Genomic DNA, 576,716 nt, shown 5'->3' with positions numbered 1-576,716 from the left:
AGAAATATAAGATAGGAACCTAATCCTAAAAGAGGACAGTTTAGAAGGATGGGTTAGATCACAGAGTTGTTAAATATTACTGGAATTTAAAGAAGGGAGTGATGAATGTAAACTAAAGTCATTTAAAAGGCTTCTGGGAGTTGGGACTTGTCCCTTAAAAACTGACAAAAGTTTGAGCAGGTAAAGAATAAAGAGCAGGTGGCATGTGGGGTCCTGAGGGTGATGGTAAAGGAGCATGTCCAAAGGCACTGGAGCAAAGAAGATCAGGACATTGGGGAATAGCAGAGAGGGGACCAACCTGACCGGCACTCTAGGGAAGAAGAATGCAAGCTACTCTTCAGACAGAAAACGTAGGGACAGCTTATGGAGGGTTTTACGGCTTTTAACTCCATTTTATTAACTTGGTGTGTTTCTGAAGATAAGGAGAAAGGAAAAGAACCTATATGTTCTAAAATGTTTATAGCCACTTTCTTTTGATAGCAAAAAACTGGAAGTTGCAGGGATGTCCATCAGCTGGGGAATGGCCAAATAAATTGTATTATATGATAATTATGGAATACCTACTGTGCTATAAGAAACTATACACCTATATTGAGCTGTGTATGAGCTCAATAATTTTAGAAAAATATTGGAAAAATTTGCATGAAATAATAAAGAGAGAAAGGAGCAGAATCAAGAAAATATTGTATACAGTAACAGCAATATTATTTTAGAAATGACTTTGAGTAAATAATTTATTTTGACTTTATAGATATCCAAGTTAACTATAAAGGATACATAAAGTCATTTTCTACATCCAGAGAAAGAAATGGTGGATAAAAGTATGTATAGTATGGTTTTACATACATATATCTATTTGTGTCTAATGGTAGCCATTTCTAAGTGGGGAGAAGGAAGAGAAAAAAAGAAAATTAGCATGAGAATTTTGTTGTATATTTGAAAGGAATAACTGGTTATGTATAGTAGATTTGCAGTTTCATGCACAGTCATCTTTTTTATTGTGCTATTATGGAAATGTTTGTTTTATTCCATAAATCAAAAATAAAAATTTTTAAAGTTAAAAAAAAGTAAAGATTATAAGATGTAAACACAGAAACAAAAAAAGGGAAAATGAGATCTCTTTGATTCCATTGCAGCAAAAGTACCTGTTTTGTAATCAGCCACGTTTTCTCAGTGGTTAATGAAACAGATAAAAGGAAAAGCTAATCTGCAGGAATTATTCCTTAACCTGGGTAGTCTTCTTGACTATTAGTCAACCTAACCTTTCCTATAGATGAATAGCTGAAGTTGATTTTATATTTTAATGTTTGCAAAATGCTTTACATGTACTACCTTATTTAATTCTCAAAACCACAAGTATTATTACTCTCATATTTAGAGATGAGAAAACATATTTAGAGATTATAGGATTATTTTTGGTCACACAACTGGTTCAGTATAAGAAGTCATTCTCCATTAAGACCAGCTGTTTCTAGAATGACAAAGAATGACATCCTTGACTTGAGTCTTTTGACTTTGTAACTAATGGCCCTAACATTGAGATACACCAAATGGGAAATGAAACAGAGAACCCTTCATCTAAGGAAATAATTGTATATCATTAGATTTATTAAAAAAAAAAAAAAAAAAAAAAAAAAAAACTTTGAAAATTCCTCATTTCTTAAAAAAATTACTTTAAGTTTTCTTTTTCAATTCTGTGACAAACTATATAACAAGGAGTCTTGTTTAAAGTAGGTACCCTCACAACAACAGCATTCCATAAGTTTCTATCCATTTTTTCCTTATTCCTCAATCAGAACCCCATCTCTTATCCCTAGCCCAGTTTGCTTGCTTGATTTGCCCTAAGGATGAGTTGAGTGCCAAGTGTAACCAAGTGAGAAAATTTTCCTGGTCCTGTGGCTGAAGAAGGAGGTGCTGTTCCCTGGCCTGCAGATTAGGCCGGAGGCTTAAATCCTCTTTAGGACTGCTTTGGTACATTCTGATTAGGAAAATCAGGCCCTGACCTTTGACAGCCTTTGGAGAACCAGAAAAACTCCGCTGGACTGAAGGCAGATGTTCGATGGCAAACATGGTTAAGCTGTCCTAATATTCTGCACTGTTTTCATGTTGATGAGCACAGTGCTCTCAAACTAATATACTTCTTAACAATGAAAGTGCCTTGTACCACAAATACATGCAAATATCTTTCATATAGCACCTTTCACCTCCCAGGCATTTCCGTGCTTTCAGATGTATTCTCATTAATCCTGTATGTGTCATGTCCTTCTGCTAGAGAGAAGCTCATCTCAAACTCAAACAGAAACAAGGTCACTAAATCATCCATAAGGATCCCCATGACTATTTATTGATTGAGAAAATCACATATGAACAGTATCTCTTTTTGATCACATTTTTATTTATATATATACATATATAAGGTGTATGGAGAATGTAAGGTAAAGACTAAGAAGGCCTGGCTTGCAGAGTAGTTGAACTTTGCCTTTTTTGGCTTTTATATTTCACGGGAACACTGGCAGTGTTGTGGGCTGTGTGTGGCCCATTGGGCTCCAATTTGGCATCTCTAAACATTGCATCTCATCCACTTGCCTAGCCCTTTGCTTTGCACAGAGTAAGAAAATAATAAATCTATCTAATAATATTTGTTAGATTGAAGAGTTGCTGATCCTGTATTTAACAATGCAGAATGAAACTTGGATATCTTTATTAAGAATCATGTTTTCCAAAATGTTTTCCCCTCTACACTGGTTCCCATATTTGCATTTAATTTAGGAAGGGTCCCCAGTGTCAGATGCTACCTAGAGGTCAATGAGGAAGACCATGCCATTTGTCATTTAGGACTTCCTAGGTGAAAACCAAGACAGAATCTTCCCTATAGTGCTTGAGACAGATATCAAATAGCAAAGCTGAGGAGCTAGAAAGTAATAAGAAAGTAGCATTTGGTGCAGACAAGTTTTTCAAGAAATTTGGCCATGAATTTAAGATGGGATAATAGCTAGAAGATGGGAAGGGTCAAAGGAAGACTTCTGTAGAATTAGAGGGTCCTGATTCTGTTGGAAAGGATCAACAGAGAGGACGATGCATAAGAAAGGAGGAAGACTCCTGGAACAAAATCATTGAATGGAATCAAAGGCACAAAAAGAAGTCCAGGGCATAGGTCTAGAAATTAACCCCAAACAAGGGTAGACTAGGTTTTCCTCTGAATCAGAAGGAAAGAAAAAGTGGCTCTGATGAAGATGAAAAACTCAGGGATGGATGCTGTAGGAGGTTCCTTCAGATGGTCTCAGTTTTTCCATTTAAGCAAGAAGCAAAAATTTCCTCTAGGTGAGGAAGGTAACAGAGAACTACAAGAGACAACAAAGTTTGAAATATTCACTGGAGAATGGAACGGAGTCCAAAAGAGTGCAGTCAAAAGTGCTTGCTAAAGAAATACATCTTCAGATAAACCCCTGCCTTCTTCTCCTAATTGGAGAGAGGGAAACACTTAGGGTTAATAACATTCAAAGACCATATGTTTTTTTATGGATGTGCTCACAAAAAACCAAATGCCATTTTTATTTATTTATTTATTTTTATTATAGTAACTTTTTATTGACAGAATCCATGCCAGGGTAATTTTTTTTTTTAACAACATTATCCCTTGCACTTACTTCTGTTCCAATTTTTCCCTTCCACCCTTCACCCCCTCCCCTAGATGGCAAGCTGTCCTATATATGTTGAATATGTCCCAGTATATCCTAGATACAATATATGTGTGCAGATCCAGTTTTCTTGTTGCACAGGGAGAATTGGATTCAGAAGGTAAAAATAACCCGGGAAGAAAAACAAAAATGCAAACAGTTTACATTCATTTCCCAGTGTTTTTTCTTTGGGTGTAGCTGCTTCTGTCCATCATTGATCAATTGAAACTAAATTAGGTCTCTTTGTCAAAGAAATCCACTTCCATCAGATTACATCTTCATAAAGTATCGTTGTTGACGTATATAATGATCTCTTGGTTCTGCTCATTTCACTTAGCATCAGTTTACATAATTCTCTCCAAGCCTCTCTGTATTCCTCCTGCTGGTCATTTCTTACAGAACAATAATATTCCATAACATTCATATACTACAATTTATCCAACCATTCTCCAATTGATGGGCATCCATTCATTTTCCAGCTTCTAGCCACTACAAACAGGGCTGCCACAAACATTTTGGCACATACTGGTCCCGTTCCCTTCTTTAGTATCTCCTTGGGGTATAAGCCCAGTAGAAACACTGCTGGATCAAAGGGTATGCACAGTTTGATAACTTTTTGGGCATAATTCCAGATTGCTCTCCAGAATGGTTGGATTCGTTCACAGCTCCACCAACAATGTATCAGTGTCCCAGTTTTCCCGTATCCCCTCCAACAATCATCATTATTTTTTCCTGTCATCTTAGCCAATCTGACAGGTGTGTAGTGGTATCTCAGAGTTGTCTTAATTTGCATTTCTCTGATTAATAATGATTTGGAACACTCTTTCATATGAGTGGTAATAATTTCAATTTCATCATCTGAAAATTGTCTGTTCATATCCTTTGACCACCAAACGCCATTTTTAGATGTATTATTCCCTCAGTGAAGAAGACCTTTTGCTTTGTAGGTCACAAGGTTTGAGTTGAATTGGGGAAGTGGAAAGAAAAAATATCAGGCAAGAATCCAGGGACCTGGATCATGGTTCCAGAACTTCTGCTTCTTAGATCTGGGACCAAATACAGATCTTTCTTAACCACTTTGCTTTTCAGTTTCCACATTTATTACAAGTGGGCAAAATAATATTTGCCTTGCCTACTTCACAGGACTACCAAATCTGACTATAGAGCAAAGCTCTCTTGAACTATAAAGTTCCATGCAAGCATAAGTTATTATTTTGAGGCAAAATAATAATAATTTTGTTTTCAGAGAGTATGCTTCAACAAGGTGCTTTATGAATCAGATTGATTTTTAGTGTGTGCTCCTGAGCACATTTCCTCTCTTGCTGCTTTAGTTGCCTCATCTATAAAACAGGAATAGTAATAAATAGCACCTGCCTATTTTTTGGATAAAATGAGATAATATTTTTAAAGTACTACATAAAATGCTAGCTGCTGTACTCAGAATTGGGTGTTCACTGGATTTCGTTTGAGAAGCTCTCTGAGGGTTGGAACTCTTTTTTTTGGTTGTTGCTTTTGAAGGCATTTTTTGCCTTGAAGGAACAGATGAAAAAAACACAAAACTGAGAGCTATTAGGTCTCTGAGAAGGGTACTAGACTTGAATTATATCTATGTGTATGATAGATCCAAAACAAATATATATATATATATATATATATATATATATTTTTTTTTTTTTTTTTTTTTAGAATCTGGCTTCACCTACAGGTTGGCAGCCTGCAAAATATTTCTCTTTGAGCCAAATGGAGTCAGTCTCTTGAAGAACATATCTCCTCTCAAAGCTTTAGAGTCACTACTAGTGCAGGATTGAGTAAGCATTCTCCTTCTACAAATACAGTAATATACAAAATGTGTTCCAGGCCCATATGCCTGAATTGGTAAAGGGGAACCTAAATAGGCCACTTTTTTTTTCTAAAAAAATTCATTTCACTTTGAATATTTTTTCTTGTGAAGGGTGTAATCAGTACAGTGACTCAACCCAAATGAGGAAAATTAAAATGTTTCCAGCACATTTTTTTAAATTATTTTTTTTTTTGTTTTATATGTACATTCATTTTTTATATATTTCCATATGAGTCATGTTGGGAAAGAAAAATCTGAACAAAAATGTTGAAAACACTACGCTTTGATCCACATTTAGTTTCCATAGTTTTCTCTCTAGATGGCATTTTTTTTATCCCAAGTTTATGGGAATTGCCTTAGATCACTGAATTGATAAAAAGAGCTAAGTCTATCATAGTTGATCATTACACAATCTTGCTGTTCCTGTATACAATGTTTTCTTGGTTCTGATCACTCTAAGTCTTTCTAAGCTTTTCTGAAATCAACCTGTTCATCATTTCTTATACAACATTAATTTTATATGCCGTCACTTATTCAACCATTCCCCAATTGAAGGACATCTGCTTATTTTCCAATTCTTTATTCAGGCACATTTCTCATTCTAAGACACTGACCTTTCATGCAATTCTTTTGTCCTTAAATAAACTTAGGGAGAAACAATAAAAAAGAGGAAAAGATTCCTTTAACTCTTTCATCATTTCAAAAAACTAGACAACCACACAACATTAGCGCTCAAAGGTACCTTAGAGGTCACGAGAACAGAGGATCTCAAGTTGGAAGAGATTTACCAAAAAGCGTTTTGTCCAGAAGCTCATTTTCCAAATGAGGAAACGGAGGTAATAAGCAATAAAAATTTCGACCTGAGTGATTAAGAAAAATATAGGTTATCTCAACTATTTAAAGGACTACTCCATAAATGAGGGAATTTGGTCTGTGTAGTTCCAGAGATCAGAACTAAAGTCAGTATAAGTACAAGTTTTGCGGTAACAGATTCCACTCAGCTTAAACAAGAGTTTTGTTTTTTTGTTTTTGAACAGTGAAGGCAATTGAGTCAGAGAGACTGATTGCATAGGTCGTGAGTCCTTCTTCATTAGAGAAGTTCTTAAATAGGGATTCCTGCATGAAGGTAAAATTTTTATTTCATGATCTGGGTGATTCCTTTTAACTCCAAGACTCCTTAACTCCTGCCCCATTAGCTCCTTTGTCTCCCACCTTGTTCTTCTGCCTTCTTCTCTCCCACCAGAGCAGCAGACTCTCCTGCAATTGTACCAGGATCTCTGTTCTTGGTAAACAAAGCCTTCCCGAGGGGGAATCTTAGTTCGGATTTCTGTTCATGAGCCTAAGATCACAGATATAAAACTGACATAGATCTTTCCAGTGCCCTCATTTTATTGCTAAGGAAATTGAGGCTTGGGGAAGACAAATGATTTGTCCAAGAACATAGGGATATCGAGTGACAGAGGTAAGACTTGAACCTACTTCCTCTGACTCGTGTAGTGTTCTTTTTTACTCTACAATGCTGCAGATACACTTTCTGTTCATCCATGTAGTTCATTTAGCTTTAGGTTCTGGTATTTCCCCCCCAACATTTCCAAAGAGCCTTTGTGTCTTCTCCTCTGGCCATTATTAAAGCAGGATGTCACTGACTGGCTGGAGAAACTGGTCATAGGTGAATTTATTTGTAACAAAGTTTGAGGGATTAGCTAAAGTGTATGGTGTCTATAAAAGCAGTGTTTAGTGGTGTTTTAAGAGGTCTCAGAGCGTTCTGTAACTATCCAAAGATGAATTGGCCGAATCTAGTAATAAGTAGGGGAATTTCTATTGTCACCCTGAAATTCTGATTTTTTAGTATAATCTTTTGTTATATTCCCCATCGGCAGCTTTGTGGGGACTGCCTGAGCAGTATTTATACTTCCACCTCAAATATATAATTTTTTCTAGTGCTTTTTACCTAGTAATTTATGATTTTCTTCTCCCTATTTTTCTCCTAACATTTCTCATTTGTAAGCAGATAGAGGAGTCAAGGACTCTCTAGATTTCCTAGCTTCTTTCAAAACTGAGCTCAAAACCTACTTCTAAAAAGAGGCATTGTCTAGGTTCCTCTCCCACTTCCTTGTTCTTCTGACCCCCTCCCTCTGAGATGAATTCCCATTTACTACTTATATTTAAAAAGAAAAGTAAAACTGGGTCCCTGCATTCAGTTGCTTCCATGCTTTTTGAGGACAGAGTCCCTGTTTTTGTTTTTCTTTGTATATCTTCCACTGAACTTGGCACATAGTAAGTGTTTAGTAAATGCTTGTTGATAAAGCTATCTTCAGAGAACAAGTGTTCCTAATTCGTATGCCTTGGAGGATGTCATTTGAAGGAACTCTTCTTGGGGGTATTTCAAGTGAGCTAAGTTCATGATCCTAGTTTCAAATGATTGAATTGTCACTATGGTGGGAGTTAGTCACTCTTTCACCATTAAAAAAAGACACAAGGGCTCTTTCCAACAATGAGATGATTCAGGCCAGTTCCAATGGTCTTGTAATGAAGAGAGCCATCTACATCCAGAGAGAGGACGGTGGGAACTGAGTGTGGATCACAACATGGCATTTTCACTCTTTCTGTTGTTGTTTGCTTGAATTTTGTTTTCTTTCCCAGTTTTTTTCCTTCTTGATCTGATTTTTCTTGTGCAGCAAGACAAATTTACAAACATGTACACATATATTGGATTTAACATATATTTTAACATATTTAACATGTATTGGATTACCTCCCATCTAGGGGAGCGAGTAGGGAAAAGGAGGGGAAAATTTGGAACAGAAAGTTTTGCAAGGGTCAGTGTTGAAAAAGTATCCGTTTTGTAAATTAAAAAGCCTTAATAAAATAAATAAATAAATGAAGAAGAAGACACAAGGCTATCTGGCCATCTGTTGATGATTCCTGCCTTCTTAGATATCACCAAGGTAATGGGTAGGAGATTCTATCCCCTTCCATACATGCCCTCATGCTACCCTTCTGTGGCTGCCTTTCTGTGGCACAGGCAGTGAGATGGGGCAATGGACAAGAGCACTCACTTCGTATTCAAGGAAGATCTAAGTTCAAATATGGCCTCAGTCATTTACTACTCATATAACTCTGGGCAAGTGCCTAAGTTTCCTCAACTGTATAATGGGGATAATAATAGCATCTATTTCCCAGGATTATTGTGAAGATTAAATTAAACAATATTAGTAAAGGACTTAGCACAGTCCCTGGCACATAGTAGGTATTAATAAATGCTTATTTCTTTCCTTTTTCCTCTTCAAGACTATTCCTATTTCCTATTCAAGACTATTGTTAATGATGACATTAACCTCATTTTACCTATAAAAAATGGTAGGATTGTAGTGGGAAACACCTAGAGTTATTGAATTGTTGTTCCTTGGATCTCCCCTATCTTGCATTTTACAAAGCCCTAAGGCATGTAGCATGTCCTCTGATTCATCAGGAAAAACTCAACAAGTATAAAATATAATTTTAAATATTGTTATTATTATCACCCTAGGCTTTCCACTCTTGGAGGGGGAGCTTTATCATTTTGACAAAGATTCTAAACCAAAAATGCTTTTTTGATTTCATCATGAGCATCCTCAGAAAACAATGCCGTGAAAACGTCCAACTTCTGATGCCAGTGGCCACCCAGATCTCCAGTGACTTCTCTGGAAAGAGTAACACTAGCCACTTTCCAAAACCTCCCTTTATGTGGCTCAGCCCCCTTGGTGGCCATATTAGGCTAATTAGCCCTTGATTAGCATTGGTTGCATTTTCATCTGCTTCCAAATTCCTATAATTTCTCCTTCACCCAATTAGTATATTCTGGCCTGTTCTTTCCTGGCAGAAACTGGCAGAAGAGACATCGTCCACTTGAACGTTAACCCCCCTTGTGCTAACAGAGCTAAGGTTGCTGCTGCTCAGCCAAGCTGGCCCCCGAGTTTGCCCTGCATCTACCAAATTCCCATTCCCCTTCTTAGGAAACCTCTCCCTCGGCCTCCTTGGCCACTGAAGCCCTGCCCTAGTCTGGTTTGTGTGGGAGCTACCTCACGAAGCCCTCCCTGAGCGTCCCCTTCTAATGCCTTCCAAGGCCCAGGGTAGAACTGCTTGGGCTTTCACAGACCCTCAGGCTGCTCCTTAAGGGTTTCTCTTCCTTTATAAAACTGCTGGTTGGTGATGAATTTGTGTGTGTTCTGTATGTACTTACATATGTGGTTTCCCCAAAACCCTCACTTAAAGCCTGGAATCAGGAAGACCTGAGTTCAAATATGGTCTCAGATACTTATTGATTGTGTGATCCCAAGCAACAAACTGTGTTTGGTTCAGTTTCCCTAACTGTCAAATGGGGATAATAACAGCCCTTACCTCCTAGAGTCATTGTGAGACATGAAGTAATTGAAGGGGATAATAATTTAAAAAGTACTTACTACAGTAGCTGGCGCATAGTAAGTGCTACAGAAATGGTAGCTATTATTAAGCACAGCCTTTGTATGTCTTTGTATCCCTAGTACCTAGCATAAAGTAAGCCTTAAATAAATGCTTGTTCAGTTCTCTCTGAGGTTATCTCCCCTCCACTAAACAGAATCTCTTCTTCTCCCTATAAATTTGTTCTGTAATCTCAACTGGGCCCTCCCTGCTGCCTGGCGATCCTTCACATTCCCTTAAACAACTCACTCTGCTACTTCCCACAGCTCTTCCAACCTTTCATTCTTCCTCACGCCTCCCATGGATTTCCCATCTCCACTCTCTCTTTCATGCCCATATAAAACAGCCAACTTAATAAATGTTGTACGTTCTGGCTGCTTCCCCCACAAAAAAATGCCTTCTCAGCTGGGAGGCTGGTTTTCCCGGAACTCCATGCCAAACCCTTTCCTTCTCCCTACCAAACAAGCCCTGGAGATGGACACCGAGATGCTATTCAAACCCACTCGGACTATCAGTTCTGACTGGAGCAGAGAAGAACAAACCAACCCTTACCCAAGTGGGAACGAGTTGCTGACTTCCATAGTCAACAAAGTGTGATTCTCAAAGCTTGAATCTTTTAAAAATACCTTGTAATATTCTTTCTCAGTTTTTTTTTCCTTGATCTGATTTTTCTTGTACAGCAAGATAATTGTATAAACATGTATACATATATTGGATTTAACATATATTTCAAGTTATTTAACATGTATTGGACTACCTGCCATCTAGGGGAGGGGGGTAGAAAGGAGAAATTTTGAACACAAGGTTTTGCAATTGTCAGTGCTGGAAAATTGCCCATGCATGTATGGGTAATAGGCTTAATTTAGTCCAATTCAAAAATATTAACACCAAGTATTTATTGTGAACAAGAAACTATGCTGGGTGCTAGGGAGGTAAAGATGAAAAGTGATACAATCCTCCCAAAAGGAGCTTATGTTTTTGTTTTTTTTGTTTTTGTTTTTGTTTTTTTTTATTTAATAGCCTTTTATTTACAGGATATAAACATGGGTAACTTTACAGCATTAACAATTGCCAAACCTCTTGTTCCAATTTTTCACCTCTTACCCCCACCCCCACCCCCTCCCCTAGATGGCAGGATGACCAGTAGATGTTAAATATATTAAAATATAAATTAGATACACAGTAAGTATACATGACCAAAACGTTATTTTGCTGTAGAAAAAGAATCAGACTCTGAAATATTGTACCATTAGCTTGTGAAGGAAATCAAAAATGCAGGTGTGATAAATATAGGGATTGGGAATTCAATGTAATGGTTTTTAGTCATCTCCCAGAGTTCTTTTTCTGGGCATAGCTAGTTCAGTTCATTACTGCTCCATTGGAAATGATTTGGTTGATCTCGTTGCTGAGGATGGCCTGATCCATCAGAACTGGTCATCATCTAGTATTGTTGTTGAAGTATATAATGATCTCCTGGTCCTGCTCATTTCACTCAGCATCAGTTCGTGTAAGTCTCTCCAGGCCTTTCTGAAATCATCCTGTTGGTCATTTCTTACAGAACAGTAATATTCCATAATTTTCATATACCACAATTTATTCAGCCATTCTCCAACTGATGGACATCCATTCAGTTTCCAGTTTCTAGCCACTACAAAAAGGGCTGCCACAAACATTCGTGCACATACAGGTCCCTTTCCCTTCTTTATAATCTCTTTGGGATATAATCCCAGTAGTAACACTGCTGGATCAAAGGGTATGCACAGTTTGATAACTTTTTGAGCATAGTTCCAAACTACTCTCCAAAATGGTTGGATTCGTTCACAACTCCACCAACAATGCATCAATGTCCCAGTTTTCCCGCATCCCCTCCAACAATCATCATTATTTTTTCCTGTCATCTTAGCCAATCTGACAGGTGTGTAGTGGTATCTTAGAGTTGTCTTAATTTGCATTTCTCTGATTAATAATGACTTGGAGCATCTTTTCATATGACTAGAAATAGTTTCAATTTCTTCATCTGAGAATTGTCTGTTCATATCCTTTGACCATTTTTCAATTGGAGAATGGCTTGATTTTTTATAAATTAGAGTTAATTCTCTATATATTTTGGAAATGAGGCCTTTATCAGAACCTTTGACTGTAAAAATATTTTCCCAGTTTATTGCTTCCCTTCTAATCTTGTCTGCATTAGTTTTGTTTGTACAAAAACTTTTCAGTTTGGTATAATCGAAATTTTCTATTTTGTGATCAGTAATGATCTCTAGTTCTGCTTTGGTCATAAAGACCTTCCCCTTCCACAGGTCTGAGAGGTAAACTATCCTATGTTCCTCTAATTTATTAATAATTTCATTCTTTATGCCTAGGTCATGAACCCATTTTGACCTTATCTTGGTGTACGGCGTTAAGTATGGATCAATGCCTAGTTTCTGCCATATTAGTTTCCAATTTTCCCAGCAATTTTTATCAAACAGTAAGTTCTTATCCCAAAAGCTGGGATCTTTGGGTTTGTCAAAGACTAGGTTGCTATATTTGTTGACTGTTTTATCCCTTGAACCTAATCTATTCCACTGATCAACTAATCTATTCCTTAGCCAATACCAAATAGTTTTGGTAACTGCTGCTCTATAATATAATTTTAGATCTGGTACAGCTAAGCCACCTTCATTTGATTTTTTTTTCATTAATTCCCTTGAAATTCTTGACCTTTTGTTTTTCCATATGAACTTTGTTGTTATTTTTTCTAGGTCATTAAAATAGTTTTTTGGGAGTCTGATTGGTATAGCGCTAAATAAATAGATTAGTTTAGGTAATATTGTCATCTTTATTATATTTGCTCGCCCTATCCAAGAGCATTTAATATTTTTCCAATTGGTTAGATCAGACTTAATTTGTGTGAAAAGTGGTCTGTAATTTTGCTCATAAAGTTTCTGATTTTCCCTTGGCAGATAGATTCCTAAATATTTTATATTATCAGTAGTTACTTTAAATGGAATTTCTCTTTGTAACTCTGACTGTTGGATTTTGTTAGTGATATATAAGAATGCTGATGACTTATGTGGGTTTATTTTATAACCAGCAACTTTGCTAAAGTTGTGGATTATTTCTAATAACTTTTTAGCAGAATCTCTGGGGTTCTCTAAGTATACCATCATGTCATCGGCAAAGAGTGATAATTTGGCTTCCTCATTGCCTATTCTTATTCCTTTAATCTCTTTCTCAGCTCTTATTGCTATAGCTAGCGTTTCTAATACAATATTAAATAGTAACGGTGATAGTGGGCAACCTTGTTTCACTCCAGATCTTATTGGGAATGGTTGCAGTTTGTCTCCATTACATATGATGCTTACTGATGGTTTTAAATAGATGCTGCTGATTATTTTAAGGAAAAGTCCATTTATTCCTATACTCTCAAGTGTTTTTAATAGGAATGGATGTTGGATTTTATCAAATGCTTTTTCTGCATCTATTGAGATGATCATATGGTTTTTGTTAATTTGGTTATTAACATGGCCAATTATATTGATAGTTTTCCTAATATTGAACCAGCCCTGCATTCCTGGTATAAATCCTACTTGATCATAGTGTATTATCTTGGAGATGATTTTCTGTAGTCTTTTTGCTAATATCTTATTTAAGATTTTAGCATCAATATTCATTAGGGAGATTGGTCTATAATTTTCTTTCTCTGTTTTCAGCCTACCTGGTTTAGGTATCAGTACCATGTCTGTGTCATAGAAGGAATTTGGTAGGACTCCTTCATTCCCTATTTTATCAAATAATTTATATAGCATTGGGGCCAATTGTTCTTTAAATGTTTGGTAAAATTCACATGTAAATCCATCTGGTCCTGGGGATTTTTTCTTAGGGAGTTGTTTAATTGCCTGTTCTATTTCTTTTTCTGAAATGGGACTATTCAAGCAATTTACTTCCTCCTCTGTTAGTCTGGGAAGTCTGTATTTTTGGAGGTAGTCATCCATTTCACTTAGGTTATCAAATTTATTGGCATAAAGTTGAGCAAAATAACTCCTTATTATTTCTCTAATTTCCTCTTCATTGGTGGAAAGTTCTCCCTTTTCATTTTTAAGACTACTAATTTCATTTTCCTCCCTCCTTTTTCTAATCAGATTTACCAAAGGCTTATCTATTTTATTGGCTTTTTCATAGAACCAAATCTTAGTTTTATTAATTAGTTCAATAGTTTTTTTACTTTCAATATTTTTAATTTAGGAGCTTATGTTTTACTCAAGACAATGTATTGTATATGGGATGTGTGAACGTATGTATGTGTGCATGCATGCACATGTAGAGAGAGGTATATACATAATACAAGAGAGAGTGTGTTGGAGACAACAATATAGCGTGAAGATTTCATCATATATATGGGCATGTGCACATGTATATATATACATGAGACTGTATACATAGAACACTAGGTAGACTCTGTTGACAGCAAAGGAGAATACAGAGAGAGTGCTGTAGGAAAATTGGCGGAGGTTCAGAGAAAGCTTTATGGGAGAGGTTCTGCCAAAACTGACCTTGATTTTGGTGGTGCAGTGGGAAGAGCACTGAACTTAAAGTCAGGAAACTATGAGTTCAAATTTGGCATAGCTTTGTAACCAAGGGGACATCATTTAACCTTTGCCTGTCTCAATTTCATTTATAAAATAAGGATAATAATGAAGTCTACCTGCCAGTGTTGTTGTGAGAATCAAATGGATAATACAGTGTCCAGCATATGTATAACATAATAGAAACTGTATAAATGCTATTATCATGTTTATATTATTATTTTTTTCTTTAAAAATTTTCCCTAGTGAATATGTATTTATTTTATCTTTTTCCGGTTCTTCTTACTCCTCATTGGAAAACAGACAAGAAAAAGAAAACTTATAGCAAATAGTCAAATAAAACAAATTCCTACAATGGCCATGTTCTAAAATGGACATCTTGAGTCCATCATCTCTCCACTACAAGGTATGTAGCATGCTTCATTATTGGTTCTCTGGAATTATGGTTGTTCATTGCATTAAGTATTTCAAAATTGTATGTCTTTTCAGTGTTGACATTATATAAATTATTGTCCTGGTTTTGCTCACTCAGTGCTACATCAATTAATATGAATCTTCTCAGGTTTCTCTGAAGTGGTTCTTTTTGTTATTTCTTATAACACAATAATGTTCCATTACATATTAATATACCATAATTTGTTCAGCCATTCTCCAATTAATGAGCACTCCAATTGATGATGTAGTTCTTTGTAATTACAGAAAGTGATGCTATATTTTTGTACATATGCATTCTTTCTTTCATACATTCTTTCATTTATTTTATATATATTTCTTCTTTCTTTCACATATTTCATATATATAGTGTTATCACTGAGTCAAAGGGAAAGTACAACTTAATAACTTGAGGTCATAGTTCTACATTGCTACATCCAGAATTTCTGGATCATTTCATGGTCCTACCAAGAGTGCATTTATTAATATGCCTTTTTTCCTCCAGTCCCTTCAACAATTGTAATTTTCCTTCGGTATCAACTTTGCTAATCTGACTGGGATGATGTGGAACTTCAGAATTGCTTTACTTTGCATTTCTCTAAATATTAGTGATTTAAATCACTTTCTTCTGTGGCTATTGATAGCTAGGATTTTTCCTTAGAAAGCTTTCTGTTCATATCCTTTGACCATTTATCATTTAAGGAATGTTTCTTATTATAAATGTGAATCTATTCCATAGAAATGAAACTTGATCAGAGAAACTTGCTGCAAAGATTTTTTTCTCCAGTTAACTGTTTTGCGTCTTCTAATCTGAACTACATCAGCTTGGTTTGTGCAAAACCTTTTAACTATTGTTTATTTTAATTTCTCAGATTCCTTTTATTTGACCTCTGGTTTTCAATAAGTGGAGAAAAAAAGGGAATACTTTCCAGATAGGGGAGATGATATGCAGAAAAAGAGAATGGCAGGATGAGATTAGGGAACTCCTACTAGGCCAATCTTGTTAGAACAAAGAGAAAACATGAAGGAGAATGATATGGACGTGGAAGAGTAGATTTGGTCCAAATTGTTCAAGGCCTTAAAAAAGAGCTCATATTTTATACTGTAGAGACAATGGAAAGCTACAACTTATAAGAAAGCTGGAAGAATAGGAAAATTTAAGGGGAGAGATGATGAGTTCATTTTTGTATAGGGGGAGTTTGAGATGCAAGTAGGCATTCTGATGGTGATATCCACCACAGAACTGAAGATCATCCGTTTTTAAAAACTTTTGATTTCCATATTCTCTCCCTTATCTCCATCCCTACCCCCCATTAAGAAACTACATGTGAAATTATGTAAAACATTTCCATAAAAGTCCAGCTTCAGAAATGTCAAAGAAGATAAGCAGTGAAAATAGGCTGTCAATTGAAAAGTAATTGGCAGTTTCAGTCATGTAGTGGTCTCAGAACCCATTTTATTAAAGGTTAAGTGAATGGATGAACAGAAGATTTTTAAGTATTAGAGAGACCTGAGCATATTTGTAGGCTGTGAGGAAAAAATTCTGGAGTAGAGAATTAGAGACACAGACAGACAATATGTACATATAGGAAGCACTAAATGAATGTTGTTTTGAAATGAATGATCTGGGCTGGGCAAGCTCCCAAATCAGTTAGGGAATAGGATCACAGAATTAAAGAATATGTGAGTTGAAGGGACATCTAGTCCAATCTGTTCCTGGATGGGTATCCTTTGCAGAAGTAATCTTCCTAAAACACTGGTCTAATGTCCCTCTATTGTTCAAGAATTTTCACTGGTTCTTTATTACTTTTAAGATAAAATATAAATCAGGAGAAAGTGACAAATGTTGGAGGGGATGTGGAAAAACTGGAATACTAATTCACTACTGGTAGAATTATGAACTGATTTAACCATTTTGGAGAGCAATCTGAAATAATACCGAAAAAGTTATAAAGCTGTACATATATTTTAACCAAGCAATATGGAAAAGAACTTTTATGTTCTAAAATATTTATAGCAGTTCTCTCTGTGGTGGTAAAAAGCTAGAAATTGAAAGGATGCCTGTCATTTAAGGAATGGATAAACAAGTTGTGATATGTGATTGTGATGGAATACTATTGTGCTATAAGAAATATTGAGCTGGTGAATTTTAGAAAAAGGAAAGACTTGCATGAAATAACAAAGACTGAAATGAGCAGAACCAAGAGAATGTTGTACACAATACTGTTCTAAGAACAACTTTGAACAACTAAGTCATTTTACATATTATAAACATGAATACTCAATAATATAAATAAATATGTATATTTAAAATATACATATGTTATATATATATATATTTACACACACACACTCAAATTAGTGAAGAGAAAGAGCTGATAAATAGAAGTATACATAGTATGATTTTATACACACACACATATACATACATATGTGTGTCTAATGGAAGCCTTCTCTAGGGCACAGTGGAGAGAGAAGAAAGAAGTCCCCAGTAGAGAACAAAAGAAAACTTAGAAGGAAGCATAGAAAAGCAGGGTAGCTTGGAAAATGATGTGTAGTGTTTATCAGATAGCTTTTTTTTTTTTTTTAAGTAATGAAATAAAATAGAAATTCATGGTTTTATATAGAATCTTCTTTTAATGTCTTTGTACTTGGAAATATTCCTTTTTTGTCTTTTTTGCTTAAATTCAGAATGAATAAAATTTTTTTAAAAAATCTATGAGTTTGGCACTTAATTCCTTCATATTTGGTCTCTAATATACCTTTGTAGACTTCATCCAACTGATTTAGTATTCTTCAAACTTAGCATTTCTTTCTAGTCTAGAATTCCATAACAAGAATGTAGCCCTTTTTTATCTATATCTCTCTGAATTTTAAGCTTCCTTCAAAGCTAAAGTGCTACCTTCTATAGGAAGACTTTCCAGATCCATCTAACTGTCAATACTCTTTTTCTCTTCAAAGTATCTTATATTTATGCATCTATGTACATGTTATAGAAGGTAAATTTCTTAAGGAAAGGCATTTTTTTTTTTATTATTATTTCTTTGCATTTTTAGCACCTAGAACAGTTCCTTGGGTAGAGTAGACATTGTGACTGACCTTGTTGTATGTTCCTTCCTCTTTTATGGAAAGGGAAGGATTGAATTTTACCTAGGCTTTGCTTTTCTTGCTGATGCTTCACCTGTTTCTTCTTTTGGAGGCTGGAGGTTTAATTAATTAATTAACCATTCCCAATTAGAAAAGCAATCTTACTTTCTGCTTAGGGGAAAAATAATGGCTGTCCCCACAGGTTCTATTTTTTGTTATTTTATGGGGTTTGTAGCAGGTAAAAAGTTATTGATATAACAATAGCTCTGAGTCCCAAGTAGGGAAAATTCTTAACATTTGAATAGAACTTTGACGCTCTATCCTAATATAAAGTTTTGTATATCTCTAGCTAACCAATATTTTCTTTATGTTTGAGAAAAATATGAGGAGACATGAGGAAAAGAGCAGCCTTTCTTCATAGTCAATTTCCTATAGAATGCATTTTCACTTAAAGATTCCTAAATGTGACTATTTGCCTTTTGTTTCAAAGATCAGAACCGAAAAAGAATATTTGTCCCTCTGAACTACAAATACCAGGATACACATCAGTTCTCAAATCCTTATTACAAATGCTTGTTGATTAAATTATGTTCCTCCCAAGATTATTCTTCTTTGGGCTCAACTTCTCTGGTTCTTTCTTTTGATTCTCTTGTGGGATGATCTTGAAGTACTTCAACACCTGGTTGAACTTCTCTACATGTTCTTTTTTGTCCTTCCTAAGTTGTGGTGCACTCCAGGTATAGCCTGACTAGAGCAGAATACAGGAGTATCATTTCAATAGTCTTGGATACTGAACCTTTTTTTTAGTTACTATATCAAGTTGTTGGCTCACATTGAGCTTGCAACTCCACTAAAACTTCCAGATATTTTTCAGATAAATTACAATCTAGCCTCATGCAAGATCCACCCCAATTTAGACTTATGATGTTGATTTTTTTTAACAGAAAGATAAAATATATTTTTAATTCTATCAAACTTTATCTTATTAAATTTGGCCCAACTCAGTACATTTTTCAGAATATTTTAAAATTTCATATGCCACACAGTATTTTGCTTTGTTTCATGTTAAAAATCTGATAAGCATGTCATCCATGACTTTATCTAAGTCCTTGATTAAAAAATATGTTGAACAGCACAGAGAAGGACAGATCCCCAGGCCACTCCACTAAAGAGTTCCTTTCAGACTGATACTGAACCATTAATGATTACTACTCTTTGAGAAGAGACATTCAGACTACTACTCCTACTACACTATCCTACTATACTATATAATCCTAACTATACTATCATTTAGCACACATCTTGCCATTTTAGTCCCAAGATCCCATGAAGATCTCTCTAAAATATATCTACAATATTTCCCAGATCTACTAGTCTGGCTACTATGTCAAAACTGAAATAGATTAATCTGGTTTAGCTGTTCTTAATGAAGTCATATTGGTTCTTTGTGATCACCATTTTCTTTTCTAAGTGTTTACTAATCATACTTTAAATAATATTTTCCCGATTTTTTCCACAATTCAAAATCAAATTCACAAACCTATGGTTTTCATATTTCCCTTTTTCCAAAAACTGGAACATTTTTATATAATCATGAATATAATTTCAGGCTAAATATTAGCCTTGGCAAGAAGTAATCATTTTCCATTATCAATAGAGACAATTGTTATAAAGTGCTTAGCACAATGCCTGGCACATAGTAAGTGCTTAATAAATGCTTATTCTCTTATTCCCATTTTACTAAATCAGAAGTACTATAACACTACTATCATCATCCTTAATAACATGTGTTGGGATACAAGTGGGGTTAGTTCTTATTTGATTTAAGAGCACCTTGGTGGTACAGTGGATAGAACACTGGACCTGGAGTCAAGAAAACTCAAGTTCAAATCCAGTTCAGAAACATTCTAGCTGTGTGTGAATCCTGTTTGCCTCTGTTTCCTTATCTGTCAAATGAGTTGAAGAAGGAAATATCAAATCACTTGTTTTTGCTAAGAAAATCCTACATGGAATCACAGAGAGGCAGATGAGATTGAAAGGGTATCACTACAAAAAAATTTTGATTGGCTCCTCTGAAGAGGATCCATCAGTCCATTTAGAGAAAGAGCATAGCAGAAAGTTACACTGTTATATAGTTCTCTTCATTTTCATATGGACATTCCTGGTATTATTTACTTATCTTCTATGGATTTTAACAGATAAAATGAGACCTTGTTCTGTTTCTTGGTAATACACAGATAGGATAGTCCAATGATTTCAGGACTGCAAAAGGAAAATTGGAAACAATTAAAATACTTTAAATTTATGCCATTATTAGGCTCCTCTTTACATCAGCTTCTAATAATTATGCATAGGTGCATATATTTGACAGAGTGCCCAGCCTCAACTATGACTTACTAATGAGATTATATTTTTCATTACAGTTCTAAAATCCCATCAATCTTTTCTTAATTATTTTTAAGTGAATTTGCCCCTTGAGAAAGGAAGGGTATTTGTGGCACTGGCAAGAGGTAGAAAATTTGGGGCTGTTTCAGTCACAGTAATTTTGCTGGTATTTTGGCCAATGGCTGTTGCCAGAATTAAATCAAATGTCAGCATCTAGAAGCAGGTTTAATGCCATGGAACCCCCATAGACCAGAGCTCAGTTTTTGGATCTATAAATCAGACTTGGAATCTGTTTCAGCTGCAGTAAAGCCTTTTCCAAGAATCTTTCCCAACACACCTTGATTCACACTTATAAGACTGCTTGAATCTTGGCCCAAGCTATTTCTTTATCAAAAGTAAATGTTCGTGTCCTCATAGTCGCAAGGATCTGGTAGGCAAGGTTTAGAGCCCTAAATGAGATTATTGAAAACAACATAGTTGGTCATTTGGCTGCTATCACCCAATAAAAATGGCCCAAAGGGTCCTTATTGGTTTTTGTTAGTTGGGAAAAAAAAAAGTGATCTCTGATTTTCTCTGTCTTCCACTTTCCCCCACCATAATGCAAAGAGTTGTTTGGGTAGGGTTTCTGTGGAGAGAATGAAAGAAGGCACAGGGGAGAAGCATCTCTTTGTTTTATTTTGACTTTGACTCAAGCTTGCTCTCCCATTCACGGTGTGCCATCCTCAAGAAACCTTAATATTCAGAAGCAATGAACTTTTATGATATGAATAATTCTTTGGATTTCCAGTCCTACAGAGTGAAATTTTGATGTAGAATAGGAAGAGGTTTACAGTGATGGAAAGAAGGGAGAGAAAGATGAAGACAGAGGTTCTGGAGCTCTTTCCCAATCTCTCTCTCTCCTTCAAGGGATCCCTTTTATTTGTTGAAATAACTTCAACAAATTATTAAGGGTTAGCAGAAGTAGATGTTTATGGGTAAATAATCTTTTATTAGGATAATAGCTAAAGAGTAAAAGGAATCTTAGAGGTCTAGTCCAGGACTTCTTAAGCTTTTTCCACTCATGACCCCTTTTTTTGCCCAAGAAATTTTTACATGATTCTTGGGTATATAGGCATATAAAATAGGTATACAAATCAAACATTTATTGATTATACGTCATAATTTTGCAACCCCCCACATTCAGTTGTGAGACCCCATATGGGGTCATGACCCACACACAGTTTAAGAATCTGGGCTCTAATCCAACCTCTTCATTGTACAGACAAGAAAGCTAAGGCCATTTGCCCAAAGTCATAAAGGCAGGAAGTGGCAGAGCCAGGATTTAAAACCAATTCCTCTGACTGCACTCTTCTACCATCTTATTGAACCTCAGGAGACATTGATAAAGCTGCGTACACATCTCTGGCTGAACGAGCAGAATCTGGGTGTAGATGGGGGGAGTCACTTAACTTTGGGCTGCTCTCATAGGGCCAGTCCTCTCCCAGGGCCCCCAAATCTTACACCACCGATTGGGTGAAGCGCTGAAGAAAAGCTCATTTAGCCCCCTCCCTTGGCAACTCATTTCCCAACTCCACTCTTTGCCCATTCATTGGAAACGGGGGTTGTTGTGTTTGTTTGGGGGATAAGAAACCCCCGATCCTTTTTGCCCAGACTAGAGCTGAGAAGGGCCTTCCCGGGCCAGTAAATGAAGCCCTGTCCTGTTTTTATAAATGTCTCGGGCTGGTGTCAGAATCCTGGCTGGGAAGCGGGCTGGCAGGACACAGGCCCTGTCTCTGTTCTGCATCACAGAAGTGAGCCCAGGAGCCCGGGGCCAAGCGCTCCCATCAACAGGAATGTGACCAATTAACTCCTGAGTGATGTCATGGCGGCCAGAGGGCCAAGCTCAGAGCCCAGGGTTCTTGCCAGCCCCAACCTTCAGTGCGTTTTCCTCACTCTGCTCTGTGCACTGTAATAACTAAGTCAACTGGAAAAAAAAACACTGAAGAAAAGACGAAGGAAAAACAGAGTGTTGTGGCAGCTGGGGCCAGGAAAGAAAGCACACTGCAAAGCATAAAGGAGCATTGTGCAGGGACTTCTCTCGACTCTGGAGTATTTGGTTCCCCAGGAGTTGGAGAAGATGGGCAATAATCTGTGCTTTCTTTGAAGGGCTCTCCTTTGGATTCCCAGCTGCATAAAGAACAGACTTTGGCTGAGGCAGTAGGAAGGAGCGCTGAGAAGGATTGGATTGGAGGTAGGAGGGGGCTGTGGAGAGAAGAGGGATGAAAAAACAGAGCTCCTTGTATCTCTCTTTCAATCCACTTTTGCTCATCTTGCCCTCTATCCAACCACCAGAGTCCTGGGCAAAAGTTCCTGCTTTTTCAGCTGCCAAATAAGGAGTTTTGAAATCATTGAAAATGTATGATTTATCACGATGATAAATAAGGTACGCCCTTCCAAAAAACAAACTCCATAAACTTGTGCCAAGAGTAAGTATTCTGACCATATTCTAGGCCACAAGCTTTGGTTCAATAAACTCTTGATTTCAAGGTGCTACCATTTTGGTTTACCATCGTAAAGACAATTCTTTGTGGAGCATTATGGGACCTGCAGAGGCCCAGGAAGAAACAAGGTTTGGATACATGGATTTGGAAATCATCTGCAAGTCCAGGGGACAGTTGTAAGAACAAAAGAGCAGAGGATTGTTAGGAACAAAAAGGAGCTAAAGCTGATAGGATTTGGGTCTTTCTCAAAGAAGAAAGAGTTAATCTGGACAAAAATTTCTAAGAAGCAAAACCAAAACCAGGAATGACCCTCTCCAAAGCAACCTGCCAATTTCTTCCACAGGTATTTTCTTTCCTAAGTCTCTTCCTGCCACTGTATCAGGGCTCATCCAAGCCGAGAGCCACCTGTTCACATTCCCTGCTTACCTCTGCAACCTCGGAAGTAGGAGCAGAGAACGTTGCAAACCCAGGCAGCTGCTGCCTCCCTTCCGCCCACAAACCACCCACCCGGATTCTAGGAATTGGGCCAGATCCTGGCAGATAAGTTACTCTCTGTAAGACAAGAGCTTCTGAAGCACATTAACTCTTTCAGGAACGATGCTTCCTGATTCATTCTCCCAGACACACTTACACTTCTTAGTTTTGTAGAATAACAGCTTTAGAGTTGAAAGGACTTTTGGAGATCAGCTAGTAGAAAGAATGATCTGTCAAGGTCAACAGTTACTTAGGTCTGTATAACAGCAAGGGGAAGATTCCAAAACAATAGACAAGATGAAGCACTGTATAATTACCTCCCAAGAAAGGGCAACCAAGAAGAAATCAATGCCTACTAATCCAGTTAGTTGCCTTTTATTCACCTCTATAAAATCTTTATAACTACACTGTAGGCCTACATTGAAATCTCCTTGATGAAAATGTTGAAAGGCAACATGGTGTAATGGGTAGAACTCTGGGATTTGGAGTCAGGAAAATCATTTACTCTCTCTGAATTTCAGTTTCCTATTTCTAAAAAGGCAATAATAATCCTTTCTGACCTAACAGAGTGTAGGGATTAAATGACATAAAATATGGGAAAAGAGGTAACATGGCTTAGTGAATAGTGAACCAGCCTTGGGGTCAGGAAAAGCTTTGTTCAAGTCTGATCCCATATATGAAACTGAACCTTTAGGTGCTACAGACAAATCTGAAAGACCTTAAATTAGAAATAACTTGCTGATTCGCATCTGTCGAGAGAGAGTTTTCTCACAAAGAGATCCTGATGCAAATAAAATTGTCAGTCTAGTCTGTATTGACATGTCCTTCCCAAATGTATGACTATAAGACATGTGAAAAGAAGCTTATTAGGCCTATATTATACCTTTAATTTAGATGAGTGTAGATAAATAGATGTAACAGAAAGAATTATTACATATAATATGCATGTACACATTACAAAAAGTACTCTATATAAGTATACTTATAAAACAAACTATAAATGCTATAAAATTATATAGTATAATTATTTCAATTATACTAAAACCATCAAATTTAACATTGTTTCTGTAGAGGGAGAAATGATATTTCACATTTAATTAGTGCTTTATAGTTAATAAAACATTTTCTTTAAAATAAGACCTTTAAGTAAGTAGTGCAAGTCTTGTTATTCCCACTTCTCAATTTCTTTTGCTGGATTGTAATCCATCTCCTGCTTCTTTAACGTGGGTGTCTCTCCAGGGTGCTCTCTTGGGCTCCCTTGTCTTTCTTCCCTACCTTTCTTCTGGTCATCTCATCTGATCCCTCAAGTCTCCACAAGACTCCCAAATCTTTCAATCTCAGCTCCATTCACGCTCACCTCTTCATCAACAGTCTTCCCACTCGGGAGATATCTCCACATCTCTTCTGGGGTGCCCCCTTCCATAGCCCATCAATGAGTCCCTGGCCTGAACAGCCATTTTTTTTTTTATTGACAGAACATATGCATGGGTAATTTTTCAGCATTGTCCCTTGCAATCACTTCTGTTCTAGTTTTTCCCTTCCTTCCCTCTACTCCCTCACCTAGATGGCAAGCAGTCTCATACATGTTAAATACGTTAAAGTATATTTTAAATATAATATATGTGTACATATTTATACAGTTCTCTTATTGCACAAGAAAAATCAGATTTAGAAAGATAAAAATAACCTGGGAAGAAAAACAAAAATGCAGGCAGTCCACATTCATTTCCCAGTGTTCCTTCTCTGGGTGTAGCTGGTTCTGTTCATCACTGATCAATTGGAACTGAATTGGATCTTCTCATTGCCAAATATATATACCTCCATCAGATTTGATCTTTGTATAGTCTCCTTGTTGCCTTGTACAAATGACCTCCTGGTTCTGCTCATTTCAATTAGCATCAGGTCATGTAAGTCTCTCCAAGCCTCTCTGTATTCATCCTGCTGGTCATTTCTTAGAGAACAATAATATTCCATTATATTCATAATTTACCTAGCCATTTTCCAATTGATGGGCATCCATTCAATTTTCAGTCTGAACAGTTATTTTATGAAAAGCCCAAGCAAGATTCACTTTCCTGCTGCTTTCCTTATACTTGGAATTTCTACCTTGTCGGGAGCAGCCTTATGTCTAAGAGGGTACCCCTACATACACTCCCCCCAACTTTTCAATGCCCTTTTTTCCCATTGAAAGTAAGCTTCTTGAAGACAAGGACTCTCTTGTATCCTCAGCATTAAGCACAATGCTTTTCATATGCTAAGAACTTAATATATATTCTAACAAGTTTCTTGGCTTGTGGGCTGTGAAAATAATTTTCCTATGTCACAGATCTAATCATGTTATTCCCTTTCTCAAGAAACTCTCAGTGATTCTCCAGGATCTCCAGCATAAAATGCCAACTTCTCAACCTGATATTTAAGGCCCTCCACAATCTGGTTTCTACTTACTTTTGTAAATTTATTTTATATTCTTTATAAACTTTATATTCTTTATAAACTTTATATTCTTTATAAGCTATGCTTTGACTTTGACATTCCTTCTCCTGCTTCTATGTATTTGTATACATGATGTACTACTTGTTTTCCATGCATTTTCTTTTTGGCTTTCTCTTCAGAGCTAAAAATCACAACTCCTGTTGAGTATCCATCCTGCTGACTGGCCTTCCCTCTCACCTGGCCCCAGGTTGTCACACCCAAGATCTCAAGGTCATAACCCTCAAGGGCAATCCCAACCCAAATTGACTACTAGGGATCCATGTCTTGTGAGATGCCTAAAACCATCAAGAGATAAGATCAGGGTGATAAACCAAAGGCAGCACCCATCAGTTTGCAAATCCACTGGATGTCTAGACTTTAATGTGATACTATAGTTTCCTGGTCTATTTTAGTCTGGAGGCTCAAGCTAAATGAGAAAAGGATAAATATGATTATCAAAAATTCCCAACACAGAACAGAAGAAATGGGGTGGAATTAAATGATAGCATTTTATAGAGCGATATAAAGGAAACTTGTCCTTTGAGGAGCTTGTTTTGCCCTATTATTTTTAGTATTTATAGGTTATGTGTAATTTATGTTGAGCCAGGGAAAGTGGAGATGGCTTTTGTGTTGAGATAAATTGGAGATCAAATGGGATAGAAAAGGCAATGTCCCAAGTATGGAACTTTGGGGAAGAGGGAAAGCGATCTGGAGGTCCATAGATAATCATAACAAAGATCTTGATAGTGCATAGTGAACTTTAAAGGAGAAGGGGTGCTAACAGTCTTTTTTTCCCTCTGAGCCTAGCTCATGGAAGGCACTTAATATAAATGCTTGTTGATTGATTGATGTTGGCAAGGGGGAACAAAGAATGTGCCAACTCCTCCTTCTGGGCCTGTGTGTCAGAGGCTGAGAGAAAAGGACCATCCAGCCTTCAGCCCCTAAGAAGGGGCACTGTCTTCAGTAGAAAGCCAGGTTTTAGTGAGTACCAAAAGACAGGAAAAATGTGAGAGGAAGAGATACAGATGAATGGGTTCTCTGTTAACAATAGTAAAGGGCTAAAAGGGCACAGTGGAAAAAAAGGGGCAAAGGAGAATTGGGATAGGAGAGAATTAGGGCTGAGTTCCTTAAGATGATACTTTATGGGAAAAATATCAAAAGAATGGAGTTTTCTTTAGTCCCTAAAGGGACTAGAGGAACAGAGGAAGAAATGTGCTAGCTCTAATACTTGGAGAATGACAAATTCAGAAATTAATCCAGCTCCAAGATGGGTATTTCCCAGTTGAGCTGAGCTTTGAAAGCAAAAAGAGACTCTCAGAGGTAGATGGTGTAGCTGGGAATTCTGAGATCTAGAGCAAATTCAGGTGACGGGTTTAGATTCTGCTACTGGCTCTTTATAATGTTCCATAGAAACAAGGTGGATAGAAAGAAAGATTAGAAGTGTTGGGTGGGGAAGAAGATTAGTGAACAGGCAGTGGACTTTATAGACACTGGATTTTGGAATGCAGAATATTAAAGCCAAGAGTCCAAAATGTCAGCAAGTAAAAAAGAAAAAGTATTACAATCTAAATAGTGTAAGGAAAATCCAAGTTCTACTTCAGTCCTTACTAATTAAAAGTCTGATATAGATAGACTTCCTAGTTCCATGGAACAGAATGGGTGTGGGGGAGAAAGGAAGAGGCAGAAATATATGGGGAAGGAAGCAGGCTCTATGGGGGGTAACAGATAAACAGAAAATCATACTGTGGCCCTTTGCTAGGAACAGCTTGAAAAACTAGACAGGAGCTGGTAGCTCAAGCTCAACTTCTTAAAAACAAAACAATGGGTGGAAATTTGTTCTTCTCTGGCCAGCCTTTGATGGCTCTGGGAGGGGTAGCTCTGACTAATTTTTAGCTACTGTCATTAAAAGAGATCAGTTTAAGGTAAGGTCATGGAGGCCTCCTGACTTCTCAAAAGAGTCATCCTAGCCAAAAAATGGTAGTCCTTTTTCCTTTGATTCATATATTACCCAGAAGTTACTCGCTTCCTGGAATTCATAACAAAAAAATTCCAAATATCTCAGCAATGACTTTGATATATAGTTTTCACTAACACCTCTTAGGTCCTGAGGGAGCATACCACAAAATAGATATACTTTGATTGGGAGCAGAGGAGATGGGGCAGAAAGTCTAGAACACAAGATATTGCTCTAGGGGTGGAAGGACAGGTCTAAGGGAGACATGGTAATGGGAAAGCCCAGGTACCTCCTGGGGGGCAAGAGAGGAAGTAATGAAAATCAGGTCCGTGCAGAGAAGGGCTTAGAAGGACATTGAATGTGCCTTGGATAGGTATGGGTAGCCTTGGTTCTGCTCACTAATTGCTACAGAATCAAAGGACACTTGAATTGAAGAGTTGAAAGGGACTTTGGATGTCATCTACTCTAACCCCAATCTGAAGCATGAATTCTTTCATAAATCCCAAATTCCCTGGTGGCCACTGAGAAAGTGGTAACCAAATGAAGAAACTTGAAGCTAAATAAGTTAAGTGATTTGTTCAGTGTCCTTCAGCTAGGATTTGAACTTGGGTCTTTCTGATTCCTAGTCAGCCTTCTCAAGTAAAGTCCTTTAAGAACCCCCTTCCACAACAGATCTTCCCACAATGGATACTTGTAGACAAAGTAATCCAATGTGATATTCTGGACCCTGCCCATTAGGGACACAGGGGATCCTTAGCCAAGAGAGAAACCTGGACTGGGGAAAATCATGGAAGATATCCAAGACTGTTCTGCTAAACCAAAAGACAAAGAATTGTCCTTCAAAAAAAGGCAGAAGGGAATATTGTAGAAGCAGGTAACTCTCTTTGTTTCCCAGACACAAATGTCCTGCTGTGTCCCAGACTTTTTCTCTCTCTGTTACCCTAGCCCCAATCAAAACTTACCCATCTTCAAGGGCATATTGTTTTAGTTAAAAAAAAATAATAAGCTTTGTCTTACCCTTTAAATTCCAGTTAGCTCCACTGGACCTGGGAGGCAGAAAGGAAATAAGGGAAGAGCAAAGACTTCTGTCCCTGAAAGACTCTCCCCTCAAGTCATTTTATATGTAACATCTGAACCCTCCATTGCTATAGAAATGGGAAACTCAAGTAGATGCTACAACAGAATTTGTTTGGTGATATAACTTTGAAATCGGTTTTGGAGGCTTTGTGGACTCTGGGGAGGAAGATGGTTCATCTTGTTCTACCTGGGAGGAAGGACCATCAGCAGTGTCGAGCTGGGAGATTTCCAGATGCCATTCCCCCGAACCCCTTTTCTGAAACTTTGGAGAACTGTAGCAGGAAAACAACATTAGAACAGATGGGAGATGCGCCACAGCCTATCTTGTTTCCTAAACAATTGTGGGGAAAACAGAAAGAGAGGCATAATATGACCCTCAAGTCAAAGCAACAAGTGTTTGCTCGTGGCTTTTGTCTTCTGATCAGGTTTTCTGATCCTTTGAATTGCCATGTATGTACTAAGTCTTCTCCCAACTGCCATATTTTTGATGTGCTTAGTGATGGCAGAGGGAAGAGATCTGGAAAGAACAGAGACAAGAGAGCCTATTAAAGAACTATGAATTTTATATCATTATATATCCCTAGATCCAATAAAGATTAGTCTTTTAGTTAGTGGTGAGTGAAGCCTGTACAAGATCAATCACCCTTGGGTTGTGCATGCATCATGGAACTGGGGCTACCTTGCCTCATACTTTTTTTTTTTTTTTTTGGCTGAGGTAATTGGGGTAATTGCCCAGAGTCATACAGCTAATAAGTATAAAATGTCTAAGGTCAGATTTGAACTCAGGTCCTCTTGATTTCAGTGCCAGTGCTCTATTCACCACACTATCTAGCTGCTCCAATGCCCACACTTCTTTTATTTATTTTCTATTACATATTGCTTTATGAATCATATTGGGAGAGAAAAATCAAAAGAAAAGGGGAAAAACCTTGGGAGAGGGAAAAAAATAAAAGAAAAAAGACGTAAACATTGCGTGTGTTGATTTAGATTCAAGCTCCACACTTCTTTTTCTGGATGCAGATGGTGTTTTCTATCCAAAGTCTATTAAGATTGCCTTGGACGCCATATTTCTTCATAGGTACTTCATTCTGTACTTTATTACACACAGTCATGTTATACATGGAATTATCATTCTTCTTTGTTTAAATATTATCTGTCAGGTAAAACAAGTTGTCATCCAACTCCAGCATTATAAAGTAATTATCTTCTTATATCAGGTAGCAGAAGATTGTTTGGAAGATCCTGAACAATTTGAATATCCCCCATCAATGAAGTTACAAGATTTGAGGGACGAGGGATAGAAATAATTAGGTATAGAGTCATGCTTCTTTTAGATTTGGAGTGATTTCTTTGAGTAGGACTTGAGGGTCAGGTAGTAGTAATGGTACATACCTTCAGACTCTGATGCCTGGTGTAAAAGAAGTATAAAGATGCTTTTATGCCTTTTTACTACTTTAGGCATGAATAAATTCCTTAACCAAACTGACTGTATTATCAGTCCTTAACCGCTGGGTCATGGCAGTCAACACCACAAGGGAAATTTCTTGTGATCGGTGGAGAGAATCAATCATGTCTCCCAGACAAAAAAAAGCAAACTAATCAGCTCTGAAGGTTATCTCTAGTAGTCAGGAAGAGAGTCAGCCATGATGGAAGAATGAGGTTTCTCTTCACCTCTCCTCTTTTGCTATATACAGAGTATAACAACAGTGGGGAGAAAACATTTATTTTTCTATTTCATCCCCCTCTTTCTCCTCTCCCTACATGGCTTCTTGCCACAGAGACCTTTGGTTTTCTCTGTGCCCCCTTTTTTCTCCTGCCCTTCCACTAGTGGTTATAAGAAAAGGAACCAAACCTTCTGAGAATTTGAGTTGCTGAGTTGAATCAGCAAGTGAGTCAGCAAGAGGAATAATATAATAATGCCCTAGACCAGAATTTCAGTGAAGCTAAAAGCCAGAGGCAATGGAGATTATAGCTAAGAGGTGAGGTTATCAGGGGAGACTCAGAAGCCAAGGTCAGAGAGAAGAGAAGGGGATCCCTTGCCCTGGAGAGATGGAGGGGGACCTTGGCTGTGTGTGTCCTCCTTGTGCTCCTTCATTTATTAACTCTTTTCTCTGCATGACAAATGACACCAGGTTTATGATCAACAGTTGTTTTCCATTACTCTGTTCCAGCAAATCTCTGAAGATGTGGCTCACTTCTGTTTACTGTTTCAGTCAGTATCTTTGCCTTCAGCTAATTGTGTCTTAAATGGTAATTCGCCTATGGGGGCTCATGAACTGTATAGTTTTTGTAGTGAAGACCTTGAATTGAGGTAGTTGTGCTCTGGGAGACCTAAACTGTGAGTACCAAATTGTGGATTGTAATAGCATCGATATCTACCAGGGTTTCCCGATTCTGTGCAAGTTAGTTGGTACCCTAAAAGTCAAGGAAACTCACCCAGACTTAATTGGACTACAGCACTAGGGCTCAAACTGGTTTGTTCCCCATGGCTTTCTGGTGGCCTCATACTATTAGCTTCTTATTGGTCCCAGAACCTAAGATGTCCCAGCGATATGGAGGGGAGCCTTCCAGATTGGCACACATCCCAAAGGAGGACTCCCTACCTGTCTAATCAATGTATTTCAGTATGGAGACAAGTTACACAAGTTGACTGCTTTTCATCCTTAAGTCAACTTCCCTTTCTTTACTGTTAAAATGACCTATAAGAGTCATTTCCTTCCAATAAGGCCTAAACTACCAGGCAACATGCCAGAGTTGAGCCCAGACAAGGGAGAATTCTAGAGGGAACATAACTATTAAAAAAGGCATTCTTAGGAAAAATTCCCTATATTGGCAGGAATAAAAGTATAGGGCAGAAGGAGCCTGAAACACAAATAGATAATCTGAAGAAAAAGAGGCAGGAAAAGATGTTTAAAAATAAAGCTGGTGGATATAGAAAAGATAGGAGAGGTAAAAAGAACCAGATTTTAGTACTATATAATAGAAATAAGGAACCGACCCTAAGGTGTACTATAGACAGTGAAAAAGACAAGACATAGAGGAAGAAAAAGATTTTGTGAGCCTGAGTTCAGTGTTGTGGCAGGAACTGCTTTGGCTGCTTTTGGCTTCAGCTTTCCTAGTAAGTCTATCTGAGATGTAAATTACACAAGCAGTTCCATTTCCTCTTAGCGATGTCTAATAGATACTGGCAAAAGAGTTTAACTTTAGGGACAAAAGATTTCACTAATGAAAAAAAAATCCCAAAATGGGCTATTAAAAATGAAATGGTTCAAAAAATATGCTTAAATCAAGATTGGATTTGAAATATAAGTGAATTCTAGAAGGAACTGCAGGGCAGGTTTAATATTTAAGGGCTAATTATTTGGACTCAGTCTCAGCTTGAATGACCAAATGATAAATTCAGCATTAGTTCCTTTGGCCACTTTTTCATAATGGTGATATTATTCATGAGTATATTACTTCTCTTTCTTTTTGTCAATATAACCCTCAGTTATCTAAAGCTTTTCAACCAGCTCTGTTCTCCTTAGTTATGCTTTTTAAAAGCACAAAAGTTTAGAAAGTTCTCCCAGAGGTCAATAGTTACTATAGGAACTTAACATAAATATAAAAGCACATGTGTGTATGTGTATGTGTGTATCTTTTACCCAAAACTGCCCATTTCATTCATAATCAAAAAAGGTATATAGGTGCCTCACTGGATAAAGTGCTTGAAAGAATCAGGAAGACCTAAATTAACCTGTTTTCCTGTTTGCTCATCTACAAAGTGGAGATAATAGCATCCATTTCACAGAGATGTGAGGATCAGATACCATAGATAACACATTCTACAAATCTTAAAGTTCTATATAAATGCTTGCTATTGTTATAGTTCATAACAAACATTTATTAAGTACTTACTATATGGAAGACACTGTGCTAAGTGCAAGGAATGCAAAGAAAGGCAAAAACAATCCACCTGCAAAGAGCTTGTATTCTAGCTTTCCTGTCAGTGATATATCCATATATCAAAAAATGCCATCAAAAACTCTAAAGAGTTTTCTTTCCCTTTTCTTTGTACCTTCACCTTTGCCATACCCTCATCAGTTGACAATCTTAAGGATTTTGTCTTTGGAGTATTTCTTGCATTGGGTTCTTTTATCCCAATCTCAAAGTCTAAGCCCCTCATTACCTTTTACTTGGAACTATGGTAATAGCCTTCTAAATGGACTCCCTGCTTTCACTCTCACTACTACCATTCCATTTCATTTCAAATTAATTTTTCTTAGGCATAAATTTGATCAAACTGCTTCTCTGCTTGTAGGTTATTTTTATCTAGATTTAATATTTTCCCATCCTACCTGAGGAAAAAAAGGAGGGTGTCATGGGCCAGGAACCAGGACTGGTTGGGCTTCTAAGGGAAAAAAAATCACACACACTCATATTAGAAGAGAAACAGAAGGCTGCTGGAAATTCACAGGAGCTGTTGGAATACCCGGGAGACACCTGACAGTGGCTGCTGGAGATCCAAGCCAGAATGGATCTCCTTGTGAGAGGATGACACAAGGAGACTGAGAGGCCATTGCTGTTCTCTGACCTCTCTGACCCAGAGGCCGTTGCATTGTCTAACCTCCCTCCTCTTCCCTCTGACTCCAATTTATCTCATTCCCAGTCCGCAACACCTGTGTCAGCAAAGGTTGCCCTGCAGCTCCTTCAGATGCTATGATCCACAGCTGTGGAAGCTCTAGGAGGATTGACCTGATCCTTAACAGAAGACAGAGCTAGAGAAAGTTTGTCTAGATAAGCCAGTGTCCTGTGGTCTTTTTCTTTTTAAAGATTAGTAAACCAAGAACCCAAGAATTTAAATGATTTATCCACAAACAGGTAAGTGATAACAGAGCTGGGCTTTGACCTCAGGTTCCTTGACTCCAAGGTCAATGTTTTTTCCACCCCATCATCCAGTGGTTCTCAAAGTATGGTCTAGAGAATCCTGGGGATCTCTGAAACCCTTTTAGAGTGTCTACAAATTCAAAAATAGGTTTTATTTCCAATATGGTAAATGTCTATAAATATAATCCAGATAAACAAAAACTCTTTGGAGAGATCCTCAATAATTTTTCATAGGATAAAGATACTGAAAACAAAAGTTTGAGAACCACTGATCTATACCTATGATCTCATTGACCTGAGGCACTCCCTGGTGTGGAAATTAACTGCATAATGCAAATTGGCAACTGTGGAGTAACTTTTAGTTTATAGAATTCCCTGGGGGCAGTGATAATGCCATTGTCTTTCCTGGGTTCCACAGCTAATAGGTGTCAGGGCTTGGACATATTCCCAGATGTTGCAGTCCTCCATCTCTTATGTCATACTGCCTCTCTGTGATGTCAGTAGTCTTCACTCACACATCCTTGATTTCCACTGCAAATTTTAACTCAGAACTTTACGGTTATCTTCCTCTATCAAATGTAAGCTATGTGAGAACAAGGACTGCCTTGCTTTGCTTATAATTATATCCCCAATACTTAGTACAGTGCCTGACACATAGGAAGTGCTCAATAAATGCTTTTTTTCAGAATTCATTAATTCACAAGAGATACAGATGGAAGTGAGTATACACACACACACTCACACACTCACTCACATACACACACACACACACACACTTTTCCAGTGTTGTCACTTTGAGACCAAGAACTAGTTTAACTCTTGTCTTGGTATTTCCATCACAATGACTGGCGCATAGTAGGTGTTTAGAAGTCCTTACTGGATTGAACGGATACAAATACATGCATAGGGCAGGGGGGAGAAAATATGCAAAAGGGTAACTTGTAGATTCAGTTGCCCCTCCCTCCTTTTCTTTCTAAATAATATGATCTAAATACTGAGTGATTTCTGTATACACACTTATATGCATAAATATGTTTATACATACACTTTTGAGACACCCTGTGTATATATCTTGTATACATGCATGTATATAGTATACACATACTACAACTCTCTAAGACTAAAGGAAGATGGGAGTGATCTTAGCTACAAAAATAAAAAGCCATTTTCAAATAGCCCAGGCTATGATATTAATCTCAATCTATAATTAACTCAATTTCATCTTATTATCACTACTTTACAGATGAGGAAACTGAGGCAAAAAGAGGTTAAGTAGTTTACCCAGAGGCATAGTAAGTGTCTAAATCTAAAGTCCTGCATTCTACCTACTTTGCTTTCTAACTACCAATAATCTATACTGTATAAGTTCTCCTAAATACCTATCATGGTGATGATTTTCTCATCAGTCATGAAGAGACAAGTTGAATTAAGTAATCTCTAGAGTGACATCAAGTTCTACAATTCTATGATTTTATTCATCAAAGATAATGAAGATAAAAAAAAAAAAGAACCGGTACTACATGGGTACAAGGATAAATCACTTTAATTCTATAAGCCTAAATTTTTCCAAAAAAAAAAAAAAAAAAAAAAAGAGGGGGGAAGTTGCTTTCAAATTCTTAAATTCTTGGTATGTACATAGATTGTCAATCAATTGTCATTGTTCTCCATATTTGTTTGATGCTTTTTCTATAGATGAATTAAATCATTTCACTTAAGATCCATGGCCATTTTGACATTTCACCTGTTGGTTTTGACATTTCTACCAGGTGGTAGGCCCATCATACTAGTTGCACTTTCTGGGATACTGTTAGAAGAGCAGGAAAGATAGACCAACAAACCCATTAACCAGGAAGGAAACAACTGTAGCCAAGAACCCTGGAGAATATAGCAAACCTTGCTCACATTGGAGCTATATTCCACCTGTACATTTAAACAGGGAAAAGTAGAGATTCCCCTACATTCACAGAGTCGTGCATGGTTGGAAACAAGAAAAAGAGAAATTGAGTGATCCTGAATGTCTTTTCTTTTATGTTTTTCAGAGAGTTTTACTTGTCTTATAACTGTTCCCCTGGGGTAGGCAAAGGTGGAGATGGTAGGAAAATGATATTGCTGGTCAAAGCTTCCAAACTGCCTGAGGTCTCAAGGCATACTGGCAAATAATCTGTAATGAATTCATGTTGCAGGTTGAGTCTATCTGGGTCAGTAAGGAAGCAGGAAAACTTGCCACCATTTTGTCCCCTCTTCTGCTCACCCAGAACCCATATTGACTGCATACCCCACTTATAAGAGATGGGTGCCACCAAGTTTATTATCATTTTTAGAGTGATAAAAGAAAGAACTCTAGGAAGTACCATCTATTTGCCCTGCCTCTAGGCTCTACCTGCTCATTCCCTGCACTGTCATCAAACTTTAATATAACCTGAGGATCCCTTGGCTTTTCCATTTGTCTCAATACTGTATTCTTAGGTTTTTCAAATCTTTTCATCTGTCTTGTAGCTGGATTTTCACTTTATGTTTTCTCCCTCTTCTATAATATAAACTCCTTAAGGAAAGAAAAAACAAAACAATTGTACTTTTTCTATTTCTCTTATTTCTATTTCTTTTTCTATTCACAGTGCTTGATTCATAATAAGAAACTCATAAATACATTTTTGTTCATTCATCCCTTTTAGAGATAAATTCCCACCATAAAAGTATGTTTGAGATGACTTAGAAGTCTGAGAATTGGGGGTCTTGCCAGACCCCCTCCCAGGCAGTAAGTCTTTCTAAACTTCCTTTTCTCCTTCCTCCAACCAAATCCTACTATCTTTTTTTCCCCAAGAATTCTGTTTGATGACTAGGTAGCTAATCTAAACAATTACTTTTAGCTATGGAAGATAGCTAGTAACTTAATGTATTGCCCAATTCTAGGTAACATTTGCATTTTAAAAGAAATTTTTAATGTCTTTTTCTAAAGGAGTGAATGCATTTTACTCACTGCAATAGGCTAATGCAGGAAATACTCATGAATGCCAGGTGGAAGTCTTTTCATGTACCTAACCCCCAAAGTACACCATTTAGACATCGGCTTATTCTACCTGCCATTCTACCTGTCATAATCCCTGCAAAGTGCCATCTGCTAGAAATTTGGAGTGGGCTGTAGAATTCCCTTCTAGGTAGGATCTAACTTGGAATCCAAGCCTATGCACATTTGGGAATCTAGATTTCTGTGGAATACTAAAATCCATGGGACTAAAAGAGATTAAGAAACCAACAAAGATTGAAATCTGGGGGAATCAATATTTCCCCACAAAGTAATGTGCAAAGGACTGGGGAGATGACTTTGTTTATTGAAATCTGTTTTCCCCAAAATTCAGGTTTTTTTTTATGGTAGCAGGAAGCATCTTATGTTCCTGTTATATGCTCATGTGTCAGTGTGATCACAGGCTGGATCTTCCATTCCTCTCTATGGCTCAGTAACAGCAGTGAAACCAAGAGCTCAGACTGAATTTGGTTGTAATAGCCCCTCTTCTTTCCTATTTCCATGGTCTTTGAATTCTAAATCTTGTGGTCATTTATGAAGGCAAAATTAAATCATCTCTTTGGTATTACCATGGAGCTATCACCCTAAGAACTCTTGTTTTTAAAAGATCCTAATCTTTGTCTTGCCCTTTGCTAGATGACCTGGAACAAATTCTTTAAATGGATTAGAGTCTTAGTTTCCTTAGCTATAAAATGGGTATAATCATTATATGCTAAATGCTTTTTCCTAGCCCCAATCTGCCCACAAAGACTCTGAAGATAAGGGAGTTTGGATGAAGTGTTTAAAAGGTTACAGAAGAAGGGAGCTCTATGAAGTCAAGGGATTCTTATTCCTCAATTACTATCTGATGTGAGCCACAGTAAAGATAAGATGCTGGGGTGGGGGAGGAAGAAAAGAGAAGCAATCCTTATGTCTGCATAATTTTTAAAAATCCATCAGCTTTGAAGTCTGCCCTGAAAAGGCAGTCCTGAGATGAGGGACTAGGAAATTACTAGGTCTGGCAAGTACCCAAAATCAGATCATGAAATCTTGGCATAGCACCATGGCCCAAAGCCTCATCTTGTGCCAGTCTCATAAAAAGCAGTGGTCGTCATTCTGAGCATTCTCCATGAATCCAATTATAAGAGCCATAGGAGGATGGATTTCAAACCAGTTTTACCTGTTTTAGCCAACTCTTGTTAGTTAAGAGCTGGTGGTCAAGTCTCTTACTGAGGCGCCAAGCTTACATTCTCTGCCTTGGAGATGATGAACAAGCTTGGTAGAAAGAAATCAAAAATTATAGTATGAGAAGACAAATATTCAATGCCAGCTGGACTCAAATGTCTTATAAACATTTAACTATTTATTCTTATTTTTAATCTATGTCTATCCTGTGCATAATCTAATCTATAGCTGTTCCCTATAGAATTTTGTGTGTGTATTAGTATTGTATGAATTGTGTACTACCAAGATTCTGGACATTGTTATGAGACACATAAAAATATGACATTTACTATTAAAGACAACCATTTCCCATCCCCATGTGTTTTCCCAAAACATTAATGGACAAAGAAAAGGTCAGTTAGCATTGGGCTAGCCAGAAGTAATTGTAAATACTATTGGTCTGGTATTCACAATATACATTTTCCATGTTCTATATAGGACTAGCCCCTCATAGACTTGTGTTCACCTTTTCTTATTTGTATGTGTATGTGTACGGGAAATAGAGAGATAGGGAGACAAGAAGAGAAAAAGGAAAAGAGAGAGAGACGGACAGAGATGCAGAGAGACAGAGAGATGTATATTCTGATAAGTATACTTCAAATAAGTCTCTATCTTCATATGAAATGGAAAAACTTTAAAGTCACCTGTTCCCTAGATATTCAATTATTAAACATGCTAATAGAAACCCAGGTGAATAGCAGCATAGAATCCATTAAGACATTTAATTAAAATAGAAACAAACATAAGACAAAGAAACATGCTCAGCACATCCATTTCCCAAATGAGTGCATTCTGCTGTAGCAAATCTTAACCTTTCTGGTAGCATGGATTCCTTTGACAGTCTAGTGAAGCCTTTTTAGAATCACATTTTTAAATGCATAAAAGAAAACCAATTATATAGGAAAAAATTATCAAAATATTATAAAACTAAATTCAGGGAACCCTGTAATCTCTAATCTTACATGCCAATAGGAAAATGTTTACATTTTCATTGTCTGCCTTATTTCTGAGGATTCTGTGGGGGCTCCTGGACTCCCATTAACCTTCCCCCTTACCCCATCTTCTCTCTCACTGATCCAGCCTGCTTGTCTTTCCTGCCTCTCAGAAGATGTTCTCAGGAATCAAAGTTCTCACCTCATGATGCAATCGCCCAGTCCCACCACACACGGAAAATGCAGTCCTGAGAACTTCACCCAATGAGGGCTGTTTTATAGCTCCATACACCCTGGGAAATTGAGTTCTGGGAAATTCTCCCCTTAGCCAAGCCCATGACAAGTATAAAAGGAATTGAGAAAAGGGAGAAATCAAAATGGGTTGGAGGAGAAAGAGATTTCATAGAAATGGGGTTTAACTAGAACCTGAAAGTTGAATCTGATTTAGATGTGTCAGGATTCGAAGGGAGAAAAGAGGAAGAGCCTTTCTAGCTGGGAAAATGACATGAGGCAAAAATGACCGTGGTACAGAGGTAGAACACTCATATATAGTACATGAGTACTATATATGTACCTAATGAGTGCAAAGGAAGCATGATTAGAATCTTATCCTGCTAATGACCAGCAAGTATTTATTGAAAATCCAGTATAGGAATAGTATTATAATGGCATGAAATTTAATAAATGCTTAATAACTGATAGACCTTTTTATAGTAAGGAGTTATCTTTAGGAAGGGGACTGCCTTTATGGTAAGAGGTTGTCTCAATTTATTATATCAATAGGTGGATAAGCACAAATCAGTATAACCAAACATGAACTGAATCACTAAAGAATCTTCCCTCCAATATCTGACCAGATTAAAATGCAGAAACATTTCCCTTACTCATCCAGAATATATGCATGTTATTTCAGGATTATACCCTAGTAGTTTCTGAGATTTGGCTTTTAAATTCAGCTAATAAATTCTCATATTGTCAATCTTAAATGTATAGGTGAAATAAGCATGCTATTCATATTTAAGGAGAAAGATTAACAAGTAGACTAAGGAAGACATTCTATTTTTTTCCTTTGGTCCTGCTTTGCTTTTTTTATTTTTTATTTTAACTGTTTCATAAAAGTATTTTATTTCTCCAAATTCATGTAAAGATAGTTTTCAACATTCATTTTTGCAAGCTTTCACATTGAAAATTTTTCCTTTTTCTCTCCTTCTCCAGCCCCCCAACATAGCAAGCAATTTGATATAGGTGACACATGTACAATCCTTTTAAACATATTTCAAGAAAAACATTCTAAAAAGATTCTAAAGATTATGCTTGAGAGTCCTGGGATTTTGACCCAATGGGAATTTACTGAGTGATCTCACTAACTTCTATTTCCTCATCAGAGAAATGTTCATGTAAATTCAATTTGTTATTAAATTGTAATGTCCTTCTTGAAAGGAATTAATCAAATTTCTATGAGACTATTAATTTGAATTTTGGTGAATAGCAAAGCTCTTGTGCCTTTCTTCTCTCCCTACATCATCCTGAAAAAATACAAGATACCCAAAAGAATACAAGATAAATGCTTCCCCTTTTAGAAGGACATAAGGTTTGGTTTTCTACTTCCCTATAATGAAGAGTATGGCTACATTCTGAAGGAGTACAAAGAAACAAATAAAGTGATAAAGCCTTCTCACTGTAGAACTGAATTTATTTGAAGGGCATGTGGGGCATACTTTACACATCTCAGTAAGAGTCACTGTAGATCTAAAAAAAAAAAATACAATTGTGCCCTCAGGCCAAGCCTGTTAACCTAACCTTAGCAGCACTTGGAGCCTCCTCATGCTGGATCATCCAACCAATCCTGGGCCTTCACAACCTGAATCCTTTGTAAAATCTGGCCCCTCTATCCCATTGGTGAGCTCCTCTTAGAATCTCCATTTTATGTAAGAGCCCAGGCTGTCCTTCCTTCCCTGTTCCGGACAGGGTTCTGACTTCTAGACTTCAAAACTAAGCCCCCATAGCCCACTTCTCCCCAAGGTTTTCAGTTCTTCTTTTTGTGTTTTTTTTCTCCCATTAGAAAGTAAGTTTCTTGAGGGCAGGGAATGTTTTTATTTGTGGTCTATTCTATCCCCAGAACTTAGCACAGTGTCTGGTCTATAGTAAGCACTTAATAAATGCCTTTCAATCATTTATCCACCTTGCATATGCCCAACCTCTGTACAATTGTAAAAGAAAGTAGTTCTGCTTTCTGCTTGTCTCCTGATGGTGATATTTTTACATCAGGTTGTTCTCTGTTCCTTCATTTCATTACTTTTCCAAGTGTAATGAGTTTTTTCCTCTGTATTTTCTCCTTTACAAGATCTTCTCCCTTTTACTCTGTACCTCTCATGAAATCCCCATTATTCGTTTCCATAGCCAATGCATCAGAGTAGGTTCTTGAGCTATTTGGAAGGAAGGAAATAAGCCCTGATTAAGCACTTGTGAGGTATTGTGCTCATCACTGTCCACTCCATCCTCACTGTCATCTTGGGGAATATTTGCTTTTATTATTTTCATTTTATACTTAAGAACACTGAGGCAGACAGAGGTTAAAGACCCTTGTCCAGGATCCCACAGCTAGCCAGTGATCGAAGCTGGTCTTCCTGAGGGGGCATCCAGAACTCTCTCCACTTTGCCACTTTGCAAAGAGAACTCTCCAGTGGGAATCTTTCCTAACTGCTTTGTGACCAGTTTCTCTTTCACACATTTGTTCTATCAACTCTGAAAATCTGTTAAGCCTTCTACAGAAATTCTTGACTGCCTAATTATGTTTTAATTATTTCATCATATATCAAGCCACTGCATACCATTAGTCTGATCATGTTTTCTTCTTCAGACAACTCTCACTACGACTATATCAGTTTCCATAAAATAGAGTTCACAAAAATTACACAGTTAGAAAGCTCTTCTCCCCTGTGCTGACATGTAGATTCAGGAAGTACAATACACATACTGTCTACTTTGCCTGGTGTTTTACCAACATTATATTTCTCACAATGCAAACAAGTCTTCAGTCTGCTATCAGGCTTAATAGACCTCAAGTCCCCTATTAAATCCAAAAGTTAGTTCTCTATTAGCTTAACTCTTTTTTCTAAGTCTAGTCATAGCTAATTTCATAATTCTTCTGACACATGAGCACTACAAGTTTTCCATGTTTGTTTCCCAGGAGTTTATACGGGTCATCTACAGAATATTCTGCTAACCTAGTCCAGCAATACCCCTCTACTGTGACAGATCTAACCTTGATCTTGCCTACAAGTGACCATATCCTCAAATGAATCATTCTGCACCCTGAGTTCATCACCTCTCCACCATCAGGAAGCGGGCAACATGTTTCATCACTTTAGCATTGCAACTGGTTATTTTATTAATCAGAGCTCAAATCTTTCAGGATGACAAAGTGGACAAGACAAGAGAATTACAAATGTTAGGTGAGCTGTAGGGAAAAGTCCCCTTAACTCTATCTTCTTACCTCTAGAGTTTGGGGCTTCCTTACCCTGGATCATTCCGTCAAATCCATGGCCCTTCCAATCGGAAATGTCTCTCAGTAAGGGATTCTTTTAGTGGAGCTGTGAATTGATCCAGCTATTCTGAACCAAAAGCACTGTAGACCTGAAGTTACTAAACTGTATGTACCTGGAAAAGGAAGAGGACTTATATGTACTCTACTATTTATACCTACTATTTATAGAATCTCTTTTTGTAGTTGCAAATAATTATCAACTCTATCACAGTTAATCATCACACAGGCTTGTTGCTACTGTGTACAATGTTCTCTTGCTTCTGCTCACCTCACTCGGCATCAGTTTCTGTAAATTTTTCCAGGCTTTTCTAAAATCAATCTGCTTATTATTTCATGTAGAATAATAGTATTCCATTACATTCACATATCATAACTTAATTCACAATTCCCCAATTGATGGGCACTCACTCATTTTCCAGTTCCTTGCCACTACAGAAAGGGCTGCTACAAACATTTTTGTAATTGTGGGTCCTTTCCCCTCTTTTATGATCTTTTTGGGATATAGACCTAGTAGTGACACTGCTGAACCAAAGGGTAAGCACAGTGTGATAGATAGCCTTTGGGCACAGTTCCAAATTGTTCTCTGGAATGGTTGGATCAGCTCACAATTCCACCAAAAATGTGTCCCAGTTTTCCCACATTCCCTCCCAACATTCATCATTATCTTTTCTGTCATCTTAGCCAATCTGTGAGGTGTGAAATGGTACCTCAAAGTTGTCTTAATTTATGTTTCTTTAATTAAAATTCTTTAGAGCATTTTTTTTCATATGACTATAGATGGATTTAATTTCTTCATCTGAAAATTGTTCTGTTCATATCCTTTAACCATTTTATCAAGTGGGGAATGACTTGTATTTTTATAAATTTTATCTGTTTTTGTTTTTCAAAATACATGCAAAGAGAATTTTTAACATTCACCATTACAAAACCTTGTGTTCCAAGTAAGAGTTAATATTCTGTGATGGATAGTTTTTAGAAAATTTGTTTTTTTATAATGACAATAATTAAAAGCATGGACCTTTCAGAGAGAATATGAAGAGACAGTAAATTCTGTAACTACTTTGTTAGTTTTACCATTGGAATAATCATACAGTTCTTAATTTATAAAGGTTATGTTAAGTTTTTTCACTGAATCTATATACATTGGGCAAATTAATTCTTAACTTGGTCTTTATACATGTATTTCAGCAAATTTTCAAGTATGCTTCCAAAGCAATTGAATTTTGAAAGTCAATTTTGTGCAATTTTAGTTTTATATACTATGTTACTGATACTTGCATCTCACAGAACTGAAATCAAGTTTTGTTATCTTTTTTTTTAAGTTGAGGAGAATATACTCTTTATTGTTATTGCATGATAGTTTTTCTAGACAAATGACACATAAGATAACATTTAAATAAAAACATGATTTGTTAAGAAAAAAGTATCTTGCGTTCCAATTTTTTTTCTCCCTCCCTAGACAGCGATCAGTTTTCTACATATTTTAAAAATGAGGCCTTTATCAGAAACACTAATTAAAACTTTTTTTTCAGCTTCCAGAATAAGGATATTTTTAAAACTTTATAGCAGTAATGCTAGGAAATCCTGCTTCCAAAGAAATAGGAAGGAAGAATTAAAATATTATTTAAACTCATAAAATAGAAATTTTAAAATTTAAAAAAATTTATCTCAGAAAAGTTTCATCTTCTAGTATAAGATAGTAGGGGTTTGGTGTTAAATTGGACTAGTAAGGGGCCAGGCCATGCCTTCTTAGGCAATTGACTCTTCTTTTGAAATAATGATTTTTTTCTTCAGCACCACCTAAGCTGGTTCCCTGTGGTAGAATAGTTTTCCTTTTAGGAAAACCTTCCAGGTCAAAGGACAACAATCAGTAGAAGAAATAGCCTGGGCCCACTTCTCAAACAAAACTGCTAATCACAACCTCTCTGAATCAAAGCTGTTTGTTTGCCTTAAAAGGTCCAAGTCCATATTTTTCTCTTTGCTTTAGGAAGTTATAAAAATGAATAAATAATTTTTGATAGAGACATTTATTTATTTTTTATTCATTTTAACATGGTTTATTTTCTTAAATATATGCAAAGATGGTTTTCAGCATTTACTTTAGCAAAACTTTATGTTCCAAATTCTTCTGCCTCTTCTCCCCAGCCCAACCTTCCCAAGGCAGCAAGTACTCCAATAGAGGTTAAATATGTTCAATTCTTCTATACATATTTCCATATCTGTCATGCTGTACAAAAAAAAAAAAAAAAAAAAAAATTAGATCAAAAGGGGAAAAAAATACAAGAAAGAAAAAACAAACAAACAAGCCAGCAAACAGCAACAACAAAAGGTGAAATTACTATACTTTGATCCACAATCAATCTCCATAGTATAGTGCCATATTGCTACCAAAGTCTTGTGTATCATCTCTCAGTGTGGTAGATGACCATTGAGATGTTTGCCTTTCATGAAGCTTCAGTTGTTTCCAATCCCCCTTATGATAAAAGGGGATAGTTTATCCTCTAGCTGTGGATGGCTCTTTCCATCACAAGTCTATTGGAATTACCTTGAATGACCTCATTATTGAAAAGAGCCAAGTTCATCATAGTTGATTATCCCATTATGTTGTTGTTACTGAGTACAGTATTCTCTTAGTTCTATTCATTTCACTCAGCATCAGTTCACATAAGTCTTTCCAGGATTTTCTGAAATCAGCCAACTCATCATCTCTTATAGAACAATAATATTCCATTACATTCATATATCATAACTTATTCAGCCATTCTCCAATTGATGGGCATCCACTCCGTTTCCAGTTCCTTGCCATTAGAAAAAGGGCTGCCACAAACATTTTAGCATATGTGGGTCCTTTTCCTTCTTTTATGATCTCTTTGGGATACAGACACTGTTGTATCAAAGGTTATGCACATTTGTATAGCCCTTTGGGCATATATTAATGATAAATTTTATGACTCTGAAACCCCATCCATGAATTTTTTTTTCCTGGTGAATGTACATCACAATTTAAAAACTCCTTTTTTGTCTTTCTCTGTGTCTCTCTGTGTCTGTCTGTCTGTCTGTCTCTCTCTCTCTCTCTCTGTCTCTGTCTCTCTCTCTCTCTCTCTCTCTCTCTGTCTTTCTCTGTCAGCCTTTGTGTCCTTCTTGTCTCTCATTGTTTTTCTCAGATATATCTGAATAATGAAATACATAGATTCATAATTCAATGGTTAAGTCCATTTAAACTGATTAAAAAAGTGAACAGAAAGGTATATAAATTTCTAAGAAACATACATTTTGGGAACTGACAAATTTTTGAGAAGGGAGAGGAAAGGGAAAAGAGAAAAGGAACAGAAAAAATAGCTATTAGTCTTGGTCTTAGTTTAGTTTCAGCAAACCTCTTTTCTGCTCTATGCTTCTGGTACATGATTCAATCAAACTACACCTGTTCTATAATCCAGACTGTGAGATTCGTTCTAGATACCCTTCCTCCATGTCAGTCCAAGGATCTTCTCAGCATCCCCACTGCAACTTTCTGTTCCAGTAACTGTTGCATGTTATCTCTCCATATTGCTACCAAACCCTTGTGTATCATCTCTCAGTGTGGTAGATGACCATTGAGATGTTTGCCTTTCATGAAGCTTCAGTTGTTTCCAATCCCGCTTATGATAAAAGGGGATAGAAGGGGATAGTTTATTAAAGTCCATATGATTCCAGCTAGTGAAACATTCTAACTCTCTGGGAGTCGAGAAGAGAAACACTGGGGGATTTACATCCCAAACAGGAGTATCTACTGGTGGCAACTTTGGCAACTCCAAAGAATGCCAAACATACATTTTGTGAATGTTGCACAGTCATTTTAAAAAATTTGAATGTATAATGTATGTTTGGTATTATGGTGCTGTCTCACTTAAAGATGCATCATGGAATGCACAGTTTAAAAACAATAATGATAATATATTGACATAAAATATACATTTCAAGGGGGGGAGGTGAGAGATTTGACAGAGTAACCTCTCTTTAAAAATTGCTGTATTGCCCTTAAACAAAGAAAGTCTGAAAATAAAAGAAATATTTCATGCTCATAGTCCCTGATGCAAAGAATGGATACAGGTACAAATTTCTTCTCCTGGACAAATTTGAAGGTAGGTAGAGTTGATTTTGCTGAACTATTTTCATTCTCTCTTTTTTTATTATTATTATTTCTATATAGATGCCCCCTGGCTATGAGGAGGGGAGGTTATATTTGGAAATGAAAGTATATTAAACAAAAATCATCAGTAATTTTTATTTATAAAAATGCTATGTTATTATCTTTGAATTATATTTTCTAACAGCAAAAAATAGAAGGAATGGAATTTTGAGATTACTTTTTTAGAATGAGAATTCTTAATTGATTTCTGTATTCTCACAGGATGTATTGTTAATGCAAATCAAATTTAGGGAGGGAGAAAGAGTAGTTCATCCTTGCATCAATATGGGAGATAAAGCTGTCTGTTTTCAACATGTGGTGGGGAGCCAGGGGAAGTTGAGCAAAGAGTTAAGATAAGGAAGTTCGAGAGCTTTGTAGCCCTGCCTCCCACAATCTGATTTTCATAGTATATCTGGTTTTGCTATTTTATTTGAATTATTTGAATATAAGACACACTGATGTTCAGGAATAATTTTTAAAAAGAGCAAGCATTTATTCAACCTCTAATATATTGAGCTATCATGACTTTTTTTGGTTGAGGCAATTGGGGTTAAGTGACTTTCCCAGGGTCACACAGCTAGTAAGTGTTAAATGTCTGAGGCTAGATTATGAACTCAGGTCCTCCTGACTTCAGGGCTGGTGCTCTATCCATTATACCACCTAGCTGCCCCTGTCTGATATGTTTAGAAAGAATGCTAGGCATTGGGGATACAAAGTTATTTTAACATCATCTGTTATTTTGCCACTTGTCTCTTCTATTATCATGGGTAATTGAGAGTTGTTAGTTTTTGTCCTATATGGTAGCTTGCTCTATGAAGCAGCTGTGTGGCAGAGTGGATAAAGTGCTGGGAGCCGGCTCAGGAATCTTTCCTGAGTTCAAATCTAGCTTCAGACACTTGCCAGCTATGTGGATCCCATATAAGTCACTTAAGTCTGTTTGCCTCACTTTCCTTATCTGTAAAATGGTGAGCCACTCCAGTATCTTGGACAAGAAACCACAATTGCAGTCATAAAGAGTCAGACAGGACTGGAACAACAAACAACAAATGGTAGCTCACACAATTTAAGTGTTTCAATAAATGTTAATTGATTATATATCTACAAATGATCCAAGCCTATTTAGACATTCTTTTTACAAATTAGTAGTTTCAAGAAGATGAGTACATGGGAAAGGCTTGGAAATGATACATAAACTCTTCTACTCAAGGTAAAAAATAATCACTAATCATCTTCTACTCAGATACCATTATCTTCTTCCCTTCCACCCAAGGGAGTTCCAGAGGAAGGGGAAAAAAACAAATATTTGAAGGAAAAGCCAAAAGGTAGAAAGAACACATTAATAGGAACAGAGTGATGGAGAAATATGTAATAAACTCCATGTAATAAATTCTTTCACAAGAAACACTGCATATTTTGCTGCTCCCAGAATTGTTGAAACAAAATAGAACAAAAGTAAAATGTTCCAATTCTGTCCAAGTCTGTCTATCAGTTTCTCCACTTTGAGGCCTTCTCAGAAATTAATAATAAAAGTCTTTACATGATGAACCCAGATCAATAAATATTCAGTTTTGCTATAGAGAAATATTTATTTAATGGAGACTAGTAAGTTCATAGATTTTCAGAGGAATTTCTAGCTCAATATAAACAAAAATCCATCAAAATTACTTTATGGTTATAATTTCTAACAATAACTGTATGATTATAGATTTAGAGCTAGGAAAAAACATTAGAGACCACTGAGTCCAAACCCCACATTTAATAAAGGAGGAAACTGAGGTATGGAAAGATGAAGTTATTTTTGCCCAGAGTTCTATATTCAGTGGGCACTGGATGGGATCTTAACTGACTTAGTCTTCTTGACTCCTAACACTACCAAAAACTGCGTCTCTAAATCCAAGATGTGCAATCATCTCTGAAAGGAGGATTGCCACGGAGTACTACTGTCTCTGGCCCAGCAGGGCAGGCTTTGAGGTCCGACCATGCAGACTTTTAGCAGAAAGAAAGAAAAGCTGGTGAGAGAAGGCAGAGATGGTGAAGAAATACAATGCTTTCTGGTGCTTCAGCTTTCAGGTCAATAGATAAGGAGTCCCCAAAGCAGAATTCCCTCTCCTTAAACTCTTATCTACTCCTTCTTTCCAAAGACTACCAAAAGCTAGAGTCTCAGGGCTGTTTAATATTCCCCCGAGGGCTGGGGAGGCAAATGGGTGGCTCAGGGAACAGAACTCTGGGCCTAGAGTCAGGAAGAACTGAGTTCAAATGTGGCCTCAGATGGTAACTCTGCGACGAGGGGCAAGTGGCTTAATGGTCCAGGAGAAGGAAATGGCCAAGAAAACCCCACAGACAGCACGGACCTCAGGGTCCTCAAAGTCAGATGACCGAACCACTTGGAGGCAGCAAGTGCCTTCTGCTCTCCCAGCCTTAGGTCAGACATCCTGCCCTGTTACAAGAAAAAGCTGTCTCCTTAACCCACGTACCCCTGCCCAAGTGAGCTGCTCTCTGACAGAAGGCCCTGTCCTCTGCTGCGCTTAGGCAGAAGGTACATGGTGCCGGCTTTCCGAGGACTTCCCAAGGAAAGGGGGAGATGAACCCCGGAAAAGCCACCAGGGAAAAGCCTCAGAGCCCAGACAGGACTTTCCTGACCTGCCTCCCGAAGGCCCTGCCCCAGTGCGTGAGGGGGTGTTCCACAAGCATGTGTCCTGTTAGACCCCCCTATTCCCACAGAGGAAGCAGTATAGGTATTGTCTACAGGACAGCTCACTTCTGAATGAAGGAAGCCCAATTCTGTTAGTAGTGGAATGCTGCCTCTTCCATCTAACCACATGACTGTTGGAGTTCAGTTTCCTGAATGGATTATTCTGACTCCAGCTGAGTGGCAAAAGAGTGAATTATTATTTTCTAAAGAATTCAAAAGTAACTTGGTGTCAGTTATATAATATTGTCAAGGATGAAAAAGCGGGTAGGCTCCTAATGGTACAATCATATATTCTACCATGTTCATACGCTATAAAAACACTTCCAAATGAGAAACACCCATCAGCTTCAACCTAAATATACCATGCTAAGGAAAAACATTTTCTGAATATAAAGTGTTATAAGAATGAATTTTGGGGCCTGATCAAAAATGTGAGAAAGCAGCTTTTCCCCTTCTGATAATTGTTAATAAACCAATCCCTAGCCATTAAGAAAGCAGGAACTACTTGGCAAGTATTTCCATATAAAGAGAGAGAAGGAGCTGAACCACATGTAGAATTAATCCTTTTCAAACTTAGTAACTGGCCTGAAATAAGCTGTTACAAGTTGTACAATTAAGAGAGGTTAGTTGCAGCAGGCAGTTATATGAGTACAATACTTTAAGAAGATTTAGAAGTCTCTGATAACATTCTAAAAATATCACATTAAATTAATGTAATGTTTTGTCATTTTTAAACTACTAACTTATATGCCTAATGTCTTCTCTTTAAAAAAAAACTTTATGAGAATGTATTTAGTATATCTCTGATGAAAATATAAAAAGGGAAGTTTTCATATGACATGCTTTCATGGACAGTTTTCTGTTGCAAGCTATTTTCACAATAATAAAATTAACTTAAAGGCACAAAGATGCCAGTTTCTGCTCACTGGTTCACAATGTGGGCTGAAACAAACTATCTTCAGTCTCTTTTATAAGGTTCTGGATCAGGATAAAGCATTTCCCACCATATTATGTCATAAGCAATTTAGAGAAAGAAGGAAGGAAATCACTATCTCAACTATCTAAAGGGGAAGAATTTGTGACCAAACAAGGGATAGAGAAGTTCACAGAAAATAAAATGTACAATTTTCATTACACAAAATTGAAAAACTTTTGTGCAAACAATGTCTATGTAGTTAAGATCATAAGGGAAACAGTTAACTGTGGGGGGAGGGGAGGAATCATTATAGCAAGGTTTTCTGGCAAAGATCTGATATCTTAGTTACATCAAGAATTAATTCAAATATATAAGAACAAATGCTGTTCCTCATTTGATGAATGGTCAAAAGGTATAGGCAAACAGTTTTTAAAGGAAGTAATTAAAAGTATCAACAACTTCATGAGAAAATGTTCCAAATCTCTATATTAAGGCAAAATACAAATAAAACCAACTCTGAGGTTCTAACTTCCACCACACTGGCAAGACAGGTACATTGATATACTGTTGATGAAGCTATTAATTGGTCCAAACATTCTGGAAAATAATTTGGACCAATATCCCAAAAGTCACTAAACTGTATCTAACAATTTATTGGACCAGCCAACAGTGTGTCTTCAGACACCTGCACAATCTGTTCTGCTTGGTTCCAGTACCTTTGGAAGTCAGGTGAGCCTGGAAATGCACCATGATAGGTAATGGTAGAGCCCGGCTCCCCAGTCCAGAGATTCTGGACCAGCACTCTCTGGCTGTTCCTGGCTGTTTATGAAGGGAGGATGAGATGCTTTTTGATAAGCTAACTAAGAGTGTCCTTTCCTGGGTGGTGATTGAGGCAAGAACTGCTCTAGATCCCTTTCTGTGGGCAGAGGCGAGCAAGGTCCTACTTTCCCCACCTAGGGCTGACAAAAAGCCAGGAGAACCTGGTTGTATTTCATTTCATCCTGCTCAAGGTGAATGAGTGCAGGAGATAGAGCAGCTAGGACCTTTTGTGCTTCTTTCCCTGGGAGGCTCAAACTAAAGCAATTGTTAGCAATCTTTCCACCACTAAGCTGGCTCCCAGGTGCAGCATGATGGATGGACAAGCCGTTCACTTGTTTGCAGAGCATTGTGCCTTGGCGACTTGGTAGATACAAGAGTCACTACTTCCTCTTCAGGCTGACTCCTTGGTGGCCTGGCTACCTGGTGGCCACTCTAGCTTTTCAAAGTTCACAAGGTCATAATGGGGAGTTCATTCAGTCTCCTGTACTCATTTACCTCCAAAAAGAAAGAACAGAGCACTATAATCTCAAGAGAGTTATGTCGAGTGAACCAAAGATTCAAAAAAAAGATACAAGTAAGCAAATTAGCAACAAGAATTTAAGTGTGGGAAATGGTAGAAAAAAACCTTCATTTAGGACAAGCTTGATTGGAAAAAAAGAGATGGGTCAAAGACAGAATGAGATTGAGATGTACAACCTCAATCTTGTATTGATAGCCAGAAAATATTAAAAATTAATCAGGGCAGCTAGATGATGCAGTGGATAGAGTAGCAGTCCCTGAAACTAGGGAGGACCTGAGTTCAAATGTAGCCTTAGACATTTAATACTTCTCTGTGTGACCCTCAATAACTCACTTAACCCCAATTGCTTCACAAAAAAAATCAAAAATGAATCAGAGGGGGCAACTAGTTGGTACAGTGGATAGAGCACCAGCCCTGAAATCAGGAGGATCTGAGTTCAAATTTGACCTTAGATGATTGACACTTCCTATCTGTGTGACCCTGGGCAAGTTGCTTAACCCCAATTGTGTCAGCAAAAAAAAAAAAAAAGAATCAGAGGAAAGCATGTAAGATATTATGCTCTTGGCACTATCTTTAAAAAAAAACAACAACCAACTTTTTATTTTCAAAACATATGCATGAATAATTTGACATTGACACTTGCATAGCCTTGTGTTTCAGATTTTCTCCTCTTTCTCCCCAACCCCTCCCCTAAATGGCAAGCAATCCAATATATATTAAACATGTTAAAATATGTTAAATCCAATATGTATAAATATATTTATACAATTCTCTTGATGCACAAGAAAAATCAGATCAAAAAAAAAAAGAAAGAAAGAAAATGAGTAAGAAAATAAAATGCAAGAGAACAACAAAAAGAGTGAAAATGCTGTAGTGTGATCCACACTCAGTTCCCACAGTCTCTCTGGGTGTAGATGGCTCTCTTCATCATAAGATCATTGGAACTGGCTTGAATCATCTCATAATTGAAGAGAGCCACATCCACCAGAATTGATCATCACATAATCTTGTTGTTACTATGTACAATGTTTTCCTGGTTCTGCTCATTTCAGTTAGCATCAGTTTATATAGGCCTCTCTAGCCCTCTCTGAAATCATTCTGCTGGTCGTTTCTTACAGAACAATAATATTCCATAACATTCATATACTATAATTTATTCAGCCATTCTCCAATGATGGGTATCCATTCAGTTTTCAGTTTCTTGCCACTACAAAAAGGCCTTCTTGGCACTACTTCATGAATATCTGTTCCAGAGGTATTAAAGTTAAAGAAAACAAGCTTCTGTGATGGAAAAGGACCTTTTTATTTTTTATTACAAGAGTAAATATACAGATAGATTAAGATCCACCACTGGAAATTCCAAACAAATTCTCCTTTCCACTTAATAAGTGTCACAAGTAGAAATTAGTTCATATGATGTTATGTTTAGAAAGAGATCCTGGTATCATTATGGTATGGTAGTTACATAAAAAGTTAAGATGAGATTTAGGAAGATTGGAAATGTATTTATTACTATATAATAGCTTTGAGCATTTATTACCACTTGGAAAACTAGCTAGATGAGCTGTGAATTTCTAGTTATACACAGCAGGACACTAATATATTAATAATAATATTGAATAAAATTACTTAACTCTAGGAACTTTGAATATATACTGTAAAATCACTTTTTAAAAAATTGTTTAAACATTTGCATAAAGGTATACCTAAAGCAATTTCTTCTCTTTTATACTTCCAGATCAATATGAAAGTAGTAAATACAATATGAAGTAGTAAAAGAAATTAATCGAAACTATAGTTTGGAAGTCTTGAGAACAAAGACTTAAAGCTTTGTCTGAGCCTTTAAGGTTCCTTCTAAGTTTAAATTTATGTTCCTATGATCAATTAGGCATATGTATAAAAAACATATTGACCACTTATATTCTATGCTACTTCCTTACCATGGCAAGTAACCCTAGGTTCTTAAACTCTGTACAAAATGCAATCTGTAGCTGATTCTATCAATCAGCCTGAAGAGGCTTTAAGTATGTATAAACTAGGTTATGGATTATACAGCTATCTTTTTTTTTTTTTTTTTTGATTTATAATCCTCAATACCTAGCATAGTATCTGGCCCTTGATAAGTAGCCAATAAATATTTGTTATTCACTTAATTTATCCTAATAGCAGCCTTGCTAAAGAAGGAACCACCAGAAATTACTTGGGTGAGAAAGGAGAAGCTATTTAGATAATAAAGGTATGGGGAGGTTGTGATCTCCAGCAACTACGTTGTTGGTGGAATTGTGAAATGATCCAAACATTCTGGAGAGCAATTTGGAACTATGCTCAGAAGGTTATCAAACTGTGCACACCCTTTGACCCAGCAGTGTTTCTACTGGGCTTATATCCCAAAGAGGTATTAAAGAAGGGAAAGGAACCAACATGTGCCAAAATGTTTGTGGCAGCCCTGTTTGTAGTGGCTAGAAACTGAAAAATGAATGGATGCCCATCAGTTGGGAAATGGCTGAATAAATTGTGGTATATGAATGTTATGGAATATTATTGTTCTGTAAGCAACGACCAGCAGAATGATTTCAGAGAGGCCTGGAGAGACTTACATGAACTGATGCTGAGTGAAATGAGCAGGATCAGGAGATCATTTTACACTTCAGCAACAATATTATATGAGGATCAGTTCTGATGGACGTGGCCATCTCTAGCAATGAGATGATTCAGACCTGTTCCAATGATCTTGTGATGAAGAGAGCCATCTGCACCCAGAGAGAGGACTGTGGGAACTGAGGGTGGATCACAATACAGCATTTTCATCTTTTTTTTATTGTTTGCTTGCTTGTTTTCTTTGTCTTGTTTTTTCTTTTTTTGATCTGATTTTTCTTGTGCAACATGATAAATGTGGAAATATATATAGAAGAACTATACATGTTGATCATACATTGAATTACTTGCTGTCTAGGGGAGGGGGAAGGAGGAAGGAAGAAAGAAGGAGAAAAAATTGAAACAGAAGATTTTGCAAGAGTGAAATGTTGAAAACTAGCTTTGTATTTTAAAAATAAAAAGGTTTTTTGTTTTTTTTTAAAGCAGTCAATCAGCAAAATGTAGACATCCCTACACATTGATATATACCTTTTGATTTCAAGTCACTTCATATGCACTTTTAACACTTTAACATTCTCTTCCATGGGTCTCAGTGACAGTGTTCTCTCCTGATTGTCCTTTTTTCTATCTCCTTGTGAGTCATCCCTATGCATTGGTAGGTCTGTTCTTAGGGGCCCACTCATTTTCTTTCTATATAGCAGAAGTGTCCTTAACCTGGGGCTCATGGATAGATTTCAGAGGGTTGATAAACATGAATGGGGGGAGGAGAGTACATATTTATTTTCATTAACTTCTAAATGAAAGTTAATTTTCTTTAAATTATTATAAACTATTATTCTGAGAAAAAATTCTTGATGCACAAAACAGTTAAGAATCCCTGATCTGTACTTTCTTCATGATTTCATCAACTTTCATGATTTATATTATGAGCCTTGTGTAGATGACTTCCCAAACCATAAATTTTGTTGTTCAGTCATATCAAACTCTTCATAACTCATGGACTATAGTGTCTGTAGGATTTTCTTGGTGAGGACACTGGAATAGTTTGCCATTTCCTTCTCCAGTGGATTAAGGCAAACAGGTTAAGTCACTTGCCCAGGAGTCACAGAGGCAGTGAATGTCTGAGGCCACATTTGAACTCAAATTTTCTTGACTCCAGGGCGAGCCCTCTATCCACTGAACCACCTACTTGCCTCCTGAGTTCCAGTGCCACATTACCAACTGCGTAGTGGATATTTCTCTCTGTATATCTTTTAATTATCTCAAACTCAACTTGTCTAAAACTCATTCTCTGTGCCCCTAAACATCCAAATAGAATGAACTTCGAAATTCATTCAAAGTAGAATGACTTTGAAAGCTTCAATAATGATCCCATGCCTTCTAGATTCATTCTTGACTAAAGTTTGAAACTCCAGCACTTTGAATCTAGTACCAGGCCCGATCCCAGGATAGTACTGAGCTTTTTCCTGATTTCTCAAGCTTTTCAGCTTACATTATATATCAGGTGCAATATCTAGTTGTATTGCTATACAACAACTGAAGGTCTACACAATTGTTGGGGTATCTCATTATTAGATGCCTGTAAAACCTGGGCAGGATAGCAGCGGGGAAGCGAATCGCTTTCATTCAAATTGTCTTAGGAAGATTCTGAAGATCACCCAGCAGGGTAAGATATCAGACTCTGGGGTGCTTTCTTAAACTAAACACCAAGCCTTCAAGTTGTGCTTCAGAGAGTGCAACTCCAAAGGGCTGGCCACACTGTTCAATGCTAGATGTGCCATTTTATGGAAAACTCACACAGCAATCTCTCTCATGGTGGTGAGAAAAAAGTAGTACAAGAACACTCTCAAGGTCTCTCTTAGGAACTTTAGGATGGATTGTACAACAGGGGGACACTGGCACAGTACTGCCCAGCATGGCATGCCCTCTTCAGAGAATGTGCTGTGCTTTATGAAAACAAAACAAAACAAAATTGAAGTAGCTCAAAAGAAAGGCAAGATGTGAAAATTTAGAGAATTCTCCTTAAATGTTCAAATAGACTATTTGTGTCCAACCTGTTATAGAGCCTTCCAAGCTCATAGTGGTCTGATCGGCCACAGTCTGACATACTGTAACTCAAGTCTAACATAGTGGTGTCATTTTGGTGCTTTTTGAGAACAAAGGACAACAACCATATGTTTAGAAAAATCCAAACATTAATAGATATCTATAGCAAGTGGGGAAAGTGAACCATGTTTTTTTCAATCCTGTATAAAAAATATATAATTACATGGAGCAGCTCTGCAGCAAAGTTTATCCACTTACTTAAGCTAATAATAATAATGATAATGATAATAATGTTTTTAAGTCCTTTTAATAAAGTCCCCAATTTGAGATTGGGGAATTATAAAAAGAACTGATTTACCATCTTTTGTAGAACAGAAGCTGCCTTTTCCACCTCTGTTCTTCAAATATCTCCCTGCAGCCAGTAGCAATCAGTCAATAATTTCAAAATTTTCCAGAAAGAAAGCAGTAGAGAGGAAAAACAGGTTGCATTTAAGGTGTTTGGTAACTAAAGGTCTAAATTCCTTTGGTTCTATGTTAATTTGTATTAATGCCCCAAGGCATTATTTTCCCAGCCTCCTATCTGTTAACCAGCACTAGTCTGGTCTGTAAATCTTTTTCTACCAAAAGAATTTTGATCATAGAATAAGAGCTAGAAAAGACCTCATAGAATATCTAGCCATAGAATCATAAATAGGGAATTGAAAATAATGTCAGAGGCCTTCTAAACCAACCCTCTCATTTTATAGATGAGGAAATATACTCACAGCAGTCAAGTGACTTGACCAGGATCATTCAGGAAATAAAAAAGAAAACTAACATTTTTACTTGGGTTTTCTGACTCCACATCCAAGTCTTTCCACTGTAACTTTCCTGGCTGAGGCCAGAGTCATCATTCAATCAATAAACCTTTATTAAATAAGCTGAATACTGCATGCCAAGCCCAGGTTATACAAAGAGAAGAGGGTCAAAGGTGAGATTTGAACCACTGTGCCTCAACATGCTCCCAAATGCACTACATTATAAACTGGGTTGGGAAATAAGTCAAAGAGTTTAAAATTAAGCACTTTGTTTCTCATTTAAAGATTAACAGAAGTTTGTTACCAGCAGAAAGCTCTGAATTTAGACCCAAGAATGAAATTGGACTCTTAGCTCTTCCAGTTAACAGTTTGCATGGAGTGATTTAATTGCCATCCTAATTTTCAAGCCTTTTCTTAGTTCTCATCCTTCTTAACCTCTCTACAACATTTGAAGCTGCCGACAAGTTTCTCCAATATACTCTCTCCTCTCTGGATTTGTATGATGTTGTTCTCTCCTTGTCTGACCTCTCTCCCAGTCTTTTTTGTTGGATTACCCTCCATATTACTAACTCAATTTATCCTTTGGCCTTCTTTTTTCCTTTATACCCTCTTTTTTTCTCTATACCCTCTCTCAATTGGTACGCTCATCACTGACTCTCTGTTCTATATATCAGGCCTGGTTGCTCTTCTGAACTTACTTTACAACTGCAAATTAGCCATTTAAAACGGGATATCCCTCCAATATCTCAAATGCAACATGTCCAAAACAGAAACTCATTTTTCCCTGAAAAGCCATTCCTCTTGTGAACTTCTTGTTTGTGCTGAGACTACCCATGTTCTCCAACTTGGTATTGGGTAGGACAGTAGCAACCACAAACACAATCGGACTTTCAGTAAAAAAAGCAAAAAGGTGTTTATTATGATCTCTCATGAGAAAGGGCAATTCCCATCTGACAAGGTCTTTGTCAGTAAAGTGCAAAGCACAAACTTCAAAACACAAGATTATATTGACCAGAGAAGCCCTCCCCCCCACCCCTTTGACCTTTTCTCTCATTGTCTGGGGGAGTCCAGGCTTATACTTTAGCTTATACTCTAAACACAGAAATCTATCCCAGAACAAAAGAATAAATTGCCTTTAAAAGAAATACTTAAATGCTAATTAAAAGGTGATGGGAAATAAGAGGGGGATGTTCACTGAAGACAATCAAACACCTGCAGCTTTTTAGCTATACCTCAATTTGTTATTGCAAAGTTTCAAGTCATAATTAGGGCATAGTTGGAAGCCACATCCTTATGAGAGGTTTTGGCTCAGTTTATCCCATACCATTTCATTCTCTTCTTGCTTTTCCTTGCCCCCAAATATCCAAACAGATGACAAATATTGTCATTTTTGCCCCCTAGAATACCTTTTGCTTTGGTCATCTTAACTTATGCAGCCATCGTCCTAGATCAGGCTCTCATGATTTCTTGCCTAGACTATTACAGGAGCATCTGAATTATTCTTTGCCAAGTCTCTCCCCACCATAACCCAGCTACTACGCATAACACACACTGCCAAATTTTCTAAGGTGCAGAACTGAGCCTGATACTCCCATGCTCACCACTTATTGCTCCCTATTGCCTATAGAATAAAATACGACCTTAGCTTTTTGGCATCTCAAGCCACCACAAGCTGGCCTTGAGCTATCTTTCCACTCCAACAACACAGTAGTCCCTTTCATACATTCTATAGTGCAGCCAAATTGGCCTTCTCAGTGTTCCTCATTCTCTACCTCCTGTTTGTGTCTCTTGGCATGGGGTATTTCCCTTCCTGAATGCAGACCAGCCTCTTCTTGGCTTCCTAGCATCCCCAGTTTCCTTCAAGACTTAGCTCCAGCACCACCTTCTCCATGAAGCTCTTCCTGATCCCCCCAAGTAACTCCTATGAAGTCACCACATTTATTAGACTCTTCCAAGTTATGTGAATCTCCCTCCCCTGACAGAATTTTAACTCCTCGAGGACAGGACCCTGTTAATTTTTATCCTGGTGTCCCCTGCCATAGCACAATGTCTGGCACCTACTAGGAACTTAATAAATGCTTATTGATCAATTGATTGATCAGGCACAAGTATTCGGTGACTGTTTCAGTCTTAGGATGCACCTCTTTGGCTGTTGAGGGAGAATTGCAGGGGAAGTCAGATACTCAATCTCTTTGCTCTCTGGCCATTGAGTGGGGAGGCCATAACTGAGGTAAGCCACTGGGTGAGGAGCGGCTTTTCTCAGGTCAACATGAAGTCATGAACATAGCTCTCCTGTTGCTTCTGTCTCTTTCTCAGTCCTGCCTTCTGTTAAGCTGCACTGGAGATGGGAAAGATTAGACTTGACCTTGAGAGTTCCAAAGGTCAGGAGAACAGCATGGGTTCAAGAACTCCAGATTTTTCAAGGAACCAAGCACAGGGAAGAATGAAGCTTGATCTGGTGCTGTTGTGGATCAACACCAGCTAATGGGTTTCTTCAAGCAAGAGAGCTTAGTTCTTTGACTATCCTGCAGTCAGAATGGAATCTGGTGGATATTCTTTTTAATAGACTGTTTAGAATTGTGCTCCTACTCCCCAGGTACCAAGGTGGAATAGGGGAGAGTGTGATGTCATTTGGGGCGGGATGTATTTTGCACTTTTGTTCTTGTATCTCTTTTCAGTAAATGTCTTTTCTCAAAAGCTAACTGATATTAGTTGATTAAATGATACTAGGATGGTAATGAATGTTATCAGTGATAATGAGGAAAGAGTAACTGATACTGATTACATGACACTGAAAAGATAACTGGTGATTTGTTTTGGAAGGAAACACCTGAAAGGGACACAAGACAGTATCCCCAACCCTCCAAACCTTATACAAAGATTATAACCGACAAGGTAATCTAATTACCAAATATTGAATATGACATTATTTGTTGCTTCCCTGATTTGTTTGCAAACTTTTTGAGAATGGTACCTATGTTGCATTATCATTGTTGCCAGCACAATCTTTTAAGAAAGTGGGCATTTCACATGTTTCTTATGTAATGGCACAAATACAGACTGTGTCAGTGTACTACAATGGCATCATTCACACCAGGGACTACATTACTTCTGGGAGAATCCTGATGACTGGAGCATGTTTAGACATTCCATGTTGACCCACCTCAGGCTGCAGAGCCTGAACTGTGGGTGTCTCAAGTCGGCCTCAGTCAGCACCAGCCCTGACTTTTGTTGCATTTGACTTTGAAGAAAGGGGTGATTCCTTCACTAGCAGTTTTCTCTGAGATAATTAGGCTGGAAAGGCAATCCTGGTGGAGTTTTTCCCTCCCCAAATCCATGTCACCCCTGGGGAATGGATCTCTTTGGCATTTTCTTCACTCTTTTTCTGTTCCAATTACAGGAAATGGAACTTCAGATAGGCCTGGAGAAGACTCGGGAATCCTAGACCCCAGAAATCTAGGCCAGGTGTTGCAACCTGCCCAGCAGCAATATCTGAGGAGTGAGAGTCTCAGATGGTAGCCCATCAGAAGCCTGCTTCAAATACATATTAGCTTTGTGAACCTGAACAAGTTAATTTGTTAGCCTTAGTTTCTTCATCTATAAAAATGATGATAATAATAGAACCAACCTTATAAAAGTGTTGTGAATTTCAGATGCTAGTTATTATGTGTTAGCTACTATTACATTTCAAATTCACAATTCCCATAATAGGGAGTATTTATGAGTAAGTTCTAGTACAGATGGGCCTTGCTTTAAGTAAATCTGATAGATGTTTGTTCAGAATTATATTTTTAAAAAGTTAATGGAAAATTATTGGTTTATAACAATCCTGGTTTAGGAGTAAGCTTTGTGGACCAATACTATATAAGAACTGAGCTAAGTTCTAAACCCAAGCTCTCTCCTACCTTCAGTCCTACAGACTAAATTGATTTGTGGGGTGGGAGGTGGGAAATCAAGTTCCCAAGTTGGTGGGGGAAATATTTTTATGTTTTGTATGTAATAACACTTACTTCCCAAGGTTATTATAAGGATAAAGTGAGGAAATATTTGTAGCACTTTGTAAACCTTAAAAAACTATAGAAATTCTAGCCATCATTATGCTGCTGCTGCTTATTCTTGCTATATCTATGTGTATCTAAATATTCCTTTGTAAAAATTATCTAAGGTTAAAGGGTTAAATGGAACTGATACACTAGTCACTGGGCTTCTAAAAAGAAATCTCAGCCAGTGGAGAGTCAAGCTGTTGATAGCAAAAAGAAAAAATTCTGACCCCTTTGGGATATACCTGAGAACTCTGAGGAGAGAAATATAATAGGCCTGGCCTAGAAAGCGTGGGGGCTAAGTCAACCATGTTACATTGGAATTTGAATGTCTATAGAATGAATGAATGCAAATCCATTCTAAAAATGAATTCACTTATTTTAAATGTTTCAGAGAAACTTTCTAGGTTAATAATAAGCTCAATGCAAATTCCTTAGCAAAACCAATAATTTTCTTTCAACTTTTCTTTTATATAAATCTGGACATTCACATGTTTTATTTAAAACATTTAGTTTTAGCAAGGCCCATCTGTATTGGAACCCATTCACAAATACAATGAAATCCCTATTCGGGAGTGTTATAAATTTGACATGGAATAATAGCTATCAGATATATAATAATTAGCACAATACTTGAGGTAGATTCTATTATTATCCCTCTATAATAAATGAGAATGCCAAGGTTGACACAGGATAAGTAACTTGCTCAGGTTATGAAGCTACTACATGTCTGAGAAAGGTTCAAAACCAGATTTTCCTGAATCCAAGTCCACCTTTCCATTCATTACCCACCAAGTTGCTCTCCCTAGATTTATCCAAATCTAGGCACAATAAGTAATAATATAAATGTATTATAATAAAGTTGGCTCTGGTATCTCTCATTATATGATAATTCTACTTATGAAATCTTATTCTAACATAAGTTGAGAGACTTTTAACTATATAATGTAAAATCATTTTAAATGTCTTACTACTCTTGTCCTAGTCTCTAAACTAAGCCAAGAACTTTTCTTTTGTTTTTTTTTAAAAAAGGTCTTTTTTTTACATTATTAAAGCCTTTTATTTTCAAAATGTATTCACAGATAACTTTTCAACATTGACCTTTGCAAAGCCTTGTATTCCAAATTTTCCCCTCCTTCGTCTCCTTCTCTCCCCTAGATGGCAAACAATCCAATATATGTTATATATGTTAAAATATATGTGAAATCCAATATATGTAAACATTTATACAATTAACTTGCTGCACAAGAAAGATCAGATCAAAAAGGAAAGAAATTGAATAAGAAAACAAAACGCAAATGAACAACAACAAAAAGAGTGAGAATGTTGTGATCCACACTCAGTTCCCACAACCTCTCTCTGGGTGCAGATGACTCTCTTCATCACAAGATCTTGGAACTGGTCTAAATCTTCTCATTATTGAGAACAGCAACATCCAACAGGATTGATCATCCTACAATCTTGTGTTGCCATGTACAATGATCTCTTGATTCTGCTCACTTCACTTAGCATCAATTCATATAGGTGTTCCCAGGCCTCTCTGAGATCATCCTGATGGTTGTTTCTTATAGAAGAATCATATTCCATAATATTCATATGCCATAACTTATTTAGCCATTTCCCAACTGATGGGCATCCACTTAGCTTCCAATTCAAGAAACTTTTCTTAATGTACTCTGTTTTTGAAAGGCAAAAGGACTAGTATACTTACATACTCTAATAAATAATACTATTTTATTTTTCTGGAAGTCTTTTCATGCCAACAGCATTTGTTTCTCTATCTGACACATAAGAAATGGCCAAGAAACAGAATTAATATTTTAAAATCTTGAAACAGAGGATAGGAAAGGGAAAAGGAATGAGAAAGGGGAAATAAAACTTTTATCAACATGAATCTAAACAAAATCTCCCTTGACGTCTTATTATAAGTAACAAAAAAAGCATAATGATTCAGATAGATAAAAGCATTTAATAAATCACACCCCTAGGACACCTTCCTTCAGCTTTTGCTACATCCCTCAGTTTCTGGCCCCTCCTCCCTTTCCAGTCTTTTTACATCTTGCTTTCCCCTATCTGTAATATGATCCTTGTCACAAAATACACTCATGTCCAGATTCTAGGAATTTTCACTGGCTGTCCTCAGGACCTCTCTTCTTCATCTCCACTTCCTGATTTCCATAGCTTATTCCATGTTGCAGCTAAAACCTCACATTCTGCAGGAAGTCTTTCCTGATCTCCTTTAATCCCAGTGTCTTTCCTCTGCTGATTATCTCTATTTTATAATATACATCTATCTATCTTATTGGTACAGAATTGTTTTCATATCTTGCTTCTGTCGTATCTCACTCTTTGTGGTTGCATTTGGGAGTTTTCTTGGCAGACATACTGGAATGGTTTGCCATTTACTTCTCCAGCTCATTTTACAGATGAGGAAAGTGAGACAAACAGTGAAGTGACCAGCCCAGGATCACTGAGCTAGTGTCTGAAGCCAGATTTGAACTCAGGAAGGAGTTGCCTGATCCTGATCAGGTCCAGCACTTTATCTACTTTATCACTTAGCTTCCTATGTTCATGTAGTCTTCACTGTAGGCTGTGAGCTTCTTGACAGCAGAGGTATTTTTTTGTCTTTCTCTATATTTTAAGCCATGAGCACGATGCATATATGTGTGTATAATGTATATATATATATATATATATATATATATATATATGCTATGTTACATAATATAATGATTTATAACAATGGAATATAACAGGCATTTCAATAAATATCAAATGTGTCTAACCTAGTCCATTGATCCACTATTCTATTTCATAGCCAGTACCAAATTTTTTTGATGACTACTACTTTATAATATAATTTTAGGTATGGTACTGCTAGGTCATCATCTTTTGCATTTTTTTTTTCATTAATTCTTGACTTTTAGTTCTTCCAGCTAAATTTTATTATTTTTTTCTAGCTCTGTGAAATAATTTTTGGGCCGTTTGGTAAGACACTAAACAAGTAGACCAATTTAAGTAGAATTGTCATTTTTATTATATTAGCTTGACCTACCCATGAGCAATTGGTAATTTTCCAATTGTTTAGATCAGACTTTATTTGTGTAAGAAGTGTTTCATAATTGTGTTCTTCCTAGATTTGTCTTGGCAGGTAAACATCTAAATATTTTATTTTGTTTACAGATATTTTAAATGAAATTTCTCTTTCTATCTCTTATTGCTGGACTTTATCAGTAATTTATAGAAATGCTGATGATTTTTGTGGGTTTATTTTATATTCTGCAACTTTGCTAAAGGGGTTAATTTTTTTCAAGTAGGTTTTTGAATGATTCTCTAAGCATATCATTATATCATCTGCAAAGAGTGATAGTTTTATTTCCTTATTTCCTATTCTAATTCCTTTAATTCCTTTTTCTTTTCTTATTGCTAAAGTCAACATTCCTAGTACAGTCTTAAATAATAGTGATGACAATGAGTATTCTCATTTCTTCCCTGATTTTATTAGGAATGTATCCAGCTTCTCTCCGTTACAAATAATGCATGATGATGGTTTTAGATAAATGCTGCTTGTCATTTTAAGGGATACTCCCTTTATTCCTATGTTCTCTAGTGTTTTTAATAGGAATGGGTGCTGTATTTTCTCAAAAGTTTTTTCTGCATTTATTGAGATTACCATATGATTTCTGTTAGTTTTATTATTGATATCATCAATTATGGTAATAGTTTTCCTGATATTGAACCAGTTCTGTATTCCTAGTATCAATCCCATTTGGTCATAGTGTATTATCCAGCTGTTAAGTTGCTATAATCTCTTTGCTAATATTTTATTTAAATTTTTATATAAAAATTCATTAGGAAGTTTGGTCTGTATTTTTCTTTCTCTGTTTTGGCTCTTCCTAGTTTGGTTATCACTACCATATTTGTGTCAGAAAAGGAATTTGGCAGGACTCCTTCTATACATATTTTTCCAAATAGTTTGCATAGTATTGGAATTAATTGTTCATTAAATATTTGGTAGAATTCACTTGTAAATCCATCTAGCTTTGGAGTTGTCCAGTTTCACTATATATAAAGTGCTTAGGGAACAAACAGGGAAGGCAATGTTTTGACACTACACTGGAGTCATATTCTCATTCTGCCACTCCTGATCACAACCAGTCCATACCTTCTGATCTTATGTTATGTTATGTGCCCAGTGTGCAGAAAGCCTACTTCTAGTCTGTTTTAATATTTCATGGGCACCAGTTGCAATACTTCTCATTCAGCATGACCATGTGATAATTATTCTTTATAAATTGGGGATAATAATAGTGCCTACCTCTCAAGGTTGTTATAAGGATCAGATGTAATAAAATGTAAAACATTTTGCAAACCTTTAAGTGCTATCAAAATACTATTGTTATTAGCATTATCATATATTTATTGGCGAATCTTTTATTTCTGTTCTTACATATTAAGTATCATTGGCAATAAATTATAATCTCCTTATGTCTAGCAAGTAGTTTTTCATTGCCTTTTGGGTCACTTGCAACTTTTATAATTCTTCAAAGATTATGCTATTCCATGATTCATATCCAAATAACACAATTGGGAACATAACAGTGTTTAAAAGTTATCCAATTTCTTTGTCATATCAGGGAACAGCTTGAGAGTATTAAAGACAATGGACACAGTCCTCAAATATAATCCAACCATTCTCTTCCTCCTCTCTATTTAACTCTGAGTCTGCTAGTTCTTTGTTTGTAGTCCTTCTCCAAGATGCATGTACTAACTTGATGGACTGTTTATTCAAATACATATTCTATACTGCTATACCTATACCCAAAGAGATAAAAGAAAGTGGAAATAAATCTATATGTACAAAATACATATAGCAATTAATTCCAATACTATGCACACTATTTGGAAAAATATGTATAGAAGAAGTCCTGCCAAATTCCTTCTCTGACACAAATATGGTACTGATAACAATATCTATAGCAATTTTTTTTTTTTGTGATGACAAAGAATTGGAAACTGAAGGGATGCCTATCATTTGGGGAAAGGATGAAGAAGCTGTGGAATATGGATATGATGGAATACTATTGTTCTATAAGGAAAAATGAAGAGGATGGTTTCAGATTATATGAACTCATGCAAAGTGAAGTGAATAGAAAGGCCTGGAGAGACTTACACGAACTGATGCTGAGTGAAATGAGCAGGACCAGGAGATCATTATATACTTCAACAACAATACTAGATGATGACCAGTTCTGATGGATCAGGCCATCCTCAGCAACGAGATCAACCAAATCATTTCTAATGGAGCAGTAATGAACTGAACTAGCTATACCCAGAAAAAGAACTCTGGGAGATGACTAAAAACCATTACATTGAATTCCCAATCCCTATATTTATGCACACCTGCATTTTTGATTTCCTTCACAAGCTAATTGTACAATAATTCAGAGTCTGATTCTTTTTGTACAGCAAAATAATGTTTTGATCATGTATGCTTATTGTGTATCTAAGTTATATTTTAATATATTTAACATCTACTGGTCATCCTGCCATTTAGGGGAGGGGGTGGGGGGGGTAAGAGGTGAAAAATTGGAACAAGAGGTTTGGCAATTGTTAATCCTGTAAAGTTACCCATGTATATATCCTGTAAATAAAAGGCTATTAAATAAAAAAAAAAAAAAAAAAGTGAATAGAACCAAGAGAACAATTTATATAGTAACAGCAGTATTGTAAAGATAATTAACTTTAAAAAACTTAGTAATTCTGATTAACACAGCAATTCACCACAAGTCCATGATGAAAACATACTATCTAAGTACAGAGAACTAACCGATTCAAAGTACAGATTAAAACATATTTTCTTCTCCAACTTTCCTTCCTTTGTTCCTTTTTAATTCTTCCTTTTTTTTGGGGGGGGGAATGGCTAATGCAGAAATATATTTTGTATTATTATACATATTTATAATGGGGGGAAAAACCCAAAAACATATCATAATCTGGATAATAAGCGAAAGAACTCTGGGAGATGACTATGAACCACTACATAGAATTCCCAATACCTCTATTTTTGTCTGCCTACATTTTTTATTTCCTTCACAGGTTAATTGTACCATATTTCAAAGTCCAATTCTTTTTGTACAGCAAAATAACTGTATGGACATGTATACATATATTGTATTTAACTTATACTTTTAACATATTTAGCATGTATTGGTCTACCTGCCATCTGGGGGAAGGGGTGGGGGGAAGGAAGGGAAAAATTGGTATAAAAGGTTTTGCAACTGTCAGTGCTGAAAAATTACCCATGCATATAACTTGTAAATAAAAAGCTAAAATAAAAAAAAGAGAGAAAAAAATAATCTGGGTAATACACATTCTTCATTCAATTGTCTTTTTGAGCTACTGTGGGTTTCATTAAAAGAATCCTGGAATATCTAAGAGCTTGATTCAGTAACTACCAAGTCACAAAGTAGAAATGAAAGCATTTAAAGGATTTCAGAATCTATAGGAAATCCTCCATCCACTTGGACTATGTGCCAGACATCATCCTTGATTTTGTAAAACAAAAGGTATTGTCTAGTATCAAAGATTGGCTAAGATGACAGGAAAAGATAATGATAAATGTTGGAGGGGATGTGGGAAAACTGAGACACTGATGCATTGTTGGTGGAACTCTGAAGGGAGCCAACCATTCTGGAGAACAAATTGGAACTACACCCAAAGGACAATAAAACTGTGCATACCCTTTGACCCAGAAGTGTTTCTACTGGGTTTATCTCAAAGAGATCATAAAAAAGGGAAAAGGATCCACATGTGCAAAAATGTTTGTGGCAGCCCTTTTTGTAGTGGCTAGAAACTGGAAACTGAATGGATGCCCATCAATTGGAGAATGGCTGAATAATTTATGGTATATGAGTATTATGGAATATTATTTTTCTGTAAGAAATGACCAGCAGGATGATTTCAGAAAAGCCTGGAGAGACTTACACGAACTGATGCTGAGTGAAATGAGCAGAACCAGGAGGTCATTTGTACAAGGCAACAAGAAGACTATACAAAGATCAATTCTGATGGATGTGGCTCTCGTCAACAATGAGATGATTCAGGCCTGTTCCAATCGTTTAGTGATGAAGAGAGCCATCTACACCCAGAAAGAGCCTGTGGGAACTGAGTGTGGATCCCAACACAGCATTTTCACTCTTTCTGTTGTTTGCTTGCATTTTGTTTTCTTTTTCAGGTTTTTTTTCCCTTCTTGATCTGATTTTTCTTGTGCAGCAAGATAACTATATATATATATATATACGTATTGGATTTAACATATGTAACATGTATTAGACTACCTGCCATCTAGTGGAGGAGGGGGAGGGAAAGAGGGAAAAATTTGGAACAGAAGGTTTCGCAAGAGTCAATATTGAAAAATTACCCATACATATGTTTTGTAAATAAAAAGCTTTAATAAAAAAAAAGTAATAACAATTAAAAAAAATTCAGGGACAAGATTAAGACTTATCTGTGTCAAAACAATAATTTTTTCTAGGAGATCAGAATGAGATTTCCAAGGGGGAGAATATAAAAAGAGAAGATGGCCTAGCACAGAACTTTGAAGGATAGGTAGCCATGATTAAGAGACTATGAAAATAGGTCATGAATTAGTAAAGGAATTGAGAAATAGCAATCAGAAAGAAAGGATACCCTTCAGAGCAGGATGAGTGGTGAAATGAAAACTTAGACTAAAAAAAACATCCTGGAAGAGGGAGTGATCAGTTGGGTAAGAAGAGGCAGAAAGGTCAAGTAGGATAAAGGTTAAGGAAAGACCAATAAATTTGGTAATTAAAAGATCTTTACCAACATTTGAGAAAGCAGTTTCCTATAGTAACTTGAGCATAGATGCCAAATTGAAAGTGGTTGAGCTAAATGGTTTGTGAGGAAATGGAGAAAGTGAGAGTAAATAATTCCTTATGGGATTTTAACAATGAATAACAAGAAAGATATAATAGAGAGATCTAGAAATCTTTTTTTTTTTTTAAGTGTAGGAAGAACAAGCACATTTATAGGGAATTTTATAGGTAATGAATAAGTAAGTAGAGAAAAGTTGAAAATCATAGAGGGGAGATTGGTCAATGGAGAAAGCTCCTGAAGCAGAGAAGATGGGATTGATGGAATAAATGAAGGGATTTGCTTTAGAAAAACAACTTCATCTTCTGAAACTAAGGCAGAAAGAAAGAAGATACAGAAAGATGTTGAATAATGAGGACTTAGTTTTCTTAGTAAAATAGAGGTAAGTGCTTTTGCTTTTGCTGAAAAAAGGTGAGAGATAGGAAACTTGTTGCAGCAGGAAGTTTGAAAGAGCCACTTCTCTGGGCCTTAATTTCTTACTGATTCCAAGTCTAGATCTCTACTGTCACCTCACAATTAAGTGATTGCTTTTCTGAAGGAGCAGCACAAAAATATATAATGAACCTTCCTTTCCCAGCCCTCCTTGGTCTATAGACCTGCTTAGTAATTCTGACAGAAACAGATTACACAAAGGTAGAGATTCATTTTGTCCAGTCTGAGGAGCCCCAGAGGGACAGGAAAGGCAACACTCACTTTTCTGAGAGGCCCTTTTTCTCTTATCATTCACCTGAAAGGAAAACTCTTCACTGGCCATTGCTAAAGCATGTTTAAATTAAAATCGACTTTTTGCAATCCCGTCCATAATCTTTTGAAAACAACATGTTAAATGTGTGTGTGAATAATAAAGTATTTTAATGTTTGTAAAGCAATTTTCATGCATTAACTTATTAGAATCATACAACAGTTGCCTGTGAGGTTGGAGTTATTATTGGCTCCATTATATAGATGTGAAAGGGAGACTGAGTACTTTTCATAGTATCACACAATTAATATACATCTGAAGCAGGACTTGAAATAGCATGTTGAATGAACTAATGAAAATGCACTGAACAAGGGTTTACTGTGTGCCAGGAATTGTGCTAAGTGCTAAGGATACAAATGCAAGAATCAAGATAGTTTCTTTCCTAGAGGAGCTTACAACTCATTAAGGGAAGAAAACACCACTGGAAATGGTGGCCTGCAGGCATGTTTTGCTCGGAGGAAGTCTGAAGGAATGATGATAGGAACCAGAGAACAAATTATGTCTATGTCTTTTCCAGGAATGGTGGTGCTGATCATTGCTGTTCCTGCAGATAGAGATGGAAAGAGGGCAGGGAGGGGGATGGTACAACATGGCATGGAGATGTCTATAAAGTGGTGTGGTGGTTCTGAGACTGGGCAGATTAAAAGGGAAGCTCATCAATCTGTCCTTTGGAAGGGAGTTATTCCATGAATGGCCTTTTTGGTCTCTTACAACTGTTTGCTCCTGTCAGGTTCTATCACTCGTGGTTTCTGTTTCTCTCTGTTTCTGTCTTTGTCTCTTTCTCTTCACTTGTTTCTAACCCTCTCCTCCTACCCTTTATTTTTCCCTCTCTTTGATCTATATCAGAAAGGGACCCTTGCAAAGACAAAGGAGGCCTTACACTAGTCCAGAGAAAGGAAGGTTATTTAGGAGGAGAAGGCTTTTTAGCCATGATAGAGTAGATCCATGACAAAGGAAGCAAGTTTGGCAGAGCCTTGAAAAGGTTCAACAGATTCCAAGAGTCAGAGTGGTCCCTAAATCAATAAGTAATGGCAGTGGCCAGACTTGTGTAATGGGGAATGGTCCACCTTGGCTATGAAAAGAAGCAGTTAGCTTAGAAATCCAATAAACAATTAGCACAAGCATGTAAAATGCAATTAGGGTCCAGTGTAAAAGAATTCCCACCTCTATATTTAACGCATTTGTTACACTTTTGTGATGCCTTTTGGCTTATAACCCTTCTGTCAATCTATCAACAGATCTTGATATTTATGTTGAGGGCTCTACTCATCAAAATTTACTTTTATTTTTATTTAATTGAATGAGTTGGGTTGAAGTTATTGTTGTTTTTTAACTGAGGTATCCCTATTTCACCCAGGCTAAAAATGTGTAGTCCACTCACAGACCTGATCCCACTAGTGGTAGTTTCAAAGGACCCACAGCCCACTGGAGCTCAGAACTCTCAAGTTTCAAGCAATGTACCAGTCTCAATTTCCCATAATAGAGAGGATAACAGGCCTGTACCATCATGCTCATTTGAGGTGTCCTACATAGTATGCCTCAAGTTTCTCCCCATTCCAACCCATCCTCCATTCAAACACCATCATTTTTCTAATACTCAGATTTCACCATCTTTCACCTGGAAAGATTTACATGAATTGATGCTGAGAGAAACAAGCAGATCCAGGAATACATTGCACACAATGACAGCAAGAATGTGCCCTGATCAACTATGAAAGGCTTGGTTCTTCTCAGGGTTCAGTGATCCAAAGCAATCCCAATAGACTTTGGACAGAAAATGCTATCTGCATCCAAAAAGAGAACTAAGGAGACTGAATGTAAATCAGCACATGCTATATTTACTTCTTTTTTCTGTTTTTTTTTCCTCTCTCCCATAATTTTTCCCTTTTGCTCCATTTTTTCTTTCCCAACATGATTCATAAAGCAATGTGTATTAAAAATAAACTTACTACAACAGATCTCACTTTCCTCACTAATCAATAAATTCCAGTGTGGGACCATCTCTTGGAGCAAATATAAACTTCTGTGTTTGGCATTCAAAGCTCTTCATAACCTCCTGCCTCCTACCTTTGTAGTATTCTTACAACTTACCTTTTACTTCATATTCTTTAATCCAGAAACACTGGTTTCCTTGCTGTTCCATGAACAAGACAGCTTCAGGCATTTTTTCTGCTGTCTGCCTGGAATGCTTTTTTTCATCACCTCCACTTACTACTTTCTTTAAATCCCTACTAAAATCTATCTTCCTTCTACAGGAAGTCTTCTTCCAACTTCTCTTAATTCGAGGGTCTTTTCTCTGGATTCTTTTCTTTTCTTTTTTTTTTTTTTTTTGTTGGAGCTTTTTATTTTCAAAACATATGCAAGGATAATTTTTCAACATTGACCCTTGCAAAACCTTGTGTTCCAATTTCTCCCCCTTCTACCACTCTCTTCCTCAGATGTTAAGTAATCCAATATATATTAAACATGATAAAAAATATGCAAATCCAATAAAGGCATACATATTTATACAATTATCTTGCTGTACAAAAAAAAATCTAATCAAGAAAAAAAAAAAGGAAAATGAGAAAAAATAAAATGAAGCAAACAACAACAAAAAAGAATAAGAATGTTACATTGTGATCCACACTCAGTCCCACAATCCTCTCTCTGAGTGTAAATGGCTCTGTTCATCACAAGATCATTAGAACTGGCCTGAATCATCTCATTATGGAAGAGAACCACGTCCATCAGAATTATCATCATGTAATCTTGCTGTTGCCGTGTATAATGATCTCCTGGTTCTGTTCACTCAGCATCAGTTCATGTAAGTCTCTCCAGGCCACTCTGAAATCATTCTGCTGGTCATTTCTTACAGAACAATAATATTCCATAACATTCATATACCACAACTTATTCAGCCATTTTCCAATTGATGGGCATCCCCTCGGTTTCCAGTTTCTTGCCACTACAAAGAGGGCAGCCACAAACATTTTTGCACATTTGGGTCCCTTTCCCTCCTTTAAGATCTCTTTGGGATATAAGCCCTGTAGTAACATTGCTGGATCAGAAGTATGCAGTTTGATAGTCCTTTGGGCAGAGTTCCAAAGTTTATTTTCTATTTATCCTGTACTATCTTGCTTTGTATATATTTGTTTGCTTGTTTTCTCCCTCATTAGATTGTGAGCTCCTTGAGGTTAAAAACTATTTTTTACCTCTATTTTTATCCACAACTCTTAGCATAGTGCCTTACACATAGTAGATGCTTAATAAATGTTTATTGACTAGCTTACTTTGTATCTCTCATTCTTCTACTAGATTGTAAAATGGGGCCTAATGCCATTTTTCAGCACAGTTCTAGAATCTAGCAATCAATGAAACTTACTATTAAGTATTGTCCTATTTGTTAAGGATACAGATATAAAAATGAAATAGTTTTGCTTTCAAAGAACTAATGGATATAACATATCCTATGAGAAGTGGTGGCCAAGTAAGGAAACTTTAGTCTTTGCAGTCACAGGAATTTTGAATGAAGCCAACGGATAGCATTATGTCACATACTTTCTAGTGGTATAGGTAATTTTTTCCCTTTTTTGGGGGGGAGGGGAGTCTCTTTCCTGACCAAGAAGTAAGAACGAAGAGGGATGGGCAATGAGGGATGGGGTGAGAGATGGGAGAATGATGTAACAGCAAATAATATGTCCTTGCCAGGCCAGATCTTGGTATCCTGGTAAATTGGTAGGAAGAATTATTTGAAGTGATGAGATGGCTGGGCATAAAGGCTGAAGCAAAACCAGACTCATTCACTCATTAATCTAGATAGTTTCTCCAGAATCCCAAAATTGACAGTATTTACTCCCTTCATGAAAAGAATAATTTATGAATATCCTGGTGGAGAGAAGCTTGTTGCAATAAGGACCAAGATCAAATTAACTTCACTAGTTAAGCATATAGTAGATGCTTAATTTATATATATTGAATTGAATCAAATTTATTGAATTTTATATATTCTCCGCAATAACAGGTATGTGTCCACTAATAGTTGGCATTAATTATTCTTTATTCACTTAATTTAATAAAAAATCAATATAATGACTACCTATTAAGTATAAATGTCTTTAGGTATAAGAAACAGTTCTTAAACTCAGAGTTTTCCAGTTCCAATTGTTCAGTGATGAAGAAAGCCATCTACACCTAGAAAGAGGACTGTGGGAACTGAGTGTGGACCACAACATAGCATTTTCACTCTTTCTATTGTTTACTTGGATTTTGTTTTCTTTCTCAGGTTTTTTTTTCTTTTGATCCGATTTTTCTTGTGCGGCAAGATAATTATATGTATATATACACATATATTGGATTTAACATGTTTTGGATTACCTACCATCTAGGGGATGGGGTGGGGGGAAGGAGGAAAAATTTGGAACAGAAGGTTTTGCAAGGGTCAGTTTTGAAAAAGTACCCATGCATATGTTTTGTAAATAAAAAGCTTTAATAAAAAAAAAACAAAAAACAGTTTCCTTTTTGTTTTGTTTTACTTCCTCAAGTCATAATTATGTAATAATAAAAGGCAGCATGTGATTATGTATAAAAATAATTGGTAATAACAATTTTTTCCATAGTAGTTAAGAAAACTTCAAATATAGAGATAAACTTGGAATAGAACAGCCAAAAAAGTTTCATGGAAGGATGGGACTTGAAGAATATGTAAAATTTAGAGAGGTAAAAAGAAATGGGAGGAACAGCATCCATAAAAGAATTATTTCATTTTCTATTCAAATTCTCATGCACCTGAAGCCTGGTCTTCCAATGATAGTTAGGACCTTCTCATTTCTAGGTCCATCAGACTCATCCAGAGGAAAGAATTAAGATAATTTACTTTTATCCAAAAGACTTTTCTAATTTAATTATATATTTTTATTTTAACTTTAATAGTCATAAACAAAATACAGAATGAAATAATAAACTCTAAAGTATTTCCAATTTATATATAAACACGTTCATGTTTATTTATTAAATAATGGAAATTTTTGTCCTCTTTAAATTTCTGTTTTCATCTAGATACATTATTAGCTAATATCCACACAAATCCATTTAAAGATAGTCATACTCAATATAAACAAAATGGAAAAGGACTAGATTTGAAACTTTGTTTCAAATCCTATCCCAGTTATATGTGTTCACAGGCAAGTCACTTTACCTTTTTGCTCTTTCAGTCCTTTCATCTAGAAAATAATAATAATTCTTGTGAGCTTTGCTCATAGAGTTATGATAATTACATGAAATGATATATGGAAGTTTTGCAAATTTTAAAGTATGCACTTGTCTTATTATCGTTATCATGATGTATGACATTGTATACATTTACATTGTATTCTTATGCCATTTTCATGATAGTTATATGTACATGTCACAATTACTTTAATTATTCTACAACATAATGAAAGACTGTTTCCTTATTTTCTTATTACAAATAAAGCCATTACAGGTAGTAAGGAGTAGAGGTGGGATTTAAACCTGGGTCCATTGACCTCAGATCAAGTGCTTTTTCTATTCCATTAAATGGAGAAAAGTTGGAGTCTTCAGACTATTCAATAGTAAACTTTATTTTCACATAAAACACAAGAATCATTATTAAAGATATGATTTGTAAGCACTTAGAAAGGAAAGCAGTGATCACTAAAAGCTAGAGTGAATAGTTGAATCAAGTTCAGGTCATGCCAGATAATATCAAATCTTTTTTTTTTTTTTTTGACAATATAACTTAGAGACTAAAGGAAGGTAATAGATAAGTTATAGTTGTATTTTAGGAAAATATTTGCCAAAGTTTCTTAAGATATGTTTATGGGTAAAATAGAAGTATGTAGATTAGATCAGAGGTGTCAAAATTGCAGTCTCAGGAAGCCCACCAAACTCCTTACTAACCCCCGGATTAGATTAAAATAAAATTGGGAAGTATTTAACAAAATAAATAGAAATATAATATACATTGGTAATGTTAATTAATTGGTAATGGGGGTTTATTACTATTTAAGTTTGATATCACTGCATAAGATGACAGGATAGTTATATAGATTTGGAATTGGTTAATGACTGGAACCAGACTAATCAAATGATCAATGAAAGCTTGGAGATATGAAATAGCAGAAAACCCGAAGATCTCTGATTATACTTTTTTATTACTAACTTGAATGACAGCATACATGGCATTGACATGATTGACAATTTGCCTAATGGCCAAGTTGCCCCATAATCTTGTATGAGAATCAAGATCCAAAAAAGATTTCACCTGATTCAGTGGACTAAATTAAGGAAGAATTTGGATATGGAGACAGAGGACCTGGGTCAAATTCTGGCTTTTCTACTTCCAAACTGTGTAACCTTGAACAAAGAACTTAAAACTTTTTAGTTTTTCAGTTATAGATAAGGGATTTGGGCTAAATGACCTGAGATCCTTTTCATCTCTAAATCTATGATCCTATAATTCTAATAGGGTAAATATAAGATTCTGCACTTAATTAATAGATGATGAATCTCACAAATGGAAGCTTGGTGAGACAAGGTTAGAAAACAATTGCTGTGAAACTATACTGGATGTTTTAGTAGACTATGAGATTAATTTGTATCAACAGTATAAAATGGAAGCTACTACCCCCATGTCTAAAACAAGGGAGACAACAATGAGGTGATTCAGGCTATTTCCAATAGATTTGTGATGGAGAAAGCCATTTGCATCCAGAAAGGACTAAATGTGGATCACAACATAATATTTTCATCTTTGTTGTTGTTGCTGTTTGATTGCTTGTTTTTTTCTTTCTCATTTTTTCCCTTTTGATCTGATTTTTCTTGTGCAGCATAATAAATGTGGAAATACGTTTAGAAGAATTGCATATATTTAACCTTATTGGATTATTTGCTATCCAAGAAGGAGGGAAGGGAGGAAGAAAATTTTGGATCACAAAGTTTTGCAAGAGTGAATGTTGAAAATTTGTCTGCATGTATTTTGAAAAATAAAAAGATATTATTATAAAACAAAGAAGTATAAATTTAAGGAAATGGACTTATTTATGCTAGAGAAGACTTAGGAAGGGGACATATCAGCTGTCCTTAAGCCCTTGCAGGGTTTGTCCCCATATGACATCTGAGAGTAAGGGTGAAAGTTGTATGTTTAGGCTTGTAATAAGGGTGGCGTAGCCCAGGTGTGGTAACAGTGCAGCCCACACCTGCAGAATACTCACCTGATCTCTTTCTCGAGTGGCTTGCCACAATTTGCCTCTCACTCTGACAGGTTGAGGGAGTTTTCCAGGAAGGCAACTAGGCAGGACCACCAAACCGCTGCAACATACTCTCCTGCACCAAGAGGTAAGTGACCCTGGAAGGAAGATTACATAGGCTCATTACTCACAACTCTGAGTCCCAGGCCTACCAGTGTGTAACTGAAATGAACAGGGTTTTTAAGTGACTTGCCCAGGGTAAAGTACCTAGTTAACATCTGAAGTTAGATTTGAAACTCATGAAGATGAATCTTCCTAATTCCAAGCCCAGTATTCTATTCATTCTGCCACCTCTTTCTCTTTCTGCCTGTCTCTGTCACTGAATATCTCTGTCTCTGTCTCTATCACATACACACACACATATATATGATACACAATGGGTTTTTTCTGCCATTTTCAGAAAAGAAAATGTCCATGTCATAAAGTGATAATACCTTATGTAAGAAAATATTCATTATCAATTAAGGTTATACAAAAGTAGAAAGGACTGTCTCAGAGGTAGTGGCTTTCTCCTCATTGAAAACTCATATAACTTGTTGTTAAAGAGTTTTAAAAGAAATTCTTGGTCAAGTACAGGTTGTTCTCTGAGATTTCTTCTGTGGACCTGGCCATCCTCAGCAACGAGATCAACCAAATCATTTCCAATGGAGCAGTAATGAACTGAACCAGCTATGCCCAGAGAAAGAACTCTGGGAGATGACTAAAAACCATTACATTGAATTCCCAATCCCTATATTTATGCCCACCTGCATTTTTTATTTCCTTCACAAGCTAATTGTACAATATTTCAGAGTCTGATTCTTTTTGTACAGCAAAATACCGTTTTGGTCATGTATACTTATTGTGTATCTAATTTATATTTTAATATATTTAACATCTACTGGTCATCCTGCCATTCTGGGGGAGGGGGTGGGGGGTAAGAGGTGAAAAATTGGAACAAGAGGTTTGGCAATTGTTAATGCTGTAAAGTTACCCATGCATATATTCTGTAAATAAAAGGCTATTAAATTAAAAAAAAAAAAAAAAAAAAAAAAAAAAAAAAAAGAGAGAGAGAGATTTCTTCTGGCTTTTCCGTTCCATGATTCTGGGAAGGCATCTGTTTTTCATGACTGTGAAAATTCTTAGCTTTCTCTCTGATTTTTCCTTCAGTGACTGATATATTTCCAGTTTTATCAGTTGGAGGGTTTTATTTTAATTTTTTAACTTCATTGATTCATGTTCTCAATTTTTTTTAACATAAATCTATATATAGTTATCTTTGATAGTTTTCTTAATTCCTTTAATTCACTATGTTCTCTCTTTTCAAATTTTGGTTGATTTTTCTTCTTTTTCAAAAATTAATTCTTCCAATCATGACGTTTTTAAGACGATAATTCTGGGTTTTACTTATCAATTCAATTGTTCTTTTATTTATTTTAGCAATATTGTTATGTTTGCTTTTGGTGGTGTTACTTATTTTCTAATTTCTTTCAAGACAAACTCAATTCAGCTAATTTTTTCTCTTGTTAATATAGGCATTTGAGGTTATAAATTTGTCTCCGAGTACTGCTTAGCTGCATCCCATAAATTTTGATATGTTGTATTTATGTTGTCATTATCTTTGAGGCAATGTTATTGTTTTTATAATTTGTTCTTTAATTTAACCCAGGCCTTAGTCAATAAATCATTTTGAAATTTCCATATAGGTCTGCATCTTTTGATTGTCATCATTGTATACTTACAACTTTATTGCATTTTGATCCATAAAGAGAATATTAAATTTTTTCCTGCTTTTCCATATTCATCTATGACTTCGTGACCTAAAATGTGATCAATTTTTATGTTTTGTTTCTGAAGAAAATGTATTTGGCTTGTTTCTTTTCCCATAGTTTTTTCTGTATCTGTAATTTTTTCAATACTATCCAAGTCTGTAGCTTCTTATTTGGGGTATTTTATTCAGTTTATATCCTTCAGTGGTGTCAAAATCACCTACAATTATTTTTGCATATATTTTTTCTTGGGGAAATGTTAGCTTTGCTTTTATCAATGTAACATTATTTAGTACATAACTATTCAAAATAAATACAATATGCTCTTATTATCAGTGGTACCTGTCACCCCATAAAAGTTTTTTAAGTAGTGATCACATCAATAGAGTTCCAGCTGATAGGCAGACGGATGAGTTTACTGGATAGATAGACAGACAGACAGACATATAGATGATAGATCAATAGATTCCATGGATTAAAGAAGTGGGTAGCATAAAGTAGAGTTCCCAGGAAGACAGGGGTATGGCCAAGAGAGATGTCCTATAGGAATCTCAAATTCAATATGTCCAGAACAGTACTCATTATTCTTCTCCCCACCCCCAACTAAAATTACCCCTTCTTCAAATTTTCCTTCCCATCCACCAGCCTAGAAACTTTGTCATTATCCTTTATCTCTCTACTTAACTCTCCATATCCAATCTGGTGGGAAGTCTGGTCAACTCAACTTCCACAATATCACTGTATCCCATCTTACATGGCTACCAGACTAGTGTGAGCCCTAATCACCTTTCTCCCATACTATGAAAAAACTTCCTAATTGGTTTCCTTCCTTCCAATCCATCCTCTACAACAACTGCCAAAATGTTTCTTAAGCACTGGTTTGATTGTCATCTCACTCACCAACTTCCTGTTGTCTCTAGGACATAATACGAGGTCCTCAGTTTGTTTTTTAAGACATTTTTCAATCTGTGTCCAGATTACTTTTCCTGGTTTTATACTATTCTCCACACAACCTGTATTTGTATAAAACTAGCTTACTTAATATTCATTTACTATTTACTCCCAAGTCCTCCCACACCCACACCCACACCCACACCTACACCATAGGCATTCTAACCCCTACCTGTTTCTCTGTACTTTTTGTTCAGGCAGTTTCCTGTGCCTTGAACATATTCCATCTCTTACAATCCTTAGGTCCCTTCCAGACTCAGAGTAAGTACACTTCCTTCCAGTTAGAAGACCTACAAAATTCCTTTAGTTGTCAGACTTCTTTACCTCCTCTGAGAGTTTTGTTATTTACTTCTCAGAGTACATCTTGTACCTTCCCAGGAGGAAGTAAGCACCTTGAGGGGAGAGATGATTTTTTATTTTTGTTTGTGTATCTCTAATACCAATCACAGTGCTTTGCACACAAGTGCTTAATACATGTTTGATGAATTTAAGTGATATATCAAGTCAAATCATTCTTCAAAAATTCTAATAATTTTTTTTAAATAGCTATTCAAGAAGTAGGAAAATGTTTAGGTGATATTATTTCACTATGACTTATCCTCCCTCCTCATTTTTTAAAACCAGATGTCTGTAGTTTCATTGCCAATACAATAGATTAGTAGATAATATATCCCAACAAGTAATGAATGTTCTAGAAATAAAAAGCTTTGGACTGTGTTGTCCTTTGAATGTATACAGTCTAATAAAAAAAAGTATTAGCCATACATCTTAATGGGGAAGTCCTGTATTAGCATATTAAAAGGATGAGGTTGTTTTGTTTTGTTTTGTTTTTCTTTAAGGAGCACCCTCTACCATAATTGCCCAATTCATAATGGATAAAAGATCAACCTTGGACTCAGGAAAACCTGAATTCAAGCCATGTGGCTACTAGACCATTTAACCTCTCTGTATTGTCCAGTTAATTATCTTAAGTGGTAAGTTATATACAAGTTGCTCATATGTACTGATGGAAGGAGGTGATTACCCCCACAGATGAAATCCCGGGTCCGGGACAAAACAGAAATACAGTTGTATTTCAGCTGTGTATTTGTTAAGTGAACAAACCTTTATATTGTCTATAATGATGCAGAACAAAAGTATTCTTTTCTGGAATATTAATGGGTGACTACAAGTTAGTCGTGCCACATAGTTTAAAGGCACATATAGAACCTTTCCTAGGTTAGATTTTATTCATTTAGCAAACATATTAACTTTCTCTGTTAATCTTTTATACTATAAAATTACATGGTCTCTCTTGTATAACAATACTTGCAGCTAACTAAATACAATTATCCTACAACCTACATATTTTATTTAAAACAGTAGATAAAGAATATATAAAATTATCTACTTTTCTTTATTGATGATGTTATTCTAAATACAGGATATATTTATACATATCCATCTGTGATACTATTGGATTTAATTAGATGGCATCCAATTAAATATGGTGTGCATTTGATTCCTAGTTTCCTTCTGAACTTATCTTAAATACCATCTTCATGATTCCTTTCCAGGATTTCCTCGTTGCTAGAATCTTGTCTCCAATTACCTTGTATTTAATTTTTTTGTAAAAAATATTTTGCATATATTTTTATGTATACGTTGTCTCCTCAAATAGGTTATAATCTTCTTTAGAACAAGGATTTTCATTTTTTCTTTGTGCCTAGTACAATACCTGGCACAGATTAAGAGATTAATAAATATTTGATTGATGAGCTATGAATATAAAACATTTTTTACAATAAATGAATATATTGTAAATAAAATTCTTTAAATAATTGGTTTAAAATAAAATATAAAGACTTCTTGATGATGAAATATATATTGTCAGAATAATGAAAATGGTCTGATAATATTTGGATGAGAATATAATGGGTTTTTAAAAAAATGTGTTCTGATTCATTGTAGCAATACTCCTATAAAATATTGTAAGTAGTTACCATGTTGGCAATGCATTCATTTTTCTTGTTTTGATCATTTGAACATTTCACCCAGATTTATGAGAAGAGTAGAGGAGTTAATCATGGATACCATAAGTATCTTATAAGACAATGTATATTACCTTGTTCCTGGAGAGGGAAAAATTAATGTTAATTAAAATGACCAAGTAGTATAAATAAAAGAAAATTCTATATTGTTTGTTTAGCCAAGAATAAGCCATAAAACAAATATGCAGCCATCTCTAATGAAAAATGAATGCTCTCATATATACATAATATACATGTATGTATAATGCTTGATTAGGAATTCTGAATAACCGTAAATTTTCAATCACTAAAATAATGGTTATTATTTGATTATGGACTCTCATGCAATAGAAAGGGATATATATATATATATATATATTCTAAGCATAAAAATCACAAAACAATAAAAGCTACAAGGTGATGTCCGACTAAACAAATTTATGACAGAACGCTTATTGATATCCCACTTCCAAATGAAGCTTTTAGCTAATTGTATTTGTTCGGCTCCAGTTTGAGACCTTCCATGGAGGGACGAAAAAAAAGTATTTGAGTAATGGGGTGAAAAAGGCTGTGGGAAAGAAAAGGAAATCGAAAGCTCGCCTCTCTAGCCTTTCATACTTGAGTCACACACAAAGCAATAGCTTCCAAGCAGTCCCCGACCACTGTCAAACCCCGTCAGTAGGAAGAGTTTCATTACCCCACAAGGGAAGCTGTGTGTGTGTGTGTGTGTGTGTGTGTGTGTGTGTGTGTGTGTGTGTCGCTTCTTTCTGGGCAAAACCCAAAAGAGAGGAGAATGACCGTAGGGAATATGTGCAGAGCTGGGTTTTGTTTTTACGTGACGCCTCTTAAACCATTTTTGTTTAAAAAAAAAAAAAAAAGTTCAAAGTAACCAGGACAACACCACGAGCAAAATACTCCAGGGAGAGAACTCCTTGGTTATGGGTGATGTTTTTCTTATTTTCCCTTCTGAATTTCCTTGCAAGACCTTTCCCAGCTCCCGAAGCACGAGAGTGAATTGCAGCTGGCTCGCTTCCCCCACTATTTACCCCTTTCCTCTCCCCAACTCTTTCCACTCCCTCTTCCCCCCTCCCTTTCCTGGTTTCTTTTCTCCACTCTCAAGCCGAGCGCACGATTCTTCCGCTGCACAAAGTAGTTCTGCTGTCATGCCTCTGCTTCCTCCCATAAAGGGACACTCCGGAAGAAGTGGACGCTGCGGGTGGGGCGGAGAGGAGGGGAGGGGAGGGGAGGGGAGGGAAGGGAAGGGAAAGGAGAGGAGAGGAAAGGAAAGGCAACGGGAGAGGAAAGGAAAGGGAAGGGAAGGGAAGGGAAGGATAGGGAACGGGAATGATTGGTCTAACCTGCCGAGGTGGGAGAGGGGATTGTGGAAAAAAAAAAAAACAACTGGGGAGAGGGAGAGGACGACTTGGATTTAAAAGAGTCTGAGACCATTACTCATCCATCTCCCCACCTCCCTTCCTCCTTTTTCTCTCTTTTGAAACTGGCCAACTCTGGGTCGACCCAAAAGAGGACAGGCTACCAAGGGATCTACACGCAGACGAGCTCGCGCACACCTAGGTTTTCTTTCCAATCTTGCTTCCCTGAGGCACAGAGGAAAAAGAAAACTCTCCAAGGATAGCTGCACAATTTCCTTCCCCGGTCCTTGTGAGGCAATAAGCGCCAGTCTTAGTTCACCGCCATCCCAGGACTCCCTCATCTCCGCTTCCACCACATCTCTTTTGTTTACAAGATTTTAGAAATAGCAGATATGACCGGCTGGTTAGCAAGAGGATTGGAAACTGGCGATGGGGGTGGGGAGGAGTGAAAGCGCGGTAAAAACAGTTTTCCCACCGAGAGAACAGTTAATAAGTTCTGAATAAACGTAATTCCTCTATGGAGTACCTAGGCACTAGGATAGGTAAAGGAGATGACTAGAGGGAGAGACGAGAGGAAAGGGAAACGCTTAGAGGCGGTCTTCCCTCGCTCCCAGACTCCCAGGACCAGGAAGAGGAAGAAGACTATACCCCAGCTCAGCTAGAACCAGAGCGGGCTACCCCTAGCCGGTGCCCCGCGGGGGCGGGGAAACCCCTGGCTCGGGATGGAGCTTGACCTAGTTTGTCCTAAAGTGGATTTGACATGTGGGTTGTCAGCTCAACTCCTAGCTCCACGCGCCTCCCTCTCGGGGTACCTCTCAGCTAGCCACTGACTCGCCTGCCAGTCCCTGCTCTCGGTCTCCACCCTCCTCCTCCTCCAACTCCTTCCCCAGAGCTCTCCGCCCCTTACCCCCACCCCCACCCCCACCCCCATCCTCCCGGCTCCCTCGGGCGGAGAGGAGAGGCTGCCAACCCTTTACTCCTCCTCTTGCAGCCTCTCCTGCGACCTCCCTTTAACCCTCCCCCTTCGTCTCTTCTACTCGCCCCCTTCTCTGTCTCTCATCTCTCATTTTATCATCTTTCATCTCTCATCCCGGTCGGTCTCTCTCTCTCTCTCTCTCCCTCTCTCTCCCCCCTCCCCCCTCCCTTCCTCTCTCTCCTTTTCTCCCTCTCTTTCTGCCTTTCTTTTTCCTTCTCTCCCTCTCCCTCTCTCCCTTTCCCTCTCTTCGTTTCCCTCACTCTCCTTCTCTCCCCCCCTTCTCTCCCCTTCCACCCTCTCTTGTCTCTTCCTCTCTCTCTGCTGTCTGTCCTGTTTTCTACTATCCCTTGTTCTCTCTCCGCCTTCTCCGCTGCTATCCCTCTCCTACTCTCTCCTTTTCTCCCATTCTGACTTTACCTTCTCTAGGGCCCCGATATCTATTTCTTTCTCTGACCCTCCCACTCTCACTCTTCCCCAGTTTCTGCTCTATCCCAGTTTTCTACATTCTTCTTTCTGTGTCCCTTTCCTTTCTCTTTCTAGTCACTGCTATACTTTTGTCGATTCCCTTCCTACGTATCTTTGACCATTTTTCCATTTTTCTTTCCTGCGGAATTCCAGATCCTCTTTTTGGCAGGCTCTTTCTTCCTACAATCCTTTCTCACTAATTTATCCTTCCCTTTTTCTCTGTATTCCTATATTCCGAGTTATACAGACTGCCAATTTGGATTCCACATTTCCTGTATTGCTTTCTTCTGCCTTCCCTTTTTTTTTTTTCCTGCTTCTCTTCCTACTGTGTCCCTGCCTGCCTTCCATCACTTCTTTGCTTCACAGGGTCTCCTTATTATTCCCTCCTTACACTTCCTATGCAATGCTCTTCTCTGTCTCTTTCTGTCTGTCTGTCTGTCTCTCTTCTCTCTTCCCTCCCTGCCCCCCCCCCCCAACTCTGTTGCTTAATTCAGCCAAGACCAGCTACTTTTCACTCCAGGCTTTCTCCCTTTAAACTTCAACTCTTTTTTTACTCTGTTTCTCCCAATCTATTTCCGTCTCTGTTATTATTTTTTTTTTTTCTGTCTAGCTTTCTCTTCATCCGAATCTTTAATCAAAAAGAAAACCTGTGTACTATCTCTTTTCTTAGCTTCTCCCTGAACTCAGCCAACCTGAGCAGATCTTACCAGTTTGCTAGAATAAAAAGAGAGGGAGAGTATTGAAGATTTTTCAAAAATGAAAAAATTAATTGAAAATTACATTTCATGGCTTTTTGAAAAGAGAAAGTAAGCTTTAAAAAATCAAACAAGCTCAAGCTCCAGAGTAAGAGTCCTTGATGAAATCCCACATAAAGCGATTATAACCAAGTTTGTCTACCAAAGGTTTCTTTGTGTTTTCATTTGTTTTGGCGACTTGTACAGGGCTTTTCTTCTAATAAGATTTAATAAGCTTGTTTTTTTAGGTTCTTTTATGGTAGCTTGTTTCTTACATTCTCTATGTTTGGCTGGTGGTTTTTTTTTGTTTTTGTTTTGTTTTTAATTTTATGTTTGAACCTACTTAAATAGGGAGGATTATATTTATGGTCTCCTTGTTTTGATATCTCTAGGTTATCTGACCTTACAAGAGAAAAAAAAAAAAACAAACCTGATTGCTTTCTATTAATATAATTGTTTCCTTGAGACTACATCAAAATTTGGTGGGCCCTGTCACAAGAAGGGGCCAGGCTAATGGAGTAAGATGTATAACCTATCCTTACTACTGGACAAACAACTGAAAATATAGTAACTCTCAAGAATATATCAGGAGCTTCATTTTTATATACAAATTATATTTCATTTAGTCTTTGCAATAATCATTCTGTTATTTTTAATAAAAGAAAGCAGAATACTTTTCTCTTAGGAATTCAGTACTTTCTATGTAATTAATTTTAAAAGTACTCCTGAGAGGTAACGAAAGGAATGAATTGGCCTACTTTTTAACTTAAAGAAGCACAATATTAGTCAGTTTTGCCTAACATTGATTGCCAAAACAATTTGTGTGTCATTGTGTATTTATGACTGGAAGATTCTGGTTTAACTAAAAAGTTCAACAATTAGAATTTGGGGGGAGGGAGTGTTATGATCCTAATAACATCAGGACTTGTATTTGGGGAATGGTTTTCTTCTACTTTCAGCACTAGGTAAACTCCCTGTAATGAAATCAACCATCCAAATCTTTTGCATTTAAACAAACATTCCATATTTGAGAAAATTTGCAGAATTCCTTGAGGTTAGATTATTGATTTTTGTTTAAAATTTTCAAGTTTCTTGAGAATAATTATAATATTAATAATTATAGTTCAAGTCATCATAGAATTAGACCAGTGAGAAACTAAGTAAAAACCTGATAGGTAGCCCATGGGCCAAACCAATCTTTTTCAAAGCTGAACAAAAAGTTTCTAATTTTAGAAGAATATCTCTGATTTGATGCTATCATAATTATATCATTCACTATCTGGAAGATTTTCGGTGTTGCAAATGTCATTAACACCAGGGATAGAGTAAATCTTTTATTTTTCCTTATAGCAAAAATGGTCTGTTTTTTGATGGCTGAGACCATGAAAAAAAGTTATGATAAAGGCATATTTGTCAATGTGGCACTGATTCTCCCTATTTTGGTTAGGAAAAGGAGAAATCTTGAGGAAAGAGGCTTGGAATTTAGGAAACAAGGTAAGCAGGAAGATGAGACTGAAGAAGCTCTTAACACCATATCTTTCTTTCTCTCCTCTCTAGCAATTCTCACAAGGTCTCCCAGAAGATACATCCCTGCCTGGCCTTGAAGCTAGGAAGTCTTGCATGTGCCTTATACCCATTAGATATCTGGCCTGGGCAGCTGCTGGTCAAAAAGCATGTATTATATATTTACTATGTAGCTGACTGTGTACTGAGTACTAGAGGTGGTGAACAGCTTTATCCCATCAATTAGATGTAAGAAACTAGATATATGGAAGATAATCTCAAAGAGAATGGCACTAGCTCAGAAAACTGGGGAAAAACCTCTTGATGAAGGTGAATTTTAAGCTGAGCCTTGAAACAAGCCAGAGAAATTAGGAAGCAGAGCAGAGGAAGAATTTATCAGATTTTTGGAACAGCTTTTGAAAATGCATCAAGTCAGATACCAAGTGGCCAGTGAAACAAGATGACAGAATGTGTGGAGAGGAAGAAAGTATAATATAGAAAGGTGAGAAAGAGGCTGTACAAAGCTTTAAATGTCAAATAAAGGACTTGCTATTTGATCCTAGAGGTAATAGAGAACAGTGAACTTTATTGAATTGGGGGGCTGACATAATCACATTTACACATTAGGAAAATCATTTTGACAGTTGAGTAAAAGATAGATTTTATTGAGGAGAGATTGAAAGCAGGGAGACTAGTGCAATAATACATCCTATATGCTACTTTATAAAACATTCAAATAGATTTAGTTTTGAAAACAGTAATTCCTATAAGATGTCATATAGAAGAGTAGAAGCATTAAAGCCTTTGCTTTGGCTTTGTTCTTTGTTCACAGTTTTAAAGTTAAATAATTATCATAAATGTCAGCTTCAGAAAACCCCATTTGGAGCTAGTATACAATGGGGAATTGGAAGATAGAACAGATCTAGAGTGTAATCCCTCATCTTTTCAATGCAGTTATCATGGGTGGTTTTTAGCCAATAGCAAATAGCACACAGAATTACTGGAATTGATAATAAGTAATCATTCAAATGAGAGAACCTAACCTTTTCCTCTTCTTTTTAATTCAAAGTATAAAGGGTACAGCCCTTCTGATTTGCAATCTGTCACTAACTTGACCTTGGACAATTCATAGAATTTAAGATATGGAAGGAACCTTAGAAACTTCATTCCCCTAGGTTAGTAAATTGAGGTTTAAAAAAGATTAATCTGCTTCAACTATAAAATCAGGATGAACAAATGAATGAAAAAGTAATTGTTGAGTTGTTTGTTATTTGCCAGGCACTATGTAGGTGTTGGGAACACAAATACAAAAGTCAAACAGTGCTTATATTCAAGGAGCTTATATTAGACCATAAAGAGAATACATAAAAGGCCCTTGGTGGCTAGAGAAAGGAGTCTTGGTCTGGAAAGTCACAGGGATCTCCAGTGGAGCATAAGTAGTGATTATAATGCCTTTTCTAGGAGCAATGGTTGTGTTGATTCAGTTACTGTTCTCAGAGGTAGAGATAGAAAGTGAGTGGGGGAAAGGAAGGGCAGATGGTAAGAAACCCAGGGTGGATGACTGGATGGGATGAATAATGCCTGCCCTAACTACCATTCAGGGTTGCTATGAGGATCAAATGAGTGAATGTAAGTGAATCTGCTTTGAAAAAGTAAAGTGCCATATGTGTGAAATATTATTATTCAAGAAGCAGTAGTATATCATTGATTGGACAAAGGCATAGAAGTGTGAAATTGGAAGCTACTTAGTTTGTTAGAAGCAACAGTTGGAGAGCAGCAGTTGGGGATTACATTTGGGAAAGTTTGCAAAAGGAGATGTGTAACTGTTCTCATTAGTGATGAATATACTATGATAGAATGAAGGATTATATTTGAAGTGCTTTTAGAGATGGAGCATCTGGGCATTGCATGTTGGGAAGGATTCAGTTCAATTGAATTCAGTATAACAAACAACTGTGGCACATTTACAAAGCACTACAATGTGCAAGACACTGTGCTAGCTGGCAGTATGATGATAAAACTACTGAGCCTGGTGTTTACTCCCAGGTAGTTTAGGGTGGGAGAATATTATACAAATAAACAAAAATGGTGCAAAAGATATTCTAACAGGGGTAAGGGTCAGGGAAGGTTTCATATAAGAAGTGATATCTACATTTGGTCTCAAAGGGAGGAGATTCAATAGGCTGGTATGGGGGACTGAGGTAATATACACCCTAGACTATAGGATAGCATTATCAAAATCAAGAAGCTAAGAAAGGGTGGGACAAGAACAGTAGGCAATGGTGAGTTGGTTGGATAGCAGCATGAAGGAAATGAAGGGATAAGAAGAGAAGGGTGAAAAGGTAAATTGGAATATAAGATTGTGGAATACCTTGAAATGTAACTATGGACTATTCCTTTAAAATGGAATGTGAAGTAAGAAGAATCCTTCACTACTGACTGATCCCTAAAAGACTAGAAACCTTTTAAAGTTTTGCTGCAAGTGGTAGGAAGTTTATTTCCTGTTCATTTCCCAAAGAAATTTAATGCTGTTTAAAAAAAAGAAAGGAAACCAATCTACAATGTTTTCAAATTGCTCTTTTGCTCTTTAGAGTATATTCAGGAGATACCAGTTCTTTTATTGTTTCTTCTCAGCTACTTTCTTATGTGTCTGCCTTGCAAGTCTGTCAGATTTTGTATAAGACTATATCTAATAGTGTGTGTGTGTGTGTGTGTGTGTGTGTGTGTGTGTGTATGTGAGAGAGAGAGAAAGAGACAGAGACAGAGACAGAGACACACACAAACACACACAGAGACAGAGAGAGAGAGAGAGAGAGAGAGAGAGAGAGAGAGAATGAATTACTATGGAAGTTTTGACTTTCTTCTAGACTTTTTTTTTTAATCCCTCCTTATGCAACTGGGAGGCAATCTGCTCTGAAAGGAATCATCTTATTGAAGTTAAATTTGGTGTAGACATCAATAGGCTTAGCTTCATTGCAGGTGGAAATTCCTAAACTCAAGTAATCCATCAGTCTTCCAGGCCCTATAGCAAGAATTATAGGTATGGGTCACCACACCTAGCTAACACTGTATTCCAAATGGACCATAGTACTGGATCATAATTAACAACTCTTCAATTAATAAGCCTAACTCTACTCTGTAAAGGAGCAGGGTTTCACACTTAGCAGGCACTGTATGACTGGAGGAAGGGACAGGTTGTAGATAATGCAACTGTTGCCAATCTTTCCAACTTTATAAATAAATTTCTTTTTTTTTTTCAATTTTAAAACATTTTTATTTAAAATTTTAATAACAGCATTTTCCCACATGACTATGGATAGCTTTATTTTCTTTATCTGAAAAATGCCTGTTCACATCCCTTTGACTACCAATTAGGCAATGACTTGAGGTTTTATAAATTTGACTCAGTTCTCTATACATTTGAGAAATGAGGCCTTTATCAGAGATATTTGTTGCAAGACAAATTCTTCAGTTTTCTCTTTTCCTTATAATTTTGGTTGCATTGGGGAGTTTTGTGCAAAAACTTAAATTTCATGTAATCAAAAGGAATTATTTTATATTTTGTAATGCTCTGTATATCTTTTTGAATTCTAAATTCTTCCCTTATCATAAATCTGACAGATTAACTATTCCATGCTCTCTTAATTTGCTTATCATATCACCCTTTATGTATAAATCTTGTACCCTTTTTCATCTTATCTTGGTATACAGTGTAAGGTGTTACTCTATATCTATTTTATGCCTTACCATTTTCCATTCTTCTCAGCAGTTTTTGCCAAATAATGAACTTTTGTTTCAAAAACTTGGATCTTTGGGTTTATCATCTATTAGATTATTATGGTCATATACTATGATGTAGTTCATACTTAATCTATTTCACTAATCAACCATTCTCTAAGAAAGAGTACTGGCTAAGAAAGCCAGTACCAGATTCTTTTGCTAATTACCACTTTATAATACAGTTTGAGATATAGTATGGCTACACTACTTTATTTTGTACTTTTTCCCCATTGTTTACCTTGATATCCTTGAGTAAATTTTTTATTATATTTTTCTACCTCTATAGAAGGTAACAGTATAAAGTAATTTTTTTTGGTAACATGATTGTTATGATATTGAATAAATAATTAATTTAGGTAGAACTAATTTTTATTATATTGGCTCAGGCTACCCATGAACAATTAATATTTTTCCAATTGTTTAGATCTGACATCATTTGTGTGAAAAGTGTTTTATAGTTGTGTTCACATAGTTCCTGGGTTTGTCTTAGAGGTAGACTCCCAAGTATTTTATATGGTCTATAATTATTTTAAATGGAATTTCTCTTTCTATGTCTTGCTGCTGGACTTTGTTGGTAATATATAGAAATGCCAATGATTTATGTGGGATAATTTTTATCCTGCAACTTGGTAAGTTTGTTAATAATTTCAAGTAGTTTTTTTAGTTGATTTCTAGGATTTTCTAAATATAACATCTACAAAGTATGATAATTTTGTTTTCTCATTGCCTTTTGTAATTTTTAATTTCTTTTTTTCTCTTTTTGCTATAGCTAACATTTCTAATATAGCATTAATAGAGTTAATAATGGGTTTCATTACTTCACACCTGATTTTATTGGAAAGGTATCTAGCTTATCCCCATTACAGATAGTGCTTGCTGATGGTTTTAAATAGATACTGTTTATCATTTTCAGGTAAGCTCCATTTATTCCTATGTTCTCTAGTGTTTTTGATGAGAATGGGTATTGTCAATTCTCTATATATTTTAGAAATGAGGCCTTAAATTCCTTCCTTCTTCACAGATCTAATAGATGGACTAAGCTTTGCTTTACTAATGTGTATATAGTATCATTCTTTATGGCTTAATCATGGACCCATTTTGACCTTCTATTGCTATAGGATGTGAGATGTTGGTGAATGCCTAATTTCTGCCACATTTTTCCAATTTTCTCAGCAATTTTTTTTTCAAATAATGAGTTCTTATTCCAGAAACTGGAATAGTAGATAACCATAGTCATTGACTAGTGTCTTGTGTACCTAACTTATTCTACTGATCTGCTACTCTATTTCTTAGCCAGTACCAAATGTTTTTGATGATCACCACTTTATAATATAGTTTTAAGTCTGGTATGGCTAGGCCATCTTTCCTTTGCATTTTTTTTCCATTAACTCCTTTGATATTTTATTTGTTCTTTTTTGGGAAACCATTGAGGTTAAGTGACTTGCCCAGTGTCACACAGTTAAAAGGTCTTAAGTGGTTGAGGCCAGATTTGAATTTAGGTCCTCCTGACTCCAGAGGGAGTGCTCTATCCACTGTGCTATCAAGCTGCCCCTCCCTTGTTATTCTTGACATTTTCTTCTTCCAGATGAATTTTGTTATTTTTTTCTGGTTCTATAATTTTTTTTTTGGCACTATGATTGGTATGGCACTGAATAAGTAGATTACTTTATATAGAACTGTCATTTTTATAAGCTCAGCCTGTTCTTGAACAATTGCTATTTTTCCAATTGTTTAGACTTTATTTATAGTGCTGGGTGTAATAGGCTGAAGTTTGAGTTGATGCACTGAGGTCCCAAGTACATGAGGCTAAATAGTAGTTGGGCTATACTCTATTAATATACATGACTGGATAAAGAATGGCCCCCACCCATTCTCCGTGCAAGTCCTGATGTGTTGTATAGGAAATGACGATTTTGGTGGGTGGAGGCAGAAAGAGACAGGAAGAGAAGCTGGGAGAGATTGGGCTGGGTTCCTGTGGCTGCTGGTCTAGCTAGCTTCTTGACTCAGCTACACACATTGCTATTGCCCATTCTCTTTCACCTCCGATCCTTCTTCACTGAGAATAAAGACTGACAATTTTCCCCTAACCTGAATTCCTGACTCCGGCTGATTTTAAAATTCGTGATCTTCACAGTTGGGGAATGGCTGAATAAGTTATGTTATATGAATGGAATATTTTTGTTCTATAAGAAATGATCAGCAGTCATTATATACTTCAACAACAATACTATATGATGACCAGTTCTGATGGACCTGGCCATCCTCAGCAACGAGATCAACCAAATCATTTCCAATGGAGCAGTAATGAACTGAACCAGCTACGCCCAGAGAAAGAACTCTGGGAGATGACTAAAAACCATTACATTGAATTCCCAATCCCTATATTTATGCACACCTGCATTTTTGATTTCCTTCACAAGCTAATTGTACAATATTTCAGAGTCTGATTCTTTTTGTACAGCAAAATAACAGTTTGGTCATATATACTTATTGTGTATCTAATTTATATTTTAATATATTTAACATCTACTGGTCATCCTGCCATCTGGGAGAGGGGGTGAGGGGTAAGAGGTGAAAAATTGAAACATGAGGTTTGGCAATTGTCAATGCTGTAAAGTTACCCATACATATAACCTGTAAATAAAAGGCTATTAAATAAAAAAAAAAAAAAATTCAGTGGGCAAAAGGAAACAAACAAACAAAAAAAAGAAATGATCAGCAGGATGATTTCAGAAAGGTCTGGAAAGACTTATATGAACTGATGCTAAGTGAAGTGAGTAGAATCAAGAGAATATTTTACATAGCAACAAGAAGATTATGTTGTGATGGACTTGGCTCTTCTCAACCCGGAGGTAATTCCAATAGACTTGTGATGGAGAGAGCCAGATGCTTCGATCTGGAGAGCCATCTCCCATCTCCCATCTGGAAGACAGAGAGAGGACCTTGGGAACTCAATGTGGATCACAACATGGTGTTTTCAACTTTTTTGTTGCTGTTTGCTTGCTTTTTTCTTTTCTTTTTCATTTCTTTTTTCTTTTTTTGATCTGTTTTTTCTTGTGCAGCATAATAGATGTGGAGATATGTTTGGAGGAATTGCACATGTTTAGCCTATATTGGATTGTTCGCTATCTGAGAGAAGTTTGGAGAGAAGGGAAGGAAGGAAAAATGGGATATAAGGTTTTGCAAGGGTGAATGTTGAAAACTATCTTTGCATGTATTTTGAAAAATAAAAGCTATTCAGTGTTTCTACTGGGCTTTTACCCCAAGAAGATACTAAAGAAGGGAAAGGGACCTGTATGTGCCAAAATGTTTGTGGCAGCCCTGTTTGTAGTGGCTAGAAGCTGGAAACTGAGTGGCTGCCCATCAATTGGAGAATGGTTGGGTAAATTATGGTATATGAATGTTATGGAATATTATTGTTCTGTAAGAAATGACCAGCAAGATGAATACAGAGAAGCTTGGAGAGAATTACATGAACTGATGCTAAGTGAAATGAGCAGAACCAAGAGATCATTATATACATCAACAACGATACTGTATGAAGATGTAATTTGATGGAAGCGGATTTCTTTGACAAAGAGACCTAATTCAGTTTCAATTGATCAATGATGGACAGAACCAGCTACACCCAAAGAAAAAAAATACACTGGGAAATGAATGTAAACTGTTTGCATTTTTGTTTTTCTTCCCGGGTTACTTCTACCTTCTGAATCCAATTCTCCTTGTGCAACAAGAGAACTGTTTGGATTTGCACACATACATTGTATCTAGGATATACTAGGACATATTCAACATATATAGGACTGCTTGCCATCTAGGGGAGGGGGTGGAGGGTGGGAGGGAAAAATCGGAACAGAAGTGAGTGCAAGGGATAATGTTGTAAAAAAAAATTACCCAGGCATGGATTCTGTCAATAAAAAAAAAAAAATAAAAAAAAAAAATGAAAGCTATTACCAGAATTTTTTAAAAAAGAGTGAATGCTTTGTTTCCTCATTACCAACTCTAATTCCTTCAATTTCTTTTTCTTCTTTTGTTGCTAATGCTACCTTTTCTAGTACAATATTGAGTAATAGTGGCGGTTATAGGCATCCCTTGTATTACCTGATCTTATTGGGAATGCTTCTAACTTCTTCCTATTACATATCTTGTTTGCTGATATTTTCACATAGATGGTACTTACTTATCATTTTAAGGAAAACTCCATTTATTCCAATGCTCTTTCTTTTTTTGTTTTGTTTTTAGGAATGGATGCGTTTCTTTTCTTTTTCTTTTGCTGAGGCAATTGGGGTTAAGTGACTTGCCCAGGATCACACAGCTAGGAAGTGCTAAGTGGCTGAGAGCACATTTGAACTCAGGTCCTCCTGACTTTGCGATTGGTGCCTTTATCCCCTGCACCACCTTGCTGCCCCTGCTTTTCTTTCAAATGCTTTTTTCTACATCTATTCAAGTGATCATATTATTTGTTAGTTTTATAATTGATATGTAATAGTGAAACAGTGTAGTGTAGTGTAACTATCAGTTATAGTGATAGTTTTTCTGTTATTGAATCAACCCTACATTCCTAGTATAAATCCCACTTGATCATAGTGTATTATCCTTGTGATAAGTTGATATAATTTCTTTGGTGATAGTTTATTTAAGACTTTTGCATCAATATTCATTAGGGAAATTAGATACTAATGGATCTATTTTTTAGGTCAGTTGTTTTTTCCAATGAGAAATTTCATTTTTTCTTTTCATTTTTTTAAAACTTTTTTCATTTTGTTTTATTGTATCCTGATGTCTTATAGAGTCATTATTTCCACTTATTTAATTCTAATTTTTGTGGAATTATTTTCTTCAATGATCTTTTGTATTTTCTTTACCATTTGGCCAATTTTATTTTTTGGGGAGTTATTTTCCTTGTTAAAATTTTGTATTATCATTTTCCATGCCTTTGATCCTTTTTTCATGATTCTTTCATTATTCTCATTTCCTTTCCCAATTTTTCTTCTACTTTTCTAACTTGCTCTTTAAATTCTTTTTTAAGCTCTTTAGGGCATGAGACCAAATTACACTTTTCTTCAAGGCGTCACATGTAGCCATTTGACACTATAACCACATTTGACACTATTTTGACATCTGACACAAATGTAGACATTTGACTATAATCACTTTTCCAGAGTCAAGCTCTTTCTCCCCCCCCCCCCCCCCCCATTTTTTCTGCCTTTTTTGGGATTTGGTCTTTTTTTGTGGAAGAGGAGGAATGTTCCCACCTTTTTTGTGCTAGGGCTCTCCATCTGACAGCTGGCTTTCACCGGACTCCAGGGCTTCCCTTTTTGCTTTCTCACCGGGGGAGGCTTTCCTCCAGGCTTGACCTGAGGGGTGGGGCCTCGGGCCTCCCTGGGCGTGGATTTTAGCTGCAGACTTGCTCCAAGGGTGGGGCCCTGCTACTGGGTTGCTACGGAAAAAAAGTTTCTCTTTGCTGATAGGCCCCAGGGCTAGGTTCTCACTGTTGGCCAGCTTCAAGGTGGGGTTTCCATACTGGTCAGGAATGGGGTCCCAGCCTAGCTCTTGGTCTATGCTGGGAGTAGGGCTTCAGCGTGGGACCCTGCTTAGCTACACTCGCTGCTCACTTGCTTGAGGAACTCCTGGTTTGCAGGAGCGGGAGCGGGGAGGGGGGGCGGCCACACTGCTGCATGTCCCCAGGTTTGGAGCCTTGTTGCAGATTCCCCACTGTGAGGCTGGCTCTGGCTGCTGCTCTTGGACTTTCCTTCCCTCCCACCCCAGGCCGACTGACCTTTCTTACTGGTAAGCTCCTTTCCTGCTCTTAGATCTAGTCTGAGGTTGTTTGGTTGTCCCTAGAGGAATCTGGGAGAGCTTCAGGGGATTCCTTCCTCGTTCCACTATCTTAACTATTTCTAAAAACAAGAAACCTGTGCATGGAGATGATTTTTCCCCAGCTTTCTTTGAAGAAGTCAGATGATTGTCCAGAATTGTCATCCATCAAATTAGCCAGACTAAGGAAGCTGGTATTGAATTTCTACCCCTTCTGGTTTTTTCTTTCCCTCACTCTCGTCAATCGTGGAATAAAGAACAAAAACAACCAGCATATGTTTTCTTGACTTGGAATACACACACACGTATAGTTTTCTGGTTTTCCAGAATTGTCTTACGCATTTTCCTTTAAAAAGAGATTTTTGTCAAATATTCTCAGGAGCCTATTTCTTAAACAAGTTTAAAGATAGAGAAACTTTAAAGGAATATCAAGTGAATAAATGGGAAACACCTGATGAATGTTTTGATTTATTAAAGAAACCTATCCTGGGTAATAAGGAAAAATGAACTATAAGGCAATGAAATTTTAGTTTATTGGGAAGCAAACCTGAGAAAACAAGAGACTAAGAAAAAAGTGAGAGGTTGTCTTATTTACCAAAACTATGGGAAGAATATTAGACTTGTACAAAAAAAAAGAGTGAGATGAAGAAAGGACATATCAGAAAACAGACGCAGGAAAAAAGCAAGGGAAGTTTACTATTTAAGTAAAAAGGATCAAAAGAATATAGATGTTGAAGAACCACCAGAAGTAAAAAAAAAAAAAAAAAAAAAAAAGGAAGGGGTAGCACGTGACAACCAGAGTTCAAAATTAAACAAAAAATCAAAAGAAATATTTTTAAAAAACTTGACAAAAGTTAAATGTAACCTTATATGATGATTATAGAAGATGAGAGGAAATGAAGCAATAAGTGGGAAAAACAAAACGTACAAAATATAATAATTTTATTAGAATTTCTGTGTATGTTCATGAAAAACTTTCAGAACAATTTGCAGTTCAGGGACATTAAAAATAACACTTTTCCAGTTAATCAAAGCACATAAGAATGGCTTTTATTATGTTATAATGACCATTAATTATTCATTGTGTTGGCCTACGTAACTTTCTAAGGACACATATAAGTAATAATTAATTTAAGATTTATGTTTTACAATGCAGCAAAATGTCACTTAACAACAGTCCTAAGTTTATATAATTGCAGTTGCAAAAAACAATTATTCATAAATCTGATCTGTTTCTTGTACTCCAATTTCTTGTATTCTTCCATTCTAAATCTAATACCTATGTGGGAGATATAGGATTAATTTCCATAGGCAACATTATTCCAATGCAGCACATAATCCTAATCAGACCATGGTACAAATTTAAACCTCACAAAAATGAGAATTCTTAGGTGTCCTTTAACACATTAAGCCTAATAGCTAGAGCTGGAAGTTAACTCAAAAATAATCTAGTTCAAAGCTTTCATTTTAAAGATCAGTGTCCCAGAGAGAGGACTATGGGAACTGAGTGTGGACCACAACATAGCATTTTCACTCTTTCTGTTAATGTTTGCTTCGAATTCGTATTTTGTTTGCCTTCTCAGATTTGTTTGTTTTTTTTCTTTCTAGATCCATTTTTTCTTGTGCAGCAAGATAACTATGAATATGTATACATATATTAGATTTAACATATAATTTAACATATTTAACATGCATTGGAGTACCTGCTATCTAGGCGAGTGAGTGGGGGAAAGAAGGGGAAAAATTTGGAACAGAAGGTTTTGCAAGGTCAATGTTGAAAAATTACCCATGCATATATTTTGTAAATAAAAAGATATAATAAAAAAATAAAGATCAATGTCATAATTTTATGAACAGAAGGAACTTAAAAAACTTATCTCATCCAAACTCTTTATTTTACAGTTGAGGGACTTGAGGTTTAGAGAAATTAATCGACTTATCCAGGATCACAAAGTTAGTGATAGAACTTGGTCTGAGTTCAGGTTTCCAATTTGGAAGTCCAATCCTCTCCCTTTGCCCCTCACTACATTAGCCTGCTTTTCAGATTTTGTTTACTCAGAGCTAATCATTTGAATGAAAAAGGAAAAGTTCCTCCGATTTGGAAATGTTTGTATTTCATTCTAGCTATTAGATAATCTAAATTAAAATCCAAAATGAAGGACAAATAGTTTAAGAAAACTGTAAATTTTTTTTACATGAAACAACAGTTGGATATGAGTTCGTTATAATTATGAATAACATTAGTAATAGTAAAACAGCAAGTTTGTGAGCGACTAGAATGAAAATAAGTCCTAACTAAAGTAACTTAACTTTCAGTTGGAGGTTAGGGAATATATTCTTCTAAATTGCAGAGGTTCTGTATTCTTTTCTGGATACTGCTAATGAGTTATCCCAACTGAAAGCTTCTAATTAGGTATTATTTGTTTGCCAGTGAAATGCATTAAAATGTACCAAATGGTATGTATGGTATTATAAAAAAACTCCCATTGGGATGACCCTAACCCCAAATCTTCCTGTCAAGGCATTTATCTTTCCTTGGCTCTTTAAACTAATTTCTAGTTCTGTTGATAGCAAATGAGAAACAATAACTAAGTTATTTTAGAATTGTTTATTTAGTAAATTATTGCAAATTTAACTCTCCTCTCTAGCAATACTTAAAACATAGAATAAACATAAGAAACAATCTGTTAAAACATGTTGATGTGAACAAAAGTTTGTTACCAATACTAAAATAAGTCATTTAAAAACATTTTCATTCATCCCTAAATAAATATTTTCCATTCTATGAATCCAGATATTCTGGTTTCTAAGCATTTCATGGTCAATTTTCAAGTATTCTAACTTTAGTTTCCTTTGAATATTTTCCTGTTGACAATCTCACATATACCTCAGTGTTTTTCTGGTTGTTCACTTCAAATTGAGTGAATGAATGGATGGATGAAATGAATCGATAAATTCATGAATAAATGAATAAAAAACACCTGTCAGAAGCTTGCTATGTGTCAGGCACTCTGCTAAGGTAAATTTCATATTCTTGAGATGACCACATGAAAATGTAGCTACTGAGGAAGGAATTTATAAACAAAGAAGAACTAGTGATCATTATTGATCACAAAATAGAAAAATTTGATTATATCAAATTGAAAAGTTTTTGTACAAACAAAACTAATGCAGACAAGATTAGAAGGGAAGCAATAAACTTGAAAAACATTTTTACAATCAAAGGTTCTGATAGAGGCCTCATCTCCAAAATATATAGAGAATTGACTCTAATTTATAAGAAATCATGCCATTCTCCAATTGATAAATGGTCAAAGGATATGAACAGACAATTCTCAGACAAAGAAATTGAAACTATTTCTAGCCATATGAAAAGATGCTCCAAGTCATTATTAATCAGAAAAATGCAAATTAAGACAACTCTGAGATACACACCTGTCAGATTGGCTAGAATGACAGGGAAAGATAATGCGGAATGCTGGAGGAGATGTGGGAAAACTGGGACACTGATATATTGTTGGTGGAATTGTGAATACATCCATCCATTCTGGAGAGCAACTTGGAACTGTGCTCAAAGCTATCAAACTGTGCATACCCTTTTGACCCAGCAGTGTTTCTACTGGGCTTATATCCCAAAGAGATTTTAAAGAAGGGAAAGGGGCCTGTTTGTGCATGAATGTTTGTGGCAGCCCTGTTTGTAGTGGCCAGAAACTGGAAACTGAGTGGATGCCCATCAATTGGAGAATGGCTGAATAAATTGTGGTATATGAATATTATGGAATATTATTGTTCGGTAAGAAATGACCAACAGGATGATTTCAGAAAGGTCTGGAGAGACTTACATGAACTGATGCTGAGTGAAATGAGCAGGACCAGGAGATCATTATATACTTCAACAACAATGCTATACGATGATCAATTCTGAGGGACGTGGCCATCTCCAGCAATGAGATGAACCAAATCAATTACAATAGAGAAGTAATGAACTGAACCAGCTACGCCCAGCAAAAGAACTCTGGGAGATGACTAAGAACCATTACGTTGAATTCCCAATCCCTATATTTTTGCCCACCTGCATTTTTGATTTCCTTCACAGGCTAATTGTACACTATTTCAGTCTGATTCTTTTTGTACAACAAAATAACTGTTTGGACATGTATACTTATATTGTATTTAATTTGTACTTTAACGTATTTAACATGTATTGGTCAACCTTGGGGGGAAGGAGGGGAAAAATTGGAACAAAAGGTTTGGCAGTTGTCAGTGCTGTGAAATTACCCATGCATATAACTTGTAAATAAAAAGCTATAATAATAAAAAAAAGAAAAAAAAAAAAAGAAACACATATTTGTCTGGAAACTTAAAAAAAAAAAAAAGGTGGCACTTGGATAGCTACAACAGGATGGATTAAAAAATCACAGAATTTCAAAGTTCAGAGGGAACATAGAGACCTCTAGTTCAATGAATACCTGAATAAAAAATCACTGTACAGTATACCCAAGAAATGGTCATCCAGTCTGTGTGGGGCAGCAGTGACCGCAAAATCAATCAGAGACTTTCAGGATAAGAAAAAGGGAAAAAGGATTTATTACTATTTCCAGACAATGGATAACTCCTAACAGACAAAGTGTCCTTAGTAAAGTAGTGCAAAGCACAAATTGCAAAACACAAAATTAAATGCAACATAAGTCCCCACACTCCTGAACACTCTAAACATGGAAGTCTATCCCATAAATAAAAGAATATTAATAAATAACAAACTTTTTAATTTAAATTTCCCTGGAGAACTGTTATATAAGCAGATATTCTTGGATGAGAGAATTTGGTTACCTGCATTCCCAAAGCCATCATCACTTTTAAAAGAAGTAACTTAAATGCTAATTAAGAGGTGGTAGGAAACAGGAGGGGAATTGTTTATCCAAGACAATTGATGTAGCTTTTTTTTTTAAGCTATACATTTTTTTATTAAAATCTTGAGGCCATATTCCCATGAGAGATATTCACTCAGTTTATCCCATACATAGTCATTGCTTAATGACCTCTAGTAAGGAAGGACCTGGAGAGTCCTTAACTAATTATTCCACAGCTTTTCTTTGTTTCTTTGCAATTTCTATTCCATTGTTCCTTGGTCTGTTATCTGGGGTCCACCAGAACAAATCAAATCTTACCTATATATACATGTGACATTCCCCCCAAAATGCTTGAAGACAATTGTCATATATTACTTGTGTTTTCTTTTTGCCAAACTAAATCATCTTAGTTCCTTTAACTACTACTTTGAATTTCAATGTTTTTATCACCTTGGGTGCATTGTTGATATTCTACAACTCATTGTTTTTCCTAAATCATCATCATCTTCCTCTTCCTTTTCCTTTATTCCCCTCTCCTTCTCTTCCTTAATTCCCATCTCACCATTTTGACTCATTATGAATTTGTAACCTACCAAAACCCTTCAGATCCCCCTCAGAAGAATGACTAACGGGCTTCCTTTGAACATTTGCTGCTGAGAGTTTTGCAAACATCTCATTTATTTCTGCCTGCTCATCTGAATGTGTAAATGAAATATATCCCATCTTGTACATGTAAAGTTGATTTTTCAAAATTTATATTTAGCTTATTCCCATTACACTTCATCTTGTCCCCAAAACCGATTCTCTTAGCTTTGTATTACTTGTAACTCTGACAATTTATGGTGCAAGGACTTTGCAAACTTTTTTCCAACTCTGATCCTAGCTTTAGTTTTATTAATGCTTTTCATTTTTACATCATATTTATTTCTGGAAATCAGTCCCCAAAGTGATCCTCCTCAAATAGAACTTTCCCTATACACAAACAAAAGTCAATTAAATAAAATAACAGTGGGCAGCATAAGGAAATCTTGCAACATAGGCAATACTCTGCCCAAGAGCCTCCTATTTTTTTTTTTTTTTAAGAGAAAGGGACGATTTTTCAGCTTCCTTTTACCGATCCTTTCACTTACATCCTTATGTTATTAAGCATATTATTTTTCTGGTTTTATTTATTTCATTCTGTATCAGTTCATACAATTCTTCACATGTGTTTTTGAATTCTTCAGTAATCATTTTGATATGGTATAGCTTCTAGCAAAATATAGCAGTGATTTTGGGATCCTCTGACCTTGGGGAACTTCTGTTCTGGAAATCTGATTCCAAAGTCCTCTAGCTTTGGCCACCCTCCGCCACTCCTCCTCCCATCCAACCTAGCAATGCTATTCTGACAATTTCCTGATTTTGGAGACTACTCCTCAATTCATTGCTGATTGATAATCTTGTCAGTAAAAACTTAATTCCTGAGATTATTCTTTCTTCCTAACTATGAGTCATAGAATTAGCATGCTTATGATAGAACATTGGATAAATGTGTCCCCTTGCTTCTCTGCTAATTTCTTTTGGAAATTCAGCCTGCTTTGTAATGATGTTAAAATTACAATAAACTTTGCCCTTTGACTAAGGAGATGGGTTCAAGTATTACCTACTTTTCTCACAAAATTCCTTTTTTGAGACACTTCTCAACACCGGTCTATGACCTCAAACTTTTGGGGTCCCCCTTTCCAACCGCAACAATTTTAACTACATAAAAATCTGATTAAATTCATAAATATAGATTGTTCAGTCATTCAACAAAGGATCTTTCTTCCATTGTTTTGCTACCACAAAAAATACTATAACTTTTTCTATAGTTTCTAATATTTTATATGGCTTCTATTTAAAAAATATGTGGGTTTGATCTCAAAGTATATGTGCTGCCATTTGAAAATATATAATTTACCTACTTTTCTCACAAAATTCTAAATTGTTTTTCAGAATGTTTGGATCAGTTCACAACTCCACCAATAGCCTATTGGTATATTTACCTATTTATAAACCATCAACTTTGATGGTTTCCACTGTTTTACTGCCTTGCCAACTCATATAATGTAAGGTGAAACCTCAGAGTAGTAAAATGTAAATTTTTCTTATTAGTGATTTGTACTATGTTTTTGTATAGTTGACAATTTGCTGTTCTTTTGAAAACTGTATGGTTTGTATTTTTACCTATTGGGGATAGATTCTTAAGTCTTATATATTAATGTTAATTCTTCCGATATTTTGGATATCAAATCTTTACCAATGCTATTTCATGGGCATTACTTCTCACCAAGTGTTATCAGCAGCTTTTTGCTTCCAAGACTTTGAATTATTCTCACCATACCACCTAATCAATGACATGGAGCCAGCTCCTTACAGTGGACCCTGAAATTGTTATTTCAATTTTTATTCCCCTAGTGTGGCTTGCCAGCCTCCCTGCCTGCTTATGTTACTTATAGAAGCTGGTATTAAAAATATCCAGAAATTGTGTAGTTGAGTTTGACATTTGGGAAAGACCAAACAGCTACTAACAAATCTACTTGCAATCGCTTTCTACAGAAAAAGTTCCTGGAACTATAAACCCTGAATTGTGTTTAGTTTTAAAGTTGGGGAAGAGCATAGCTAAAAGAAAAAAGGACGAGAAAGAAGAGGAAGAAAAGGAGGAGGAGAAAAGAACTACTGTTACTACTATTACAACTACAACTACTATGTAGTTCATTCTGTTAAGTCTGTAGTTAGTTGGATTCTCTGAGATGCTTGGATAAAATTCAGAAACTTAAAATTTAAGAAGTTAAAACTGAATGAAGGTCAAGATTAGGAGAAGGATAATCATAGAACATAGAGAATTTAAATGTCTTTGTTCAACAATCCTCTGGTCTCTACAGGGACCAAGCACTAGATGTCTAGGTAATGACGGGGCACCCTTAGGAGGAAGGAGAAGATAATCCACTGTTGAGACTAAAGCTCTGAGTCTTCAGTACATACAATTAGCTCATTACCCTCCATTGTTACCAAGGAAAAGCAGGTCAGGCTGTCCCTCCCCACTACCAAATACAGCCCTTTAGCTGCCTGTGAGTGCTCTTTTTAACCCTTTGAAGTACTTTCATTTTATTTTCTCATGTATAAGAACTATGTATATGAGGAAGAGGTTTTGGAAAATTCTCAATTTTTTACAGATCCAAATCCTCTCTAGGGAAGGTCCAAGCTTTTTGAATAAGAGATCAGTTTTAAAATTTATTAGGGTTTTTTGGTATCGCACTCGTGTGTATGGTTTGTTGCTCCCATTAGATTATAAGAACCTGGAGCCAAGAATCCTATGTGCTTTTTTTTTTGCAACCCTCCAGCACCTATACAGTGCATGGTAATAATAGACATCTAGTAAATACTTTAAAGGCCATAGCATTTATAACTAGGAGTTGAGATCATCTAGTTCAGTCTCTCCATTTTGCAAATGTAGTGTCTTATTGCATTGAAATTATGTCCCATATCTGAGGAAGAAACAAGGGTCTGATGGAGAGAATTAGAGTTACTGATTCTTGGCAAACTAGGAGGAATGGAGGCTCTAAGACTGAGAAGTGAAAGAGCAAACACTGGGGACTGAGGAAGGAAGAACTAAATTGGAGAAAGGTAACATATTTCTGTTTTCTTCCTTCCTTCCTTCTCTAGAATAAGTGCCCTTAGTGGCACAAAATGTGGAGGGAATAAATGAGGTACACAATTCATTTGGGTGTGGTACTGCCCTCCTTGGCGGTCTCCATTTATTGAGGGAGTTGCCAATTTATTTCTTCCAAGGGTTAGTTGTTATTGAGGGAGGTTGGGTGGTGTTTTAGATTATTTGATTCACTACCACTCTCCTTTGGGTGGATAAACTCCCCACTTTTCTTGGCAATCAGGATATCATCTACAGTCACTAGTTCCAACACCACATCAGCTGCCACCCGTAGTCCCCGGGTCTTGACAATGAAGGGGTCAAATATTCCTTCCTGGGTTACATTTATTGACCCTTCATCCCCCACTCCCATAACCGTGTTCCCAGCCTGGTGATGTCCCTGAAGTTGTGCCATTATATCTGCCCCTTGTATGCCTGCATTCTCTGCTAGGATTACAGGAAGTGACCTAAGAGCTCTGGCAAATGCAAGAATCCCAGGACCATTGGGCCCCTCCAATTGATTTCCCAGTTCTGAAAGTTCTTTAGCTAGCGCCAGTTCTGTTGCCCCAGCTCCTGGTAGCAAGCGGGGGTCCTGACTCAGCTGTGCATAGGCTTTTATGGCATGATGAACAGCCTGTTCAGCTCCCTTTAGTCCTTCAGTCGTGGATCCCCGGAGAATCACAGTGAAAGCAGGTGCATATAAGTAATCCCATTCAAACACCACAGCTAGTCCTAGTGCCATTTCCTTTGTATATACCTTGAGGCATTCCCCTGCTACAAGGGGAGGCATCAAAAAAGGCAGCATGGTTATCCCCATGATCTGGCTCAGCTGGACCACCTGCCGCTTGGATTTGGCCTGCACGACCATGATGCCGTGCTGATCAGCATGCAGCAGACTGATCTCGTTTATTTGTCCCCATACCACCACCACATTGATACCCTTAGAGGCGAGCTGGGTCACTAATGTTGATGACATTCTTTCTTCTCCATTCTTATAGTTAATTAAGTCTTCAGGGCAAGTAAGGTGAGCATTGGAAGGTGTATGGGGACTGACAGGGCCAAAGGAACAAGCATATAGTGCTACCTTGGCTCCTCCAAGCACAACGGTAATCTTCCCACACGGTGCTCCATACACTGCAAATCCTGGTATCAGGCTCGAATCCCCCAGCCCTGCCCCAGGCACTGAGCATACTGCCAAGCGTTCAGGATTAAAGCTTCCATCAGGCTCCCGGGAATCCCGGCATGCCTGACTCACCAACTTTGCCAAGTATTCGGGGTGGGAGAGAGAGTGGGTATATACTGCAGAACGGAGGGCCAAAGCTGGATCTTGCAGAGAATCGAGCGAACAGACAACCAAGGTGGGCAGTATTTTCAGGGCTTCATCGGTTGCCACAGCATAGGCTTCACGGACACGAGAATGGGGCAAGCCTGCCTGCACCATGGCTTCGGCCTGCTCCAGCAAAGCATCGACCAGAAGAACCACAAAGGTGGTGCCATCCCCACTGTTCTCAGCTTGGGTCTGCGCGGCTTCCCGGAGGAGCTGAGCTGCTGGGTGTTCTAGCTCTAAGGCGCCAAGGATTGTGGCTGCATACCCCGTACAGACAGTTTTCCCCTGAGATGAAACCAGGAACTTTAGCCTGCCACAAGGGCCATAGCAACCACGAAGAATGCCAGCCAAGGTATTGATCGCTGCTACACTACCCAGAAAGGATTTCTTTTGTTTGCTCAGACATTTTATCTTCTGATCCATCACCTTTGGGAGATCCATTGCTGAGGAGTTCCGATCAGCCATTGCCTGAGGAGAAAAGAAAGAAGACTATGGGGGCAAAAGGTCTGCGATTGTAGCATTGAGTGAATAAAGATTCTTGTCTTTAAGCTTTAAGGTTAGCAAACAGGTGGAAATTCCCATTCCCATCACAAAACATTGTTAACTCTAATCTGAAGAAGTCATGATGGATAGAATCCATTGGCTTCGATCTAAGCAAGTTGATGATGCCATGGAAAGGGTCTTTGGTCTGGGAAAACCATAATGATCTGAGTTTGGAGATATAATAACCCCCCTTCCCCAATTAACTTACGGGAGTGGGTTGTTAAGACCCCTTAAACTCAAGTAAGTGAAATTCTTTCTTCAATTGCAATTCTGCAGGATGAAGTCACAGAGGACAAGTAGAACCAGGAGTTGAGTTGGGAATGGGGGTTGGGAAACAGGATATGAGGTCACAGAAGGATGTTTGAAATTCAAGGTAGCCATTTTTAATGCAAGAAGTCAATATTGTGAGTGGCATCTGAGCTTTCAGTCTAGACGATCTCCAAATGCTGGAGCTTATATAGAGGAAAAGAAAGTTCTAAGTACATCTACACCCATACTCACACATATTGATATACACATAAATGTTTAAGTAGACATATATATATCTATACATATTCATATGTTTATATATATGTATAGATATATATGACATAACTATATTTATATCATGCTCTATATGTGTATGTATGAGAAGTTGGTGGGAGGAGACAGAGAAAACGAGAAGCAAAGACAAAAACAGAGAGGGGGGGAAGGCAGAGGGAGAGAGAGAATATATTTTATTGGCAATCATTTCAACCTGTGCCTGTTTATCAGCTTTCTTAAGCTGGCTCTTGATTTGTTTTTCAGAGTATGTGAGACTATAATTGGCCAATTGTGTTTTCCCGTGCAACTCCTGATGAGTTATCACTGAGATAGCAAAAGTCTGGACAAGACAAGGGAATGAAAGACAACTGATGATTTATAGACAAACAAATATGAGATATGACAGATTGATCTAGAGATAAAAACAAAAATAGAGTTTTAGCCAAATTTTCTTTGGACAGACTTTTGGAGAAGTGGAAAGAGTTAAGAAAGGAAGGCTATATTAAATGCTTACTAATTCCAGCCATTATACTAAATTATTGGCATATAAAGACAAGAAAGGCAGTCTCTGCCCTCAAGGAGTGTACACCCTAAAAGGAGAAACACAATACATACAATGGAACTAAAAAGGGAGAAGGATGGAGGTATCCTGTGGGGAGAAGATTGAGGGAGAACAAGCAAAAAGTCAGGAACAGGTTGAAGGCAGGCTGGTCAAATATCCTCCAAAAAAGAAAAGCTTTAGGAATATTTTACTAATGGGCAAAGGAGGACAGGTCTTGTAAAGGAGTGTTCCCTTTACAAAAGGGATGTTAAGATGTTCAAGGGGCTAGAAAATCTCAGGCTCTGAGAGAAGTTCCAGGATGATATAGAGATAGACATATAATTTTGAAGTACAGAAACTCAGGTCAGTGAAGGCAAAGTAAGAGTAGAAGATGGAGGGCGAGTATAGAAATAAAAAATAGAGAAATTAGAGGGATAGTGGTAGTGGAATAATTTTAAATTCACCTGTGAAGTTTTATAAAGGGGACTCCCTCTACCCTTTAATTTTTTTAAATATCTTTCCTATATACTACTAGGAAAGTCCTCTTTCTTTATGAGCCCCTAAGTAAAGACACCTTGGACAGCAGTGACTTTTGATAGAGGCCTTCAAGATAAAAAAAGTATTAAGTGTAGCATATAAGAGTAGACAGAAGATTGGCAAAAGAGGAGAATGCATTTACTATTTAATATAGGAAGACAGATTAATTCCACTAAATTTTATTAGGGAAGACCTTATCCTGGAAATGTGTTTCCTTTGCTTTTATGATAAAAATGCCTAAAAAATAACTGAACTTTAATATTTACCATATCATATATAGAGACTGATCATACTGATAATACTATAAGTATCAGATCTATAGAGAAAGAGGAAATGTGCACTAAAAGTTATTATAATAAAAACTTTAAAAAGTATGTGCCTAGAGAACATGTTTAGAACTCTGTTCTTTAGAGACTTGACTTGGAAGAATAGTTTTTTAGGCATGTTAAACCTAACTGAAAAATTCATAGCTGTCTAAGTGCCACATACTCAGATATGTTGTTGCTCCTACTGAACCTGCTCATGAATTTTCAGAAATATTAAGTGTAACAATTAGCAAAACGTTATAAGCACATTGTATATGAATACATTGTATATAAGGAAGATAAAGTTGGTGGGTGTTATTTTGCTGTTGTAATGCTGAAAAAGCATTGTCCCTTTTGTGATGCGAAATGTTATATTTTTTTAATGATATGTTATTTTGTATCTAAGTCTGTCTGCACAGCACAATGAAGAAGTAATGTCATAATTGCCATGTTTCGTTTGGTTCCTCTAGGTAGACCATCAAATGATCCTAAATGACCATTTTAACATGAATTATATGGTTTGGCTGTTGATATGGATTAAGCTAACTAGTGCCAAATCTTCACTAGATGGGATTCATACATGCTTATAGTTATAGCAATTTAAAATATAAATTTATGGAGTCATTTTATACTTTGCATAGATAGATTGTGGAAATAATTTCTACCTATCACCAAGTAACATTGAATTTTTATTCTGAATCTAATTTCTGGCTCACTTATAAGGTATAGACATCAAATGAGTTAACTTTGTATGTGTGTAACTGCAAAGGCAATGGACTCCAAGAAAGTTGTTTTTCCATTCAGGATTGACATGAATTAAATTGGTATAATCTCATTGATGATTTATGCAAAATGATGGTCTAATTGACACTCAAGAGAAAAAAATAAGATTGTAAAAGGAGGTTGATTGATCATGTAGAGTACAAGGTTTAATCAAATGGACAGTTTGAGTGTCACAAGTCCACAAGACCTAGAAGAAGGCCTCTTGAGATCTTATATGGGGGATGGATGGGAGAAAAGGGACAGGAACACATAGAATGAGGTATAGATGGGTTAATCTGCACTGATGAAGCATTTACATGAATGAAAGCTTATAGATTTATTGTAGTGTTGAAGTAATGGCTACAATCATGCCTTTTTGCCAGGAGAATCTAAGAATTTCCAGTTGCCATTGTGTCTTCTAGCTTAATCTATTCAGTGTGATTATGAGAGATAGTATATTGGAAAGAACATTGACTTTTGAATCACCATTATTAGATTTGAATTTGTTTTATTACATACTTTTTTGTTCTGGGGCAAGTAATTTCACCCCTCTGGGACCAACTGCCCTTATCTGTAAGTGGGGATGGGATTCAACTATGTGATCTCCAAATGTTATGATATATTCTGTTAATGAACACTTTATATACCATGAATAGTTTGTCTTAAATAAATGCAAAAAGCAATCTTATCTATATGTATATATCCCCCCTGTTTATCAGTCAAGTTTGTGGTCCATATGTTATCTATGTTTTCCTTAGGTCTACTTTGCCTTTCGTAGATTATGAACTCCTGGGGCACAAGGATGGTATCTTTCTATTTTAGTGATTTAGACATGAGAAAAACACAACAGTATTTACTTTAAAATGCTTTTTTGAACACAATTCCATTTCTCCTACCCTTATCTACTATCTCTGTCTTCATTTCATTGCTATTTTGTTTAGGTCATTAAAATATTTTTAAAAAAATAATTTTAGATTTTTAATTGAAGCTCACAAACATGTTACTAATTTTAATGACTAAAAAATTATAAATTGATTATTATAAAATTATAAATAAAATTGATTACTAGAGTTTTTTTTTTTTTATATCTTTGTCTTTAATACTGAAGAAGCAGCAGCAATTTTTTAGTGTTTAAAAAAAATGGAGAGCCATGGACTTTGAGGCCAGGAATTTGAACCTAAATAGAAAATTAATTTGTTTAATTCAATATTAACATTGTATTTTAGATCAATAGTTCATAATTTGAAATTATTTTATTTTAAAATGTTGTATAACTCCTCCTAAATAAATAAAAGATGAGCAAATTAATATTTTTGTTAAAATGATAGGTTTAAAAGTCAAATACTATAAAGATTACCATTTTTTTGTTCTTATATATTTTTGAGTTATGGTCTATTTTCAGAAAGTCACATTCTGTTAAACACTAATTTTTTGGATGTGAATTTGTTGTAAAATGTTCTTCCTCAAAAACAGCAGATCATTTTGACCTAAAAGAGTTAAATAAAACTTTCAAAGGCTGTTAGTCTTGCTTTTAGTTTGACTTGGGCAAGGCCTTTAACTTCTTGGTGCCTCAGTATCTGCATTTAGAAAATGAGGGACTTTGACTAGATGACGCCTATGATACTATTAACGTGCACATCTTTGATTCTTTAACCTTACTTATCTTTAAAAATCAAAATCAAACCCAGAACCTTGTCTTTGGTTACAATGGAATGGTGGTGGTGATGGGGGAGCGCGGGCAGGGAAGCACAGATGAGTAATCCTAAATCCATTAGGGCCAAATGTAGATATATGTAAATACAAACAAATACACATATAATTTATTATTAATAGTGAGACAATATCAGAGTAGGAAGGATAGTGTATAATCTTAACACTAGATAGTAGTTCGAAGGGAATACGCCTAACTCTCCTTGGAATCACTTGTCTTAGTATCCTCGTCACACTAGCCCATGCCAGCTACAAAGGGAATACTTACTAGCTAAAGGTATTTTGCTATGTTATCTCAGACTGTGCCACCGTTTCCTCAAAATTTATAAGAAATCTAGAACTCTAGACTTCCAAAGTTTAAGGAAAAAGGGCATCAATTCCAGCCTCCAGATCTTTATATTTTATCACAACATAATAGAAGTGAAGCCTAGAATTTTATCTTTTTGTAACTAGACAACACTAGAACCAATTTACTCAGGTTTACTGCTTTCTTTGTTTTGCCTTTTAATGCTTCATCATATGATTGTTGGATAACGTTTTTAGGGGTCCTTGCGGGATAGTTAAATAACGAATATTCCTATGTGGAAATAGGTGGTGAAATTTCCCTGAATCCGGACAGAACTAGAAAAATTATCTATAGGAAAAGTGTTTACTGAGCGTAATTTCTATATAGATGTCGTGAACGGCGCGGGAGCGCGCCTGTGACTTAGCGAGTGGCGGAGCGTGCAGGGCAATGACTAGATCGCAACATTAGATGGGTAACTATGACGAATCCTAGGTTTATTATTTGTAAAACTCTATGAAATGTGCGTGAGCATGTGTGCATTATGGGTGTGCGTGTCTCTAAACAGCCAGCCTTTCTCTCCGTAGCGAGCTCTCCTCCGGATCCAGATCCCGGCTGTCGAATCCGCAGCTTGGCTTTCTCCAAAGCCTGAGTCGGAGTCACAGCTGCAGCCTCCGCCGCGACGTCAGGAGAGAGCGAGCGAGCTAGCGAGAGAAGGGTGGGGGGCGGGGGCGGAGGCGGAGGGGGCGGGGGAGGAGGTTGAAGAGAGGAGGGAGGGAGCGGGTGAGGTCAGTGGCGGCAGCGTCGCGTCAGAGGGAGGAGGGGGAGTGGCGCAGGCGCGGAGGGAGCACTGTGAGTGGCGGCGGTGGGCGCCGGAAAGGGGGGGAGGGGGCCGACGCGGGGAGAAGGGGGCCCTGGGGAGTTGGGGGGGGGAGTGGGGGGAGGGAACGAAAGAACGAGGGGCGTAGAGTGTGTGTGTGTGTGCGCGCGTATGTGTTGGTGTGAGTGCGAGTTGGCCAGGGCTGTGTCGCCTTGAGGGTTAGCCAGCGGAGCAGCCATTGCGCTCCAGCCCCGTGTAACACACACACGCACGCACACCCAGTCAAACTTCCTCCTTTGCTCCGGGAGAGTGGGGGAGTGATAGTAAAACAACAACAACAGAAAGACCCTTAAACCGGTCAGAGGGAGAGAGGCAGGAGCGGGGGCCGGGACCCAGCAGCACCAGCTCTACCCCCCCAGGAGCGGCAGCTGTCAAAACTTCGCCGAGGCTCTGCCGGGTCTTCGCCGCTCCCTCGGCGCCCCGGCCGCGGTGCGAGGGAGGGACGCAGGCTCGGACGGACGGACGAGGAGCGAGGTCGGAGAACTCGAGAGGGAGGGAAGAAGCCCCCCGGGCGGCCGCTGCAGCCTCCCCGGAGCCAGACGTCCCTTCCGGGCGAGCGCCTCCGCCCCTATCTACCCCAGCCTCCCCCAGAGGCTCAGGAGTGGGGGGCGCTGTGGGGCTGCCTGGGCCGCCCGCCCCTCCTCCTCCTCCCCCCCCAGCCCCCGCCTCCTCGTCGGGCCGGCCCCGCTCCAGCGCTTTGCTGGGGTTGCCCTGTCTGTTCTCACCGACCCCCCCTTCCCTCCGCCTTCTTCCCCCCCTCCCCCCCACGCTCGGCTCCGTCCCCTCCTCGGGGCCTCCGGGCGTGAGTGTGTCTGTGTGTGTGTGTGTGCGTGTGTGAGTGTGTGTGTGCGCGCGCGCGTGTGGGTCGCTGGGTCGCTCGCTCGCTCGCTCCATGTTGCCTCCTCTCCTGGTACCTGCTGCTGCCGCCGCCGCCGCCGCCGCCGCCGCCGCGCTCGGGGCTGCGGGAAATGCGAGAGGCTGAGCCTAGGAGGAGTCGCAGGAGCAGCCGAGGCGGCGGCGGCGGCGGGAGGAGCCCCCCAGCAGCAGCAACAGCAGCAGCAGCAGCAGCAGGACGACGACGAGGAGGATCCATGTGTCTTTCCTGGTGACTAGGATGTCGTCGGAAGAGGACAAGAGCGGGGAGCAGCCCCAGCCGCCGCCGCCGCCGCCGCCGCCGCCCCCTGAGGAGCCCGGAGCCCCGGCGGCCCCGAGCCCCGCAGCCGCAGACAAAAGACCTCGGGGCCGGCCTCGCAAAGATGGCGCTTCCCCTTTCCAGAGAGCCAGAAAGAAGTAAGTTGAGGGGGTGAGGGAGGCAGGCAGGCTGCCAGCCCCGAGCTCGGGGACCCGAGCTGTCACTCGCCACACCGGGCCCCTGGCTACCCCGCCCCATCCCCCTCCGAGGCAACCCCCCCTTCCCGTCTCCCCCGCCCGCGCCCTCTCGGGGGAAGTGGGGGTGGGGAGAGATTCCCCTAATGTCTTAATCAGCCCCCTTTCTATTCCCCCTTCTTCCTGATTTTAAACTCTTTTTTTTTTTTTTTCCTCCTTCCCCACCCCCACTCTGGAACGCTGTGCACCTTTCTCTGCCAAATAAGGCCCCTAGTTGTGTCCCCTGCTCTCTCCAGGACACTTGCTTTCTGCAGTTGTGATTTTTCTGGGCTGTTTTCTTAGGACTTCTCTTGGGGGAAGCTTCTCTTTATAAGTGTGTCGGCCAGCTAAATATTGGTTGAAATACAAACACAATCACAAAAGTCCAGGCAGTGTTGGTGCATAATTTGTTGTGAACTGCTGGGCAGTCCACCTATTGCGAACTCCTGGCTGTCAAAATGTCTTAGCCAGGTGGTCCTCGTGGCATTCGCTAGTGGGTAAGAGGGAATGAAAGCTGGGGGGATGTTTTGCTTTGTTAACTATAGATTTTCCTAACTCTTTTCCCTCCCTTCCCCATTCTTAGTATTGCCTTTTACCTTTTTTACTTCAGGAAGTCACTTCTATCTCCCCTGTTCTCCTTTTTCTTTTAAATATTCATCGTAGAACTTAAAGGTGAAACATAGTGCTACATTTTTGCTCCAACGTACAAGTAATAATCGTGGGGGGTCACTGTTGTCATAGTATAGATGTGAATTAGTATTGAAATACGTAAACATTTAAGCGTTACTGATCTAGGAATTTTTTAATTGTTTTTGGTTATATAAACTGGTAATACAAAACATTGGTAGGTAGCTATAAAATTCTACTTTGAAGGTCTGTGGCAGCTTATCATCACCGTTCTTTAAGTTAGGGAGTCATTGACGATACTTGTGTGTATATAGTATAAAAGTTGCACGAACTTGATGAGAGTTATTCCTCTTCTGTGCTTTTGGTGACTGCCCAACTTGGGGAGAATCATGAAAACTAGTTAATGTCCAGTTATTTTGTTAATTGTTTTAATTAATTGTCATATTATTTTCTACGTGTTAACGTTTTAATGTAAAAAATTAATATATTGGATGGTATAGACTATATGGCCTCCTTTTGTTGTGAGATTTTGTAAAATTCATAGTATGAGATTCTAAAATGGCATGTAGTAGGCACTTAATAAATGCTTGTTGATTGATTGCATCAATACTCATCACAACATTGCATCTCTAATGAAGGGGGAAATTATATACTTCTTTAGAAGGTTCATTTAACTTTCTAGACAAAATCAGGAAAGTTTTCTTGCATCTTGCAATATATACTCCCTATTATGTAACATAATGTACCATTTCAGTTACTGTTGTGGTTGTCCTTACTTTTAAATTATTTTATTAAAAAACTAAGGCAATAGCACACTTTTAAAAGTTGATTTGCTGTTTAAAATTTTTTTAAAACTTTTTTTGTGTGTTTTTAAAAGCAATATGGTTTGAGCCACATTAAATCACATGGCTATTTTTTAAAGTGTATGTTGGTCATCTTACTAGATATTACTTCTGATGGGCACACTTATTTAGATATCTTTAAACATTCTTAAGTTACTTATACAATTAACTTGATATTTTTAGTCAGCTTATTTAAGGTATTTAGTACTGAAGTAAACATATTACATTAAAACATCCTTTAAATGAACTGAGTGAAAGGATTAAAAACATTCATCATTCTTAGTATATTAATTTCTAAATTAGTTATAAAAAGACTTTGAAACTCATTTTGGACATTGTTCAGAACCTTAAAATACTTATATTTCAATGGTATAGAATTTCAAAACATTTTGAAAAATTTTCATACTGAAAGGAAATTTAATATTCCATTTGTAAATCTGTACAGCATTTCTACATAAAGAATGAATGAAACTGGTTTCTTTAAACTTTTAAAATAATATTTGGCTAAATATTTTTTAATAGCTCAAAAAGATGTGAGACTCTTAAGAGATGCTAATATCTTTTATGAGTATTACATTTTTTCTTTTTTTTGAGTAGTGGATGGGTTGGATTTTTTTTTTTATTTTTAGTTTGAATAGTCTGCCTTGGTCTTGAAGCAGGATTAAAACCTTTCTTATAATTTCTATCAATGAAAACCAATACAAAAATTTCTAGTATAAATATTTTTGTTGTTGTTTGTATGTTTGATTTTCAATTGTATTTTTCTTGAGGAAAGATGTGATTGAACAGTATTTGAAAGTGAAACTAAGTGCTAAATATGAATTAGACCTTTAATAGCTAAAAAAAGTCTTGATATGAAATGTCTAATCAAAAAATAAATTAGTAAGATGAAATGGAATGAAATGCTTTAAAATCTTATTAAACCTGTGAGAATATCTTCAAGGACATTTTGCATTTCAAATTTCTCTAAAGTCCAATATTAACTTTTAACTATTTTCGTGAAAAACAAATTTGGGAAGCAGTGTATGTTTGCCTTATGGATTTAAAGCAAATAAGGAAATGTTTCAGCACTTATTTTTCTCTTATTAGCTATTATTTAGGGGTGTGTGTGTGTGTGTGTGTGTTTGCTACATACCGTTTTAAAAAAATCCCCAGGCAATCTAATTGCTGGTGTGGTATTTACTGTAATTGTGTCAAATTATGCTTATTATAGTCAAGGACTTTGAATTAGGCTTATTAATCTTAGGACAGAGGTGTTTTTTTTTTTTTTTTTTTTTTTTATTAGTAGTGAGGCTTACCTTGTTGAGATAACATGTGGAATGGCAAAAGCTTAATTTTGTCTGCATTTTAAATACACTAGTTAGTAATTCAGATTAATTAGTATGGAAATCTGGAGTAGTTGACAAATACTGGTTAAGTCCCAGTAATACTGTTATTGGACAAAGGAACCTGTTGGAAAATTGTTTTTTATTCCTCCGAATTAAGAGAGGCACCCTCCCCCCCCCCCTTTTTTTTTTTTTTTCTTTAATACAATGTTACCAAGAAGTCCACAGTCTAAATTTTTAAGACACTAAATTAGTTAGGTAAGAAGGACAATTTCCACAGTATCTACCAAGCTAATAAGGTTGCTTTGAGGAACAGTGAAGAGCTTCTCTTGACCTTCATAAAGGACTTGCTGGTACCCTGAAGCTCTTATCTTGTGGGAAGAGAATCACTGCTGTTAGAGAACCACCTTGAGAATTATTATTGTAGAAAATAACTTGGGAACTGACTTCTGATAATACTATCCAGAGAATATAGGGAGAAATGAATATGTAGTTTTGTGAATGTACCTCCCTTGAATCTGTAAATGAAGAAAGTAAAGGGAAGTTTTATTGAACCATTTATATTTGTGGTAGTAGCAAAGATGTCACTGGTCATCACATAACATTTATTAGGCAATACCACAAAAGCTCCACCTACCCTACATTTCTTGAAAAGGTGCTTTCAAGATAGTTTTCTTATCATTTTCTTATTTCTTAAATTGCATAAAAATTTAGTTGTATAAAAATTTAAGAAACTTGATATCATGATTAACTTGACACTGTTGAAAAGTAATTCATAAGGTGAAATTTTTCTTAACTGATTTTGTTGTACTTTGCTTCTTTAGCTCTTTGCCATAGCTTTTTATGTACCTTGTTAAATATATGTAAACTATGTTTCAATTTGGTTAGCGAACATGTTTTGGTGTGAAGTATATTGGGATAGTGTATGCCAATAGACCAACTCATCATTGAAATAAAGAACAGAAAAGTTATAGGAGTCTTTTTTCAAATAATATTGGAATTGTAAAATTCCAAAAACTTTGCTCTATCCAGGTGCTTGTTAATATTGAGATGTCTAGAAGTCTAGTGTTTGGATTCAGGGACAGGGCACTGCTACTTCTTGCTCTCTTTATTAATAGATTAAAACATAAGACTTTGGTGAAATTTTCTCTGCCATGATAGTTCAAATCCATTAAAAATCCATTCATAATTACTCAAAGGAGTTTTTTTTTTTTTTTTTTTTTACGGTTACTAAGAGCTTCATACAATGCTTTAAGGTTATGTAGCATTTGATAGACATTAATTATCCCATCTAATCCTCAAAACAACCTTGGGAAGCACCTAATATCTCCATTTTACAAATAATGAAATTGAGGTAGAAAGATTTAAGTGACTTGGCTAGGGTTATATACTCCCATTAGTGTACATCTAAGAAGAAGGACTTCTTAACTCTACATTGAGCACTGTATCTTCTCTTACTTGTCTCCTAGTCTTCTTAAAGGCTTTTTTTCCTAAGACCAGATTTTAGTTACTAAAAAACTACAGGTACTACTTATTCTTTTCTGCTCTAATGTAATGTCTCTCAGATCTCTGGACTGAATTTGATTTCTGGTTTTAATGGAACATATGTAGACATCCTTAACTTGCACAATTCTTTCTGTATCTTATTTCATTCTCTTTCTCCTTATTCTCCTCATTTCCCTTCACAATCACTTTTTTTTTTTTAAATTTTACTTGGATTGCTTTTTCTCTCCTTTTTATTGTTTTTAAATTTAATTATTAAAACTTTGATACCATTTGTTAAATTGTTTCCTAGAGTATCTCAGAATATTCCAGAGTCTTCCTACTAAGCAAAAATAAAAATAGGAAACATTTCAGCAAAACTAATCTACATATTATAAAAATCTGAAAGTAGGGATACTGTTATCCAATTTCCTCCATCCCTGTGAAAAAATGGATTTCAGGTACCTCACTATAGTTTTTATTTGAATCGCTATTTTCCTCTATTATTTTAGTTCTGTCATACTTCCTACTAGGATTCCTGGCAACAGTAATGCAAAACTATGATGAAATAATAACAGCAGCTAATATTTATATGATGCTTTAAAGTTCCATTAAAGTACTTTACTTGTTATCTTTTGGTTTGACTTTATGATGGTCTTGTGTTAGTGTAGGAAAGCAGAATCAGACTTGTTTTTTAGAGGTGACATCAGAGATATTTTAAACTGGAGAAAGAAGTAATATTAGTCTATTTATTTATGTTTAAAAAAAAAAAAAAACATGATGGAAAAGCTAACAGCTTTCCTAAGATTTTCAAGGTACCTGAAAAAGTGATAAGGTTAAGAAAGCAATTTCATTTTGATTTTGTAGCTATTTTTATTTCTGAAGATGCTACTCTTCTCCAGGGTACTTGGGATATATTGACTTACAGCCAATTATTGTCATGGTCAAATATGCATGTAGATTGTTGATTGTGGTGTAAATTGAGGTAATTTTTGAGACCCTATGTAGTTTAAAAATTTTTTTTAGGATAATGGGTACATGGCTACTGTGAACTAATTTAGTTCAAATTTTAAATGTCTAGTATATACAAAGCACGAGAATAGGCGGTGCATAAGTATATACAGTTGCATAAAAAATAGAAAATTGCAGTTGATTTGTGGAGGCAGAAAGCACTACTGATAGGGAACACAGATGTAACAGATAAGTGATCCTTAAAGGACAAAGGTTCTTAGGGGCAGAAGTGAAGGGGTCATTTTGAAGAGTGATAGAAGCTTGTGTAAATGGTTACAAGTAGGAGTTGGGTTAAGTGGTTGAAGTGGCACATAATAAATGTTTGGAAGGATAGATTGAGTCAACCTAGGTTAGGGGGTTTAGAGTCTTCCTCTAAATGCAGTAGGAAACCTTGAAAGATTTGTTCCTTTTCTTTCTTTCTTTTTTTTTTTCTTTTTTCTTTTCTTTTTTTTTTTTTTTACAAAGGTTAAACCTAAACGAGGTGGGATTTTTTTATGTGGGAGGGGATGGGAATTGAGGCAGCAGATGGATGTATTTTGGCCCTAATAGGGGAAGGGAAATAAATACTACTGGGGAAGGGAGAGACTGGAAGCAGGGGAGCCAATTAGGAGGCTATTATATTAAAACAGTCTAGGTATAATGAAGGTATGAACTAGAATGGCAAAGTAAGTAAACAGTCAAAGAAGACTTTTGATTAAAAACCAGGATGACAAAATGGTGATGTTTTCAAGTGGGAGAGGAAAAAAAACGGGAATTAATAGGATTCATTCATAGGATATATATCTGTTAGAACTAGAAGAGCTCTTGCAGTTTATCTTGTATGATGAAGAAACTGCTATTCAGAAACAAGTTAACTTGCCAGTGGTTGTATAGTAACAGAATGGTGACTTAAAATCCTGATCTTTTTTTTTTTTTTTTTTTTTTTATGTGTAGTGTTTTTTTCCCACCACATCATGGAAACAAAATCATAGCTAATATATTTCTGGACAAAGTTCAGACTACAGAATCTTTAAAGCTGAATATATCATCCTGTACAGAAATAGAGCACTTTGGAAGAGCAGCAAGTTGACCATGGAGTTGGGAGGGATACTTGCCCATTTTTGACATGATTTCAGTGAAATATCCAAGTGGACATTTTCTGCTGCACTTGGGATTTTGAGACTGACGTTTGGGAGATTAGGACTGGATATACGTGTGTGTGTATATACACATAATATGTAACGTGTATAATATAACATGTATATATATATCTGGGTGTTATCTGCAAACAGATGATAATTAAATCTATGGGGACTAATGAGATTAAAAAGAGAAAATGTAGAAGACCCAGAATAGAACCTTGAGGGACGCACATACTTTGGGAGGTGAGAGATTAATGATGAGCAAGGGAGATTGAGAAATGATGAAATGGCAAGAAGAAAGAAATAGCCCAGAAGTATAGCAGTGAATGAGACAGGCCATAGGGCTGTGATCAACAGCATCAAAAGATGCACAAGGTCCAAATAGGATGAGGACTAGAACAAGTCATTCGATTGAGTAGTTTTAAAAAAACAAAAACAAAAAACAAAACAAGGGCAGCTTTGAAAAAGAGAACAATTGAGATGTAGGAATAAGAACCACATTGGAAAAGGGAATAAGAACCAGGAAAAAGAGCATTGTGTCATTTATTATCTTGATGATTGGCTATGAAAGTAGGAAAAGATTATTGCTTGAAGGTATAGTAGGGTCAAATTTTCAAGGTTGGAGGAAATTTAATAACAACAATGATAGCATTTATATAATGACATGATGTTAAATGCTTTGCAAACTTTACACATGAGAAAAATGATTGCAGCAAGGTTAATTGGCTCTCATTTATTTATTTATTTTGGCCCAAAGTAGCTCATCTGGTAACTGGCAAAGCTGGATCAGAGCCTTGTTTTTCTGATTTTTAAGTATAGAGTGTGTGTGTGTGTGTGTGTGTGTGTGTGTGTGTGTGTGATCAAATTATTCAGTAGTTAGAGGAGGGAGGAGTACCAAGGTGTAGTGCAAAGAATGCTGGCATTGTCTGAAGACCTTGGATCTGGACTAATTCTACTGCTTAATGGTTCTGCAACCTTGGGCAGTGGCCTCTTTGAGACCCAAATTTCTCATCAGTATCTGTAATGGGCTGAGGCTCGAGTTGATGCACTAAGGTCCCAAGCACATGAGGCTAAATAGTAATTGGACTATACTCTATTAATATACATGCTTGGATAAAGAATGGTCCCTGCCCACTCTGTGCAAGTCCTGATGTGTTGTATAGGAAATGACGATTTTGGTGGGTGGGGCAGAGAGACACAGGAAGAGAAGCTGGGAGAGATTGGGCCTGAGTTCTATGCTCGTAGCTGCTGGTTGTGTGACTGTTGGTCTAGCTAGCTTCTTGACTCTGCTGCACACATTGCTATTGCCCATTCTCTTCCATCTCCTAGCTTTCTTCACTGAGAATAAAGATTGACAATTTTCCCCTAACCTGAATTCCTGACTCTGGCTGATTTTAAAATACGCGGTCAAAGTATCAATGAAGTACTTTGACTTAGGGGTTTATGTGATAAATAGCAGGAATAGAAACTAAAACCAAACCAAATACTTTATTACATGGATGTGCCTAAATCAAAGAAGGGGGGGGGGGTGGGTGAATAAGAAAACATGTCACTAAATACCTTTTAGATTTGCTTTTTATTACAATTCACATGTGAAAAACAATAGGAGTAATTTTCTATTAGTATTATTTTATTAATATAGTATTAATCTATTAGTATTCTAAAAAATAAAATACTGAGTTTTATAAGTTGCTTAAATAATGGTCTTTATTATGTAGTTGTCCTGCAGAAATGTTACTTTAAAGTGCAGAACCCATGATTTCATGTAAAGGGAAAATTAAATGGAAAAGGAAATAGGTTGGCATGTAACAATTTGGCAGGAAATGGGGTCATGAAGATCTTGCTCTTAGTCATTGCCAGCCAGATTCTTGGCCACAGTCCTTTTTAAAAATTGATTTCTTCACCTGGAAGATAATCATTTCCCTGACAGGCCATGTGACTTCACAAAGGGCTAAGGAACTTTTAATATGGTGTTGCTGCTTGACAACTCCAGGAAAAATGTCAGGAGGAGAACGGGGAACTGTACAAAACATTCATTGACCTGATTGAGTTCTGTCATACTGTCGTAGCAAAATTTGGTTGTCTAGAGAAGTTCATCAAGATTGTCTATCATTTTTGTGATGACATGTCACGTGCATAGGTTCTGAATAATGGCTGAAGTTCTTGTGCTTTTCTAGTTTCCAATGGAATGAAGCAGGACTTTGTTCACATTTAAAAAAAAAATTAATTAAAACTTTATTTTGAAAACATCCATGGATAATCTTTCAACATTGACCCTTGTAAAACTTTGTGTTCCAATAATCCCTCTCTTCTTAACCCCATTCCTTCCCCTACATGGCAAGTAATCCAACATGTTAAACATATTTAAAAATACAGAAATAATGTATGCATATATTGGATTTAATATATAAGTATCTTGTGGCACAAGAAAAATCAGATCAAAAAGGAAAGAAAATGAGAAGGAAAATAAAATGCAAACAAACACTAAAAAGAATGAGAACGCTATGTTGTGATCCACACTCGCCTCCCTCAGAACTCTCATTGTTGAAAAGAGCCATGTCCATCAGAATTGATCATCATACAATCTTGTTATTGCAGTGTACAATGATCTCCTGGTTCTCCTTACTTTACTTGTTATCAGTCCATGTAAGTCTCTCCAGGTCTCTCTAAAATGATCCTGCTGATCATTTCTTATGGAACAATAATCTCTATAACATTCATATACCATAACTTATTCAGCTATTCCCCAACTGATGGGCATTCACTCAATTTCCAGTTTCTGGCCACTATAAAAAGGGCTGCCACAAACATTTTTGCACATGTGGATTCCTTTCTTTCCTTTAAGATCTCTGTAGGATACAGGCCCAGCAGAAACACTGCTGGATCAATGGGTATGATGTATAGTTTGAAAAACTTTTGGGCACAGTTCCAAATTGCTTTCCAAAATGGTCGAATCAATTCACAACTCCACTAACAATGTATTAGTGTCCCAGTTTTCCCACATCCCTGCAACATTAATCATTATCTTTTCTTGTCATCTTGGCCAATTCGAGAGAGATGTAGTGGAACCTCAGTTGTCTTAATTTGCATTTCTCTGATCATCTTTCATATGATTAGAAATAGTTTCAATTTCTTCATCTGAAAATTGTCATATCCTTTGACCATTTATCAATTGGAGAATGGCTTGAATTCTTATAAATTTGAGTTAATTCTCTATTTTAGAAATGAGGCCTTTATCAGAACCTTTGAATATAAAAATATTTTCCCAGTTTATTCCTTCCCTTCTAATCTTGTCTGCATTAGTTTTGTGTGTACAAAACCTTTTTAACTTAATATAATCAAAATCACCTATTTTGTGTTCAGTGATAAACTTCAGATCTTCTTTGGCCACAAATTCCTTCCTTTTCCAACAGATCTGAAGATCCTATGTTCTTCTAATTTTCTTATAATGGCACTTTATGTCTGTCACATCCATTTTGACTTTATCTTGGTATATTAGATAATATTATAGTTAGATTGTTAGATAATATAAATGTTTTTAATAGGTTGTTTGAGTGATGTTGTCAGATACCTTCAATGAGGACAAAAATGTCATTAAAGTCAGCTATCACACTGATGGTAAATTATTTAATTTGAAAAACTAAGATTAAAGAGGAGGTTGAATTGGTACGTGACATTTTGTACACAGATGATTGTGCACTGAACATAGTCTCTGAGGCAGAAATGCAACAGAATATGGATTAGTTTTCTATTTCTTGTACTAATTTTGACCTGACAATTAACACCAAGAAAACAGATTCTCTATCAACCCAGCACTATGCCATCAGTTTTTTGAATGTTGTGTGTAAGTTCACTTACCTTGACAGGATACTTTCTAGGGATATCCACCTCAGTTGATGAGGTTGACAAATAGATTGCTAGAGTTATCTAGTGTTTGGGAGGCTTGGAAGGAACATATGCGAAGATAATGCTGTCTATCAAACTGAAAGTCTACAGAGCTGTTCATGGTTGTATGCCTATGAAACCTGGGCAGTATATCAGTGCCATGCCAGGCAACTTGCTTCCATTTGAATTGTCTTAGGAAGATTCTAAAGAACCTTGGTGATATAAAATACTGGACACTGAGAGAGATCTTGAGCTGAACTGCCAAACATTCAAACTATTGCAGAGAGTGCAACTCTCATGGCCTAGCCATGTTTTGAATGCCAAACACGGGATTGCTTAAAAGACTTATTTTATAGAAAACTCATTCAGGGCAAGTGCTCTCATGGAGTTAGAAAAAATGGTACAAGCACACTCTCAGGGTCTCTGAAGAATTTTTGAATTGATTTTTGAGACATGAGAGGTGCTGGCACAGGACCACTAGCATATAGTGTGCCTGCATCAAGGTAGCCTTGTATTCTATGAACAAAATCACCATATGCACAGTAGAACATGAGAGGATTCAAAATATGAACTGTAGTAGCTCAAAAGAGAGAAATGTAAGATGTACAAGTTTAGAGATGTCTCCATTTCAGATGTTCATATGGACTATTTGTGTCTGATCCTATGGTAGAGCTTTCTAAGCATGTATTCTTGTTTGTCTGATCAGGTACAACCTGACACTAAACTGTGACTCCAACATAGTGATGTCATTTTGGGTCTCCTCTTAGTATAAATGACAACCATCCTAGCCATTTCCAGTGGTTTTTTTTTTTTTTTTTTTGCATCTGTGTAGATTGTTGACATAACCAAATGGGGGAGTAAAGATCCCGTGAAAGCTATGTGTTAAGTAGACAAGATTCCTGTTTGTTGATAGAGTGGCAAATCTTATGGGCTTGAGGGACAAAGTTCAACTGTATTCTTATCATTCTGCTACCATTCCAGATTTTTAAAATCTTTTTGAAGGGGAGAAGATGCTTATGAAAATCCTTTAGTTTATTGATGATTACAATAGCTAACTTTTATATTTCATTTAGTAAATATTTAAGTTTTATATGTGCTTAGTGCTGAGCATACAAATAATAAAACAGTTCCTGCCCCCAAGGAGCTTAAAATCTCATGAGGGGGAAAGGTAACACAAAAGAAGAAAATAAAACGTAGTTTGAGGGGCAAGGTGGGGAGGGCAGACCTCAGGTTGTTTATTCTTCCGGGGAATTGAGACCAAACAGTACTGCAGATGCAAAGTGAAGTAAGCTGTAAAATCTAGGTGTTCTGTCTGCTCTTTAGTCAGGTTTTAGGTGGAGTTGAGTGCTCCATTCTCATCCTTGTAGTCAAAAGTTGGGGAGAGGCTAAGGGAGGTGGGGAGGTGTGAAAGTGTTGAGTATGTTTAAGACAATTTTTGATGATCATCTTATTTTAGGAAACTTATCTTGTTCACAGAGTTGGGACTGATCAGAGCTGCAGTTGGAGAGAGCTGTGCAAAGTCTAGGTTTTGTCCAGTTTAAGGTTAAAAAGTGCTTCAGTTGCTAAATGAAACTGATTTTTTAAAAAAGTTTTTAATTTAAGAGATCTTTTTATTTTTTTTAACTTACAATGGGGAAATTCTAGTAACATTTAAAGGATGTGTGCAGTAGATAAAGAATGTGAAATATTGGAAAGTAAAGGGGATTGGAGAAACTAGGTATCTTTTATTAAGGCAATTTAAGTTAACTTGAAAAAAACAAGTTGATAGCTCAGATAAAACACATCACACACATACACATATAGATACACATTCATACATATATCTATGTAAGGCCGTACTGTGCTTTATATATCTAGTTATTTGGAATAGTCTAAAACAATATTGATTAATATGTCTGACATAGTATAGTTTTCCTATTTTTCTATTTTGATTAAATTATTTTAGCTTTAACTTTTATATTAATGTTCACTATCCCTGAACCCATGCTGTAAAATTCATGTTATAAACCCAAAAAAGCAGGGAGAGAAAAAACTTAAATTGACAAATGTACTTTCTTACACCATTTAAACTGTCTTACTTTAAGAGGAAATCGAAGGAATTTTAAAAAAGATGTTATCTAATCATGCATCTATCATTTATTTATTTATTTTGCTGTGGACTTTAAAGACTATTAAATACACTTAGTTGGATAGATTTTTGATTTGTTATGGCAAGTCAACCCTAAGAGAGCAAGGTTTTTTTTTTTTCCCCCCTTTCCACTGCAGTTGGAAGAAGTTACCCCCCCCACACACAAAAAAAACCCCCAACAAAAAACAACCCCTCTACCTCCCCCTACCCAAAAAATGAAACACTAAACTAAAATCTCTCAGAGACATGAGTTCTAGTTCTGACTCTACCGTTCTCCATCAGTGGTATTATTATAAGTAATTTACATTTATATAATGTTTCAAAGTTTGCAAAAGTGCTTTCTTTGTAACTACCCTATAAGGTAGTTATTAAAGTTGTTTTTCTTGTTTTACAGACTGGGGACCAAAAAAGGTAGGAAGATACTTAAATGACTTAAGTATATAGGTTAAGTAATAAAATCTATTTTGTTACTCTTTGTACGTTTATTTTTTGTAATGTTTTCATTTTTAATATTGATGAGATTGTTTTGCCAGCTTTTCAAAAATTATTTTTAAACAGATTAAAATATACATTAGTGCCTAGCATGTGTGTTCACTTGTTTTTGTGTTGTGTCCAACTCTTCAGGAGACTCTCATTTGGGTTTTTCTTGGTAAAGATATATTGTAGGGTTTGCCATTTCCTTCTCCAGCTCATTATACAGATGAGGAAACTAAAGATAACAGAATCACTCAGGGTCACATATTAGTTAAGTGTCTGATGAGGGATAAGTACTCAAGAAGAAGAGTTCATAACTCCAGACTCAGCTCTCTATTCACTCTGCCACCTAGTTTTCCTGTTTATATTTATGGTTAAACAATGTTTAATATTAGTATTTGGATTAGAGGAAAATTGGAAGCAATGAAAAGAACGGATTTTATGGAAGGAAAAAGAGGTATTCATTCAGTTTTAAAATAATATATTTTTTATGTTGAAGTATGTTTTAGCACAACATTTCATTATAAATGTCTGGTTTGAGAATATCACATTATATAGATTGAGCATTTACTGTGTGAAGTTAAAAAACATTTAACTGCCTGTCCAGCACTATCAGGCTGATTGTTAGAAACTATTGAAAATAGGATAGGATTACTATATATACACATATAATGTGTGCATACTTTTTTATATCCTAGATTTTTGGGGAGACTTTTTTCTGATTTTAAGAGAGTACACTTAAATTTAGGATTACATAATCCTATAATTACATAAGTATATCCTTTTCTTACATGGACATGATTTTTTGTTCAGAAAATCTTTTCATAATATGTAGGACTGTTTCATGACATTTCAGAGGGGAAATTTGGACTTCATGAAGAGCCAGGAAACTCCTTTGTCAGTGAGGTAGGCTGTATCTCCTAACTCACAACACAGGCTAATGAGGAAGAATCATCTAAGATGGTGGGAATCTATAAATGAAGACCTTTTTTTAACCCTTACCTACTTTTTGAGAGATCACTGCTCCTCATCTGGAGTTGGTATTGTGAAAGAGAAACCTTTTTAACTCTCGTTCAAACAACTGCCATCTCATTGTGATGCTCTGACTTGAGACAAATTTTCATTTCTTATCCAATTTTACTCCTATTACAAATCTTTTTTTTTTTTTTTTTCTGAATGGGTAACAGAAGCAACATTTACTTCTAATGTGTAATTTACACATTTTTCTTGATGTAAATGTACTTTTCATTCACATCTAGTTTAGATCATGAAGATAACTTAAATTCTGAGATTTTTCCTGCTAGTTTGGAAGTAGCATATGGGAAGTAATAATATGTGGAAAAGACTTGGATAGAATAAGTGAAAATAATGTCGCAATCAGAAGCATGGTCTGCCTCTAGGATTTATAAAAATGACTAAATTATGATGGAGATAATCATTTTAAATTTGAGTGGCACTTTGAGACAAATGAATGCCTTTGGTAGCCCAGAAGAGACCCAAAGGTTTATGATAAAAGTATTAAGGAAAGATTGTAGGAGAAGTCATGAAGGCCAACTTGATAGAACTAAGCAACTGATTTTGGATAGAATGGTAAAGGAGTAAGAATATTCATAGATAACTGGTTTTAATTCTGGAAGAGGGGATATATAATGTTGCCATTATAATTTTAATTAATCGTGGAGATTGGCATTTTGAAATACATATTTAAGTGGAGGGGCAGGTTTTGGAGGCAAAGTGAAATTAGTATTGGACATGGTTAGGTTGGAGATGACCAAAGAGTTGAAATGATGGATTGGAGATTAGGAGCAAAATTGAAGATAAAAAGATTTGAGAGGTCTCTATTTGTAGTGAGGTGTTTGAAGTCATGGGAGTGGATAGGAGTGAATAATTCATTAGTTATTGTGACTGTAGAGGTAGAGCCATTTTCTTAACCTGTAACCAAAAAAAAAAAAAAAAAAAAGTTAAGACTAAATAATTTCTCAGTTCTATTTTGTTTTCAAAATTTTAAGTACCTCTTTCAGCTGTTATAGTAATAGTTTTTAACTAATATTGATTGAGGGGGATCCATCCTTTATGTCACCATTGGTGGGTACTAGGCCTCATCAAAGCTAAGGAGTCAGCCTTGTGTTCTAAAAATTCATCTTGGCAACAAGTACTTAGTAAATGCATTTAGGTTCTAAATTAAGATTTATATTTTTGCTCATAACTTTAATTTTAAAAATATTTTAATAATAGCTTTTTATTTTCAAAATACATGCAAGGATAATTTCCAAATTCACTCCTGTGAAACCTCATGTTCCAAATTTTTCTTCTCTCTTTCCCCTGTCCCCAGAAATAATCAATCCAATATAGGTTAAACATTCAGTGCTTGCAAACATTTCCACATTTATCATGCTGTACAAGAAAAATCAGATTAAAAAGAGGAAAAAAAATGAGAAAAAATAAGCAAATAACAACAATTTAAAAAAAAAAAGTGTGTTGTGATTTATTCAGTTCCCATGGTCCTCTCTGGATGACTTTCTGTAACACAAGTCTATTGGAATTGGCAAGTTGATTAGAGATGAAAACCACATAATCTTGTTGCTATGTTTAGTGTTCTCTTGGTTCTACTAACTTCACTTAGCATCAGTTCATGCAAATCTTTCCAGGCCTTAATGAAATCATCCTATTGAATATTTGATATTGATCACAAAGATATTCCATTTCATTCATATACCATAACTTATTTAACTATTTTCCACCTGATGGGCATCCACTCAGTTTCCATTTCCTTGCCACTACAGAAAGGGCTCACAAACATTTTTCTACATGTAAATCCTTTTTTCTTTTTTATGCTCTCTTTGGGATATAGGCCCAGTAGAAACAGTACTGGATCAAAAGTGATGCACAGTTTGATAGCCCTTTAGGCAAAGTTCCAAATTGCTGTCCAGAATGGTTTGATCAGTTCACAACTCCACCAATAATTTATTAGTGTTCCAGTTTTCCTATATTCCTTCAATATTCATCATTAACTTAACCTGTCATTTTAGTTAACCTGAGAGGTATGAAGTGGTATCTCAGAGTTGATATATGAGATATGAAATCTCAGAAATTTTTCCCAGTTTTCTGCTTCCTTTCTAATCTTGACTGTATTGGTGATGTTTGTACACGCCCATAACTTTTAAAAGAGAAAGCTTAAAGGATTTTCCTTAGTATATTTCTTTTGTTCTTGAGCATTGGTTGGAAGAAACCAAATAGTTAACAATCTTTGTTGAAATCCAAAAATCAAAAGTGACCTTGGCGTCGGGTATTTTCTCTATTGCCTACTAGTTGTATGACTCTTCTAGACCATATAAAGCAAAGAAAGTGCAGCCTTGATAGAATGAATTTTCTACAGAATTCCCTATATCAGTAAAATCTGATTTTTAGTTTAGTCTCTATTCTGCATACCTATTCTGCATACCTAAATTGAATCAAATCAAGATTTTCAGGTGCAAACTTGGCATACTTTTCACTAAGGCATTTTTTAGTGTATGTGACAGAGACTTTTGAGGAAAAAAGTTCACTCCATAAAGAATTATAGATGTTGGGGGAGGGGTACTTTTTCTTTCATAGTGAATAATTTTAGGAAATTTTAGGAATATTTCTCTATTGCCTTCGCCTTTTTTTCCTGCTTGTATGTCTTTACTATATTCCCTTATTTATTCTCTACAGTTTCTTTTTCTTTGAATTCACCTTTCATTCTTTGGTCATCTCTTTCTTTCCTTCTCCCTGATTTTCTCTGAAGTAGTTAGGAACTATTTAATTGGCATTATTTGGGCTTCATTCTTGAAGGGGAACTTTTCTCCTTGCAGCAGTGTTAAACTGACAACTATCACGTGGTGCTTGGCAGTAGCAAAATGCTGCCATGTATGCAAGTGATAACTTTATAAAAACTTGGATTTCATATTGGTTTGTATGATTAAACATTTTCCTTTAATACTATTGTTACTTCATCCTGTATGATTCTTCACAATCCTATATGGGGGAGATGTTAGAGTGGTTTGCAATTTCCTTCTCTGTTGGGATTAAGGCAGATCAGAAGTTAATCAAGTGTCTTGCCTAATGTAAGAAGAGGGTAAGAGTGACTTAAGCTGGATTTGAGTTCTGGTCTTCCCTGACTTTCCCCGTGTTCTAGCTAACTTTAGTACTATACTGGGTTTCTAAAACACATTCTGAAATTTAAATTGCATTTAAAAAAAAAAAAAAAAACTGGTCCAAGAGGTATGTAGGAATTGCAAACATAAGTCTTCTTATATTACCCCTAGTCCACTTTACAGTGATTTTGTCTGTTATTTATTTAAAAGATCACTGTTGTCAGTTGGCACCTTTCCTGGATGATAATTGATATTGATAATACATTTTTGAAATTAGAAGTAGCATTATAGAATAAGTTTAGTATATAAAATTTGAGTAAATCGGTCCTTTTCCTAGGAAGGCAAAATAGTATTTCAATGATAAGTTTTATGATTTATGATAAATAACAGCATTTAATTTCTGAATTGTCACCTTCCATAAATCACTTGACATGTAGTTATCTTCTTGTTGCTCCTACAATTTATCTTGACAAACTCAAAAGAATATTTTAAATATGACTTTCCAGTCAAAAATTTTCCCCTTTCTTTACTTTTTAGGAGACCAAGATAGACGAGATTATAATTAATAATAGCTTTTTATTTTTAAAATATATGCAAAGACAGCTTTTAACATTTACCCTTGCAAAACACCCTATATTCCAAGTTTTTCCCCTCCCTTCCCCCACCCTATGCCTCTGTACAGCAAGCAATTCAATATATGTTAAAACATGTGCAGTTCTTCTTACATAGTTCATGTTTATCATGCTATATAAGAAAAATCAGCTCAAAAAGAGAAAGAACAAAATGCAAGTAAACAACAAAGGTGCAAATACTGTGTTGTGATCCACATCAAGTCCCCTCAGTCTTCTTTCTGAATAGACTAGATTATAGAATTAAAAGAAGAAAAAAATGTCTTATTCTTAAATCAGTTTCCCCCCTATAAACCTATTCTCACTGTATTCTTTGTTACTTTTAATAGATTTTAATGCTTAAGAATAGGAAACTCCTTTAAGTTTTAGCCTTGGCTTTGTTCTTATCTGTTTCATTAAGGATTAATGTTGGTTCTTAGTATTAAGCAGATGATGGAATTGAGAAGTTCCATATTTCATATTCCTGATGGAGAAGAGAGGATTTTGAGACTTGCAGGTAAAAATTGTTAATATGTGTTGAACTGTTTCCAAAAGGTAAAACAACAACAAAAAGTTTTATCTCTTCTGTGGCTTGTTCCTTCTTTCTACTCCTTTCTGTTTTTTTTCTTGATGTTCATATTGGTAACTGTTGGAACAAGAGTACAAGTTTCCACTAAGTTCTTTATTGAATCGTGCTTAATGTAGTTTTTGAAGCCATGGTTCTGAGCTGTGATAATGTTCAGAAAAAGGTACAGTAGTTTCTTTCCCTTTTAAAATGAGTGGTTTGCTTACAGCAGACAAATTATTTTAATATGTTCAAGAGTATGCTTGTCTTCTGTAAAAAATACTCAATTCAAGATAAATGCAGATAAACAAGAAAAGAAGGAAAAATTTTGAAATGAGATTATATTGAAACATTGAACAAAAACATTTTTATTATCCTATTAATGGATGATTTTTATAAATAAATCAGGTTAAAAAATATAGTGCTTTCTGAGAAAAATATTTGAACATTTTGTTTTTGGAATTTAAATTTGCTACAGGAAACTTGATCTAAATGTTTCATCACTGTTGAGTTGTAGAAAATTATTTTTTAAAAATTGTTTTCTTTATTTCTTTGTAGTCTTAGTGCCTAGCAATTAATAGGTGCTTAATAAATATGTAAAAACACATTCTTGTGTATATCATATGAAATTATATGAAAATGTTTTCTAATATTGGATTTAAAAACTAGATTATTATGTGCTTTTTCAACTTTTTAATAATTTGAGTTCTCAACAGCTTTGTAGCAGTATGATTTAATAATATTTTTTGTGTCTTTGATTAGCACATGAAGAGTGTTCTGGATTTTAGTTAATGTGTGTGAAAGACAGTAATGCTTATTAATAACTAAGCTCACATTGGGTGACTTCATAGAATCTTGGATATGGTACCAGTTACTTTCTTTAAGAATATAAGTTTTTGAGATTAAGTTGGAGGGAGACTGAAGGAAGCTACAAATTTTTCCTTTGAAAGGTTAACAAGTGACCTTTTAAAATTCAAATTAAAGGCCCATTGATCAAATCTTAGAACAATTTAAGAGGCTTTTATTTTGTGCGTGTGTGTAAGCAAGCAATATGAAATCTGTTGAAAGCAAGTCCAAACTGTTTTGAACTGGTATCTTTTGATAAGTTTATTAGAGCAACACAAGTGTATTCAAATTACATAATGTTTCTTTTGTTTTTGCTGCACGCCAAGAGTGAGAAACATTTGGCTTGAGCATTTTTAGAGGATTAGAATTTGAAAGAACATTGCTTATAGAGCCTGTGATTCTCTAGCCAGAACTTTGAAGTCAACTATTAGGGAATGGTTCAGAAATGGAATTTTACTCATAAAGAAATTAAAAATTAGTAATGAAATATTGATAGGAGAAAATTTTAATACAGCAGAAATATTATAACTTAGGTTGAAAGTCCGTTGGCGGTGTAAGAAGGTTGTCGTGGGATAGTCCATATAGAGGTATTAATGTTTTGTCGTGGACGCTTTAAGATTTAATATAGCAAGCAGATCGTTTGGGGATTGTTCATTTTATGTTACTCCCATCCAAAATTGACTTCTCGGTATCTTCCTTATACCTGCAGCAACTTTGTTTCAGGATGTTAAAAAACCTTCAGCCTTCCCATACTTTTTTTGCTGGTAACCGTAAATGGTAGGAGTATTTGAATCCTGTGAGCAAAGGGTTATTTGCAGGGAGGCGCTCCAAGTCTAAAAGCTGCAGAAGCTGCAGCCAGTGGAGCGGCTCCCGTCCCAGACTTAGAAAATATCCATGTCGTTTTTTTGCCACCACCCGAGTAAAGTCGGATCTACTTTCTTCTGCTTGGTTTTTCTTCCTCCTTCTCCCGGTTTCCTAGTCCTCTTGGGGACTTGAGAGCTGGAAAAGTTGCTGTAGTGGGGGTGGGGGTGTAGAAAGGGTTCTGTATATGAGGTTTTTGTAGTTTTTCTATGATTACTTAAGTGAGAACCAGAGCTACACAATTGGGTTAGATCCTGTCGAGCTCGCCTTAGTGATTCATGTTGCTCTTGCTATTGGGGGGGGGGGGGGGGGGGGAGGGTTATGATTGTAATGTGTCTACATCAAGTAGTGTTGAACCTGGCAAAGTAACATGGCTGATGCGAGGCAGAGAGTGGTAGCAGGACGTACGGAGTGCCAAGCTGGATTATGAATTGTAAAGCATTAACAAAATAACCCCAACCAATCAATCAATCTGAAGATTTCCCGGAGGCCAAAAAATTCATGTTCCTGTGGACAGATGCAGAATTGTGTGAATTTTAAAAAAGTTTGTTCCTTATTTACACAACAAAATACTTCCTTAGAGTTTTTCCCACTATGATTTGACAAAGATGTAATGACACTATAATGCGAAATATTTTAAACTGTTTTTATAGTGTCAGAAATAGAGAAAAGAACCGATTAAACAGATTTTATGACCTGGATTTGAATGTTATTATTGAGACCATATAGATAAGGGGAATAAAGTAAGGTTATTTTATTTCTCTATTAATAAGGCTTTCTTCTAGCTGTAAATAAGATGGCTTACTAGCTAGATTAAGTTAATTTATCTTTTTTCCATATATATGTTTATAAGTGTACACATAAATAGCAGAGGTTAGTACTTTTGCTTTTAGTATGTTTTAAATTGTAATATTAACACTATCTTTACAAAGTTATTTTAATTCGCATATCCCGGTGTCTAAATGTATTTAATTGTTCTTCCTGTGTTTTCTAAGTGTATTTAATATTTACCTTTGATTTGTATATAAATATAAAATTAGCTTTTTTCAGCAATATATGTTCTGGGATGTTTTCAACGTCTTCTGTTAATTTAAATGTGTGCAAATAGGTGGGAATGGATTGTGTTAAGTGACATTGCCTCAGAAAACTTGATACAAACCTGAATGTTGGTAAGAAGTTTTGATGTTCTGTACTGATAAATTTTATTTATTTATTTTTAAAGAAAAAAAGAATGTGGAGTTAACTATTCCAGTAGCCACAGTTAATGTTTGTTAGTACATCTAAAATATTAAGTATGTTTCATAGGACTAGTAGTTACATTATTTAAAAAAAAAAACATTATATTGTAGCAGATTTTCAGTATAATGGAGACTGCTAAAGATCAGATGCAGTTTTATTACAATATTTGGCTTGAGGGAATAGAGTATAGTTGAGCTGCCCCTGAAAAAGAGTCACTTTTAAAAATATTGATGATTTTTGTTAAGAAACATAACAGTTCATAAGGACTGATTTGGAAAGTAGTATGTATTATAAAATAATCTGTAGGACCACATTCAGTGCTGAGTAGTATAATATATACTTTTGAAAACTGGGAAATATGTACTTTGAGTAAGTATAATTGGCATAGCATTTCATGCATTACAAATATATTTGCAGTAGGCTGTGCAGTATAAATGTTTTTGATGCCACTGTTCTTTTTTTTTTTTTTTTTTTTTTTTTTTGTTTTGTTTTGTTTTGTTTTGTTTTTGCTGAGGCAATTGGGGATAAATAATTTGCCCAAGGTCACACAGCTAGGAAATATTAAGTGTCTGACTTGGGTCCTCCTGATTTCAGGGTTGGTGCTCTATCCACTGTGCCACTTAGCTGCCCTGATGCCACTGTTCTTATTAGGTTGGCAGACAGACTTGTCAATGCTATATGGAATTTTAATTTAAATATCTCATTGTATTCTGGGATACACTATTCTTCCCTTATCTCTGGCAGAAGAAAATCTCTTTATTGTAGACATTATATAAATTTTTGAAATATGTAACATTTTATCCCCAATTACATGTTAAAAACATATTTTCCACATTTTTAAAAAGAGATTTTGAGTTCCAAATGCTCTACCTCCCCACCCTCTTCTATGGTTAACAATCAAATATAAGTTATACATATGCAGTTACATAAAACATTTCCATATTACTTGTTTTGTAATGGAAGACTTGAATAAATGAAAAATAGCACGTTATCAGTCTGTGTTAAAACAGAAACAGTTCTTGCTTGTCATTCGTTCTTTGGGATTGTCTTGGATCATTGTTTTGCTGAGAATATTTAACTCATTCTCCAGTATTGCTGTGTACAATATTCTCCTGGTTCTGCTTACTTCATTTTTCATCATTTATGTGCATATATTATGCATCATGTAGTCTTTCCAGGTTTTTCTGAATCTGCTATGTACCACAATTTGTTTAGCCATTCTCTAATTGATAGGCATCTCTTTGATTTTTAATTTTTAGCCTGCAGAAAAAAAAGGTGTTATTAACATTTTTGTACAAATAGGTCATTTCCTCCTTTTAAAAATGTTACTTGATTTAGAAACCTGGTAGTAATATTGCTAGATCAAACGGTATGCAGTTTTATAATTTGTCATAAGTAAAGGAACAATGTTTTTGGCAATGCACTATGAAGATTTGACATAGATAAGCTTTTACCTACCCACATTTCTTATAGTATGTTGGCTTAATTTTATTCTTTTTTTTTTTTTTTTTTTTGTATCACTTTGAAATATGTTTATAGTATGGAAGTATATTTTGTATATCTTTGTGGTGAAAATTAAAGTTAATTGTTTTTACATGTTTTAAGATTAAAAAGTAACTTGAAATGTTCTCAGAACCGAGGACTAGAATAAGTGACACAATGCTATAGGTTTGGAGTTTTATAACTTGCCTCCCAGTTTTTTTTCTTTTTCTTTTTCATCTTTGAAATAGGTTCATGAACAAATTGTATATGATTATTGGGTAATTGAGTAAGTGTGGCAAATAAGCTCCTTTAATTTGGGATTTTCACTGTTTGTGAAAGATTTTTAATTTTATTTATTTCATTTTTTAGGTGAGAATAATGACAGTATATTTTTCCTACCTGCTTAGTGCTCTTTGCTTTTTTACCTTTTGTGTCATCATTTAAATGTTGGATTAAACAAAGTAGAATCTGTCATGTATTTATTAGTAATTGAGTGTGATTTTGCTGTACCATATTCTTTGTTGCAAATAATACCAAGAAATAACTTATGAATTCACTGAAGAAAAAGAAAAAATAGCTTCTTATAGAAAGAATCAGGAGAGAAAGAAGGTAAATAACAGACAATTGATACCTTAACAAAATTTGGACATTAGTTAATAGTAAACTATTCAAGGACATAAAGAAAAGCAATTCAACCACTGGAGAAAATCAAAGTGGGGGGAAAAAAAAAGCTTTATTTTTAAGCAAAAACAAGTTCAATACTTTGGAGAAATTAGGAATGAAGTCCCGTAGCAGAATCCAGTGAATTAGATTAGCAGTCATTTTATGATTTGAAGATGAATTGATCAATGTAAATAGAGCTAATATTGGGGTGGGTTGTAATGACCTTATATAGAACAATTGCATTTAATTACTTTGGACTGGAAGGTAAATTGAATTAAAGTAAGGAAAAATAAAGTAAGGAACAACTAAGTGGCACAGCGGATAGAGCATGAACCATGTCAGGAAGAGTTGAGTTCAAATATGGCCTCAGATACTTCACTCTTACTAACGTGTGATCTGAGCCAGTCACTTAACTACAAATTGCCTTTAAAAAAAAAAAAAGTCATGCAGTAATTTCTTTCTCCCAGTGGGGTGTGTAGGTTTTTTTTTGAAAAAGTATTGTGTTCAAGTCTGTTTAGGCGACTAGCCTTTCTTTCTACATCTAAAGTGAGTATACAGGTAAAGAAAGTATTTTCTCTGGTATGAAATGGTGTTAAGGAAGAAAGCAACAAAATTCTGGGGGCGTGAGATTTGGGCTTATGCTATCTTTGGATGGGAAACTGAAGATGAATAAACTATCATTGTAAATTAGTACCTTCTCTTCAACATTAGAGTCTGAAACGATTGAGTGCTTGACTGGGTGATTGGTTTAGGTCTGGGCTTTTTTCTTTTTTTCCCCACTTTTTCCAATTTTTTTTGCTTGAGAAATTTTGACCTGGCTCTGGGTATATAGGTGTTTAAATCAAACATTTGGTGGGATCCCTATATTCAGTTACTTGATTCCATCTGGGGTCATGACCCATAGTTTAGGAAGCTTTGATCTAGGTTACCACAGTTAGTATTTATGAAAGGTGGATCTTGGTGCCAAGTATATCTAGCTCTTAGGCCAGTTACATTCAGTGATATCTATGTATCTGTGTCTATCTTTTAATTACAGTGAACTCATACATAGAACAATGCTTTATATTAAGCAGAATTCGAAGAATTCTAAATGAACTGGGGATTTCTCACTTGCTTTTATACACACATGCATAAAATACAATCTATGCACTATACACATTTTATAAAAATGCATTGTGTGTGGGGGGGGAGAGGAAAAGGAAGAGGGGAAGAGAGAGTGTGTGTATATGTGTAAACTTATGTAAATACTTAAAGGAACTATCCTCTTAGTACTTCTTTCTAAAGCATTCCCTCCCATTAAAAGCTGAGACAAAATTTAAAAACAATTAAAAAACTGACAAGTATGATGAAATAAATCCACAAAGTGGCCACGTCCAGAAGTATATATCTCTGTACCTTATGTATAACATCTCCTGTTAGGAGGTAACATGTTTTATCATTATTCTTCAGGAGATATAGTCATTGTATTGATGAGAATTCTCAACAATAGGTGGTGCAGTGAAGAGAGCAGAGTTGGGTCCCCCCCCCCCCGCTGAGGCAACTGGGGTGCTAGTTTTCTTTAAGAAGTTTTGTTTTCCTTGTGTAAATTGTGCTCCTGTTTCTTTTAATCTTCTTCCTATCTTTGAGGTTCAGGACATATTTTCACCTCTAGAAACTATTCCCTCTCTAATATTTTACTTTTTCTTAACGCTCCACCCTATTTTCCCTGTTTGTTCGATATATTTCTACAAGAAACACCTAATTTGGGGGGAAGGATTGTCCAAATCGGATAAGATCAAGATTCATCTGATATGTATTTTTTTCCATGTTGATATAATCTGTTTCTCATGTATTGTGAATATTAGAAATAAAAACTGCCCCTTTATTCTTTCTTTTTGTTTTGGTGTATTTCTTCCTTTTACACTTCTTTGTTCTATTAAAACATATGGATTAGAACCAGTTTTCTCAATTCCTTTGTTTTTCTTATTTAATTAGTAAAAGTTAGTAAAGTAAAAGTTTAGTAAAGTTAGTAAAGTTTAAAGGCATTTATAATAGCTTTTTGTTTTCAAAATACATGCAAAAATAATTTACAGCATTCACCCTTGCAAAACCTTGTGTTCCATTATTTTTCTCCTTCCCTTTCACCCAGCCCCCTTCCCTAGACATCAAGTATTCCAGTACAGGTTGAACATATGCAATTCTTCTAAACATATTTCCACATTTATCATACTGCACATGAAAAATCAGATCAAAAAAAGAAAAAATGAGGGGAAAAAAATGAACAACAAAAAAGGTGATGAAATACTATTGTCTTCCCACAGTAAGTCCTCATAGTTCTCTCTCTGGGTGCAGATGTCCCTCTCCATCACAAGTCTATTGGAATTGACCTGAATGATCTCATTGTTGAAAAGACCCAAGGCCATCACAGTTGATCACCACATAATCTTTTTGTTGCTGGGTACGATATTCTCTTGCTTCTACTCACTTCACTCAGCATCACTTCATGTAAGTCTCTTCAGTCCTCTTTGAAACCATTCTGCTGAGCATTTCTTACAGAACAGTAATATTCCATAACATTTATATTCAGCCTATTCACGCAACTATTCAGCCATTCCCCAACTGATGGGCATCCATTCAGTTTTTTTTTTTTTTTTTTTTTTTGCTAAGGCTGTTGGAGTTAAGTGACTTGCCCAGGTCACACAGCTAGGAAATGTTAAGTGTCTGAGGCCAGATTTGAACTTGGCTCCTCCTGAATTCAGGACTGGTGCCCTAACCACTGCACCAGCTAGCTGCCCCCAGAAATGGTACTGTTAAAGAATTAATATTGCTTCATTTGGAGCATATCTTAAACTAATATGATGGTGGTTTTTTTTTTTTTTTTTAACCTAAATTTTAACAAAGCTTTTAATTAAGTAGCTTATATTAAAAGAGGTAGACTATAGAGCAACATTAAGTTTATTTTAAAAGAGACAGACTCTTTTAAAGTATTAAATAAAATACTTTAAATTAAAATTTAAAATAAAGTATTAAATAAAATTAAGTGATTTAAAGATTATTTGATTTGTCAGACTTGGGGTATAATGGTTTGCTTTAAGCTTGGAAAGAACTCTTTGCAGTTTCCTTGTTATCATAGGGTGATTATGTGTTTTAAAATCCTTTTTTGTTTTATGGACTCCTTTGGTGAAACTTCTTTCTCAGAATAAAATTTTTTGCCTGCCTTTATAATTGAAAGATATAGAAGTTAGTGAGTACAGAGTTGTAATTTATCTTGTCCCAATTCTCAGGCCTTTTGAAATCTCTCCGTGTATCCAGGTTTAACTTCTGATTTAGAAAAAGGCACAAATTACATGATGAGATTTTCAGATGACACTAAACTGGGAAAGATGGCTTATATATTTAGTGATTGAATTGGATCATAAGATGAAATTTAATTGGAATGAATTTCACATCTTATACTTCTAAAAATCAGTTTTACCAATACAAAATCAGACAATCATAATCACATAACAGTAAGTGGGAATAGATCTGTGACTTGTAATGGACAGAAACCTTTGTGTCAGTCACTAATGTGAGATGGTAACAAATACCTATACATACCTCTTAGATTGTTTGGCAGGAAAAGATAACGATACATGTTGGTGTGAATGTGGAAAAACTGACACATTGAGATATATTGTTGGGGGAGTTGTGAACTAATCCAACCATTCTAGAGAGCAATTAGGAACCATACTCAAAAGGGGCTATCAAACTGTATGTACGATCTGTAGTTTCTCTCCTAGGTCTGTATCTCAAAGATATCATAAAAAAGGGAAAAGGACCTGTTGAGGGATGAGGATACATTAACAATGATGGGGTTCCCCAGGCCAGTGTTATAGATTTCGCAGTCCTAGTCTGCAAGCTAGGTGTTTTTTTTTTTTTTTTTTTTGGGCAAAAAATGGGTTTATTTCAGTGAGAAACTATTTCCCTCAGGGGGTAATTTCCAAATCAATAAGGGGTGGTGATTCTTTTCCAGATCAAAGTAATTTCCAGATCAATTAGAGGTGGGAGATTTCCCAGGGAACCAGGTAGTTTTCCCAGAGCCTGGAGATTCAGATGGGTGAGGATCATTTTTAGGAATTTCCCTTGGGCTGGTTGCCTACCCTGCACAAAGATCTGGGGGACACAAAGTCCTATTACATCAGATCCATATGTGCAAAATTGATTTTAGCATAACTTTTTGTAGTGTCAAGGAACTAGATAGCTAAATAAGAATGTCTCCCTTTTCCACAATGATGTGATCTGGTCCAATTCCAGTAGACTTGTGATGGAGAGAGCCATCTGCATCCAGAGAAAGAGAACTATAGGGGCTGAGTGCAGATCACAACATAGTATTTTATTTTCCTTCCTTCCCTTCCTCTTGAGGTTAAGTGACTTGCCTAGGGTCACACAGCCAGGAAGATAAGATTTTGAACTCAGTTGCTCCTGACTTCTAGGCTAGTGCTTTAACCACTGCACCACCTAGCTGCCCTGGTAATAGGTCTTTTATTTCCTGAAACAAAACTACAAGTTTCAAAAATAAAATATTTGAATCATCAGATGTCACAGTAGATGTATACAACACTGTACACAGAGTCAGGAAGACCTGAATTCAAATGTGACATCAGACACATTAGCTGTGTGAATTTGGACTAGTCACTTAGCTTCTGCCTCTCTTCATTTTCTCTCCTGCAAAAAGGAGGAAATAATAACATTTACTTTCTATGGTATTTGTGATAATAAAAGAAGATACTATTAGTAAAGTGCTATGTATATTTTTTTAAGTTCTTGTCCCCTTGATTTTATTGTATCTCTTTTTGAAATATTAAAGCTTTTTATTTTTCAAAACATGCATGGACAATTTTTCAACATTAGCTCTTATAAAACCCTGTGTGTCAATTTCTCCCCTTTCCCCAATGCCTTCCTCTAGACAACAAGTAGTCCAATATATGTTAAACATGGTAGAAATATGTTAAATGTATACATACTTATTTATACAGTTATACAATTATCATACCACACAAGAAAAAAAGCAAAGCAAAATAAAATGCAAGCAAACAACAACAGAGAGAGTGAGAATACTATGTTGTGAACCACACTCAGTTCACACAGTCCTGTCTCTAGGTGTAGATGACTTTATTCATCAATGAATAATTGGAACTGGTTTGAATCCTCTCGTTATTGAAGAGAGCCATGTCCATCAGAATTGATCATTGTATACATAGTCTTGTTGTTGATATGTATAATCTCCTGGTTCTGCCCAATACACTTAGTATCAGTTCATGTAGGCCTCTCCAAGCCTCTATGAAATCATCCTGTTGATCGCTTTTTTCCAGTATAAAAGGGATGCTACGCACATTTTTGCCCATGTGAGTCCCTTTCCCTCCTTTAAGATCTTTGGGATATAACTCTGGTAGAAACACTGTTTCTGTCAAAGGGTATGCATAGTTTGATAACTTTTGAGCATAGTTCCTAACTGCTCTCCAGAGTAGTTAAATATTCACAATTCCACCAGAATGTATCAGTTTCCCTGTCATTTTAGCCAATCTGAGAGATATGTAGAAGTATCTCTTAATTTGCATTTCTCTGATCAATAGTGATTTGGAGCACCTTTTCAAGTAACTTCAAATTGTTTTGATTCTTCTTTTGAATATTGTTCATATCCTTTAATCATTTATCAATTGGAGAATGGCTTGAACTATTACAAATTTGAGTCAATGATCTATATATTTTAGAAATGAGGCCTTTATCAGATTCTTTGGATGTAAAAATGTTTTCCCAGTTTATTGCTTCCCTTCTAATCTTGTCTGCATTAATTTTGTTTGTATAAAACCTTTTTATTTTAATATAGTCAAAATTATCTATTTTGTGATCCATAATGATCTCTAGTTCTTCTTTGGTCACAAATTCCTTCCTTCTCCACAAATCTGAGAGGTAAACTATCCTATGCATAATCCTGTATGCAGGTATTCTTTATGTCTAGATCATGAACCCATTTTGACCTTATCTCCGTGTTAGGTGTGGGTCAGTGCCACTAATTTCCAGTTTTCCCAGCAGTTTTTGTCAAACAGTGAATTCTTATCCCAAAAACCGGGGCTTTTAGGTTTGTCAAATACTAGATTGCTATAGTCATTGACTATTTTGTTCTGTGAACATAACCTATTCCACTGATCAACTTTTGTATTTCTTAGCCAGTACCAAATGGTTTTGATGACCACTGCTTTATAATGTTTTAGATCTGGTATAGCTAGGCTACCTTCATTTGCTTTCTTCATTAATATCTTTGAAATTCTTGACCTTTTGTTCTTCCAGATGAATTTTGTTATTCTAGGTCAGTGAAATAGTTTCTTGGGAGTTTGATTGGTATATCACTATTGATATTGGTATATCACATTGGTATATTTGATTGATATAGCACTAAATAAATAGAATAGTTTAGAAAGCATCGTCATCTTTATTTCCTTGACTTATCCAAGAATACTTGATATTTTTCCAATTGCTTAGATCTGATTTGTGTGGAAAGTGTTTTGTAGTTTTGCTCACATAGTTCGTAACTTTTCTTTGTCAGATTCCCAAATGTTTTGTACTATCGACAATTATTTTAAATGAAATTTCTCTTTGTATCTCTTGCTGTTGGATTTTGTTAGGGATATATAAAAATGCTGATGATTTTATGTGAATTTATTTTGTATCCTGCAACTTTGCTAAAGTTGTGCATTATTTCTAATAAATAGTTCTTTAGTTGATTCTCTAAGTATACCATCATATCATCTGCAAAGAGTGATAATTTGGTTTCCTTATTACCTACTCTAATTCCTGTAATCACTTTTTCTTCTCTTACTGCCAAAGTTAGCATTTCTGTACAATATTGAATAGTAATGGTGATAATAGGCAACCTTTTTTCACTCCTATTTTATTGGGAATGGTTCCATTATTTATTTATTTATTTTTATTTTTAAATAACTTTTTATTGACAGAACCCATGCCAGGGTAATTTTTTTTTTTTTTTTTTTTTTTTTAAACAACATTATCCCTTGCCATCTGGGAGAGGGTGTGGAGGGAGGGAGGGGAAAAATTGGAACAGAAATGAGTGCAAGCAGTCGTATATATGTTAAATATGTCACAGTACATCCTAGGTACAATATATGTATGCAGAACCGAACAGTTCTCTTGTTGCACAGGGAGAATTGGATTCAGAAGGTAGAAATAACCCGGGAAGAAAAACAAAAATGTAAACCGTTTACATTCATTTCCCAGGGTTCTTTCTTTGGGTGTAGCTGCTTCTGTCCATCATTGATCAATTGAAACTGAGTTAGATCTCCTTGTCAAAGAAATCCACTTCCATCAGAATACATCCTCATACAATATCGTTGTTGAAATATATAATGATCTCCTGGTTTTGCTCATTTCACTTAGAATCAGTTCATGCAAGTCTCTCCAAGCCTCTCTCTATTCATCCTGCTGGTCATTTCTTACAGAACAATAATATTCCATAACATGCATGTACCACAATTCATGGTTCCAGTTTATCCTCATTACATATATGCTTGCTTATGATTTTAAATAGATGCTACTGTTTTAAGGAAAAGTCCACTTATTTCTGTGCTTTTTAGTGTTTTTATTAGGAAGAAAAGTATAAGGAAAGCAAGGAAAAGAGGAAGCAGAAACTGAGGAGTAAAGATAAAAAAAAGAAAATGCTGAAGCTATTGTGAATATGGATATTCAGGATAATTCAGTCATTTAGCCTTCCATATTCTGATCATGAATTTTTTTTTCTTTTTTCTTTTTTACTGTGGTAATTGGGGTTAAGTGACTTGCCCAGGGTCACACAGCTAGGAAGTGTTAAGTGTCTGAGACCAGATTTGAATTCAGGTCTTCCTGACTTCAGGGTTAGTACTCTATCCACTGGGTCACCTAGCTGCCCTTGGCCATGAATTTTAAAACAATCAAGGGGACCTAGGAAAAGTTTTCTTACTGAAGTACAAGAAACCTTTATTTTTTTCTTATAAAAAAATTTTTTTTGATGTCTTCATGCTTTTGTGACTTACCTTTATTTCTGAATTTATCATTCTCATCCCTTTATGGAATATAACAACCTAGATTTAAATAAAGTGAAAAAGAATTAAACAAAATTAGTCTTTTTTCAACTATGACTATACAATGTATCTCATCATTTTCAATCCCCTCTTGTCTATACAGAAGAGAGGGAGGTACATTTTCTTTTTAGAATTTTTACAATTTTGTCATATTTAGTGTTCAGACTTGTTTCCTCTCTTTCTGTTCTTTCCATTTATATTCTAATAATTTTGGTCCTGTGTAAATATATATATATATATATATATATATATATATATATATTCATTATATCTTGCAGAAAAAATATTTCATTGTTTTCATCCCACTACATCTTGTTTAGGCATTCTATAATTGTGGGTGTCTACTTTTCCCCACAGTTCTTGGCTTCAACAAAAAATGCTAGCGTAAATATTTTGTGTAGATGTAAAATTTGGTTTTTATTTTGAATCTGCCTCATAGCATATCTCTAGCCATGCTGAAGCAAAGGGTGTGGGCGTTTTTAGTTATTCTTTTTAGCTTAATTTCAAATTATTTTCCAATATAGTTAGATACTATTCCATCAACATGTTAATTTATTGTCTTTTCACAGGCCTTCCAACATCTTATTTCTTAACTTTTTTTTTTTTTTTTTTTTTTGACCATTTTTCCAAGGGTAAGGTGAAACTTTTGAGTCACTTTGACCGTCATTTCTTTTGTTGGAGATTTTGAAATTATATTTCATAAACTTGTTTAAAAGTTCAATTTTTCTAGTCATTGACCAATTTTTACTATCTTGGAACAAGATAAGGTGAAAATATGTTGATGATTTAGATATGAAGGGTGATGTAAGTAAATTAGTAGAGCAAGTGTTAGTCTACCTGATCTTTGGTGAAGAGAGGAATTAATAGCAAAAGAAGAAACATGGAATGTTATGAAATGTAAAATGGATAATCCCAATTAATGGTCTACAGACAAAAATAGATAATTTTACATGAAGAAATGAAAGCCATCTAGATTCACGGGGGAAAATGCTCTAAATTACTATTGATTAGATAAATGCAATTTAAGAAAACATGAGGTACTGTTTCACCTCTCAGGTTGGTTTAGATGACAAAAAAAGAAAATAAATGTTGGAAGGGATGTGGAAACCTGGGACATTAATGCATTGTCAATAGAGTTGTGAATTAAACCCACCTTTCTGGAGAGTAATTTGGAACTATGCCCAAGGGACTATCAAACTGCATATCCTTTGGTCCAGCAATATATGTACGGGGCCTATATCCCAGAGAGATCATAAAAAAGAAAAAAGGATCCTCATGTGCAAAAATGTTTATGGCAGCCCTTTTTTGTAGTTGCAAGGAACTAGAAACTGAGTGGGTGCCCATCAGTTGGGATGGCTGGATAAATTATGGTCTATGAATGTAATGGAATAATAATAATAATCCATATTCCATTATGTTATATTTATTCTATAAGAAACAATTAGCAGGATGATTTCAGATAGGCCTGGGGAGACTTACATGAACTGATGCTAAGTGAAGTGAGTAGAACCAAGAGAACAATGTTACACAGCAACAACAAGATCAACTGTGGTGGATTTGGCTCTTTTCAACAATGAGATCATTTAGGTCAATTCCAATAGACTTGTGATGGAGAGAGCTATATGCAGAGAGAGGACTGTAGGGACAGAGTGTGGATTAAAGAATAGTATTTTTCACTTTTTTTTTTTTGTTTGCTTGCTTTTTCTTGTGTTTTTTCTCCCACTTGGGTGATTTCTTTTTTTATACAACGTGACAAATGTGGAAATACATTTAAAAAGATTGCATGTATTCTAACCTATTTAGAATGCTATATTGGGACAAGGGAGAGAGGGAGAAAAATTTGGAACACAAAATCTTGCAAAAATTAATATTGAAAACTATATTTAATGTATTTGGAAAGAATACTGTTGAGGAAAAAAATAAGTTCCATTTGTCTTAGAACTTTTTCTTCTTTGGGAAATGGCTTTTAATTGTAGGTATTATGTTAATTCTCTGTCTTGTAGATATAAAATCTAAAATTATATTATAAAGTAGCAGTCATCAAAACAATTTGGTCCTGGCAAAGAAATGAGTGGTGGATCAGTGAAATAGGTTTAATACCTATGAAACAATAATCAATGACTATTCTAATCTAGTATTTGATAAACCTCAAGATTCTAGCTTCTGGAATAAGAACTCATTATATGACAAATTGCTGGGAAAACTGGAAAATAATGTCAGAAACTTGGCATAGATCTATATCTCACATCCCATACCAAAATATGGTCAAAATGGGTACATGGTTTGGGCAGAGAGGAGGATATCCATAAACAAATTGGGAGAACAAGGGATAATTTGCCTATCAGATATTTGGAGAAGGGAGCAATTTATGACCAAAGAAACACTAGAGGATGTTATGAAAGGCAAAATGGACAACTTTGATTATATTAAATTGAAAAGGTTTTGCACAAGCAAAATAAAAAGAAACAAGAAAAAGGGAAGTACAAAGCTGGGAAAAAGTCTACAGCCAGTGTTTCTGATAAAGATCTCATTTCTAAAACATAAAGAATTGTGTCAAATTTATACGAATACAAGACATTCCCCAATTAATAAATGGTCAAAGAATATAAACAGACAATTTTCAGATTACAAAATTAAAGCCATCTGTAGTCATGAAGAAATGTTGTAAATTACTATCGATTAGAGGAAATGCACATTCAAACAACTCTGAGGTACTTACTACCTCACACCTCTCAAATTGCCTGAGATAATAGGAAAAGATGATAACTGTTGGAGGGGAGTTGGAAAAATTAATACATTGTTGGTGGAGTTGGTGGACTGAAATGATCCAGTCATTGTGGAGAGCAGTTTAGAACTATGCCCAAAGAGTTATTAAAATGTGCGTACTCTTTGAACAAACTGTGCCTTTATTGGATCTGTATCCCAAAGGATTGAAAAAGGAGTAGGATGCCCATCATTTGGGGAGTGGCTGAACAAGTTGTAGTACATAAAAGTGATGGAATATTATTGTTCTATAAAAAATGATGAACAAATTGATTTATAGAAAGATTTACGTGAACTGATGCCGAGTGAAACAAGCAGAGCCAGGAATACATTATAGGCAATAATAGCAAGAATGTGCTATGATCCAAAGCAATCCCAATAGACTTTCGACAGAAAATTTCATCTGTACCCAGAAAAAGAACTAGGGAGATTGAAAGTAAATCAAAACATGCTATGTTCACTTTTTTTTTTCTTTTATGTCTGATTCTAATCTCCCAATATGATTCATAAAGCAATTTACTAAAGGAAAAAAAAGTCTATATTCTGTAACTAGACATTTATCATGGGTACCTTGGGAAAATCTTTGTATTGACCTGCAATTGTCATTATTAGTTTATTTGAGAGTACAGAAGCGCTTCAATTTCAGTATGTGGCTTTTCATTGACCCAAATCATGGAATCATTGAAAAGGAGAGTTGGTCTCTATGCCACTAAGTCTTTTTTTCATATTTGTAAAGTAAGATTGTCTGGTAGTCATAGTGATTTTTTTTTTTTTTTTATTTACAGGTTATATGCATGGGTAACTTTACAGCATTAACAATTGCCAAACCTCTTGTTCCAATTTTTCACCTCTTACCCCCTCACCCCCTCCCTTAGATGGCAGGAAGTCATAGTGATTTTTATTAAAAATGTCTAACTAGTTAATTTTTTGGTGTGTTTTCTAGAGGTTCGATGTGTAATACCTTGCAAAATACTAGTTTTTAAAGTTGGTAATTGACTTCTATATATTGCTATTTACTCTCTCAAATGAAAGAAATTGATGGGTTTTTTTCTTCTTGGTGTTAACATATTACCATGTGTCATATGTTAGTTCATATTCTATTGTAAACTTTACAAATTATTTTTTCTATGTAGTAGGACCAGAAGTCTCAAGAGAGGTCAGCTGGGCTGGGCTATGACATTGAACAAATGGATGTTATTGATGTTATTGGATGTTATTTCAGTGTCAATGGTGTAAAGTTATGGAAGCCAGGTTGAGTAGGTAGTGCAGAAATGGAAGTGAAAAGTGAGTATAAGTATTTTTTTTTTTTCTATGAATTTGAATGTAAAAGGGAAAGTGAGATGATGATGATTGCTCAGAGAAATGCCAGAGGTGGTGAAGTTTTTTTTTTGTTTTTTTTTTTTTTTCCTTTTCAAAGCTGAATGAGACCTGCTGCTAGGTTTGTTAGGCAGGCAATTAAGAAAGTGTAGGTTGGTAGAAATAAATTTGAGAATGTTTGAAGAACCAGGATTGAGTACATAAATAAAAACTTTGGAACAGAGAAAAGGAGAATGTTGTAAAAAGATTTTTGAGATAAGGAATAGGGAAGAAAGTTCTGAATTTTTGGCTTTTGATTTTTGGTAGAGGAAAAGAAGCTCTCCAAGATGGAAGGACTAGAATATGATAGAGCTGGCTTGAGGAGAAATTCAGAAAACTAAAAGGATAGATTTGTAGCAATGTAGGCTTATTCTAATTGGATGACTTTGGAGATAGTGGTTTAGTGAGGAAAATGTGCTGGATTTGAATCCATACTTGTAGATAAATAAATGAACCTTCTGATAAGAGAGATATTTGACTTTACATTGCCTCATCTTTAAATTGAAGTGCTTGAGTTTGACCACCTCCAGATATAATGTATCAGTTTGTGATCTACACTGCAACATAAATGATGTGACTTCTTTTACCTAGAAATTACTTAGTAGGGAATTACTTAGGGAATAGGCGTTTAGTAGGAAAGTAGAGGAGTGGGGGGTAACCCACAATTAGGATTTAGTAAAATGTTTGCATTAATTGATCGCATGTAACTGAATTTGTTGTTAGTGGTCAGTATATTTATTAGTCAACTGTAGCTGAAGGCTAAGATTGTCTTGTGCTACTTTGAGTTCACGAGAAAGTAGTGTTCTGAGTTCTAGACTCCCATCATCAAACTATTTGTACCATTGAACTTCATGTTTAGTTGGCATCATGTGAAAAGTAGAACATGTTGTCTTTTCCCCTAAATGTAGTGTTCTTCCAGACTTCTTATTTCTGATGAGAGTGACCCTTCTTTGAATCCTGAAGGTTTATAGCCAACCTTGGAGTGATCTTCAATCTCATAACTTCCATGTAATAGATAGTAAGCTTCATTTGCCCAGTACAAAGTGAGCTTTCAATGTAGGCATCATATGTAGGAAGCTATTGTATTGTTAATTTAATTTTTTTTAATGGAGGAATTATCCTTTTTTTTGCTTCATTTGGCATATTTAAATCTTAAATGTTCTTGAAATGAGAGTAGAATTGGATTTGGCCAAAACATTTCACTTTCATTTTGTCAGAGAGATTTTCTGACTTTTCCATTTGACTATGCACATTTAAAGAAAATATTTTAAACCAAAATCTCCTACCTAGAAGCCTTCATTATTTTGTTTCAGTTGTTAAATTCAAAATCAAGCTTAGCAAGTTCTTTATATCAATACATATTATAAAGTCCAGAAAGTGTTCTGTTTTATTAAATTTTACAATTTAATTTTTGTTATTTTGAGCCACTGTTACCCTTCATCAGCTTGAATAATCAAGAGTTTACTCATTTTGGACAAAGGGGAGAACTTATTTAATTAAATGGAAAATAGCAAGACTTCAAAAGGAACTTCAACAACAAATGTGTTCTACAAATGGAAGATGTCATGCAGTTTAATTTTGTTTGACATTGTTAAATTGTTTTAATAACTGTTCTGTGTTTCAGACCAAATCTTTTATCTTGCATTACTAGTGTTTGTCTTGAAAATGGGTCAGTCATCATGCCTGGAATAAACACAATATAACCATTCTTGAAAGAAGTTGTAATTAATTTAGTTGTTAACAAATTAATAATAAAATTTATCAGTATATTTGATAAATTAAAATTTCAAAAAAATTTTATTTTCAAATGATCAAAGGTTAAAAAAGTTTCTAAAGAAAGACTTACCATATCCTTTTTAATTTTTTATATACTTTTTTAAAACTTGATTTTAAATTTATAAGAGAAAGGTGAATGAAAATTTGAGGTTCTGCTTCATACCTATCATTTAGTACATTCCACTGAATGATGTACATTCCTTTGACCCAGTGGTACCATTACTGTACTTGTTCTCAAAGTATATGACAGTTAGGAATAGGACCAACATTTACAACAAATAAATATCACTACTTTGTATTCTAGAAAAGAACTGAAAGTCCAGATGTTGATTATTAGTTGGGAAGTTACGAAACAAATGATAATCTGTTAATGTAATAGAATTTTAAATAATTTGGAAAGGTTTAACTTGTCCAGACCTTTTTAGTGCTACATATCTAACTTTGGTAACTACCTCGCATTCAACTCTTGTCTGTGACTCCCAAGAAACAAACCATGGTTTACCAGCATGAGACTGCTTTGAACACTATCTCAGCAAGAACACTAAACTCTAGGTTAAGGGTAATCAGTGGGTTTGAGGCACATGAGTTGGGGGATGTCTATGCCAATTATGTGGAGATTTTCCCAGGGAAATGGTTGAATGAGAACATTTTATTCCACTGGTCCTAAAGACAGCTGAAGAAGGCATTACAGAGCATTTAAGAGCATGGTTGAGATATTGAAAAGACCCCAAGGTCTTCATATAGACCCCTACATCCCATTGTCTTGATTTTTGTCTTGCCATTGGTCTTTAATAATTTGGAACAGGCTGACTTTGAGATTCTTTGTTCAGATAAGTGTCAAGGCTTTGAGATATCAGAGGTGCAAATTGAACTGAACACAGGGCTTCTTGATTTTAAGACCTGTACTCTACTACACCATTTTGCCACTTTAAATTGAAATCATAGAATAGCAGTCACAATGGGTTGTAATATATTAATAGTTTTTTTGTTTGTTTTGATTTGGTTTTTAGTTTATAAATAGTGAAGGAAAAAGGCAGCATGCTTCACCACAATTACAAAACTATCATTTAGATTATCATCAATTAAGACTTATACTTTTTGGTAATTTGCTTTAATGTGACGTTGAAATGCTCATTTTCTATATTGTCATGTATTATTTTCCTTTTTTCTTTACATGGAAATAAAGTTTAGATCAAATGAAGGTGAACTTACTCTGAAATGATTGAAACAAAAGAATTTAAATTCATTTTCAAATACCCTTAAGTGCTGTATAATAGAAATTAGACCAATGTACAAGTAAAGGTTATTGAAACCCTTCTTTTAATAATAGGCAATGCAACTTTCTCATGGACTTCTTATAAAATTCTTCCATCTTTAATTGATTAAATCTTATATTTATATTATATAATTTTACATTAATATTATATAAAGTATATTTACTTTGCAACTCTTGTCAATAGCCTTCATTGCATTGGTGGGGATTCATGTAGGATTTGCCAGGGGGCTTTCTTTAGCTCTATTGACAATACCGAGAAGCCATGGGACCTCCTGGTGGTTTTTCCATGCTATTAATTATTCTGATTTGCCACTCTTTAAATTTTTTTTTTTAACTTTGTATTTAATATTCACACAAAAAAAGCCTACCTGTGTATACAGAATAGAAGAGAAAAAAGATCCTTTATGTAACCAATAATCCATATTGTGTCCAGATACTCTTTTTACAAAAGGGATATATGGATGGAGGGGTATGTTTGTGTGGGTGTGAATTTAAAAAGTTATTACTGCTTTCGACATTTCAGTGTTTTAAAAGTTATTTGGAGGGGAGTTTGACAGAGCCAGGTAATTTTCTCTCATTCAATTACATTACTGTAATTTCTCTTTAATAAGCTGCTGCTTAATTGTTTCTCCATAGCCAAAATCTGACTTTTAAGATTGGACTCCTTTCCTCCAATAACAGAGAATGTAAATATGTATTTATAAACCTAGATTTATTATTTCTGAGGTTTCAGATATTCTGATGGCTAGTTGGCAAAATGGAGAAATGGGTGTAAGAGAGGAAAACCAATTTTGAATTTTGCTTCAAATAGTTATTGGCTGCATGATTGTGGGCCAGTCACTTAACTTTTCTCATTCTTGGTTTTTTTCACTTGTAAAATGAGTATAATAATTGTGATGTCCTGCATGAAGTACAGATAGGAGCCCAAGTCAGGTACACTACTGAGTGTTCTTTTAAACTTCTTTAGGAAACTTGTTAGAATTATTATTTTTGTTCCTTTATCCATTTTCCATTTTGTTGAGCATTTTTTTTTTTTAAATAGACTAGGTTATAGCAATTTCAATTCCATATCACATTTTATTTTCACTTTTCTAGTTTGATGTTAATTTTGATATTTCCTCTACTTTTTTAATGCTTTAACTATACACAAATATCAGACTCCCTCTTGTTAATTTTCTGCTAGAGTATATTTTATTTTAATTCTTAATAGGTTATTAATTGCTTACTATAAGGCAGTGTTACAAGATAACCAAAACTTGCATGAGATATTTCTTGATTTAGCAAGAAAAATAAAATTAATTCTGTGAGAACATTTTGGAGTATCTGGTTTTCATGCTAACAATATTTTAGTGGTCTATGATTATACAGTTTTTAAGGTTTTTATTGAGAAGTATTTGAAAGAGGCTATTGATGAACACAAACCAAGAGTTTGAAACTGTTTTAAATGGTCTTGGCATCTGCTGAATCACATATGATCTAGCCTAACTGTGTTTGTTCTTTTAATAATTGTGATAGCTGACACTTTAATTTCATTATCTCATTTGTTTCTTTAGGAAGTAGTTATGTTGAATTGTTTTACTGAAATATTGAATTGTCTCAAGATCACTTGTTAAATTGCTTTGGAACAGGAATAGTGCAAACTAACAGAAATAGCCTTATTTGTTATAAAATGAGTTTCTTTCACAAGAAAAGAGATTGTATTAAAGATTATTTAAAACAATTAAAAGAATGGAATAGTTTCCATAAGGTGTTGCTATGATATTTTGATTTATGGTGGGGTATTTTTTGTGGTTATTGAGGGGTATAGATCTATCCTGGAATCTTTAGGTCAAAGGTAAAATTCTCTTCACTGAATTCCATGTCACCTTCCAGAGAGCTTAATTTGAGTTTTTCTTATTAGTGATTTTTACCAATGTTTTGCTTGGTTGTTAATATTATAAGTCCTTGTTAATAAGTTATAACATTTGTTGCTTAGCTAATATTATAAGATAATACAATATGTTATTAATGTTGTTAATATTTTAGAGTTTTTCTTTGAAAACATGGCCTTTGTTCACTTTTGGGGAATGACTTGATCTTAAATTAGTAACTGCTATTTTACTCTTATTGAATAGTGTAATACCATACTCCTCCTATATTAAAATGCTTTCTTGGTTAACCTAACATGTTTTGTGTGGGTTGTGTGGTGGAAAAAACGTTTCAATTTCATATGGAACTGAGCTTCATTTCATATAATTTTATGTCTTTTTCTCTTAAGACCAACTCCAACTTAAAAACTTTGACAGGTATGTGATTGGCTTTTGTTCTTATTCATTTATGTCATGCACTTTAATACTCCGGAATTTTATTGTCAGTGGTGTAAGAAATAGGTTTTTTTTTTTTTTTTTTTTTGTTTTTTGTTTTTTGTTGTTGTTGTTGAGGAAACACTAGTGATTTTTGTGCTCAAAAAGTATTAAATCATGAAGTAATGAGAAGGTTCCATTAATGAGTAGTGTGATCCTAGACAAGTAATATGAATGCTACAGGAGAGGTGATTTCATGATTTGATGGTATTTGGATTAAAACTACTATCAAAATATGAGAGTTGAATAACATTTAATATGTATAAGACTGCCTGCCATCCAGGGGAGGGGGTGGAGAGAGGGAAGGGAAAAGTCGGAACAGAAGTGAGTGCAAGGGATAATGTTGTAAAAAATTACCTATGCATATGTTCTTTCAATAAAAAGTTATAACAATAAAAAATATGGGAGTTGAGTCTGCTATTTATGTCCACATATGAATTTGCTAGCATTAGGCAGTATGCGGTATATATTATGTGCTTGTTAATTTTTTGTTTTATTGGCAATTTGAGTATATGTGGAGACAATTCTATTCAGTTTAAAAACAAAACAAAACAAAACACAAAACCAAAACCTCAAACTAAAAGTCCCACTAATTTTGGAATGGGAAACTTTCTTTGAAGGAAGGTATAGTATTGAGATATTGCTTGTTGATGTGTAATTGAAAAATGGTAGATGGAGTAAATTTGGATTCTTTTAACTAAAAAATATCGAAGTAGAAATTCTTTTTTTTTTTTTTTAATTTAGCATAGACTTTTAAATTTTTTTTTTAATTTTTAAATAATTATAACTTTTATTGACATTACATATGCATGGGTAATTTTTTTTTTACAACATTATCCCTTGCACTCACTTCTGTTCAGATTTTTCCTTCCCTCCCTCTACCCCCTCCCCTAGATGGCAAGCAGTCTTATACATGTTAAATATGTTATAGTGTATCTTAAATACAACATATGTGTGCAGAACAGTTCTCTTTGTTGCACAGGAAGAATTGGATTCAGAAGGTAAAAATGACCTGGGAAGTAAAACAAAGATGCAAACAGTTTACACTCATTTCCCAGTGTTCCTTCTCTGGATGTAGCTGCTTCTGTTCATCATTGATCAATTGGAGCTGAATTAGATCTTCTCTTTGTCAAAGATATCCATTTCCATCAGAATACATCCTCATACAGTATTGTTGTTGAAGTATTATAATGATCTCTTGATTCTGCTCATTTCACTCAGTATCAGTTCATGTAAGTCACTCTAAGCCGATCTGTATTCATCCTGATATTCATCCCCATTGCAAAGAGCGAAGGACTTGGTCAATAACACAAGAATTCTTCCCTTATTAATATAAAAGTATTTGCTTTCCTGCTCTTCTAATTTGTTGAAAATGTGACATTTAACTGAACATTACCCATTTGCTGCTTATTATCTCATTAGATAATTATTATCTAATTAGATATTAGTATTTCATTAGATGTTACTCTTTTGACAGATTTTCTTTGCCTTCCAGCAGTTTTTGTAGGGAATTCTTATGTAAGTAGGTTTGATCCTTTGTTTTTTCAAACACTGAGCTAGAGTATTTGCTTATGTATCTTATTTACCTAATATGCTGTATTGGACTTCCTTTCTGTTTAATAATTACCAAATAATCTTGATAATTATTGTTTTGTGTTAAAGTTTGAAGTCTGATACTACTAAGCCTCCTTTTCTGCTTCTATTGATTGTGACCATCTTTTCCTCCATGTAAATCGTGCTGTCATTGCTATTTTTGTAAATGACTCCATTAGTTTGCAGCGAGTCTGAACTTAAATTTAGGTAATTTTTTTTTCTTATTGCACTGTTGGCTCTTAATATTGGATAAATACTAATTATTAAAGAAAAATTTATATATCTTCTTCCCAAATTCTCTTAATATAAAGGACTGTTATCTTTTCAGAAGACTTCTGTGATTTGATATAATTACATGATTTTTGTTGTTTTGTTCTTCTTAATAGTAGAGTGGGTTATACCTGTAATTTAGGTGATATTCATGTAACAACTAGGCATTTCTGATGTAATGCAACTTAGTAATGCTACTTTATTTATTATGATCCTACTGCCTATAAATGTTACTGACCTGCTTTTTGCATTTTCTATTTTGTGTTTCTTGGTTTTAGTATCAAAACCATATTTGATTTCAAAGAAACTAGCTTTCTAAACCATTAAAAAAAACTACATAATACTAACATGGGTGTTTTTGTTAGAAACTGAAACTTTAGAGGAGTTCTTAGGCTCAGATTTGACTAAATGGCTGAGGGTAGAGTTTGGATTCTGAACTTTCATTGCTAAGTACTCATAGCTACTGTTATTTGCATTCATTTGAGAAAAAATTTGGAAAGATGTTTGCCAACTTTTTTTTTTTTTTTTTTTTTTTTTTTTTTTTTTTTTTTGTCGTGGTGGTGGTAGAGAAGCTTTTGAAAAGTTTATATAATTCTGCAGTCGTGATTTGTTACATAATATTCACTTGTTCAGTACATTTTATAGTTGACTTTATTATTAGGGAATCACTGCTTTATAAGGAATGTATGCCTTATTAAATTTTTTCCCCCTTGATAGTGGATTATTTAAGTAAACTTGTTCTTATGTTTTTGACATAATCCAAATTAAGTAGTTTTCTGGCATATGATGAAGAAAAATTGTTCCTAATTGTCTGTTTTTATTTATCTTTTGTTAAGAATCCTCCTTTTCAATTTTTGAAAATTGGTCATTTTGTTTCATTTTTCAATTGATCTAGCTAATGTTAATTAATCCTTTTAAAAATAGCTCATGGTTTTATTCAGTGGTTTCTTTTTAGTTTTGTTTTTTTCATATCATTTTTATATTTGGATTTTTTCTTTTTTAGTTGAATGCACAATTGATAATTTTTTCCTTTGACAAAAGAATATTTGTCCCAAGTAAAATTTTATCTCAAGTTTTGGTGTACTATCTTATTTTATTCTATGAAATTATTTGTTTTTCTAGGATTTGTACTTTGATATACACCAGCTATTTAGATATGTTAACTATTTAAGCACATCAAATGTACTAATTAAGTTTAAATAAATATATTATCCTAATGACTTTTAGTCATTTTTAATTGTCTTATGGCTAAAGGACATATTAAATATTTTTTCTGTTCTACATGTGTTAGCAGTTGTTAGATGTCATGATGTCTTTACAAAAGTGACATGTACAGCTGAGTATGTAAGTGGAGAAGAATATAAACATTTAATAATGTCCAGAGATTTTACACATAATTTTATAAAATTTTATTAAAGCCTTAATCCCCTGTATGTTTTTTTGTTGACTAGTTTACTAGTCATATGGCTTTATTTAATTATTATTTATTTTTTTGTTTTTAAGAATAAGCTGAGTTTATTGATTGTCTCCTGTCGAGAAGAAAAGATTGAGTCTCCTTAACAAGCTTTTGAGCCACAATCATGGCACAGTGGACTGAGTCTTGGTCTTGAAGTCAGGAAAAGTTTTCCTACCAAGTTTAAATTTATCCTTAGATAGTTACCAGCTGTTTGACCCTGGGCAAATTCCTTAACTCTGCCTCGGTTTTCTCATCTGTAAATGAATTATAGAAGGAAACAACAAACTATTCCAATATCATTGCCAAGAAAATCCCCAGATGCTGTGAAAGTTGGACAAAACTGAAAATGACTGAACGGCGATACTAAAAGAAGCTTTAATAATATCACAAAAAAATGAGACTATAATTGGTAGTCAGTAAATTTTTATTAAGTACCTGCTAATGTGTCAAACACTCTTAACCTGAGGATACAAATGAAGATGCAAAATACTTCCTGCTCTTAAGGAACAGGAAATAGTAAGTGATGATGTAGTCATTCCTGAATCACTTGGCCATATATAGCTGGACTTGGATAAAAATGAAAATATAGTCTGAAGACAGATGATTATAAAGCAAATGCTATGTGCCAGATAGTGTGTGATTTATTTATTATTATATTTAGAAATGTACTTTCTGAGAGTATATTTATATATTCTTTTTGATGTGCAGTTAAAGACAGTCTCATTATGATCTATTTATCATTCAATTAGTAATATAATTTTTATTTTTTCATTGAAATGTTTATTGAGCATCACAGATATTATGCAAAATATCTGAACATAGAAAGCTTTGTATATGAGAACTCGCAATTATAAAAATTAACAAATGAGCAAAACTTTTGAAAGCATAGGATTACACATTTTAAAAGTTACTGCTTATGAACATTCACTCCTAGTTTTTAATCAAATAACTAACCATTTTCTGAATAGATATATAAAATCCAGTAATCTGGTAACAATTTTTTTCTTATGTTATTGCTCAAGATCAATTTGAAATCTTTGTTAAATTAAATTGAAAAAATTACAGATATGGAAACACAGTTGACTACAAAGAACACAGTAATTCAAATGTCCTTGTTGATGTAAAAATCAGTTATTGGTCATTGAATGAACAATTTAATTGAGTGTCTTGGTGAAATATAATATCAAGTATCAAGATAATATCTTTCAAGGTACTGATTGTAAATCAAGTAATATAATTTTAAAAGAGATATGTAAGAGAGATATGTAGAAGGGAAAAGAAACATAAGCAGTTTAATATCAATTATACTTAAATATTTGCCACAAAGAGAAGAAAGGCACTTAAGTTTAGCCTTAGCTACCAAACACGTATCCAGTATCAGCCTGTTAGCTGAAAGTTGGAAATTGATTGAGCTTTGACTATACAATAACTCTGTACACTACAATTATTTCTCCCTTCTGATTGGAGGACAGAGTAATAAACCCCCTTTCAAACCATCCTTTAGAGAAAACCCAGGAATTCCATTTAAGTCTTCATTTCCTATCCATTGCTCTGCTATATTTCTTTTGTAATATGACTCTTATCCTATTGAATTGTAAACTCTTAAAGGAGTGGGATTGTTTTTGGTTTGTTTTTCTGTGTTTTGTTTAGTTCTGGGCACAAAGTTAGTTGTTATTACTATGCACAAAGTAGACTTGGAAGAAGATGAGGATTACATCCAATGGTAGAACCAGTACACCGTATAAAGTTAGTTGCAAAATCTTATTAAGAGAATAATGAAGGAAAATTATCACCATTTAATAAATAATCCAAAGAATTAAAAATTAATTTAAAGAAATTTTGGTAAGAGAGACCCTGTGATATTCTTCTCTAAAATACACAAAGAATTAAAAATTAATTTAAAGAAATTTTGGTAAGAGAGACCCTGTGATATTCTTCTCTAAAATACAATCATTCTCTGGGACCAGGTTTCTTGAGGGGCTTCTGGAGGCAGCTTTAGTTTTGAGTTCAGTTCAATAATCACGTCAAATTCAGCCAGTTGTTAAAGTCCAGATCCTTTATTTTCTCTTTGCTTCACTTGGAGCTCTGCTAGCTTTCTGGAGGCCTTCCAGATCTTGGTTTCAGTGTTCTCCACAGGACAGCCTGCCACTTCTTCTCTCTCTTCCTTCATTCTGCCCAACTGAATTCTGGCTTCTCAATCTCCCAGAGTGCTCTTTGTCCCTGAGAGCTTCTTGCCTATATGCTGCACACTGAGTGTACTCCAATCATTACATCACTAGGAAACCATTATTTGTTGTAGGATTAAATCAATGCTCAATTAGATTTAACCATTGTCTCCTCAATTCCACTGACTTAGCATCTTGTAAGAATTCTAATGAGACCCAAGAATCATCAGGAATGTAATTATAGATAGAAGGGAAGAATAAGACCCAGGCTTAAAATAGTCTCAACTCCTGAAAGTTGGATGTGGTTGGGGGAACAGACAGGGATTATATTTTTATTTTAAACAATAGAAAAACACAAAATGAGGATTCTGTATGAAATTGAATCTTCATTTGATACCAATGTTATCTATACACACACATTGTGCATATTGACAAGTGATGTGAAGGAAAACAAATTTGAATGATTTGAGGGCTGATCAATGACTAAAGTTTGGTATGTCTCTCACTTCTTGACAGAAATATGATGGACTAAAGCTATACAATAAGACATTTTCAGTCTTGCCCACAATGTTTTGTTTAACTTGAATTTAATGTGTTAATTCATTTATATCTATAAGAAAGGAATCTTTTTTGGATAGAAGGAAGGAGAGGATGAATTTTCATTGGTAGTGACAGAAATACAAAAAGTTAAACAAGATATTACCAAAATATTTATCAATAAACACAAAGTTTTAATTTACAAATACAAACTTTAATTTCTAAGTTTTTGTTTGAATATAGAGAAAACAATATGTTAAAAATCAGTTACTTCAAACAAATTTTCTGGGATAACATTTTGATCTATGTTTTAAAAGACATAGCAAAGTGGAAAGAAGTGAACAAAGATATGAATTGATAGTACCTAGGTATTTTAAGAGGTTGTCAGCAGATTGGTTTGGATAAAATGAAGGTCTTCTATGGGGAAATTGATGAGGTTGAAAGAAGGCAAGGGTCTGGTCAAATGTAGACATTGAGTGTTAACTGTCAAAATTCTCATGTAAAAGTCAATGAGATTCTGCCTCGGCCCGCGGGGCAGAGTGTGTGGACCCTGGAAGAAAAGAGATAAGGAGCTTGGGACAGAGGACTGCGAAAAATGGAGGCAAGACAAATCATTCTGATCAAGCCTCATTTTAATGGGTGCAATAGTACAGATATATATAGCAATAGGAAAGGAAGCAGGGTTGTGCAAACACAGTAGGGTGGGGGGTCCTAGACAAAGGATTGGTATCCCTCCCAAGGATGAGCTGCTCAGAAGCTCTATGATGTAATTTAGGGGATGCCTAGATATCTGCCTATTCAAAGTTAGGGCAGTGCTTGGTCATGTAGGATGTGATTAGGAGATTCCTATTCAAGGTTAGGAATATGGCCTTATGTGGCCGTAGATTAGTGCCAGCTCCCCACAGGTCCCCCTTTTTGCATTTATGTAAAAATCAAATATAGCATTTTTCATTTCCTGACCTGTGCCTGGCTTAGGTTGTTCCTATGGGGAGAAGCCTTACCCGTCATAGGAAGGATGTACAGAAATGTCTCTTCCTGGCTTAGGTCGGCTAGTCCTTGAGCAATCTTACCCTTCATTGGCTAACCAGGTCTGGATGTTTGTCAAAAATTTCTGTTGCTCATATGAGCATCAAGGGGATCATCATCAGTCTCAAGGCGGTGATAGTGCACTGGCCAAACCCATTCATGTACACTATCTACTTGGGATTTTACAAAGGAAATGATTTTCCTGCCTAGTGTCCAAAAGAGAAAGCCAATTAAGGACCGAATATAAGGGAGGATCCCATGGAGCCCACTCCAAAGAGGGTTATCCAACAGTTCTTTGTGCCACTTAATCAAATCATCCTGGAGTCTCCTAATCTTGTCCCCAACAATACCGTATTTGTTTACATAGAAACAACAGCATTCTTGGAGGGCTAAACCTCCTTGTTCTGCAGTGAGAAGATCCAAACCACACCTATTCTATAATACTACTTCTGCCAGGGCAATTTTAACAAAATAAGGGATTTTAAAGCTAAAGCATCCAAATTGAATCTGAACTAGTGAGATAGGGGGTGGGACAGAAGTGCCTAAGGCAAAGTGAATAGGGGTTCCCATTATTTCAGGTATTTTGAAAAAAATCTACCAGTTTCCCCAATGTTCTATCTCTTCCTCCCCCCCCCCCTTTTTTTTTTCTCACGGAAAGGAATTATCAAATGATCATTCCCCATATAAATCCCAACAGTGAATCAAAATCCCTATATATAACAGACTAGTACAGTAGCATTTCCTAAAAAGCCCTCAAATATAATAGCAATAATTACAGTTTTAACAAATCCCATCCCAAATCTTAAACACACAGTGATAGATGATCCAGGCAAGGTTCAACAGTCAGTCATCAACCATTCCCAAAGTCCCTCATATCAGTCCAAAGTATAGTAGATTCAGGGTCCAGTCCATGGTCTCATTTTAAAAACTACTGCTTCAGGCTGTGAAGTGATAGGAGGCTCTCATTCCATGCAGACTAGGTGTGCCATGCTGACAATCAAAGCTGATCAAGGTTCCAAAAGCAAGCCAATATCTGTAATTTGACCAATTTAGATCAGTCTAGATAGAAAGATTCAGTTCACCAGACTGCTGCAAAATATGAGGAGGCCAAAATAAATTATTTCCTATGTGAAGAGATGAGTTTGCTTTACAGGCCAGGCAAACGGCTGCTGTCTTATAGACCCCTGTTAATTGTCCTCTTACCATGTAGAAACCTTAAAGAAACACAAATATCCAGTAACAGAGAGATGACCAGGCAAAATACTTAGTTGCCCAAGCATTTACGATACAATGATTACATATAACCAGACTGAAAATAGCAAGGTAGGACATAATTGAATTAACAGTTTCTGTTGACCATTGCTCTGATCATAGAGATCAGTTACAGGAGGAAAAAGTATAACATAACATAAGCAGTTAAAACTCAACCTTCAGCTATTGCCTTAACCTAGTTTTATTCCAATCAATTGTCCCAGTAACTGTCAGAGGGTGGAGCTTTAAAACTCCCAAATAGTATTAACTAATTAATTATAAGTCTGAGAAATTTTACTTTCAATAACAAATTTCATTAATCAAATTTCTGATAAATCTTAAAAGACTTATCAACCTTATAGTAATAACAGGAAGAAATTTTGTCTAAGTTCACAACTTAAAACAATTATCATATCTAGGTAGATATTACATAAGTGACCGTTATACATACAAGTTATTTTGCTTTTCAAATGCCCAATACATAGAAAAATATCCCAAATTGCATATTGTCCATAACAGAAACATTTCCCAAAAGGACAAAGAAAAAATTATTTTCACACAAGATTCCACTATAGATAATTAAATATAGCTGTAATATATTTGAAATGGGGAGAGGTGAAAAGATTTTTCTGACTGCTACAACTAGAAAGCTTCTAGAGTTAGCAAAAGTAGCAATAATCCTCAATAAAAATTTAAATGTTGCCTACTTGTTATCATTAGAGCCTTACCACTAAGACAAAAATAATAGTCCTTGTTCTGAAATGTAAATTCTTCTAGTGATTTTATATATATACACACAGCACATGTTCATAGCAAGATATATGTAGAATATCATACAAAAGGTTTATAACTCACATTTTCATAAGTACATATAGGGTATGTACAAATTATAAACTGTGCCTGTGGTTCATTCATTTTCATACTTGGAAATTAGAAAACAGCTAACCCTTGAACATACGTAGTTTTTTTTGAAGAGTCTGAGCAGAAGATGGAAAACATTCCATTAAAGGAGGGAAGCCTGTAAAGACATTGAAATAGGATATAACAGAGGTCCTCAAACTTTTAAAATAGGGGGCCACTTCACTGTCCCTCAGAGTGTTGGAGGGCCAGACTATAGTAAAAACAAAAACTTTGTTTTGTGGGCCTTTAAATAAAGAAACTTCATAGCCCTGGGTGAGGGGGATAAATGTCCTCAGCTGCTTCATCTGGGGTGGGGTGGGGTAGAAGAAAGGAATGAAATGCAAAACTGTTGAGAAGTAATACAAAAAAAGCAAGGGGGAGAGATTGGATTGTGAATGTCTTAAGCTGGGTATTGGTGGTATCATACTTGGATTGTAGAAGTATAAATTTGGCAGATTTTAAGGAGAGTTTAGAAACTGAATATAAGGAGACTAAATATGGGAATTTCTTTGGTAGTTTAGGACAGGATGGCAAACTATGTTCAAGACCAAATATGATAAAGTTTTATTTAAAAACAGAAAAACTGTTCTTAACTGTTGGGAGTATAAAAATAAACAGTGGATAGATTTGACCCATGATCATTCCTTTTTTGATTGATCTATCTTACTTCCTTGGCAGCTACTTTCTCATCCTAAGGAAACCTTCCATTGTACTTGAAAGATGATTTCCTAGTCTGGAGCATTATTTTATGAGTTGTCCCATCATGCTCACTTCATTCCCAATTGGACTTTTTGGATTTCCTCGCTTTGCCCATAGTGGGCAATATCTCTAATCATTCCTGGTATCTTCTAGCTCCCTTTTTTATTTGATGTTAAGGGTTAGGAAAAAGAGAGTAATTTGAACATTAAAGATGTCCATTTTGGTCACATCTGCTAAGGCAGTCATATGAGACTAGGGGTCAAGAGAGAGACTACTATAGAATTGGGAGTCAGGTATATAGAAATGCTAGCTGGATCTTTGAGAACTGATGAGATCAAATAATAAGAGTATGGAGAGAAGATTGCCTAGGACTAAGCTCTGTGGTATACCAATACCAATGGTCAGGGCCAGCAGAAGAGCTAGACAGTCAAAGAAGGAGCAATATTGGAAAGTAGTGATGGAAAAAAGTAGTATAAAATATCTGAATAAGAGAGTGTGGTCAGCATTGTGTTGCAGAAAGGCTAAGAAGAACAAGGAGATGGAAATGGCAATTGGAGCTCAGAGAATAAAGAGTTGATTCCAGTTAAGTTAGATTTGAAGCTAGATTGCAAAGTATTTAGAAGCGAATTTGAGAAAGGAAATTTAAGAAAATGGAATCAATAAATGAAGATAGCCTTTTCTTTGGAAAGAGCTATGGACAGAAAGTGAAAATTGCTTTTTTTTTTTTTTCCTCCCCATATTTGTCCCTTAGAATCAGATCTTAGTTAGATCTTAGTTCTGTATTCAGTTCAAGGGATTCCTCAGAGTTTCTGGGTTTAAACCAAAAATTCCATGTAAGTAAAATTCATTTAAATCATCTCAGGGGATATCAATCCCTTATGTTCTTAGAGAGCTGTTAATAGGAAGATATATACAGATGAAAACTGATGTTTATGAGGTTAAAAATAGGTGGCTAGCAGGTTCCCCTTGTGAAGGTCTAAAGAATCACTTCCATGTTATTGCCCAAAATGTCTACTATGAGATTCCATATCCATCCAACTACTTGTGAGCAAAATGAACTCTTATATTCTTGCAGGTTTGCTGGGAGGGAATAAGCATTTATATAGTGCCTACTATCTGCCAAGCACTGTGCAAATACCTCATTTGATTCTCTAAGCAACCTTTAGAGGTAGATACTATTACTGAGGTAAACAGGATAAAGTCTGAATCACATCTAGTAAGTGTCTGAAACTGAAATTGAACTTGGATGTGCACTAAAATTTTTTTGCTCGCAATAGTGTATTTTTGGTGTTGTGGTGTTGTGTGTGTAAGCATCTGTTCCATTGATACTTAGTCCTCCTAGTATCTTGCTCTAACTACATATATATCATTCTTTATGAAAAAAAGAAAAATCTTGATATTCCTACTCCATATCTTTCACATGGATTTATTAAGTGCATAATATTTCCAAATCACTCTTTTTAGGAACTATAAGCAGAGTTGCTGTCTATCTGCAGGGATTTCAGCTTAATAGGGGATATATGGCACAGATAGAAATAATTACGTTTTTAGGTGGAGTGAGATAAGGATATTAAAGAAAAAATTATCAGAGAAAGTTAAAAACTTAAGAAAAAAGGCAGCCTTGAGGATGATATCAGCTTAAGTTCATAGAAAAGATGGCCTTTAAGCTCTGCTTTGAAGTGAGAAGGATTTCAGTAAACAGAAATATGACTTAGGAATACCCTAATATCTATTTATATTTGTAAAATGTTTGATACTTTTTTCACTTATTTCATCCAACTCCCTTCCTATGAGCCTTCTTATGTTACAAAGAAAACAATTCAGTAAGACCAAAGAAGATATACACTACTCTTAACAGTATATGAAATTTTTTATAGTCTTAGTCTTCTCTTCCTTTTTCCTACAATAAAAGGGGCACAGTGTGTTTTCTCATTCTCATACATTTTGACTTGCTTCCCTAAATTTATTGCAGTGTATTATACTTCATTTGATGGGCATATACTTGGTTTCTAATTTATTACTATGAGAAGTAAATGTTACTGTGAACATATTGAAATATTTCTAACTTCATCCTTTGTGGATATATCCTAGTAGTAGATTTTCCATGTTAAGTGGTGTAAAGAGTTGTTACCCCCATTCTCCCAATAATTACAAATGATTTTTTAAAAAAATGCTTATTACTATTCCATTCTATCAGTTGAGGGGTTATTTTATAGAGCTAACTTGGGAGAACAAAAGGTCAAATCTAAAGGGAAATAATAGCAGGTGGAAAAGGAAAAATGAAAGAGGAATAATTCTTTAATACCTTAAATAAACTATATTATTGAATATTAGTATCAAAACTATTTTGTACTGATTATTTTTAGACTCTTAAAGAGTCTAAAGTACATTGGTGTATTAGAGAAGTAAGCATCACAAAATTCAATATATTAGCTCAGTGTTGAATAGATAGATAAAGCTTTTATTAAGTGCTTACTATGTGCCAGGCTTGAAACTGTAGGTAGAAATGTAAACAAGAAACCTATTTTCTACTGTATTAATGGCTAGACATCTAATTGATAACCCATTTGAGAGTAAATTACAAATAGCTACATTACTAAAATATAAAAGGTGATTAAATTACTGATATTCCATAATTGATTGCATTGTAATTTATAATCTCATTCTATATGCCTATATCATGAACCCATTTTGAATTTATTTGGTGTACTCTGTTAAGTGTGGATCAATGCCTAGTTTCTGCCATATTAACTTCCAATTTTCTCAGCAGTTTTTGTCAAATAGTGAATTCTTATCACAAAAGTTGTGGTCTTTGGGTTTGTCGAACACTAGATTGCTATAGTTATTGACTATTTTGTCCTGTGAACCTAACCTATTTCACTGATCAACTAGTCTATTTCTGAGGCAATACGAAATGGTTTTGGTGATCGCTGCTTTATAATACAGTTTTAGATCAGGTAGAGCTAGGCTACCTTCATTTGACTTTTTTTTTTTTTTTTTTTTTCATTAGTTCCCTTAAAATGCTTGATCTTTTTCTTCCAGGTGAATTTTGTTATTCTAGGTAATTAAAATAGTTTCTTGGGATCTGATTGGTATAGCACTAAATGAATAGATTAGTTTAGGTTGTATTGTCATCTTTATTATATTTGCTCGACCTATCCAAGAGCACTTGATATTTTTTCCAATTGTTTAGATCTGAATTTATTTATGTGGAAAGTGTTTTGTAGTTTTTCTCATAGTTCCTTACTTTTTCTTGTTAGATAGATTGTCAAATATTTTATACTATCAACAGTTATTTTAAATAGAATTTCTCTTTGTGTCTCTTGCTGTTTGATTTTGTTAGTGATGTATAAAAATGCTGATGATTTATGGAGATTTATTTTGTATCCTGCAACTTTCCTAAAGTTAGATTATTTCTAATAACTTTTTAGTAGAATCTCTGGGGTTCTCTAAATATACCATCATATTATCTGCAAAAAATGATAATTTGGTTTCTTAATTACCTACTCTAATTCCTTTAATTTCTTTCTCATCTCTTATTGCCAAAGGTAGCATTTCTGATACAATATTAAATAGTAATGGTGATAGGGCAACCTTGTTTCACTCTTGATCTTCTTGGGAATGGTTCCAGTTTGTCACCATTACATATGATGCTTACTGATGGTTTTTAATAGATGTTACTGACTGTTTTAAGGAAAAGTTCATTTATTCCTATACTCTCTAGTGTTTTTAATAGGAATGGGTGTTGGATTTTATCAAATGATTTTTTTTTTTTTTGCATCTATTTAGATGATCATATGGTTTTTGTTAATTTGGTTATTGATATAGTCAATTAGCTTTCTAATATTGAACAAGCCCTGAATTCCCAGTATAAATCCTACTTGGTCATGGTGTATTATTCTGGAGATGATTTTCTGTAATCTTTTTATTTAAGATTTTTTATTTTATTTAAGATTTTTGATTAGTAGCTTGTTCTATTTCTTTTTTCTAAAATGGGACTATTTAACCAATTTACTTCTGTTAATCTGGGCAACCTATATTTTTGAAGGTATTCATCCATTTCATTTAAATTATCAAGTTTATTGGCATAAAGTTGTGCAAAGTAACTCCTAATTATTGCTCTAATTTCCTCTTCATTAGTGGAAAGTTCTCCCTTTTCATTTTTAAGACTAACAATTTGATTTTCCTCTTCCCTTTTTCTAATCAAATTTACTAAGGGTTTATCTATTTTGTTGGTTTTTTTCATAAAACCAACTCTTAAGTTTTTATTTATTAATTTAGTAGTTTTTTTACTTTCAATTTTATTAAGCTCTCCTTTTATTTTTAGAATTTCAAGTTTATTGTTTGATTTGGGAAGTTTTAATTTGCTCTTTTCTAGCTTTTTTAGTTGCAAGCCCAATTCATTGACCTTGTCTTTTTCTATTTTATACCTCGAGATATGAAATTTCCCCTTATTACCACTTTGGCTGCATCCCACACATTTTGGTATGTTGTCTCATTATTGTCATTCTCTTGGGTGAAATTATTAATTGTGTCTATGATTTGCTGTTTCACACATTCTTACTTTAGGATGAGATTTAGTTTCCAAATACTTTTTGGTCTATTTTCCCCCTGATTTTTTTATTGAATGTAATTTTTATTGCAGTGTAATCTGAGAAGGATGCATTTACTATTTCTGCCTTTCTGCATTTGAATTTGAAGTCTTTATGTCCTAATACATGGTCAGTTTTTGCATAGGTCCCATGAACTGCGAGAAGAAAGTGTATTCCTTTTTGTCTCCATTCAGTGTTCTCCAAAGATCTATCATACCTAACTTTTCTAATGTTCTAGTTATCTCTTTAACTTCTTTCTTAATTATTTTGTGGTTTGATTTATGTAGTTCTGAGAATGCAAGATTGAGATCTCTCAGTATTATAGTTTAGATGTCTGTTTCTTCTTGCAACTCTGTTTCCTTTAGGAATTTAGATGCTACACCACTAGGTGCATACATGTTTAGAGTTGATATTGCTTCCTTTTCTATGCTACCCTTTAGGAAGATATAGATAGTTCTCTTCTTTATCTTTTTTAATTAGATCAATTTTTGAAGTTGCTTGATCTGAGATCAGGATGGCTGCCCCTCTTTTTTTGGCTTCACCTGAAACATAGTAGATTCTGCTCCAGTCTTTTACCTTTAGTCTTTATGTATTGTTTTTCTTCAAGTGTGTTTCCTATAAACAACATATTGTAGGATTCTGGCTTTTAATTCAGTCTAATATCCACCTCCACTTTATGGGGGAGTTTACCCCATTCACATTTATGTTTAAAACTACTAATTCTGTATTTCCTGCCATCTTGTTATTCCCATATTATGCTTTTCTCTTTTCTTTCTCCCTTACCTCCCCTCCCCAGTATTAAACTCCCTACTTGCCTCATGTAGCCCTCCCTCTTTAGAATCCTCCCTCCCTCTTAAAGTCCCTCCCCTTTTCTTAAACCTTTCCCTTACAATTTCTGTAATCCCTTCTATTTATCCTACCCCTTCCCTTTTCCCTTTTTCCCTTCCACTTTTCAATGAAGTGGGAGAAGTTTTTCTATAAATTGAATATGTCTTCTAATATTTTCTCTTTGAGCCAATTCTGATGAGAATAAGATTCCCATTGTGTTCATGCCCCTCCCTTCTTTCCCTCAGATATAAAGGGTTCCTTTGCCTCTTTGTGAGATATAGTACCTCCACTTTTCCCCTTTTTTTGGTATAATTTCCTTTCCACCTCTAGATCCTTTTTTATATTATAACAGTAAAACCAAATTTTTATGTATATATATACTCTTTATGTATACCCATAACAGAATTATAAATCTCGAGTTGCTTTTTACCTTTTTTATGCTTCTCTTGAGTCCTATGTTTGGAGGTCAAACTTTTTGTTTAGTTCTGTTTTTTTTTTTTTCATATGGAATTCACCTATTTCACTGAATTTGTCTTCTTGCCTGGAAGAAAATTCTCCCTTTGGCTAGTTAAGTTACTCTTGGCTGCATACCAAGATTCCAGGCCCTTCGATCCTTTAATGTGGATGCTGCTAGATCCTGAGTAATGCTTATTGTGGCTCCTTGGCATTTTTTTTTTTTTTCCTGGCTGCTTGTAGTATTTTTTTTCCTTTGTCCGATAATTCTGGAATTTAGCTACAACATTTCTTGGAGTTTTAAGTTTGGGATCTCTTTCAGTAGGTGAATTCTTTCAAATGTCTATTTTACTTTCTGAAAGAATGTTTTTAAAGAGGAGGGGAAAAGTGCAACGTTTAACACTTGTGGTCTTCCCATTTCCACTAAGGGATTGGTTGGGGATTGTCCTCACATATGTTTGTTTTGAGTTGTTACAATCTTTATAATTTTATTATATTCGATTTTGATTTTTTTCCAGATTTATTTATATGATTGTAATTACTATTTGTGTGTGTGTGCGCACGCATGCACATGTGCATACACATATATAATTTTGGGATATATTCTGTGCATCAGATTTTTGCATGATTTGCATATGTATCACTTAAATCATTCATTAGAACACGATATTCCATAACATTAATTTATCACATTTTGTTTAGCCATTACTTAATCATTATGTATGTATTTAGTTTCTTTAGTATCTTAAAAAGTGCTGCTACAAGTATTTTGATGTATGTGGAGACTTAATTTTTATTTTATTTTTTTTATTACTGTTAAATTAATGATATGCCCATCAAATTGGTGAATACCTGAACAACTGAACTCTCAACATAATGAAATATTAAGTAGTAAATAATGACTGAAGAAATCAGAGATACATGTGAAGGTGATTAAGAAATGGCAATAGAATAAGATAAAAACACTTAAAAGAAATGTGTATAGTGGGGGTACAAGGGATAAATATAATTATGTGGATGCAAATATTATAAAGAATCAATACTTTGATGAGCTGTAATAACTTAACTATTACTTTGAAATATAATTCCTTCCTTGAAGCAGAAAGAGCACATGTTTCTAAGAAGCCAGAAAATTTCACAAACTTTACTGTATCTGAATTTAGGGGATGGGAGAAGAAGGGATCATAGAGGAATTGTGTTTGATCTTATAGCAATGGTAGTTATAGCCACAAAATTACTAACATTATAATATAAGAGGCACCTAATCTTGGGGGGAAAAAAATGAATACCATGAAGTGTACTAGGCACGGACATGTATCTGTATAAGATTTGTGCATAAAGAAGTACAGTGCCATGTCATTCTGAAAACTCCTGGTTGTCCTTTTTTGAACTTCATCTGAATTCCATCCTTTTCATTTAAACAAAATGTTTTAATGACATTTTTCAGGATATCTGTTGCAATCTTTTTCTCGTCCTTTGTTTAAAAAAAAAAATACATAGTAGGGGAGCACTTTAATAAATAAACATGATAAATAGTAATTATAGTTAACATTTATATAACACTTTAAGGTTTACAAAGTGCTTTACAGGTACCTTTAACCTGAAATCAACCATGAGAATTTGATACTATTATTATATCTGTATTAGAGATGAAGGAACTGGGGCAGGCAGAGATTAAATGACTTGATTACAGGTCACATAGCTGTTAGGTGTCTGAAACATAACTTTTTATTCATTTATTTTTTATTTTGGAAAAAAATTCTTTACAACATTATCCCTTGCACTCACTTCTGTTCTGACTTTATCCCTCCCTCCCTCTACCCCCTCCCACAGATGGCAAGCAGTCCTATACATGTTAATATGTCACAGTATATCCTAGATAGAATATATGTGTGGAGAACCGAACAGTTCTCTTGTTGCACAGGAATAATTGGATTCAGAAGGTAAAAATAACCCGGGGAGAAAAACAAAAATGCAAACAGTTTACATTCATTTCCCAGTGTTTTTTTCTTTGGGTGTAGCTGCTTCTGTCCATCATTGATCAATTGAAACTGAGTTAGATCTTCTCTTTGTTGAAGAAATCCACTTCTGTTAGAATACATCCTCATGCAGTATTGTTGTTGAAGTATATAATGATCTCCTGGATCTGCTCATTTTACTTAGCATCAGTTCATGTAAGTCTCTCCAAGCCTCTCTCTATTTATCCTGCTGGTCATTTCTTACAGAACAATAATATTCCATAACATTTATATACCACAATTTACCCAACCATTCTCCAATTGATGGACATCTTCATTTTCCAACTGAAACATACTTTGAACTCAAATCTTTTTTGTCTACAGGTCCAATATTATATTCACTGACCTGCCTAGTTGAATGTGTTTTATATCTTTTTTACACTTTTCTTCATGATGGTTGGTGGTACATATTTTTACCATTCCCCTGGAATTGTTATTAGGCAAGGTTCATTATATTGATCAGAGTATTTTAATTGTTTTTTCTTTCCCACATTGTTATCCTTGTATCAACTTCTCTTGGTTTTCCTTCCTTCATTCTGTATCTGTTCATGATTTTTCAAAAACCATCTCTTTTATTATTTCTCAAGGCATAAATTCCATTATAATCGTTTTAGGGTTTTAGTACGTTTGTTTAGTTTTATGCCTGTTGTAGAAGAGACTATTTAAGACAATCCCCTAAATTCTCAGTTTTCTCCCTGTCCTTCAGTCTTTTAGTTTTTTCTTTCAGGATTTTGAACTTTACTTTTCTTATATAACTTCCCAGTATTATCCTTTCTGTTAATGCCATGCTCCCTTTCCTTGCTTGTTTTTCAATTTCAGCTGAATTGGATATATTCATACACTCAACTTTCTGAGCACTATTCATTTTTAAAGAATAAGATTAGTTATATTTCTACTTTTGGTTTTTTTGATGTGTGAACACTTTCTCACATATTCTGAATATGAGAAATATAAAATTCCTTATCTACATTGATACAATCCCTTTTTCTTCCCTTCTTCTTCAAAGCAACAGAATACTCGTTCCAGTTCTAGAGCCTCTGTTTCTCAGATTGTTGTGAATGTTATATTATTTTGGCATTTTCAAACCTGGAGATTTAGGCTATAGTAACTATAGAAACAACTTTGCCTTTTGTATATCGTTTTGAAATCTTTTCCTATTGCATTTTGTGATTTAAGATAAAACTTACATTAAAGTTAACTCTAAATGTTGTTATTGCATAAAACTATTGAGAATTTTTCAGGGTATGAAAGTATTTTATTCTGAAGAGATTCTTGGGAGGCAATATTTAAATTCGTCCACTGTTAAAGTAGGCAGCTTATCACTTTCTGAGATACTATTTGGATCTATTTTTTGAGAAATAATCTTCTATAGTAGTATGTTTTACATACTGTTAATTTCAATTCAGGTAGCTATGAAAGTAGTGTCATCATTTAATGAGTTTTCATTGTTTTGTTTATTTTATAGGCCTCGAAACAGAGGAAAAACGACAGTGGAGGATGATGATAGCATGGATGGGTTAGAGACGGCAGAAACAGAAAACCCTGTTGAAACAGGTAATATTTTAGGAATCCTATTAAATGAGCTTTCTATGTCCTGTTCCAGGTTGTAAAATTTAAGAAATAATACATGAAAATAATGGTATTAGTTGTTATTTTTATTTTTGAAAGATATTTGTAATTTCATCAGATTGGGTTCTCCAATTTATGATGAATCACAATACTTTTTGTAAAGTAGTTCCATTAACTTTTTATGTACTCATGAGTTAATGTTAATGTGTCCTTTTCCCTTTCCCTCTCACTACCTTTATCTAATTTCCAATCATTTGAAGATAAATCTCTCTGAATTTAACTAGGGTCATCTTAGCACTCTCGTCACCCAGCATGCACCTCTTCTCCCCCAGGCTTGAAGCCTTTCTTGAGTGCTGCCAGAATTATGCCCTACCACCAGGGTTATTTCTTTTGTCACAGTGAGATATTAGAGTAGAATTTATAGTAAAGATCTTAGATTATAGACAAAAAGAGTACTGTATTGTTTTGATCCACATATCTAACCCTTTCTCAAGGCTCCGAATGAAAATTCAATAAAGAGAAAATAATGCAATTTTACTCAACTTAAGAAAAATTTTATACTGTCTAGTAGTATGTGTTGGGTTGAGGATCCAAAGGAAAAAGGAAATATTTGCTTTTGTGGAGCTTATTTTGCCTGGGGTCAAAACAACAAGTACACAAAGTTTTATGATAGACGATAATGATTAGGAGGTATTAAAACAAGGGTCTTATATTGTTAAATCACACTTGGCCTTTGTTATAAATGGAGCTAAGTTCTAAGAGTAGAAAAAGCATTTCAAGTGTTAGAAGTAAACTGTTCAGTGACCTAAAGATATGATATAGCTTCATGTATTAAGTAGGGGAATATAGTGAACTTCAGCCTGTTATTGCAATAGCTATATCTTGTATCTCCAGATGGACTACATTGCGTTTCATCCTAAATGTAATAGGTAGCTGTAAAAACATTTTGAGCAGGAGAATAACAAGGCCTTACATTAACTCCCTGTCACCCTAAAAATACCCCTTCTCGAGAATTGATGAATAACTGTCATTAGAATCTAGATTTAAGTATTATTTTACTTGGATGGAGTGAACCTTAAAGATATAAGCACAATAGAATAATGGTGGCAAAGAGGCTATCTGAAAGTGGAAATTTGGAGTAAAGCTTATTTTTCATCTTGGGCCATTGTACCAAGAAACAGGAGAAGAAAGGACATTAAGTTTTTGTGATGTTAAGTTAAAATAAATATTTTTGAGTGGAATTTTTGTCAGGTTTTATTGATAACATTATGCAATGTTGGCGATTTATGTTGATTTATTTTATATCTTGCAGGTTTGCTGAATTTATTGTTCTTACAAACTTTTTATTTGACACAAAAGTTTCTTGTTTAGGACTTTTAAGATTAGTTGGGTTCTTCTTCTCTTCCTCCCCATTACTGTCTCTTTTTCTTCTGTTATTTCAAGCGCTATACTATTAAATCTGTTCCTATTAGAAAAGCTTCTTACTCTTTGTCTTTTTTTTCTTTTTTTAAAGGGATTTTAGATCATTTTAGATACAATTTATTGTATTAAGAACAAGGCCATTTTTTCCTCCTCTGTGTACTGTTTTTTCCTTTTCTTTTTTTTTTTTTTTTTTTTTTTTTTGAAATTCAGAAATGGGTGTTAAATTTTTGTTCCTTTCAGAAGACAATGATGTAATTATATGATTTTAAATATCTTTTTCTAATAGTCACTCATTTTAATAGTTATCTAATGTTACAGTAATACTGCAATAGTACTATAATTCTTAGCTAGTCATGGTCTATAATCTTTTGAATATGTTGTAGTTCACTTGCTAATATTTTATTTAAAGTTTATTCATCAATATTCATTAAGGATATTAGTTCGTAGTTTTCTTTCTCTGGTATCTCTCCTTTGTTTCAGTCAAACCTATGTTTTTTGGAATTATTCTAAGTATCAGCATTATGAAACTACTTTGTTTCCTTGGGGGGGGGAGAGACGTTTTATGTAATGACAGGAGCTTAGAAAGGTCAAAATAGTTCTTGTAATATATGAATTAATTTTATTTTGTTACAATTCACTTGTAATTTGATCTTGTTGATTAAAAAAAAAAATCAGAGTTGATAAAGATCTTGTTCAGAACATGTGTGTGTGTGGGTATATAGGTATATATACCTATAAGCCAGAATGTTTTTGTTGTGATAATTCATCTATTTCTTCTATATTATCAATTCTGTTGAAATAGTTGGACAAAGTAGTTTCTGATAATGACTTATTTAATTTTATTTTCAGTTTTGATGGAATTTTAAAAAAACGAATTAGATTTTCTTCTCTTTGAAAAGGATTAATTCTTTATTTTGATTTTTTTAAAGAGCATTTTATGTTTTTAATAACTGTTTACATGTATTCTTCCCTTTGACCTATTAGATTTAGTGAGAAGTTGTTTCATGCTCTTAATGAACAAGCAAAAATAGTTTTCAACATTAACCCTTGCAAAACTTAGTGTTCCAAATTTTTCTCCCTTCCTTTCCCTTAGTGTACCCCCTTCCTCTAGTCAGCAAGTAATCCAATACAGGTTAAACATGTGCAATTCTTTTAAATAAATAGGTATATTGTTTTTCCATATTTTTAGTAAACAGTTTATTCCTATTTGATTTTTTTGGTCATTCCTATTTCTTTCTTTCTTTTTTTTTTGGGGGGGGGGGAGAAAAAGAAATTTATTGAAATATACATGATTTAGTAAAACGAATTCTCTTCAATGGATGTAAACAAATGCATATAGATACATATGCGTACATATATACATAATTTATTATTATTTTTTTTTATTATTATAGTAACTTTTTATTGACAGAATCCATGTCAGGGTAATTTTTTTACAACATTATCCCTTGCACTCACTTCTGTTCTGATTTGTCCCTCCCACCCTCCACCCCCTTCCCTAGATGGCAAGCAGTCCTATATATGTTGAATATGTCCTAGTATATCCTAGATACAATGTATGTGTGCAGATCCAAACAGTTTTCTTGTTGCACAGGGAGAATTGCATTCAGAAGGTAGAAATAACCCGGGAAGAAAAACAAAAATGCAAACAGTTTACATTCATTTCCCAGTGTTTTTTTCTTTGGTTGTAGCTGCTTCTGTCCATCATTGATCAATTGAAACTGAATTAGGTCTCTTTGTCAAAGAAATCCACTTCCATCAGATTACATCTTCATACGGTATCGTTGTTGACGTATATAATGATCTCTTGGTTCTGCTCATTTCACTTAGCTTAAATTTCTTAATTTTTACTTTTGAACTTCATTGTACCTGTGGACTTCAGATCTTTTTCTTTGGAAAATTTTGGAAGCCCTCTTTCTTTAAAGGTGGTTTTTTGTTTTTGTTTTTCTTCCCCATCTTCCTGTAGGACTACACTTCATTATCAAATCCTACTTCTCTGCTTCTTTATAATGGTGCTTGGTAAATCATGTGTTATATTGATTTTGGCTTTTTGTACTTCAATTTTCCCTTCCTATGTACTTATGCAGTTTTTAAAACTGGAAGCTCAAGATCTTGGCATTGATTTTACTGGTAGTTATTTTTGGATTTCAGGATGTGACTAGTGGATTCTTTCTCTTTTTTTCTTTTGGGTTTAAGAGATCTGGGCAGTTTTCTTTTATGATTTCATGATATAGAATGTCTGGACTCTTTTTGGTCATATCATTGAGATAATTTAGTAAGTGTTTTTCTGTTGATTTCTTTTTAAGTCAGTTGTTTTTGATATGAATGAGATTTTTTTTCCCCCTCTAATTTCTCTGATTTTTTTTCTCCCTCTAGTCTTTTGTCTTTCTTTAATTATTATTTTTGTTACCTGTAGAAATTGTGGCTTCTAGTTGGAGACCAGTATATTTTTCAGGGCGTTTGTTATTTGGAAAAGGCTGTTGTCAAATAGCAAGGTGTTACCTAGGCTTTCGTTTGCGAGTTTATGAAATACTGATATAATGAATTAAAATATTTATGTTTCTTGAAAGGGACTGTATAAAAACAACAACATAGGGATGCCCCTGCATTTTTTCTGGGAAATGTGAATTTAATCTAGCTATTGTGCAAAATAAATTGAAATTCTACAGTGAGTGTGACTAAGATATCTGGATCATTTGACTTAGAAAGTTAATAACAAAATGACCAATACCATTCCCTCTTCCACTGCCCATATATAGAGACCTATATTTAGTTTTATTTTTTGTGTTAAGTGTGTACTGGAAATCAAGCAATGCTCTTATATTCGGCTTGATACCTGTGACTGTAATGGGAATATATATTACTGTGGTTTATAAATTGTAAGATAAATACAGGGAGACATTGAAAGAATTATCAGTTGATAAGTACATTAAGCAGAAACAGGCATTGTGTGTGTGTGTGTGTGTGTGTGTACATGTTCTGATTTTTAGCAATGTAAAGGAAAACATTTTGTCCTTCATACAAGATGGGGAAACTGGTGTGGAACAACTTATTTGAAAAAGTGACAATCTTTATTTTTCTCTCTCTTTAAAAAAAAAAAAAAAATCTTACAACATATTATGTATGAAGGGTGAGGTCAAATATTGGTTATATAAAATTTTTTTAAAATCATATTGAAAATTATTCTAGTAAACATTTTTTTTCTTGAAACAGTCCAAAACTTGTTTTTCTAATTGTGTATTTTAAAATTTTTACTTAAATTCATTTTATTTTTACATTAACTGTTACTAGTTGGTAGTTTGAGAAAAATATTCAAATTTACATATACATATACATGTGTGTAAACACATAAATAGAAACTGATTCGGGGTAATCTTTCAAATCAGTAATAGTTTTTACTGTTGTTAAACTTCATTTGTACATGGATTCAATCTACTCTTTTAAAATGAAACTCAGTAATTAATATGTATTTATTTAAATTTGTGATATCCCAATATGTATCTTTAAAATTAGTGTGTTTTTGTTATTTTCTATATACTTATATTTATCATTTTTATTCATCATATTTTATTTTTATATATTTATATATTTGTACTTGGTATGTATTCTATTATAATCTCCTGATAAGTAGGTATTGTCCATTTTTTTTTGTAAATTTATTCCGAGCACCTGTCATATTTGTAAGGGTAATTGAGAAAACAGACACACACACATACACATACACACATCTTGTTTGAGTGATATTTGTGATTCAGCGTTTGCCTTCCCAATAGTTACCTACTTTATTTTTTTTTAAGTTTTTTTTACATTGAAGCTTTTTATTTTCAAAACATATAGAAAGATAAATTTTCATCATTGACCCTTGCAAAACCTTGTGTTTGACTTTTCACCTCCTTCCCTCTACCCCCTGGTCTAGGTGGCAAGTAATCCAATAGTTACATACTAGTCTTTAGTTTAAATTAGTGCAAAGACATTTATATCCACTTAAAATAATTCCTTAGAATAATTGTTGGTTTAGCATTACAATGTGTGCTTCATTCTTGGGAAACTATATTTAGAAGTGATAAATGGTATAAGGTTATATGGTAAAAATATATATTTAAATAAATACAGGCATACATATTTATACAATTATTTTGTTGCACAAGAAAAATCAGATCAAAGAGGAAAAAAATGAGAAAGAAAATAAAATTCTAGAAAACAGTAATAAAAGAAATGAAAACGCAATGTGATCCACACTCATTTCTCACAGTCCTCTCTCTCTGGGTGTAGATGGTTCTCTCCATCACAAGATCGTAGGAACTGGCTTGAATTGTCTTATTGTTGAGAAGAGACACATACGTTAGCATTGATCATCATATAATCTTGTTGTCGTGTACAATGATCTCCCAGGTCTACTCACTTCACTTAGCATCACTTCATGTAAGTCTCCAAGTCTCTCTGATATCATCCTGCTGAAAGTTTCTTACGAAACAATAATATTCCATAACATTCATATACCATAATTTATTTAGCCATTCTCCAACTGATGGACATCCATTCAGTTTTGAGTTCCTTGCTCTACTACAAAAAGGCCTGCCACAAACATTTTTGCACACGTGGGTCTCTTTCCCTCATTTAAGATCTTTTTAGGATATAAGCCCAATAGAGACACTTTTGGATCAAAGGGTATGCAAAGTTTGACAACCTTTTGAGCATAGTTCCAAATTGCTGTCAAGAATGATCACCAACTCCTCTTTGAAAGGACATATTCATGATGTATAATTGTGAGGTAACTGTATGATCTAGGAAGGTTACAGTTCTTTCATTCTTTCTAGCAATTTCTAGTGCCCTTAGGTATTTACACATTTTCAATAGTCCCCTAGTCTTAACACATATGTTGATTTAATTTGATTGTTAGTGGGCTAAAACATTCAATTTTATTGTTAAAAAAAAAAAATATATATATATATATATATATATATATTTGTTTGGTTAGAGCATATTAAATTCACATTAGCAACTTTTGATGTGGAATATGGCTAGTATTCTCAAATTTGATCAGGTTATTCTGCTGAACTACGTTTCTCCTTTTCTCTGCTCTTTTTTCCTCTCCTTTCTGATCTCTTTTTTTCTTTTTTAATTTAATGTTAGGTAGTTGGGATTAAGTGACTTGCCCAGGGTCAAACCCTAATGTTAAGTATCTGAGGCTGGATTTCATGTTAGGTTCTCCAAACTTTAGAGCTTTACTCTATCCACTGAGCTATCTAGCTGCTGTGTCCCTATTTGTTTCTTACTCCACTTAAAGGATAATCAACTAGATAGATAGGAGGATGGTATATGTTCTTAGAAAGGGAGGTAATTGAAAAACAAAAGATATATAGGATTTTTTTTCTTCTACCTGAAATTCTCTTAAAATTTCATCTCATTTCTTTGTAGTAACATAGTTAATTTGAGTTGCATATTTGTCTCTATGTTAAATTAGTGAGAAGACATTTATATCCACTCAAAATAATTCATTAGAATAATCTTTGGTTGGGCATTACAATGTGCACTTCATTCTTGGCAAACTATATTTAGAAGTGATATTTTAATTTTTAAAAAGAGTATAATCTTTTTAAAAAGCCATTTGGTTAAGTAAACCCATTTCAATTGATTTCATTCATTGCACCAACACCATAGTAATTTTTCAAATGGTTTGTTCTTTTTCCCTTTTTCAAATAGTATTTTATTTTTCTAATTATATGCAAAGATTGTTTTCTATATTCATCTTCCTGGAACCTTGTCTTCAAAATTTTCTCCTTCTTCTCCCTTGTCCCCAAGAGAGCAAGTAATCTAATATAGGTTAAGCATGTGCAGTTATTCTAAACATATGTCCATATTTGTCATGCATTTAAAAAAAAAAAAAAACAACCAAAAAGCCACTAAAGATTGTTCTCATATAAAATTCTTTTGTGAAAAAAATCTTTTCATAGTTTTTCCATTGTTTACTGAATAAAGTATAAAGTCCTGATACTCTTAAATAGTTTGAAACCTATATTTGAGCCTTATCTCAAAGTACTTTTCTCTCACATGATCTGTTTTCAGTCATACTAAATGACTTTTTCTTCTGTACATAACCAATCCTGTCCCTTTTGTACTTCCTGCCATTTTCATTTGATGTTTCTTCAGGGCTTAAGTCAGGCTCTAACTATTCTTTGAAGCCTTTTCTTGCTGTTAGCTTCTGTCCTCTGAAATTGAATTTACCCTCAGATTTCTTCTAACATGTTTGCTAAATGCATCCTTTTTTTTTTTTTTTTTTTTAAACTCTTTATGCCATAGCTAATAGGTGATTTTAAGCTCCTGTGAATAAACTGTATTTTATATAACTAAGTCACTAGTTAATTGTTTGAATGAATGAAAAGTATATGGTTTTTATTTTATTATCATTTGTACCATTGAAACACAAGAAAACCAAAAGACCCATCTTGATTTTTTTTTTTTTTAAACTAAATTAAAGGGTTACTTTCATATGTCAAAGTAGAAGTTGTAGAACATAGCCAAGGTAGACTAGTTTCATTGCCACTATAGAAATACTGAGCGAGAATAAACTATCCTCAAATGTGAGTTTGGTATTCATAAAATTCTTCTTAAGCATCATTATAGGCTGACTGGTTTGCTAAGCAACCCTTTTAAAATATATTGATTTAGCTATCACTTAACAATGTTATTTTCAGGTTTTCTTTTTTATTCCTTCCTGAGAAGGCAAGCAATCTGATTTTATTTATACATGTGAAGCTATGTAAGATTTCCAGAAAATGCAAAGAATTAAGTTACTCAAAAAAACCCCAAACAAATATGTTTCAGTCTGCATTCAGAATTCATCAGTTCTCTCTTTGGTAAAGGTGAAGGTGATTAGCATTTTTCATCCTGTTGAATTGAGTTTTTTTCAGTTGTCTGACTCTCCATGGCCCCATTTGGCTTTTTTTTTTTTTTTTTTTTTTTTTGTCACCCCATTACCCCTTTTTGTTTTTTTTTTTTTTTTTTTTTTTTTGGCAAACACATTAAAGTGGTATGCTATTTCATTTTCTAGCTCACTTTACAAATGAGGAACTGAGACAAACAGGGTTAAGTGATTTGCCTAACATTAGTGTTAGTTAAGTATCTAAGTCTGCATTTAAACTTAGGTCTTTCTCAATTCAGGGTTGGTTCTCTATCCATTTCATGAAACATGTTTTGAAATTGTCTTGAATCATTGTTTTGATCAGAGTAGCTAAGTCTTTCACAGTTAATTATCTATGACAATATTGCTGTTACTTTGTTTAAGTTTTCCCTTTTCTGCTCATTTCATTTTGCATATCTTTCCAAGTTTTTCTGACTCTGGCCTGCTCTTCATTTTTAAAAAAATATCTTTTTATTTTCAAAATATATACAAAGATAATTGCCAATATTCATCCTTCCTTGCAAAACTTTGTGTTCCAAAATTTTCTCCATCCTATTCTCCAACTCCCTTCCTTTAGACAGCAAGAAAACATTAAACATGTGCAATTCTTGTAAACATATTTCCCCATTTATCATGCTACACAAGAAATTGGATCAAAAAAAGTTTGAAAAGAATTAGGAGGAGAAATCAAGAAAGCAACAACAAAAAAGTTGAAATATTATGTGATCCACAGTCAGCCCCCCAGCCCTCTTTCTTAATGCAGATAGCATAGTGTTTCACAGTTGATCATCAATACAGCATTGCTTTGCATCAATTTATGTTGCGTGATTTTTCTTGGAAATTCCTTCATCACAAGTCTATTGTAATTACCTTGAATCCTCTTATTGTTGAAAAGAGCCAAATCCATCATAGTTGATCATTATGTAATCTTGTCCTTGCTATGTACAATGTTCTCTTGATTCTGTTCACTTAACTTACCATCACTTCATGTAAGTCTCTCCAGACCTTTCTGAAATCATCCTGCTGGTCATTTCTTATAAAAAAATAATATTTCATCAGTTACCTTAGTTGGCTCATCTTCCATGTCCTTCTATCTGTCCATTTCCCTCTACATTCTTTCTGCAAACACTGGCTAATTGCATAGTGAGGCAGTTGATGTCAGATAATAATAAGGCCATCTTTGTTTTAGGTTTGAGAGCAAATCAGGAGAAATTGATAGTGCTATATCTGTGTCTATATAGCCATGTGATTGTGTGATTCTTGACCTCAGTTTTTCTAAGTTTAACTCATCTGTAAAATGTGGTTTATAATGGGAACTACCTCTTAGGAATTAAATGAAATAATACTTGTATAGGGTTTAACTCCTAGTTATTGCTATACAAATTATTGTTTATTTTACTGTTATCATTATAAATAAGGTAAAATATTAAAATCATAGCTATGGAAGACAAATGACTCTTGAGATGGGAGGGCCTTAGATAAAGGGCAAAAACATAAAAATGATCAGTGTAAGATACTCCTTTGAGAATTAAAGCAGTTAAAAAGGATTGCTGTAACCCAGTTGATGTCAGATGATAGCAGATTTCTAATGGATCCAACTGTCATGATTCTGCTTTTTTTTGTTTGTCTTTTTATTCATTGGCATATACGTTTGGGAGGAGAAAGTGGCGGACCAATCCAGGTCTTAGGCTTGTAACATAGTAATAGGACAAGGGAACAAGTTACTTATATTTATAGAGGATAACATTCAGTTAAATTTACCTGGTTAATTATAGGGTTGTGCAGTTAGGAGGCTCAGTTCATAGGTGTCTGGGCTGGAATCAGACTCATCTTCTGAGTTCAGATATGGCTTCAGACACTTATTAGCTGTGTGGCACTGGGCAAGTCACTCAACATTGTTTCCTTTACTTTCCTCATGTCTAAAATGAACTGGGGAAGGAAATACTAAACCATTCCAGTACCTTTACCAAGAAAAACCCAACTGGAGTCACAGAAACTCAAGACAATACCTAATGATAAAAGAATTACACTTTATAGAAAGCATACCAATGTATTTTCCCCAGGAATTTAGGGACATCTAATGACTGAAAATTATAGGGTTAAAACTAAGGAGAAAGAAAACAGGGACAATGGCAAGCAATGTCTGAATTGGAAAAAGCAAGACAAAGTAGAGAAACTTGATTAGGCGCAAGAATAGGTTGGGATTGCCTTGGATTACAGAACCATTGAAGTCTTTTATAGCTGATCATTTGCTGTTACTGTGTAAAATATGCATTCCTTTTTTCCACTCACCATGAGTTCATGTAAGTCTTTCAAGGCCTTTCTAAAACCAGCTTCTTCATTATTTTTTATAGTACATACATAATATTCCATTACTTTCATATATCACAACCAATTGATGAACATCTCCTTTTCTAATTTTTTGTCACCACAAAAAGGACTGCTACAAATATTTTTTCACATGTGAGTCTTTTCCCCTCCTTTATGATTTCCTTGGGATACAGACCCAATAATGTCATTGCTTTATCAAAGGGTATGCAAAGTTATATAGCCTTTGGTTATATATCCCCTTTGGGAATAGTTCCAAATTGATCTCCAGAAAAAAACTACTGTTCACTACCTCAAAGTGATCCTTTATAGAAAACACATAGGAATATTACAAGTTTTGAAACCCCCAGATAAGAGGAAACAATTCAAATACATTGGAGCTACAATTGGAATTGTACAGATCTTAGCAACAGCCACAACAAAATACCACAGGTATATACTGATCATCAAAAAAACTAGGTCTCAGGCCAAAAATATCATCCTACAAAATTTTTTGTAATGTTGAATTTAATAAAAGGGACATTCTATGAACTTGCAGATTTTCAGGACTTTATTTCAAGGAAGTTAACATGGACAAATTATTTATGTTTTATTCGTAGGAACGTACACCATATGTTTAAGATTGATTTCAGAAATTGGATAGCTCAAAAGAAAGATGGGGGCAGAGTTGAATACGAACTGACTCTAAAAAACAAAACCACCTAGAAAATGGCAAAAATAGTAATTATCTTTTATAAATGAGATGCAAACTGGTCACATAGCATATTGATTAAATGGGCAACACTACATATATACCATGAAGGATATAGTACTCTCCAAAATTTATAAAGAAATAAAGGGAAGAGATGGAAAGGATGGGACAAGAAGACAAAGGAGGGATTCATGGGTGAGGGAAGGACAAGTAATAGCAAAACAAGGTAAGGAGCAGAATTAAAGCAGAGATATGTACATATACTACAAGAATCAGGAGTAGAATTTATTAGAAGTAAAGTATTATTAATCATCTTGGACAAAGTAAGATTTAAAGATTCAATCAAGAAAGAAATCTGTTATCTATACTAATACTGTTTTACATGTATGTTTACATATTTGTGAATGTGTTTGTGTGTGTGTATGTGTATATTTGTCTCTGTATGTATATATCTACATGAGTATATATAAATATGTCTGTGCTTAATTATGGTCTGCTTGAAAGGGGAAAAATAAAGTTAAAGGTGTGGAGCAGAGAACAAAAGAGAACAGTCTACAAGGACATTCAAATTTCTTCTTATATTCTTAAACTGGTAATTTATTGTTCTTCATTGTTCTGCTGGCACATGACAGTGTTTTATTCTGTTTTGTTTTGCTTTGTTTTCATTTTCTGCTTTTTATTTTTTTTCCCCAATAAAAAAAAAATTAGAAAAAAATTTAAAGTTGAAGAATATAAGTATTTCCTTTGTTCTAATCATTCTAAGTTAGGAAATGAGTCATTAAATTTTCTAAAAATATATTATTCGTTTTAAAAAAACATGAATTCCCAATTTTTCTCTCTCCTTCCAATCCTTCCTACTCAGAAGGTAAGCAAAGTGATTTCAGTTATAGATGTGAAATCATGCAAAACATTTCCTTATTAGCCACATCACCTCTAAAACGCTAAAAAATAAAGTGAATAAATCATACTATATTTTGCACTTGGAGTTCATCATTTCTCTCTTTGAAGGTGGATAGCATTACTATTATTCATTCATTCATTTATTCGGTGAGTCCTTTGAAATTGGCTTGATCATTGTAATGATGAGAGTTTCACAGTTGATCATCATTATATTACTTTACATCAATTTATGTTGTGTGATTTTTCTTGGAAATTCCACCTCCTATTTCTTACTCCAATTTTTTAGAGCATCATAACACCCCATCACAGACATATACCATAACCTTTTCAGCCATTATGTAATTGATGAACAACCCCTCAACCTCCCAATTCATTGCTCCCACAAAAATAGCTGCAATAAACTTTTGTATATACATGTACTTTTGATCTCTTTGGGAGTACAGACCTAGTGATGTTATTGCTGAGGCAGTGGGTAGGTACGATTTTATAGTCCTTTAGGCCCAGTACCAGTTTATTCTTCAGTGTGGTTGAAACAATTCACTACTTTGTCAAGTTTTTTTCCCTCATTCTTTCCAGCATTAGGCATTTCGGATAGACACCCCAGAGAAGACAAAATAACTCTGAATAACACCTGACTCTTTTTGACTGATACTGGAGTGGTTTACTATATCTTTCAGCTTACTTCAGATACAAAAATGAAGCACACAGGGTTAAGTGACTTGTTCAGGATCATGTATCTAATGAAGTTGTAAAGAGACAAGTGTCCTAATGAGAACTCTATGTAGACTCGATGATAAAGCCAGCAAAAAATTTTAATTTACCATATTGCAAGAACGGGGTGTCCAGAAGTAGGCACATTAAAAAAAAAAAAAAAAATCACCAAAACATGATTTTTATACCCCTGAACCTGCTATGCAAGTCCCTCCTCTGATTCCATATTGGTTTGGTTCTACAGAGATTACAGCTTATCTCAGTTTATCTGGAGCACATAATTCCTCCATGTGAGTCTCCACCACAAATTAAATTTCCCTTTGGTGTTCACCTTATTTGGTCATATTTTCTTACAAGTGACCATTTACAAAACCAGTTGCATGTTCTCTGTAATGTATGTACACAGTTACAAATGTATATGTAGTTGTCCCCACTCTTCCTACACTTATACCTCCTTATGCAGAAACATTTTCAATCACATTTTTTTCTACAAAAGTTGACTCTTGATGAATTCCAGCCTGTTATTCCATATACCTAGCTTCATTTCTCTAATTAGTAGTGATTTAGAACTATAGATTTTTTTTCATTTCTTTTGAAAATTGCCTGTTTATATTCTTTGTACAGTTTATCAGTTGAGGAACGATGCTTTTATTTTTATAAACTTGCCTCAGTTCCCTATATATTTGAGAAATTAGATGTTTATTCGAGAGATTTGTCCTTCAAATTTTTTGATTACTTGATTGTCTATAGTGTCTTTTTCACAAAACAGTTTCTCTGATTATATCTTTAATTAGGTTTTTTCTTGTTTTTGCTTTGTTAGACATCTTGGTTACCTTTTCTTACCCTACCTTTTCTAATTTACCCTAGCTGATGAGATTCTGTTGAAGCCCTTTATTTTTAACTATGTGTGAGTGTTGTTTTAATTGTGTGTGTGTGTGTGTGTGCGCGCGCGCGCAACATATTGCTGGATTCTGGTTTCCAAGGCATTCTGCTATGTGTCCCTGTTTTATGGGTGAGCTCATGCCATTTACATTCACAGTTTTGTTTGCAATTTCCCTTCATACTCTTTTCTTTTGGTTATCCTTCTCTCTCGGTCTCTGTCCGTCTCTCTCTGTCTGTTTCTCTCTTTCCTTTCTCTGTTTCCATCTTCCTCTTTCTCCCTCTTCCTTTTCCTCTCTTCTCTCCTCAAGTCTGTTTTCTTTCTATACTGCCTTCCTTTTTATCCCATCCTCCCACCCACCCTCACTCTTATCCTTTCTCCTCTTTATTTCAATATGAAGATAGATATATATAACTTCTAGAGTATATGTGTGCACATTTATGTATCAATATGTGCCCAGCACACACTTACACATATATGTACATGTTATGCACAGTACACATGTATAGAATATATATATATATTCATCTCTACACACACATGCGCGCGCGCACACACACACACACACACAGCAGTGAGCCCCTTCAGATAAGAGTGAGATTTTAGTATTTGCCACAATCAATTATTGCCCCATTTTCCCTTTCTCTATAAAAGCTCTTTTTTGTATGTCCAAATGACAAAAATTTGCCCATTCTAGTTGCAGATCTTAAAGTAAGTCCTCAGTATACAACTTTCAGTTAATCATTGTTTCAACAACGACTATATGTTTGGTATTATACTAAATTTTGGATTCTGAACAAATTTACAGTCTTGACATGCCAGACAATATGCAAACATCTGTACACACAAACAATATAAAGGATGATTTGGAGTTAGTTGGCAGGGGGAAGGCAATAACATCAAGAAGGATCTTGTAGAAGCTAAGATTTTAATAGAGCCAGGCACTGGCAAGCTCTGCCTGGTGTCTTCCTTCACTCAAGGAATTAATCTTAAAGACTGGATCGAAGTCATTTTTTTATTTAGTAAGCTCTTGAAAATCACCTCCAAAATTTAAATCCTTTCATATTGGTCCCCCAGGCTTGCTACTTGTCTTGATGTCAGACTCACCTTATTCTCTATCACTCTATGTAATCTAGTTTGTTTTGAAGGCTGTATTTAATCTTATTAGATACTCGTGAATGTGTTGCCTTCTCTGTTTGATACTATCACCTCTATAGTGCAATTCTCTTTCATATTCCACCAGAACTGGGGTAACAGGTTTCTGGTACATCTAGTTTTTGCACGTTTCTCCTCAGTTCAATCCAGTTCCATTTATCCACCCAAATTATTTTTCCTGATGTATAGTGACAACCATGTCACCCCTCTGCCAAGCCCTTTCCAGAACTCCTCATCCACCTTTGGTGTCCTTCTGTCACCCAACTTTTACTTTTGGCATCAATATTTTACTGATCTGTGCCAACAGGCTAAACAAAGATAAGGGCAATCGACAGGCTCCAGACCTATGAGTGAATGAGTTGGATCATGGGATCTTTGCTCTAAACATAGGAAAACTTCCTCTGAAGGAGTGGATAGATGAGAACAGTTTGTTTCAGTGGTCCTCCCTTTGATTGAAGTAAGTGCTATGGACCACCTTGAGCCTGATCAGACAAAGATTTTACTTTCAATTTTATTGATCTCTCCTTTTATTTTTAGAATTTCAAGTTTAGTGTTTGACTGGGGGTTTTTAATTTGTTCCTTTGATAGCATTTTTAGTTGTAAGCCCAATTCGTTGACCTTCTCTTTCTCTGCTTTATGCAAGTAAGCCTCTAGAGATATGAAATTTCCCCTTATTACCTCTTTGGCTGCATCCCACACATTTTGATATGATCTCATTATTGTCATTTTCTTGGGTGAAGTTATTAATTATGTCTATGATTTGCTGTTTCACCCAATCATTCTTTAGTATGAGATTATTTAGTTTCCAATTATTTTTTGGCCTACTTTCCCCTGGCTTTTTGTTGAGTGTAATTTTTATTGCATCGTGGTCTGAAAAGGATGCATTCACTATTTCTGCCTTACTGCATTTGAGTTTGAGGTTTTTATGTCCTAATATATGGTCTATTTTTGTATAGGTTCCATGAACTGCTGAAAAGAAAGTGTACTCCTTTCTGTCTCCATTTCGTTTTCTCCAGAGTTCTATCATATCTAACTTTTCTAGTATTCTATTTACCTCTTTGACTTCTTTCTTATTTATTTTGTGATTTGATTTATCTAATTCTGAGAGTGCAAGGTTGAGATCTCCCACTATTATAGTTTTGCTATCTATTTCTTCTTGCAGCTCTCTTAATTTCTCTTAAGAATTTAGATGCTACATCACTTGGTGCATATATGTTTAATATTGATATTGCTTCATTATTTATGCTACCCTTTAGCAAGATATAGTGCCCTTCCTTATCCCTTTTAATTAGATCAAGTTTTGTTTTTTCTTGATCTGAGATCAGGATGGTTACCCCTGCTTTTTTTACTTCACCTGAAGCATGGTAGATTTTGCTCCATCCTTTTACCTTTATTCTGCATGTATCTCCCTGCTTCAAGTGTGTTTCCTGTAAACAACATAATGTAGGATTCTGGCTTTTAATCCATTCTGCTAATAGCTTCCTCTTTATGGGGGAGTTTACCCCGTTCACATTTATGGTTAAAATTACCAATTCTGTATTACTTGCCATCTTGTTAACCCCTATTTATGCTTTTCTCCCTTCTTTCCCTCTTACCCCCCTTCCCAGGATTAAACTTGTGAGCACCACTTGCTTCTCACAGCCCTCCCTTTTTAGTATCCCTCCTCCCCACTTTTGGGATAAGAATTCATTATTTGACAAAAACTGCTGGAATAACTGGAAATTAGTATGGCAGAAATTAGGCATGGACCCACACTTAACACCATATACCAAGATGAGATCAAAATGGGTCCATGATTTAGACATAAAGAACGAGATTATAAACAAATTGGAGGAACATAGGATAGTTTCTCTCTCAGACATATGGAAGAGGAAGAAATTTGTGACTAAAGACGAACTAGAGACCATTATTGATCACAAAATAGAAAATTTTGATTACATCAAATTAAAAAGCTTCTGTACAAACAAAACTAATGTAAACAAGATTAGAAGGGAAGCAACAAACTGGGAAAACATCTTCACAGTTAAAGGTTCTGATAAAGGCCTCATTTCCAAAATATATAGAGAACTGACTCTAATTTATAAGAAACCAAGCCATTCTCCAATTGATAAATGGTCAAAGGATATGAACAGACAATTTTCAGATGATGAAATTGAAATCATTACCACTCATATGAAAGAGTATTCCAAATCATTATTAATCAGAGAAATGCAAATTAAGACAACTCTGAGATACCACTACACACCTGTCAGATTGGCTAAGATGACAGGAAAAAATAATGATGAGTGTTGGAGGGGATGTGGAAAAACTGGAACACTGATACATTGTTGGTGGAGCTGTGAACGAATCCAACCATTCTGGAGAGCAATATGGAATTATGCCCAAAAAGTTATCAAACTGCATACCTTTTGACCCAGCAGTGTTTCTACTGGGCTTATACCCCAAGGAGATACTAAAGAAGGGAAAGGGACCTGTATGTGCCAAAATGTTTGTGGCAGCCCTGTTTGTAGTGGCTAGAAGCTGGAAACTGAGTGGCTGCCCATCAATTGGAGAATGGTTGGGTAAATTGTGGTATATGAATGTTATAGAATATTATTGTTCTGTAAGAAATGACCAGCAGGATGAATACAGAGAAGCTTGGAGATAATTACATGAACTGATGCTAAGTGAAAGGAGCAGAACCAAGAGATCATTATATATGTCAACAACCATACTGTATGAAGATGTAATTTGATGGAAGCGGATTTCTTTGACAGAGACCTAATTGAGTTTCAATTGATCAATGATGGACGGAAGCAGCTACACCCAAAGAAAAAAAAAAACACTGGACTTCCGGCCAAGATGGCGGCGAGGAGGCACACAGCTGTGTAAGCCCCGCGTTTTCTCTCAGAATCCATCTCATTACAAGCCTCTGAATTAATGCCTGACTGGAAAAAAAAACCCCACAAACAGCTACCTAGAGAAGACATCCTTGAGATTCGCCAGCAAAGGTCTTTTAGCTCGAGGGCTGGACGGTTTTAGATCGGGCACAGGCTGAGGGCAGCGGCAGCTCGGCAGGCAGCTCACAGCCGAGCAGAACGGAGTGGGTTGGGGTGTGATCTCAGCTGTCTCTGTGGGGAGAGCTTCACCACAGGATTGGATACTTTGCCCTGGCAGCAAAGTCAGTAGCCCAGCAGAGGAGCTAAAAACACCGGGAGTGAAGAATACAACCCCAAACAGCTGGAGTTCCTTGAGACCGGCCACCCCTCCCCCACAGCGTCTCAGCACGCTCTCAGAGCGCAGGCGCAGCACAGTCCTACTGCCCCCTCAGTCTGTAGAGGAAGCTCGGTAACGCCACCCAGCCCCTCCCCCCAAAAAAGCAGATTCCATTTGTGGTTTTTTTTTTCCTTTTTTTTCTTTGCTAGTTTGTCTCTGATTATTCTCTGACAAAATGAGCAAAAAGTTAAAAAGGACTTTAACAACTGACAGCTTTTATACAGACAAAGAACAGACTCTAAACCCTGAGGAGACTAAAAACAGATAAAGATTTTAAGGTCATCCAATGCATCCAGGAATATCACAGGTTCTAGCTTTCTGAGGAAGAGTGAGGTTGATGATTGTGTACAGCTTGGCCTAATCATGGTGTCAATGGTCTTCTTTGTCTCCTGTGCCAGTTGGCTACCTAATATATCCCTCCAGTGAGTTATTTTCCTTGAAGAAGATACTTTATCACTGGGATGGTGCTCATTTCTTTAGCTATTGCTCTTGCTTAAAATGCTCTTTTCTTAAGCTGGATTGCTTATTTCCTTCAAGTCTCTAGGTAAAGGCTCATTGTATGAAAGCTTTTCCCAATCTCCCTTAATTTTAATGCCTCCCTATTATTTATTAATTTCTAATCAACCTGTATATAATTTGTACATATTTTTTTTGCTTTTCTCTCCTATTAGATTTTGAGCTTGGACAGGAATTCTCTTTTGCTCTCTTTGTATCCCTATCGTGTTATTGTGCCTTTTAGTAGATTTCTATATTATTTTTGATTGCTCAGAGGAGCTCTCTTATCTTCCAGTTTTAAAACCCTTGAAATCCCCCTTCTCTTCCTTATTCCACCTGCTTTACCTTGATGTAGTAATACCATTGGATCTTTTATTCCAAAAACATATTCAATCTTCTCCTCCTCCCCCTCCCCCCCCCGCCACTTTTTGTCCCTCATACTTGGAACTGTTTCTCTTCTCCTTGCTGACTTTGTCTTCTCTTTGATCTTTAAAATCCTAGTTTGTTCCTTTTGTCCTTACAATGTCATTTAAGACATATAGGTGAAGGTATATTAGGGTTTGGTGCATAGAAAAAACTTCCTAACAGAATTCAACTTTGGGATTTTTTTTTTTTTTTAATTACCTTAGAAGATAATGGAGTTCTTCTGGTGTAGGCTTTCCAAAAAGACTTCTTGAATATGTTGTCATGGGAATTTTTTTTCCCATGTATATGTTGCTGTTGAATTCAAGTCCAAAACATAGTTTCCCTAATTTTTAATCCATGTTTTTTTCAGGGTATTATATTGCTTCTATTCTCTTGCAGGATTATGTATCCTTAGGGCATTTTGATCTTTTGTTGACCAAATATATTACAATTACCTTATTTGGAAAAATCTTACAATTATTTTTAAATTTTAATAATTGAGGTGTACCCAGTTAACATCATTAATATAAAATTCCCCTTTTCTTTATTTACAGTTCCATCAGCATATTATAGATCTGAGAAGAGAAAGCTTTGTAAAAGCTGCTTGAAATCGAAAGATACGAATTTTTTTTATATGTATGCATATTTATACAGTTATCTTGCTGCACAAGAAAAATCGGATTTAGAAATAAGGTAAAAATAATTTGAGAATGAAAACAAAAATGCAAGTGGACAATAACAGAAGGAATACAAATGCTACGTTGTGGTCCACACTCATTTTCTATAGCTCTTTCACTGGGTGTAGCTGGTTATCTTCATTACTGAACAATTGGAACTGATTTGGTTCATCTTATTCTTGAAGAGAGCCATGCCCACCAGAATTGAAGATACGAATTTTTAAATTGAAAAATGATAATTTTCAACAAAGGGATAAACTAAGACTAAAGATATATCCTAATAGTTAATAAGAAAACAACAACATTAGGAAGCATTGTAGTATTTAAGAGCCCATTGGCTATTCATTTATTAGCTTTGTGAACTTTAGAAAGTTTTTAGAACTTAGATTCTTTTCCTTTGATCAGTTGACTTCTTGGACAGTTTTCAGATTCATCTATCATCCTATAGATAGAAAAGTTTGAGCTGTGAATAAATTCACTTACCTTGGCAGTGTAGTTTCCTGGGATGTTCACATTGATAATCATACATTTTTAGAGCTAGTTCACTGTTTGGGAGTCTCTGAAGAAAAATGTGAGAAATGAAAGGTATTAGATTGATTAAACCCGGACAGTGTGCCAGTACCGTGCAAGGACCTGAATTGCTTCCATTTGGATTGTCTTAGGAAGATTCTGAAGATCACCTGGCAGGATAAAATACCAGATACTGAAGTCCTTTCTCAAAATAAACTGCCAAGCATTGAAACTCCAGTGGGCTGACCACATTGTACCAATGTACAATTGCCAAACAGACTATTTTATGGTGAACTCATACAAGGCAAATGTTCACAAGGTGATCAGAAATTTATAAGGATTTTCTGAAGGTGTGTGTCTTAAGAAATTTAGAATTGACTATGATACTAGCATAGGATCAACCCTGCCTGGTGTTTCCTGAGTGTTAGTTTATCCCTTTGTTGAAAATTTGTAGTTTTTCAGTTTAAAAATTTAAAAAGTCTTTCAATTTCAGCTTCTTTTTACAAAGCTTTCTCTTCTCAAATATATAATATGCTGGTGGCATTGTAAATAAAGGAAAAGGGAGTTTTATATTACTTATGTAATTGCGTACCTCATAATTATTAAAATTTTAAAAAGTAATCTTGGTTTGATCAGCCACAGTCAGATCTGCCAACTTGTATCTAACATAGTGATGATGTTTTGATCTTCTCCAAGTATAAAGGACAGTAACCAACCATCCTGTAATTCACATTATTTTTTTTTACTTACCTGTCCTGGATTGTCTTTCTTCCCCCTCCCTCCTCCCCCCCATACTCTTCCCTACACAGTTTTATTTACATCTTTAACTTTGATGATTATACCTATGCAAAGGATTCTTAAGTCTACCTCCAACTTGAATCTTTGAGTGTTTTATTTTCTTTCATTGTTTATTATAGCTGCTTATCTAACCCACCAGCAACTAAAACTGTCCAAAAATGAAATGATCTTCATTTCCTGCATGTACTGAATTTCTTTAACTTCCTTCTTATTTTGTAGTTTGATTTATCTAGTTCTGAGAGAGCATGGTTGAAATCCCCCACTAGTATAGTTTTGTTGTCTATTTCTTCTTGTAGCTTTCTTAACTTCTTTAGGAATTTGAATGCTCTACCACTTGGTGTTATGTATGTTTATATTACTTCATTATTTATGCTGCCCTTTAGCCAAGATATAGTTTCCTTCCTTATCTCTTTTAATTTGATTTTTTTTTGCTTTTGCTTGGTCTGTGATCAGGATCACTACTCCTGCTTTTTTTTTTTTTTTTTTTTTTTAAACAACTTCACTTGTGAAGTCATTTAGATTCTGCTTTAAATGTGTTCCTTACGAAATATGCTAATTTTTAAAAAACATTTTTCATTTGTGTGTTTCTGTGATATTATGTGTACCTTGTTTTCCAATGTACAAAGTTAAGTAATTTGACTTTATTTTGTCTCTCATTTCTTTACTTGTATGATTTTATCTCAAAACATTCCTATTAACTTGGATGCTTGCATCAATTCCCTTATCTTCCCTGTGAAATTATCCTTGTACATCCTGTCATTTTTCACTTGGAGTATTAGAAGATTTAGCTGCATGCTTAAAGTTTAACCTTTCTAATTTTTCTTAGTTGTGAAAATGAGTTTACTAATGTTATGAATTTATTGTGTTAGTTTCTCCTTTGAATGAATTTTTGGGGTGTGTGTATACATGTATAGTGGGATCAGTCTTGATAAATTTACATTACCTCTCCAAAAAGCCCACTTCTGTTGCCTTACCTAGTAAATGTTCACCACCTAGTGGAGAAATCAATAAGCACAAGCTAAACAGTTTTTCTGTAGTGCCTGATTCTTCCTATCTAGATACTAGAATGATTTCCTTCTCCATCTCATTTTGCAAGTGAGGAAACTGAGGAAAACAAGGTTAAGTGCGTTTCCCAGGATCACCCACTAAATGTCTGAGGCCACATTTGAACTTGAGAAGTGTTCTGACTCTAGGCTTAATGTTCTATCCATTGGGCCATCTTAGCCTATATGGCAGTTAGGAGGGAAAATCTTTGTTAACTTTGCTGACTTTTTTCCTAAAACCTTTTATTTATTTATTTTTATTTTCAGATAATTTCTAGAAACATTTCAGTAAAAAGTATAACATCTTGTATTCTGGGTCATTTTGAAAGTAAAGACTTAGAAGCACTAGAGCTCAGTCTGAGGAAAAAATTGTTATTTTTAAGAAAAGCCAAAGTACTTATTTTTGTGCCTTGTTTTCTACAAATGTGAACTACAAACATTTTGACTGAATCCTATTTAAAGAGGAAAAGATGCTTAAAAGAGGGGGGAAAAAAGCTTTGCATGCACCCTAGCAGCTGGGCATGGAATATTTCATTAAGTTGAATGAGTTGCTTTGTTGCTTTGGGCATAAGCACAGGGTGGTATTTAATTGTGGATCTGGAGTGTCAGGAAGTGTTTAACTAGAGACAGCAAAGCACTGGCAGCTAGACGTCTTTCTGCCTTCAGTTGTTACAGGCTTCATATCCTTCTCCATGACATTGTTCACTGTTGACCATAGCAGTCTGTTTTACAATCTGCCAGACAAAACTTTTGACATTGTTTTAAGGAGAAGGCTGATAGAAATAAGAAAGAATTAACTGTTATTAGTCAAACCAAGATTTTGCAGTACCTTATTTTTTCCCAATTAGTCATTTACTTCCATTTGTGCAATTTTAATTTTTTTGAGTTATTTTTCTTCATTTAGCTTTTTTGCTTCCTTTTGCATTAGGCCACTTATACTTTTAAAGGAGTTGTTTTTTTCATATTCCCCTTTGAGGCTTCACCTGGAAGCATTTTGTCAGCTCTGGTCTTGGTGTCCTCTTCTAGGTTTATATTCTGTTCTTCCTGTTTCCATAGTAGTTCTTTATAGTCAGAGATCTTTTTCCTTTTTATTTCTTTTGGAGAAATCTGTACTTGGTTACTCAGTTTTGGTACATAGGTGATTCTTGGTTGATATCCTAGCTCCTTTGCCTTCCAGAGTGTCATAATCCAAGCCTCTCTGGTCCACTGGTAGATTTGCTAAATTTTGTGTCATCCTGATATTTCAATGAAAATTTTCTTTCTGACTACTTAGATTTTTTTTTTCCTTGATCTGGGACCTCTGAAATGTGACTATATTATTCCTGGATGTTTCAGTTTTGGAATCTCTTTCTGGACACGATCAGTGGATACTTTCACTTGATATTTTATCTTCTGGTTTTAGGATATTATGACAATTTCCATTGATAATTTGTTGAAATGATGTCTACATTCTTTCTTTGATTGTGATTTTCAGGTTGTTGAGTAATTCTGAAAATCTTTCTCAGTCTGTTTTTCAAATCAATTGTTTTTCCAATGATATAGTTCATATTTTCTTTTCCTTTCCTCCCTTCCTCCTTTTCTTCCTTCCTCTTTTCAAAGAGTTTTCTGCATGTTTGTGTCTCTTACCTTTTGGCCTGTTGCATTCCTTTTCTCTTATTTTTCTAATACTTACTTAATTTTTAGAATCCTTTTTGAGCTCTTCCATGAGTTTTTTGGGCCAAAGACTTAATTCACATTTTCTTTGAGGTTTTTTATGTAACCATATTGACACATTGTCTCCTTCTGAGTTTGTGTTTTGATCTCCTGAGTCACCATGGTAACTTTCTGTGCTCAGATTCTTCTTTGTTGTTCATTCATTATTTTTTTTTTTCTTCCAAAGCAATCAGGGTTAAATTAGTTGCCTAGGATTACAGAATTATCAAGCTTCAAATATCTAAGGATATATTTGAACTCGGGTCTTTCCCAGGGCCATTGCTCTACCTACTTCAACACCTAACTGCCCCCATCCAGCCAGTTGGACAGTGCTCCCATAGTGGAGGAGGCCCTGTTGAAACTTTCAGATTTTTTGTTCTGTAGTTTTTTGAACTAGTTCTGTGAATCTGTAAGTTTTTGGTTCTTAAATAGTAGTGTAGTATAAGGTGAAATATAGTATGTTTTTCTGGTCTGTACTCTGGCCTGTGAGATTACAGAAGTTATTGTAGACAGGGTTCTTGTTTCCCTGATTCCTGGATCTCTAGTGTGGTAGTACTGCACTTAACCTTGGGCCTGTGTGGTAGAACTGATTTTGGGCGGTGCAACAGAATCCAGCATTCAGTGACAGCAAAGGATTCCTTACAATCTCCTTTTCTTTCTTTACTTTTTTTTTTTTTTTTTTAATAAGAAAAGAAAAAACAGAAAAGGAATACAAAATAAAAAAGAACATTGTCATGTGACGAGCACAGTTATCAGGGAGGATTCAAAATAACTAAAACAGTTTACCAGATCAAGAAGGTATAAATATCAGTGGAAAAAATTCTTTATGAATGTCCATCTTTTGTTTACTTCCTTGTAAATTGTTTTTTTGTTCTCTGCTGCACACCTTTTTTACTTTATCCTTTTTCTCTTCCCATTTCATCAACTCTCCCCTCTCCCCCCAAGTAGTCTAGTAGTTAAGAAAGGATATGTTTGTTTATACATATATATACAGATACATCCACACACACCCTTATCTGCACAGGCCACATTCTTTCCCTCCCCCCCCCCCCCCCCAATATCCTGATTCATTCATTGCTTTAAATACTACTCCTAATTTGTGTTACTAAACCTCCCCCCACCCATGGATCCCTCTCTTGTCTTTTCCTTTACTCTGCTTCTCAGGCTGCTCATCTCCTACCCTCCTATCCCCCTTATTTCTTTATAGATTTTGGAGGGTGCTATATCCTTTATGGTATATGTGTAGTATTGTCTATTCAACCCATTCCTGATTTGAGTAGGTTTTCAGAACTGAGACCTTTTCTCCCCTCTAATGCCTCTTTTTTTTTTTTTTTTTAAATTTTATTATTTTTTTTTAATAGCCTTTTATTTACAGGTTATATGTATGGATAACTTTACAGCATTGACAATTGCCAAATCTCTTGTTCCAATTTTTCCCCTCCACAGGTGGCAGGATGACCAGTAGATGTTAAATATATTAAAATATAAATTGGGTACACAATAAGTATATATGACCAAACCATTATTTTGCTGTACAAAAAGAATCTGACACTGAAATGTTGTACAATTAGCCTGTGAAGGAAGTCAAAAAAATGCAGGTGGGCAAAAATATAGGGATTGTGGGAATTCAATGTAATGGTTTTTAGTCATCTCCAGAGTTCTTTTGCTGGGCGTAGCTGGTTAAGTTCATTTACTGCTCCATGGAGCAGTTCCATTGGAACTGATTTGGTTCATCTCATTGCTGAGGATGGCCAGGTCCATCAGAAGTGGTCATCATATAGTATTGTTGTTGAAGTATATAATGATCTCCTGGCCTTGCTCCTTTCACTCAGCATCAGTTCATGTAAGTCTCTCCAGGCCTTTCTGAAATCATCCTGTTGGTCATTTCTTACAGAACAATAATATTCCATAATAATCATATACCACAATTTATTCAGCCATTCTCCAATTGATGGGCATCCACTCAGTTTCCAGTTTCTGGCCACTACAAAGAGGGCTGCCAGAAATATTCGTGTATATGCAGGTTCCTTTCCCTTCTTTGGGATATAAGCCCAGTAGTAACACTGCTGGATCAAAGGGTATGCACAGTTTGATAACTTTTTGAGCATAGTTCCAAATTGCTTTCCAGAATGGTTGGATGTATTTACAATTCCACCAACAATGTATTGGTGTCTCTGTTTTCCCACATCCCCTCCAACATTCTACATTATCTTTTCCTGTCATTCTAGCCAGTCTGACAGGTATATAATGGTATCTCAGAGTTGTCTTAATTTGCATTTCTCTGATTAATAATGACTTGGAGCATATTTTCATATGGCTAGAAATAGTTTCAATTTCTTCATCTGAGATAATGTCTCTGTTTTGATTCTTCCTCTGAATCTCATTCGTAGAATTACTATTTTTTCCTTAACTTTGTGCTGGTCTTTCTTTTGAGCTGCCATATTGTTCATGACATTCTTAAACATATGGTATGCACAGTCACAATAAAAGACCGCGGATAAGTCCTGTACAATTCTATTTGTAGCTCCAGAGTATTTTAATATTTTTTTCCTTTTTTCTTTGAATAATTTTCTCTGTAATCTGGCAGTTTTGAAATTTGGCATTAATGTTCCTATGTGTTTTCCACAAAGAATTTTGTTGAGGTGGTGATAGGTGGATTCTTTATATTTCTACTTTCCCCTACTGTTCTATTACTCCAGAACAGTTTTCTTGGATTATTTCTTTCATTGTAGTCACAAGGTCCCTTTTTTTTTTTTTTTTTTTTTTTTGTCACACAAAAAAATTGACTTTTAGGCAGTCCTTATATTTTCTTTTTTTGATCTGTTGGGTTTTTTCTTCTTTTTTTTAACTAAAGAAACTTATAAAACATATGCATGGGTAATTTTTCAACATTGACCTTTGCCAAAAGTTATTTTTATCTTTGAGACTGTATCTCCTTTTCAAGTTGGTTAACTTTTTTTCCCCATACTTTTCTTGTTTTTCTTTTCTTTTTTTTCCCCTCAAGGTCCTTGCTTGGATCTTTCAAAAATTCTTTTTTGAGTTCTATAAATTCTGTCCGGGAATTTATAGGGCAGTGAGGCACTTCACGTTTCTCTTTGGGATAGAAGCTTTTTTTCCTTCAGTGTTCCCTGAAAGATGGACCCCAGGCTTTCTTGTACCCCTAGTATGTTTATATACTAGGGTTTTTTTTTTTTTGTTTTTTTTTTTCCCCTTTGCTGATTCACTTTTTTTTTTAAAATAAGAGTTATTAGTGTAAGCACCTGCTTCTGGCATCACTTCATCTTCTCCTCCCTGACTGGCAATCAGGAAACAAGAGACACTCCCTCCCCCCCTCTAGCAATTGTCCACACCCAACAGGGTTCGTGCTCCACTGGCTCTGCATTCATGGGTGTGCTGGTATAGTGGAAAGGTGCTAGCTTTGTAGATAAGAGGTACAGCCTGTCTTTGAAACAAATTGTACAGCAATACATGAGTTTTCTTAAAAAAAGATGTAATGTGTTCATTTTAAGTAACGATGTTTATGAATAAATTCATTTCTAGAACTTTTATTATAAACATGTCATAAAAAATTAGCATTTTGATATTGCAAGAATATGAAACTGCTGTCAGAAATTATGTAGTTTAAAACAATAGAAATGAAAGTATGTGTCTCTCTTTAAACTTCTGTCTTCTATGTATTTTTTAATGTCTAATTAGCATTCTTTTATCACTTAACTGTCTCTACTCACAAATTCCTTCCTTTTACACACTGACTCTGGCTGTGAATAAATGTTGTTATGGAAGAGGGAACAAAAATTGAAAAGTAAGATCCAATTCTGTGACTCTTGTTCTTTAGTTCTACCATATACATAAGTCTTGGTTAGTCCCTGGAAATATTTTTTCTGCCATCTCATATCATTCCTCCTGTTTTATTTCTTTCTTTCTGTTGAAGAAGTTGCCCCTCTGGACAAGGCCAGCCTTTTTACAACATCGACCATGTTTTCCCAAGTTTCATTCCTATTTTCTTTCATTATAGTATTTTTAAAAATTTTATTTATTTAATAGCCTTTTATTTACAGGTTATATGTATGGGTAACTTTACAGCATTAACAATTGCCAAACCTCTTGTTCCAATTTTTTCCCCTCTTTACCCCACCCCCTCCCCCAGATGGCAGGATGACCAGTAGATGTTAAATATATTAAAATATAAATTAGATACACAATAAGTATACATTTCATTATAATCTTTACAAATATTTCCAAACCTTCCCTTTCTTTAAACACACAAGTTATTCCACATCTCTTTACAACCAAACTCCTTGAGGAAGTCATTTAACTAGATAACTCATTTTATAATTATCCTCTCTTTACTTTGGACCCGGTTTAGTCTTTTTTCCTTTTTCCTTCTTCATAGTTCTTCTGAAATTGCCCCATCTAGAATTTTCAGTGATCTCGTAATTGCTAAATATAATGGGGTTTTTTTTCTCCCAATTCTGATCTTTCTTGAATATAATGTTTTATATTTATATTATCTTATTTTGAATTTTATGTCCTGTCTTGCTATTGTCTGAATGACTTTTTAAACTAGGTTTTGCTCTCTTTTTATACTTGTTCCTAGAGCTTATGTCCTGTCACCTTCTTTTCTCCTCATATTGTTTCATTTGATCTTATGAACTCCTATGAATTTACTTAACATTTATGATTCCCAGATGTTATCTAACCCTAGCTTCTCTTCTATATTATTGTAATATGTCACCAATTAATTTTTAGTCATCTTGAAGTAGATGACCTGTAGATACCTCAAACTTGGCATTTTCAAGACAGTGTTTTGGAAATCAATTCATTTACAAAATTATCAGTTAGTGCCATTCACATAACAGTATCATCCTTGAATTCTCATGTTTAACCACATATTCATGTATTCTATTTCATTTCTAGTGATTTTTACCTCCATAATGTCCTACTCTTTCTATTCAATCACCATTCTAGTTGATGCCATCCTTACCCTTGTCAAGACTATTGAAATAATCTTCTCATGGGGAGAGGAGGGGAAGAAGTATATATGTAGCTCCTGTTATGTGCCAGGTACTCTGTTACTACATTTAAAATTTTTTTTGGTATCATTTTACAGACTTATTTGTGCCTCACAATAATCTTGTGATTATTACATTTTTTTTAATCCTCATTTTACAGTTGAAGAAAGTGAGGCAAACATAGATTAAGCAATTTACTCAACTAACAAGTAACTGAAGCCAGTTTTTAACTCATGTCTTCATGAATTGATCTACTTTCACCACCTAACTGACTAGATAGCTTAATTCTTCATGTCTAAAATCTCTTCTCCCTCTGTTTGGATCAGTTATTAACATTCTTTTCCTAAGGTTTAGAAATGCCAATCTACCTCCCAGTAAATTTCTATGGTTTCTTATTACCTCAAGGGTTATATAAAGTTTTTTTTTTTGCTGAGGCAGTTGGGGTAAAGTGACTTTGCCCAGGGTCACACAGCTAGGAATCCTTAATTGTCTGAGGCCAGATGTGAACTCGGGTCCTTCTGACTTCAGGGATTGTGCTCCATCCAGTGTGCCACCTAGCTGTTCCCTATGAAGTTCTTTAGTTTACATTAAATGTTTGCTGCAACTAAGACCTTTTTTATTTTTTCCAATTTTCTTATGCTTTCTTCCCTCTGAACACTAAAGTGATCTGGTCACACAATGATTTGCTGTTTTTAGCTTGGTAATTCGCCATTCTGTCTTTCTACATTGTCCTGTTTCCTGTGCTTGGAATGCTCTCCTCATCATTTATTCTATTATATAGCTTCTTTTAAGACAGACAAAAAAAATCGTCCCTTTTCTAATATCCCATTTTCCTTCTCCAACTTCCACCCCAGCTTTTTTAGCACCTTCCATATAAAGTTACTATGCCTAGTTACTTAAATATTATCTCCCCCTATTAAATTGAGATAATCTTAAAGAGCAGGGCTGTTCTGACATTTTGAAAATATTGTTATTGCTTAGAACAGTGCTTCACATAAACCTCAATATATACTTATTGGTTGACTAATATAAGTGGATGAAAATATTTTGCATATAATTTGGTGTCAGTGATAGAAGTGATATTTCAGGATTTCTTTGGGGGGAAAATCCTTTTAAAAATAGACATTTTCTTTTTTGGTTAATTTGTTCTCGGAGACAAATTTGAAATTTGTAGGTAAGTAATTTATGGTTAATTCTTTACTAGCAGAATTATTTTATTCAAAGAATGCAGATAAATTTAGAAAAGCAAGTTTATCTCAATTACTTAAATAATTAGAGAAAATAGAATCTTGTGTCTGTTTTCTATTTCAGCAGAAGTCAAAGAACAATCTGCAGAAGAGGATGGTGATACAGAAGTGGACAGCAATAAGCAGCTAACACCAGCTCTCCAGCGTTCAGTATCTGAGGAATCTACAAGCTCTACTGTTTCTGTTGGAGTAGAAGCTAAAATCAGGTTAGATGGACGATTCATGCAGTAGGACTAAATAACAAAGTAATGTTTTGGGGAAAGTTAACTGAGTTGTATAGCAAGAAGTGTTATTTTGGGAGCATGATTATAGGAGAAAGTAGAAATTCTTTGAAAACTTTGAAATTGGGCAACTACTAAATATGGAAGAGTCCATTAGAGGACTCATGGCTGGGAGCATTTTGGGAAAATATGGGCATTATTCCTGGTTATTAAGGAGGAAGGCATATTTTTGGGCATTGCTTTTAATTAGCAGGAAAATTATTAAGAGACTCTTTGGTTATGTGTGACTTGTTTGTAAGCTTAAAAATTTTTTTTATACTGGTTGATTTTAGAAAATAAATTTTTTGAAGATAAGAGCAAAGATTTATAGCTGAAAAGAAATTTCGGGGACTTTTCTCCAAATAACTTCTTTGAATTTGAGTGGTATGGCCAATATGATAATTAAAAACAAATAGAGGGGGATAGTAGAACTTGACTTAGCATGTAAATAACAATTTTTAAGTACTAAAATGAAATGAACTTTTATCTATCACTGTCAGTATTCAAATAAATTTTTAATTATAGGTCAAGCATGCTATACAAAGAAAATAATTTCACAAGTACAGTGCTTGACCCATTGGAGAATATGTATTGATTGAAAGTACTAGGTAATTACCATTATGCCTCAGTTATAATTTAATTTAGTTTTCCTCTTTTTTCTAGTTTTCTCATTGATTTAGAAAATTAAGTTTAATTTTTTTGCCCTTTAGAAATGAATAAATAATTATTACTGATATTTTATATGGTAAGCTCCCAATTGTGCTTCACAGATTGTCATCTTGTCATTTTTGATAGCAGTAGTGTCTACTTCATTTGCATCTCATTCTGTTTTTTGGATAAAGTTATTTCTTTTAATTGGTATTGTATTAGTTTCAAAAGAAAAACAAAATGTTAAACAGTTTCTTAAGAAGATCAGAGTGATTCTGTTAGCTTTTGCTTATCTTTATTTTCATAAACATGTATAAATATGAGTTCATAGTTTGGGTTAGCTTTTCCTTTATTGAATAAAGTCCCACCTTTTCTCTTCTTCCACTGATTTAATATAACCTTCCTCTCCTTTAAAAAAAAAAATAGCACAATACTGTTCCTCATGTTCCTTAGGTTTTTGCAAGTATTAATAATTGCTGCTTACAAGAATTAGTCTGCAATCACTTAATAAGGATGTGATTGGCACCAAACATTGTATTAGAAACTGAGAGGACATAGCAAAATTGAGATTTCCTGTCCTCAAATAGTTTAAATGTATTTGGGAGAGAAATATGTACAATATCTGGAAACTAATATATTAGTAAGAAAGATTGGTCAGGAAAATGGTTCATATTGAAGTACAAGCTTTAGTGTAGTTTTAAAGGAACCTTGAATGTTAGGGAGAGCACGTTTTAGGAATGAATAAAGGCCATTATAATGGCATGGAGAATGGTCATGGGGTGTCATGTATGAAGAGCAGTAGGAAAGTTGAATTGACATACCAGAGAGAATGTAAAAGGAATTTAGGCAACTAACTGAATAGGGCTGAAAAGATTGATTGAGGCCTGGTTGTAAAAGGTTTTAAATCCAAAACAAATTTATATTTGACCCTAGATGTAATAGGAGAACTGCAGGATATTAATTGACTTACTTGCTTTACTTTTATATATTAAATGTTTGAAGCTGGTTTCGCGCTTATTCTCTCCCAGGTCCAGTCCTCTAATTCTCTCTGCTACCTAGTTGCCTTTTGATAGAGCAAAGGATAATAACAAAGAGTAAGTTCAGTGAGGGAGAGAAAAAGGGAGGAGAACCAAAAGATAACAATAGTGCAGAAATTCAGAGAAAAGGCTATATATCTAGGAAGTAAAAATAGTCTGTGTCAGAGGTTAATGGAAAACTCTTGAGAAAAGATAAGACCATCAGATTTTGGAAATTAAGTAATCATTTTTTTTGTAGCTTTGGAAAAAAACAGGTATAGTTGAATTATAAGGTTAGGCATATTGCAGAAGAGTAAAGAGTGAGAAAGGTGTAGACAACAAATATATAGATTTTTCTAGGTTTGTGAAAGAAGAAAGGGAGAATGATAGCTTGAGGGTATGGGAACTTTCTCATTCTTCATTCCTCCCCCAAAGTAGAGCGTTTTGTTAGATAGCTGGGAAGGAAGAGATAGATTGGGAAAGTTAAAGAGATTTTAAGGGTGGAGATGCATAAGTGAAGATAGGATGACTTAGAATAAAGATTGATTTTAGACATAAGTACCTATAGCCCTTTTCATCAGAAATTTCAGTAAAAGAGGGGAAAATGGTGGGTATTAAGGGATTGTGAGATATATAGAGGGAGAGGTAGGTTTATGTACATTCAGAGTCATGTTTTATCTTTTTTATAATTTTGTTGAAATTTCCCATAAAATATTTAATATTGTAGATTACTTTTTTTTTTTTTTTTTTAAACATGGAACAATTAAGCATTAACTGTAGAGACTGGTTGAACTTGATATGATGTTCTCTACCATGCTTTAGCATTTATCTTGTGAAATGAAATTATTAACTAATTTATTGAGTGGGTTGTCTGTGTGGCCCTTGGTGTAAGTGTGTGTATGTATGTGTGTATTATACTGGCTTAGGTTCTTATGGGGTTCTTGAAAACAGATTTTTGTCCCTATTTCTCCTTCCCCCCAATACCTCCCCCCCCAAAAAAAAAAAAAAAAACACTCACCTGTTACATTTTTTCTATCAGTGAGCAACTATGCGCTTTTTGTTACTGTGGTGAAAGAAGCTCATTAGGACAAGGAGAATTAAAACAGTTTAGTCCAACACCAGAATTCATCACAACTTGGAAAAAGCAGCCTCTGAACAAGAAAGATATCGGGGACAACAGCGATGGAACCAGTGAAAAAATACAAAACGCAGTGCCACGTAAACAAAGAGGACAGAAGAAGTAAGTTAAGATTTTTGCAAAGTTTGTTGACATCATTTTTTACTTCTTGTTTTGCATGTATTTGTGTATCTCTGTGTGTGCTCATACACAAAAAAATGTGTTCTTTGCTAACCGTTTTTGCTCTTTCATCACTTTAGTCTTTTCTCAATTTTTTTTTTTAAATTAAAAAAAAATCCCTTCACTGCCTTTTGACAAACTAGTCATAATCACAAACAGCCAAATAACTAAACTGAAGTGTAAAGGTTGTTAAATTAATTGAATGGGTAGAGATCAGTGAAGCTGACATTTTAAATGGTAAAGAGATAAAATTGATCATGAACTGTTTCTCCTCATCCTCTCCTTCCACTTTTAATTTTTATTAAATAGAACATTTTAATACGCAGAGAACTGCTTTGTGCTTGATGATTGTAATATTTGATGAGCTGTTTTTTGTATTCTATCATAATACAGTGCTGTGTATGTTTTTGTTTCATAGGTATACTATAAATTCCTTATTAAAATGTTAGTGGAAGTAAATAGGAAGTTTTATGACAGTCATCTTACTGTTAGCATATAGATTCCATTGAACTATCTGATTCTATAGATGTATGTAGCCTGTGATACAACTCAAAATTAATTTGGCTTAGAGTAACTAACCAGCTCTTTTCTTTTAGCATGATGACCTAATCATCACCAAGTGCTGTGCTGAGTAACATCCAAGCATAAGTACTAATTCAGTATTGGTGTTTATCATTGTCTGATTGGTTTCTAGCTTTGGACTGCTGTCAGCACCAGAAGAGAAGTAATAAATGAAAGTTTTTTTTAGAGTGTTCCATACAGAAGTAGAAAAGTCCTCATGAAAATAAAGTGGCATCTAGATTCACATTTGCTGTAGCAATGTATATTATGGGTATTAGAAATTATTCAGTCTTCAGATAGGGTATAGTTTATTTATAAATACTAGTTCACTGAATGACAATATGACTGAATGACAATAGCTGCTTCATCTAGAAATATTAAGCTGTTAGTATATATCAGAAAGGCGTTTGGGGTGGAGTGCGAGGGCACTACTGAGCCTTGTTTTTAATTAATCAACAAATAATAAGCATCTGCATGCCAGGCTCTCTACTAGTTGCTTTTCACAAAAGATATTTCTTAGTTAAGAACTAAACAGAATTACTAGAACTATGTTCAGCTAAATAGTATATAAATAGAAGAAAGTATATATTATATAGGTTATACTTCTGAAATTAGACTTGAGAGATTGTTTTGCCCAATATTCATTAACAGATGAGATTCAGAAAAGGAAAATTGTGTCCATGATTAGGTAAGGATCCAGTTGTTACCTTGCTTAAGATCACTCACTAACTGATAATCTTTGGATTTTTACCTAGATACTTAAATGCCAAATTCAGCGTTCTTTCTGCTTTTTTAAGAATGGTTACTAATGTAATTTTAAAAATGGCATTATTATACAAATTCCTATTAATTTATAATGCACTTGATCTTTCTATATAAATTTGATTGTATCTTTTGTGTGAATGCATGTGTAATATCATTTACTTGTGGTTTGTCTGTATCTATAAGGAACTTGTAGTTTTACTGTTTGTTTTTTAAATTTATATAAAGTATAATATTATTTGATTCATATTATCGGATAGTTGTAATTTTTGGCAAGACTTTGTAGGTAACCTGATACAACTTCCTATTACAGTAATTCATTCTTTTTCCTATTATTTTTTTTATCTATGAAGCAGTACTTTATATTTTTATGGTGAGTCGCCTGAAAAAGTCAGTTGGAAAATAAGGAATTGATGAGAAAAGGAGTGTGGAATATTCCGTATACCATCACTTTTGATCTAACTCTTTCCCTTCCCCTTTTAAAATTAAGATTTTTTTTTTTTTTTGGTGGGGAGAATGAATGGGGAAAGAGCAATAGTGAGAAAATAAAATGTAAAGGTTGAATTGCATTCAAATTAGTTACTTTATAATTTTTGTGAGCCCTTGTAGAAATAAATGATTGACTCATGGAAAATTGGTTTGTCTATTTATTAAAATAGTCTTTATTAAAAGTGCCATAATGATCTTTAAAAAAAAAAAAAAAACTCAGATACAATATTTTTTAAAATACTTGATTTTCCCCCCCAATACATATATAGACAATTTTTAACATTCAGACTGTTCTTTCTCTAGAAGTGGATGGTATTTTTCATCATTGGGCTCTTATAATTGTATTGGATCATTACTTTCTTTGTTGTTCTTGAACTTTTGCTTCTTAAATGAGTTTTTTCCTAGTTCCATAGAAAGATAACTTTTTTTTTTTTGTTAATGTGGTATCATACTGAATAAGTAAATTAATTTAATAAAATTGCCATTTTTATGATATTTGCTTTCCTATCCATGAGCAATTGGTATTTTTCTTAGGTCCAGTATTAATATAGTGGTTACCTTCTTGACTTTTGATATGTAATAAAATAGTGTAATGATTGGTAAAGAAAAACATGTTAATCGAAAAAAAAAATTACTTGTCATGAGTAGTTATCAAAAGCTTAAATAAGGTACAAAATGAAATTTTTATAAGTTGGAATTTTTTATGTTTGTAGATTAAACTTTTGAACTTGTATAATTTAGTTTTTAAGAAAAGTTACTTGATTAATGCTTGTCTTTGATAGGTTATTTATGTTGAGAATATTGATGGATTGTCCATATTGTGGGTGGGATTTGTTATTACATTAAATGGGATGCTATGTTAATCCCAGTATAGTTTTCAGGATTTAATATTAAGTGCTGTGATTTTCATCATATTTAAAAAAAAAACTTTAAATATGAAATAAGTGAAATTTTATGGTTTTGGAGCATAACAACATTTGTACTTGGTTCATCATTTTGGGTTTTTTGTCTCCATTCCTCATTTCCTGAAAATGGCTTATTAACAACATTATAATTTTTTCTGCTTTTAAAAGGAAAACCACTTTCAACATTTTACTCTAGTTTTATTTTTGTTGGATTTTATTATCAGTAATAATTCTGTTACATGAAGATGCACTTGCTGTTCTCCCTCTCCCCCCTCTCTTCTCTCCTTTTCCTTTCTCCTCTCCCCCTCCCCCCTCCTCCCTCTTCCCCATCTCCCTCCTTTTCTCTCTCTCTCCCCCTCCCACTTCCCCCTCTCTTACCTCTCTTCCTTTCCTCCCTCCCTCCCTTCCTAGTATACTTTTTAGTATCTCAGATGGGGTTTATGGTCCACATTTTTTGTTGCCACAGTATTTCAACAGCCTTGGCTCTTAAGAGAGGTGTTATTTTTAGACAAGTCAGTTCACTTTTTAATACCTCATTTTCCTCAGCTACAATACCTTCTTTATAAAGTTGTTGTGATTATCATTTGTGAAGATTTGGGACTAGTGATCCATACATAGTAGGCACTAAATCAATAGATGCTAGTTATTCCATCATCATTATGACCTTATATTTCTTTTTTACTTTCACAGAGAACGATCTCCTCGACGGAGTGTAACATGTGTAAGTGTAAGCACCCAAACTGCTTCAGATGATCAGACTGGTAAATTGTGGGACGAACTTAGTCTGGTTGGCCTTCCAGATGACATTGATTTCCAAGCCTTATTTGAGTCTACGGGTAGGAACATTTTGATTTGCCCTATGATTTATGTTGAATTTCATTACAGAAATAATCTTCTATTATAGAAAGTATAAGTACTTATTTCTATTAGTGAGTGAAGTCCCAGTGAATATAAAGAAACAAACTAATTCATTAATGAATTATTGTGCTTAATTCAGTAAATCATGTGTTCAGTATTTGATTTGCTATTCAGATCTAAAAGTCATGTATTTTTTGGATATTTTACTTTAATCTTGGTTTTTATAGTATATGCCACTTTTTTTTCTCTGTCAGTAATATAGTTTTAATGTTACTTCTAACTTGTCCCAAATTACTTATGGGCAAGAATTATATTTTTCATCCCATCTGCCTCTTTTAGTCTGATACTTTCAAAACTGACTAATTAGTATTTACCAATTAAATGAAGTAGAAAGTTGCTTTAGTGAAATATTTTAAGTTATGGTATTCTTTTTATTTCTTACTTGACTGCTGAGTTCTTCAAATGTTGTAGTAGTTAGTTTTTAACATTGCTTATTTGAAATTCAAGAGCTGATAAAACTTGCAAATTTAGAAAGTTTAAGCTAGTCATGGATATTTTTCTTTAAAAGTTTGTAAATAAACAGAAAACATGCTTGCACAGTTAGTGGCAAGGGAAACTTGAATTTAATTTGAACAAATGTTAAATGAGTATAAGTTAATACTGCAGTTTATATTTTAGTCAAATAACCATGTGAATGATCTGGAGCTGAATTTGTAACCTTGGCAATCAGCTAAAATGAAACAAAAAATTTTACAGGTATCTCCATGAAGCTAAAGTAAATGTAACAAATTTCATGCAGTAAAATGTGTATGTTAAATTCGTCTCATACCCCTGTAGCCTTTTGACTCTTACTTTACTTAGAATTATAACAGACTTTACTATTTGTCAGCTGATTTCTAGAGAGTAATATTCATGAGTAACAAGCAACAGCAACAGTAGACAGATTAATGTGATAGGTGATAACTGTAACATAGCAATTTGAGTTTTTTGGTGTGAGAACAAATAGCTCTCTATACCTGGCTCTATTGTGTCAAAGTGCACTAATTTTTTATATATATATAGCTTAGCCATCTGTAAGAAGTTAATTTAGGCTTTGTATTGAGTAAGTGAATACACACATACACACACACACACACACACGAAATCTTTAAACACTTTGTGTTAACCTAGCAGATTTACTCAACTAGAACACTTATTTATTGTTTTGAGTGTTTGAAGTCAACTTGATCTGATATCAGTAGGATATAAAGTTTTTACTTTACCACTTGTTAAATTTTGAAGAAATTTTACTTAAAACATTTTAGGTCATTTTTGGGCTCATCACCGTTGTGCAGAATGGTCTCTGGGAATATGCCAGGCTGAAGAACAGGCATTAATGAACGTGGACAAAGCTGTTGTCTCAGGGAGCACAGAAGTAAGTTGACAAAGCAATTAACTTACTAAAATATTTTCATTGTAGCTTTATTTGTGACCAAACAATATATTCTTATTATGATGATGATGATAAATTGTTTTATTCTGCATGTAATTTTTATTTAATTAAGTATAATAAAACATGTATATATTTGTATGTGTGTGTATGTGTGTGTGTGTATATATATATATATATATCTTGTTAGACAATTTACAATTCATTTTTGCCTTTTGATTTCGTGCCAAAATGTCATTTTACACATTCTGTATTTTTGTAAAAGCTTCTACTGTGATTTTCAAGTATTTTCTAAATCAGTACAAGAATCGCTGAACTGTCTGAAATCTATAAAGACAGTTATTTGCTTATTTGCATTTGAAGATGTGTTTGCTATTAATCAAATGGCTATATCTTGCAAATGGAAAAAAGAGAATAGCAAGTACATTAAAAATACACAATTTGGATCCAAAGCTGCAATGAATAAGGGTAAAAGTTTTTAATATATTGGCGAAAATTTGTAGGCTTTATGTTGCACTATTCAGATATTTAATGAGAAAACATTTGTTCTACTTGATTCTTGGTCCAAGGTCAGAGATCTATGCTCCTTTCTGATGTTTTGATGTCTTATTTCTTAGCTACAGATATCAAGCCTTTAGTCTCTTTTGAATGGCCTATTGGGCACTTCAAATTGGATATCTTGCAGGCATTTTAAATTCATCATGTCCAAAACAGAAGTCATTATCTGTCTCTAGAAACCCATACCTCATCTGAATTTTGCTACTTTAGTTGAAAGTACCACTGTTTTTTGTGGTTTACAACCTTAGATTTAGCCATGACACTCTCCCATATCCCTGAACCTTAATCCTCATGCCTGTACTACTCTGTCCTTAGGGATCAAATTTGACGGGTGTTCTTCATTTTGTTTAATTAGTCTTTCTATCTAATACATTGTTCAACAACTGTATTAGAGTTCTTTATTACCTTTCATTTGAATTCTTATGAAATCCTTTAATTTGGTCTTTCTCTAGCTCAAGTCTCTATTTTTCATTCCATTCTCCATACAACTGCCATTGTTTTTTTTTTTTTTTTTTTTTGGGGGGGGGGGACAGATTTTAAAATCACTCATTTCTTTCAAAGCTGTCTGTTTCCTCCTTTGCTTACTTTCTATCCACTAATTACCTTGTATTTACTTTCTGTATTCTTATATGTCTACTTAACACAAATCTTCTGGTAGAAAATGAACATGTGTCTGCTAAGCACATGTAGTAGATAACTAATATGAATTTTTATTTATAGAATAATTTTGTTGGTTTTGACATAGCATATAAGCTTTATATTTTAAAAATTTGATTTACTTTAACTTTCTGCTCCCACTTTCTAGTTTCATTTTCCCTATCTCAAGGAAAGACGTAAGATACATTATAGCTATATGTAGTTGAATAAAATTAGTTAACATTGCTATTTAACAGGGAATTTTGTTGTGGTTTTAAGAGAGAAGATAATTTTTGACTGATGGTTATTCCTGCAATATTGTTACTGACTAGCAATATTCCTAATTTTGGAGTTGTTGCTCTCTCTATCCCCGGCAAAAGATGGAAAATTATGGGTATGGAAGAATGAGAGATAATGCAGTTCAAGGGTGTCTTAGTTCTAGGTGATTACATATTTTCTAATGTGAGTAAGGCAATCTGGGCTTACTACATAAATCACAGAGGTAGCTTTTATGTAAGAGGGTTAGTCTAATTTTATTATTATTGACAAAATTTCTGTAAAGTTGCTATTTATATATATGTTTATATTATGTGATATTTAGGTTGTTATGGCATAATTATTCTTGTACTTTGTAGTCTAGGCAAACCCTCTCCTCCTTCCCCAATTTCTCACACATGACTTTCAGGGATAAGTCTCTGTTTTGACATTGGTCATCTTCCATGTGTCTTATATCTTATATGCATGTGTTAACATTTTTTTTTTTTTTCATTTTGTTTACTGAATTGGGTATTGATGAGAATTTTTTTAAGAAGAGAAAATTTGATACCCATATTAATATAATTATAACAGCTTATTTTATGACAGAAATAGAAACTAGGAAAATATCCATTAAATGGAAAATGTCCGAAAAAATGTAATGAGAACTATTGTTCTCTAAGAAATAACAAAAGACTTTCATGAACTGATGCAGTGAAGTATTCAGAACAGTAGCATTAGCTTTGTAAAGAAATTTAACTGAAAGGATTAGAAACATATAATAAAGGATTAAAATGTGATAATCTCAAAATATAGAGTAAAATGTGATTTAAAAAACTTTGCTAGTGGGAGAATTTATTTTGCTTGTCTATTTCTATTTTTTTAGGAGAATTTAAAAGAGGGGAGGCTATTTACAGGACTCTCCACTCCAGGGATTAAGGAGTTATTGAAGAATTTTAAAAAAATACATAGAAAACTGAAGGAAGGCTAGAAGGTGAAAAGCTACTGTGCAGATTTTATGTTGACTTACATCATTAAAAAGCAAAGTAATTCACTGTTTTGGGTTGAACATTCTTTTTCTTTTTTTGTTTTTGTTTTTGTTTGTTTGTTTGTTTTGTTTTTAAAAGCTATATGAAACAGAACATTGTAAAGATGGATTAAGGCCGCCATGGCCAGGATGGGGTGGGACAGTGATGGTGGAATCTGGAGAAAAGTCATTATTATGCAGTGGATCAATATTTGTAAAGAAATTGACTTGATTGAAATGAGGATACTACAAGTTTTAGAATTTTAAACCTAATGACAATGTTTTGTCTTCCTCATTTCAATTCCTTTATTTGAATAATCAGATGATGACCCTATGTCTGCAAAGAGGGGGAAATAATCCACATCTAAGTTTTGAATTTGCTTTAATAAGTGCCAGGTACTGCACTTTATACATTTATTTTGTTTTATAATTCCAACTAACCTGGGAGGTTCATGTTATTATCCCTATTTTATAGGTGAGGAAACTAAGGCAAATAGAAGTTATGTACCTTGCCCAGGTTCCCACACAATATTTGAAGTCAGATTTGGATTTGAGTTTTCCTGACTCCAGACCTGGTGTTCTTCAGTATTATACTAGTCTCAAACATATTTTGTGTTTTCTCCAACTTTATATTCTTTTCTTGATAGGTACTTTATTTTCTTTATGTTTTGCCTTGCTATCTATTTCAAAAATCCAAACCAAATTTTCGCTCTCCTTTTTAAGCTTTTCCAATTTTCTTCCTCCCCCACCCAAATTGTTAGTGGTTTCCATCCTGACCTTAAAAGCATTTTTTGGGAGGTGGGTTTGGAGGGAGGGCAGAAGGTCAGAGTTAAGTGATATGCTGAGGGTTCGCCTGATTTCCTGACAGTTTAAAAGCACTTTTTCTTCTTTGTAGGACTAATTATCCTATTCTCTTATTTTTAGACTGTGATCAATTGATTTAATTATCGGAGGCTACCAGCTTTCTACCCATTGGCACTTTTGTTTTCTGTTTAATTAATTTTTGGGGAAATCCTTTTTATTCATATTAAAGCTTTTGACCTTGAATTATTTAATGTAAGCAATGTCTGCTATCTTTCAGAAAATATTCTTGAATTTGTTTTTGCATTTTGCTTAATTTATTTATAGCTATATTCTTTGACTAGATTGACAATCTAAAAGTTTAATACTATATGTGATTTTAAAATACAGATTTTTTTTAGCTTGCAGTTGATGGATGATTATAAAAAGCTTTAGTGTTAATGTTATTTCTATGTATTTAAGGATTTTTTTTCTTCTAGTTCTCCAAGATTAGTTTATCCTGGCATAGTCATGTTTGTGAAAAACTGATTTTCAAAGTCCAGACTTAAAGGAGGTTCCTTGGAGGCCATTTAAAAATTCATTTTGAGAAATTCTTTTCAGTAATTGTTTCTCATAGGGAATTTGAGTTGCTTTCTAGTGTAAAAGAGCCTTTGTTGGTTCCTTAGATGATCTTTTGAATGATAACTAGTAGCTTTAAAAACTTTAAATGGCAACGAATAACTTACTTGTTTGCCTCCTCCTCACCTCCCCCATTAATTTTTTTTTTTTTTTTCAATTTTAAGCTGGTTCTGGATCATTTTTTGAAAAGATGGGAGAAACAGCATGTTGTGTGTCCGACATTTGTGTTGGAATTTGTCAGACTTGGGTCCAAATTCTACCTATATCAGAATTAGTAAAGAAACATGAGCAGTTTGTTAGTTTGTTTATTTTTGTGAGAGTCTTAAAGGATGCACGGATATTTAGCATCAGAACTAGAATGAGACTTCATTCTTCATTCACAAGCCAGAGCTATTTTGCTGCTGTTACAGGTCTCTTTTATTTTATTGTTACTTTTAGATTATGTGATTATTTGTAGTTTTTTTCATTTTTTGTTTTAAATTAGGGACTTGGTAAATATATTGATGAGAGAGAGACAGACAGACAGACACAGACATGGTTTAATAAAACTCTGTATGTCTACCCCCAAAGATTATTTAAGTCTAAACTTTGAAGGGTTGCTTTACAAAATATTTTCCAAATTCACATTTTTACCAGTTGTGTATTAATATGGCTATTGGTTTCTTTCTTTTTTTTTTTTTTTTTTTTAATCGTCTTCACTATTTTTCTGGGTGTGACAAAAACCTTGGATGTTTATATATTTCTTTGATTATCAGTGATTGGGATTTAGTAGTTAAAGGTCATTTGGGAAGTTATATAAAAGGAATGGCTACAATTTGCTATCAGTCGCCTCCTATGTGCCAAGTATTATTGTAAGACCTGTATAAATATAATCTCATTTGAGCTTTACAATAATCTTCTGAAGTAGGATCCCATTTTATGGAAAAGTGTAGAAAGAAGCTAAGTGATTTGTGCTGGATTATGTACCTTGTCTGAGGTAGCATTAGCTCCGTGATTTCTAGTTCTTCTATCCATTCTCTGTGGCCTGTAGCTGAGAGAAGAGTTTCATTTGAGTGGTGGGGTTTGAAAGCAATTATATATGGATTATATGGATTGGAGGTTTAAGAATGCAGTTAATTTGTATATGTGACTCTAAGAGTTTTCTTTGAAAGAAAAAGAGACAATTCTTGGAAGATATGGTAGAGTCCTGTGAAGGGGGATGGGTGTGTTAAGCATTGTGGAAGTGTGGAAATATTAGTATGACAAAAGGAAAAGACTGCAGATTGGAGAACTATGCATAAACTTCTCTGGTTATTGGGATTGAGCAGAAGCTGAAGAATTGACCTCTGCAAAGTGAAGATGTATCTCTTTATCAGAGATGTGAACAAAAAAATGAAGATTTGAGCATAAGGTAGAGGATTTTGAGTAGTAAAGAACTATAGTGAATTTAGAATTATTGTGTTATTTTTTCCCCCCTCCCCTTTGCCTGTATTAAATAGAACATGAATGAGATAGAGGGTAAGATAGGAAGAAGAGCGGTTTCAGAATTTTCATTTATGTCATGCTATGCTAAGTATACAAAGAAAAGTAAAAAAGTCTCTTTCCTCAAGGAATTTACTTATCTAATGAAGGTGGAGCAAGTTTTTAGTTATACTTATGTCTGTGGCAGGAATGGATTTTCTTGATAGCTTTGGAGGTGGATGTGATACTTAATTACACCTTGTTAATGTATTCTAAGAACCTAAATATGGTGGCTATGTTTGTATTGGAGAGGAAGATTGTGAGCTAAGTGTGAAGCACCTTAAGAAATCAGAGATCTGGCTGGTATTGGTTGACCCCCCCCCCCCAAAAAAAAAAAAAATAATCATAGTATATGATAACTCTTGGAATAAACCACAAAAAAAAGGGAAAGTTTCAATCTGTAAGAGTGGCTGAGAGAGTCTGGAAATGTGAAAGCAAGGCATTATACTTGCTTTCTTTTTTAGCCTAGTATTTATAGTTGTTTAGAGAACTAATAAAGTAGAAATTTATGCAAGAAAAAAGGGCCTGTTTTTGTATTAATGAAGATACAAACAGTTTTAAAAAAAAAAAAAGAAAGAAAGAAAAAGAGGTCTGTGATTGAGGGCTTCCAGAAGGTACTAGGGAATGTAAAGTAGAAGAGAATGTAAAATATGATAAGGATGAGTTTTATACTGGGGGGAAACATCAGATTTTATCTGATTGAGGAAGTGCTGGAAGAATTGCAGTGATAAGTAAGAAAAATCTGAAAAATTTCACTTGTACATGTGAGCGCATGTGCGTGGACAGCCACCCACCCCTTGTAATATAAGAATGACCAGATTGATTGGCTGGCTTTCCTGACTTCTAATGTCCTGTAATATGTGGTCAGTACAGTTTCTCTCAACTTGTAGAAACTCCTTTTATACTTCAGAGCCTTTTGGCAGGATAGAAATGCTATTAGTGTTATTTGAGGGTTTAGATAGTAGAGTCTTGTCAGACCCTTATAATCTATATTGATTTTACTTTCCAAAATTATGTAGCATTCTTTTGAAATTTTTGAAATTCATCTTGCAATTAATCATGCTCTACCTTTTAACATTCTTTGTGTTGTGTTATTTTTCTTGGATATTAATAGTTGCTTAATTTTTCATGAATCTTGCAAGTTCGTTAACAGAAGTCCATAATTTGTATCACTTACAGCTATTCTGAGTTCAGAGATAGAATAGGTGTGAATCAATGATGTGTGTTTGTGTCATAGGCATGTCAAAAATCTTTTGATTTTTTTTTTTAAGAATAGATTTTAAAGTAGCTTTTTATTCTATTATTTATTATTCCATAAGCCATTTTTCATGTCTGGTGTCTTTGAAAAAAGGTCAAAAAGAATTCCAGATATTCTAGTCCTAAATTTTTGGATTGTTAATTAGTACATTATATGTAACAGATTTCCCTTCCTTTATGTATGAGACTGTATGGACTATAAAAAAAAAGTCAGTGATTCTCAGAGTAAGGAAAAGCAAAAAGGGATCTGTTAGGATCTTTTGAGCAAGAGCATCTTCCATCTGACAAAAGTTTTTGTTAGCAAAAGGGGGGGGGGAGGACAAAGCATAAACTCCAGGATCATGAGATTAAATAGAACAGAAGGAGTCCTTCCTCCCCCCCCCCCCCCAAAAAAAAAAAAAAAAAAAACACCCAAAACAAAACAAAAACAAAAAGCCTTTTCTCCCATTGTTTCAGAGTCCTGGCTTACATTTTAATTTCCACAATTAATTCCACAATTCTAAATTCCAAAATCTGTCCCAGAAATAAGACTATAAATCAACAATAAACTCTTAATTTAAATTTCCCTAAAGAACTGCTATACAAGCAGATATCTTTGGATAAGAGAAAATTCAAAGCCATATCATCTTTAAAAGAAGTACTTAAATGCTAATTAAGAGATGGTGGGAAATAGGAGGGGGGACAAACTTGCAACTTTTTAGTAAAGCTCTATTTGTTGACTTTCTATAAAGTCTCAAGCCACAGTAAGTGAAGATTAAGGCTATATTCCCATGACAATATCTTCATGCAGTTAATTCCATACAATTAGATACCAGCTGCTTTTTGTTACCTATGTAGTTGCTGTAAAATAAGTTTGAAGGGTTCAATTAATTGTAGTTAGAGCATTATATCAGGCTTTTAGCATCTTTATATGGTATATAAATTGGGTATATTTTCTAGTCCTCAAAGCAGTTAGAGATTTTCATTCTCTTAGGATAGTTTTTGTTACAAATGTAATTTAACACTGATGTTTGTAAAATGAAATAGAAGGCAGAGGTTTAGTTTATATCTGTTTCATTATTTCAGTTATTAAATTGATTTTAAATATATATATTACCACTTTTGGTTTCAAGTCATTTATTCGATAATTACTATCTGAAATACACAGGCTTAATTTAAGCCTGTAGAAAATGGAAATTTGAATAAGAAATGTGCTGTCAAGTTGCTTCCCTCTCTCCAGGGGAATGAAATCAAAGTGAAAAAGTGTCTTTGCATCTTGTTAAAGGTTTTGGGTAAAAGAATAAGCTTATGTTTGTATCATATCTAATGATCTACATATATATATATATATAAAATAACCCTTTGGGGTAGATAGTTCATGTATTGTTTATACCCTTGGTCACAGTATCCTTGAAACATTCTTTCAGATGTTTATTAGCTGCATTCAAGATGCTTTAGCAATGGACTTTTTGTTGTTGTTGTTGTTGTTTGTTTTTGTCAGGCAATTGGGCTTAATTGACTTGCCCTGGGTGACACCACTTGGAAGTGTTAAATGTCTGAGGTCGAATTTGAACCCTTCCTGACTTCTGGACTGGTGCTTTATTGCCTGCGCCATCCAGCTGTCCTTGCAATAGAATATTTAAAATAATTTGTTGTTGTTGCTGTTTATTTAAACAAGTTATAAACATTTGTCCTTTATTAATTTTTTAAAATGGGGATGCCATCAATAACACTGTTGAGCCCCTAGTAAAATTATCCCTGATCTGAAGAATCATTCCTCTTAAATTCTTTTGCATAGGTACTGGAGATTTAGTTCTTAATTTGTTTTAGTGATAGCTTGAAAAGAAGTGATTCTTTCTAGACCTCTAATTTTAAGTGTTTGTCAAAGTTTTAAAAGTCTTTTCCCTCCCACTTTCAGCGATGTGCATTTTGTAAGCACCTTGGAGCCACTATCAAATGCTGTGAAGAAAAATGTACCCAGATGTACCATTACCCTTGTGCTGCTGGAGCAGGCACTTTTCAGGATATCAGTAATTTCTCCCTTCTTTGTCCAGAACACATTGACCAAGCTCCTGAAAGATGTAAGTATATTATATATTATAGATATAGAGATATTTACAAATTCATTTACTTAAGCAAAAATGTTTCATATTGCCATCTGTAATTGTGCTGGTTGTGTGAAAATTGATGTTATGACTTTAGAAAAAATTTGGAATTGGCAGTTATTTTAGAAACAAATGTGGTATTGAAAGTTGTAGGTTCTTTATTATTTCAAAAACATTAAGACCTCATATATATATTTACATCATTTTCAGTATATGTATTTTCAGAATAGTTATCAGAATAGTATTTGTACTTTTTTCTAGTCTTTTTACTTCTTAAGATACATATTTATTGAGTTACTATTTATTCCTTTACTCACACTCACTATTGATAGCTTGCTTTGTTTCCATTCTTTTAAATCCAACACAGCTACATGTTTGAGTAATGCTCAATTGGAAGTAGCTGAAAGTATAGTAATTTTTTTCACAATTATATAAATTCTGTTCTTCTAATCTAGCTAGAACAATTTTGTGAGACTAAATTGTAGTAAACTCTAGATAATGTGTATTTAACTTTTAAATTGCTTTTATAGAACTATAAAGAATAATGCTTTATTGTTTGTCTACTTTGATTTGATTAGAAATTATTAATTAAATCTTGAGACTTTTCCATGTAGCACTTCTATGAATTCTTGAAAATAAACAAATTTCCTTTACAAATGTTTTACTTTTATCTATGATTAGTTTTAAAAATTTTATCAGTTGTTTGTATATCTTCTGTTACATATATAGATATATGTATGTCTATATCTATCCGTGTATAGGTATATATATGTGGTGTGTGTGTGTAGGGAAATTTTTTGTGTTTTCCAGTTGCATTCAATTGATTGTACCCTATAATATTTTAATAGTAGGACCATCTACAAGTTAGCATAATTAGTTGATTTCTGTTGTTTAAGAAACTATTCACTTTCATTATGCATTAAATATAATTAGCTAACTAGCTGCCTCCATGTACTGAAGACCCAGAGATAGAATAATATTCTCCCACATATAAACTCACAGAGACATAAACATTTTCTTGAATTGGCAGAGTTCTTTGACTTTTCTCATCTAGGAAAACAGATTAATAATCACATTGACCTGAAAATTGACTAGATTTTGCTTCCTGAATGGTTTTTTTTTTTTATTACTAGCTGAGGCAGTTGGGGTTAAGTGACTAGCCCACATAGCTAGGCACTGTTAAGTGTCTGAGGTCAGATTTGAACTCAAGAACTCCTGACTTTAGGGTTCGTGATCTACCTAGTGCTCTACCTAGCTAGCCCTATAATTATTTTTGACAAAACAAACAGAAAAACAACTTAAGGAAAAGTTTACGTGTCTTTGGAAAGGAATCTCTACGACATGAAAAACTCAGATTTTTTTAAACATGTCCTATTCACTTTGTTTTTCTAACTGTAATGTTTAACCTATTCTCACTGCTCTCTTATCCTTTCCCTCATTGGAAATATATGCTGTCTTTCTATTACCTTCTTTTTTACATTAGGTAATTTTAGCACTTGACTCAAAATTTTCATCTCTTGTTTTCCTCCTTTCATTCTTGGTGATATTTGCTTTTACATTATCTCTCATATAGGCAGCTCAGTCATGAGGAGTGATTAAATTCCTTGTTCTCTTGATGTCAGTGATTCAGCCTCAGTTATATGAGGATGATAAATCTAAGATTTCTTTTCAATACTGTCTACCATCACACTTCTGGCACATATGCTAAGAATAGTTTGTCATCTATAGGAAAGCTAATCATTTTATTCCTCCTACTGTAATGCCAGAGAAACTGAGCAAGACAGAGATTTAAGAACAATTCAATAGTTCATTAAATAGGAGAGATTTACTGGGACCAAATGGATCCATGGTCATAGAAGGCTGAGTGAAGATTGAACAGAGAATCTAGCCCTGAGTATCAGGACAGCTAGATTTTTATAGGATAACAAGAACAATGACATAATGGGGGAGATATCTGGATGAGGATAACCTAATGGGAGGAGGCATCTAGGATGACACAATGGAAGGAGGTACTGGAGAGGTTACTGATATTCCAATGATGTCTAAAATGGATAGACCTTTATCCTGTCAAACATTAAGAAAGAATGATTATAGCCTAAAGATATAAAACCTTTATCTCATCAAACATTAAGAGGGAAAGATTATAACCTGAGGCAGAGTAACTAAATAGGACAATTGGAGAAACTGAGTCAGGACATTAAAAGGGAACTGGGGCATAACACTACTTTTTAATCTTTTAGTCATTGACTCTTCATGACTTTCTTGACCTACCTCAAAATTTTTGATTCCAACATCAGTTTCTTTAAGACATAATGATGCCTTTTCTGTTATTCCATCATCTTATTTACCTGTTTTCATCATCTGTGTCATCTATCATGCAATCCTCCAATATTGGATCTCCTAAATCATTCCTGGTAATCTTAGGTATTGCTAATTTAAGCCTTACCACTGGATGAGTTCCATTACAAAATTATTCAGTCTGATCTTTGCTATTGCCCATCTAAAAAAATCTATAAAGAAAATCAAGAGCTAGTTAGGTTGTCCTTTTTCATTTTCACACATTTATTAAAGGCACTTCTATTTATCCTTCAAATGTCCCAGTTTGAAAGTCTGAGGGATTTAGAATTTTTTTTTTTTTAATATCTTCTTTACGTATATTTTTCTTTTCATTCCTTCTTACTTCACCTTATTCAGAATGCAGGCCTTTATCATTCATAAGGCTGTTTTTAGTTCAGCATTCTGCATTAGATTTGTAGCTAATAGTTAACTTAGCTCTTACAGTTTTCTTTTTTTGAATTATCTCAGTTTATTCTCTGTACTATGCTAGTATTATCTTATTCTAGATAAGGAAAATAAAATTGAGAGAAATGAGGTGCTCAAGATCTTAAAGCTTTCCAAGTATCTAAAAAAAAAAATATTTGAACTCGGTTCCTTTTGAATTAAATCTAGCATTGTCCATTACTTAAATTAACCTTAGTGTACAATTATTCTCTCTCCTTCCCACATATTATATCCCTTCCATAATACCAAGTCACATTGTGTATGACATTGTCATTTTAATCTTCATACATAATTTTTATATTACTTTTTCCTATGAACTTAGTATGATCTCTGTTGTATTTAATTGACTGAGCTATTAAGAAGGACTAGTATATACAGTGATCATGTGTTCAGAGTCCTTGGAAATTATTAATATGCTACCAGAATGTCAATTATTGGTGATGATTATAATGTCATAGTAAATTAATTCTCCTGATGACCATTTAAAGGCCCCTTGTTCTCATAATTCTTTTTATGGGATTTCCTAAAGTTTTCTTGAAAAGAAGATATATTCTGGAAAGTTATACCAATTTGAAAAGCTTCAATAAAATCCTTAATAAGGGAATACTATCATCTTAGCCAGGTGGCATTTTAGCACATATTTCTGCTATAGTATCAACACTACCACTATTGCAACTTAGTACTACTTCTTATTCTCTTTTCTGGTTTTTCTCTCCCTCCTCCTATTAATGATTTATATAGCATTTTATTGTGTGCAAACCACATTACAAATTATATATCATTTGATCCTCTCAGTATCCAGGTAGGCAGTATTATTATCTCTGTTTTGCAAATTAGGAAACCTGTGGGAAGTCGAATTTGTCACATGTCCAGACTGACTTTGAATTAACTTCTTCAGGACTCTTAATCTACTGTGTTTTATATCTCTGTTGCTTGTCATTTAATTTATATCATCATCAACAAATGAGGATTATGTAGAATATTTATTCTTGAATTATTTCCATAATATTTTGTTGTAGCAAATCAACTTTTGTACTTTTAAATCTGTAGTAAAAAGATTAGAGGATCAATTTTGAGACTGAGTGAAGGCCATTAGCCTTAATTCCAAAGATAGAATTTTAATTGAAATTTTAAGGAAGCTTGGGAAGAATATTGGGTGGTGAGGGAGGAGTGGTTCAGGCTTAGAAATGAAAATCTTTTGGAATCATCAGATGCAGTGTCTTTTCTGAGTAGCAGGAAGGAAACTAGATCATAAAGTAGGTGGAATTGAGTAAGGTTTTTAGATGAATTGCAAGGTCCAGGAATACACAGAGAGTTCTGGAATGGTGGTGAGAAAGAAAAAGATAGCGGGTAAAGGAGAAAGAATGCAAATATAGAAAATTACTATGGGAAATCTGAGGTTTGTCTTGAGAGGAAGATTCTGAGATCTAAAAAAAAAAAAAAAAAAGGTTCTCCTATCCCAAAGAGTAAATATTAAATGGTTACTTAAAAAATGAAATTATAGAACTCAAAAAATTTTAAAAATCAAATGAAGCAGATGGAGGAAAATATTTTAAATTTTTTTTTAAAAAAGTACAATCTAAGAAAAAGAAGATTTTGAAAAGAAAATCAACCAACTAGAAAAGGAGAGGCAGTATCTTCAGGAAGCAAATGACTCTTTGAGAATTAGAATTGTACCAGGGGAAGCCAGGGATTAATGATAAAACAAAATATAAAGAATGAAAAAGTTGAAGAGAATGTAAGACATCTCATAAGAAAAACAATAGATCAGTAGATGATGATAGATTAGGAAGAGAAAACATTATAAGGCTAGTAATGCAAGAAATAATCAAAGAAAATTATCCTGAAGTAAGTAAGTGTGTGTGTGTGTGTGTGTGTGTGTGTGTGTGTGTATACAAAATATATATCTGTGCTTAATTGTAGGCTGATTGGGAGGATTGGTAGGGAGTAAAAAGGGGGGGGAAGGGAATAGAATAAAATAAAAAGTGTGCAGTCCAGAACAAATGAAAATCTACAAGGAAATAAAGAAAAGATGGAGAGTTCTGAATACAGCATCTTATATTATTATACATGTTTTTTTTGAAAAAAAATTATTGCTGCATATTTTGAATCCTTTAAGCTGAGCATGTGCCACATTTTTTTCTTCTATTTCATTTTTAAATCTTGTATTTAAATTTTAAATACATAAATGCATTTTTTTAAACAAACAAACAAACAAATAAATGAATGCATTATTTAGAAAGTCTAGGACAGTGGACAGATTATGAAGTGCTTTGAATATCAAACAGATCCTGGAGGTCTTGGGGACTGCTGGAGTTAACTGATCTTTGGCAAGATTAATTTATTATACTTGTAAGTTGATTTGAGGATTAAAAAGACTGAAGAGGAATTGAGGTTATGGAGATCAATTAGACAACTCTTATAATTTATAAGACTTGCAATGATGAGATGCCCTACTAGTTGCAGTCACAAAGGAGAGAATGTAGCATATATGAGACGCATTGTAAAGGTAGAATGGTCTCGAATTGACAGCAATTTAGAGTGAGTAAGCAAGAGTTAAAAGAGGCCAGAATGTTGCCTGGGTCTTGATTTTGTAGGGAAAAATAATGAAGTTAAAAAATTTTGTGAATCTTAAAAACAACAACAACAAATAAACAAAAACTTTATGCAGATATAAATAAGAAAAATAATTCAGACACTTTTAGGTTACTTTTTTAAACCTATAAAATTCAATGAAAATATAAACAAGTAAAAACATATATACACATACATCTAAAACATTAATATGGGTGACATATAATGTAGATTTCTCTTTTGATTTAATCTTTTTTGATGTTAAAGGACAATGTTACTACCCCTACTTCCCCTCCCTCCATTTCTACTGCTGATCATTGTTATGTGTAATCTTTTTGTTTCTTATTCCTGCTAAATCTTTTACTTTTCTTCTATCCCCACTCTTATCCCAAGAGTCCTTTCTTTTTATTCTTTCCCCCACCTTTTCCTTCTGTCTTTATCCTATTCCCATTAACATATACACCTAATCACACTCTATATATTCTGCTATACCCTACCTTTCCCTATCCTTTCTCCTTTTATTTCTTTATAGATTTTGGAGGGTGTTACATTCTTCTGAGTGTGTGCATGCACACATATATATGCATGCATGTGTGCATGTACATATGCCTGTATGTTTGTATTTATGTATATATTGTTCCTCTTTAATCTGTAGCAATTCAGAACTACCAACTCTTCTCCATTTGTTTCCTGTATGATTCTTGCACTCATACCTCATTCGCATAATATAAATACTATTTTTATATTTTCTCATGTGATTTTGCTTCTTTAGAGTCACATGATAGTCAGCTCTCCCTCAGTCTTTATTTTGGACTACCTACTTACTAATGATAATCTTGGGCATATGGTTTACATTTCAACATATAAAACATAAACAGTTATTGAGTCCTCTGAAATTAGTTTTTACTGTTGTCTTTTATGTCAGATTTTCAGAGTTCAGTTTGTTTTAACAAAATCCTGAAAATCTGATAGTTCATTGAATGTTCTCTCCCTCCTGCCCTCCCCCTTCCCTCCTCCCCCATTCAATATTATACTTAATTTTGCTGGATGTAATACTTTTGTCTGTAATTAGTTCTTTTGATATTGATATACTATTCCAAAACTTGCAGTCTTTCATGAAACTGCTGGAAAGGTAGGGTAGTTGTAGTTGCAGCTTGATTTATGGGGTTTTGTTGTTGTTGCTTGTAAACTTTTTTCATTGACATGAGGTTTTTGAAATTTAGAACTTATATTCTTTTCAGATTAATTTATTTCCTGTATGTTTTCCTTGTGGGAGCTCTTTCAGATCATGATCAATGTATTTTTTTCCCCCTATTTCTACTTTTTCCTCTTGTTCTATCAGTTCAGATAAACTTTCTTTAATTATTTGTATTAGGATTCTTTGTGGATTGTATTAGGATTTCATAGAAGAAAGAATTGTAGAAAGCCAAAAAGTTAACTTCCCTTGCTAATTAAAATTACACCAAGTAAAAGTTTTTAAAAAGTTAAAGGGGAGATTTATAAACTTCAAGGGAAAACAAGACAGCCGATTAGAGATTGCTTTTTTACCAGGAGAGAGGCCCTTCTTCCCTCAATATTTTTTTAAAAAAATCTTTTTCTTTTGTGAGAGTTGGGCTTAAGTGAGTTTAACAAAGTCACACAACTAGGAATTGTTATATGTCTGAGGGGGGCTTTGAACTTAGATCCTCCTGAATTCAGGTTCAGTGCTCTAGGCACAATGCCTTGTAGCTGCTCCTAAAGAATCGGTTAAAAAAATCAAGTTCTCCTGGTGAACCCCCTTTCCCATTAGCAAATGTGAGGATAAATTTTGATTTGACTATATATAAATTTAGAAAAGTTTCTCATGAGTTAGAAGTAGAAGGAAATTGGGAATTTGAAGATAAAATAAACTTTAAAAATGCAAAAAGTAAAATAATCATATTACCAAAACTAGAAATGGGAGCTTTTCATACATAAGTGTATATCACATTTGAGAAATGCTATGTTGTATCACATTGAGAAATATATATTGCTATGAAATAAAGTTTTTAAATTTTATTATTAATTATAGCAAAAGAAGAAGCAAACTGTTCAGTATGTGACAGTCCTGGGGACCTTGGAGATCAATTCTTTTGTACTACTTGTGGCCAGCATTACCATGGAATGTGCCTGGACATAGCAGTCACAGCATTAAAAAGAGCAGGTTGGCAATGTCCTGATTGCAAAGTGTGCCAGAACTGCAAGTAAGTAGAAATTTTAACTAACTCACCTATTGATTAGGTGAACTTCCTGTTCAATACGCTGAGTAATCATGGAATGTCAGGGTGATACTTTACTAATTACAAAAACTTTTTTGAGTTTAATAGAAATGAACGTTCCTAACACAATAACCATAGTGCATTACTATAGACATATTGCCTAGTAATGCTTTTTAAAGTCAGTTAGTCTGTGTTAAAAGGCATGCTTACATTAAGGACTACCTTACTCCAAGACTACTTGTTTTTCCACTGTTACCTCCTCGTGGTATAAACAAATTACTGTGTAAGTCATTAAGAAATATGTTTTCAAATGGAGTATAACAAGACTATTTTACTGTGTTCTCTTATTAGTCTCTTTCCCAGTAATTATTATAACCCTCTGATATAATACCTCTCGGTATTTTAACAAATACCGTTCCCATATTACCAAGTACACAAAAATTTCCCCTAGATTTTCCAGTTTTAGCCATACTATACGTTGTGTAAGATTGAATTTTCTTTTTCTTTTTCTTCTTCTTTTTCTTTTTTCTTTTCTGCTGAGGCAATTGGGGGTTGTTACGTGCCTAAGGTCACACAGTTAGAAAGTGTTAAGTCTTTGAACCTGGATTTGATCTCGGCTCCTCCTGACTTAAGGCCTGGTGCTCTATCCACTGCACCAAGTAGTTGCCCCTGAATTTCCTCCTTTTGAAATGGTATCCCTCTAAAAGTTGCTTGATTTTTATAATTTAAGACATTTATTTCGGGGGAGTCAAATAGCAGTGTGGATAAAATGTGTGTATATATATATATATAAATAGTTGTCTGAAACTCCCTCCCTCTCTTTTCCCCCCACCCCCTCCCTCTTTCTCTCGCTGACACTCTCATGCTTCTGACATTTACAAAAGGTTTTCCTTACAATGGGTCTTTGAAATAGCTTTAATTCAAGTTTCATTATATATTATTTTCTGTAGAAAATTAGTATACTTTGTTGGACACAGTAACAAAATTAAAAATCATAGAGAATTTTAGATTTTTTTGTGAGGAATACAAACTACACATTATTTACAGGTTGCTCCCATTTTTTGCTGATTTTTGTTGTTTGGAGTTGCCTTGATGACTGAGAGATGAAGTATCTTGTCCATGAATATATAGCCAATATATGTAGACGCAAGACTTTACAACACATTTTGAATATTGGAATGAAATGAGATAACCCTAAAACGCTTTGTAAATTCGTTATCATACGTAACTTAATTATTATACTGTGTCCCTAAGTTAAGGCAATAGTAGTTGCATTTAAGATGAAACAATTAGCAATCTCATTAAAAAGCATCATATTAACTATGTTATAATGTTAAATAGAGAACATTGTAGTTAGCCCTCCTTGAGTAAGGATTATTCTGTCTGGCTAATTTAATACGTTTATTGATGTAGATCTTTTGATAATTGGGCAGAGGGAAAAGGAAGTTCTTTTCATAACCTTCAAATTAAAGCAGTAAGATAGAGATGTCCCAAATGATCCTACATCTTAGTTTATTTATTTTTTTCCTTTCTTTTGCCTCTTTTGAACATTTTCTTTTACCTTAAATTTTGATACTGGTAAATTGAAGAATCTAGTTAGTTGGGAGTTCTTAATTGTTTTTTCTTTTTTAAAGCTTTAGCCTATGGAACATATTAATCAACACAGAAGAGACAGGGTGGGGTGTCCTTTGTCTAAAATGATGGTAACTTAAACAGTGACTTGGTAAATGACCATATTATACCTTTCATGATCTAGATATGGAAATGACTTTAAGTGCTCCCATGCTCATTTTTATGTCTAATCTTAAGTGGGATTTACTTTTTCAAGACTGTTACTGGAGAAACCAAGTTCCCATATTTAATTCAGTTAAAATCAGTGAGGAAACATTTATTAAGCACTGTTTTGTGGCACTCATTTGTAAGTCCTGGAGATACAAAGAAACGACAAAGGACAGTTGTTGCTATCAAGGAATACATAGTTTGTAGTATTAACTTGCCTCTCTGAATTGTGTTGATCTTTAGTCAGACTACCTAGAGAATATGGAAAGTTTTGTTATCTAGCTTTATTACTTGAAAATGTTTGTTTGTTCAAAATATATGTATCTTTCATCATTATTATTTTTTATTTTTAATACTATGTTATTATGTTTAGTAATAGTCATTACTGTTTGATAGGAATGATATAATTATCAGTTGACTATTTCACACTGCTTCCCCCCATTGGTAATTGAATTCAACAAGCATTAACATCCTGATCTAGAAAAGCATTTCTATTGGAGGTCTGGCTTAATCTGATCATAGATCAAGAGCTTAGAGCAAACTTTGATTTCATTTATTTTAATCCCACTATTTTATAGGTTTTGAAGGAAGTAAAGCCTTATAAATATCAAATAATTGATCAAGTCATGTAGATATTTATAGAAGCAGAATTTGAATGTTGTTCCTCAAATGCAATATTCATTTGTCTTTTAGTTCTGTCCCAGTAAATTTCTCTTCATGGACAGTTTGAAAATCTACTCTAGGCTTTTTTTGAAATGGAAAATTATTTTTTCATATTTTGAGTCTTTAAAATTTTACTGTACACGTGGCAATGGTTTTTATTCTTTTATTTTATTTAATTTTTAAAGAAATAGATAAATCAATACATTAAAAAAATAAATCTAGGTTTTCATATTGGACTGAGTTACTGATTTATTTTCCTTTAAGCTGATTTTCAATAATGTTGCTAAAATTTTAAATCCCGTTTCATCAGCATGTCCTGGCTCAATTTTACATGCTTATATTATCCAATTGTGATTATCCCAGGAAAACGAAGACTCATTTTGGACTAAATTTATAGAAGAATTTATAATAGAAATCCATTTTGACAATTTACAATAACATATTTAGACCAGGTATGTCAACCTGAAAAATAGAGCTATTAATTCATATATTAGGATCCTTGCTGTCTCCAAATTGACTTATTTTTAAAAATGTAATATTTGTTATGGTATTTTTACTTCTTTTGTTAAATATTTTCCAATTAAAATTTAATCAAATTCAAGCTGCACCCGGGAGAATGATGAGTGTGCAGTCTATGAGCCATGTGTTTCGGACTTCTAATCTAGACTAATATTATTTCATCTTGTTTATGTTTTAATTGACAAGCATGTTTGCAGTATATATAATCAGAAAGTTTTTTGCTTTTCTCTAGTAATACCAAGGCATGAGCTAAAAATTTCCTGTTCTTTAGAGGTTATTGCTAGTCATAGAACAGTGCCATGTTGTTGATCTCAAGATTTTACTATAGTATCCTCCTTGCAACTAGTTCAGAATTTCTCTACTCTTTAAAATTCTGTTCAAAAAATAATCTGATTAAACCATTCTTTTTACAACCATTTTTTCATCTATATTATCTCTATTGCTTCTTGGCTTTCCCTTCCCCTATGCTTTCCTAAGCATGTTATATATGAAATGAATTTCTAATTGATAACAATTTTAGCCAGTGAGTGTTCATTTTTTTTTTTTTTTTATTTCAGGCATAGGGACATTGAACTTCCAACTAAATTTAACACCCCCCCCCCTAAAATAGTAATGAAAAGGAATATTTATTGCCCCTAACTTTATTTCTATACCCAAAGTAATTATGCAGAAAAATTGAGCAGATTAAGATATTGTCTTGATAGGCTTCTGCAAAATGCCTCACCCTCTATCCTGATGTGGTGACTTGTCTGAGCCACTCAATCATCCAAGATTTATAGGCTTTGGAAAACTGAATGGATAAGATACTTTGATTATGGGGCTGGCTTAGCTTAAATTTAAACATTGAGTCATTAGGCATCATATGCTTCTTATTGATTGAGTTAATGTGGAGACTTGGAGCTTGGAAATTGTGAGTTCAAATACTTTCTTAAACATCCCACATTTATATGACTCTTTGCAAATCAAATTAAATCATCTGTGTTTCAAGTTCCTTATCTATTAAAATCAGGCAGGCCTCTAAAGGTTCCTTAAACTCTAAATTTGTAATCTTATTAATCGCCTATATAAGAAAATATATTAAATAATACATTTATTTGAGTAAAGTCTTATGCTATGTACTAAATATTCTAAGACGGAAAATAAGTTACTACCCTTAAAGAACATTCTACTTGGAGATGAGGTTGAAGTAATATTTAATATACATACATTACTATTAGGTAAAGAATATTGGACATAATAAAGTTCATTTTTCTTTCTACCTCTATAACTTGTCTAATGTGATTCCTTATATATAGTAGGAGGTCTTTTTGTTCTGTTTTGTTTGCTAAGGCAGTTGGGTTTAAGTGACTTGCCCAGGGTCACACAATTAGGAGGTGTTGAGTATTTGAGATCAAATTTGAACTCCGGTCCTCCTGACTTCAGTGCTTTATCCACTGCGCCACCTAGCTGCCCCCATAGTAGGAGTTTTTAAAAGAAATTTTTATAATTGGATTATAGATGCAGACATATTATAAGAAAATTTGAAATGAAAAACAATATTTTTAGCTATGGGGAAATTTTTACAAAAGTATTTATGAGTTTCATTTTAGAAGAGAAGTCCAACAAGGTATAGCTGAAATTGAACATATCCCTGCCATTACATTTGTATTCCTTACTGAGGAGTAAAGATTATACTGTACACCCTGAAGCCCAAGTTTCAAATTATACACAATTGAGAATGTTATATGCAAGACAGTTGCAAATTACTGCCTCTTACATAGGATAAAAAGGAATGCTTGTAGACAGTAGACCTCAGAAAATTCATTGCTAATATATATCCCTTTAAAGAGGCCTATATCTTCTCAGGCCTTGACTGCTTCAGTAACGAAGTTTCCAATTCCAAGTAATTGCTTATTGTGTTTTCTGATAGTAACTCTAAATATAGTCAACAAGTAGCATTTTAAAAATTTGTTTCTAATGTAGTTTTACTTTATTAGTACCACTAATTAGAGACTTAACCCATCAGAAATGATGCAAATTAGTTTTATACTGAGAAGGCAGCATGACCTAGTTTTTTGTCTTGGAATCAAAAAGGTTGGATTCATATTCTACCTATTCTACAAAAAGGAGGAATTTAGTCATAATAAGATATACTTAAATGATTCCTGTGTATATGGAATGAAGAAGTTGATTCCTATATATTTTTTGATAATTGTTTTTTTTTAATTGTTTGTCCCATGTCATAGAATCTTATACCTTAAAAAACTTATCATTGTAATAACGAATGATCTCAGACCCAGAGGTTACATAGCTTGCCCCAAAGTCACAGAGGCAGTAAGTGAGCTTTAGAAGTTGTTTTGTGACTTTGATTCTATGAATGTACTAAGTATAAAAATGATTTTGATAGTAATGACCAGACATTTATAGCTAGGAGATTACAGATTTTATTATGAAGTGTTTTGAACAAAGGTGAAGGGAGTATTTCTCCTCTTGGGAAATATTGTGTTCAAAAACAAGGGCTGGCCACTAATATCTGGTCAGGGAGGAACAACCTGGACAATTTGAATGAGTTGTAGGAATCATGAGAAACAAGTAGTATGTAATAGTTGTGGATTTAACAGTGTCAGGGTCTTTATTTCCAAATAGAAGAGTTTTAATTTTATCTTAGGGAGCCCCTGAAACCCTTTAATCTTGGTGGCACATGTGGTCAGATGTGTGATTTAGAAATGGGGAATTCCATGGAGGATTATTTAGAGAGAATAGAAATAAGATATAGAAAACAATTACAAGGCTATTTAAGTAGTTTAAATGACATGTAATGAGGTTAAGTTTCATGAAAGAGAATGGTGAGAGATGTTGGGGAAATAAAAATCAATATGGATAAAATGAAGATTTTGTGAAGTTAAGTCAAGTTTAACTTAAAGTCAAGCTTGCAAACCTCAGTCATTGGAACGATAGTAGTGCCTTACAGAAATATCATGAGGTTAGAAGGAAGGGAGAAAAGATAATAAAACTATTTTGAAAATGTCCCAATATGCATCTGGTGGTATCAGTTGCCTAGAAGGTTGAGAAACAAAATTAGGGATGAATGTGTTAGATGGTTTGGAGATCATATGATTAGAAATAATTGATCATATGGTTGCTTATGAAGCCTTAATTTTTTTTATTATAGAAGTGATTCATAGTGAGGAAAAAAGGTTTAATTATTTCTGAGGAGAAATAGAGGAATAGAAGATGATGAGGTTTAGCCCCTGGGAGCTTAGTGTATATTTGAAGGGATACCAACCACATGTATTTAGGAAATCTTATGAATTATGAATCTATAAAACTATGAATTTATTTGAACTTGGGAAGAACAAAATCATCCTCTAGCAGTCTTGCTTTTAAGTACTTTGACTTTTCAGTACCTAGGGATAGTCAAAAGACTGCATCGCTAGCATAGAGGTGAAGATAGGAGACTGGAGTCGAGTATAGAAATTGGGGTAAGATTGATACATTTGAGAATTATTAACATAGAGATAATATTGACATCTTTGTGAGCTGATGAGATCACTAAATGAAATACAGTACACAGAGAGAAGAGTAGGGATCTCAAGATAGAATCCTCCGAGATATCTGTGGTTAGTAGACATATTTGTATGAGAGTTCAGCAAAGAAAACAGATTTGGCTAGAAAGGAGAACTATGAGTGAAGAGTTTCAAGGATGAAGAACAAGCTCTATATTTTTATGGATTTCAGAGAAACCATGAAGAATGGGAATTTAGAAAATTCCATTGTATTTCGGGAGATAAGATCCAATGTTACCTTTTGTATAAGCGTGAATAAAGAGGTAATCCAAATTCCCATTTTGCAAGAATTTGGGTTACTTCTTCATTCACAAGACTGAATTAGGAGATAGTGACAAAAGATATCTGAGTGATAGGAAGTGAAGAGGGGAGAAGAGCATAGCTAGAGATTGAAGGTGTGTGATCAGATGGAAAGTCATATCTTAACTCTTTTTCCCTTCAGAATTGAAGGCTCTCAGATATATTTTGGTTTCCTGGTATCTGAGAGTCAACATGATAAGACAAAAGTTTGAGTTAAAATTGTGGAGAATGGATGAGAATGGATGAAAATATATGGTTGACTAGAAGCATGCAAGGTAGTCAGCAGCTAAAAGAAGTCATTGATTTCCTTAGATTGTAACCATTAATTGCCTTTCAGCTGTTTCTTCCAGTGTTATATTCATTTTCCATCCCTCAAGAGCACAGTTAAGGTTTGAGGAGAAAGAATCTGATTTGTTTTTTCCCCACTCAGAATACCCTAAAATGAGCAAAACAGATTTACTTATGTAGTTATCCATTAATGTATTAAAGTGTACCGGAAAGACTTTGTCTATTGTCTGGTAGAAACCTTCTCTATCTTCTTGATGCCTGGAATTATTTAAATTTGCGATAGTCCTTTTAATTCAGAAATGAGATATAAGATTTAAAATAAGAATTTTTTTTCTTGATTGCAGATAGAGAAGCTAGAAGCAGAAATAATTTATGTCCTATATATGAGATGAATTATGACCTTAGAAACAGGAATACATCTTAACAGAAAATATATTCCTAAATACTAAGACTATCTTGTTGCTTTGTGTCATTATTGCTAATTTATTCTTATAGGCACTCTGGAGAAGATAGCAAGATGCTGGTTTGTGATACATGCGACAAGGGATATCATACTTTTTGTCTTCAACCAGTTATGGATTCAGTACCAACAAATGGCTGGAAATGCAAAGTAGGTTATGTTTTTTGTTTAAATAAAATTTTATTAGTCTCTTTTATTTTGAAGACAAAAAAAAAAGTTCACTTGTTTATTAAACCTGAAACAAAGAAATTGGATACTTTGTTTTTTAACCAAAACTTAAATTCTATTGCTCACTTAAATTTGTTAGAATTTCCTATATATGTAAAGTCAACTTTAAATAACACTAAAAATATCTTTCTACTTAAAAATTTGGTTTCTTCATTATGGAGCAGGTTTTCTATTTTACCATATCATGGAAAATAAGTTTTGTAAAAATTTTTGTGCATATTTATGTATCTTTCAAAAATGGAATGAGGTTTTTCACCAAAATGCTGAAAGTAAATACTAAAAAGTAGTAATTGGTGTGAAATAAAGCTTGTGATGTTTCAACTGATGAGTTTACACACAAAAAAATCACAATAAAGGGTAAACAATAATTTACTCTATATGTAAACCAGTTTGTGGCCTACGATTGAATTAGGTACCTTCTTGAACAAGGTATCAAAAATTTATACCTGGATGAGTACTTAGGAATCAAATTCAGAGTTTATTTTTCAAGGAGGAAATTGAGAAAAAGAGACGTTAATTGGCTTGTCCAATATTATTAGAAGCAGTGCCAGGATTAGAAGTCCAGTTTCTTGAGTGAACTTGAATGGGTGGGATTCTGCTCAGAATAATTCTATATATCTATATATCTCTATCTCTATATCTATCTATCTATATATGAGAGAGAGCACTACTTAAAAGGTATTAGAGGGAGAATGAAATAAAAAGATAATATGCTCATTCTCATTCTCACCAAGTAGTTTAAAGTGTAGTAGAGGAGAACTGAAATTTTCTGTGAAATGCACCGGAGAGGTATAAATAACGTATGAGACAATTTATATTTTTAAAGGATCAGATCTATTCCTGAGTTGAATCTTGAATTTTTATTTTATTTTATTTTTTTTGTTGTTGCTTTGAAAGGGAGGGAGAACTAAAATAGATTTAAGGGAATCAGATTTTAGAATAAATGAGAGATGATTTTTTTCCTGTTGGAAGCAGTTCATCCAGTCATTCCAACACCCTCAGTTGTTTAAATAAGGAGAAAAATGGTGTGAAGGTGGATATGTATATATTTATATGAATATTTGCTATAATTAAAGTTATTCAGATTGTAGTTTCGGAAAACTTAAAATCAATTCCACAGTGGGGAAAAAAACCAAACCTACATATCATGAATAACTCATAAAAATCACTCTTACATGCAAAGACTTAAAGTATCTTTTGACATTGCTTTAAAAAGCTGTAACAATGCTTCAAAGACAAATACATGCACATTTTGACTTTTTGGGGGATGTTTTTTTTTGATGATGATGTCATGTAACCCAAATGACAAATCTTTTTATTTTTATTTATTTTTTTAATTATAGCTTTTTTATTTACAAGTTATATGCATGGGTAATTTTACAGTATTGACAATTGCCAAACCTTTTGTTCAAATTTTTCCCCTCACGCAGATGGCAGGTTGACTAATACATTGTTAATATATTAAAGTATAAAATACAATATAAGTATACATGTCCAAACAGTTATTTTGCTGTACAAAAAGAACTGGACTGACAAATCTTTTTTTTAATAAATGTAGCATAGAGACCTTTGTGGTCTTAAATGTTGTAAATATTGCTGTCTATAAGGTGAAAACTGTGTGGCGACAATTCATCATAGGATTTGATTTCTCCAGATAGTAAGAGCTAAAAACCTTTATTTTGTCTTTATTAGTGAAAATCTCTAGCTTAGAGAACAAAACGCAAGTATTTATGATTTTTCATTTAAAATTTTTATTCATAATTATGTAGTTAACTCATCTTTCCCAATATAACATAATGGTTTAAAAAAAAAAAAGCTAGAAATAGTAAATAAAAATGATTTTTTTTTTTTTTTGTATTTTTAAACTTTTTTTAAAATTCTTAGTGGTAAAAGCAAAGTTTCTCCCTTTTGTCCTGAAATATAACTTCTATCAATTTAAAATATATCTGCAATTATATTTACTTCATGCTATTTAGAACTGCAGAATATGTGCAGAATGTGGCACTCGAACCAGCTCTCAATGGCACCACAATTGCCTAGTGTGTGACAATTGTTATCAACCTCAAGATAATACGGCCTGCCCTTTCTGTGGGAAGTGCTACCAACCAGACTTTCAGAAAGATATGTTGCATTGTCAAATGTGTAAAAGGTAAGCAGCCACAGTTATTTCTTGAAATGGGTGAGACATAATGATTCTTGAGGATGTCTATCTGTCTTCAGCTCTTGAGTTCCCAGTCCTTTCTAGCAAGGAAGGATGATATAGTCAGAGTTGGGAATCAATTATATTTTTATCTCTGATAATTTTCAGACTTAAGTGGCATGAGTACTACTGGTAGTGTCTAAGAAAGGAAAATTACGTAAAGGGGGAAGAAGAAATATTTGGGCAACTTAAAAAGAAGAAAAAAGAAATGAGGCAAAGTGAGAATGGAAGAAAGATTATAGAATAGTGTAATGTCATCATCTCTGACATGTAATAGTCAAAAATAATTACTAGTTTCTAATACTTTTATGATTGTTGTTTCCCCAATATTTTTGGGGGGTGAACTTTGTAGATTACCGCTTTATTCACAGTTAGTTGATGTTCTTCCTTGCAACTGTGTGTTGAATTTAGGTTAGTCATTTTAGTTTTCATAATTTCTTTTAAATATTTTTAATGTTAATTACTCCAGATGGATTCATATAGAATGTGACAAACCAGCGGATACAGAATTAGATTCACAGTTAAAGGAAGACTATGTCTGCATGTGTTGTAAACAGTTAGGCGATTTGGAACCAGTACAACCTTGTGATGAAATGGAGACTTCTGAAACAGTTCCCCAGTCTGGTACAGGTAAAACTCAGTATTTTTCTTTATATAAAACCAATTCATGAAGGTAGTTTTTAGTAAACTCAGAAGTCACACACAGTGGGACTGTCTTCTTGTGAAGTTGTCAACAAAGAAAGATGGAGGAGGTTATTTAGTATATTTGATCTAATTATACATTACAAAGGTAGTAATTTTATTTTTAAACTCTTTGAGCATATTCATAATAATCTTTAAAAATTGGTGAAAATCAAGTAATACTGCCATTCTAATAAGACTCATATACTGGTAATTCATTTAAGTTCTTTATTGGTGAGTCTTTAGATAAATGCATCCATATTGGTAATCCTCTCCTTTTAGTGGTTTAAATTCTCTTCAATATGTAATTTTAATTTTAATTATATTCATGTATTTAATTCATTTTAAAATTTAATTTAAAATATTTTAATTATGTAAGAACAAATTAGAGAAAAAATATTTTTAACCTAGTCTTTTGAAATATTGTAATATAAATATAGCATAATTAATGTTAAAAAAATTTCAACCCTTCATGTTACTGGTAGACATTGCCATAGAACATGGCACAGTATATCTCTATAAGGTATTTTAACATGCATTTCAGGGCAATAAATCCTCATTTATCTCAAGTTGAAGTGTTTATGAAAAGAATTAGTAATGTGGGTGAAATCATATTTTGCAGCTTTGTGACTTAAGGGCAAAGGTGAGCATAAAGGAAGACAGGTAAAAAAAAAAAGTGATTTTAAAATAAAACGGCTCCAATCATTAGGTAGGACAAAGGCATGTGGAATATACATGAGCCATATGCCATTATGTCATGAATATTTCAAGATGAGAGTGGGAACTTAGTGAATATTAGAAATAATGCCATTTTAAAACTAAATTGGTTGCATTTGGAAATTAAAAATATCTGGTTACTGCTATAGTTGGTTTATAAAAACAGTACAAAGACATGCTATGTCAATAATGTAATCAAAGAAATTTGCTGATAAGATAGATGGGTTAGTCAAAAGTAGAGAGTTTAAGATAATCACAGAATATTGCTTTGGTGTTTAGGTAAAATCAAAAGAAAGCAAGATAAGTCTTAGAATACTGAACAGATACTTAACTGTAATCTTGTGAGAGGTCATAGACAAAAATCATATGGAAATGGTCTGGTATAGATAGACTGCATCAAGATGACAGATTGATTTTAGGTGGTTTCACATCTTTTCTTGGTGATGGCATCAGGCTACCTTCGATTTAAAGTAATTCCAACAGAAGCAAATAAATGTTAAATTTTTGACTACTTAAGATGGTTCATTGATAATTCTTTCAAACTATTTTAAAAGATTTTCATAATTCCTGCCACAAAGTAGGTTCTTACTAAATATTCATTTGATTGATTTTAACTGTTTAAATTTCTTATGTCCTAGAACAGCTAATGACCAAACAATTGAAATTTTATTAGCTGAGCCAGTGTGAAAGCTTGATTATTGTATTTAGGGTGGGAAAGGTAATTTGATAAGGACAGAGAACTAATCAGAACATTTATTCCATCCAAGGTATGAGGAGGAAACTTCAATTGAAATGTCCAGATTCTTGCTTGGAAATAAGATAGTTCAAATGAAAGCTATGGGTTAGGGCATAAAATAGCAACTGCATGTCCTTTTGTATGAACTAGCAAATTTAAGTAAAATGAACAGTTACAGAAACTTTTCCATATATGTATATACATACATATTTATATATGTGTAGTGAGGTGTTTTTTTTTTTTTTTTTTTTGTTTTGTTTTGTTTTGTTTTTTTCAATTTCTTATCTTGTTTCGTTGTTGTTTACATAGTGTTCTACTCTTTATGGCCCAATTTGGGTTATTCTTGACAAAGATAACTAGAGTGATTCCCCATTTCTTTCTGCAACTCATTTTACAGATGAAGAAATTGAGTCAGGTAGAGTTGAGTGCCTTTCCTTGAGTCATACAACTAATGAGTATCTGAAGCCAAATTTTAAGGTCTTCTTGAACTTACTTCTGTTGTTCTATGCATTGTGCCACATAATTGTGCCTAAACTGTTATGTTACTTAAGAATTATGCAGATAGCTTGTTAGGGTCTTCTTAATATAATCTTCATTCTTTAGCATTAGTTCCATCTTCTTTGAAACTTATCTTTTTTTCACTTAAAAAATTCAGAGGAAAATTCTAGACTTGATTTTTCTGCTGTTTCAAAAATGTTTGACAAATATTCTTTAGATGGAATAAAATCGAGGATCATACTGCATATGCTTACACATGAATAGTAACTTTGTGAAGATAAAGAATTTAAGGTGTTTTTTTTTTTTTTTTTTAAATATACCAAGCACACTGTTTTAAGCACTAGTAATACAACCAAAAGGAATGATAATTCTTGCTTTCATCACTAAAACATTAGGAAATAAGTGGTAGAAATAGTCTAGAAGATGATCCAGTTCTGAGCTCTTTGAATTGAAGATGGCTGGAGATTTAGATTATAAATCTCATGAGTAAAAAGGAGACTGTTGAATTGGAGTTTTTTTCAATTTCTGGAAGAGAGTTGAAAAAGTAACGTTGTAGGCAGGACCCTAGCTGTATTAGAAATCAGTATACATCCTCCTGTCCTATATTCAACTTTATGTATAGTTCTCCTAATTTCCCTACTAATGAGGATGCTATTAGGAGTTATATTTATCATCCCATATAATAAAATAAATCTAGTAATATAAATTATCCTTATTGAATCTCAAGATTGCTCTTTATTATTTACCTCTTTTTTTTTTTTTTTTTTAAACATATTTTGAGTCTTGTATTTTTTCTACTCATTGCTTGTTTTTTCATCAGGAATGCTTGAAAGTTCTCAATTTATTGAATGTCTATTTCCCCCCTGAAGGATTGTATTCACTTTTGATTTGAGTAGGTGATTATTGGTTGAAATTCTAGCTCTTTTGCTCTCCACAATGACTTATTCCTAGCCCTCAGATTCTTTAATGTAGAAAACAACTTAGTCTTGTGCTGTCCTGACTGTGGCTCCATGATATCTGAATAATTTGTTTTTATCTGCTTGCAGTATTTTCACCTAGACTTGAGAACTCTGGAATTTGGTGATAATCTTTCTGGTAGTTTTAATTTTGGGATCTCTTTCAGTAGGTGATTAGTGGATTCTTTCAATTTTTATTTTACCCTCAGGTTCTAGAATATTAGGACCGTTTCTTTTGATAAAAAATTGGCTTTGAGGCAGAGCAATAATTTTTAAATTATCACTCCTTAATTTATTTTTTCAGTCAGTTGTTTTTCCAATAAGTTATCTCACCTTTTCTTTTTTCTTTGTTTTGCTTTTGCAATATAATATATGGGGAAATTCAGTATTATGGGAACAAGGAAAGACCTCTTACCTATATCTACGATAGCTGAGTCTTCAAGGAAACCATGACAAATTTTTTATGCCTCACATATAGTTTAGAAAAGCCTGCAGGGGGGAAAAAAGAGCTTGAGAGGGTTTTCAGAACAAATAATAAAGGTTTAAGGATGGTTTGTAGGCAAGTAGAGAAGGAACCAATAGATAACAAAAAATTGAAAATAAGAAGTACCCTAACGTATGAGGAATTATTCACTTACTTAAGACAGAAGTTATGGTTAAAAGTTTTTAGCTGTGGTATTTTTGAGTAAGAGACTTGTTAAATAACCGTCAAGATCATGAAACATCAATAGACTAGAACTTTCGATTGAGTATAAGAAGTTCAAATTTAATAGAAATAATGATGTGGTATTAGTTTTGTGAAGTTAATTCTTTCCTCTTTTCTGTTAGATGGATTTGAATCCATTAGATGGGTGTGATTTGCCCAGTGTGATAAAATTCATTAGTGTTAAATTCTTTGATTGCAAAACCAGTGTTTATTATGTTGATTTTTAAAATCTTCATTTGTTTCAGTATTTTTATCTTTTGATATGTTGTATTCTACACGTTACTATATTGACTAACATGTAGACTAATCTAGATGTTGAGAAGGATAAGGATCAATTTGTCATTTCTGTAAGTGTGAGATGAAGCACTAGTAGCATTTGAGAGTTCTATTCATAAATTAAGCAGTTAAACTTCTTTTTTGATTAAATTATCGGTCTTAAGAACTAGCAGCCATTTTAAAATATATGTAATATATTGTATACTAATCAAGAGAAATTATTTTCCTTTTAAGATTCTGTTAATGAAATGGAAACAGAAGGAGTTGATGAGAGTTTGGTATTTATGGACCAAGCTGGGAGCAGTTCTTTAAATCAAGATACAAGACCTGAAATTGCTTCAGTTGGTAAGAAGATATGTAATAAAATATGTATTAAGATAGTTATATTTTCCATATATATATAATACAATTACATATATTTCGTAGCTCACTGATTTAAAGCTAAATAAAAATTAGTGGTGTAAAACCTAACCATTAGTGGAAGAGACGCCCACTATTACATAATTCTTTAAAGCTTTTAGGAAAATTGGTAGGGATTGTGGTTCCTTGCAGGTGTATGCTAAAACTCGATTTTATGTTAACCATCCTAGTGGTTCATATCAGTTCAAATAATGAAAGCCAAAATCATATCTAGATTTTTGTTGTATGTTCACATGTTCTTTTTTTTTTTTTATTATTGTTTTTAATTATTTATTGGTATTTGTTTTTGTTTAAAACTTTTGTTTCTTTAAAAAAAAAAAAACATGATGTTCTTATGAGTAGGAAATGTTTAAAATGACAGCTAAGTATTAGCATTATAGCTAAAATTTATTACTTATATCTTAAGTCCCTGCATTATGTTTGCATTTAGCTTGTTACATTAAGATAAATTCTCTCCCCTTAATGACCTTGAATTTTACCTAATATACTATAGAAAAGAATTTCATTCCTATTTGTGTATGCACATGTTATAATGTATATATATATGACACATACTGAGTGTCCCAAAAGTTTCATTGCAATTTTCAACCTTATTAACTTTAGAAATATGAGTGCTGCATGCTTAAAAATGCGAATGATTCTTTCAAAATATTTAAATATTTATGTTTCTATTAAGATTAGAAATAACCACTATTTTGTATTATGGATTACTCTAGATGATTTTTTTATATTTGTTAAACCATTCATTAGTTGCTGCTCAAGTTTAAGGCTAATCCTAGTCTTAACATCATCCTGAGAAGACATGGTTTTGATCCATACTTGACAGTTTTGATGTGACACAACAAGATAAAAGCTATTGTATGTAGCTTAGATGATAGAGTTGGGTAAGCTAGAGGATGTCTTCTACCCTTCCACTGAGAAAGTTTCAATCTAGAAATTATCACACATATACATTGCATTATAATTTGCTTATTCTTATTCAACTTGAAATTGATATAGTTAAGCATTCAAATTTTATTTGTGTAAATTTGCAACTTCTGTACTATTAAAACTTAACACTGTATTGCTTTATGGTAACAGAGAGAATGAATGAGAATGAGATTGTGTGTGTGTATGTGTTAATGAACATACAAATGCATGGACTTATCCATTTTAAATTTATGAGGAAGTGATTTTATTTATTAATTCTGTGTTTCCTAAATCTGATTTCCTAACTAGTATCCTTTTTTTGGAGAAAAATATAAGGTTATGTGAATTTACAGGTTTTATAGCATTACATAATTTTCCTAAGAAAGTTAGAAAAAAGAAATGTTTGTGCTTTGATTAAACAAAAGTAAATAACAGAGAAATAAGAGTAGTGTAGGTATATCTGAGGTGTTTGGGAAGAAAAAAAATAGGATATTCATAGTAAGTGTATTTGAATTGTCAATTGATTTAATTCTCATGATAATATTTAAGATTAAGTGTTAAATTAACATGAAGGTTTTGCAAACTGTTGGAGACTTTATCAAATTGTTTCTAGCAGCTGTCCATGATTGTGATGAAGAGCAGATTAAAATCAAGAATGTCAGTCCTGCAGTAAGACTTATAACAGATAGTCCTTTAATCCTGGGTGAGTTATCTTTGTTTATTTTGAAAGTTATGTTTTATACTAATGGTAGAAGTTATTTGGTTAGTAAAAAAATTTATTTAGTTTATTTTTGTCCATTACTTAATTTCTAAACATATACCTTCCTTCCTAGCCAGCAAGAGACATCTTTTCACAAATAAATATAGAGGTGTTTTTTTTTTTTTTTTTTTTTTTTTTTTTTTTTTTTTTAAGGTCACTGAAATTTAAACTAACGGCCAAATCTGACGTCATCATTGATATTCCTTATGTTTAGTTTCTCATTTTCTAATTTCTTTTTGGGAAAGAAACTTGTCCCTGGATATCTGGCTTTCATTCACTTCATTTTAGTCACTTAAAAAAATTTGTTCACCTTTTTCTTCAGTTTATGAGCACTGCTTTTGTTTTGTTTTTGTTTTTATTACCATAAGAAATAGAATTATCAAAGATACATAGGGAATTACTGTAAATTAAGAACAATTTCTTAGGGGATACATAGCCAAAATGTATGAAGAAACAGTTCTTTCAATAACTATATGGAAAAAATGCCAATATAGACAACTCTGATATTTTACTTCACATTTTGAAAATGGGCAAAGATGACAAGATAAATATGTAATGTTGTAAGAGTTATAGAAAAATAGGCACATCAGGATACTCGGTTTTGGTAGAGCTATGTATTTGTCTCATTTTTGTAAAGCAGTTTGAAATTATACTTTTTAAAGTCATTAAATTTTTATTTATTTTATTCAACCCATAAATCTCACTGTTAAAGGAGTAGTTTAATGTGTTTACTCTTAGTCAGGATTGTGCAATCTATACAAAAATGTTCATAGTATCTTCTATTCCTCCCCTTTCCTTCTCTATCTCTTCCCTCTCTCCATTACCCACCTTTTTTTCCCCTTCTTTCCTTACTCCCTCTCTTCCTCCTTTCCTCCCTCTTACTTTTCAAAGAATTGAATGCAAAGCCTTTGTCTTTGACTTGACCGACTAAGGCTACTTCAGGTCTTTTTTAAAGGCTTTTTCTGGTAGAAGGCAATAGATCTTTATGTCTCATTGTCACTATGTGTTTTCTTTTTTTTTTTTTTTTTTCCTTTTTTAGTTGTTAGCATGTTTTTTGATCTCAGAATTAAAAAAATTGATATTAATAAAAATCTGTGTGTGTGTGTGTATATATATATAAAATGTATATTTTAATTTTTTACAGATCTTGCACAGGATAAATTAAATCCTGAAGAGCAAAGTGAAGTTTCTAATCAGACTGATAAAGATGAGATGGAAATGTCTGACAAAACGGTACAATCTTATGGTGAAGGTCAAAATGAAAATAAGATGATAATGACAGAAAATGACAATGCTTTGACAAATTCAGAGAGTTCTCCAAAGGATGAAAAACAGCAGACATTACAGGAATCCAAAGCAACAGCATTCTTGGAAGAATCCCCATCTCCACAATTAACACCTGAAAATATCATTGGGGTATCAGACATTTTACCACCTGCATGTGAAGAAGATACTGCTTTAATTGCAAAGATGGATTTGGGAATAGACAAGGTTCAAGGAGCAATAGAAAAAGATGAAATCTGTGAAGTTTCATCTGGTATTGTAGAAATGGAATGCCTTCCCACATTTGATGATTGTTTAAAAGTTGGTTCACCTTTAGATGAAAAATCCATAATATCACCATCGGAGACAGATTCAGCATTTTCATCAGCAGTAGATATAAGCAAGACAAATATATGTTCTTCCATTGTTTCTTTAGACTTGACTTCTGCAAATGATATACTTCATAGTGAACCTTCAAATTTACATTCTTCTGCTGGAAACATGCCAACAACTTACATCTCTGTCACTCCAAAAATTGGCATGGGTAAACCAGCTATTACCAAAAGAAAATTTTCCCCGGGTAGACCTCGGTCAAAACAGGTAGGATAATTTTTTTGATGTTATGAAAGAAAATTGTTACATTTCAGTGAAATTTTAAAAATGTTTCCTGTGGAGATTAGATTTTGATTAAGAAATAGAAAATGAAAATATTTAGTTTAATTTCTGTTATTGTATATCTATTTTTTGAAATAGTACTATATAACATTAGTCAAATATGATTTTTTGTTTTGTTTTTTTTGTGGCTCCATAGAAAAGAACTGCTTTTGAAACATATCAAAATAACAGATATTTATCATAAGGGAGTTTTATAGTGCATTTGACTAAAGTTGGCCGTTGTGGTTCTTTCTCTTTCATGTACCAATTAATAATGTATTTATATACACGTGTACACACACACACACACACACACATATAATACATTGATTTTAATGTAAACACTATGAAATATCTGAAAGAACTTTTATTTAGGTATTATGAACAATTCTGTTAAGATTTTACTACCTATTGTTGTTGTTTTTTTCCCCCCTGGGAAATATTTTTTAATTTCAATTTTAAAACCAGGAAAATTCAAACAAAAAAAAAGTCTAACCAAAATTTGGTCTATGTGCATCTATTTAATTATTAAAATGTAATTAAATTTGGTATTCAGCAAGCAAAAGGAAATCCCTTACTTTTCTAGGTTTCAAAAAATTGTATTCTCTATGTATAATTTAAGTTAATCCAGAAGGGCTGATATTGTGCTAGCACATCTTTATTTTTTGTATAAAAGTCATCTGATAGCATGACTAAAACATGAAGCTTAAGAGAAATATTTCTCCTCATATGTAAAGGTACAGCAATTGGCCAGAACGTATATAGCAAACCAAAACAATCTTTACCTTCTAAAGAACAAAATGAATGTTATTCATGGTTTTCAGAAATTTTAAGTTCTTTTTTTATAAATACTTTATTTTTTAAAGCCACATTTTTCTGTTCATCAGATTCATTAATAATTTCATTAATCAGAATACCAATCAGCTTTTTTGAAGTTATTCTTTTTTTTTTTTTTTAATTTTTTTTTTACTGCTTTTTATTTACATTGTCAAACCTTTTGTTCCAGTTTTTTTCCCCCTTCTCCTCATCCCCTCCCCCAGATAGCAGGTTGACCAATACATGTTAAATATGTTAAAGTATAAATTAAATATAACATAAGTATACATGTCCAAACAGTATATTTGCTGTACAAAAAGAATCAGACTTTGAAATAGTGTATTGTTAGCCTGTGAAAGAAATCAAAAATGCAGGCAGACAAAAATATAGGGATTGGGAATTCTACGTAGTGGTTCATAGTCATCTCCCAGAATTCTTTCGCTGAGTGTAGCTGGTTCAATTCATTACTTCTCTATTGGAACTGATTTGGTTCATCTCATTGCTGGAGATGGCCACGTCCATCAGAATTGATCATCATGTAGTATTGTTGTTGAAATACATAATGATCTCCTGGTCCTCCTCATTCCACTCAACATCTTGAAGTTATTCTAATAAAGTTACAGTGTATGTTTTATTACATTTTGTATTCTTCAAAAGAATTCTTGTGGTTCAGACCATTAATTGAGTGAGAACCAAAATCCTGTACTTTGAGGGCTACTTTCCTATTCACTTTGTACTAGAAATATAGTCATGACCGTATTCTAATATTACAATTATGACATACTAAAATTTCATTCAGATATATTTTTGCTTTTCTTTTCTGGGCTTTTAGAGCACAAGATGCTGTAGCTACTTCAACTGTCTTGTTACCACTGCTTTGGTTTGCTACAGTCTTCTTTTGACCATCATTGGCAAATGATCCTTCCCTAAAATATAACATGATAGAGACTACCCTAAACCTGAGATTTTAGTAGCATCTCTTGGACGTTATTCCAGATTTCTGTAAGGAAGAACAGTCCTACATAATACAAGCAACATCTGGAATGAGGAAACATAGAATTGCAGATTGCTACAAATTTCTGTTCAGCACCATGAAATTAATTTTGTGAATCTAACTTAAATCCCTTACATCCAGAATGCTGTAGTCAGTTATATTAATTCCACGTCCCTTATATCCAGAATTCTTTTGTCAGTTGCTTTAATTCCAAGTGCTTTTCTTATACCTGGCTTTTGATTTTATTTAGTACGGTTTTATTACTCATACAATAACAATTATGATCGTGTTAAGTGTATTTGACTTAGGGAAATGTGTTTTAATGTAATGAATCATATTTTAATTAGCACAATATGAAAGGTCTTATTTCTCTCATTTGCATGCTTCTATCTTGATCTCCAAACTTAAAATCTTAGTACAACTCATTAGATAGATATATACACTAGTTGAACATATATTAACTGAATTTCTTTTTCTTTTGTAGTTTAAAAAAATTTATCTTTTAAATGATTTTTATGCAAATGCTTAATTCTGCTTACTTGTGCTTGGTATTTCACATTGGAAGTGACTTTCATTCAGCATAGGATGATAGTCTGTAGATTATAGAAGGTCAGAAGCCATCCAATTCAGAATTTATAATTTATAGATGAATAAACTGTGATCCAGGTCTGTGAAGTTTTGGGTCATGGGAATAAATGCCTTTTAAGTGATAACCTTCAACAAAATGCTCTGAAGAGTAAGCATATCAAAAGTAGCTTTATCTTGTCATTTGTACCATATAGTTCCTGCACAGGTATTCACTAAATATTACTTGAACTCAGTGAATACAAAATTATATTCTTCCCTATCCCTAGAACCATTAGAAGTTTTCATACTTTTTTTTTTGGGGGGGGGGATTAATGTAATAGCCTTGTTTAAAAAAAAAAAAAAAAAAAGTGATTGGCATCACCCTTTCCTGATTACTTGTTTTCTGTGTCCTATCCTGACAGCCTCTCTAACACAATCCAAAAGAAAAAAAAAACTCCATATTCCATAATGTGTACATTATGCCTGCACTGAGGCAGGATTAGATTCTAGTATTTCTTTTGTAGCCAGGCTCTGAGGCATTGATACACAATTTTAGTTTTTGAGTTTGTATTGCTATAGACACCATTTAGCTTGTTTTATTGCTTCTGCTTCTTTCTCTTTGTATTTGTCTATTACAATTGAATTATTTTGCATTTCTCTGAATTCAGATTCTTTTTTCTATTATATTAAATATCATAATTTGTTGAATAGTTATCAAATCAACATGCAGATACTTTGTTTCCAGTTACTTTGAATTTGTATAGGATAAATTCTTTTAAAATATTTAAACAAGAGGGGAATTTAAAAGAAAGAAAGATTACTTACTAATGATTTTCTCAAATGATTTAAGATTCTGTGAGAAATTTATTCATAAAAATTTTATTTTTCAGAGCTTGAGAAATTTGGTACTTTTCAGTCCTTTCCATATACATTAGCAAAACTGTCAAGAAAAAAAGTAGATGATAGCTTATGCAGCATTTCATATCCATGTGGAATGTATTCCATCATTTTCTCACCTACCAAATATTCATGGATAATTCAGGCCTATTTTTGATCCAGTGATTTTGACAAGGATACTTTGGATAGGCTGGTAAAGCCTATTTTATTTTGCCCCAAATTATCAACTGCTTGTTGTAGTAAAAACCCAGTTGTCCTATTTCAATATTTATTAACTATATAGAATATGTTTAATTTAATATAAAATATGCTACTGAGGCTTCTTGCTTTCTGAATTGAACAAATTTCAAGGAAACAGAATATAAATTTAAGCAACCTAGAATTCAATTCCTTAATGAATGACCTTATAAAATTCCAACATTTCATCTTGATCATCTTATTTAGTATATCTTTTTATATTTTCAATGTCATTAGAGAACTTTAGGCATTATAGATTAGGAAATATAGGTTAGGAAAGTAGATATAAATATCGTCATATAACTAGTAATCATCTGGTATAAGGTTTGGAATGAGGCCTTCCTAATTCTCAAATTTAGTATTCTGTGATACCATTAATGATGCCTTAGTGGTTATCAGCCATTAGAATTATAATTGGATAATGAATGTTTCATTGATTGAAGACCTAAGGGATAGAAAGACATAGAGAATCTGTCAAAGTCATCAACAAATGTTTTATCCATTTTCCTGATTGGAAAGGTAAATAACAACAAAAATCTTGAAGCAAAGATATAGCTGAATAGCATAAATAATTCACGGGTTGGTTGTTTGGTGACATCTTTAAAAGTGAGTGTGAAGGGATAGAATATATTCTATTTCTGTGCCTTGTGAGATAAAGTAGAAAAAAATGAATGGATAACATTAGGAATGCTTTGTAGTGATCTGGCATCCTCAGTTCCCATTGTATTGCAAGGAGATAAAAAAATAGTTTATGACTGAGATTGATGCAGCCTGAATCAGGTTTACTAATTTTCAGGCACTGTCCTAAATGCTAGTAATACAGATGAGGGGTAACACTGGGGGACAAAGGTATGATAATGAATGTCTCAAACTCATCTTGGAATGGAATGAGACATCAGTGCTTTATGGGCCCTCCTTAATATGAATTTTTCACAGGAGCTATTTAATTAGAGAGTAGGTCCAAGTGTGATTTGAGGTGTCACAATTAGGAGCTTGGGGCTAGTGAAGGAAATATAGTAGTCTTCTGAAAAATGAAAATGAATGAAAAAAATTTTTAAATATGACAAGTATTTGTCTAGAAAGATGAGGTCTGAGTTGATAAGATTTGTAGTGAATAGGGAGGAGAACATGGAGGGCATTTGTGTTGGCTAGACAGAAGTAGTCGACTTGAATGACAAGGATGGGGGAAGCCCTGGATTAGAGTTAACATTTTGGCCTTTAAAGGAGGATTCAGACAGCATGCCTGTAAAAATGTTAGTGTAGAATTTTTGTGATAGTTTGATTTAGAATATTAGTACTCTTTGAATGTAATCTGAGCCCCGCGAGTGTTGAACTCTGGTTATTTCTTTATATTTACAAGTATGTGCTTATGCATACATGTGTGTATGTATACATGCATTTTAATGTATTTATTCTACCACTGGTACCTATTCCTATACATAAGTAACACTTGTTTACATCACTCAAACTTATCAGTAGTAGTTGAAAGTGTGTCTGATGATAGGAATCAAAGATCTTGACTTTCTAACACCTAAAAATCATTGGTGTACTATGTTCTATCCACTTAAAGCCATATAAGTTAGTTGAATATGGTGATATTAATTATATTGTTGTTCTTGTTAAAGTGTTTTGTAAAAGAAACATTTATTTAGGGTTTTTGATTTAAGATCTTTTTTCTTTCATTTTTTTTAATATTTGGTTGCAGTTTTGCCTCAATTTAAAGTTTGAGATATTGTGCTTCCTGCTTATGTCAAAGTACAGAATTATTTTCATGACTCTTGGTTTCAACAAAATTTAATTGTATTAATCAGCTATCATCTTGTAGAAATAAGCTCCAGTAGAAAAAAATTTGACCCCAATATAATTGCTGAAATTTTTAGATGTTTTTGCATATATGGAAGAGGATATTTCCATATACATAAATATATATTTAGCAGTGCAACCAGACATGGCTTGTACAAGATGGATTTGTTTGGAACCTTTTAAGTACACTAAGATGAGCCATTATTTTTATAGGATATTAGTGGCTTGAGTCCTGATGAAAATAGTTAACTATCAACAATAATTTTACCTTTTGCATATTGAATCATTAAGTAATTTCATAGTCTGTTAAATTATTTTAAATGCTACATTGTCTTTTATTATGAATAAAACTTATAACCCAGATTCCTTGCATGTCACTTTCTCCCCACATATTAAGAATAAAGGGAAGATCTTGACAAGCAGAATGAAAACATTCATGTAGCAGAATTCCATTTGTCTATTCCATTTAATATAGTTTTAATTTCATACTTTTTAGTATCCATTGCTCTTATTCTAGTTAAGAGCCAATATCTTAAAATTTCAGATTGATGCCTATTTAATTTCTGGCAGTATTAATTTTGTGATATGAAGATGCTAATTGTGATTTTGATAACATTATAGAGCCTGGTAAGTAAATGTGCAGTGTTTTCATTTTAATGTCTTAACAGTTTGGTTGTTGATTTTGTAATTTATAACAAGCACATAAATTAGTAAATTGTAAGACTCAAAATTGACTTTTCCCCAGGAGATATTTTTCCTTGACAAAAGTTAAATGTTTCATTTAAAAATTTTATGTGATCCTTGAAACTTTTTTAAGCTGAACATGTACATTGGATTAGTTCAAATGATTGATGAATATGGTTCTTTAGAAGTGAAATTATATTTTCCCAAATAGTTCTAATTCTAACTCTTACCTTTTAGTGACATTTTTATGATCAATATAATTTATAACCTTTTTTTTGGACATTTTAAATTTGTGAATTAAGGACAATTTGCCCTAATTTTATTTGCTTTTTATCTCCAGTTAATCCAGTATGTCAGTCTTTTGGTGTAGATTTTTAGCCCTAAATTAAATTAATATGCTAATAAAATTAATGTGTTATAATTATATGTATATTTGTATACATATGTGTATCCCTCATATTTTTATATACCTTTATGTAATAGTCTGCCTTGTTAGATAATTATTTTTAATGCCTCTCTGCCTATTAAGTTATGATTGTAGCAATAAAATTGTGTGGTGTGATAAGCCAACCCATTGTTTTTCTGGTGTTGAGATACACTAAAATCCCCATACAGTTGTTAAAATAGGATTTGGACATTATTTTATGTTATAATTATTATGTATACACTATTAGTGATCTTGTATCAGCATTTTTGTTAATGTGTTGTGATTTCCTGTTGTTTTAATCTTTAATCTTCTCAGTGAACATTCTTACCTAAAAGGAAGTCATAAACATTATTGTAACGTTACAATAAGGAATCAGTTAATTTTTACCCTCTTTGAACAATTTGTCCTAAATTTCCATACGTTTACATTTGCTTTTGCTATCCTAAAATCTTTAGTTGCTCGCTTTGACTTTTTATGTTGCTGAGTTTTATACATCTATTTTCTCACCTGCCATATCCTAGGGGGCTTGGACTACCAATAATACAGTGAGCCCACCTTCATGGTCCCCAGACATTTCAGAAGGCCGGGAAATTTTTAAACCCAGACAGCTTACTGGCAGTACCATTTGGAGCATCAAAGTGGTAAATAAATTTCTGTGTATCATCTTTTATTTCTGATTAAACCTGTTATTAGAGGAGAATGAAGATATTTATGTATATGTAATTTAGCTGTTGTAGCTTTGCATTTCATTTTTTTTCAGTCTTAAAATGGATGAAACATAAGGATTTGCCTGTTCATATGTATAATTTAGTCCTTGCAATTATTTATTTGGTAAACTAGAAATAGATCCACCCAGAGGTTAACAAAGGATGGAGTTCATGTTATTTAACTGTTCACATCCTTAGCATCTCTTTTTGTGACTGTTAATTTTTTTTTTTAAGTATTGAAACACTATAGAATTATTCATGAAAGATATGGCTGTCTTTGTACTGACTATAAATAATTAACTGCTTCAAGTTATAGTAAATTCCATGTTTTGATAACAGATTTCACAAATTTTTTTATGTGAATGCAACCAGAATTTATTACATTTGGTTTTTCAGTTTTAAATTAAAACATTAAAATGAATTGATGATAGATTAGAACATACTAGGAAGGAAACTTGATATTAAAACTTAATGCTCATTTTAATTATTAGGATTACCTACAATTTTAAAAGACATTGATATATTGTGTCCTAGTTGTGCTAAATAATATTTTCTTTTTGGGTTTTTTACATTGCTATTATGTTTCCATAATATAAAGGAAAAGCTGAAATAGTTTTATTCAGGGACTATTAATAAAATTGTATTAAGATATGGTGGGTAAGAGCAATCTAGCTGCAACCTTCCGATTTATACCCTCACATTTATAAATTGTTAAGCATTGTTTAGCATCTTAGGAATTTTAGAGAGTATTTTCAAAGTTTTTTCATATGCATTGGACACTGTCAAAAATTAAGATTATCAGTCTTACTACTACCCTTTTGGAAATTATTATACCTAAAGCTAGTGAAACTCTAGTGAGACTTTTTGGATGGCTCTTTGGATTTTATTTTAATTGCATTTTAGTCAGTTCAACAGAATGTAAATATTATTCAAAGCTTTTGATACTTTACTCTTCTAATACTATCTCTTGAGAATGCAAGATCTTTTCCTTTTTTTGGTTATAGGTTAAGTATATTTTTGGTAATTTAGGGTATTCCTTAATGGCTGGATAAACATGATTGAATTCTGTTTTGACTATAAAGAAAAGAAATATAAAGATTTATTATGAAGGTATACATTTCCAGAGCTTATAAGACAACTGCTACTTCTGAAGTGACTGTTAATGAAATGTTGGGCAAAAGCAAAACTGCAGAATATCCTTAATTTTGCCACTGGTTCTAAATATTGCATTCTTTTGAAATACCTATATCTTACTAGAAATATGAATAAGACAATTCATTTGAATAACACTATTTTTGCAACCTGCTACCCTGCAAGAATAAATTAATGAAACTGACAATACCCTAGAGATTTTAGTGAAGGTGAATAGAAACCATTTAATAATTTGAAGTTGGATCATATTGATTAGAATTATGAATATGACCTACCATTCCATTATACCTAAATAATCTTGTTAATAACATTTACGTAAAAATATTTTGCATGAAATTTTATTCCTTTTTATCATCCTAATAGAAATCATTTTGCTGCCAACTTGATCTTAATAATTGTTGTTCAGTCATTCAGATTATATCTGACTCTAACTTCATTTGAGATTTTCTTGGTGCAAAGATACTAGCTCATTTACCAATGGACAAACAAGTTAAGTGACTTCCTCCACTCATACAGATAGTAAGTTTCTAAAACCAGATTTAAATTCTTTTAAACTCTTCCTGACTTGAGCCCCAACACACTATCTTGCCACCTAGTTGTTCCATCATATCAAGAAACATAACCAGTTAAACAGCTCTAAAATATAAAATTATATTCTTATCAATTGAATATATGTACAGTTTTCATAAAATGCTTATTTAGCATCCAAGACAAAATTTCCCTTCAATAAAATTAAAAGATAACTATTTTTTTTTCTTTATTGTATAGAAACACACAGCTATAGAAACAAAGAAATGAAAGATTTTTGTGGAGTTGAACATCAGCAAATTTGATTTATAAAAATGACATTATGAATTACAATATTTTTAGCTGGAGATTTTTTAGCCCAATACTTTAATTCTGTATGTGTTAAAATGGAATCCTGGAACAGTTAAATGAGTTAATTAGTTGGGTACATAACCAAGCTGTAATTCAAGCACAGATTTGTTTAATTCTGATTTTAATATTTGTTTTACTTTTGGGATTATGTAATTGCATTTCTTTTTTATATTGAATTAAAATCACAAGAAGTCATAATTAAATGTTTTAAGCTTTCAAGTCATGATCTTTTATTTATTGTTTAAACTCTTATGAGCTTAAAATAAATTTTCATCTCTCTGCAAAGTCACGATGAAGGCAGGGTAATGCCATAAAAATTGATCCAGAGAATTAATTGGTAAAGAAGAAAATGGAATCTATGTAGTTGATATTTAATATTTCTTCAATGTCTTGGAGAAAATATTTTTCCACTTTGAAAGTTTACACGTGCCCCCAGAGTTCCAAGTATTTACAGGAAAATATTTTTTTGGGGGAACTTTTTCATTATTGACTAGCTATCCAAGATTTTTATCCAAGATTTATCATTTGAGGCTTACAGATTCTTACAGATCACGTTTCTGGGATTGTGGGACTATTTACTTTAGATATTGTGTTCTATACTTGTAGATCAAATTGTTACGTTCCTTTTACACAAGCAGGATTGAATAAGGAAGAATTGATCTCTTCTCCCCCCTGCGCCCCCCCCCCTAAAAAAAACCCCATAACGTAATAGATTTTAAAGATTGCATTCCTTTGCTTGAATTATATTTATGTTCTTTGTTTGAATTTTTTTGACTTTTAACTCATGATAGCCATGGTTTTCTTTTTTTTTTTTTCATTTCTTCTTCTCTCTCTCTTTTTTTTTTTAATTGAGTGAAATCATGTGGCTGCTGTCTCCAAGCAGTCTCATTGTTTAAATGGTGTTAGTAATTTTAAAAAAAAAAAATGATGGGTTTTTAGTCACATCTTTTGTTAATAATTATATACAATTTTGGAAAATATTACTTTACTAGGGTCGTGGATCTGGATTCCCTGGGAAACGAAGACCACGAGGTGCGGGACTTTCTGGCCGAGGTGGCCGAGGCAGATCCAAACTCAAAAGTGGGATTGGAGCTCTGGTTCTTCCAGGGGTAAGGTTAATTAATTTTTAGTTTATGTACTACTAAATATGCTGGTATTTTTTTCCTTATCAAATCATTTAATGTATATTTAAGGCTTTAAAAAAGTTGTTAGGCTAAAAAGAATGTATAAAACTCTGCTTCTAGTCCTATTCAATCTTTTCTTTTTTTCTTTTCCTATTCAATCTTTTCTGAAGTACATTAGACTTTTCCTGCTCTTTAAAATCATTTTGATATTTATATCCCCATTAGGTATAGGACTTTGTGCTATGTTCTGGATAATGAGATTATACTCTTAACTCTTCTTCATCATTTTTTCTAATCAGCATTTCAAGTAAATGGCATTGAAACATATCTTTTTATCTTCTCTTACCCTTTACCTCTTTACCCTATCTTTTATTCTTGGGATTTTATTTATACTTCTAAGTTATAAATATGGTTATAATTATTGGCAGTTCAATAATATGAATTATTGCTAAAAGTTTTTTTATTTTTTTTAAATGCTATTATTGTGAGTTTGGTTAAGAAGATGAACATTTTTCAGACAGAAAAGGTTTTAGTCAGTCACCAAACATTTTGTGAACAAACATTTGTAGAAAAAATGAATTATTATATCCTGTCTTGCAAATTGTCAGTTATGCGAATTATTTCATACATGATCACACCTACACTTATTTTTCATTGCTTTCCTGTTCCATTTTATTTCTCCTGGATTCCCATCTTCAGTACCAGTTTTCAGCTCTTGTATTCCTCCAGAGCAACTCAAGCTTGATCAATTTGGCTTTTAACTTCACCACTCTACTTTGTTCTCTTGAAGAGATCCTCAGCTAACTTTATAATTGCAAAATCCAATGATCTTTTCTTAGTTTTTTCCTGTTCTTGCTATCTTTGTAGTATTTGACACAAACTCACTCCTTTTTCATAGGTGATCTTTCTTTCCTATGTTTTCATGCTCTATGTTCTCCTTTTATAGGTCTTTCTGTTTCCTTTGTTGTGTTTTTCTAATTGGGCATCCATATCACATCTTTAGACAAGTTTGTTATGAAATTCTTTCCTGGGCTTTTTGCTTTTTTAGATCTTTTCTATGTGGTAATCCATTTATCTCCCACAAATTGTCTCTGAAGGTAACTTTGAGTTGTACAGTCTTTATTTCTATTCTGTGATACTTCTTTATATCAAGACCAGCCTGTTCTGAATAACACCTGTATATGCAGTTGCATCTCAAATGTACCATGTCTGAAATTGATTCCATTCTTAGTTTTTTAGTACTTAAGTGCATGTTACTTTTTGCTTCTTCTTACTGCATTTTTCCTATCTTGGCAGGGATGAGGAATGGACCAAGTATTTTTTATAGCACCTATTGTGCTATATGCATTGTGCTAACCACTTTTTATCAATACTTGTTTCTCAGGATAATTCTTTTTTTTTTTTTTTTTAAATAACGTTTTATTCACAGAACCCCTCAGGATAATTCTTAAGGGTAGGTCTATTATTTTCCTCATTTTAAAGTTAAGCAAACTGAGACTAACAAAAGTTAAATGACTTGCCCGAGATCACACTGATAGTAAGTATCTGTGATGGATTTGGATTCAGGTCCTAAAGAGTGGACAAATTTCTCTATCCAATTCTGAGAGCAACTGATTATAAAGGCTACAATCCTTCAAGTTTCATCCATAATAATTTTTAAGGTATTTTCCCCAATAATGGAAATATCCCCAATGTCCAATTTTTGCCCCCAATAAAAAAAAGCTGCTATAAATTTATTTTTGAAGAGAAAGATGGTTTTTCTCTCTTTGCCTCCATTGCATCCCCAATTAAAAAAAATACAGACCTAGTAATAGTATTGCTCTGTTAATTACTATATACAATTTTGATATTCCTGTAGGTAAAGTTTCAAATTTTTGTCCAGAATGATTGGATTAGTTCAGAACTCCACCAGCAATACATAAATGTTCTCATTTTTCCATATCCTTTCCAACATTTATCATTTTTCGTTTTTGGTATGTTAGCCAATCTGATCAATTTGAAATGACACCTCAGAATTAATTTAGTTTACAGGGGAAATGCAATTCTTGTAAAAGATATATACAATTAAGCAAAACAAATAATCCACTTGATTACATATATCTTATGTCCCATTCTGTACACTAATTTGTGTCCTTCCGCTCTCTTTGTTTTTGCCAGCAGTGATTCTTATAGAATTGTTAGCTACTATAGTATATCACAACATTTATTTTTATATTTTTGTTCTTTACATCTATCAAATTGTTGCATTTATTGTGTATGCTGCTTTCTTTCTCTTGTGTGTCTTGTCAGTTGTTTTTGTGACTCTTTCCGATGATCATTTTTATCCTTCTCACACCATAATGTATCTATTTAAAACCAATTGGCAATGTAATTACTATGGCACTGGACAAGGAGACTAATTGAGGCAAAATTGTTATTTTTATTATATTAACTTGACCTAACCATGAGTAATTGATATTTTTCAAGCATTATTTGTCATGGAGAGAAGCTGGGAGTTTTTCCATTAAGATCAGGAGTAAAACAAGGATGCCCATTAATACCGCTATTATTCAACTTTGTACTGGAAATATTGGTTTTAGCCAAAAGAAAAGAAAAAGAAATTAAAGGAATTGAAATAGACAATGAGGAAATAAAACTGTCACTCTTTGCAGATAAGATGATAGATATACCTAAAGAATCCTAGAAAATTATCCAAAAACCGATTCAAAACACTTAACAACCGTAGCAAAGTTGCAGGATATAAAATAAACCCACGGAAGTCAGCATTTTTATGAACTATTGACAAAGCCCATCAGCAAGAAAAAGAGAAATTTCATTTATAATAACTAGACAAAATATTTGGATGTCTGCTTGCCAAGACAAACCTAGAACTATTTGAACACTATTACAAACTACTTCTAACAAAGACAAATGTAAACAATTTGAAAAATAACAGTTATTATAGGTTTAGCTTACCCATATAAAATAAAATTATATAATATATAAAAAATGATATATTTTACATAATTACATATAATAAAATAATATAAACTTAAAAATATAATAACATTGTGACAGTTCTGCCTAAATAAGTCTACTTGTTCAGTGACATAGAAATTATGTTGCTAAAAAAAATTATTTTTTGAATTAGAAAAAATAAAAACAATTCATCTGGTAGAACAAAATGTCAAGAATATCAAAGGAATTAATGAAAAAAATACAAAGGATGGTGGCTTACTAAAACCTAAAACTACATTTTAAAGCAACAGTCATCCAAATCATTTGGTATTGGCTAAGAAATGAAGCAGTAGATCTGTGGAATAGATTAGATACACTTGATAAAATAATCTAAGTCTATAGTAATCTATTATTTGGCGATAAAGTCCCAAACTCAAGCTTCTAGAAAAAGAACTCATTATTTAACAAAAATCGCTGGGAAAATAAGAAAATAATATGTTAGAAACTCAACATAGATCTACATCTCACACTTCACACCAAAATAAGTTCCAAATGGGTACATGATTTAGGCATAAAAGGTGATACTATATAAACAAATTACAAGACCAAAGAATAATTAACCTATCAGATCTTTGAAGAAGGAAGGAATTCATGACCAAAGAGGAACTAGAGAACATTATGAAAGGCAAAATGGACAACTTGGATTACATCAAATTAAAAAAGTTTTCACAAACAAACCCAAGGCAAACAAGATTAAAAGGGAAGTAAATAGCTGGAAAAAAATGTGTATAGCCTACATTTCTGATTATTTTACTTTAAAAACAAGGAAAATATATAAACACACAAGATTTTGGTGAATTTGATTTATATTTACTTAAATTTTACAAAAGTATTAACGTCTTCTGAATGATAAAATGCAATAAAACTTAAATTTCATTCTTTTATAGGTTTCTTCTATGGATATTTTATCAAGCAAGGATGAAGAAGAAAATTCCATGCATAATACAGTAGTCTTGTTTTCTAGCAGTGACAAGTTCACTTTACATCAGGTTAGGGGATATTCTTTTTGTATTTCTTGTCATCTTTGCTATTTAAGCATCTAGTTTCTGTTCTTTAAAGTATTTTAGCTTTTAGCTTATTGTTTTTCTGTTTGAATTGATGCAAATTTTTTGTCACTTAATTTGATGCAAAAAAAGGATTTTATTTTTTTTAATTCAGGATATGTGTGTAGTTTGTGGAAGTTTTGGCCAAGGGGCAGAAGGAAGGCTGCTAGCATGTTCTCAGTGTGGTCAGTGTTACCATCCGTACTGTGTCAGTATTAAGGTGAGTGTTGTTATATTTAAAAATCTGAGTTGTTTTTGTTGGGTTATTTTGGCTTTATTTTGTTTAGTTTCAACTTAATGGTGCTATTTTTAAAAAAAGAATCAATAATTGTTTTAAAATATTTTTTTGACTAATAATTGTTATTAGTCAATTGTTTTCTTTGTTATTTTTGAAAGACTTAAATTAAATTTCATTCCATAGGTTTTAATAGAATTCGATGATGTTCAGTAGACATTAGCCTTTTCCCAGTTCTCTAACCATAAATAAACTGGTCTGAATGAGATGGTTTGTAATATTTATATGAAATAATAGTTTGAATTATTTTAAAGGAAAAAATGCTGAAATTTTCATTTGCAAGGAAATGATTTAACTTAATTATCTTTTATCAATTATCAGCATATATATATTTGATTACTGTTTTAGAATTTTTAGTCTGGCATAAAAAGAGAGAAAATTTAATTTGTATGGTATGTGATGATGTAAAAAGCCCATAATATGGTATTTACTACAACATTTAAATTGTTACTTTCATGTTAGATGTAGAAAGACCCAGAATTTTAATTCCACAATTCAAAGTTCTTACATTAAAATCAATAGATATACACAAACATACACAGACACAAGCAAGCACACACTCATAGCAAGCATCCAGAAAGTAGCAGTTTAGTCAACAGGGAACTAACTACATATGGTGTGAATCAAATAAGGCATGGGAAGCCTTTACTATAAATAAGAGGAGTTCTTGAAATACATATTACAAAAGCCAAAAGAGAGTAGCCACAAAAAGTAACTTAGCCTTCAAAGTGATCTATTAACCAAGTAGTGGATAAATGACTTAAAATGTGTTTTTTTTTTTTTTTTTTAAAGACAAGAATCAAAGGAACAAATTTTGACTGGAGGGATGGGTTTAATGGAGTGGATAATATTATTAGGGAGGGAAGCAAAACAGCCTTTCAATGAAGAAATTAAAAATTGTGGAAAAAACAATGTAGAGAAATAGAAATGACGAGAGTATCTAAGATTGTTTCTTAGACATCAGATAATAGATGAACTAATTACAGTATGTGAATGTAGCAGTTTATTATTGTATCCTAGGAAATGATAAAAGAATCATAGATGGGATGATTTTAGAGAATAATTGGTAGTATTGTAGTAAAGATTTGGAAATAGAGCAGATGCTCCTTTATTTGGGGGGTGATTAAATTACTTGTGATATAAAGAATGTGATCTAATACTTTTGTATTGGAATGCAAAATGTAAGCTAATCAGTGTTTAAGATAAACACAATAAACAACTATTTTATGTCTACTACATCTCACACTGTTTGCTAACTTCTCAGGATAAAAAGATGACTAACTCTCAAGAAGAAAGTTAAATGAATGAGTAATTTAAACTGAATTGAATTAAAGTTTAAGAATAATTTAATGGATGAGACACTACACTGAAAAGCTAGGTGGAGGATAAATGGAAGGTAATTTACATATGGACACTAGTGTCAAGGACTAATTGGGAGAGGCTTTCTGTACAAGGTGTGATTTTACCTGAAATTTTTAGGAATCTAGGACTTGGAGATATGAGGGAAAGGCAGTGATATCTTTGAAAATACTGAGATTTACATTCAGTACAGAGAAGAAGAGTGTATTGATGAAGAAATGGCAAGTAAATTTAAGAAAGGTCTTATTTTGGGAGCAAAGCTGACAGATTATAACTTTGTGATTGCCATACAGAGAATTTTTTATTTCATCTTAAAAATAATAAGCCACAGGAGTAATCACGGTGAAGTGGTCAGAAATAAACGTTTGGAAGATAACTTTTGCTGGCAAATGGTGATTAGTTTGAGTTGGAGAGACTTTTGTGGCACGTAAACTAGAATGCAAACTATTGCAAAAGGCAATATCTGAAGTGATAAGCTACACTAAATTTGTGGCATTGTTATAGGAGAAAAGGGTACATATATTAGAGATACTTTAAAAATAAAATCATCAGGTCTTAACAGAAGATTAGATATGGAGGAGAGAGTAAGAGAAGATTTAAGGATGAGGTTTTGAGCTTGGGTACCAGAAAGATTTTGTCATCCTCAGGAGAAATGGAGAAGTTTAGAAGAAGGTAGAGTTTGGGTGAGAGATTGATAATGAGTTGAGTATTATACATATTGAGCTTAAGAGATCTGTGAGCCATGCAGTTCGAGGTATATGTAGTAAGCAGTTGGAGAAACCAGATGAGATTAGCGATCGTTAAGTGTGGGTCTAAAAAGTCAGATAATTGAGAAAAATTAGGAAACTTATTTCATATTAATGTGGAAATATAAAAATCATGACTTCCTGCTTAAAGTTAATGTATTTTCTCTCTTTACTTATTTTGTCTTGGTTCTCCTCTAATCAAAATTTCTATTATCTTTTTCAGTCTCAGTGCCTGGACAAAATTATAACACAACAATATTTTTTTGAAATTTAGCTGATTTCAGTGTCACTATATTGATGTAGCCTATATCTGACTATAGTTTCTGGTTGACTTAACTAATTAGATAATCCCCTAGCATAATCAGAAATCATTTTATATGTAGTAAGGAAAAGTACAGAAGAGCAGTCTATAATTAAACGTGTCTTTGTCTTTGTCTACACACACCCACACACACCCTACACACACCCACACACACCCACTATCTAACAATCAAATAATTTTGATTTTGTGAAGAATACTTAGCTATATTAGCAGTATACTAGAGAAACATTGGTTTTTCTAAATATTCTCGGATATTGAGAAATGTCTGGTATTCTGTCTCAAGTATCTAATTCTCTTAAGTTTTGACAATATGATATTTAATTTGACTAACTTAGCTATATGTGATATAATTTGGTCTCTAGTTATTCTCATATAGCAAGTACTAGAGGCATGAGGGTAAATCACATGCTTATTTAGCTATCATGAGAAAGGATTTTATAGAATTTATAGAATTTTATAGAATTTAAAGGAAATTTTTGAAATGTTTACCAGTCAGATAAAAATCAGTTTTTATTTCTTATAGAATATACAGTGAAATTGGCTCAATCAGGTCGTAAATACCTGCTTTGTGGAACATTTTACTAGGTATAAGAAGATGAAACGTGACGATAACAAGCCTCAGATTCAACCATTTTTGCTATTTACTTAAATATTTACAATGTGTGTGGGTTTTTTGTTTTTGTTTTTGTTTTTATTTTTTAAGTGGTAAAACCATGGCAGTAAAAGAGGAAGGGAAACCTTTTTTTCCTAGACCTTAAGGGGAAGATAACTTATACACATATGTGCAAATGTCTGTGATACAAGTTTGACTATAAGTATGTTTATTGGAGTAATTATAGAAATCTGAGAGATCCAAGTAAGAATAGACAATTTCTAACTGAATATATTATGGAGAGTGAAACCCCTGAACCTATTATTTAAAGCAAAAAATTTCAGTAGTTCTAGATGTGTCAGTACTCTCAGGTAACTACCTACATCATAGTAAGATGACTGAAACCTTAGCAAAACAAATAATTCAGTTTGATTGAATGTAGTATGCTTATATTAGACTTTTATGAAATGAAGTTGTAAAAGTCACTCAGAAACTTCATAGTCCAGAGACATTTTCAAATCAAGAAGGGTGGAAAGGGCAAAGAGACAAATTAGGAAGCAATTGGAATAGCCTAGAAGAGAGGCAAGAAGGGCATAGACTCAATATTATTGGTATTGAAAGAAAATAAAAGTAATTATTAGAGTAATTCCCAGTTCCAGAAATCTCAGTGTCATCCTTGGGGAAGGATTGTATATAGATGATTAGATAAATGAAAGTGTTTAGGGTAACTGAGGATTTGAGCTTGTGTGACTTGAAGAATAAGCATGCTATGGAAAGGAATATTGACAAGTTTTGGAGAAGTTTTAGATCTTCAGAGTTGGTATCTGAGACATCATGGTAAAGAATTCCAGTAGATACTTAAGAATTGGAATTCAGTGGTTAAAACAAATCCAATGATTAAGATATGAGTCATCTTTATTGAGGTGAAAAATCAAAATCTTATACTACATGTAATTATCACAGATTTTTATTAAAATAGGTGCTGTAAGTACAATAATAAAGGGAATTGTGAACATAAAATTTATGTATGATATCTTCATGAATCTTACATTTTAGTTTTAGTTTTGGAGTAGCTATATAGTATTGAAGACATACGGGAGAATCTTACAATCTAAAAGTGGAGTAAGTATGGCAGTCATGTGATAGTGATTAGACCTATTTTGATACACTACAGAGTAGAAGTTGCAGGTAGATTTTGGACTTAATTCCAATTTTTTGGAAATTTTTCTTTATATTACCTTAAAGTTAAATGGACTTCTTTGTGAAATACTGGGTTCTTCCTCTCTTGAAACCTTTAAATAAAGAGTATTCACCCACTTAACTAAGAACATTGTAGGAGGATTTTTGGTCATACAAGTTAGTAAGGAGTAGGTATCCTGGGAAATTGATAATGAAAAATTGGTCAGTACTATCAAATGTACTTTGAAATTCAAAGAGCCTAACTGCTGAGAAGAGACAATATATTTTGTCCTTTTGAGCTATTGGTCACCTTGAGACTGATGAGAGGACATTTCATTCTTGTTTAAATAACAATTTTTCTTTTGTAGAGAATGCATTTCAAAAATTTTCTCCCAACCCCTCCCCCCCCCGCCCCCCCCCCGCAACAACAAAAGACCACTTTAAGAAAACCAAATGCTTTTGATTTAAACTTTTGAGAGATGTCCTATTTTAAATTGTTATCAAACAAACATAATTTGCAGCGTTGATGAGCAGATTTCATAATGTACCATTTTTAAACAGGTCTTAATATGACATTAATTAGTCCCTTTTTGCAGATCACCAAAGTTGTCCTTAGTAAAGGCTGGAGATGTCTTGAATGCACAGTTTGTGAAGCCTGTGGCAAAGCCACTGATCCAGGAAGGCTCCTTCTTTGTGATGACTGTGACATAAGCTATCACACTTACTGCTTGGATCCTCCATTGCAGACAGTTCCCAAAGGAGGCTGGAAGTGTAAATGGTATATTGTTTTTGAGTTTCATTACTACCTTTTCCTTTGCTTTTTTGTTTTCTTTTCACATTAAAAAGCCAATCACATCTATTGATGACATCAGCATTCACTAAATAACAGATATTTTGTTGCGTATTTTTAATAACTTGAGATTTCAGTTGCTTTGCAGTTCTTTGATCTGTGAAGTCACCTAGATTTTAGTCCATTTATATGTTCTCTTTTTCTGAAATATTTGTCTGTTTCCTTATTTTTTCATTGAAATATTTTTTACCCATTGAACACAAGGCCTTTTGCTTCTCATGTGTCTCTTCAACATTTTTTCTCTTATTTTATATGACTGGCAAATATTCTTTTTCACTCACAAAATGACCAAATAATTTTCTTTACCAAGTATGTGTTTTTATGATAATGTGCTTTAGCATACTTTGGTCATCATGTATCTCTTCAACCTTTGGGTTATTCAAAATTTTGTTTTTGGAAAGATTGTGTTACACAATAATTATAAACCATATAGTATCACTGGCTAGTTATTTAAAAAATAATGGACTTTATGAAACTTGGCATCATTAAAGCTATGAAGTTTTCTAAATGCACAAACACCTGGACCATTTCCCATAGCACAACCATTAAATAACCTCTGTAGTTGTCTCTAATGTGGAAGATTACAGCTGCACAATTTCAATTCAAATAAACTTTTAAAAATATTTTAAATATTCAATCTCATCTGACAAAAATGTGTAGTACAGGTACCAAATTTGGACTTGTTGTATTTTTTTGTTTTGCAGGTGTGTTTGGTGCAGACATTGTGGAGCAACATCTCCAGGTCCACGATGTGAATGGCAAAACAATTATACCCAATGTGCCCCATGTGCAAGTTTATCTACTTGTCCAGTCTGCTCTCGTAATTATAGGGAAGAGGATCTTATTCTGCAGTGTAGACAATGTGACAGGTAATACCTTCTTTTTTGTAATTTTTATATATGGTTTTTTTACTCCATTCTTCCCAGTATTCTTGTGTCATAATCCCTCTGGTGGATTATGTCTATAACTGTTGAATTTTTAACATCACACAAAACAATGTTTGGCAAGATTGCTGAATTGCTTTATCTAATCCCAGCTCCCTATCATCATTTATGAATTTTTATGAACTATAAGATAAATGCTAAGTAAGTTATGAAAAGCAGGTAATTCCCATAGAGTGAAAAGAATAGAATATAGTAAGAAACAATTTAGGAAACTGGATGAGATCTGGAAAGAGTACAAAGTATAGATAATCAGTCTCTAGTGAATCTAATTAGAGAATAAACCAAATTTAACCTTGAAATGTAGTTACCAAGTTTTAGATCTTTGATAAGAAAGAATGAATCTAGTGATGTGGGAATAGAGTAGTTATTTGATTGAACAGTTTTTTTCAAAATCCTCCAGATTTTTCTCCAGATTTCCAGGTCCCTCTTTTTCCTTCGTTAGTGAGTTCTGTAACTCTCTTCTTAATCCCAGCTCCTGCCCTAATATAAGAGATATCAAAATAGTGACCTTTCCTTAAATACAGTAATACTTAGTTCCTTAACTTACTTTCCACTCATGAGCTATATTGCCATCTCATACACTTATACACAAAAATGATTATATCTGCTATTTTGCATTGGTCACCAAAGACCATAAAATAGGACACTAGTCTTTATTATAGTATAAGAAAACGATGAATGGGGAAAACAATGTAATTTGTTACAGAGAGTTGGAATTGTAGGTTTGGCAAAAGCATGATTGGACAGCAGTTGCCAATGAGGGACTAGTGACAAATAGCCTCCTCCCTTGCTGTTGTGACTAATGAATATTCATTGTTTGAGGCTACCTGGAAACTTAGAAATATTGGAGCAGACTTGTTTGTATAACAAATGATACCTAGGTTTTAGAGACAGGATCATGATTTTGGCAGTTACAAGTCTTGTTACAAGACAAAATCAGTTAACTGTAACTACATCAATTAAAAAAAAAACCGATTTATTTCTGTATCTCTAAGTAAATCTAATTATTTTCATATATCTAAATATAGTAATTATTAAATTTCAGTTTCTTGGTAGGCATTTTGGGTTATATGTGGAATAAAATAATCCCTGACTTCAAGGAGTTTAACCTTGAATTGGAAAAATTAGTTTAGAAAGCCTTGATCAATCCATTACATTTCTTTAAAATAGATTCAGTGCAGTTTTATTTGTTAATTGGGTGTATTTTCATTTTCTATGATAGCTTTCAACAAAATGTAGTTTTTATGTTGGCCACTTTTAATAAAATTTTATTTTTGCTATTTCTCTGTCTGAGGGTATGATTGCATTCACGTTGCTGTTTAAAATTAATTTGAAGTATAACAGATTTTGCTCTAGGCCTTTATTTTAACTCTGTCAGTCTTTGTTTTATATCAGTGTTGGAATCTGATTTACAATCCCTTCTGCTATCTTTGTTTCCAGGGTTGAGTACATATTTATTATATTCATAGTTATATAATCATGTCCTATTCTTAGATCTTTTTCTCTTTTCAACCATCACCTACCTTTTAAAAAAAAATTATTTATTGTGTTAAATATTTCTTAATTGCAGAAACATTTTTAACATTCATTTCTTAAAATTTTGAAGTGTAGATTCCATCTCTAATTTCTATCCTTCTTAGAAAGTTAAGCAGTGTGATATCATTTATACTTGAGAAGAGAGGTAACATTTCCAAATTAGCCAAGTTGTAAGAAAAATGGCCTTCTTTCTCTCAAAAAACCAAAACAAGAAAAAAAAAAGTTTAAAAATCCTCATTTGTCAGTTTATCAATTCTCTCTCTGGATGTAGACAACATTTTTCATCAGATTTTCTTTGGAATTGCTGTGGATGATATTTCTGTTCCTGGGTAACATTGTTCTCTTGATTCTGTTTGTTTCTTTTTTCATCTTTCATTTAAGATGTCTCAACTAGGGGTGTTCCATCAGAATTATATATCATATCTTATTCAGCTATTGCCCAAATTATTGGGCATTCCCTACTTATTTAAAGAAGGAAGGGTATTCAGAAAGAGGTGTGCGCAGCTTTGTAACCAGCCTATGCTTCATTTCTTTTTATTCCCTTGCCTCTTCTGTTTGCCCCAAATCCTAATTTGACATCCTTATTTTGACATCCTACCTTTTCTTTTGAATTCCATTTTCTAACTCCTTCTTTGGTTATAATATTTTGAGTAGCACTGAAAGAAGCCTAAGGGATATAAGAAAAAAAATTCAAAAACCATTGTGACCTAGTTGAACATATACTCAGGATGTAATGATAGTTCTAAATTGTTAAAAATATAATTCACATAATCACTTTGTTTTTCAAATCCAACAAGTCAACTAAAAACATATTGAAAATATATTCTGTTAAACTTGGCATTTCCAGGATTATAAAACACTTTAGAAATGTTACTTTTTATACTCCAAATGCCTCTGAGTAGTAGGTGCTATCATTATCCCTTATTTTAGAAATGATAATTCTGAGTCAGGTGAAGATTAAGCAGCTAACGCAAGGTTACTTAGCTAACAAATGTTTTGTGTATAGCTTTCTAATAATTTGGTGACGATGGTGGACAGCCAAGATTCAGTTACCATACATGTTAGATGTGCTGGCTGACTTGAAATTCATATGTGATCCTCACCTCAATTGTAGGAATTTGCTTTTGTTATTATTGCTATTTTGCAAATGATGAGGCTGAGGCAAACGGAGCTTAAGGAACATTCTGAGACAAAAACTATTAAGTCTGTATTTTTACCACAAGTTTTCCTGCTCAGGATCTGTGCACTGCCCCACCTTTATGTCTCTAGTAGGCCCTTCCTAAGATGCTTAGGCCACACGATATAGGAAACCTGTATTGTAAAATATCAGAATTTAATCATAACCTCTGCCTGCTCAACTTCAATTAAAAAGTAGCTCACGACTTTTGATACTTTAATTTCACTTTTCTATAATTTTAATGATTTAAAAAAAAAAAACTTTTCTAGATGTCAATACTCTGCTTCAGAACTCAATTATAACAATGTAAAGAAGTGTGTGTATCAAAAATCAAGAAGAATAATAGTCATTCCTTAGATATATCATGAGATAAAAGGCAACTTATATATCTATGCATGTACGTGAGTATACTATACACACACACACACACACCCTTACAAATAGGAAAAATGCTAACTGTTTAGGTGAGACAAATCTCAGGATATAGAGAAAGTACACCTAATACATATGTAAGCTGCAGTTATAAAATATGTTCTCATGTCTTTTCCCTTTTGATTGTTTTACATTTCTCTTATATCTACTTCATGTTTCAACCATTCGGTTTTTCATGTTTTGTTTTTATAATTTAAAAATTTATTTTTAAAAAATGCTAAATAGTTTAAAAATATGTTTTTTTATTTAGATGGATGCATGCTGTCTGCCAGAATTTAAATACTGAGGATGAAGTAGAAAATGTAGCTGATATTGGTTTTGATTGTACTATGTGCAGACCCTACATACCTACAGCAAATGGTAAGAGAAAACTTTTTTTTTATAAAAAATAATGAAATGTTAGCAGAATTGTCTTCTTTCAGTCACATAGAACTATTTTTTAAACAATATGTTCTAATCAATATGGCTGAATATTTGATAGAAACATAATGAGGACAATAGATCAATTATTTTCATAGTTTCCTGGAGATAAATCATTTCATCCCCAGTTAATAGAGTAACCCTGAATCGTGATGCTTATATAGGCTGGATAATAGAACATATTTTCCCCCAATTGGGAAGGAGAGAGGAGCTATGAGAACTTAAAAGACTTTGGATAATATCAAAAAATATATATTTTTTTTTCTCCCCACTATTCTATTTTTTCTGTTGCTTCTTTATCTCACTTTCACCATGACCTTAATACTGTAAATTGGCTTCCTTCCTTATTTCTAAAAATTATTATAAATATAGCTTACTCGGTATCCTTAAAAATATTGCTATTTTAAGAAGGAAAAGAACTTTGTTAAAAAGAATTTTGCATCCATTTAATATTAATAATATTAAATTAATAAAATAAAAAATTTAGGTTTTTTTTTTTTTTTCTTGCCTTTTCAGTGCCTTCCTCAGACTGCTGTGAGTCATCAATTGTAGCTCAAATTGTTACAAAAGTAAAAGAGCTAGGTAAAACTTTAAATTTTAACTTTTTTGTGTTGAAAAGTTATTTTGCTATAAAAGAGTAATCATATGTTGTGTTGCATATGTCTGAAGTCCTATATAATGCATGATATGTCTAATCATTAGTCCTTTTGCCATAGTTATTCTTTCGGAAATCATTTTGCATTATTTCTACTATGCTTCTAGCTTTTGCTCTTTGATATTCCATTACAATTTAGGAAATGCAATTTTTGTTGAGTTTTTTTCTTTTGCTAGTGACATGAGAAAATAATACTATCTTTAAATAATGTCTCCAGATCAGAGAACATTTCTGATTATTATCATGAAGAATAAGTTTCAAAACCTTTTTACGCAACTGTTTGCAGATCTATATGGAAATTATTAATTATTAATTTCAATTAAGTTATTCCCAATTGAGAGTCCAGTGTCCTTTTATCCTAACTTTTTATCTGAAAGGATATTGCTGATGAAAACTCCTTCTATGTATAGAAGAAATCTGGAGTAGCTTTTCTCTCCTAGCTTATATAGAACATTCCAGCTTATGGTTTTCTTATCTCTTATCGTTATTCACAAATCAGTGCTGGAAAATTAAATCTCCAGCACTTATTAAGGGAGACTGCCTATATTATTGTCACCATATAAAATATGGTAAAAGAACTTTTTAATAAAGTTGACCAAAAAAATCTGTGAAATTTTAGGTGCAACAGATCTCTTTTAGTCTTAGTGTAATGCCATTTTAATTTTTTCTAATAACTGTGAATGCATGTGCATATTTCTGTATTTCACATATTTCAGTTCTTTGATTTGTGTTTTAGAATGATGACCCTTTAGAGAAAATTCTTTTGTTGATGTTTGTTTAAAAAATATGTGTGATCTTCAAAATAAACAGTAAATATTTTCATATTCCTTTAATGGGTAACATCATTTTTAGATCCCCCGAAGACCTATACACAAGATGGAGTTTGTTTGACTGAATCAGGAATGTCTCAGTTACAGAGCCTCACAGTTACAGTTCCAAGAAAAAAACGAACTAAACCAAAGTTGAAACTAAAGATCATAAATCAGAATAGTGTAGCTGTTCTCCAAACACCCCCAGACATCCAATCAGAACATTCAAGGGATGGTGAAATGGATGATAGTAGAGGTAAGAGTGGTGTGGTGTTTTTTTGTTTTTGTTTTTGTTTTTGTATTGTTTTGTTTTTTTGGTTTTTGTTTGTTTGGTTTTTTTTTTTTTTTTTTTTTTGGGCAATTTGTGCGTGTGCGTGTGTGTGTGTTGGTGTGTGTTGGTGTGTGCGTGGATGTGTGTGGGTGTGTGTGTAGTATGTATATAATTTGAATAAGTTTTAAAAATACTTCGGTTTAGGCCATTAATGTAATGACTTACATAAGTCTGATTTTTTTGGTTTTATGTTCTAAGTGAGCGGTCTTCTTGGACCTTCCCTTTTCAGGTTCTTTTCTTTTCATGTATCTTCTTAGAACAGACCTTCTTTAGAGAAATCACCTGGAGCACCAAATCTTTAAGGATCACAGGTGGGGAAACTCAGATGACTTGACTGTAGTTTGATAGATTTCAACCTCATTATTCCTGATAGCAGGTAGTGTTTTTTGGACACTACATTGAATAATACATAGTATTTAAGTTACAACGTTGGAGCATACAAAAAGAGTCATCTGAACTTAACTAAATGCAAAATACTTAATTGGCCATAGTGCATTTAAAAAAATCAGGACAATGAAAATCTTTATAAACATTTTCATTACTATTATTAAAACATTTTTTTCCTCTCCATTGCAAAGGTACTTTCATTTCAAAACAAATACATCCTTTTCAAGAGAAGTAAATTCTGTGAATTACTTTTTACAGTGTAATCTAGGCAGAGTAACCATTAACCAATTGTAAATATGAAAACAATGAAATAAGAATTACAGATATTTATTTTAAATTAATAAGTATAACATAAACCACATTCTAATTTAGTTAAATTGCCTAGTGTGGTTGGTGATGATTTATGAGAATAATTTCACTACCCTCATATATACATTGTGAAACAGATCATAACTACATTGCTTAAAGTATTGTTGTGTGCTTCTTAATAAATAATCATAAATAAATTTTAAAGTTATTATTCTTATTGCCTTTTCAACAAATTTGTTTTACCTTTGTCAGCTCTTCATTTTGTCTCAACTTTAATTCTTTCTCATTTCCTTTTATTTTTGTCTATTATTTTCCTATAGCTGAGGTTCATCCATTTTGATAAATGGACATATTTCCATCGAATAAAACATGTATTAAACTGATGTGATATAATTCAGTTTAAATAAATGTAGCCCTTAGTTCAGGGAAAAAGTAATCTTTCAACCTGAGATGAAGTATTATTTAATGACATTTTTCTGTTCATTGGAAGAGGGAAGAAGGAATTCCTAGGGAATGACCTCAGTGTTGTTTGTAAAATATGAAAGTATTGCCATTTTGGGTGATACCACAATCAAGTATTTAGATATTTTAGGCAATTGAAATTGTACCAGCGAACTCATGGAATTAAACAGTGTTTTAATGCCATAACAAAAATGGTTTTTTTCTTATTTTTCATATAAAAATAATTGAGGAGCATTGGTGGTGGTACTTAATATCACTATAAATCATACTTTTGACTTTTAAAATAGCATGGAATTAAGATTATGAAAAGGAACTGTTTTTTAAAAATTCCCTTCTTTACCCATGCTTTTATGCCAAGTGTTTATTTTAATTTAATTGATTAAGATAAAATTAGAATAGGTTTTTAATATGATTCTGTATACCATAATCAATTTGAAAACAAAATTTAGTAATATTAATGTCAAATTGTCTTATGGAAGCTTTAATTTTCCTTGATAGTTTTTCCCTGTGGTTTTTAATGGCTCATCCTTTAGGAATCATAATTCTATAAAACCTTGTGTATGCTAACCCAAATAGACTGATACATATACCAACTAAAATTACAATTACTCTAGATTTTCTTATACCTTCTTGAATGTTTTGATGTCTGTAGTAATTTTTATGCAATATGTAATGATTTAAGTTTAAATGCTCAGCGTATTTTCAGTTTTTAGACTTCAGTTTTTCTGTTATACATTTTTTTTAAAGCTTTGTTCTTCACCCAAAAACATATTTTTTAAGGACAAACAAATTAAATTCCAAATGACTTATTATTTTCAGCAATGTGGAAAATTTAATATCAGGTGTTTAGGTTTTTATATCTTGGATATTTTTATGTTAATGGTAGTGATCAACTTGGATAAAAGCACTTTTTGGTATTGATTTTAATTTCCCTATTGACTTAACAGATGAATTTTTTTGTCCTTGTCATTTTTAACTCCTAACAAATATGAAGGTTGAGTCGAGTGAAAAAAATGGAGTAGCACAATTAGCACTTTTACTTGTTTAGTAATGGATGTTTATTTTCCTTTTTATTTCATAAATGTATTCATTCCAGAAGGTGATCTTATGGATTGTGATGGGAAGTCAGATTCTAGTCCTGAGCGTGAAGCTGTGGATGATGAGACTAAGGGTGCAGAAGGAACAGATGGAGTCAAAAAAAGAAAAAGAAAACCATATAGACCAGGTATAATACCCAAGAGATACTTTGTTTTTATATTACATACTATGCACCATGAGGTAACCTTATTCTTATAAAGAGAAAACCCTAACTAGCTTGTCTACATATTATATAATAGACGGTTCCTCTCTTTCCTTATACTATCCCCACTTACGCTCATCTACTTCCCCTTTTTCGGAGAAAGAGATGAGGGATCAATACAGTCTACTTATTAACTGTCTAGATAGAACTTTGCCTTACTCCATTTTTACCAAAAAATGTTTGTCTTTCAATAAGTAGTTCAAGTTATATTGTGTTCAAGAGAACACAATATAAGAAAATGGGACACACATATTCCTAATGTAGAACTTAATTATATTATTTTATCCTTTTTATTTACTTAATTTTGCTTTTTGTATATCTACTCAATATTTTTCAGTTCATGTACTATTTTTCATGCATATAGAACTACTTCAAAGATGTTGTTGCAATATAAATGGTTGTTGAACAAGATTTTAATATATCTTTTAATGCATGTGTTTATCCAGTACACTTATTTCATAAAAGTGAAATTAATTTATTTAAAACATTTTTAAGTATGTTTTTTGTTTTGTGTTTTTAGGGGAGTTTATACAGGACTTGATATATGTACTGAAGTAGGGAACTACCTTATGTTGACACTTCTTTTAATAAGATAGATCGGAATCTTTTCTATCACAAACAGTCTTATAACATTGCCAGGAGTCCTAAATGGGCAAGAGGCTTCTTGAAGGATGACATCCTCAGCAGGAATCATGAGCCAGGACCTGAATCCCATTTACACTTAGTCTTCTTCTCCATCCACTAAACATTGTGGAATATATTTTAAAATGCTGGTCTATTAATTCCTGTTTAAAAGTTTTTCAATTTTCTCATCAGCTTTTTTCACTTGGGGTGTCCTGATGATAGTATTGTAGCAAATTGATGTCCCCCCATGGTTATATAAAACACTAGGGAAAGTGGCTGTTGGATTAACTCCAGTCCGCTCTATTAATCATTTTTTCTCTCTTTTTTCCTTTTTTAAAATATGTACAAAATTGGTATGATTGTTTTTGCTTTTGTAGTATAGTGTCAATTGAGATAATGCTAGGTGCTCTTTATTTCTTTGCTTGTTTTTTTCCCCCTTCAAATTTTTTATTTCTTTAGCTACATTGTTGTTATTCACAATGTAAGGGGTGATGGATTGTTAAAAACAAATATCTTTTTCAGTATATCATAAAGATCATCTGCTGCAGTAATTTAATAATTTAAATTAAGTTAGTGCTCGGGGTAAACAATAGTTCATGTTTTCAGGGACAATGAAATGTTTTTTAAAAAGTAATTTTAATTTTATTCATATAAAAGCCTACTTAGGAGTTCACATTTTTTTCTTCCCTTATTACCTTCTCCTTAGGTATTGGTGGCTTCATGGTACGCCAAAGAAGTCGAACTGGGCAAGGAAAAACAAAACGATCTTTGACCAGAAAAGATTCTTCAGGTTCTGTTTCTGAACAATTACCTGTGAGAGATGATGGTGTGTAATGATTTCATTCATATTTATTAAAAATATGTATGGCCTATAATTTTTTCATATCTCATTGTTAGAAAAGCATTGGCGGGGGGATGATCAACTCATACATTAGTTGAACATTTATGTTATTGACAATTTTGAATACAGAGAAGCTATTTTTAGGTTAATAATCGAAATATACATTGTATGCATAGAGCAGTATAGTGGATACTAGTAGTTTAGAAAAAAGGTTAAATGAAATATGGTCCCTGAAAAAGATGACTAAAATTTAATTAATGCCTCATTTTGTGTAAATTTCTATGTATTATGAATATATTTGGGAAGGTGTCATTTCCCAATGTGTATAAGAATGTATTGGCTTGGTAAGGGAGTCACAGTGTAGAAAGTCACTAAAATTTCAAGCTGAAAATTAGGGGAAATAAAAAAATTACCATATGTATATATAAGTAATTGTAATGATGATTTAATCCGTGTTCTAGTTAGACAGAATAATGGTGAAGGAAATTGCCAGTGGTGGGAATGAGGCTTCATAATCTCAGGGAACAGAAAGTAAGACTTGGCAGAAAGTCAGATAGACTTCCTCTCCCAGGAATTGCATAGCAGAGAGATTTGTAGTTTTCCAAGTTTGGAAAGTCAGCTTTTCAATGCATTCCACAATCCAAGGCCATCCTTTGTTGTTGAAATTTTATATTAGAAAATAAAGAGAATTTGGACAGGCAGGAAAAGGTTTACTTAATCGTATAAAAAGAAAGAGTATTAAACAACAATATAACATTTTTTTAGCTCAGTAAAGTGTTCTTTCCTCTCACCCATGCCCCACTCTTTACCCCCAACTGCCATATGGAATAGGCAGGATATGGCCATTTATTTGGCCTTGGGACATCAACCAAGTCTTAAGGGTCTAGAGTTCACGTAGTAGGATGTTTTGTGCCTTTTTGTGATCTGGAATTCATATTAGCATATCCTGAAACAACCAGAAGCTTTGCCAAGTATGTTGACCATAAGCAGTTGTCTTACATTCATTTTCTTGACTTCTAGGAAGAGAATTAATGTCACATATACTTTTAAGGATATAGCAGATGGGGAGGAGGATACTCTTAAATATTTATTTTATAATGTTAATTCTTGATGCTGCTGCTCTTTGAAGTATATTTTATTTCTTTCCAATTATATATAAAAAGAATTCCTCATGTTTGAGTTCAAAATTCTAATCATTTCCTCCTTTCCCCTATTGAGAAGGCAAGCAATGTAAAAAAGAAAAAGTTTATTTTGACAACCTGTGTTTACACTTTTATATAAGTTCTTTTCCTAGAGTTGCATCTCATTTTTTTTACACGAGCTTTTTATTGAATGATTGTGCTACAACACTGAACACCATTTATATATATATATATATTTATATATAATCAGTTTTTGTACCTCTTCACCCTCTCTCCCCTCCTTTTGTTTTTTCCTCTTGTACTTTGCATTTTCAGAATACAATACAATTAAATAGAGCATCTATGGATGCATAGAGTTAAGAACTTTGATAGCCTTTATATTGTTATATTCTGGCAATTTTTTAGGTCCTCTATAATTTTTAAGTTTGAGAAATGATGATCCTAATACATACTGTTATTGAACATCTTTTTATTATTATACATCATAATGAACTTTTACTTTAAAACCCTGTAAAATGACTAATATTGAGATTTGCAGTGTTCTTAATTTTTCTATATATTTAATACAGTAAAGAATATAGAAATGAATAATCAATTCCTCTAGAATTGCTGTAACCTTCCTCCCAACTCCCCCCACCCCCCCCCACCCCCTCCCCCGAGGCAATTGGCGTTAAGTGACTTAGGTTCACACAGCTAGGAAGTGTTTAGTGACTTCAGATCTGGTGCTCTAAGCACTGTGCCACCTAGCTGCCCCTAAAATTGCTATAATCTTAAATAGATTTTAGTTGAATAAATATTTATGTGGCATTTATACTCTTTTGCGTATTAGTGAAATTCCTTGAGATTATTGAATAAAAGTATTTTTCGAAGAATGAGCACAGTAAGCAATATAATTTCAAAATTTTCTGTGGACATTTATGTAAAATTTATAATTATATAAAATTTAGTTATGGTGGTATTTTTTATTTTAGGTTGGAGTGAACAGTTACCAGATACTCTGGTTGATGAATCTATTCCTATCTCTGACAGCACTGAGAAAATAAAGAAGAGATATAGAAAAAAGAAAAATAAGCTTGAAGAAACTTTCCCTGCATATCTGCAGGTAATATTTTTCTTTTGGTGTTGTCTCCATAGAAAATTCAAATTTATTTGAAAGGTTTATCGTGTTTATGATCTTATGAGATGATTAACTTTCTCCATTGATGACACTTAAAACCTCTTGTATCTTTATGTATGTCCTTATATAAAACCTACATGGGGCATTTATTTAGCCAATGGACTAGAAGCCTTTCAGTCTTTTATTTATTTATTTTTTTTTAGGTGCCATTGTCATAATTTGACTATTTTTCTTTTATCCTTTGCTCATAAGCTAGTATGAGTCTATGATTGCTATGTTGTGCTTAGACTCAATAACCACTGAGGCCACTTAGATCAATGACCATAAAATACTTTTTCCCCCCCTTTCTTTCTTTTTTCCTTTCATTCTTTCTTTTTTTCTTTTCTTTCTTTTTCTTTTTTTTTTTTTTTTCTGAAGCAATTGGAATTAAGTGCATTGCCCAGGATCACACAACCAGGAAGTGTTAAGTGTCTGAGGTCAGATTTTAACTCGGGTCCTCCTGACTTCAGGGCTGATGCTCTATCCATTGTGCCACCTAGCTGCCTCCCAAATAATAATACTTTTAAGTATTATATGCGTTGTCATTATCTATATACAGTAGTATAAAATTTGTATGTCTTTTATTGATATGTATTTTTTTTTAACCTTATGCCTATTTCATATTTTATTCAGTATTGAGCTTGAGGTTTAATTCTTTTCATCTATGCTGTGTTTATACTTTTAGAAATTTTTCACAAAAATCTTCCATCCTACTTCTCCCTTTCTACCTCCAGTGATTGTGACTTTAATCCTTTCAAAAAGGTTCTGGGGAGACAACTTACCTTGATTGCTCATGTGAGGGAAGAACTGTAGCACAGTTCTCTGGAAGTACTCTGGAAGCTAAGTACTTCAGTTAAAATTCACTTTTAACTCTTAAACTTGTGTGATTTTGGCAAGGAAGATAATCTCTCTGGGCTTTGGACTCTTCATTTGTAAAGGAAGATGATTGGAATAGAGATGACTGCTAATGGTCTTAATTCTAAATCTGTCATCCAGATTTTCTCCAGCTGATAAATTTTTTATTACTTTTTTTTTTTCTATTCAAAGTTGTGTGATCATTCGAAGTCATTCACAAGAATGGAAGTCTCCCAGTGAAAACTTTGTTTTAAAATTGGGACAATTAACATATCCATTTTTGATCAGTTTTTTTGTTTTTGTTTTTGTTTTTTTTTTGGTAAGAAACTTATTCAGTCATTCCTCATGTGGTGGGCATCCACTCACTTTCCAGTTCCTTGCCACTACAAACATTCATATTCTTTTTCTCTTTTTTAATGATCTCTTTGTGATACAGACCTAATGTAGACACTGCTGTATCAAAGGGAACGCACATATCATAGCCATTTCGCCATAGTTCCATGTTGCTTTTCAGAATGGTTGGATAAGTTTATAACTCCACCAACGATGTCCCAGTTTTCCCACATCTTTTACAATATTTATCATTATCTTTTTCTGTCAAGATGTGTTTGTATTAATTGAACACATTACACTTGAAAATATAATAGGTAGAAGTATATTTAAATGTGTCACTGCTATTAACATAGGCAATGAAGCCTGTAAACCAGATGTGAGTAATCTTTTTTCTGCCAAGGATCATTAAGATATTTATTTATAATATTTAATTTTATTTATTTATAACATTTAGATATTTATTTATAATTCCATCTTTATATAAATAGGTAATTTTTTATATAAATAGGTAATTCTTAGAAAGATTTTTTCAAAGCTTAGTCATATTGGTCCAAAATTTCTTGGTAATCTTGGTAATCTGTCATCTTTTGGTTTTGCTTCTTCTTCATATTAACAAATCCAAGAATTACAGTGTTAGAAGCAAGAGGTAGAATAGTTGGCATAATCACAGATAGAAAAGCTAAATGAAAATATTTGAGCGCTTCTCATTATCTTTAACTAGATCATCACCCAGTCTTTTCTTGGACATTCTTCTGTCATCCCTATATATCCTTTATCACTTTGTGAATTCATCTCTATGCACATAATTCATTTATCTCAATATTTACTCTTAATTTCTTTTCAGACTTCTTATCTTGCTTCACCAATTGTCTTATGTACTGGGTGGATACTCCATAGGCATCTTAAACTGATCATAATCAAAACTAGAACTCCTCCTTCCTGGGCCCTCTCCTCTTTGCAACTTGCTTATTATCTTTGAAGATTATCATCATCATTTTCTTACCCTTTCATAGCATCAGTGTCTTGCTCAACTTATTGCATCTCATAGGTCAAACTTTGTGTCATATTTTGTCATTTATACCTTTTAATATCTCTTGTCTGTCATGTTCTCTACACTTAAAACAGCCAACAACCTCAGGCTCTCTTTATCTCTCTTCTGGACTATTACCATGGCCTCCTAGATGGTCTCCCCTCCTCAGAACGCTTTCTGTTTCAGTCCATTCTCCACTCATCCACCAAAATGACTTTCTTGAAACATTTGTCTGTCATTTTTAGTTCTCTCAATTAACTCCTATGGCAGGAATGTTGTAAAGTGAGATCATCATTATAAAAAGTGCTAAGCATAGAGATTGGCTTGGAGTAGGCAATATTTAAATGATTTGGTTTGTAGCAGGCAATATTTAAGTAATTCTTTAATCACTCCCTTTAGGGGGAAAAATGAATTTTGAAAATATATAATAAACCAAGCCTTAAGGAATGATGACGACAGGAAATGGGAGGTATTATTCAGGAATCTCTCTTTTTGAAAACAAAATAGCTAATTAATTGTTTATTAACCTCAATGAAGGAAGTAGCACAATATGTTTCGGGTCTATCCTTACCACTATCAAAATCTCAAATGATTATTCTATTTTAAATGGAATAAAGACAGTTGATAAAGACACTCATAAAAATGTCATAAGCTGTTTTCTCTATCAATTTTCAGTTCAATTCAGTAGACGTTAAGAAGCTGGAAGGAGTTGGGAGTTTTCTTTTTTCTTTTAACGTAGAGTAATTATTGAGACTTCCAGTTTTTCCTCACTTTGTAATCATAGCCACATAAATATATAAAAGGCAGGTCATTGTTAGAAATAATCATTTTTCTAAGTATCTTTTCAATGAACAACTCTAAACAATTTTTGTGTGTGTGTGTATGGTAAGATCTCAGTTTTGTAATTTAATCCTTTTTTGAATTAAGTTAAGAATATTGAAATACTAATAAGAAAAGTACTACTTCATTGTGATAACTGGTTTACTCTTATATCTAGTTTCATGTTAGTGCTGTTTACAGGATTCTTAACCATATTTTGTGAATGTCAAGTTCAGAGAGGCCGTTTTAATTTGCGCTTGAGTGATTTGTAGTCCATTGCCTGACTGATGACAGTAATATTGTCTGAAGGTTTGTTTCATATCTAAAGAATTACTGCTTTGGGATAAATTAAACTGTCTCATCACAGACTCTTAAAAAATGAATCAGTTCCAGAATATAAAATGTTTTTGAAAAAAAACTTTATATGAAACTTCTGTTGCTTGTATATATTTGATAGACTTTTATTTGTGTGAAAATATATATTTCTGGTTACAAAAGGAAAATGATTCACCAAAATCACATTATTTTTGTTTGTTTTGAGATTTAAATTATGCTTAAAGTTTCCTTTAATATTTAATTTTCTATTGTACGTCAGTTATCGAATGCATATTTGACAAAGTTTGCTTTGCAGTTGTGCCATTCTATTGGGTTTCTCTAAACCGAAGAGGAGTTAAAAATCCTTCTTTGCATTATTTATTTTATTAGAGCTTTTTTATTTTCAAAATACACACATAGATAATTTTTAACATTCACTCTTGCCAAACCTTCTATTCCAAATTTTCCTTCCCCATACCTCCTCCCTTAGACAGCAAGCAATCCAATATATGTTAAACATGTTAAATTCTTCTATACATATTTCCATAATTATGCTATACAAGAGAAATTGGGTCAAAAAGGAAAAAAAAGATGAGAGAAAACAAAATGTTAGCAAACAACAACAAAAACGGAGAAAATACTATGTTGTGATTAACGCTATAAATCCCCATGGTCCTCTATCTGGGTGCAGATGGCTCTCTTCCATCACAAGACTGTTGCAACTGGCCTGAATCACTTAGCACTTGAAAAGAGCCAAGTCCATCAGACTTGATTTGTCATATAATCTTGTTGCTAAGTACAATGTTCTCCTGAAAACTCTTCTTTGTAAAGAATTTTGACTTTCTACATGATTAAATTTTGGATTTTTGGAATGGAATGAAATCAAGTATTTTATAGAAATATATCTCTATTCAGATCTGACTAAACATAATATCTGCTTATTGTTATCTAGGAAGCCTTCTTCGGAAAAGACCTTCTAGATACAAGCAGGCAAAACAAGCTTTGCCTGGATAACCTGCCAGAAGAATCAGTATCTCAACTTTCTTGTAAAACTAACATGAGCACAAACTTTTTAGATCCATCTTCTGACCCCATGCTTAGTTCAACCTCAACTCCAGTGAAACCAGGAACTCAAGGTACATAAAATTCATGACAATCCAAAAAATTCTTCTTTCATTACCTTTATATCCTTGGGTTCTGTCCTAAATATTTAATGCTTTTCACAGTTGTCTTTTTCTTCTCATGAGATGTCAGGAAACCTACAGTCAGATATCTTTCAGGGATTTGGGGATCTGTCTTTATTTCTTATAGTACAAAATTGAATGGGATACAACCTTGTGTAGTGTCTTTGGAACCAGAAGATCAGACTTGGAGTCAGTTTTAATGAGTTATTGTTTTAAAAAAAAATTAGAAATATGAATAATTATTGACAGCTGCCTAGAATGGTTTTTTTTTTCCTCTTGATATTTCTCTTTTGCATATTATGTTTACACACAATCATCTGGAAATTTTGGAAATGATTGTAATTCTCAAATTTAATTTTGAACTTATAGCAATAAAACAATACATAATTTTGTCCACAAATTTCTTAAATTGAAATAGAGGGATTTTATTGAATTTTGTTGTTTCAGTTCTTTCATTTTGAAATTTCTCTATATACTGCATACCACTTAAATCTAGAAATCTAAAACTTTTTTGTTGCATAAACCTGTGACAATCTGAAGTCCATGAAAAATGCTTCTTAACGCAAAGAATCAAAGGAACCATGTTACAAAAGAAACTGATTATTAAAATAAATGCATAGGTTTTTTTCCTATCCAAGTTCATGCATCCCAATTGCTGTGTATGTACTGCTCTTGGAGAACTCAAATCAAGACTTCTGGCCTTTTGCAGCTTTTAACTTGTTCATTGTATTTCTTCCAGGTTTAAAAATATAATCTGGCCATATCCATTTACTTGAAGCTTGGAAAAAGATAAGACAAAAATGTATAGCTTAAAGAAATTAATGGCAGCAATTCACTATTTTAGTGAATAGCGTTTTGGGCAAAGGGTCAGGATTACCTGGGTTCTAATTCAGCTGTTTTGCTTTTGTGCAATGCACTTAGCTCTTCTCTGGGCAAATTTCCAAGATGATATACTACAAAATGGTTCAGTGGCATAGATAATCTCCTTACTTGGACCTCACTACCACCATTAATGTACAATTCTGGACTAAAAATATAATGAACTCAAATTGGATAGAAGATAAAATTAATGCTTAAATATTTATATATTAGTTGTCAGTATTAAAATTTCCCTTACTGCTATTTAATAGAGCATTCTATAATTAACTTTTCCACCTCTAATTCTAACCCTATGACTATGGACAAGTCATTTTAACTTATTTGGACTACTGTCTAATCAAAGTAAATTTTAAAAGTTCATCCTCATATTCTAATTGTTCTTTTATTATGTAGAAATATTCTACTATGGCTGCTAAGTGAACTATAAAAGTTAATCTTTGAGTTTTTCTTAAAATATAGACAATTTTTAAGATACATAATTTTCATTACTATCAAAAAAAGTTGTAACATTTTAATTTCTCTTAATTATCTTAAATAGTTGGATACTATTTGTATGCATTTTTAATCTTTTGGCAGACAAAAAAAAAATATTTTTTACTATCTCGAAATAGAGATCTCATGTACTTCAACTATAAAGGCTCCAGTATTGCATTCTTTATCAAGGGAATTAAGGGAGAAATGCAAAGAAAGGTAGCCTAGCTGTACCAGATCTAAAACTATATTATAAACCAGGAGTCATCAAACTCATTTGGTACTGGCTAAGAAATAGAATAATGGATCAGTTGAGTAAGTTAGGCACATAGACAACAGAAGTCAATAAGTATAGGAATCTAGTGTTTGATAAATCCATAGCCTACAGCTTTGAGATAAGAAATCACTCTTTGAAAAAAAATTTCTGGAAAATTCAAAAATAGTATGGCAGAACTTAGACAGATCAACATGTCACACTATGTACCAAGATAGGGTCAAAATAGCTTTATGATTTAGACATAAAAGATGATAATATAAACAAATTAAGAGAAGAAAGAGTAGTCTAGCTGTCACTTTTTTTTAGAGAAGTATTTTCCCCATTTTGAAGTTGGAAGATCTCCAACTCAGAGATTAAATTACTCGCTCAATGATCAGGTGGCTAGCAAGTATTGGAAGTAAAATTTATCTGTGATTCTTTGTTTATTTCCAATCTGGGCTATTACCACCATACAAGGGTGTTTATTAATCCCAGTGGGACTAGTTTACAAGCAGTGGTATTATTTTTGACTAAATCACACATACACAAACTCCTTTCCTAGATAGCAGTAATTTAATGATTTTCCAGGATATTACATGTGTTTTCCCCCTTAAAAAAACCTTGACCTATGGATTTCTGAAATTATTTGGTAAAGACTAATTAATTGTGATGTGATGCCTCTCATTCCAGACAGTTTATTAAATATAAATATTAAAAATTTTGTGATTTAGAAAAATTTAATTTTTAAAAAAGTTTTCTAAAATGCTAATAATCATTGTTGTTGACATACTTTAAGTGTCATTTGAATGGACAAAGAATTTCAGACATGAAACATAATTTGGTACTGTATAATCTTTTAAAATCAGCTACTTTTAGAAGTGGTCATTGGAAATAACTTTATTTTCTCCATTCAAAAAGAAGTAATAAGGGTCAGTATTTTATTTTATTCTATTCTGAGTGAGCTGGCATGTTTTAGGTCTAACTTTATGTGGTATACAGCTAGTCATGGGAAAAGTGCTTCCTGTGGATTCTTCATGAGGATGAAATACATGTAATATCAAAATGCTGATCTATTATTGATGCAGCATGTACTTTGTATTCTTTGCTCATTAATGGTGCTAATGTAAGAGGACAATCTATATTTGTGTTTGCAAAACTGTCAATAGTTGCCAAAGAAGCAGACTTTCACCTCAAAGAAATTGAATTTATAATCTTTACTTATTAACATATTGATGTAAATCCTAATAATCCTAAATATTCAGAAATTAAATTCAATGATGTGAGGCTTGAATGTGGAGATGATGTTGATTTCATGATGTAATTGCTTATGGGTTCTCCACATTGTTGTTTTTTAAAATCTCAGCCAAATGACTGTTCACAACACCTCATTTAACAAAAAACTAATTTGATGTATTAGATTGATCTAATCTTACAAATTTCTCTAATCTTTTATGTTTCTTTTATGACCTATCCCTTTATATTTAATAAACTACATTCTCATTGGCATTCTTATTAGCTCATTTCTCCTGCCTTTTCCCCACCTCTGTTAGGCTCTTATAGGCTTCCATCTGTGTGTCAGTGAGTGTTTATCAAATTTTTACTAAATAAGATATATACATCATTCAGCTTTTCTTTATATGTCTGTGCATTTCTCCCATCAGGTGTTAGGTTTTTAATTGGCATCAATATGATTTGCAACATTTTGAAAATATTCTAAGTAAGTTCAAGAAATAAATTGTTTTATAGCACTTTAAAGATATTTATGTAACATATGTATGCATTTACATATACTTTTTTTTTTGTAATATAAATTAATATCAAGTTGTTTTGAAATCAGAATCATCCAACATTGACTACCATATAATGACTTTTTTTTTTTCCAGCTTCTGCAGCTCATAAAAATTATCTTCTATTTGGAGATGTTGATGACCTTGAAGGCGCTTCTTCATTAATAAATCCTAACACTTTCTGTATTTCTTTTTTAGTAATGTGTTTGGCCTATTCTGCATCTTTTTTTAAAAATTTCCTATAGGTAATGCCGATGACCCATTAGCTGACCTCTCAGAAGTATTAAATACAGAAGATGATATTCTAGGAATACTTTCTGATGATTTAGTAAAATCTACAGATCATTCAGGTATGTGTTAATTCTTTGTCATTACTTCTGTTTTATCCCATTATCATGTTTTAAACCTTAATCATTAGTTGTAGGTTTCTGAATTTTTTTGGAGAAATTTCATGCTATTTCTTTTGAGTTGGTTCTGTTTTCCTACTTATATGGGTAAAGTATTTGTTATTGTGTCTTATGCTAGGAGTTTTTTTGGATGCAAACATACACTGAATTTCTCCCATTCTTTTGATCTTATTCTGTTTCTGTCCCTCACTCTTCTGCTTTATTTCTCTTGCTCTTCTTTGTGTGCACTCAATATCTCACAGACTCTCTCTTTAGATTTTTCAGTCTCTTTGTTTGGGATCACTTTTCTTTTTTCTCTTTTATGATAATCATCCATTTTATTTGGTTTGGGTCTTGTAGGTCTTGATTTATGCACTTTCCAGGTTGAGAACTCACCTTCCCCATTTGGTAAGAATCCAAATAATGGATGAACCATGACTAGAAGTAGTTTTTTTTTTTTTTTTCCTAGTGACTTCAGCAAAACAACCTATATATGCATGCACAAATATTAGTAGTGCTCTCTTATTACTAATTCATGCTTCCATTTTTCACTGTTTTGTGTAGTTAAAACAATTTAATTTGTAATTTTCTGTGACCTGGATTGAATACTAAAAATAGTTTAAAAATCGAAAAACTATTTTTTGCCTGACCATTTGTTTCCTTAATATATTCTCTTGCCTGTTTGTTGTTTGTCATAACATTAAATACTTGATTCATAAAGCTGTAGTATGACATTTTATTAATTTTTGGTTTGAAATTTTTTTGTTGCCATTTAAACAAAAGCGGTATAGTAAAAGTTGAATTAAAAAACTTTACTATCCTCTCTTTCCTCAGAGACTTTTCTCAATAGACATTAATTAATCTCAAATTAGAAGGTAACTAATTAAAATCGACAGTTGGTGAAAATGAAAACAAAAGAAAAATTTATCAATATGCATTGTTTTTATACCCAGAATTCATCCAGTCTCCTTTCATCCTCTTCTTACTTCCTTAAAATTTAATAGTATAATTTTATGAAGATGATAGTGTTTAATTGCACAGTGTCTCTAAAACTGATTATATGCAGTAGATTCTTTTCTTTCTTATTTATTTATTTGTATACCAAGAGGTATTTGAGTTTGCTAGTGCATATGAAATCTATCTCCCTTTTTGCAAAGTAGGTATAATAGGATTTCAGCAGCAAAGACAGTAGTATTCTTTTCAGGTTAAGGTTTTTGATTGTAGTATCAATTATATTGTTCGTTTCCTTGTGGATATATTCCATCTGATAATGTAAGATGTTTCTTCCTCAAGACTAGTCTGAGTTGATCATTTTTTATTTGCAATGATTTGTTTTTTTCTGTTCTTCATGAAATTCATTTTTAATGAAGAACTCTTTAAAACTGCTGCAAATATAATATACATAAAAATTATACATGTTCTTATAAAACTAATTTTTTGCTTTCTAAACAAAACCTCAAATTAATTGCAACTTTTTGTTTGTAAACTTTTAAATTAGGAATCTTCTGATAATGTAAAGTCAGATAGTCTGATTTTATTTTGGTTAAATTGTAATATATTAATGTCACATTTTTTAATGTAACAATCATGTGTCCATTGAATTCATTGTCTGATTTAATGTTTCATTTCTTTAGCTGGCCTAGATATTGGTTCCATCTCTGATGATCCTTCCTCTTTGCCTCAGCCTAACGTAAATCAAAGTTCACGGCCATTGAGTGAAGAGCAACTAGATGGCATCCTCAGTCCTGAACTAGACAAAATGGTCACAGATGGTAAAATATTTGCCCTACATCTAGGCTTTCTAAAAGACATGAGTAAATACAATTTTCAAAGATTTCTGCATGCTTTAATTCTTCATTTAACATGCATTCCTTCACATGAATTAAATTTAATAGTATTTTTCACACATGTCTAAATATGATAATTAATTTTTCTTTGTAAAACTTCGTTTTAGGAGCAATTCTTGGAAAATTATATAAGATCCCAGGTATGTATTCCTATACTTTTTGTTTGTAGAGTCTTTATCCTCCTAATAATAATTCCAACAATTCATACTTTAATTGCTATTTTCTTTTTCAGAGCTTGGAGGGAAAGATGTTGAAGACTTGTTCACTGCTGTACTGAGTCCTGCTACTACTCAGCCAACCCCATTGCCACAACCTCCACCACCACCACAATTAATTCCATTACACAATCAGGGTATGTTCTGATTTGGTGTGGCGCTACATTTTTTCAACCAGTCTTTGTTTGCTTTATAATTTAATGACAAGAGAATATTGTTACTGACTGAACTCTACCCACTGGGTTATTATTGAAAGAATATTGAATATTAATGTTTAGAGTAGATTTGTCACGTTATTCTGTGGAAACCCTGAGTTTGAATTTATTTCTGGGGCTCTTACTCTTTCTAGAATTCAGTCCATCAACAAATGTTGGATAAGCTGATTATCATTTTTTATAAGATACTGCTGGGAACTTAAAGCATTTTAATTATTATAGGGTGGTATTATGATAATGTACTGTCATTTTAGAAAACTTTGCAGGCATACATAAAATTTGTGCTGCATTTTGTTTGGTACTTAGTCCTATTTTGTAGCCAGCTTAGACTGCTGATCCCTCAATTCTCGGTCTAATTAGATAGTAGTTCCTATACTTCTGATGAATCTACTCTGAATCTTTTGTTAGACATATTTTTTCAATTCCTAGTTTTTAGTATTTATAGTTGAAAATATAGTGAGATTTCCTTTATGGGATAATTTGGGACTCTATTTATCCAGGGTCTTTGATGATTTCCTTATTTCCTTATTTTTGTTTTCTTAAGGATAGGTGGAAGGGGAGAGTCAGTAGCCCTCCCTATTCTCTCTTATCTATACAATCATAAGCGGAAAACAACATAATAAAAAATACATTTATTCAGAGTGTTCACTAATTAGTAATTTTCTTAAACTTAATAACTTCTTAACAGTGCAAGTAAGCTAAAAGAAAACCTGATTTCTAAAATTATATTCTTTACCTTTCTTTTCATACTAATTATTTCATCTTGTACAAATAACTTCAATTAACTTGAACTCGGTTCCCTAACTCCCCAAAACAAATAAATGATTAACCTAGTTTTTTGTTCATTTCTATTTATTGTTTTAATTATTCACTTATTTAGTCATTCATTTATTTGAAGCTTTTTATTTTTAAAACATATGCAATATTGACCTTTGCAAAACTTTGTCTTCTAATTTCCCCCCTTCCCTCAATCCCCCTCCCTTAGATGTCAAATAATCCACTATATGTTAAATATGGTAAAATACATATAAATTGAATATAGGCATACATATATTTATACAATTATTTTGTGGCACAAGAAACTCTGATCAAAAAGGAAGGAAAATGAGAAAGAAAATAAAATTCAAGCAAACAACAACAAAAGAAGTGAAAATGCTATGTTGTAATCCACACTCACTATCCACAGCTCTCTCTCAGTATAAATGGTTCTCATTGTCACAAGATCATTGAAACTAGCCTGAATCATCTCATTGAGTAACCTAATTTTAAAAGAGGAATGAATCAAAGAATAACTTATAGAAACAATTAATTAAAAATGAGAAGTAGACAAGGTGTCACAATTTATGATATTTTAAGCAAAGCAGCATTTAGGAGAAATTTTATGATTTAATCCATAAATCTAAAAAGAGCGAGAGCAAATGATGCAGCATGTAAGTGAAAAAGAAAAAAAAAAAAAAAAGGAAAACGCCACTCCTTTCAATTTAATGGCAAAGAAAAGCACATCAAAAGTCAAAGAACACACTAATGAAAAAGAAATTTAGAAAATCATTGAAGAAAACTAGCAACCAGTTTTATGGTTAAAAAAAGTCATTATTTAATTTGATTAAACAACAAAAAAGAAGAAATCCTAATTACCACTATCAAAAATGAAAAAGATGTATGCACAATCAATGCACATGTAGTTAAAGCAATTATGTAGAGGATTTTGCTCAGTTGTACCCAATAAAAAGATCTATTTAAGTGAAGTGAAAAAATATTTCTTAAAATATAAGATTTCCAGAATGTATGTTTAAGACTTCCTTAAACAGAGAAATTGAATAACTTATAAATGAACTCAGAAGAGGGGAATAAAAACCCAGACCAGATGGTTTTTCAATGAATTCCAGTCAAACATTTTAAGAACAATTTATTCCAAAACAATATAAGCTATATTTTTATACATAATTAAAGGAATGCTCCCCAATTCTTTTCTGTGTTCCAAATATATTATTGATTGATAACCTAAATGAAAGAGTTTTGAGACAAAATTGTACTCCAATTTCTGTAATTAATATTGGTGTAAAAAATTTTAAATAAAACACCAGCAAGTTTCCATTGACATATTACAAAGATTATACACTCTAACCAGAAAGAATTTATTCCAGACATGCCATAATTTTAAGAAATTGACTAGAATAATTTTACAATCAGCAATATAAAGAACAACAAAAGTCATAATTTCTTTTTTTTTTTTTTTAATTTTTTTTATTATAATAACTTTTTATTGACAGAACACATGCCAGGATAATTTTTTACAACATTATCCCTTGCACTCACTTCTGTTCCGATTTTTCCCCTCTTTCCCTCCACCCCCTCCCCTAGATGGCAAGCAGTCCTATATATGTTGAATATGTCGCAGTAAAATCAATTGTGAAAATATCCACTGTTATTCCGTATTGTATTAGAAATTTTACTATGATGATGTTGGGGAAAAAAAAATAATTGGAGGAAGAATCATAAATAATGAAGATACAAAAACAATACAGGCTGATTATTTAATGGTTTACTTTGAATCATCTGAATAATAATGGCAGCAACTACCAACTTCCATAAAGTTGCAGGTTTCAAAGAACTCCTATATAAATCATTTCCATTTCTGTATATTATCAATAAACGGTCAAGAAGAGGGAGAAGGGAAACTGTATTCAAAAGTATCTACTGGCACAGTATGAAACACATGAGTCTACCTGCGGAGACATACATAGAAATTATTTGAACATAATTACACAGCATTCTTCACATAAATAAAGACATCTAAATACTGCAGAAAGGTTAACGACTTATGGGTAAATCTAGGTAATAGAAATACCAGTATTATCTTAAACAATTGCCTTTTTCTGTGTCGGGCTAATCAAAATACCAAAGAATTCATTCTGTATAGCTAATAATAATAATATTATTATTATTCCTTTAAAGGAAAAGTAAAAAATAAATATAATCGAAATGATTGCGGGTAGGGGAGAACATGTTAAAGAAAGGGTCCCCCCAGTACCATTCTTTAAACTATATTAGGTAAATCATATATATATACACACACACACACACACTCTCACACTTTCTCATCAATACAGTTTAGTGCTTTATATTAGAAATGAGTGGTTGAGCAATAGAATAGATTAATTATATAATTAAGCAAATGTGCACAATAACACAATAGAAATCTATAACTACAAAGACCACAACTTTTAGGATAAGAGCTCAATTATTTGAGAAAAACTATTGGGTAAACTTGAGGATCCTAAACATCTTTATTAAACTTAAGAAATCCAAAGTTGGTATAAAACCTTTTCTAAAGCACAACTTTTTATCCCTTAACATTGAGAGGACATGAATACATGACATTAAATGGTCATTGATTCATCTCAAATAACCAAATTGCTCTTGGTTTTTCTCTCCTTTATAAAAGAATATATCTCTAGATTAGAATTGGAGATGTAACTCTTTTGTTTTCCTATTGGATTATGCTTTAAAAAAAAAAAAAAAAAAGTTAAGTGGAACCGAAGAAATATTAGTGTTTGATGCAGATATTCATCATTACCCAGGTTTTATCCAATTTTCAGCTCTAATCTGAACTCATTTCATATTGGTTCTATGGTTCAGATGTCAGTAAATTCTCTAATCATAATGTATACACTCAGATTATATCTGACATTTTGTGCTTCTTCCTCAATAGCCTTGTTTAAATCTGTTATATATCCACATATATATCTATTGTGAGAATATTTGACATTTGTTAAGAGTCATATTTATGCAAAGTACCATATACAGATTTGATGAATGTGATTTTAAATGGCATGTTATTTGAGGTCAGTCGTTACACCTTTGAAAAACATTCCGGTACTCTGCTATAAATTATAGAGACAGTTCTCAAGACTCTTGATGCTTGAGTGAGAAGTTGGAGTAGCATAGTACTGATTTTTTTTGTTTTTTTTAAGTAGAATTTTTGTAACCTTAAGTTCGTAATTCTTTTAGATTGTCGTTACCAGACCCCATTCACACTCAAAATGTTTTGTTTCTTGCTTATGATTTGTTATGACACATCATATCTTCGTTTGTGACATCATAGGATGACTATATAAGAAAAGATAACTGGTAGATTAATTCATTAGTGTAGTTGCCCCTTACAACTAATTTCAAAAAGTAAATGATGTTCAGCTGGTTTTGCACTCTAGTAATATAGCCAATATATTTTCCTATCAGAGAGAGAAAAATAAATTTCCATTTATTCATTCATCCTCAGCAACATTTCTTAGAAAATAATATTTATTATTTTTTAAATAGCAAGTTACATTTATAGACTCTTAAGTGTGAATTTTATAGGAAATATTGTTAATTGAAAGAATAAATAAACCTTGAACAAAAGAATTGGATTCCTGAGACTTTAGAATTCTTATGTTGATTATCATCGTTATAATACAAATGTAAGCACTTAAATTAATTTTTTCTCAAAGATATTTTTTCTCATCCCAATTAGATGGAGTTTTTTCTCGTATGCCTCTTATGAATGGTCTTATTGGACCTAATCCTCATCTGCCGCATAATTCTTTGACTCCTGGAAATGGAATAGGAACTTTCTCTTCTATAACACAGTCCCCATATACTGATACCAGGTAAATAATTTCACAACTTCCTGCAAAAACTTAAATCTTGGTAATTATAGATTTGTAGACAATGGATTATAGATTATGTGTGTAGATTGGTGTAGCTAATCTATATGGTGCTAAGAAATTTTTATTTGTTGCTAAAGAGAACAAAATAAAATCCTAGAGTTTTGTCTCCTGGGATCCTAAACATATCTCAGTAGACCATGTAGGAATAATTTATGACATGAAACTGAGATGTGTATTTTTACAGGGATAAAAATCCTGCCTTGAATGCAATGGGGAATGATCCTCATATTTCTTGGCCATCATCAGCTCCAATTATGGAAGGAGAAGGTGACACTTTATCTAACACTCAGAGAAGCACTCTCAAATGGGAGAAAGAAGAAGCATTAGGGGAAATAGCAACGGTGGCACCTGTTCTCTATACCAACATCAACTTTCCCAACCTCAAGGAAGAATTTCCAGGTCAGTTGGCATATTACTTAGTTAAATTAGTATTTCTGTTCCCCATCCAGCTTATTAGGTCAGGTTTGTGCATTTTATATGAGAGTCAAAACCTTTGGCTTTGCCATCAAAACCTCTACCAGAGTTCTCCTTCTGTCCCTCCATGTCTAGCTTTCAATTTCTTCTTCTGTATTTGGTGAAGAAAGACTCCAGGGGATGGATAAAATTTCTTTAAGCTTTCCCCTTCTGTGATTGTGAAGTCATAGATTCCTTGACATTTTCTGCCCCATTAGCTCCATACTTCTATATTGAATTTTTTTTTTTTTTTGAAACAATTGGGATTAAGTGACTTACTACTACTTCACGAAGTCACATTTTATACTAAGACCACCTATCATTACTATCAAATTTTAATAATAATAATTGTTAATTTTGTTTTTAATTATTATCATTAATTCACTTCGGGGGGAAAAAACACTTTATTAGCTTTTTAGAAATGTATTGGAATGGCCGTAAACTTTAGGCTAGAAGGTCAATTGAGAATCTCTAATACTAATTTAGGTAAGAACTAATATGACCCCGAGTACTGAAAGTTGGCTGATGTTATCAGTGAAAATAGAATTTGTTGTGAGAAATGCTGTGGAATCTGAACAGAAAACTTGGAACTGACTGAAGATGGATAGTGAATAGTTAAGAATGATATATCCCTGATTCCTTGTGAAGATCATGATACTCCTTATGGAAAAATTTGAGGGTTTAGCAGAAAAAATGAGGTTTGATGGGATTTTTCCTTTTTTTTTCTTTTTCCTTTTCTCCCCCTCCCCCCCTTTGCCTGTTCAGTTCGAGAGCTTTACAAGATAATCTGGTTCAATATGTTTAATAGATAATTCATGATACAGGATTAAAGTTGAGGAGTGAAATTGAACTGAATATGTTGATCTAGTACTCTACATGAAAAGGATTATAATTATGTTTCTGGATGACAGTTCAAAATGTGGCCGTGAACAGCAGCAAACCCATATATGTAGAGAGTTGTTGAAAAGTAGAACCCTTACTTACATCACTAGGCATGGCACTAAATGCATCTTCTGAGAAAGCCCTGTAAAGGTTTGAGCCACTGGGGTTTGTGAAGAAAGCAAAGTATTTTTATATGTATGTGTGTCTGCCTATCCAGAGAGCATTGCTAGAATTATCACTTCATAGTCATAGCGAAAGGAACAAAAATTAAATGATTTATCTACAACTACATTGCTCATTAGTGCAAACTATGGGATAGGAGCAGTGTTATCTCATGTGTCTAGGTGGATCACTAGACACTATACAACACTTTACTTTTCATGATGGGTTACTTAATCGTCAACAACACAGGTTCATTTTGATGTTGAAACATAAAGTAGGACTTAATAATTTTATTTGTGTTACTATATTTTTTTCTCATTATAAATTAAGGAATCAGTCTGAATTCCAATTTTGTTCTCTTTTCCTTCTATCTAAACTAAAACCATTTCCTTTATATGTTATTCATAATAAATAAAGAATAATTATAACCATTTGGTAACATAATTATAAGCTATCACACGTCATATAAATGGAAAGATAGATGAGTATAGATATAGCTAATTGAATTAAATTCAAACTTATTCCACCAGTGTAGTTGCTATGAAAGACAAATCATGAATCTGTTCTTGTTTCTGCCCCCCATTTTTATCTGATTCAGTGGATTACTTTTTTGAATGTATTGTATGGTTCAGCATCATGCCACAAACTTTTCTAACTGGCTTCCCCCCCTTCTCAAAGTCTCAACAGAGCCCCTCCACAACGAGACCGAACGAACCTTTTATTTTTCTCCAGTCACACATTAAAGCAGCTTTTTTTTTTTTTTTAAGTCGTATTTCAAGTTTTGGATTCTAGATTCTCTCCCTTTAACCCTCCCCCCATTGAAAAGGAAACAGTGTAAGTCATGTAAAATATTTGCATAATAATCTGGTTGTGAAAGAAAACCTAGGGAATTCTCCCTCCCAAAAATAAAAACCATCAAAAAAAAGCTCTAATTTGTATTCATACACCTACTTTTTTTTTTTTTTTTTTTTTTTTTTTTTTTGCCATTATTGTTTCCATAACCTTTAATTTTTGGAAAGCCTTTAATATCAGATATACTTCTTTCCAATATATACTTATATTTTATTTATCAAATTTGATTTTGTAAATATCAATTCATTGATGAAATTACTAGAATGATCTTCTTCCCCTCGACCAATGAAGCTTTAAATGCATTCTTTTTTTTAAATTCTTAAAATTCATTTCCTTCCTATCTGCATTTCCATTATGGTGAATTCTCATTATGATACTTGTTTAGACAAGCATTATTGTTTGATGTGGATTGAACTTATGTGGCTCCAATAATAAATAACCAAACTTTTATTTTTTGAAAACATTTTCTATGTATGAAAAGATATATTCCGACTTCTATGCATACTTTACTAAAGTGTTTTGTATCCTACATAATTCCAAATCATAACGTTTGAGTATGTTATCCAGAACTCAAAATCCTGTCCATCTAACCTGTCTGCTCTTAACGATTTAAGGTTTCATTTGGGTTGCCAATATAAAAGGTCCCCTTCTTTGAACCTGTTCTTGTTTTGTTTTAGATTGGGCCACAAGAGTGAAGCAGATTGCTAAGTTGTGGAGAAAAGCAAGTTCACAGGAAAGAGCTCCATATGTGGTACTTTAAAAATAATTGTCTTATTTCTGTGATGTATAATGTCATTTATGTCATTTTGAAGTCTTAGGAATACAAAAATATATTATTTTAATGTTCCTACTGTTTAATGTGGTTTTGCTTTATAAGTTTTTTTTTTTACATCATTAGGTGTTAATGTAGACTGATATTTTGATGGGCTAGGTTTTAAAAAGCTGTTGAAGCTTAAAAATCAGCTACTTTTTACATGTTTATTTTAAAAATTAACTATTCCTTTTTCTAAAGGACAGCATGCGTGGAGAATAAATGTCAGTTTTTCTGATATTTAATATGAACATAATTTTATTTCTGCCTTTTTTAGATATTACAGAAAACCTTTCTATTTTTCTATTTCTATTTTTGAGGAAAAGTGCCTTCTCCCTTCTCTCTCCCATTTCACAACCAAGGGTTAGAATAGCCACGTTTTATTTGGTCATTATTGGGGACAAGGATTTTGAGATTTCTTTGTAAATAGTTTGCCTATGTTAATTTTGATTTCTTGTTCTTTGAGTTATTAAAATATTTTCTTTACTAAGAAGTATCTATTTTTGGATTCATATTTAAGTTCATATGAACGTATGAAGCCTTTCTAGCTCAATTGTTTGTATATAGTACAAACTAAATGATAGCTTAGTTAATTGTGTTATTGTTTTTATTATTAATTTTTCTACTCTAAAAATAATATAACATGCTTAAGCACAGAGAGCTACCAACCTTTTTTAGTAAAGGTTTAAGATATCTTTATATTCTCTTCATTACCTGAACTTTACCATAGTAGTAGAGTAATAGGCCAGTTTAATTAATGTTTATTAGGTACTTTGCTGTTGGTTCCATATCTTCAAATTGAGTATTAAAGAATTAGTGTCTAAATCTTAATTTTGTCTTATTTCCTTCTGTCTAAACTTTACATTATCTAAATCCTCTATCCTTTAAAATAAATGACATATATATTCACTATTACATTTTTTTTTCTTGGGACTTTGCATCCATGCCCACTAGTAGATTATAGTAAAACCCTTTTCAAAACTCATCTTCAAATGATTAAACCTAAGAAATTTTTTCAATTTCAAGGATTAATTGTAATTTTTCATTTTTTGTGTTTATTTTAATTTACCTTAAATTACATTTTCTTTTCACATGTGAAAAATAAATGACAATACTTACATCTTAACATCTTGTCATTTTTTCTGTCTTTTTTTCACAAAGCAAAAAGCTAGAGATAATAGAGCTGCTCAACGTATTAATAAAGTGCAGATGTCAAATGATTCCTTGAAGAGGCAGCAACAGCAGGACAATATTGATCCTAGCTCTCGTATTGACTCAGATCTTTTTAAAGATCCATTAAAGCAAAGAGAATCTGAACATGAGCAAGAATGGAAATTCAGACAGGTATGTATTTTTTTCATGCTTTTCAGGTAGAGGTAGTTTTGCTTTACTAAATAAATTTATTATTATTTTACTATAGTGTTAGTATAGGAGGAAGTGGCCTGAACTTTGAATTACAAAGCCTGGATCATTTTGTGACACTGGAAAAATGAATTTTCTAGGTTATTATATAGCTATAATAATTTATGGAATATCCAGTTAACAGAAATGCTACAAAGTGCTCATAAATTGTAATTCTCTGTATAAATATAAGTGGTTTCTTATTCTAAATTGAATTTTGACCATATATAACCAAGTGATGTGTTTACATGTAGAATTATAGCTCTGAGTAGTAGAAAATAGTCAAGAAATTTGATATGCACAAAACCATTTTCTTCCATTTGGATCTGACTATATATTTAAATTATTCTTCATTCAAAAGTTGTTTGCCACAACACCTGCTCTGTAAATTTTGTTTCCTAGGTGCTGTTGGGGATAAGTAATGTATATTCCCTGCCCTAAAAGTTTAAAATGCAGCGAAGAGAGTTTTTATCTAATAGTTATTTATACACAGCAGCCAGAAAGACCATTTTTTTCTTTAGTGATGTTGACTACTAAATTTTTCATTTCTTTCTCCTCCTTTAACAGCAAATGCGTCAAAAAAGCAAACAACAAGCAAAAATTGAAGCCACACAGAAACTTGAACAAGTGAAAAATGAACAGCAGCAGCAGCAGCAGCAGCAGCAGCAGCAGCAATTTGGTTCCCAACCACTTGTAAACCAGTCTGGGTCAGATACACCCAGCAGTGGAATACAAAGCCCTTTAACGCCTCAGCCTGGTAACGGAAGTATGTCTCCTGCACAGACATTCCACAAAGATCTGTTTACAAAACCACAACTCCCAGGAACTCCAACTACAGTAGCTTCAGATGATGTATTTCTAAAACCCCAAGCACCACCTCCTCCACCAGCCCCTGTCCGCATCCCAGTTCAGGACACCCTTCCTCAATCTCAGACTCCTCAGTCATCATCATCACACGTATTTTCATCAGGTTCTTCAAGCACACGTCCCCTGTCTCCAGTAGATCCTTATGCTAAAATGGTGGGAACCCCTAGACCACTTACAGGGGCTCAGAACTTTCCTAGAAGGAATTCTGGTATACCAGTGGAAACCTGCCCCACTTCTTTATCTCGATCTATTCAAGTTACTGAGACAACAGCAAGTAGGCTTTCTTCTGTCAGGGATGTATGTTCTTCATCAGCTAGTAGTGACCCCTATGCAAAACCCCCAGACACACCCAGGCCTATGGTGACTGATCAGTTTTCTAAACCTCTGGGTATACTGAGGCCTCCCATTGGCATGGAACAAACTGGAAAAAATCCTTTAACAGCTGGAACTAATGATCCTTTCACTAAACCATCTCCTAGGACTGACAGGTTTCAAAGACAACGGATACCTGATCCATACCCACGACCCACCCTGACACCTGCCCCTGTTGACAGCAGTAATGTCCCTTTTAAACCTCCAATGCACCCACCTCAATCCCCACAAGATCCTTTTGGTTCAGTGCCACAAACACCAAGACGAATGTCTGTTGACCCCTATGAAAGGCCTGTTCTGACACCAAGGCCAGTAGACAGTTTTCCCCACAATCAGTCTAATGATTCATATGGTCAGCCTCCCCATACTCCACATGCTGCAATGAATGACTCTTTTGCCCACCCTTCAAGGTCTTTTTCTCAATCTGGGACTTTGTCCAGACAAACTTCTCAGGACCCTTATTCCCAGCCTCCAGGAACTCCTCACCCTCTTGCAGATGCTTTTCCCCAATCCTCAGGAACTCCTCGACCCATTAAGGACCCCTATTCCCAGCCTCCTGCAACTGCACGGCCCACCACTATTGATACATATATTCCGCAGTCTTCTACACCTATACCTTCTGCTCAGACAGATTTGTTTGTTCCCTCATCCAATAATCAAAGACATTCTGATCCTTATGCTCACCCTCCTGGAACACCAAGACCTACCATGACTGGTCCTTATTCACAGGTATCGGCACCTCCAAGACCAGGCATTCCAGAAAGTTTTAATAGATCTCCCTTGACAAGACCAGGGCCTGTGCCAAATCAAGATACTTTCCTACAGGCAGCACAAAACAGAGGGCCAACTTTACCAGGAACTTTTGTAAGGTCATCAGATACATGTTCTCAGGCACCAAGGCCACCAGGTCCTGCTTTGTCAGAAACATTTAGCCATGTTCCACCATCACCAGCTCATGACCCTTATGATCAGCCTCCAATGACTCCAAGACCACAGTCTGATTCTTTTGGAACTAGTCAAATTAGTCATGATGTTGATCAGCCAAGATCTGGATCAGAAGGAAATTTTACTGCATCTTCAAATTCTCCAATGAATTCTCAAGGACAGCAATTTTCTTCTATCCCTCAAATTCCTGGTCCTGCGCCAGCTTTAGCAGGAACAGATACACAGAATAGCACAAATATGTCTCCAGCAGATACAGAAAAGCTCAGACAGGTAAGCTAACTTTACAGTCATAGTGCTTAAAATATGTTACTTAGAACAAAATGTTTTGATGCTTTTTTTTTTTAACGTAAATTTAGTTGTGATGTAACATCATTTAAAACTCTTCGAGTCTTTGAAGCTGCATAGCCTTGTGTAAAGAATGAAATTTTGAGTCTAACGATGGCTGTTAGAGTCTCTTCTCAGCTATTGAGTGTGGCTTTGGCAAATCATTTTACCAGATTAGACTTCAAATGGCTCTATCTGTAAAACAAGAGAGATGACTTCCGAGATAGTATCCAAGTGTTTGTCATATGAATTATACCAAGTTCATTGGAAAACAGGAAATATAATTAAATGCTAAGTCTCTGTTTATTTGTAGTAACATCCCTTACGGTCAGTTTTCTGGCTTGTAAATCTTCAGGTGGAAGTGGTTTTTGAATGGCGAAGGCATTTCCTGGTTAAGAATAAGGCCTGGCTGTCGCTTCTTGTAAGCGACAGTAAACCTGAAGCTCCACTCCTTGATGGTGTTGTTTCTTTCTGAACTGTGGATATTTAGAAGCTGTCTATTGTTAGGCTTATGCAGGAAGTGTCTCTTTTGCAAACTTGTTTCACATTGTGAATCCATCAACCTGGCCCTTTTTTCCTTAACCAGAGGCAGAAGTTGCGGGAAATCATTCTTCAGCAGCAACAACAGAAAAAAAATGCTCTCCGGCAAGAGAAAGGATTACAAGACCCTGGGTCTCTGCCACATTGGCAACCAGAAAATCTCAATCCACTTTTTAATAGGCCGCCACCTCCTTACCCTGGGAACATCCGAGCTCCTGTTGCCCCACCCAGCGGACCTAGATTTCCTCTTTTTCCAAAAGAGCAGCGAGGACCATTTCCTTCAGATGTTACTGCCTTGGGAATGAGGCATCATGGGCTGAGGTAACGCTTTATTTTGTAGCCAGTTCCAGGTTTTTAGAGAAATAAAAATTCCAACTAATGCAAAAATTTTAGTTACTGAGGCTTCTGTTTCACCATCTCCTTTTTAATGAAAATGCCAAAAAATAACTTTTTTTTTTTTTTTTTGCTGTTACTGCAGAAATTTGCAAGAAAACAAGATTATTTTTTTCCCAAAGAGATATGATTCTCTTATTGAAATTTTATAGTACCCCACTTGTCAAATCAGTCTCATAATGACTAACTGTAAAACAAAAAGATCAATTAATGCAATCTCTGACATTTACCTATAATGTGGTAGCAGTTCTCAGGTTCCATATTTTAAAAGAAATTTCTAAATAAATGAATTTAAGGCTAAATGAATGTTTTAAGGAAATTTTCATTAAAAAAAAATAGGACTATGAAGGTAAATACATTGTGTTTTGCCTCTTAGGTTCTAAACATCATCTTGTCTCTTTTCTCTGATCCTGTGTCTTATTCAGTTATTCAGATGTTGGTTGTTTTCCTGGCAATATTTCCATGCCTTCACTTGCTTCAACTTCTTGTCAGTGTTCAAGCAATGCACAAATCCACCCCTTCTGTAAAGACAGTAAATCTTTTAAATCTAAACATATTTGTCCCTTGAAATTGTTTTAACCTATCATCCCATGATAAATTTTTGCTCTAGGTTTTTACTTAGTTATTTTAAATTCACTTTTCTTTGTCCTAACTCTGCATTTTATTGTCTTTGTATTTAATAGTTGCTTTTTATTTTTTGAAATGCATGATGCAAAGATAGTTTTCAATATTCACCCTTGCAAAACCTTGTGTTACAAATTTTTCTCCCTCCTCACATCTCCCTTCACAAGCAAAGCAATATACATTAAACATGTACAGTTCTTCTAGATTTCAGTTACAAATACTAATTCTTTTATGTCATATCTGACAAACTGCATTCATACAGGTGTATAATCATTCCTAGTGTTTTTATTTTTTTTTGTTTTAGGCCTTAATGGGGCTATTAATTTTGTCTTTAAAATTTATGTTTAATGATTTTCCTTCTAACTACAAGTTTTGGCCATATTCCTTAAGTCATATATATTAATTTTCTGGATTATATGTCTCTTTAGATTTGGATTCCCTGGTGGGGGCCATGGTCCACCATCAAGTCAGGAACGTTTCCTTGTGCCCTCTCAGCAAATGCAGAGTCCTGGAGTTCCTCCACAGCTTCGAAGATCATTGTCTGTAGATATGCCTAGGCCCTTGAACAGCTCACAGATGAATAATCCAGTTGGACTTGCTCAGCATTTTCCACCCCAGGGTATGCAAGTTCAGCAGCATAATATACTGGGTCAAGCATTTATTGAATTGAGGCACCGGGTCCCTGATGGAAGACCACGGCTTCCCTTCAATATTTCTGCTAGTAATGTCATGGAGCCAAGTTCCCAACACCTCAGGCATGGGAACATTATACCACGGCCAGACTTTCAAGGTCCAAGACACATAGATCCAGTCAGACGGACACCTCAATGTGTAACTAATCAGTTACCAATACCTACAAACTTAGACCATATGCAGCCATCTCAACAAGAGTCAGGCCAAACTCTCCACCCATCTCCTCTGGCCTTACGTTCTTTGAGTCATGCCCCTGGAAACGATTTTGTAGTGAATTCTCTGCCAACTCCAGTATCATCAGATGAATCTAGTAATATACAGATATCCAGCCAGCCACCTGATGGCCTGGAAGAAAAACTTGATCCTGACGATCCCTCTGTAAAAGACATAGATGTCAAAGATCTTGAAGGGGTTGAAGTCAAAGATTTGGATGATGAAGATCTTGAAAATTTAAATTTGGATTCAGAGGATGGCAAAGGTGATGAATTGGATACTTTAGGTAATCTGGAAACAAATGATCCCAATCTTGATGATCTTTTGAGATCAGGAGAATTTGATATTATTGCATATACTGATCCTGAACTTGACCTGGGTGATAAGAAAAGTATGTTTAATGAGGAATTGGATTTAAATGTCCCAATTGATGACAAATTGGATGTGCAATGCAAAACTGATGAACCAAAAAAGAATGAAAAAATTGGCAAGGTTGCAGTCTCTTCTGACAAACACTCTTCAAAGAAAAAATCTACTATTATCAGTGAGATAAAAACAGAAGTACTCTCTCCAAATTCACAAGAGGAAGCAAAATCTGAAAAAGAGAAAAGTGAGAACAGTGCAAACATTGCCTGCACTCAGCTTTCTACAGAAACTGAATTAAATGAAGGAGAAAAGACTTGTGCAGTAACTTGCAATCAAGATCTAATTGATAATAGGACTAATCAAGAAAATGTTGGGTCAAATACAAATGTACAAGGATCTACTAAGATGCCTACAGAAGATGTAATAAGTGCCTGTAGCATAACTGAATCCACTCCAGTTCTCTCAAGTTTACTTGCTAATGAGAAATCTGATAATTCTGACATGCAGCCATTGGCATCTCCTCCACCTTCTTTGCCAGCTACTCAGTCTAATCATGTGTCAGGTTTGCCTGCAACTTTAATACCGTCCTCTGGACCAGTTTTAGACCACGCAATGAGTTCTAATATGACTGTAGTCTCCAGAATGAACCATACTTTTTCTCAAGGTATGGCTATAAATCCAGGATTTATCCACAGTCAGTCAACAAATCACAGTTTTGGGACAGGACAACCTAACAATCAGGCTGTTCCTGTAGCAAATCCATCTGGTCCAAGTGTCATGTCTGGTCCCCAGCAGTTACTCCTTCCTCAGTCAGTGGCTCAGCAGAATAGAGAAAGACCTCTTCTGCTAGAGGAGCAACCACTTCTTCTCCAGGACCTTTTGGATCAAGAAAGACAGGAACAGCAACAGCAGAGACAGATGCAAGCCATGATTCGCCAACGATCTGAACCATTCTTCCCCAATATTGGTATGAAGTCCATAGGATCTTTTTTTTTTTTTTTTTTTTTTTTTTTTTTTTAATAAATAAAATATTTGATCCAAAGGATTAGCCATTAAGAATGAGAAATTTGAATCATTTCAGATAGCCTTATCCCTTTCTCTACCTAGAGAATCATTAATCAGAACAAGGAGTGGGAAAAACCCAGAGCTTTCCTAGATGTCAGCTGAGTCTGACACTATACAGCGGTTCCTACTCATAGTCCCTCACATATGCAAAGAAAAGAAACACTGCTTTTTCTCAATTCTTTCTTAGGATCATAATTACATAGGATTTAGTTTTAGGGATTTCTTTGTTTTTATTTCTATTTAAGTTATGTGCATATACACACACACAAAGACACATACATATATATAGATGTAAAATATGTATAGTCATTTGGTTTATTAGATTATATATATTTTTTTGCATCTCTGCATTTTTCATAGCTATTATTTCATAGTATAGCAATGGTCTACTTTATATATAAGAAAAATGAATATATAAAATATTGTATATATTTATATACAATATAAAAAAAAACTATTGTATCCTTATGATGTTTACTCAGATGTTATGAAGATCAGAGCTTTGAGCTTCTTGGACATTATCCCTGTATAAACTTTAATTGATCTTATAGTTATTACATTGAAACAAGAATTATCAAACTCAAGAGTAGTGTTCTTTTGTCTGTTGTTCCCTTAAAGAGGTGTTTTTTTTCTTGTGTAGCAGAGATTGTTGAATTTAAACAAATTTGTTACAATTAAAAAACTCTCTAAGTAAATAACAAAATATTTTAACATTCTTCAATAATTTACTTGAATGAGAGGACAAGCTTCAAGCACACACATTTGTGGTCACATAGAAAGATGGAAATATAACACTCCAAAGAAATTTTTCAATGTACTCAATTCATAGGGGACATTTGGAGTTAGAAACCAGAGCTTTCTCACTAAGGAATGAATTTTTTTTTTTTTTTTTTTTTTTTCCCAGGATAACTCCATGTCTTGCTCTTAGTGAAGCAACATGGAGTATAGAGTGCCCTTCTTAAAAATAGGAAGACCTAAATTCAGGTCCTTCTTTTGACATATACAGATTGTGTGACAATAGAGAAAGAAATTAAATTAATTAAATTAAATTAATTAATTTAACCTTTCAGTGCACTGGGGGCAATTTTCTAAGGCCACAGATTGCTAGAAGATGCCATCCTGTATTGAATGAGGGAGTTTGATTACCCAATATTTCCTTATATGGGAAAAAAAAATTAAATACAGATCCAGTTTCTTTTCAGTAATTCCTGAAATGAATTTCATTAATTGTATGATACCTTCTAATTCATGTTATATTTTATTTCCTTGACAACTGTCCTAGAAATTACAAAGATAAGGGAATGGTTAGATGAGTTGAAATTTTTGATAAATTGTTAAATTTGAAGTGAAAATTTGTCTTAATATCTTGCCTTAATTTTTCTAGTCTGTGGTGTAAAAATACATTTCAAAATATAGATTATAAGAATATTTTATGCAAATATAAGTAATAAAGTTACACTTAATGACACAGGAAATTATGTTGTGTTTTATGCTGTGAGACTATACGAATAACTGATGATGATTTCTTTGTTTAGATTTTGATGCAATCACAGATCCTATAATGAAAGCAAAAATGGTAGCTCTTAAAGGGATTAATAAAGTAATGGCTCAGAACAATATGGGGATGCCACCAATGGTTATGAACAGGTAAGGTAAATATGGCCCTCTAATCATTTGAGACTAGAAGTCATTGTTTAACTTGAGTGTTCCTAGTATTTGAAGAAAACAAATAAGAAATTTAGGGATTTACATGTTAGGAAAGAACAAATGCCAAGTTTAAATCAAGCAATATCTGAATTGGGAGCAAATTTCTTTTCATACTTGAGGGAGTGGTTTCGAAAATATTGATTTGACTGACATGGTAGATATCAAAGTTAGAGAAGTTTTAGCCTTTAATAAATCATACTTTTAATGCTCCTTATGCCCTGAATTATTAGAACTAGTAAATGTGTAGGCTTTCTTAATTGTACAAGGCAGAAGTATATTTAAGTATTAATATTAATTAATATATTTAAACTGTAAGAAAAGAATTTCATTTGAATTAAAAGGATACTGAAAGGAGAAAGAAAGTCAAGAGCTAAAGGATAAAAAGTTTTTCATTGGTCATTAGAGCAAATTGAAAGATTTTTCTTTATTGAAGTAAAAGAAATTAGAAAGGAAGGAAAATAAGTTGTAAATAATAAATTCAAAATATACTTCTCTTGATCTTAGAAATTAGGTGTTACTTAATTTAAAAGGATGTAGAAAACTAGATTGCAATTTGGATGGAAAAGTTAAAATATAGAAACAGATGTGATTTTATTTGGGAACCTTATTATTAGCTCAGTAATAGAAATGAAACAATTATCTCAATATTGAGGGTTTATCTATCAGGCATTACATAACAGTCCCCTTTCATTTTTTGCTAACATCACATCTTCTATCAACAGTTTAAATCAACCGACGTTCATTAAATGCCTACTATGTGCCAGCTACTGTTTTAAGCAATGAACAGCTTATCTAAAGCAGTTATTTCATTTTAATAAATATTTTTTTTTTTGACCAAACTGATATACTGATTATGTTCAGGGTACTGTTTTGGGTATTACATATACATGACACAATCCTTAGACTTGGCATGGTTTATAGTTGAACTTGGGAAGAAAGATATATATTTGTGCTTACTATAATATTAGGTACTTCAATAAGTAACCCAGAAAAGTGATAGTGTTACAGGAGATAACACCACACACTCTTGATTGCTTAATGGAGGACTTATACAAGTAAGATGAATCTCCCAATTATAAATAATAGTTATAATGATATTGTGCTGTAATGCTTACAAAGTATTATAAAAATATTATGTAAATAATTGCTCACAAACACCTGGTAGATTGTTGCTCTTTATCACCTTTTTCTTATACATAGGAAACTCAAAGGGATTTATGAGTTGCCCAAGGTCTCACAGCTTATAAAATACCTGAGACAGGAGACTAACAAGCATTTAAGACATCATTCCTTTTTATAACAGAGGAAACTATCAGAAAGAAGTCTTTCTGACTTCAAGTTTAGTGCTGTGTCCACAAACTTCCTGTGGTTGTATTCAACTGAATGTACATTGATGGGACTCATTTGTGTCTTAGCACTCTGCCTTTAGTCAGGTAGACATAGTTAATGTAAATTTTACATACCCTAGCATATTAAATAGTATGATAAAAATTAATTTCTGATATTTGAAATATCTTTCATAAATGTCAAATTCATGAGTCATGTTTTGAGCAGGAAATTGAAGATTTTAGTTTATCATAACATTTAATTTGAATTAGTTCATCTTATGAGATGTTTCACTTAGAAATTTTATTAGAAATTAAAATACTACAAATATAGACACAATTTTTAAAAAATATAACATAAAATACATCTTAAGTAGATAGCTGTGAATAGTGTTTTAGTACTTTCTTAAAACTAATTATTAATATTATATGCTTTATAAGTTTTAATTTGATTTCAAGTTGTGTTGCCAATTTTACCTCATGACTAGAAATGACTAAACATTTAAAAGTTTTTATTCTACTTTTGATCATTCCATAAATTCCTGCTATTAAATGCTTACTTATTTAGAAAAATGCATTTTTCTCTACAGGTTCCCCTTTATGTCTGGAACACAGAGTAGTGAAAGCCAAAATCTTCCCCAACAGGCAATTGCTCAGGTAATGCCATTTGTAGTTGTTACTCTGTTTCCTCATCTGATTTTCCTATTAGATTTCTTGTTGTTTTGTTCTGGTTTTAAAATAAAGCCATTGATATAATCAGAGGAAACATATTTGATTATGTATTGTTTGTATCCTGTAGGCCATATAACATAGGTCACTGGAACTACTTATCCATGACACTTTATTCTGAATAATTCATATAAGTTGTTACATCATATATATATTTACAATCATAACAAAAGTTTTAAAATGATTTTATATTTTTATTTTGTTATTCTGATGTACAGTGATTTTGTTAATTCGACATAGCATTCAATTAGCAGCAGAATGAAAATATTTTTACTTATGCATTTATGATATAGGCCTAAAGTACTACTTTTTTCAAAAACAACTGTTTTTACTGTTAATTTTTCTACATGTGCTGTGTTTTTTAGAAAAAAATCAAGCAATGATTAAGGAAAGTAATAAAATCTATTTTTCCCTTTTTTTTTTTTAAAAGTATTTTTTTCATTGGAACAAGAGGTTTGGCAATTGTTAATGCTGTAAAGTTACCCATGCATATAACCTGTAAATAAAAGGCTATTAAATAAAAAAAATTAAAAATAAAAGTATTTTTTGTCTAATCGATATTTTATAAATTTGCTTTTACTTGTATTTCTGCTATATCCAGAGATTTCATTAGCTTTTCAATAATAGTATTACAAGTAATTTATCTTGTCTTTGACATGAAATACAGCCTCAATCAGGTGATACAACTTGCACACATAATAAAAAATAAATATGGAAAATAATGCCATCTTTCTGTATTGCCTACTTCTCATAAATTACTTCCATTGTAAAGTTTACTTGCTTCTTTGTTTATAACTTTTTTTATAAGAAAACTGAATTAATAAGAATTAATATTTAACTCCAGTCAATTTTACATTGTTGTGTTTTTTTTTTAATTTGTAGAAAATGAATACATTGTAATATCTCATAATAATTCTTTATAGAGTAGAATTCAATGTAGGCTTGTTGCAATTTGCATCCAATCTGAGGAAATTAAGGAACTTCAAGATAAGATTGATCTGTATTGTAGTCTTTGATTATAGTAATATAGTGAGCATCGGAGGTAATCCCACCTAGATCATCTTTTACCCAGTGGTACTTACTCTTCAAGAGAAAAATGCAACTTTGCCTGTCTTTGCTCAAGTACTCAAAGAGTTCACAAGAATGCTTCAGTTTTCTGCATAAGTCTACATTACCTAATATTGAAAAGAGTAAAGTAATTTTGACCTGACATAACATAAGACTACTAAATTCATTCTACTTTATAAAAGTAAACTATTTTAATTCCTTTATATTGTTTTTTTATAAATATTTTTACCAGTTCTATTTAGTTTTCTTTTTGTCTGATTATTTAAAAAAAAAAAAATTCTTATATTTTATTTACTTTAGGATGGCAGTTTAACACCTCAGATTTCTAGGCCTAATCCTCCAAATTTTGGTCCAGGATTTGTCAGTAAGTATAAGTCTTTTAATAAATTACATGCATTCTGGGGATTTTATTGTTGTTGTTGTTTTGTTTTGTTAAATATATGTATTCTCCCTTGGTCTTTCTCAGTTATCACCATACAACTAAGCTTACTTTTTTTAGTTATTTCTGATGCATTAATATGCGTGAGGAATTGGTTAGATTTGAGCATTTGATTAGAAAAATCATCTTCCCCATTTTCTATTCCTGCTTGTTACATATATTGAACTCGGTTCATGGCTTGAGAATTTATATATTATCATATTGAGTCATGCCTGTTTTTTTCTGAAGACTTTCTATCTAAAATGCACACATATAAAAAAAGATATGCCATGGGAAAAATAATGGGAATATACCTAGGAAACAAACTGGGTTACAACTTGTTATACAGGTCAGAAATGTAGCATATCCTCATGTGTGTTACAGAATTACCTTCAGGGAACTCAGTAGAGACTCAGAATAGGTTTTTAAAGTTCAATCTCAATTGAACTTTTCTGAAATTTCCAGATTGTTTAGCTAACTTTTTTTCACCATTATTTTTCATTTTGCGCACCTCTGCTCTCCTGGTTCCTGAAACCAGAAAGGCTTTCCTTGCGGTAGGTCTTATTCCACCAGAAGGAGAACTTCTGAAACCTTGTGAAAAAGCCTGTTCTTGAAAATCCCTTCCAAATTTGATCGACTAGACGTGACAGTCATATGCACTAGATTTCTTTGCATTTACTAATAAACCCCAAAATCTGACATTTTGAATTCTGGTATGCCATAATTATAATTTGAATATCTTTTTATAGTTTTAAAAAACATACCAAACTTCTCTAACTGGCTTTTTCTGAATTTACTGTGCCCATTTACTGTAGTTGAATTCTTAATGTATAATGATATTTTATAACATTGATTTTTTTTTTTTTTTATATAGCTCGGATCCCTTCTAAAGTTACATTCTTTTGTTTTTTTGTATTACCATAACATAAAAAGGTGGCATGTACAGAATTTATACTGTGATAAAATTATTGTTACATATTTGTTATCGGTGCAAAGAATTGAAATGCCCTTTTAGAATAAAGACATTACAAGATGAAGAAAATCTATATTTGTATGGGGAGAAGGATAGGGGGTAGGAAGGAACAGAAAGAATGTGATTAATTGTTAACATATTTGAGAGTTTAGTGTTTCACTATTTCTGATTGTTTATAGATTTTATAATATGAAATTCACAGATATTTTTGTTGAATTTATTTTATATTTACCATCAATTACATCTGCTTAGACTATCTAATTCTAAATTAAAATAGGTTTTTCTAAGACCACCTAGCTTTATTACAGCTTTAGAACAATATGTCTTTACATTTAAAAGAACAACTGTGTTAACTGAAGCAAAAGTGAAAGAATTATACATTCACTGGACCTTGGTGGAATCTTGTATAATTTGGTTTAGAAAGTATTTGAGGATCTATGAAAAGTAATCTAAATAGCATGTTATCGTTACTCTTATATAATATTCATTTTTAGAACATTTTATGAATATAAAATCCATTTATTTCTATATATTTTTTGATATGTAATAATAGATGAAGTTTCTAAGCACATATGCTTTGCCATTTAAAAGAAAATATTGTCCTAAAATTTGGTAATTTTTTCATTATATTTCAAAATTTTCACATTATACACATTGAAAAATCTTTAAGTTTTTTTTTTTCTTTCAATGTACCAGCATTTGGGAAAAAAAAATGATTCATGGAGTTTATATCAATCATATACTAATATTAGTAAATGTGCAATTTTGATGTTTTTCCCAGATGATTCACAAAGAAAGCAGTATGAAGAATGGCTTCAAGAGACCCAACAGCTTCTCCAGATGCAACAGAAATATCTTGAAGAACAAATTGGACTGCACAGAAAATCAAAGAAGGCTCTTTCTGCAAAACAACGAACTGCTAAAAAAGCTGGGCGAGAATTCCCAGAAGAAGATGCAGAACAGCTGAAGCATGTTACAGAGCAGCAGAGTATGGTTCAAAAAAGGCTAGAACAGGTAACAGACTTGGACAAAGGAAATATTTATCCGTTAACCATTTTTAATAGTCTATTTTAAATTTTCCTCCTGATTTTGATGATTAAAAAGATTCATTATCAGCAGTGTTTAGTACCAGGAAAGTGGGAATACCCAGCTCCTGAGAGACTTGCTGATTTATGGTAGGGCAGTCCAGATACTTCTGATTCATCACTGCCCTTCCAGTGATTTTACTTTTACTTTGGACACTCAGAAATCTCCCTCTCCCTCTCTGTCTCTGTCTCTCTGTCTTTCTCTCTTCTCCCTCCCCCCCACCCCCCTTCTCTCTTTAAAATGTGTATTCTGTCTAAATTTATCACCATAACAGATTTTGGTAACTATTACCAACAGTTACCTCTTCTACATCCTACGTCCCTAGTCCCAAGATATTTTCCTTCCTCCTATCAGACTCATCTTTTCAATTAGAAATACTTGAAAATCATTAAATATGCATTTTTGTATCTCATTTTGCATTTTGCTAATTCTGCTTTGCAAGGAATTCTTTAGTGATATTTTGTGCTTTAATAAGTTGTTAGTTCTCTATTAATAATTTTCTAATTTTGCCTAGCAATTCTTTTCCCAATGGTTTTCTTTACTGCTCCTGTTTGATTTTTGGACATTATTTTTTTGGTTCTTTTAAAAAAAAAAATCTTTCTTTAGCTTTTCTAGGAGTTCTTTTTGGGCTTCAGTCCAACTTGTGTTTCATTGTGAGCCTTTGCTTGAATGTTTTTCATGTCATTGTCCTTGAGTTTGTCTTGAGCTTCCCTGTCACCATAGTTTTTTGGAATCAGATTCTTTTCTGTTTGATCATTTTTTTAGCCTCTTTCTTGACTTTGAATTTGATCTTTATTAATGTTGGTCTCTGGCTGCTTCTCCTCCCCCCCCCGCGAGAAACAGATTTATCACTATACTAAGCTTTCTGCTTTTTCACTTTTTTCAAGCTAGTTTTGGAAATCTGTAAGTTTTCAGTGGTTCCAAAGTGGATCCTGGAAGAGTTTGGGTCACTGTTTTCTTTGTCTGTATTCTGGTTCTTACTCTGTCAGTGATATAGAATGTTATATATAAGATACATCAGGTTCATTGTAGATAAAAGAGGACTAACTAAATACTAGTGATAAGAATACTGATTATCTAAAACTGTTACTGTTGAAACTTTATCATCTAAACCTCCTGCTGTCCCAGAAAAACACTTCTATTCTAAACTAGTCTCTTCTACCTAATATGGTCTCTTGAGTTCTTTTAATCATTTACTAAGCCTTTCATGTAAGTGCTCAACTAATATATATTGAATGAATTAATGGACTGTGAATACTGCATACAAATAAATGCAATTCCTGTGTTTTCAGATTCGAAAACAACAAAAAGAGCATGCTGAACTCATTGAGGATTACCGAATCAAGCAACAACAGCAATGTGCAATGGCTCCTCCTGTCTTGATTCCAGGAGTCCAGCCTCAGCCCACAATGGTTCCTGGAGGGTCACCAGCAGCAATAAGTCAGCCAAATTTTCCGATAGCATCACAGCAGCTTCAACACCAACAGCATACATCTGTTATTCCTAATCAGGCCAATCCTGCAAGAATGCCAAATTTGCCAAATTGGCAGCCTACAAATACCCCTCCTCGCCTGCCTGTAAGTGCTTCAAGAATGCAACCTCCAATGCCTCCGATACCAATAAAGACCAATGCTCCAGCCCCAGGCTCTACTTCAAATTCAAATCCACAGAGTGGTCCACCTCCCAGAGTCGAATTTGATGACAATAATCCCTTCAGTGAAAGTTTTCAAGAGCGAGAACGTAAAGAACGCTTACGAGAGCAGCAGGAAAGGCAACGAATTCAACTCATGCAAGAAGTGGACCGGCAGAGAGTTTTGCAACAGAGGATAGAAATGGAACAGCATGGCATGATTGGATCAGAATTGAATAATAGATCTTTGTCCCAGATTCCATTTTTTAATTCTGAATTACCCTGTGATTTCATCCCTAGACCACTTCAGCAATCTCCACAACATCAACAACAAATGGGACAAGTAATACAGCAGCAAAGTATGCAACAGGGATCTGTGAATTCACCCCCCAATCAATCTTTTATGCAGACCAATGAACGGAGGCACATAGGCCCTGCCCCTTTTGGATCTGAGCCACCAGTTCTTAGTGGTGGTCCGACTTTCCATTCTGTCAAACAACCACATGGAAATCTTTCTGGGAACAATTTTCCACAAGGTCAAATAAGGCCTTCCTTTACTCCTGGGGTATCAGCAGCACCACAGACAGCTAATAGTGGTCCTCCATGTGGTCAAGAGACTACTGTATCTCATGTACAAAACTATCCAGGCTCAAGCCAGTCTCTTATTCAATTATATTCTGATATAATTCCAGAAGAAAAAGGGAAAAAGAAAAGAATAAGGAAAAAAAAGAAAGATGATGATGCAGAGTCAACAAAGGCACCATCAACTCCACATTCAGATATAACTGCCCCACCAACTCCAAGCATTTCAGAACCTACCTCAACTCCAACAGTGGTTACCCCCAATGACCTCACTCCTCATTTGGTAGAGCAAGAGTCAGCAGAACCCCTGGACTCTTCAGCTACTAATGAGGAGGTAAATCAGACATCTTCAGAACTGGAAGACAATCTTTCCAGTAGTAATTTTTCACAAAGGAATCCACATCATCAGTCCACTGCAGACACAGAACTTGTAAAATTCACCTCAGAAGTCCCTAAAAATATTCAAGAAATTAAACTGGAAAAGGCTGAGGCAGAACAATGTCCTGGCCAAACTGAGCCTAAACTGGAGGATCAAACTGGCATTAAAACAGAAGAGAAAGTTATTTCATCTATTTCATCAGCTCAGAGTCCAACCCAGTTAGTGAGTGTTCCTCCCTCAAAAGGAGATTCAGGGAATGAACTTTTGAAACATCTATTGAAAAATAAAAAGACATCTTCCCTTTTAAATAAAAAATCTGAAGACAGCTTGAAATTAGAAGAGGAAGGTTCTGGGAATAAATTAATAGAGAAGCACAAATCAGCTGAAGGTCTGGTAAGTTTCAATAATTCTTAATAATCATCAGAATCTTTTCTTCCCAATATCCTTTTTTGTTTTATAGATAGCACTGTTCTATTCCTCACTTCCCCTTTCCTATATTGTCCTGTAGAGCGCTATAAATTAAATTATGATAGTCTTATATTAATCTTACTGCTCATTATCTTAAACAGCTCTTCCTTAAATAAAGCTCTATCTTCATTAATGGACATTTAGCACATTAAAACTTTCTTATAGGTAAATGTAACACTTTGATGTTAGTCTATAATTCATATATCTACCTCTAAATATTTTCTTCCTCCCTTTAGCTTCATATCCCTTTGTGCTTCAGTTGTGGAAGAAATGCCATTCTGTCTTATGTTGTTTTATATGACTTTATATTTATTCGTTGATTAGAGCAAAAGCTTTTCCAGAAACAGGACAATAGCTTACTCTGTTTTTGTATCCCTCACAGTGTTACATAATAGTTATTCAATACACCTTAGATGGTTATTACATCTGCTGATTTTAATGTTAGTTGTCTTGTTCACTTTTATATCCTTCCTTTAATCCTTGCCTAGAAGATGTATTTAACAAATTATTTGATTAAAGTTAATTAAATTTTCTTAATGAATATTCATCAAGGGATACTAACAAAAATCTTTTTTCATTTAAGTGATGCAATCATGGTTATGTTGATGTTAGGATTTATTTATTGCCAAAATCTCTGTTGTGACCAATGGCATTAGAAATGTATTTTGGCTTAGCTTATTTAAGATTTATTCCTTAATTTAAATATTAAGGTTCTTTTCAAATGAATAATAATACTCTATTTTTCTTCTTTAGGTATAATTTTATAGTTTTCCTCTGGGTTTTGAAATAATAGCATTGTGGCAGAAGTTCTTATATTTTTCTTTTTTTACTATGAGTTAATTTCATATGTACTGGATTTAATACTTTTACTCTTTCTTTTAAATATCTGGTATTCTATTATTATGGTGAAGGAAGCACTAAAGTATAGCATTATCTATTGTCATTCACATTTATATTTGATATTTTTGATTTCTCCACCTCTTCGAAGAGAAGATGTCATCTTTCTAATACTACTTCTTTGGGACCACGGTTTGGTAGGATAATTTGTCAACATTCAGTTTAAATTGTTCATCTTGTTTATTTAATTTTTCCTGATTCTGCTTACTTCATTTTATATTAGTTCATAGAACTCTTGAAATGCTTTTTCTATATTTTATCATATTTGTTGCTTTTTGCAGCATAGCAATATTCTCATGTATTCCTTATACATATATCAATAGTGCTTTGAGTTTTTTGCTATTGTAAACTCTATCATTATGAATATTGTGGCATATATGGAAGCTTTCTTTGACTTCTTTGGAGAATATATGCCTAGCATCCAGGATCTCTGTGTGTCAGGGACTATACAAATTTTATAGTCACTTTATCTGCACAGTTACAAATTGCTTCATAGAATAATTGGACCAATTCATAATTCCAGCACTAGTGAATATGTATTCTTTGTTTTGTCACAGTGTTTTAAAAAATTAGTTTCCAATTTATTTTTTATTAGTATTCTTTTCCTTTCTTTGTTTTTTTCTTTTTTAGATATTATTATTATTATTATTATTATTATTTTGCTAAGGCAATTGGGGTGAATGACTTGCACAGAGTCACACAGCTAGGAGTATTAAGTGTCTGAGACCAGATTTGAACTTGGGTCCTCCTGACTTCAGGATTGGTGTTCTGTCCACTGCATCTACCTAGCTGCCCCGTATTCTATTCTTTTTAAAATTTTGAGGGCCGGATTCTGTCCTATCCTCCACCCCCCTCCCATACCCACTGAGAAGGCAAATAATATATCAATTTACATATGAAGTCATGTAAAATATTTCCATATTAGCCATATTTTTCAGAGAGAGAGAGAGCATTTTTTTCAGCTTGAATCATTTGGAATAGTTTTCGATTATTGCATTAGAGGTATCAAATCTTTAATGATTGATCATTGTTATATCATTACTTCATTGCTGTAACTATAGCTATAACTTTATATCTATCTATATCAATATCTGTTGATTCTTACAGGTGCTATCTATAGATCTCCCCATTCTTCCCACTTTACTTTTCATTAGTTTATATAGGTCTTGCCATGATTTTCTGAAACCAACTTCCTCATCTTTTCCTATAGTAGCATATAAGCACTCTATCACAGTAACATGCCATAGATTGTTCAGCCATTCCCTCGGTTTCCAGTTCTTTGCCACAACAAAAACAGCTGCTATATAGGTTTTCTATATATGGATCAAAGGGTATAGACACTTTTATATCTCTTTTGGTCTAGTACCTTATCATTCTCCAACACAATTGAAATAGTCCCCTACTCCACCGGCAGTTTATTGATGATAGGTACATTTTTTCCTCATTCCTATCATTTCTCATAGGTGTGAAATGATATCTCAAGTGTATTTAACATTTCTCTAATCAATAATGTTTTAGTGTGGGATAGTGATTTTTTTAAAAATATTTCTATAGAGCATCTGAAAACTGCCCATTCATATCCTTTGACCATTTATTAGTTGGGGAATGATTTGTATTATAAATTTGATTCAATTCTCTGTATATTTGAGAAATGAGGCCTTTATGTAAGGAAAACTGTAAACTGGCTGTAAAAAACTGTTTTCTACTTTTCTGCTTTCCTTCTAATCTTGGTTGCATTCTTTTTTTCTTTGTGGAAAATTTCCTGAAATTTAATATAATTGAAATTATCCATTTTATATCTTGTAATTCTCCCTATTTTTTTGGATATTAATTATTCCCATTTCCATAGATCTGTTAAATAAACTATTCCTTGCTCTCCTAATTTGCTTATGGTATCTAAATCATCTACCTCTTTTGACCATGTCTTCATAGAGAGTGTGAGATGTTGGTTTATACCTAATTTCTGCCATATAGTTTTTCCAACAGTTTTGTCAAAGAAACTTCCCAGAAGTCGAGATGTTTGGGTTTACTAAATGCTAGACTACTATGGGCACTTAATCTATTCCACTGACTTATTACACTATTTTTCTTAGCCAGTATAGGATTGTTTTGATAATTACCACTATATCATATAGTTTGAGATCTGGTACAAGTCGGCCACCTACTTTTGGATTCTTTTTTTCCCCATTAATTCTGTTGCTATTCTTGACCTTTTGTTTTTCCAAAATAATTTTTTTCCCTAGATCTATAAAATAATTCTTTGGTAGTTTGGCATGCCACTGGATATGTAAATTAACTTAAGTAGAATGCTATTTTTATTATATTGGCTTGGCCTACCCATGGGCAATTGATATTTTTCAGTTTAGAATTGATTTGATTTGTGTGAAAAGTGTTCATAGTTCTTGGGGTTGTTTTGGTAGATTGTCTACAATTCTTTTAAATGGAATTTCTCTTTCCATCTCTTGCCGCTTGGGCTTTATTTGAATCTATGAAATGCCAGTTATTTTTTGGGGGGGCGTTTTCCTGATACTTTGCTAAAATTGTTAATTATTTCAGCATTTTTTTTTTTATTTGATTCTCTAGCATTCTCTTCAGCTTACGTGATAGTTCATATCATTCACAAAGATTGATTTGTTTCTTCCTTACCTATTTTGATTCAGTTTCTTTTTCTAATTGCTATAGATAACACTTCTAGTATAATATTAAATAATAATGGTAATAATGGGCATCCTTGTTTTATTCCTGATCTTACTAGGAAGGCTTCTAGCTTATTCCCATTATACATAATTTTTTTTTTTTTTATGGTTTTAGTTAGATATTATCATTTAAGGAAAGTGCTATTCATCCCTATGCTCTCTTGTGTTTATTTGAAATGAGTTCTGAATTTAGTTTAAAAAAAGCTTTTTCATCATCTATTGAAATAATCATATGCTTTCTATTAGTTTTTTTATTTATATGGTTAGTAATGCTGACAGTTTTCCTAATATTAAACCAGGTCTCCCTGCATTTCTGGCATAAATTCCACTTAATCCCAGTGTATGATCTTGGTGACATTGCTGCAATTTCCATGCTAGTATTTTAATTAAAATTTCTGCGTTAATATTCAGTAGGAAAATTGGATCTATAGATTTTTTCTCCGTTTTGCCTCTTCCAGATTTAATTATCGATACCATATTTGTCTAATTATTGATATTATTTCATTGCCTTTTAGCAATAATATAGTTTCACTACTTATCTCTTACAAGTAGATCCAGGTTTGCTCTTGATTTGTCTGAAATTATGATTGCTGCCATTTCTTTTTAGGCTGTATTCCCCTTCCTGTCTTTTCTCTGCCATCTTGGCTTTGCCTACCACAAGCAGTTTGTGAACAAAAGCAGGAAAATGAGAAGGTTTAGAGCATGCAAAAGGAACATATAATTAAGTTTAGCTAGAATGTAAATTTTGGAAGGGAGTCTTGTGAAAAGAGGCTTTTAAGGTAGAGTGGTACAATATTTTTAGAAAACCATAAATGCCAGGCTAAAGTATTTGGATTTTATGTATTTGGCAACACACAGCTGTTGAAGTAATGTAGTAATTGAAAAGATCCACTCTGTGCATAAGGAGAAATGCCGGTAGGATGAATGATTGATTCAGGGCAACACAGAATAATAGTTGGCCAAACCCGTTTAGTAAGGTATTCTTGTAGTTCAGTTGAATGACCAAAAGACCTGACTTTAGACTTTAGTCTAAAGTATTTAGACTAGAGTAACTAGGAACTGGATGCAAGAGAGAACAGAGAGGTAACTGAGAAATGAATGTAAGGGCAGAGTAACACTTTGGTATTCTGTTAGAGGAGAATGGATGAAATGATTGTTCCATTGGAGAAATGGTGAATAGAAGAGGTGTAGTAAAAAAAAGCTCGATTTTAGAAAAGTAGAAGTTGCGCAGTAATACTAAAAGATTCATCTAAGAGTTGGAGATAAATTCCTGGAGGTGTCTATTTGGGAATATCTGAATCGTTTAGTATTAAGGGGAAATATTCAATTGTTGGTAAAGAGAAGAAAAAGGATTATTATTATCTTGGTAACTGGGGGGGGGGGCGAATCTGTGAACCTATGTGACAGTTTTGCTTCATGTAGTAATTGTTTTTAAAAGTTGATACTATTTAACAGTTAAATTCTTAATAATAGCTGATATTTATGTGAATACTTTAAATGTAAAGAGGTTTTTTTATACATATTTTAGGTCATTTGTTTCTCACCTCATAGATGACATAAATATCAATTTTACAGCATTCTAGCTACTGATACATTAAGAAATCTAGTTAGTTTATTATAAATTAAGCTGAATTTCAAAATATACAACTAATGAATTATAATTCATTTTCTTAAAACTCTATAGAATACCTCACAAAAAGTGACAATATGCTTCGCCTTGCATGTTTTATCTGCACGTACCCCATCACTACCAAGAGTAGTGTTTTTATTTACTATAGACTTTTAGTGGGCAATTTTATAATGAAATGCAGAACCGAATTGTTGATATCAATAGTAGAGTGTATGGTTTTTGCTAAGGAGTATCCTAGCCAGATTTAGTTTCTAGTAAGTTAACTTCTAGATTTTGTTTTGTTTTGTTTGACCACAATTATTCAAGAAGACCCTTTATTAAATTTATTTTAAAAGCACAAAGAAGTTATTATCTGCCTTGGTGAAAGGAATAGCCACATTACCAAAATCACAAATCTTTAAAATATCCAAATGAAATTAACTTATGGTTTATTATGGTTAACATTTCTGTTAAATAGATGGATAGTGCTGTAGTGTGTTATGCTACTCCCATTCCCAAATCCTCATTAATACTGGTGTTTTTTCCTCATCACACAATCAAGGAGCCAGCTTTAATAATTTAACTCATTGATTTTGGCTGTAATTAACTAAGGTTAGATATTCCTATTTCTCTTAATACTGACCCAAAAATCCAGATTATTAAACCTGCTGTTTTTTAGCCTTCAGAATAAACTAAAGATGTTTTAGCTTTACTACTTCATTAGATTTTCTTCATGGGTAGTATATTTTGCTCAGAAATCTTTGGCCTACAAAAATGATGACCCATTTCTAAGTATGTACTCTTAGCTTCTACTTTTAAAGTTTCTTTAGGGCTGATCCTTAATTTTCTTATCTCTGTAATAACAGCAAGCATTTAAGTAAGTTTATAGTTAACAAAAGTACTTTTAAAGGTATTACTTAATTTTTGTCTTGCAAGTACCAAATACTACTTTTTCACTGAATTAATTTTCACATACTTAATCTGCAAGTGCCCTTTGAATTCATTAACAGTTGTTATTAAGCATTATATACTTTTCCACACATAACTGGAATGTTCAAGACTTTTTATCCAAGTCTCTTTGGATAGTTTTTCAAATCCCTAGCTTGAGAAAGGAGAAGCATCTGGATTCAAAAAAAGAAATTAAGTTTTTTCCTCAAAAAAGAAATTCTTTTTAATACTTAGCCACAAAGTAATGAAAAGGAGAAGCAAAGTTTACATGAAGTATCTAATGTGATTTAATTCAAGTTTGTCCGATATATGTATGGCTCTGGGTTTATAAGTATTATAATTTGAATGGTCAGACATATAATACATTGGTGTTGTATGTTTTTCTTCTTTTCATTAAGGAATACTCTAGTTGCCTAAGGAATACTCAAAGCTTCTTCAAACTGCCCAATGTATTTCCTAGGTGCCCTTATTCTCAAATTTTGACCCTGTATATCAGAACTATCGGGGAGGAATAAGATTTCCCCAAGTAGATTTAAGATGGCTTGGGTTTCATAACCCCCAGACCATAGACCACAATACTTCTATACTTGATCATCTTCCTTGTGGTTTTCCTTCCTAGTTAGCAGTAGCACAATGCATGGTCAGACTCTGAAAAGGTAATAGTTGTTTTCCATTTTGATCTCATTTGAAAAGTACTTGTTTTCTCTTTTCTTTTGTCCTTTAGTGTATTGAACTGAAGACAGTGTCCCCAAATATGAATAGCTTCTTTGAAACAAATAAATCTATTTGTTGCTACTGGCCATCTTCCTCATCACCATATGTCACCAAATGAATTGAATCATGGGTTGGAGTAATAAATATCATGCAATAAATATCAAAATACATGAATTAGTCCATTCTTATTTCTTTGATTTTCATATTTCTGCTAGCCAACTCCAGGAAATCGGATCCAAGGTGGCCTTGGATGTGGAAATAACCTACAAACCAAAACGGATGTACTTAATGAAACCAAGAAGCAACGGAGCAAACGGACTCAAAGGACTGGAGAAAAGGGAGCACCTCGATCTAAGAAAAGAAAAAAGGATGAAGAAGAAAAACAATCCATTTATTCTAACACAGACACATTTGCCCACGTGAAACAGGTGAATTATTAGAGGTAGTTCATTGAGGTTAGGGAGAAAACAATAAATACATACATACATACATATATATATATATATATATATATATATATATATATATATATATATATATATAGTTTTTGTTTTGATATCAACACAACTGCTTTGCTTTTGATGTTAGAATGAGAAGTTTTCTCTTTTTCAACTTCATTGAAAAATGACTACAGAGAATCATTGAAGTTTATTATATATGCATACCAACTTCATTATTGATCATTTCCCTACCTATTATGCCAGTGCTATACCCTCTGGTAGACCTATTCATAGAAGGCCTAATATATAATAATAATGATAAGGTCTAAATAAAAGCCTGATTTTTCCTGCTTAGATGGATGAAGTCAGTGATTATTGGGTTTTCATTAAAACAGAGGTTAATAGCTTTAATCTTATAGGTAAAATGATTCATTTCCTCTGGTCTTGAGAAACCAGGAAAATAGAACTGAATGATTGTTCTACACACAGAGTTTACTGTAGGTTCTCCCTATACTTTTAAATCATTGTCAAATCAAAGACATGTTTTAAACATTGTATCTTCACCAGTGCCTAAAATAGTTTTTCATGCACACTACATTCTTGTTTGTTTAAATTTTAAAAAAAATAGAATTTATATAGAGCTTTCCGTTTTACAAAGCACTTTACTAATAATATGTCATTTGATTTCTCACAACAATTCCGAGAGATAGATACCAATATTATCCCCATTTTACAGATGAAAACAGATAGCGCATAAGAAATTTATCACCCAACTGTTACTTGAGCTAGGAGTTGTGTGATAAATTTGAACTAGCTTCAAACTCAAGTCTTCCTGGTTCTAGAGCTATTGATTATTATTATCTACTATTACAATTATGTTGATTGAATTTAATGTAGCATCAATTGTGCCACTCCTCAGCATATCCTCATTCCTGATTTGGGGGGGGAGAAGCAATAAATCCCAGAAATTTGCAGAAAGCAAATTTATTTGCTCGTTAATTACCTGCTTTGGCTATAATAAAAAAGATGAACTTATATCATGTTTTTATAACATATAAAATTAATATTCCTTACTTTCCCTCATTAATATAATCCAGTGTGTTGATGATTTGTTTTAGGAGGAAAGGGCCTTAAATATTCTGCCTTAATTTCATAATTCTTTGAGTCTTGCTATTTTGCTTAAAGACGATAATTAATGCTGTAACAGTGTTTGCTTTCTATTTATCGTCTGTGTCACTTTTACATTTTTTTAATAGCAGCTCTCTCTGCTTCCTCTAATGGAACCAATAATTGGAGTGAATTTTGCACACTTTCTTCCTTATGGCAGTGGCCAATGTAATAGTGGAAATCGCCTTCTAGGAACTTTTGGCAGTGCCACCCTTGAAGGGGTCTCAGATTATTATTCTCAGTTGATCTACAAGGTATGGATTTTTTTTCCCCCATCTATTTTTGCCTTGTTCAAACAGACAACTTTGTATGTTAAATTATTTCTTCTTGTGTTTATATTCTTAACCTTATCTCAACTAAGTTTTAAAAAAAAAAAACCCTCCTTGATAAAGATTGCTCTTTTTGGACTTTTTACTTTTGTCCCCATAAATATGGGTTCACATTCATGACATAGCTGTAAAATATTTGCAGAGTTATCCAAGAGAATGCATCCTGATTACAGTTTCATGAAAATTAATTCCTAGTTTCTTATCAGGGCTTTTAGATCAGCAAAGAATTTCTTTGACAAAGAGTTTCTATGACAGTTTGATGAGTAGATTCCTGGGTTGAGAATTCCAAATTGGTTTTTGTCTGAAAGTTATCATGTCTGAGAATCCATCTTATAGAAGAAACTAAATGTTTTCCATAAAAACATGTATTTCAGGCTTAGTAAAAGAGTTATTTTCCAATTAAGACTGAAGTGTCCATTTAGGAATGAAGATCCTAATTACTAAAATCACTAAGTCATTGTCTCCATCTTCGTTTAACTGTGTTTTGTTTTCAGTATTGAAAAAAATCTAAAGTTAAATCTATTTTATATCTTTTGGTCTCCAGCAGAATAACTTGAGTAACCCTCCCACACCTCCGGCATCTCTCCCTCCTACTCCTCCTCCTGTGACCTGTCAAAAGATGGCAAATGGCTTTGCAACCACTGAGGAACTTGCTGGCAGAGCTGGAATGTTAGTGGGCCACGATGGTATGATGAACCTAACGCTTTTATAAATGTCAAATTGTCATTACCCAAAATATAAAATATATAATATTTTACTTGAACACATGAAAAAATACACACTGGGAATTGTTTTCTTTAGCTGCCTTGATTTTTGTCAAGTTTCACATACACATGAATTATCAATTTTAATGTTTATTGTGCTTTTATGTTTTCAGTTTCTAAAGCTCTTGGGCCTAAACAGTTTCCACTGCCCTTCAAACCACAGGATGACCTCCTGGTCAGAGCTATGGCCCAGGGTCCCAAGACTGTGGATGTGCCTGCTTCACTTCCAACACCACCTCACAACAACCAAGAAGAGTTAAGGTAAAGGTATCATTTTCCCAGAAGTATAAATAAAATTTTATGGGAAGATGTACATATACAACTTTTAACTTTACAATAGATTTTACAAATCAATGTATGACAGATTCATCCACTAAACTACTTGATTGTTTTATGGATGACATTTATAGAAAGTAAGTGCAAGGGGCAGCTACTTGGTGTAGTGGATAGAGCACCAGTCCTGAAGTCAGGAGGACCTGAGTTCAAATCTGGCCTCAGACACTTAATACTTTCTGGCTGTGTGACCCTGGGCAATAATCCAATTGCCTCCTGAAGGAAGAGAGGAGCCAAAGTATGGATGAGACCTGTGATTTCAGTAGAATAGGAAGCTTCTGACGAGCCACCTTCTCTACAAGATTGTAAAAAATATACATAGGAAAATCTTCTTTTATGGTTGAAAAATATTTATGATTTATTGTGATTCTTACTGATGATATATATTGAGCTAACATAACTGATAGAATTAGCACTATCATTTCTAAAGGTTTCCAAAATATTTTTTATTGCCAGCTAATTTTGGTTATTTTATTCTGTGTGGTTGTTGTCTTTCTTTGTATACAGTGTTTATTAGCAATAGGACCTGGCACATAGTAAGCATCTAATAATTATTAACTATATACATAACACCCCCATTAATATCTTCTATGTAATGGGAATATCATTTTTATATATCATTTAAAAATTTTCCTTAGACACAGTTCTATGTCTTTCTCCTCTTAAATTCCTGTAACCTCTTCCTATCCTCTAGTACTAAGTGTAAACTTTTCTTTTTAGCTTTTAACATTCCTCAGAACCTGGCCCCAGTCTTTCTTTCCTGCCTCACTTTCCAGTTCTTCCACATTCGGCAGTCCTGCTAAATTGACCACCTTGGTATCCCTCCTAAAACAACATAAGCTCTTCCATTTGCTACTGCCTGCCTTGGCCGATTGCCTTAGATGTTTCATTGTGTCTATGTATTCTGAATTGACTTAACAGAGGTACTTACCATCTATCCTCTCTCCCCACCTCCCCACCATTGTAAGGAAGGATTTTTTGTACTCATATACTAAGTATTTTAGGGATACTCTTTGATTTTTTCCAAACTGAAATATTTCTGAGAAACAAACACAGTAGCATCTTCAAGAAACATGTCAAGATGTTTTATAAACATCATGTCTTACCAAAAATGAATAATTATTATACTCATTTTTCCCCCCTGAAGCAATTGTGGTTAAGTGACTTGCTCAGAGGCACACAACTAGGAAGTGTTAGCTAGATTTGAACTCGGGTCCTCCTGACTTCAGGGCTAGTGTTCTATCTACTGCACCACCTAGATGCCCCCTTGTACTCCTTTTTTAGGTAATTAAATTTAAATACCTATGTGATACTACAAAAAAATAATGACATCAAATCATAAATCCCAGAGCCATATCATTTATAGCATGATTCTCAGTTTTTTTCTCATTCAAACTTAAAGGACATAAGTAGTGCTACACTATTACAGAACAAGAGTTAAGGACTGGGACTCTTGTCCCAAAGTTTTGCTTTATATCTCCAAAATTTAACTTATCACAGTGCTGGCACATACTAAATATCTAAGAAGTGTTTTTTGGATTGATTGTTACTGAAGAAGTACTAAATAACATTGTAGGAAGCATAGATTTTCAATTTATACATCCATTAATTAGTGATGTACTAAGTGACAGCATTGTGATAAGCACTGGAGATGCAAAAAAAAGAGTCAAAACACAGCCCCTGTCTTCAAGGATCTTACAATTTAGTGGGAGGAAACAAGACATAAACATAATACAAAACTGTATATAAAGGATAAATAGGAATTAATCAAAACTGAGAAAACACTGGAATTAATTTTTAAAAAGATTTTATTTTAGACTTAAAGGAAGCTAGCAAAGTCAGAAGGCAAAAATGAGAGCGGGGGAATATCCATATGTGGAAGATAGCCAGAGAAAATGCCTGGAGTCATGGGATGGAGTGTATTGTTCTTAGACCCCCAAGAGGGCAGTATCACAGAATTGAAGAGTAGGTATCGGAGTAAATGTATAAAGACTAAACAAGTAGAAAGAGGCAAGGTTATGGAAACTTTTGAATATCAAACAAAGACTTTTATATTTGATCCTGAAGGTGAAAGGGAATCAAAAGTATGTATTGAGTAGACGAGAGTAACATGGTTGAACCAGTCACTCTTGTGACTGAATAGTTAGATGGTTTGGGGTTGGAGAGACACTTAAGGGAGGCAGGCCATTTTAGCAGTATGTGGTATTCAGTATATTCAGATTATGTCAGGGTAATCCAGGTATAGGGTCATCAGAACCTGAGCTAGAGGGATGACAGCGTCCAAGGAGGGAAGGTGTACATGTGATGCTGCAGAGATAGCAACAGAGTTGAACAACCGATTGGATATAGGTGGTCAGAGGTAATGAGTTTAACAGGCACACCTGGGTTTAGAGCAGGGGTCCTCAAACTATGCCCACGGGCCAGATGTAGCAGCTGAGGACGTTTATCCCCCTCACCCAGGGCTATGAAGGCCCACAAAACAAAGTTTTTGTTTTAACTATAGTCCGGCCCCCCAACAATCTGAGGGACAGTGAACTGGCCCCCTATTTAAAAAGTCTGAGGACCCTTGGAGAGTGTGAGAGACTAGAAGGATAGAGTTGTCCTTACAGTAACTGAGAAGATGGGAGGGAAGGGGCTGGTGAGAAGTTTAGGGATAAAGAGAATGAGTTTTGTATTGGACAACTGGAGAAGTGGTATTAGTGGTCAGCAGAGAGTTTGGAGCAAAATAAAATGTGAGAATTGCCATCGTAAAGAAAGTAAGTGAATCCATGGGAGTAGAGAAACAAAGAATATCCAAGCCAGAACCTGTTGAGACTTCTATGGTTAAAGAGGAGGAATAGAGTAGATGGGAATGTTCTAATCTGAGGAGAACCATTGATTCAGTAAACATGTATTAGGTATCAATTATATGCCAGCTACTGTGCTGAGCCCTGGGGATACAAAAAAGCGGCAAAACAAAGACCTTGAAGAGTTTGTTTTGTGATCTGAAGGGGAAGACTGAAAACAAATATGCACAAAGCAAGCCATGTTTTTAAATAATTTGAAGGGGAAAAGCATTGAAATTGAGGGATTAGAAAGGTTTTTAATGATGGGATATTAGTTCAATTTAAAAGGACCCAGGAAGATCGGTTGTCATAACTGAGGAGAGAAAATGTCCTAGGAATCGCAGGCAGCCACAGCAAGTTCCTAGAATCTCTCAAGATATTGCAGCCAGGAGACCAGTGCATCAAAGAGTACTATTGAGGAATGAGGTGTAAAGAAGCCTGGGAAGATAGGAAGGTTTTGCATTTTGAAAGGCTTCGAAAGCCAAAGAGAATGTAAAACAATAAAAAATAACTCCAGATCATTAACTTTGAATTTGACATGGTCTGATCTGCCTTTTAAGAAATTCAGTTTGGTAATATTTGTGATTAAATGGGAAAAGGATATGAGTGTTAAGAAACCTGAAGCAGTTAGACCCATTAGCAGTCTTATTATAGTTGATGAGGACAATTGACCATTGTGGTGGCAAGATCAGAGTAGAGAAGTGGACATATTAAGAGATGTTGCATAGATGAAATCAACTACTTGAATATGGGAGGTGAGAGATAAGAAGTAGTCCAGGTTTCAAATATAAGGGACTTAAAGTTTGGTGTTGCCTTCTGCAGTATAGTGAAGATAAGGGGATGGCTTAGGACAAAAGAATAATTTCCATTTTGGACATAGTGAGTTTAAGATGGCCTCTGGACTTCCAATTTTAGATGCTTGAAAGGCAGGTAGAGGTAGTGGATTAGAAGTTAAGACAGATATTAGGATAGGAAAGTTAGATTTGAGAATCATAGCTAGGGAGCAGCTAGGTGGCACAGTAGATAAAGCATCATCCCTGAAGTCAGGAAGACCTTAGTTCAAATCTGGCCTCAGACACTTAACATTTCCTGGCTATGTGATCCTGGGGAAATCACTTAACCCCAATTGTCTCAGGAAAAAAGAGAGAGAGAAAATTATAGGACAATCGTAACAAAATCCATGAAAGCTGATAAAATCAAGTGAAATACTACAGAATGAGAAAAGGAACCTGAAGAATACCTCTGGTGAGAGGACATGATCTGGAGGAGGCTCCAGCAAAGAAGAAAGAAAAAGAGTGGCGAGATAAGTAGAAGAAAGGAAACCAGGATGGTGTGGGTGGTTCCTTAAAATCCCAGAGTAGAAAGTATTAAGGAGAGAGAAATCAACAGTGTCAAAGGATTCAGAGAAGTCAAGAATAATGAAAGCTTAGTTGTCAAATTCATTGGCCTTTTTCTAAGTTCATTAGTAATTATGGATAGAGCAATGTAGGTAGAATGATAAGATTGGAAGTTGGATCTTAAAGTATTTGGAAGAGAGTGAAAGGAAAAAAAGTAGAAACACTTATTCTAGATAGCCCTTTCAAGGAGTTTAGCTACAAAGGGCAGAAGAGATATAGGATAATAGTGGAGACTGAAGAATCAAATAAGGGTTTTGTCAGCATGGGAGTGTGTAAAGATGTGGTTAGAGAGAGAGCGTAAATGAGCAAAGATTGATGAAAGGGTCAATCATTTCTGTAAGCTTTCAGACCCAGCTTTTGTTTTAAATGTTTATTAAAGTATCCTTGTGTTTATTTAGTCGTTAAAGTATTTTAATTATACATTTTTTCCTAGAGAAGTTTGCCAATTTGAACAGAAATTGATTCATTTATTAGTCAAGTCCACACAAAATCTAAAATTTTCATGTTTCTAACACAATAGTATATAATATTTTATAGTAAAATGAAATAGAGAATTAGTAGAAGCTTTGAGAAATATATGAAGGCCCTTACTAGTGAATCTATACATTTTGATTAATCCTTTTCTTTCAGGGTCCAGGATCCCTGTAGTGATAGGGACACTCCTGAAAGTTTTGTTCCATCTTCTTCTCCTGAAAGTGTGGTAGGAATGGAAATAAGTAGGTATCCAGATTTGTCATTGGTTAAAGAAGAACCTCCAGAACCGGTCCCATCTCCTGTGATTCCAATTTTGCCAAGCAGCAGTGGAAAAGGTAAAAACAACAGATGCTACAATTAATTATTTTCTAAATAATATAGTGTTAATGTAATTAATCTCTGGATTTTGACGAACAATCAACCTTCACTGTTATTATTATTATTTTTTTTTAATAAGGTTCAGAAGCCAGACAGAATGATATAAAAGCTGAGCCTGGTTCAGGCACCCTATTTTTCACCTCTCCATTTGGCCCATCCCAAAATGGTCCTAAATCTGGCCTTATATCTGTGGCAATCACTCTACATCCCACAGCTGCTGAGGTAAGGGAGATAATGCCATAGGATTTACACATATACTTAATTATATGTATACCTATTCCTGACTTTGAAATATTCAAGATAAAGAATTTTTTGGCTACATTTAAGATTTGATGAGTTATATTTTGCAGAGTTTTTTTTGGATTTCAATATGGATATTTAATCCATAGTTGGCCTACTCTGATCACAGATTGAAGTATACCTTTTTGCTTTATTTTTCTGGTTCTTTTTTTGACTCTGTTTTCTTTTTCAACATAATTATTATAAACCTAATATTTTATATACTTTGCATGTAGAATTGGTGTCAAATCACTTTGCCTTCTCAAGGAGGAGGAGAGAGAAATTGAAACCCAGTTTTAAAAAATGATTGTTTAAAATTGTTTTGCATGCAATTGAAAAATATTTAATGAAAAAAAAATTTAATGATACTTCCCTTTTAGTATATAAAAAAGTATTTAGAATAATTTATTATCTTTCCCTCTTTTGGCTCTGTCAAATTGAACATTTAAGAAAATAAACAAAAATCTCAATAAATATGCATAATTGAGTAAAAGTGCTTCAGCCTCACAAATGAGTTTTTCGTTCTGTACTCGACAGTCTCTCATTAGCTTTTTATAAACCCTTATAGTGTATTCAGTATAAGTGCTTTATGAATGTTGGGTGATTGTTATTTGCCAGTTTTGATGTTTGTTGCTCAGTCCTCTATCCATCCCTTAATTTCTTGCATGTAAAAAGTATGTATTTATGAGTGCTATTTAAATTGAAGTTAATTAATGGATATTCATCAAATCACATTAAGGAACAGTCAGTTTCATTGATATGATAAGATCATTGTTAATGCTGACTTGGTTTATTCAGAAATCTTTATTTATGACCAATGATACTGAAAGTTTTTGTAGTTTTGACTTGAGATTTATTTCTTTTCATTTAAATGTCAGACTTTTAAAATGAATATTAATACTTTACTTTTCTTCTTAAATACATTTTTTGACTTTTTCTCTGTGTTCTAAAAAGTATCATTGCATCAGAAATTCTTGATTCTTCAATATTTTTAATAGTTTCATGACCATTCTGCATTTTAAATCCATCACTGCTCTTATTAGGAGATAGATGACATACTAGAGGTTTCTCATTGCATTGATCAGGTTTCAAAAGTCTTTCAAAATTATTTTTCTTTATAATAATACTATCATTTTATAGACTGTTCTTTAGTTTTGATTACTACACCTTTCATTAATTCATAGAGATTTCACTTTCTTCTAACTTCTAAAACTATTTCTCCATTTCTTCTGACATAATATTCCACTAAATACATATATAGTTTGCTTAGTTAATAGGTAGCCCCCTATTTGCTTCCAGTTTTGATCTTTTTAACCTCTTTCTTTGATCTATGTAGGGCATAGGCTTGAAATTGTATGAGGTTTTGCTTCAGAGTTGGTTTAATTTGCATGTCCCTATTGATTAATAATGATTTAGAGCATTTTTTAAAAATGCAACTAATAATAGCTAAGTGTGTTGTTCTTTTTCCAAAACACAGCCAGGTGATAAAAGTTCAGATCTTTTATTGTGTCCTTCAACATAGCCTGGTTAGCTCAGAGACCTATCTCTTTGCTTGGTTCTAAGAACTCTGCCTGAATGTCTCCAAATCCAAAGGTTTGTCCTTCTGACTTCAGCTCGCATCAAGGTAGAAGATACAATGAATCTCTCTTGCTTTGAAGATAGGGCTTGTGGGCTTCCTCATAGAGTGCTTCTCTCCGACCCCTGGGAATGTTCCCAAATAACTCTTTCCAGCTCTAAGAGCTTCCTGTGTATATATGATCTCCCAAAGGTTAACTCCTCCTTCTGGAGAGAGAGAGGGATTCTGGGTTATCTCCCAGAGTGCTCTCTGGCCCTAAGGGAGGTGTGAATTCGGATATCTCATACCAAGCCCTGAAATCTCCCAAACGTGTGAACTCCATTGAGTACTTAGATACTTATGAGCTCTCTAAAGGTGTGAACACAAGCATCGTTTCTATCAGTTGTACTTAGTACCTTGTTTCAAGTTCTGGCCCAAAAGATCTCCTTCTAAGATCAAATCAATCATATTGAACCATGCCAAATTAGATAATTATTGTCTCTATCAACTCCAATGGCTTAACAGTTTGTAAAGATTCCAACAGCTAAGATTCTTTTCAAACAGTTATTTGATTTTCTAGGGTTGATTCTTACAAATATCATATTACTTTAACATGTATGAGACTGCCTGCCATCTTGGGGGGAGGGGGGGTAAGAGGGAAGGGAGGGAAAAATTGGAACAGAAGTAATTGTAAGGGACAATGTTGAAAAATTACCCATGCATATGTTCTGTCAATAAAAAAAATGCCATCATGTCATCTCCAAAGTGATGGTTTTATTTTTTTATTGTCTATTTTTATTTCTTCAATTTCTTTTTCTTTTCTCACTATTATACTTAGCATTTATATTGAGTAATAGTAGTTATTATATACATCTTTGATTCATAGCTGATCTTACTGGGAAGGATTTATCTTCATTATAGATAATGTTTGCTCTTGGTTTTAGATAACTTATCTTTTGAAGAAAGTCTCCATTTGTTCCTATGCTTTCTAATGTTTTTAATAGAAATGCATATTATATTTTGTCACAGGCTTTTTTTTAAATCTGTTGATATAATTATAATAGGGGGGTAGGTTTTTGTATTCTATTTTGGGGAATTTTTTTACTTGTTGATAGGGTCTATTATGCTGATCGTTTTCTTAATATTGAATCTGTCCTGCCTTCCCATTATAGTTTGATATTTGTGATATTTTGATTTGATCTCTTTGCTAATATTTCATTTAAAATTTTGTATAAATATTTATTAAGGAAATTGCTCCATCATTTTTTCCCTCTGTTTTTGCTCTTTCTGATTTGTCAGCAGGTGGTTTTTGTGTGTGTGTGTGTGTGTGTGTGTGTGTGTGTGTGTGTGTGTGTGTGTGTGTGTTGTGAAAAGAATTTGGTAGTACTCTTCTTTACCTGTTATTTCCAAATAGTTTTGGAATTAATTTTTAGTTAATTAAATATTTGGTAGAATTCACTTTTGGATCCTGCTGGTCCTAGGGATTTTTTCTTGGGCATCTCAGTGATAGTTTGTTCAAATTCTTTTTTTTAAGATAGGTGATTTATGTATTCTATTTCCTCTTCTGCTTTTCTAGGCAGCTTATATTTTGGTAAATATTCATCCATTTCACTTAGATTATCAGTTTTATAGCATGTAACTCAGCAAAATAATTCCTAATAATAGCATTAATTTCCTATTCATTGGTTGTAGATTTCCCCTTTTTCATTTTTGAAAATAGTAACTTTGCTTTCTTTTTATAATTAAGCAATATTTTCTCTTTTATTAGTTTCATAAAACCAGCTTCTAGGTTTTTTTTTTAATTGTTATTAATTCACTGTATTGTTTTTTAACTTTTCATTTTATTAATCTTTCCTTTGGTTTTTTAGAATTTTCATTTTGGTGTTTTTATCAGGCATTTTTAATTTGTTATTTTTCTAGTATTTTTTTAATTGCATGCCCAATTTGTTGGTCTGCTTTATTTATATAATTTGTAATTATATTACATTGTCATTCTTTTGTCATTCTTTTCAATGAAATTTAGTAATTGTTCCTATGATTGTTCTTTGACACTCATTCTTAGTTTCTAATTTGTTTTTAGTCTGTTTTCATAACCCATTAATTGAATATAATTTTTATTGCATTATGGTCTGAAAAACTTATAAGGTTTTTATGCCCTTATATATGGTTAGTTTTTGTAAAGGTGCCATTGTAAAGCGGAGAAAAATGTTTTTATCTATACATCTAAAGCTTTTTAATATTCCCATTCAATCTTCTTAAGAGGTTTGTCATAGTTTTTAAAATATAATCATCTATTTAACTTCTTTTTACTTATTTTATGGTTAGGTTTTTCTAGTTTTGAGAGGGGAACTGCTGTGGCCCTGGACTAGTTAAGTTTTATTGTCTATTTCTTCCGGTAATTTGTTTAACTTTTTCTTTAAAAATTTGCTTGCTATGAAATTTGGAGCATATATGTTTAGTTTTGTTATTATTTCATTGCCTATAGTATCTTTTGGCAAGGTGTTATTTTCCCTGCTTTTCCATTTTGAATAGGTCTGTTTATACTTCTATTTTGTCTTGAGATTATGATTACTACCCTCTCCTTTTATCTCTGGTGAAGCATAAGCAGCTTTTTTATCTTCATTTCAATCGTCTTTTCTTGTAAAGAACATATTGTTGATTAATGGTTTCTGATACATTTTGCTAACTGCTTCCATTTTATGGGCTATTTCATCCCACTTATGTTCACAGTTTTGATTATTATGTCCAATTTTCTCCATTCTGTTTTCTCCTTTTTAATCCCTTCTTTTTCTCTTTTTGTTCTGTCCCTTTTCTAAAGTCGTTTGCTTCTGACTACTACTTTGTTGTTGTTGTTGGGGTTTTTTGTTTGTTTTTTTACCCTTGTTTCTGTTATCCCCTTTCTCTTCTACTTTCCTATTAAGATTTCTATTTCCAGTTGTGTGTGTATCCTTGCATATACAGAAACATAATTTCTTTTAGCCAATTCTAACAATAGTGACAGTATGGTAGGTTCAAGCAATACTCCCCACTCTCATTTTCCCTTTCACTTTAAAAGTTCTTGGCTTCTTGTGTACGAAATATTTTTTCTCATCATTCTTGCTTTTTTTCAAGGCATTGTTCTTTCACATGTCCTTTTTTTTTTTTTTTTTTTTTTTTAAATACCATCCCTGCATAATCATCTCCTGCCTTCTTTCTATGTAAATTTTTTCTAACTTGTATTAATGATAAATTTCTTAGAAGTTAGATGTATAGAAAGGTAAATAGTTTAACCTTATTGAATCCCTATGATTTCTCTTTCATGTTTACCGTTTTATATTTATCTTGTCAGATTTTCTGTTCAGCTCTAGTCTTTTAATTAGGAATATTTGAAATGCTCTTTAATTAAATATATCCAGCCCCCTGTCTCCTACCTCCCGCCAAAACACTATTCTCAGTTTTGCTGGATAGTTCTGCTTTGTTGCACTCCTAGTTAGCTGCTTTGCCTTCTAGAATCATATTTCAAGTGTTTTAATCCTTTGTGGTAGTAGCTGATTCTGACTGGCTAAATTAGCTTTTTATACCTTCAGATTGCTCAGAATATCAGGGTTTTTAACTTTTTTTTTTTTTTTTTTTCTGTCATGAACACTTTGCACACATGGTGAAGCCTATGGAACCCTTCTCAGAAGTGCCTTTAAATGTACAAATAAATTACATATAATTACAAAAGAAACATTTTGAAATGTAGCAACCAAAATATTTTTTTAAAAAAACAACTTTCTGGACCCCAAATTAGAAGCTATGGTTAAAGGTCAAAATCAATAAGAAAGAAAAAAATAAAGGATAAATATGAAAATACATTGTAGCAATTATTTATAATAACTGCAGTTTTGTCTGGCTGACCATGTTGTCTACTTCATTATAAAGACTTCATTATAAACATTATCAACATAAAAATAGTCACCAAGATAAGGAGGCAGAACAATTTCCAAAAAATTAATTCATCCAGCAAATAGATAATCACTTTTAAACAAAGGGGTAAGATATCCAGAGGCAATTTGGGTTTAGAGAACAAGTTACAATACACTGTACAGGAACGTGATAGAAAAATATCACTGATTACAAGTTTTATAAAGATTTAATTGCTGTCAGTTACATTCTGAGATTATTATAAGCAAAATTATGCTCATAATAGTATTTTAAAAAACAGTTGAGGCAGGAATGAGATTGACAGCTTTAAGCCAAACCCTTCTCAGATCTTTTGAAGATTAAAACAGAAGCAATAAAATGGGATAGGTTATACTGCTGTTTTATGGTCACTTCATTTTCTTAATGACAGTAATGGAATCAATCAGTGCATTTAGCTTCTTCCTACTTTCAGCACTGAAGTGGTGACTACTTAGGAAAGTGGTAATATCAATTTAAAAATACCTGACCAAAAACCTAAAGAAATAATATTCAGTGCAATGTACCATAATCTAAAACCTCATAAGAGAAATGATTTTGAAGGGAGGAAATTTCAAAACATTATCCAAAAAAGGCAAGTTAACAATTCATAGGCTTCCTTACTCCTATAGCCCTTATTTTGAAGTCTTTGTAGATATAGTAGGTATCTACAAAATATGTAGGCTTTTTCAGTTGACTGTACTTAATACTATCTCTTGAATCACATGATTCCTTAAGAGTTGTAGAAAGTTAAGATTTCTCTTTATCTTTTGTTTGATAGAAGAAAAGTACAGATGGATGATGAGCCTGGTCAAGAATTAAGGAGATGGAGGACATTAGACTGAACCATATTTGAGTTGTTGTATAGAATTTCAGTTTTATAAAATTGTTTGCTTCTGTCACTTCTTCAATAGCAGTTAGTGATACTAATTTGGCTATGAATTTTTGCATAATTATAATTGCATGTACAAAATGAGAATATAAATGATGGAAATAATTAGGCTATTTACTTATTGGAAATAGTGACAAACAAAAGTAGTTTCACTGAAATTAAGGATATGTATGACATATATGTACTGACTAATATCAGTAAATAAGGTAAAAAATAATAATAGATGCATGGTTCAAAAACTGCTACAAAACAGAACCAGATAAATTTTTGAGTATGTTGAATAGAGTTCTGGAAATATTTTTAGAGTGGTACAGAGAAGAATTGCACCACAAAACTTTAACAATAGATTTGTGTTTTATTCTGCTGCTGATATTACCCATAACTATATGTCCTTAAGCCCATTATAATGCCATTAATATTAATGTAACTGTTCTCTAAGAAATTATAAGTTCCAAATAATGTAATAGGAAGATTTCCTGAAACAATGTTGTTTTATGATATTCTGTTGTTCATTATTACTTTTGAAGGACACTAAAATTTTACTTCTTGTTTTTAGAATATTAGTAGTGTTGTGGCTGCATTTTCCGATCTTCTTCACGTACGAATTCCTAACAGTTATGAGGTCAGTAATGCTCCAGATATTCCTTCCCATGTGGGCTTGATAAATGGCTCCCGTGTAAATCCTGGCTTAGAATATCGGCAGCAATTACTCCCACATGCTCCTCCTCCACCAGTATCCATGAGCCATGGAAGACTAGTAGCTTCTTACAAACTCAAACAACCAAATATACCATTTCCTCCAACAAGCAATGGTGAGTCAATTTAAAACATTCTCATTCATAATTCCTAAAGTTAAGATTTCTCAGGCTATTTTTTAGAATTTACTTTATAACTAATATAATATTTAATAAATTTAATACTACACAGCCAGAAGGAAGTATATATTATATTTGTTATTTAAGAATTTCTTGAAACCCTTATTACTTTTTTAGTTATTCTTTTCTATTCTCTGGAAGTATGTGACAGCAATATAAAAATAAAATATACTCTTAGATCTAGTTAGTGTAGCTAAAGGGTGCAATGGATAAAATAGAGTCAGAAAAATTCATTTTCCTGAGTTCAAATCCAGCCTTAGACATTTATACCTATATGACCCTAAGCAAATCATTTTACTCCGATTTGCCTCAATTTCCTCATCTGTCAAATGAGCAGGAGAAGGGAACAGCAAACCACACCAGTATCCAAGCCAAATAAACCCCAAATGGGGATGTCAAGAAGAAGAATAGATGAAAAGACTGAACAGCAAAATGATATAGTTGGGGAGGAATAATTTAAATAGATTTAACAATTGGTTTTTAAAATTAGCTTTCATATGAGGTTCTGTTGGAAGCACTGTTTCATAACTACAGTAAATCTTTTTTATTGTCTTACTGCAAGCATTTTTATAAATCTTTTATCATTTACGTTCATGTTTGCCTGTAGAACATCTATTGTTACATATGCTATGTGAATTAAAAATAACTTGTTGAATAACAATCATACTTGGTTTGAAAGCATTGCTTATTCTACATCTGAATTTGTATTAATAAAATTATGCAGCTTTTACTTGATTATTTTTATTTTACCTAACTTAAGTCTCAGTCATCTCTTACTCTCTTAAAATATGTTTCCTCAAATAAGGCTTGTTAGTGTGAATTCAAGTGGACATAATTCCTTTAATATAGTATGTATCATTTCTCTTGAAGTACAGTATTGTCACCAAGTATTTCCATACTTTATAAACATTTTTTTTTTTTTTTTTCAGGTCTAGCTGGTTATAAGGATCATAATCAAAATATTGCTGATAACTCTGCACTTAGACCACAGTGGTGTTGTCATTGTAAAGTGGTCATTCTTGGTAGTGGTGTTCGGAAATCTTTTAAAAGTCCAGGCTTTCTGAAACAGGTATCTAAAATATAAAACCTGTATTGCTTTTCCTTAGTCAGAGTAGATCTTACATACTCCATTTGTATGTACATACACACACACACACACATACTCACTCACTCACACACGCTCACTCTGGCACTTTGGTTAGGAGAGAATCAGGGGGATGGTACAAATATTCAAAGCTCCATTTACCAGTGTTTTAATGTTCCACTTTAGCTTGTTGAGTGTTTTATAATGCTGAAATGTTCACATACCTTTTCTCTTTGATTCTCAGGATTCCCAAGAAAGCTCTGATAGAGGGGAAAAGGACATTGTTTTTTGTAGTAATAACTGTTTTGTCCTTTATTCAACAACTGTACAAGGAAAAAACTCAGAACACAAGGTAAAATTTTAAACATTGGATTAATTCTGTTTGAGTTTTTCAAAGCTGATAAATAACTGTTTAAGGGGAACTGTGATTTCACCTTTACTTGACATCATTGATCCACAATTGTATTCCATAACCATTTTTAATACATAATGGAAAATTGAAGGCAAATTCCTTTGTATTGTAATTGTTTGATGGCAAGAGTCTAAAAAAGGGGAAATATAAGTAATCAGATCTCATTCATTCCTAACACTGTCATGACTGGGACTTGAAGTTAGCTTTCCTATGTTCTATTCTGGAGGTCCTGAAATAATTTTTTTCATGATTCTATTCTTGTTATCTTAAAACTTTGCAAGAAATATTCTGTTGAGAAAGTGAATATTGTATGAGGAAGGCTTTACATGCTTTTCCTTCTCAGCAGAGGAAAAGGTCTCTATTTGGTTTCATATAATGTAGAAGTCAAACAGTAATTTTCTAAGTAGCATTGTTCAACTTTGTCATTCTTACTATGCAATTCAACAACTCGGCAGACATTTTGAGTGCAGTGGTAAAATACATTTCCTAGCAAATACCCAAATAGACATTCCTACATAGTGCATTCTCAAAGTTAATTTCAGTAAGACTTTATTAAGTATCTGTTATGCATGGAACATTGTTAGGTACTAAGGATGTATCACTTTCATGAAGATTCTCTATTGGGGGCAGGAATGGATCTTGCTTCTTAACTTACATTCTTTTTATTATATGTTTCTGCTCTTTAGCAGAAAAGGCACTTGTTAAATGCCGAGAATTATTTAAGTACCTTTAAAAGAATTATCTCCACTAACAATATTATTTATTGGACTTCATAGGGAAGTTAATGGGAAGAAAGGCAAAAGTTCATTGATGGAAGAAGAGATAAGGGAATATTGAATTGAAAGATCAGTCGCAAAACCTACTCTGATATTGTTTATTGTGGTCAAATCTTTAATATCTTAGATTGACGCACCTCCTTTTCACCATTTATTAATTTCTTTTCCAATAATTTCTAAAGTTTTTCTTAAATAAGTTTAAAAATAAAATTCATTGATATCAGCATTTCTTGCTTTAAACATGTTCAAATTTGAACAATTCTCGGGGTTATCACTGTTCTTTGTAACATGATTTTTTTTGTTTTGTTTTGTTTTGTTTTACAGGAGTCTCTCCCTTCCTTGCCACACTCGCCAACAAAAGAGATGCCCCCTAAAGCGTTCCATCAGTACAATACTAACATCTCCACTTTAGATGTCCATTGTCTCCCCCAGCTTCAGGAAAAAGTCTCTCCTCCAGCATCACCTCCCATTACTTTCCCCCCTGCCTTGGAAGCAGCCAAAGTAGAGGCAAAGCCAGATGAACTGAAAGTAACAGTGAAATTGAAACCTCGCCTGAGAGCCATCCATAGTGCTTTTGATGAGTGTAGACCACTAAGTAAGAAATGGAAAGGGATGAAATGGAAGAAATGGAGCATTCATATTGTAATTCCCAAGGGCACTTTCAAACCACCTTGTGAAGAAGAAATAGATGAGTTTCTAAAAAAGCGAGGCACTTCCCTGAAACCTGACCCTGTGCCTAAAGACTATAGGAAGTGTTGTTTCTGTCATGAAGAAGGTGATGGATTAACTGATGGGCCAGCAAGGCTGCTTAACCTTGATTTAGATCTTTGGGTCCATTTGAACTGTGCTCTTTGGTCCACAGAGGTCTATGAGACACAAGCTGGTGCCTTAATAAATGTGGAACTGGCGCTTCGGAGAGGCCTGCAAATGAAATGTGTGTTCTGTCACAAAATGGGCGCCACTGGCGGCTGTCACAGGTTTAGGTGCACCAACATTTATCACTTTACCTGTGCCATTAAAGCACAATGCATGTTTTTTAAGGACAAAACAATGCTTTGCCCCATGCACAAGCCAAAGGGAACTCATGAGCAAGAATTAAGTTATTTTGCAGTCTTTAGAAGGGTCTATGTTCAACGAGATGAAGTTCGTCAGATAGCTAGCATTGTGCAACGTGGAGAACGTGACCATACGTTCCGAGTAGGAAGCCTCATCTTCCATACAATTGGTCAGCTGTTACCACAGCAGATGCAAGCATTCCATTCTTCTAAAGCTCTCTTCCCTGTTGGATATGAAGCCAGCCGACTATATTGGAGTATGCGGTATGCAAATAGACGTTGTCGCTATTTATGTTCTATTGAGGAGAAGGATGGGCTTCCCATGTTTGTGATCAAAATTGTGGAACAAGGCCATGAAGATCTTGTCCTTACTGATACCTCTCCTAAAGGTACATGCAGTTATGTTACTGAGACTTTTCCATGAATTGCCTCTTCTTCCTAATTCTCTCTTACACACTTTTTGCTTTATGTTTTAATAAATCTTTGATAAATTGTTAAGAATCATCTTTTGAGTTACAACATAAGAGTCTCTGTACAAACTTGGTTGGATTATGATACAATTTTTGGAAGACACATTGTGATCCTAGTAGCTTTTAGAAGAACCAGATAAATGTATAATATTTTAAATAATAGCTTTCAAAAGTGATTCTGGTAGTGATTAAATCAGGACTGCAGCATTATTCACCTTGAAACCTGTATCATATTTCGTAAAACTCCTGTTGTTGGTATTTCTTTACTATACCTATATATGGACTTTGTCAAGAGTTGGCATTCGCTGGAGATTTGATCTGAGGCATACTTCCAATACTTTACTTGGACAAACAGTATTTAGCATCAACATTGTATATTTGGTAGGTTGGGGCTGCCTGAGTTCAGTCACTCTGGTCAACCATATTTGAAAAATTGGATTTGTTCCTGAAGCTAAAAGGAAGATAATTTGGAAGTCATGAGTTCTACCCTCCTCCATTTACAAATGAGGAAACTTGAGGTTTACAAAGATTTGCTTGCCTATAGTTACAGAGTGGCAAATCTTTGAGGACTAGAACTCGGCAGTTGCAAACCAGTGAATGCTCTTAAATTGCTGTGTAGGATATATTGTTAACACCTCTTCCTTCCTACATGGACCCTGGTCTGAAATGGTGTGAAATAATAAAAACAAAGCTTTCTAACAATAAGGTTTTTGTTTGTTTTTACTGTATGTACCATAAAAGGTAGTTTGGAGTGAGCTTCTAGTTTAGCATTCACTGAACTTTATGAGAAACAGGAAGGTAATCAGAAATTTAGTGATATACACTTAGAAAGAAAGAGATCCTTTAGCTTTCCTTTAGATTTCATAAAGTACTCTGTTAAAACTAGAGCTTTTAAAGTCTTTGAAGCTCAGAGCTGATCAGTAATGAACCCTAGCCACAATGATAAGCAATGTAAAGCAAATGTAACTTTGACATTATCCCTGCCTTCTAGCTGTCTGCCTTATAATGGCAACAAAATATTATGGAAGCAGGAGAGGCAGTGACAAACTAAATTGATTTAGCTCTTATTAAATTTCTTATGGTTTTGAGAAAGCTTTGAGAAAATTTAGAGAAGTTTTTGTCTATATCCTTAAGCACATTCCATATGCACGATTAACTTTTTTCCTCCAGCTTTACATGGACTATAATATTCTCAGTCAGGCAGTTGCAGCCAGCTGCGCCCAGAACCACATAAGAAATTTAATAATTAAGTAAATTTAGTTTGGAATTGCCTCTCCCTATTCACAAAACTTTTCATAGTCAAATTAAGGCAAATGACTAGAGGGTAGGGAACATGTTATAATTATAGTCTTTTGCATTGCCTGTCATTGTAAAGCATTCATTATTGAACACCTTTGAAGTTCAAAGCTATTGAAATCATTTTAACTGCTTTTTCATCAAATGATCAACTTAGATCATTTTATGTTTATCAGTAGGAAATGAGATGAATTTTTAAAAAAAATTTCAATAAAAAGCCCCAATAAAATTTTGAGATGAAGTTGGTCACCATAAGTTATATATAAAAGACAATATACAAACTGCATTAACTCTCATTGGAATTGAATTTCGATTTGTTATTATATTGGAATATATTTCTGTTTGATATGAACAATTCTCTCTCTCATTTAGCTATTAATGTAGTGATTATTGTTACTGGGTCTGTATTGGTAGATTCTTTGGGGGGAAATAATTATTAATTAAATCATTTGACTATTCAATCTCTTAAGTTCTTTAGATCTTCTATCATTTGTCACTATAATAAAGTCTGTCACTGTAACATTTTTGATTGTCATTTAGGTGTTTGGGATAAAATTCTGGAGCCTGTTGCATGCGTTCGAAAAGAATCTGAAATGCTTCAGCTCTTTCCTGGGTATTTAAAAGGAGAAGATCTATTTGGTTTAACAGTCTCTGCTGTGGCAAGAATAGCTGAATCAGTGAGTGCTTTGATTAAGTTGTAAAATAGATATTTTCTTTGATCCTGGAAAATTTCTTTTTACTTTATTCACATAAATGGTTGTTGAATGAGTGAAGTATTTTATTCATTGTCTTTCATGAAGTGAGTCTTCTAATGGCTTTGATCTCTGTTCTTATAACATATAATATTTGCTGCCAACTGATTTACTTTAGAGACAGTGTTATTTTTGGACAAGACTTATTAATGAGACTTGATGAATCACATTTTCCATAGTTGTAGGATATCTAAAACTAAGGCTAAAAGACAGATAAAAGGGCAATAATAGTTGATGTTGAAGGAAGTACAAGAAAGCCCCTACAGGTTATTTACTAGAACTTTATAATTTCTTTCTTGGGTGGTCCAATACTGCATGAAAAAATTCAAGATTATATGAGTTTCTATGTTAGAGTGGTAGAGTCTGGGAAATAAAATAGAAATTCTCTTAGAAATAAATTAGCACTTGCCTAAAATAGTCTGAATACTAACCTCACATCTCTGATATGTAATATGTTGTGATAGTTAAAATGAAAATTAAACTAATGTGCAAAAACAGCTAAGAAAAGTAAACAGTGGAGAGTAATGGAGCTATGAGATTCAGAATTCAAAGAAGTTATTTGGTTTATATTGTTTATGTTAATAGAGCTTTTTATATTGATAACAAGTATCAGAAGCTGAAGTTGTTTCTCAACTTTTGATATATACATTGCTTGCCGCTTTGTGAAAAGAACCCTATCTTTTCCTTTTTTAGAGGAAAGTTGGCAAGGATCATTAACTCTCTTTAGAGATCAGTTTGCAATATTTATACTTTGTTTGGTGCCATGCAAAAATTTGGTCCCTGCTTGGCCACTTAAATTCTTAAATTGTATGAATGTTGGCAGGTCATTCTATGGGTAAAATAAGTGGATTGGGCTAGGTGATTTCTTAGTTCCCTTCTGTGATCTACAGTGTATGCATACACACAGCTTTTAGAAGATATGTTAGGAACAAAAAAGTGCATTTTCATTGTTGAAAATATTCACAAGCATTGTTCATATAGAGGCAGATTGACATTTTCATTGGAGATTCCAGATCTCTTTTTTGCCATGTGGTCACTTTTGTTGCACAGGATTTGATCCCTTCCTTCCCACTTTGACTAGAGACTGGGTAGGGTCTTTTTCAGGTATGTTAACCTTCTTCTGTTCCATTTTTCTTTTCAGCTTCCTGGGGTTGAGGCATGTGAAAACTATACCTTCAGATATGGCCGGAATCCTCTCATGGAACTTCCTCTTGCCATTAACCCCACGGGCTGTGCCCGTTCTGAACCTAAAATGAGTACCCATGTCAAGAGGTTTGTGTTAAGGTATTTTGTTTTAACTTCACATAGTACAGCCCAGGGTTTCTAGGCTCTGTAGTGGTTTCCTTGTGCTTTATTTGTCTGCTGCTCACAAACCCTGTCGTCTCCGGCTGTGTATGTGCATGCCCAATTGAAGAGAGCTCTACTGTGTTGTATCTGCTGATCGGCTTTCCATGTGTGTGCGTCTAATCTCAGGAAGGATGGGAAAAACCGTGCGGCTTTGTGCCTTGTTCAGAGATGTCTTCAGTTTTCTTTGTATTTTGTGTTTATATGCCAATGCCTACAGGCCTCACACCTTGAATAGCACCAGCACCTCGAAATCCTTTCAGAGCACAGTCACTGGAGAGTTGAATGCCCCTTACAGCAAACAGTTTGTCCATTCTAAATCCTCTCAGTACCGCAAAATGAAGACTGAATGGAAATCCAATGTGTATTTAGCACGGTCTAGGATTCAGGTGAGCTGGAACTCTCTATGGATATAGTTTATGCTCTGCATATATCACATTTATATAACATGTGTGGTAAGAATTCCATATGGTTCTTAGGATAATTCTTTTAAATATCTATTTTGTTGATTTCATTCCTATACCAAAATAATTTGCCATATGTGATAACAATGTGATGATTAACAGTACATTCAGGTTATCAGTTATTTTATCCCAGGTAACATCGTAAATTAAGACGATGATTTCACATATCTTGAGGAAGAAATATGGACAAAGAATAGACGGGAATTAGAAAAGGGTGGGAAGCAGGAGGATGCAATTTAAGTTTCAGTGAGTTAAGAGGATGAACAAAGATCAATTTCATTATTTCCAAGGAATGAGAGAGCCTGTATGAAAACAAGAGAATGTAAATCTAATTTTCTCCCTGTCTTGGTCAATAGAAATCATATTTTAATTTTTATAGTCCTGGAAGATGGTGTAATTTTGGATATTATAATAAATATACTTAGTATGTTAAGTCAAGTGGATTAAGAACATAGAGAAGATTCATTCCTTACCCTGAGTAAGAATCAGAGTCCATGGAATCTCAAAATTGAGTCATTATTGGAAATTTTTATTCCCTTCTCTGAATTAATCATCCTATTATATGGTTAGCTTCTGCATAAACTTGTAGAGTAATGATGAAAAATAATGTTTCTATGGAGAAAGGAAGATACAGCACAATTTTTTTTTTTTTAAATTCCCTGTCAAGTTCAGTCCTCCAACTACCCTGGAAAAACCCAGACAGACCTCCAGTGACCAGTTTAGTGGATAAAATTGCACAGGGATTTTTTGGTACTTTTGTTCCTCATTCAGGTGCAATTAATTGAACTAGGAGGAGGTATGTCTATTAAGGAAACAAAGAGTAGGGATGATAGTTTTTTTTTTTTTTTTTTTTTTTTTAAATTAGTATAGCTTTTTACTTACAAGATATATGCATGGGTAATTTTTCAGCATTGACAATTGCAAAACCTTTTGTTCCAGTTTTTCCCCTCCTTCCCCTCTTCCCCTCCCCTAGATGGCAAGTTGACCAATACATGATAAATATGTTACAGTGTAAGTTAAATACAATATATGTATACATGTCCATACAGTTATTTTGCTGTACAAAAAGAATCGGACTTTGAAATAGTATACAATTCACCTGTGAATAAAAAATGCAGGCGGACAAAAATAGAGGGATTGGGAATTCTATGAAGTGATTTATACTCATTCCCCTGAGTGTAGCTGGTTTAATTTATTACTGCTCTATTGGAACTGATTTGATCATCATATAGTATTGTTGTTGAAGTATATAATGATCTTCTGGTCCTGCTCATTTCACTCAGCATCAGTTCATGTACATCTCTCCAGGCCTTTCTGAAATCATCTTGTTGGTCATTTCTTACCGAACAATAATATTCCATAACATTCATATACCACAATTTATTCAGCCATTCTCCAATTGATGGACATCTACTCAGTTTCCAGTTTCTGCCCACTACAAAGAGGGCTGCCACAAATATTCTTCCACATGCTGGGCTTTTTTTTTTTTTTTTTTTAAAGCGTATTATTACCACCTTGCCAATCTTGCACAAGAGAACATATGCCAGTCCATATGAAAGAAATCTATTTCCTTTCTCCTTCCCTCTTTCCTTTCTTTCCTCTCTTCCTTCCTTCTTTCCTCCCATTGCTTTAATGAATCATATTGGGAGAGAAAAATCAGAACAAAGGGGAAAAACCATGGGAGAGATTTAAAAAAAAAAAAAAAAATGAACATAACATTCATTCAGTCTCCGAGGCTCTTTTTTGGGATGTAGATGGCATTTTCTGTTCAGAGTCTGTTGGGATTGGTTTAGATCACTGAACCACTGAGAAAAACCACATCTTTCATAGTTGATCATCACATGTTCTTCCTGTTATTGTGTACAATGTATTCCTGGTTCTGCTTGTTTTGCTCAGCATCAGTTCGTAGGTTTTTGCAGGCCTTTCTAAAATCAGTTCATCATTTTTTGAAGAACAATATCCATAACTTTCATATTCCACAACTTTCATATTCCACAACTTGTTCATCCATTCCCCAAATTGATGGGCATCTACTCATTTTCCAATTTTGCTACCTTAAAAAGAGCTGCTACATACATTTTTGCTCATGTGGTCCCTTTTGCCTCCTTTATGATTTCCCGAGGACACAGAACCAGTGATGGCATTGTTGGGTCAAAGGGTATGCAGTTTTATACCTTTTGGGCCTAGTTCTAAATGCTTGGATCCCTTTACAACTTCACCAACAATGCATTAATGTCCTAGTTTTTTTTACATTCCCTCCAACATTTATCATCTTTTCCTGTCATCTTAGTGAAAAACCTATTTTCTTAGTCATCACTAACAATCTTATTTCACTGAAGATCCTTTCAAGAATGAATTCTTTTCACTAAACATAATTTAATTTTCCTTTTTTTTTTTTTAACTATTGGTTGGGAGCAGCTAGGTGGAAGCAGCGGATAGAGCACCAGTCCTGAAATTAGTAGGACCTGAGTTCAAATTTGGTCTCAGACATTTAACACTTTCTAGCTGTGTGACCCTGGTCAAATTACTTAACCCCAATTGCCTCAGCAAAAAAAAAAAAAAAACAAAAACCAAAAAAAAACCTATTGGTTTTCTAGGTAAACTAAATTGGCAGGATTAATTTGGATTGGCAGATTTTCTAAAAAGGACAGACAAAAGTTATTCCCCTTTTGTTGAAACTTTCCAAAAATCTTTGCTTCGAGATTTTACTTTTCATCCAAACAATAGTAACTGAAATATTAAGTTATACTATAATTAGTCCATTAGCTTATTTTACTTCCTCCTGATGAATTTACATGGTCATCTTATGGTACTGCTATATAGCAACAACTTAACATGGTAACTAATTAAGAAAAGCTGAAATAATTTATGTACAGTTTCCTCAAGGTCAGGTCTGATCATGTCACTTCCTCTACCCTATAAATTCTGAGGGCTTTCTATTGCCGTAGTATCTGGAACAAATTTCTCTTTAGCTTTTAAAACACCTTGCCACCTGGCTCTCATCTGTTTTTCTGACTCTTGTTGGATCTTATTCTCGTGTTGACACTCATGATCCAGCCAAACTGTTCTTCCTTTTCTTTACATGCTGCACTCCACATCTTCCATATTCTAGCTTTTGCACTGGAAATCTTCTCTACTTAGAATGCACTGCTTCTTTATCTTGACCTCACAGAATCCCTCTCTTCCCTTAATATAGATATATATTAAGATATACATCTATATCTAGATATATATATATATATATATATATATATATATATATATATATACATGAATGAGTCCAGAATCATAATGGTATATTTTGTCAACTTATTTATCATTGATCAATATTTAGTTGTGATGCCCCCTTTTTTATATATGTAGGAAAAAAAAACAAAAGCAAATTCATTATGATATTAAGGGATGATGATCAAGACAAAGATAGTGGAAAGTAGAAAGATTATAAAGGTTTTAAAACTATATGAATTTGGCCTGGCAGAACAGTGAGTTCCCAAATTCCAGAGTATAACATATACAGTGAAAAAACTATGAGAGTCTAGTTGATAATCCTAAATTTGGTGTTTTGTTTTGTTTTTTAACAAAATATAATTGTTATTCTGATGCAGTTCTGAATTTCATGGTCTTTTACAGGGACTAGGCTTATATGCTGCTAGAGACATTGAAAAGCACACCATGGTCATTGAATACATTGGAACCATCATCCGAAATGAAGTAGCAAACAGAAAAGAAAAGCTTTATGAGTCTCAAGTAGGTATTCTATGTATATGTTTAACAATCTATCTATACCCAAATTTAAAATGATACCAAGCTCCCCCAGGATTACTAAAAAAGATGACCAAATCAGATCATCTTGTTCAGTCAGTTATGTTGAATAAAGCGCCTGGTACTTTCTCTTTTCATCTTCCCTTTTTGTAGATAGAATCTCATATTACATGTGTCTTTGACCAAAGTTGCCATTTATAGATATGGATCAGTGAGATGTACTTAATTTCCCAACCTGTTTACTGACAAAATGTTTAGCAAGCTGAAGGATAAACAGTGTCCTGTTGTAAGTTGGTGATTGCTCATGGCTTCTTGTAGGGAGAAAGTGCACTGTATTTATTGATGTCCTTTTTTTTTTTTTTTTTTTTTTTAACTTAATTTAATTTTTTTATTTTTTAAGAATCGGGGTGTGTACATGTTCCGCATTGATAATGATCACGTCATTGATGCCACATTGACAGGAGGGCCTGCAAGGTAGGTGACCCTATATAGAATAAGTTACTTTGTTTCCCTAAATTGTTCACATGATAGCAAAAGAGAAATTGAAGAAATATTGAAGAAGAGTATTATGATGCTGTCAAGTAGTATTTGTTTAAGTTTCTAATTTAAGGATAGATAAGTCATTTAAAAAAATAAATCTTTTAAATTTCTTTAGATTGAATTTATAATTTTTCAAGGTAAGCTTTAAAAGAAAGGTGATTTTTCTCTTAATAGAAATTGAATTTTATTTAGCTCGTTCCAGACTGACTTGGAATAAAAAAATACTTTCCAAAATGATGGCTTTGCAGGTATATCAACCATTCATGTGCACCTAATTGTGTGGCTGAGGTGGTGACATTTGAAAGAGGACATAAAATCATCATTAGTTCTAATCGGAGAATCCAGAAGGGGGAAGAAGTAAGTAATTAAGGGGATGTTGGGGATTTTCTTAAAGAAAATTATTACTGTACAAAAGGCCTTGACAAATTTTGCCTGAGGAAATTCAATTTATTTTCCCAGAAATATTTATGCTACTCAATGACAGTGAGATTAGCCCTATATTCTTCATATGTGGGTCACGTCATCCCAAGATGAAAAGGAGTTTTCCATAGAAGAGAACTCTGAGGAACTGATAATGAATTCTGAAAATGGGATTAATTATCTTCTGCCTCTTTTTTTTTTTTTTTTTTTTAATACTCTCCTTGTAACTTTTATGGTTAGACATCATCAAATAACATTGAATATGATATATTAAAATTGGAGTCTAATTTGTGATTTATATTCCACCCTACTCTCATCTTCCCCTCTCTCCCCCCAACCTTTATGCAAAAACAAAATGAAAATCATCTTAGGGATCTTACAGTATATTAAACTGTTGGAAAGCTTTGGTTTGGGGAAAAGTTTTCTCTATATTCCTATATTGAGTTAATTCTGCTATTTAATCCCAGTGTTCTAGTTTTTATAAAGCAAACAACTCTGATCTCCCTTCTAAATTTTAGCCCATCAGATAGCCTTTGGAAACTGCAAACATCCCCATTCCTCATTAATTTTTTCTATTGTTTTGGTTGCCAATATCTCATCATTCTGTGTTCCTCTTCCACATTTGTAACATAAAGACACTGTCTCTGGTGAGGAGGAGTACAGTATATGATTACCTTTTGTGATCTGGACAACACTATACTTCAGATAATACAAATAGTGATTTTTGTTTACAGAGTACTTTGCAGCTTGAGAAGTCTTCCTCACAGTAACTTTGTGAAACACCTACATTACTAACACTTTACAAATGAGAAAACTGAGGTTTATATTTAGGACTATAATTTATATTTAGGTCCAGGCAATAGACTAAAACACCCTCATCCATCTCTTCTTGCTTCCAGGTCAGGATCTTAGAAAAATCCTCACTTTCCCATCCCCACCCCCTTTACTCTCTTGTGTGTGGCCATTATACTCAAGTGTGTGCTTAGAATTAGTTTTTCCACACAGATGCTATCAGAGCAGTATTCCCCTATCATATGCTTGGTGAGTCCTGCTTCGCTGTCTACGTTCACTTAATAAAAATGTTGAAGACAGAGTTGGGACCTAAGTGGAAATGTCACTTTAAGGAAACAATGTCATCAGTCTCCCCCCAGCCCGGTCCCATTCTGTGTCCTTGGACTTTTTTTTCACTTTCTTGCTCTCTCTGAGAATCAATCACAGGTTCAATTGATTCCCTAAATCTACATAATTAGCTCTAATGTCTTTCTTAAACTCTAGTCATCTCTAGCCACAAGTCCAACAATGAAACTCCCCTACCTCCTTGACATCCTCCATTTAACTTCCTCCAAATTTTTCTGTGCTTATTAAGAAAAACCTGAGGTGTTTTAACAGGGAAGATTGCATGAAGGAGGTGGTACCTGAACTGAGCCTTGAAGAAAGATTAGTTCTTAGAGGCAGTTCTCTGCCTCTAATTCTTTAAAAGTATTGGGGAGCAAGTCATTTGTCAGTGTTCCCGTTAAAGGTTTCCATATAAAATCTATTAGAAAAAAGCCCAAAGGAGCAATTAATTTTAAGCAATTGTTTTCCAGTGTTTTGTTTGACTTTGGGGTAAAAGGTACCCTCTTCTTCTTAAGACAATTTCTTATACTTTCTTTCTCCTGGGCAGCTTTGTTATGATTATAAGTTTGATTTTGAAGATGACCAGCACAAGATTCCCTGTCACTGTGGAGCTGTAAACTGCCGAAAATGGATGAACTAGAATGCATTCCTTGACATCCATCTCAGAGGGCTGCTTGACCCTAAGAAGACATGATTCAACACAATTGAATTTTGTGAACAGAAAAGGTTTTTTATGTTTGTTTGTTGTGTGATTTAAATGGCTACTGGGAGTTGTGCTTTCTACAGTCCTTGGGTTAAGAAGCACCAGAAGGAAGCTGACTCAAGCAGACTTCCCAAAGCTAAATTACAGATGGTCCAGCACCTTTGCTTTTTGAGCTTCTTGAAGAGAAACTTTGACAGGGGGTATATAGCCGATGGCTGCCCTGCTCTATGGTGGGGGAGGGATAGGAGGAGGGGCCTCCTATGAATGTAAGACTGAAATCACCAGCGAAAGGGAGATGTCCAAAGTGCTGGCCACAGCCTTATTTGATAAAGGGGCAGGCCCTCTAATTAAAAGAAAATTTTAAATAAAGTAGACACCACTGAACAAGGAATGTACTGAAATGACTTCCTTAGGGATAGAGCTAAGGGATAATAACTTGCACTAAAATACATTTAAAATACTTGATTCCATGAGTCAGTTTATTGTAGTTTTTGATTTCTGTAAAATAAGAGAAACTTTTTGTATTTATTATTGAATAAGTGAATGAAGCTATTTTTAAAAAAAAACAAAGTTAGAAAAAAGCCAAGCTGCTGCTGTTACCTGCAGAACTAACAAACCCTGTTACTTTGTACAAATGTGTAAATATTTTGAGAAGAAAATTACAGTATAAAAAATAGTTATTGACCAAATGCTATGAGGCTCTGCAGCAGCTCGGGTGCTTATAAATGTTGATAGGGATGTTACAATATGATCTTATGTTACTAAACATGCCATTATAACGATTATGTAATAACCAAAATTTCAACTTAAAGCTTTTTTTGTTTATTTGAGGCCTGACTGTGTGACCTATTAGTACTTCATTGTCTTGTACACTTTAAGGCTGTTAAAGAGACAGGCTCATCACTCACACATTATGACTACAACTTTTCTAAATGTTTTAGTAATTGAAATTAATTTTTTCATATTATATTGTTGCATCCCTACTTCAGTCAGGTTTTTTTGTGTGTGTGCTTACAATTTGTGATAACTGTGAATAACTGCTTAAAAAAAAAACCCACTCAAACTCAAGCTGAACTTTCTCCCCACCCCTAGCAAAAGTAGTTTTAATTAGGTCCTTGGTTCAGACCACAGTGAATCATGTAAACATAATAGGATCATGTAGAAAAGGAGCTTAAAATCTTGCCCCCAAAGCTTCCTATTTAAGGAAAACTCGTTTAAAAGGAGAAAATAAAAAAACAAATTATGCTTGCAGCTGCAGGACTCTGGCAACAGGGGTTTGGAAAATGTAATTTAAAGATGTGTTTGTATGGACTGGTTTTGTTTACATTTTTTTTTTTTTTTTAAATAAAGAAACACTGTTTGTGTTTGCTTGTAGAAACTTAATCAGCATTTTGAACCAGGTTAGCTTTTTATTTTATACTTAAAATTCTGGTACTGACACTTCACAGGCTAAGTATAAAATGAAGTTTTTTTTGTGTGTGTGTGTGCACAAAGTGGACTGTAAAACTGTTAGTATATCAGTGATACAGTTCAAAACTTGTAATGTATATGGCATGATGTATTTTTATCTTACAGAATAAATCAATTGTATATATTTTTTTCTTGATAAATAGCTGTATGAAATTGTTTCTTGAATATTTTTCTTCTCTTGTACAATATTCCAACATCCTACCAGTATTTGTCTTACAGGATTTTTTTTTCTGTTCTGTATAATAGTACCTAATGTTGGCAAAAAAAATTTTTGAATTTTTTGAAGTATACAGAGTGTTATGGGTTTTGGAATTTGTGGAAACAGATTTAGAGGATCAGCATTTACAAATAAAATATTTTACGTCTATAGTGGCTGCTTCACATTTCCCTTTGAGGATATACTCCATTTCTGTTTTTATCAGTGTTCCTGATCTGTGTTGTTGGTTCAGTTTTCAGAGTAATTTGGGTGGTAGAAACAGCCCCCTTGCTCTCTGATTGGGGGAAAACAAAAAAAGTAGAAGCAAGATCCAAACTTGCCTTATTTCCCCCTGCTTTTTAGACATTTTGCTCATGGATGAATTTATTAAAAACAATAACTTCTGTTCCTTTCTCATAAGCTAGGGATGTCTAACCAATATATTTTTAGTTTCTTATCAACTGAATTTAAACTAAATCCCTTCTTTTGGGGGAAAATTGGGGCAGACATTTTTTAGCAGGGAATATTTTTGTAGGGGAGGAGTGGTATATTTCATTGAAATGGTAGTCACATATTACAACTTGGGGACACGGAAATATTAATAAGTGACTTATGTATATACAAGGTTGGGTTTAACTATAAGTCTCTCAGGCTGGTTTATGAACTAATGTAACTTGGTAAGTCTCTGCCCTGTTTTTTTGTTTTGGCCATTTCTAAACTATGATGCCTTTTCCCTACTAAATCTTCTGTAGTTTTTTCCAAGTAAAGATTCACCTTTTTTCCTTCATTCCCCAAACTTTAGGATGCTTTGTGCTCTATTCCTACCTATTCACTATGAGATGTTTCATTTATTCATTCATTTCATTAGTGGCAATCACCAATAGGACCTACTGTAGCCAAGCCTGAGTGGAGCCTAATGAGACAATGGCCTGAGACAGTCAACTTTCAGAGAACCATTCTGCCTCAGTTTTTTGACTCCATGTTGCTCAGCAAAAACCCCAGCTCAGAATCTTAAGTCAGGCAGGAGATTGCTAATCAACCGTAAGAAGCAAATCCTCTTTTGGGGAATGGGGAAATGGTGTCCATGGAGAATAGCTAACAAACAAACTAACAGGAATAAACCAGATTTGGAAGACAGAAGTTGCACATAGATTACATATGCCTCACTAGAAGAAAGGGAAAGTCTGGCTGGGATGAACTCAAATCAGCAGAGTTCCTTTAGCCTATTTAATAGGGTTTTCAAGATAATCATCCAAGAAGATTCTATTCTACTAAATCTGGAAAAATACATGCTTCTTTTCTTTTCTTCTTTTTGCCAATTAATTTAGGCAGCTAGCTAGCTGGACCAAAATCAGTACTTCTGCATGAAGTGTGAAGATGAACACTAAAAATTTGATTTTGCTCTTGTGTTCAGGGCCAGACAAATTCCAACTTTATTTGGATCCATTGCTGTTCATACAATGATCATTTTTTGGTTTAGACCTATGGCTTCTTTTGAATAAGGTCAGGCTTTCTTAAACTTTTTCCATGAAAACCGATTTTTATGCGATCTCAGGTATATAGGTATATAAAATAGATATACAAGTCAAACATTTATTGATAATAAATCATTTTATGGACTGCACATTCACTTACATAACCCAATGTGAGGGTTGTGAAGCACAGTTTAAGAAGCTTTGGTATTGGGTGCCAAGTGAGGAAATTCCTTCTATGTAAATTGGCATCTGTTCTGCTATTTATAGTCTGGGAGAGTGATAATCATAATTCAACTACAGTATGATATTATAAAGTCTAGTACATAGAAAATCAGGATTCAAATTCTGTAGTGACTCAAGTGCCTGTTAAAATCCCACCCTGTTACAGGAAGTTTTCCTGATCCCCCTTAAATCTAGTGCCTTCCCTCTCTATTTTCAATTGGCCCTGCATATCACTGTATTGCATACAATAGTTTGCATTTTATTTCCCCAAAGACTATTAAGTTTCTTGAGAACGGAGTCCAAAGATCCTTGTCTTTCTTTGTGAGTCCATTTAGGTTTCTTGGCAAAAATATTGGATCTGTTTGCCATTTCCTTCTCCAGTTCATTTCACAGATAAAAAAAATTGAGGCAAACAGGGTGAAGTGACTTGCCCAGAGTCACACAGATGGTAAATATCTGTCTGAGGCCAGATTTGAATTCAGAAAGATTAATTTTCCTGACTTTGGTCCTCGCACTCTTTTTGAATTTCACCCAGCTGTCCAAAGTAGACACTTAGCAAATGTTTCAAGTTTTTATGAAAGCAGGAATCCTTTCTATAACTTTTTTTCAAGGGCACTGTCAGATGTACATGATAGGAGAGTAGCTCAGAAGAGCTAAAAGTGAGCTAAAAGTTAATTCTCACAAATTATCAACACGTACTGATAGAGAAACACCAAAATCACAGATTCAAACCAGCTCCCCTGTCCTCATTCCCTCATTGGGGGGAAAAAACATCTAAAGACTGACAATTTTATACAATTCTTTAAAGTTTGCAAAGTGTTTTACAAATGTTTTCATTTATGTATGTATGTACACACATGTAAATTGTCTATCCCTCATTTTAGACACAAAGTGGCATAAGCTGCTTTAGATAATACCTGGAATTAAAATCTTTTCTGAAAGAAGTCCTGAAGAAGGAGAAAGTGATGTCACCTGTTCAGGCTCCACTGAGGCCTTAAAGGAGGCTAGTTGCATGTTCTAAGCCAATCTGTTTAGTATAATAAGCTTCCCCATTCTATCAACAGTACACTGCTGTTCTAAACTCTGTAGTTTCGTTACTTATGGGTGCTTTTTAGGTCCCATTGGGCATGAGAAAATCTGCTTATTATGAACATCTGCTTTGGTGGGAAAGAAATGATGGATAAAGCTTTAGATTATATGTGAATTTCATCTCTCAAGAGTATTTTTTGATTTCTCCACCGTTTTGTGGCAGGGCAAATGACTGAAAAATAATACTTTTGAAGAAGTTACAATCAAGTTGTTAGCAGAACTCCTGCTCTTCAGCATTCTTCAGTTTTTCTGCTGCCCTCAGAAAACTTATCAGAGATAAGTTTTATCTAGGCCTGCCGAAAGGGGCCATTTTTCTTAACACTTACCAAAGTGTTTTGAAATGCTTCATTGGAGCACAGAAGAATCGGCTACTATCCTATCATGCTACTTCTGACAGTGCCCTTGAATAAAAGTTATAGAAAGGATTCCTGCTTTAGATAAAAGGTTGAATATAATAACCTGCAGTTAATTTTGCCAAGATTATATGACAATGATTTATCATAATAATCCAAAAAGTTCTAATAAGTCTAGACAGAAGTGATTTCTTAAAATTACCAAACTGGATAGGATCTGGCCCGTGGCTAATTAGGAGAAGGCATCTCCTAGGTCCTCCCCTTCAAATAAAGACTTTCAGAAGGTAGCTAGGAATACACATACTCCTCTTATATTTCACTGATCATTGCTGGGCTTGAAAGGACAGTAGCTGCTTATCGAAAAAGATATTTTGAAACTGATTATTTTACTACTCTCACTTTTTATCTTGAAATGTTACCATGAAGTCACAAACCTCTCTCTTCCATATTACTTAAATACATACTAGTTGTTTCTACTAAACTGTTTGATTCCAGTTGTAATGACCTACTCCCATAAGGTGCTGTCTTCTGCGCAATCCAGTGTTATATTTTGAAAATAGCCCCTTAAGAATTAATCAGCAGCAGCTTTCCCTTCCATAACTCTCTGGTTGTTTCTACTGAGTAACGTGTGCTACAATATGAAAGACAGTTATTCAATTGAATGATAAGTCTTTAGTCAACATAATGTAATTTATTCATGTTTCTGGAGAAGAGATCTTACAAGTGATAAAACATAATTGAAGGCTGTTCCCTTTCTCTGAATGAAAAACTCAGCACTAAGCCAAAGATATTCCAGATAGATAGGGTTTATCATTATGTACAGTTCACCAGTTCATTATTACTGATGCTTTACTATGGCTCAGGCAGAATTCTGCTAGGAAATGGAACTTTTTATCTAGATAGTTAACAACTATGACTAGGGCATCCTTGGAATATCCATGCTTACTGCTCTTTTAGGCCTAGGGCATGCTCTTGACCCAGACTTGCTCCCATCAAATGATTCCTTGGAACTTGAATCATTCCTAAATTTCCACTTAATTTCTTCCACTGGACTCAGTACCTTGGCCTCAGTAGTAAATTAACACTGTCATAAACAACCAACCAGCAAATTATTTAAGCCACTAACTGAGAAAGTACTTCTTACTGTTGTGCTTAAGTAACCCAGATCATGCAGAAACCTAGAACTGGAAGGGAAAATAAGAGAGAAAACAAAAATCCTAATGGGTAAACAAAATTTATTTTAAATGTAAATATCATAATTAAGCAAAATAAATTTGTAATAGTACTTTTCTCTTTAAATATGGACCTACAAATAATGCCACTGAAGGTAAAAAAAAAAAAAAAAAAAAAGTTATTTAAACCACTTACAGTGATCCATCTGCCTAAGATATACAAGATGAAAGAAATTTTAAAATAGTTCTAGAAAATAATTTCTCTTGAATGTTCTTTCCAAGGATCAAAGAACAGTGTTATATCTAGGTTAAAACCATTGGTGTCTTCTCCCCCCCCCCCCCCCCCCCCCCCCCCCCATCAACTAAAATGAGGCATGAGTTTATAAAGAAAGCAAGAAATGCTTGGTTTTTCTTTGCTTTTCCTTTTTAAAAAAATCTTTAGTTTAAAAATCAAAATCTAATTTCTCTTTGTGAATGGGGAATTTCCATTTAATGTCTCTTGCTGGATTGCACTTCATCTGCTCTAGGCATTTTAGGGGATACTCTGGGGCTTTGATACAGTCTCTCCCCAGAAATCTTCAAAGTAAAAGGAGGAAAGACTCGAGTTCTAGAGGAACTGCTAGAGGCAGACACTGCCAATCAGGGATAACAGCTAAGGAATTTGATTTGTCTCCCCAGTCAACTCTCCAAAGCATCACTTTAGTCCAGGAGTGAGGAACATCATGACTTCCTCGAACTTCAGAGTCTTCAAAGATCTTAGGTCTCCAAATACCACTGCTGTGGGGAGGAGCCATCACAGATTGCCATAGTAACATAGCCTTTTCGACTCAGTGGATCAACCACCTTCAGACACTGCCCAACTGATACCTGGTAAAGTCGACTGTTTTTCTGAAAGAAAGGGGTAGGAAGAAATAGCACTAATTTTTATTTCTATATAAGAAGCAGAATAAGACAGCTTCTCCCAAAAGCCAAAAAGGTAAACATTTATTAAGTACCTACTATGTATGTATGCCAGACACTAAGAATAATTCCCAAATCAATCCCAACTTCAAGACGTATTGGAAATACAGCTTCCAGTTAAAAGTTCCCCAGCCTCAGCTTCCTTGTTGGCAAAATATCAAAACTAACTTTTCTATTTCAAGGGGTTGCTATGATGAAAATACTATCATCATACTACCATCAACACCCCTACTGCCTTCTGATTACCTCACACCAATAAGGCCAGATCCTTACCCCAAGTATCCACTGTTGGGATCCTCCTGATCCATGGCACTTCATGAGTCTTGGTGGATCTGATGAACGAGTTTCTGACATATCCAAGCAAAGGAGATTATTTAAAATCAATTCATGTTCTTCATTATAAATCCAGACCTGGAAACAAAGAATTAAAAACTTATAGCTCCTCATTCAACAATAAATAATTCAAGAATGTTTGTCTTTCATTTAAAAAAAAAAAAAGGAGATAAGGATGACTGAGGTAATTGTGTCAGTTCAGATGTTCTCTGAAAATGGTAATGAGATCTTTAGATCCAGACTTGATCTATCTCTTATAAGTACCATGTCACTAACTGATTTTTACATATCTCAAACTTAACTTGTCTGAAACATAACTCATATTTATTTCCCTAGAAATTGCAGTATCCTCCTCACTCTCTCCTGACATGTTGAAAAATGTATCGACATATATATATATACATCTTTTTCCTCTACTCAAAAAGACACCCTGTTTCAGACTCATTTCTGTGCCTTGAAATCCCTGATTTTAAGACCCAGCTCAAATGCCCCTTTTTGCATAATACTGCTCTGGTACCATCTGCTGCAAGTATCTCCCCCTGGGGATACTTAATAATTGTAAATTGATTTACTAATTACCTAAAAAAAATACACATAAAAAATTTGGAAGGGGAGCAGCTCTTTGGTATAGTGGGTAGAGCACCAGCCTTGAAGTTGGGAGGACCTCAGTTCAAATCTGACCTCAGATACTTAAAATTTCTTGGCTGTGTGACCCTGGGCTTAACTCCCAACTGCTTCAGCAAACAAACAAACAAGCTAGGACAGCTAGGTGGTGCAGTGGATAGAATGCCAGGCCTAGAGTCAGCAAGGGTCCTCTTCTGAATTTACATCTGGCCTCAAGATACACACTAGCTGTGTGATAACCCCACTGGCCTCAAGTTTCATCAAAAACATGAGCCAGAGGAGTATCTTTCTTTGCCAAGAAAACCCCAAAATTGGACACAACTGGATAATCACCTGATAATGATCCCAACAAAACATACTTCAGGTCTTTGAGAAGAGAACTAGAAAGGAAGGTTGCATGTACTGTGTCACATGTTAAAAGGTGGCCCATCACTCACCTGATTTGGATCACTGTAATCACAGACCTTAAGAACTACAAGTCCTCCTTTCTGACTTGGGTGACCCTGAGCAGCCAAACATTTATTGGTTTGGAGGTGATAGAGCTGCGAAAGAAAACAAGAAGTTCTTGACCATTTTTCATAGAAAGGTAAGCACAGGAAGAGAGAGCGCACATTGCTAGAGATCTAAGAACATGACATAACGACTCACGTTCTTTAATTGGCATTTAAAAAAAAAAAAAAAAGAATTCTTTATCCTCAGTTTTACCTGGAAGACTGAAGACTGTCACCACTATATTCTAGAAAGTTTGGTTATACAAGTTGTACGTGCCTATAGGAGTTAAGAATAGGGAAAAACCGGTAGTCATTGACATAACTTACAAAGTAGCTAATTTATCAATGCAGACACATACTGAAAAATAAGGAAAGATTCTTTTTAAAGAATTTAAAGGGACAATTTTTGTAATAGCTAAAAGGAAATTTGGGGCATTTCACCTGTCACAAGAATGAGTTAGAGCCCTGTTTTTCTAGTGTTCTTGGTACCAAAATCAGGCAAAGTCAGCATTCAATTAAGGATAGTAGTCTGTAGTTTTCTTTCTCTGACAAAAAATTTATATTTTCAAGAAGGCTAAAACATGATGTCAAAAACATAATAATGATTATCCTGGAGTTGTACAGGCATTCAGGGTTCAGTATTTTTTTTTAAAATGATCAACATGATAAATAGAAAAATAAGATCAAGAGATGAAGGAAAAGCTTCTGATAAAATTAAAGACGCTTCTTTCTGTTAAAAACAAATCTCCATCTTCTCCCAGAAAACAGAAATGAATGAGTCTTTCTTAATACAGCAAGTGATGCCTATCTACAAATGAGAGCCAGAATTATGACTGACAGGATCTAAAATTGTGATCAGAGAAAAAAAATTTCAGAGTTCTATATTGTGAAAGTAGAATGCTTATTCATTATGGTCCAATCAAAATTATGATCACTTCTGGATATGGATGAGATGGTTGAAATAAAGATGAGGATCCTGAAGGTTAAGAAAGATCAAAAAAATGATGAACTAAAAGGACAGAATATTTCAAGACACTTAATTGTCCCAAAATTGTCCCCCAAAATTATTCTGGGTTTTGAGGTCAAGAAGAAGACTAATGATATAGAATTCCTAGAAATTCTAAAACAACTTTGAAATATTTAAGAACTTGAAACAAAGTAGGAAGTGCCACAATTGAATATTTTTTAATCTAGTGAGTGGATTGCAGAATCCCTAAAGTTAACTCTGTGAGACTCAGTCCTTCTTGTACTTTATAAGATTTCCATGCAAAGGATTAATGAAAGATCAATAGAAGGCTATCCAGAATACCATTTATGGCACCCAGTGGAGAGAGCTCATTTAACAGAGTTTCATTCTAAACTATGGAAATATTTTCTTCCTTACCCGTCCACGTTGCAGAATTTTAGGTCGTTTGGGTCCCCTGTTAATAAAAACAGGTTGTTGTGGTTTGGCATTGGGGCCAGACAGTTGCATCTCTGGGTAGATATTATCCAAATACCATTTAAATGATTTACAACCCAGTTTTTTCCTCAATTCAACACGTTCGCTGATGTTTCCATAGCTTTTCAACTTCAATTCAGGTCTCAAAGAAAAATATTGTTCCTAAGTTGGGGAGGGAAAAAAGAACAAATTCCTCCTAAATATCAAGTAAGTAGCTATATTACAGTTTTAAATAGCAATTTAAAACCGCATCTTTCAACTGGAAGAATAATCAATAAGTAAATTATAGCTTCATTTGTTAATACATTTTGAACCTCTACCAAGTTCCTTTGCTCATGCCTCATGGTATCATAAATGCAAATCTTAGGTTCTCAAAGTTTATGCAAACAGAACTAAAATTCTGATCAATTCTATTAAGCAGGAAATTTTTCTGCTTTCTGAAGACTAGTTCAGGTAATTACAGAACTGGCCACAGCTAAGAAATCCATAAAATCAATAAAAATACAAGGTAATTCTGGTTCATTCTATGCTAAACAATTTGAACTTCAGCAGTGATGGTGATACAGTGGGAAAAGACTGGATGCTAACAATCACAAAGTTCTTAGTCAATAAATATTATTTTAACTACTGACACTTATATCCAATGACTAGTAGACTTAAGACATTGCACACTTATTGGCATTCTCACTATAAATAAAACCAGAAGATATAGAATTGGAGCCAATTGAAAGCCCACATTTTCTCTTTAAAGAGGAAAATAAAGAAGATGAATAGTCCCATCAATTCTAGAATTAAAACAAGAAAAATCATTTCATGGGATATGTGGTCCTCCTACCTTATAGTACCCATATATATAAACAAAATATAAACAAAAAATATAAAAGTATAAACAAATAAATGGACCCTGAAGAAAATAAATGCATCTTAAATATGAACAAGCCAATAAGTTTAATAAAGAATTTGAAAAAGTATTCTTAAGAAGGACAACATATCAGGGATTTAATTCAATGGTGACCATTAAGGAAGGTAATGAAAAAATGTTTTTTGTTCAATTAACAAAAGAGGCCAAAGGCTTATAGAGTGCTCTGAAACTACAGGAATGCATATCGTACCTTAAGAAGAAAGTTGTTGAGTTCAAATATGGCCTTAGACCCTTGACACTTACTAGCTATGTGACTCTGAGCAAGTCATTTATTTTGATTGCCAGAGGAAAAAGATAGTGGAACATGGATCAAAATAAAATTTACTCCATTTTAACAGAAAAGAAGCAAGTGGCTATTAAGACCACTGAGATAATTTGATCAAGAAAAAAGATCAAAATCAATCTCAAAGATAAAGATAAGAAACTTGTTATATGTAATTACATTAGCTTCTGTAAGACTTAAATAAACTTCTGACTCCAATTATCACAATTTCTGAAAAAGCTAACACAATATCCAAACAGTTACCACAATGAGAAGGTTAAAAAAAAAAGTCGTACAAGTGTGTCAGTAAACAAATATTAGATCATCTTCTGGACTAGCAGGTCTTTCTATTTGCCCTTCTGAAAGGCCCTGCAGTTGAACCTTTTATATGTATAATCAATTAACTTGCTACTAGAACACAATATCCTAGAATTGAGGCTCTTGCCTTTTCTATTTGTAATCCTATAGTTTATTCAGTGTTCTGTATGTGGTAAGCATTTAATAAGTGCTTTTTCATTCACTCATATTTAAAAAGTTCATTTAACACCAGAAAATATTGCCTTAAAAGTTTTGAAAGGGAAAAACAAAGGTTTTTTTTAAAAAAAAAAATATTTTTTTAAGGTTAAAACAAAAACCTGGCAGAAGACTGAGTTACTCTACACCATTCCAAGAACATTTATAGATGAAGATGGAAGGACAAACAAATCACGTATCCTGTCTTCAAATATAAAATGAACATTTATAGATGAAGATGGAAGGACAAACAAATCGTGTATCCTGTCTTCAAATATAAAATGAAGGAACTAGAGAGGTTAACCATTAAGGCCCTTTTTACTTTTCTATGTGTGAACCTGTGCAAAATGGACAAGACACACTGATGTTTCTAGAATTTTCTTTCCTGTGCAATAAGAGTTGAACAACCAAATTTTTTGGATTCGACTATGTGATGGCAATGTTACTTAGGAAGGTGCTGCAACAGCCCAGCTGTGCAATGAGGATGGCTTGAACTTGGTGACAGTTGTGTGAGGAGAAAGAAGGAAGGTGTTGGGTGGAAGGGATGTTGTGGAGGAAGAAAGAAAAGGTTTGGGGATTACTTGGATTTGTGCGGTTAATAGAGTGAGGAGTCCAGGATAATGCCAAGGTTACAAACTTCAGGAACTGGAGAAGTGCAAGACTCTCGACAAAGATAAAGAATTTTTGGTTGGGGATGAGAAGCAAAGATAATGAGCTCAGTTTTGTATGGACTGAATTTGGGATATCACTGGGATGTTTCCAATGGAGGGGATGAATTATCAGTGCATCTTCTCTTCCTTCTCCCTCAGGGTGGAGAGCTGCTCTGTCTCTACTGGATGGCTCTCTCTCATGCTGGCTTGGCTTATTATATCTCCTGTGGGGCCTTTCCCTGCTCTGTACCTTCTATAGAATCAAATCTCCTTGTCAGCTTCAGCCCACCTATCAAACCAACTGTCCGCTCTTGCTTTTTCCACCTCCAGAGTCCTCTTTGGCCATGGTCATTTGCCCTGTCTGGAATGCAACTCCCCCTTTTCTTACCTCAATCTCACAGAGTCACCTGCCTTTCTTCAACATGCTGCTCAAGTAGTCTCTTCTGCATTTTTATTCTTGTATCCACTTAATTTATCCAACTAAGTGATTGTTTCAATCTTTTATTTTCCCCAGAACCTAGAAGTATCTCATATAGTAAGTACTTAAAAAATACTTCTTGCTTGTTTGACTAATTGGAAATCATCTGTATAGAAAGGATATTAAATAGAAAAGAGAGGGAAAATAAAAGGTTCCAAAACAAAGTTTTGAGGTATATTCACAGGTAAGGAGATGGACGTGGGGTGAAAGGTAGGTAGGGTGATATAAACACTGAGCAGATAGGAGGAAAAGCAAAAGAAAATATCAAAGAGGAGATGATAGTGTCAAATAATAAAATCAAGAAGGATGAAGATTGGGAATTATTATTTTAATACAATCCTTGGTAACAACCCTTCATTTTGTTATTTCTACCTCAATCTTACCCCAAAGCTTTCTATAATTATCATAATTATTTTTTATAGAGTGGGGGGGAGGGGACCCTCTTCACAACAAAACCCAAAAATATTAAAATTTTAAGAACCTGCAAAACAAATTAATAAAGTTAACTAAAATTCAAAATGGACAAAGTATATGTTAGTTTATGTAATTCTGAACAAATGGAGCAGCAAAAAGGTATCGGATAGCATTAAGACACAGTGGTACTGCAGAAAGAGTGCTATAATAAATCACAGCTGCTGATCTCTAGCTCTTAAAACTTGTATGACTTTGCAGAAATTATTTACCCTTTCTGTGCCTCAATTTCCTCATCTATAAAATGAAAGGACTGAACCAGATGCTTTCTCTATGGTCTCTTCCAACTATGTATATTTGATCCTATGATCTCTTATTCTTTCAAAACAAGAAATGTAATTCTCACCTTATACTCATCCAACCAAACATGTGCCAATCTTAAAGAGTTGTGTGTCATGGTGTCCTGTCCTTCAGGAGACCCATACGGACGCCTTTTCCGGAAAATGTGTCCTACTCTAGAGCAAGGGATGATAAAGAGCTTGCCTCCACACATCCAGATCTAAATAAAAACAAAAGATAAGTAGGCACATTTTTTTGATTTGCATGTAATTTCCTTATTTGTGATTAATTTTGTATTAAGTCAAGACACCCAAACAAACCTTCTACAAATACATTCTCTGAAAAAAACAGTAACAGAGTAGTCCCAAATAAGTGGAAGAACTGCTGACAATCCATTTCACATTCTCCTGTGGTTTATCAGTGAACAGCAAGGAGAGATCTTTCTAGTCTGCTCCCAATCCCACCTGCCACACTTATCTCTTAGTGTTGTTTTTACTGTTGAGCTAGTTAATGAGTCCAGTCGTGACATCACAATGACCAGAAGGAGGAGAAGGGCATGGTGAATGAAAATCAAGAGTGATCTATTCCAAAGAGGCGGTCTTTCTGGACTCCCGTGGTTTGGTCTCTCACGGGACATGACTTCTCCCACCTCTACGCCTTTATACAAGCTGTTCCTCCTCCATGCCTGGAATACACTCCCTCTTCACCTTTACCTTGTAGAATCCCCAGGTTCTTTTGACTGGAAGGTCACCTCTCTAGCTACTAGAGCCTCTCTTTCCACAACTTAACATTTTCTTTTTAGCTTTAAACATCGAACTGATTCTTGCAATTCATGAATAATAAAGCTGATACAAACATCGTATTAGCAAATGAAACATTCCTCTCAGAGAAAATGAATGAATGTGTTGCTGCAAGCCTCTGGTCACAACATTTAATTGAGCATTTTACTGAGCAATCTCACAAACAGATTGACCAATTTTCCCTTTCCTTTTTTTGGATGTATCCTATTGTTGATCCATTAACACTGAACTCAGGGCCAATAGCACAATAACTTGTGCTTGAATGAAGCTTTTCTCTCTAAGGCCCCCTCCAGCCTGATGGCACTTAGGAACCTAGACAGACCTTCAGCACTACACTTGGGGGCCATTTAAAACAGGGAAATCATCAACAAAACAACCCCCCAAAATGTGAAAAGGATGACAGTAAATCAAATTCAAAAAGAAAATGTATTTACAGTATGAACATAAAAATAAGAAGGCAGAGTTTTTCCTTGTTCAACTTTAGCTAAAGTGTATAAATTGGGCAACTCAGTTTTATTATTGTTATTTTGACCATGACAGCATTAGGAATATTAATTTTAGTGTTAAAAATAAATTTTAGTAGGAAATTTCACAAATATGGAATCTTAATAACAAGGATCAACCATAATTACACAGTGTATATACTTTTGTTTTTGTAGCCTCAGCACTTTGTATATAGTAAGCTCTTAAGAGAAAGCTCTTGCTTTCAAACCCCTATGCACTCTCCCAAAAAAAAAAAAAAAAAAAAAAATGAGGAAGATAGAGAAAGAATGGTAATATCATGATTTTAAGTTCAATTTAGGTGGAACTGAACTTGAAGTCCTGGTAGTACCTCTAGATTAAAATATCTCATGTGGAAATTAGTGAAGCCTGAGAATGATAAATTGGGAGATTTTTATATAGATCTATATATCTACAGCTATGTATCTATAGGAGTCATCTATGCAACAGTTAATCAATCACCAAAGTAGAGTATGTCTAGTAAGGAGAGGAAGAGAATCTAATTCTAGCTTTTTTTAGTGAGTAAAACTGTGGGAGAAATATCAGGAGGACACAAGCTAAAAAGGGAATAGGAAAGGGAGTTAAGAATTAAAGACATAAATATTTTGTAATAGCATTTTCTCCAGCGTTGCTCCTAGCAAGAAAACACTGAAGGAGCTGACTTCCTGTGAAAATGGAGAGCCAGCCAAAGTTTGCAGTGACCTGAAGAAAACCATGTTTCTATTTCTGCTAAGACCATGTGTGACTCGAACTGATGCTGAGTGAAATGAGCAGGACCAGGAGATCATTATATACTTCAACAACAATACTATATGATGACCAGTTCTGATGGACCTGGCCATCCTCAGCAACGAGATCAACCAAATCATTTCCAATGGAGCAGTAATGAACTGAACCAGCTACGCCCAGAGAAAGAACTCTGGGAGATGACTAAAAACCATTACATTGAATTCCCAATCCCTATATTTATGCCCACCTGCATTTTTTATTTCCTTCACAAGCTAATTGTACAATATTTCAGAGTCTGATTCTTTTTGTACAGCAAAATAACGGTTTGGTCATGTATACTTATTGTGTATCTAATTTATATTTTAATTTATTTAACATCTGGTCATTCTGCCATCTTGGGGAGGGGGTGGGGGGTAAGAGGTGAAAAATTGGAACAAGAGGTTTGGCAATTGTTAATGCTGTAAAGTTACCCATGCATATAACCTGTAAATAAAAGGCTATTAAAAAAAAAAAAAAAAAGACCATGTGTGACTAGCTGTGTATGTGTGCGTGTGTACACATATGTATGTATAACCATATGTAGCCATAACAATGGCTAACATCTACAGCATCTATATACTAGACCTTGTGCTAAATACTTTTAGTATCTGCTTATTTGATTCTCACAACTATCTTGAGAGGTAGGTGCTATTATTCCCCATTTTATAGATGAAAAAATTGAGGCACAGAGAAATAAAGTTACTTGCTCAAGGTCTGAGGCCAGATCTGAACTCAGGTTTTCCTGACTTCACTCTGAGCACTTTAATATGCATGTGGAACCCCAAGGGTTTGCAGCACATATCGAAGTTTGCCTTTTTATAAGCCCAAAACAAAGGAGGGAGGACATACCAGAAGTCTCCCCCCCTAAAGCGGCATGGCCCAGGAGGCAGAAAGGTACAATAAAGATGGGGGGCAAATAACCCGTGTCAGCTGGGGGAGGCAGGGAAGTTTTCATCCTTGACACAATTAGGGCTTCCTGCATTCTGAGTCAATGATTCTGGAAAATATGGCAACTCAAAAGGACAAGCTCAAGGAACCCTTTTAACAGTTCTTAACAAGTTTTCAGGACCAACAAAGAATTCCTTGAAAAAATGGCACAAGGAAGTGAAAGCAGAAGAAAAAGAATCTAAAAACATAGAAGGAAATCCTGGCCTATGTCAAGAAACTGGAACATGGAAAAACATGACAATGGAAGAAGGACTAAAGAGATATGAGGTCAAAAGATCCAAACAGTTCTCAAAAGAAGAACTGCAAACTATTAACAATCCCATGAAAGAATGTTTCAAAATACTGTTAAGAGAAATGCAAAAAACAATCTCATCCCCAGAAAACTGAACAAGATAACAATAATTGCAACAGTTCATGTTGCAGAGCAAAAAGGGTCCACTAAATACAGTTTAGTGAAGCAGCACAATAATCATGGAAAAAAGCGGTATTTATGCAAATAAAGAGACCAGTATCTGTACCTTTTGACCCACATTCTGACAAGCCTATATATATGTCCCAAGTAAGTCACTGACGAGAAGAAAGCTGCTTATATTTGCCAAATATCTGTGGCAGCCTTTTCTTGGTAGCAAAGAAATGGAACAAAATAGAAACCCACCATTCAGGTAACAGCTAAACAAGTCATGGTACACAAATGTAATGAAATATTACTGTGCTAGAACAGCTAGGTGGTGCTGTGCTTAGGGCCCTGGAGTCAGGAGGTCCCAAGTTCCAAGTAGCCTCGGACAACACTTTAACACTTCCAGGTGTGACTCTGGGCGAGTTCCTTAACCCCAATTGCTTTGTTCCCCCCCAAAAAATAGAAATATTACTGTACTTTATAGAAATGATGATTACCAAAAAAAAGCAGAACAAAAAGAACAACATTCACATAAGCACAGTAATGTAAACTGGAAAGAACCATCACAAAACAATTTAAAAATGTGAATGTTCCAAAATTACAAAGAACGAGCATGGTGCCATAGAAGAAATAAGAAGATATACCCTGCTACACTACTACAATGAAGCAAAAGAATCACAGGTATGGAACACTGAATATATTCACTTTTTTTTTGATGTGTTGATTTTTTTCCCCTCCCTTTTCATAAAAAATGCTTTATTGTATGTAATAGATCTCTTGGAGAAGAAGAGATATAGGTAAAATTTTAGATAGTGTTAAAATACATAAAGTGTTTTGAAAAAAGAGAAAGATCAATAGATGAAACTATTCCCAAAGAGAAGGCAAATAATAACAGGTTAACAAATATTCTTTCATTCTTTTCACATCTGTAAAATGGGGATGATCATTCATAATGCTACCTCAACCAACCTATTTTGATACAATGACATTAATTATGGAATGCCTATCACATCCTTCAAAATCCAGTTCAGGGGTCACTTTCTCAAGATTTTTTGCTAATGTCTACAATTCCTACTTATTAGCACTACCTCCCTTTTTATATTAATGCATATTAATTTATATTTAGTTGCTTCTCTACATGATTTATCCCCCCAAGTGAGGCAATTGGGGTTAAATGACTTGCCCAGAGTCACACAGCTAGGAAGTGTTAAGTATCTGAGACCAGATTTGAACTCAGGTCCTCCTGACTTCAAGGCCTCCAATGAAAATTTATATAAAGTGCTGAAACTAGAAATAGATGAAAATTAGATTATCTTCTTTATGTATGAGATTGACAGTTTGATGCATATAAAATCTGAATTACCCTAAATGATATTTCTAAATTTTCACCTCCCCAGATATCCATGCCACTGTCATATTGTCCAAGTTCATTGAAATAGTGTCTGTTCATAGCAAATAAGCCGCCCGCCATTGTAGGTGACCTAGAAGAAGAAAATAATTATTTTGCTTCCATACAAATGGTTATTTTGAAAAACTTTTCATAGCACGAGTGTAATTTTGCAGCAACTAACTAAAACAAAACTTGAAAACTACTACAGAAATATCAGGCAACACTGGCACGGTTGTTCAGCTTTCTCAATATTGTCCAGACATTATATATATATAATTATCCAGACATATATTAGACATAATATAATTTTTCAAATTTTTCACTATAAACATCTTAAAAGAAATCTTTCTAAAATGCTTCTCATAACTTTTCCTTGATAACTCAGATTTTCATATAGAGTACTATTCTCTAACATTTTCATGCAGTCAGGCCTCTTAAGGCATGTAGAGACTGGGTTCTTCTGCAGTAAATAGTTTGGGGTTCTGATTTATAGCTTTTCTGTCTTCCCCACTCACTATTATGCTATCAAGCATCATTTCTTTCTGCTGCTACTGTGCCTGATTCTAGAAACTTAATTCCCCTTTTAATTTACCTTTATATTTAATTTACTCCTTTAATTTCTATCATGGGTAAAGAAAGGAACCAAGACAATCAGACTGAGCTCTGAGATAGAGACAATGAGAAAGAGACATCTGGCTGCTCAGAGGACTTTTTTGCTTTACTTTATGCTTTTTCAGCAGTGTTCTAGAGAATTAAAGTTGCAGGGTAAACTACCTTTGGACGGGTACAGTCTAAATAATATGACTTAATAAGTAAGTAAAGTTAAATTATAATAACCCTGATCAACTAAACTACATGTCATGGACCATTAGTAGAGCTTAGCAAAGGCATACATTTTTGAGTGGAATTACAGCAATTTGGGAATATTAGTCAATGATTAACATACCCATATGAACTCAAGTAAAAGTCCAAATTCTGCAAGTCAGACATCTGTGAAGCTAAATATAAATATATCTGAATCTGAAGTGCTTCTGAATATATATACACAAACACCTAATAATCTGCAAGTTGTCTGTTATGTGAAATTACTAAATCTCTCTAAAGACAAACACAATGGATTTTAGAAACAAAATGACCATCACCTACCCACAATTTCTGCTAATACTGAAGGAAATAAGTATAAAATACTATAACTACACATTCCAGATTTTCCAATCATTAGGTCAAATCTTACTTGATCGGTGCAATAGCTCCTTCTGGTCCTCCTAATTCAGAAAAGGGAACAAGATCCCATTTAAAGTGTAGACCCCAGTTGAATCCTCCACGTACGATAGGAGAGGAGCTGTACATAAGTGTATCAGCACTGATAATATCAATCACAGGGCATACCACCGTCCTATGGTCTTCATGAATTGGAACCAGCAAAGGTTGTAGCCACATCTTGTTCACCTCACAGTGACTGTCTAGGAACACAAGAACTTCTCCTGGGAAAGTAAAATTATAATCTAATAGCCTCCATTATTAGTATATTTCTATGTTAATAGTAATAGTAGTAACATTAGTAGTAGTAGTATTATAATCTAATAACCAATCCCACTACAAGTTAAACTAATGAAATTCTAAAATTATTCTAAAATATAAATGTCACTTATTTATGGCCCCCAAATTAATTCTGAAACATTCACTTATTACTTACTGTAAACTAGAAGGAACTACATAACTTGGTACCATCAGTCAAAAATTTCTTCTAAATGGAAGAATTTGATAACTATTCAAATTGAAATGTCAACACAAGAACTCAAAGATCCCAGTCCGGACCTGTATGTACCACAACTTTAAAATTATAACTATTTTAACAAAAAATCTTTCTAAAATTTAATAAATACTTTTTTTATCTTGAAAAAATTAAAATAATTAACAAATTTTTTTTCTTAATGATGTTGAGCAATAATTATGAATACTATCCTATATATATATATATATATATATATATATATATATATGTATATATATATATGTATGTATGTATGTATGATTGCAAATAAAATGTCACTAATTATCTACTTTTAATACTTCCTCAGAAAATCTTGAGAATCATATAGGCCACTTGAATTTACATTTTGATCATTTTTAAGGATTTCTTTTTTCTTCTTCCCTATGACTAGGATTGTTCCCCATTGCAATGACCTAGCATGACTTTTTCTTCTTTTTTCCATCTACTTTTCTTGCTTAAATCTTTTGATTTATTTTTTTAAATGTCTTATTACTGAGTTCTTTTCTATCACAATTTTGGCCCTTATCTCCATACTTACTCGTCCTTTATAAAAAAGAAAAATAGCAACTAAAGCAATCACACTTGAAGACATATGCAGCATTATGTTTGTGAGATGCTTTATCTCTTCCAACGAGAGAAAAGAAATATGTATTGTCCACTCTTCCATGACCAAAGTTGGTGAGTGCAATTAACATGAAGTTCAATTGTTGTTAGTGCTGTTTTCACTGACATCATTTGAGTTAGTTTAAACATTTTCTTCTGGGGAAACTTTACTTCTCTATGTTTTGCAGCTTTATGCTGGAAGGACTTAACTTCACCATCTAACCATCACCAACTAAGGACAGTGCTGAAGCAAAGCATTTTAGCAAAATCTATGTAATGGAATTCAATAATGTTTCAGTTTTAAACTTTTGTTCACTTAATGTTGATATGAGAAAGGTCAGATTTGAGGGCAACAATTAATAAATAGAATTACCCAGAAAGTATAACAATGTAAAAATTTCTTACTTAAACTCTCCAGCTTAATATATTTTACCTCTTCTACCAGAAACAAAGGTGATATTTTAGGACTCTATATTATAATACTCCTACACTAAAGGAAAAGTCTGTCCGACACACAAGTGGTTATTTTCTAACAAGATAATCATATAGTATATAAATACCTGTAGCATGAGCTGCTCCAATCATTCTTCCTCGAATCAATCCCTCTCGTTTTTCATTCCTAACCACTTGAATTTTTCCAGGAAGATATTTTTGGACATAATCATCTAGTTCTCCTTTCAAATCATCTGAAATAAGACAACTGCTTTAGTACATTTGTAAATTTATTTTTTTGAAATGTAGAGACTATTTGAAAAACATTTGATCTTTTATTCTATTTATTATAAAAGTAAAAAATACAGATAAATCTTTAAGTATGCATTTATGCATATTTTAACATATGTTATCACAACATCCTTTATTTAAAAGTTAAATAGAATGAATGATCTTTTCATTTTGGAATTTTTTATCATTTACTGAAATATATCAAAATTTGATAAACTTTTAATCAATTATTCGATCAAATAAAAATACTTAAACCTGCAACAACTCTGTAATTCTCTGCTTCTTTCTGTAATTACGACAACACTGGCCTACTTTAAGTTTTTTTAGTAAATTTTATTGAAGCTAAAAAAAAAAAGTTCTATATAAAAATAATCATATGAGAGATATAAAGATTTTTGTTATTAATCAAGATGAGAAATCTTAGACCTGGATATCTCATAAAACAGTTATTAATCATTAAATATCTACTAAACACCATAGTAGTTTTAAAATATAAAAGTCCTAATTTGGAGAAATTCAGAGTCTAATCTGGAGAGATATGTATAGACATATATAAAAGATATACAAGGTGACTGGTGTGTGTGTGGGGGGGAGGGTTAGTAGGCTCAGTGAAGGCTTCACATACAAAGCAACATATGTTAAGCCTTGAAGGAAACTAGGGATTGTGAGAGAGAGAGGCGAGGAGAGAGGGCATTTATGGGGGACACTCAGGGCAAAGGCATGGAGTAGTGAGAAATAGATAGACCACCAGCCTGGCCAGACTAAGTGAGCCTGAAGGAAGCTAAGTTGGCCCATTTGTTCCTCACACAGAAAATTATGTCCCTAAATCCAAGTCTTTTCATTCATTGTCTGCCACACTTGGCAAACACTCTCTTTACCCCAAACCTTTACTTGCACAGTTTTTGCCATACTTAGCCAAAACCCACCTTGAACAGAAGGTCTTTTTTTCCCCCAATTTATTTGTTTGTTTATTTTTTTAACTTAATTGAAGTTTTTTATTTACAAAGCATATGCATGGGTAATTTTTCCAACATTGACTCTTGCACAACCTTTTGTTCCAAATTTTCCCCTCTTTCCCCCCAATCCCTCCCCTAACTGGCAGGTAGTTCAACACATGTTAAATATGTTGAAATACATGTTAGATCCAATAAATGTATACATATATTTGTAGAGAGCTGGAACTCTAAAAAGGTGTACTTAAATCTAGGTCAGCAAGGTACTTATAGTTAAGCATATACTTAGTATGATGATGTGATATGATGTGATGTGATGTGATGTGATGTGATGTGATGGTTGCGCATGCTCAGTGTGCTATAGTGATGTAATTGTACTGAAGTATTTAAGGGCTGCGAATGCTCTCTCAGCCACAGACACAAGAGAAGAAGCCAGATTCCAGACTCCATCTTTCACCATCCTCTTGACTCTCCTGCCTCCTTCCCTTCTCCACTAAGACCAAGAACTCGGGCTGATCCCGAAGTCCTCCTAAGAGCTAGCCTGGACATTACACATATTTATACAATTATCTTATTGCACAAGAAAAATCAGATCAAGAAGGAAGAAAAAGAAAACTAAATGCTAGCAAATAACAACAGAGAGAGTGAGAATGCTATGTTGTGTTCCACACTCAGTTCCCACAGTCCTCTCTCTGGGTGTAGATGGCTCTCTTCACCACAAAACCATTGGAACTGGCCTCAATCATCTCATTGTAGAAAAGAACCATGTCCATCAGACTGTTGCTGTGTATAATGATCTGAACAGGAGGCCTTTTTAGGTTCCAAACTCCCCCTTCCCCTCCACCATGCATGCTTGTGTATGTGTATTTATGTCTATGTGTGTATATGTATAAAAATTATACACACACACACATAACCCTGCACATATCTTATATGTATAGTATTATCTGCTTGCATCTCCCATTAAAATATGAGCTCCTAGAGAGGAGGGACTGTGCTTTTACCTTTCTTTATATTCCCAATCCTTAGCACAGTGCCTGGCCTATAGAAGGCATTTTAATAAATGTGTGTTCACTTGCTTGATTTAATAAGGCTGCAAAAGAAGATTGGGACTTCTTATAAAGGGATTAAATTGGCAAACAGAGTAATAAACTACTATATTCTAGATATAATATTAAATAGAACACTGACATGCTTACAATGAATGCTTTGGGAAATGGATTGTTTAATTGCTTGGAAAAAGTCTCCTACAGCAGGTAAGGCTGAAGGCAAAAAGGTAGGGGGAGGGGGTGACAGTAATTCAGATGAAAGGTGATCAGAGGCCAAACTAGGGTAGTCTAAGAGGAGAAAATCAGATTTTGGAACAAATTTTGTGAAAGTGAAAATAAAAAAAAAATTTGCAGAGTAGTTATGTGAAATTGTATGAAAGTAATGAATTTAAAATGAGAACTGGAAGGATGACTACCATCTAGAGAAATAGGGAAGTTCAGAAAAGGATGATGTTTGAGGAAAAGAAAAATGAGTTCATCTTTATACATACTGTATTTAAAATGTCTACCATACAGCAAACTCAAAATGTCTAGTAGGGAATTGGACTTTGTTAATAGTATTTAAATGAAAAATAAAACAATCAATGAGCATTTATTACATGCTTACTAAGTATGTTCCCCACTTTTCCCAATGTACCAGCATTTAACTGGAAAGTTAGGCAATTAATCAATAATAAAAAAATTGTTAATAATAAAAAATCAATAAAATCAATTATTAAGCTACTATTGTGGCACATACTGGGGACACAGTCTTTACACTCAAGAAATTGATATTCTAATGGAAGAGACAATGTGTGTATACGTTACAATATATATATATATGTATATATACATGTGAGTCAGGACAAAGAACATCTAAGGGACGGGGGACAACAGTACAAAGGCATGGAGATTCGAGGCAGAAATGTCACGCTTGAGGAATTCATGGAGTAGAGCAACATATAATATTACCAGATAAGTGGCAGACCAGATCTATGAGGTAATAAGAGTGTCGCTGGAATTTATTCCACATTATTTCACATATGGAGGGAGTTAGAAGTTCTTTCAATAAAGATGAATAAGTCCCCAAAGCTCTCTGAGGATGTATTAGTTAAGTCCCTCTCCTCTAGAAACTGATAATCTATAAAAAAATAAGTTCCAACTTCTCCATTCTGCCTTAACTACCATATATAATATACATTTATTTGCCTTGAGCTTTGGCTTCCCACTTACCTAATTGGTACCCAGAGAAACCACCCCCTCCTCCAGATCTCAGCCATGCTCTTCATCTAGGCAGCCCACTAGTTGTTATCAAAAGCAGTAAGCAGACCCACACATTTCTCTTATCTCCAACCCTACAGAAGAGAGACTTCAATTACCTGACAGTTTTTCTTTTCAATTCTGTTGAATGTATCCTTAAGCATAGATTATTTGTCTGACTTTCAGGGGCTTTTTTAAAAAGAATAGACATGTGTTTGCTAGGCAGAGGTATTAAGAATTAAGAAAAAGTCCAGCCTTTTCCATTTTTCTTCATTCCATTCTCTTCATCCATTCTCTTCATTCTGTTTGCAATTTCTAATTATTTAGGGCTGCTCTTTTGTAGATCTCCATTATATCTTTTCCATAACCAGTCATAACCAGAAGGCATTTCCCAAGTTGCAAACACTTGATTTATGAATGACCTATAAGCACAAAGGGCAACCTCATGTCCCATACTCCTAACCCCACTTGCCCTAAGACAGTTCAAACCTACTTGCCTTGGCTGCCAAGCTTTTCTGGACTAATGATGTAAACTGGTGGAAACCAAGGGGAATTGCTTAATTTTAACAATTTTTTCCTTTTTTTTCACCTTCTTAGAAACTGGGCACAATCTCTACTTAAAAACCTTTCCCCATTTTCACAGCCCATAGCTCAACTAGTTCTACTTTAAAGCAAATCCTTAAACTTCTTCCCTTCTCTCCAGTTACTGAAGAAAATTTTTCTCTCACTTTTCCATTTCCGAATCAAAAATCAACCTTAATTATGTTTTTTTTAAAGTGAAATTACAAATCAAGGAAAAGGAAAGCCCTAAGTTTTCAAATAAGATAAACATGATTAACAGTATCATTAATCATACTCTTGAAACTGCTCATGTATTCCTTTCCAAATATCTACAAAAATTTCCATCGACCTTATATTTTAAAATTGGAAGTCATCTAAGCCCTTAAAAATCATAGACCAATAACTTTCCTTGTATTATTCTAATTAAATATATTTTTCTCAAGAAGCATGACTACAATTAAAGAGAAAGAATATCTCACTCGATGTTACTGATATGTTTTATTTAATTATTTCTACTGGTTTCATAGCAACTGTAGGATGTTTAGCTATATTTGGGTTAAAATAAGTTTCTAAGGTTTAGTCAGGGAACTAACCAAAATGTACAACCTTGCATCATGGTAAAATGAGTTAAAAATTCCAAATAGGTAACTTATAAATGACCTTTTGAAACAAAACCCATTTGTAAGTTGAAAACTGCCTTACAGAAATATAAAATTGGAGTAACAAATTCCAAGCACTAACCATGGATAATAGAATTTAAGCGCAGAAGAACATGAATAATAGTTTAAACTACTTTAATTTCCTTAAAATTAGGATATATTCAATGGATAGAATATTCAACTATAGCTAACCTTACTAGAATTTTGTTAATAGCAATAGTTTTTACCTTCCATTTTGAATATTCAATTGTGTGCATAACTGTTACTGTTCATGGCAGAAAAGGGAAAATTCCAAGTATTATCAGTACTCTCATCCTAGATTAACAATTAATCCTAAAGTTATCTGTTACACTTACCAAATTCACTATTGTCATCTACCAAGATAATTTCATGAAGGAGATGGGCTGGTGTTCGATCTATGACACTATGTACTGTTCGAAGCAAGGCAGAAAAGGCTTCGTTGTAGAAACAAATCACAATACTGGCAGCTGGAAGGCCTGTTGGATATGACTTTTCTTTACATCTGCAGACATAATTATAAAAGAAATAGTGAATTTAAAAAGCCTCCTATGTTTTAAAATATTAAATTCCGTCAATCACTTCAAGAATGCACTTGCCATATTCTCCTCTCACTTGTTGCCATTCATTCTTAGAAAATATAGGGAAACAGGTAAACAAGCCATAAGTCTGTGGTTTCCTCTAACATTCCTACATTTTTTTCTTCCTTGCTCTGTTCTCAGGCTTATTTTGAAAATTTTGATTTAATTGAAATGTACAAAGAGTATATTAAAAGAAAAGATAGATAACTGCCAACAACATGAGTGGAATTACAGAGGAATTATTATGAAACAAAGTGCTAGCATACTTTTTCTGTAAAAACTGTAGAAGTTTCAAAAGGCAATATTATAAATGAGAAAAATACCATTTTAAAAAAAATTCACTTTTAACAGATGATCAATTTCAAATACAACAATTCTATAAAATTACATAAAAAATGGGACTAATAAGTTTTAAAATGAATCATTAAAGCCAATTTAACTCAAAATTTTAAGTGTTGACTAGTTGATCAGTATGGCAGTGAAGGGTTAAAGAAGGAAAGAACACTAAAGCTCAATATGAACACATCTTGATCTCAAGGAGTTTTCCAAATGATTTGGGGAGAGAGTAAATATTAAATATAAAGGGATCTTGCTCTCAAGGAGCTTATGGTGAAGGGAGAGGGTAAATATTTAACATGTATGAACAAAGGAAAATGTGATAAATTCAAAGAAAAATAGGAAAAGATTTGAGGTGTTTCAGTTTGAGATGAGTCAGGATGGCACTTAAAAAAAAAAAAAAAAGAGAGGGACTTCAAAAGGAGATAGTGGGGAAAGGAAAGGGAACCCTTTCCTGGCATCATGAGAGATAAAGTAAAAGATGAAAGAAAGCAGAATGAGGAGACCCAAGATGGTTGGAATATGGAGTCTACATTGCATATTTGTAATAGAAAGCAAGATCAAAGTGTGATGGTGTAGGTCTTGAAATCTAGAATCAGTATTATAACATTTATTAAGTAAGCAATAAATAATCTCCTCGAGGTTTTTGAGCATAATTATATGACCAAAAGAAGTCCAATATGTCTACTTGACATTTGAATGTACATTAAAATCTCACAACTTCTAGATACCAATATGGAATTCATAATAACCTGGACTAAGATTAGGCTTAAAACTGACCTTGCCAATTAACTTTTTCTTCACATATAATATAAAATAATAGTGGAATCAGGATTTTACTGAAAATTTGAAAGCCACAAGAGAACTCACACATTTTTTTTCCCTTTAAAAATGGAATCTTCTGAGATAATGTTTTGCAAACCTTGAAGTGATATAAATGCTAGCTATTATAATTCATAATAGTCACAAATAATTCTTAGCTAACTGTTAAAGCAGATTACTTTGAGCCTACAGCAGGCAACAACATTTCATTATATTATCTAAGTTATCTGATGATGTTTTAGGTAGAACAAAGCCCTATTCTTATGCACTACCATTTTGATAAAAATTAGAATTTAATGGAATGAAGAGAGGAAACAAATCGAGTACTTTTTTTCCAGTGGCAAATAACATGTTTCCTCACCTGAAAATAAGGGTGGTCTGAATTTATCAAGAAAGTTTCTCACCTCAAAAGCCTATGTTCCTATGAGTATCAGTATTAATAGTAATAATAACATTGAGAGGATACTTTAAAATTTGGAAAAAATTTATATCTATTTATATAAGTTTCATTCTCAACAAACCTGTAGAGTAGATGCTATGGATAATATTATCCCCATTTTATTGTTTAGGAAACAGAGGCTCGGGAAGGTAAAAGTGAATGCTTTTTACTTCAAATCTGCCTCTGTCACAACAATGAAAAAATTCTAGATATTTCAATAACTTTCAGAAGTCAAAATAAGTTTTCACACTAGATTTCTATTGCTTACTAATTAGGGTTCCTAACTGTCAAAATTTTCAAAGTAATATTCAGTCTGTCTTCCTATGTCTAAAAAGTAGCTAATAAATCTTCTTAGGTGATAACTCTGGGTATCTCTTTTTCATATCAAAAATTATACCTTTCCTCATCTCATAAGTATAAAGGAATTCCCTCATTTGCCTTATTCTCTTTCATCCCTGTGACATTATTATTATTATTTTTTGATCTAGTTTTCTAAATTATAAACTTGATAACCAACAATAAAACAAATATTCAAATAAAGAAAAAGGAATTTTAAAATAACATGAAGTCATAAAATATCTATTAGAGAATATTTTTAATCTTTTAACTGTTATTACAATTTGTTAAGTTGTGCTAAATTAAACACCTACAAGTTTAGTATTTTCATGGATAAATTGTTCATCTTTATTCTTCTGAGAAATAGCTTTGTGTGTGTGTGTGTGTGTGTGTGTGTGTGTGTGTGTGTGTGTGTATAATGTTTCTTCGGGGGGAAAAATGATCTTATGCTTCAGACTGATATAACTATATCTCAGTTGGTAAAAATGAATTTCTTTTTTCTATATCACAAACTTATGATTTGTGTATACTACCATCTTAGAATATAAGGTTGTTAAAGGGCAAAAATAAAATTGTGATGAAATATTAAAAAATTCATACTTCAGGGGCTCACAAAATGACTGAAGACTAAGTTATCAGACTGTAATTGAGCTCATGTCTGAGTGGAGATAAAAGACAATAATAGCTCACATTTCTATAGCATTTCATGCTAATATGACACTTTTCATATAATAAACCAAGATGCAAGAAGCACAAGAATTATTAGTCTCTTATTACATGGTGAAAATGAGTCTCAGAGAGATTAAAAAACTTGCCAATGATTACAAAAAATTGCCTACCAATTACAAATTGGTTGGGCCAGGCATCCTCCATTCTAGCTGCTCTGACACCAAGTCCTTCATTCTCTTTACAAGCTACCTCCTCTTATGTTGAGTAAAGAACAAATAAGTACCTGTTTTCATCTGTTTTATAACACACATCAGAGTATCAACATAACATGGAGAACAAGTTGACAAAATTATTGCTTGTTATACAAATAACTTCCACTTTAATTATTTTCTTCTGACTCATTAATATTTGCTCTTAAGTTTCATTTAATTGGTTTTTCTCCATTCCTCTCTCCATTTCTTTGGCAAAGCAAACACACACACACACACACACACACACACACACACACACACACACAACAATCACCAGAAAAAAAACATGACAATAACAATAAAAATACCTTTATATTTCATCATTTATTCAGTAACTAATGTTCAATCTGAGGAATGAACCCTTTCTTAAATTAAAATCATACCGCTGAGAGTTCATTAGTTTTATTTCTTACTCTTTTAATATGACCTGGATTAATTTTTTGTTCGCATATATACTTTTGACCTTTCATTTATCTGCTACCTGATTTGTTATTTTAAAATAAATCCAGTAAGCTGTGAATCATGATACTACAAACTCAGATCATCTGGCTTCAATTATTGTAAGTCTAGAAATTTGTCTTAGCACTAGAAATAGTGCTTAGCACATTTAGCACTTAGTGTGAGGTAGCACATATACCTCATGTACTATTATAGCTGAAAAAAGTGACACCTTTTAATACTATTTTCATGGTATTTAATGTAGACACAAAAGCACAATATTAAATTGTAGTAACAAATATTAGTATGTCAAACATACTCTGCATTTCTTGTATCTGGCACATCTCTATGGTAGCCCAAGCGATTACTAATAAGTAAATTAAAGGCATGCTTCTGATAGCCCAAGTCTCTCACTTCCTGATCTCTTTCATTAAAAATCATACCTGTAATAGAAAAAAGTTAAAGTCAGTACATCATATCTAGAAAAGATTATTGTATATACAGAACAAAATTTATAACAGGAAAATTAACTCATTCCATTAAAACTAGGTATTAGCCATGTTCTTTGAATATAAGCTACTCCGGTTACAAAAAGATGAATTAAGGTTAGAAGTGAAATCTTAAAATTCTTATCTGTCCCACAAACTTGTTCCAACACCAACCACCTACTCACCAGCCATATTCTAAAACCATTTGATCATACCTGGAAGACAAACCTTCTGATCAGCAAAGTAAACATTTTTCCTGATACATAAAATCAGAGACAAGGAGAGTGATAGGGACTGTGCCTCTTTTCATCAATAAGTAGAGAACTCCCAGGTGAGGAACTTTTGAGCAATGAAACCTGTACACAGCCACACAGCCAGTATGTATTAAGAGAGAGCAGGACAACTCCATCCACAGCAGCACACAACATTTAAATAATATATTAAAAATGAGCTACAATTATTTTTTTTAGAAGATCACAGAGCTTCAAAAGATATGAAGAGTTCACTGGCTACAACTTCTGCTCATGTTCTGGCTTTTTTCAAGAAACTATGCTGGTCTCATTTTCAATCTCCCTGGAAAAGGAGAATCCCTAATTTCAGTCTTATACAATTACCAAGTTTTTCCCACACCTGAAAAAATGTTCTATAATTTAAAGAGCTGCATACTCTTTTTGGACAGTCGGCCAGAGCGAAGGACATGTATGGACAGAGGCAGAAAAAAATAAGCAGAAGCAGGCTGTGGGATATGACCCCCATATCAAGGAAAGCAGTGCTGAAAGAACAGAGTGCTAGTGAATGCAGTGACCAAAGGTAAGTATGACTCTAACCTTTTCATTAGGAAAACAGGGGCCTGGAGGTACAGAACAAAGTGCACACTTTGGGGCATGAACAGCATACTCAGAATCCTCTGACACTCATGGAGAAGGGAAATGGCCATCACCTAGCAATTACTACGTGCCAGGCACTGGGCTAAGTGCCTTTCTACAATCCTGCCAGGCAGATGCTGCTTTTATTCCTACTTTACAATGGAGGAAACTGAGGCAAACAAAAGTTAAGGGGCTTGTTCAAGGACACAAGAACCAGAGGTTGGATTTGAATACAGATTTCCCGACTCCAGACCAGGGCTCCATCTACTTTTCCACCAGCTGTCTCACTAATAATACTGATGCAGAGACAGAGACAGAGAGAGAGAGACAGAGACAGAGAGAGGGAGAGAAAGAGACAGAGAGAGGGAGAGGGAAGAAGGAAAGAAGAAGGTGGAGTGAGACAGAGACAGAGAGAGATAGAGAAAGATGGAGAGAGACAGAGAGAGGGAGAGAAAGAGACAGAGAGGGAGAGGGAGGAAGGAAGGAAGAAGGTGGAGAGAGACAGAGACAGAGAGACACAGAGAGAGATAGAGAAAGATGGAGAGAGACAAGGAGAGAACAATAGTAATAAAACTTTATTTTTATGAAAGAAAAAAATGGCCATATCTGTTTTAAAACTCTTTAAAAAAAAAAAAAAACAGTCTTTTATTCTTCTCCTAACCAAAACATATCAACTTCTTTAACCTTTCCTCATGTTTCCTTAAAATGTTTTCCAGATACCCTCCAATTGACACACAACCCTTCTAAAATACAATGAAACAAAGCTGGATACCATAGTCTAATAAGGGACTAATAATGTTTAAGGACTATATTCCTGAGCAGGATATTAACATTAACAGAACATCATCATGAATGCCCTTTCAGTTTCTTTTCTCAAAGCAAATTACAATAAAATCTCAGCCAGTATGACCCTGTATTTGCAGTTAATTTCACTTTCTAATCAACTAAGGGTTTACCAAGAAACCTAAATTTTATTTCATTGTTGAAAAATCTTTCTGAAATATGTAAATACACTTCCTAGCCAATTTGTTAAACTTAATTTAACCTTTCTTTAAAAATGTAAGATTTTGGGGCAATTAGGTGGTGCAATGGATGCACCAGCCTGAAGTCAGAAGGACCCGAGTTCAAATCTGGCCTTAGACACTTAATACTTCCTAGCTATGTGATGCTAGGCAAGTCATTTAGCCCCAATTGCCTCGGCCAAAGGGGAAAAAAAATTATTTTCCAAAGTATTTCTCTGTTCCTAAGTCTAATTCTCATCCTATAATACTGGAGACTAAGATGCAGAAAATTATGAAACTGCATTAAAATTCTGTACAATTAAGGATATGTCATCAAAAAAAAACTCTGGTATCAACTTGTGCTCTTAACACGATACTCTGATAAAATTAAAATGTAAGAACAACATTATAATTAAAGATTTTGATCAGCTAAATTCCAGCTAAAAGTTTTACTGTAATTTCAGGTACTTTCCTAACCTTTCTCAATATTTTTGTTTTCTAATTTTTAAATGATTATGGTAGTATGTAACAATTTGTGCCTAATTAATCACAGGAACATTCTTTGTACTTCATTCTATCCAGAGAAAGTTTTAAACATCTATGTCATAAGAAAAAGTCACACCAATAAACTTTCTCAGAGATTACTTAACATCTCTACCACATGTCATTGATTCCAGCTGAAATGACAAATCTGGAAATACCAACAAATTTTTAACTACCATCATGCTTCATCTGTGCCTTTTAATTATTTTAAAGAAATAATCATTTCCCCTTAACAGATGGCATTTGTTTTGAATTACACTATTCTCTCCCTCCCAACAATTTTGTACTTTAGTATATTTATCATTACTCTTCTTTAGATTCTTTCAAAGCCAAATACAAAATTCATCCTAAAATAATTAAATCCAATTCTAATTAAGGCTCTACCATCTGTTTACTTTTTATTTCTGATCTTGATGACTGTGTTCTTTTTGATTTTAAAATATAAGAAAGTTTTCCATTAATACTTCCCAGATGCTTTCCCGAGTAATTTGAAAAAATGACTAGGACTACAATCTGTGATTTAATCAGAATGGGGAATTCCTTTCTACTAAGTTGCCTGAGGTAGACATTCATTAAGTGTCAAAAGAGGGCTTTGAAATCCAGTTATAACCAAAAGACCAACGCTGAATCCATACCTCAAACTCTGTTGAGTTACTATACAAATCTTGTCTAAAATAAGGAACAAAAAAATTGGCTTGTAAATAAAATGTACTGATTCTAATCTGTCTCTTATCTCTATTTCTGTTGGTAAACTCTCTTTTCTCTTATACACATATATATTGGTAATTTTTAAGTGTATTATATATATGAGTGTACACATATATATGTGTTTGTATATATACACACACACACACTCAAGTGTGCCTATACACAAATTACTTCTCTAAGCTTCAGTTTCCTCATCTGTAAAATGGGGATAACAAAACTTGTCAAGACTTTCTTGAGAGGTTTATTGTGAGTCAGATGCTGTTTAATGCAATTTCACAAACTTCTTTATTACAACTCACAATATTCAGCCTGTAAATGTTAAGAAGTAGATCTTAAATAGAAACTTTTATAAGGTCCAAGCTGGTTTTTCTTCAATATGCTAGACTGCTTCTCACTTTAATTAAAAGAAAATATTTCAAACATACAAAATATATGACCAATACTTTAATTTTTCTGTTTTTAGCATGCTTTCCTTCTTCTGATGTTAGAGAAAGTTATTAATTTCTCAATCCCAAATTTTCTTTCTTCCTGATTAAATAATGTCAGTTTCTTTCATCCTACTTCAAAGTTTCTTTTTTCCAACTCTTTTTTAATTTTTAGTTTTCTTTTGTAGACTGTAATCAGTTCTTCTATACTTTTTATAATATATATATATATATTAACACATATATATATATATATATATATATATATATATATATATATATATATATATAATCTCTGCCATAACAGGACTCAACATAATAAATGTTTCTTAAATTTGTTCATCTCTATATAAATCACAAAATCAATCACATCAGACAAAAAAAAATTTTTTTATTTAAGTTCCTACTTTTGACTGGTATAATCAGTGAAATCTTATAGTTCTAGTCTCAAAACTCAGAATCTGATATACATGAATTAAAATTGGAATCTAATTAGCATCTCCCTTGTGCTAAGATGGACACAAAGTTTCATATTCTGCCAAGCAAAGCTCCAAATTAATCAACAATTGAAGACAGTGTCAGTAACACTAAAACTCCATCAGAAATTTGACAATGTAATCACAAGAGCCCTGAATTTGGAGTCAGAAGGGAGCCCTAGACTCAATCCATATTCTGTCATTACTGTAACTTTTAACAAGTCATCTCACTTCTCTGGACCTCTTGTGGAATGAGAGGGTAGATCAGGTGACCTCTAAGGTCCCTTCTAGATCAAAATCTATGATCCTGTAATCCTAGAATATAAGCAATGAAATTCTTGAGAAATAACAACTAAGCATCATCAAGCTGAAAATGAACTCTCCTTACCCATTTCAGGAGAGAGCTCCATGTCATCTCCATCCGAATCTTCAACATGATTTTCTAAAATAGATCCAGCCTTGTTAACTTTTGATTGTGGCTCTAACAATCGACTTGGGCCACGAGTAAAACGAGGATAGAATTTCTTGGGGAATGGTCCGTGGGGCTTAGACCCCTTGATGGGCACATTCTTAAATGGCTGAGTCACTTCACTAAAGTTGAAATAAATAAAGAGTAAAACTGTCCAGGTCACCGATGTAAAAAGGCACCCATAGCAGAAATAGCGAAGTGTGACACTTCCCATTGTAGATTTAGCATTGTTGGAGGTCCATGTTCAACATTCTGAAAAAAAGGTAAGAATTAACTCCTGTAAGACACTTCATTCCCCTTGTAAATCATTTACTAAATTCACATTCTTTTAAAAAACAGAGACCTTTGGAAATTAGAATTCAGTTTTCAGATTTTAACAAATGTATCCTATACAATCAAATTCACCAAGCAGCAAGCAATTTTTAAGCTGTCTGTTTAGACAGCATCTTAATGCACAACTAATTTAAATATATATATATATATGTTGATTTCTAGATAGCTTTAAAAGAAAAAAAATTTAAACAAATTATACATAACTTTGTTGGTGCTTAATTAAGGTTAGTAAAATTACTGTTATTGAATGACCCATATTAAGAAGTAAAGCTACGATTAGGAAATAAAAACAATACATTAAGAATCTATAGTACCAGTACATTAAATGATTCAACAACTCTTCAAGCTGTAAAATCCTGTGATTCTAACGCAATTTTTTTTAAACTTGTGGATTTTGATAATAACAAGTAAAATTATACAGATTTGAGAATAAGATATTTTATAAGAAATATCTCAACTTCAAAATATTCCAGTTTGACAATAAATAGTCCCTACTAAAATATTCTAAAGAGAGAAGTAGTGGGTGGTATATTTGCAATGGGCATTGTACTGAGGATTAAGAGAATTAGGTTCTAGTTCTGGCTATATATATTTGTGTGTCCTAGTGCACATCAGGATTTAAGGCCTCAATTTTGTCATCTGAAAATGAAGAAGTTAAATTACAATTAAGGTTACTTTCAGCACAGTCATCCTATTATTCAGAACATGAATGAAAAGCCCTCATTTCTAATCCATTTGTAAAATATATCACTTTGCCCTTGGCCTTATAACTTTATCTAAAATCTTCTGTACTATTTTTATTTTTTAACTGAAACCATTTGTATGTATATCATTACAAAAAATGGTAACATAAGCATTTTCTATTTGTTTTTTTTTTAAATAGGTTGTCCATAAAGCAAGCCAAGATGCAGATATTTAATGTTATTGGATATTATTACTAAATATATCCTACTCCACATATTATCTAGGCTTCTCCAAAGCAGCCATAAAAATTCCTGTAAATTCTCTCCAATTCAGTCTTACTTCAAATTTTGTATTTAATATATACATTAGCTGAATAAATGTGGGTTTAGAAATGCAATTAAGATACACAAAGACACAGAACATCATTCTTCCAAAAGTAAGCCCTTTATCTAGTAGTTGACAGTTTCCAAGGGACTTATTTTAAACCTATGGTTAAGATTTTCAAAATAACATCAAGACTCAACAAGTCAGTAGAATTAAACCTCAATTTGAAAAATATTAAACTACTTTGCATTAGGTTTACAGCACAAGTCCACAGAGAATCAAAAATTAAATGCCAACTTTTGACTGTTGTCTGCCAGTAGAAAATGTGGGAGAAAAGATCTTTATCCTTGAAAAGATCTTTAAAGGTGACATTGGAGATGCAGCTAGAAATGATTATAATAAAGTCATAAAATCAAGTATCAAAGAAGAAAATGACATGTTAATGTCAGCACTTTTTAAATTAAAACTTCATCATGCAAGAAAAAATATCAGCAGTATAAAATTAAACAAATATTTTCAAGGAAGAAAAATAGAGCTATTCAGGCTAAATAAAGAGAACAAGAGCTACAAGATTTGAAAGGTACTGACATTTATCTGGCTACATATTAAATTCAAACTATCTAAAATTGACACTTTGCTAAAAGTATGACTAGTAAAGAATTTAAGAGATTAGAGATTTTTCAAAATGCTACAATAACTTTAAGATTAATTTCCACTAAAAAGAGAAATTAGGGAAAATTATATCTAAAGTACAATTTAAAACAGCAATTTATAATTCCTACCAGACTGTTTGAATAGAAGGGATCTGGAGATCTGGGATTGAGGTTTTTTGTTTGTTTGTTATTTTTGGTGTATTTAGCAATACTATATGGCATATATTTTTCACTGTGAAACACAAACCAACCCTTGATACACGCATGTTAAACCTTTTGTTTGTTTCCAGATGTAATCTGGATATAATCTTTTATGAACAATTAAAAACATTTCTTTTTATAAATAAAAGAATGTTTACATAATATAAATATTCATCCTAATTTATTTGATAAATTTGTACTTTCATGCCATATTTTATTAAAATGAGGGCTAGAGTGTAGTAAAAGTATTAGTTATAGGATCAGAAACTATAAGTTCAAATACTAACTCTTCAAGATTGGACAAGTTACTTCCATACTTTCCCTTGGCTCTTCTATTAAATGAGATACAGGTCTAGTTTTATAACAGTGTAGTCCTATGCAATATAAATTCATTATAATGAATTTTAAATATTCATGGAATAACAACTAAATCTGAGGCAGCTTTTTCAAAGAGGGGTAGGGAAGTATAATAATATAATATAGGTCATTTTCCAGTGGTGCCTGAAATACAACAAGTACTTAATAAATGCTTGTTGACTGATTCCAGCAAGATAAAAATAAAAAGTTAATTTTTAAGTCTAAGAGCAGTGTTAATGAGATGATTATGAGAAGACTTATTTCTCTAAATCCTCAGAGAGTGAAGGGCTTGGAGAGCCTCTTCAGGAGGAAGTTCTTTCTACTGTATCTTCCTGGTGCCATTGTGTCTGATACTTTATGACCTTGGCATAAATCCACTTATTCCTTCTTGCCCCAAACCCAATGATTCTGCAGCCTCCAGAGGAATGTACTCTTCTTATCAGTTCTGAAGATCAGTAACTTTTGACTTGGTCTAACAGTCTTCCCAACCACCACAATCTTTGGTCTAAAGTGAGTCAAGTAAGCTTGGCCCTGTGTGGCCACAAGGAGCTGTGACTTGAGTTTTAAGTCTTGGCCCAGCTGCTTAATACTTGTAGGATTTTAGGACTCATTAAGCATCTCTAAGTCTCATTTTCTTCATCTGAAAAATGACAGGCTTAGCCTAAATGAATCTTTTAAGTCCCTTTTTAACTCTCAATTCTACAATCCTATGTCCCTTGGTAACTTAGATAAGCTTACACAAAATTTTCAAACTGGCATGCACCTCAACTTCAAAAGGCCTTTCACTAAGATTTCTCTCTTTGATTCACTAAAGTAAAATTAAATTTTAATTTGCTTTTTCAATTAACAACTTATTCATAAATTCATTATTACAGCTATTAGTAGTTAATTCAGTCATTATTGATAAATCAATTACCAGACTCAAAGGCACCCTAAACCTACACTAATATATATACATATATATATATAATATATATATATGTATATATACACACATTTACACTTTACATATATTACATATATATGTAGTTATGTTATGTGTGTACATACACACACATAATTTAAGATTCCTACTTCTCCTTTATGGTAAGGTTCTAGAAAAGGTGAAACAGATCTTTTGTTACTCTCAGATTTGAATTGAAAGCAATTTCTTTATCACTAAGCTGACCTCATGCTGAAATCTATTGTGCCTGAATGCTGAAGCAGTTACAGACATTTGTGAGCAAACATTTCACATCTACTATCATGAATACAAGGGAAAATAAAAAGACAAATAGTTCAAACATCATGGGCACCAATTGATCCTATATACTGTTATCACACTTTCTGCTAACAACCATTTAAGTATCTCAAGTTCACTCCTGTCTGACTTCACTAACTAACTTACTAGAGATATCCTCCTAAAAGAGGTGGGCCAGTGGAAAGCAATCATTTTGGAATCAGAGCACACAAGTTCCAGGTTCTGGTTCTCCTCTTGCTACTCATGTGGTCCCAGAAAAAGTTACCTGGCCACTCCAGAATTCAGTTTCCTAACTGAGAAGTGAAAAGATTATTAGACTAGATGATTCAAAGATCTGTTCTAGTTCTGGATCCAAATGATCCTATAAGTGTCAGTGTAATCAATTATCTCTAAATTAATACTATTTTTCCCCTATAGCCCCACAACATGACACAGACTTTCTAGAAAACTGTCCCATCTGTTGCAAAATGTTACCCCTTCGACTTCCATATCCCATAGTGACCTTTATTCTCCTTACAATACTAAAATTGATTGAAATGCTAGCCTCTGCAGGATATCTTTCTTAATTCTCCTCTCCCATTCCCCTAATGATCTTTTCCTTCTCGAAATTCACATAGACTAAAAGAGAACAAGATTAATACAAAATGCTATTTTGTAGTAAAATTATTGCATAATTATTTAGTTGTACATTTCTCTCATTTATGGTAAAATAAGCTCACTAAAGTTACTAGCTGATATGATGGATGATGTTCTACACAAAGTACAAATAAAAGATTTCCCTATGTACTTGCTTGCAAATGTTAGTGTGCTAAATATGCCGAGTCCCAAAATACTTCCTCAATTCTCTTTTCATTGAAATACATTCATTTAAAGGATTACTAGTATAGCCATTGACTAAAAAAAAATAAAATAAAATGGGTGAAAAACACATTGCACAAAGTATGATATGCAGACTGAAGTCAATCCACTAAGTCCAACAGTATATATTATCTTGGGTAGGCACTGGAGTTGGCTAATGAGATGAGTAAAGAACTGAATAGCAGAAGGAAATCAAGCACATTAGAAAAACTGCAAAATACTTTCAATGATGCTAAAGAGCCTCCTGCCACAAAAGTTCATCTTTTTATAACCAACACACTTTCAGTGGTATATAACTGAAAATCTTAGAACACTATAATCTCTGAGATATCACAAATGTTAGCTACCCAAAGTGCAGGCAGCTACATATTATCAATGATCAACTATAGACAAAAAGTTGTGTAAAAGATACTGCGAAGGCCTTGTATGACTGGAGAAGAAAGTGAATCTGTCATGTAATGAGCATGAAGAACAACAACAAACAGATGGACTACCTAAGTGTTTCACCTGCAGCTGTAAAACAAAAAAGGACTAGAAGAAGGTCCCCACTATATCAGATAAGTTCTTTATAAAGTGTTTAAGTAAAGAAAAACAACTATTAAAACTGGAAATTTAGAGAATGCCCAACAATGAGAGAACGGTTGAACAAGTTGTAGTATAGTAATGTAACAGAAGACTATTATGCTATAAGAATGATGAGCAAGTGGATTTCAGAAAAAAACTGGAAAGACTTACCTGAACTGATGCTGAGTAAAGTGAGCAGAAACAGGAGAACATCAGACACAGTAACAATAACAATGCAATGATCAATTATGAGTGATTTAGCTCTTCTCTGCAGTACAGTGATCCAAGTCTAAAAGACTCATTATGGAAAATGCTATTTACAATTAGAGAAAGAACTGTGTAGACTGAATGCAGATGGAGGCATATTATTTTTCACTTTGGGGGGGGGGGGTTTGTGGCTTTCCCCTTTCATTCTATTTCCTTTTTTTCATACGATGAATGTGGAAATACATTTCCATGATTGTATATGTATGATCTATATCAGATTGCTTGCCGTCTTGGGGGTGGGAGAGGAGGAATAGAGGGAGAAAACTCGGGAACTCAAAATCTTAATTAAATGAATGCTGAAAACTATCTTTAAAAGTAATTGGAAAAAATAAAATGCTATCTAAAAGAAAAAGTCTCTACCAATGCAAGGAGTACCTAGTGACAAAATCATAGACTCTTAATTACTGAAACACTTATGATAACACAATTTTACATATGTTGTATTTCTCCTGTTATCTTATTACAAGATTAGAAAGCATTTTCAATATCTTTGAATCTTCCCTTTCCTAGTATTGTCTTGTATTAGGACATTTACTTATGGCTACTGAATGAATAATACATTCTTATGTATATTTCTCAATTCACTTTGTAGTTATTCTATTCCCTTCTCATATATCAAGTAAACAGTTATCACCTCTCCTCTAGTCCTTATTCCTTACTTTAATAGCCCACTTTTATCTTCCTCTTCACTCAATTAGAAATTTGCAATTTCTAATCTTAGGATATCAGGTTGTAACTGGTGATATATCAACCAAAAGGAGATGAGAGGCTGCATGGTATTATAAATAAAAACCTAAGAATCAGGAAGATCTGAGTTCAAATTCCACCTCTGATATTGACGTGTGATGCTATACTAATTACTTATCTGGGTCCCGAGCTAACTTTAAAATTGTAAATCACATAGGAGTTTAATTATGCTGTACTAAGGAAATCACAGGCCCACACTAGAAATGTTAGAATTAACAATAAGAAAAAGAAATTGAAAGAATAAGTAATGAGGAAACAAAACTATTACACTTTGCAGATTATATAATTGTATACTTAGAGAATCCTAGAGAATTAACTTAAAAACTACTTGAAATAATGAACAAAATTAGCAAAGTTGCAGGATATAAAATAAATCCATTTAAATTATCAACATTTCTACATATTATCAGCAAAGCCTAACAGCAAGATATAGAGAAATTTCATTTAAAATAACTACACAAAATATAAAATATTTGGGAATATATCTGCAAGATAAACTCAGGAACTACATGAACATAATTACAAAATACTTTTCAGACAAATAAGTCGGATCTAAACAACAAGAAAAATATCAAGTGCTAATGGAAAGGCCAAACTAATACAATAAAAATGATTTTACCTAAAGTAATTTACTTATTCAGTGCCATGCCAAACAAACCGCCAAAAAACCATTTACAGAACTAGAAAATATAATAACAAAATTGATCTGGAAGAACAAAATATCAAGAATATCAAGGGAATTAATGTTTAAAAAAATGTAAAGGAAAGTGACCTGGCTACACCAGGTCTAAAACTATTATAAAGTGGTGGGCATCATTTAGTACTGGCTAAGAAATAGAGTGATGCATCAGCGGAATAGGTTAGGTACACAAGACACAGAAGTCAGTGAGTGGCTCAAGTAATCAATCTACTGTTTCAAAAACCCGAATAATTCTAACTTCTGGAGTAAGAATCCACTATTTGGCAAAAATTGCTAGAAAATCCATATGGCAGAAACTAGACCAACATCTCTCATTCTAAACTAAAATAGGGTCGAAATGAGTTCATGATTTACACATAAAAGGTGATACTATAAACAAATTAGGAAAGTCAAGGATAGTTTACCCATCAGATCTTTGAGGAAGGGAGAACTTTATAACCAAGCAAGAAATAGAGAACCTTAAAAAATGCAAAATGGATATATTTTATTTTATTAAATTAAAAAGGTCTTATACAAACAAACAAACAAAAAACAATACAGTAGGCTTGGAAGGAAAGCAGAAATCTGGGAAACAATTTGTGCAGCCAATTTTTTTTTGATAAGGGCCTCATTTCTAACATTTATAGAGAACTGAGTCAAATTTATAAGAATTTATAAGTCATTCTACTAATTAATGATAATCAAAGGATATGAACAATTTTCAGATGAAGAAATTAAAACCATTAATAATCAAATGAAAAAAATTCTAAATAACTATTGATTAGATATGCAAATTGAAACAATTCTGAGATACCACTTCATACCTATCAGAATGACTAAGAGGAGAGAAAAGATAATGATAAATGTTAGAAGGGATGTGGGAAAACTGAGACATTAATGCAATGTTGGCAGAGTTTTGGACAGATCTAATCATTCTAGAAGGCAATCTGGAACTATGCCCAAAAGGCTATAAAACCATGCATGCTTTTTGATCCTGCAGTGCCATTACTGGGTCTGCATTCCAAAGAAATAATAGAAAGTCCCATAGAAATCACTGAAAAAAGGATCCATATATGCAAATATGTGTGTAGCAGTTCCTTTTGTGGTGGCAAAAAACTAAAAACTGAGTGAATACCCATTAACTGGGCAATGACTCAATATGTTATGATATATGAATGTAATGAAATCTATAAGAAAGGATGAGCAGGCTGATTTCAGAAAAACATGGAAAAACTTACATCAACAGATGCTGAATAAAGTAAGTAGAGCCAGGAAAAAATGGTATACAGTAACAGCAAGATTGTGTAATCAGACTTAACTCTTCTTAGCAATACAGTGATGCAAGACAATTTCAATAGACTTGAGAAAGAAAATGCCATCCATATCCAGAGAATAACTACGGAGAATGAATGCAGATTAAAGCAAACTATTTTCACTTTTTTGGGTTTTTTTTCTTTCTTGTGATTTTCTCCCTTTTGTTTTGACTTTTCTTTCATACCATAAATAATATGGAAATGTTTAAAATCATTATAAAAACAAAGCATTCGTAAAACATTTACAAGTTCCATCAGATGAACTTCACTTTAAAAAAAAAAAAAAAAAAAAATTATTAAACTGATAAGATCAAACAGAACAGTATAGCTAGTTTACATCTAGTTTTCAGCAAGATAGCTAACATCTTTCATAATGTATATACATTTTTAAAGACTGACAGATATCTAAAGATGTCACGGTTTTAAAACATGCATTTAAAATTAGCTGAATGAATACTGTTGGAAAGAACTGGAAATTGAGGGGTTCCCTATCAATTAGGGAATGGCTAAAAAAATTGTAGTATATAACTGTGATGGAATTCTATGTGTTATAGGAAATGACAAGTAAGATGGTTTCATAAAAAAACTGGAAGACTTATATGAACTGATATAGAGTGAAAAGAGCAGAATCAGGACAACACTGATACACAATAATGGAAATAATCAATAATCAATTGTGAAATACTTAGCTATTCTGATCAAGGCAATGATCTAAGACAATTCTAAAGGACCCATGACAAAAAACAAAAGCAAAATAAAATGATATCCAGCTCCAGAAAAAGAACAGATCAACTCTTTAGTATAGATTAAAACATATTTTTTCCCTGCCTTTTTTTTTCTTACTTTTATTTTCGCAACATGGCTAATATGGAAATGTTTTGCATGCCTTCGTACATATAACTGATATATTGCCTACTGAGCTCAATGGGTGGGAGGGAGAGAATTTGGAACTCAAAAATGTAGAAAATTAATGCTAAAAATAATTAAAAGAGAAAAAATAAAACTAGCTCAATGGCTATTAATGAGTGACTAATAAATAGTCATTAATGGTTAGATTCTACCTTGGAAAGAGGTTTTTAGTGGATTATACAGTATTTTGGCTCTATACCCTTTAATATGTTTTTCATGAATATAAATTAAAGGCTATGGTATATATATTTTAGCAAATTTGCAGATGACTCAAATAGTGTGTTGGATGACAGTCAAGATCTTGACAAGCTAGAATACTAAACCAAATCTATATTATGACAAGCTAAAATGATGTGCTAAATCTATGATAAAAATTAATAGGGATAAAGTATGCTTAGGTTCAGAAATCAATCTCACTATTACAAGATGTCTAGTCTAGTCATGTCTAGACAACATTTCACATCAAAATGACTTGGAGGATTCAGTAAATAGAAAGCTTAATCAAACAACTACATGATATAACTGGGTGGGGGTGGGGGGAAGCTAACGTGACTTAAGGGTACATTAAGACAGCATGTTCAAGTAAAAAAGTGATTTTCCCTGGGGCATAGAAAATCTAAGTCCTGAGTACACTTCTGAGAGGAAAGACTAATAAGCATTTACTAAGTATCTACAATGTACCACCTTCACTGAGTTGCATAAAAAGGCTAAAGGAATTACAGCTCTCAAGGAGATCACAGTCCAACAAGACCAAGGTGGGGGAAATGGGGGAAAAACTGAAAACAACTAAGTCCCATGGAGCTCTATACAAGATAAATTGGAAATAATCAGCAAAAAGGAAGGTACTAGGGAGTTAGGGAATGCTTCCTATAGAAGGTGGAACTTGAAGGAAAGGTAGAGGCAGAAAGGGAAAATAATCCACGCACTGGGATAGCAAGCAAAACTCTCCAGAATCTGGGAGGCAGAATGTCTTGTGTGAAGTACAGCAAGTGAAACACAGTTCAATGGACCACAAAGTCCATAGCCAGAGGGAGGAGTGGCAAAGGCCCAATAGAGGGTTTTTTATTAAATCCCTGAAGTGACAGGAAGCCACTGGAATTTACTGAATAGGGGAGGAGGGTTACATCATATGGTTTCTTGTTTTACTCCAGCTTCACTGAGCAGCACATGTGCAGGAGCAAAGGCAGAGGATGGGGAGGGGGATCAAAGGCTAAGATTTAGAAGGGCAAGATCTCCAATATGATAAGGAGGTAAAAGACTCAAGAGAAACATAGTGAAGCTGTCCTGGTTCATCAAGAGGCCAAAATAGGAAAGAGATGAGAACACTGTCTAACAGAAGGGAATAAGTACAATCTTCAGACAAAATCTGTATCTCCAGGCTTGATAGAGGGGATTCTCATTCAGGTATGGTTTCTGAAGTACCTTCCAATTCTGAGAGTCTATTATTCTCATCTATACACTTAAAATACAGATACCATTTTCAAAACTGAAGAAAGCGTTCTAATAAACATTTTCCATGAGACACATAGGGACCTGATTCTCAAATCAGGAAGGGATTAAAAACTTAACCTAATATCAGTAATGAACACTGATACAAAATTATTATAAAATACAGGCAAAATAATTACAGCCAAAAAAAAGAGAATTATATACATCATAATCAAATTAAATTTATAGCAAGAATGATAGACAAATACTGATAGGAACACAGTGTCTTCACAAGATCCCACAAAAAAGAAACTCTATGATTATATCAATAGATATAGAGAAAGTCTTCAAGAAAACATAGTAGTCATTTCAATTAAAAATCATTAAATATCATAGTTTTGAAAAAAATGTTCCTTAATACCATCAAAAACAGGCAAAGATATACATTGGTACAAATATGATTTACAAAGTATTAAAATGCTAATTGTAATAACAAGAAAAATAAAGGAAATACTTTTATTGCTAAAGAGAGAAAACTACTTCTATATATGATTTTACTTAGAAAATCCTAGAGAATCAATGAGAAAATAAAGCAAGACAAATTGCTTCAGTAAAGTAAGATACAGAATACAAAATAAAACCACAAAATCATTTGCATTTCTATATACTGATAAATCAGAAAGAAAGGAAAGAGAAATACCATTAAAAATAAAAATAACATCCACTAATTGTCTGGGAGCTAGCCAACCAATATACATATATAAGACACATACAACTAGTTCACAGAAATAAAGGAAGACATACAAATTTAGCACTATATCAAACAATCAAGAGAATAATTTATAGCATCAGACAAAACAATAAATTCACATGGAAGAATGAAATATTTAGAGTATCTAGAAAATAATGGAGAAATTGGGAATAAAGGTTTGGCATTACATGAGGTTTTATTACAAATAGTAATTATCAAAATTATCTGGTTCTATATTAAAGTACCATAGTAATTTGATATTTGATAAATCCAAAGACCAAAGCTTTTGGGACAAGAACTCACTATTTGATAAAAATTGCTGAGAAAACAGTTTGGCAAAAACTGGGTACTTTTTACAGTGCATGCCAAGATAAGGTCAAAATAGGTACATGATTTAAACATAGAATAATATAAACAAATCGGGAGATCAAGGAATAATTTATTCTATAGAGAAGGGGAAAATCTATATGACTTAACAAGAGACAGAGACATTACAAGATGCAAAGTGGCTAATTTTTATTATATAAAATTTAAAAGGATTTTTTTTTTTTTGCACAAACAAAACCAATGCAACCAAATTTAGAAGGAAAGACAAAAGCTAGGGAAAAATTTTTACAGCAAGTATCTCTCATAAAATCTAATTTCTGAAAAGTATCGAAATCTTAGTTAAATTTATAAGAATACAAGTTACATGTCATTTCTTTTTATTTTTTTATTAAAGCTTTTTATTTTCAAAACAGCAAGGATAATTTTTCAACATTGACCCTTGAAAAAGCTTGTGTTCCAATTTTCCCCTTTCCCCAGCCTGTCCCTTAGATGGCAAGAAATACAATATATGTTAAACATGGTAAAAAATACATATAAATCAAATATAGGCATACATATTTATACAATTATCTTGTGGCACAAGAAAAATCTAATAAAAAGGAAGGAAAACGAGAAAGAAAATAAAATAAAAGCAAACAACAACAAAAGCAGTGAAAATGGCATGTTGTAATCCAAACTCAGTTCCCACAGTCCTCTCTCTGGGTACAGATGGCTCTCTTCATCACAAGATCATGGCCTGAATCATCTCATTGTTGAAAAGAGCCATGTCTATCATAATTGGTCGTCATATAGTCTTGTTGTTGCCATGTACAGTGATCTCCTGGTTCTGCTCATTTCACTCAGCATCAATTCATGTAAGTCTCTCCAGACCTCTCTGAAATCATCCTGTTGGTCATTTCTTACCGAACAATAATATTCCATAACATTCATATACCATAACTTATTCAGCCATTCTCCAATTGATGAGCATTGACTCAGTTTCCAGTTTTTGCCACTACAAAAAGGGCTGCCACAAACATTTTTGCACATGTGGGTCCCTTTCCCTCCTTTAAGATCTCTTTGGGATATAGGTCTAGTAGAAACACTGCTGGATCAAAGGGTTTGCACTGTTTGATAATTTTTTGAGCATAGTTCCAAATTGCTCTCCAGAATGGTTGGATCCATTCACAGTTCCACCAACAATGTATCAGTGTCCTAGTTTTCCCATATCCCCTCCAATATTTATCATTATCTTTTCCTGTCATCCTAGCCAATCTGAGAGATGTGTAGTGGTATCTCAGAATTGTCTTAATTTGCGTTTCTCTGATCAACAGTGATATGGAGCACCTTTTCATATGACTAGAAATGGTTTTAATTTCATCTGAAAATTGTCTCTTTATATCCTTTGATCATTAGCCTATAATGATACTATAATTCATGAAAGCTCTAGAAAATGGAGATTTTTTTACAATGAACTTGATAGTATTTTAGAAGAAATTTTAAAACTTCATAAATTATGTGAGTTAATTCATAGCACAGAAAACAGGCTGCTACTTGCTATTTCCCCATAAAACTACTCAGAACCTAGCAGGATAGGTTAAGAAGCAATCCTAAAAAACTCAAGACAAACTCTATTTTATACAATTTTTAGCTTTAAAGGTCAGGGAAGCTAAGAAGGGAAGAATTAAGTGAAGGACATATAGTTAATACCTAAAAATCTACCTGTATAAAGAATGCCCTGTGCAATTTTTAGGCCATTGATTCAGCAAGTCTGCCTATGAGGAATGACAAGCTAGCAAGCTATTTTATATTATTAAATATATATTCTTCTTGAATATTCATATTTATATTATGACCTATACTTTGGGTTTCTTGACAAATCTGACATTATTTAATTTAGTATTTAGTCATATTTTCATAACAATTCTCTTCACCAATTTCTCGAATACAGTGCCAATTCCTATTACTGAACAGTACCTGGCACCTAATTGGCATTTATTAAGTTCTTGTCTATTGCTACATGTTTCTACTTGAGCTCGAAAAAAATAATCTAACAATAAGATAGTCACTGAAACAGTTTCTCTATGTTAACAGAGGCAACAATAGTATAATTTTTTTTAAAGCAATGAAAAACTATATACTTTAAAGTGTATAAAAGAAACACTTTTTAACTTCAAAAAGTGTCTAGTTAGTTCAGCTGGAGCACTGCAGCATGCTAATGAAGACAAGGTCACCAGTTTGACTCCTGTGTGAGCCAATTGGCTTTACTCTCCCATAAACAAAAACTATAGCCCTCTTCAGTCAGCAGTCTTGTAAATCTTCCAAAGGCTAAAGTAGATGGAAAACCTTCAATTCATCACTACTGAAAAGGGGGGGGGGGGGGGGGGGGGGGGGGGGCGGCGGGAAGGGGGAAAGGCACTTTCAAAATACATGTCCTATTGACAATGGGCCTACTTTGGGAAATAAATTATACTGCTATACTAATTCAGGAACCCAAGAAATACTTTTTACAAGAATATACACAGTCACAGTTTTAAGATACAAATACTATTACTAAATTATCAAATCTTAGAATATGAAAACATAAGAAATATAATTTTCTTCAGTTTGCTAAAATAAGAGAATATTAAAACTGCATAACTGCTATTGCCATTTTTAGAATTATTGAAGGAAAATGATTTTATCTAAACAACTTTGAAGACAAATATAATCCTATAAGTTCCTACTCAGTTTAAATGTCTACATCAATTCATATTAGAATAGAAGGGAAAAAAATAAGTCTTTTGATGAATTTCCTAAACTAATTCAAAAACCATCATATTATTTACCCAAGGAACTCTGAATATGAAATACAATTATTCTTAGAATGAATACATGTCTGGCCCTAAGGTTACTTTATCGTTTTCTATGTTGTTCTATTCTTTAAGTTATTCACAAAATTCAAACACTTTTTTACCCAGAAATTCTTAAACCAAAAAAGTTACAAAAACAAATGACATCTCATTAGGTTTTCCCTTCTTTACTCTCCATGGTTTTTTTTCCAAACTCTCTACATATAATCACTAATATATTCCGTTTAACTTCAAATCAATTTCATTTATTTACATTACAATTAGCTGTCAATAAATAATTTACTCAACTGAAAATACAAACACTAATTTATATGGATTGCACTTTTTAAAATGTATTGCAAGATCTAAGAAATGATGTTTATTTTCTTCCTAGGAAATGAAAAAATATATTTTCATATCAAAGAACATAAGGATAACAGAATGAGTTTTAAAATCTGATAATTAAAATGTTTGTGGTTGCACTCATTTGCCAAAGACTCTTCTTTGACATTTAATTAACAAAATCTTCTAAAGGAGACTTTCACATTCAACAGATAACTCTAAAAACAACAGGTTCTTAACTTTTAAAAGTCATGCCCAGACCCCCATGTCAATCTGGTGAAGTTTATATATATTCTCAGAATAATGTTTTTAAAACAATGAAGCAAATGCTAAATTTCATATACAGGTTAGTGAAAATAAAGACAACTTGTTTTTTCCTATCCAAATTCACAATCCCCTGAAATCTTGCTAATCACTTCTTAGGATCAGTGGAACTGTGGAACATAGGTTAAGAACTCCAGCTCTAAAACAAGCATAGTTCCCTCCTGACTCATGATCTCAATAGAAGTTCTGATAACCCTCTAGTCTACATCTTTTATTACAAAATTAATGAAACACTTCTGTCCTAGTAAGCACTTGGGGATAAACATTTACATCTAGTTTTCATTCTCCTTTCACGTAAAAAAAAAACAAAAAAAATAAAAACAAAAACTTTTTAAACCTAAGTTTAAAATATCTAATTTTAAAGTTTAGTTATTTACCTTTTATGCTTAGAGTTGTTTTTTTCTTAAGTATCCTCTATGTAGCTAACTCTTCTTCAATCATTCTTCATGTCTTGCAATCAAATAGCTAGTTATTCAAAAGGATTTGTGTCCACTTGAAGTCATAGTGAAAGCAACATAAGAGTTGATTGCTAATAGTGCACTGCTCCTCCTCCCTATGAAATCTCAGGTGATGACAAAAGAAACTGGTTTCCTCTCATTCCTTACCTGCTCTGGAAAACCTAAGAAAAATACAACTAAAGTCAATATTTTACAAGTTAGGGAGGTTGTGATTTTAGGAAGGTTTTTAGATTACTATTTCTTTTCATTATCGAAGTTATTATACATATTGTTTATCCAAATCTGTTTCCTACATTCTGTGCCAACTCCCAAATTTCTCTGAATTCGTCATATTTTCCATTTCTTACAATGCAACAATATTCTCTAAATTTATATGCCACAAATATAAATAAATTCAGCCATTTGCATTCGAGATTTATTCTCCAAACACATATATACTAACACATACTTTTTGATTTATGTTTTTGCTATGACAAAAAGTGCTGTTATAGAGTGAAGTAATAAGAACCAGGGAAACAACATACATAATAACCTAAAACTGTTCTTTATAATTATAATGGCAAAGTTTGTCCCCAAATGCACCTTACTCCCTTCATGTCCCATTCCCTTCCCCTCACTGTGTATGTAGGGTACACTACACCAACTATTAGGTTCAGATTAGCTTTGCTGAAACTTTTAAAATTAAAAACAGCTTGCTAGATAGGAGGAAAGGAAGGGAATTAAGAATTTATATAGCGCTTATTCTGTGAACAGCACTGTGCTAAGCACTTTAATAGATATGACTTGATCATTTGATCTTCAAAATCCTGGGATATGAGTGCTAATGTTATCATCCTTTTACAGCTGAGGAAACTGAGGTAAGCAGAGGTCAAGTGATTTTAAGTGTCTACAAATGTCTTTAGAGTAAGTTTTCTTGACTTCAGACCCAGCATTCTATCAATATCTATTCAATCACTACCAGCAGGCAGGAGACTGAAAGGGATATATTCAGAAATAAAGATTCTAATTAAACAAAAGAAATCAATTAATTTTAAGTGCTGCTACAAATATTTTGGCATATGCCGAAGTTTTCTTTCTGTCATTCACCTTAAAGTATATATGGCTACAACATTTTAATGTAATATTAACAGATGAGTATAGTTCTAAAGAAAAACAATCAGAAGATGAAGCTTGGAAAATATATCCTATCAAGAATACTTGAATTAAGTGCAAGTTATTCAGTCTGAAGTTTCAGAGAACTGTAAAAAAAAATCTCAGAATTCATCTTGTCTAACCCAAGCCAAATTCATGGAATTTCAAAAGCAGTAAGAGATATTTGAAGTTTTTAATTTAGACCAATGCATAATCGAGGATTACTTCTTTAATATCCTCAATAAATAGCTATATAGACTTCTTAAGACCCCAGGTGAGAGGGAACTTCCTCACTGCTTCCTGAAGTAGTACATTACAATTCTTTATGGTAAAATATTAACTCCAAAGGCAGGAGTTAGATAGGTAGGTAAGGCAAGCATGTCCTACCTGACTTTTTCTTTCTTCCTTCCTTTTTTTTTAGAGCCCAAGCCTAGTTTTTACTTTTGTGGCCCACATTCCTGGTTCTACTACTAAGATATGGATCAAGCCAGTATTATTTCTAAAATAATTACTTAGTCATTGTCAATTTTGGTTGCATCTGCAACTCTTTATTTTGGGAGACTTCTATCACTTATGTTAAAGATGTTTTACTGTAATCTTTTCAGTCCCTGCCCACACATTAAGATAATAATAGCTTCTCTCAAAGCCAGTTTAAGTAGTACTAAGTTGATTACCCTGCCCACTCTGAGATAAACTTCAATCCTCAGTGTCACTGACTATATCATCCTTGAGATAATTCAAGAAACAATCTATTACAGACTACTTTCCTCTCTCATCTTATCCTATACCCCAAAGTCAACAGATGCTTACATATAAAGTGGTCTTATACATGAAGGCTGAGTTGCCCCACAGAATAATCACTTATATAAAAAAGATTGTCTTGAAACTCAGGAATGCGTTTCCCAGACTGTTATGGATTTGTACAAGGTACTAACTCAGTGGAATTGATAAGACAATAATTATCTAATTTAACATGGTGATTAATAGTTCTGAACTTAGGTTCAGTATGATTGATTTAATCTTACAACAAATAATGGTTGCCTAGAGATATGATTGGCTTATATTCAGTATGATGAATGGATTTAACTGTAATAGAGCATATAAGCTGGGACAAACTTAGCCATAAGTTTTCACTCCATCTCACACCACCATGGTGGCTGGCCTGTCTTCCTGCATTTCCTCCACTGAGACCAAGTTAGCCCAGGCTCCAGGCAAGGAGACAATAAAGAATTTGGGACTTTAACACCTGGCTATTATTCTCTTGGTGATTACTTTGCCGAAGGCTGGTCCAGAGACCTCCAGAAAACCAATCAGAACACTACACCAGACAATTGACATTTTAGTACCCCTGTCATAGCCAGTTACTGTCCTTAAAAGTTCAAGAACTCTAGCAAAGTAGGGTTTTGTTGATAAGGAATGACTTCAGAAGCAGAGACCTTATTTCTGTATCAACAGAGCAACCCACCCTCAAATCACACTGCTGTCAAAGACTCAGCTGGAGATCTTCAAACAAATTCTAATGCTCACACAAAGGAAGAATAGCAGTAGACCTACAGAGATCTAAAGGAGGGTGTCCCCCATCTGGAAGTCCCAGTAGGTTTCATATTCTCTGCAGTTACTATATATACAATATCGGTCTGGCAGTAATATATATTGTTCAATAAGGCCACTAGAACATACATTTTTTTAAATACTATTTTATTTTTCCAAGTATATTTAAAAATACTTTTCAATATTCATCTTTGCAAAACCTCATGTTTCAAATATTCCTCCTCTCTTCCCCTTTGTCCCCTCCCCTAGACAGCAAGCAATCCAATATAGGTCTAGCATGTACAGCACCTGTTGATGTAAGAAGTCAAGACCTATTCACCAATGCACCACCAAAAAAAAAAAAAAAAAAAAAAAAAAAAGGTCAAGGGTGGCAGAAAAGAACTAAAATACTTGTATTATAAACAACCTAATTAAGATTCAAAAACATGCAGAGACTTGAGAGACCTGGCAGCCACAAGAGCCCTTACCGGTTCCTCTACCATGCAGTACAGAAGTCTTGAAGTTGGAAAGATGAGAAGACTAGCATTAAAAAAAAAAAAAAAAAAAAAGCTGTTAACTGTGGTATGAAGAAAGTATGTGTATATATATATATACAGAGAGACAGAGAGAGAGAGAGAGAGAGAGAGAGAGAGAGAGAGAGAGAGAGAGAGAGAGAGAGAAAGAGAGAGAGAAGTAATAAGAACCAGGAAACATAATAACCTAAAACTGTTCTTTGTAATTATAATGGCCAAGTTTGTACAAATGCACCTTACTGTAAAGGGCTGAAACTCTTGAGTTGATGCACTGGGATGGAACAACCGAGCACTTAAGGCTAACTACCAATTGGACAATACTCTATTAGCATATGCTTGGAAAATGGCCCACCCCACTATTCTGTGCTGCTTCGATCTTTTGGTGTATACAGAGAATTGTGGGAAGGATTAGGGGGTAAAGTAAGACAAGCCAAGGTCTTTGGCTTTTGGCTACTTTGGCAGTAGAGGAGGAGAAAGTCGTGGAGATCCTGTGTCCATTCCCTTCACTTCTATCCCTAAAGACCAAGAATAAAGACCAAGGACTTTTGCTTACCCTGACTCCCGCTGATTCTAAGGTATCCAGGGTGCTAACTCAGTCTTCACACCTTATTCCCTTCGTGTGCATATACTAGAAATTATTTAATTTAATTTAAAATAAATATTTCTCAATTTAACTTACTGATAAGGGTGCATGGCCAAAAAAGTTTGTAAGCCACTTCTCTAAAGCTCAGTTTATTTAGGGTTGGAGTCTCCTGCAGAGCCCAAGCACCCTGCTCTCAACTGCTAAATCTGGCGAGTCCTTTCTCAGTCTTCATTCCATTTTTTTATACTATGACCACTCCCTTATTTTTCAATTTTATTTCACATTAATTCCTTTAACATACTCTACAAAAATGCTTTCATGATCTCCCAACCCACTCCAAAATTTATCTTTTATTACTTTGTATATACTTTGCATCCCATACATGTTTTATCTTCAAAGTAGAATGTAAACTTATTTGGGGCAGAGAATATTTTATTTTTGTCTTTTTATAACCTGTACCTAACACAATGTCTTTTAAAGAGTAAGTGCTTAATAATGTTTGTTCCGATTAACATAGAAATGTGTTACATACTACACATATATAACCTATAACAAATTGCTGATTGTCTTAGGGAAGTGGAAGGTGAGAGGAGGCAAAAAAAGGCAAAATATAGATCTTGACAATTGGAGATGGCCCTGGATGCAATGAGAGACCTTGGCCTTTTTAAGGTAAGGTCTTTCATAGTTCTGCTCTAAGTATTCTTCAGCTGTACATGCATTCTTTTCACCTACTTCATTTCTTCTGTACCCTTTATATCTCTTCAAATCTTCAACCCATTAAAGAACCTATTCAGTAAATATTACTAAATAACTAACAATGTTCATTAGGCATCTGAATTTTGTCATCAAGCAAAAATTCAAAATTTCATTATTTCCATTACTAATATTCCCTTTTGAATACTTCAGTTGAGCAGATGGCTCTCTCCCACAGCATAACAAAATGAGAGCCAAAAACAGAATTCAATTTACTATTAAAGCACAAAATGGAAGGTTAAAAAAAAGCACTGAAAATAAAAAGACATGCTAATTTTAAAGTGCCTTTACACCAAATAAGATTTGAGAGGTTATAATAGCACAGGTTAGATGGTAGTGCTAAGATGATACTTTCTTTAATTTGTAATTATTTTAAACTTGTTTTTTTTTTACATAGGTGGGGAGATATAGGTATAAAATACTGTTTAAAATATTATTGGGGTTTGTTATATCCCACTTTTTCTTTTTTGATCCTTGTTATAAGGACTGGCTTGAGAAAGAGACATATTTAGAATATTTAGATATATTTAGAAAGAGAAAGGGACATATCTAGCAATAAAGATTATATAAAAAATAAAACATATTAATAAAAATAATTTTAAAGGACTTAAATTTAAAATTATTTAATAAAACAGCTTCACCTAGAAACCAAATTAATCCATTTCGACAACTACAGGATATATTTGGAAATATTTCTGTTCTTGCCATTTTGTGTAAAAGAGAACTGATCTCAGTTAGGAAGATCTAGGTTCAAGTCCTACCTCGTAGTGATCTATACCCCTTCAACAATCATCAGAATTCTCAAATGACTAAGAAACTCTCTAACATTATTAAGTTCCAAAGAATGTATCAACCTGCCTTTGTAAAGGGAGTTTCCTTGCTAAGAGTTCGTTATTTTGTTGAAATCACAGGTCCAGTTACCAACCTGATCTCCTTTGGTATTTATTTTTAATACATAAAGGATCCAAGATTATAACAAAACTCCCAGTATGGGAAGTCCTTCCACAAATGCAGATTCACAAACATATATATATATATATATATATATATATATATATATATATATGACTCCAAAATGTCCTAGGAAGTTATCTGAGGAACAGTAAGGGCTATGCCCAAATAACAGAGCTAGGAAGAGTCAGTGGAGAAATTTGAATCCCATTCTCAAAATCTAGCATTCTTTATACCTCGCAATAGTACCTGTAATATGAATTTTCAATAAAAACTGAAAAATAATGTATTCTACATGATTTAACTCCTGTGTTTTATAAGTGCATTAGGGCTAAAAAATGCACTATCCTTTAATCTTGAACCTCAAAAAGAGTTTAGTCTTGTTGGTGAGATAACAGAAAAATATGAAATAGTTTCTTTATTTCTTTCTTTCTTTTTTTTTGGCTAAGGCAATTGGGGTTAAGTGACTGCCCAGGGTCACATAGCTAGGAAGTGTTAAGTGTCTGAGATCACATTTGAACTCAGGTCCTCCTGACTTCAGGGCTGGTGCTCTATCCAGCTGCCCCTGAAATAGTTTCTTAAAAGTAAAAAAGGTTAGTGTGTGATTAAATACCAAAATGAATGTTATAAATACTAAGCACTACATAAATTCTGAAAAGAAACAAGTCTGAGAGCCCTTGAGTTATTGGTAAAGAATCTAGATAGAAGAAAGAAGTTCACAAGTTAAAAGAACAGACACAAAAGAGGAAGGAATAAACATCATTCCAAAGATGGCGATTGCCTGGCTGAATATGGCTCAGGTTAGGAAGTAATAGGAAATAAGTTTCAATAAGCAGGTTAGATCTAGATTATAAGACCTTTACTCCTTCACAGAGGGAGTTTTTTTATTCTCTGATCAGCAGGAAGGGAATGAAGGTCTCAGAGCAAGTGATACAATCGTTTACTTGATCACTGATTTAATGACTGAGGAGGGACTTTTGGTGTCATCCAATACCCTCATTTAAGAGATCAGGAAACTGAGGCCAATAAGATAATTCGGCTTACCCTAAGTCACACAGGTAAAATAAGTATGTGACAGAAATGGGATTCAAACCCAGGTCCTGAGCCAATCTACTGTTCTTTCCACTGTTACCTTGAAGTTTCCTTAAAAACAATGCTTTCAGAAAACTGAACTGACAACAACTGACAGAACAAACAAAAGGGAGTATTACAGAGGGAAATCAAGATAGTTATATAATTTGCCACATCCAATTTGATGAGACTTTAAAGTACTAGAAAAGGGTGAATAGAAGAAACATGATAACTATATCAAGGACCTGGAGTCTGTCCATGAATTTGCTTTGGTTTTTGAAAATTGCATTTCAATATAGTTGGTTTCCTTTGTAACTTGGGTACTTCTGGCATTTATTTTTTTCTTCTGAGAGAAAGGTTCCTTAGGTCTCGCCAAACTGACAAATAGCTTTATAATTCAAAAAGGAAAGAAAAAAATCTCTGATATAAATGGTGTTGGTAAAAGATAAGTCAAAAATTATTTTTAAAATGGGTCAATGAAAGATTGGTAGTAAGTATCTTGAACAGGGAAATTAAGAAAAGTAACAAATCTGAAGACAGTGGCAAGGTGAAGCTTTCTATACTAATAATAACTGACTCTAACCATATCCCAGTAAAATTATAATTCAAAGGTAGAAAATAAAAAGGTGAATTCTGCCTCAATATAAGGAAAGATTTTCTACACAAGAGTCCAAAAGTACAATCAATTATCTTCTTTTTATTAAGAATATTTAAGCAGGGACAGTCATTTGTCACATGATACAGCAAGATATCGTACTGAGAAGCAAATTACAATCAGTGTTTTCCCATCTGAGTTACACCACAAACTAGAAAAATACTTAAATTCTCTACCAATCCCAGCTCAACTTCTGCTATCAAAGCAAGGTAGTTTTCAGTGGCTCAGTAGGAAGGACCTATAAATTTAGAAAGAAGAGGGAATTAAGAATGGGAGGTCTAGGATTCAAGAAAAAAAACCAGTCCATTTTGTTTAGATTTTCTCGTTTGTTCAAATCAATGTGTTTGAAGTCATAAGCATCATAGTATTTTGCTGATCAGAAAAATTTGTCAGATGGGAAAAACTAGACTAAATGGTAAAAATGCTTCAAAATCTGGATTCCATGAAAAAGACCAAAAGGTCACAGAGAGGGGCACATTTCACATGTTTCTGAACAATTTAGAGCTACAATAATAATTATCATTGAAGAGAAATTGGTCAATTCCTAATAGTATAATCAATGCGAAATAGCAAATCCTCACATATATCTTCCAAGTAAAATAATAAACTTCAAGGACAATGTTAAAAGAGACACGCAGAACATTGTTGCTCTGATCTTTAAAGTGACATAACTTTCAGAGGAGTAAGACATTGAAAGCAATTATCAATGACCCTTTAAAGTTTATTTTTCAACAGTTACTCCAGAAAATTAGCAATGTTTTCTGAAGAAAATGTAATTTGGAATAATACTAGTTGATAGCTTACTATTCTTGCCAGCTCTTTAAATATCATTTAAAAATTTACAAAGCACTATTACAGACAGTATCTCATAATAACACTGAGATTGATACTGTAGATATTATTATAATCTCTATTTTACCTATGAGGAAAATGAGATTCAAGTAGGCAATAACAAAAGCTAGCATTTATAAAGTATTTTAAGGTTTGCAAAATGCTTTTACAAATATTATCTCATTTTATCCTTGCAACAACCTTGGAAAGTTGATATTCCCATTTTACAGGCAAGGAAACTGAGGCAGGCAAAGCGGTTAGGTTACTTGACCATCTAGTAAGTATCTGAGACTAAATATGAACTCAAATCTTCTTTAATCTCGACCCCAAACTCTCACCACTATACCATCCAGCAGCCTAGTTAAATGACATAGCTAATGTGGAAGACAGGATTTGAACTTAGGTCTCTCATATCTCTAAACCTAGCAATCTTTCCATATAATAATGCCTACCAATCCCAGCAAAAGTATAAAATACATTCAATCAGAACATAATGAATTCTAGCTCAGAGAAAATCATTTCAGCCACCTATGAAAAATTATTTTACAACTGAATCACAGAATTTAGATCACAGTATAAATGTACTTATTAAAAAGGTAAATAATTAAATATCACTGTCCCACTAAAAGAAAAAAAAAGAAAAAAGACAGTACAAATAGATGCATGATCAAGGAAGCACAACCAGAACAATTGATATAGTAACAACATTTTAAAGAAAAATAACTCTGAAAGACATAAAAATTGACTAATTATGACTCCAGAGAAGCAATGGTGAAGTGTGCTACTTGCATCCCATCATACGATGACATATGGGATGACGATGACGATGAACTTAAAGTACAGAATAAGGGACATATGGCAAATCTATGGATTTGTTTCATCCCACTATGCTTATCTATTATAAGGCTTGTTTTTCTTCCTTTCCTTCTTTATTTTTTCACTGCTCAGGAGCATTTGGCAGAGAAAAATCAGTCAGTAATAATGTTATTTAAAAAAAAAAAACCCAAACAGTTATTGCAGCATTTTAAATGAACAGCAAGAAATAGAAGGAAATTTTAAAAGAAATAGAAAAATGGGATAGTTTTAAAAGTAACATGTTGAATTATAAATATTTTTAAGAGCTGTAAATAATAGAAATTTGTAATTTTATATTCAATCTTCTTTTTTTGTATTACTTATAAATGGAAATATTCATGCTAAGTTCAAAATATTTTTTTTAAAAAGGAACAGGAACATATTTCACAAATTTGCATTCTTGTTAAGCTTATGTTTATTAAGATATTATTTGTTGATAACAGTTTAAGGGACTTTTTCTTCAATAATACTTTTTGTTTTTCATTGTTTTCCATGAGAGAAATTAACTATGTCAAGAATAAAGAAGTGCTTATATAATGTGTGCATATATGTATGTATATATATATATATATATAACCTGATTAATGTGTATATATGTAATGCACATTAATTTACATATAAAAGTTTTATATATAATCTTATCAATGTATGTATTACCTGATTATTAATGTATAAATATATGTGGACATGTATATTACATATTACATATGTATATATTTTATACATATATAAGATGAATCTTAACATTTTCAAGTCCTCATAGAAAACTAAAAAACAGAAGGTCCTTTTCTTCAGCAGTACTTTTTGTTATCAACAGATGAGGAAAATATACATAATATAGGATAAGGTATCAAAAAAAAAAAGTAATGTTGCAATGAAGGCAAGTGCTTGAAAATTATTTGTTAATGTGATTACAAACCTCATTCAATTATGAATTTTGAATGTTAATAGCAAAGACGAAGTTGTATTGACATAATTCAGCATATCCAGGTTATTTGTCAGTTTTTAATGAACTTTCTGGTAGCCTCTGAATGGATTATGAAAATGTCTTTGCAAATTTATTTATTTATATTTCTCTGTCAGAGTAGAGGTTTTTATAGAAATCTTCTGGGTTTCTTTCTCAAGTAAAGAATAACATTACATAAAATATTATAACAGACATTAAAATATAGTAATATCTGGCAATTCATTGCAAAGTCTACAACTCATACTTAAATATTTTAAGAATCTGTGATTCCTTACTCATTCTACCAATTCTACCACATCTCTACAATGAATAAGTAAGTAGCTAGCTTTAGCAGACATTAAATGGCCTACTTAAATCCAAATAAAAAGGAGAAATTCAGAAAAGCAGTGTAATTTTGCAAGAGACATTGAACTTTTCAATTACAAAGCACGTCATTTAGTTTTCTCAAGCATCCCTCTGATTATTTTTATTTATATTGAATGTTATTTTCTTAACTAAAACGAGGGATTTAATTCACTATAATCCAGAATGGCATCAACATCTTGGAAACAAATATTTGAATGAGCAGGCTGATTTCAGAAAAGCCTGGACACATTTACAGGAAGTGATGCCGAGTGAAGTAAGAAAAATCAAGAGAACACTGCTCACTGCAAGGTTATGTGGTGATGAACTATGATAGATCTGATTCTTCTCAGCTATGCAGTGATCCAAGATAACTCCAACAGACCTGGGTGGTAAACACCAATCACAGTTAGAGAAAGAACTGTGCTGACTGAATTTGGATGGAAGCATAGTATTTTCACCTTGGTTTGTTTTTTCTTTCTCACGGTTTTTTCCCTTTTGGTCTAATTTTTTTTTGTACAACATGACAAATATGGAAATATGTCTAAAAGAACTGCACATGTTTAATCTGTATCAAATTGCTTGCTGAACTGGGGAGGGGAGAAAAAAAACCTTGGAATACAAAGTCTTATAAAAATGCATGTTGAAAACTATCTTTATATATATTTGGAAAAATAAAATATTTCTGAAAAAAATAAACACAACACCCACCTTCCCTCCCCCCTCCTCCCACCCCCTGCAAAAAAACACAAGTATTTGTTAAGACATTCACATTACATAAGGTACAATATTATTATTTTTCAACTCTTGCTGGTTTTTTAAATCCCCATGCTTGGCGTACCATAGAAAAAGTTCTAGTTTTGGAGTCAAAAAATTTGAATTGGAATATTGGCTCTCCTGTTTATTATACTGGGCAAATCACAGCTTCTCTTTTTCTGTTTTCTTAATTGTAAAATGAGAAGTATATGTAAGATTAAGTCTGAGGATCTTCCTGTTCTACATCTATGTGTGACAAATTAATAACTAAAGGTCTATCTATGTAGGAAAATTATGAGAATTCCTCTTATTTTATGAACTATTGGGTTCTGATGAGCATTGACTCATAAGATGCAAAGAAAATGATATGGAAAAAAAATCACATTTTTTTTTTCAATCACACTCATTAGTCACATGGAGAAACAGTTTCTTGGTACCATGTTACCAGTAATACCCACTTTAGAACCTACAAATCAGTGTAAATAAAATGAAATTAAGATCTATTTTTAAAAAGTTGTAAATGCATCTTTGGGAATGTAGGAGAAATTCCTCCTTCATATTGTACACAAATATTACGAAAAGTTCCACATAATAAAATGGATATTTCCTTTTTCAGGACAAAGGTCATTGGCATTAGGATTTCTTAGGATTTTCTGATTGCTCAGATAATATATTGTCTATTGATTGGTAAATGTAGTTTTTTGCCACTAAAGAATTTCTGGACTGTTGACAAAACCACTATTACACCAAAATGGGTCATGAAATTAAATATAAGAAAACACCTCTAAGTGGAAGATTATGTCCATTTGTGTCTAAGGGATATGAATGATTTTGCTCTTTAATTTTTCATTATTGCTTTGATAGCTTGCCTAGATTATATATTCTGCTATCTGAAAGGCAAAGAGAAGAAGATGCAAGGAACAAGCAATTATTAAATACATATGCTAAGCAATGTGCATATGTCAAGAGCTTAATAAATACCATCTTATTTGATTCTTACAATAACCTTTGTGAGGTAGGTGATATTATCCCCATTGTACAGATAAGGAAACTGAGGTTGACAGGTTAAATAATTGTCTGAGTTTGGCCTTGAATAGGTCTTCCTAACTCTAGGCCCAACACTCCATCCCTTAGGAGAAGGGAAGAGGTAAAGAAAAAATGCATTCTATGATAAGGATTCTTATGGACCATGATGACTAGTATCTTTTTCTAATATCACAAATGTTTTGAGTTAGGTAGAAAGCACGTACTGAAGTGAGTATAATTTGTGTGTGTTCCAAAGTACATCCGCATTCTCAAAGTATAAGTCACTTTGTGCCTCCCCAAAATTAAGTCTCTCTCTTATTATTACTTCTTCCAGATTTTAATTTTCTCTTTGTACTGGCTCTCTAGTTCATGAGAGAATATTTAGTTGCATGACTCTCTAAATGATTCCCAAGGTTCCAACTATAGATTCTTTTCAAAGTGTAATATATTCTTTCAAAATTTCTCAGTCCAAGTCAGAAATATTCCCTCTATTTAATAGGTTAACATAATAAAAATCTCCCATCCCCCCCAAATATGTAAATTTACCATCTATGAAATGAAATTTCAATGTGGGTACAAAAATATCTTTAAAAATACTTTTAAAATCACTTGCCCCAAGAAAGAGAATATGGAACATTTCTTGCCAGAAGAAATCAGGGTTAGGGACACCTCACACCATTTTTAAAAATACAGTTTATTTACTTTAACATTCATTTCTTAAAATTTTGAGTTTCATATTCTCTTTCTTCCTCAAGGCCTTTCCCAATCCACTGAGAAGACAAGCAACATATTATTTATATATAGGAAGTCATACAAAAGCTTTCATATTTGCCTTACCACAAAAACAAGCAAGCAAATAAAGCAAGAAAAATAAAGTAAATGAAAAAAAGTATGCTTTAATATGCATTAAGAGTTCATCAGTTCTCTCTCTGGATGGGAAGATTATTTTTCATTGTGAGTCCTTTGGAACTATCCCTAATGACTGTATTGATTAGAGTAGCTAAACCTTTCACAGCTGATCATCTTTACATGCCTCACATTAGTTATTATTTAGAGTGTCTTAATCCAGAATACAAAGGAAGTCGAAGAGAATACTTTTCTCACTTAAGTGAAAGATTCCAATAAAGCACTGGAGAACTATAGTGCTGAATCACAAGTTTAGCTTTCACAAATTTTCCCTTGTGGCACTGAATCTAAGAATAACCAGAATGGTGAAGAGCCTGCTGATGTTCTCTCTAGAGAACAGATGATAGAGAGCCTCAATAACTGAGTTTAGGTATTCAAATTCAGGCTTAATATCAAGAAAAGCTTTATAATAATTAGGGATGTCCAAAGGTGGAAATTGAGTTTCCTACATTGAAAGTCCCATCCAACTCTAAATTCTGTAATTCTGGGAAACCTTTTCCCCCAAATCCGATTAGCAGCATCTTCTTCCATTAAGGATTTTTAAGTAATTAATGAATGGTCAGACTCCCAAAGTTGTAGATCTCATTTTTTTCATCATTTCCAATTTTAGTGCTTTTATTTTCAGTGCTTATTCAGTTAATTTTAGTGCTTTTATTTTCAGAGAAGTATGGTGGAAGAGGGTGGATTTTGAAGTCACTACACTGATTTTAAATCCCAACTCCATCTCCTTACTACCTGTCACTTGATTCCCCAGGCTTCAGGTTCATAATAAAACCAGCTCTTTGGAATGGATTCTCTCAGAGGTCCTTTCATGTATCTATGATCCTGTAAAAATGAGCATCTTCCCAAAGAAGAAGTAAAACACCTGCAGGACAGGAATGTGGGTCAGGCTGGTCTGGTCATGCTATTTTAAGGTTTTTCTTCAAGGACTGGAGAACACGATGGGAGACCGGCAGATGGAAGGGGGAGAAAGGAGCCAGCTGGAAAGGGAAGGCAGGGAGAAAAAGAGAAAGGAGAAAGGAGAGGGAGGGAAGAAAGGGGAGAGGAGAGAAGGGGAAAAGGAGGAAAAAGTAAAAGAGAAAGGAGAAAAGTGGAGGAGAGAGAAGGAAAGATGGAAGAGGAAAAGAGAGGGGAAAGAAAGAGAAGGAAAAGAGAGGAAAGAAAAAGTAAATGAAGGAAGGGAGGGGAGAAAGGGAAAGAAGGGAGAAAGGTGGAGGAGAGAGGAAAGAAGAAAAGGAAAGAGGAGAAGAGAGAGAAAGAGAAGAGAGGGAAGAAAAAGTAAATGAAAGAAGGGACGGAAGGAAGGAAAAAAGGGGAAAAGAAGGTGGAGAGAGAAGAGAGGAAAGAAAAAAATGAAAGAAGGGAAGGAAAAAGATGGAGGAGAAAGAAGGAAAAAGGGAGAGAAAGAGAAGAAGAGAGGGAAGAAAAAACAAATGAAAGAAGGGAGGGAAAGAAGGTGAGAGGAGAGAAGGAAAGAGAAAAGTAAAAGAAGGAAGAAAAGGAGAAGGAGGGGAAAGAGGAGAGAGAAGAGGCTGGAGGAGAGGAGGGAGAGAAGAGGGAAGGGAAGAGAGAAAAAAGGTGAGGAAAGAGAAGAAAAGAATGGGGGAGGGGAGGGGCGGGGCGAGCAGGGGGCGGAGCCATGGGCTCCGGGAACGACGGCACTTCCGACGCGCCAGCGCCTCAGACGCCGGGGAGGATGGCCACGCGGCCGCCACCCTGTTCTCGGGAGAGGAAGGGTACCCAGGGGGACTGGGATGGAAACTCACCCATAGGCCAGTACCCCAGGACCACTGTGTTCCGACAGTCGGACCGCGGCATCTTCTCAGGCCCGCTCGGCGGCCGCAGGAGACAGAGGAGGCGGCGGGGGGACCCCGCTCCCCAAAGCGGCCCCCACTTTTCCGCGCTCCCGGCTGCGGTGGCTCAAGCCCGCGCTGGCGCCGGAAGCCCGCCCGAGCCTCCTCGGCTACGGCCGCCGCTGCCTGGCGCCCACGTGACCCGCGCGTCAGGCCGCCCGGGCCGCGTCAGGCGCCTCCGCCGAGGTGCTGAGCCCGCCAGGGAGGCGCGCTCTGTACGGCCGCGCGTTCTCCGCCGTCACTGGGGAAAACCAGATGCAGCTTTTCCCGTTCTTCCTCAGCGAGAAAGAGGGGGGCTCGTTGGCTGCCCCTGCGCTGTCCTCTCCCTTCTTTACTGGCCCCGTTTCGGGCGTCTGTGGCTTCCCTAAGGAAGCCGGCGCTGGCCAGAAGCGGCTCTGGGAAAGCCGATTTGGGACGCAGAACGGACCTCGGGCCTGAGGGAGCCCCTGCTCTTGGAAGCTAATCAGCTTAGACGGCTGAAGGAGCCCCAGATTTCCTCCTGCTCCTGCCCTCACCCGCATTTATGTTGTAAGCACGTGCCGAGGACTGGGGATAGACAGAAGCCAGCCTTCTCGTTGGTTCCTTTCAGTCGGGTCCGAGTCTGGGCTTTTCTTGACAAAGATACTAGAATCTGGCCTTTTCCTTAGCACCTACAGAGGCTAGGATATAAAATCAAGCCCTTGTCCGTCCTTTCCTCGATATCTCGTCCACCTGGAGTCTTCCATCAGGGGACGGGAGCCTCCGTGGTGTTTCCCACTCCGGCCGTTCTCACTCTCTCCCACAGGTAGAATGCTGTTCCTCTTCCTCTTGACTTCCTTCTTGGGAGCTAAATTTCTACCAAACCAGCTAAAAATCCTTAGAATACCACCCCCAATTCCTTCCGCGCTTTATTTCCTATTTAGTCTATATTTGGCTTATTGGCTTCGGGACTGTCTTATTCCTTACTTTGAGTCTCCAATGCTTAGCGCAATGATAGGCAGATAGTAGTAGGTGCTTAATAAATGTTGACTGACTGACTAAACTCAAGGAGCATACATTTATTTTTTATTTTTTTTTTTTATACATGACCAAAACATTATTTTGCTGTACAAAAAGAATCAGACTCTGAAATATTGTACAATTAGCTTGTGAAGGAAATCAAAAATGCAGGTGGGCATAAATATAGAGATTGGGAATTCAATGTAATGGTTTTTAGTCATCTCCCAGAGGTCTTTCTCTGGTCATAGCTAGTTCAGTTCATTACTGCTCCATTGGAAATGATTTGGTTGATCCCATTGCTGAGGATGGCCTGATCCATCAGAACTGGTCATCATATAGTATTGTTGTTGAAGTATATAATGATCTCCTGGTCCTGCTCATTTCACTCAGCATCAGTTTGTGTAAGTCTCTCCAGGCCTTTCTGAAATCCTCCTGTTGGTCATTTCTTACTGAACAATAATATTCCATAATATTCATATACCACAATTTATTCAGCCAATACAGGTCCCTTTCCCTTCTTTAGTATCTCTTTGGGATATAATCCCAGTAGTAACACTGCTGGATCAAAGGGTATGCACAGTTTGATAACTTTTTGAGCATAGTTCCAAATTGAGGAGCATACATTTAAATAGGCTACTTATAACGGGGAAAGGAAGGTGACTGGCAAAGAGAGGAAAATCTTTTTCTGCCTTCTCCCACCAAGCCATCTCTTACACAACTAATAGGAAATTAGGGGAAAAGAGGAGGGAGGGACAGTTGATAATTCATACATTATTGACTTGCTTCAAAAAATATTTTATTTTAAGCTATTTTTATTAAAAATGTTTTATTGCTATCTTATTGCCCAAATTTCTTCCAGTAACACTCACTTCCCTTTCCTCTCCAGAACCATACCATATAACAATATTTTTAAAGAAAAAAAATTTTTTTAAATCAACAAAACCAACCAATATATGAAAGAAGCCTGGAAATGTAGTCTTTTTTTTTTTTTTTTTTTTTTTTTTTAATATTCTACTATATTTTTCTGCTATGGTGTTCATTTCATTATCTTTCATGTCAGCGATTTAAGGAAGTCAACACAGTGAAGAAATCCATCAGTGATGAGTTATATTTGTTTTGTTTTTAATGTGAACAGCTCAAGAATGCCATTTAGAGTTTGTTTTTACATTGACTTCTCTTTTCAATATCAAATTGTTTTACAATACATGTTGTACATTTTGATTTTATACTTATTTTTCTAATTGTTGGCCTCAATTTTTTTTTACTTTGTCTAATATTTCCCTTATGGTATGTTAATTTACCCCTTATATTCGCAGTTTGATCTGTGGTTAGCAATCCTTCATAAGTAAAAATGGCACCACTCATGGACATGCTAAATCCAATAACCTTTCCTTATTTCTCATCCTTTTGGACCACTGTTTTTGCTGCAACTTAATTATGTTTCATTCTCTATGCATGAGTTATGCCAGAGTAGTCTTTCAGTGCCCTTCTGTCTCTACAATCTGAGAGCAAAGATGGGTTCAATTATCATTTCTATGCATTGCTCCCAAATTCAATCCACATTGGTATCCTGTTCTCTCATACTGCATCACCAACTGCCTAGTCAACATTTCTAGCTGGATATCCCCTAGATATTTCAAAATTAGCAGGTCCACACCAAAATCCCATATCTTTCCTCTAAACACCTCTTTCTAACTTTTCCAAACATCTGCCAAAGACACAACCCACCATTTTTCTATACAAGATTGCAAGCCTCAATCTCATCCTCAGCTCTTCCTTATCTCATATTCAGTCAGTTCTATCTGCACAAAATCTCTCAAGTTTATCACCACACAAATCTACCAGCCCATTTTAAGTGTTCTTCATCTCTCACTTGGACTGCAAACAATTGTTTATTGGTTTCTTCTATCTAATCCATTCTTCGTAGAATTTCCAAGTGATGTTCCTAAAGTTCATGTCTGACCATATCTGTCCCTTGCTCAAAGAGAATGATTGGAATTTGGATTTTATTATTATGAGGTTCTCCCCATGTGGAAATCTATCACACTAATATAGATATAAAATTGGTCCATAATTCTTTAAGAGTTCTTAAAGAGTTGCTTGGAAAACTGATAGTTTTAATAACTTGTCCAGAGCTGCATGGTATGTGTTAGCATAATTTATCCTCTCATCCTCTCCCTCTCCCCCTCTCTCTCCTTCTTTCTTCCTCCTTTTTTTATATCACCTATATATAAAAATACACACACATATTTATCTTCCCCTTCCCCACCCAATAAGCTGATCCTTTCTAACCCTGAACAGACTAGAAAAGAAAGAGGAGGAGAAAGAAGAAAAGAAGGGAAGAAGAACAGTTCAGCAAATCATTTCTGATAGCATGTCTAATATTCAATGCCCATAATCTTCCACTTTATCAAAATGCAAAGGAAGGTGCATAATGATTTTCTCCAGTGACAAACTTTATTATAATTACAAGATGGAGAGGTTGAACAAACCAAAGCTCTGAGTTTTTCAGAACTTTTCAGCTAGGATAGGATCAGGCATAAATAAAACAAACTTCATCTCACCTCTAATTGTTTATATGGGTTGTAAGGGATTAAAAGCTATCTCATCAGTACAGATTTAATGACATCTTTAAAGAAGTCATCCTCCATGGAAGAATTGTACCTTCTCAAAATAACTGGAGCCTCCTCTTTTTCCCCCCTTAATCTTCAAAATTTTTCAGTTTACTCTCTGAGTTCTCTGAAGCTATCTGCAAAATAAGTTCAGAGTTCCTTTTCTAAGCAGGAGATTAAGACTGTGAAATAAGATGCACTCTTTAAAATATTAACAAATCTATCCCAGTAGTTAGTTTTCAGCTTAGGTAATGGATCATTCCAGAGCATAAGGGTTAAAGCAAACATTCCCTTTACCAAAAAAACATTCCAATTTCTTTTGACAGATGCAGTTCTCAAGTAACTAAGTACAATTTCAGAGATTAAAAGCAAATAAAAGCCAAGGGCAAGAAGGTTAAAAAGCAATAAGAAGGTTCTCTGAGGTCTCAAGAGTTCTTTGTCAGTTCTTAAAACTATTTTTATATTCTTCTAGCCCAAATCCCTCAGCGGGATCCCAGATCAATCCACTTCCACTTAGGGGCAAAATTAACTTAAATTGCTCTAAATCTGCAAAATTCCACTGTTTTAAACAGATGGGATTGTGTTGTAGGAATATGGGAAATACAAAAAAGGCCAAAAAAAAAAAGTTCTGTCAAGAGCTTACAGTCTAATGAGGGAGATAATATGCAAACAGCTATGTATAAACAAAATACAGGATAAAGTGGAAATATTCAATAGAGGTAAAGCACTACTATTAAAAGAATCCTAGAAATACTTTCTTCCCTATTTCTTCTTTGAACCTCTTTATTTTCCAAAAATAAATAAAGAAAATATTCCCTTTTGTATGCCTGAGGATCAGGCCAGCTCTAAAAAAAGCAGACTAGAAAAATTCTTATAATACCTTGCCATAAGCAGAGCTTTCTAAAAGGCATTCAATTATTGTTTTCTTTCATTTGATTTAGGAGGTTTAGGCATCTTTCAAATTCAACAAGTGACTTTAAGTCTTGATTATGATAAGATCTTCTGTTGAATGACTAAATGTTGACTTAGTAGTTAAACGAAGATATTCCAGTTTTGATACTTCCCCAAAGCAATATGTAATCAAAAAGGAAAAAAAAACAACAAAAAACAAATAGGAGTATTTTAAGAGCAATCTCAACCCCTCTCCACTGTTTGTAGTTTTCAGACTAATTTTACCTTAAAAGGTAACCAGATCAATTCATTCATATCCTTGTTGAATATCCTTCTCCTAATAAAGCTAAATAAATTTCCATTTGTTAACTGTTGAATAATCTATAAATATCTTATTTTTTCCATATGAACCCAAATTTTCAAAGTTAACCTTGATTGAAGTCCACCACCAAATAAGGGGCAACAAATTTAATATGACAAAGAAGAAGATATGCCTAAACTTAGAACTCTGATCCAGGTAACCTCTGAACTTTGCAAGTTAAAGTTTGATTTATTTAATGGGAAATTTATGAAGAATTTTTATTCAGAGTAAAAAACTGTATAAAACAAAAATCACACAGACATACAAATATCCATTTGTGTTTTGAAATCCAAAATGTTTATCAAATTTCCTAACATTTTGAAGTAGGAACTTAAAAGATAATCTCCTTTAATACTTTTCTTTTATTTAACATGTCACTTCACTGTGTCATGATAGCTCTACTCTCCCTTATAGTTTAAAAAAAAAAAGTATAATTAAATAAAACAAAACAAGTAGTAGGAGAAGGATATTCAACAAGGATATGCATGAATTGATCTGGTTGCCTTTTAAGGGAAAATTAGTCTAAAAAATATGCTTTATTCTGTATCAATAATCCATAATTTTGCTTAGAGGGGAAGATATGTTTCCTCTTCCATTCTTTACAATGAAGACTGATTATTTTATTAATCAAAGTTCAGATATCTTTCCACTGTTGAAAAGCCATTTTACAAATGAAAAAAACTAAGGCCTAAATCAATCAACAAGTACTTATTAAGCCCAAGATCATATAAATCTAGTGTTCTAGGGTTCAAATATATTATTCTACAGAAACAATTGTAAATCCATGAGGTATCAAGCAAACAAGTTATAATCCACCAAATAGACTATGTCTTCTAATCTCCATGGGATTAATGGGCTACAAACTACAAAAATCTTTCCAGGTTACAGCTGAAGAGAACCAACATGTTTTCTCTCATTCTGGGAGATGGGGAAGGGAAGAGAATCATACAAGATGTCTCTGCCACAGCCTTTTACCTATTATTACTCACTTATTCTCAACTTTGTTGCAATTTTAGGGAGAATTAGTAAAGGGTTAGGGTCTTACTAGTCTTCGACTGACACTCAAAAAATTATTTTCTGTACTTATCAGGTAGCAAGGCAGCTAGGCAGTGCAATGGATAGCGTATTAGCCTGGAATCAGGAAGACCTGAATTTAAATTGTCCTCAGACACTTTGTAACTGTGTGACCCTGGGCAAGTCATTTAATGCTATTTGCCTCAGTTTCCTCATCTGTAAAATGGGCTGAAAAAGAAATGGCAAACCACTCTAGTATCTCTGCCAAGAAAATTCCACATGGGGTCATGAAGAGTCAGGTAGGATCAAAAAATGACTGAAAACAACCAGATAGCAAAATATTCATCCAAGCAGGCAGAGAAAGAGTCACTTGACATTTAGTTATAACATACACTCACTTACATTCATTTAAAAAATTACATGTAGATATAAGCTATTAACCCATATGCCACTCTCACTAGTATCATAACACTAAGTTCAATGTTGGAGTTCAATTATGTTATTTCTTGTCTCTTTAAACGACTACCTTTTTCTCTATCAACAAATAAGATTTGGAGCTGGAATCAAAATATTTAATTGGGATAGAAGACCAAAGTAAGTAGAGAAAAATCATACCATGAAGGGATTCTCATCCTCCAAAGACAAATGGTGATCATCTGTCACAGACTCACACTTTTGTGGGGAGAACTTCCTCCAGGAAAAACACTTGCTCCAAGGTAGATAAAAGATTTCAGCTACCTTGTATTGTGTCTGTAAACTCCTTCAGCTACTTTGACAGTTGTCCTGATTTCCGTTACTTCTTGGCTCTTTCACAAGTTCCATAGAAGACTAGATAGTCCAATGGACCCTTGTCATTCTATTGCCTACTTGTCCATACTTTGCTTTTCTCCTTTCTCTGTTGCTCAGAGGTGATAGCTGTAGCTGCTTAGAGGAAGATTTTGATATCCAGGATTATATATGCCTGGGGCTAATCAATTCTCATGCCTAATTTAGCATAGTCTATTAGTAAATTAATTAATAAAACCACATTAAATGTTTATATACTTTATATATATATATATATATATATATATATATATATATATATACATATAGTTTTTTTTTTCTTCCCAAAAAGAATTCCCTGGTAAAACCTAGCTTCTCTGTACCCCTTTCCAAAGGAAAAATCACTAGATAAAATTCATAGTTGGTTCTGAGTTAATAAATCTCTTTCATCTCTTCCTGTCTATTCTGTAAAGGATCTGTACCTCAGATTAAATCTTTCAGAGACTGAAAATAAGTACATAAACTTTTTATAGGTCTTTCAATTCTAGTTATGCTTCCCAATCCAACAAATTGACTTCTGTCTCAGGTTTTCTCTAGTCTAGACATATCAAAACTTCAGTCAACTTGCTGTTCAGCCCTAGCTAACTGGAAGCATAACTGTAATTGAAAGGACCTATGAGAAAAAAAAAAAAGAAAGAAAAAGTAAAGTGTGTGTATTCATTCTCAGTATCCCAAAAGATTCAGTCTGAGGTGCAGACCAAATACAGTGTATGTAGGAAGAGGTAAAAGGGATTTTTCCAAAACAAGCTAAAAATTTTATCTTGTCCAATATAAAAATTAAGTCTTTAGTGCAAAAAACTTGGTTGATAAGAAAAAATTAGTATAATTAAAAGACACATTGCAAAATAAACAAGTAACATTATATAGTATAGAAATGGATAACTCTTCTTCCCTACTTGGTCCTACTTTTACTCAGCCTTCTCCCTGTCTTAATTTATATTCAATCTCAGATAAAATAGCTTTTTCTTTTTTTTTTTTTATAATAACTTTTTATTGACAGAACCCATGCCAGGGTAATTTTTTACAACATTATCCCTTGCACTCACTTCTGTTCCAACTTTCCCCTCTCTCCCTCCACCCCCTCCCCTAGATGGCAAGCAGTCCTATATATGTTAGATATGTCGCAGTATATCTTAGATACAATATATGTGTGCAGAGCCGAACAGGTCTCTTATTGCACAGGGAGAATTGGATTCAGAAGGTAGAAATAACCCAGGAAGAAAAACAAAAATGCAAACAGTTTACATTCATTTCCCAGTGTTCTTTCTTTGGGTGTAGCTGCTTCTGTCTATCATCGATCAATTGAAACTGAGTTAGGTCTCTTTGTCAAAGAAATCCACTTCCATCAGAATACATCTTCCTACAGTATCATTGTTGAAGTATATAATGATCTCCTGATTCTGCTCATTTCACTTAGCATCAGTTCACTTAAGTCTCTCCAAGCCTCTCTGTATTCATCCTGCTGGTCATAAAATAGCTTTTTCTTAAGAACTTGTGCCTATTTGCTTGCTTTCCAACACAGAAAATAATCTCTTCTTCCAAAACCCTAATGCAAGATATTTTTTTTTCCAATTTTCTCTCTTTTCTCAAGACTTTCAACCAGATTTTTACCAAGATTTTCTGTTCTTATGCTCCCTTAAATGGAGGCATCCTTGGGTATTTACTTGCTCTTAATATAAAAAGCTTTAGATAGTTGCCATCTGACTTCTTCCTACAAAGCACCACAAAAGACCTCCCTTCCTCCCTTCTTACATCACTTTCCCTGAAAGGAAGCAGAATGATTGGGACTGGTATTAATTCCTTCCTTTCCTTTAAGTTTTTAATAAGCAAAACCTGCTAACTGAATTCACCAAGCAATTATTAAGTTTCTACTATGTACCAATAACCATACTAAGTATTGGGAAAATATTCATATGCAAAGTATTCATATATTTGAACAAGCCACATATTTAGCAACATGAAAGAAGAATGTTAATTTATTTTATTATTTTATTTTTTTCAGAACATTAATAATATTTTTGACACCTTTTTCTGTTGTTTTGTCCAAATCCCTAAGAACTGTGAATTGAATTGTATTCCAGATGTTATATCCATGGTAGTCTTTGATAAAACAGCTAAACATGGAATCTAGGTTAAATATATCAACAAAAGTTCCTGTTTCTAGGATCTTTGTTAAGATGTCTTCAAGCCATGCAGAGTTAGTTGGCTCTGGCAGATTCAAACTGCTATTCCATTTTGTTTTCTTTTTCTTTTTATTATTATTATTATAGCTTTTTATTTACAAGATATATGCATAGGTAATTTTTCAGCATTGACAGTTGCAAATCCTTTTGTTCCAACTTTTTCCCTCCTCCCCCCTATCCCTTCCCCCAGATGGAAGGTTGACCAATACATGCTAAATATGTTAAAGTATAAGTTAAATACAATATATGTATACATGTCCAGTTATTTTTTTGGTGGAGTTATGAAATAATCCAATCATTATGGAGAGCAATTTGGAACTATATCTAAAAGGCCTTAAAACTGTGCATTACTCTTTGATCCAGCCATTTCACTACTGAGTCTGTATCTCAAAGAGATCATAAAAGACAGGAAAAGACCACATGTGCAAAAATGTTTGTAGCAGCCCTTTTTTGTAAAGGTGAGGAACTGGAAATTGGGTGATGTCCCTCAATTGGGGAATAATGGAATAAGTTATGGTATGTGAATGTTATGGAATATTATTGTTCTATAAGAAACGATCAGCAGGATGATTTCAGAGAGACTTACATGAACTGATGCTGAGTGAAGTGAGCAGAACTACAAGAACATTGTACACAGTAACATTAAGAATATATGATGATCAACTGTGATGGACTTGGCTCTTCTCAACAAAGAGGTGATTGAAGGCAATTCTAATAGACATGGAATAGAAAATGATAATTGCATTCAGAGAGAAAACTATGGAGACTGAATATGGATCAAAGCATATTATTTTCACCTTTTTGTTGTTTGCTTGGGATTTTTTTCTTTCTCATGGTTTTTCCTACTTTGGTCTGATTTTTCTTGCACAATATGATAAATATGGAAATACATTTAAAAGAATTGCATATGTCTAACCTATATCAAATTATTTGCTGTTTTGGAGAGGGAGTGGGGGGGAATTTGGAATGCAAAATATTACAAAAACAAATATTGAAAATTACCTTTACATGTATATGGAAAGTAAAATACTATTGAAAAAAATTTTAATGAAAATAAAATAATTTAAAAAGATAGAAACAACAACAAACCACCTAATGACTAATTCTGGAGTTAAATTTCCTGCTTTATAATTCAATAGAATTAGCCATTAATATTCTTTTTTTGAAGTCAAGTGCAAGAGTGGCAATTAGTTTATTCTTTTTGATGGGATAATGGCCTCCTATGACAGGAAAATGAGTTTTAGCATTTTCTTCATTATGCTTTACTTATAGACCAAATGTATTCTATAAAGATATTCCTGTATAAAAATATTTTAGGGACATGACTTGATCTACAATTTAAATCATAGACTGATAGAATTGGGAGTGGTCTCAGAGTTAATTTTGTCTAATCCCTTGATTTTAAAAATTAAGAAATTGATAATCTTACGCAATTGGTAAGCAGAAAAGATAAAACTCTAGCTCAAATCTTCTAAGACCCTTAGCCCAGCAATTTTTGATCTTAGCTTCTCAATACAAATTGGCTTAGTGCCTGGGTTGTTTGGACTGTAATCTCATAGAGGTAAATTGCAAGTTAAGCAATAATGTCCTCAAATAGTTTTGAGCTATATCCCTTTATTGTTCTCTCTCATCCAGGATGATCAAAAATGTAGCATCCAGCACTAGATGTTAGTTATATAGATTGTTTGAGGATAAATACATCTGAAATCTGGCTATGCCTCATTGACTCCTGGACCCAATTGTAAAGGATGTAAATTACATATAATTTATACTAGGGAAAGAGTAAAATATATCTATCATTTTCCAACCTTGCTATCTAGTGGGTGATATCTGCTTCCATATGTCTCTATACAAGAATCTGCTTTGCTACTGGAAATAAAATTCTTTTTTTTTGGTCTCTATAGAGACTATGTGTCTTTGCTTCCCTGTTGGATGTACCTCAAGTTTCTAAAACCTTTTCTCTAATTCCTTCACTCACATTCCCCTTTTTCCCTTCTAGGACTATAATCAAAACAATATCAGCATCCTTACTGGAAAAATGAGTCACTCTATTCACCTATGGCTATACTCACCCTTCCTATACATTTACATTCCTGGCCACTAATGCCTTTATGCCTTACTGTCTCCTATTAGAATGTAATTTACATGTTTTATATTTTTATTTTAAGCAGAATTATTGGCACATATTAAGCCCTTAATAAAAATTTTCACTCATTCAATTACTCAATAAACAAATATTTATTTAATAGCTACTTTGAGCCAACAATGTGTTAGGTACTTAAAAAAAATTGTTTTTAATTTTCAGTTCCAAATTCTCTCCTTTCCTGCTAACCTCCCTTAGCTATTGAAAAGGCTAAATATGAGACCTATTTTACATGTGAAGTCATAAAAAATGTGTTTCTATATTAGTCATGTTGGGAAGGCAAGAAAAATAAAGGGAGAAAAAAGGTGTTTTACTCTACATTAAGAGTTCATCAGTTTTTTCTGTAGGTGGATAGCATTTTTCATCATGAATCCTTTGAAATTGTATTGAATTATAATATTGATCAGAGTAGCTAAGTCTTTCACAGTTGACTATTGTTATTACTGTGTATAATGTTTTCCTAATTCTGCTTGTTTTCCTTTGCATCAGTTCTTATACATCTTTCCAGTTTTTTCTACTAATGCCCTTCATCTATCATTACTTTCAGTATAATAGAATTCAATAGCAACCATATACCACCTCTTCAGCTATTCCCCAGTTGATGAGTATTCCCTCAATTTCCATTTCTTTATTATCACACAAATAGCTACTAAAAATATTTTCATACACATGATCCTTTTCCTTTTCCTTTGATATCTTTTGGATATAGACCTACTAATGGAATTGGTAGATGAAAGGGTACTCACAGTTTTATAGCCCTTTTGGCATAGTTCCAAATTGTTCTCCAGAATGATTGCATCAGTTTAAAGCTTCACATTGTACTTTAGTGCCTCTATTTTTCTATAGCCCCTAGTAGCATTTTCCATTTTTGTCAAGTTAGTGTGAAGCGATATCTCCGAGTCACTTTAATTTGTATTTCTCAAATTATTGACATTTAGAACAATTTTCACGTGACAATTGATTTCTTCTACTGAAAACTTGTTCGTATTCTTTGTTGTTGTCCAGTCACATCTGACTCTTTGTGACCCCATTTGGGGTTTTCTTGGCAGAGATAATGGGGTGATTTGCTATTTCTTTCTCCACCTCATTTTACAGATAAGAAACTGAGGCAGACAGGTTCAAGTGACTTGCGCAGGACCATACAGCTATAAGTGTTTGAGGCCATATTTAAATTAAGGTCCTTTTAACTCCAGAGCTGGAGTTCTATCTCATTGTCCCTTTCCTGTCTGTAGGATAGGAAGACCTTATCTGTGGTATTACATTCATTTCTAAGCAATATCATTTAGGAAAGACTGATAAATTGTAGAGGATCTGGGGAAGACAACCGGATTGAGGAAAGGCCTTGAACATAGGCCATTTGAGAATAACATGAAAGAAAGGGAGATGTTTACCTTAGAGAAAAGAATCTTCATCAGGGACACAATGTCTCCAAGTGTTAGGACTACCATACAGAAAAGAGATTAGTCTTACTCTCTCTGGCCCAATTCTCTATTCAGGAAAATTCTAATTCAGGAAAATTGGCCTTTTTACTCTACATCCCAATATATCTTTTTGGTCTCTGTGCTTTTGAATTGGCTAAACCCCGTGCTCATAATGCACTCTTTGCTCCCTGCTGAGTCTTAGAATCTATGATTCCCTTCAAAATTCAGCACAAGGGCAGCCTTTATACAAGATCTTTCCTGGTCCTTCCAGGTGCTAGAAGTTTTCAAACAAAAAAGATACCTTGTCTTTATTTTATAAATCTCAATATGTATACATGCTATCTCTCCTTATAGAGCATAAGCTCTCTGAAAACAGGAAAAGTGTTGTTATGAACTGTTTGTGTTTGCTAATAGTTTATGAAAATCTTTAAAAAAAATTCTCCCTGAAAGAACTTTTAAGATCTTTACTTTTGGAATAACAATACATTTCATTTGACATAGAAACACTAACACAACAAATAATATTTAATAAGTGTCAGGATTTACTTGGGGCAGAATATGGATTCTATAGCCAGACTATCATTTTCAGGTAATTAGAGAATTTCAACAGGCCTTTCCTTAAGAAAAAGGAACGTTTTGAAGATTATTGTGGAAAGACAATAAGGTCTACAATGTTCAGACAATTTTAGGATATAATTATTCAAAAGTTGTTATAGAATGGTTCTGTAAAGATCTTTTTACTTAGTAACTAGTTAATCAGATTGAAGGCCTTTGTTACTATGCTCTAGACTCCACAGTTTGTTTTTATAGCCAAAAAAGAAAAAATATGTTCTTGGCCATCTTCCATTCCTGCACCAAACACTAATCCTTTTATGCCAGCATAATATATAATCCTGGCAAAGGAAATTGGCATGTGTTAAAATTATCTGTGCCAGAAAAAAGGAATAGCAGCTTTAGATGATTCAATTACATTTATAGATTTTTTTGTGTGTGTTCAAAAAGCAGTAAAACATGAACAGGCCACATGGACTTTATGAAAATTTACCTCTCAATGATTGTCATATTCAAAAGATTGGTGCCCCCTTATTTTTCTTTCTATTTCTATACTGTTTTGCTTGGCAATCTCCTCACTTCTCATGGTTTTAATTATTTCTATGCAGATAACTCTCAGATCGAATTATTCAGTTCTAACATCTCTTTTAACTGCTATTAGGCATCTAGAATTGGATGTTTAGCAGTTATCCTAAACTCTACATGTCTAGAATTAAACTCATTATCTTTTCCCCTTCTCCCCCTTTAAAACTGCCTTTATTGAAAGCATTACTATTTGCTGAGATGCTGGGAGCATCATGATCCCAAAAATCACCCAGGTTCACAACTTAGGTACCATTCTCTACTCCTTACTCTCTCTCACCAGGGTTCCATATCAAATTGCATCCTCCTCAAGCTAGAATCTATTGACTCATCACCACAAAATTAAAGAAACTGATTTTTAACAAGCTTCCTCTACTAATTTTTCCTAGAAGCCTTCAGTTCTACCCTAAAGCCAATTAGACACATTCATTAACCATAGCAAGACAGTAAAGGAGAGAACAGAAGGCACTATCTAGAAAGTATAAAGGCACAATAATCTGCGATCATTTAGTGTAGGGGCAAACAGTATCTACTTCTTTCAGTATTTCCTTAGTATATCCATTGTATTCCATTCATAAGATGATTAAATAATTAAGAAAAGGCAAAATTACCTTGAGTAAACATTTGCTAATATGAAGAAATATAAATATATTTCATAATGATTCAACTCCTCAACCAAACAGTCCTGTCATCAAAAAGCTTATATTCTTTTAGAGGGGAAATAGCATATTCATAGAAAAATAAACATAAAATATATAGAAAGTTAACACAAAATAATTCCATTGCAGAGCACACTGACAACTAGAGGAATCAGGAAAGGCTTTTTTGTAGTAGATTATACTTAAGCTGAGTCCTGGAGAGAGCTAGAAATTCAAAAAGAAAGATGGAATGTGATATATAGAGAACAGAAAGTGAACAAGTTTGGCCAGAAAGTAAAATGTATGAAGGAGTGCAATATGAAATAAATTTTAACATAAATTGGTGGTAGATTGTGAAGGACTTCAAATGCCAATCAGTTTATATTTTATCCTAGAGGCAATAGAAATCTGCTGACATGGTCAGACATGTGCTTGAAGAGTAATAATTTGGCAGCTTTATGGACAATACATGGGTGTCATGTTCTGGATGTGATGTTTTTTTTTTTTTTTGCTGAGGCAATTGTGGGTTAAGTGACTTGCCCAGGGTCACACACGGCTTCAGGGCTGATACTCTATCCATTGTGCCACCTAGCTGTCTCTATGATGACTTTCTTAATTATTCTTGGCTTCCATATCATATTTACTTTTAAAGTCAATCAAACCCCAAGATTATTTTCATATGATCTATTGCCTAGCTAGTCTTCCTTAATCCTTTAGTCATGAAGTTGATTTTTTTTAACCCATGTATAGAAATTTATTTTTCATCTGATTTCATTCAGTTTGCTGCTTTAGCCTGTCTATATTATAGCTTTTTGTTTATGAATCTATCCCCAATATGTTGATTATCCTTTCTTGCTTTCTGTCATTTGCAAATCTTACAATCAGAAAGCATTTATTTTGTGCCAGGATATGAAGACAAAAGCAAAAGTCTCTTCCTTCAAGGAACTTATACTCGGATGGAGAAATAACATTTATGTATATGTAGATATATACAAATATAGAGAGTAAATATAAGGTATTCTTAAAATGGAAAGTAGTAGCAGGTAGAAGAGTACAGAGGGGATTAGAAAAGACCATCGAAAGAATATCTTTTGAATTGAATCCTGAAGAAAACCAGGAATTCAAAAAAGCATAAGTGAAGAGGAAGAGCATTCGAAGCATGAAGAACAGTCACTGCAAAGACATGGAAATGGGAGATGAAGCTAGAATGGCTGAACCAAAGGGTATATGAAAAAGAATAATTTGTAATATTCTGGGAATGTAGAAAGGTGCTCATGATGACATGACAAGATTTTGAAACTGATAGATTCAGAAGACATAGGTTCCATTTCATAAGACCTAGCTTTATGATAAACAGATTTGAATTGTAATTTATAGCTCTGCTTGGTTTGAATTACACAGAACATGATGCTCCCTACTTCCCTCTTCCCCTATTAAATTATAAGCTTCCTGAAGGTAGGAACTGTCTTTTTTCTTATATGTATTCTCAGCATTTAGCACAGTGTCTGGCAAATAGTGGATGCTTAATAAATATTTACTGAATTGAACTAAATTGAAGATAATTTCTAAATTTCCTTCAAACTTTAAATTGTATGATACAATAAAGGCTTGATGTTTTTACCTGAGCTGAACATGATGTGGATTTTTTTTTCCCTTTAAACACATTATATCCCAAGCTTTTTAAGGAAAAATAAAACTTTCCCTTTTATCTTATATTCAATATCCCAGTATTCAATATAAAATTTTGCACACAGTAAGTCCAGTCTTGGTAAATGTTGCATTGAATTAACTTTGATTCTAGAAAAGGAAGCAGTGGCCATTAAAGGACAGAATGACTTATGTTCCTATATTTAGTGTTGAAAAGGGATCTGGGAAGTTAATTAGTCCATCCCACCTCATTTTACAGAGGAAGAAATGGTATCCTAGAGTGGTGAGATTTCTTGCCCACAGTCATACACCTAACCTGTGTCAGATGTAGGAATCAGTTTTTCTGATCCTGGCTAGCTGTGAAAATTAAAATTATTTTAATACTCATTTTAATTAATATTTACTCAGTGCACTGTGATCTAGTGAGTATCAATGATTGTATTATTGAGTTAAGTAAAATAGAATTGTTTGATTTAATTGATGCTGTAAGAATATAGGTTACAGTTAATTAAACTACCATGTACTGGTATATTACATTTGATTAGTCGGGTAGATTTATATTTTATTTGTCAAACTTGTCATAAAGATTTTTAACTTACGTTTGGAATTTTCTGTATCAATATTAACTCCTCTCCTCACCCCCTTGCCCTCCAACTCCGAAGAGAATTATGCTTGAAAAACCAGTTTCCTTGTTAATTGTCACAAATATTCTTACAATGGAAAGCCTCAGCATACTGGTGACAGAAAGCCTCAGCATACTGGTGACAAAGCACTAGTGGTTGATGGGTGTCTCCTTCAGCCAATGGAAAAGAGAGATCAGGTGAAGAACTTACAGCAATGTGTGAATTCTTTTTCTGTATTTTATTTTCATTATTTCTGTGTTTCCCCTATGACCTGTATAATATGTGCAGACCCATATTTACTTGAGCTTTGGCCAGCTAAGCCTGAAAGCCTGATTTTCTGTTTCCCAGAAATCAAATGATTTCTGGGAAACAGAAACCTTCCATTCCAATCTCTCCTGGTAGCAATAACTAATTAGATGTCTCCTCCCCCTTTCTCAATGCTCTCTTACTTGTGATGTAATCTCTGTATAAAAGTTGTGTATCTCTACTACTTCTTTAGCCCTCCTACCATGAGCTTTCTCTTTCCTTTATCTTGTGATGGGACAGCTCATTCTCCAGAGGTTTAACAAACAACCTTTCTGCTTTCTACTGAATGATCTCTGAGTAGTCATTTTGGGTAAGGGTCTTCTACATCCCACACACTTCTACAGATGACAAATCATGAATTGTAATATCTCGTTACTATTGGGCTTATATCCCAAAGAGATTATAAAGAAGGGAAAGGGACCTGTATGTGCACGAATGTTTGTGGCAGCCCTTTTTGTAGTGGCTAGAAACTGGAAACTGAATGGATGCCCATCAGTTGGAGAATGGCTGAATAAATTGTGGTATATGAATATTATAGAATATTACTGTTCTGTAAGAAATGACCAACAGGATGATTTCAGAAAGGCCTGGAGAGACTTACATGAACTGATGCTGAGTGAAATGAGCAGAACCAGGAGATCATTATATACTTCAACAACAATATTATATGATGACCAGTTCTGATGGACCCGGCCATCCTCAGCAACGAGAGCAACCAAATCATTTCCAATGGAGCAGTAATAAACTGAACCAGCTATGCCCAGAGAAAGAACTCTGGGAGATGACTAAAAACCATTACATTGAATTCCCAATCCCTATATCTATGCCCACCTGCATTTTTGATTTCCTTCACAAGCTAATTGTACAATATTTCAAAGTCTGATTCTTTTTGCACAGCAAAATAACATTTTGGTCATGTATACTTATTGTGTATCTAATTTATATTTTAATGTATTTAACATCTACTGGTCATCCTGCCATCTAGGGGAGGGGGTGGGGGGGTAAGAGGTGAAAAATTGGAACAAGGGGTTTGGCAATTGTTAATGCTGTAAAGTTACCCATGCATATAACCTGTAAATAAAAGGCTATTAAATTAAAAAAAAATGAATTGTAATATCTCATTAGTGACCTCCCAATCCTTGACTGTGATGAAAGTCTTGGATCAATTGCTTAAGATATGACTGCTCTCCCTAATACATTGATCATGATTGAAGTTCTGTGTCAGTATTCTTTTGTTGCTGATTGGATTTTGCAGCCCACATTTTGGCGAACTAGCCAGTAGGTCAAAATGTGGACTCTAATCCCCTTTGGCTGTTCTCCATGAGAAACCCAAAACAGAACACACTGCAGGAGAATCTTTTTGCCACTGGCTCCTGAGAGGAGGGTAGCCCTGGGAGGTTGGACTCCCTATGACTTTTACAGCCAAGTTCTCTGAGTTATAGGTGAGCCTTTCCAAAACTGCAGTTTGTGAGTCTGCTTTTATTTCTACTAATTTTTTTTTAGCTTTCATTTTAAAAGCCCCAATTGGGCTTGAAAAAGGGACTGACAATCACTTCCAAAATTTGGTGTCTCAAGATGACAGGAAATGATAATGACGAATGTTGGAGGGGATGTAGGAAAACTGGGACACTAATACATTGTTGGTGGAATTGTGAACAATCTAGCCATTCTGGAGAACAATTTGGAACTATGCTAAAAAAAAAAAAATAATCAAACAGTGCGTACTCTTTTATCCAGCAGTGTTTTTACTGGGCTTATATACCAAAGAGATCTTATAGGAGGGGAAGGGACATGTGCAAAAAAGTTTGTGGCAGCTCTTTCAGTAGTAGCACGAAATTGGAAACTGAATCAATGTCCATCAGCTGGAGAATGGCTGAATAAGTTATAGTATATGAATGTTATAGAATATCATTGTTCTATAAGAAATGATCAGGAAGGAGCAGCTAGGTGGCACAGTGGATAGAGCACCAGCCTTGAAGTCAGGAGGACCTGAATTCAAATCTGTCTCAGATACTTAACACTTCCCAGCTGTGTGATCGTGGGCAAGTCACTTAACCCCAACTGCCACAGCAAAAAAAAAAAAAAAAAAGAAAAAAAGTTCAGGAGGACAATGATTTCAGAGTTGCCTGGACTTATATGAACCGATGCTAAATGAAATGAGTAGAATCAGGACGTCACTAAACATGGCAACAACAATATTACACAATGATCAATTTTGATGGACTTGACTCTTTCCAACAATGAGATGTTTGAGGCCAGATAATAATAAATATATTGTTTATTATATTATATATTGTAAATGTAATAAATATAATAATAATAAATATGATAAAAGAGCCATCTACACCCAGAGAGAAGACTATGGGAACTGAGTGTAGATCACAACATAATATTCTCACACTTTTTGTTGTTGCTTGCTTGCATTTTGTTTTCTTACTCATTTTCGTTCTTTTTTTTTTATCTTATTTTTCTTGTGCAGCAAGATAATTGTATAAATATGTTTACATGTTGAACATATATTTTAACATGTATAATATATATTGCTTGCTTGCCATCTAGGGGAGGGGTTGGGGGAAGGAGGGGAACATTTGGAATACAAGGCTATGCAAGAGTCAATGTTGAAAAATTATTTATACATATATTTTGAAAATAAAAAGCTTTAATAAAAATAATTGGTATCTCTCTGTGAAAAACTTTTAGTTAGAAAGACTCTAGAGTAGACAGGTGAATTCTAAAGTATGCACTAAAATTTTCTTCTGTGAATCTTTTTGAAGAAAGTAAAAAACTAAGCAATAGGTTCATTTTACAATATCTCTTCTCTTTTTTTTTTAGGGGAGCCTCCTCTGTCTGAGTAGTAAACCACTCTTTGCTAGAACTTCCTTTTTTCTCTTTTTATTTTCTCTTTTCTTTAGAATTTCTGCGCATAAAGTGGAATATGAGTATAAAATTGATTTTAAACTACCAATAATTGATTATCTAACTTTGTCTTTCATTTTGGAACTGATCTCTATGTCTTTTTATAAACTGGGAGCTAGAATTAGGATTTAACCCTCTGGTCAACTGAAAAGGTCCTTGTGGGGGAAATCTCTGTCTCTCCTAGCGCCTCCCACCTAAGAACTGATGTGCTCAGGCACTTTCCCTGAAGCCTTGAGGTGGGCCAACAGCAGTGATCACAATCTTGAAAGCAAGCGCTGCCACCTGAAACACATTGAGCTGTCAGGAGGGAATATCTTTTATGGCTACCTATGGGCTTCTTATGGACTCATAAGTGAGAGCCAAGCATGTGACTTAAGTTCTTGAGACAGTGACATCTACACAACCAGATAAACTGAGCCATTGTAGAAAACAAGAGCCAAGATCAAGTAGAATCATGTGGCTCCTTGATAGAGAACAATTGTAAAGAACTGTCTAAAATCTCCTTTAGACCTAAGCCAAATATTAAGTCTGGGGAGGGACTTCTTGAGGTATCTCTGAACCCATTGGGGAAAAACAGAGAATCATTGTTATCACACTTATTAAGCCAGCAAGATTAGATGGAAGGGACAGAGACCAAACATAGTTGAATCATGTGACTTTTGGGAGGACAAGGATTACTAACTCCTAGAAAACTAACTACCATTAGAAAAGGAGTTTGAGTTTCCAGAGACCATCAAATTAAGCCCCCGAAGTAGAGATTTACTAACAGAAAAATTAGAGGATTAAATAAAAAATAAGTCCCTGGATAATTAAGGATTTCTTTAACTTGGGAACAGACCTGAGAATATCCTGATAGGAAAGAATCTATTTTGAAGGATCCTTTGAGCAATTTAGGAACATCTCCATTAAAACCCCTCAGAAGCAAATTAGGGACTTGGGAAACTTGTACTGGAGGAGCCTGCAGAGAAATTCCTTCAGATGAGTTCTAGAAGGAAAAGTCTTCATTGGGAATCCCTAGGAAGAAGATGGGGTCAGGCTTGAACATTCCCACAGGATCCCTTTTGGGTAAATTTCTTGTGTCATAGGATAAACTCACCATCCAGTTGAGGATAATAAAGAAAAAAAGCTATTGATCTATGTAAGGCATAGTCTGAGAATGAGAAGGATTTAGGTGACTTATTTTAGTCCATATTTGAAACTTATAATTACTCTACACTTAGAAAGTTAAGTTTTTTTCTTGAACAATTTTGTCCAAAATAAATGAACTACAGGACACGTTCACAAGTGAGGACACTCACTTAGGTAAGAGTCTGTTTGTTTCATCTGAGCTTTGCGCTAACCCACAGCTGGCAGATGTTTTCAAGTGTCAGTTTTTTCTATGTCCTGATAATTTACCCTAAGCTTTTTCTTTTGGATTGATAACTAATTGACAAATCTGGAACAAGTAAAACCTTCAAAAGCCTTCAGAGAAGACAAACCTCTCTTTTTTTTTCTGGTCATGTTGAAAGTTGAAAAGATGAAAGACAAATACAAAACTAATTAAAGATTAACTTTTTAAGGGGGGGGCAGGAAATTTTCTACTGAAAATTTCTAAATTATGTTTCAGATGTTTCTATGAGCTTTTGGGGTACAAATAAACTTCATAAACTTTAAGAACTATTTTATTGATCATTAAATCTGTTCAAGAGAGATTCAGTAAAATTCAGAGAAAGTAAGCACTTAGGAAAGTAGTACAGGAAAAATTAGAGTAAAATTCTTGTAAGTGTAAATAATTCCAAAACTCAGAACTTAAAATTAAACACATTTGCTACTTAACTTCAAAGAAATATGTTGGAGGATTAAAGATTGAGATCATATTAAGTGCACAGATATCATTTATACAGCAAGAGCAATCAGTTCTACTTTTTGGTCAAAACAATAATTCCAAAGCAGCTTCAGTTTGTCAGTCTCTAAAGCTGAAATTTTTGAGTACTACTTGTGAAACTGGTTTTAACTTTAGTATAAATTATAGATTATACTTTAAAAGTTATACTTAAAAACTGCATGCAGAGGGAGTGACACATTTCTTGCAAGATGTAAATTAATTTTTAAAAAATGTAGAATAGGAAAAATTTTAGACAATCTTTATTCTCCAAAGGAATAAAACTGCACTGAGACTCTCAGATTGAATATGAATTCCAAAGTGCTCTGAGAGAAAGAAAGAGAAAAGCTTATTTTGAAATCAGGAAGTGATTGAATATAAGTAAAATTTAATGTTTTTCTTTGAAAGTTATTATTATAAATTAAGGTGAGAGTTACTGAGGACAAACTTTAGATGAAAACTTAAGAAAACAGAAGAAATTGACTTTACCTTTGAGTGATTTGAAAAGAAATAATCTCTACAACTTGTGCCTGTCAAAAAAAATTACAATTTCCACCAGACATTTTTTTTGGTAATGAAATTCCTATTAGAGTTAATAGAGCAGATGCTTTAAATCAAGAAATTATTATGCCACAAATCAACAGGTATTTCTAATGCAAGTTATCGTTGACCATTTGACAATGAGACAAATTTCATTATGGATCATAAAGGATAATAATTTGTCTTCGTATCAATGATTTAGTGAAAGATATAACAGTTTTTAAAGACTATATAAATATACAAGTATATATCAAAGGTACTGTTGTTTAATTTACATTTAATTAAACTAATGTGATGTTCACAATTATACCACAACAATTGTAGTTTTACCATCATGTTACAACATGAATTAATTTTGTAAAATAATAACAATGAGTCTGAAATTTGACATATAGGCACTCAATAGTCCTAGTGAAAACTGAGATTTTAAATTATTAATATTATTGATTCTACAACTATCTCTGATTTAGTTGAATCCAAAATCAAGGTAATATAATGAGGATTTCTGTTCATTTAAAATCACTAGACAATCAACTCCTCTTTAATGAGAGACGAACTAAAAACTCCTAATTGCTTAATTAGATATAGCAATTTAATAACCTACAGTATTGGAAAGTAATACATGACTCAAATTTATAAGAATCCAAGCCATTCTCCAATTGATAAATGGTCAAAGATGAAGAAATTAAATTTTTAGATGAAGAAATTAAAACTATTTCTAATCATATGAGAAGGTGCTTTAAATTACTATTGATTAGAGAAATGCGAATTAAGACAACTCTGAGATACCACTACATACCTCTCAGATTGGCTAAGATGACAGGAAAAGACAAGAATGAATGTTGGAGGTGATGTGGGAAAACTGGGACACTAATATATTGTTGGTGGAGTTGTAAACGGATCCAGCCATTCTGGAAAGCAATTTGGAACTATGCCCAAAGAGTTATCAAACTGTGTACATCCTTCAACCCAGCAGTGTTTCTATTGGGCCTATATTCCAAAGAGATCTTAAAGGAAGGAAAGGGACCCATATGTGCAAAAATATTTGTGGCAGCCCTTTTCATTGTGACAAGAAACTGGAAACTGAGTGGATGCCCATCAGTTGGAGAATAGCTGAATAAGTTATGGTATATGAATGTTATAAGAAATGATGAGGAGGATGATTTTAGTAAAGCTTGGAGAGACTTACATAAACTGATGCTAAGTGAAATGAGCAGAAAATGACCAGATGCTCATTGTACACGACAGGAGATCATTGTACACGACAACATCAATATTATACAATCAACTTTGATGAATGTGACTCTTTCCAACAATGAAATGATTGAGGCCAGTTCAAATGATCTTGTGATGAAGAGAGCCATCTATGCCTAGAGAGAGGATTGTGGAAACTGAGTGTGGCTCACAGCATAACATTCTCACTCTTTTTGTTGTTGCTCGCTTGCATTTTATTTTCTTACTCATTTACTTTCTTTTTTGATCTGATTTCTCTCATGCAGCAAGAGAATTGTATAAATCTTTTTATACATATTGAATTTAACATATATTTTAAGATCTTTAATATATATTGAATTGCTTCCCATCTAGGGTAAGGGTGGGGGGAAGGAAGAGAAAAATCTGAAACACAAGGCTATGCAAGGATCAATGTTGTCAAATGATCAGTACATATGTTTTGAAAATAAAAAGCTTTATTAAAAAAGGAAATTAATACAAACTTTGTAAAAAGAGGAGGCAATTAGGAATGAAATCTTTTACAGTCAATGAAAAAGTGTTTACAAGTCACTTTACACATTTAAGTATCAGCACCAAAATAATAGTTGCTTATTTTATAAAGATTATAAATTGAAAAATCAAAGTTCAGCTCTGACCAATTCTCCTGGTTATTAACAAGTAAACATCTTTGTGAAATGAGTAAATTAATGCTTTTCCAGCATAAAAGTGGTTAACTTTGAGAAAGAGATAGATGATTTCTTTAAAATTATCAATAAGGAACTAGGAGGGGTAATTGTGCTCAGTGAGTTATATTTAGGTTTACTTATTACTTATAAAAATTTATGTAACTAATCAATTCTAATTGCCCAGAAAGCTTCAGAGAAATTGGAATGAGCTATGCATTCACAAGCCTTTTAGAACCCCCAAACATGACAATGTTGCAATTAATTGGTTTTATGTAATTAAAAAAATTAACCAACAATTTGTATTACATTGTAATGATTTGAGTAAGGATTTGATCTCACTACATTAAAAAAAAGATTTGAAGAATTTCTGAGAGAAATGTCTCTTGGACAACTACTACATATAGTCAGTATAAGGTTACAAAAGAAATTTCATGAGATTTTGAAAGATTAAGTGAAAATTTAAAAAATGCATATTAACCAACTGAGTGATAGGGAAAATATTCTTTCTTTGGTCTGGTTTAAATAGCTATACTAAACATCTTTATAAGAAAATAGCTTTTCTTGCCAATGTGACAACTAAAAAGCCTTAGGATAGAGAGATGTGCCCTTTATCTGTGCTCTTAAACTACATTGGTTGTGTTAAGTTAGGAAAATAAAAAGAACTGATTTGCATTTGGGGCTAAATTTAAAGAAATAAAGAAGCAGTAATGGGGAGCTGGGAGAGTCCCCTTTTAGTATTATTTTTTTAAACATGAGCTAGCTAAAAATAGTAGACCTGTGGGGAAAATGAGATTTAAATGTGCCCTCAGTAATTATGAATCAATAATTGTTTTGCTTGAAATTTTTATTCTGAAACTATATTATAATTGTAGTATATTAGAGAATTTAATCTTTTTTATATAAAAGGACAAAATAAACAATAGTACCTCCCTAGAGTTGTTGGAGGAATAAGATGATTGTAAGTATTTGACATAGTAAGCACAGTATAAATGTTAATGATTGTTATTGGGTTTTGGATTAAATAACATATTAAAGGTGAATAATATGAATTATTTTCAAAGAAGGATAAGATTTTTTACAACTGAATAGAGAAAATTTGAGAAGTTTGATGCTGTTTTAAACAAAACAAAAAATTCATATTATTCTTTAGGATTCTTATTTTTCTTTTATTATGAAATATGGAACAATGTCATGTGATTAGAAATATGAATTATCTTAATTAAAAAGACAAGCTTTTAATTACAGTTATATGAAAATCCTTCAAATTATTGCAAACTACTGTTGGGCCATTTCCCTATTGAGTTGGTAAAATTAATGTGATAAGTCTTTGAAAAATTGCCTTTTCACAGAGCCTTTTCTGAATGCTCAAAAAATATATTGGAAATTGATATAAAGCTGCAAAAGAACTATCATTCCCTTAACAAAATCAGTCAGTGTAAAGGATCCCATGCAGCCAGGTTTTTCAGATCATGGAGATACCCCTGGATATCATGGGTGTTATCACTTTACAACAGGGCTCCTCAAAATGTTTCCACTCATGACTCCTTTTTGCCTGAGAAATTTTTTACAAGACCCCAGTTATATATGTATCTAAAGCAAGCATACAAATTGAACATTACTGATAATAAATCATAATTCTGTGACCCCCACATTCAGTTACATGACCCCTATCTGGGATCATGAATCACAGTTTAAAAAGCTAGACTCTGGAACACAACTTTTTTAAAATTTTGAATTGTAAGAAATTATTGATAGCTTTTTGTTTTCTCACTCACCCAACAAGTCATCCCTTGTTCAGAGAAAAGGGGGAGGGTATTAAAAAAGAGGAGAAGTGGTTCAGCAAAACTAAACAATATATCAACCAAGTCAGCAGAATATGGAATGTTCTTTAGCCATATGCCCCTCCCTTCCATCCTCCCTTTATTTAAGACAGCGAGGCACATTTCCTCTGAAGCAACTAGGTGATATAATAGATAGAATGTTGGCCTGAAATCATTTGAGTTATTGGTGTTTTTGTTCAGTCATTTCAGTCAAGTCTGACTCTTCATGACCTTATTCAGGATTTTCTTGGCAAATATAGTGGAGAGGTTTGCCATTTCCTTCTCCAGCTCATTTTACAGATGAAGAAACTGAGACAAAAAAGGTTAAATAACCTGCCCAATCTCATATAGCTAGTAAGCACCTGAGGCCAGACTGAAACTCAGATGTTATGATTCCAAGCCTTTTGCTTTCTCTACTCTGCTCGCTAGCTGTCCAGAAATCAAATGAACTTGAATTCAAATCTCTCCTCAATTATGAATTGTGTAACCTTGGGCAAGCCATGTAATCTCTGCCAATCCCATTTTCCCTCTCTTTTAAAATTAGGATGGTAATAGCATTTCCCTTCCAGAGTTGCTATGAATATCAAATAAGGTAATATTTTTAAAGCATTTAGCATAATGCCTCATATATAGTAGATGTTTAATAAATATTTCTTGTTTCCTGCCACTTCATTTCTTCTTCAGGGATAAGATTGACCATTATAATAAGGTACTTCTCAGGTTCATTTTTTTCTTTATATTTACTTTGTTGTAAAAACTGTATATGATTTTCTTGGTTTTATTTACTGCACACTGAACTTCACAATTCATACAAGTCTCCCCAAGCTTCCCTGGATTCTTTATATTCATAATTTCTTATTATGAAATTATATTACATTTCATATACCATAATTTTTTTGGACATTCCCTACCAATGAGCATCTAATTTGTTTTGAGTTCTTTGCTACTAGAAAATGCTGCTATAAATATTTTGAAATATATTGGACTTTCCGTTCTGCCTTTGATGCCTTTAGAGTAATAGGGTCAAAGGGCCAAAGGATAGGGACAATTTAGTCACATTCATAGCATAATACCAAATTGCTTTCCAGAATGACTGGACCTATTCATGGTTCTACCAATAATTATATCAGTGTGTCTATCATTCTGCAACTTTTCCAACACTGACTACTCCATCTTTTTTGTCATCTTTAACAATTTGCTTTGTATGAGATAAAACCTCACATTTGCTTTCATTTATATTTTTCATATTATTAGTGTTTTGGAACATTCTTTTCATATGATTAATATGTTGCAATTACTCTGATCACTTATGAATTGAGAGAATGGCTTTTTTATACATTTGCATTGGTTGTATGTATATGTGTGTGTGTGTGTGTGTGTGTGTGTGTGTGTGTGTGTGTAGGATAGCAGATCCCTATGACAAATACCAGATGGAAAGATTGAAAAGATTTGACCTCCTTCCCCCCCCCCGCCCCCCCAGTAAACAGCCTATTTACATGTCCTAGTTTAACCAGTTTTTATTAATGCAAAAACTTTTCAATTTCATATAATCACAATTATGTTTTATCTTCTATGATTTCCTCTAGCTCTTATTTGATTAACAATTCTTCTGGAATGTTTTTAAACAAGAGATGTTATAAGAAGAGAGCTGGGACCACATCAAAAAGTCTCCTTATTTCTCAGGAGTGTCACAGACATACTTTGGAGAGCATTCTAGAATAAAAAGTGGAAGAAAAAGAGACAGTAGAGATGAGAGTAGAGATTAGCAGCCAGAAGAATGCAAAGCTATAAAGGCAAAGGAAAAGGATTATACTTGATTCACAAGGGAAGGAACAAGATAAAAATGAAGTGACAAAGTTCTGATAGTAAAGAGAAGCTAGATGGAGATGTGGGTGAGAAGAAAGAAAAGGAAGAGAAAGCAGCTTCAAAAATGAGCTACTTATATTTTCTTTTTTTGTTGTTGTTGCATTTTATTTGGCTTCTCTTTTTTTCTTTTTCCACATGATAATTGTATAAATATGTATGCATATATTAGATTTAATATATATTTCTGACATATATTGGACTACTTGCCTTCTGGGGGAGGGCGTGGGGGAAGTGGGGAAAAATTGGAACACAAGATTTTATGAGGGCAATGTTGAAGAATTGTCCATGCATATGTTTTGAAAAATAAAAAGCTTTAATAATAATAATAAAGTCAATGACATTACAAAAAATGAGCTATTTATCAACCAACAGGTTACTGAGGAACTTAGAAAGGCAGTTAGCTCCTTGTAGGTTATCTGCATACATGCTTGGAAAGTCCACTTCCATGAATGACTCAGTAAATCAGGGGGATTATGATAAAAAGGAACCAAAAGATTGTAGAAGAAAGTAATCAAACAGAATAGCTTTCCGGGAGAGCTTGGAAAGGGCAGGAACTCTGGAGAAATATACTTAAAGCTCAGTATGACTGATTTAATCCTACAACAAAGTGTTAACTCAGTGGAATTGATAAGACAATGGTTATCTAGTTTATATATACTTAGTACTTAGAATGGTGATGTAATATTTCTATAATCGATGTAATTGTAATAGAGTATTTAAACTGAGGACAACGTCAGCCACAGAGATTCCATCGTTGATCAGCCTCCGGGTGACTCTTCTGCCTCCTGCATTCCTCTACCCATTCCAGAGGGCCTCCAGAAAGCTAGCTGGGCCCCAGGCGAAGGAGACAGACTGAAGGAGATAATAAAGACTTTGAACTTTATCTCTGACTATTCTTGTGGTGATTATTCTGCTGAGACCTAGGCTGGTCCGAAGGCCCTCCAAGAAGCTAACCAGAACATTACAAAGAGGGGGTTCTGGCCAAGAGGGGAATAAATATAAAAATCCGGGAAAATTGGACACATGAAAGGAAAAGTGAGAGACATGGGAGGCCCAGAAAAATAATTCCCTAGGAATGACCTGCCCAGCTCAGCTATTATCCCACCCCCTACAAAGAAAGGTATCATTAAGGTCTTCCAGGTCATGTTTTCTTTCTTTCAATCAGTTTCCTCTGGAGTTATTGTGTTTTCTATTCCCATAGGTATTTAAGCTCAGATGCTCTTTGAGTCCCAGATGATAGTAATTAAATGGACCTTTTCAACTGAAATTTTAATTTATTAGTGTCAAGAACTCACCCCTTCTACCAATACAGAACTATTTTGCAATTCATAGTATTGGAGAGTTGCTGAAGGGACTGAATGGTTTAATGGTTTACCCAGGGCCAATATGACTCTGAAGTGGCATTTAAACCCATATCACCTAAAAGAAGCCTGTTTTGTATCCACTATGTTAAAATGAAGACTTACTTTTTGTATGTACATATGTTTATATATATGTATGTGTATATACATACATATATATGTATATAATCTCTCTCCCTGTCTCTCTGTGTTTCTCCCATTAAAATGAAAACTCCTTGAAGTCAGGGATTTTTTTTTTAATTTTTTTTTTATTTTTTTGCCTTTTCTTTGTATTCATAGAACTTAATGCTGTATTTGGCATATAATGAAATTTACTAACTGCTTGTTGATAATATTTATTGATGTCACAGAGAGGTTGAGAGAAAGCAGCACAATCTAGGAATTCATCAGGAAGCAAAAGAACCAAGGGCAAAGAACCTGGAGGATGATGAAAAGCAGAACTTCAGCTTAGAAATAGGTCTTTGTTCCCTGATCAAAAAAACAAAGAAAAAGAGATGAAGGGGAAATTGCAGAATATGTTTGAATTCCAAACCTGTCACTTACTATCTATGAGATCTTGAGCAAGTCAATTAACTTCTTTGGTCCAGTTTCCTTATCTATAAAATTAAAGAATTAGATTAAATTAACTCCAAACTCCTCACTACTCCCAAATTTACAATCCTATGACTATAAGGTAAGGAAACAATAACTATGAGTAACTGATCACAACTGGTCCATTATTGTATTTCATTTAGTTTCTGTTAGGTAAAGATTTTGCCCTACCCATTTTTGCTTTCCCCAATAGTATCTTTAACTAGTATCATTGAGTATCAATAGTATCATTGAGTAGATGCCCCCAACCCTTAATCCCCAGACCTAGCAGAAAACTGAGAGCTGAGGGAAGATATGGGCAGTGGAGGTGGTTAGTTCCTTCCTTTTTACCCACATGTCATTGTTCAAAAACAAAGCTCTCTTTAGGATATAGGCCCAATAGAAATACTTCTGGATCAAAAGGTATGCAGTTTTCCTCTCACATTTCTTAAACCACATCTGATATTTTGTGTTTTGAATCAAGCTAAAAAAAATAGCAAAAAGGAAAAACAAAAAGCTTTTCTGGTTTCATGTCTTTTTAAAAAAAATTATCTGCACTGAAAAATACATTGTTGCATAAGTAATTGCATTTATCTCCTGTTCTTGAAGATCCTACAGTGATAAGTTCTTTTGAAATAAAAAGCCAAAGCATTAGAATTTCTCATTACTAAATTCGTGCTATTGCAGTCCAAATGACAATGTGTCTTACATGATCATAAAAACTTAAGAACTTGTTTACTAGACTCTAATTGCATAAATACTAAAACAAAATTTTAAAGTTGGAAATTTTTACTTCCCTGATTCAAAAAAGACTAAATGATAAAATTAAAAAAAAAAAAAAAGATTAAATAGAAAATGTAGAATATTGATTGCAGGGAAAATGATTACAATCAGGGCCACCAGCAGAACCCCTAAGATTCTTACTACAGAATCCTAACCTAAAGAATCTACCTATTGGAGGTAGCAACAATATCTAGCATTTGTAAAGCATTTTATATATGTTCACTCATTTGATCCTCATGACAAGCCCAAGGAGAAGGTACTGTTATTATCCCCATTTTGCAGATGAGGAAATTAAGATACTGTGCAATTAAGTGATTTGTCCAAGGTCAAACAGTAAGTGTCTGAGACTGAATTCAAACTCATGTCTTCAAGCCCATGCTCATTTATGTAGTGTGCTACCTAAAGTATTCATGCTTGTCCTTTTGATTTTTCTTGTACCCTTCTTTTCTGGGGCTTCATTTTTATTTTAATTTTTAAAATTTTAATGATGCATTTTGTTTGTTATACAACAATTGTTAACTGATATCCCACCACCACTTCTTCCTCTACCACCAGTTAAAGCAAACCGATACAATTACTATTTTTATATTGGATGTAACAGTCTAAACCTACAGTTTCCTACTCATCTATATATAGAAAGAAACTCGGTTCATTATTCTTTAGCACTATTCTTTAGCACCAAAACTATTCATTGCATTTTATAAGAATCTATTAGCTGTGCAACCCTGGACAAGTCAAATAACCTCTCTGAGTCTTATTTTCATTATTGATTGACTTTTAGTGTTATTTTAATTTAAATATTATAGTCATTCACTAATGCATTATTGGTGATGCAACCATTCTGGAGAGACATTTGGAACTATACCCAAAGGGATACAAAACTGTTCATACCCTATAAACCAGTAGTGTCACTACTGAGCCTGTTTCCCAGATATCATAAAAGAGGGGAAAGGATCTACAGGTGCAAAAAATGTAACAATTCTTTTTGTAGTGGCAAGGAATGGAAAATTGAGTGGAAATAACCAACAGGATGATTTCAGATAGGCCTAGAGAGACTTACATAAATTGATGCTGAGTAAAATGAGCAGAACCAGGAGATCATTATACACAGCAACAAGAAGACTATACGATGATCAATTCTGATGGAAGTAGCTCTCTTCAACATTGATATGATTCAAACCAGTTCCAGTTATTCAGTAATGAAGAGAGTCATCTATACCCAGAGAGCGAACTATGGGAAGTAAGTGTGGACCACAACATAGCATTTTCATTCTTTCTATTATTGTTTGCTTGCATTTTTGTTTTCCTTCTCAGGTTTTTTTCTTTCTTTTTAGACCTGATTTTTCTTGTGCAGCAAGATTACTGTGTATATATATATATATATATATACATATATTGAATTTAACATATATTTTAACATATTTAACATATAGTGTACTACCTGCCAGCTAGGAGAGGGAGTAAAGGGAAGGAAGGGAAAATTTGGAACAGATTTTGCAAGGGTCAATGTTGAAAAATTGCCCATGCATATATTTTGTAAATAAAAAGCTATAATAATAATAATAAAGTACTATTCTATTTTAGTATATATGAGATCTTTTTGCCTTTAAATTCTTGAGGTGAAGGATATATCCATTAGGGCAAGAGCTGATTAAATGATAGGTCTAGTTTCATATCTTATTTATCTCAGACTTTATGTTTATGTCAAAAAAATAAATAAATAAAAGCTTGTATAGGGCAGGTGATGATGGCCTAGCCTAGAGTTAAATGGTCTGAAGCACTTTTGCAGAAAATCTTAAAAACATTAAGTCCAAATGTTTTATGTGTTTTATGGGACCTAATTGACTGAACTTGAAAATACTGGTGCTGGACTTTTCCTTCATCAATGAACTTTTAAGATGATCTTTGATATGGTCACAACATGTTCCCAGCATAATAGTCCAATATGAAAAGACCACTGAATGAGGAGTAGCAAGATCTGTGCTTAAGATCTGAAAATTCCAACCCTACTACTTATTAGTTCTGCAACCCTGGATATATCAAATAACTGAACCTAAGTTACTACATCCACAAAAAGGGGTGATAAGAGTTGCTATGCTTGTCTAAGGTTCAACAGAACTTTTACTTAGGATTCAGTTTTGAGCCAAAGAAAGAGACCACATTTGCTTTTTAAGTTGACCAAAGTTTTAAGCTTACCAAGAACATAGGCACTTGATACACAGTTATCACTAGTCCCAGACTCAAGTATATAATGAGTTGTATTATAACATAAGGCATTTAGCTGGCACAGAGAATAGAGTACTGGGCCTGGAGTGAAGATCTTAGTTCAAATGTGGCCTCAGACACTTCCTAGCTGTGTGACTTCCTGGGAAAGTCACTTAACCCTGTTTGCCTCAGTTTCTTCAACTGTAAAATGAACTGAAGAAGGAAACAGCAAACCACTTCCGTGACTTTGCCAAGAAAATCCCAGATAGAGTCATGAAGTCAGACATGATTAAAGAACAACTAACCAACTACAATTAATAAAATTATAACAATGTCTGTTTTGATAGAAGCTAGTAGTCTTTCATAAAATGGTAGCAGATATAACACTCAGTGTTATAATTCAGTATGGCATCTACTACCTCTGGCAATTTCTCTCTGGCCTTGATACTCAGCTAGGGAAACCACTGCCTAAGATTAAGTGGTAAAAGTGTCTAGATTAATGCACAGCTTTTTATATAGTTTCTAGTAGTGTGAAGTATCAAAAATTATGATCCTGAACTAATCAACCATTAAGTGTTACAAAGTAAAGAAAAGCTTTACAGATTGTCCTAATCATAGGCAAGCATTATAAAATTCTGCACTTACAAGTCAATTAGGGGTGTAGAATTACAGCTCATTTCACTAAAAACAGGATAAACACCATCTGGTTTAGGGTAGGGAGTTTTATCTAGATCAGATGGGTGGTGCAAGCACAAAGCACAATTCTATGAAATAGTAGGGTGAGTGCCATGTGTGGTGGAATATGCTGAGTCATGAAGCAAAGATGACTAGTCCAAAAACATATTTCATTAAGCACATCAGCCTGTAATGATGACCAGTTCTTCTGGTCGACTTCACTTATATTATCTACTTCTCAGAGTTGTGATGAAAATCAAATGAGATAACACATGTAAAGTCTATTGTAATCATTCAATTCAGCAGATATTTAAGATCCTATTATGTACCAGACTGTTCCACGAAAAATTTGCCTGGCATCCTTCTATAGAGTTGCTCCTTCCTTCCTTCCTTTCTTTCTTTCTTTCTTTTTTTTTTTTTTAACTTTGTTTATAATAAGAATATCATCATTAAGACAATTTGTTTCTTCCAATATTATTCAAAGACTAATATTAGCCAATTATTACGTGGCCTTTGGACAAGGATTTCACATTTGGAGTACCAATAGCTAAATTAAAATTTATAGGCACTTTAAAAATTGCTATTATTCTTAGCACGCTCTGTCGCCTTTCTACTATTCTGTCATCACTATAGCATATGCAGAAGGAGACCTCGTGGCCCAGGAGCCATATTTTCTTTGTTTCATGGCTTTTCATGGAAATAGCAGAATTGGTTTTTATTAAATGCCCAAAGGCAACAAGAAACATAATTTCATGGGTCATTTGGCCATCTTATATTACAGTGCTCATGATAAGCATTTGCAAAAAGACCACCACAAGAATAATTATGTCATATATTCCAACATTTGCTTCAGAGCATGAAGATCCAGGGAAATTGTAAGAAAAACTCACAACCCTCCATTTAAATCAACATAAATTCAATATGTGATAACTTCAATGTGAGGGCAGAAATAGTTGAAGATGTCAAGAAATATGTAAGAAAATATGAATCAGAAATAATGAGAACACTAAAGACTTGTAGGCTACATAGACGCTTCATGCCTATACAAAATGAATATTTTCTTCAGGAAAAGAATCAGATAAGGAAATAATGTTTAGAAGAATTGCTCATATTTAACCTATGTCAGATTGCTTGCTGTCTTGGGGAAGAGGGAGAGAAGAAAGGGAGAGAAATTTGGAATACAAGGTTTTGCAAAGATAAATATTGAAAATTATCTGTGCATGTATTTGGAAAAATAAAATACTATTAAAATTTCTAGTAAGAAAAAGAATCAGAGAGCTAGACATAATAAGCCCCCCCCAAAAAAATCCCTGAAATAAAATTGATTGTGTTTTAGTAAATAGGAAATGATTTATAACTAAGAGTCCTTCCTGAATTAGGTATCTATATATGCTCAGCCCATAAACTTGCTAGAAAGAAGACTGAAATTAGTACAAAGTTAGAATATATATCTGAAAATTATGGTGTTGTATATCTGAACCATGAAGCACAATTCCTTTTCTACCATATTGTAGTCAGGTTTCCCTTCTGAATAACTATTGCTTTTCTTCCTGCATAAGATTGCTACATTTTATCATACAAACTAAATAAAGAAGGGGGATGAAAAATTATAAGCACTATGACCTCAAAAAACAGTTTTTTGAAAAAAAGCAAGGAAAAAGTAGGCAATAAAAAGGCAACTAGGTGACATAGTGGACTTGGAGTCAGAAAATCCTTCCTCTATTCAAATTCTCTAAGGTGCATGAGTGGTTGGGCAAGTCACTTAACCTTTCTGTCTCAGTTTCCTCAACTGTGAAATGTAAATAATAATAGCATTCAACCTCACACGGTAGTTGTGAGGATAAAGTGCTTTGCAAACCTTAAAATTCCATATGAATACGGTTACCATTTAAAATATTTGTATGAGATTCAAATAAGCCAAATCATCTCAAAAATTTAATTCTAAACGAAAGCAGAAGATGAATTCAAACTGGAAGAGAGGCAATGTGATATAATGGAGAGCATGTTAGAATTGGAACCAGGAAAACTTGGTTTTAAATCCTGCCTTTGGTAGATACTAACTATGTGACTGTGAACTGTCCATTTAACTTCCTAAGCCTCAGTATCCTCATCTGTACAATGGAGACAGTAATGCATGTAGCACCTACCTCACAGAGCTGTTGTAAAGCTAAAATGAAATAAATAATCCACAAATATGTTTAAAGTTGCCATATGTTCCTATTATTAGGATAATAAGAATGATGTTCTTATTATTCCTATGATGCAAATGTAACTTATTTGCCAGAATTACCATGAAAAGCTATTCTCATCATAGGTACCAGGTAGTGAATTTTTCATCAATGGAAATGAAAAGTGAACAATCATTTATTAGCGATATTTCAGAGAAGATTTCTGTTCAAGTACTGACCAGATAGGATGACTATGAGTTCCTTCTAATCTGTGATTCTATTATAGTGATACCACTAAATTTAGTTTCTCTAACAGTCCCCCTTGTGCTGTGTGAAGAAGTGGAAATAGCCCTGAAGTGGAGTGTAGCTGAACAAATCAGTACCATAGATGTTGGTGCTTAGAGGTGACGCAATCTTGAAAGTACTGAGGAATCAGATTTCAAGATATCATAGATATGAGAGGATGTCAAGAGTAACAAATGTAGAGAAGATTGTATTTTGAAAAAAAAAGTGACTTTGAGATCAGCAACTATCAATATACAGTAGACTTCCTCATTTCTCAAAAATTTTTATGAAATAATGTACAGTATAACCATTGTATTTTTCTACGAAAAAAGAAATGAAATAATAACAACTTTGCTTTTCCCCTTTTGTAAAAGACTGTCTTAATCTCACCTTATTTTCAGTGGACATCTGATCACCTTGGCCCACTGCAGTTTAGAACTCCTGAGGTCCAAGGATTTTTCATCCTAAAATTTTGGCAAGGATGGATTTGGGGCACTACTCATCACAAGCAGTTCCCAGATGATCATCTAAAGCAGACTGTATTTTTACAGTTATTTAACAATTCTACTTTTAAAGCCTTGAATTTTGAGTCCCTGAGAACATCTTCCCTGAGTCATTATCCCTGATTTAGGGGATTTATACAATAAAGGTAAGAAGATCTTGGCATATATTGTTCCGTACTTTTATATGATCACTGAAGTATGTTATTTATTTTTTTATGTTCTATTTATTTCCAGTCTTTCTGGGTGCATCTCAGTGAAATCTCAATGGCCTTTTGGCTGAATATAGGGCCTGAATCTTCAGTAAACACATTACAGAAACCTCTTTTTTGGGTCATAATCATGGTGTCAAAGCCAAAGCACTGAGAGTTAGGCTGCATATCAACTTTCCTTGTGCACTGCAATAAGACCCTTGATTTTTCACTCATTTGTTAGTCTCCCTTTTAAAAGATACTTTGAGAATGAAACTTTGAGCATTGATCAGTCCTTCAATGCCTGGCACATAGTTAGAGGATACTTACCTAAATGGGAGTAATTTTGCAATCAGCTCTCTGTATAAATCCTGTATGTTAAGATACAGACGCCAAGCACAAAGAAAATGAATGTAGCCAAAATTAGAAGGAAAATTGTAAACTGGGGCAAAAAGTTACAGTAACAATACATTTAAAAACTCAATTGGACATATACAGAAAGAAGTTAAAAAAGCTAATGAAGAAAATAATTCTTTAAAAATTAGAACTGAACAAATAGAAACTAATGATTCATTGAGACAGCAAGAATCAGTCAAGCAAAAACAAAAAAATGACAAACTGGAAAAAACCATGAATTGTCTACTTGCAAAAACGACAGACTTGGAAAATAGATCTAGGAGAGATAATCTGAGGATTATTGGACTTTCCGAAAACTATGATGAAAAAAAGAGCCTAGATACTATTTTACAAGAAATCATCAAAGAGAACTGCCCAGATGTAATAGAATCAGAAGGTAAAATAGGCATTGAAAGAATTCATCGAACACCTTCTGAAAGAAACCCTAAAATAAAAACCCCAAGGAATATTGTGGCCAAATTTCAGAACTATCAAATTAAGGAAAAAATTTTACAAGCAGCCAAAAAAAAACCATTTAAATACCGAGGTGCCACAATAAGGATCACCCAAGATCTGGCTGCCTCTACATTAAAGGAAAGAAGGGCCTGGAATATGATATTCCGAAAGGCACAAGAACTTGAGATGCAGCCAAGAATAAACTACCCAGCTAAGCTGAGCATTTTCTTCCAGGGAAGAAGATGGACATTTAATGAAACAAATGAATTCCATTTGTTTCTGAAGAAAAAACCAGAACTAAACAAAAAATTTGATCTCCAAGCATAGAACTCAAGAGATGCAGAAAAGGTAAAAATAACTCTTGAGAATTGTATTTCTGTTGTGGATATACAAAAAGAATACATGTATAATTTGATTGTACTGATATAACATAAAAAAGGGAAGTAGATATGGAAAAGGGATGATGGCAGAATAAGGTGGGAAGGAGGGATAAAAAGAGGGAAACCACATCCCACAAAGAGGCTAAGGAAACTTATCATATCTGAGGGAATTTAGAGAGGGGGAGGAACATTGTGTGAATCTTACTCTCATCAGAGTTGGCTCAAAGAAAAAATAATTGACATTTGTTTTAGAGAAAATTCTCTCTCGCCTCATTAAAAACGGGGGAGAGGAAAAGGGAAAAGAAAAAGAGTAATAAGGGAAGGAAGGGGGAAAGACTCAAAGGGGGGGAGGGAGGGATTATAAAGAGGATAAGTATCGTGATACAAGAGGGGTACATAAGTTTAAAAGGGGGAAAGAGGGTTGGGGGAGGCAAGAATAAGTAAAGCACAATCTGGGGTTATTAGGATGGCAGGAAATACAGATTTAGTAATTCTAACCGTAAATGTGAATGGGATGAACTCCCCCATAAAGAGGAGGCAGATAGCAGACTGGATCAAAAGTCAGAACCCTACAATATGTTGTTTACAAGAAACACATTTAAAGCAGGGGGATACATATAGAGTAAAGGTAAAAGGCTGGAGCAAAATCTATTATGCTTCAGGTGAAGTCAAAAAAGCAGGGGTAGCCATCCTTATCTCAGATCAAGCAAAAGTAAAAATTGATCTAATTAAAAGAGATAAGGAAGGAAACTACATCCTGCTAAAGGGTAGCATAAACAACGAAGCAATATCAATATTAAACATATATGCACCAAGTGGTATGGCACTCAACTTCCTAAAGGAGAAGTTAAGAGAGTTGCAAGAAGAAATAGACAACAAAACTGTAATAGTAGGAGATCTCAACCTTGCACTCTCAGAATTAGACAAATCAAACCACAAAACAAATAAGAAAGAAATTAAAGAAGTAAATAGAATATTAGAAAAATTAGGTATGTTGGATCTTTGGAGAAAATTGAATGGAGATAGAAGGGAATATACTTTCTTCTCAGCAGTTCATGGAACCTATTCAAAAATTGACCATATATTAGGACATAAAGACCTCAAAATTAAATGCAAGAAAGCAGAAATAGTAAATGCTTTCTTTTCAGATCATGATGCAATAAAAACTACATTCAACAAAAAGTTAGGGGGAAATAGACCAAAAAGTAATTGGAAACTAAACAATCTCATCTTAAAGAATGATTGGGTGAAGCAGCAAATTATAGATACAATTAATAATTTCACTCAAGATAATGACAATGATGAGACATCATACCAAAATTTGTGGGATGCAGCCAAAGCGGTAATAAGAGGGAATTTTATATCCTTAGAGGCTTACTTGAATAAAACAGAGAAAGAAAAGATTAATGAATTGGGCTTGCAACTAAAAAAACTAAAAAAAGACCAAATTAAAAACCCCCAATCAAATACTAAATTGGAAATTCTAAAATTAAAAGGAGAAATTAAAAATATTGAAAGTAAAAAAACTATTGAACTAATTAATAAAACTAAGAGTTGGTTCTATGAAAAAGCCAATAAAATAGATAAGCCTTTGGTAAATCTGATTAGAAAAAGGAGGGAGGAAAATGAAATTAGTAGTCTTAAAAATGAAAAGGGAGAACTTTCCACCAATGAAGAGGAAATTAGAGAAATAATAAGGAGTTATTTTGCTCAACTTTATGCCAATAAATTTGATAACCTAAGTGAAATGGATGACTACCTCCAAAAATATAGACTTCCCAGACTAACAGAGGAGGAAGTAAATTGCTTGAATAGTCCCATTTCAGAAAAAGAAATAGAACAGGCAATTAAACAACTCCCTAAGAAAAAATCCCCAGGACCAGATGGATTTACATGTGAATTTTACCAAACATTTAAAGAACAATTGGCCCCAATGCTATATAAATTATTTGATAAAATAGGGAATGAAGGAGTCCTACCAAATTCCTTCTATGACACAGACATGGTACTGATACCTAAACCAGGTAGGCTGAAAACAGAGAAAGAAAATTATAGACCAATCTCCCTAATGAATATTGATGCTAAAATCTTAAATAAGATATTAGCAAAAAGACTACAGAAAATCATCTCCAAGATAATACACTATGATCAAGTAGGATTTATACCAGGAATGCAGGGCTGGTTCAATATTAGGAAAACTATCAATATAATTGGCCATGTTAATAACCAAATTAACAAAAACCATATGATCATCTCAATAGATGCAGAAAAAGCATTTGATAAAATCCAACATCCATTCCTATTAAAAACACTTGAGAGTATAGGAATAAATGGACTTTTCCTTAAAATAATCAGCAGCATCTATTTAAAACCATCAGTAAGCATCATATGTAATGGAGACAAACTGCAACCATTCCCAATAAGATCTGGAGTGAGACAAGGTTGCCCACTATCACCATTACTATTTAATATTGTATTAGAAACGCTAGCTTTAGCAATAAGAGCTGAAGAGATTAAAGGAATAAGAATAGGCAATGAGGAAACCAAATTATCACTCTTTGCTGATGACATGATGGTGGTATACTTAGAGAACCCCAGAGATTCTACTAAAAAGTTATTAGAAATAATCCACAACTTTAGCAAAGTTGCTGGTTATAAAATAAACCCACATAAGTCATCAGCATTCTTATATATCACTAACAAAATCCAACAGTCAGAGTTACAAAGAGAAATTCCATTTAAAGTAACTACTGATAATATAAAATATTTAGGAATCTATCTGCCAAGGGAAAATCAGAAACTTTATGAGCAAAATTACAGACCACTTTTCACACAAATTAAGTCTGATCTAACCAATTGGAAAAATATTAAATGCTCTTGGATAGGGCGAGCAAATATAATAAAGATGACAATATTACCTAAACTAATCTATTTATTTAGCGCTATACCAATCAGAGTCCCAAAAAACTATTTTAATGACCTAGAAAAAATAACAACAAAGTTCATATGGAAAAACAAAAGGTCAAGAATTTCAAGGGAATTAATGAAAAAAAAATCAAATGATGGTGGCTTAGCTGTACCAGATCTAAAATTATATTATAGAGCAGCAGTTACCAAAACTATTTGGTATTGGCTAAGGAATAGATTAGTTGATCAGTGGAATAGATTAGGTTCAAGGGATAAAACAGTCAACAAATATAGCAACCTAGTCTTTGACAAACCCAAAGATCCCAGCTTTTGGGATAAGAACTTACTGTTTGATAAAAATTGCTGGGAAAATTGGAAACTAATATGGCAGAAACTAGGCATTGATCCATACTTAACGCCGTACACCAAGATAAGGTCAAAATGGGTTCATGACCTAGGCATAAAGAATGAAATTATTAATAAATTAGAGGAACATAGGATAGTTTACCTCTCAGACCTGTGGAAGGGGAAGGTCTTTATGACCAAAGCAGAACTAGAGATCATTACTGATCACAAAATAGAAAATTTCGATTATACCAAACTGAAAAGTTTTTGTACAAACAAAACTAATGCAGACAAGATTAGAAGGGAAGCAATAAACTGGGAAAATATTTTTACAGTCAAAGGTTCTGATAAAGGCCTCATTTCCAAAATATATAGAGAATTAACTCTAATTTATAAAAAATCAAGCCATTCTCCAATTGAAAAATGGTCAAAGGATATGAACAGACAATTCTCAGATGAAGAAATTGAAACTATTTCTAGTCATATGAAAAGATGCTCCAAGTCATTATTAATCAGAGAAATGCAAATTAAGACAACTCTAAGATACCACTACACACCTGTCAGATTGGCTAAGATGACAGGAAAAAATAATGATGATTGTTGGAGGGGATGTGGGAAAACTGGGACATTGATTCATTGTTGGTGGAGTTGTGAACGAATCCAACCATTTTGGAGAGTAGTTTGGAACTATGCTCAAAAAGTTATCAAACTGTGCATACCCTTTGATCCAGCAGTGTTACTACTGGGATTATATCCCAAAGAGATTATAAAGAAGGGAAAGGGACCTGTATGTGCACGAATGTTTGTGGCAGCCCTTTTTGTAGTGGCTAGAAACTGGAAACTGAATGGATGTCCATCAGTTGGAGAATGGCTGAATAAATTGTGGTATATGAATATTATGGAATATTACTGTTCTGTAAGAAATGACCAACAGGATGATTTCAGAAAGGCCTGGAGAGACTTACACGAACTGATGCTGAGTGAAATGAGCAGGACCAGGAGATCATTATATACTTCAACAACAATACTATATGATGACCAGTTCTGATGGACCAGGCCATCCTCAGCAACGAGATCAACCAAATCATTTCTAATGGAGCAGTAATGAACTGAACTAGCTATGCCCAGAAAAAGAACTCTGGGAGATGACTAAAAACCATTACATTGAATTCCCAATCCCTATATTTATGCACACCTGCATTTTTGATTTCCTTCACAAGCTAATTGTACAATATTTCAGAGTTTGATTCTTTTTGTACAGCAAAATAACGTTTTGGTCATGTATACTTATTATGTATCTAATTTATATTTTAATGTATTTAACATCTACTGGTCATCCTGCCATCTGGGGGAGGGGGTGGGGGGGTAAGAGGTGAAAAATTGGAACAAGAGGTTTGGCAATTGTTAATGCTGTAAAGTTACCCATGCATATATCCTGTAAATAAAAGGCTATTAAATAAAAAAAAAAAAAAAAAAAAGAAAGAAAAAAAAAAAGAGATAGATAAATACTCACACAAAAAAAAAAAGTTACAGTAAGTTTCTCTGATAAAGGCATTATTTCTCAAATATATAGGGAACTAAGCCACACTGATTTTTTTTTTTAAAAAAGCCATTCCCCAATTAATAAATGGTCAAAAGATATAAACAAGCAGTTTTCAGAACAAATAAAAATTTTCACTATTTACATAAAAATGCTCTAAATCATTATTGATTAGAGAAATTTAAATTAAACAGTTCTGAGATACCGCCTCACACCTCTCAGATTGGCTAACATAGCAGAAAAGCAAAATGATAAATGTGGTGGTGTGGAAAAATACGGGCATTTTGGTGAATTGGTTGATCCTTTCGGGAGAACAATTTGGAACCATGCCCAAAAAGCTAGAAAAATGTGTGCACCCTTTGGCCTAGCAATACTACTACTTGGTCTGTATTTCAAAGAAATCAAAGAAAAGGGAAAAGGACTTATTTGTAGAAATTTATTTATATCAACTCTTTTTGTAGTAGCAAAGAGTTGGAAATTAAGATGATATTCATCAATTGGGAAATGTCTGAACAATTTCCTTCCTTCCTTCCTTCTTCCTCCTTACTTCCCTCTCTCCCTTCCTTCGTTCCTTCCTTTCCTCCCTCTCCCTTCTTCCTTCCTTTCATTCTTCCCTTCTTTCTCTTTCCCTCCTTCCCTCCTCCTTTACTTCCTTCCTTTCCTCCTTCATCTTTTCTTTCTTCTCTTCCTTTCTTTCCTCCTTTCCTCCTCTTCCTTCTCTTCTTCTTCCTTCCTTCCTTCCTTCTTTTCTTCCTTCCTTCCTTCTTCCCTCTTTTTTAAAGATGTAATTGGAAAATACTTAACAAAATACATAGAAAGATAAATTTAAAGGATATAGACTTTATTTTTCATGATGTTATTCTATATTTACCATCTCCTAAATCTCCTAACTCTTCTTGGACAAAGTATTCATGATACATTTACACACTTAGAGCTGGAAGGGACTCCAGAATCACTTAGTCAATCAATGAACAAGCATTTGCTAAGAGTCTACTGAGAAGATTAAAACCGACTTTATATCATTTTCTTATTGATCCTATTTACATTTAATTGATTTTGCTCCTATAAATGCCTGTCATGGCTTTCTGCCTCTGAACTTAATTCAGAATTCAGCTGCCCTATAATGGATTAAATTTAGAAATCCGGTTCTTTTGCCAAACACTGTTCAATTCTTACCCCAAGGAATTCTGTTATCCTTGGCAAATGAAATTTGCCAAATGGGAGTTAGGCCCACATTAACAAACTATTCTTCAAAGATGTCTGGTTTGCTCTCCAAAGAAATCTGGGCTACTATCCTGCAGGTAGACTCACACAATGAATACTTCTTAGTCAAGGGAAGATAGGAGGGGGATTATTGATAGTCCTCTTTCCCATATTCCAACCAATCACATGAACTAATTATGTTGTCCTCAGTCCCACAATGTCATCTATTCTGTTCTATTCTTTGTTCTGTACTCCTCAAAACCTATAAAAGGGGAGCTGTCCTTTAGCTCAGAATCTTTAGCATAAATGGAGGTAAACCATTGACCCATTTTATTCTCAGGATTTATAACCTGTGAATAAAATGGTATCTTGCTTGGGAAAGATTATATTTTTAAAATTTACATTTACATTTACAGTTTACATTTTTAAAAAAATTAATTCACTATACTACTCTATTCCAGGAACTATGCTAGATACTATAGATACACATATGAAAATGAAATAGTCCCTGCTCTTGAATTTATATTCTTTTGAATAAGAGAACAAATCTACATACAAATATAATGAAAAGCTATTTGGGGAAAGGGAGAGTAGGGAAAAGGGGATTAATACTAGTTCAACTTCCTCTCTTTAAAGATAAGGAAACAGATAATAAATGACTTTATTCAAGATCACAATGGTAGTAAGAGGTAGAGCCAAAATTCAAACTCAGGCTTCTGGCTCCAAGCCCAGGAGGTCTATAAGCATGAATGCCTTCTCTGAACATTTTGTATGGGACATAAAAAGACCCCTACCCAAAAATGACTACTCAGAGATCACTCACAGAAAGCAGAATTATTAGAATCTTGAGAAGCAGACCATCCATTCTGCGAGCCAAAGCTCACAGCAGGAGGGCCACTCCCTTGAGAGTGATCACAGTTTTTATACATTTCAGACAAAGAACACTTAAAATCCCATCCTCTATATGCTGTGATTGGTCACATAAATTTGTATTCCCCTATTTGGTCAGTGGAATGTAGTAAACAAGGTGATGTACAGCTTCTTCAGCCTCGTAATCCCTTCTTTGGACAATGGAATGTAATCCAGGCCTTATCTAAAATCACTTATCTAAAATGACTCCTGAGAAACCAAAACTGAGGCCTTAAGGCTTCAACTAATTTAACAGTTACTGATCAATATGTGGTTGATCTGTAAGTTCTTCACCTTTTTTTCCCATACAATTTGAAAACTTGAGCCATGTTTTCCAACATGTTTTTGCTATATTCTTTTATTCCTATCTTTGCAATTCAATCACTACTAGAGAAATAATAATAACTAATATTATTTAGCATTTATATCATCCCCTACTATATATTATATTAAGTGTTTTTATAAACATTAGTTTGTTTTATCATCACTACAATCCTGGGAGCTAAGTGCTATTATTAACATCATTTTACATTTGGGAAAACTGAGGCAGACAGACTTGCCCAGGGTCATATAGTTATTAATTGTCTTGAAGCTAAATTTAAACTTAGGACTTCCTGATTCCAGGCCCAGAGCTCAATCCACTGTGCAACCTAAAGTATATGTTAATTTAATTTGTTGGAATTTATCAAATTCTTGGGTGGAACTTGTATTAAAAAAACAATTTATGGTTAAAAGCTCCCTAAAATATGAATTCTTTTACATGCATATACTAAGGTAGATGAGCAGTCAACAAATGTTTAACCTATTAAATAATTCAAAACCCAAAAGAACCTAATATGATTTTTTGTTGTTGTTGCATTACACACACACACACACACACACACAACCTACACACACACACACATACACACACGCACATATCCCTTGTACAAACAATATATATAGCAAGGAAAACAGATATGATTCTATACTTGTGTGTCACTACATCATTTTTCTTTTTAAACTCCTTTTGGACTGCTTTGTGGGATCCCAAGTCCCACAGAACATAATTTAATAAATATGGCATTATAGCATATTGCCTCCTAATCTTAGCACTGATCCTTAAGAAATTTTACTTTTCTCCCCAGATACAGTCTGATTATTCTTACCCTTTGTTTTTTGCCTATATGCCAATTCTATATCCATGATAAAACATTCTCCTAATCCAATTGGTGACTCAATTTTTAAAATCCGCCTTTGGTGTAGAACAACAGCATCATAGGCTTTTCAAAAATATAAAAAATGTATCTATATTGGTGTGTTAAATAAAAAAATGTATCTATATTGGTAACTCTTTATCTACATATTTTTTTCCCAGAAAACTTAACATTCATGCTTTCACCTAATAAAAAACATAGTCTTTTCTCCAGTTGTTCTTGTTGTAAGAAAGTCTTTTCTCCAATTGTTCTCGTTGATCTTAAGTATTAAATAAGTCTATGTTTTATTCTCATCTTGTTTTCTTTTCCCTCTTTCGTTCCTCTATGCTATTTTTCTTCTTCCTTTTCTCTCATTTTCTTTATTATTTTAATGAAGAAAAAGAACTTTCAGAGACCTCACCACTTTCAATAGAAATCACATAGCAGCTACTTCTTTTCCCCATGACTTTACCAGCTTTTTATATAAGTTATGAAAAACTTAAGCATCTAAGAGTATGGCACAGTCAGGCAAACTAAAAAATACAGTTTGGATCAGGGAAAGTAGATAATATTCTAAAGGGTCAACTCGAAATTTAGCAATTCTATGGTTAATATGGACTTGGATTCATATAAATTGTAAAGATGGAATAAGCCATAGGTCATTAGGTAGGGTATTAGGATCAGGTATCAAGGGTCAGGTCAGCAAAATCTAAAACAAGTTAGTTTGTCAATAAGAAAGGAAATAAGTATTTATGTATGAAGTACCTATTGCATGCCAGGTACTAAGCTTAATGCTTTTAAAATATTGGCTCATTTAAACCTTATAACAATCCTGAGAAGTAGGTGCTGTTGTTAGTTGAGATAATTGAGGCAGGTAAATTATCTGCCCCGAGTCACAAAGCTAGAATTTGAGGTATTGGGCCTTCTAATTACCTCTAATCTGTGCTTGGAAGCAGAATAAAGTCAAACAGGGAAACTGATCAAAAGTCATCAGAAAACCAGGTAAGTTGTCAAAGCTGAGAACAAAAACACAAATCTGGAATGAGTGATATTAAGAATACAGTCAAAGAAATTTGCACAAAGGTACAGAGTCAAAATAGTAAGAAAGGATCTTGACATCCAGAAATTGTTCCCCATGTACTTCTACAGTCAGAATTGACCTTAGATCATTGGATCAGATTAGTTAAATGAGAAATCAGTTCCTGACTACTACAGAGTAAAAAGCATGGAAATAATTGCACAGTATTATCTCCATCCCAATCTAAGATAAGATCTAAATGTAAATTGTGTGACAACCCTACAAAAATATGAAACTTCCAAGTCCTTACCTCTGCAAAGATGGAAGTCTATACCCTTTTGGGTCAGAGCAATACCAGATATTATAGACTCTTATTAAATAAATTGAATAAAAATATTTAAAGAACATTTATTGCATCTTTCAGGCATTTCATATCTTTCAAAACACACAGGAAGCTCCCTGATAGGATTATTTTCTCATTCTTCTATGTTGCAGAATCTAAGGTCATTTTGATTTCCTCTTCATTCAGAAAGGTTAATTTTCTTTAGCAGGGAGTGGAAATATCTCCAATTCTGGATAGATGTTATCCAAATACCACTGAAATGATTTGCAACCCAGTGTTTTTCTCAATTCAACACGTTCACTGATGTTTCCATATCCTTTCCTCCTCAGATCAGGTCTTTTTAAAAAAAAAATGTTCCTAAATAAGAAAGGAGAGAGGGAAAATCCAGAGGGTTAGGGTTAGAATGAAGGTTAGGGTTAGAACCAGAATTGGGGTTAGAATATAATTCTGAGGACATAGGAAAGCTGGCAGGAGTCCATAAGAGGTTAATTAGGATGTTGAGACAAGAGACCATGTCATACAAGATTCAATTGAAAGAACCGTGGAAGTTTAACATAGAGAAAAGAAAAGTTAGAGAAGACATAAAAACTATCTCCAAGCATCTGAAGGATTTTTATATAGTAAGAAGCATTATATTTGCTTTGTTGAACTTATAGGACTGATTTAGGAACCACAGGGTTAGAGAGGCAGGTTTTAACTTGAGGGGTAGGGAAAGTTTCTAACAATTAGAAATCTCTAAAGCAGAATATGTAGCTTAAGGAGTTTGCAAGTTTCCCACTACTAGACTTCTTTTTTTTTTTTTTTTTTAATAACTTTTTATTGACAGAACCCATGCCTGGGTAACTTTTTTACAACATTATCCCTTGCACTCACTTCTGTTCCAACTTTTCCCCTCCTTCCCTTCACCCCCTCCCCCAGATGGCAAGCAGTCCTATACATGTTAAATATGTCACAGTATATCCTAGATACACTATATGTGTGCAGAACTGAACAGTTCTCTTGTTGCACAGGAAGAATTAGATTCAGAAGGTAAAAAATAACCTGGGAAGAAAAACAAAAATGCAAACAGTTTACATTCATTTCCCAGTGTTCTTTCTTTGGGTGTAGCTGCTTCTGTCCATCATTGATCAATTAAAACTGAGTTAGATCTCTTTGTGGAAGAAATCCACTTCCATCAGAATACATCGTCATACAGTATCGTTGTTGAGGTATATAATGATCTCCTGGTTCTGCTCATTTCACTTAGCATCAGTTCATGTAAGTCTCTCCAATCCTCTCTATTCATCCTGCTGTAGACTTCTTTTTAATAATTTTTTTTTGTTTTTCAAAATACATGAAAAGATTTTTACATAACAATGCATGCAATGTTTTCAACATTGCCCTTTGCAAAACTTCGTGTTCTAAATTTTTCTTCCTCCTTTTCCCCTACTGCTCTCCCTCAGATAGCAAGTAATCCAATTTATGTTAAATATGTGCAATTCTTCCATATATATTTCCAATTATCATACTGCACAAGAAAAATCAGATCAAAAAGGAAAAAATGAGAAAGAAAACAAAAAAGGCAAACAATAACAAAAAGAGTGAAAATACCATGTTGTAACCCACATTCAGTCCCCACAATCCTCTCTCTGAGTGCAGATGACTCCTCCATCTCAAGTCCTTTGGAATTGGCCTGAATCACCTCATTGCATATCTCCTCATTTTAAAAGTTAAAATACTAATATTGACAATAAATTTGAAATGTCCATATTTATGTATTTTGAAATTCTTGTCTGATCATATTTTTTTTAAACAGTACATTTTTCTCTATACCTTACAACCTCAACACTGTTTTTTACTGTCATTATGATTTCCAATTTCTCCATTTCCAGATTCTTTCCAGGCTCTTACTGGGCTATACTCCCCTCCTTTCCCTATTTGACTTCTCAATGAATCAACCTCTACTCTTAACTTTTATATTTAAATCCTATGCTCCTTGTCCTATTGCTGATCATGTCTTTCTAAATTTAAGTGTACATTACCTACACTATTGACCTGCCTCCTTTGCTTTTTGTTCATATGCTATTGAAGGGAGCTGGAGAAAAAATCACACAACTACAGTGACTGGATCAATTACACTTTCGTTAAATATTCTCAACTGGACCCTTACTAAAACAAAGCAATCTTTTGACTTCTTAAATCAATCTGCCATCTTGTGTGCCTTAGCTATTCTTAACATTTTCATCCCTCCTTGTCAAGATCATCACAGTACCCCACCCCTACTCTCAGCTGAGGTCCTTGCCTTATATTAAAAACTGAGGCCATTTGCTCGGAGCATTAAACTCTTGGAGCTTACAACTGTTTTTATGTATTTGTTTGCTTTTTGCCTTTCTTTGCATTCTTTCTCCATAGTCCAGAACATAGTAGACATTTAAATAAATGTTTTTTGATTGACTCCTTCCTTACATCAAGTTAAAATTATGTCAGAACACAACTGATATCCAATTTATTTCCACATTTCTACTTATCTGAAAAAAGGTATCCTGAATAGTTAGTCGATAGTTCTAATGAAATAAAAATATCTATGTTTTCTGGATATACATACTATCCTGCCATGGCTAGGATCATGGGTCTTATGGAAATGAACATTTTATTCACTTTTGATAATGTCAAACTTTTGACTATAGCTGAAGGGAAAAGCAGGTCCTGGCCAAAAGCAGGTGCTGGCATTTTAAGAAGGATGTGGCAGCTTAAAATCCCATTGGTCAAAATCCTTCCCTCAGCCATAGAGACTTTTTGGTGAACTATGGCTGCTTCTATTTTCTACTCTGATGACTGTTGCTTTTTCCTTCCTATTTTTGCCTTCCTTGACTGTAATTTTAATATCTCTACGAATGATACTCTTGTTGGAACTCATCAAGTCTTATTGACTTACTAGACTTTTCCCCTAGAGTCTGGGGGAATTCTAGGGTTGAATCCTAACTCTGTCCCCATTCTACCTTCCTTTTTTCACATTGCAGAGTACGTTCTCCAAGCCTCTTCCATCTCCTCCTCATTCCTCATCCAATAGCACTTCCCTGGCACCAGCTTTTGTGATTTACTGCCTTGTTTCCCTCCTCTCTTGGCCATAACCAAACCGCCATCACTACTGAGTAATTACTGCCCTCTGCTGGCTATGAAAAACTGGAAGCATAAAGTCCCAAACCCTATGTGTTCTCCCTTGAGCCCCCTGGCAGAGAAATGAGAAATAGAAACTAATTAGGGACTCAATAACTGATGGAATGGAGCCAGGCCATGTTGGCTAGGGATACGTTCATTTACTGTGAGGACTAGATCCAAGGGAAGAATGCCAAGAAGAAATGAAGGGAGTGAGAGAGAAAAAGAGTGTATATTGACCTTTGCCTGACTTACCTTGAAAGAATTTAAAGTTTCTTACAGAATAAAGTGAAAATAAAGAAAAGAAAAAGAAAAAGAAAGAAAATTCTGAAAAAAACAGAAAAGTGAATAATGAAGATGAATAAGCAGGAGAAATAATGAAATTTCCTCCCTAAAGAGGATAGAAATAAAGAAGATGCCAATCAAAAGTGAACATAAATTGATTTGAAACAGAAAGAGGCAAGAAGTAGAAAACATAATCATAGCAGTTACTGAGCTTATTATTCCTATGTTCAAATTAGAAATTCTTACCTTATATTCATCCATCCAAACATGTGCCAGTCGCAGAGAATTATACTGCAAAGAGGCCATAAATTCCTGAGCTTTGTGTGAGAACATTTTCCGAGAAATGTGGCCAACTCTAGAGCAAGGAATGATGAAGAGCTTTCCCCCACACATCCAGATCTAACCATAAGAAAAGGAAGACAAACTAACTTTTTCTGAGTGTGGAATAAGATTGCTGTTTTTTGGAAATGACCATAATATAGGTCCTTATAAAAGCTGGCAGACTATTTTACTTAATTAAATTTAAGCATTATCAAATAATATCCTGGTGTTGAATGCTCTTACATATTATCTTACCAGAATCATTGAGAGTTAGAAGGAACCTCTTTTCTAATCTCCCACCTAATACAGGGATCTCACTGACAAGAGAAAGATTGCCCATTCCATTTTCAAATAATTTCTAATTGTTAAAAATCAATTCCTTAAATTAAACTGAAATCTGCACCCCCTCCCAATAATTGCCATTTCATTCTGCCTTCTGCTAAACAAATTGTCTGATTCTTCCCATATATAAATATATACACATATATACACACATACACACACACACATATATATATGTATATTCACAAATGAGGTTATTAATCAGGGTTGCCTTATATAGCTTATCTGAATCATGTAGGAGCTTCTCCTATAATGTTTCTGGAAGGGAATGCTTTTGTTGGAGTGGACAACAGTGTGATCTAAGAGTACCAGATATATGGGACAGTGAGTGGCAGTAATATATTTTTATGCAAAGCCCTGAAGCTCCTGTCTACTCCTGCCATTTGTACTTCCACATCTGTCTCTTTCTTTCCATTCCTATTGCAATTATCCTAGTTCAAGTCCTCATCTCTTTTCATCTGAAAATGAAAAGAGTCCTCTAAAATGATTCTAATAGGTTTTCCTGTGTCTGTTCATCCTTCATGCTTTGGTAACCTGGTAATTTTCCTCATCCATGGCTCTGATCCAGTCACTTCTCCACTCAAAAATCTTTAATAGATTCTTGCTGCCTAAATAATAAAGTTATTGTGCTAGTGTAGCATATCTCTTAGATTGCCAAGGAGATAAGGGTGATAGGAAAGAATGACTTGTACTTGAGGCAGAAATCCCAATCTATGATTAAGGCCTCCTTAATCTCATTGGGAGACACACTAATGCCTTGGCCAGATTTTGACCAATAAACTAGCCCCTCCCATTCTAAGTCAAACCTGCAGTAGGAGTGAAGTATAAGCATGAAAGATGGTGGGCAGTGAAAAAGAGCACCTTGAGAGGGTCCTAAACAATTGGTGGAGTGGTACACCTGGACAAGAGAAGTAAGTGCCATTTAACTAATCAAAGCTGCAGCAGAAATAAGGTTACCAGAATTGGATTCCTGGGCCAGGAAGCACATCTGAGTAGATCCTAGTTGTGCTAAGCTCACCCAGAGGGGCAGACCCAAAACTGGTGATTCCTTATTCCCTTCTTCACTTTTTTCTCCTGCCTCTCCCTTCTCTGATGAACATGTGTCTGTTTCCAAAACTTATTTCTTTCTTTAAGATTTATTTAAATTTCTCTTCACTTTCTCTTTAGAGTCAGTTTTAAGATAAATGTAATTAACAATTGAATTACTGATTTATGTGCTTCATTATTGGAATACTGCAGATAAGACAAAGGAGAAGGGGAGAAAGGCCTGGGGGAGAGACAGAGACAAAGACAGAGACTTTTATAATTGTGATATATCTATATATTTATATAGCCATATATATGTCTATATGTATCTGTTTATATGTATCTACCTATTTATATTTGCTGAGATAGTTTTCCTGTATAGGGTCTTGAAGATATGGAGAAAGAATTATTGATTCAATCTTACAAGTTCTCAGAGCAAAGAAACTTAAAATTGAACATTTCTAGGGAATTATATAGTTTTTACTGGAGGAAGTGTTGATGAGGTGGTACTTAGACTGTCTGAGTCTTAGACTTTCTCCTTGCAATTCCTCTTTCCTTTGCCATGTTGAAAGGAAAAACTTTACTTGAAGAGAAAAACTAAGAGAGAGGCCCGGAAAAAATAAATGGCCCATGCCAGGATGGCCGGAAAGAAGAAGTAACAATCTCTTCTACCAGTCAGATTTAGAACTGTACTTTAAAGTTGTATTCATCCTTTTACTCATAGTTTTTTGTATATGTGCCTCTCTCCACTCCCCTGCTTCCTTTAGATTGTAAACTCTCTCAAAACAAGGTCTATATAATATCTGTGTGTGTGTGTGTGTGTGTGTGTGTGTATGTGTGTGTATTCATGGCCTAGAGTATTTAGGCCTTTGTGCATCTCTGTTCTCATTGGTGTTATTACTCCCTATGAAATAATGAGTTGAAAGAAATCCTAGAGATTTTGAGGCTTCTATACCTGCTATATTGTATATAATCAATTATATTGTAACATCCTTGTTTCAAGACCTCCAATGTGGGATGTGGAAGTACATTAAGGGTCTTTATTCCCTCTTAGAGAAATATTAAGAAATCATTTTCTCTGCCTTTGCCTTTGTTTGGACTATAAGAATGAGAAACTTTATTAGCCTTCTATTAACTATTAGCTTTGAAACCTATAAGTAAATCTTTCTGTAGTCTCTCATTAAAAGCCTAAAAGGAAGAGGTCTGAACATTCCAGGTAGGATTCTTTTAAGAAGCTGATTAGGATAATGATCAGAGTAAGAACAAGAACATCTTTTGATTAATTCAATTAAAAGAAGTATTTCTTAATTCACCTTTGACTAGATTGAAAAGTAAATCCTTAGAGGTAGTGGTTAAAGAGGGTTTGAATGGTTTTAGGGAAACAGATGCTCCAGGGTACAGTAGAAAGTTAAATTACTATTGTTCTGCTGATAAATCAAAACTGTTCCCTAAACTTTGTACTCTTTAATCTTGATTATGGAAATGTATCTTTGTTCTTAAACTGTGATTTGAAAATGATTGGGCAGAATGTTTTTGAAGGCAGAATGATTCACTGTCCCTTTGGAATTCTCTAAGTAAAGAGACTTAAAATGAGATAATTAATACATTTGTGTTTGATAGGCTTGTGCCAAAACAAAAACAAAAACAAAAACAAAAAAACAAAACAAAACCTAGAGAACTAATTTTTTTTTTTTTTTCTGCCAAGGAAAACTTATCTTAAGGTAGCCCATTCCACTTACTAATACTGGGATTGAATGGAAAGAAGATGTAGTTAGGAGATATTAAAGAGGTAAAAACAAAAACAAATTCCCTTTTTGGTAACTTGGTCCCAGTTTAGTCTTTTAGTCTTATTCACTAGTCTCAGTCTCCTTCATGCATGTCATGTTTTAGAGAAACTTATCTTTTTTCCATTCTCTACATAAAATGTTTTGTTTCTTTTCTTGTGTTCTCCATACCTGAGGGACTCAATTTTCCATCTCGTAGAATCTCATACTTCCTCCAAGACTACTCAAGTAACACCAGCTGCATGAAGTCTTCCATGAACTTCCCATCAGAAGCTAGGGCCTTTATTGTGTCCCTTCAAGCAGACTGTTAAGTTCCTTACAGATAGCAACTATTTCACTCATGTCTGTGTTGCATCATTCAAGTAAACAAGCATTTATTAAATGCTTATCATGTGCTAGACACGGTACAAAGTACTGGAAATATATATATATATATATATATATATATATATACACAAGGTAAAAGAAATTTCCACCCTCAAAGAACTTATATCTCATGAGGGAATACAGAATACGAAACACATAAAAAGAAGCTGAGAATGAGAGAGGAGGGAAGAAGGGACTCATGCAGAAGTATAGTAGGGAAGAAGTCCAGAGAGTCAAGAGAAGAGATCAGAGATGAATGGAAGAGTAAATATATTTGTCCTGGGCACTTCCTTGCAATGATGTTTCTAAGAAGAACTGTTCAATCAGAAAAAGAACCTCAAAGAAGAAGGCATTTTCCAGAATGCCAGTGCAGTAGTTAGCATATAGTAAATTATTTTAAACTGTTGATTATTTATCCCAATAATATTAACATAGCATATAAGTTTTTCATCTATTTCCTCTCATTTATGCTACATGATAGGATTCATTGCTTCATAATTTTGTACTATTTCTTATGGTAGAGGGTTCATTTGTCAATGAACAAGCATTTTATTTTGGATTGGGTGAATGGGGAAGGCTACTTACTTTGTTCCATGCATTCTGTAAGGTGGTAGAATTGCAAATAAGAAAAACAAGGCAATCCCTACCTTCATAAAGCTTATATTCTGCATGTCCTTGACATATTTCATGCTAGTACCACATTATTTGACCAAATGCTAAAATCCTATTTAACCCTACTGAATTATTTTTACTGCTTTTAAATTTCCCTATAATTTTGATTCTTTTGAGCTCATGTTTCATGATTATGAGTCATAGATTAATGAGAGAACATTCATTTTAATTTTAATTTAATTTTATTATTATAGCTTTTTATTTACAAGATATATGCATGGGTAATTTTTCAGCAATGACAATTGCAAAACCTTTTGTTCCAACTTTTCCCCTCCTTCCCCTCATCCCTTCCCCCAGATGGCAGGTTGACCAATACATTTTACATATGTTAAAGAATAAGTTAAATACAATATATGTATACATATCCATATAGTTATTTTGCTGTACAAAAAGAATTGGACTTTGAAATAGTGTACAGTTACCCTGTGAAGGAAATCAAAAATGCAGGCAGACAAAAATAGAGGGATTGGGAATTCTATGTAGTGGTTCATAGTCATCTCCCAGAGTTCTTTCCCTGGGGGTGGCTGGTCCAATTCATTTCTTACAGAACAATAATATTCCATAACATTCATATACCACAATTTATTCAGCCATTCTCCAATTGATGGGCATCCACTCAGTTTCCAGTTTCTGGCCACTACAAAGAGGGCTGCCACAAACATTCTTGCACATACAGGTCCCTTTCCCTTCTTTAAAATCTCTCTGGGGTATAAGCCCAGTAGTCACACTGCTGGATCAAAGGGTATGCACAGTTTGATAACTTTTTGAGTGTAGTTCCAAATCAGAACATTCATTTTTAAAGATATTTTTTCAACTATGAGGTCTTACAAAGTTAAAAAGAAAGGTTCCATACATGCCAGAATACTCATAGCATTATTTTTTGTGTGTGTGGCAGCAGAGAATTGGAAACAAAATAAATGTTCATTAATAGAAGATATTTTTAGAACTGGCCTGTAAATACAATGGGACATCATTTAAAATTGACGACTATGAGGAAATTCAGAGACACATGAGAAGATTTATATGAATTAGTACATAGGAATATAAGAACAATAAACACAATGACATCAATAAAATACAGAACAACAGATAGAACAACAGATGGTCCTGATAGTGAAATATACCCCCCTTCCTGTGGGTATGTTGGTAAATGTTTAACAACTGGCGGGGGTGGGAGGGCAAGGGGATGTATGTTTGATACACTTTTAAGTTTAATTTGCATTATTTAATTTTTTGCATCATTATATCTAGACAATCAAGTAAATAATAAATTAAGCCCTGATTTTCCAAGGTGTAAATGCTCACAGTGATAATTTAGCCACTATTTTTTCATATTTTTCATAAGTCAATATTGGTTCCAGCTCAACCCTGCTCCTCCTTCAGCCCAAAGGAAGAACATGGCATATATGTTCTGATGCAGATACTGGTTGCTTTTGCTTTACTGTTTTCCTAAATTATTAGGGATGGTTCAGTTTTCAGAGTGAGGTATTATATCTAGAAATAACTGCAATATAAAAACATTGCATGAACAAAGCTCTTTCTTAAAAGTTTGTAGCACCTTGCAGTTTTGTGGGACAACTAGGTAGTGCACTGATTGGAGAGCCAAGCCTGGGGTTGAGAAGACTCCTCTCTTCCTGAGTTCAAATTTGACCTCAGATGCTTACTAGGGTGTGACCCTGGGCAGGTCACTTAACCCTGTTTACCTCAGGTCCTCGTTTATTAAATGAGCTGAACATGGATATGGCAAACTCCTGCAGTATCTTTGCTGAGAAAACTCCAAATGGGGTCATGAAGAATCAGACAAGACTAAATAACAAAAACAGGTTAGCACTAAAAACTAAAAGTACTTATCCAATTTTTGAATATGTTTTCATTAAAATCCTCCATCAAGGATTTTCCCATGGTACAACAGGCCCTTTAACATTTTTTTTCCCTTTTAGAAGCATAGCATTCAGGTTATCCATTATTGCTTTTGCTACATAGTTCATGTTGGCTGATCATACTTCAGAGGATGCTATTTTCATTCTTAGAAACATATAACTGACAAAATGGTGTCCAATAGGATTTTGGCGAGTGACAACTGTGGTAATTAGTTCTTAATATTTGCCATACAATTCAATGTCAGAAAGATGATTAAGTTGGGTCAAGTAACTTCTATAGATGTATAGAATTATTATATTCTATATTCTATTATATTATATATTATATATATTCTATAGATTATTATAATAATAATGATATGATATTTATATCTGTATTATTATGTGTCATTCTGGTAGTAGATGTATATAAAAATCTAAATATTCACTTTAAAGAAATGAAAAAAGCTTAAGCTTATTAACACTTTTGGTGGTATTATAGTTCTTAAAGTAGGAATGTCAGTCATAAACATGGAATAAAAAAAAAAAAAGAAGCTCCTTCCAATTGATTGAAAATGCCATGTCTTTTTTTTTTTTTAATTTATTTAATAGCCTTTTATTTACAGGTTATATGCATGGGTAACTTTATAGCATTAACAATTGCCAAACCTCTTGTTCCAATTTTTCACCTCTTACTCCCCACGCCCTCCCCCAGATGGCAGGATGACCAGTAGATGTTAAATATATTAAAATATAAATTAGATACACAATAAGTATACATGACCAAATCGTTAGAAAATGCCATGTCTTACCAAAGACATAATAAACAAACAAAGACAGATAAACAAAACCCAAACACACGGCTATAAATAGAAAAATTTTTAGTCAAGGTACAATGGAAAGGATAATGAATTTGAAGATATAAAATGAATTTGAAGATATAAAACCTTGGTTTTGAATCCTGGCTTTGTCACTTACTGTTTGCACAACTTGCTTGGCCAAGTCACTTAACATGTTTGGAGCTTCCTTACCTATAAAATGAAAAAGCTGATCTAGCTGACCTCCAAAGTCCCTTTCAGCTCCCAATCTTAGGCTAACCCTTAAGTGATAGATTACAGAAACAACTTTCACTTTGTTTAGGAGCATTATTAATGATCTCAAGGTCTTATCTTGACCTTTTGTGAGTCTAATATAGAATTTTTCCCTCTATTAATTAATTTTGGAAATTAGAAATGAAATTAATGTTTGTGATCCATACTGTGAATTTGTTCAGAGAAATTTAAAACATAAGTTGTTCCTAATTTCCTTTCCTCTTATTTTCTGTTGTGTTTTATATATACTAATAAAATTTTTCTTATATCTAATTAATGCATATACTGGTATAGTTCCAAGAACTACTCACTGGACATTGAATAAACACAGTTTGATGATAATAATGTAGACCAAATAAGTAGAAAGCAGGGAACCCTGGATGAATACCAGATTCTATTATCTAATATAAAAGATTATTAGTTTAAAAAATATAAAGTCTGAATTACCCTAAACGAAATTTCCAAATTTTCTCCTCCCCAAGTATTCATACCACTGTCATACTGTCCAATTTCAAAGAAATAGCGTCTGTTTATAGCAAAAATACCTCCAGCCATTGTAGGGGACCTAGAAAGGGAAAATAATTTTAAATAGATTCTGTAATATATCATCATCACTTTGGCTGCTTTTTTCTTTAAAATTATTGTAGGTTAATTATTGATAGTAAAAAGTAGATTACTATTATAATATTAATAAATTATAATTCTGGTAAAACTTAGGATAATTTTATCAGGAAAAGCTACCAAAATATAAATACCCATTATTCAAACATAAATAGTTAGACTTTCAATCAGCTTACATTCTTTCAGGAAAACAAATTGTTACTGAAAAGTAATTTTGGCTGACAAATGAGGGCTATTAAACGGCATAATGGAGTTCAGGTGATGATTTAACTGGCTCATCTTCCTTCTCCACAGGCCTTAAGGAAGAAGGACTCTGCCCCTCACCAGCTGTCTGGCAAGTCTTTCTTTTTCCTTATTTATAAAACAAAGGAGTTAGAATTTTCGATCTTGTAGGTCCTTTCCAGAATTAACATTCTGATTTCTCTCTGTGTGTGTATATGTATGTTATATAAGTTTATGCATATATGCATACATATATACACATATGTGTGTGTATCTACATATACACAGAGCCAAAATCATATATTACAGCTTATTTAGCCATTCCCCAATTGATGGGCATCCCTTCGATTTTCAATTCTTTTTTTTTTTTTTTTTTTTTTTTATTTAATAGCCTTTTATTTACAGGATATATACATGGGTAACTTTACAGCATTAACAATTGCCAAACCTCTTGTTCCAATTTTTCAATTTTTCACCTCTTACCCCCCCACCCCCTCCCCTAAATGGCAGGATGACCAGTAGATGTTAAATATATTAAAATATAACTTAGATACACAATAAGTATACATGACCAAAACATTATTTTGCTGTACAAAAAGAATCAGACTCTGAATTATTGTACAATTAGCTTGTGAAGGAAATCAAAAATGCAGGTGTGCATAAATATAGGGATTGGGAATTCAATGTAATGGTTTTTAGTCATCTCCCAGAGTTCTTTTTCTGGGCATAGCTAGTTCAGTTCATTACTGCTCCATTAGAAATGATTTGGTTGATCTCGTTGCTGAGGATGGCCTGATCCATCAGAACTGGTCATCATCTAGTATTGTTGTTGAAGTATATAATGATCTCCTGGTCCTGCTCATTTCACTCAGCATCAGTTCGTGTAAGTCTCTCCAGGCCTTTCTGAAATCATCCTGTTGGTCATTTCTTACAGAACAGTAATATTCCATAATTTTCATATACCACAATTTATTCAGCCATTCTCCAACTGATGGACATCCATTCAGTTTCCAGTTTCTAGCCACTACAAAAAGGGCTGCCACAAACATTCGTGCACATACAGGTCCCTTTCCCTTCTTTATAATCTCTTTGGGATATAATCCCAGTAGTAACACTGCTGGATCAAAGGGTATGCACAGTTTGATAACTTTTTGAGCATAGTTCCAAACTACTCTCCAAAATGGTTGGATTCGTTCACAACTCCACCAACAATGCATCAATGTCCCAGTTTTCCCGCATCCCCTCCAACAATCATCATTATTTTTTCCTGTCATCTTAGCCAATCTGACAGGTGTGTAGTGGTATCTTAGAGTTGTCTTAATTTGCATTTCTCTGATTAATAATGACTTGGAGCATCTTTTCATATGACTAGAAATAGTTTCAATTTCTTCATCTGAGAATTGTCTGTTCATATCCTTTGACCATTTTTCAATTGGAGAATGGCTTGATTTTTTATAAATTAGAGTTAATTCTCTATATATTTTGGAAATGAGGCCTTTATCAGAACCTTTGACTGTAAAAATATTTTCCCAGTTTATTGCTTCCCTTCTAATCTTGTCTGCATTAGTTTTGTTTGTACAAAAACTTTTCAGTTTGGTATAATCGAAATTTTCTATTTTGTGATCAGTAATGATCTCTAGTTCTGCTTTGGTCATAAAGACCTTCCCCTTCCACAGGTCTGAGAGGTAAACTATCCTATGTTCCTCTAATTTATTAATAATTTCATTCTTTATGCCTAGGTCATGAACCCATTTTGACCTTATCTTGGTGTACGGCGTTAAGTATGGATCAATGCCTAGTTTCTGCCATATTAGTTTCCAATTTTCCCAGCAATTTTTATCAAACAGTAAGTTCTTATCCCAAAAGCTGGGATCTTTGGGTTTGTCAAAGACTAGGTTGCTATATTTGTTGACTGTTTTATCCCTTGAACCTAATCTATTCCACTGATCAACTAATCTATTCCTTAGCCAATACCAAATAGTTTTGGTAACTGCTGCTCTATAATATAATTTTAGATCTGGTACAGCTAAGCCACCATCATTTGATTTTTTTTTCATTAATTCCCTTGAAATTCTTGACCTTTTGTTTTTCCATATGAACTTTGTTGTTATTTTTTCTAGGTCATTAAAATAGTTTTTTGGGAGTCTGATTGGTATAGCGCTAAATAAATAGATTAGTTTAGGTAATATTGTCATCTTTATTATATTTGCTCGCCCTATCCAAGAGCATTTAATATTTTTCCAATTGGTTAGATCAGACTTAATTTGTGTGAAAAGTGGTCTGTAATTTTGCTCATAAAGTTTCTGATTTTCCCTTGGCAGATAGATTCCTAAATATTTTATATTATCAGTAGTTACTTTAAATGGAATTTCTCTTTGTAACTCTGACTGTTGGATTTTGTTAGTGATATATAAGAATGCTGATGACTTATGTGGGTTTATTTTATAACCAGCAACTTTGCTAAAGTTGTGGATTATTTCTAATAACTTTTTAGCAGAATCTCTGGGGTTCTCTAAGTATACCATCATGTCATCGGCAAAGAGTGATAATTTGGCTTCCTCATTGCCTATTCTTATTCCTTTAATCTCTTTCTCAGCTCTTATTGCTATAGCTAGCGTTTCTAATACAATATTAAATAGTAACGGTGATAGTGGGCAACCTTGTTTCACTCCAGATCTTATTGGGAATGGTTGCAGTTTGTCTCCATTACATATGATGCTTACTGATGGTTTTAAATAGATGCTGCTGATTATTTTAAGGAAAAGTCCATTTATTCCTATACTCTCAAGTGTTTTAATAGGAATGGATGTTGGTTTTATCAAATGCTTTTCTGCATCTATTGAGGATGATCATATGGTTTTGTTAATTTGGTTATTAACATGGCCAATTATATTATAGTTTTCCTAATATTGAACCAGCCCTGCATTCCTGGTATAAATCCTACTTGATCATAGTGTATTATCTTGGAGATGATTTTCTGTAGTCTTTTTGCTAATATCTATCTTATTTAAGATTTTAGCATCAATATTCATTAGGGAGATTGGTCTATAATTTTCTTTCTCTGTTTTCACTACCTGGTTTAGGTATCATTACCATGTCTGTGTCATAGAAGGAATTTGGTAGGACTCCTTCATTCCTATTTATCAAATAATTTATATAGCATTAGGGCCAATTGTTCTTTAAATGTTTGGTAAAATTCACATGTAAATCCATCTGGTCCTGGGGATTTTTTCTTAGGGAGTTGTTTAATTGCCTGTTCTATTTCTTTTTCTGAAATGGGACTATTCAAGCAATTTACTTCCTCCTCTGTTAGTCTGGGAAGTCTATATTTTTGGAGGTAGTCATCCATTTCACTTAGGTTATCAAATTTATTGGCATAAAGTTGAGCAAAATAACTCCTTATTATTTCTCTAATTTCCTCTTCATTGGTGGAAAGTTCTCCTTTTCATTTTAAGACTACTAATTTCATTTCCTCCCTCCTTTTTCTAATCAGATTTACCAAAACATCTATTTTATTGTGCTTTTCATGAACCAACTCTTAGTTTTATTAATTAGTTCAATAGTTTTTTACTTTCAATATTTTAATTTCTCCTTTTAATTTTAAATTTCCAATTTAGTATTTGATTGGGGTTTTAATTTGGTCTTTTTTATTTTTTAGTTTGCAAAGCCAATTCATTAATCTTTTCTTTCTCTGTTTATTCAAGTAAGCCTCTAAGGATATAAAATTCCCTCTTATTACCCTTTGGCTGCATCCCACAATTTTGGTATGATGTCTCATCATTGTCATTATCTTAGTGAAGATTATTAATTGTATCTATAATTTGCTGCTTCACCCAATCATTCTTTAAGATGAGATTGTTTATTTCCAATTACTTTTATCTATTTCCCCTAATTTTTTTTTGTTGAATGTAGTTTTATTGCATCATGATCTGAATAAAGCATTTACTATTTCTGCTTTCTTGCATTTTAATTTTAGGGTCTTTATGTCCTAAATATGGTCCAATTTTGAATAGGTTCCATGAACTGCTAGAGAGAAAGTATATTCCTTCTATCTCCATTCAATTTCTCCAAAGATCCATCATACCTAATTTTTCTAATATTCTATTTACTTCTTTAATTTCTTTCTTATTTGTTTTGTGGTTTGATTTGTCTAATTCTGCAGGTGCAAGGTTGAGATCACCTACTATTACAGTTTTGTTGTCTATTTCTTCTTTGCTCTCTTAACTTCTCCTTTAGGAAGCTGAGTGCCATACCACTGGTGCATATATGTTTAATATTGATATTGCTTCGTTGTTTATGCTCCCCTTTAGAGGATGTAGTTTCCTTCCTTATCTCTTTTAATTAGATCAATTTTTCTTTTGCTTGATCTGAGATAAGGATGGCTACCCCTGCTTTTTTGACTTCACTTGAAGCATAATAGATTTTGCTCCAGCCTTTTACCTTTACTCTATATGTATCCCCTTTGAGTCTTTCCCCCTTCCTTCCCTTATTACTCTTTTTCTTTTCCCTTTTCCTCTCCCCCGTTTTTAATGAGGCGAGAGAGAATTTTCTCTAAAACAAATGTCAATTATTTTTTCTTTGAGCCAACTCTGATGAGAGTAAGATTCACACAATGTTCCTCCCCCTCTCTAAATTCCCTCAGATATGATAAGTTTCCTTAGCCTCTTTGTGGGATGTGGTTTCCCTCTTTTTATCCCTCCTTCCCACCTTATTCTGCCATCATCCCTTTTCCATATCTACTTCCCTTTTTTATGTTATATCAGTACAATCAAATTATACATGTATTCTTTTTGTATATCCACAACAGAAATACAATTCTCAAGAGTTATTTTTACCTTTTCTGCATCTCTTGAGTTCTATTCTTGGAGATCAAATTTTTTGTTTAGTTCTGGTTTTTTCTTCAGAAACAAATGGAATTCATTTGTTTCATTAAATGTCCATCTTCTTCCCTGGAAGAAAATGCTCAGCTTAGCTGGGTAGTTTATTCTTGGCTGCATCCCAAGTTCTTGTGCCTTTCGGAATATCATATTCCAGGCCCTTCTTTCCTTTAATGTAGAGGCAGCCAGATCTTGGGTGATCCTTATTGTGGCACCTCGGTATTTAAATGGTTTTTTTTTGGCTGCTTGTAAAATTTTTTCCTTAATCTGACAGTTCTGAAATTTTGCCACAATATTCCTTGGGGTTTTTATTTTAGGGTTTCTTTCAGAAGGTGTTCGATGAATTCTTTCAATGCCTATTTTACCTTCTGATTCTATTACATCTGGGCAGTTCTCTTTGATGATTTCTTGTAAAATAGTATCTAGGCTCTTTTTTTCATCATAGTTTTCAGAAAGTCCAATAATCCTCAGATTATCTCTCCTAGATCTATTTTCCAAGTCTGTCGTTTTTGCAAGTAGATAATTCATGGTTTTTTCCAGTTTGTCATTTTTTTGTTTTTGCTTGACTGATTCTTGCTGTCTCAATGAATCATTAGTTTCTATTTGTTCAGTTCTAATTTTTAAAGAATTATTTTCTTCATTAGCTTTTTTTACTTCTTTCTGTATATGTCCAATTGAGTTTTTGAATGTATTGTTTTGGTCTGTGGAATTTTTTTCCATTTCACTAATTTTTTTTTTTAGTGAATTATTTTCTTTTTCCAATTCACAGATCCTACTTTCTTGCGTGTTCTTTGTCTTTTCCAATTCACGGATCCTACTTTCTTGCGAGTTCTTTGTCTTTTCCAATTCACAAATCCTACTTTCTAGTGAATTCTTTATTTTTTCCAATTCACAATTCTTACTTTCCTGAGATTTTTTTACTTTCCAATTCGTATTTCAGGAAGTTGTTGCTCTCTTGTAAGGCTTCTCTTTCCTTTCCCCATTTATCTTCTAACTCTCTTTTGAGACTTTTAATGGTCTCTTCTATGAGAGAATTATGTTGATTTTCAATTCTTAGCCACCACAAAAAGAATAGCTAGCCTTTATATGTCACTTGAAGATTTGCAAAACACTTTACAAATATTATCACATATGATCCTTCACAATTACCCTGAGAGGTAGATACTATTATCATCATCCATATTTTATATATGGGGAAATTGAAGCAGAAAGAGAGGAAGGGACTTGTCCAGGATCAAACAACTATGAAGTATCTGAAACTGGATTTGAACTCCTATCTCTAAATGCATGAACATAAATTACTGAATTGATGAAAGACATGTATATAACATAATTTATGTATATTATGCATGTACATACATCTAAATCATTTTTCATAGATGTGGGAATAATGGATTCTGAATGTACTCTAAAAAAGGTCATCTAAATATAATGAGTAGAGCATCAGTTATTCAGAAGAGTTATGGGATTTGGTTTTCTAGATAATAAAAATTTTTAGTTAAATGAATATCATCTCTTTATATACTAAAACTCTTGTTTCATTTCCTTTTTATGAAAATTTTTGTAATGTGTATTACACACTGCTTTACCTAGGTGACATTGAAACTATTCTTTGTAGTTGACAAAGTATTTTATAGTTTCTCATTTCACTAGAGTCTTGTGAAGTGAATACTATAGGCATTATTAATTTTACAGACAAAGGAACTAAGTTCAGTATGATTAAATGATTGGCTTATGGTCATATAGTTGGTACTGGAAGCAGGGCTTGAATCTATCTTTCCCAACTTTAGTACCATCCTTTTCCTCTTGTATCAACCTGCTCCTTAGAAAATTCAATGCAAACTTTTGAAAAAGTATAGGAAAATCTAGATCAGTTTGACATAATCGTTCTGAAACTCTCAACTATCTGAAATGATCTTATTTCTATTTTCAAAGCACATTTCCTTGACTTATTTTTTGAGTTAAAAACCTGGGACTAAGCAAAAAACAAACAAGTAAAAAAAAACAAAAAAAAATTGACCACAAAGAAATAACTTAGTACCAAACAGTAATTTTAAAAAGATACTGTTCAGTCATTTTCAGTCATGTGTGACTCTTCATGACTCCATTTGGGGTGTTGTTGGCAAAGATACTGGAGTGGTTTGCCATTTCCTTCTCCAGCTCATTTTACAGATGAGGAAAACTGAAACAAATGGCTTAAGTGACTTGCCCAGAATCACACAGCTAGCAAGTATCTGAGACTGGATTTGAATTCAAGATGACTTCAAGCCCAGAACTCCATCCACTGCACCACCTAGTGACACCTTAAAATATAAGTCAAATAAGAGAAAGTAATAATAATGTTTGGTTTTGTTGATGTGTGGAGAGGTGGAAGCAGATAAGTGAGAAGCAACTACTTGTCTTGTTCTCTTAAATGCTATAAAGCAGCACAGGGGAGCACATGTCCACATATGTTCAATCATGTAGGAAAATTGTTAAATACATGGTAAGCAGTTCAGTAAATTTTGTTCTGGGCATCATTTGGTAAACATCAGTGTTGCCCCGTAATCCTGTTTTCTTAGTTTTTTTTTTTTTTTTTTTTTTAACTTTGTAAATATTAGTGTGAGTCAATTGAGCAGGCCACTGAGAGAGAAAAATCTGGGTTAAATTTTCTACACACACACACACACACACACACACGGTCTTTGGGTCATACCCAAAACATCTAACACAGAGGCATCCTAAAGGGTTTGCCAGGACTTATTCAGATGGATAGAGCAATAACTAGATTGATAGATATCTGTATAAAAAAAATAACCATATATAAAATTATAGTTATAGTTATCCCTTTCACATCATGACTTTCTATATTTCAGTTTTGATATGTTATGGGTATATACAACAAATTAAATGAGAATTTTTGGGGAGTTTTGTAGAAGTTACAAATGACACATGGAGGCCGGCAGATCACAGAGTCTATGACCAAGTGCTTAACCCAAATTTTATAATAAGGTACTGGAAATAGAAGAAAACAAAAGAAAAAAAGAAAAGCTTCAGACTTCTTCTCTGGTATGAAGGGAGAGCCAAAAATTTTACATGGATTTTCCAGATCACAAGGCCACTGAGCCCCCAACCCCCATGATGTAGAAGGGATAACTTATATGTCTATGTGTCTATATATACAAGCATGTGTATAAGTTGTAGAACTAATGACTTTGCATTAGAGAAAATGTCCTTTTTCAGACATTTTTCAGTCCTTCTATCACTAAAATCACTAGTCTGTTTGTTTTTTGAGGCAATTGGGGTTAAGTGACTTGTTCAGAGTCACACAGCCAGAAAATGTTAAGTGTCTGAGGTCTTTCTGACTTCAGGGCTGGTGTTCTATCCACTGTGCCACCTAGCTGTCCCCATAGAATGAAATCTTAATCTTATAAATAAAATAATCTTTCTTCCATTAAAGGATATCAAGGCATAGTTCTAAACACAATGTGGAATTGTATAGACTTTCTTGAAATGGAAATATATTATCTCATATTTTGAATCCTCATATTCTGCTGTACATATGGCAATATCTTCCTTTTCTTTTTCTATTTTGTACTTGTTTTAAATTAATTAATAAAAAAGAAAGATAACATTGACAAAGTCTTTGAAAAGGTAAATTCATTTTGAAGATAATAGGGTACTTTGTGCCATTAAAAATATTTGAGCAACTAAAGGTTTTATATGAGTAATTCTATGTTAAAAAAAAGCAGAAAATTGATCCTGTCTTAGGTATCATGCCAAAGAAAAGAAAAATGTGTTGACTGAGGCATATTTTTGAAAGGTATAAACTGAAACATAGTTTGAAAAGGTTAGATAACTCAAAGACTGCAAAATGACTGATTCTTTTTTTTTTTTTTTCAGAGAACACAATTCTGAACAGTTTGAACAGTTTGGTAAAGTAACTTATTTTTGAAAATGCTTCACAATTATCTGGACAGGTGCCAACAAATCAAGTTTCCTTGGATTTAAGCAGCATGAATCTGGGGGAAGTATTGAATAGGATAATATTGTAGTTTTCCATTAAATAAAATCTTTTTTTTGTGATGAAAAAAAAAACCCATCATCCAAAAGTCTTGGAAGGTACCTGTTATCTAAAGAGTATGAGCTAATACATGAATAAGCAAAGGAATAAAATATCTTTTCTGATTAGTTCTTTTGGTGCTTTCTATTGCTAGATAATTGCCAAGTTTACTTAAAGGAAGCAGTGTCAAGTATCTGATAACATATATAAAATATGTATTTTCATACACATAGATAATATGAGTATGAATCCATATATTATATAACAATAGCTGTATAATTTCATGTATATGTATATATGTGTGTGTTTATGTGTATACATATGAAAATACATATTATGTCTCTTGATGTTTCTGAAATGATGCAATCTAATGAACCCAAATGTTATTCAGAATATGAAATGTCATTTATTAGAGATGAGATTTGATGAACAAGTTTATTCAAAATACCGGATTTTGAATCTTGTTATGACATTAAAGATATAATATTTTTAATATTGCTTATGCTTGGAATTCTTTTCTAAGACACACATTAAAGAGAGCTTGAAGAAAATTATGACCTAGCAACATGTTCACAGAAGAATCAGTCAATTATCATTATGATAATAATGATAGCAGTTCACATTTTATATTAACTCCTTAAGATTTACAAAGTTTTTTCATCATCATACTCTTGGAGCAGATTATAAAATATTATCCCCATTTTAGAGATGAGTAAACTGAGCTTAATATAGAGGACCTTACTTTACTTGTGCATAATCACAAAATATCTCCACTAGTGATGAGGGGAGCCAGAAACTGGAGGGGGGACCCTGAAACTCTCTCTCTGAAAATTCCTTCAAGGAGAAACTCTTCTTGAATTCTGGCCTCTGTAAAAGACCCTGCCTGAGGGAAACAGGACAAACAGCTTCTTTCTGTTATCTAGGTGGGGCTAGTTGAATCCAGAGTTGGAGATTCTCACCCCATTGAATTGGAGATTAGTTGAGAAACACTCATTCAATTCCAAGATTTTCGCTGATTTCAGCTCAAACTATACCCAACCCCCATCAAGAGCTGCTAGTCTAGGCTTCTATTATAAAATGAGCCAACTTGGGGCTCAATCCTTGCAGAGGACCTAATATGCCCCTCTCTCCCTGGCATAGCAGCAACCCTCTGCCTGCTGAAATGATATTCTCCTTCAGCGTTACTCTCTCTTTATTTTTCTCACCTATTTCCCTAACAAGACTTTATACCTCTCTGTCATGATTTCTCTGCTAGAAACTTTACTTCTCTGTCAGACCTTGCCACCAAGGAATCTGGTCTTTCTATTCATGCATAGCAAAGGCTGACTTGCCAGTGCCAATAAGAAACTTCTTTTTATCAGTCTATAGCTTTTTGGGTTCGAAGGACCTCTGCACCAGCAGAAGGGGATGGATTCCCACAACTTCCTATCCTATGTCAAATCCTAGGAGAATCAAAGGGAGCCAAGCTTCTTTATTGATTCCCTGAACCCTGAACCTGCCATTAACCTCATCATTTAACTCCCTGACCACCAGAAACCCTAACCTCATCACTAGGTTGCAAACCATCCATCTTTTTATTCCATAGCTAGAATTCTTTTTTATTATATCAGAAGGATTTACAGATGATGAGGGATAATTTATAGGCTTTGGATGAAGCTAATTCCCTCACCAAATACCTGAGCACAAATTTCTGAAATGGTAAAAATGTACCTTTTACAGATCCTATGAACAAACTTTCTTTAAGTGAGGAACATAAAAAGTTTAAGAGCCTGTGGCCCATTGTGTTTATGATGTAGCAAATATTTTAAAAGAGTTGGGCTAATTAAAGGACATAATATCAAGTGGGGAATAAAATTCTCTGCAGGTTGAGAAAACTACTGAAGAGAAGGCTTTAATAATTGGTCTTATAATTAATTTTTCAAAAAGGTAGCCATGATATATAACCTAAGGTTTTGTGGTTGAACACATTTCTTTCAACCTTTATTTTTTTTAAAAGGCAAAGACCAAAAGATGAAGATCTCCCTCCCCCCCCCCCAGGAAATCAAGTTCTAATATTGTTACAATAGTCAGTTTTCATTCAGCAAAATATTATAATTCTATAAGCATATCCCAAAACACAGATATTCATGGAACATTGTGTTGGCATATCCCATGATACATCCTGAGGAGCGTTTCCAATTTTCCTAGCCCTGAGGGACAGAAGGATATTTTCTTAGATATGCATTCCACACTGTCTACAAGCGATAACACATCTGACTGTCTCTAGGATACACCATAATGATTCTCATAATGATGGCTCTGAATTATTAAAAAAAGTAGCTTATATTTATTGTTTAAGAAAGCTGGGAAACATATGACACATTTTATATTTCTGTTAGATTGTGAATTCCAATGCTGAAACCTTCCATTTATATAGAAAATTCACTTATCTATAAAGCTGTCAGTACCAGATAAGCAATCATCTATTGTGATGTAGGTGTGTAGGCCATCGAACAATCCCAAGACGTATTTTGGAACTTTTTTCCTTGAACAAAATATTTTACCAAAAACAAAACAACAACAACAAAGAAAAAAAAAAACCCAACCCCAAAACACATCAAAAAAAAAAATCTTAAAAATACAATGGAATGAAGAATGTGTCTTATCTGATCTCCAGGGCAATGTAACATGCTGCTTTTCAGCCAAATTGATTATTAAATTATAATCCAAAGAAGCTTTCTCTAAAACTATTTTCTTGCCCTCACAATGGCAAATTAATTTTTTTGGTCATTATAATGGTGTCTTTTTGCAGGCCTAGATCATCTAAGATGGAAGCCCTCTTATGTGAGATGCCAAAAAATCACTTCTGGGAAAAGACATTCTGCATTCCCCTACCACTTGAGTGCAAATAGCCTCTTTCCATTGACTGCATATTGGGAACAGGCTCTGTTCTTAAAACTACCCCACTAGAATAGTGTCTCTCTTTCTGGCCATTTCTAAGGAAAGTGAAGGTCTTATTCACTCATAGCCCGGGGGTATGGGACCTAAAATTGGGGAGGTAGTCCTTCGCCACACCCAGCTTAGTTCATAGTGCACATGCTACAGGTACTGCAGGAAAGAGAACAACTGGCAGCTTTAAAGATAGCAATCATGAAAGAAAGCTCTTCCTCCCCCATCACACCTCAATGTCCTCTCTCATAAGTGCTTCCACATCCCATGATCTGGGCAAGGCAAAGTCCTGTTACATTACTTTAATTTGATTATAATCACAATAAAAATAGAACTAATTTAGCATTTTGAGGTTTGCAAAGCACTATATGTATCTTATCTCATTTGATCCTTACAACAATCCCGTGAGTTTGGTTTTATTATTATTATCTCCATGTTTATAAATGAGAAAACTGAAATTCAGAGAGCATAGTGTGACTTGTCAATAGTAAGTGTTTGAGGTGCTGTGTGAATTTAGGTCTTCCTGATTTTCTGTAGCTGGAGCTACAATATATTTTTGACATACTCTTTCTATAATTTTCAACATTCTTTTATTTTAGTATCAGTAACTTCTACAATGTATTTCTATAACATTTCCAACTCACACTAGATATCATTTGCATTCATCTTTTGATCTAGAAATTGGGACACATATTGTTTCATTTGGAGGTTGATACTTTATGAGTAAATATCACCATCTCTGTAAACTTTAAAGTTATTGCCACTAAAGACCATGAAATGTAAAAATTATACATGCTTCACATTGTTACATGTTCATTTTATTCCAAATCAATTAACTATTTAAGTGCCTACTATGTGTAAGGTGATAGGTATTGTTACAAAAACAAAAAGAAAAAGTCTCTGCTTTTAAAGACACTTCTGAAAAAATATTCTTTTGATTTCTTATTACAATTACAAAATAACAAAAATGTCTCATTAAAGTGTCTTGAATTTCATTTCTTAGTCACATTTACTACAGGTTTCAATTCCCTACTGTGTGCAGAGCTGTTTCTGGAATGATTTTGGTAAAAATATCAATAGCAACTCTGTTTTGGAATCATATTTTGGTGAGGGAGCTATTAAACGGGAAGAGTATCAAGAACATATTCCATTTGTGAGGTCACAGCACATTGCAAGCTAACCAAATGCTGAATACTAGAATACGGAAGCATTTTCAGTGATTGCCAAGTCCCAGATTACTGTATCTTTTGGTTCACTACCATACTCGTGGCAATAACCTGAACCACATTAACTTGCCTTTTAAAGTTAAAGTTTAACATCCATCTTGATTTCATCCTACACACAAAGCTTTGTGCTAAAGAAACGACCAGACAAATGTTTCGCTGCTTAGATCTGGCCACTGGAGAACAATGTAGATAGCAGGAGCTCTTCAGCTGTAGGGAATTTAGACCTATACTACCATTAAAATGTATATGAGTACCAGACTATTGAGTATGGTAAATTGGGGGTGGGGAGGAAATTTAGACTGACTTCAGACACTGATAATCTTTCTAAAAACTCTATCCTAATTTTTGACTTGGATTTATCAAAAGACAATTCTGGCTCCTAACTACATGAATTTCCTGATTATCTCCTTCCCTTACTCCCCAGTTAAAGAGATTTAAACCTGTAGCATGGAATCCAAGTAGACTCAACTCACGAGACATCTCACTCTCATTCCTAGCCCCACTCAGGAACAGGATCCAAAGCATCAGAACAGATTATTCATTCTGAAGTAGTTGGACAATCTAAGAGAGATGGGAGACAGCATGTACCAGGAGATTCAAATGAGAATCACTTCAATTGCCAACCTCCAATCAAACCATTCAGGACACTCAGTCATAGTTCTGGAAACAGCAATGTCTCATAAACCATCAGTCTTGCTTCCACACTGAATCTGATAGCATCACTAAGAGGAATAATCATTGGGGAAAAGGGCCCCAGTTTCCTGCTAACATCAGTATTGTTAACCAACTGCTACTAATGAGTAATGAAGTCCAAATACCCTGAGAGGGTAGTATCCCTACCCCCACCCTCACCACTGGTCTTGCTTCCATCTTAGCCATAGCAGCCAATGTTCCTGTAGAGATGCAACCTGCCAACAGATTCTGTGGATGCTTCAGCCACTGCTTCTTCAGCAACCACAGCTATAGAAAACCAAGAAAAGAAATACAGTCCTTGGCATTATCAAATGGTTTTACATTAGAAACAGATATGACTTCATCAGTAGAAAGGATATTAAAGAAGAAGCATTTTCTGTCTGTTTCCCATTAAGCCTTAAGGACCACAAGAACCTTAAATATGAATTGAAGATAAAATCTCTAACATGTGTTGTGTCTCTTATAAGAATGGGAGTTCCTTGAGAATGGGAACTATCTTCACTTTTCTCTTTGTATCTTCAACCCTTTACATAATGCTTTGTGCACAGTAAACACAATTTTTTCATTCATTTATTTAAAAAAGAGTGCCTAATTTTTATACGTCACCATATTAAGTACTGGGAGGGATACAAAGAGGTGGAAACAATATCCCTATCTCCAAATGTAAAAAAGATAAAGGGAAAAAAGTTAGGAAATATAAATAAGGTTTCTTCTTTTCATGCAAATGATGTTTGCATTAGCATTCATTTACTCTTCTAGAGATTAGAAATAATGAATTTGCTGTTCTCCTTACTGAAGTTTCGGAGCAGAAAAGAAGATAAAAATCTATTATTGATTTTAGAGTTGAAAAAAAGGATAAACCTAAGTTTTCCTGAGACACTAATATATTGTTGATGGAGTTATGTGCTGATCCAACTATTCTGGAAAACAATCTGAAACTACACCCAAAAGGCTATCAAACTGCACACATCCTTTGATCCAGCAGTGTCTTTAGTGAGCCTGTATCCCAATGAAATCATAAAGAGAAAAGGACCTACATATGCAAATATATTTGTAGCAGCTCTTTTTGATGTAGCAAAAAATTGGAAAATGAGTAGATGCCCGTCAATTGGGGAATAGCTGAATAAGTTGTGGTATATGAAGATAATAGAATATTATTGTTCTATACAAAGTCATGAACATGCTTTAAAAAAGGCCTGGAAAGATCTACAGGAACTGATCCTGAGTGAAACAGCAGAACTAGGAATACATTGCATACAATAATAGCAAGAATATGCAATGTTCAACTATGAAAGACTTGTTTCTTCTCAGCAGTTCAATGATCCAATGCTGTATCTATAGACTTTGTTTAGAAAATGCCTTCTGCATCCAGAAAAAGAACTATGGAGATGGAATAGCAATAAATGCTATATTCATTTCTTTATTCTGTTTTTTTTTTTTATCTCTCCCATGGTTTTTCCCTTTTGCTCTGATTTTTCTCTTCCAATATGACTCATAAAGCAGTGTACATTAAAAATAAATATACATATTTTTTAAAAAACCTAAATTTTCTTAAGAGCTACAAATGAATTGACTCATTTATTTATTGAAACTGACAATTTAAGTTTCTTTGAATTCTGAATATTAAACCACCTTTCGAAATTTATGTAATTGAATTTGAATTGAGCCAGACTAGATTTTTCATCCATTTTGTCTCATATAAGATACAACTATTTATGTTGAATAAACTACTAGACAAATACTTCCAGATAAAACTTTAATTTATAATTCTTCTTTTACCTGCTTCAGGCACAAGGAGGTGGGGAACCTCCTGTTTGGAAATGATAATACTAAATTAAGAAATATAATGACATGTAAAAAGATAGAAACAAATCCAAACTTTAATTTTAAGAACTCCATCAAAATTTTAAAAAATTCCATAAGCTATGAAAATATAAGGCTATTTTAATATCCTAAATTAAGATATATTCACATTTTTATCTTTTAATATAAAATAGAACATTAGCAGAAACAAGCTACTGATATTGACCATTCAGAAAATAAAACTGATTAATTAGAATTTCATAAGACAAAACTTCTACTCGGTGAATTTGGGGCTGCCTTTCACTCCTTATTTTTTATCTTAGCTTTTTTAAATGAATATGAATGTGTCTATCTCACATATTTTAGGGATTAGAATCTTTTCTAGTAATATCTCTCTTTGCTTTCTAATAATGCTGATTGATAGCCTCATCTGTCTCAGGATTTGGCTATTTCCCTTAAATGGGCAAAAATATAAAATAAAAAATTTCCTAAACTTTGGCAGCTTATAGCTCCATTTGCAACAAAACAAACAAAACATTTAAACATAAATTCCAGTAGCAAATGTGTTATTTAAATAAATTAATCTAAAACTTCAAAATGTGATCATTTTATGAGTAAGTTAAATTATACCTAATGCATTTTTATGTTTTGAAACTAACAATGAATTTAAATCTGGACAGAGCATTAAAAACATGTAATATATATATATATATTTCCATTTTCCCTCTCAAAAACAAAATTTCTCTAAAAAAAAAAAAATCCATTTTCCCTCTGCTTTTTAAAAACAAAATAATAACAAAAATAGCAGAGGAGTTTTTTAAATTGACTTCAATTTTTTGAATATTTTTTCTATCTAATAAGAATTTTGAAAATCCTCCAAATCCAGAATTTCCCAAGAATCTTTGTTTTAAGCTGTTATCTAAATTCTCTAGCCCATTGTGGTTAGACCTCTTTGGGATAAAAAGACCTACCCAATTTGACTACTACCAAGATCACTCATAGAAGGCAGAATTATTTATTAGAATCCGAGAAGTGGACCCCAACCTGGTCTGTGAGCCAAATTTCACAGCAGGATAGGGCCAGAGCCTTGAAAATGCTTACAGCTTTTAGACATTTCAGACGAAGAACCTCCAAAATCCTGCCATCTATATGTTGTGATTGGTCACATAAATCCACTGTTCTCCTAGTTGGTCAGTGGAATGTAGTAGACAAGGTGAGATTAGAAACTTCTTTGGCCATGCTGGACAATGGAATGGAGTCCAGGCCTTATCTAAAATCATGTGACTCCAGAGAAACTGAAACTGAGGTCTGTAGGCTTGATCTACTTTAGTTAACAGTCTCTGATCAATATGTGCTGTAAGTTCTTCACCTTTTCCCACACAGACCCATGGAATCTGACAGTTAAGAGGGGACCTGAGAGAGGGGCTCCTTTACCTGACAACTATTATTTAGCGTCTACTTGAACATTTCTAGTGACAGTGAACTCTAGGAATCCATTTCCTTTCTGGCATCTTTAATTGTTAAAAATTTCTTCACAGAGTTAGAAGGGAACTCACAAATCCTACCTAGTCCAATCTGTACCAGAACCCAAATATATCTATAGCATAAGCTCTAAATGTATGTGCTATGATCCACAAGTAGGGGTCATCTGCTACCTTGCTTAAGCCCACTACCATTACCCTTTCTGTCTCTCAATGTTAGATGGAGACTAGATCCTTTTCTTTTAAGGCAATTAGTTTTGCTTTTTGACAATAACAATTGTTAGGGAGTTTTTCATCATTTGGAGCTAAAAGTTTTTGTCACTATATGACTTTATTTTATTTAGTTTTTTTTTTTCTTTTCACTTAATAGTTTGTTTTTTTCCAATTACATGAAAAAATTAGTAGGAAACAGATTTCTTGCTACCTTAAATTCAACATTTGCTTTTGTAAGATTTTGAGTTCCAGATTTTTTCTCCCTCCATTTCTTCCTTCCTCCCTCTCCAAGAGAGAGAACAATCTGATAAAGGTTATACATGTACAATCATTTTGAACATACTTCTATATTAGCCATGTTGTAAAAGAAAAATCAAAACAGGGAAAAACCATGAGAAAGAAAAAAACAAAATCAAAAAGGTGAAAATGGTATGTTTTGATGAGCATTCATCTCCAATCATTCTTTCTCTGGATTGGAAAAACATTTTTCCATCCCAAGTCTATTAAAATGTCTTAGATCAATCACTGTGTTGCTGTGAAGAGCTAAACCTGTTTGATTTTAGTTTATGCCTTCAATTTAGTCATGCTGTCACTAGACGGGCAATAATATGATGGTCCCAGGGTTGGGGGTGAAATGCATAACTGAAGATTAAAATGCTGACTCTTTGGCTTACCACCTACAGATTTATAAGCATTACTTTTCATGACAAATTAATATCCAAAATATAGACTTTTCCATTAATAAAATTAAACAACTTTAAGCAAAATCTAAACGGGAATCTTTTAGAAGTAGTCAACCCATGCCATACACATTGAAACTAGTATATGAAATTATTCTGAGTAACATTCATATAGCAATCCAAATAAGTTCCAATCCCAGGACAGGAAAAATGCAACTGACTTTATTCTGTCCCCTATTTTAGAGTGAGATTACTTTAGTCTCTGTTGCTGTACTGTGGCTGGAAATTTTTTTTCCTCTGGTTGACTATTCTGCTGACCCCATAGTGTCTTGGATATTTTAAATGTATGCTATTAGAGAAGATTTTAAGATTTTAAAAGAAATTACCTCACACCATTGCGAGGTGAATAGTACACATCTTATTATATTTTACTGATAAAGAAACCAGCTCTGAGAAGTTAAATGACTTGACTCCCATAGTCAAATAGCTTTTGAATGCTTGCTGATCTCCTGACTTCAGCTTTCTTTCTCGTATATCACATTATCTTTAAGTATATGTTAAATTGAAATGAAAGTTGCATTTGGAAATGAGTACCAGAGATAGAGATAAAAAGCTATGAAAACTATGCTCTGATACAGGTTTTTTTGGGTAGTGAGTTTGTCTTTGCTGCTAGTTACAGAGACAGCTGAGGCTAGGAGACTAGAAAAATGAATGACTTTGTAAAGCCATGTCAGTTTTGCCAGTGAGCCAAGAGCTGAGGCACAAATCTATTAGGGATTCTACTACTAATCCCACAAACCATTTGGTCATGAAATATATGGACTATATTTACTTAGGAGCAGCTGGGTAATACAATGGATAGATCTGGGTCTAAAGTCAGGAAAACTCATCTTCCTGAACTCAAATCTGTCTTCAGTCACTTACTAGCTGTCTGACATTGGACAAGTCAGACTTAACTCTGTTTACCTGAGTTTTCTCCTTTATAAAATGAACTGGAGATGGAAAAGCAAACCACTTCTGAGTCTTTGTCAAGAAAACCCTAAACAGGTTCAAAGAATTGGATAGGATTGAAAAACAACTAAACAATATATCTATTTATATTTATGTTTTATTCTCTTAGTAGATTATAAACTCCATGCCAGGGAAAATCTGGTCTTATTTAATCCAACAAATATTAAGTGTATAATATACACAAAGTCTTATGATAGATGGTGAAGATACAAGACAAAAACTTAACTGTCTCTCAAGGAGCTCATATTTTACTTCAGAAATACAATATTTACATAGATAAGGAAAATTCAAAGTTATTTTAATAATGGAGGAGAAGGAAAGAATGTAGCAGATGAGCTATGCTGCAGAAAAATAAGGATTCTAAGGGAGACAAATAAACAAAGTGTACATAGCAGAAAGACATGGCAGTAAAAGATGGAAGATAGTTTACGAGTTAGTTTAGCTGGAATGTAAAATGTATGAAAGGGAATAACATGAAATAAGACTGGAAAAATTAGTAGGAAACAGATTTCTTGGTACCTTAATTGCTAATTCTGAGCATTTTTTTCCTCTAGATTTTTGATTATCATAGTGACATGCTCAAATTTATATTTTAGGAGTATCAATTTTGCAGCTATGCTGAGGACAGTTTAAAGAAGAAAAGACATTGGAGACAGGAAGCCCAATTAGAAAATTAGCTGAGTTCTGATTAGTAGGAATAATGTATCTCCCAAAGAGATTATACTGTTTGAACTTGCACTGCATATTTCCACTAGATTGGAACAATGACCATATTTTATATAATTATAGCTTCAAATAGTGCAAAATCAAATAATACAACCACTTCATGAAATTCATTACTGGTAGTAATCAGAACCTAGCTGTGTTATAACAGTCCAGTTGAGAAGTAATTATAGCCTGGATCAGAATGGTATGTTTATGGAGAAAAAGGGATATATCAAAAACTTGTTTTCAGGTAGAATAGAAAGGATTTGGGAATTGGCTGGCTGGAGATGAAGATGAAGAGGGCAATGAAGAGATGAAACCTTTGATAGAAATAGAGAAATTTGAAAGACTAATCTAAAATCTGTATCTTTGTCAGTTTTGTACATAATGGGTACTTAATAGATGTTTGTTGAAATTTCACTTTTTTTGTTTCAAATTCTATTATTATTATTTTAAACTTTCTTTTAATTGGAAAATGATATTCAATCTAAAAGGAGTCATGCATAGTCTTTGAATGGAAAAATAAGAGCTATCTTCTGGGACATTAATGCATGCTCAAGGATCACAGTAGTCTAGACTTCATAGCTCTATGCCTTCTGATAGCTTCCAGCCATCAGAGCTTAGATGCTTTCTATATAAATAATTGGAAAAATCAAGCTTAATCAAAAGGACAAAATAAGCCAGAATAAGCTGCTAGCAAAGCTGCTTCAGGAAAATCAAGTAAGAGAAAAAGGAATGAGACAAAGGTGTGAAAAAACTAAAGAGACTGGAGCTAGGGAAAATTCCAAGAAAGTAGAGCTGGCAATTCCCAGGTTAATATAGAAAGGCTTAGAGCCTACTAAAGATTCTTTGAAGATCAATAGGAAAAATACCTTTTCTCACTCAGGAAACCAGAAGTAAAAAAGGAAGAATAGTTAATATGCTTGAGAGATTGGAAGTCAAAGCTCTAGAAAATACACCTGACCAAGTCTCAATCAAGAAATCCATGAGAAAAATCATAGTGAGTTATTTTTTTCTAATCTGTACCAGCATAAGAAGACAGAGGAGAGGTCTGCAGGCACTGGGGATAAGATTCATCTAAAAGCATGGTACCTAGAGCATTAGAATTCTAGGAATGAAATTTTGTATCAGGGCAGTAAGCATCAAGGAAGGAGCAGGGGGGCCCCAAACTTGTGCAGGATGTGGAAGTACCAAATGGTAGTTCTGTTGCTCACTACCCAGTTCTAATTCACACATCCAAAGTGGACTTAGAAGGGAACTTGCACTTAGGGTAGGATTTTAGGATGAAGAGTGGTCATAGGCCCCAGATTATACAGTGATCAGGGAACAAGTTTAGAAGCAAATACTAGTTGTGTCATTGTAACCTCAAAAACAGAACAGAGACTCATTTGTAGTCTGTGACTTAAATTTGAGGCCTGCATTAGAACAGCCAGAACAACAATTCTATACCAAAAGGAGCCCTGCAATTTGGCTACTCTGAATCTGTAGTTTTGCAGCTGATTGATAATGGCAGAGTCTGGCAACAGTTTACTGGAACTTCTAACTAGGAATAAGTCCACAACCATGTTGCTCAGGCTCAAATCTGGATCAGGAATTTATAAAATTTTCAAACCAGAATGGCAATGAATAGATTTTGCCCCAGATCACACCATTTTGAAAAACAAAACAATTCTCAAAGAGAAGTTGGAAAACAAAAAGAAGAAAAAATATAACCAATTGCTTATGTATAGGAAATGCATAATGTTCTTGAAATATGGTTGTGAGACCAAAAGAAAGACTTTTTGGAGAGTCAATCGGATTAGAAATATCTTTAAGAAGGCAACAGGTCCCAGATCCAGAACTGAGGCTAGAAAGCAGATTTGAGCATGTCCAAAAAAACCTAGTATCTAGGTCAAATCTGTTTTGGCTAAAATACTTAAATTTGATTCACAACAAATTACAATTGAAGTGGCTGATTCTATAGACAAGATCTGGAAAAAGATTGAATAAAAAGAAAAGCTAAATAAAAAGTTAAGGTATAGTTTTCTATAACTTTTTAATTTGACTTTTGTTTATTATGCTAATTTCTTATTTTCCTGCAGTCAATATATCTACAATCTGTGTAATTGTTTTTCCAATCAAAATCATTCCATAATGTCATTAATATGCTATAACCTAAACTCACTAATATCATTACACCAACATTATTAGATCAATAGCATGTGTTATTTACTTTATTGAATTATCCCCTATAATCTTTTTTATTATCATTTTTTTTTTGGCAGAACTAATTAATGACATTAGATGGAGATGTTTTTGTAATTTTAAAAGCTCTTTAAAGAAAAATGTTTAGGGGAGCATTCTCTGAAGATGGCAAAGTAGGTTGGTAAATTTCAATCTCTCCTGATTTCCCCTCAAAAAAGAAAAATTTGCACTTCAAGGCCAACATAGATTGGTGAAAAATCAAGAAGACTTGGGGCAAAAAAGAGGTCCTCCTGAGACAATCCTAGAAGATATGAATAAAGACTCTGTGCTGGGGATTAACTGGGCTAGCTCCACAGAAACACTAAATGGAGAGTAATCTGGGTGTGGCTGGAGCCTTAGCTTGAATCACAGAGCCTTTGACCTCCCAGACTATTTGTCTAGTTGGGCTGTGGGTCCAGGAAGAATGAATGAACCTCCACTGATTGGAAACACTAAGCTCAGCTGAGCTGCTGAGACACAGCCGTGGGTGAGAATGCAGCCTGTGAATGCAGAAGCAGCTGGGCAGGGAACTACTGGCTGTGAATACTTGCAGGAGGGTGGAACTTTTGGTTGGGATTCCTGGTCAGAGTGTAGAGTTGAAGGGAAGCTTGAGGCATCATTTCCCTATCCCATAATTAAAAGTGCTTATACTAATAACTCATTTTAAAAACTGAATCCACAAAGAAGAAAGAACCCCACAATTGAAAGAAGATTAGGGTTCATCTTCAGAGAAGAACACTTTAGTAAAAAAAAAAAAAAAAAAAAAAAAAAAAAAAAAGCTTCTATCCCAAAGAGTAACATGAAATGCCTCCCTGTCTAGAGAGAATTTACAGAAGAATTAAAAAAGAATTTAAAAATCAAATGTGAGACACTGAGGGGGAAAAAATAAGCAAAACAAGATTATGAAAAAACTAGAAAAGGAGGTTCAGAGCCTCAAAGATTAAAATAACTTTTTGAAAATTAGAATTGAGCAAGAGACCACCAGTGACAGAAGAAGAAATAAAACAGATTATAAAGAATGAAAAAATAGAACAGAATGTGAAACATAAGAAAAATGACAAATCTGGAGAACAGATCAGGAAAATACAAGGATAATTGGACTGCCAGAAAGTTGTGGCCAAAAAGAGAACCTTGACACAATAATGTAGGAAATAATCCAAGAAAATTGTCCTGGACTGATAGAACATGAGGGGCATATAGAAATAGAAACAATTCATGGATCACCACCTCAAAGAGATCCTTTGTGGAAAACACACAGGAATATTATTGCCAAGTTTTGAAACCCCCAGATCAAAAAGAAAATTTTGCAATAAATAAGAAAAAAAAAATTGAATCCTGCCTGACAGGGCACATGACAATATTCTCTTTTATTTTGCTTTATTTTTTCTCGTATATTGTTTTTTTCAAATAAAATACATTTTAAGAAAGAAATAAAGAATAATATGAAAAAAATGTTTAAGGTAACTGAACATGAGAGAAGGGTAAAGCCTTCATCCTATCTCATAGATAAACCTGGGCATGTAAAGCTACATCTTTTCCCTATATATCTTTTCTTTTTCCTGTAAGCTAAGAGAAGAAAAACAGTAATGATTCTAAATTGGCCCCAAACCTAGAAAGCTATGCCCATGCTAAGGAGACTTGACAGTTAATTCCTAACTCAAGTTAAAAGATTGTAATGGCAGCAATAAAACAGTATAGCAAACCAATGAACCGATTTTAAAGCTTAATGGGAGTAGGGGGAGGTATTACAAAAAACTAATGAGCATTTATTTCTAATGGAAATTATAAGAGTTGATAACACTTTGAAACCTACAACCTAAAAGAATTTAGGATATGACAAAAGTAAGCTCATTGTGCTTCTTTCCATTATCCTTCAGTTTTAATTAAAGTACCTTCACTTTTGCAGGTAGTACTTCAGAATGTGAAACCCTACCGATTCAACAACGCCTAAGGAGCTATCCTTGGTCCTGTTTCAGCAAGCTCTATTAGACTATCTAGCTGCCTGAATATAGCTTTACCACAGTTAGTTCTTTGAACATTGATAAACATTGATAAACATGGATTGTCTGCTACTACTTTAAACTGTCTTTGCACCAAATGTTGATATACAATACGATGTTTCTTTTGCCTCATATTTTTCTTTCAGCCCTGTCAATTGGTTTTTCTTTTACCATTCCTTAAACTGACTATATGGAACACACACACACACACACACACACACACACACACACTCCTATATATTTTTGTGCTCCTCATTCTTGATTTTAAAATTGGATGAGTTTATCTTTTTAAAACATAAAAAGTTAAATTGCTTTTTCGCTTTTACATAGTCCTTAATTAGTCTTCCTCCCCACCTCTGCTCCTTTTGGATCAAATAATCTCTACAGAAAAGTTATGTCCAAAACAGCATAGAAAATTCTAAAAAAAAAAATTGTAACTTATCCAAATAAAATTACAAACACGGACAAAAAAATTTAATTTTAAATTTAAAGAGTTTATGTTCATGTTTTATTATTAGGGAAGCTGTTTTTCTCTTCTCCCTTCCTTCTTACTATCTCAATCTTTCTCTTCTACTTTCACTTCTACATTATATATTTCCTCCCCCTCCCCCCAATTTCTTCCTTCCCCTTTCTCAGAGAACAACAGGAAGGGTTGGAAGGGGGAAGTAGAGCATAAAATGTAATATAATTAAGTTTCTTTCTCAGCTATCCTAAACTTTATTTTAACCTCTTCTTTTACAGTTTGTTATAAACCTAATCTTAATATAATGATCTTGAGTAGAATTATTCTTTGTAATTCACTAATTTAGCTAAAAAAGCCTCCTTAGTGTAAACCTGACTTTTTGGGTTTGAAGCTAATCTAGAATGGTTACAGTTTTGTTCCTTTTCTCCTCTCAACTAACAGGAAGAAGAAAGTTTATAGGGAGGGAAGAAAAGATGCAGTTTGGGGGCTGAGATCTCATATCTCTATAAGGAAAGATGCAAAATTTCTTTCTTGCAAGACAGAAAGCTCCTTGACCAATTCTTACAGTTATAGATTGCCTTTCATCTGTGTAATAGCTCTTATTTTTACTATTTTTTAAAAAAGAAAATATTTCTGACCCTATTCCTCTGGTATTTGACTTAAATCTACATACAGCTTTGGAGTTACTTAGCCAAGGTTGCCCCCTAGCAATTGCTTCAGCTACAAAGTGCTTTGCTTTTTATAAACATCCCTGAGAAGCTATTTCTATTGAAAGCTTTTAGTAACACAGAAATTGCAAACTTCAGACTTAGACCATTTAAAACAAAGAATTAACAGTAAAAATTACATACATATATATATTACTGGAAACGAAATTTTGTAAAACAAGAATTAGGAAAGTCATATTAACTCCAATCCAAACGCTAAACCATAAATCCTTAGTGAAAAGTTCTTTGTTTGACTTTGACAAGATGTACCTTTTGGGCAGAATTACAGCAGTGGTGCCATATAATTCATTTGATTAATATGCTCATATACACCTGAATATAAGATCCAAAATAAGGATAGCTAGTTGATATAGTAGAGAGTACACTGCACTTGACGACATAAAGATCTGAGTTCAAAACCTGCCTTATACATATGACCCCGGGCAGACCACTCTTTGTGCCTCAATTTCCTCATCTACAAAATGATAGAGTTGAATTCAGTGGCCTTTTTCCTGTCTTGACTGGAGCTTTAATGTTTACTCAGACAATTACATGTGAAATTAGAAAGGGTACCAATACCATGAAGTTCATCTTGAGTTAAATGTGGGGAGAACTAAAACCTTCCAGGTGGTAGTGAAATGTTAGGTCACTGAATCTTTCCGGAAAAGATGCACACAAAGAGTTTCAGAATCACAAAAAGCTGAAGTAATTGCCTCTAAATTAAAATGTTTGTTCTTTTCTGACTAATTTTCTATCTATTAAGAGAAGTCTTACTTACTTTATTGGTGCAGCAATGCCTTCTGGTCCTAGTAAATTAGATGAAGGGATAAGCTCCCATTTGAAGTGTAGATTCCAGGTGAACCCTCCACGCAGGATAGGAGATGGCTTATACTTCAGAGTGTAAGCATTGATTGCATCAATTAGAGGGCACACCACCATTCTGTAGTCTTTTTGGATGGCAAACAATAAGGGCTGGAGCCACATTTTATTCATCTCACAATGGCTGTCTAGGAACACAAGAACTTCTCCTAGGAACATAAAACCAACGGTCTGCTAGATTCAATAACATTCAGCTTGGATACTAATACTCCTTTGATCCAAAATACCCATGTTAAAATAGAATCAGATTCAATGGGCATTCAGTCAAATATAAATGGATTTGCTTATGTTTAGCATTATTAGAAATCAATAAATATGTAGAAAGCATCTGGTACATGCCAGGCACTGTGCTAAGTGCTAAAGATATGAAGAAAAATTAAAACCATACCTTCCCTCAAGGATCTCTCAGAGGTCAAGACAAGTATAAGACAAAGTCTCTGTATTCAAGGAGTTTGCAACAGTTAAATAGCAAAACAATTAATACAAAGTTATATGCTGCTAATAGTAAGTGCAAAATAGTACAGGCAATAAGAACCAAGGAGTTGCTGAAAACAGAAAAGTTACAGTAGGCTGGAATGGAGGAGGTGAAATAAATATTGAGTTAAGTCTTGAAAGATAGAGAGGATTTGAATAAATTAAATCGAGTATTGCCCAAGATGTACCAAATTTCTTTAAGAAATATTGGAAATATTGAAGTTTGATAGGTCCTTACTCTCGAAGAGATAATTTAGTTATTATTACATGTCTAACACACATAAAACAATCAGAAAACTGATATTACAGAATAAAATCTAAATGGTGATAAGTGCTATAATATTGAAGGAAGAGATCACTATAGTCAAAGGAGGTTTCCTGGAAGAAATGAACTGAATGAGTGGAAAAACATTTATCAAGTATTACATGCAAAGCATGCATACATATGTAGACACTCATAACACAAAATAAAATCTTAAATATGAATGAAACTACAAGTCCAATGTGGGAAATTTAGTCAAAAATTCTTTCTGAATGGAATTGCTATAATTTTAAAAACCTTACATATATGTATATAAAGCTGTCTTAAAGAATTTAAGCCATATTCCAATTTAGTTGCACAGGCAGATCTGTGTCTGATTCTTCCAAAGTTTCCATGGCAACATATAGAGCTGAATGTGATTATCCCTGAGAACTAAGTGGCCATAGCAACTGGATGATTGCAAATATGGGAGATTAGGTTAATTTGCTTGTAGCTATTATCAATCAAGCAAGCAATAGTTATTAAATGCTTTTAGATTGATATATAAAAAGAACTTTGCTAATTGAGGAGACACAAAAACTAAAATGAAACAGTTCCCTGTCCTCAAAGAACTTATATTCTAATGGGGAAAACAACTCACACACATGCACGCACACACACACACACACAAAGCATATATACATATGAATACAAAGTAGTTTTAAAAGAGTGTGCCCTTGTAGTTGGATGGAAAGGGACTAGAAAAGATTTCATGAAAAAAGTGTAGCTTGCATGAGTCTTGAAGGAAACTAGGGACTCCAAAAGGTAAAAGTGAGGAGGGAGGATTTTCCTTCTATGGGGATCAACTAATGCAAATATATGAAAGTAGGAGATGAAGTGCTGTGTGTGCAGAACAGGCAGTAAGCCAATAGAGTTCTCTTTAAGTTTTTGGCTAGGCAATTAGCTGAAGTATTGCCTCCAGTGATCTAAGTAAAAGCTTACTATCTTAGTAAGATATGGGTCCAATTTAGCTGGGGTTACTTTGACTCATACTACGCATCTCTCCAAACTCCACAAACTTGTATAAATCAAAAAGCAAGATTTCCATGATCATAAAACAGGCCAGCCACTTAAAATGAATACTGATTTAAGATCCCAGTTCATAGGATCATACATTTAGAGTAAAGAAGGGACCTCAAGGATTATCTCAGCTAATGATATAGTAGGTAAAGTGCCAGTTCTAGAGTCAGTAAGACTTGAGTTGAATTTGACAAATATTTAAAAGTGGTGTGATCTTTATCTGCCTCAGTTTCCTCAAATGTAAAATGGTGATGATAATAGTGCTTACTTCAAAAGGTTGTTGTAAGGATCAGACAAAGAAATATTTATAAAGCACTTATAATAATAAATAACATTTTTGTAGTGCTTATTATGTACCAGGCACTGACATTTTGCAATTATCTCATTCGATATGATTGACATATAGTAATATTCTATAAATCCTTATTCCCTTCCCTCCTTAACTCTTTTATTTTATAGATAAGGAGTTGAGGCCCAATTACGTGTTTGCTATCTTACTTTGGATACAAAACAGCCTTTGACAAATTATTGAATTAAATCTAGCTGATTCCATAATAAACTCTGAGCAGAATCTGGAATATTTTCATATTATTATGGATTGCAGCACCAATGTTGGAGCTGGCTGCTTCTCTGGTTGTCTGACCTTACACAAAGCTATTGATCCAATATATACTCAGCATCATTTCAGAAGCTCCTCAAGTTGCTAAGCAGCAAGCTACCTCATAAGATGATAGGGGACCCTCATGGGTCTCTTCATCTAGCCTCCACTTAAAGAAGAATTCTGTTCTCACTACTCCTGATAAACTGTCATCCAGACTCCATAAAGGCTTCCCACTACCTCCTAAGAGAATCTACTTTCCAGAGAAAAGATCAGTGTGGAGAGGATCTAGAGAGGTTATCAACAGTAATGATGGGGTGCAGCATTCAGTTATCCCTCCAGTAATTCTCTGAGAGCAGGGATTATATCTTACACTTCTTCCTTGATAATCTGGTGCTGAGCACAGTGGATAGCATAGGGTAAACACTCAAATGTTTGTCAATAATTTAGGACAATAGCTGAAGTGTTCCCTTGACTATTGCATTATGTAAAACATATACATTATGTAGAACATTGCATTAACTACGTATTATGCAAGACATAAATGATGAACCTACTCTTTTCCACCACTGTAGTCCACTTAAGGGAATCCAACACAGTCAACATTCATAGAGGCACTATTCTAATCTGCCCAAACAATGTTACTAGATAGGAGGTAAATCACCTTTTATTTTATATCTATTTAATTCTAGGGGGGTTCATTGTCTATCTGAAGGGTTTGTCCAAGATATATAGATATAGATAGACATATATATATATATATATATATATATATATATATATATACACACATACTTATATCTATGTCTATATGTGTATTTATGTGTGTGAGTATATCTATGTCTATAAATATCTGTATGTTTGTATGTGTGTGTGTATTTGTGAACTAGTTCAATGGGCTGTGCATCCAACTACATATTATAATTCCACCGGTTTATTCTGTGTTAGGAACAATTCTTTTATGCAGAATAAACCTTACTAAGAAAATTCTATAGTTTTCTTGGGCTTGAAGCAATCAAAATAAGGGGTTTTGCAAATAAGAGTATCTGAAGAATCCCTCCAATAAAAGAGAATCCACTCTGTGCAAGATATTCTCCACAACAGTGACAAATATATGTGGTAAGTAATCGTCTCCCTGTACAATGATTCATTTATGGGAACAGTAGAGAAACAACATAAGGAAGGAGTGGCTAAATAGAAATCTAAATAGATTTTCCATGGAGTTGGTTCCATTGTGCATACAACCACAAAAATCTTTTCATAGGACACCTAAATTATCTCGCCTTGTAATGCTCACAATGAGCATTAAGTCCAAAGATCACCATGAGGATAATTGTAATTTATGTGTTAATATCTGTTGCAAAGGATGACAAGAGAAATGCCATGAATAACTCAAGGCCTTCTGACTTAATCTAACATAAACTATAAAGTTTAGTCACTTCAATTCAAACATGGGCAAGGGGAGAATGGTGAAAACAAGTTGATAAATTTGGATAAGTTCAATAAACAAAAGAAGTAAAGACTTGCAAACTATAAAAAATCTCTTGATCCCAAGTCTTTGTGCTAGTAACTGAAAAAATATTCTTCCGAAGACCTAAATTATGGTGTTATTGTTCAGTTGTTCAGTCATATCCAACTCTTCGTGATCCTACAGACCACAGCACTCCCAGTCTTTCTATATTCTACCATTTCTTGGAAGTTTGTCCAAGTTCATGTTCATTGTTTCCATGACATTATCTATCCATCTCATCCTCTGCTGTCCTTTCTTCCTTTGACCTTCAATCTTTCCCAACATCGGGGGCTTTTCCAAATGAGTCATACCTTTGCATTTATTTTGGCAAAGTGGTTAATGTTCAGCTTTAGTATTTGAACTTCCAGTGAATAATCTAAATTTTTAAGTATTAATTGATTTGATCTTGCCATCCAAGGGACTCTCAAAAATCTCTAGCACCACAATTCAAAAGTGTCAATTCTGCCTTCACTCGGCCTATAGTTCAACTCTCACAGTCATATGTTGCTTCTGGGGGGGAAAAAACTTTGACTTTATAGACCTTTGTTGGCAAGATGATATATTCTCTTTTTAGTATGCTTGATTGTGGCTTTTTTTCAAAGGAACAAGTGAATACTCATTTTGTAGCACTATTTTTAGGATTTTAGAAGTCATGGTTTGCCCCAGGGAAGAAGGGATTAGTATATGCAAATATTTCACTTCCTTCCAATTACCTACCTGGTAGACCCTGGCTTCTTCAAAGACAGGAGTTAGTACAACCACTGTGATCAACATGTCTAGCCTCTTAGGACACTCTAAAACTTCTTAGCTGTTTTTCTAAAGGTTGGAAAATTTCCCTTTTTCTTAATTGAAGGGAATCATACTATCCCTAACTCCTAAAATTCTTCAGTTCCACTCTTGTTCACATTGTCAATGTGAAATCTTTCCAATCTTTCCAGACTTACTCATGTGGAGTTTCTATAATGAAGTCCCTCAAATCTTTCACAGCACTTTTTCTGGAGCTCTCTTAGACAATTGCCAATCAGTCAATAAACATTTATTAAGCACTTGCTATGTGCTTATTATGCTATGTATCAGGAATTATACTAAGTACTAAAAATATAAAAAGGCAAAAAAATGTTTCTGACCTCAAATAGTTCATTATCTAATATGGGAGATGACAAATAATTATGTTTAAATAGGCTATATGTAGGATAAATAAAAAGTAATTAACAGAAGGAACCGCTAAAATTAAGAGGAATTAGGAAATTTTCCTAAAATAGATGGGATTTTAGTTTGCACTTGAAAGAAACTAAGGAAGGGAAAGCATTTTAGGAATAAGAGACAGCCAGAGAAAATGTCTAGAGCCAAGAGATGGAGTATCTTGTTTTTGAATCTAGGTCCTAATTTGTACTATAGATATATAGAACCTTGTCATCTCTTCTATTAGACAGTAAATATCTTGAGAAAAGAGACTGGGTTTAATTCATCTTTCTATCTATAGCATCTATCACATAAATCCTCAATAAATGTTTATTGAATCTAATAAAGTTGCAACTTATTGAAGATTAACTTTTTATTAGGACATAGAATAAACAATACTAAAAAACCTCACAAACCAATGATTTTGGCTAATGTGATTAAATTCTAACCACATTTTGTTTTAACTGCCACAAATTAATGGGGTACTTTTCTTTCTCATCACTTTAACCTCATCTTGTCCTGGTTAGATTAAAAGGGGAAAAGATTGATGGAATTTTATGCGTAGGAGGCTTCTGAAAATCAATTCAACATCACAAAAGGATTATTGAAGAAAAAGTTATAGTCCTAAATCTCTCTGTTAACCTCCAACAGGGAAAATTTTCAGGTTTCAATTCAAAATACAATTCAAAAACAAAACTTGGTAAAGGGAAATCAAAGAAATGCAGAAAAGTAATGTTAAACACAGAGGAGACTTTTAAAGACACATGATAATTTTTCAGTGCATCTTAGGAAATCAAGAGTCAGGATGCAGAGGACAATTGAAGGCTGAGAATGGCCCAGAGGCCTAGAAAATATTTGATTTGAAAAGCTGAATTAATTCTAAGCCAATAAGAACTAGTAAATTTTCAGTTCTTAATTCTTGCCATTCAGGCAAAAAGCCAGAAAGAGGATTCAGTTCAGATGCATTCATTCAAGTAAAAACAAAATTTCATTTAGTGTTAATTTGTTTTCAGAACTATTCCCTCTTCTGTAATCTACCTCCTCTCAAACCCAATGGAACAGAATCTATCACAAGTAATTTGTATTTTGTATTGTTGGCAATTCTCTTGCTTATGACAAAAAACAGTCCTATTTTCCAAAGCCTATTAAAATTAAAAACAGACTAAGTTGTCTTTTGAAGCAAGTTTGGGGTCTCTGAATCCCAGGGTACAAGGATGAGTCAGTTGTGCTAGAAAATTTTATAATTATCTCTTAATCAGATTTGTATATAAGAATCATGTCTCCAAATGGAAAGCAGATATCTCTAATGTGGGGAAAGCTGACCCTAAGTTTAAGGTCAGTTTGTGTTTGCCATTTTGAACAGTGAAAGCACACACATTTTAACACTTCAAAGCAACAATGTTCCGTTGTATTTTAGTATTAATTGCTGCTTATTTAAGGTTAATATTATTTTTTCAATAGTTTTCCAAATATATGCAATGATAGTTTTCAACATTCACCTTTGCAAAATCTTGCATTCCAAATTTTTCTCCCTTCCTCTTCTCTCTCCAAGACAGCAAGCAATTCAATATAGGTTAAACATATGCAATTCTTTAAACATATTTCCACATTTGTTATGCTGTGCAAGAAAAATCAGATCAAAAGAGAAAAAACCACAAGAAAGAAAAAAAAAACCAAGTAAACAACATGGATTGATATTTTAAAGGCAAATAATAACAAATGGCATTACTGTGCTTGGCTATGCAACAGATCCTGGTTAAATTCCCAAACATCTATGGGATGGACCAGAATCAAGTTTGAGATATGGGTGCATCTCCTGTGACTTAATCGATGCCTGGCTCTTTAAGCTAAGCCAAAGGAAGAATCGGTGGACTTTAAGTGTATCCACACACTGTCTCTGTGACCATTTAGCCAAGAAAAAAAGGACAGTATATCATACCTGTAGCATTAGTTGCGCCAATCATTCTTCCTCGAATCAATCCCTCTCGTTTATAATTTCTTATTAATTTAACATTTTCAGGAAAATTTTCTTTGATATACTTATGTAGGTCTTCTTTCAAATAATCTAAAAATAGAAGAATAATCATATTTATGAGACACAACCACATAATTATTGACCCACAATTAGTTTATATTTGCTGGAATATAACATAGATCAGGTGAATGTTAATTTGTATTAAGAACCTTTAATCTACTTTAAAAAAATTTTGTTGAATAACAATAATAATAGCTAGGATTTATATAGCATTTTAAGTTTGCAAACTGCTTTACATATGTTATCTCGTTTGTGCCTCACAAAAACTCTGTGAGGTAGATGCTGTCATTATCATCCCAATTTTTCACCACTAAGAGAGGTTAAAATAAATGCTTTGTCTCAGGACACTCAGCTAATAATTGTTGTTGTAGGATTTGAACTCAGCCCTTCCTAATTGAACCTAATACTTCATTTGTGCTACCTGCAAAAAGGGAGAGGAAAGGCAAACCAATAGTGAAAGCACTTCAAAAATAAAAAAAAATGTCTTGCATTTGCAGCAATTGTGTACTTAAAGGATTCAACTGAAAAGAAGTCAACTATCCTCAAAGGAGTCCTGCTTATGGTGGCTGGAAAAAAGGCCTGAGCATTCATATACATGTAAAGCCATTAGTTGTGGCTTGAGCATGGGGTAGATAGTGTGTGGAATTGGCAACTTTGCTGTAAAGAGAAAGGAACCTAGAACTAGTGGTAGCTACCAACAGAAAACCAAAAAAGTTTCAGACCCAAACTGGGACCTTCAGGAGCCACAATAATCCAGAATTTCAAGCTGAATGCAATGAAAATTATGATATATACAAAGAGATATCAGCCAAAAATCATTAGCCTTGGGTCATTACTCCTATTTCAAGGAAATAGGTGGAAATATACAGAAGTTACCTTTCATCCAGATCTTGACTCTACTCATACTAATAGAACTTTACCAATTGGTACTATGAGTTTGCAGTGATTAAGACTGAACCTCTGGGGAAGGAGAGGGAAGGAAACAACTCCAAACCAGATGGGGGATTATAACTTATGATTTGTTTCATGGGCTTTAATATTAGTCACCAATCTTTATGTACCATTAATAATCATTTCTATTTATTGCTTTGGACCCATTATGGTCACAAAAGACACTTAAGAGACACAAGCCACATTTTGAACTTCACAAAGGTAAGAGCAATGTACCATAGATACAATTATTAGACAAAACTCCTGAAATTAAATTCAGTCCATGTGTTAGGGGAGAGGAGATCCATTGACATATAAATCACATACAATATCACAATTTTAATTATTAGCAGTAAACAAGCAATATTATTATTTTGGGTTTTTGTATCATTTAAAAAAATTTGTTCCTCTCATTATCCTCCCCATTAAACAAATTTTAAAACAATCTAAAAACAAATTCCTTCAATAAATATCTATGTAGATATTTTTTAAAAAACCAAATTCTTAAATTATCTGTGTCTGAAAATGTTTGTCCCTTTCTGCATTTTAACTTCTTCACCTCTTTAAAATTGACTCTTTTTGTGACTATTTATCCATGTAAGGATAACTCTTAATCATATAAATTTGAATGAGTTCTTTATATATCTTGGAAATGAGGCCTTTATTAGTAAAAATTATATTACCTAATCTGTTTTAGTGATTAACCTCTCTTTTTATTAGCCAATATCAAATCATTTTAATGATTGCCATTTTGTAATAAAGTTTGAGATGAGGTAATCACGTACCCACTTCCTTACTTTTTTTCTATTATTGCCTTTGAAGTTATTGAACTTTTTTCCTCCATATGAATTTTCTTGTTGTTTTTCTAGCTCTATAAAATATTCTTTTGGGAGTTTTATTAGTGTAGTGCTGAATAAGTAAATTAATTTAGGTAGCATTGACATTTTTATTATATTAGTTCAATTTAAATATGAACAATTAATGTCTTAAATCCTGCTTTCTAAATCATTTTGTTGCCTTCTCCCATTTAAAGGCAAGTTCATTCCATTTACATTCATAGTAATTATTGCTAAATGTATAAAAATTAATTGCTCAATTAATTTAAATTTAACAGCTATGTCCCTCCATTCTGTTCTCTTGTACCTTGTCCTCTTTTTATTCCTATCTCCTTTATAGATAAGAAAGTGGTAAAAGAAAGGGAATAAGCTTGACACTTATGATCTTGTAAAACAGGCTGTTTCCTCTCTTACACCTTTTCTTGCTGGAAGAAGTCACTAATATTTTCTTAAGTTTATTTCCTTGCCTGTAAAATAAGAACTAGAAGCTCTTTAAAGTTTCTTCTTTCTCTTACTTTCTGGAAGTTGCTTGTATAAAAGGTATGCCCAGGCATCAACTAATCAACAAACATTTTATTAAGGACCTACTATGAATCTATAGAACTATAGAAACTATGCAAGACACTGGGTATATAAAGTCAAAAATGAAACAGTCCCTGTTCTCAAAAAACTCTGCAGAAAAGGGAGTAATGTACAACAAGCCTGGAAAAGTAAGTTGGGATAAGTTTAAATGATGAGTTTTAAAAGTCAGACAGAGCATTTTGTACTCACTCTATTTGTTCCTAAAGGCAAAAGGGCATTATAGACAGAGTAAGTCCTTCCTATTCTTTGTCTCCTGCATCACTTGTGGAATATCCTACAAGATATGGACTCTTTTAATTCTCCATCTTGTTTAGGAAGCATAAGTAAGGATTACTGAATTGACACCCTCTTGATAATAGAAGTCACATATTATTAGAGTTTGGCATTTAAAAAGAAGCAGGAATTGAAAGTGAGGGTGGAGGAATGTGGCACAGAAACAGAAGATATTCAGGAAACAGCAAGAGAAACAGAAACTTAGAGAGATACGCAAACATAGATGCTGGTCTGTAGACTTCCATCCCTATGTGCAATTTATAGGGAATCAAGTTCATTAAAAGTCCAATACTAGATATAGACCGGGGTAATTTTTTTACAACATTATCCCTTGCACTCACTTCTGTTCCGATTTTTCCCTCTCACCCTCCACCCCCTCCCCTAGATGGCAAGCAGTCCTATATATGTTGAATATGTCATAATATATCCTAGATACAATATATGTGTGCAGAACCAAATAGTTTTCTTGTTGCACAGGGAGAATTGGATTCAGAAGGTAAAAATAACCCGGGAAGAAAAACAAGAATGCAAACTACTAGTAGAAAAACAAAAATGCAAACAGTCCAGATATAGACTGGGAAGAAAAAAGAAGACTTGAATCAGAAAGAGAGGAGAAAGGTATTCAGTACTTCAGTGAGAGGAGAAAACAGAGAAAGAGGCTTACTTAGATTTGGACAAAGGCATAACTGAGACCCACATACATTGAAAAGCAATCAGGACCTATCCCCTCACAGATAATATGAGTCATGTGGACAATATAGATCCAGAAAAAAAGTTAGGAGCTATCAGGATGAAGAATTTGCTTGATGCCCTCTGGAAAGGGGAAAAGACCTTTCCTAATTATATATTAATACAGGCACTATTTCATTCTGTTTTTGTCAGGTAAAATAAAACCTGTCTTATGACCATTACTTTAATAATATTAATGCTTGTAGGATATTTTTGGGTAAAGTTGGAGTCAAATTTTAATGTTCAGGGAAATTACTGGTTATGGGAAAAATGAGCAACAAAGATTATTGAGAATGGTCCTCAAGCAAACAAGAAGAGAATGACAATAAGGAGACAACACACCAAAACTTATGGGATACAGCCAAAGCAATTCTTAGGGGAAATTTTATGTCTCTAGCTAGTTACATGAATAAAATAGGGAAAGAGGAGATCAGTGAATTGGGTATACAATTAAAAAAACTAGAAAAAGAACAAATTAAAAACTCCCAATTAAATACCAGATAAAAATTCTGAAACTCAAGGGAGAGATTAAAAAAACTGAAATTAAGAAAACTATTGAATTAATAAATAAAACTAAGAGTTGATTTTATGAAAAAACCAACAAAATTGATAATCATTTGGTTAATTTAATTACAAAAAGGAAAGAAAAAACTAAATCACCAGCATCAAAGATGAAGAGGGTGAATTTATCACCAATGAAAAAGAAATTAAATCAATAATTGGGAGCCATTTTGCCCAAGTGTATGGCAGCAAATCTGTCAATCAACTGAAATGGATGAATATTTACAAAAATATAAATTGCCCAGATTAACAGAAGAGGAAATAAATCCCTTAAATAGTCCTTTAGTCCTTTTAGAAAAAGAAATTGAGCAAGCCATTAATGAATTCCCTAAAAAAAAATCTTGAGGGCCAGATGTATTCACAAGTGAATTCTACCAAACATTTAAAGAACAATTAATTCCAATATTATGTAAACTATTTGGGAAAATGGGTAAAAAAGGAGTCCTGTTAAATTCCTTCTATGACACAAATATGGTACTGATATCTAAACAAGGAAGAGACAAAACAGAGAATGAAAATTACAGACCAATCTCCCTAATGAATATTGATGCAAAAAATTAAATAAAACATTAGCAAAGAGGTTAAAGCAATTTATCAGCAGGATAATATATTATGACCAAATGTTTTTTAATACCAGCAAGGCAGGGCTAGTTTAATATCAGGAAAACTATTACCATAATGGACCATATCAATAACAAAAGCAATAGAAATCATATGATAATCTCAATAGATGCAAGAAAAGGCTTTTGACAAAATGCAGCATTCATTCCTATTAAAAACATAGAGTGTATAGGGATAAATGGAGCTTTCCTTAAAATAATAAGCAGCAATTTGTTTATACAGTTTCAAATGAATAGGCACTAATTTTTTTAAGCTATCACAAGGGTTACTCACTGTAATTATTTTATTTCCATTTATGGAGATTTACTTGACTTTGTTAAAATTACATGCTCAGTAGAGACATCAGTGAATAAAGACATTTAACTTTATGATTATTGTGTAATTATAATTAATTTTGTGATTATTATGTATTATTATGTAATTATGATTACAGTTTTAGAAGTGTTTCAGGGCAGTTGTCTTCCCAGAGCCCCTTCAAAATTTACTATTTTCAACTTATGTAATTTTTTTTGATGCTTGTATTATGGTTTATAGTTTTACTTCACTTATTATTAGTGATATATACAATTTTTTCTTTGGTTGTGGATAATTCTTTGTATATTTGACTATGTTTCTGTTACAGAATGACTTTTGGCATATTTTTTTTTAACTTTAAGCAGTAGAAAGGAACTTGTTTTTCAGAGTTAGAAAGAGCAATTATAATGTTTTGAATTCACTTGCAATAAAGCAGGAAGCAATTAAAAAATAAAACAATAAGCTGTATCTATCTAAAGCCAACAGCAAGCATTATTTATAATGGAGACAAGCTGGATGCATTCTCAATACAAGGAGAGGTAAAACAAGATACCCATTATCATTACTATTATTCACCAATGTATTAGAAATATTGGATTTAGCAATAAGAAAAAAAAAGAAATTAAAGGAATTAGAATGGGCCATCACTCTTTGCAGATGATATGATGATATACCTAGAGAATCCTAGAAAATCATCTAAAAACCTGCTCAAAACAATTCACAACTTTAGCAAAGTTGCAGGATATGAAATAAACTCACAAATCATCAGCATTTCTATATATTACTGGCCTATCAGCAAGAAATAGAAAGAGAAATTCCATTTAAAATAACTGTAGACAAAATAAGATATTTGGGAGTCCACTTGTCAAAAAAAACCCAAGAACTATATGAACACAAATAAAAAACACTTCTCACACAAATAAAGTCAGATGTAAACAACTGGAATTGGAAAAATATCAATTATTTGTAGGTAGGCTGAGCTAATACAATAAAAATGATGATTCTGCCTAAAAAAGAGAGAAAGAATGGCCTCCAAGGCAGATCAGATCCTTCAGTGTCAGGGATTCAGATCCAATTGACAGAAAGGTGACATTTCTATTTGCCAAGAAATGGAAACCTAGTCCTCTGTCATTTTTCCAGTTTTCCCTTCATTCTAAGTTTTTCCTCAGAGATCCTAGATTTTCTCTCTCTCTCTCTCTCTCTCTCTCTCTCTCTCTCTCTCTCTCTCTCTCTCTCACACACACACACACACACACTTCACACATATATAGACAAAGACAGAGACAGAGAGACACATAGAGTCAGATAGAGGGGGAAGGGAGAGGGAATGACTTGAGAATCAAAGACAAAACCTTGTTGAATGCAGGAGGAAGAAGAAGACCAAAGAGAATGAAAATGAGAAATCAGAGAAATCGAAGAATCAAGACAGAGTAACAGAATTGTAGTAAATCATCTATCAATTTTTCAACCCATTCATGAGTAAGCCAGAAGAGCTATAAGATATGTACACCATGCCTTTAAAAATGTTTGAATCTAAATAGAACTAGAAAAAATAATAACATAATTCATCTAAAGAACAAAAGGTCAAGAATTTCAAGGGAATTAATGGGAAAAAATTCAAAGTATGGTGGCCTACCCATATCAGATCTAAAACTATATTGTAAAGCAGCAGTCATCAAAGACATTTGGCAGTGACTAAGAAATAGAGTGGTAGATCAGTGGAATAGATTAGGTACAGAAGACACAATAGTCAATGATTAAAGTAATCAAATATTTGGTAAACCCAAACCTCCAGCTTTGAGATAAGGACTCATTGTTTGACAAAAATTGCTGGGAAAAATGGAAAATAGTGTGACAGAAACTAGGCACGGACCAACATCTAACATGTTAGATAAGGTTGAAATAGATGTATGATAAGCAAATTAGAAGAACAAGGGATAGTCTACCTCTCAGATCTGTAGAAAAGGGAGGAATTTATGACCAAAGAACTAGAGAACATTATACAAAATGAATAATTTTGATTACATTAAATTAAAATGTTTGCATAAATAAAACCAAATGCAGCAGAGATTAGAAGGGAAGCAGAAAACTGGGGAATTTTTTTTTTTTTAACATCTATGGCATTGATAAAGGCCTCATTTTTAAAATATATAGAGAATTGAAAATTTATAAGAATACAAGCTATTCCCCAATTGATAAATGGTCAAAGGATATGAACAGACAATTTTCAAATGAAGAAATTAAAGCCAGTTCTAGTGATATGAAAAAATGCTCTAAATCACTATTGATTGCAAATGAAATGCAAATTAAGACAACTCTGAGGTACCACTACATACCTCTCAGATTGGCTAAGATGACGAGAAAGAAAATGATAAATGTGGGGAAACTGGGACACTGATGCATTGTTGGTGGAGTTGTGAAACGATCCAATCATTCTGGAATAAATTGGAACTATGCTCAAATGGCTATCAAACTGTGCATAGCCTTTGATCCAGCAGTGTCACTCCCGAGTCTGTATCCCAAAGAGATCTTAAAGGAGGGAAAGGGACCCACATGTGCAAAAGTGAATGTAGCAGCCCTTTTTTTTATAATAGCAAAGAACTGGAAATTGAGTGTATGTCCATCAATTGAGGAATGGCTGAATAAGTTATGGCATATGAATACTATGGAATACTATTGTTCTATAAGAAATGACAAGCAGACAGATTTCAGAAAAGCCTGGAAAGACTTATATGAACTGATGCTAAATGAAGTAAATAAAACCTGTTAGGGGAATTTCTCTCTCTCTGAAATATGCCATGTAGTTGCATGCCATTGGCAGGGTGGACCCAGGCCCACCTCTGAGGCCTGTGTCTTGCAGGAGTTAAAGGAACTGCTATAGGTTTCTTGAGATGGCGAGGAGTGTGTCCTCTTGCTAGATCGCCTCTTGGGGTGCAAGTCAACTCCACACTCTTCCTTCCTCTGGTTCCACCTATGACAGTGCTGAGTGGGTGGGCACAAGGTAATCCCAGAAGAGAAGAAGCATAAATAGACAGCTCTGAGTGGAACTCACTCTCTTACTCCCTGCTACCCCCACTAAGAGGATTACTGAATAAAGACAGACTGTTTACACCTCCGGATTGGCTCATTTCCAAAGTTTAGCCAGTTATTGTCCCAAAGACTAGATATGTAAGACCCTGGCAGCCTAAAGTAGTGTGCCCAGACAGTCTGGCACAAAAACCGAGGGAACATTGTACAGTAACAACAAGATTATGTGATGAATGACAATGATGGATGTGGCTCTTTTCAACAGTGAGACAATTCAAGGCAATTCGAATAGACTTGTGATGGAAAGAGCTATCAACATTCAGAGAGAGGACTATGTGGATCAAATCATAGTATTTTCACTTTTTTTCTTGTTGTTTGCTTGCTTACTTGTTGTCTTTCTCGTGTTTTTTTCTCCCTTTTAACCTATTTTTTTTCTTGTTCAGCATGACAAATATGGAAATATGGTTAGAAGAATTGCACACATTTAATCTATACTGGATTGCTTTCTGTCTGGGGGAGGGAGAAAAATTTGGAACATAGTGTTTTGCAAAGGTGAATGCTGAAAACGATCTTTGCATGTATTTGGAAAAATAAAATACTATTTAAAATAAATTTTAAAATTAAAAAAAATTAAAACTATAAAATGTTGTTTTTGAGCCAAGGAAAAACATGGTCAGATCTTAGGAAGATTATTTAGGTCCATGTGTGTAGTTTTGTTTGGAGAGAGAAAAGTAAAACAGAAAGATAAACTATGAAACTCCTAAAGTATTCTAAATGACAGGCGACAAGAATCTGAAGCAAGACCATTACTCTGTGTGTGGATATAGGAGGCTGATTATGAGAGAGGCAGAGATAGAATTTGAAAGGACTTGTTTACTGATTGGCCATGGGAAGTGAGGGGGAAGCATTCAAGGTGGTTCTGATGTCATTAACCTGATCGATGGGGAAGATAATGGTGTCCTCAAAAGAAACAGGAAAGCTTGAAGGAAGGACAAGTTTTATTATAGCAACAAGAGATGGCATTTATGCAGTGGTTTAAAGTTTGCAAAGTTCTTTGCATGTATTATGTTACTGAAACCATCCAGTGAAGTAGGTAGCTATGCATCTGAGACAGTTGAGGCTCAGAGACAAGAGGCAACTTGTTAACAGATAGTGTTGAATGTAGACTTCAGGCCCAAATCTCACAATCCTTCCTCTAAATACATAATGCTTCCTCTACATAGGTTTTTTCTAATTAATTCAGTTTTGGATGATCAGATATCTAAATGGACGTAGATAGCAGTCAGTCAGTGATATAGGAGTGGAGTCTTAGGAGAGAGATTAGTCCTGGACACATAGCTCTAGAGGTTAATTACATAAAGATGACCATTGAATCCACAGGTTTGGATGAGTTCAAGAAAGAGGAGAGCATAGAGAGAGAAGACAGAGCCTTAGAGAATACTTCAGGGAGTGGGCAGATCCAGCAAGGTGGTCGGAGAAGAAAGAATCAGAAAAGTGGGAAGAAAACCAAGAGAAGACTGGGTCAGTGAACAGTATCAGAAGCAGTAGAAAGGATAAAGATTGAAAAGGACATTGGAGTGAGCAGATATGAAGCTAATGGTATCTTTTGTGAATTATGGAATGAAAAGACAAATCACAGTGAGTAAATTGGGGGATAAAAAATGCAGTAAGTACAGAAAAGCTTTCCAGGAATTTTAGAGGTGAAAGCACAGATATGAGATGGGATCTGATGGGGATGATGGCAAAGTCAAAAGAAAGGTTGATTATTACAATGGGAAAGACCTAAGCACAGTTGTACACAGTGAGGAAGGAGATGATAGATAGGGAGAGACTGAAGATGGAAGTGTGGGGAATGTTCAAAGAAGCTTTCTCCTGAAGAATTTGGGAGAAGAGGGGATAAAAAGCAAAAGGAGAGAAGCTAATCTATTAAAGAGATGGCTTATCTTTTTCTCAGCTGAAGTAGAAATGGAAAGAATGGATAAGGATTTAAAGGCATTTTGACATATAGAATAGAATAGAGGAAATAAGGGAAAGCATGATGGATGACCTTGATTTTTTTTGTAAGGTAGAAGGCAAGACAGCTTGGTGTAGTAGAAAGCTCTAGATTTGGAGTCTGAGGCCCTGGGTTATGAAGGATCGTAAGTATACTATTTTCTATCTTTGTATCCTCAGCCAAGTTATTTCTCTTCAGACCTCATCTTCTCCATTCATAGAATGAGTGGGTTAGACAAAATTACTTCAAAGTGTTTTCCCATTTTTACAGCTATGATCTTATGATCTTCTAAGATAAGAAGAATGGGTAGGCAATAGCTTGAAGAGTTAAGAAGACTTCAAACAATTACTCCAGGGAGTGGGTCAGTGAGTCAGTCAGTGATGAACAACAAAGTTATTAGGCGATAGTAAGAGCCCAGTGGAGATTAGATAATATACCTTTGTAGCAGTTGTATGACTTCTTCTGGGGCCACAACAACATAAAAATTAAAAGCAGAAAAAGCAGATAATGAGCTGAGAGGGGCAACACGAGTGAAAATAAGAAGAAAGGGAGAAATATTCAAACATGGAGAACTATGTATATTTGAAATGGATAACTGTGGTCAAGACTGTGAAGAAAAGAATTTAAGAAACAGATAAGTAGAACAAGAAGGAATGGAAAAATGAAAGATCACAGAATGGATGAAACATAGGTTTAGGAGGAATAAGCCAAAAAAGAGAAATGGAAGGATTATGATCAGAAGAGGAATTCCAGAATTCAGGAATGTGGAATTAACATAGTGATGGATGATAGTGTGTATCTAAGATATGACCACTCCTGTGGATGCTTGAATTAGAATGGAAGATGCACGTCATAGGAACTAAGCAAATTGATGAAATGTGAAGGGACATTCAAGGTGAATACTGAAACTCTCAAGTGTGAAGGTAGGTGATGAGATGGAGAAGACAACTATGAGCTAGGTACTAAACTCCTTCAGAAAGGATAGAGAGTGACCTAGAGACCATTAACATCGAAAATGCATAGAATGGTTGTCAGAGGAGGAGAGCTTACAAAGTAATGAAAACTGAGGACAGGTCTGGAAGTTGCAACAGGGAGTGTGCAGACTCCACTTTCTGAACCATGTATATCTAGAGGGCTTCACAGAAGGGAATACAGTACTAAGGGGAGGGGGAGACATGAATACAGTATCTTCCATTGTTAGATTTCTTTGAATTCAGGAAGATGGGAAATGTAAGAAGAATTTTATGATAAAGGGGAATTTGTTAATAGACTAGGGGGATGCCTATCAATCAAGAAATGGATGAACAAGTTGGGGTATATGCTCGAGATGGAATACTATTATACTATTATACTTATTATACTATTATACTTATTATCATAAGAAATGATAAGCAGAATACTTTCTTTTTCTTTTTCTTTTAGCTTTTTATTTTTCAAAATATATGCATAGTTTTCAACATCTACCCTTGCAAAATCTTGTGTTACAATTTTTTTCTCTCTCCATTCCTTCTCCATCCCCTTCCCTTAGACAGAAAGAAATACAATATATGTTAAATATATGCAACATATACATATTTCCACAATTATCATGCTGGAGAAGAAAAATCATATCAAAAAAGAAAAAATGAGAAAGAAAACAAAAAGCAAGCAAACAACAACAAAAAGGTGAAAATATGTTGTGATCCACATTCAGTCTCCACAGTAGGATGTAGATGTAGAAGGCTCTCTCCATCATAAGTCTATTGGAATTGGCCTGAATCACTTCATTGTTGAAAAGAGCCCCATCGAACAGGGTTGATCATTACATTATCTTTTTGTTGCCATATACAATGTTCTCTTGATTCTACTCATTTCATTTAGCATCAGTTCATGTAAATCTCTCCAGGTCTTTCTGAAATCATCCTGAAACTGTTTTTTATAGAACAATAATATTCCATAACCAGAATATTTTCCAAAAAACTTGGGATGGCTTATGTAAACTGATGCAAAGTAAAATGAGAAGAACCAGAAGAACACTGTACACAGTATTGCACAGTGATCAATTGTAAATGATTTAGCTTTTCTCAGTAATACAATGATCCCAGACAATTTCAAAAGCTAATGACTTCAACATAATGAAAAATGCTATACAACTCCAGAGAAAGAACTGATAGAATCTAACTGCAGATCAAAGCATACTTTTTCAACTTTATTTTCCTTAGGGTTTTTTTTTTTGATCTGTTTTTTTCCCCACAACATGTCTAGTATGGAAATATGTTTTGCATGACTGAACATAAATAATCTAAATCAAATTGCTTGACTTTTCTAGGAGGTGGGAGCAGAGAAAGGGAGGGAATTTTTTAACTCAAAATATTTTTTTAGGTCCTCTAACATTTTATTGTTTTAAAAATGTGCTATTGACATTATTCATTGGCTGGGAAAACATGAGTTATGTAGATCTTTGCAAATCTGTATCAATAAAATTGCATAATGCTCACATAATTATATTTTTAGTACTATATGTGTTCAGCCTAATAATGTTTTATCCTTTTTAACTTATTACTTTAGTTTCATTTCTCTGTGCTACATGCCCATTAGGACTCATTAGTTATTAGGGAAATAACTCAAAATATTTTAAAATGAATGTTAAAATTTGTTTTTGCACATTGTTGAGAAAAAAGATTAAAAATAGAGTAGGAGTATTAAAGTGGAAGCATGATAGAAGGGACACTGGGGAGATTGGGCTAGTGAATGGAGAATGAGAGAATGGAGCAGGCATAAAGGGGTTTATTTGGCAGACAGAGACCCTGAATTACAAGATTTAGGGGAAGGATTAAGAGACAGGGCCTGAGCTGGAGATTAAGTTTACCCACTCTCTACTTATTAAAGTTGACCTCAGGATAATCCATTGACTAATGTCTAAAAGTATGTGGTTAAAGCCTAAATGTGTCTGGCATTAGAACAACTGGAGAAGATACAGAACACTCACATAAACTATTTTAGTTTTTAAATAACTTCCAAGTTAAAAAAAAAATCCTAATGTTTAACCAAAAGTTCCTTTGACCTTTTCTAAGTGGGTAATCTTAACTTTGACCTAAGAGAATTATTTAGAAACTGATGTCCTCTTATGCTATCTTCATCTTCTTATTTTAAATAAACTAAACATTAAATCTCTCTTCATATTTTATGAACTAACTCTTTTTGGCTGCCATCTCCTGGACTTCTCCCAACATATATATGTCCTTTTCAAACACTTTTCTCTAAATCAGACACAGTATAAAGCAGTCAGCTCACAATTTATAAGTGGTTTTTGTTCTAAAAGTTTGTTTGGAAACTCAGGTTTTTTTTTTCTCAAAAACAACATTTTAAATAGTGACTTATTACTTAGCTACCTCATTAAAGCATTATCTAATCCAGGAAGTAGTTAAAATTACCTAATTTTCCCTTATGAGTTGACTCATCTATTGTCTCTATACTTTAAAGTCATTTTAAAAATTATTATTCCCTCATTCTCCCATGGCTTCTTCTACTTAGTCTTTTCCTTCTGTTCTTCCTTCACTGCCTTCTCCTCCCATAATACTTTAAGCACATTATGGGCTTTTGTGGACTAGCCTGGGAACTTTTTGATTAATGGGCAAATAGGACTTAAGTGAGGCAAAGTTGCATGAAGTCATTGGATTCATTCTCTTTTCCAGATCCACCATGGTTCAGGGGCAGGACAGTCACAACCAATAGTTGAGAAATGGTGGAAGATCTCCAGGTCTTTGATGTCTAAGGTCTAAGTGCTGTCCAACACCTGTCTCACCTGCCTTCCTGGCCAATGGAACAAATTGTTCTCATCCACCCCTTCTACTGAGGAAAGTATTTACACAAACATTGCTTTTATGTCAGTAATTCATCCAATGGTTCAGGAAATGTTTACGGCCTTGGCCATAGGCATAATGTCACCCCCCAAAAAGAGGAACTCCCTCTCTCTCTCCATGATTTTAACTAGAACCCCAATTCATCCATAGCATGAGCCAGTTACTTATTATGTACAGATATTTGCAAGCTGGATGATATAAACCTAAATAGTTCTTATACATTAGTAGTAAAGTAGAATGATGATGATGATGATGATAAGATACATTTAACAGGGTTTGCACGACACAATGGAAAAAATGCTAGATTTTGAGTCAGAAGATCTTGGGAAAGTAATTTGTATTTGGTTTCAATTTGCATAATAATAATAGCTAGCATTTTTTCTCTTTCCTAAATCTTTTTTTAAAAATAATTATAACATTTTATTGACAGTACATATGCATGGGTAATTTTTTTACAACATTATCTCTTGCACTCACTTCTGTTCTGATTTTTCCCTTCCCGCCCTCCACCTCCTCCCCTAGATGGTAAGTAGTATTATACATGTTAAATATGTTATAGTATATCCTAGATACAATATATGTGTGTAGGACCAAACAGTTCTCTTGTTGCACAGGAAGAATTGGATTCAGAAGGTAAAAATAACCTGGGAAGAAAAACAAAAATGCAAACAGTTTACACTCATTTCTCAGTATTCCTTCTCTGGGTGTAGCTGATTCTGTCCATCATTGATCAATTGAAACTGAGTTAGGTCTTCTCTTTGTTGAAGATATCCATTTTCATCAGAATACATCGTCATATAGTATCGTTGTTGAGGTATATAATGATCTCCTTGTTCTGCTCATTTCACTTAGTATCAGTTCATGTAAGTCTCTCCAAGCCTCTCTGTATTCATCCTGCTGGTCATTTCTTACAGAACAATAATATTCCATAACATTCATATACCACAATTTACCCAACCATTCTCCAACTGATGGGCATCCATTCATTTTCCAGTTTTTAGCCACTACAAAAAAGGGCTGCCACAAACATTTTGGCACATACAGGTCCCTTTCCCTTCTTTAGTATTTCTTTGGGATATAAGTCCAGTAGTAGTATTGCTGGATCAAAGGGTATGCAGAGTTGGATAACTTTTTGAGAATAATTCCAGATTGCTCTCCAGAATGGTTGGATTCATTCTCAACTCCACCAACAATGCATCAACGTCCCAGTTTTCCCACCTCCCCTCCATCATTCAGCATTATCTTTTCCTGCCATCTTATCCAATCTGACAGGTGTATAGTGGTATCTCAGAGTTGTCTTAATTTGCATTTCTCTGATCAATAGTGATTTGGAAAACTTTCATATGAGTGGAAATAGTTTCAATTTCATCATCTGAAAATTGTCTGTTCATATCCTCTGACCATTTATCAATTGGAGAATGGCTTGATTTCTTATAAATTAGAGTCAATGCTCTATATAATTATGATCTCATTCTTTATATCTAAATCATGGACCCATTTTGATCTTATCTTGGTATATGGTGTTAAGTGTAGGTCCATGCCTAATTTCTGCCATACTAATTTCCAGTTTTCCCAGCAGTTATTGCCAAATAATGAATTCTTATTGCAAAAGTTGGGATCTTTGGGTTTGTCAAACACTAGATTGCTATAGTTATTGACTATTTTGTCTTGTGAACCTAACCTATTCCACTGATAAACAAATCTATTTCTTATCCAATACCAAATGGTTTTGGTGACAGCTGAATAGCTAGCATTTTTAATGGCACTTTAAACAACCCTGGGAAATAAGTGGTATTATTACCTCCATTTTACAGATGTGGAAACTGAGGCAGTCAGGCATTAAATGATTTGCCCCAAGGTCATACAGTAGTAAGTATCTGAGGCAGGATTTGAACTCAAGTATATCTGATTGCAAGTTTAGTACTCTATTCATTGGGCTATCTAGCTGCCTATAAAATGGGGGTTAGAGAAGATGACCTATAAAGCCTCTGCTATGATACTAATAACTAAATACACTGATTTCCTTAAAACTAGCATTTTTGGATAATAGAGCTCTTAATTGGACCTATTCCTATTAGAATCACTATGCTGGCTAGGAGTCAGTCTGTTTCTTCATTTATGCCAGCTGTGTGAAAGTCAATTGGCAGAAAAAAGGAGAAAAGCCAATTGTCTCAGGGTTATCACTGCAGTCCGAGGTGGAAATCAGTTTTCATTTTTAACATGAGTTCCTTACCAAATTCACTGTGGTCATCTATCAAAATAATTTCATGAAGGAGATGCGGTGGAGTATGATCAATGACACTATGTACTGTCCGAAGCAAGACAGAAAGGACTTCATTGTGGAAACAAATGATAACGCTGGCAGTCGGCAGAGAGGAGGGATAAGACTTGCCTTTACACCTATTGAGATATAAATAAGAAGAAAAATAGACATTGAAAAACATTGAATGATTCAGATTCTAATTTACCAAAGTTTAGATACCCATTTCTAATATTCTCCATTTGTCCTTGATCTCATTCTATTTATGATGATAAGAGAAACTGACATTTGTACTGTAGTTTACAGCTTCCAAACAGTTTTCCTCTTCACAATCCTGCTAAGGGAATAGTAAAAGTATAGATATTCCCATTTTAGAGATAGGAGAAAGTGAGGTATAAAGAAGTTAAATGACTTATCCATGTAAATTTTTTGCTTCCCAAATCCAGTGCCCCTTTCACCATACCACCCCAGTTCATTAGATTATCATAGTATATAGAACACTGGACCTGAAATCAGAAAGTCTTGAATTCAAATTCTGCTTGCCTCAGATACTGACTAGGTGAATGACATCACGCAAATCATTTAACCCGATTTTCTCAGTTTAGTCAATTGAAAATAGAAATAATAATAGCACTTACCTCCCAGGGTTGTTATGAAGATAAAATGAGATAACATTTCTAAAGCACTTATAAAATATTTCAGGGTATCCAAAAGATGAATAAAATTGTTATTTCAATATGTCTGATCTTGCTAGCTTAAACTTCTTGTGATTGATACTAAAAGAAAGATATAGGTGGTATAAGGTAATAACAGAGAACTTGTTAGTTTGAGATTCCCATTGTGAATAAATCATCACAAGTCTCTACTAAAAAAATCACTTAAAATATTAGCTATTTAATAAACTAATCAATAAAATTATAATATCCATATTGTAAATATTTATAAGCACTATTAAAAATTTATAAAAGCTAGCTATTAATAACATTAATAATAAGCTATCCCAACTTGTTAAAAGATTAAGAATGTAGGATCACTTTTCTATTATTTTCCAAATATTTATTTTCTCTTGCTATGAATGATTGTTTGGCCTTGTTTTGGTAAACTTCAGAACTGGAAGAGACTTTAAAGATCATCTTACCCAATACCTCATTTTACAGATGATGGAATTGAAATCCAAAAAAGCAAACCTATTTTGCCAAGATCCTATACATGTTCATCCCAAACTTTTCATTGTGCTGAACTTACTTTTCATGAGGTGGAAGACAGTGGAAGGGAGGTTATAGAAGGTGAACTTAGACATTACCCAGCAGCATGTCAATTAAGTGTCAAGAAAAAAAAAACATTAAGAAAAGAAACACTGAATTAAAATTTTCATTTTTAATAGTTGATAAAATGTGTGGTACAGCAGAAAGTTTTTGTAGGCTTTGGAATTAGCAGATTTCAGTTCAAATCCCACTCTGGACATTTATCAGTCTTTTATAACATTGAGCCAATCAATTGACCTCCATGGTCCAAGCCTCCTTCTCTATAAAATGAGGTGGGTTTGACTGAAAATGGCTTCTGAGCTCCCTTCTACCTCTAGCTGGATGGGATGATCCTATATGATGATCCTATGATCTTACTAATCTTAATAATCCTATATTTCAAATAAAGTATTCTTTGTCCTTCCCAATCTGACAGGTTTTTTTTATTTCCAATTTACATTTTTCATGGAAAAAATACTTTTAAAAGAATGAAAAAAAAACAATGTTTGTAATTTTAAAATATGTATTTAAAATATGCTCTATAGTTCTAATGGGTCTTTCTCCCATTTAGTCAAATTTATGGTCATTGGATTTTATTTTTATGACTCATTTATAATTTTTGTGTTACATCAACTTTTGTTTTTACAACAAACTTTTGAAATTTAATCCATTAAATTGAAGACTGCCCATTCTCATCTGTGTCTAATTTAGAAGAGAATATTTTTTAGAAAAATATCTGGGAATTCTGGGGGAATGGCAGAATAAGCAGCTGGAATCTTCACACTGCCCTCAAAAACAACAAAAATTTAAAAAAGAGAAATGAAAATGAGTAAAATGAATTGATATAACTATCTCTAGAGAAATAGATATATGAGATCAACTGAAGCATATACCAAAGCAGTACAGAGAGAGAAAGATGATGCAAAACACCCAAGAGATGATCTCAAATGTATTGATTATATACTTAATGAGTTAGAATAAAAATTAACACTGGCAAAAAATCATAAGTTGATATGAAAATTGAATTTGAAGTTGTTTAAAAATAATGGTGGAAATTGAAGTGAGGAAGTGAATGATGCTTTAAAAAATGATTGGGAGAAAATAAAAAAGAATTAAGATTGTAATGAATATAATAGAAAATCTGAAAATATCAATAGACAGAATAAAGAACAGAGTTAATATTAGGTGAAGATAAAGTCATAGATAACACAGTGGAAAAACAAAATGATTCAATTGGTAAAGAAATAATTTTTGGAGAAGGAAATGCATTGTATTATTGAAAACTAAAAAAAAATTGTTCAAATTCTCTAATAATCTGAAGAATGTATTTTAAATTATTTTATAATTGCAGTTATATCCATAAAAGTAGCAAAAAAAAGGCTTAATAAAGATAAAATTTAAACAAGATAAAATTAAATAGGAAGGGGTTCAGCTTCAAGGAAATAATGTTATTTTGCAGCACAATCCATGCTTGCAATTGCAACAACAGTCTATTACCTAATTGATCAGCCCACCGAACTAACTCAGAGATCCCATTGGTTGGATTTTATTTTAAGGATGTAGAGAAAAGAAAAAGTCTATTTGAACAATAGTACTTGTGCCTGCTTTATTTGTAAAAACAAAATAATTGGAAACAACATTATTTACTTAATAATTTATAAATAACTGAATAAAATATTAATGTAATAGAATATTACTATACACAGCAATAAATATGAAAAATGCAAAGAAAAATAGAGAGATTTAGAAGGTAATGCAAAGTTGAGGCCATGGAGTAAGAGTAACATACAGTTATGTGTTAACTATGGTCACTAAAAATACACACATAAAGAAAACAAAACTTTATAATTACAGAGATGGATTTGGAAGAAGAAATATAACAGTGTGTCTTAAACTTTTTCCAGTCATAACCATTTTCACCTGAGAAATTTTTACACAGCTCTGGATAGATAAGCATATAAAATACTTATACAAATCAAACATTTACTGATGATAAAACATAAAGAAATTAATTTTATGTTTGTAGCAGCTCTTTTTGTAGTGGCAAGGAACTGGAAATTAAATGGATGCCAATCAGTTGGGGAATGGCTAAATAAATTATGGGATATGAATTTAATGGAATATTATTATTCTCTAAGAAATGATGATCAGACTGGTTTCAGAAGATCCTGGAAAGACTTACATGAATAGATGCTGAATGAAGTGAAGATACAGAATATTGTATAAAGTAACAGCAAGATTTGTGGTAATCAACTATGACAGACATCTCTTCTCAGCAATGCAGTGATTCAAGACAATTCCAGTAGACTTAGAATGGAAACTGCCATCCACATCCATAGTGAGTGAGCTATAGAGACTGGTTATGGATCAAAGCATAGTATTTTTACCTTTTTTGGTTGTCTGCTTGCTTTTTTCTTTCTTGTTTTTTTTTTTCCCTGTTGGCCTGATTTTTCTTGCACAATATGACAAATATGGAAATTTGTTTAAAAGAATTATATATGTATGTAACCTATATCAGGTTGCTTACTGTCTTGGGGAGGGGAGAGGTGAGGGAGGGAGGGAGAAAAAATTGGGGGACACAAAATCTTACAAAAATGAATGTTGAAAACTATCTTTATATGCATTTGGAAAAATGAAATAATGAAAAATAAATTTAAAAAACAAAAAATTATTTAAAAATAATTCTTTGGTATGCATATAATTTTACCATTTATTAAAAATGAAAGCAAATTTGCATACTAATGAAATTGATTTATATATTTTTACATAAAGAAGTAAATATTTGCAGAATATTTGATACTTTTTACTTTTGCCAAATTCTTTACAACCCCCACATTCAGTTCCATGAGCCCATATGGGATTGCAACCCATAGCTTTGCTATAGAACAATCCATATTACTTTAACATTTATATTACATTGCATATATATCATATCATCTTACATTATATTATTTTTCATTACTTTGTTACATTGTATTTTGTCATATTTTACTTGCCAAAATATAAGTATCTTAATTTTTAAGTTTTATTTGGACCTTTGCAACATACATCAATTTTTAAAAATGTATTAGTATTACTAAATTTCTAGGGGGAAAACAGATCATTTTTTAAAAAAGACACACATATATCTGTATCTTAGGAGGAGTCTAGCCACTGCATACTACTAACTGGTGAGCAGCATCCCAACTAATATATTCTAGTATTTACCAGTACTATGTCTTCATTTTTCTGTGTGGAAAGTAAACATTCAGTCTGGAAAAAGTATTCTCTATTGTATTAGACTTCTAAAATATTTATATCTTTCTTACATGATATGGTCAAGAGAAATTTTTAAATTAGGTGTAATTACCACTTTTCTCCTATCAGCCATCTAATTTGTAATTTTCAACCATATAAGGAATCTTGTAGATTCCTGGATTCAGGATTTATGGTTTCAAATTGTGGATTTTGTGGTTTCAAATCATTCTTACTTTGGTGTCATCCTACTCCTGAGCTCAGAGACAAACCTCCTTTATAAACGGGAGATTATCATCCCTCTTTAGTTGAAGACAACCAGAAACTCATACAATGAAATATCAATCAATCAATCAGTTCATTAATTCGTTACATGCCAGAAATTGATGAATATAATCATAAAAATCATTAAGAACGTTGAAATGGAGAGCTATGTAGAGAAAAATGAGGACCAATATTTTGTGTCGATAATAAATGAGGTAATAGATTTGATGTTAGAGGAAATCTTGGAAATCATCTAATCAAAACCTTTTATTTTTCAGATAAGGAAAACTGGGTTCCAGAAAGTTTATGCTTGCTTAAGTTATACAAGTTAAAAATGGCATAGTCAGAATTTAAATCCATATGACCTCTGATTTCAGACCGAGTATTCTTTCACACTGGCCTACACTCTTAAAAAAAAAAAAAAAACCTACGTGTAAAAATATATTCTCAGATGATTGCACTTGAAGCACAACAGTATTGGAATTCTTTCTCAGGGTTGCCAAGCAAGCAAATGATGGTTAACTGCAGGATTTCAATGTCATCCTCATGATTTGATTAAAAGAGCCCCCAAGAGCACAATGTTAAATGGCATTTACAGAAAATAGTAACATACTCCATGCTCCTTGTATCTGGCACTTCTCTATGATAGCTCAATTGGTTACTGATAAGTACGTTGAAACCATGCTGCTTGAAGCCCAAGTCTCTGATGTTCTGAATGTTTTCATAATAAATTTTATCTACAACAGAAAAACATAAGTCAGACTATGTTAGATAAGCTATATCAAAATAAATTTACAAAAATAATTTGCAATTCTATTTATGTGACTCATTGAATATGATTTGAATATGACTTGACTATGATTTTTGACTTGGGATACAAGATATTCACTCAAAGAAAATTATCATTTCCTTCCAGGAAAAACAAAATATGACATCAAAAAATATAAAGGTATATTTTTATCCTGAGAACTGAGAAATAAGGCTAATATATATTTAAATATGACAAAACTCTTGAAATTATAGACTTAATATAATATAGAAATTTAATATAAGATGATAAAATCGTATAGTAAATAGATTTAATACTCATTCACATATATAAAATATTTTTACAGAAACTGACATGCTAATAATAGCTAGTGTTATGTAGTACTTTTAAGGTTTGCAAAGCATTTAGAAATATTATCTCATTTTATCCCAACAGAATTCCTGGGAGCTAAGTGCTATTGATTTCTCATTTTACAGATGATGGAGACAGAAAGAGTTTAATTGACTTGTCTAGGGTCACATAGCTAGTAAATAAGTCAGTTTTTGAACTCAGGACTGCTTACTCCAGGTCCAGTATTCTATCCACTGCAGCATTTTGCTGCTTATAAACTTTTGAAAGTGAAATGGTTCTATAAGAATAATTGTACAAGTCATATCCAATGGATGGTGGCAAGAGGAGTAACCTATATATAATGGAATAAACTCTTTCCTTCTTCATCTCGAATGTTTCCTTCAGCAATAAATTGACAAAAATATAATTTACTTTTTAGATAATGATGATGTCCTTAAGGTTTGAACTTAAAACAGAAAAAAATTGATCAATGGAAAAAATATAGGTTCCAGAAATAGACTCAAACTTTGTGAAACTTATAGAGTAGGAAAGATACAAATATGATTAAGATCTGGCACTTGCCCTTAGGAGCTTCTATGCCAATGAAATGATCCCAAAAAGAAAAAAAGTTATACAAGGCTATCATGGCATCACTGTTTATAATAACCCAAAAGAGAAAAAAAATAGGGTGATTATGAATGGCATCACTATTTATAACAGCAAAAATCTAGACATAATCCAAAGATTCTACAATACAGCATTACAAAACAAACTATAATGCAGATAACGCCCAGATCAATTTATGTATATGTTTCTTTCCTCCCCTATATTTCCAAATACCTATTAGACATTTTGAATTGGATGTCCCATAATTATCTCAAATTTGGTGGGTCCAAAACAGAATTTGCTATCTTTCTCTCAAAATCTGTTGCTGTGGTGGTGATGGTGGTAGTTATGGTTGCTGAGTTATTTCAGCCATATGTGACTCTTTATGACCCCATTTAGAGTTTTCTTGGCATAGATACTGGAGTGGCTTGCCATTTTTTTCTTCCAAAATCTACCCCTCTTCTGAATTTCTCTCTTTCTATAAGAACATCATTAGCCTTGCAGTCACTCAGATTTTCTAAATTGGAGTCACACTCAGCTCCTCATTCTCCCTCATCTCATATATTCAGTAATTGCCAAGTCTAGTCCCTTTCTTCCCCTCTGCCTGGTAGAATCTTTTTCAAAGTTCAACTCAAGCATCATCAGCTGCTAGAACAAGTGTCAAACTCATTGCAGGCAGCAAGCAAAACCCCAGAATGTGACCAGAACCAGATTAAAATATAATTGGGAGATGGTTAACATATAAAGAAAAATGCAACATAGATCGTTGTAAATTTGAGGTTTTCCAAGCAAATGTATGGCCCGCAGGAATTCCTTTCTATTTGAGTTTGACATCACTCTGCTAAGAGTATCACCTTTATATTATATTACTAAGTCTACTTATATAGACTTAGCATTTACTTTGTGTCTGTCTATCTATTTACACACACATCCATCCATATATATATATATATATATATATATATATGCACACATACACACATACTTGTAGGTATATATGTGATTTTCTTGATAGAACTGTAAGCTTGAGGACATATACTATTTTTTTTTCTTTGCATCTTCTATTCTTGGCATGATACCTGGTACCCAGTGTTTTGTTGACTGATGAATCGATGAGGCCATAATATATCATTTACATGCCATTTTACTTCTTCATAACTATTAGATGAGGATATTGTATCAGATATCTCTAAAGTGGTTTCTCATTGTAATTTTCTATAATCTATAAGATTAGATGAGCAGAAAGAGGAATGGGTTGGGAGTAGGGATTCAGAATTTCTAGGTTGGAAGGGACCTTGGAATTCTAGTCAACTTTAATTAGGATAAGGAATCATAGAATCACAAGAGCAGAGGACTTGTGATTGGAAGGGACCTCAGTGGCCATCTAGTCTTATTCATATCTGAAAAAGATTATCCAGTATGACACATCTGTCAAGTAATCACACAGTCTTCCCTGGCAGATCTTCAGTGAGAGAGATTCTAGTATCACCTTAGGCAACCATTCATTCCATTTTCAGATAGAATTTTTTCAAAAGAGCTTAACAAGATTGGGTGAAATGAATAGGATGTCAATGAAAAGATCACTGGTGTTGGAATTATAGGACCGGAATTAAAATGCTGTCTCTGTCACTTAGATCTAATAAGAACACTTGAGCTTTAATACAAGATCATGGGTATTTCATTTACTCTCTTTTCTCATCTATAAAAATGAGAAGGCAAGGCTAAGTGACCTTTAAAATACCTTAAAAATATAAATATATGATCCTGTGAGGTAGAGGCTGTGTGACCTCATGACCTGATTTTGAAATAGGTGATTCAGGCCAATTCCAATAGACTTGTGATGGAGAGAGCCATCTACATCCAAAGAGGACTATAGGGACTGAACATGGAGCAACACAACACGACATTTTCAAGATTTTTGTTGTTTTGTTTGCTTTTTGTTTTGTTTCTTAATTTATTTCCTTTTTGACCTGATTTTTCTTCTGCAGCATGATAAATGTGGAAATATGTATAGAAGAATTGCACATGTTTGACCTATATTGGATTACTTGTCCTCTAGGGAAGGGAGTTGGGATAAAGGAGAGAAAAATTTAGAACACAAGATTTTGCAAGGATGAATGTTAAAAACTATTTTTGTATATATTTTGAAAATAAAAAGCCATTATTTAAAAAGCCTTTATATTTATTCCTATTAATTTTTCCTTTATTGGATATTAGATTCAGCCCAGTTTTAGGGCCAAGATTTTTTTGGAGTCTAACTCTGTTATCCAGTGTTAGCTATTCCTTCTCGCTTTACATCATTGGCAACTTTGATAAGGATGCCTCCTATGCTTTTATCCAAAATATCAAAGAGCCAAGTCAGTGATCACTCTTTTGATCATTACCATTCAATCACTTTTTAAACTATCTGAATGTACTCTTGTCTAACCAATACTGCTACATCTTTTCCACAAGATTAACATGATATATTTTATCACATTCTTTACCAGAAGCTAGATTTCGCTAGTGATAGCATTCACCTGATCTACCAGTTGAATAATCCTTTCAAATAAAAGAAATATGGTTATCTCTGCTTTCTTTTCTAGATGTTTGCCAATCATATCTCTATTAATATATTCTAGAATTTTCTCAGGATTTGAAATCAAGATACTTCATCTATAATTTGTAGATTGAAATGTCTTCTCTGAAAATGGAGGCAGTAGTTAGACCCTAGTTCTATGATACCTTTCTTGTTCTCCATGTCCCTTTATATATCATTGATAATAGTTCATCAGTTGCATCTGCCAACTGTTTTTCACTACCAAAAGATATACTTTATCAGCGTTAGATGACTGAATTCATCAAGGGAAGCTAAATGCTTTCTTACCATTTCCTTGCTTATAAAGCATAAACTACCCACTAGCCACTTTTATTGTTTTTTTTTCCAGTCCAAAAGTCATTCTCCCTGGCAGAAAAAACTGAAGCAAAACAAATGAAACAAACAAAAGGAATTAATTAACTCTGCCTTTTCTCTGTTGTTGGGAGAAGAAAAATGAACTCATTTCAGAAAAGTTTCTAAAGCAAAATATGAGTAAAGTCAGGACTTTCACAAAACATATGAACCTTAGAAGCTTCATCTGCAAAACATTACTTGACCAAGGTTGAATTACTTGATCTCTTTTTCAGCCTCAGTTTTCCCATCTGTAAAACAGAGATAACAGTAATACCTACCTCTCAGCATTAGTGTGAGGATTAAAAAAGAAGCAAACCTTAATGTGCTATATAAAGGCTATTATTATTATCAAAGATCACTGAAAGTGGTTCAGTGATCAAATCTCCCAGTTCTTTACATACCAGAGGAATGGTATATAAATCACATTACTTGAACTCATCAGAATCATTGTGGAATAGTACATAGAATGCTGAACGGGAAATCAGGAAAACTTGAGTTTGAATCCAGCCTCTGACCCTTATTCATTTATATGCGCATAGGCAACTCATTTAATTTCTGTGGACCTCAATTTTCTTATCTGTATTTACAGTGGAGATAATAATAATAGTCGTAGTATCTGCCCCCTACAGGATTATTGGAAGGACCAAATGAGTTAATGAATGCAAAGTCCTTTGGAAACTTAAAGGGCTCTATAATTATTACCTCCTTATTTACCTTGGGTAACAACTTCTAATTTAGATATTGTTGTTCTGCCCTTTCCGGTCCAAATATCATTTTCCATAAGAGAATCAGAAAAATCTCTAACCTTAATATATTATACTCCAGTTACATCTTGGTAGTTTAGGAAGAACACTAATGGAAAACACTATACATGTCTAAATGGAAAGCAAGAAAATTTCTCCTATTAGTTTCTAACCTATCATTAAATATTTTCATCTCAACAGGATAGGAAATTAGTAAATCCCTGAAAGCTTATTTTTGATAACTGAATTCATATTTTAAAGAATAAGTCTATATACAACAATCATCCATGGAACAAAATGGTATAAAATGTTGCTAGGAATTGAAGTCAAACTTACTGAACTACAATTTTCCACAATCAGATTATTTGTCTTTCTCCAGTTCTACTACATCCTTTTCTCTATAATCTTTCAAAGATCATGGAGAATGACTTAGCAATTACATCTATTACATCTTTCAGGATACTGAAACATAAAATTCTTATATATTATATATACACATACATATACACACGCAGACATGAACAGGTGTCATAGTAATGATAATGAAGTTTAAAGCTTTGATGGTCCTTTGAAACATATATTTATAGATATAGATAGATAAATCTATAGATATATATTTATTTACCTAATAGCTATCGTTTTTGTTCAGTTCTTTTTAAACCAAAAATCATTCTATATCTTCAGCAGAAAAAACAATGAAGGTTAGAGTTAAATGGTTCTGTCTTCACATCTATCATTATTCCATCAGCTATAGGTATTTGTTCCTGTCTCTTCTTTAATCTTTCTGTTCTCCAAATTAACTTTTAAGGCAGTTTTCATTGACTATAATTTTCTTTCTCAGCCTCAGCTCATTCTGAGTGTCAGTACACCTTTCACTTGTGTTACAGGAAAATGAAATTTCCATGTTATATTCATATTCCACATCTTTTAAAGATTAAAGGTGTTTCCTGGCTTCTCACACACTCATGTTAATGTGTTCCCATTTTAAATGTGGTTAACTTTGGTTAGGTTAAATTTACCTTCCAGATTTAGGCTCTCTAATCCACCTTTCTGTTATCCACATTTTGTACATTTGTGTACAGATATCTTAAGCCATGCATTTTGTTTGCTTTCTTGAATTTTGTTTTGTGTAAACATTTCTGGGCATTTCTACTGCTGTTCTTACATTGTGAATGTTAGACGGAGTTTTCCATTTCTACTTTGTTAGCTTAAATCCCCTCAAATGCATTTATTAGAATTTAAGCAGATAGTTTTACCAGACTTTTCTTGGTATACTCCATCCTTGGCCAAATGTCCATTACTCCTATATTAAAGGTCCAGAAACTAAAATCTCATTCTCAGATGTTATCTTCTTACCCAATCCTTCATTTCCTAAATATCTTTCTCTTTTAAAATCCATGCTTTTGGAATCAGCAGTGACATGTGCCCTAAGACGTTTAGCCTCTTGTATAAGACTTAATGATCCTCAATGACAGACAGAATCAGCTACACCCAGAGAAGGAACACTGGGCAATGAATGTGGACTATTTTCATCTTTGTTTTCTTCCCAGGTAATTTTTATCTTCTGAATCCGACTTTTCTTGTGCAACAAGAGAACTGTACGGATCTGCACACATATATTGTATCTAAGATACAATTAACATGTTTAACACGTATGAGATGGCCTGCCATCTAAGGGAGGGGGTGGAGGAAGGGAAGGAAAAAGTTGGAGCAGAAGTGAGTGTAAGGGACAGTGTTGAAAATTATTCAAGCATAAGTTCTGTCAATAAAAAGCTATAGTTAATTTTAAAAAGACTTAATAATCCTAATAATTTAATTGTAATCTCAAGTCATTTTCTACTATCTCAGCATTATTTTCTTGGTAATACTATATGGTCACAATTTGGGAAATAGTTTAATCTTAAAAGAATTAAAGTTATAAATTACTCAGAGGGCAATGTCATGATGAAGGCACAAACAGGTTGAAAAAATGTTATCAAGGATGATGTATTTACAGAAAATGGCATAAAAAGATTATAGAACTTATGTATGACCATAAAATAGATATGATCTCTCATATAGAGAATGGACAATTTAGACGGTACACCAGTGTTCTAAAAATACTTATACGGCAGAAGAAAAAGCTCCCCAACATTTTGGTATAGTTTTTGGTATAGGAGGATTTATGGGAAAACTTGGTCAAAATTGATTAACAAAGTATGCTCAATGTTAGAAAGAGAAATCTCATCATGGCTTGTTGAAAGTACCAAATTAAACATGGTACCTAATCACAATAACATCACAGCTTCAATTTAAGCTTAATGTCTTTTATTCTACTTCACTGTTGGGTATAAGTAACCAGATAGTCATTAAAATACCTTTTCTCAAAAATTTTTTTTCTATTCTTTTATCGATTTTAAATTTTTAATTTTTTTTTATTAGTTTCTCCATATCTAGAAAGGGTCAGGCTGGCACTTGCCATGTGAGGCAGATGGTAATATTCCAGGGTTCAGCTAAGATATCTCTTTATTTAACATTGGAATGAGTTAATTGCCAGAAGCCAGAGCTTCTCTGGAGCAAATCAGGAGCAAAAAACAAACAAACAAAAAATAGTGGACCAAAGCAACTAATCAGCAAATGGAAAATAAAACAGGTTAAGAGAAGAGATTCTTGGTTGGAAAGAGCCAATTTATTAGTCCTATCTTGTTAGGAACCTGTCTGGAATGTGAAGATAAAGGCCACAGTTCTAGGCCTATTTCTTTCCCTGATCTGTATGTAATCTTTGCAGGAATATTTTTATAAGTAATGTCAGTTTGCCTCCCCCCATCCACAATGGGAGAGGAGAGAAATCAAGTATATTAGGGTCAATGGGCATATCACCATTCATGAAATATCAAAACCAGAATATTCTTTAATTAAAGTATGAGAAACATGGAGGAACTACTTTATGATGTCTACATAAAACCATAGACATGTAGTCATATCACTGACAATAATATGAAATCTAATTTTTAAAAAGACAAGATGAGTTTTTACTGTAACCAAAAGGATAAACTCTTAAGCAACATTCAGTTGAAAATACAATTTAGAAAAGCATTTTTTTCCCTAAATCTTCAATGATTAAATTATATTCTCAAAATACCAAATAATGGCAGCTAAATCCACTTACCCAGTTCAGGAGAAATCACTATGTTATTTGTGGCTTTAATATCCTGATCTAACTTATTCTCAACATCATTGATTTTTAACTGTGGCCTTATTTGCTTTGGGAAGTTGGAAAAACTGGAAGAGAATTTTGTAGGAAATATCTGATGGGTTCCAGCACCATTGTGGGGCACATTCTTGAGAAGTTGGTTCACTTGGATATAATTTAAATAAATAAAGAACAATATAGTCCAGATCAAAGATGTTAAAAAGCATCCACGGCCAACTTGGTGAGCCATGTTATTTCTCATTGTAATTTCAATTTCCTGAAAGAGAAGAAAAGAAAAGTTTTTAGATGCTTAACTATCCTTTTAAATAAACTTCTAGAATCCAATTCAATATTAAAAACAAACAAACAAACAACATTCTTTTAAAGACAAATGAAAAAATAATAATGGTACCAGAGAATAAAAATGAAGAATGTTGCATACATTGTCAGACAGATCAGATTTTTTTTGCCTATTTCTCTTTGCTATAAAGAGAAGGCTGCATTTTTTGGAACCTTATTGGAACATTATATGGATGTAATGCATTCAGAAATGACTGTAATATAAATACAAAAGGCATCAGTGGTATTTATTTTAAAACACACACACACACACACACACACACACACACACACACAAAGATAACATCACCATTCTTTTGAAGCCAAGTATTACCAATTACAAAGCTGAAAGCTATTTTTTCACCTAAATAATTTTTTACTTTCATCTATCTATCCATCCATTCATTAATTCAACTATCCAAATCTATCTACCTCTCTTTCTCTTCCTCTCTCTTCTCTTTTCCTTTCCCTTTTTCCCTCTCTCCCTCTCTTTCCCCCCTCTCTATTTCTGTCTCTGTCTCCCCCCTCTGTTCCTGTCTCTGTCTCTCTGTTTCTGTATTTGTCTGTCTCTCTGTCTTTCTGCCTAACATTAAATATATAGAATTACAAAGGAAAGCAATTATATTGAAATAGAGTTTTCAAAACATTTTTAAAAACCAAGTTTATGGACCTCAGGATTAAGAATCTCTGCATTAATTTACTTCCATTGAACTTTTCAATTTCTCTAATGCAATAATAGGGAACATATTAAAAAGTGCTAGGGAAATTTTCCATAGTTGCAATCTTGGGAATATTGGCTCCTCAGCACAGCAACTAGCAATTGTTTTTAATTCTTTTTGGAACAGCCACAATTCAGAGGGCCCTGGATTCCCCTGGTACTATGATTCAAGAGTGTATTGACCTTTCTCAACACTATAGTTTTACTGACCTGTTAGCCCTAATGTTAGCATGAGATGCTGCTGTCATTTTTTTTTTCAACTTTCTCTTTATGATAAATTACATGCATCAAAAACACTCATTCAATGAGAATACATACTGGGTCATATTATCATATGATTTTGGCTCAGCTCATTCTTTTGGCTTCTCTCCCTTCTCAACAGAAGCCTTGGTTCCTTGGAGATGCCTAAATCCCAAGAGTTTGGGATTAACAAGTCCCTAGTCTGAGCTGCAATTCCATGAGGAGTCCCAGTCACATTCACTTTGCTCCAACTCAATTAAATTTCTAGATTTTTCTGCCTTCTGTTCAGCAGCCTCGCATGGATACCCTTTCCCTGTCCTTATTTCCATCTTTCCATTATGTGTTATCTTCCCATTAGAATTAAACTCTTTGAAATGACTCAAATTTATAAGAATACAAGTCATTCCCCAATTGATTAATGGTCCAAGGATATGAAAAGACAATTTTCAGATGAAGAAATTAAAAACATTTCTAATCATATGAAAAAATGTTCTAAATCACTATTGATTAGAGAAATAGCAAATTAAGACAACTCTGAGATATCACTTCACACCTATCAGTCTGGTTAAAATAACAGGAAAAGATGATAAAAGTTGGAGGAGATGTGGGAAAATTGGGACACTACGTGAAGTTGTGAAATGGAGAACAATTTACAACTATACCCAAAAGGATATGAAACTGTATACCTTTTTATATAGCAGTATCACTTCTGGATATGTATCCCAAAGAGATCATAAAAGAAGGAAAAGGGCCCTTTTTGTAATGGCAAGGAACTGGAAATTGAATGGATGCCCATCAGTTGGGGAATGGTTGAATAAGTTATGGTATACAAATACAATCAAATAATATTGTTCTCTAACAAATGATAAGAGGGCTGATTTCAGAAAAGTCTGGAAAGGCTTACCTGAACTGAGACATAGTAAATTGAGCAGAACCAAAAGAATATAAGTACATAGTAACAACAAGATTATATGATGATCAACTGTGATGGACGTGGCTCTTTTCAATAACGAGGTGATTCAAGGTAATTTCAATAGACTTGTGATGGAAAGTACCATTTGCATCCAGAGAGAGAACTATGGAGACTGACTATGGATCAGAGCATACTATTTCTGCCTTTTTGTTGTTGCTGTCTTTTTGGATTGTTTTTTCTTTTGATTTGATTTTTCTTGTGCAGCATGACAAATATGGAAATATATTTAGAAGAATTGCGTGTGTTTAACATATATTGGATTGCTTGCTGACTTAGGGAAAGGGCAGGGGAGAGAAAGGGCAAAAAATTAGGAACACAAGGTTTTGCAAGGGTGAATTGAAAACTATCTTTGCATAAATTTGGAAAAATAAAATACTATGGGGGGGAAATGTAAAATCCTTGAAGATAGGGATTTTCTTGTTTTCTTATATTTGTATCTCCAGTGCTTAGCATAGTATCTGGCAAATGGAAAATGCTTAATAAAATTCTATTTAGCTAGATACTGTTCAGTCCATGAATATATTAAAATATTTTCTTTCATAAATAAGGCTCTCTTGACCCTAATTATGGGAACTTAGTTCCCATAAACTCCTTCCTCAAAAATGTAATGAAGTTGGTATCTTGGAGCCCATTCTTAAATCATAGACAATAGACTCTGCTTGCTGCCAAAGCATGTAGAGAGGTTTGGTAAGTCTGCTTCTGGAGGCTCCTACTAATGGATGGGTCTTGCTAATGGATGTATATTAGAAGGGTCTTGGTCTCAACTTCAGAGCATGCATGGCTATTCTATGATTGATTATTGTTGTTGAACCAGAACTCACTGAGAAGCAAAAGATTGTAATTTAGTAAATTACACTTTTTTTTCTCTTTGGTGGTGAATGAGATTGTAAGAATTGTAAGCCTCCAAATGGGAAGCAAGTGGTAGGAATGGTTGAAGCAGCCTCCTGCTGTTAAGAGGCAAGTCATGTTATGTCTACCATTTTGTGAAATCATTTGGGGTTTTCTTAGCAGATTCTCCAGCTTATTTTATAGATGAGGAAATGGAGTTAAACAGGGTTAAGTAACTTGCCCACGGTCCTGTAGCTAATAAGTGTCTGAGGCCAGATTTGAACTCAGGAAGAGGAATATTCCTGACTCCAAGGCTGACACTCTATCACTGTTCTACCTAATTGCCCTGTAGCCTCCAACTTTGAGCTACCAATTTCCCCATCCAAAATGATGAGTCAGTATAAATATGGTGTCTCTGGGGCACATATATTTTCCTCTTTGCATCTGTTCTGTCCTTTTCTTAAGTTGAATATCAGAGACAGAAAAGATTATATTACCTCTTTCTACATTTCAAAGGTCAGGAGAATCATTAGGAGTCCAAGAACTAAAGTCCCTTCCAGGTTTGTCAGCAGCTAAGTGAGGTAACAATAGCATGCTCAGTAAGAGTCAATAAGAGTCCAATTCTGAATAGAGACCTAATAATTTGTAATGAAATTGCCTTGGAATGAAAAAGCCTTGGAAAGACTTTGGAGATGTGTAGGCATTGTATAAGTGTTTCTGGTATGCTAACCACATAGTGAAGAGGAACATTTTGGAGAGGCTCCAGCCCTATGGAAATGGCTTTTGGTTCTTTGGCTCCTGCAGTGTTTCTTTTTTCATTTTTGGTAAATGAATTTAATTATTGGACACAGCCACACGAAGCTAAAGTTCAAAGCCATCCAGGGATGTGGGAATCCTGGAGTTTCTGGAAATTGATTCTATCCTAGGTTTTGTAGTCAGCTCTTTATCAATCCTCCAAAGATTCAAGTAGCTTCCTTTAAGACCCAAGTAGTAGATGAGATAAGGACTCAACTGAAAGTGCTCTCCTATTTGGACATAAATAGGGGTATCAATGATATACAGAAATTGTGCTGAGTCTGCACCTATGCGCAGAGATTGAGGTGTTAAGAAGAAGAAATTCTTCTGTTTCTGCTATACCTTCCAAGGAAATATCTCTTTATAAAAGCTAATTGATATTAACTGATTAAATGGAACTTGGATGTTAATTACTGATAACTAATTATGGGAAGAACAAACTCAGAATAAGGCTTGAGCCCATTGTATTAAAAATACAATTAGAAGGAGACAATCCACAGCTCAGGAGTACACTTAAGACTCTTGGAGAAAGATGAAGTCAGCCTAATCCTGTGATAGTGAGCCTAGAGAGGATATTTACTATAATAATATGATTCAGAGGAAGAAAAATATATAGTATCAAACTGAGTGTTTCAGGGAAGACTTTGTGAAGAAAGTAGCATCTGAGCTGAGCACTGAAAGATGAATAAATTCTTGACAAGGGAAGCTATTTCAGACAAAGGGAACAGCATGAACAAAGATGTGGGTGCAAGAAAAATACCCAGTGGGCACAAGGAACTGAGAATGATTCAGGTTGTCCAGAGTATAAACTATCCAGGGAGAATAGGTTGGGTCCATGTTGAGGAAGGCTTTCAACAAATTGTTCTTAAATTACATCATCAACTCCCCAATGCAAACTCATTAAATAAAAGACTACTAATCAAGGTAACATAATTAGCTTTGGATGAAGAAGTTTTGTATAAAACCACAGGCACATTTGTTAGTGCTTTGGCAAACACCTTTAGGAAAATAGATGAGCTATGTTCATTCATGCTTGGTTAACTTCTGTTTGTTTTTCTTTCTAATATCACTTTTCAGAGAGAAAAATAAAAACATAATCATTAACTTATTGCGGTACAAAGTCTTATTTTTTTTAACCCCTAGAGCTCAAAGCACTTTGGTTTGGCAAGCAGCATTATCTCCTGAGAAATTCTTCTATTATTAAAAATGAAGAGGTGAAAGAACAACAGTTCTTGTCCTTGAGCTTACATTCTAAAAGGAGGAAAATAAAAGGAAGCTAAAAAACTGGGATGAGGGCAATGATTGAAGCAAGGTTACTCAGTTAGTTAATAAGTATTTAATAAACGCTTAGTTTATGATGTACTAAGTACAGTGCTAAGTACTGAGGATACAAAGAAAGACAACAGTTCATATTCTTGAGGTGCTCACAGAGGGCGACGATATGAATCTAAGTGTAAAAACAAGATAGATTGGTGTGTGTGTGTGTGTGTGTGTGTGTGTGTGTTATAACCTGGAGATAATCAATATAGAAAAGGCACTAGAATTAAAGGGAACCAAGGAAAGTTTCTTCTAAAAGGTAGCATTACAATTAGGATTTCAAGGAAGCTAAGGAAGCCAAGTGGCAAAACTAGAGACCCCCAGGAATGGGGGATAGCCAATGAAAATGCCCAGAGTTTGCAGATGGAATGTTTCCTGTGAGTAACACTGAGGAGGCCAGTGTCACTGGGTTGAGAAGACTGGAAAGGTAGGAAGGGAGCAGGTTGTAAAGGGCTTTGAATGACTACCACAAGAATTTCATGTTTTATAATTATAGGTATCCACTGAAATTTATCAAATGGGGGGTTGTATGACATGGGAAGGGGTTTAGCTTTGTGCTTTAGGAATTAAATGAGATAATATTTGTAAATTGCTTAGCATAGTGTCTGGCACATAGCTGGCACTATGTAAATGCTTATGTCCTTCCCTTCTCCCCTCAGAAGTTGTTCTACTTAACAGTTGAGTGAAAAATGGACTGGAAAAGGGGAAAATTTGAGACATGGATACCAACCAAATGGCTTTAGCAATAGACTAGGAGTGAGATAATAAAGACCTGCAATAGGGTGGTGACAATATCAGAGGAAAGAAGGAAAGATATATAAGAATTGTTACAATGGGAAAAATGGATAGGGCAGTTCCAGGAGAGACTCACTAATGGGACAAAGGAGCATCAGAGACTTCTGAAGCAATGGTAAAGTCTGCCTAGCAAAGCACATCTGTTTGGGGCCTTTTCCTCAAAATAGAATTTTTGGGGAAAATTCATTAGTGAAAGAAGGTGTTTGCAGGAAAACCAGTTTATTGTTACTAGTATATGAATGTGGTAAAATGTTAGATAAGGGGGAAAAAATTCCAGAGTACTTACTCTGATCATGAGTAATTTGATTCAATTTGACAAACTGGAATACTTATGATGTATTACTGTGTAATACTTACTATGTTAGCCACTAGGGATGTAAAGTTGAAAAAACCCCACATATAAAACCTCTATAATCTTTTTTATTAAAGCTTTTGATTTTTAAAACATTTGGATGGATAATTTTTCAACACTGACCCTTGCAAAACCTTGTATTCCAAATTTTCCCCTCCTTCCCTCCAATCCCTCCTCCAGATGGCAAGTAATCCAATATATGTTATACATGTTAAAACATATGTTAAATCCAATATATTTAAGCATATTTATACAATTATCTTGCTGCACAAGAAAAATCTGATCAAAAAGGAAAAATGAGTAAGAAAACAAAATGCAAGAGAACAATGACAAAAAGAGTGAAAATGCTATGTTGTGATCCACTTGAGTCTCAAAGAGCTTATATTCTTATAGTGGAAATACAACATGCATGTAAATAAATGTGAAATAAGACAAGGGCAAAGGAAAAATTCAAAGTATTTTAGGAAATTCTGAGAAGAGATCCCTTTGGTTTAGAGGGATCAGGGAACACTTTATGGAGGAGGTGACACCCTGAAAGAACAGGAGAACTTAGTGAAGAAAACATTTTTTTAGGTGTGAGAAATAGTTGGACACAAAGAGGAAAGAGAGGGCAGTATAAGGGAAAAACAAAGTAATCCAGTTTGGCTGAAATGCAGAATGTATAAATGGGAATAGTTTGAAATAAGGCTGAAAAGGTAATTTGAAGGTGAGATTGTAGTGAATTATAAGTGCCTGGTTGAAAAATTTGGATTTTATTTTATATGCAAGTAGGGAGGCATCAAAAGAAGGAGGATAATGGAATAATAGGGCTGAGTCTGGGTTCTCAGTCAGTGAGATGGAATGGGACTGATCTGGGATTTCATAGATATAGAATTTCCTAGGAGAAGCTTTCTCTATCCATGCAGATTGGCATCTTTTCTGCAAATCACAGTCTCTTAGAATTGCCTGATAGCAATGAACTTGCCTTGTCTAGGGTCACACAATTACTATGTGCTAGAAGCAAAAGTTAAACTAAGGCTTCCTAACTCTGAGGCCAATTGTCTATACTGTACTGCTCTTCAGTGAATATGATCCACATAACAGAGTTTTAGGAATATCTATTGAATTTCTTCTTTTAATACAGTCCCATGATTAGGCTTAAACTCTCTAGTATCCCTTTTCAATACCATGAATCTAATCAGGGGTGTGGAACATAAGTCAGCGATGTCTTAAAAATTCAAAGATTTGGAATTTACATATATTAAAAATGTTGTTTTACATGTAATTAGAAAAAGAAAAATTTTTAAATGTGAAGACCGTGTATTTTTAAAATCAGCAGGAGTCAGGAATTCAGGTTAGAAGGATCGGAGGCGGAAGAGAATCGGTGATAGCAATATGTGCAGCTGAGTCAAGAAGCTAGCTAGATCACCAGCCACATCACCAGCAGCTAGGAGAATGAACCCAGGCCCAATCTCTCCCAGCTTCTCTTCCTGTTCCTCTCTCTGCCTCCACCCACCAAAATCGTCATTTCCTGTACAACACATCAGGACTTGCACAGAGAGTGGGCAGGGACCATTCTTTATCCAATCATGTATATTAATAGAGTATAGTCCAATTACTATTTAGCCTCATGTACTTGGGACCTAAGTGCATCAACTCAAACTTCAGCCCATTACAAAAAAAAGAAAAAATTCAGAGGCTTGGGTGATTAGTAAATGGATAAGAATTCCCTTTTTTGCTCAGATAAAATGTATTTTATTCTGCCTTTTTAATATCTTATATATCAACTCTTGACATTATATATCAATGCTTCTAGATTTTTGTCTTATCATGTAGAATAGGGACAAGGAGGAGACTCCTTCCATTGAAAGTCCATCCTTTTGACCCAGCTATCAATCATCTTTTTAAAAAGAAATTATTTTATTTTTAATTTATTGAATAAAGCAAGCTTTTCTATAACATAGTACAATAAAAATATGATTGCATATGATACTGTAAAACTATTGTGCACAACTTGCTGTTCCTTTCAAATATAAAACAAAATTGTCATGTAAGTTTTTCCTTCTTTTTTCTTCCCTTCCCCCAATGCTCTAGAGATGGCTATCATTAGAAACAAATAGGAAAAAAATATATATGTGTTTATATATAGAATTTTTTTATACATACTTCCACTTATCAGTTCTTTCTCAGAAGGGAGATACTATCTTTCTTCATATGTCTTTTATATTTAATTTAAGTATTTGCAATAGACAAAATAATATTATTCTCTCAAAGTTGTTCTTAAAACAATATTGCTGGGGTGGAACCAAGATGGCAGAGAGAAGTTAGGACATTGCAAGGACTCTCCCCAGCTTCCCTCAGAATCAATGCTAGATCAAGCCTCTGAAAGGATTTTGGAGTGACAGAACCCACAAACATTCAGTGTAATAAGTTTCCAGCTTAAGATATCTTGAAAGGACAACAGAGAGGTAGATCTCAATTGGGCAGGGGGGAACATGACACAGTAGAGGCATGGTGTGGGAGAGACCCAGTGAAGGGAGGTCCAATGCAGGGAATCTAGCTAGAGTCTTTTAGTCAAAGTATAGTAGTATTGCCTACTCTGTTCTGGTTCAGAAGGCCAATGGATCAGCAGACTTACTGTGAGACTTTCAATGCAACCACAGAAAACAAATTGTGAGCCCCTGAACTCTGGCATAATCGACAGGATTTGGTCAAGTCAACCCAGCTCAATGGGAAAACTCCAGAGTGGCAGAAAGTCAATGAGAGACCCTTGATAACCTGAAAAAAAGAAGCTTGGGACAATCTCCTCTGTTCCCTGGGAGCATAAAAACAAAAAGAGCCCTGACTATAGAAAGCTACTATAGAGACAGGGAAGATCAGAACACAAACCCAGAAGAGGACAGCAATACCTACCTTCACTTGCCTACAAGTGAAGTCTCAAAGGGGAATATGAACTAGTCTCAAGCTCAAAGGGCTCTCTTGGAAGAGCTCAGAAAGGATCTTAAAAATAGAAAAAAAAAAGGGGGGGGGGAAGAAATGAAAGCTATGCAGAAGAATTATAAAAGTTTTTGGGAAAAGGCAACAGCTTGGAAAAGGAAGCAGAGAAATTGAAGAAAACAATTTAAAAAGAAAATTGGAGAAATGGAAAAAGAAAACAATTCCTTAAAAAATAAGTTTGACAAAATGAAAAAAATATACTGAAGAAAACAACTCCTTTAAAAGTACAATTGGCCAAATGCAAAAAGAGCAAAAAAAGGCTAACTAAAGAAAATAATTCATTAAAAATTAGAATTGGACAAATGGAATTAACTCTCACATAAAATGGAAGTGAATAGTAGAATAGATTAAAAGCTAGAATCCTACAATATGTTGTTTACAAGAAACACATTTGCACGGAGTGATACATGCAGAGTAAAGGTAAAAACCTGGAGCAGAATATATTATGCTTCAGCTGAAATAATAATAATAATAATAATAAAAAAAAGCAGGAGTGGCAATCCTGATCTCAGACCACACAAAAGCAAAAATAGATCTAACTAAAAGAGATAAGAAAAGAAAGTACATCTTGCTAAAGGGTACTATAGATAATGAAGTAATATCAATACTATACATATATGCACCAAGTAGAATAGCATTCAAATTCTTATAGGAAAAATTAAGTGAGTTGCAAGAAGAAATAGTATAACTATATTAGTGGGGGATATCAACTTCTCTATCTCAGAATTAGATTAATCTAACCATAAAATAAATAAGAAAGAATGCAAAGAGGTGAATAGAATTTTAGAAAAGTTAAGTATGATAGACCTCTGGAGAAAACTGAATGGGGATAGAAAAAAATATACTTTGAACTCAGCATTACATGGCATTTACACGAAAATTAACCATATATTAAGGCATAAAAACCTTACAATCAAATGTAGGAAGGCAGAAATATTAGATGCATCCTTTTCAAATCATGATGCAATAAAATTACATGTAGTAAAGGGCCATGGATAAATAGAGCAAAAATTAATTTGAAATTAATAATCTAATCCTAACAATGAATGAGTGGATAAAACAACAAACCATAGAAACAATCAATAATTTCATCAAAGAGAATGACAATAAAGAGCCAACATACCAAAACTTATGGGATGCAGCTGCAGCAGTCCTTAGGGAAAATTTTATATCTCTAGATGCTTATAAGAATAAAATAGAGAAAGAGAAGATCAATGAATTGAGCATGCAGCTAAAAAAGCTGGAAAAAGACAAATTAAAAACCCACTCAATTAAATATCAAATTAGAAATTCTGAAAATCAAAGAAGAGATTAATAAAATTGAAAGAAAACTATCAAATAAATAAATAAAACTAAGAGTTGGTTTTATGAAAAAATACAAAATAGCTATTGGTTAGTTAATTTGAAAAGAATCCAGAAAGAAAAAAAAAACAAATTATATGTAATAATGGCCATGGATAAATAGAGCAAAAATTAATTTGAAACTAAATAATCTAATTCTAAATACCTGGTGAGTGGATAAAACAACAAATAATATAAATAATCAATAATTTCATTAAAAAATGAAATTACCAACCGTTACCAACAATGAAAAGGAAATTAAAGCAATAAATAAGAACTATTTTGCCCAACTATATGCCAATAAATGTGCTAATCTAAGTGAAATGGATGAATATTTACAAAAACATCGATTTCCCAGATTAATAGAAGAGAAAATAAGATACTTAAGTAGTTCCATTTTAGAAAAAGCAATTGAGCAAGCCATCAATGAGTGCCCTAAGAAAAAATTTCCAGGGTCAAATGAATTTATAACTTAATTTTATCAAACACTTAAATAGCAATTAATTCTAATACCATATAAACTACTTAGAAAAATAGGTGAAGGAAGAATCCTACCAAATTCCTTTCATAATACAGATATGGTGCTGATACCTAAACAAGGAAGAACTAAAACAGAGAAAGAAAAGTATAAACCAAATTCCCTAATGAATATTGATGCAAAAATCTTAAATAGAACATTAGCAAAGAGATTATAACTTATTATTGGATAATGCACTCTGATCAAGAGGGATTTATACCAGGAATGCAAGGCTGGTTCAATATCAGGAAAACTATCAGCATAATTGGTCATATCAGTAACAAAACTAACAGAAATTATATGATTATGCTGATAGGTGCAAAAAAAGTATTTGGAAAAATATAGCGCCTATTAAAAACACTAGAGAGCATAGGAATAAGTGGAGTTTTCCCTTAAAATTATAAGAAGCATCTATCTAAAACCATTAGTAAGCATTATAGGTAACGGGGATAAGCTGCAAGCATTCTCAATAAGATTAGGGGTGAATCAAGGTTGTCCATTATCACTACTATTATTCAATATTGTACAAGAAATGTGAGCTTTACCAATAAGAAAAGAAAAAGAAATAGGAGGAATTAGAGTAGGTAATGAAATAAAACTATCACTTTTTGTAGATGATGTGATGGTATATTTAGAGAATCTTAGAGAATCAATTTTAAAACCACTAGAAACAATCAACAACTTTAGCAGAGTGTAGAATATAAAATAAATCCACACAATGATCAGTATTTCTGTATGCTACTAACAAAGCCCAGCAACAAAAGATAGAAAGAGAAATCACATTTAAAATTACTGTAGAAAATATAAAACATGTGGGAGTCTACCTGCCAATAACTTCTCACTATTGAGTCTGACTTCTAAAGACATAATAAAAAAAGGGAAAAGGACCCATATGTGCAAAAATATTTGTAGCAATTCTTTTTGTAGTGGCAAAGAACTGGAAATTGAATGGATTTCTGTCAGTTAGGGAATGGTTCAATAAATTATAGTATATGAAGATAATGGAATATTATTGTTCTATAAGAAATGATCAGCAGGCTGATTTTAGAAAAGCCTAGAAAAACTCACATGCACTGATGCTGAATGAAGTGAGCAGAACTAGGAAAACATTGTATACAGTAACAACAAGACTTTGTGATGATCAACTGTGATACATTTGACTCTTTTCAATAATGGGGTAATTCAAGGCAATTCCAATAGACTTGTGATTGAAAATGTCAATTGCGTCTAGAGAGAGAACTATGGAGACTGAATGTGGATTGAATCATAGTATCTCCACATTTTTGGTTGTTTTTCTTTCTTATGTTTTTTTTTTCCCCTTTTGGTCTGATTTTTCTTGTACAACATGACAAATATAGAAATATGTTTCATGTTTGACATATATCGAATTGCTTGCCATCTAGGGGAGAGAATGGGGGAAGGAGGAGAAAATCTGGAACACAATGCTATACAAGGGTCAGTGTTGTCAAATTATTTGTGCAAATGTTTTGAAAATAAAAAACTTTATTAAAAATGTGTTTCAAAGGATTCATATATTTAACTTATATCAGATTGTTTGTTGTATTGGGAAAGGGAGAGTAAAGGATGAAGGGAGAAAAATTAGAACACAAAGTTTTACAAAAATGAATATTGAAAATTATCTTTACATATATTTGGAAAATAAAATGATTAAAACAATATTGTTACTATTGTATAAAATGATCTATTGATTCTGCTCATTTCACTTTTTATTATTTCATGCAAATATTTCAATGTTGTTCTAAAATTAAGCTCATTATTTCTTATAACACAATAGTATTCTGTCACAATCTCAAAGATTCAACTAAAAAGTTAGTTGAAACAATAATTTTACAAAGTAGCAGGATAGAAAGTAAATCCACATAAATCATCAGCATTCCTATGTCACAAAGAAAACTGCAAGAATGGATAGTAAAAAAAAAAGCATTTAAAATAACTCTAGTCAGTATAAAATACCTTGAAATATACTTGCCAAAACAAACACAGAAACTATATAAACAAAATTATTTTTTAAAAAAAATTTTCATACAAATAAAATCAGATTTAAATATTTAGAAAAAATAATTGTTTAGGACAGGCAGGGCCAATATAATAAAAAAAAATGACAATTTTACCTAAACTAATTTATCTATTCAATGCTATTTTAATTAAATTACAAAAATATTTTATTGAATTAGAAAAAATAATAAAATTCATTTGGAAAAATATCAAGAATATTAAAGAAAGCAATGAAAAAAATACAAAGGAAGGAGACTGAGCAATTCCAGATCCTAAACTATATTATAAAGCAGTAATTATCAAAACTATCTGGTACTAGGCTAAGGAATAAAAAGATAGATCACCAGAATAGAGTAGACACACAATTTACAGCATCAAATAAATATAATAACCTTGTATTTGACAAGTGTAAAGACTTAAGTTGGAGGTAAATTATCAATGATCTCTGAGTCAGCTCCAATTTCTGGAGTTCCCTGTGTCCCAGCAATTTTTTTTTTATTAGTTGTGTTCAATTCTTCATGATCCCATTTTGGGTCAACCCATTTGGAGTCCACTCAGTAGACATACTGGAGTGGTTTGCATTTCAATCTCTAGATCTTGTACTTATTTATAGATGAAAAAACTGAGAAAAACAGGGTTAAATATTTTGCTCAGGGTCACACAACTTTGAACTCAGGAAGAGGAATCTTCCTGACTATAGGTCTGGCACTCTACCTATTATGCCTCAGCACAGTAGCAAAATTAATGTCTCTCAAGGAAGAGAAAACTCATGTCTATCTCCAAGGAAAGTGCTCCAGTCCAACAAATCAGGGGTTCTCCTGATCATACCTACTCCACTTGTTAGTAGTCCTCTGGCTTATTCATCAAAAAAGGCAGCATATATAATGAAATGGATACAATGATATACAGTATACAGTAGTAGCAATATTGTTCCCCCACCCAGTGGTATTTTAATTTTCCAAATACATAGAATGTATACTTAAACTGAGAAAGATTTTAAACCTTTATCTGCTATGTAACTAGGCATTTCATTTAAACTGAGCCTCCATTATATCCCAAAGAGATTATAAAGAAGGGAAAGGGACCTGTATGTGCACGAATGTTTGTGGCAGCCCTTTTTGTAGTGGCTAGAAACTGGAAACTGAATGGATGTCCATCAGTTGGAGAATGGCTGAATAAATTGTGGTATATGAAAATTATGGAATATTACTGTTCTGTAAGAAATGACCAACAGGATGATTTCAGAAAGGCCTGGAGAGACTTACACGAACTGATGCTGAGTGAAATGAGCAGGACCAGGAGATCATTATATACTTCAACAACAATACTAGATGATGACTAGTCCTGATGGATCAGGCCATCCTCAGCAACAAGATCAACCAAATCATTTCTAATGGAGCAGTAATGAACTGAACTAACTATACCCAGAAAAAGAACTCTGGGAGATGACTAAAAACCATTACATTGAATTCCCAGTCCCTATATTTATGCACACCTGCATCTTTGATTTCCTTCACAAGCTAATTGTACAATAATTCAGAGTCTGATTCTTTTTGTACAGCAAAATAATGTTTTGGTCATGTATACTTATTGTGTATCTAAGTTATATTTTAATATATTTAACATCTACTGGTCATCCTGCCATCTAGGGGAGGGGGTGGGGGGGGAAGAGGTGAAAAATTGGAACAAGAGGTTTGGCAATTGTTAATGCTGTAAAGTTACCCATGTATATATCCTGTAAATTAAAGGCTATTAAATAAAAAAAAAAATTAAAAAAATTAAAAAAAAAAGAGAATACTAAAGAGAGGTTTGGCAATTGTTAATGCTGTAAAGTTACCCATGTATATATCCTGTAAATTAAAGGCTATTAAATAAAAAAAAAAATAAAAAAAATTAAAAAAAAAAGAGAATACTAAAGCAAAAAAAAAAAAAAATAAACTGAGCCTCCATTTCTTAATTTGCAAAAGGTATATAAATATTAGTAACTACCTTATAGGGTTGTTGTGAGAATCAAATAAGATAAATTATGCAAAGCAATACAAACTTTTAAGTTCTTTATTTTGTTTAGTTGTTTTTTTCAGTCGTGTCCAACTTTTCCTGACCTCTTTTGAGGTTTTTTTTGACAGAAATAATAAGAGTGATTTACCATTTTCTTCTCAGTTCATTTTGCTGAGGAGAAATTTAGGCAAACAGAGTTGAATGATTTCCCCAGGTTCACACAGATGACACCAGATTTGAACTCAGGAAGGGAAATCTTCCTGAGGACAGACTTAGTATTCTATTCATTGTGCCACCTAGCTGTCCAAGGTACTCTATAAATGCCATTTATATTATTATTATTAAGAATCTCCGGTTGGTAATGATGCATGTGCAAGGCTCTAGGGATTCCAAAAAAGAAAACAAGAAAATCACGTTTTCTCCAAACCTCAAGAAGTTCACAGCCTAATAGTGAATAGGTATGCAAATCTGTATGATATAAGATAAAAAGTGACAAAGACCAAGAGGGATCCAGACAAAGTACTCAAGAAAGTTTAAGGAGGAAATGTTCCCTTTAGGTTGGGGGATCAGGAATAGCTTTAATGAAGTGGGAAATGATCCAGATATCATCTGGGTAAAACAATGTGTCCAAAATGCCCAAGTCATCTATAGATTACTTTGAAAACATGACTTATTTTTTCATCAATTTCTTAGCACAAGCCACAGGGTACTTCATTCCTTTAATGAGCCCACATGCCTTAAAGATATTTTAATGAATTTACATGACAAAAATCCGTACTTTAAAGGTATAACAGAGAAATCTCAGAGGATACACACTTTCAAGAGATACTCCTCATTAAAGGTACAAGGCAGACCCTGACCTACATTGACCTCATTACTATTCCATTAAAGAAGTTAGCTGTAGAGAAGAGTGATTCTTTTAGAAAACGAAATATTTCTTTGAATTTCAATTAATCCCTAGCTGTTCAAGAGCCTCTAAGCTTTATGAAGCTCTGGAGGGTCACAGATATCCAAGAAATAATTTTCAAACACAATATCTTTTCTTAAATCCTGTTTATTAAGGAAGAAGTTTGGCATGATGGATAGTGTGCTGGACTTGATCCTAGGTGAGTCATTTGACCTTTAAATTTCTCAGAGAACTCTCTAGGATTAATCTATTAATTATAGCAAATTAAAATCTGCTTTAATGAAGGAACACCCATATTGGAGCTCCCCAAAAGATCCTTGGCATGGTTCCATAATTTCTGCTAATAAATATTTGGTGATCAAAGATGATGAGTATGATACCTTGCACATAGTAGTACTTAATAACTATTTTTTGAATTGAAATTGCCTGAGCTATAAGTAGTATGGGACTTTGAGGGACAAGAAGACTTCAAGAAATGAGTTATCAATACCCTAATCACTTTTGCAACCTAACAGAAACTTGAACAAGAATACATAGTATTCATATCTTAATTTTCTCATTTTATTGAAGGATCCAACATCCTTTTGGGGAACTAAATGCTAAATCAGAGGATATTAAAATTTCAATGAGACCAAACTTTTATTCTAAATATATTTTTCTTGATAAATTGTAATCATCTTCTTTCAATTTTATCACCAAATTTTGTTTCCTTCCTTTTCTACCATAATTGCCTTCATAATATTTCTTGACCTGGTCTTGCACTGTTTTCTCTTCACCAATCCTTTTCACTAAATAAATGCCAGGTTCCCCTAGTCTTCATTCCATTCCATCTGTTGCTTTAAAATTCCAACTTTATTTTCTGCTACTAAATATTCTTATCTAAATTATAGCTAACTTCAGAAAGTCTTGAGTCACATTTTGGAAAGCAGTGAATAAGACTATCATTTTGTAATCATTTAACCAGTAACATATTTTTGAAGCAGTTCTGAGAAGTGAGAAGAGCTTCTGAATAGTCAGAATAAAGATCATAAAGTCTATGATCTAAAACATCTATTTTATTTATATGAGCATCTCTTAGATCCACCTGAATCAGAATATTTATTCTTATTTTACACGTAATTAAAACAGCTTTAATGATAGATTTAAAGCAGTGAATTAAGAAAGGGGATGCCGATAAAGAAGCAAAAGTAGACAGCAAAAGAAGACATGCAAAATTATCAAAAATAGACTCAAGAACTCTGGATAGTCTGGGACCATTTAGTAATGTAAATGGAAGTCATTACACCTTACTATGCATACATATATGGTACAGGAATAAGAAGGAATGGAAGATTATTTCCCTAACATCTCTGCCCAACCTTCTCTATCACCCTGATTTCACTTACAGTTAAGGTGACTGCTTGGCTTGAAATTCTATTTTGTAGTTAAAATGACTTCCAAATAGGGTGGAGAATAGATATTAGAGAAATGTATAGGATAAGAAGCCAAATGTGATTTGATTCTCCCTTAAGTCATGCACCACTGTCTTCTGGGGTCCAAACAAACACACTGACTTTATATTTTAGTGTTGACCCTTTCTCTGTGGCACTGGATAAAGCTCTAGGGTCAGATAACCTCAGATGGTCTTAGTGACATCACAAAAGACATCAACAATCACCAGAATCCCAATTCATAAGTGAAATTATATAATGTTAGAGCTGGAAAGAGACATTAAAATTACCTAGCTCATTCTCCATAATTTTACAGAAATATATGGAAGTTAGTATTTGTGCTGGTCTAGGTGAACTTGGGTCTGTATCTCAAAATCCTAGATATTTCTTCTACTTTGTTTCTTTCCTGAGCATAGGTACCTTTATACCAAGCCAGCCTTGTGTATTTGACAGGTAGGGGAAGGGGCTTCTGGGTCCTTCAAATGGTACTTGCTGTATTACCGAAGATCTATTGTGATTCTTCTTGAAGAAGTTAACCACAGTCAGGAAGAAGAACCTAAGCCATGACCTGAAATGGCAAAATACTATCAAGTGAGTTGGACATTACAGGATCATGGAAAAGGTGAAATAGCTATTCAGCACACATAGGAAATTTTTTTTGTTTTGAATTTTTCATGTATCAGCCTTCTGGAAAAGTAAAACAGGACTTGAAACTTGCTCTTCCATGATTTATAGCTTCATCCATGAATACTTTTGATTTTTGTGTTTTTAGCATTTCTTCTGTGTGGAAAAAATAAGTAGCTGTGCTTTGGGGGGAAAATGATAACACTAATTTCTATGAACTTTAATTTTAAAAAATTTTTATGCACTTTAACTTTTAAAAATACTTTTCTCACAACAATCCTGTAGGAAGACTTTTAAATCTTATTATTTCAATTTTTCAAATGAGGAAACTGAGGGTTGGAGAAATTAAGTGAGGTCCAAACACTTTGCTATCTACTAGCAGCACAATCTTGCCCAAGTCCCATTTACTTTCTGGATCTAAGTAAAAGGGGATTGATCTAAATACCATCAAAGTTCTCTTCCACCTCAAAAGCTATAATTTTATGATCTCTAAGAAGACTTCTGGTTCTAAGGGTATCAATATGGGGAGAAAAATGCTTTAAGGGGATAGGCATAATAAGCATAGAATAAAGAAATGAGAAAGAAATAGAGGACCAAACAATAGCAAAAATTATTCTAATGAATCAGGGAGAATCCCTAGGTCAATGATTTTAATAGGAAGAACTACTGCAAGGGATACATGGTTTTTCCAATTTTGTCTTCTTTTCAGTGATTGATACCTTTTATTTTTACACCACATTCATTCCAAATATTTTGCTAATTCTGATTCTGATCCTTTCCCAACAAGCAATCCTTCACAATAAAGGTATTAAAGGAGAAAAAAAGCAGTTCAGCTAAACAATTCAAAATATAGACCACACCTGAATATTTTTATCAGAATAATTTTTCTCATTCTTAGATTTTTGTCATTCCATTATTTTATTTTAAAATATTCAGTGGCTCTCTATTGTATATCAAGTAAAGTTTTTCTGCCTGTTATTTAAGGTCCTTCAAAATCTGGTTACCCTTTCCTTTGCAGGATTATCTATTATTATTCCCCTCAATGAATTCTACACTTCAATCAAACTATGTTAATCTTTGTTCCCCATGTATTCACTGTGTTTTCTCACATCTGTACCTTTGCTCAGGCTATCCCATACATCCAAAATGTCCTCCCTTCAACTCTTTATCCATTAAAATCTTATAGACCTCCTGATGTCACTGGCTCTGAAGTCAGAACACTTGCAATTGAAATTTTCTTGTAATGTTTACATAATCTGCTTATATACTGTTTATCTTTAAAATAAATAATTTAAAATATAGGTCCCTTCCTTTAATCCTCTATGAAGCCCTCCATGACCACCCCAATGATAATGACCTTCCCCACTTGGGTCTCACATAACACCATTTAATACTGTGTATCAAAGTTATCTGTGTTTGAATCTTATGGAATCTAAACTCCATGCAGGCAGGAATCAAGTGTAGTTTTGTATTGCCTCCAGCACATGACACATTTTTCTTCACATAGTGCCAAAAAAAGTTTGTTATTATTGTTATTTCTGCAATTGGCCATTCTCTTGTACATACGTATATTCGTAGGATATAAAATGCATAAAGGAAAATCAAGGGGTACAACTAATCCACACACTGCATAAGAAGCCCCTCAATAATACTTGAAAAATTTCAAAGCCTTTTCCTACTGATTAATATTGTCATAGATTCTATTTGACATATTATACTTCTAAGGACTTCCATCAGGGGGAGCCATAGAACATTTCAGAGGTCTGTCAAGTAATGAAACTACAAGGCAATCTTTTGAGGAAGAAAGATGGTGAAAGCTTTCACTTAATCATGGCTCACTTAGTTTCACTTCCTGCACTGCTTGCTCTCACATATGGGCTCGCTTTGCAAGGTTGCACAGTTTCTGAACATTTCCTATTGTTCAGGAAGCAGTGGCGAATGAGACTTTCTAGTGCCCATCTCATCAAACTTTATTTTAGAAATAAATCTTATTTCCCATCTATCCTATATTTAAACTTATATATAAACATGGTTTATATCGTAAGCTCTTCACAATTGGAAATTCAGGTTTTCCTGATTCCAAGCCAGCACTCTCTCCACTGTATCACTGAGCTGCCCATCTTAAAGCCATTACTAAAGTCAAAGTCGGTTTTGGTAGGCATTTTCTCCCAAGTGTTGGAGGCAATCTAAGTCCTAGGAACTTAAATCTCAGGTCTCCTGACCCCTAGTCTTAGTCCCCAAGTCATCTGAATTTTTTGAGTGGGATCAGTCTTAAGGTGTGAAGCTAGCTACTTGTGGAAATAGAAAATCATTTAAAGTCAGTAAACATTTATTAAACATCTATTATATGTCAGGGATAGAGAACCTAGAAGCACTGGGACTGAAGTCAGCAAGACTCATCTTCCTGAGTTCCAAACTGGCCTCCAACACTAACTTGTTGTGTAACTCTGGGCAAGTAATTTAATTTTGTTTGCCTCAGTTTCTCCATCTCCAAAATGAGCTGGACAAGAACATGGCAAACCACACTAGTATCTTTGCCAAGAAAACCCTAAATGGTGTTATAAAGAGTTGAACAACTGAAAAACAACTACACAGAAAAGCAGAATCACGTGGTTGGAGATGGATGGATTTGTAGACAAAACCTAAGTTTGAATCTGGCAAATTATTTAATCTTTCTGGTCTTCCTTTATTTATCTCATTTATAAAATGAGGTAGCTGAATCAGATGACTTTTAAGGTCCCTTCCAGCTCTAAATCTAATATATAATGATAATAATAATCATTAGTATAATAACTAGTATTTATGGAGCACTTCATGGTTTACAAAGCACCTTATATACTTTGTCTCAATTGATCCTCACAACAACACTGTGAGACAGGTATAATTATCATCCCCATTTTTAAGATGAAGAAACTGGGTTCATACAGCTAGAAATTAACTGTCTTCAACTAAATTTGAACTCAAGAAGTTACAATGCTATTGAGTCCAAGAATAATTAAGGCTAAATTTCAACAAAAGATATAGCAACTCCAATTTAGAGTTGTATGGATTTTAAAGAAGAAAATTATTTACTCCAGGTCTTAGAATAATAGTGTTTCTCCACCTCATTTCCAAGACACACACACACACACACACACACACACACACACACACACACCTGGCCAAAGAGTTAGATAGGCTGACTGCTTCCAGAAGCTGCATTCTTAATTATGCTGGGAAACTAAGAGCAATGGTTCTCATAATGTGTGCCAGGCTTTAGGTAAGATTGGAGCCAAGAGTAGGTCCTGGAAAATATCAGGTTCAAAGACTCCCACATAATTAATATAGGCCACAGGGTACTAGAATATTACTATAATGCTATTAATAATTTTGTTCTCTTTCTGTGATTTTTTTTTTTTTTAGTATTTAATACCTTTGAAGTTCAAATAGTTTTAATATGCAAGAATGTTAAGGTCCTTGCATAAAGATACACTCATTCTTATCTGTTTACTGATACCTCATCCTCCACAACCATATCTCTGGCACATTTACAGTCATATTCCTTTTGCCTTACTAAGAAATAAATCACAAAAACATAAATCCTATAGCCAGAAAGTTCTAAGGGCAACTAATCCAACTCTAAACCAAATCCTGAATAACATTAACAACATCCCTGGCACATGGCAGGCTGATTGGTTAAGAATTTGGTGACATCCTTTTCAAAGCTATCAATCAATCAACAAGCATTTTTAAAGTGTTTAGATCATTTCTCTCCAGGATGGATTCAGATCTCTTCTATCATCTTCTTCACCTTGAAGCCTTAATCTAATCCTGGACTTTTCTATATTGGAAGTATCCTCCACTTTTGCAGCTTTTTCCTCTGATTGGATGATTGGATAGTTCTTCTATTTAAGAAAAGTCCCTACTCCAGCCATGTCTTATTTCTACCCAAACTTCCTCTACCATGCCCCATCATGAATACCTTTTTCCCTATTCCCTCCACTTTTCAAATTCCTTTTATATGTTGTCTTCTTCCATTAGAATATAAATTCCTTACTGGAAACTGAATGGATGCCTATTAGTAGGAGAATAGTATATGAATGTAATGGAATATTATTGCTCTGTAAGAAATGACCAGCAGGATGATTTCAGAGAGGCCTGGAGAGACTTATATGAACTGATGCTAAGTGAAATGAGCAGAAGATCGTTTGTACCTGGAAACAACAAGATTATGCAATGATTAATTCTGATGGACATGGCTCTCTTCAACATTGAGATGATTCAGAACAGTTCCAATTGTCTTGTGATAAAGGGAGCCAACTACACCCAGAGAGAGAAAACTGTGGCAACTGAATGTGGATCACAACATAGTATTTTCACCCTTTTTTGGTGATTGCTTGCTTTTTGTTTTCTCTCTCATTTTTTTCCCCTTTTGATCTGATTTTTCTTGTGCAGCATGATAAAAGTGTAAATATATATAGAAGAATTGTACAAGTTTAACATAAATTGGATTACTTGCTGTCTAAGGGAGGGGGTGGGGGGAAGAGAAGCAGGAAAATTTGAAACACAAGGTTTTGCAAGGGTGAATGTTGAAAACTATCTTTGCATGTATTTTGAAAATAAAAGGCTATTATTTAAAATAAAAAAGAATGTAAATTCCTTAAGACCAGAGACTCTTTCTTTCTACTTATAACTGGGTTCCCAGCACTTAACACCGTACAGGGCATTCAGATTTCCTGTAATGGGAAGCTAAAATCTGCCTTATTTAAACTTCCATCCATTGGATCTGGTTCTGCCCACCCCCATCTCCCAGGGCCAAGTAAAGTAAACCAAAATAAACTAAAACCCTCTTTCTCTTCCATTCTCTAAATATGTTATCATGTTATCTCATCCTTCCAGGCTTCTCTTGTATATAACATAGTTTTTGAGTTCCCCTATTGTGATAGATGTATCATTAGTGGGATTCATAGCAATTGATCCTATTGTAGGAATAGAAATTCACCACAAATGGCCGAAGAATAATGGAAGATCCTTACTTCCTAGACTAGTTTGTTGACCTATCCTTGAGATTTGATCTGATCCAGGGGGTTAAGGTTAAAACATACCTTGCTTCCATGCTGCCTAAAGCATAAAACTCTAGCTCATAAACAGTTGACACTCCTCAGGCCAAAATTCCCAGTTTCTGTCTGAATGTGTCATTATGGCAAATATAGTGGCCAGGAGTAAATATGTCTAATAGAATCACCATTGTATTTTTGCTACATATGCTTTCCACATTATCATAAACTTTCTTTTTAATTTTTAAAACACTTAAAAATTTTATTATATATTATATTTTAAAATTATCACATATTTTATTTATTAGAAATTTTTATTTTTTTTATAAACACACTTTTGTTAAATGTTATCTATAGAGTATGACCTTAGAGCTTTTATTTAATGAGAAGATGCTGCAGTCTTATTTCTATTAACCTACTTTTTTTTCCCTATAATACCCTAAATTCTCACAATTCTCACTGCCACCAAATGTGGTCTACTATGATCTATCAATTAGTGAATCAATCAATCAAATATTTATTAAGTACTTCCTATGTGCTAGGTACTTTTCTAGGCCAGAGAGTATGGATACAAAGAAACAGTTTTTACTTATCCAGTAATAGTAACAATTACCTGCTCCTCCCTTCATGCCTGATCTCCAGTACCACTCTTTCTTCTTTTGGATAAAATAGAGCATTCTTTTTTCCCTTTTTGCTTCCATGATGGAGTAAAAAAAAAGTGATATGGCTCCTTTTGGAGTCCCTCTCTGGTTTTTCTACCAATTCTGGTACAGATTTCATTGGATAAAGAAATACCAGAATGCCAAGATACCAGCAGATTTGCTGGTCACATCTACCTATTATGAAATAATTTCTTCCCCTTTTTTCTAAAAGAAAGTATCTTTATAAAGCTCTTTTCCTTTTAAGGAAAAAGTAGCATCAGGGAGGGAGTTTAGGGTCCTTTGAAGTTATCACTTATTTCATTACATATTAACATTTGTCCTTGTGAGAAAAAGGCAAGCTGTGACTACAAGGGAAGCTAATTATTGACCAGGTTACAGAATCTGTTCATTGATATGGTATATTTCAATGTTTTGCTTAGAATGTAAGTAGAATGGTTAAACTTTCAAAGATCTACAACCAAATCATTTCCAATGGAGCAGTAATGAACTGAACCAGCTACGCCCAGAGAAAGAACTCTGGGAGATGACTAAAAACCATTACATTGAATTCCCAATCCCTATATTTATGCCCACCTGCATTTTTGATTTCCTTCACAAGCTAATTGTACAATATTTCAGAGTCTGATTCTTTTTGTACAGTAAAATAATGGTTTGGTCATGTATACTTATTGTGTATCTAATTTATATTTTAATATATTTAACATCTACTGGTCATCCTGCCATCTGGGAGAGGAGGTGGGGGGTAAGAGGTGAAAAATTGGAACAAGAGGTTTGGCAATCGTTAATGCTGTAAAGTTACCCATACATATAACCTGTAAATAAAAGGCTATTAAATTAAAAAAGAGAGAGAGAAAGAAAAAAATAAACTTTCAAAGATCTAGTTACTAAGTTGAAATGAACAATTAATATTTTTCTAGTAAAATGGGTTTTTCAGTTTGTTTTATTTTAATTAGCTTCATCAATATATTTTCAGATAAATAAATTAGACACTGTTCTCTTGGATCTTTTCCTTCTCTCTCTATAGGAAGGAAATATATATGCATCTGTTTTATTTCCTGTGATTCTTGGGGTTTCCTGGCTAGATTTCTTAAGGACCATGCCTTAAACCAAACCCAATCTGGTTCTCATTAATTGGCCACCAATAGGTCCTAGGCCAAGTCCCATTTGGTCATTGTTTGAGACCTGATTGACTCAAATTGAATGTAAATAGCTGTAGTTTTTACTTTGACTAGAAATTCTGAGAGTATTCCTTCCCAGATTCATTGATTTATTTATTTAGACTTTTTAGTTTTGGATTAAGTGAAAGAGGAGATTCTTTGTCTCAGTTGGGGACCTAGCCTTAATCACTGAATAGGTGCAGCCTCAGTCAAACTAAGATTTATTGAAGACTTTAGCTTAAAAAGGCCAAGGCTGCCCATTTTATCCAGGGCCATCTCCAGTTGAACTGATCTGTATCTGGCCATTGGACCCAGATGACTCTGGAGGGGAAAGTAAGGGAGGTGATCTTGCCCAGCTCTCCCTCACTTAAATCCAATTCACCTGCATGTCAGAACATCCCCTCTCTGATGTCTTAGTCCTCTTCAAGAATGAAGGACAAATAATAATAGCTACAAATATCAATAGACATTTCAGACAAATATTTTCATTCTCCTCTGTGAAATTTCAGGAGGTCATTTCTGGTGGTAGAAGGAAGAAACCCCTCTAGTTCATTGAGTGGGAAATAGTCACTCTCCTACCATTTATCTAATGATGACTACTGGCAGTTCAGATAATTTGGTTAAATTGTTTTTAAAGCTGATTTAATCAAATTCTTGCTGTCAATATACCAGTCAATCAATCAATCCTCATGCATTTATTAAGTATTAACTATCTTTCTTTGAGGCACTCTGTAAGGTGTAGTAGGGATACAAAGATGGAAACAAGACTATTCCTTCCCTCATGGAGCTTACATCTATGGAAGCAGAAGACATGTACATTAAAAAGTATATGTAAAATATAGGGAATGCAGATCAGCATTTTCTATGTAGCTTCTAAGTCTTAAGAAGTGCCCTAGGACACTGAGAGGTTAAATGATTTGCCTATGGTCACCCAGACAGTATATTCCAAAAGCAGGATGTGGAACCAGGCTTCCCTAGTCCCAAGGCCTCCTCTCTATTTACTACATCCCTCTGCCGTTATTGTTATTTTGTCAATTAGTCATATCTGACTCTGTGTGACCCCATTTGGGGTTTTTGTGGCAAAGGCACTAGAGTGTTTTGCATTTTCTTTCTCCAGCTCATTTTACAGATGCAGAACCGAGGCAAACAGAGCAGAGTGACTTTACTAAGATCACAAAGATTATAAATGTCTAAGGCCGCATTTGAACTCAAGTTCTCCTGAATTGACATTGCATCACCTGGCTGCTCATATATCACATGCTTTTCACAAAATACAAAATATATAGAAAATAAAAACAAGGTAATTTAGGGGGGAAGGGAAGGATACACTAGTCATTAGGCAAACAACAGGATGATGGTCCACCTATCTAGCTCTAGGCAAGAGCTCTGCTTACCGCAAGCCTTCACCAGCATTCTTTCTAGGTTTTTCAGATGGGAATGAGCACCAACCTGTCCTCCTATTTAAAGCAACCTTATTACAAGATTCAAGGAATCTAGGTAGTACAGTAGCTAGAGTCCAGGACTTAGAGTCAGGAAGATATAAATTCAAATCTTGCTTTCGTCACTTATTACTTGTGTGACTCTGGGCAAGTAACTTAAAAAATCTCTTTGTACTTTAGTTTCCTCATTTGCAAAATGGGAATAATAATAACACCTACCTCATAGAGTTGTTGTGAGGATCAAATGAATAAACATATGGAAAGTACTTTATAAAATTTAAAATGCCAGATAAATGCTGACAACTGTTATTATTGTCATTGGGTACTCTTCATTCCTCAGTGCCTTCTGACCTTTTTCTGTACCCCCATTCATGGAATGAACATAACCCAATCTGATTTCTTCTCTATATAAAAAATTATTTTGTCTTTAATGTATGGAATAAAACAAGCATTTCTGCAACATGGCACAAATTTTTAAAGAAGTGATTGCACATGAAATTGTAAATTTATTATAAATAACTTATTATTCCTTTTAAACATATAATAAAATTATCATATAGATTTCTTTTTTCTCCTTTTCCATCCTCAGATGACTATCTAGACACAAATACATATGATATATATATATATATATTTTTTAAAATCATTCTGTAATATACTATATATCAGTTCTTTCTACTGACATTTATCGACATCCTTCTCCTCAATGCCGAGTTTAGGTGCTGCCTCCTTGTTAAATGATATCCTTAGCTCATTTAATACACAAGTTATTCTGTTTGATCTTCCTATACACTTGATCATTTTAAAATTTGTATTATAATTGTTTGTGTACATTTCACCTCTCTACTATTTACTCTTTCTTTGAAGACAGTTTTTGGAATCTATGAAATTTTGTCTTTTTTTCATCTTTATATTCACTGAATGGCGCACAAGATACTTAATAAATGTTCCTTTAATTGAATTGTATGAAATTGAATTAGAGGTATTATTCAGTATTTAAACAGCACTTGATATTTACAGAGCACTTTCTTCAATCTTTTTAGAGGCAGCTCCATCTACTGCAAAAACAAAACAAAGAGCTGAGCTAAAACCAGGAAACCTTGGATTAATTCCCAGGTCTGCTGCTGACTTGTGTGATTTTATGAAGGTCATTTTAAATTTTTCTGTGTTTTAGTTTTCCCTATTGTAAAATAGCTGTTGTGATATCTGCTTTTTCCTGCTTACATGGGGAAGAGAGATGTGAGATTAAATTAGATCATATCCATAAAGTGCTTTGAGATCCTAGTAAGGAAGACAAAGTATGTACTTGTATTACTGCATTTCATAGAAGTCAATCAGTATCATGAAAACTGTTTTATAGCTAAGGAACAGAGATAGAGACTTTAACCTGACCCTTGTGTATCAGAGAAAAAGCTAGACTTCCAATTCAAGGCTTATTTTTCATCTTCCAGGAAGGCCTATGGAGATGAATGAGACCATATGGCTCAATTGCACAGAATAGGGAAGTTTTTCTGAGTTCCCTTTTTCTGTTAAAGGCACCATCCCAGCCCTACTCTCCCAGTCTGAAAACCTTCTTTTAGTCTCCCTTCACCATTTAAACAGCCACCAGGTCCCAAATTATTATAATAATCTCGGGGATTGCTTACTATGTCCCAAGGGCCGAATCTGACCCTTTGCTTGCTTTTGCATGGCTGGCAGGCTAAGAATAATGAGAACCATTCTTAGCTTGTCCAGCTAAGGACAAAAACAGATGGTGAGCCAGATTTGGCCCTTGGGCCAGAGGCTATCAACTTCTGCATAATCTCATGGTTCTACATGTTTTTACTCTCAGGTTAGTCTGCCTTGTACAATGTTGACATTCTAGAATATTGATTATTTTAAAACTTTCAATGGATCCACATTGTCAAAATAAAAGCCCAACTCATTAGCTTGGCATTTAAGAACAGAAATGCTGAAGACATGTTAAATTCAACATGTCCAAAACTGAACTTAATTAGCTTTCTTCCAAAACCCATCCCTATTTTAAATTTCCCCATTTCTATTGAAGGCCCTATCTTCCTTCTGCTCTTCCAAGTTTACAACTTCAGCATTATCCTAGACTTTTTACTCTTTCTCACCCCACATATTCAATCAATGACCCAATCAAGCCATTTCCAGCTCTACAAGTTCTCTTACATAGGATTTCTTCTCTCTTCTCACACTAGTTACTTTAGTTCAAATCTTCAGCGTCTCTTGCCTAGATTGTTACAACAGCCTCTTCATAGATTTTCCTGCCTCAAATCACTTTCTACTCCAGTCTCTTCTCCATAACCCTGCCCAAAATAATTTTCTTTAAGTATAGATCTGATTATGACTTTCCCTGTCCTCAATAAATTCCAGTAGCTCCTTAGTGCTTCTAGGATCAAATATAAACTCTTCTGTTTAGTTTTGAAGGTCTTTCATGAGCCAGCCCCACCATTGTCCACCATCATGTAAATGACACCTTCTCTTACTCTGCAACTGGCCCAAACTGGCCTTTTCTATTGCATCCACACAGAGCACTCTACTGCCTGTATCTATATTTTTGCACTAGTTATCTTCTTTGCTTGGAATGAACCTTTACTTCTACCTTAAAGAATTCTTTTTTAATTGCACATGTTTAACCTATGTTGGATCACTTGCCATCTAGGAGAATGGGATGGGAAGCAATGAGGTAGAAAAAATTTGGAACAAAAAGTTTGCAAGGGTGAGCGTTTAAACTATCTTTGCATGTATTTTGAAAATAAAAGGCTATTATTAAATTTTTTTTAAAAAAAAGAATTTTTCTTTTCCCTCAAAACTCAGCTCAGCAGACTGATTTTAGAAAAGCATGGAAAGATTTACATGAACTGATACTGAAGTAAGCAGAACCAGTAGAACATTGTACACAGAAATAGCAAAATTTTGTGATCAACTATGATAGACTAGCTCTTCTCAGTAATGAGGTGATCCAAGACAAATTCCAATAGATTTGGGATGAAAAATGCCATCTACATCCAGAGAGAGAACCATAAAGACTGAATGTGGACCTAAGCATAGTATTTTCACCTTTTTGTTGTTTATTTAGTTTCTTTTTTTTTTTTCTCGTGGGTTTTTTGGCTTTTGATCTGATTTTTCTTGTACAATATGATAAATATGTTTAAAAGGATTGTACATGTATAACCTATATCAGATTGCTTGCCATCTTGGGGAGGGGAGAAGTAAAGGAGGGATGCAGAAAACAATGGAACACAAAATCTCACAAAAATGAATGTTGAAAATTATCTTTACATGGATGTAGAAAAATAAAATATTGTTGGGAAGAAACTCTCAGCTCAAGTATTGTTTACAAGAAGCCTTTTCTAATCCCCCCTGCTAGTACCAGACTACCCTATAGTTAACTACTTGGCAATTATTTGATTTTATATTTATATGTATGTATACATATATACATATATGTGTATATATACATATATTTGATTCTTTATATACTCACATATATAATTGTATTTTCCCCTATTAGAATCTGAGCTCCTAATAAACAGAGATTGTTTCATTCATTTTGCTTTTACCTTCAGAATCTAGCATAGTGCTTGGCCCACCATAGGAGCAACAGAGATTAACATTTTTGATTATTTAATTCCAGCTTCCATACCCTACCCCTGTTGAATTCTGAGGATTGATAATAATGATGGCAATGTTTATTAATCTTTAGATACAGCATCTCTGGGCTGAAGGATCAAAATATCTTCAGTGTTTGTAGGCCTAAGATTTTAGTTGGTTAGAAGATCTAAGCCATGAATATAATAATTCTCATCTGCAAAATCAAGTCCCTTCTGGATTTATCAGGTTCTGTCTTTCTAGATTAATTCAGTAAAGTCACAGGACCAGAATTAACCAAAATAGTGTCCCTGGCTTCTCTAGTTTATGAGTTACTGTTTCTCAAACTGTTAGAAGGAACTAGAGAATTAGTGTGAGTCAGGAGGCTGTGAAGGAAAGCAGAGTTGCCAGTTTGTGGTAGCAAAATTTCAGAGCTGTAACTAAGTAGGGTTGATTAGGGCTACGTTCCAGGGCATTGAATTTTTTTATAAAGCTTTTTATTTTCAAAACAGATGCACAGATAGTTTTCAACAGTCACCCTTGCAAAACCTTGTGTTACAAATTTTTTTTCTCCTTCTCTTCTTCCCACTCCTTCCCCTAGATGGCAAGTAATTGAATACATGTTAAATATGTGCAATTCTTCTATACATATTTCCATAATTATCATACTGCACAAAAAAAATCAGATCAAAAAGAAAAATGAGAAAGAAAACAAAATGCAAGCAAAGAACAACAACAACAAAAGTAAAAATATTATGTTGTGATCCATAGTCCTTTCTCTGGGTGCAGAAAGCTCTTTCCATCACAACACCATTGAAACTGGCCCAAATCATCTTGCTGTTGAAAAGAGCCATGTCCATCAGAATTGATTGTTGTATAATCTTGTTGCTGTAAACAATGTTCTCCCGGTTCTGCTCATTTCCCTTAGAGTCTGTTCATATAAGTTGCTCCAGGCCTTTCTGAAATCATCTTGCTGATAGTTTCTTTTAGAACAATAATATTCCATAACATTCATATACCATAACTTATTCAGCCATTCTCCAACTGATGGGCATCCACTGTTTCCAGTTTCTTGCCACTACAAAAAGAGCGGCCACAAACATTTTTGCATATGTGGGTCCTTTTCCCCTTTTTATGTTCTCTTTGGGATACAGACCAAGTAGTGACATAAATCAATCGGTATGTACGTTTGATAGACCTTTGGGCAAAGTTCTAAATTTCTCTCCATAATGATTGGATCATTTCACAACTCCACTAACAATGCATTAATGTCCCAGTTTTCCTATATCCCCTCCAACATTCATCGTTATCTTTTCCTGTCATCTTAGCCAATGTGAGAGGAGTGGAGTGGTACCTCAGAGTTGTCTTAATTTGCATTTCTCTGATCAAAAATGATTTAGAGCATTTTTTCATGTGACTAGAAGTGGTATTAATTTCTTTATCTGAAAATTGTTCATATTCTTAGGGAATTTAATTTTAGAGGTGATAACAGGTACTTCTCAAAATATCCCTAAACCCTAAATCTCTTTAGCAATAGCTTATCTTCAAGAGCTTAGAAATGAAAATACGTTTCCTTCCCCTCTGGAAGCCACATCTTAGATGAATATTCTCTGCTCACCTCTCTCTTCTATCCTTGTTCTGCTCCCTGTTCCTCCTATCCCCATAATTATTATAATCTCTTGACTAGGTACAACAATTTCTAGTTATGCTCTGCATTATCTACAGAACAGAAGAAATAAGCATGTGAATACCTGGAGTCTTGGGATATGAGAGATCCTAGGCTGGGACAGTGGAGTATTTAGAAATTTTAAAGTTGGAGAGTCACAGACTGCTTCAATTCCTTAATTGTTGTTTTTCAGTCATATCCAACTCTTTGTAACCCTGTTTGGAGTTTTCTTGGCAGAGATACTGTAGTGGTTTGACATTTCCTTCTCCAATTCATTTAATAGATGAGGAAATTGAGATAAATAGGGTCAAGTGACTTGCTCAGAATCACACAGGTAGTGTCTGAGGCTGTATTTGAACTCACAAAATTGGATCTTTCTGACTCCAGGCTTTGTGCTCTATTCACTGTGCCACCTAGTTGTCCCAGTTCCTTAATATAGTATTCCAAAACTGCTGAAAAGACAGAAGTTCAAAGGCTTTGTGGATCTTTTCTTAAAACTTCAGCTCTAAAATAAGCAGCCCCAAAATAGTTCATTATACATTGACTAAATTACCAGACAATGGTTATATCTGACAGCAGAAGCTCTCCCCAAAATGGTCATTTTCCTGAAACATTTAGAAAATTAGAATCAATACCTTTTTTGCCAAATGTCTAATTTAAAGGAAAGAAAACATTATCTTTCCATAGACATATTGTCCTAACCATGATTTGTTTGCCTTCAGAATAAAAATTAAGCTGTATGGCACTCATTTTGAAACAACTGCCCCAAGTAGTAGATAAGACCATAACTTGTAGTATAATTGTAGGGACTTGGAAAAGGTCTTTCTGTGAGAAATTTGTGCAACAAGGGACAATGTCTTCTATATCATAAAGACAGTGAGCTATATTTTTAGGTTTATACTTTTTAGATTTACAAAATAGTTTACTGATGGCACCCTGGCATTAGAGGTTTCATAATCCTCATTTTATAGAAGAAAAAAATGTCATGTCATATACTACAGTTATACAAATTCGAAGTGTCAGACTATGGTGTTATAACTCTAGTCTCTTTTAAATGGAAGTCTCATCCTTTCCTAAGGTTTTCTAGCTGTCCCATAAAACTATTGTCTCACATGGAGCTTATGCTCATCTAAAATTCCCAGATCTTTTTCAGGCCCACTAATTTTCATCTTGAACTTGAGAATTTGATTTTTTTTCAATATAAATGTCAGATCTCCTCTCCTTCTTCTTGTGATTTCATCCACATGGGAAACTCTTTCATGTGGAAACTTGCGCCACTGATCCAGGTTGGCATCTCCTCTGTAACTTAATCTTAGAGAATGACCTGGGACAAGGAAGGAGGAAAGTAAAAAGGTGTTTTTGCTTGTTTTTTTTTTTAAGTTTAGGTTTTAAGATATTTACTAAAAATTTGCTCTGATGTGTCATTATAGTGTGGAGCTGACCCAAGTTCTCAAAGGCTTTTCTACTAAAGGGACAGCTCTGCTAAGTCTTATCAAACTGGAAATGGTCTGTATATCTATTGTCTGAGAATTAAGCCTAGGCCAACTAAACTCAAAGGATCACAGCCACAGAACTGGGAGGTTTCTCAATGGTGTTCCAGTTTAATCTCCTCATTTTATGGATGAGGAAACTGAAGTCCAAAAGAAGTAAATTATTTACCTATAGTTACACAGCTAATATATGACTGTAGTGCTAATATATGAGTGTAGGAGTCAAGTCTTCCTGACTCCAAGGCTGTGCCATGCTGTCTTCTAAGCTTGACATTTATCCCTATTAAATTTCATCTTATTGAAGTCAGCTCAATGTCTGCCAAGCATTGCCAAGGTCTCCGACATCCAGTATGTTATCTGGCCCTCTCAGCTCCATGTAATCTGCAAATTTGATCACAATGCTATCTCTGCCTTCCTTCAAGTCACTGATACAAAAGGATAAACAGCTTAAAATCAAGTCCAAAAATCCAGATCCCTGGAAGGGCCCCACTGGAGATCATCATTACTGACCTCAATTCTCTGACCTGATTCTCTAGCTGACATCTCTGTTTTTTCCACAAGAATGGTATGAGGTGTCAAACTCTAGAAAAATTAGATCTACAGGAGTTCCCAAAGGAAACTGAACCTGGCCTGAAACCTTCTTCTTGAAGCTCTGATGCTCTCTCTGATTATTGCTTCCTTTTCTAGATGTATACAAACCATCACTTTAATAATATATTCTCTATTTTTGCCTGAAATGAAAGTGAAGACCCTAAATTGGCCTGTAGTCTTCAGACTCTATTCTCTTCCTTCTTTTAAAAATTAAGGCACCACATTCTACCATTGATAAATGGTCAAAGTATATGAACAGACAATTTTCAGATGAAGAAATTGAAACCATTTCTAGTCATATGAAAAGATTCTCTAAAACACTATTGATCAGAGAAATGCAAATTAAGACAACTCTGAGGTACTACACCTCTCACATTGGCTAAGATGACAAGAAAATATAATGATAACTGTTAAAAGGGACGTGGGAAAACTGGGATACTGATACATTGTTGGTGGAGTTGTGAATTGATCCAACCATTCTGGAGAGCAATTTGAAACTATGCCCAAAGGGCTATCAAAATGTGTACATACTTTGATCCAGCAGTGTTTCTACTCATAAAGGAGGGGAAAAGATCCACTTGTGCAAAAATGTTTGTGGCAGCCCTTTTTGTAGTAACAAGAAACTGGAAACTGAGTGAATGCCCATCAATTGGAGAATGACTGAATAAATTATGGTATATGAATGTTATGGAATATTATTGTTCTATAAGAAAAGATCAGCAGGATGATTTCAGAGAGGCCTGGAGAGACTTGCATGATGCTAAGTGAAATGAGCAAAACCAAGAAAACATTGTACATGGTAACAACAAGATTATACAATGATCAATTCTGATGGACTGGGCTCTTTTCAACAATGAGATCGTAGAGGCCAGTTCCAATGATCTTGTGATGAAGAGAGCCATCTGTACCCAGAGACAGGACTGTGGGAACTGAGTGTAGATCACAACATAGCATTTTCACTCTTTTTGTAGTTGTTTACTTGCATTTTGTTTTCTCTTATTTTACCTTTTTTGATCTTTCTTGTGCAGCAAGATAAATGTATAAATATATATTACATATATTGGATTTAACATATTTTTAACATATTTAACATATATTGGATTACTTGTCATCTGGGGGTGGGGTGGGGGAAGGGGAGGAAATTTGGAACACAAGGTTTTGCCAGGGTCAATGTTAAAAATTATACATGTGTATGTTTTGAAAATAAAAAGCTTTAATAAAAAGAGGAAAATTAAGGTATCATCTGCCTTTCTCTAGACCTATATTACCTCTCTCGTTCTCTGTGATCTTTCAATTTAGAGATCTCAACAACTAGTACACAGACCCACACTGGTTCACTGCCAATTTTTTTTTAACCAGTTTATAAAACTTTTACTAGCAGCAGTCCTTATTCTTAAAATTCATATTTCAAAACTTAGAACCTGTAATGCTGTCATAATGGGTACTCCCTCCATGTTCACAGATAGGAACTCTTCTATAATTTAGTAAACAGTGTTTGAGAGTTGCTGTGGTTAAAAGAATTCATTACCCAATCTTCATCAAAATAATGAGCGTCTTGGAGTCACATGGTACAATGGAAAGAGTATTGTCTTTGGAATCAGATTAGTGGAGTTCATGAAACAGTTAGGTAGTTCAGTGGAAGGAAGACTTGAATTCAAATCCAACCTTAGACATACTTATTAGTTGTACAACTCTGGGCAACTCACTTATCCCGATTGTCTTCCATATACAAAACAAAAAGAGAATAATGGGGTTCAAATCACATAACTTCTATAGGGTTTAGTTTTCTCATCTGTTAAATGAGGGACTGATGTTCCCTTTAACTATGCATCCATGATGTTTATGAACTTAGGCTAGTGCTTGGATAAAAGATATGTCATGAAATATCATTGTTGTCTTCAGACAATAATAGATGGGTTGTTATCATTTCTATGACTTTAATCATACTAGTTCTTAAACAATAGACATAGAAGCCATTGCCAAGGTCATGTTAGGATCTATCAGAGCTGCCACTCTGCTGGAATAGCTTTTGAGACTTCAAGGTCACCCTGGGCTACAATGAAACATCAGAGCAAGCCTTTACTGGAAGTTTAAAAACCTATAAACTTTAAAACTGACATCTTCTCTTCCCTCTTCTTTCATTCTCTTTCAGTTTTCAGGTCTCTCCTTTCTGACTCATATTCTCTGTGCTTCTGAGAACAACTGAGAAGGAAAAGCCATTTGCAGTAGATAGGTGATATGATTTTGCCAATATGTTTTATAATTTGGGTTGGAAAATGCTACCCTAGAAAGTTTAAATATTTCAAGTAGTCAAGTTTTTCATGCTGAACCCTTGGGAGTATGAAAATATAGCCTGAGTCTAGGCAGAGTGTATATTGCTTTCTAGGGCAACTCTAGAGGATTTTAACCAATTTCCCTAAAAGAATTGTGGAAGTCCATAGTTACCACCAGAGGGCTCAACAAGGATTTTGGCTATGAGCCAAGGTAGTGCTAAGAAAGTACCACTGAGCTGTCCAGGTGCTGAGGGACTAAGGAGGAGCTTGAGGACCGGACAGTTATAGCAAAGAATCCAAAAGGAACCTTGAGGTATCTTGCTTCTGCCTTGCTTTGCACAAAGTCAGCAAGGAAGAGGATTTAACACTAGGTAGAAACTGGAAGACTTGAATCACCTATAGAGACTATAAACTGTAACTTGGAAGTCCCACCCTTTCATTTCTCAATGGAAAGGATGTCAGGGAAAGAAGGTTAGTTACCCTTATATTTATTGAATGCCCATCACATTCATATCACTGTGCTAAGGGCTGAGGTTGTGACAGTATCCACAGAGAAAATTGGAAGAGTGTAGTGGGTAGAGCCCCAAGCCTGGAGTCAGGAAAACTCATCTTCCTAAGTTCAAATCTGACCTTAGACACTTTCTAGCTCTGTGACATTGGGCAAGTCACTCAATCCTGTGTGTCTCAGTTTCTTCATCTATAAAGTGAGCTGGAGAAGGAAACCAACCCAATATCTTTGCCAAGAAAATCCCAAATGGGCTCACAAAGAGTTGGATATAACTGAACAATAAATATCTCTCTGGGTGCAGATGGAATTTTCCCACCCAAATCTGTTGGAATTTTCTTATTTCAATGTGCTGCTGAGAAAAGCTAAGTTTATCACAGTTGATCATCACATAATCTTGCTGTTTCTGTGTACAATGTTCTCCTTGCTCTGCTGTTTTTCTCAGTGTCAGTTCATGTAAATCTTTCCAGGCTTTTCTGAAATTGGCCTGCTCATTAAGATGCTCTTTTGATTATATGGGTTTTTAAAAGTAATGTCAAGGAGGATTTCTAACAGAATCCTATTAATGATACTACCACTATCTTAAGAAAAAATTTCAACATAAATAATGGATTTTTTAGATGAAATTTAATAATGTTGGAGGATTACACTGAATTCTGTAGTGCACAGAATTGTGATATGAAGATGAATGTAGATCTATTAGCTATCAAATCAATAAGCTTTTATTTATGCTTGGTATGTGCCAAGCACTGTATAAGTATGAGGACTACAAAGAAACAAAAAATCAATTCCTTTTCTCATGAAACTCAAAATATAGGGGTATACAGCATGTAAACAAGTATGCACAAAAATGAAATATACAGAATAAGTTAGAAATAATCTCAGAGGAAAGGCCTTAGTTAAAAATGTGACTCAAACAATTTTGAACATATGGTATGCTTATGTTTATTTTATATTAACATTTATTGCTTATACAGAGAAAAATGAGAGAAACTAAATATGTTTTTTCACATTGCTATAGGAGTAATAATAGTCCATTAAAAGAAATTTGTTTGCAAAATTGTGTGATAATTTGGGGGCAGAACAAAGGACTCTTTTATATTATTGTGAAATATGCTGGCTTTTTCTTATCAAAGTACTAGCAAAGGTTTTTTCTCTTGGGGAAAGAATAATATGAAGCAAATTTACTTAATAACAAAAACTTTCTTTAAGGCATGATTTGGATTAGATGGTCACTGAAGTCTCTTCTAATTCTCAAATTTAATAATTATGAGGTTATATATTTAAAAATTTTTTTTATTAGTTTTTTTTTTCAATTTTCAAAAAGTTTTTTAAAAACTGGGTTCTCTGAATCAGTGCAAGGTCCTCAAAATCATACTCTGATTCAAAAAGATAATGTAACTGCCTTTATGAAACGAATGAAGCTATGGATAATAAATTTACAAAGCAGTATTTTAATGTTTCCCAATTTAAAAACCTGCAAATGAAATTGAAATTGAAGAAAATAAAGAACTGATTAATAA

General features: G+C 33.9%; 4 protein-coding genes across 19 annotated transcripts; 1 reads left to right on the top strand and 3 right to left on the bottom strand.

Annotated features, from left to right (window-relative positions):
* Positions 1–104,883: 104,883 nt before the first annotated feature.
* CCT8L2 (chaperonin containing TCP1 subunit 8 like 2) lies at positions 104,884–106,982 on the bottom strand. The gene is made up of 2 exons (XM_012551160.2): positions 106,889–106,982; positions 104,884–106,605 (listed from the first exon to the last, which is right to left on the bottom strand). The coding sequence occupies exon 2, from the start codon at positions 106,600–106,602 to the stop codon at positions 104,956–104,958; it is 1,647 nt and encodes a 548-aa protein (XP_012406614.1). The 5' UTR covers positions 106,603–106,605; positions 106,889–106,982; the 3' UTR covers positions 104,884–104,955.
* A 5,159-nt stretch (positions 106,983–112,141) lies between these two features.
* On the top strand, positions 112,142–354,402 carry KMT2C (lysine methyltransferase 2C). Of its 15 annotated transcripts, XM_031939470.1 has the most exons (63): positions 112,142–112,192; positions 113,334–113,510; positions 173,716–173,804; positions 204,006–204,147; positions 206,905–207,105; positions 210,570–210,715; positions 212,042–212,151; positions 220,716–220,878; positions 228,308–228,479; positions 236,084–236,198; positions 238,253–238,425; positions 238,946–239,106; positions 243,281–243,391; positions 244,989–245,078; positions 246,280–246,998; positions 253,999–254,118; positions 257,208–257,324; positions 261,224–261,325; positions 261,495–261,599; positions 266,469–266,650; positions 267,427–267,591; positions 271,062–271,171; positions 271,748–271,813; positions 272,739–272,951; positions 273,284–273,337; positions 275,281–275,409; positions 276,815–276,934; positions 279,063–279,193; positions 283,552–283,735; positions 287,422–287,526; positions 287,923–287,970; positions 289,197–289,376; positions 289,517–289,549; positions 289,642–289,761; positions 294,353–294,488; positions 294,733–294,947; positions 297,575–297,648; positions 298,870–299,052; positions 299,677–301,563; positions 302,204–302,478; positions 303,603–305,413; positions 307,047–307,158; positions 309,134–309,200; positions 310,641–310,704; positions 312,513–312,745; positions 314,110–315,801; positions 322,956–323,168; positions 324,437–324,601; positions 325,221–325,362; positions 325,554–325,701; positions 330,626–330,804; positions 330,927–331,069; positions 338,051–338,306; positions 339,299–339,438; positions 339,698–339,805; positions 340,966–342,085; positions 344,003–344,139; positions 345,356–345,498; positions 345,779–345,947; positions 349,653–349,769; positions 350,185–350,258; positions 350,573–350,681; positions 352,408–354,402. In XM_031939470.1, exons 2-63 carry the CDS (start codon positions 113,335–113,337, stop codon positions 352,498–352,500), a joined length of 15,057 nt encoding a protein of 5,018 aa, XP_031795330.1. In that variant the 5' UTR covers positions 112,142–112,192; position 113,334; the 3' UTR covers positions 352,501–354,402. The 15 variants fall into 15 exon arrangements, with proteins under 15 accessions (XP_031795330.1, XP_031795335.1, XP_031795332.1 ...); XM_031939475.1 differs by lacking the exon at positions 112,142–112,192 and having other exon boundaries at positions 113,255–113,510; positions 204,009–204,147; XM_031939472.1 differs by lacking the exon at positions 112,142–112,192 and having other exon boundaries at positions 113,255–113,510; positions 244,992–245,078.
* A 4,599-nt stretch (positions 354,403–359,001) lies between these two features.
* GALNT11 (polypeptide N-acetylgalactosaminyltransferase 11) lies at positions 359,002–417,502 on the bottom strand. 2 transcript variants are annotated; one of them, XM_031939468.1, is made up of 13 exons: positions 417,421–417,456; positions 402,684–402,925; positions 387,115–387,447; positions 382,539–382,662; positions 378,686–378,852; positions 373,706–373,831; positions 372,003–372,252; positions 370,742–370,859; positions 366,032–366,184; positions 362,333–362,551; positions 360,895–360,999; positions 359,774–359,911; positions 359,002–359,428 (listed from the first exon to the last, which is right to left on the bottom strand). In XM_031939468.1, the coding sequence occupies exons 3-13, from the start codon at positions 387,407–387,409 to the stop codon at positions 359,297–359,299; spliced, it is 1,827 nt and encodes a 608-aa protein (XP_031795328.1). In that variant the 5' UTR covers positions 387,410–387,447; positions 402,684–402,925; positions 417,421–417,456; the 3' UTR covers positions 359,002–359,296. The 2 variants fall into 2 exon arrangements, with proteins under 2 accessions (XP_031795328.1, XP_023360769.2); XM_023505001.2 differs by lacking the exon at positions 402,684–402,925 and having other exon boundaries at positions 417,421–417,502.
* Positions 417,503–464,669: 47,167 nt separating this feature from the next.
* LOC116419424 (polypeptide N-acetylgalactosaminyltransferase 11-like) lies at positions 464,670–556,297 on the bottom strand. Its single transcript, XM_031939466.1, has 8 exons — positions 556,109–556,297; positions 538,588–538,888; positions 530,673–530,796; positions 525,291–525,457; positions 509,274–509,399; positions 502,149–502,398; positions 468,261–468,413; positions 464,670–464,951 (listed from the first exon to the last, which is right to left on the bottom strand). The coding sequence occupies exons 2-8, from the start codon at positions 538,871–538,873 to the stop codon at positions 464,786–464,788; spliced, it is 1,272 nt and encodes a 423-aa protein (XP_031795326.1). The 5' UTR covers positions 538,874–538,888; positions 556,109–556,297; the 3' UTR covers positions 464,670–464,785.
* Positions 556,298–576,716: the final 20,419 nt, after the last annotated feature.

Source organism: Sarcophilus harrisii, chromosome 5, assembly GCF_902635505.1.
Source record: "Sarcophilus harrisii chromosome 5, mSarHar1.11, whole genome shotgun sequence".
Taxonomy (NCBI): domain Eukaryota; kingdom Metazoa; phylum Chordata; class Mammalia; order Dasyuromorphia; family Dasyuridae; genus Sarcophilus; species Sarcophilus harrisii.
This window is presented reverse-complemented; position numbering and strand designations above follow the sequence as displayed.

What these genes read in the sequence shown, in the direction of transcription:
- CCT8L2 (XM_012551160.2), bottom strand. Translation starts at nt 106,602, where the DNA reads ATGGCTGATCGGAACTCCTCAGCAATGGATCTCCCAAAGGTGATGGAT.
- KMT2C (XM_031939470.1), top strand. Translation starts at nt 113,335, where the DNA reads ATGTCGTCGGAAGAGGACAAGAGCGGGGAGCAGCCCCAGCCGCCGCCG. An exon ending in AGCCTTATTTGAGTCTACGG is followed by an intron (nt 210,716 to 212,041) that starts GTAGGAACATTT and finishes AAAACATTTTAG; the next exon opens with GTCATTTTTGGGCTCATCAC. An exon ending in AAAAGCTTTATGAGTCTCAA is followed by an intron (nt 349,770 to 350,184) that starts GTAGGTATTCTA and finishes TTATTTTTTAAG; the next exon opens with AATCGGGGTGTGTACATGTT.
- GALNT11 (XM_023505001.2), bottom strand. Translation starts at nt 387,409, where the DNA reads ATGGGAAGTGTCACACTTCGCTATTTCTGCTATGGGTGCCTTTTTACA. An exon ending in TGGAGCAGCTCATGCTACAG is followed by an intron (nt 372,253 to 373,705) that starts GTATTTATATAC and finishes TTACTTTCCCAG; the next exon opens with GAGAAGTTCTTGTGTTCCTA. An exon ending in ATTTAGAAATATCATTTAGG is followed by an intron (nt 366,185 to 370,741) that starts GTAATTCAGATT and finishes GTTTTTATTTAG; the next exon opens with ATCTGGATGTGTGGAGGCAA.
- LOC116419424 (XM_031939466.1), bottom strand. Translation starts at nt 538,873, where the DNA reads ATGAGAAATAACATGGCTCACCAAGTTGGCCGTGGATGCTTTTTAACA. An exon ending in AGTGATTTCTCCTGAACTGG is followed by an intron (nt 530,797 to 538,587) that starts GTAAGTGGATTT and finishes TTTCTGTTGTAG; the next exon opens with ATAAAATTTATTATGAAAAC. An exon ending in TGGCGCAACTAATGCTACAG is followed by an intron (nt 502,399 to 509,273) that starts GTATGATATACT and finishes TTATGTTCCTAG; the next exon opens with GAGAAGTTCTTGTGTTCCTA.